A 571,680-nucleotide genomic window follows, 5' to 3' on the forward strand; every position below is an offset into this window, starting at 1 on the left:
GAGTCAACTCATGGGATGTGATTCTGCCCTGCCTGGCACAGGGATGGTACTGGCCTCAGGGAGGCAACACACAGGGATTGTTATTTATTATTTGGACACATTTCTGTTGTGCTGTGAGGATCTGTGGGTACAGCTGTGACTGTCTCAGGGTTCCCCTTACCTGTGTTACTCATTTCCAGCAGTGATTTTTTTTGCTTTCATGAGTAACTTTATACCTGCTTGGCTTCTACATGTTTGTGTTTTACACAAGGAGTAAAGGGAGGGGAGGGCTTCTTTGTTATGGAGGCCAATATTCCCAGCAGCCACCGAATTTCTCCCTATCCCACCATCTCTCCAAGAGGGTTTAGCTCTGGTGCCAGGGTCAGGTGAGACACAGGAGAATCATTGGAGCTGCCAAGGCTCCTTCCTCAAGCACAGAGCTCCTCTTCCCATCTCCATGTGGCTGAGTTTGTGTGTGTGTCCAACCCAATGCTCACCGAAAACTGCAGGAGTTGGGCTCTTCTCTTCTGCCCACTCTCCAGGATTTCTGTGGAGACCTGTGGTGAAATAACAGGAAATACTTCTGACCATTTTCAGTTTATGACCAAGGAAAACCAAACAACTACCTTAGACTAATAAATGTCTTGGGTCACTTTTCACTGGATGGAGCAAATAAAGGACATTGGTGGAGCAAAAAGAGAGCATTTTCCTTTCTGTCAGGTTGATGCTACGTGTGCAGGCATGGAGAATAAGGACAAGACCATAAAGCTGATACTTGTATCCAGAAGTTTTCTTCTTCACAAAATCCAGGTGAAATCAGTGGAGTTTCATACCAGTTTAGTCAGGAATCTGAGTCTGAATGACCTGTGAGTTTTGCAGAGTGACAACATGGAAAAGGAATTGTGTTATCACATTCTTTCTGCACTCATGAGCTTAAATACATGTTTGAAGGAGACATTGTAGTCTCCTTCTTAGGAGATACTCAAAAGCTGTTTGAGTAACATGCCCTTGAGTAACATGCCCTGTCTGAGCAGGGAGTTTGGACAAGGTGACCTCCCTTCCAACACTGCCCATTCTGGCAAAATCACAGATCATGTTCATCCCTAAGTTCAAGTATTTGGTCTTGAAAATTATGTCCCAGGTCAGTCACAAACTACTGAGCCCGAGGTGGTGGCTTAGGTAGAAAATAAAGTTATTTCCCACCCACAGAGAAGTTATAACAGAGGTTCACTGTCTTGGTGATGGAAGAGGTGAAGACATACAAGCAAATGGGTCCTTTCTGGCCTTAGGAAAATATTTGAATCCACAAATTTCCCCTGGCCTGAGCAAAGCTCTCGTTGAACTGAGGAAGAGCTGAAGCACACAAAAGTTGCTGCAGCATGTCTTGCAGTAAGTAGATTTAGTAAGAACAGCATGAAAGGGAAATGTTTGCTGATCAAATATGACCTAGGTATAGAGAGCTCTCAGGCAGGGGAACAGCTCAGCTGCCTTCCCTACCAGGTGATCCTTTTATTTAAAACCCTATCAGTGAGCTTCTACTCCCTTCCACAAAGTGTTTTGAGTCAGCTTGAGAAACAATAGGTTTGTTAGTATGGGTTCTTTTAAGCTAACTAAAGGCATAGCAAAGGCATGCCTTCCTTTGCAAGGTATTTAGTGACGGGATTTACTAAATTCAGGAGAAGAATTCTCTTGGGAAGTCTAGATTTCCACAACAAGAAATTCTCCTTCTTTTCCTACCTCTAGGACAACTGGTTTTTGTCATTCCTTTGCCTCTGCTGGCACTGTTGCTTTTTCCTTTACTGATACAGTGTTTTCCAAAAGTAATATCCCAGGATAGACCAACAGATTCAAAATCATTGTGTTTGTTTTTCTTTTGAGTCCTTATCAAGGCTGGGAACTTTTCTATTAAGGTCCCTTCATATTTAATTTTCCCTTTTCTCCCTTGTAAATGCTTTCCTGATTTATTCCTTTTTATTCACAAGTGAGAATTCCAGACTGCCCATTTCCCACTGCCTCTCCCTTCCTTCTCTTGCAGCAAGGAGAGGACGAAGAGGGAATCGAGGCACATGGAAATGGTCTTGCAGCATCAGCACAGCAAGAGGTTCAATGACTCAGCCTTGAGTCATGAACAGCAGCACCAGCCTGGCTAAAGAGGCTTCACTTCCCAGCCTCTGAGTAGGAGGGATTTGCACAGCCTTGACACCCAGAAGCCCACCAGAGCTCAAAACCATGTCCTGGAATAAAGATTGGATCCTGTATTCTAAATATCAGGGCAGGGGAAGCATCAGTTTCAGGTAAAAAAGATTGGTAAAAGAGCTTGGTTCGTTCCTTTGAACTTAATGATGAAGTTCAGGGCATGTATAGGCATGTGTGGGCTTTTTGATCCCAGCTTCATAAATTCTGCAGGGATTTTATGCCCCTTCAGGACCTTCTCTGAATGCTGTTAGGCTTCTGGGGCCCTCGGGCCATTTCATCCTTGCATTTAATGGAAAAGAACACAGGGAGTGCAATGAATGAATGCAGATTCTCTCACACTGAATTTATAGAATCTTGCACATTTTTCCCTTAAGGACCTCCCCATCTCTCAGGTTCCCTGACAACAACCCACAAAAAGCCCACAACCTCAGAAGAGATATCAGGTGTCTTCCCAGGACAGGAAAAAGCAGCATTTACCCATATATATTCATTTTCAGGATTAAATATGATGATAAAGAGGTCTCACATTTCTTTCTCTTGGTCATCAGGTGTCAATTGGATCTTAGGGAAGGAGGTCAATGGCTTGAAGCAGCACAGGGTGGCCACAGGCCCAGGGCAGTGCCTGTCCTCTGTGCTGGGCACTCAAATCCTGTGTCCAGTTTTGGACTTTCCTCATGACAGGAAAGACATTTAGGGGCTGAAGCCTGTCCAGAGAAGGGAATGGAACCAGGGAAGGGTCTGGAGCAGCAGGAGCAGCCGAGGGAGCTGGAGAGGCTCAGCCTGGAGCAAAGGAGGCTCAGGGGGGCCCTTTTGCCTCTGCACAGCTCCTGACAGGAGGGGACAATCAGGGGGGATCAGGCTCTGCTGCCAGGGAACAGGGATGGGACAAGAGGAAACTCTCTTAAGTTGGAGGTTCAGGCTGGATATGAGGAAAAATTTCTTAGTTGGAAAGTTGTTTCTGTAGCAACAGCAGGAGGTCCATGATCATGAACTGTGGATGCCATTTCATGGCACCCACAAGTGCAGAGCTGCAAAGCCTGGCACTGAGCTTGGAGCAATCCCAGAGAAAGCACAGGTCTGTGTCTGAGCCCCTGTGAGGGTGCAGGTGGAGGGGTCTTGCTTTTGGTCTTGTACAGTGTTGGATGCACAGCTCCTGCTGCACTAGGACCTGTAGTTGCTTGGATAGCCACAGCACAGTGGTTCTTTCCCCCTATGTTTTCCCTCTTTTCCTTCTTTTTTTCTCTCATCAGCCTTGGAGAAGGTCTAGAGAAGGTGGGCCAGTGGGACCAATCTCCCTTATGAGACTTTCAGTGAGTGTGCCCACCTTAACAGGCTGCAAAGCCCCAGCTCCTGGCATGAGAGGTTGGATGGCAGGTCTTGGGAATGTCAGAATCCAGAACTGACTGGGGCACTGAGAAAAAATCCATGGCTATCTGGCATAGTGGAAAATTACAGAGAGTAAACAAAAATGTCAGAAGGGACAGAAACCTCTTCTGATGTAGGGCCAGGAAACCTCAAGGTTTGGAGGAAGCTGTGCTGGTGATTCAGGGAGTGTATTCTTCCCTTTGAGTCAGTGCTGAACCCACGCCTGCCTATGAGCACATATGAAATACGGCTCCTCCGACAGTGCCCTGTGTGCTGGAGGGATGGCTTGTTGCTGGATTTTTCTTGGAAAACTCCCATCCAGGAAGAGTTCAGCCTTGACCAAGGTAGCTGATGAAAGCTGGCAGAATCACAGCAAAGGCTTTGTAGCTTTGCTTGAGCAAGCAGAGGAGTTCAGACGTATTAGATCAGATCCTCTGTTAGTAAAACTCAGCGTGACTCTGGCCGGATTGCAACTGCAAACATCAATGGCCCAGCTCTGCCCAGTGAATGGGAGAGAGGAGCAGAGCTGCTGCTCCCAACAGCTGCAGAAAAGCTCCCTGCTACTTCTAGAACTAACAAACGAGGGAGACCCTTTGTGCAGCGAGCCTTTAATGTTTCTTTACAGATGAAGAACCTGTTAAAAAGGCAGCTGATGTGGGAATGTGTGAGAGTGATAGCGCCTAAGGAAACACATTTAATAATAACATTCCATCATTACTTGATACTGGAATGGTAAAATGGCAAACAGCTGAGGACTTTTTTTCCATTAAAGTGGAACTTTTTTCCATAGTGAAACTATTTTTTTTCCATAGAAGTGAACATACCAAAAATATTGGGGCTGGTTCTGCTAATTAATGCTTTATAAAGCAGTGGTATGATGGAGATGTAGTTCAGTGGATCTCTGTGATGTGGAAGATAAATTTTGGTTGTTTTCCTGGATTAGTTTCAGACTGTAGAACCCATAAGAAATTCTGGAGCTGTAATAGCACTTAAATATTTCTTATTCCATATTAGCCAGAGCTCCTAAAATAAAGGGGCTTATGCAATTGTTGGCTTGCGTAGCTGCAGCTTAAATGAAACCCTTGAACTTGTTAGCATTACTTTTGGGTGGCACTTGACTTCAGTCAGATACTCACATACGTGTGGATTTGCATAGAAATGAGGGGAAAGAAGGAGAGGGGGGCAGAAGGGGAATTAATACCGCCTTTGGCTTATAGTTTACTTCCTCCTGCATGACCAAAGCCCCTTGGTGACACCTGAGCACAGTCTGCAGTGTTAGTTTGCACTGGGCCATTCTGTAGACCCTTCCCAGAGCTGATGTTCCTTGGCTGAGGAACAGGGACCCCTTCTGCAGAGTCCCAGTCTGAATTCAGAGTGAAAACTCCGCCGCTGAAGTGAAGAGAAGCAGCTTCACAGATTCATCCAGCCACTGAATTTCCAAAGCCACAGTGACAGATGTGGTGATGGTCAGAGTGGGTTCAGCTATACAAATGTGGGAGCATGCTGAAATGGAGAATAGTTTGCTCTTTCTCTGCTGACAGCTTTTGACAGAAACCATTTCTTGTATTCCCAGATCCACCCGTGAATATTATGAGCTCAGAAATGAGGCCTGCGGCCAAACCATTCTTGGTATTGGTTTTGCTAAAGCAAACAAAAAACAAGTGATGAGGTTTGTTCATCTGTTTTAACCCATTTCTAATTATAGCTGTTTTTGCAATCCAATCAATTCCTTCTGTTGCTCTGGTGGGATCACTTAGGTGGTCAGCAGGAGCCAATGACTCTGGCTGAGCTAAAATCCAAGGAACCTGTCTTTCTCTCTGTGTTATGCAGCAGGGATGGTTTCCAGCTGGACAGTAGCATTGGAACAGGGGTTCAGACTCCTTCCTTAGCCCCCATCACTGTGTCAGTACCTTTGCTAAGCTGGTCAGAATCAGAGAATCACAGAGTGGTTTGGATTGGAAGGGACCTCAAAGTGAATCCAGTTCCACCCCCTGCCATGGGCAGGGACACCTTCCACTATCCCAGTTTACTCCAAACCCTGTCCAACCTGGCCTTGGACACTTCCAGGGATCCAGAGGCAACCACAGCTTCTCTGGGCTCAGCACCCTTACAGGGAGAAATTTCTTCTCAATATCCCACCTAACCCTGCCCTCTGGCAGTGGGAAGCCATTCCTCCTCATCCTGTGACTCCAGACCCTTGCAAATGCTTTCTCTCCATCTTTCTTCTTGGCTCCTTCAGATACTTCAGGAAAGGGACTGAATAATGCAGGAGAGGGAGAAGGAGCCCTGCTGGATGAGCAGGCAGAGGAGTAAGGGCACTCCTAAATGCAAGGAGAGCAGCTCACCTTGCAGCTACAGCACGTAGGTGTCATTGTGCTACACCAGCGTTCTGCCATGCTCAGTGAGGGGGATTTTATGGACAGATGGAAAGTATTGTCTGCAAGCTGCTGTCCACAGCTTCCCTGTGAGTCAGCGCAGAGGCAGCCGGATAATCCGAGTATTTTGGGAAGCTGGGCTACTTATTCTGGTAATACTGCAATTGTAGGAGGGGAAAAAATCAGTGGAAGAGAGAGAATGACAGTTTTAGCTTGCTGATGGTGATTTTTGGTAATAATTACTTATAATTATGTTATATTTTCATTAAATCTAGTGAAAACACCAGAAAGAAGAAAATAAATTCAAATATTTGCATGGATTGAATGAACACTTTTTGGCTAAATGGTTCACATTTCTTAGCATTGACTGAAAGCAAAAATCAGACTTGGTCAAGCATTCTTTTGAGTTTGTCCTTTAATAACAAAGATATTGTGAAAATAATATCTGACCAGGTTTATTTTCATGCTAATGCCCTCTGCAGCAGACAGCAGCTTTTTCCCTTGCTTTCCCTTAAGTTAAAAATTATGCTTCTGGGCAGGATCCTGCTGTTGTGGACATAGACAACCTGATCCCTTTAACTTGCTTGAGCAGAACAGCCAATTCCACCATAAATAATTTTCAGAAATGTGTGTAGTTTGTTTGGGTTCTTTGAAGTATTTTTGTGTTTGGGTTGTACTTTTTTTTTCCTGAAAACATCAGGTTTTTTCCCCTTAGTAATTATAAGCGTTTAACTGGGTAAGCAGTGCCAACAAAAACCCTTCTAAAATATCCATTTTCACGGTCATCCTGCCGGCAGGACTTAATGACTCGTGTGAATCCGTGTTCCTGTCTCCCAGCGGGAGCTCCAGAAATCCCAGCGGAGCAGCTGGATGGCTTTAGGAAAGATGGAGGAAATGAGCTCCCTTGGGACTCCTGGTGGATGGAGGACACGCAAGTCACAAGGCTAGGAAGGCACACAGTAGGAAGCTGGGCAGAGCTGAGGGAGCCGGGTGGTTCTCCAGCTGTTGGGCACATCTGCAGCTGGAGGCTCTGCAGCGCTCTCTGCTCCCTTTCCCCCGAGCCAGTGCCACCCACTAGCGAAGTGCCCTTGAGTTTGCATTGGCAGGAATGAGCTGGAGTCTCTTTCTGAAGGACGCGCCACCACGAGACCTCAGGACACCCAAACGCTCGCGGTCTCTCGCTCCTTTCCAGTTACGCATTTTAGTTTGTGAGGGTTTTGGTGTTTCATGCTGACCGCCTTGTTTTGTTAGGTCTGCCTAAAGGTTGTGGTGAGTGTGGAAAGGATGTGCTGCAGATTTTAACTGGGCTAACCACCTCTGCTGGGCTTCCCTGGGATTTGTGGGGAGTGATCTCAGTGCCCCAGCTGCTCTCCAGTGCAGTGGAGGTGAATGACGTCCACATCCCATTCTCAAAGCAGTGTCAGGGGAGTGATTTATTGAGTGCAGCTTCTCTCAAGAATGATGACATTTACACAAAGTATCAGTGAGAAGCTCAAATGCAGGGTTGGGGTCCCAATTTGTGGAGCGTAGAAATTCTTTATACAAGGAGTTGGCTTATGCTGTCAGTGTGTTCCAAGGGGTAGCAGATGAAGCCAGCCAGATGCAGAAGCCCAATTAACAGTGGGAGCATGACTAACGTGTCTGCCATCAGCAGGCTGCCATCATTTACTCCTGTCAGAGCTGAGGCAGCTGCATGGAGGAGGGAGTTATGTCATCCCTCACATCCTCATCCCACGGGGGACAGGGCAAGGATCCCCTGGGATACAAAGGTAATCACAATGTCCAAGTGCTCAGGTCACTCTTAGTTATAGGATGGCCCAAGAAGCTTCTGAATGTTATTTTAATAAAATTTCTTCAGGTCCTGTGGTGATCAACCTCATTATTCAGGGTTATCTTCTTTTCTATCAACAGCATGCCCAGCCTATGCCTGTCATTTATCCACTGTGTGTCGATTCAACTCTCATTTCAGAAAGAAAAAACTCTTCCTCCCCTCCTTCCCCAGATATGCCCCCAAGGAGAAGCAGAGTGACTGACTCTTCCTTTTATATGAGACATCTGGTCTCTGGGATCTACAGCTAAATCAAAGAAAGAATGGAAAAACATCCCAGCTTTTATTATCACGTCCCACAGAAATGCCTCCCACAGAGCTGCATGAGAAAAGTGAGACAGGAGCTGATAAACAGCCCACAGACCAGCGATTCATCCCCCAATTTCCCTTTTGCCTTACAATATTCCTTGCACCTCTCCAAACCATCATCTGCTTAGCCAAGGTGGAATATTGGTTTTCATCCTGTGCTAAGGATCCTCCAGTGATAATTCAGATAACTTTGCACCGTGTGTAGTTGATCAGAAGTGCTCTGACCTACCGGCTCTTTGGCCAAAGAATCAGACTTTTAAAAAAGTAAATGTTACTTGTTTAACCAAAAGATTGTGAGCTATGGAAAAATATCCATGGAAAACTTTTACCTTTAAGATGAGCACTGAAGAAATCTAGAAGTGCTCCTGGCTGCAACCCAAACGGCTTCGTTTTTTTCCTCTAGAAACAATGCTGTGCTAATTCATGGGAACTCTATCTAGCACCAAGTACATTCCCTGGATGCCTTCCCATCATGTCTTTTCTTGGGGTAGGATGCAGACATTTCCCTGAGTGCAGTGATTTCAGTTCTAGCTGAAGCAGCCAAGTTTACAGATTCCTTCCCCAAGGTTTGAGTGCTCACTGGGCCTGTTGTTGAAACCACAGGTAAGCAATGAGGCACGTCACAGAATGACTTCACTTTCTGCTGCCTTCCTGTGGTATTCATTCCCTAGCTCAGATCTGCAGCAATGGGCTCATCATTAGAAGAAAAATGGAGAGAATGTGACTCTCAGTCACTTTTTGATTCCCTGCATTGTGAGTTGGCTTGGCATTCATCCTGACTCTTAGCATAAATTACAGCAGCCAGAGGCTCGGTTTAAATTTGTACCAAAGATGGCCAGGGCCTGACTCCAGGACTTAAACCAGACTCCTACACTCAAACCAGGTGTGAGGCCACAAGTGTTACAGAAACTTTTCCTATTCTAGAAGATAAACATGTCCATCCCACCTGGGTGAGAATTCTTGTCCCTCAAACCAAGCCTGGCCTCAGCTGGGTGTCAAACTACAGGGTGCTGAGTTTATCTTGGAAAGGTTATCTCAGTGTTTAAAGGGGCAGGAATTGGTCCCCTGAATTCAGCTGGGAAAGGTGGATAATTGAGAATTCTCATCTGTGCTCCTTCAGGAAACTTAAAGGGTTAAATATAATGTGAAGTTAAATATAGCAAAGGCAGGTCTAAATATCGGTCTGAACTTCAGGTCCTGGTGCAAATTAAAATGAGGGTGAGAACAGATCTGCATGGCTTCGACTGATCGCTGACAGGAAAGGAATAACACAGGAATGCCTTCTTTAGTAATTTCAGGAGGCAGAGGATGGATATTCAGCATGAGATAAGGAGGAAAAAAATGAAAACTTCTGGTGCAAGGATCCTCTGCTGGACTCTGGACTGTGATAAGTCTCTGAGGGGCAGAAAGCTCTGAGATCTTACTGGTGCAGCTGAGCAATCTGAGCAGTGGAAGCACTGGCAGCACAACAACAAGACCCATGTCAGGGTGAGAGACAAGTCATTACTGGAATCAGAAGCCCTGGAAAAGCTTGGGTTTGTATCATGTTATTGTAACTTCTAACGTGCCCTGCAAAAAGCAGCGGTTATGATCCAAACCTCCAGCTCTTTCCAACACTTACCACAGCTCAGAGGCAGCTGTTGGAGAAAGGAAGGATAACCCCACTGAGTTGTTGGGTGGATTCATGTGGACTTGTGACACCCTTATTAATACTTTCCCTGTGCACAGTGGTTCCAGATACTCTTTGAAGATCTGTCTGCTAGGCCATGTAGAGTGGGTGACCTCCAAGACACCATCCTTCACTTGCACATGTTAAGAAAGAAGCCATGCCAAGCACAGGGAAGGGCTCCTTCCTCAGGGAAGTTTGGGATCCACTGGCACTGGCAAAGAGCAGACAGCAAGGAGGAAGTGCTTGCCCCCAGTTAAGGATGCAGTACTGGGAAGGACGGTAAGGAACATTGTAGAAACTTAGGGATTATCTGCTGAGGGTTCACCCATGCCTGAGCTGGGTAATCACTCTGAATTTCAGAACTTCTCAGCAAGTCAGTATCTCTCACAACATATCAGTGCTGGTGGATCAGAAGTAACTTGGGGCTGTTCTCAACCTGACTATTTGGTGGTCATCAACTATATAATGCAATTCCTGACATGAAATGCCAGAAATGAGAGAACCTTGTTTGTTTATAACCAAAACCTGGAACTGAAAGACCTGCCAGCCTGGAGGGATGTCATGGTCCATCCTACATCCAGGAGAGGCAAGAGGTAGGCATGGGAGCCTCCAAGGATATTTTGGCAGTGGCTGTTACCATCTCGAAGCTGGTGCCTCTTCTCTGGTGGCTGGTACAGGTCCATGGCTTCCATCAGGTGGGACTGGGGCTCTCACAGCCTCCTGTGTAGGCTGGGCCTGTGGATAACTCCTTTCTCCTGATTCAAAATTGAAAAGGGAATGTGATTCACTGTGGCTTGAAGTCCTGAGGAACTTTCCACTGATTTCAGCACCCGAAGCAGAAGGCAGGGCACACCCTGCTCAAGGAGGTCTTGCAGGGCAGGAGACAGGGCAGAGACAGGGCAGAGACAGGGCAGTGTGGCCACACACTTCCTTCTCCACCACGCTTCACTGACAGCGTAATCTTTGACCCTCTTAGAAACCTCTTGAGCAGCTGATTGTACATGGTGAGAGTTCCTCTCTGAGTCTACTGCTCTACCCCACAGAATAGTAAAGATTGGAGGAAACAATGGGTGTTTTCCCATGTGGTGTTTTTGGAAAGTTCTTATAATTTCTCCCACTCTTCCAGTACAGATATGAGTCTGGATCAGAGCCAAACTTCCTTTTCTCCCTCTCTTTAACCACCCCCTCCCCATGAATTGCCATAGTCAGGAACCTCTCAGACATCAATGACTCATCTTATGGGTCCTACTCTGATTACAAATGCTATTTGCAGTTGTTCCTGGATTGCTGTAATGGAAAGATCTGGACATGCCCAATGCAGTGCTCTTCATACAAGAGCATGTAATATTTCCAAAGAGTAGTTGGTGTCTTTCCATTTAAATGGGAAATGCAGAAAGAAGGGGGACCAGGATTGTGGCAACAAGGAGATGCCCAAAGCAACATGTTTCTGGTAAGTATGACTCACAAAAGTCAAAATACTTCTCCTCAACTGCTGGCCAGCTGAGCAAGGAGAGGGAAAGAAGATAAACAGGACAACAAAACAGCATCTCTGCAAAGTTTCCAGTCCTCCTGCCCGGTGTCTGAACACTACTTTCCAAATGTCTTTCCCTCTTTTACAGCTTATTGGCAAGGTGTTTCAGTAGGATCTTTTCATATTATATTTTCCAAGAAGGTACATTTTATTGGATTCTGTGGGATTAAAATAAAATCCAAATAAAACTGAGAATAGTAACAGCTTAATTTGACTACAACTCTGGTAATGATATCCTGATTGCCTGTAAGTCCTTAGCAGCATCTGTCCTTCATTTTCTGTCCTAAATTACACACATATATGCCCCTGAAACTTTTAATAATCAGGAGTTGCAAGTCTAGATTAGGGCAGCAGTTCCAGGAGCTGGTTTCTTGTTTATCAGAGTGTGTTGTTGCTCAGGGCATCAGAGAAATGTGTAGAAAGCCCTTTATGAACCAGTTCTCAAAATATTCTGCTTCAGAAAAAATATTTCAGCCAGCAGTAGTTAAAGGTCAGCTTCAACCTGAATTATGCATTATATCTTTTCCAAGTGCCTCTGCTAGATTTGATAACTCTGGATATAGTTGTCATCCATAATTTCCTTATATCCCTGCTAAGCTGTCAGGCTCGTGTTCCTCAGTGGCAGGGACTGGCTGTGCCCTGCAGGGAAAAATGGGCAATTTCCCCCCAGAAATGGGGATTAACTGCTAGAAATGAGTATCTTTTGTGCTTAAGGGAAGTTGGGAGCAGTTCATTAATCCTGTGGGGGATGTTCCCAGTGTAGAGATGCCTGCAGAGGAAGATGAGGCTCATCCTACCTGTAGCTGTATCAGGATGCTTTGTGGAAAGCAGGGTAGCGCTACAGTGGGAAAAAATATTCTCTCTGCTGCTGCCAACAACAGAGAACAGCATTTTCTCTGAAAAAAATGCAGCCAAGTGGTTTTCTACCATCAGAAAAAGAAACATTTTCTGCTTGGTCTCCAGTACTGGTTTTATCAGAAACACTTTTCTTCTTTTTTCTTTCTTTTTTTTCCCCCCCAGCATGACTGGGATAGCTCATGACATCTTAGAATTGTGGGTGCCAAAAATCTAAAACCCTAAAGTTTTCTCAACTTTAAAATATAAAGGGACTTATATTTAAGCCACTTTTAGCCTGAGTTTGAACTCTGACTTCAGCCCCCCACACAGCAAAGCCTCCTGGGGGTGGTTTGAGCCAAAGTGAATTCAGCAGGGGGTAGAGATAAGAAAAGGATGTTTCACTCGAGTTCAAATCACCCACAAACCACAAAAAAAGTACTGCTTGTTCTTCACCTCCTTCCCACACGTGGTTCACCATAGCTGTGTTACACATTAGGATGTTCACCTATCCACCAGTGCAAAAGGGGTAGAAACATTTATTTTAATTTTCCTCCGTCTTCTAGATAATCAGAAGCACAAAGATATGGGATATGGGACAGAAAAACCTTTTACTCAAAGTTCAAGTCAAATGGCAATTCATACTGATAGTTGTAATCATACTTGTGACATTAACTGATGTCTAAACCTCAATTTAGAAATTCAAAATAAAACTGGGTAGAAGTTAGAAAAAGATTTATGGTTTTGGTTGTGGTTTACCTTGATACATATTTTATTAGGAAACTTGGAACATGGTTTTTAGGAAGAAAGAATTATCTGTAGGGATCTGCTTCACAGAGATCAGATTGCAAGTGGATTTGGAAAGTTCATACTCCAAGATTAATTCCTGCATCATGACTGTAAGGAAGAACAATGCAGCACTTCTGATGGGCCCTGCAGACACATAACCCTAGAGCAGAACTGTAGGCTGTGCTCATTTTAGTGGCTTCTCATCCTGTATATAGCACAGGGGCAATTAATTAATTAGAATAGCCTGAAATTTTCTAAAATCTAAGCTAACAGGGCCAAAATTCTCCCTAGGAAATATTTGTGGTGATCACCCTGGACATAAGTCAGAGTAAGAATGTGCAAATGTAGGATCATCTGTGTGGCTTTGGGCAGATTCCTCCATTTCCCTGTGCTTCAGCTCATCATCTAAATCATATTTTGTCCCTTTATATTTTATTCTCCTCCAAGCAAAATATCCTAAATTAATCCTAAACACCACAGCCCTGAAAATGTTGAAACCATCCTTTGCTGCAGCATTATAATGCTGTGGTTTGATCCAGCAGAAAGGGGTTGTTTGCAGCCTCAGAAATTTATATTTTATATTCCTCTTTCGCAAGAGCAGGACATTGCCTTGTCTCATTCCTGCCTCACTTATCTCATTTCTTGCTTTGGACTCGCATTGCTCAAGCTCCAGCCCCATTTGCTTCAGCAACAAAAGTTGCACAGATGAAGCAATACCAGGAACAATGCAACTAAAAGCCTAAAAAAAGTTTTAAAAAGAAGAAAAAGAAAAGTAAGGTGAGAGGAAAGAGACTTGGGAGAAGGTTTGGAGCACCTCTGTGACACTGAAAGTCAGACAGCAGAAATGACAACATTCCCCATAGAGGCAAGAACGTTATAAAGAGAATTCTTTCTGCAGTTGAAGAAGATTAGAAGAGACTACAGCAGTGTCTGTAGGAGATAGCTGGTATCATCAGGAGATTTACAGGAATTAATTGCACTGAAGCAAGTTATTGCTAATGGAAGTTACAGGGATCATCAGTTGGTTTGGGGAGATTTTCCCACCATCAGTCTTGTATGTGCTTGGTGTGCATTCCTCTCCTGACAACTCAGGAACTACCAAGCTGGACCCAGCCTAGATTAAGGCTCTGCTGCAGAATTGAGCTTTAAAAGGGGCTGGCTTCAAGCTGAAATATTGATATGGCCCCACCACTGCCAGGCTGAGCTCAGAATAGGGCACATGTCCTGGACAAAAATGGACCCAAGGGCAGATGGGTTTTAAAAGCAAATCTGCTGTAGCTCAGAATGGTGAGCTGATGTCCTCTGACAAAATGGTATTTTCCAAGAGGTTAGAAGTAGGAGAAGGCACATTAGAGTCTCCCTGAGGTTTGTTTTCCCCCTTGAAGCTGGAAATTCAGTCTGACATACGTCTGAGCTCATGGTCTTTGAGGTGACATGAATGAATATGTAGCACCTGCAGGCACAGAGAAATGTTGTGATCAATGGTTTGGCTTGGGGAGAAAGCTGAAAGCAGCTGGAACAATGGTCAGAAAGGGGAGCTCAGTGCAGCTGCCATTTAGGATGTCTCGAATGTCCCTACTGGGCATCATATGGAAAATCAGAAGGGTTTGTCCCTTGCAATGCATGAAGCAGCCAAGCTTGTAGCAGCACCTGGAATCCAGGAAGAGAAAGCACCAGGAAACCCGGTTGCAAATGTAGCCCTGACCACAGAACGTGACTGTGTAGACCCACAGAGCCCTGCTCCATGTGAGCTTGGAAACTGGTCACACCAAAACCTGTCCATATATCCCTCTGATAGCCTGACCTTGAAATTAGGATGTGCTAAGTGATGTTAAAAAATGATAATGAGGTTTGCTTTTAATTCCACCCCATCACATGAGATAGAGCAGGAAGCAGAGCCTGGCTGCCCAGGAGTTACTGCCCAGGGGTTATTCCCAAACTGTGGAGCAGGCCAATAATCTGGCTCTTCCCAAACTCCTTCTGTGCCTGTGACATCGCTTTTTCCATGCTGAAAAGCCAGCAGTCTTACTCTTAGCAGAGATGCTTCCTGCCTATTGTGCAGTCTCCTTCATGATGTAGAAAGGAGTAATGAGAGCTAGCATCAGGTTTTCTTTCCATGCAGAGCAGAAGGAGGGAGCTTACATCTTGCTGCACAGTTAGCAGCAAAATTGGGCTTTGGGGACTCCTTTCCCTTTCAGGGACTGCTTGTTTGGTGGACAGTGCAGTGTGTCTGACAAACATGAAACAGCATGTAGCCCCATCTCTAGCTTTATCCAGAAAAATAAATTATTCCATGAACTATAGTACCCTGACTTCATCCCAGCTCTTGCTGTTGGTACAAAACACCAATTTGCTGCCCTAAAAAAAGCTTCTCTTGCAAAAAAAAAGGAGACACGGAGTGTTTCAGTTGCATCTGAATGATGAAGTGTTACAACTCTTTCCCAAAGCAAGCCTTCAAAGGCTTTAGCTGATCAGATAAACATTCCACAAACATTTCTGCTGGGGCTGCAAAATCTTTTGTTTCCAGTGTGCCTCAACCCCGGAGAAGAAATAAGGACAGCAGATGATGCTGAGGAGATGTCTGCAGCATTTCCTGATTGTGGCAGATGAAACGCACATCAGGATTCCCCCCTTCCTTCTCTGGGAATTAATGCTGATCTGACACAATGCTTTCTCTTTTCTTCCCCCTAATCTGCAATGGCCTCTCGAAATAAAGCTTAGAGTCAGAGTAGCCCAAGCTGCTGCCCTCCAGCAGGTCAGCACTCCTGCCCAGCTTGGTGTGGTTCAGACTTACTGAGAGTGCCCCTGATCCCCTTGGCTGGGCTGTCAGTAAAGGTATTAATCAGAACTGCCCCAATGCTGTCACCAGCTGGGTTGAGCTCTCTGGTCTCAGTCATCCAGCCAGGATTTTACTCAAAGAACAGTGCACCCATCCAAGCCATCAGCTTTCCCAAAGGGAAAGAGCCACTGCAAATACGAGCATTGTCTGTGAGCGAGTTGGGTCTCCAGGGGCCTCTCCTCAGCCCTGTCACATCTGTGAAGCTGCCTGGGAAACATCAGCAAATTGTGTGAGCAGCAGATCTCCCTGTAAACACACCAAGACAACTTTGTAGCTCCCAAACTCTGCTTGCTGGCCCAGGAAAAACAGGTGAGCTCCTGCAATTCAGGAATCCCTCCAGTTGCCCATTCTCTTGATGGGTTTGCCACTGTTGCAGCACTGTGACTCTGAGGCTGGGAAGTGCCTGCTAAAATTCCCTCTCATCTAAAGAGATTCCACTCTGGCAGGAATGTGGCCATTGTGTTGATGTGTGTGCTGAGGTTTAAGCCAACCTGAAAATCCAGGCTGCTGTTTTCCAAGCTAAAAGCTTGAGAGGTGACAGCTTATATTATTTATACACAGTATTGCTGCATGTTCTCCTGGAGGGAGAAAAGCAGGATTTATATATTGTGTGCACCTCAAGCTCAGAGGTTTGGTTCTTATTCCACATTTGGACAGCAACAACTCTTTTAGAAGGTCTTGTTTTGTACTCAGGAGCTCAAAGAAGGGACTGGAGAGGGAAGAGCTGGTAGCAGAGAGCTGATCCCCTGCAGATTGATACACCATGGAGCTCATGAGCAAATGAAGATAATTGCATTTGGAGCACCAGCAAGGAGAAGGGAATATGGCAAGTAAAGAGCCAAGGAGACAGGTAATTCACTTGCTCAAGCAGCAGCAGGCCTGTGCAGGAGTCTTTCTGTTTTCTCTTTCCTTGCACAGCCAGTCCACACAAACTTCCACCGTGGATGAAGCTAGAGCTGGCCAAAGCATTTGCAAATTCTCATCCTGCAAAGTGCCAGCAGTTTTGCAGGTCTGCATGTTTTCAACTCCCAACTCTGCTTGCAAAACATATCCATCCTATGCCAGCCTGTGATTTTAGCTGTGTAGCAGATACTGATTGCCCTGGCAAGTCAGGCTGCTCACTTGAGTCAGGCTGGGGGCTAAGATGTTGCAAGCATCATGAAACACAGCCTTTTCCCTTGGGATTTCAGTAATTCCCCAGGACTGATACTCATAAACAAAATGATATCTGGGATCAACGTTGGTGTCTAGATTATGGTCCTATGTCTGCAAATACTTTCACTAATGTTTATCCCTGAGCACAGGGCTGGGCCCAGCAGAGGAGGCAGAGGGAGAGGAGTGGTCAAAGGGATGCATCTCCCTCAGCCTTATGGCTCACCAGAATGGCAGGAGGCCGAGATTCCAGTCTGCATCCAACAGTAGGTGATGGAAATCCTAAACTGTGGGCTTTGAACAAAAATTCAGGCTTTGTCCCAAAGCATCTGAGGGGCCTGAGGAGCTGCATTGCACAGAACCTGTAGCTGTGTGATGGAGCCTGGAGCCAAGGAACTGGGGCCTTCTAACCACTTTTGGCCAGGGTTTTACCCACTGGCCTTGCTTCAGTGAAGCCATGAAGCCAGCACAAAACCTTACTTGGCCTGCAGGTTCTCATGACTAATAGTAATAATAATTAATAATAATATCTTAAGAATATTTATGACCAATTTAAATAATTGTCTTTTCTCCCTGTATGCCATTACAATTATTTATTTTTGTTAAATATATCAGACTATCCCAGGCACCTGTTTAATTTTAACAGCAGTAAAAAAATAGAGGGTGGTGCAAACCTCTCCAAATAACATGAATGTTCCTTCTCCTCTATTTGTCTATTCTGCATTTCCAGCAATGCAAAGGAGCCTGATAGGTTCAGGAGCATGTATGACTTGTGAATACAACTGCTCACCTCTGAATCTCAGATGGGGATGCTAATTGTAAATGTGTAAGTGCAAATTCTGAGACAGGAAACAGATGTCTTCTGTATCGCAACCCTCTGTGGTTTGGGGTGGGGAGGTGGGAACAGTGTGATGACCAAGGTCAGAGATATGCTGCAAAATAAAGGGTTATTAACTTTTTAATTTATCAACAGAGACTAATAAATAACACTTGTCACTGCCATGCTTTCTTCTGTGGGCCTCAGTGTGCTTTGCAGGCAGCAGCTGATGGGCCATTGATCCATTGATCCCTCTGTAATTTGTGATAGAGAAAACTGTGATGTGGTAATTCCAGCTCTCAGGTTCCCAGCACTAGAAAAAATATGATGGCAGTGTGATGCAAAACAAGGTGATCCTGTGTAAAGTCATTTTTCTATCTCAAAAATGTTCTAAAAATGCAGCTGGGTGAGCTCCATGTTGGCAAATGTTACACTGTGATAGGAATTGTCAGGGTTTTGACATACCTAAAATCAGGAAGTCAGGCTAAATTCTACCTCATATAGTCTAGGTAATTTTGACAGAAAAGTGGTTGTGTTAAATCAATACAAATGCAGCAACAAAGATCTGGTTCCAGTTACCATGAAACCGAGACCTGCAGGACCTGGGCCTGGAATATAGAGGTGATGATGTGCAGTCCCTGCTTCCTGCAACTGGTCTCATAAAAGTGGTTTGCAGCCACCCAAGGACAGCTGCTGAACTGCTCTCACTTCGAAATTGCTCCTGGGTGGCCTTGAGCTCGGCTTTGTCTCTGTTTTAAGGGTTAGCTGATCTAATTGCACTGCCTGGCCTTCCCGCTGGGGACAAAATTTATCCTGGCAAAGGCTGTCCAGCTGGAATCCACACTCAGGTGCACTACTGAGTACAGCACAGCTGCCAGGCTCAGCAGGTACGTGGAGCTGCCTTGCATTTGCTTTCCCCCCCTGTGCTCAAAGCCTGCCCAAATGGCAAAGTGACACAGGTGATGAAATAAAGGCTTTTTGCCTCAAAAGGGGACCTGATTAAAGCTGTACCTATTTGCCTCATCTCTCTGGCAGAGGTCGCCTCTCCAGAGCCACATTGGCAGGAGACAGAATGTGCTCGTGTCCATTTCTGGGGTGGTGAGGCTGTGCTGTCCCTGCTGCCTGCCATGAGATCTGCTGCCCTGCTGGCAAAGGAGACAAGAAAGGAGACAGGAGAGGTGTGTTTGGATGAAGACATCTGGATCACAGCTGCCTCAGAGCTCAGAGTGCAGCAGGAGCTGCTGTTTTCCTGAGACAATGCCTGCACAGCACCAGGGTCTCGCAGCTCCCTCTAAGGACAGAGCTTAGCAGGCAATCCAGGAGCCTGAGCTCATCCTCAGGGACAAACACCATTGCTGAGAGACAGGAGCACCTAAATCCACCCCCTTTTTGAAAACACTGGTATAACTCTGGCAACAGCAGGCTCAGAAGTCAGGGAAGCCATGTGCCATCCCAAGTCCTCCCTTCATGTACACAGCTCTGCTTCTCACAGCATGGCCACTGTTTATGCTGCCAACTCTGTTCTCACTTATGTTACCGCTGAAGATGAACAGATCACATGGACACAGGTCCAGGTGTGGTGAAAGAAAGAGAGAGTTTATTTTTCCCCCCAGGATTTATAGGCTTCTGACCACGGCCAGGGATTGGATGGCCAGGATAACATTTCTCACTGCACTGGCTATGAGAGATGCCCATCACAAGACATGTAACAGAAGGAATGTACACATATCTATGTTTACAGTTACTGTCCTGGGAAAGTCTTTAGAAAACCATGTCAGCAAGCTCAGAAGCTGAGTTTTCAGGGTGACACACTTACATTCCAGCTCCATGGGATAGCAGGGTCACAAATGGATCTGAACCTTATTTCTGACAGGCTAAATTTGTGACAGATTGGCACCTTTCCTTTCCTAGCAGTTCACTGGACTTTGTTTAAATCCCCTGATTTGTTTCTGCTGTTAGACTCAAATTTTTGAGTCTGCTCTGAAAAGCAAAGCCATGATCCCGAATCCATGAGTGAGATGATGGGAAAAGTAAACAGAACTCGATGGGGAAGAGATTTTACTTGGGCTTGGAACATAAGAACTTGACCTGACTTTGACTTCTCCGTGGGCCAGCTCAGACAGTGTATGAGGCAAGTGAGGTCAGGCAGAGCTGAGTGGGCAGAGGTGGGCACAGACAGGGAAATTGGCACATCCAGCTGTTTTCTTCTGTGGTGCCAGGCGACAGAAAGTGGGGAATGGGTTGTTGCAACGTAGGGTAGAGGAAACAGATGCGCTCTATGCCCTGCCACAGCTCGGGAAGGGTGGGAGCTGCGAGATGCCCGAGCATCAGAGCAGGGCAGCTGAGGTCACCAGGGTGGATTTCAGGGCTGGCTGGTGTTGAAACACGATGTGGTATTGCTGTGAGAATATGAAATACAGCCATACTTGGAGCATTTGTTGGGCTGTTGCTAGGCAAACATTTCAAAAACAATCATATTTTGCAAACTATTTCCTTCTTTTTCTCCTTTTTTCTTTTTCTTTTCCCCCTGAGGCCCTTAATATATTCTCCATGATTTTTATCATCCTATCAATTCTTTACTGTTGCTGTGACTGAGCACTTATCAATTTCTCAACTTCACAAATCATTCATGAATTAATTTTCCAAATATTAATCCGGTTGTTCGATGCACTACAATTCAATACATGGCTGCACTGATTCCTGAGGCACAGGAATTGGTTTTTGTGCATGAAAACAGGCTCAAGGAAATCACCTTTCACAGCTGTATTGCTGGTATGAATTTTACTCTGCGTGGGGATTGGAAAACCTTATTTCTTAGATATTATTAAAGAAAGTGCAGTCTGTTCCTCACAGTAAAAGAATAAATAAAATGTAAGTGCTTTAAATTAAACACGTCGGATCAAAGCTATTTACTTTATAAGATTACTCTAAGTGAATTTGAGCCACTTGTCAAATATCAGGATTACAGCCATGGAATGGTAGAAATAAAGTTGGATTCAGCCTTTCCTGTGTGTCTCTCTTTGTCCTGTGATGTCTCACTGCCCACACTGATTCTCTGTTTGCCAGTCATGCTCTCATGGATGATCTCCCTGATGTCCTCCCAGGCTAGGCAGGAATGTGGGGCCAAGGCCATGAGAGACACTTCCATCTTCATTTTTGGCATCTACCTGGCTCATTTCTCAGTTGCCCTGGATGACTTCTCTGGGATTACAGCCATGGAACAGTCCCTGGAGCTGGAAACCCTGCATGCTGAGGCTCAGATGGTGACGCACTCTGCTGTATCCAGAGGCCTCATGGCACATCCCCAGCCCTCCCTGTCCAGTTTGTCCATCCCAGCAAAGATCAGAGGCACCTAAGCCTGGTTTCCCAAGAGCAAGAGGTGAGATCACCCCTGGCACAAACACCAGAGCAGAGATCACAGAATCACAGAACAGTTTGGGTAGGAAGGGACCTTTAAAGGTCATTCAGTCCCACCCCCTTCAATGAGCAGGGACATTTTACACCAGATCAGGTTGCTGAGAGCTCTGTCCAGCCTGACTCTGGACACTTGCAGGGATGGGACAGCCACAGCTTCTCTGGTTAACTTGTGCCAGGGCTTCACCACCCTGATTGTTAAAAACTTCTTCCTTATATCTAACCTAAAGCAACCCTCCTTCAGTTTAGAACCATCCCCCTTTGTCCTAGAGCAAGAGGTCCTGCTAAAAAGTCCATCTCCATTTCTCTTCCAGGGCCCCTTTAAGAGCTGAAAGGCCACAATGAGGTCTCCTCTTTCTTTTCCAGGCTGAATATTCCCAATTGTCTCAGCCTTCCCTCACAGCAGAGGTGCTTCATCCCTCTGATCATTTCTGTGAGCTCCCCTGGACTCTGCTGGGGACCCCAGAAGTGAATGCAGTGCTCCTGGTGGATCTCCTGCCTTACTCAGACCAGGAGCAAGGAAAAGGATGCACATCCCTTCTTCCTGGGCTCCCCAAGGTCCTCACTGCTACAAAAATTAGCAGCCAGTTTCTCGGTATTGACTCCTGCTGGGGATTTGATCAGCATCAGCAGAGGATTTCTGCCCAGATTTGTATCTGTCAATCAGCATTCTCTTTATCTTGCTTTTTGTCTTCTCTCCCACCACCCAGGGACAACAATCAGATCATCCCCAGAGTGTGCATGGGATAGCACATGATTTTGCTCCACAAATTACTTTGTCTTGCTCCCAGTTTTCCCAGAGCACTTTGGGTGTATTTTATCTCCTCAAAGGGCACAGAGAAATCCACACTGTCACACACACACACAAACAAAAAAAAAAGGTGGTCTTGAATGAATTAGTCTTTGTATCTCAGCTGGAAAATTATAATTTGAACCATTCCACTGGAGCAGTGAAATAATATATGCAAAGTGCCTGAGAGGAGCCCAGCTTGGAGGCTTCTAGTGGAAAAAGAAAGTTCAGATAGACAAAAAAAAAACCTGGCATGAAGGAGAGTGTCATGAGATCAGCCCATAGAATATGCTGAGGAAGACAGAAAATGACTGAACAAATCTAAGTAATTTGGGTAGCAGTTTGCATTTATTAAGTTCTGGCTCATCAGAGGTACCAAATTAGGCAAGTGCACAAGTGCTGTGTTTATCATAGCCGGCTCCTAACGAGCATCCTCCGACTTAAGGAGATCCTTTTAAACAAACAGAGGCAGGCGGTAATGAGGTGTGAGAGGAATGTGTGCTGAATTCAACCCCTCTCTGGATAACTATTAATCCATTAGCCCCACAAGAAATTCCCTAACATCGTGCAGGAAATATAGTGTTATAAATGAAATTAGAATTTTGACAACTAGGTCTTTTGAGTTAATAACAGTTTAATTAAAAATGAATACAATTTAGTGAATTGAATAGTAATTTGGTATAAGAGAATGCAGTTTAGTAAAAGAATACAATTTAATAAAAAATTACAATTTATATATATAATTTGCCTGTAATTAAGTATGATTAAAGCATAAACAAAACCGACAGGGGTACAGGGAGGATTTGTTACCCTACCTCACATACAAAACAAAGCACTTCAAACTAAACTTACATACTGTATGCTTATACATATTCATTAATGTTTCCTCTAAGTTTCCTCCTATTTCTGATTTTTCTGACTTTGCATCACTATTCTTCATGGCTCATGCCTCACTTGTTGTTAAGGGGTCTTCAGTCTTCTGGTGGTCTTTGGACAAAGGCTCACACTCATCCTCATTGTCCTTTGGATAACCTCACAGGTTGTGGGTGCACACTAAGTGTTGTGTTATCTAAGTCCACTAATTAGTCTGATATTTACTGATTTTTAGGCCCAATGCCTAAAGTCATTCTAATTTTGTCCATCTCAAGGCCATTTTCATCTTGGGACATCACTTATCTTCCAAACTACATCCTGTACCTCAATTTTAACATGTAACATCTGCAAAGGGTGCATCTGCCTTGTAACACTGATTCTTTTGATTGCTTCTAATAATAACTTTAATAACATTTCCAATTTAGCTAGCATTTGGAATAGAATCAATTCCATTTATTACAATAGGATACACCGTGCTGTCCAGGCAGCCTTGACTGCAGAGAGCCCAGACTTGAGCCCAGCTCCCCTTTCCACAGAGAAATCCAGGATTCCTGGGAGCTCAGGATTTGCTGGTGATGTGAACCAGGCCTGTCTCTGCCTCCTTCCACACAGACTTGCTTCCTGCATTAGACTTCTGTTCTTCAAGTGCTTTGTCTGGTCTAATCAGGCTGCTTGACACGAGGGGAGTGCTCTGATATTTAGCATGGAAATCCCAAGTGGCATTTTTATCAATTCCTTCTCATTGCATGCTCCGCCTGCAGCCCACAGCCATGAGCAGCAAACTCATTTGAAATCACCCCAGGAAAGGAAAATATAAACAAGCCAGGAGTAGCTGTCATATGAAGAGAGAGGCCATTTCTCCTTAAATTCAGCTTTTCCCCAGATCTCCCAAACAGCAACTTCACAGATGCCCTCCTAAAACCCAGGGGATTGTAAACAGGCATTTATCCTGGTGAGGGACTTGTTTTGGAGAGCAATATTTGATACATATCTTCAGTACCTCGATGTGTCTCTGCACTGTGGTCGTTGCCATTTCACAGAAAGATTAGTTGACTTCTCCCACATGTGCATCTTGTACTAGGTTTATGAAATCCTGAGCTTTTGAACACATTTTTCTGAACAAATAGTTCTTGTGAGGGCTTAACAATGTTTTTAAAGTAAGAGTTAATTTTGTCATCTCTTAAGAGTTTTCTAAATTTATTTCAGTGAGATTTAAAGTTATATGCACACATCCCTTAATCATTCCTATTATTCTTGCCTAACTTTTCCTCTTCTTTTCCATTCAAGTTTGGATTCATCAGCAATATCCCTGTAATCTCACTAGTGCTCCCTTTACCTGAGATGCTCCTTCTCTGATGCATACAGCAACAATGCCCAATTTATTATCGCTGTCTTGCCTTACTGTTTCATAAATCCATGTCTCAGAGGATAACCTTCACCCCAATCCCTGCTCTCAAATCATATTTCTTCCACTCAATATCTGCAGTTTGAATCACTCTCCCTCCCTGGCATTCCCTATCCTGAACTGAATCTTGTTTCACTGTTTCCTCCTCATATTTCCGAGTTCTCGGTGCAATACGGATGTTGGCTGCGTGTCTCAAAGTCATTTCAGATGTGAATGTACTCACCCCTTTTGATTCTCAAGGAATTAATGATGTTGTTAAATAAAACCAGACACTGACTTTAATCTTTTTACTGCTCCCCTCAGCATCTCTGCTTTCCAATATGGAACAGCTACTATTTCTTCTTGTCCCATGGATCTTCCGTCAATTTGCTCTCTGGATGAAGGCTTTCCCATCTTCTGCACTCTAAATGTCTCTTGAGACATCGTGCTAAAATTTTGATTCCTTTCACTGCAACATCACCCTCCAGTCATCCAGAACAACTTGTCCATGTCCAAGGCAGGGCTGTGGTTTATTTGGTGCAATGAATTCTCTTCCTGTGTACGTGTGAATATGCAAAGGAGGCTAAAAATGGCCATGCAAGCTTAGCACCCCTGCTGTTTCTCGCTCCTAGGACTGTTTGTCTCCTGAACTATAATCTGCCCTCAAGGATACAGCTAATAAGGGTTCCTCCTTCCCACATAATCTCCTCTCTGTTTATGGAGGCAGCAAGAGACATGGGCTGCCCTGCTGGGTTGTGTCGCTCATCCACAGAGAGCAGGGCAGGTTGATCTTGGCAATGTTTTCCAGGACTTTGCTCAGACCACCTTGCAATGACTCAGGCTCTGGCTGTTCCCTCAGAGAGCTGATGTCCCATCTAGCAGATTGCACAGCCAGGACTCATTCCTGGCCCCTGGCTCTTTCTTTGTTCATTTCATCCCTTTCAACCAGGTGCCACATCCCATTTTCCTGACTTTCAACTTGACTGATGCCTCCAGCACCTCTGGGATGAGCTGTCTGCAGTTACAGGCTTCACAACTCCTAGAAAATACCTGAATTTCAAAAAGTGCTGTGTACCCATCGTCCTCCCTCTGCCTGAATGAGAGCTGCTGAGTGCCTGCCACGTGGGAATCATGATCTGGTCTAGGGACGTAAATATGGACTTTGAGCTCTGACCTCTAGTTCTGAAAGTTTGGGTTGGGATGTAGGACTGCAAAAGGATTCACTAAAGAAATTGTCAGTATTCACACATAGAATCAGAGAATCCCAGAATGGTTTGGGTTGGAAAGGACCTTAAAGCTTATCCCCTGCCACGGGCAGGGACACCTTCCACGATCCCAGGGTACTCCAAGCCCCATCCAGCTTGGCCTTGGACACTTTCAGGAATCCATGGACAGCCACATCTTCTGTGTGCCAAGGCCTCCCCACCCTGACAGGGAACAATTTTTTGTTAATATCTCATCTAAACCTCCTCTCTGTCAATTTGATAATCAGTTTGTCACTTATATCTTGTACCAAGCTCAACCCAAAGGAGCATCTTTTTTATCTCCACTTCTTCTGGCAGGTTAGAACACACAGCTATTGCCACTGTACATTCAATTCTCCCACAGGCAGCAAAGTGGGAACAACTTTGGAGCAGACATTTTTTCTGCAGTTGATAGAGCCCAGGGGCTTTGATAAGTGGAGCAATATTGGAACAGCAGTTTGGAGGTGGCACCTCTGCCTTTAACTCAGTAACTGAAGCAGTGATGACTTCAACACCTGGGTTGTTTTGCTGCCCCCAATTTATTTTTCTGTAAGAAGGTCTGTGGTGTCTGTGGGCTGTGGCCATGCAAATATATCCTAGCATACAGTGGTTTCTTTTCAATGCAAATGGATATCAGCTAATTCTCACAAGGTTTCAAAATGCATCATAATTCTGTTTGAATGGAAGACCTTTGGGGTCAAAATCCTATTCCCATGAAAGTGAATGGGAATTTTTCTCCTGGCTTTCATGGAATCCAGATCTGGCAAACCATGAATGCAAATCTGTCATGTTTCTTTCTCTTTCTTCATTAAGTTACAATGATTTTTTTTTAATATTTTTTTTCCTGGGAATCAGATTAGTGAATTCTCATTTGACTGAATACCTCTCCGAGGCACCTCAGCGAGACTGGAACATTTCCTGTGGCTGTCGTATCCGCTTCAATATCCTTCAAAGTGAATGTCACAGCCCTGAACCATTGAAACAGGCTTTTCTTTCACAGCAGCAGAGCAGCAAACCAGCCTGGATAAGATGAGAGGGACACCATAAATATTACATCGGGTCTGAGGCATTTGCTGTAAATTCTGCAGGAACTATTCCAGCTTCCCACTGGGAAAGATTTCTTGGGAATAGAAAACTCTCTGGAGTTTGTAATAACTTCTGAAGCGATATTGAGATTTTTAACATTCCATATTACACAACAGGAAGCAGAATCTTAATGGAAACACTACACACAGTTGCCTTTAATAGGAAACAGAGTCTATGCAGCGGTGGAGGAATATGTAAAATAATATTCCCCTTTCTTTTAATTTTTATTTTTTTTAATTACCAGTGATTTTAGCTATTTTTTGATTTACTGAACCCTTTATACCGCTAGATTCAAGAAAAAGCTGTGCAAGGTGAGTTGTGGCAGTCACAAAGACAACCTGTACTCTGCAGGATCCTCACTCCAGTTCTCTCAGCTCTGGAGAACAGGCTGTCACATCAGGCTTCAGCTCTGGGTTTGCAGGGGTTGTTTATAGACAGGGCTTTGAGCTGAGTTAGATCCAGGTGTTCCCCAAAACCAGCAGGACCTGCTAACCTTCAGGCTGCAGCAAGCTGAGCTTCCTCTTGACCCCTTTGTGGAATGGGGGAGTTTGAAGTTTCAGACTTCCAGTTGGCAGCATCAGCTTGTGTCCACTTTTGGGAGTGTGGGATGCAACAGCCTGACTGGGAATTGCAAGTGCACACGTGAAAGGAATGAGATGTAGGATCTTAATTCACTGAGGCCTGGCTTAGCCTTGTGCTGCAGAGGGGTTGAGTGGAATAAATGTTTTTGCTCACTTTCAGCTGACAGAAATTCCTTCCAACTGATGTTGCTTTTTCATACAAACCACAGGGTACACGATCTTGAGTCGAACCCAACCCTTTCGCTTTAAGGTGATTTGTGGCTGTTTCTTGGGTCTGAGCAAAGAATGGGGCTTGAACTTCTCCTTGCCCACAAGCAAGTGGCTGGTGAGTAACACTTGTGAGTAAGCCTCATCAGATGTCTGTGCAAAGGAACCTTTCCCCCACCCAGTCTGAAACACGTACAAAGTGATCCAAAGATCCTGTGAAGGCAGGCAGGCAGGAGGGCTCCAACAAGCCTTGGCACCAGAGCTCACCTCTGACTGCAGGGAAGCTCTGACCGGAATCCGGACTCCTTGCCTCACCCTTGTTTCATTTCCAAATTTAAATGTGGGATAATGTTTATAGTAAATAGAGGTCACCTCCATGTCTGGGAAGGAATTTCATCTCCGTGCACTTCTGTGCTTTCAAGAGAGCTGAATTTTAATAGCGACTCTTTTATTTACAAGCGGTTGGAAGGTGGGGGGATGTTTTAATAAATGAGTAATCAATGGGTAGCACCCAGCAGCTTGCTGCTGGTAGTGTATAATTTTCCTGTCTGTAACATGCTCAAGGAGCTCTATTGAGCATTTATGAGCGCTGTGCATCACTCAGGAATCAGGCTGTGCTGTGAAGTGCACTCGACTGCTGCAGACACTGCCAAGAGGGCAAAGACAGGAGCCCATGAATTAAAGGAAATCTCATTCCTGGGAATTGTGCCAGGTCCTGGCTGGTTTAGGATCACACTGTTGGATCACAGTGAGAAAAGGGGTCCTGGGCTGTTTCAGCCTCTCCCAGAAAGGGCAGCACAGACAGAAACTTCATCCTGGAAGTTTGCATGGTCATCCCCACAGTCTGGTACTTTTTGCTCGTGTTTGTAGAAATTTCCAGGCAGAGCTGTTGTGAATAATAACTAAGCTGATGCTGAAATCTGGTTGTGAGCTACTGAAGGAAGCTTTTTCCCTCTGTGCCAGGGGATTGTGTGTTGAGTTCAGATACAGACAAATCCCTACCAGATCCCTCTGGAAAAAGCTTGGAGGGGCAGAGCTGTAGCAGAGGCTACATCTGTTTCCAGCTAAAAACCTGATTTTAAAAACAAAGCTACAGTGGGAAGCAGCTCTGCTGCTGGGGATGCTGGATGATGGGACCATGCAGAATGTTTTCAAAGCTGTTTCCCTGCCTGGGATTGCAGGAATCCTGTGTTCACCTGCTCCCCCTGCACCTGAGCTTTAGAGCAGTAGCAGGCACAGCTGGCACAAGGGCTCCAGAGGTGAGAGGGGACACTGGCCAAGGCTGGCAGGGATGGGGAGAGCTGGAAGCTCTCCTGTCATCTCCTCTGTGCTGCTCTGCCCTGGAGCTTGGGAAGGGGAGGTGATGACAAGTCAGGCCTTTCACCTGGCTCCTGCTCACCTTCCTTCCTGCAGCTCATGTGGAGCCTCAGCTCCTGCATTTGTGTGCCCTGGGGAGAGGCAGATTTCCTTTGCAGAGCTCTCCTGGCCCTCAGCACGTCAGTAAGCTGTTCCACAGCTGCCTGCCTCAGTTCCCCCACACTGGGAATTCTGTGGGATCACTTAGCTCACGCCTGTCTCTCACCCCTCCCAAAGGGATGCTCAGCCTGAACTCTGTCCATTACCTGTAAAAGAGATCAAAGAAAGGTCCTGCTTACAAAATTAGATTCCTGGTTAGTGGCTTCAGGCCTTTCCCATTTCTGGGATTGCTGCTCATTTCTGTTTGTGATTTTGAGCAAGTCTGCACAATTTTGGCAGGTTTGGTGTCAGAAGTTTCTAATCTGGAGTTTTCTCAAAAAAAAAAAAAAAAATAAATAAAAAAATAGGATCTGGGTGTATTTTTGCCTTTCCATGACTGAAAGCTGCTGTAAGTCCCAGAAAGGCTTTTCCAATGTTAAATAACATTTTGTGGCTTCTATCCTGAGGCATATTTAAAAGGCTTGGTTTTCCTAAGGTGGATAATAAGGTGAAAATTGTCTCTTATTATCATTTCTCAAGTCCAGCTCTCATCCCAGTTAGCACCAGAACGGACCCCCTTGCTCCTGAGCATTAAATTCAACTGCTTAGACTTGTTAAAAACTCCAGGTTTAGCTTCCTGCTTAAACTGTAATTTTAGATCCTCAGTGGGTGTAAATAGGCACAAATACACAAAGCAGCTCTGCTGAGTGACATTCCCTGGGAATAAGGCTCAAACATTTAATTCCTTCTCTTCACCTCTGGTGCTTGTTTCGAGCTCACACACAGACTGGGACACTGGGAAGGATTTTGGATCTTAATCTCCTGCAAAAACCTATAGTTTTTTCTTCTACTATGGGAGCTGATCTGTAGGTTTATTGGTTAAATTTAGATATGAAATAAAATGGCCATAACAGGAACTTCATGCAGACTTTTGATGTCATTTTACATGACAATTTGCACGAATAAAAAAAGTCTACAAATTAATGTGGTGACCCACCAGAAACACTGGGAGTTTGTCATTCCTTCTCCATGAATTTATGTATACAGTGCTTGGGGGAGAAGGCTTTTTCTCAGTGGGCTGGAGATTTTCCTGGGGTTTTTATTTGGGGTTTTTTCTAAGAGAAGAATAATTATAACCAGCAAATACTTTTGGAGTCAAAGAGGAAATCGTCTTTGATAAGCTCATCTGGAATGACTCAGCTCAGTGTTGGGGATATGCAAAGTCATGGGGTTTTCAGCCATTTCCCAAGGGATAACTGCTTCCCACACGGCCCTGGGGGTCCTTGCTCATCCCTCACCCTGGGCAGGGGCTGTGCTCAGCCCCTGAGGATGAGTGGGAGATGCTGGAGTCTGTTAATCCAGTCAGTGCACATGGACATACCCAGTGCAGCACAGCACATCTGTTCTCCTCTCAGAGCCAGGGAAGGGTGTGGCATGTGGGATCAGCCATCATGGGATCAGCAGGACATGGTGGCTCCATGTTCATGGGGCACCATCCTGAGAGCTGATTCCCCTGCTCATCTCCTGCAGAAGGGTTGGGCATTGCTCACCAAACATTCTCACAGAATCCCAGAGTGGTCTGGGTTGGAAGAGATGTTAAAGCTCACCTCCTGTCATGGGTAGGGACACCTTCCACTAGCCCAGCTTGCTCCAAACCCCATCCAGCCTGGTCTGGAACACTTCCAGGGATGCAGTGGCAGCCACAGCTTCTCTGGGCAACCTGTGCCAGGGCATCATCGCCCTGAAAGGGAAGGATTTCTTCCTGATAGCTTATGTCAGCCTGCCTTCTGTCATTGCAACCCATTCCCCCTTGCATTGTCACTCCAGGCCATTGTAAGTTGTCTCTCTTCATGTTTCTTGTCAGCTCCTTCAGGTGCTGGAAGGCCACAATTAGGTCACCCCAAATCCTTCTCTTCTCCAGGCTGAACAATCCCAGTTCTCCCAGCCTTTCCTCAGAGCAGAGCTGCTCCACCCCTCTGATCATCTTCATGGCCCTTCTCTGGACTCTCTCCAACACATCCATGTCTTTCCTCTGCTGTGGACCTCAGACCCTTCCTGATCCCCCTGGAGCTGTGTCTTTAGCAGCCCTGTGCTGCCCCCGGTCACTGCAGCCAATACAGGCACAAAGCAGCTGGTCAGAATGTTTAGTCAAAGCTTTGCTTTTCTCCTCCCCCATGAAAACTGCCTTTTAAACCAACTACTTCCCATGGAGAAATTTCCTTTTGCATGGACATTCCTGGAGGAGGAGGGGATGCCCAAAAATCTGAATTGTCTGTGGAGGATGCAAACATCTGATGGTGCTTAAACAGATGGAAATGACCCCAAACACATCCATTTTCACTGGATTTGAGTGTCTGAGTGTGTTTTCTCACAGCAGCACTGTGTGATTAACCTTAAGTTGTTTCCATGACTGATATGTCCTTTCCTAGGGGCCTTCTCTGCACTGACTGCTCAGGGCATGAATTCCCAGCGTTGTCATCCCTACCCTTTCCCGACCCTTAAATCCCTCTTGGAGCAGAGTCTGAGGGGATTGTCCACATTGGGCTGGATTTATAGGAAGCAAGCTAGAAAGGAGGGGGGATATTTTCACATTCCTTTGAGACATACGTTTGGAAAATTTCCCTAGGAAAGAAAAGTGCTTACACAGCTTTAGTTACTGTACATGTGCTTTGGATTGTGTGAAACCCTATCTGCTTTTCCTCAGCAGAGTCCTGATCCCCACAGGAGAGAGGCAGATCCAGCACTGGTGACTTGCTGCAGCTCTCTTTCCAGATTCCACGGGCAAGGAATGCCCCCACCAGCTGCATCTGTCGGCTCAGGTGGCTGGGAGGAAGAGGAGGAGATGTTCCTTCTTGGGCTCAGGCCCAAAGAATATCTGAAAGCAAAATATCTGAGATACAAAACCTTTGCCAGGAAAGATGGATGTGGATTCAAATTGCCTTAGATATTTTATCAGGAGGTGATTCTGAAGTGTTCTCCTACTCCACATCTTGATGCTGCTTATGTAGCTGGATAATCCCTGCCTGGGGCAGGGCATGCTTGGGATGGAAACCCCAGGACAAAGCCCCCTAACAGCTCACCTAAACAGAAGGGCAGAGAAGGACCTGGTGAGAAGGACAGAAGCTCAGAGCTTGGTGTGATTAGTCTCAAGTCCTGCTTTCAGATCACACCTCCTGTGCAGAAGTTTCTGGGGCTAAATGCTCAGACAGCTTTCCTTGACTTTCCTGGAAATGAGGGGATTCCCTCCCCCTCTGTGCACACGTGTGTCTCCAAAGAGTCTGGGGGAAGAAACGATTGTGGGAATGTGTGTGGGCAGCCATACTGGAGAAACCAGACAAAATGCCACCTTTTTGTCACTCCTGACAGGATTCAAGGGTGAAGACACCCATGAGAGGACGAAAAAACCTTGCTGCTGTAATGGAAATGTGGTGCTGGGGAGAGTAGGAGGCTGCTTCCAGGAGATGACTGGGCTGACATTGGTTTCCACTGCTGCTGCCCATGGAAATGTGTGTTCCCACAGAGTCTCGGCATGTATGTGAGGAGGAGGAGGAGAAGACAGCTCTCTGAGAGGGGGAAAGGCAGGGGGAGCGTTGGGAATGTGAATATCATGAAAACAAATCTGTTCATAATTACAGCCTGGCAGTGCTGCTGGCAGTCACTGTTTTTGGGGCTGGACCCTCACCCTAAACAGACATCTCAGCTCCCCTAGACTCATTTTGGATGAAAACTGGGCAGGGTCGACTAGAACAGCAACTTGGGGGTTGTTTCCAGTCTCCTGAATCAGCATTTTGAAAGCCAGACATGCTGAGTTACCCCCCTTTCCTCCCCCCAGGCCTGTGTGTACATAGACAGCCATAAAACACACATATAGCTCTGTGTTAGTACACACTCCTGCCTCTGGGAAATGTCAGCCAAGATATTATTCAAAGATTGCTCAGCCTGCTTCAAATGCTGCTAGGCTTCAGAAATTACACCCCACTCCAGGAATGGGCAAGAACTGACACAAGGCAGCAACAACCAGAAATTTCCCAGCTGTTGTGTCTGGCCTTTTGAAAACAGGAATTTCTTGGTACAGAGCCTGAAACCTTACTCTTTCCATTTGGCATTGCTGGAGGGAGGGCACCAGCACTAAAAGGATGCACGAGAAAGGATTTGTTTTCAGCAAGGTGCTTGTAACAACAACATTTATTTTTTTTTAAGACCTGAGTATGGACAGGCATTAGGAGGATGGAAGTAGCCCTGGCTTGGTCTCTTTTTCTTCCCAAGCCTGTCTGCATGGAGATCCACTTGCAAGGAACACATTGTGCTCCAGAGCCCAATGGTCCTACAACACCAGGGGACACAGCTCATAGCTCTTGGTGGGTTAATGAAATTGGCTGCAGTCAGGGCAAAAGAAACATGATGCAGAACAGGATGATGCCAGGAGAGTCCCACAGGATAACAAGGTATGATGTTCTGCTTGGCCTGGTTCACCTGAGTTTTCTCTGGGGACATCAGTTCTCAAAGGCTGGGGGAACAAACCCTGCAGAGGAATGCAAGAGTAGCCTGGGATTCCATTGGCTGCTGTCAGAGCATGTGTAAATTATTCTTAGAAATTCAGAACTGTAATGGGAAGCAGGTTCACCAAGACCTGGATCAAGAGTAGAAGGTGTTCTGTTTTAAGCTCCTGGTGCACAGGACCTGAGGCAGGTGGCATTCACATGAAAGTACCCCTGGCCAGGGCCACAGGCACTGTCCAGGGCAAGGAATCAGAACTAGATGACCTTTAAGGTCTCTTCCAACACAAGCCATTCTCTGATTCTACAAAGGAGCTTTAAAACACTCCACTGAGCCCCAGTCTGCCTTCCACAGGTCTTTGATACATGACTTGATGAATTGAAGCCTCAAGTGGAACACTCATAAGCCCAAGATGCTCTTGCAGGGGTTGATTCTATGATAAATCTCACCTTAAAAGCATAGAAGCCCACAGCTTTTAAACCACCGTGTTTCCTCCATCTTGCATCATTACTGCAGCTGTTCCTGGGGCACTTGAAGTCCTTTGGGCTGGAAATTTTCCCCTTGTGGCCTGTGACATTGTCTCTTGCTCAAAAGGTTATTGGCTATGTGTCTTCAGGGGCATGAAGGATGCTGCACAGATTTATGTTCAAGCAAATCTGTGGCAGCTCCAAGCTTTCCTCCTTCCAGCCTTCCCCAGACCATCCACATCTCCCTTCCACCTGACAGCACAAACTACTTCAGTGCAGACTTCTATTATTCTCATAGTGCTTTCATGGTAGAACCCAAACTTTTGCTTGCAGTGCTAATTGGGTACTCTCAAACTCTGATTTATAGCTGTATTCTACATATTATTATCATGCCCCAAAATCAGATCCATTCAGTCAGAACTCCGTACATAATGCTGGATATTGGGATCCGGGCACTGTGATGAAATTTTGAATAATCAGAATCTCAAACATTGGAAATCACACTGCCATTTGTTCTAGAAACTGTTACTTTTAAAGGTTTCTTTCAGTACATAGATGCACAAAGAAAGATCTGGTGCAAAACACTCTGACCTGGTGAACACTTCAGTGTGAGTGTGAAAAATGGCCTAGAGGGAAGTTTGGAAAGGACAAGTCATGATGTCTCAGGGCTTTAGCAATGATCAGTTTGATTTTTTAGTAACAAATGCTGCAAACACAAAATCCCCAAAGAAAGAGTTGAGAAGTGCCTGGTGCTTATTTTGGCACTGAGAAATGTGGGTGTTTTGAGGAGCAGAGCACCTTCAGCTCCTGTTGATCCCAGAAGAAGGACACTGCTTCCAGGATTTGGACAACATGCGATGGAAACGTTTAAATGCAAACCATTCATCACATAAGTCAGCACCAAGTAAATGATCTCATATTTATTTACATCCCCAGCCAAATTTGTACTCATTTCCTCTGTGAAAAGCAATAAATTGCCTCAGCTAGAGGCTTCAGCATCCAGTTTTAAGCAACACGATCCCCACAATCTCCACAGTGTTGCTTGTAGTCTAGAGGGGTCATGACTTGTGCAGCAGAGGGGACAGGGAGTGACACCGTGGTGGCCTCTGCACCCCCCTTTTCAGCTCCACCTTTTCCCAGGGGCCAGTGGAGGCTCAGGACCACCAGCCTCTGCCTCCTCACATGTCTCAGGAGCCTGTGTTTGTCTGTGCCAAGTTTCTCAAGCTGTCAAACCCTGTGAGTGTCTCCCTGGCCAGCTTTTCTCTTACAGAGGCCTGGGGTCATCGTTACATCAGTGAAGTTGACCTGTAAGTGAAACGTAAACATCTGATCCATAAATAGCAGTACAAATTTAATCATCTGGCCCAAGCTCTTAGCAAATCCATGGAATTAATACAGTGCCTTTAATCAAGCCTTACAATCAACTCCATGTTGCCATGGCTTTGTTTCTACCCATAATGTGTGCCCAGTACTGATTTCTTGTTTAGCCAGCCAAGAATTTGTCATGGAATTGGGAAGGAAGATTCACCAGAATATCCGATTCTAAGAGCAGTTGTTTTGTATTTTCAAGTTAATCAGTATTTCCAGTAACTGCTAGGGCTGTGTAAGAGGAGACACAGTTGGTAAAATCATAATTATATTTGTATTCCTGTATTATGTTTTATTTAAATTAACTTTTTCTTTTCCAGTCTAAGTAACATTACTGCGTTACTTTTCTGATGTTGTCCCGTGGTTTTTAAACTGAGGCCCACAAAACCCTGCAGGGTGACTTACCCAGAGCTGGTCCATGGGTTGGACCAGGCTGCAGATTCAAAGAGCCCCCCATGAGCTGATGTTTTCTGTCCCTCTGCCACAGGGTTTGACATGTTAGATGTGTACCCTGGAATGTGATGGGCCCTGTTGCTGCTTAATAGTTCCACACACACCAAAATGAAAGCAGATTTGGCAGCAGCTTACCCAGTGCATTCTCATCCTCAAAAGGATATAGCTTTGTCAGTGTTTTCCAAAGAATTAACACTAAGGCATGGCCCTGGAGAAAGAAGTATTTAATTGGTTCAGAAAGAGCTAAAACCTGCTCCCAGAGCAATCAGAGGAGGTTTGGCCATCGTTTTATGAAGTTGGAAGAGACTCAGAGCATCCCATGATGGCTGCTTTGGATTGTGGAACTTATGATTATAGTTTCTCTTGCTGTTTTTGGAGTTGCAGCTTGCTCCAGGTGCATAACATTCAAAATGTTGTGGTTTTGGTATGTGAAATAGAGACAGACTGGGGAAATGGAGTGGGATGGGATGGGATGGGATGGGATGGGATGGGATGGGATGGGATGGGATGGGATGGGATGGGATGGGGACTCCAGGTGCAATTCCAGCCCATGGGGTGGAAGGGATGTGTCCTACCTCTCATTTCCCTCACTATAGGGCTAATCTAAAATTCTGAAAAGATCATCTCTCTATAAAATGACTTGTACTTTCTACAGAGTGACTTTGTGGTGGGCAATGGTTTTGTTGGTGCCAACCCAACTGAGATCCCCTGAGATAAACATTCTTCCCTGTAGAGCTGCAGGTGTGGCAGAAGAGCAGTTCTGTGGCAACAACGCGCATTTTTTACAAGGAAGGAGTTGTCACAGAGTGCTCTCAGGAGCAGAGCCCATCTGTGTGTGCACCCATCTGTACAAATCTCTTTTAAACATGTGCCCATCCATGTGTTTCACTAAAAGTACTCAGGTAACACTTTCCAACAGTGTGAGAGTCCAAAGGATGTTGCAACAAACCACCCTGGCTGGGACTGGCTGGTTTGGGAAGCTGGCACTATGAAATTTGTAAGACTATTCTCATTCCCTGCACAAGTTAGAGTTGTCTGTATATAAAGGAAATATTTATGTGTAAAAAAGAGAGATGAAATTTGAGGAGTCCAGGGGAGAATCATTGTCATTAAACAGCTCATGAAATGAAGGACAGCAATTTTCCCATCCCTGGAAGTGTTCAAGACTGATTTGGACAGGGCTTGGAGCATCCTGCTCTAGTGGAAGGTGACCCTGTCCATGGTAAGGCTTGGAATGAGATGAGCTTTAAGGTCCTTTCCTACACAAACAATTCTGTGATTCTATGAGGAATGAAAACCAGGAACTCTTCCCAAATCAGCAGCTCTATCAAAACCTGCTTTCCCCTGAGGCAGAGGAGAGGTGTGAGGTTCAGTGTGCAAACAGGAGAGGTATCTTATCTCCAGATGAGTGGGGAGCTTGCTGAAAGGACTGAAGCTGGGTCTCCCAAGCTCCAGGATCCGACTCAAATCTCCAGACAGCTCCTGCCCTCTTCCTCTGCTGCTGCTGCTGATCCGGAAAAAGCTGTGGCCACAATCTGGTGCTTAATCTCTTCAGATCAAATAGCTTTGCTCTTAACAAAATAATCCTATAGAATGACTTGGCTCTCAGCTGTGTGCAAGAGGAAGATCTGGGCAGTGTACTCCAGTCAGGGCACTGCACCAGGAAATTAAATTTATTACGTGTGCTCTGGCAGCGGAGCGCATACGGAAGTGATGTTTATGGCACGTGCACCACCATTCCATCCCTTAATTCTTACTCCTTTGCCCATCACAGGATGGCTGGGGAGTTTTATTAGGGAGAATGAGGGTCATTTCTTACTGCTGAGCAAAGGAAAAGCTGGCTGTGAAGTTTACCTCCTTTCTGTTTTTAAGCTGCCAGATGAGCTCCCTGCTCTGCCCTGCCCGTCTCCATTCCTCTCTGGAGTGAGTGTGGCAGGTGGGGCAGGAACCAGGGGTATCAAGAGTAGGTTCCTCACCAAAAGAGCTCAGACCCTGGGCACCCACTCCCCTCTGCTGCTGCCAGTCATGAGGCAAGGACCAGCACCGTGCCTCCCGCTTGGAGTTCAGATCTGTGCACCAGCACTGCTGCCCAGACCCCAGAGAAAGGAGCAGCCCAGCCCCTTGCAGACCAGCTTGTGTTCCACATGTTAATAACACTATGGATTACCCATCTGGTTTCTAAAAACTGCATTATTGAATTTTTCCCCCCAGCTTTAGGAACCCAGTAGTGGTCTGAAGCCATGTCTTCAGCTCCTTTTTAATTTAAAGATTAGATACCAGACGATAAGTCAAGAGATTTGGTGTCTGGCCTTCAGCTGTACTGTAAATCTTTTTCCATTTCCCCTGGCCAAATCTGGAAAAAGAAGCTGGAGTCCTGACCCAAAGCAAAATCCCTAACTGCTGTCAACTTGCTGGAATATTTCTTTACCTCAAGGAAACTCTGTTACATTGGTGAGCTCCCAGGTTTTATTTCATGGTATCATAATGACTGATAGTCAGAGGACCTGTCTCTAAGGATGTGTTCCCCAGAAACATTTGTGATTTTCAGCTGTCAACAATAGTGCTTAGGGAACCCTCAGTTACATTGCATCAGTGTTTGTGAAGTATTTTGCTGAGCATGGCCAAAAGAAGGTGTAGAAAAGTCAGACTGGTATTTTACAGTAAAAAATTATTCCTGAGAGGCTTTTCAGGAGAAAATTAGGAGATGCTTTGAATATGTGAAGGTGCCATCTAGAGAGATCCATATTTCAGACATAGTGCAGGTATCCAATAAAGCAAAATATACATCTCCTTAACTCTAGAGTTGCAAATGACACATTTTTCATTGGAACCCCAGGAAGAAGGAGTTTGTGGTTCATTCCCCCTCATTTAACACTTCTCAGGCTCTGTGTGAGTTTGAACTTGCATTTCATTCAACATATTAATGCTAAGCATTGTTGAAGCCACCAGGTTTCACTCCAATGGATTTCCTATCAAAAGTATTTATTTTAAAGGATCTCTGTTCCCAAATGCACAGTTGTTTAAAATTTCCGGAAAAGGTTTGTCTAGGCTTGTTCAGAACTGGACCTTTGCTCACTCACAAGGTTCATGAACCTTCACAGCTCTCTGGGTGAACTTTGCCTGACTTTCCCATGTAAAACCAAATCCCAGTCTGGGTCAGTCTCATTTGGTTTCATGTTTCACTACAGACATTTTTATACAGCTCAAGTTTTGAAGACCCAAGCGTGGGATAAATGCAGAGCTCCCATAAACACAGGCAACAGCCATGACTGTAGCTGTGCATCCCATTTGTTGTGTCTGATGCTGAAATGTGTTTTCCTGTAGCAAAATCCTGGAGTAACTGTGATGTGAGTTAGTAGCAAAGCAGAAAGAGAAGGGGAGTGTTTATTGCTCATATGTTAGAATAATTCCACCAAAGTTTGATTCCCTCCAAACCTCTGTTTGGTCTAAGGCAAGTTTGCAGAGGTACCAAAATGTTAAAGGAGGCAGCTCAGTTTGTTCTCAAATGACCAAAAAGAGCAAAGACATTGTCTAGAAATATACACTATAATGCAGAGTATAGAAAGCCTGCCAAAAAGTCTGAACTAGATAATTCTCTCATGCTTTTTCCTCGTAAGAGCCGAAAGAGGCGGCGCTTTCTGTCTCAGAGCAGGAGCCAACCCTCCTAGGAGGATGCTCAAATGGGGGACAGATTGAAGCAGGGCTCTGCAGGCTGTGCTGCTGCAGGTCCTGTCCCTTGAAGTGACAAGCAGAGGAAGGGAGGACAAGTGGGGTTGGTAACAAGTGATGTGATGGCAATGTCAGTCGTGGTGGAATGTCAGCCTGGCCCGGTGTTTCAGCAGGGCTGGGTGTGCTGCTCTGGCAGAGACTGCAGCAGAACTTGCTTTAGCTTTTATACCGATTTATGTTCAGCCCTTTGGACTGAGGATGATTTTCTAGGAGTTAACCTGGCAGCAGTTCTTTCAGCTTGTGTCTAGCTCAAGAGTTTTTTAACCTCTCATGCCTGCAGCCTCAGTCCCAGCTTATCCTACCACAGCACAACTTTCTCAGAGTGACTGAGGTTGTAAGTCTGAAATCCAGGCCCTGCACCAAAGGCGAGGATTTGTGTGCAGCTCCCCCATCCTTGGACAACACCTGTACCCTCTGCCCATCCTGCCCTGTCCTTGGGCTGAAAGTTCCTTGGTGGCTGGAGAGCTGGGGGTGTTCACCTGGAGGAGAGAAGGTTCTGGGGACACCTTAGAGCCCTTCCAGTGCCTAAAGGAGCTGCAGAGGGATTTTTGACAAGTGGCTGGAGTGGCAGGACAAGGGGGAACATCGTCTCACTGCCAGAGAGCAGGGTTAGATGGGATATTGGGAAGGAATTGTTCCCTGGGAGGGTGGGCAGGCCCTGGCACAGGGTGCCCAGAGAAGCTGTGGCTGCCCCTGGACCCCTGGAAGTGTCCAAGGCCAGGCTGGATGGAGCTTGGAGCTGGGAGAGTGGAAGGGGTCTCTGCCTGTGGCAGGGGATGGAACAAGATCAGCTTTAAGGTTCTTCCCAACACAAACCATTTTGTGATTCTATGATATTTTGAGCAATTTCCAGCTACTTTGAGTATGAACACCATGTGAGCCAAGGACAGTAATTTACAACTGAAACAACAGAAGTGTCCTATCAAATTGTTTATTGCCTGTCAGAAAGCTGGAATAAATGTGTCTTCTTCATCCAATTCTGTTGTGAAGTAAAATTCAATAGCTTAAACCCCCATCTTTGAGATGCAGCCACCTTGCCTGATGGGTGATGGCTCATTAATCCATGAAACCTTGATGAGACCACACCAAGAGAACAATAACTTGCTAGAAGAGTTGCTGCTCTCCCAGAAGCTCTGCTGTTGCTTGGATAGGAAACTACTGCTCCACTTCTGTGGTGTGAAGCCTCTTGCTTAAACCAGTCTCTGTGCTGGAAGTTTGGAGTGTGGTAAATACGTCACCAGTTCCTAAAACACCCCCCAGGACCCATAGACCAGGGATCCTGGTTTGTCTGTCAGACAGGCTGGCAGAAATGTTAGAATTAGTAGGCATTTAGTTGAAACTGATAGACTGGAGAGGAACTAATCTGGAATTTGTAGGGAGAAATCACACTTCACAAATCTGTAACAACTACTGAAGTGTCAAAAAACCCTTAGCTAAGGCTGACAGAGTCAGTAGGTTTTTAACAAGCCCCCTCCCCAGAAAGGAAAGATTTTTCATCAATTACAAACTTACAATAATAAGCAAACAAAGGACAGGAGGAGACACTTAGGTTTTACAGAGAAGTGTTTTCCAAACAGTCAGGAGGATTATTTAGAGCTAAAGCTGACTGCAAAGAGATGTAGAAGGATGTCCTGGTACTGGAGGGTATTTGGGAAAATGGCAGATGAGATTGGATTTTGTCAAATGCAAGGTAAAGAACACAGGAGAAAGGGAGCCCAGCCACAAGCACAGCCAGTTATCACTGCTCCAGAGAGTTTACTGTGGATCAGCCTGTACAAACATCAGCTTAGTGCTCACCAGAGACCAAAAGGCAGGACTTATCACAGACAAATAGTGTACAGCACAGAAAACACTCTGTGTGATTATATAAATCCCTGGGGTCGGGATTCTGTGTGCAGTCCTATTCATCTTCCTCAAGAAGGATATCGAAAGCTATGGAGGAGGAAAACAAGTAAAGGAACGACTGCCCTGAAGGGATATGAGAGAGGGCTTTCAGTCACACTCAGCATGGAAGAGATAACACCAAAACCCCTTGTCAGAGAGTGAAAATGGAAGAGGATTCAGATTTGGGAAGAGTCATTCATCCATGCTGCTGGATGAATCCTGAGCTGCTGCAAGGTGGCTGCAAGGAGCAGGGCAAGGAAGGAGGGATCCCTGCAGGCCCTCCTCTTCCTCCCTATGGTCACTGCCTTTGGTGGACCTTCAATTTGACCTCCAAAGAACCTGTTCCTATGATAGCTCCTGTCCTCTGCTGTATCTTTAGCTGCTGTCAGGGTCCATCCAAATCTCTTTTCTAGCTGAAAACCTGACTGGGCTGGCCTGCAGCAGCACCTCTTAAAGATGATCCTCCTTTTTCCAGCACAAATTGCCCTTGGTCCTTCTTGGTCAAAGCCATTTGTCTGTGAGTGAAGTCTCTTTAAGCCAAAGGGACATTTTGCATGGAAATGCCTTCGGGATCAGCAAGCAATCTCTGCTAAAAGGCAGGTGGAGAGAAGCTAAAGGCACTGCTGCCTTTTTGTGTACAGCTACAGGATGAAAGAGACTCACCCAGAGCAGGTATAGAACCTGGACTGATTTATAAATGAATCCACATCTTGGTTGGGATCACCTTTTCTGGTAAAGGAGTTTTGGGGTCATTTAAATCTGGGCCCAGTCAGTACTTTTGATTCACGAGACAAAAGCTAGGTAAAGTTATCTACCCTTGTTCTCAGGCCAACAGTTTAAACTCCCATCAGAGATCCTAGTGGGGAGCTCCTCCTGAGAAATCCTAAAATCTGGTGATGGATGAAAATATTTTGTGAGGTGAGGATGGTTGCTTGTAGAGCAGTGAGTGAAATGTCTTTTGTCACCAATCTCACTATGAAAGTCCAACAAGGCAAGCAGTAGATCTTGAAAGAAGATATGGCCACATATCTTCTTTCATAAATCCACAAATAAGAGTATTTGATGATGAGGGAGAGGTTTGGGGTTTGATGGGGTGGGAATAGTAATGAAACACAGTACCAGAGGTGAGGGCTGTCTTTCTGTGAGGATTCCAGCTATTTTTGTAGTGTCACCCACTGTCTCTTTATGGACTTTTGGCTTTGGGTTCTTTTTCCCTTTGAACTGAAGATTGATGAGAGGGAGGCAGTTTTCTCTTGTTTGGTCTCAGTTGTTTATTTTTTCTTATCAGCATTACAAGGTACAAGGAGCTGAGTGCACTATGATAGAAAAGGGGTAAAATGGCTCACAAAGATCTTCTTCAAGGTCTTTTATATGTCCATTTACCCAATTAACAGATGCCAACCAAGCTATTTTTCTTAGTGACCCAATGACCCAACACCTGTGTGCTGCTCTGCAACATTTTCTACCCAATCCCTTACTACTACCCAAAAACCTCTTGGAAGAACATGAAGAAGAAAGAAGAAGGACAAGAGACAACACCCTAAATCCTCCATATTGTCTCTTGTTCTCTAAACTACTTTTTCACCCAGTGATTTAAGAAACTTTCTAATCTACACACCTACCTTTCCTATCTAACTTTAGCATTTGTTTTCATGTATCACCATGAAAACATGCACATGAATTTCATATTATATGAAATTCAGTGTTTCCTTGAATCCTAGAACTAAATATTAAAAACAAGGGCACACAGTCTGTATCTCAGACTCCAACAACCCACATCAGTGTTCACAGCAGCTCAGCAGTATCCTTACATAACCATCAAAACCTGTCACATGGACCCTGTTCCACAGAGATTTTTCTACTCCTTTTAAAAGAGCAGTTTACCTTTTCCAAAGGAAAATTCATACAAAATTTCACCACAAATATCCCAAGCCCTGAAATCCAAGGTTAAATTGGAAGGAAAGGAAGCCTCATTTCCAATGATCAGGTGCTTCAAGGCAGTAAAGTCTCCCAAAAGATGAGCTAAGCTGGAGCACTGAGGCTGCACAGAGGAAGGTATCCAGTGCTTGTTGGAGAACAAACTTGTCTTGGTCACTGCCCAGGATGATTGCATGTTAAAGTTATTGCTCTTCCCAGATATCCAGCACGCACGGCGAGTCCGCGGCCAAAATCAATTAGTGGCGATCACATCACAGCACAGAAGGCACACACACTGTCAGCCTTCAGTGAGGAACAGAGCTGCTGATTAGCTCATGGAGGGTTTAACGGGGAGAGCAGCGGGTGAAGAGTTCATGACAGATTATTTATGCATCGGATTTCCTCCCGGTTGCTCCGTTTGCAAATTGACCCTGACTTTCCCCAATACTTTCATAACTCACAGCTACTTGGTGACTGATTTTGGTGGCACAGCTCATTTGAGAAAGCTCCATTCCTGAGCTGGTTTTTTAATGACTGAACTCCCTCCACCCAAAGGTTTCAAATGGTGGAGGGAGTTCAGTCATTAAAAAAACGATGGAGATGTTTGAGGAAGCAGAATAGTGAAATACAGAAGGACCAGCAGCCAAGTGGCAAGAGCAGAACCACTCTACTGCTTTCTTTTGAGCCCAGTGCTTTCACCCCTGAACTGGGCACCCACAGCCCAGTAAGATCCCCAAGTGCCTTCCCACTGACCCCTGTAGGTTCTGGGTCAAGGCTGGACCTCCTCACTCCTCACTCTGATACCACAACCTGCTTTCATACAAATGGGTGCTGAAGTCACACGTTCAGGCCCCCAGGTCTGAAAGCACTGGGGTCAAAACCCATTTCAGTCAGGAGAAACAGAGCAGAAAATTCTTTGGCCCTACTCAGAGGTGAGGGAGAGGAGAGGATGAGCTGGGCAGGAGCCCACATGTGCTTGAAGAGAAAGCTCTGATGTTTCACAGACGTGGGGAGGAATCTTCCGAGGGATGCAAAGCACAGCCCGGGCTGGGTGAGCTGCTGCAGCTCCTGCTTCAGAATAAAAGCCTGCCCAAGAAATCCATGCAGAAGGGACAGGAAAACATCCTAAAGTCTGCCTGGGTTATCACTCACGATAATGTCACCAAATCCTCTGAAATCAGGATCAATAAAACCTTCTAACACTGACTTTCTGGTGTTAGTGACTCAGGCATTACTTTATTCTTGGCCAAGGTTTGTGTGTGCGGCCAACAAAATTCTGGCCTTCACACAAATACTGATACAAAACTTTTCCACTTATTTATACATTTTTGGCAAACAAAGAAATTAATGTTCATTGGCTCAAAATGATATCATTCATTAATTAGTATTCTTGTCCTCTGTTGGTTATTGATTTTTCACTGTTTGTGCTAATGACTCCATATTTTCAATATGTTTTCCTCCAGCAGGGACTTTCCAGCACACATATAGCGAGTCTTTATTAATATTTTCTTTACCTTCTGGTTTCTGCAAAATGTCCTCCTGGTCCACAATTCTGGACTCCTTGTATCCAATTTCAACAATACACCCCTCTTCTCCCAGGCTTTGTTCACTGAAGCATATGAGAGTTGTTTATCAAAACTCAAAATTTCAGTAGTTTTCCCCAGGCTCCAAAAGTAGCTTATGACAACTTTGCTAAATGCTGGCTAAGAGTAATTTGAGACTAACACACTATTTTTAATTCATATAGACTGGTTATTAGTAATGAAAACAAATAATTTAAAAGTTCATTAAAGCCATTAGCTAAAATTATTTTAAAGTTCTATTGTTTCTAACAATAATGCTCTTCTTGAGAAGTGACACCTGGTACAAAGCAGCTCCAAGGCTCCTGGCAGGGGTAGAGTGGCAGCTTCTCTTGATGCTGCAGTGGTACAGCTATGAGCAACAGCACAAAGATTGCTGAGATATTCTAGGAGCTGCAAATGATAGCACATATTCATCATTTTACAGTGTTGATATGCAGGTGTTTTGTTTTTCCTGCCACCCTTCTTGCCCAGGTCTGCTAGCCAGAGTCTTTAATCTGACCCTGAATTGTTGGTAACCAAGCAGCCAATGTCTTCCTTGGACATTTGGGTGGTGTAATGAGGCTGCTCAGGATGAAGGACTGGAAGTTATAACTTTACTGGGAGGAGAAGAAGAAGAAAGAAGCCATTTCAGTAGGTTGTTTGATATCTCAGAGGTATTTGCTGGACTAAGGGGTCTTGGAGCACCTGGACCTTACCTCCCAGAGGGTTTGAGTGGTGAAAGTGAGGTGTGCCCAGTACTTTTGGGGCTCTGAGTGTGCCTCTTTCAGCCTCCCAGGGAGGCAGAGCTGTTGTGTGGCTGGGGATGGTGCAGTTTTCCCAGCTCCTCTGTAGGCATGGAGTAGTGTGTGAGTGCCAAGGAGTGGAGTAAACAGCAGTAAAAGGGGCTGGCTGCTGTGGGAGATGGGAACCATGGCCAGCCACCAGGAGACGGGAATGGTTTCCAAAAGGGAAAGTTTTCAGCAGGATTTAAGAGCAAATAAAAGGAGCCCTTGAGGACTCACGAATCCTACAGAGCTGCAAGGTCAGAGAGAGAGAAAAGCAAATTCTTGTATATTATGGTGACAAATCAGATATAGGGAGGTGGAAGAAGTTGCTCATACTGGCAAGCCCTTCAAGGACAAAGATTGCCCAAGCTCTCCTTAAAAAATAAATAAGTTGTGGGATTTTTTTTTAAAGCATCCCAGCTGTTTTTGCAGGGAGTTCCTTTGTCAGGAAGTAATGAGATCTTGCTGCCTGATTGATATAACACACATAGTAAAGAGGTTTCATCTGTTGTGGTCTTCAGGGCATCACTGTGCTCTGCAATATATATATATTAAAAAAAAATTACTCTGCTGACTCATGCTCTGCTCTCTGGAAACTGCAGCCCTCTTGGCAATCCTCTTCTTCTCCACCCTCTACCCCTGGCATTATTTCCCTTGACAGCCATTTCCCAGTTTGAATTTTTTTTTTACAATCAAACTACAACCCAATGAGTATAGCTTGTGGAAGGCAGTGTTTTGTCTCCTCTAATCCTATTGGGAACAGATGGAAGACTACAGAAAATCATGCCTGGAAAAAACCTTCCAATATCTCTAGCTGCCCATGTTCTGTTGTATTGCACACACATCTAACCATGTGCAAGGCAGACCTGAATGTTATTTTCCCTAATTACTCTTGTAAAGGGACTTGAAAAGAGTTTGGATGAGAATTGTGAACGTTTCAAAGCTACTTCTATTTCAAAGCTTTCTGGAAAACAATACAACTTAAAACATTCAATTGCTGTTTTTCCTAAACAATACTATTTTGGAGTGAGTTTTTTTCCTATTGAACTGATGGTTTTACTTGGGATTGGTTTGCAAGATGAAGGCTAATCTGTTCTAAGAGTTGCTAAATCAAGGCCTCTGATATTTTTTCCCTTTGGAAGATTCTTTTCCCCTTTTTTTTGTGTTCTCAGTGCAAGCTAATGTGGAAAGTGCTCTGAGCATCTTTAGAACGTGCTTTGCTCAGAGGAGAAAAGACTTTCAGAACCAAGTTGTGTTTCCAGTGTCCTCACATCCATCATCTCTTTTCAGCCTTGTCTTCCATGTCTGTTCTAGTCATTGACTGCTGTTTCCAAAACAACAAACCCCTTGGTGGTCAGGAATTCCTGCTCTGACTTGGTGGCCTCAGGCAGGGAAGAAGCAGGGTGGATAAGTGGTGGGAGGGGACAGAGGACTCTTAATCCCCCCAAACATTAATAATGCTAGAGGAGCTTTTTTTGAAAATATCTAAAAAACATGAGAGAAAACACCATAATACCATTTTAAGAAGTGTGGGCAGCAGGATAAGGGAGGGGATTCTGCCCCTCTTCCCTGCTCAGGTGAGACCCCACCTGCAGAGCTGCCTTCAGCCCTGGGGTCCAACATCAGAAGAACGTAGAGCTTCTGAAGAGAGTCCAGAGGAGGCCACAAAGATGCTCCAAGAGCTGGAGCCCCTCTGCTCTGGAGCCAGCAGGGAGAGCTGGGGTTATTCAGCTGAAGAAAGCTCCAGGAACAGTTTAGAGCCCATTCCAGTGCCTAAGGGGGCTCCAGAAGAGCTGGAGAGGGGCTGTGAACAAGGGCCTGGGGTGACAGAACAAGGGGAAATGGATTAGAGGGCAGGGTTAGATGGGACATTGGGAAGGAATTCTTCCCTGTGAGAGTGCTGAGACCCAGAGCACAGATTGCCCAGAGATGCTGTGGCTGCCCCTGGATCCCTGGAAATGTCCAAGGCCAGGCTAGGTGGGGTTTGGAACAACCTGGGATAGTGGAAGTTGTCCCTGCACATGGCATGGGGGTGGAACAAGATGGGCTTCAAGGTCCCTTCCAGCCCAAACCATTCTGTGACTCCATGATTTTACTGTGACCACTTTGCCCTGTTTGAGATTTTCCTAACACATCACCTTGGGAATTGGAGGAGGAGGATGATATAATCCTATGTTTTTCCCAGGAGTAGCCAGTCAAATATGAATCAGTGTTGGCCTCTGTCCTGCTGTTACTAAGATTTTTCTGTATCTGTTGTTGTACCTGGCTATACTTTTACATTTCCTCTTCCTTTTTCTAGCTCAGAGTCATGGAACAACTTGAGATGCTGAGAGGCTTTTGTCTTCTTTTAACAGAAAAGCTCTGTCCTCAGCCATGCAGAGGAAGTAATGAAAAACACAAATGCAAATTAGTCACCCTCAGTTGTGTGATAAGGCTGAATAATCAATGGATTTAAAGACTGGCATTGCCAGTGAAAATCCCTCATGTATTTTCTTTTAATAATGGCTGGAGACTGTTAATTCTGTTGCTTGCTCACTTGACTGTTGTGGGTTTATTCTCTTAGAATTGTGATGAGTCCATGAATTCATCTGGGAAGAGGAAAGTGATGCTCTCCACAGCATTTTGGAGAGTCAAGTACCAATATATCTACTGACACCCCTGTTTCAAGTGTCCATGTGTGCTCTTTGGGCTATAATTCCATTTCCTGGAATTTCCCCTTAATTAGGACCTGGAAATCACAAGACATCAAGGTAGAGGTTTTATTTCTTGTAGGATGCTCAGGATAGACCAATGTGTCTCTTAGTGCAACTGAAGAAATGCAGGTGAGGTGAGCTCAGGTGGTTTTTGGGGTGTTTTTTTCTTTTCTGTGGAAGTTTAGATTTGTGATGTTATGTAGACCTACTGTTTGGCTGTTGTTCTTAACTTGGTGACAAAATTCACATCCCAACAGAAAGAAGGAGGATTGGCAACAAGATTGACTGAAGCTGCATCTCCTGCCTTCTCTCAGAAAGGCTCCTTGAGAGAAATTGGGAAGCAAAAACAAAGTAGGCCAGAACTGTGGTTTGCAACCTGAGCACCCATAAACCATAAATCAGCAGAGTTCTTCCAGCTCATAAAGGTTTGGATAGCTGGGAATTCTGGCCCAGTTCCTCCCTTCTGGAGCAGCAATAAGCAGCCCCTCTCAGCATTCCCTTGCCTGGGAAATGACACACTCATTTAGTTTGAGGAGTTGCTTCTCCAGCCAAGGAGCAGCCGTGAACTCGGGCTCCCTCTGCACCAAACATGTGGCTCCTTACAAACATTTCAAGGGAAGGCAATTTATGGGACACTCAGAGACAACTGAAACACTTCCAAATCTTTTCAGGTTTTTACTGGAGACAGAAGCATGGCAGATCTGCAAGATCTTCCTCCATTTCTCCAAAACTTTGGGTGCACCAGGCCCATGTGTGGGACTGTGTGATGCTGTCGCAGCCTCCTGGGAAAGTCACTATTTTTCCACGACCTGAAGCACTTTTCATCTCTCTGCTTGCTGGGCTGTGAGTGTTCTAGGGCAGGCACCATATTGTTTTGTTCTGTTTCTTACAATACTTGGCAAAGAGCAAAGAGAAGGCTGTCTTGGCTCTTTACCAGCTCTCCAAAGTGCTAAAATATTACTAACCTTGTAATAAATCTCAAATTTTTATTATTGTCTCACACTCTGCAGCTTATTTTGGCTCTGGGAATCTGCAAATTTGGACCAAAAAAATGTAAAAACTTGTCAAAATGGAGCAAATGAGAGCACCCAGCTTCAGTCTCTTTAGCAAGACACAACTGTGAATCACTGCTCCTTGGGGAGGAGAACACAGGATTTCCTGGAACCAAATTCAGGGCTTGACAGAGCTGTTTGATCTTCAACTGATGTTTTGTTTTTATTTTCTAAGCAGCAATAACATCATTTTAAGCTATAAACAGACCATTTTCCCTTGTCCTTGAAGTGAGTCATTAATTAGTTAATAACATGAATTAATTACCGCCTATGCATAATTAAAGGAGCCATATTTGTTTTATCTCCGATGTTCTTTCTAGTGGTGCATTCTTATTAACAGTCTCTCAATATCCAGTTTTCCTTGTCCCCCTCAGGATCAAAAATTCTCCTTAAAGTCTGGTATTAACACCTGTGCCTGGGATGTAATGAAATACAACCCTCAAGCTCACCCAGGATGAGATATGCAAAATAATTACTCTTGGATGACAAAGAGAAGCCCCGAGGGCTGCGTTCACAAAAGGATGCCTTGTTTCTCTGGAAGGTTGGATCCCTGCCTGCCCTGCTCACCAGGAGCCATGCTGTTATCCTGGCCTGGGAATTGTGGTGCTCAGTGCATGGCCTGAAACTTTTGACAGCTGCTTGGTCAGATTTGGTGGCTAAATAAATGGTTTGTCTAATTAATTATGAGGATCTTGCTGATGGGGCTGTGCATGGTTCATGGTGAAAAGTTTATGGGCATGTTTCAAACTTCTTGCTAAAAGAGGACATTTTGAATGTCCTCTGATAAACAAGAACTTCTTCTTTGATGGAGATTCTCCTGGTAGACAAGCAGGGAAGAAACAAAAGCCAAGCCAGCCTGGGAGGAGTGTCTGTCCTCCTTCTGGGACAACAATTTAATCTTTAGCTTGGGATGCTTGGCTCTTGCCTCTTCCCTCAGTGGCCTCTGTCCTCTCTACACATGGCCCCAGTCAGGTGCCATGGTTTGTCCTTGGAATTAAATGAAAATAAATTTCTGTTACCTGGCAGTAGCAGTGAGTGAGATGTGCTGCACAGACAAGCAAATTTGCAGGACTAAATCCCTCTGCCACATCACCAAATTTGGGATGAGTGAATATAAAACTGAATGAATATAAATCTGAGTGAATATAAAAACCTATTCCACATGTCACAGCATCTCTTAGTACCTCATCCTTATTCCTTTATCACAGCACATTAAAAATGCTTCCCCCTACCCAAACTGAATAGAAACCTGACAAATCCAAATGGGACAATGAATCTGTTGGTCTCCTTTACTGAAGGGGTAAAACTGCCTCGGTGATTCCAGATTGCTCTGGGTATTTTAGGGACTGATCCTCATCCAGTCTGCACAGTTTGTCCTGTGTGCAGTCTGAACAGGTAGCTGGGCAGCCTAGGAAAATCCAGACTTTATTTAAAAATGTGATTTTATCAGACTTTCATCAGGTCTTTCACCGTGCTCTTGCATGCAGCTGGGATCTCAGGAGTGCCTGACTGCAGCTCATGTTCTGCAGCACAAGGATTTCTGCCATTCAAGGGTGATGTCTTGGGGTTTGTTTGTGGTTTTGTTTGTTTCAGCCTTTGTCAACTTGTTCATATAACACAAGGAAAACTGTTTACATTAAATCCAGGCTGAAAAATATACATTAAAATTTGTCTTCCTGTTCTCTGGATCAATCTCTCCTCTTTCTTTCTCCTGCTGTCTCTGAAGTGGAACTACTTGGAGCTCTTTCCTGGCATTAGCTTCTATTTTCACAAAAAGGCAAAATATTTAGTTCTGTGATGTATATTTGGGAGGTGTGTTTTATTTTGGGTTTTTTTTCCTTTTTCTGTGACCAAGTGTGATCTGATTGTAATGCTGTGAGTGATGGGCTAAACCAGAGCTCTCTTTTCCCTTGCTGCCAGTCTCTGAAGGATCTGTTATGCCTAAGTGTCAGACAAATCCATCCACTGCAAAGGGGAAAAACTCCTTCCTCCCCATTTCTAGTGTGTCTCCCCTGGCCCTTTGCAATCACAGCTCTTTGGATATTTTGTTAAATGTAAATGTCAAATACACCCCACCCCAGCAGCCAGCCCAGACAAACATCTGGACAGAGCTTGCACAGATGTCCACTGAGCCTTTTGCTGCTGAAGGTATTTTTTGGAGTAGTTTTGGGTTTGTTTTTTTATTTTCACATACACTCTAGGAATTGTCAGGCTGGAAGAAGTGAAACGTGGCTGCCTGTCACCGTGTGTGATTTGTGTGGGCCTTGGTGGGAGCGCAGGGAGCTCCAGGAGCGAGCTCCTCCCTGCCACTGCCAGATGCAGCCCTTGCTCCAAGGTGTGCATCCCCCTGGAGGGGCTCAGCTGGGATTGGGGAGGGGGCTGCCCCAGGGGGAGCCTGGCAGGGCTGTGCTGGGGAGAGCTGAGAGGCTGCTCCAGAGGAAGTTTGGGATAGGGAGGAGGCAGCAGAGCAGCAATCCAAGCAAATTTGAGACTCTGCCAGCTACCAGCAATGGAAATGCTGCTGATAGGTGGCTATCAGCCCATCCTGCCCGGGTCAGCTTCCCGCAGGAGTGAGTCCTCCTTCCTGCTCCTGGCCCCAAGCACTCTCTGCTCCCAAGAGAGCTGATTGCAGCTTGGCCCTTGAGGCGAGGAGACTGCTCCAGCATCAGCTGGTGCCATGAGCTCATTCCCTGATACTTTTCCACAAGCTTGAGATGCGTTTAGCAGGTAAGGGAGAGCTGGCAACTGTCATGATTTGCAAAACAAAAAGATTCCTCTGCTCTGTTTAGTTCCTTCCAGTTTGTTTGACTTGGAGTTCAAGCCATATCAGCATCTCTTCATCTTTACCCTGGCTGTACTCCCACCCTATGAACTGCTATGCTGGCTTTGCTGCCTGAGTTTGGGAAGCCAGAAGGGTCAAGGCAATTGAAAGCATTCTGGAGAGCTTCCACAGCCCCAGAGGTCCAAAGGCCACTGACTCACCTCTGTGTGTGGGATGGAAGAGCGTTTGAGCTGTCTGTTTGGGCTGCTTTTTCTGCTGCTGAATCACTGGTCTCTGGAAGATGTACCAAGCCACTCAAGCAGAGGTTGTGACCTCTCTGTCCTCTCTCAGAGGCATCTGTGCTGCCACGAGTCAATGTGGACTTGACCTCTGACTGTGAGCCTTGAATGCACAAGTCCTGGGAGCTGCACAGCAGATTCCAATACCTGTTCTCAGCTGTAGCTTCTTCCTCCTCCCCCTCACACCCTCTTTGCTCTGGAGGAATCGCCTGAGGCCGTGTACCAGCAGCAAATATTAACATCACCAGCCCAGCAGCACTGTGTGTTCCCTGCCATGGCCCAGGCCCTGGTGACAATCCCTGCAGTCCCTGCAGTGCTTTGGGTCAGGGGAAACACCGCTCGAGGCTGTGTGTGCTGCTGTGTAATTCACTCTGGTGAGAGCAGATCCTTATTCCCCACCCTCCCCATCCCCTAATGAAAGCCTCCCAGCAGCTTGTGTGGGATGTGAGGAGTTTTCCAGGGAGCCCCAGGTGATGCTCAGTGCCTGACACTGCCCCAGTTCCGCTGTCCCTGGTGGGCAGCCGTGAGCCCCTCGAGCCGCGCGTGCTGGGGGATTGTTCCAGCCTCGCCTGGGAAGAGCCTCTCCCGTTTATCTCTGGGGAAAATACGTGGTTTTCCTCCTGAAAACAACACTTTGCTGCTCTCTGGGGAAAGCTGAGCGTGAAGGGCTGTTGACATTGATATTACTGCCTTCCTCCTCCTGTGGAGGGATGTGGCTGTGGGCAGGGCTGAGCCTGGACACCAGAAATGAGGATGGGCCTCATGTTGTCTGAACTGGCCCACTGAGAGGCTGGGGAGGAGACGTGGCTTCACTCCCTTTATCCAACCCACTTGTCAAACATTATTACCTCAGCCCAGCTTCCAGAGAAATGCCCTGTTCCCGTGGGGCTCCACGGAGCACCTTGGCCTGAGCACAGCTGAAAGCACGTGAGCATCTGCAGAGCTGAGAGTGCATCTGCTCAGATGATGTCTCACAGAGAGCCCTTCCAAGAGGCTCCTGGATCTTGTGTTTCCTCATGTGCTACTGCAAGCACTGATGAAGAAGTAACTTAAAAAAACCCTTCTTAAAATCTTGTTTTAATGTGAACCTGGCCTCATGTGGTACCTGTAGGTTTTACCTCTGGTTTAGGAATAGCAGAAACTGGGGAGATTGCATTGAATTTACTTCTTTATCACAGATTCCTCGAGTAAACGAGATCAATTTTGCTTCATCTATAAAGTATGAGGAAGGATAAATGCTTTCTATTCCTCCAGAGACTGTAAGGGCCCACAGCAGTAGATGCTGCTGTCAGTGGGAGCTGTGACAGCCAGCTCTGTGTGCTGACAGGTCCCTAAACAAAGCAGCTTGTCCCACCCTGGACCAAGTGGGAGCAGAAATGACACCGGCCTGGGAAGCAGGACATGATTGGGTGCCACATGTGTGTGGCCTGTGGACTTTGATGACAAAATTCATGCAAGGACTGGGCTTGACAGCTCCTACAAAGCTCTTCAAATGAGGAGGTGAAATGGAAAAACTGGGTGAAGGAGGTTAGATTTAAAACCATCACTTATTTCTTCAGTGTGGATCTGACACAGAGTGGTTCTTACATGCTCTAAAGCCAAGGTGCTTCCTATTCCCCACCTTTGATGTGTAGTTCTGATAAGGGAGTCACCAAAAACTTCAGTGTCAATCAATAAGCTGTGAGTATCTATTTGATCATGACTTGTTGGGCTTCAGTGGGATTGGACATGCAAATAAAAGCTCCCTGAGAATTACAAGACCTGAGGCTGAGAGTGCTCTATCACAGAACAGTGTTTCTATTGTGAGTGCAACCACAAAACAACAAGAAACTCATCTCCCAGTTGATGAGCTGTGTGGGTGTTCTTGTTTTGAAACACAGATTTCCATATGCAAGAGATGTGGGCAATTCCCACTTCATTTATCTTTGCTATTGAGCTCATGTGCAAACAACCCAGATTCCAGATATGTTATTTCATGGTGATAAGGTGAATGGGATCCCAAAGTGCAGAGCTCCTTAAAGCAGGGTTAAGTGACCCTAAAACTTGCTGGACACATTCTGAACTGATGCAAACTGAAATTAATAGGATTTTTCCTGACTTTTGGTTATATGTTGATTTAAACAAGCAACTACAGTCAGAATTTTCAGTGGCCTTTGCAATAGTAAGGGATTTTATGGGAGGAAAACAATGAAAGGTCTCCTTTTCCACCATGCTTTTCAAACAACTGGGTAAGACATCTGAAAAGTGAAGAGTTTTATCATAAACTATTGTTCTTGGCTGATTCTCTTATTCTCCTTGCAGCACGTAGCTCTTGCTTGGTGTTTTCTCCTGTATCTGTGCTATGCAGATGACGTTATTGTGATTAAATGAGACAATACAAGGGAAAGCTGAGTCGGCTGAGTAGGAAATTGTGTGTCTGCCCCTCAGCTCAGGCAGGCCTTAGAGCTTTTAGATCACTTTTAGATCAGCTTTTAGTAATTCCATGGTTCTCCAAGGCTGAAACTTCCAGCAGTTCCCACTCTTGCTGTTATTCCAATGATGAGGAACTCTAGGGATGGACACAGTGGGGAAAATTGGCTGAAAATCTGCTCAGGAACATCTCGTGTGTTCACACTGTGGGTACAGGAATCACCAGCATGTCCCAAACACAAAAAGCATGGCTCCAGCTGTGTATCCTCTCCCCTGGCAGCTTCCTCTGAAGCAAGAGAAACCTGGATTAGAGCTATGATTTAAATGAGTCTTTTCCAAAGCTTGTTGGGAAGGCAGAGGGGGGTGGGGGGGAGGAAAGGAAGGTTCTGGGTATGCTGAACCTGAAGGGGGAACCCAAAGCTTCAGGGTGCCCAATTTAATGTCACAAAAGGCTGCTTTTCCCAGAGGACTTTCCCCATCTGTCAATGAATCTGGAGGCTGCTTCTCTGCCCTCTAACTTCTACCAACTTTTCCAGGCCACCTGATTTTATAATCAGCCCTCTGCTTGTCCAGCCCTGTCTCTGACAATTCCCCTGCTTGTGGCACTCCTGGAAAGGGTTAATCCTTATTGCCTTCCTTCTGTGCACAGCAGTGGTGCCCAAGAAAGGACAGTTTCAAACAGACTGAAAGGGAGAAGGGACTGTCACAATTCAGATGTCCAGCTGCCCTTCCAGACAGCTCAGCTGAAGAGTGGAAGGGTTTACAAGGGCAGCAAAGGAAACCTGTGGAGTAGTTCCCTGGCACTTTAAAGGCAGACATAACACAGAGTTAAAGTCCTGGCTCTCAAGCCCTTTGGAGGAACAAGGAAGACCTCTATCAGAAGTGTGTTCAGGCAACAGCCACAAGTTCATGGGCAGATGAGATCTTTCCTCTGTAGCAAAGGCTTAAGTAGAACAAAATTCAAGAGTGAGAAACTTAAGGCTTTTCAAACTTAAGGCTTTTACCCTGCTTTCAAAACTAAAGCCAAGCCAAGTGATGCATTTTTTCCAATGTATTTTTTTTAATGGATCTCTTTCTCACAGCTCCATTTCCTGAAGTGATTCCATTTCTCGGGGTCATCTTAAGGCTGTGGATCCTTGTGGTATCGCTCTTCCAGCAGCCTCCCTGGCCCAGTGGGCCTGCATCTGAAATTTGGAATGGAAGCTAAGCAGTGATAGCTTGTCCCTGTGCCAAGCTGTGCTTTTCTTATTATTATTTTCTTATTCAGTATCTGCAGCTATCCCCTCCTGTGCTTTGGGGCTCACAGACCAGCACGTCACTTCCAGTTCTCAATTGAAAATGGAAATTTGACCTCATGGTTCAAGGTTCAGAAGTTAATCCTGAGACACCGTGACTGTATTTGCTGTCTCAGGGTCTGTGGAGCACCTGGCAGGATGGCATTCACTCCTTGGCTGGGTAACTTTAGCCACTGGGTAATTTCTCTAACTCATTTAAGAGGCTGGAGGTGCCCTTTGCAAGTGCCAAGCTCCACTCAGAGCACCAGAAATTGGTGTGACAGCCTTAAAGAGCCATGGGCTAAATTAGTCCCTCACTGCAGAGAGGGCTGAATGATTTCTTTGTACTCAGATGACTGGTTAACTCTAAACTCTTTTATTCTTTACTGACCCTCTTCTCCCCATTATTCTCCCTTGCTCTCCAAATGAGTCCAAAACAAAGACTCCAACCAGGAACTGCAGCAGGGGTGAAAGCTGAGAGCCTGGGTCTGGCTGTCATGGAAGAAATCAATTGGCCTTTGTACTCTGGAGATAAATAGCACGGTGGGATAAGGCTTTGTGGCTGAAGATTGTAAGTTCACAAACGTTATCTGCTTTGAGAAAAGCAAATATTTGATCAATCACACTGGATGGAAACTTGGGGGTGTATGTACACAATCTTGAATTTGTGCTGTCATTGTTAGATGTGATCAGGTCTGTCTCTGGCTTGAACTGGTGTGTGAAGGGTCAAGTCAGCAGGATGTGAATTGCTTCTGATAGAGGAGGGTAAAATATTCAGCATTTAGAAGGCCAACAAGCCCAAAATTCCCCAAAGGAGAAGCTTTTACCTTCCACCTCCTCTGAGATCTTCTGGAGGTAGAGATCAGTGGTAGGTCTGTCAGGGAGAGGAGGGAGGAAGAAAGGGAAGGTCATGGGGTAAATCCTGCTTGCTGCAGCACTTCCATGGGCTGGGAAGCACTGGTGCTCAATCCTCAGGACTGCTTCCAGTGGGAGAAACATTTTGAAAGATGCACAGAATTGCAAAGCAAGAGAATTTTCTCCTGCTTTGTTCCATGTTTTGCAGCCAGAAAACAAGACAAGTCTGCTCCTTGCAGTTTAGTTCCTAAAGCTATTTCTATAATGGTTACTTTATTAGAAGGGAAACAGGAAAATTTGGAGGACAGGAATAAAAGTTCAGCCTAATCATCATTGTTTACCAAATGTAGGGACATCTCTAAGAGGTCCAGAGCAAAGATTCGTTTTGCCCAGCATCCTTCCTCTTTAAGTGACCAGTGTTGGGTGCAGAGGGGAAGCACCCAAGGCTTGACCCACCAACATTCCCCAGCCTGGGAGCCTCCAAAGCCCAAAGGCTGTGTCTGCATCTTTTGGTCCAGTTTAGTCTCTTCTGAGATGGCCACCAGATAAATTTTAGTATGTTCATTTTCTACTTGACAGCATTTTACATTCCAGAAATTCTTTCAATAGCTTCCTTTTATGAGGCTAAATACATAAAGACATTAATGACACTGAAATAAGTTCATTGCCAATGTATTTTCTCCACAAAGCAAGAAATGCCCACTTTTATTATTGCAACAGATTTCAGAGACCAGATCACTCATGGTCTTAAATCAGGGTGTTTCCATCCAGAATTGTTGCTTGCTTTTGTCAGCAAACCAGCTGAGTTTGGCTCATGCACCAAACCAACAAACCCACACTTGTGGCTGTAAACCCAGACAGGGTAAAAATAGCTTTTGGTACCTCTTTGTGTGTGATTTCCTTGCCTTCCTTTAGCCCCTGCTGAGAACCAAAATTTGACCAAATACTGCTGTCCCCAGGAGAGCCTGATGTAGCAGACAACTGCTCATGAAGAATGGCAGGCGAGGTCCCTTCTCCATTTGCAATAAGTCTGATTTCAAAGGTGTTTTCCTGCCAAGTGTGAGCTCTGTTCTGCTGAAAAGCAGTGCCAGATCAAACCTCTCCAGTCTGAGGCCTAAACCAAAAAAAGGCTCTTTTTCATTTAGCTCACATATCAGAATGATGTATAATATTCCACAGTGCCTGCTACAGGACACCAAAGAGTTAAGCTGTTATTTTGGCTAAAACCTATCCAAGAAAAATGCAATAAATTTAATTCTGCTGTCTCTGGACTTCTGTGACGGGTCTAATGGCAGGAGGTGTTGGGCCATCATCCAGACTGGTGGCTGCTCTACGTTCTGAGTTATTGGTAGTGAGTACAAACACGTGCAGTGCCTTTTTGTACATCTTATTCTAACATTTGTCTGATTTTTGTCAATAGACTTCTCCCTTTCACCACCTTCATGTTGTTTTCACCAGCTGGTGTGTCCCACACCTTCAGAGTGTGGTCAGCCCCTGAGACAGGCTGTCAGCCTGGGGACCAGGGTGAGCTGAGTGACTGTGGAGAGATTCCCTCTTTAACACTGAAACTGGGGATTTATGTGAATTGAACCACTGAGATTGTCGCTTAAGGCACTTGTTCATTTGTTTCCATTCTCCCTCCAAAATCTTGTAGTGGTGAGTAAAAGAGGAACCCAGACCTGCTCTGGGACCAGGGGAGGCTTGAAGAAGATTTTATTGTGAGGGTGGTGAGTCCCAGAGTGCCCAGAGCAGCTGTGGCTGCCCCTGGATCCCTGGAAGTGTCCAAGGCCAGGCTGGACAGGGCTTGGAGCAGCCTGGGATGATGGAAGGTGTTCCTGCCCATGGCAGGGGTGGAGTGGGATGGGTTTTAAGGTCTTTCCAACCCCATCTGTGATTCTGTCATCCAGACAAGCAGTGCCAGCATCCATGTGTGGATGAGCACTGGGGCTGCTGCTTGGCTTTGTTTTTGTTTTGGCTTTTTGGTTTTTTTGTTGGTTTTTTTTGGGGGGGAGGAGGTTTGGTGGGGCTTTTTTGTTTCTTTCTTTTTGTTCCTTTTTTGTTTTGTTTTGGTTTTTGTTTCTTTTTAAATTCAAATAAACATTGTAGTCCTATTCTTTGAATGGTTGAAGGACGTGGGATCCTCTTTTTCCCAGACACTTTTTCTGGGAATCTGCTCTCCCTCCGCAGAGCGCAGGATAAACAAACTAGAAATTTTTGGGTTTTCAAATCAAGATAAATAACTATTGTTCTGCCCTCTCCCCTGCCTCCTTCCCTTCCCACCATCTCCCCAGCTGCTTTCCCTCCCTGAGAGCATCCCTTGGGAACTCCTCTGTCCCAGATGAGGACAGAGACTCCTCTGTCCCTGTGCAGTCCTCAGCACATGTCCTGCTGAGGAACAAGGGCAGCACTCATTATGTCTTTCCCTCTGTTTTCCTCGGCTCCAGAAACCAGCCCCAAATCAGAAAAATGTTGGTTTGTGGCTTGCAGGGCCCCTGCAGCCCATGAGTGAGCAATGCCATGGCCTGAGGTGAGCTGCAGCCTGGGTTAGATCGGGGTGCCTCTGGGGACTAATGGATGATGAACTCTGTTTTACACTTCAATAGGATCCCATGAGCTTACCCTGCAAGAGCTTTATCCTTTCAGGGTTTCCCAGCAGGAGCTATTTTTATATAGTCCATGCTATTACAGATCTCTTCCCAGGCCTCAGGGACTTGGACAGAATTTTTGATCATCAGCTGTTGTGACCTGTGGTCAAAATGGAAGGAGCAGGAAATTAGGCTGTCTGGTGTGACAGGGGGTAGAAAATCTCTTTACCAAAGGAAAAAGCTATCCCAAACCACTGGGCCTTGCCTGCTAGGAGAGGAAGAACAGGTGGCAGGGTCCTCAGAGTCCTAGGAAATGCTAGTATGGCCTAAGGGGTGTAGATGGGATCAGAAATTGATATATAAGGTGATGATAGTTGTTCACCAGACAAAAAAATCCTGTAGGATTTCTGTCTAACTGTAGTCACTCATGGAATTTTGGGGCTGCAAGACCAGCAAGTGTGGCTCTGCATCCCCAGAGCATTGTTCTGGGAATTACAGGGAAGGAGTGTTTATTTGGGGTGGGTAAATGGGACAGTGCTCCCTGCCTCATCCTCACTGAGCAGCTGCCAGCAACTGTTGGTAGTTTGGCTTCTCTTGGAATGTAAATAGCTGTAAGAGGCTTCAAGGGCATTGAAGGCAGCAGATCCCAAAACAGAGAGAAAGTAGAAAAATGCTGGAAATACCAGGTACAAACACCACTGCTCAGAACCTCCCTGGAGCTCTGCAGGAGCAGTTGATGTTCATGAAGTGTAAGGAACTTCCTGAAGTGTAAGGAAATTCCTGAAGTGTAAGAAAATTCCTGAAGTGTAAGGAAAATCCTGAAGTGTAAGAAAATTCCTGAAGTGTAAGGAAAATCCTGAAGTGTAAGAAAATTCCTGAAGTGTAAGAAAATTCCTGAAGTGTAAGGAACTTCCTGAAGTGTAAGGAACTTCCTGAAGTGTAAGAAAATTCCTGAAGTGTAAGAAAATTCCTGAAGTGTAAGGAACTTCCTGAAGTGTAAGGAACTTCCTGAAGTGTAAGGAAATTCCTGGAGTGTAAGGAAAATCCTGAAGTGTAAGGAAATTCCTGAAGTGTAAGGAAATTCCTGAAGTGTAAGGAAATTCCTGAAGTGTAAGGTGCTGATGCCTTTATCCAGCTGTGGCTTTGTGCTCTCTCTTTGGGAGAGGCACCACAACATCTCCCCTGAGGCAACTGGGAATTGGGAGTGTTTTGTTCTCAATAAAGAACCCTGCTTTGTCCCAAGATAATAATGGGCTCTGATCCCCGAATCCCTTCCCACATGGGGACTCTTTCCATAACAAGAATCAGATTTGTGAGTGAGGGTTGCACTGGTGCTATTAATTAAAAATAAAAGGGGGAGGGGGGAACTGAGACTTAGGCCCTTCTAGGTAGGGTTGGCAATCAACCCATTAATCCCATTCTTAAAAATCCAGAGAGAAAGACTCCACAGGTAAGTCTGGAGAGCAAGCATGAAAGTATTGCTTAATATATAACCAAAATCCTCCTTGATGCAGCTTAAGCCTCTGTCTTACTACTTCTACTATCCACCACAACCTCTGGGAAAGGATGAATCCATTCCTCTGTCCTGAGTGAATCTGAAGGTTGTGATCATCCATCTTCTAGACTAAACAATCCTCATTCTTTCACTCTTTCCACATAAATCGTGTCGTCTCAGTCTTCTCGCTGATCCTGGTTGGACTCTCTCCAGATAATTCCCATCCTGGCTCCTGGGAGCAGTCACCACGTTCCCAGATCCCTCTTTGATGTGAAATGACAGCCTGTGGTGTGGAGGTGCTGGGTGAAAGTGAAGGTCTGGGGTTACCTGGGGCAGGTGTGGGGACAGTGGGATGTTTCTCAAACAAATTTTCCAAATTTGCCTTTTGGAAAATGAAAGTATCAGACAGGACGTGCGAGGAGTTGCTCGCATGTTATTCCAGGAGCAGAGTTCCCAGGAGGGAGGGGATGTCTGAGTGCCAGCCCAGGAGGAGCTGTCCCATAGCAAAACTGATCAGATCCCATGTGTGCTGACATTCCTCTCCCACCAACAAACACCCCACTTCTGCTTCCCAACAGCTTGCACCCAGCATGTGCATTCTTTTGAGATCAGAGCTGCTTTACTGCTGAACCCTGAGGACATGACTAATAAAATCCTTTATTCCCAGTTCCTAGTCCTTAAGGCATGTTCCTTCTTCCTCCCCCCACCTCATCTGTCCATTTTTATCTGTGAGATAAGTATGTGTTAAAGAGAGACTGGTTTGATGTTTCACTCTGAGGTTCATGGTTCTAAGTCCTGGATCACACAGACACTTGAGCTTAATTGCTGCACTTGCAAATAGAGACCAGACTTGCTCATGCATGAGAAAACAGCAGGATCCAGAGGTGTTGTGGCGTGCCAGGCACAGAGACATTTGCCTGATGCTGATCTGCATCTGGATTTCCTGTGCCTGGAGCTGGGCAGCGATGGAAAACCTCAGCATGGTGCAGCACATGGCATGGCCAGTCATCCCACTGTCCTTGCTCTGGGAGCATCCATCCTAGGGACAGCTCTATGGCACCAAGAGCTCTGGCCTCTTGCAGCATCAGCCTTTTTCCCAGCTTGTCCAGGCTTTTCCCACTGCAGCATCCTCCAGGTACAGACAAAGCCCAGCTTTTGGCCAGGCCCAGTTTATAATTCACTCTCCTTGTCAAGGAAAAGTGCTGATAAATATGTTTGGTCTCTGTGGCTATCCCTACCTGGCTGCTATGCAAAGCCCCCAAGAGCAAACAGAAGGGAAATGGGCCATATTTGGGACTGCTGGAATAAAAGCAGGATGGCCATGCTGTGTGTGGAGCCAAATGCTTTGCATAGTTGTGCTGTCAGCAAACACAGGCAGCCAGAGCAGGGAAGCAGGCACTAGCACAGCTTCTTTCTTAGCTCCCATTTGCCTTTGTATTTGTTATCTTGGACATAAAGAGCTCTGCAAGCCAGGGATTTGGGCAGTTAACCTCAAATAAACCCCAAAAGACCTACTTCAGTGAAGTGTAACAGAGTCTGCTGAACCTAATAGAGCTGGGCTTGCTCTCACCAGGGGTAATTTGGACTCTTAAGGTTTACTGTTTCCTGGAAGTTAATGGCATTTGGGGGAATTTTTTTGCTTTGTGTTCAACTCTGATTACTGCTTTTTCACCTTGGCTTTGTGTCTGGCTCCTCTGCACAATTCAGTGTGTGTACACCTGTGAGGAAGAATAGGCAGCAGTGAAAGGATGCACCACTGCAAAGACAGATATTTGGGCTTGCTGGGAAATAGCCTTTCTACTCACACAGACAGCAAATATTTGACACTGAGCAAGAAAATCAGGTGTGCTCTTTGACAGCGTGGAACCCTGCAAAAAGAGATTTGACCCACCAGCAAATTATTTCATCGCTTCACCCAGCCCCAGTACTTAAAAATACTGTTTAGAATCAAAGTACCCTGCAGGCAAATGGTTTTGTTTCCTGAAACAAAACCCAGTCATGCTTTATAAGGTCATCAAGCTCCCAAAGGGTGGCTTGGGGAATACAGCTGCAGATGGATAGTGATGGGATGAAATGGAGCTGCCACCCTTCAGAGGTGCAGGAGCTCTGCTTCCACTCCTGGAGATGGTGATTCACTGGTGGGTAAAGGGAGCTCACAGCAATTAGAAGTGCTGGTCTCAGCTCCTGCCAGGCACAGTGACTTGGATCATTTCTGGCTTTAATGTTGATTTCTTGAGGACTTTTGGGTGTTCAGGTGCCAGCTTGAAAATTAGCCTTATCATGGGCTGTTGGAAAGGGAGACAGGAATTGAGGTTAAATACAGGCTTTGACCAAGCAGGAGTTATCCAAATGGGTCTGTTCTCCTGCTCTATGTAATCACCAGCAATTGAGAGATCATTGAAATAAAATACAGATCCAGCTATTTGGAGGCTCTGGAAGATAAAAGCCTGGCTGCATCTGTTGCATCTCCTAAGAGCATCAAGCTGCTCAATACAGCTTCCAGGACTTGTGGTGTGAGCTGACTGAGAGCAGCAAACCAGAAAGAAAGCATTCCCCACTTGGAGTGGCTTCTGGACAAAGACTGGTCCCATCTCCTGTTGGAAAACTGTGGCAGAGAGAATGAAACCCCTTTAGAAACCCTTTTCTTAATAGGATCAGATCCAAGTCACAGTTTGGAAATTCAGGAGGCTGTATCCCATTCTCTGATATCCTTGTTGTCAAGCAGGATTTCTTACTATTTAATTCCTTTATAAAGATGAAGCAGCACTGTGCATTTACAGCTCTCCTGGTGACTTCAGCAAGCCTGACTGACATCTCTGTAAGAACCCAGTGGAACCTAACATAGCTCAGCTCTTGTCTCAGGTCTGCACTCTTCAAATCTACCCTGAGCCCCTGCTGCCTTTCTGCTGCCCCTGCTTTGTGATTGCTCCGAAAGGTGCCCATGGTTGTGTTTGTTGGGGAAGTCTGAGAGCTCTGATTTAACCCAGACACAGCCCCCAAGGCCCAGTGGTTTCTCCTCCCCTCCCTGCTGAGGAGAGGGCAGGATGTTTATCCTGCTCAGCCAAAGGTACCCAAATCCTGAAAATCTTACTCAGTTTTGCCTGGTACCTGGGATTTCTCATTGGCATGTCCGGCATCAGCGGATCCAGCTGAAACCCGACGTCCCTAAACAAACCCTGCCTTCAAAGCCCGACTTGCAACATCCTCCACAAGGAGAATTTCTGGCTTGGCATCACCCTGCTCAGAGTTTCTTTGAAACACTCCCTTGTTATCCTGGGAACAGGATGCATGGCTTGGATGGGTGTTCACAGCCCCCATGGCTGCCTGGGGGATTTATGAGACGTGGAGAACAGAGCCCGGAGGAAAACATTGGGTAATGGGAGTTGAGGAGCCAGTGGGGCTGTTTATCTCCCCCCAGGCTCCCAGGGGAAGGCAGCTGTACCGTGTCACCTCCAACACACAAATCCCTGCCCAAGCCTCATTCACAAAATCCCACAAGAGCCTTTATTTGTGCGGGGAGCCCTGCCCAGGTCAGGCTGGGACTCAGCACAGGCGGCTTCGCTTATCGGAGAGGCCGTGGCCAGGCTGGAAGCACAGAGAGCTCCTTCATCCATCCCTGGCTGCCTGGGGAGCCTCTGCCTCCCTCCCTGTGTGCGAGGTTTGGCAGCAGCAGCAGCAGCAGGGCCTGCCATGAGCGCTGGGTGCAGGAGGCAAACACCCCTGGGTAGGACAAAAATCCCTCTCTGCCCAGGTCTCGAGGAAGGAAGGAGCGAGGAAATGATGTTGGGAAATGATGCCTGCCCTGCAGCAGCTCTGTTTCATTTTCTGGGTGGTGATTTTTGAATGGCATCACCCAGGGACCCAGGGGTCACTCCTGCCCTGCAGGTCAGAGCCTCAGGCAGTATAAACCCGGTGGTGGATGCTCAGTTCTGATGGAAAACATGGTCAGCACCTGCCCACTTCATTACCTGGATTAGCCATTTACAGCCAGTTGCTCTTTTACACATTCAGTGTCTGGTTTTCCAACATAATTCTTCCTTTCCCTGTCTCAGACTCTGTTGAGTCTGGCCCCTCTCTTTCTGTAATTGAAATATAAGCACTGCTGTGCATCAGACAGACCTGGGGTTTCTTTCTGTGTTTTTTCCTTTTTTTTTTTTTTTTTTCTCTTTTTTTTTTCCCCTAATTTCTTTCATGGTGGCCCATGGGATTATGGCTGTAACTTTAAATACCTTCCACCACCACCAGCTGAAATGAGGTTGGGGAACAGGGAGAATTAAAATATGCTTCAAAGGACTACACAGGAGGAATACAAATAGACACAGATAGCTTGAATTTAATCTTTTATAGGCTATTTCTTAGAGAATAATATCAGCCCAGGAGGGGTTAGTGCCTCTGGGAAGGGTAGAAGGAGACAGCTGCCCCCTCCTTCTCCTCCCAGAGTCCTTTATGGAGAGGTTTCTGTGCTCCACAGTGGGCAAATGCAAGGTCACACTTTTTTTTCAGCTTTCCCATCAGACTGTGTTGCCTAAATGCCCATCTCTGCCTGGCAAGGCATCCTTCATTCCTGTCAGTGCAGGCCTATGGCCCTAAAGAAGACTAAAACTAAACAAAATCCTCAGCTGGAATGGACCTGCACAGGGCAAAGCAAACACAAAGCACTTGCAGCCTGTGAAAACATCACATCTGCCTCTTCCTGGGGTGGAAAATCATTCCAAAAAAAGGCTGTAACTAGTGCTGGAAATTCCAACTGAAAAGCTAATAGCAGGTTAAAATAGCAAAATGTGTGTTTGCCTCCACCCCTTGTTTACTGAAGACGTGTGTGAAAGTCAGAGGAGATGCCCTACGCTCCTGGCTGTCATTTATCACCAGCAACAGGTCACTGGCCCTGGCTCAGGATGGAGTCACTTCTGCATCTTCAAAAGGCACAAATCATCCCAAGACAGCCAGAAGAAATTGCACAAGCCCAGTGTTTGGGGTCAGGCCCCAGGACACCTGGGCTCAGCAGAGCTGTGGTGATTTATGTGAGGAGCTCCAGGGCACAGACCCTCTGCTCGTGCATCAGTCAGAGAGTTGAGCTCACCAGGAGAGCTTCCCCAAGCCACTGAGGAAATATCCATCTTCTCTGCAGGACAGGTGGATGGGATGGCATCCCAAACCTCCTGGCACATGGAGGTTTGGGCATCCTTACACCTGCTGCTGCTCACCCACCTTTGAAGCTGCAGGAACATCTCAAGGGTGCACCTGCCATGAGTGATGGTGCTCTGTTGGTCTGGGGCACGTGGGCTCTCATCCTGCTGAACCAGGAAGGTGTTGGACAAAGGAATCCAAGTGAGAAATAGTGTTTGGTGCACTTAAAGCGAGAAGATAAACTGCCTTAATCAGGTGTGTTTACAGCTCAGTCCCATCATCCACACTGACCTCTTCCTCACTCACAATTATCCTCCCTGCCTGTAAAACCCTTTTTGTGCAAGGCTCTAAGATTAAATGGGTGCATTATTGTCCTTTGTGTTTTTGGAGGGATTACCCTGTAGTGATGGTTCTCCAAGTTTTAGCTTAGCAAGGGAAAGCCCAATGTTAAAATGCTTGGGAATTCAGGATCACAGCCATCCCTCTCCTTGTTCATCTTCATTTCCTCCCTACCTTTTCATCCAATGCTAGTTCACCAAGTTCAACTGCTCTCAAATCTAAAAGAAATGGAAAAAATGGAGAACAGCATCTCCAAAAGAAGCTGCAAACACAGGAATGAAAAGCTGTGTGGAGCAGGCTGCTCACCTTTTCTGGAAGATCCTTCAGCGTTGAGAAATGTGTTTATTTTTATCTATTTTTATCCAGAAACTGCACAGTGACTTCCAGCCCTCCCCCCAGATTTAAGCCTTGAGCTCTCTCCCCTGAAGTCAGTGGCTGTGTTTGCATGGATCATTAAAAAAGGGAAGAGTTTTTCTGTCCCCAGCAAGTTCTCCTCCGCAGGGAGATGGGTGGGAGACTCAGTCACAGGCTGGTGCTTACGTCTGTGCCACATATTTCACAGCAGAGCTCTAAGTTTGCTGACTGTCACCTCACATAGTTCCATGGTTACATCTTTTCCTAAATATAGGAAAAGCCTGGTAAGCACTGACATCAGGAGGTCCTGTTCCCAGTCAGCCCCTACCACCTCATCAGCTTTTAAACAGATTTACGGTATTGCAAACTAGGAAACAGGGAGGTGGGGAAGGCTCAAAGGTACAAAACATGTAAAGATAAACATAACATGAAATAAGAGTAATAAAAGTAAGGAAATAATCTGAAAAAAAGGTGGTGGGTAGTGATGGGAATTGTTGTTGTTAAGAAAGATAAGGGCTGGGGAAGATGGAAAAGAGCCCTCTGGTCCTGCATGTGCTCTGCAGTGGTGTGAAGTGTGGGCCTTGCTGGGAGACTTCTTGAAACTCTTGATAAAACATAACTTGTAGGGAAATCAGCGTTAGCAAAGGGTAATTAATGAACACAGGAACAAAAACTGCGCTGAGCTTACCTTGAGACATCCTGCTTGCCTGCCAGGTCTGCCTGGGGAGGTTTGTGCTGGCTCACATCCAGAGCACTGGAAATGGAGCTTTCTGTGCTCTGCTGCTGTTCAGGGAGCAGCTACTGCTGAGAGGAGCTGACAGGGTTTGACCTCTGATGTGGGTCTGGGTTGGGTTTGCCTTATGAGTGACACCAGGGCTGCAGGGGAGCTGGTCAGGTCTCGCTGTCTCCTGCTGTCCCCACTCCATCCGAGCTGCAGCCTGGGCAGCTTCAGCAGGTACCTGAAATTCTCATCAGCAGGGTATCCCCAGCACTTCAGCGTGGGAATGTGGTGCTCAGCTCCAGTGAACTCCTGGGATATTTGAGTATGAGGCAGATTTCAGTACCTGCTGAGCTTTCTGAGCCACTCCCCAGCATTCCCAGTATGTTTACAGGTATTCCAGGGAAGCTCCTTCTCATCTGCAAAGCAGAATTGGAGCCTAAGCCACTTTGCCCATCCTGTAATTCCCCTCTTTTGCCACAGACTGGGGAGAAGACACAAAAACTGCAAACTGCCTGATGACCCAAACTTGGCTGATTCCTGTTCTGCCTCTTGTCCAAGGAGGTAGGAAAGAAAACTGAAAATATTCGTGCAGTTGAACAAGTTGGAGCCAAACAGCACTGTAAGAATGTGTGTGATTAGATCAGGACCAGTTGCTGTGTGTGAGCTCTCTCCCTGCTAGCACATCTGCCAGCTCATAAATGTCCATGGAAGCAAAAGGCTGCATCTGCCTTTAATTGGGACAGATAAACTGCAGGCAAGCCAAATTCCTAGGCATGCCTGCACATGTCTATGCAGAGCTATAGTCTCTCTTGGTGATCTCATTTAAACATAGTCAAAATGATTAAAAGATGCCCTTCCCTTTTGTTTTGAAATGTAATTTTCCCTCAAAAAACAACTGGGATATTCCTGACAGCTGTGCAGCACACTGTGTTAGTGCATCCCCAAGCAGATCACAAAAAGAATTAAGTGTTGGGCAGGGTTAACACTTAAATCTAAACTAACTGCTATTCTGTCTGGAAATTCTGATTTATCAGAATTGAAACTATTTGGGGAAATAAGTTTTCCTCTGAATTTAGAAAGAACCCAACGGGTTCAGCACTGCTGTGATCTAAATTTGAACTGTTATTTTCTGGATAGAAACAATGCTTGATTTGGCTTGTATTAAAAAGCTGGAGAGCATTATACATATACAAAAAAAAAAAAAGTCAAAATTGAAGCAAAACATCTTGAAGGTATTATAGCAGAGTCTTTTGGATAATAGCATTGTGAACATTTTAGAGATACAAAGCTTTACTTGAAGACAGATGCAGAAATACCAAGACCTTGACAATACCTCCAGCACAGGAAGAGCATTTTGCCACCAGTTCTAGGAGGCACAACCTCCCATCCTGCTTTTGGGTGACCTGAGGGGCAGAGGCAGATGGGGAATGTCTGGGAATGGCAGCTGAGTTTCCAAATCCTAGGGGCCAGCTCCCAGTCACTAACACTGCTCCCTGCCTTTCTTCCCTCTTCATCCTCAAAAGGCTCCTGGGAGCTGCTGACCTGTGGGTGCTGCTGATCAGGTCACCCCTCTGGCCATGTCCCAGGCTGGCTGAATCTCCCTGGGTGGCTCCAGGCTCCCATCACTCCTCCCTCCTGCTCCTTCACCTAAAGAGAAATGGGAAAATGCAGGTTTAAATCTGCCCATGGCCACTTGAGTTACAGGTATCAAAGCAGTGTTTTATGGAGGGATTTATCCATTCCAAACCTGCCCTCCAGATGGGTTTCACAGATCTTCTATTTCTCTTAATTCAAACAAAAAAGAAATTTATTTATTCTCTTTGTACCAACCAGCACTACCTTGGAGAGATGAAACACTGTGCATGCCAACAATGTTCTCCAAACAAGTTGCTCATGCCATTTTCCAAAGGGGAGAGAAGATGATTTCAAGCAAGGAGTAGGTTGGCTGAGAGAACCTCCTGAGGTCTCCTCAAACCTGAATTTTCTGTATGATCCCTTGGCTATGAGAAATGGTTTGGGCTTTATTTTTGCTCTTTAGGGAAGGACAGGTAAAAAGTCTTCTCAGGAACCATGTCTGTTATTTTTTGTGACTTCAATGCAGAAGAAGAGTAGATGGGCAGCTGGCAGGAGGTTTGTTTATGACTCCAGTGGTGTCTGGACTTGCTCTGGTGTTTGTGTCTCCAAAGTCTGACTCAAACCCAGTTCAAGCCAGTGGAAAGAATCCCAGCAGTTTAACAGATATAAAGCTGCCACTCTGGGAAGGATAAACTTTTGGTAACACATCCTTTCATAAATCTCTCTTCTTTCTGACGTGCTGGTGACTCTCCTCGGGCAGGGGTTTTGCTGGTGGTTTTTGGGGCATGCACAAACACATTTCATCCTGCTGCTGCTACCCAGATTCTGACCCCAGCTCTGCACACACCAAATAATAGCTCTGCCCTCCCCTTGGGCCTCTCTGCCTCCATTTGCTGCCCTCTTGCCTTTGCTTTGAGGTCCCAGAATGGTTTGGGTTGGAAGGAGCCTCCAAGCCCAGCTCATTCCATGGGCAGGGACACCTCCCACCAGCACAGGTTGCTCCAAGTCCTGTCCAGCCACGTGGCTCTACCTCAAGTAAATCTACATTTAATCTACATTTACTTGTATCTTTGGCTCCCTAAATCTATTTGTTCTAATGATGCTGAAATGTTATGGAGGGCACCCACGGCCTCCATGGCATCTCCTTTTCCTAATTCAAGTCCAACAAAATATTCACTTAAATTTATTATCACTCTGAAAAACCACTGCTCTCCCCAAGAGTAAGGACAAGGCTTACAGAGAGTGGCACATTTCATCAGACCAAAAAAACAGGCAAAACAGCCAAACTTCTGCTCTGCCAGTCTTTCCTTGGGGCCTTTATTAAGACATTTCTCCATGGTCTCCCCCGTGCAAGGACAGCTTCCCCATGGATGTGTCTGCAAGGTCTGCGATTTGGAAGGCAAAGAAATGTTTTGATAATCCATAACTTGCTTAACAAGGACTCTCCTCACAAAAATGCTTGCTTGCCTTCAAAGGAATGCTTCTGGAGAGCTACTTTGTGGCCAGCCACTCAACATTACTGATCCTCATTAGACCAGAAAAGTACATGCTTTCCCTCCAGGAAGAGTATGTAAGTGTTGGAATTTCTAACGTTAGAAATGATTGAAACTGAGCAGTTTGAAATGGTAATTTTTCCTACAGCTGAAATTTAAAAGATGACAGTTTTCTTTCCCGTGTCCATTCTCATTATTTATCAGAACTTAGGCTGTGATTTACATCCCTAACAAGTAAAATGGATAAGCCAGACTCCTTCCAGGCCACTGCATCCCATCTCCTCTGCCTGCTGCTGCTCCAGCCTTTATCAAACACCTGCACTGCCACCTTCTGCCTGTTTTACATCTCACAGCTCAATTTCTACCACGCTTCGCTTGTTTTTTTGGCTCATCCTGCCAAATTTGGGATGTATGTCCTAGGAAAATTTGGAATACAAATTAAAAACCACATGTGCATATGCACAATCAAGGTGGTCTGTAAATTGTTGGGTTTTTTTCCCAGCTGGTTTTTATTAATTGCACTATCATTACTTCTTAGCTTTAATTTGGAGGAAGGGAACTCACCAGTGCTGTTCCCCATGACCCAAAAATATTAAAATATTTTGCTCTGAGAAGCTGTGGCTACCCCATCCCTGGAAGTGTTCCAGGCCAGGGCTTGGAGCAGCCTGGGATAGTGGAAGGTGTCCCTGCCCATGGCAAGGGGTGGAACATCTTTAACATCTCTTCTAAACCAAACCATCCTCTGCTTCTAGGAAAAGAAATCCAAGTGAAGCATAACCATGGTTTATAAATGGGGGAAAAAAATATTCTCTTTTTTCTTTCTTTTCTGATGAAATATTAGCTAAATGCAATGTCAAGTTGGGGGGGAAAAAATGTATCTGAAAGCCAAGATGTACTTTAAACCCTCTCACATCACTCATTTTAAAGAATTCTTGGTATTTTTCCTTTCCTGATTGAAGGAAGGGATACAAAAATCACCCTCTGCTTGGAAAAAGCAATGTTCTTAGTGAACATGCTAATCCCTGCAGCAGCCAGCCTCAGGCCAAGAGGCACCTCCAAGCAGGAGCAGAGACCCTGGCCCCAGCTCTGGAGGAGAGATGGGCTCAGCACCATCTCCTGGAAAGCTCCAGAGTCATTATTGAATGTCTAAACGCCAACCTTTAACAGAAAGCCAGTTCTTACAGGCTTGAGAGACTCCACACACACAAGAAAAGATTGGGAATGTTTCCCCTGCATTGTAAACAGCATTTTTCCCATGCTGAGGGAACAGTGGCATCTGCTGTTCACTGGGCTCTCCTACAGCCAGCGCTGCCCAGGCGGCTGCTGGAACATTCCCTGGACATGGGCAGGCTTTGGCTCCCCAGTGACACCTGGGACATGCAGGATGCCCCAAAATATCTCAGATTTCGAGTGGGGGGCTCAAGCCCACCCGATTGGCAGCTGGAGGCCTGGGTGGTGCATCAAATCCCAAATTGCTTCCAGTGAAGAAGGGATTTGCTCTGTTGAGCAGGAATTCCAGGACCCAGGACAGTTGTGCATCTTTCCAGGACCCAGGACCGTTGTGCATCTCCCTGGCATTTTCTATGGAGTTTAGAAAAGGGAAATGACTCTCTGCATTTTGCTAATTGAAATGTGCTCCATTGGTCTCCTATCCTGAGTGAATGAAAGGATATTTCCTAGAGAGGTGGACAGAATGACCGACTTGAGCTTGGATCTACATGGAAACAATTTCTGCTGGTTTCTGTCGTTTTCCAAGTTACATATTTTCCAAAGCTCTGCATCCTTCTGCTTCACCAAAGGCTGTTCTGCAACATTTTCAGGATACCCCATGAGCAGTTTTATCTGAGTGCTGGGACTGACAGGTTTTTTTCTGTTCCTGTTGTGGTCCATCCATAAAAACACAAATTCTGAGCCAGGTTACTCCTCCCTGAGTGTGGAAAGGAGCAGCTCCACTCTGATCCAGCACTCCTGCAAATTCCTGCTCCTCCTTGTGGCTGCACTCAGAAACTCAGGGCTTTCCTCACACGGGGCCTTATTTCAGCAGCTGAACTCACTCAGAAATACCGATTATTGTCCCTTTTGGGCACTCTGCCCTATTAAGTTACAACAAAATGCATTTTGGTGACATCAGAACCGATTTGACAGCGAGGGGTGGCTCTGTAAAGGCACTGCTGAACGTTGACCTCCGTGGTCAAAAAAATCAGCAGAGCTAAAAGGATTTATCTTCTTGCCTCTGAGGTTTGCACACTCATCAGGTGATTTTAAATAACAGCACTTTAAGTGACAATGTGCCAAGGGCTGACTTTGGGGTGGCGTCAGGCGCCTTGGCACGGCGCTCCTCAGAACGTGGATCTCTCTGTTCTGCAACAATTTGTTCAGATCAAAGCCTGGATTTGTCATGCACCAAAGTTTATTTCCTATAAAAACACGGGAGGTTTTCCACAGGGCAGCTGAACTCCTGCTAGAAAAAAATAAATTGGTGGGAAATGAGTACCTAAAGGCAAATCCCACTGAAGTTAAATTTGATCCCAATCATCTCCTACAAAGACTTTGGCAAATGCAACTCTCCTAAGTCAACAGGCAATTTAAAGTGTGTGGAGAACAAGCTGCAGAGGCTCTACAAATATCCCAACCCTTTTGCTATCAGCAGTCAGCATAAACAACGTTACCTGAATAGGTTCACAGAGAGAATAAGAAAGGCTGGTTTTGTAACGTTTTCTTTATTAAACTCAGCTTTCATTGCTGTTCTGAGTTGCCAAAAATGTTTTCCAGGAAGACTGACAAACAAAAACAGTTCATAAATATATATTTTTTTTTCAAATGCCATAGGTATAAACAAATAAAAGCTCTGGTTTGCTACTTTGGGAGGCCCTGTGTAACCAGCATTTTCAACTGGCCAAATAGCAGCATGTGTGTTTATCAGTGAAGAACTTCCACTTGTTTTTAAATTATCAAATCCAGTGTTTTAAAAATTATTGCTCATTATCAGACAAAACCCCAAGATAAAAAGGATGTTTATTATACCATCCCTGCTGGTAGTGAGGATTTTTATATTGCCAGTACATGCAGCTTTGTGGTGCATTTTTTTAGGCAATTAAGACCAAAACTTTTCAAAATAGATTGAGATGCTGGGCAACCAATGTTCCAGGAGCCAAATTCTCAGCAGCTCTGAAGTTGGCACCTTCCTGAACTCTACCTTCTTTTAAGATGTCAAGCTGAGGACCCCTGCCAAAAGCATCCCTCGAGCACTAATGGCTGGGGAAGGATCACCCAGCTGTGACACTGCTCCAAGGCTTTGCTGCCTGGAATTAAATCCTGTCCTGGCAAGGCTCCTGCCTCTTTCCCAAATCCCTTGGGACCTGCCTGGAGGGCTGGGGTGAGGAAGAGGACCAGTGCCCAGAGTCATGGAGCTGTAGATGACGGAGATGTTTTTCCTCTCTCTCTGCTCCTCCTGGCTGGCAGGCTCAAGGGAGGGGACAGCGGCAGGTACTGGTGGAAGGTGGAAAGGTGGATTTCCTCACAGCCCTTGGAACAGAGGCACCTGAACCTTTGCAGCTCCTGGCAGCAATGCCTTGCAGGGCAGATCCTCCCCGTGCCTACTGCGTGCATTATTGGCCAGTGGTGTCCTACCGGGGCTACTTCAGGGCAGCTGTGGCTCCCTGGTGCCCGGGAGCCCCTCGGGGCCAGCGTCCCCCTTTCCGTGCGCTCCGCTGGGCACGGCTCGCTGCCCTCCCTGCCCCGCTGCGGCCGCCCTGCCGCTCCTCCGCAGGGAAACAAGGCTGCTCCTCTCCTCTCCTCTCCTCTCCTCTCCTCTCCGCGCTGTGCCGGGCACGGAGCCTGTCCCGGAGCGCCGGCCGTGTCACCCCGGCAGGGATCATCCTCAGGGCACCGCGGCCGGGCCGCTCTGCGGGGCCCGCGGGGCCTCGTCCCCGCCCGGCCGCTTGGGATACACCGCGCTGGCCATCCTGAAGAACTCGTCCGCGGCGTCCAGGGCGATGAGCCGGTCCTGCCGAACAACGGGGATTATGGTCACGCTGGGATGGATGCTCCACATCCCTCCACAGCCTCTCATTAGGTCTCATCTCTTCCCACCTCAGAGCGTCCAGCTGCAGGGAACTCGCAGAGGGGTGTGGAATTCCTGGTGCTGCAACACCTTCTGAGGAAACTAAATAAGCAAGCTCCAAGTGCAGCATCTGAAGGGATTACCCAGGATGCCACCGTGTATCTGAGCATCTGGCTCACCTGCTCTCTTCCCCTCTTGTGAGCTCCCTGCAGAGCTGGGTGGGACGGGGAAGGTGTGCTCAGAGTACTCACCACCACAAAGAGGTAGCGCTCAGAAAGCTCCCAGCTGGTAGGGAAGATGTTGGTCTCTTCTGAGAGCTTTAACAAGATGTCCCGGGCCTTGCTCATGTTCTGAGAGTCGCTGATGATGCTGAGTTTGGTCACTGACAAGAGGGAATCTGCTTCCTTCTGGAAACCTGGGAAAGAGATGTTATAGAAACAAGTCAAACGTGAGAGTAGGGTCACCCCTGAGCCCTTCAGGCTCTTGGAAGGTTCCTTATTCCCCCTCCACCCTGGGCAGCTGCATCCCTACTTCCTAAAATAAACCAGCACTCCCTCAGGCAGGCTGTGGGACAGGTGTAAACTTGCTGGTGGGCAAAATAAATCACAAAAGTAGTCACAGTGAGTTTGTTGCTGGTTTTCCTGAGAAAAGGTGTGTGAACATGCACAACCCTGGGTGCTGTTTCAGCTCTTCCATGTTCCTGATGCTACCAGAGCTTTCAGGTAACAGGGATAAAACCTCTGGCAGTGATGAACACCAGGTTAATTGTTCCTGTAGCAGTCAGTATCGATTGCAGGAAGGGTATCAAGAGAAGGAAAGGTGAAGGAGAGTGAATGCAGCAAGGGTCTTTAAATGCAATGGCTACCATCAACTCTGTGTTCAGCTCCAGGGGCTGGTGGTGATGCATCTCCCATGAAAACAGTTATGGGGTAAGAGTGGTGGGCTTATGATTAAAGCAGAGGCCCAGATAGCAGAAGATTGCAGGTTTCACATCTGGTTTCTCATTTAGCTTCACAAAGTCCAAATGATCCCCGGCTTTGAGCTTCCCCAGCCTTTGCAAAACATCTCTCGAGCCAGCGTGGATGTCAGAGGGATGTGGGAGAGCCTTTGTCAGCCTGCAGTGAGAGGTGGAAGGATGCCAAGTGATCCCTCCCAAGCTCAGCCTGCACAGCCTGTGTGAGCACCTGGGAGGAGATGAGGGTTGACACCTGGTTATGGATTTATGATGTTCCTCCCACTAAAATGCCAGAATAGCAGGTAGGGCAGGAGTGGCTGAGATACCCATCTCTGGCTCCCATTGAGGGTATCCTAGAATAGATTCACTCATCCTCCTCTCATCAGCCACCAACTCCTCCAGAGCATGATGGAAGTCACGCAGCTGATGTGCTGGCACATCTCGAGTGTCACATGCTGTGTGCCAGGCAATTGGGAAAACCCCGTCACACCCACCAGCACCACTTGGAAACAGCAGCAGGAGGATTTCTGTGGAGCAATTCCACTTGGTGAAAGAATATTTCAAATCCACTTGGGAGCAAACAGGGTGAGTGGCTTAGCTCTGATCAGCTGCCACTGGCTAAGAAAACGAAATAGGTGTATCTGTGTTCCCATCTGAAGGAATATTCATTCCTTCCTGCTTATCTTGTTCAGAAAAACCCAGGGTGAACTCCCACTTCAAGGTCTCCACAAGGAAGCTTGAAATGGATGGCTGTGCCTGTTATTATGGGCTTGGAAGCTGATTGTGGCTCATGGGCTTTTGATGAGCCCGCAGACACGGTGCCCCTGTCCCCTCCCCGCCCTGCCCGAGCCCTGGGGAGCCTCAGGTATCATGTGGGACACCTGAGGGCATCGCTCAGCAACCTCCTTTTACTTCCCTCCTCTTCCAGTTTGATTTTGTGGAGCTGTTCCCATCCTCAGCCACGGTGGGATCTCACATTCAGTACCACTGGAATTACATCCCTTTGGCCTCCAGCTTACCTAAATCCTCCAAAATGTGTTTCCACCTGCTCCTCACTTCTTTCCGGGTCTGCCGCAAAGTATAAATGTCATAGTTGAGCTTCTGCCACTCCTGCGAAGCAAAGGCATGAGAGACACTCAGTCAATGGAATCTGCTGCTTTTCAAGGAATTTCAGCTGTGAGGAAGGAGCCAGAGGTGCAGAGTCAGTGTAGGCACTGAGCTGTGAGGTGGTGAGTGTGAAGGTCAATGACCAGGCTGCTTTTGCCCCTAGAAGAAATTACATTGACCAACACAGAATATTTAGCTTGACACTTGGCTCAGCTTTTCTGTGTCTTCTCTGTTCAAAACAGCTTCCAGTTTCCCTGAAATGACAGAATTTAGCTCAGGTGTTGCTGACAACTGCTCCTCAGTCAGACATGGAGCCCTGTTTGGCACAGACTGGAGCAGGCAGGTGTTCAAAAGTACTAGAAAACAAGAAAAAGAGACTTTTTTTAAAGATCAGGGTACTCTTTTTTAAAAGACATGCCCAGAGGTGCACATGGATGGATGAGGGCTGGAGTTATCTCAATGATAACCTTTAGTGGCTGCCAGTTGCTGCATTTAATGCCTCACTTTTCATTCATTCACATTTCAGCCCAGCTGAAATCCTTGCACTGGACCTCCGGCCCTAGAGCTGGATAATGGGACACTGGGCAAGAGGAGAGGGTTTGGGGTTATTTACTGAAGTCACATTTAAACACAACCTCACAAGTTTCATGCTGGGCTTGGCCATGCTGGGTTAATGGCTGGACTCAATGATATTAGATGATTTTTCCAGCCTAAAAGATTCCATGATTCCATAATCAATCCATGATTCCTGTGGAAATGCATATGTTCTGCATGAAAACCAGGAGAACTTTTCCCAGCTCTTCCTAGCTGATTTAATCAATGCACACACTGCATTTTTAGAAGCAGCCCAACAGCAGGGTCACAACATCACCTGATAACTTCCTTCCAGTAAAAACCATAATTAATCTCATTTCTCAGCAAGGGATTACCTACACGGGCTCCTGAAGAATAAAAAGGTATTGACCTGTGCTGTCACCCTGAGATTTTCCTACAGGTCATGCTGGGTTCAGAGCAGAAAAATAACACCCACAAAGGTCGGCTGTGTGTTAGAAATCCCACTGTTTTCTGCTACTTGGTCAAAGAGCTGACTCAATTCCATAAAGATTTGAAGATTCCTCAGTGTTTTTCCCCTGAATGTGGCTGACATGCCACAGCTGCAGGGATTTAAAGCCAAGCCTGTTTTCCTGCTGATCAGCACTGGCTGCAGGAAGCCCTGGGAGATTACACTTTGGAAAAAGCAGCCACTGGGGTTAAGACAGTGGTGACTTCAGGTCAGGAGAGTAGAGAAACCAGCTCTGCCACAGCTGCTCGCTCCCAGGAAACAAAATCCCCTTCCAGAGGCACATTTCCCTCTCTCCTGAAGTGGCACTTGAGAACAGCTTTGCTGCTCGCACAGGAGAGCCTGGCTGCCAGCACAAGGCACCAGGACAGCCCTTCACCAGGGAAAAGAGGTGGGCAAAACTCTCCTCTCCCATGACACCAGCTCAGAGCTGGGAATTGAGCTCCTCTAGGAGGAAAATAAAAGAGGGGGAGCTCATTGTGTTAAAGCTTTGTGGGAAGTTTATTGAAAACTTGAGAGTTTTCAGAAAGAGGCTGAAAAAACTGCGTGATGCCTTGGTCCCCACTGGCAGGGGCTCCTTGGAAACGTCTTGGCCGTCTTGTGACCCCCTGGCACAGGCAGAAAGGAGAGGGAGCCAGTCTGGGCAGGCTGGTGGAGAATAGCTGCACGTCTCTGCCCTCCCATGGAGATAAACAAGGCCTTTAGCACAGACCATCCATCCAGACAGCCACTGTGATCCCAGGCGTGCTTCACACTGTGGAATCAGGGAGCTGGAGCACTGGGAAAGATGCTCCTCTCCACAAAATGTGGCCTCCTGGCACTCAGCAACAGCTTTGAGGGCCATGGGGATTTACCCCGTGGTACGAGCCAGACTCCTCGCTAAGCACGGCCAGCAGTGCTTAACATGCAGAGAAGCTGCTCCTGATTTTCTCTGGATTAACAGCAGTGTGTTTTCTCTTGTCTATTTTTGCTTTAAGGGAATCTAGGTTATGGCTTTCTTGTACATCACAGTGTCTGAGTTGTGTTATGGAAGTGAATATGGTGAATATTCAGTCCCAGGGGAGCTCTGACAGTGTCCTGTTGATGGAGAATTTGGGGAGCTTTGTGCAGAGGAATGATTTTGGTGCACAAAACGATGCCTAACTGTGGTCCCTGGGTGGGACCTCTTGTTCTGGTGGGATTTCTTTTGCATGAGCATGGAGCTGAATGTATTTACATTTCTGCAGAAAGCTGGGAGGAGGATGCTTCTTATCAGGATGCCATTGGGCTGAGCTCTCAAAGGGACTTGTGCCCTGGTCTCCATCAGTCTCAGAAACCACTGGATTTTCCCAGGCAATTCTTTGCAGCAGAGACATCTGAAGTGCCATGGGCTGTCCTCTGTGTGCCTTTAATGAGGGAATAAACTCAAGAGCATCTTTCCACACCCAAAATTATTCTAAAAAGCATCTCCCTTGAGCTACACAGCAGAAGAAGAGCAAAGCTTGCCCTGCCCATGCACAGGCAAGGGCAACATCAGAGGCTTTGGGGAGGGAGTTTCCATCACACATCCCTCGAGTGAGTCACCAGGGAGCGTTTGGAGGGGCCAGGAGGCATCACGGGGCTGCTCAGCCCCCAGGCAGGCACAGGCTCCACACCAAACCCCTTTCCCTCAGCTTTCTTGGGAAGCTGGGTGGAACTCCTGGGGCAGGGAGGAGGATTCTCACACACAGGGAGACTGAAACACCAAATGTGTGGTGTTTCTGGGACATCCCAGCCATGCACTCAAAAGCAATCCTTTAAGAAATAGACTCCTTTTGCCAAAATCTGAGTTAACCACAGGAAACAAAAGCACGTTGTAGTTCCCAGAGCTGGTTTTTGCAGCCAGTTTTGCCCTTTAAACCTACAGAGCAGGGCACAGTGGATACCAGAGAAAACCCTGAGTGTGTGAGTCAAGAATATCCCAAGAGCAGCAGGGAAACCCCGCTGCCTCCCTTCTCTAAATGCTCAGCCCTTCAAATATTTACCTGGAAAACCTCCCCAGACTCTCTAGTGTGAAACACTAAATCTCCAAATGCCAAATGACATGGAATAAGCCAGGCTGGTACATAACTCAGAGCTCTGGGAAAAAAATGTGCCAAGAGAACAGGCAACACTGTCCAGCTTCTCACCCCTGATCATATGAAAGTTTCCTAATTACTAGGGAGCTTTCTTCATGGTGCCAGAACAATCCTCTACCAAATCCATTGCCTTTATTCACTTAAAAGCAATTGAGGTCACCATTCTGTTCAAGAGTTATTTTAGAAATGAGATCAAAACAGAGTTAACAGGGAAAGACTGCAAAATATCAGTCCAGGCAGGTACCAGGGATGCTCCTGAACAAATATAAACTACAGACTGACGTCTCAGAATAAGCTTAAACTGGATTCAATTTAAGAGAAGCATGCAGACATTAAGAGGGTTGGGTCTGGGTTCCACAGCCCTGGACAAATCCCATCACCCCTCTATGCCCCAGTATCAGCTGGTCACAATTCTGACCTCCTCTGAAACCTGTTTAGAAAAGAATAATCCTGTAGGAGAGCAGGAGGAGAAAGAAAAATAGGCCTTGCCAGCTCATTAATGGGCTTTTCAGGGGGATCATGCCAGCATTGCTCTGCTAGCCAGGCCCCTGGCAGGGATGCAGGCTGAGGAATTGCCTTTGCTATGGGGTTTATGATCCCACCTTTCCCTAGGGAGAAAGCCAAGAGAAGAGAGAAACTCTGCATTTACAGCAAGCGGTGAGAACAGGGGGTTTTCCTCAGCCACCATGCAAAATTCCACCTTTAGTTTCTGTTCCCAGCGCTGTGGCACAGCTGCCCTAGCCCTGGCTCCTTCTCTGAAGCTCCTTCTCTGAAGCCAGGATTGGTGCACACTCCCTGCCCACAGCTGGGGAACTCCACACACCCCAGCAGAGGCTGTGGAGAAACCAGGGCCACCCCAGGGTGGACCTCGTGGAGGGGACTCTGTGCAGCCCACACTCATTAGCCCAGCAACAACCCCAGTGCAGCCCTTGCTCTCATTTCACCACCAGATCTTGGATTTATTTTACCCTACAACAGGCTCAACGATGCTGCAGAGCCAGAGTAGGGAAAAGAAATCCTCACATTTTTCCCATGTTTAAAACATGATCCCAGCCTTCAAAAGCTGTTGATGACATTTCTGATCTTCAAAGGCTGCATCTGCTTGACCAGCCCCTCGAGCCAGCCCCTCAGCAATGGCTTTCCTGGTTTTCTCTGTGCAAGCCAAGGACACACTGAGTTTGGGCTGGAGCTGCCATATTTCCCAGAGCAGAGCTGCCAGCAGGGACAGGAGGAAGACACAGCTCCACATGGATCAGGTGTGGGTCCTGCCCCATGGTGGGGGCAAAGAACTGACCCCAAGGGAGAGCACCAGCACTGCCAAGATGGTGCCATACAGAAAAGAACACATGATGGAGAGCAACCTGTTCCTTGGGATCCTTCCAAAGGCCTGTGCTGGGAAATCCCTGGGATACAGCTGGGGAAATGGCAAAGCACACAGTGAGTGCACTGCACACCAGAATTTCTTTGTTAAATGAAGGAATAGAAATGCAGGAAGTTCCCCTTTCAGTCAATTTTAACCACAGGAAGATAAGGACCTACAGTTTTGAAACATTTGTGCACCACAAAAGGAAACTGCTCCTCCATCCTCTGTCCTGCAGTATCCACAGGCTCACCCTGGGGATTTTGGGAGCAGAGCAGCCCCCAAAGCAGATGATAGCTTTTGCAGCCTGCTGTTGTTCTGCAATTGGACTTTTTTCCTCTCTCTCTCTGAGCTGAAGTCTCATTAGGAGGGGAAGGCACTGCAGTCTGGCCTAGTTTTCAAATGCTTGCTGGAGTAAGGAGAGATTTTGGCACCAGGGGCCAAGCTCAGGAATGTTGGCTTTGCTGTCCAAGCCCCTCCCTGTCCTGCCACCCAGCAAGAGCTGCAGCTGGAAACTGCAGCAGCCTGCTGGGCCTCCCTGGTGTGCCTCAGTTTCCCAGCTGTAAGAGGGGCCAGCAGAGCCGCTGCCAACCCTGGGCTGCAAGGGGCATGGGACCACACTCAAAGCAAGTGTAAAGTGCATTGGCTTTCCTCAAAACTTTCCTTACTGCTGATGTGCTCCTCAGGCTGTTCATTGATTGCACTGCATGGAAAAGCAGAGTATGTGATCCTACCTTTGCTATTGAGAGGAAGCCCCGTGAGTTTTGGGCTTTTCTTTTTCTGGCAGGCACAGGGACTGCTCAGGCCTGCCAAAAACCCTACAGGTACACTCAGGGCAGGAGAAAGGGCAGGACTTAGGACAGACAGGAACACTGGGTTTAGGACATTCAGGGGCAGGAGCACTTTCCTGCTCAGCCAGAACTGAACAAGGGTGACACACAACATTCCTGTGAACCAGTGCAGCCCCCTAAATGGAGCTGTCCTTGTCTCCTTCAGCCCCTTTGGGATGGATGGATGGATGGATGGATGGATGGATGGATGGATGGATGGATGGATGATGGATGGATGGATGATGGATGGATGGATGGATGATGGATGATGGATGGATGGATGGATGGATGGATGGATGGATGATGGATGGATGATGGATGGATGGATGGATGGATGATGGATGGATGGATGATGGATGGATGGATGGATGATGGATGGATGGATGATGGATGATGGATGGATGGATGGATGGATGATGGATGGATGGATGATGGATGGATGATGGATGGATGGATGGATGGATGATGGATGGATGATGGATGGATGGATGGATGGAGCTCCCTGGCTTCTCTCAGACAAGCAACTCAAGGCAGAGGGAGCAGCAGTGGGGAGGGAAGAGATCTCCAGGGAGCTGTAAAGGTCACATGCCACCATGAAAATGTTGTTACAAAACCATCCATTGTAAACACCATGATTGAATCAAACTGACCAAAAAACAGCCCCATTAAATGGGGATTCTGGCCAGCTGTATACAAGGATTCCATTACCTCTTTTAGCAAATCACAACTTGGAATTTTGGTTTCTCTGAAGTTTAAAGCTCCTTGCAAAGCTATCACAGGAGAAACAGTTACACTCCTGCAGACTCCTGGATGAAGCAGGACCATGCTGAAGTTAAACACCAAGCCTCCAGGCTCTCCTGCAAACATTCTGGAGTCATGAAAGCAATCAGAGAGGGAAAAAATGTGTCACTGTTTGCTACAGCCTGCTCCTAATCAGGGCACTGCAATCTCCTTTGCGCTGAAGTGCCTTAGCAAAGGAAATCAGGGCTGCAAAACAGCCTTTATGTAACAGCCATGATTTTTCCCTTCCCACTAAGAGCCGTGCCAGTTCCCTGCTTCCCAATAATTGCCGTGCATCCCACTGGAGAAGGATTTAACTTGACACATCCCCGGAGTGGCAGCAGAGCTCTGGGTGCACGAGAGTCAGCCTGGCATGGAAAGGACAAACTGAGGAAATATCCAACCAAAAGAGCAGCCTGGGAAGGCAGGAAATGGGGCTGGGCCCCAGGGCTCCCAGCACACGTTTGTGGGTTGTGGTGGTTGCAGGGCATTGTTCCCAAGCATGTTCCAGCTGCCATGAATGCCTGGGAAACCTCCCTGCAATCTGCCTGCTTCCTGATAGCTGAGAAACAAATGCTTCCTATCCACTGTAAAGCATCTTCCTCATGTTCTTCCTGTTCCCTGTCACTTTCTTATCCTTTCTGTCTCTTCTATTTCTCCTCTCAGTTTCCTTCCCTGAGATGTCCTTTTGTCCCTGGTCTCCATCTCAAGCCTACCTTGTGTCTTTTCCCACATCCCTTCATGTAGGAAGCCCATTACTGACCTCCTGACTTCCTTGGTTTTTCAGTGTCAGCTGCTGTGTTCCCTCACTCCTCTATGGAAAGCACATAACCTTTGGTTTGGGCTGACCAAAGATGTACAGAAATAGGGATTTCTGAAGGGGATGGGCAGTGAGGAGAGAAAAGAAAAGGGGAGGGCACTGAAAGTATCCAAGCCAAGGAGAACATGAGGGATTCTCACAACAGAGGGAGATGAACCCAAGGGAACCATGGAGGTGACAAACACACCTCAGGGCAGCTCCTGGATATAGCTGGAGATACCCCCAAGCTTCCCAGGGATGAGAGGGCCACAGAGACATCAACACCAGATGCAGGATAAAATCTGGAGGGTGATGGAATAGGTGGGAGGACCTGGTGCCTACATGAGCCACACAGGGGGACTTTGGGGTCTCCAGAGCAGCTTAATTGAAGGAAAAGCTGCTGGTGTCAGTCCAGAGGAGCCCACCAAGTGGATCAGAGGGATGGAGCAGCTCTGCTATGAGGAAAGGCTGAGAGAACTGGGATTGTTCAGCCTGGAGAAGATTTCAGGGTGACCTAATTGCAGCCTTCCAGTACCTGAAGGGAATCCTATTGGAAATACAGGGAAAAACAATTTGCAAGAGCCTGGAGCAACAGGACATGGGGGAATGGCTTCAAACTGACAGAAAGTAGGTTTAGACAGGAGATTAGGAAAAACATTCTCCCTGAGAGGGTGCTGAGGCCCTGGCACAGGTTGTCCAGAGAAGCTCTGGCTGCACCCATCCCTGCAAGTGTCCAAGGCCAGGTTAGGTGGGGCTTGGAGGAAGCTGGGACAGTGGAAGGTGTTCCTGCACATGGAAAGGAGTGGGACTGGATGAGCTTTAAGATCCCTTCCATCCCAAAGCGTTCTGTGATTCCCCACACGCTGCCAAAACCCGTGGGGTTGTGAAGGCCCCGAGCCCCGGCGCGTGGCGGGGCCGAGCGCTGCCTCACCTCCGAGTCTTTGTCCAGCTGGTTCCTGACCACGATCATGTTGTAGAGCACGCGGTCATCATCAGCCTCGGTGTGGGTCACGTCGTGGGGAGTGCTCCACAGGTTCTGCTCCTCATCCCGTGCCAGGGTGGCTCCAAAGGACGCGTAGGGGTTGTTGTTACTGCAGAGAGAGAGAGGGGCAGGCAGTGTCAGCCCCTGCTGCCCTCCCAGTGCCCACTGCTGCTGCCAGAGGGGAGCAGGGGGGGAATGGGGAGACACAGGTTTTTTTCCTTCCATTCTGACGTGGTTCAAACCTAACCATGAGATTCCCACAGGTGCCCCCACCCAGCAGCTCCTGCCTCAGAGCTGCAGTGATGCGCTGAGCTGTGCAACAGCAGACAAGGCATGGAAAGGATATTCAGCCTCATCTTATTTTGGCAATGGAAATGTCCTCAGCATTCTAATGAACTCCAGGCTTTATTTGCTTAGCAAAGCTGAGCATCATCTTCTGGGAAGGCTGTCCCCATGGAGGTGAGGAGCTTTTCTTTACACTGGGGCAGTTCTGTGTTCTATGGCTTTATCTTGCTGTTGGGATGTACAATCTTTTAACAAGGACACCTCTGCCAAGAGAACTTTCAGCATTTCCATCAAGTGTCTAATCAAGATGTCCAGCCACTTGAGCAGAACAATACAAGTGGAGAACTATTTTTGGCCTTACCACCCTCTGGCAATCCCTGCTCACTTCTTGTCAGAACAACCCACTGTTTGTTTGCTACCCAAACCCCATTCCTTTCCCAAGGAACCCATCCAGAGAAACTTCAGGTAACAACGTGGGTGCCATGGCACCAAGCCATAAAAAGATTCTAAGGGGAGCTCCAGCACATAGATGAAATAGAAAAAACTAATTCCCATCAGCATGAAGGGAATTAGCAGGAAGGTTAATTAGACTTTCAACAAACCAAAAACCTGAGCAACAGGTAATAAGGGGAAAGATAATCTCTTATAATCTCTCATTAAAGACAAGCAAACAAAGGTAACTTGGAGGGTGTGGAGGGGCACAACCATTTTTCCATCGTGGAACAGACAGAGAAAGAGCACTCAGGAGCCAGCTGTGCCATCAGCAGGAGCTCACTCCCACCCTGCCTTCCACAGCTTCCTCCCACTCAGACATTTACCAGTATGCTTAACATTATTTAAAACGCCGGTATTTAGCAATAACACTGCCACACCTGAGCTTTTCTGGGCCACTCCCTCCCTCTCAGCTCCCAGGGTACTTCCCAGCACAGTCCCATTTCCAAATCACAGCATGGAGCATCCTGGAAGGCAAGTGGCAGTGCCCAGGAGTCAGCAAATCCATCCCAGCTCTGCCAACAGCTCCTCCAAACAACACCTCAAAGGAAGAAATGGGAGGGAGAAAAGAAGAATGTGAACAGCAGTGGCTTTGCAGGTTAAGGAATTTCTGTGGGACCAGAAGGGACAGGGAGCATTTCACACTGTGGATTTTATCCAGAAAATGGTGAGCACCAGTGTTTCATTAATTGATTTCTGCTCCGGGGGCTTTCAGTTCACAATAAGTTTTGGCATTTGGAGGCCAAATATTTAGTTTATTTTCATCCTGAGTGCACCATCCGAGCCAGACCCCACCTTCACACATCAAGAGACAACCAAGCAGCCTGGATGCTTTGCAACACCAGCTCCCAAACCTAAAATTCAGCTTAAAGAGCTGAAATGTCAAGCAATTCATTCACTTTAAACAGCACTGCAGTAAAAATAAAAATACAGCCAGCAAGCTATTGCAAGATCCCCACTATGAAATAAGACCCCCAAGAAGGGGCAAGCATTAATTAGGCTGTTAGGGACAGCGATTAGGCTGTTAGATTAATTATGCTGGCACACGTGTATAAGAGCAGGTGTCTTTCGAATTCCTAGAATTTATAGAGCCTTTCCTTCTTAGGGCCAGCATTAATTGGATCGCCAGCGTGTTACTAAAGCGAGGTGCCAGGTGAGGGCCAGCCACCGTGGCCACGGGGCAGCAGAAAGGAGCCTCCCCGCACGTGTGTGCTCGGCTCCCGGGAGGTTAATACCAATTTCCTGGGCTGGAGGTTCCATGCTTGGGATAAGCCGGTTATTATTTAGGTAACTGCTTTACCAGCGAGAAATCAGGACGTTTGAAGCCGTGTGTCGCCAGCTCTGCTGTTGGCTGACACCGCTGCAGGATGCGCCGGGAGCATCGCACCCTCCTCCCTGCTCCAGCCCGGGGCTGGGACACCCTCTGCGGGTGCCATCGGGGAAGGAGGGACAGCCGCCGAAAAACACGGATGTTTTTCCTCAAAACAAACCCTCTTTACGTGCTGGAACAGCTCTTCTCCACGGAACACGGAGAATCTGTTCATACAACAGCCCCAGGCTCACGCTGTGTGCACAAAGCAGATGCGAGCGACAGCAGGAGGGCAGGATCTGCTCCCCAGAGATCAGCACACGCAGCTCTCGCTTCAAGCCGGCTGTGCAGCCTCATCTCCTCCCCGGCATCCCTGAATGGAGCCAGGCTGCAGAGCCGGCGGGGTTCACCTGGAAAAGGGAAGGCTCCAGGAAAACCTTAGAGCCCCTTCCAGTGCCTAAAGGGGAGAGTGACTTTTTACAGCGGCAGGCAGTGATAGGACAAGGGGAAACGGTCTTAAACTCAACGAGAGGGGATTTAGATTACATGTGAGGAAGAAATTCTCCCCTGTGAGGGCGCTGAGGCCCTGGCACAGGTAGCCCAGAGAAGCTGTGGCTGTCTCTGGATCCCTGGAATTGTCCCAGGCCAGGTTGGATGGGGCTTGGGGCAACCTGGGAGAGTGGAAGGTGTCCCTGCCCAGGACAAGGGGTGGAACTGGCTGAGCTTTACTGCCCCTTCCATCCCAGTCCATCCTGGGATTCTGTGACCCCAGCCTGCGAACAGAGCTCTCCACAACCCAGAGCTGCCGGCAGCGGGACCCGACTCCCTGCTTAGGAATGCAGGGACCCCCTTTTATCTCAGTGCCTCAGCTCCTCTGCTGAAATGGCACCGCGGGGAGACAAAGCGCAGTGGCCGGGGAGCACGGAGGGGACACCGCGGGCAGGGCTCCTGCGGCCACCGCGCCGCCTGTCACAAGGAGCCCGGCCCCTGTGGCAGCCCAGCCGGGCGGAAAGAGAGCGGGAAGCGGCTCCATCCCGCCCGGGGAAGATCCCTCCGGAGGGGATGGATGCTCAGCTCCAGCGGCGGAGCGGGGCAGGGGACAGCGGGGAAGGGAAGAGCTGGTGGCCGGGCTGGCTCTCACCTGAGCAGAGGCTCCTTCTCGGCCACCGCCGCCTCCCCGCCGCAGCAGCCGCAGCAGCCGAGCGATCGCAGCCAGGCCCGCAGCCCCATCGGCGCCGCCGGAGAGCCGGGCACGGCGGGCCGGACCGGCCCCGGGGCCGCCCCCTGCCCCCGCCCCAGCGGGGCCGGGCTGGGCTCCGCACCGCCCCCGCAGCCCTGCCCTGCCCCGCCCTGCCCAGCCCTGGGGCTGCTGTGTCCTTCCGCATCTTCCTCCTGCATCCTTCCAAACCCCGCTGTACCCTTTTGTCCTCTGCAGCATCTTTCCCTGCCCTTTTGCGTCCTTACGCGCCCTCCTCCATCCCCCTGCATCCTCCTGCACATCCTGCATCCTCACGCATCCTTCCACACCCTCCTGCACCCTCCTCAATGCCACATTGCATTTGCAGCTTGCAGCCCTCGTGTCCCCACTGGAACAGAGCATCACTGGCCATCACAGCATGGCCAGAACCCCAAATCCCCTTTTTCCAACCCTCTCTGCACCACTACACTTCCAGGCCTGTACCCACTTGGCTTTTGGGACACAAGGCTGTGATCCTGGGAGCTGCAAAGGGAAATGGGCAGGGGGGGATGGACTCGGCTGTCTCCTGGTGCAGGAGCTTTTGAGGAAAAAGAGAAGAGCATAAAATATTGCTGCCTTCTCCTCTTTTTCTCCCTCTTGTCAGGAAAATTACTCCACAAACACCAGAGGTTTTTGTCCAAATAGGAGACAGAGGAGTCCTGTTACTGTCTTTGAATAAAGGGAAAGGCCATGGGCCATTCCCCTGGGGTCTCTCAAATTTTTAGGGGACGCAGCCTCCTTTTTATCCTAATTTCCCTCTCCCTTTCCCCATTGGCTGAGGCATTTGAGAGGTGCAGACTCCATGAATACCTAAGACACCCTTCTCATGTATATCCCCCACCCCAGTTTTCTTTTTGTGTCTCTCTCTTTTTTCTCTAAATCCAGAGATTTAGCACAGTCTTGAGTGAGTCTCGTTTAATCGCCACAAATTTGTTTGCATTTCTGAGCAGCCCATCAGGCATCAGCCACACCCAGAGCAATTGCTCTGAGCCTGGTTTGGCCATGCACATCCCCAAGACTTATTTAATTTTAGTACAGAAACTTCCTGACGGTGCTGGATTTTTTGCTTATGCCAGCAGATATGACTGTATCAGCTACAACCTCCTTGTGCCCAGTGTGAGAGTGCAAGGACAGGTGAAATAAGACCATCTTGAGCTCACATTTCTCTCCCTCTTTATTCCAGAACTGTTAATTCATCAGCAGTGGGTCTGGCCCCTGGGTGGGGAATGGCAGATCTCAGGTTGCTCAGCCACAGATTCCCAGGTGACTTCTAAATTTCATTTAATTCACTGGCTCCACAACCAGATTTCCCATATTTGTGGATAGCTCCCTTCCCTTTGTTATAAGTGCATATTATATACTGGCTTTTCACAATTATTAAAATGAATGTTATATGTATAAGGTTAGAAAATTTTGTTGTATTAATATAGTTTCTTCTATTTCTGTTATTGATGAAACTTAGAAATAGTGGTATAATACATATATATGTTAGGCTATAATGTGATATTAAAGCAAAAACTACTTTTGTTTATATAACCCAGAGACTGAAAACACAGTCAGAGACCCCCCCCTGCATTCTTAGATTATCTTGTCCTCCAAGCCCTCCAAGAGAAGAATTTATTGCATCCGTTATCAGAGGATATAAAACCCAGTGGCACCAAGAAGATTGATCTATTGGCAAGGGGGCAAGCTAAAAACCAAACAAAGGAACATCAAAAAACTTAATAAGAATGTATGAATATGTATAAAAATTTATGAATATGTAGTAGGGTTCTGTTTTTAAGGGACAATCCTTTGTTAGTAAGGTGTGCTCTCTTGGCTGAATGCAGAGACACCCGGCTGTATTTGTATATTTTACTTTATTTTTATCTCTTAATTGTCTTTCTATTAAACTTTTAAATTCTATATAAAAAAATATGAACCTCATTTTTCACACCTTCAAGGAACTTTATCCGTACCCCACTAGTTTTAAGACAAGTTTTAAGAGAACTATGTTCTTCATTAATTTAAAGTCTGAGCCCTCTAGCTTTAAAAAGATCCTTGAAGAAATACCAACTATTTTCCAATCCCTGTATTCCTCATTGTGATAATAAATCTTTTTTTTCCATCAGAGAACAAATAAACAGGGAGAGTGTCTCGAGAGCCAAAGCCTTATTGGGATCTTAACATCAAATCAAGTTTTCCACAGGTAGGAGACATATCACTGACTTCTTCAGGGGATCCTGGGGAAGGGGAGGTGGACCACAGCCCACCCAACCCTGTGGGTGTCCTCCCTCTTGTGTGGTCCAGAAAAAAGCTTCTGAATCAATTAAAGTTGAAATGAAATTTAAAACAATTAAATTTGTAAATTAAATGCAGCAGGGTAATAGTAGCATTTGCCTCCTCTTCCTTTAGCTCCAAGCAGATAAACCTGTTGGTAAAAAATACCAATGGTCACAGGAGGACTGACAGGAGTATCCTTTGGCCTTTTTGTCCCTTAAAATAGATTGATTCATTTTTATAGTTTTAATAAGCTTCAGAGTGAGATGCAGTCCCAATGAAGGTCTATTAATCCAGGAGCCTGCTATATAATTAAAATCCACAGAGTCTGAAGGCTTGGGGAACAAGCTGGGAAGACCCCAGGGCACTTTGGCATTCTTTAAAGCCTTAGGGTTCAATAAGTGGGCAGGCAGGGATAATGGACAGTGTTTGATTCTCTGTGCCTGGTGTTTAAACCCACATTTGGCCCAAGGCTCAGCAACCCAAATCTTGAGGAGACCAATTTATTTCTGAGTGGGCCATCAGAGAGTAGCTGTCCCTTGGGCAGCACAGTGGATGTGGAGGAGGGAGTCAAAGGCAGCAGAATCCAGTGTGCCAAAGGTTGGGAGAGCTTAGGAAAGGCCTGGTGCTGTTTGCAGCCTATGCCTGGCTGGAGTTTTGTTTCCCTGCAGGTGTTTGGTGTCAGCTGTAGTTAAACATCACCTGCACATCGCTCACGAGAGCAGCACAGACACTGCAGAGTTCAGAACAGAGCAGGTCACTCAGAGCTGGGACATCACCCCTTCCTGTGTGCAGTGGTGCTCTCAGCAAAATCCAGGCAAAATGGGCGTGTCCAAACACCCAGGAGCCAGGTTGTGAAAACACAGGGGCCTTTGGCGATTGTGTGGTGTTTTCTCTTGATGCAGGTACCACCCCTGCACGATTAAATAGCCGGTGGCCCAAATAAAATATTTGTGACACAAGCCCAGGAGCTCCAGCCCGTGCTTTGATTTAGAAAACTGCTTCAATCCAGCCTCCGTCTTCACTCCTTGAGTAAGTTCACTGATTTCTCTAAAAATTAGGAGCGGCTTAAAGGTTCTGCTAATTAGCATGGACCCATGACTGCTGTGCAAAGTACAAACCGAAGGGACCGTGCTTCCAGCAAACTACAGCTCCGTTGGCCTCAGCTGCACGGAATTAACATTACTCTCTGAGGAAGGCGTAAAATCCTGCCCCAAATCAGGGCAGACTAATTCTGAAATACCAACATTCTAAGCTCTTAAAGTGCTGGTGTTGAGGGCTCTTGCTGCATTTTCTCTTTCTGCTGGACACCTGGAGGGGACTTCAGCGCACACAGAGCTCTGTAGGTATGGCTTTGGCTGCCTGCAGCATTTGAATCCTGTTCTGCTACCTTGCAGCATCCTCTGGGCTCTGCATCTGCTTCCAGAGATGTGGAGGCTGCTTGAGCATCCCCAGGATCTGCGGTCATTTCGAAAGCTCTAACTATGTAAATACAGAGCTGTGTAAAGGCCAGAGCTCGGCTCTGCGGCTCCGGAATCTCGGTGGGATTGAGCATCCAGAAGCTGCTTCCCGGATTTCACCTCCCGATACCGCCCCGGCTGGCAGGGGGAGCAAGCCGGGCTGCGCTGCCGGGGCGGGCGGGCGGTACCGGGGGCGGTGCCGGCCATCCCTCGCCTTCCCCCGCCTTTCCCTTCCTCCCAATCCCGCAGCTCCGGACTGGGAGGTGCTGGGAGCTGCTGGTGCGGGGGCTGCTGGCGGTAAGGAGCGGGAGGGCTGCGGGGAGAAGGCTCCTCTGAGCGCATGGAAAGCAGCGGGATGATCTCTTTAGGAAGCGCCGCTGCTCCATGCTGCGAGCTCCAGCCCTGAGCTGGTTGAGCATCTCTTCCTGCGTGAAGGCAGAGTAACCCTCGATCTCCCGGTGTGTTTGTGTATCGCTCGATAAACTCGCTGCGGGCACACGAGCAGTCCTTCCCCGGGAAAGGGGGCACGGAACCCTCCTAGCAGTGCCTGGGGTCGGTACCGAGCCCCGGGCAGCACAAACAGGATACGGCCGGGAGCCTTCCGGGGCGGGACGGGGGCGGAGTGCGGAGCTCCGTGCCCGGGGAGCTTCCCTGGCTCTCAGGCTGAGCTGCCCATGGACCCCGCTCCCCTCCACGTTCAGTGGGATGAGAAACTTTGAGTGGCTCCTGGCCGGGAAGGGCCAGAAATAGCAGATGGTTCGGAAAGCGCAAGGTGGAGTTGTGACTGTGTTGCCAATACTAGAAAATGGATTACCTTTTTTAAAAAAAGGCAAAAAAAATTCCAACTAACAAAACACTCGTGATTTACTGGTAGTTTTTCCTGCTTCACTGCTCAGTGAATTATTTGAGGAAACAGTCGGGTGAGTGGGGGAAGCAAAGGAGTTAAACACTCTTTATGGGCTGTGTAAAAACCTGGAAAGCTTTTCCTGTTGGTTTGCTCCTGTGATTAGCTCAGGGCTGTGGGAGGGATTCCTGGAGAGCAGGTCCACGCTCCCTTGTTGGAGCCTCAGGGGCAAAGTCCTCCCCTTGGTCCCGCTGGGAGCTGGAGGCTTCAGTGCCTGCGGTCCCGGGCTAAGGAGGCGGCAGGACTTTGGTCCCGTGTGACATCCCCGGCTTGCTGTCTCCTCTCAGGTGCCAGATCAGCCAGGCATGGCCACCCAAATGTTCGAGGGCAAAGGGCATGCGGCCGTCTACCAGAAATACAGGTTTGCACCTGGCAAAGAGCTGCAGCAGACCATCCTCTCCTACCTGCAGGAAAAGGTGAGCGGGGTACGGCCAGGCTGGAAGAAAAATCCAAGGAGTATTTATTTAATCGTGGGTGGCAGTGTTTACCTTGCTGGGAGTGTCACCTTGCTCGGTGCCTCGGGGAAAGATAAAGCAGCTGGGCTCAAGGCCACATGGGGGCACAGAAGAGACTTTCTACAGGTTCTGCCATGCCAAGGTTGTTCCTGAGTGGGTGCTGGGGGGAGGAATGGGGTAAAAGCACAGGAATTGGGTGGCTTCCCACTGAGACAATATCCACTCCTCCCTGCAGAAGGCAATCCCTGCGGAGCTGGCGGTGGATGTTGGCTGTGGGTCTGGCCAAGGCACCCATTTCCTTGGGGAGCACTTCAAGAAGGTGGTGGGGACGGACATAAGCGAAGCGCAGATCCAGGAGGCCAAGGACACCCCCTGCATGCCCAACATCTCCTACCTGTGAGTGTCAGGACAGCACGCCCAGCCAGAGGCAGAATTCAGGTCCTCACGTGGAGGTGGTGGTTTGTGAGTATGACTCTTTGAAGAGCCAGCTGGCACCAAAGATTCCATTTGATGGAATTCCTGGTGTGAACAAGCATTGTCCTAGACTTCCAGAAGCTGTCTGGTCTTGCATCCCAAACCATCAAAAAATACCCGCTGACTTAGTGTCCTGCTCTGTAATTCCCACATCACACATGGCTTTTTCCCTTTCCACTTGCAGGGTGTGCCCTGCAGAGGAGCTGCCGTTCCAGGACGCCTCCGTGGACGTCCTGACGTCGTTCACGGCCGCGCACTGGTTTGACATCGAGAGGTTTGTGAGGGAGGCTGAGCGGGTGCTGAAGCCGGGCGGCTGCGTGGCCATCAGCACCTACTCTGCAGACATGAGCCTGCGCTACGGAGACTGCTCCGAAAAACTCACCACACTCTTCAGGGAGGTGAGCTGGTAAAACCTCAGGGTGGGGTGGGAAATGTGTGGCACTTGGATTCAGAGAGGAAGGAATGGGATTGAGGAATCCTAATACAGAATGGGGCAAAGGGATGGGTAAATGTAGGGCTACAGGCTGAGGCAGGATTTAGAGACTTCCACTCAAGGCTGGCTGGATCATGAGGAGACATGAGGACTGATAGGACAGGCTCTGGTGGGGGTGAGAAGGGTGCCAGGGCAGATCTGGGAGTTGGTATTGTCCAGGAGATTTTTCCTCTTGCCCTGATCACAGTGAAAAGAAGGGGAAGTATAAACTGTTGGGAAGAAGTTCTCTTTTTAGGACTCTTTCTGGACTAATTGGATAAAAGAAGACTCTCCACTATGAGTAAGAGCTGTGTAGGGAGGACAGGAGCCTTATTTCTATAATAGGATCCTTGAATTCTTGTCATTAAGCAAGATTTTGGTGTACAACAAGTCTTTTAAAAAAAAAGGACATATATGAATGTATCAGATGCAGGCCCAAACCTGAGTTAAGTGGCATCTGAGAACTTCAAGGTTTTGTGTTTAATACACTGTCTTTACAGTGCTGGGACAAGATATTAAAATACTCACATAATAGAATAAAGTATGTCTTGGAGGACTACAAAACGATCTTTGAGGCCTTGCCATTCCCAGACAAGAAGAGGTGAGCAGAACCACCTTTGATGGTGTCAGATATTTTATCCACCAGGGTCAACCTGTTGTCTGTGCTCCCCTGCCTCTGAGATTTAACTTGCCAATGCTCCTTTCTTGCCCGTGTCTCTTGTAGGGTCACTGATATCTATGACCTAATTCCCATGACTGTTGAAGGTGTGGTTGGTTACATGGAGTCTGCCTCTCCATATCAAACCTTCAAGAAGGATGACCCCAAAGGTGCAGTATCCCTCCTCCAAGAGACTGAAAAGAGGTGAGAAAACAAGCAGCATGTGGAGGACCTGTCCTATGCAGTGCATGCAGAGGGGGGAGGTTGTGCAGACCCCTTCAAAGCTGCAAGTGAGTGTTCAGGGGTGGATATTTGTCAGGGGTTAAACAGCAGATCCTTAAATTTTAAGCCTATGTAGCAGTAGGATGTGCTTGCACTCATGTATCCATGAAACCTCTGACATGAGACTATCCTGAGTTTCTTTACCTTGTTTTTAATTGGCAAAAGGCATGAAAAATATTGGTGGTTGCATCTTCACCCAACAAGGTGAACTTTCAGCCCCAACAAGGGCCTGCTGGGAAGGGGTGCCTGCTTGTTTACTCCCTGACCAGAGTGACCCTTGTGCAGCAGCTGGAAGCATTTGCCATCCCTGTGCTGTGGGTGGAAGAGATCTGTCTAAGGTGAGAGCCTTCCTCTGCTTGTCCTTCCAGGATGCTGGAGACAATGGGAGTTTCCTCTCGTGAGACCCCGGTGGAGTTCTGGGTGAGGCACGTCTGTGTGCTGGGGTGCAAGGGACGCTGAGAGAGCAAACCCTTCTCCTGATCTGGTTTTACAGTGGATGGAGAAGGTGGGTTGTCTCCTAAAACCCTGCTTGTAACCGCTCTTGCTCCTTGGGAATACTGGTGCTGATTTTGCTGATTGAAATTTTGGTCTCCTATGGAAAGCAGATGGGGTTTTATGCCCTTCAGGTTCCTCTCCACCTTGGTCCTGAAGTCTGCCCAGTGCTGCTCACTCGGCACTGGAAGTGTTCCATTGTGGACTGCTGGTTTAATGTGGGGAAGAGAAACACAGGAACAGCTGAGAAACTCACTGCCTTTCTTGCACAATAAATAATAATTAAAAATCAAGCTGAGAAAATGCTTCCTGTGACTCCTGTTTTTCAAAGAGGCTGTGGAGCACCCACTGGCATGGGAATAACTGCTACGCTGACATTGAGTGTCCCGATGCCCTCAGTGCCCCTCTGCTCCGTGGGGAAGGTGGCTTTTGGGCAGGAGGGGCCATTGACCTGTTTCTCTGCCCTGCCTAAGTGAGGAGCTGTGCACTGTCTTTGAAGGCTGCCCTGGAAAGGGGCTGTTCTCACCCACAATGTGCCCCCATCCCTGGTGCCTTGCTGGCTCATGCAGGTATCAACCCCTTCCCTGCCCCAGGAGTGCCTTGGCCCTAGTGAGGCCCCTCAGAACAGCTCAGGAGCCTTTATGGGATCACTGCTGAAGGAGAGAGCAGGTTTGTGCCCCTATCACCCACCCACGCTACAAAGGGAAGATTAGAGGCTGCATTTTTTGGGAGGAGCAAGGGGAGACATGAGGGCTCAAATCTGGGCATACCCTGGTACAGGTCACATCCTGTTTGCCTTCTGGATATTTCAAAGTCCAGATCCACCCTCTGCAGGAATCTTTCCCTTTCCTGTAATTCCTGTCCTTGGCAAGAAAGCTTCCCTGGCACCATGGGAAAAGCTGTGCCCTCACTCTGTTCTACATCAGTGCATTATTAAGAAGGGTGAAGTGCCACCTCTGCTCCTGTCCCCAGAGAATGCACCTGCAGGGGGCTGTGAGGGGCTGGAGGTACTTCTGCTGAGGTCCTGGGCTCTCAGGGTCCTGAGTGAGCTCCCCAGTGAGCTCCCCTCAGCTTGCCCAGGGTGGGGAACAAAGGCTTTGCCTCTACTTGGTCCCTCAGGAGGGTAATGGGGTCTCGAGAGAACAGCCATGGATGGTCTCTGTGTCCATGGCCAGGTGCTGGAGCAGCAATACTGGATCAGGCCCTGCTCTCACTGCCTGAGGGGCTGCTCCAGGTGCAGGTTGGGTTTGGGCCAGCAGCAGCTCTCAGGCCTCCCTTGCTGGGTGAGCATAAAGGTGTCTCTCCTGCCTGGGATGGCACTGGGTGGCACCACTGCTGTGATGCTGATGGCCTGTCTGGCTGCCTGGGCCGGGGAAGCCCCAGATCTGCTGGCAGGGCTTGTCCCTGGGAGACATTCCAGGGCAGGGAGGGGTCCCCCAGGAGATGGGACATCCCTACCTGTCCCTGCAGTGGTGGGAAAAAGGCTCTGGAGAAAAAGTGTTTGGGGTTTTTTCTTCACTTTAAATTTAAAACAAGTTTAAGTCTGGTGGCTAATTACGTCTGTAATTTGATTTAAAAAGCCTTTCCCTCCCTGCACTGGCATCGTGCAGTGGGTGCCTGGCCACGACAGCAGGGATTGCATCACCGCTGTGCATGGCAGTGCAGCAGAGCAGCACCAGTCACTGCAGTGGCTGCTGCAGCTCACTCATGGTGAGAGGGGAAGGGTTCTGGGGGATGGAGGGGGCTGGGGCCACTTTGGTGGCACTGACACCCTGAGCTGGCAGGGATCAGTCCAGTCATGGCTGATGAGCAGAGCCCGCCTGATGCCCCCTGTCCTGGCACCATTGGGCTCCCACATCTCACCCAGGGGTTTATTTTTAAATAAACTTTAACCCTGGGTTTTTCTGGGGCACGCTTTCTGTTCTTTGTACCTTCTTTACCCAGACTAGTCGGTTTAACAGGACTCACTTCCTCCCAGACTGGGAGTCAGGGGCCCGCTGGGGTCAGGAGCCACCTGGGCTCATCATACCCACTCTAATGCCACGGTTTGTGGCAAACAGCTTTCCCACGCTCGTGCCACGCAGGAACCCATGAGTCACCATGGAGAGATTGCCTCACCCAGTGCTGACACCAGCCCTGTCCACAGTCAGGTTTCACTTTTGTTCTCGCACCTGGAAATTCCACACCTGGGATTTCTTGCTCTGAGCAAGCTGGAGTGGCTCCAGCCTCCAGGCTGGGTGAACCCAAGGGACTCCAACATCATCATCTGTGCTGCTCTCCTGGCACAGCACCACTGGCAGCTGGCACTGGAATGATGATTGTGGTGTGTCCCCAGTGCCATATGGACGCTGTTGGGCACAGTGTCATGTCCTCAGCCCGTGCTGGCTTTGGGGAACTCTCCACTGCCAGGGCAGGAGCTGGCACTGGCATGGTTTGCAGGAGCTGTGGTGAATGTAGCTGTGCTTTGCTGGCTGGGCTATGGGGGAACTAAGACATGGACCAAAGCCCAGAATGGCAACATCCCATCCCATTAAGAAAAAGCCCTTGCTGCTGCTCAGCCAAGCCCCTGAGGGCTCAGCTGTGGCTGGGGGTGGCACAAATATCTGAGCAAGGTGCCCAGGAGAGATCCTTACCCCTCCATCCCAGCCATCGTGAGTGCTGGGGGCTGCGCTGTTGTGTTCCAGGCCTGCAGGATCATGTCCAGGGAGGCAGTGGACCAACATGGGACTCAAGGAGATGGGCTCTGCTCAGGAAACCATTTATGGAACAAACTCAGATCCAGAGACAGAGAGCCCCAAACAGAGACAGGGTGATGGGTTTTGTGGGACAGAACCAGGGTGGAGTTTAAGGTCTGGGTCTAATAGGAACACAGCAAGGGAGAAACCCCAGGGGCTCAAACCCAGTCAGAACTCCCTGGGCTGCCACCCCACGAGGGGTCTGGGGTGAGGCAATTCTTCCTGGGGTCACAGGCCCATCTCCCAAGGCAGAGGATGGAATCCATTCTTCCTGGGCTGTAAAGCCACGCTTCTCACTTTAACAATGCACATCTGAAACGAAATCTTTGCCTCCTTGGGTGGGGGGCACCTCACAGTGCTTGTGACGCAGCTTCGCCCCACAGCTTTAGCTTTTCTTTGGAACCTCTGAATTTCCTTTTGCATTTGTGAAGAGATGAGGTTTCACTTTACTTCTCCAAACAGAAATGACATCTGGGAGAGAAAAGCCACAGCGATGGGAAACAGGAGTCAAAGCTGTCCCACGAGGATGTGATGCTACTCTGTGACCTGATGGGTGACCCGAAAGCGTCTCGGCAGGGATTGGTGGTGTGGGACCGTGCTTGGTGGTGGATCACCCCTCTCTCACTGGGGGCCACGTTTATTTTACATCTGTTGGGATTTTCTGCTAAGGTGCCTTCTATTCCAGCTGAGCTGTGCCTGTTTGAATGACAAAACTGGACTTGTTTATGCTGCTTTGGACTTGTATTTCACAGCTATACTGATCATGAACTTCGTTGTGTTGAATAAAAATTAATCTCCTGTGGGTTTTGTTAATGGGAGAGAAAGACAGAGCCGTTGTCCTGTTCACCAAAAGGGAAGACAAGGGACCCCAGCCGACACCAGGGCTCAGGCTTTTAATTACTGACCTCCTCTTAATCTGCTGCTGTGAGGGAGCCTGGGTGGCAGCCTGGGCCAGTGGTCACATCCATGACTGGAAAACCTGTGCCCACCACGCTCTGGGGCTTTAGCACCACCTTTTGCTGTCCTGGCTCTTCTCCAAGCTGTCTCTGCATCCAGTTTGGACAAAGTGGAACCACTGTCCAATCCATGCTGCCCCTTCCCATTCTCTATCTCTACCGTGGTTTTCCAGGAAAGATCTGAGACCTCTGGGATGCTGCTGGAGCAGGGGAAGGGCTCAATAAGGGCTGGAGGGACCCTGTGAAGCTGTTTCTGCTTGACCTCTTCATTAATGATCTGGATGATGAGGCCCAGGGTACCCTTGCTGTACCAAGTTCAGTGGTGACACCAAACTGGGAGAAGTGGATGACGCAGCAGGGGATTGTGCTGCTGTCCACAGGGACCTCAACAAGCTGGAGAAATGGGTTGATGACAACCTCTGATGTTCAGCAAGGGGAAGGGCAAAGTCCTCCACTGGAGGAGGAACAGCCCCATGCACCAGGACATGTTGGGGCTGCCCTGGAGAAAAGCAGGGCACAAAAGGGCCTGGGGGTTCTGGTGGGTACCAGAAATCATGTTCTGGGTGGTTGAACATGAACATGAGCCAGGAAAGTGTCCTGGTGGGAAAGAAAGTGGATGGTATCCAGGACTGTACTGGGAGGAATGTTTCCAAAAGGCCAAGGAAGACGGTTCCTCCTCTTTCCTCAGCCCACCTGAAGTGCTAGGTCCATTTTGGGCTCCTCAGTGGGAGACAGACATGGCAGGGACTGGAGGAGTCCAACCAAGGTCATGAAGATGATGGACAGGAACAAGTCTCCTATGAGGAAAGGCTGAGAGAGGAGGCTCAGGGGCTCATGGTGGTGTGACAGCACAGCACAAGCTGAACAAGGGAAAGTCCATCTGAGCACAAGAAAAACAGAGAGGCTGTGAAGTGTCCACTCCATCCCTGGAGATTTTCAAAACTGGTCACTGTCCTGGGCAGCCCATGCCAGCTGATCCTGCCAGAGCAGGGCTTGGATTGGATGATGTAGAGAGGTCCCAGCCCACCTCCACGATCACATCCATGCCACTCTGCTCACCCACAGGTGTGCCTTTACACATGCTTCCACAAGAACTTTCCTCCTTTTCTTGGCATCTTTGAAATCAGCACTTTCAAATACAACACTTTCAAATATGAACGTTAAAAATTGGGTCCTCCTGGAGTGTTCTGTGGCCACTCTGCAAGGCCCTGTGAAGTCCATTTATGCCTTTTGCTTTCTTACTGTCTTTGCTTCCTACATCCAGGTATAGCCCTATTTTTTAATATTTAATTTAATATTTATATTTATATATATATTAATATATAATTATTTTATTTTTATATATTTTATATATATTATATTGATTATATTTTTAATTTTTTTATATTTAATGCTTGAAGAACCCTAAAAGCACAGCAGTGACCACAAGAGGTTCTCTTGAGGGAGGGACAGTTTGCTGAGAGGAGCCATTCCAGCTGTCAGCAGAGGGATGTCAATACACCCTACTTGCGTCTCCAGGCTGAACAGGGAGGAAACCCCAGCCAGCTCCAGTGCCTTGTAGGGTGGCAGCCCTGCTCATCTTCATCTCCCTCCACAACTCTGTGTCCCACATGGGACTTCAGGTGGAAAAGCTTCTGCTTTCACCTTTTTCCCTGCTTTGGTGGTGAGCCTGGTCCCTCGGGAGAACACAAAAGCTCATGCCTGTAGCCTTGACTGTTCAGTGCTGGTTATGCCCCCTCCTTGCCATGGCCTTTCCCATGGGGAAACTGAGGCCTGAACTCCTGCTGCCACTCAGGAGGCACCAAAACCCTCCTGTTGTCCCCAGGTGTCTCCTGCAGCTTTCAGGGTGGGGCTGGGTCATGCTGGCCACAGGCTGGCAGCAGCGTGCCCCCTCAGCCCCAGCACGCCCCGCCATCCCGCGCTGAGGCGCAGCAGGGCAGGTAACGGAGGGGAGATTCCCTGCACCACTTTCATTTTTGTTTCTAGCTCTACCACCTCTGGATTTTCCTACGAATATGAAAATGCCACGCAGGAATAAAAAGCTGGAGATGGAGCAGCAAAGCACAGCAGCTCCCTGTGACGGCCACCAGCTCAGAAGCTCCACGTCTGAACAGGATACCTGTGGCACCCGTCAGGCACCTCTGCATCTGAAATTTAGTGAATCCTGCCTGGAATCCTCCAGTTCATCCTCTCTGGCATCTTGCACCGCAGCCTCCTCACCCCATCGCAATCCATCGCTGACTGTCAAGCTTTCGTTGCCAAAATGTGCCTCAGTCTCAGCTCACTGCTCGTGCTGGTGCTGGGGGTCAGCCTGGGGGCTTCCTTTCCCCATGACACGCTGAGGAACGGCTGCAGGCTGTCCAAGTACCAGAACATCGCACCCGAGGAGCAGAAGGCTGCGGACAAGATGAGACAAGAGTTTGTGAGTATTGCTGGCGACAGGGGGCTGTGGGCTGGCAGGGACAAGGCAGAGGGGATGCTGAATTCAAGACCTGAGTGACAAGGTGCATGTTTTCTGCAGCAGTTTGGGGATGAGGAGGATATTTTCCAAGGGTGTTTAGAGACATGAAGGATGCTGGGTCAAATTTTATCCTGGTTTCAGACCCCTCTAGGCCGGCTGGGGTTGTACAGCATTGCCAGAAAGTCACAATGAGAGTTTTTCAGCCTCTCTCTTGGTTTATGCCTGCAGGTGAGCAGCCACAAATGCAACACCAGGCTCTTCCACCGCAAATGGAATGCAGTAGACCTGCCGGTAAGAGCGAGCTGATGCTGTAAAAGGGGGGCACACCTCTCCTGTCAGCCGGTTCCACCTCCACCCGCACCCCCGGGCAGGTCTCCGGGACCCCCCCATCCTCCAGCGCTGGCGCTTCGGGTCACTAACCAGGCCAACTCACACCCACAGATGTCCGACCGAGTGCTGCTGGTGGCGGCCGAGCTGAACCTCACCACTGCCATGCTGGAGCTGCCCGCTGTCCCCAGCTTTGCCCAAGTGCGCCGGCGGCCCCTGCAGTTCTTCAGGCAGGCCCAGGAGGATGTGCGGGGCTGTGTGAGTGCCTTCCCCCAGAGCCCTGCCCCGGGCCGGCTCAGCGGCCGCGCCGCGGGGCCGCTCCTTACCCAGCCTCTCCCCGCAGGTGGATCCTTCGCAGCAGCCCTCGGGCAGGCTGAGGCACTGGCTGCACAAGCTGCAGGCGGCCGTGCACACAGTAAGTCAGACCAGCGGGGTGACGCTTTCGGGCTGTCAGCGCCCCCACTTCAGGGCTGATTCGCTCCATCTCCCCCCGCAGGAGACCCCCGAGAGCACGGCGTGCCTGAGGGCCACCACCATCCTGCACGTCCTGCAAGTGCTGGCCGACCTGCGCTGCGCTGCCCTCCAGGACAAGTGCTGAAGCGGCACCGCCCCCGAGGGACGCCCCGAGAACCGGGGAAAAGCGACTGCTCCGCGCTGTTACTTCCTATTTAACCTATTTAACCCTTTTTCTCACTTATGCCAGCTCAGGAAACATTTTTTTTTTTATTCCCCGCCCCCCCCCCCCACCTTTAAATTATTGGCTCGGGATAATGCCCTTCCTGAAATAATGTGAAAATGCTTATTTATACGGTACCTTTGTTTTTCTGGTTCTCAAAACGTTTTTTAGAAAATCTATTTTTTTACCTGCTATTTATTAAAGAGTATATTCTGCATACTTGCCTGTGTAAATTATTTTCTTAAGTGCTATTTCATATGAAAACTAAAGTAGGAAACTACTTAGATAAGCTGCCATCGCGTGTTTTCAGTATGCTTTTCTGCAATACCACAGCCTGCACATCCTTGCAAGGATATTGCCCAAGAGGAACCTCGTTGCGTTTAATCTGGGGACGGGGAGAGGAGAAAAGCCGGGATGTTGGGTTTTTTTGGAGAGCTTTAATAGATTCCGTCACTTGGCCGTGCCCCAGGTGGTACCCAGGTGCTGCCATCTAATGTCAGGAGCGGCACCCGAGGCAATGAAAACCCATCCAGAGGGAAATGCCCTGGGGCAAACACCTCCCAAGGACGGGGAAAGCCCCGAAGGCGTGTCCGGAATTCCCCGTGGAATCCGGGGTTTGTCTCCAGCGAGGCACGGCTCATTCTCCGAAAGAGCCAGGCTGCGGGAATGCTTTGCTCTGTGACCTGGGATCTCCCATCAGGCAGATGCCATCGGTACCTGCTTTGGGACCCACCTCCTGGTCCTGCTCCTGATTTCACCCCTCGCTTTTGAAGGCTTGCAAGAAATCCCTCTCTGGGACCTACAAACAGCCAACACCTGTGGGAGGAGGAGGGTATTTTCAGGACATTTCTGTCCAAAGCTGCCGTGCCGTGTTATCCAAACTATACCTGTATCTGGAAAGAAAAGCCTAAGGAGGGAAGGGCTCTAAGCAGCAGTTTTGTGCTGGTTTAACTAGATTTCAGTAAGCTCAGATCCAGGTATTTTTTGGGGAAGGGGTAGTGGTATCATTGCAGTGAATGTTTAGGATGCAGTGAGTATTTCAGTAGCTGTCTGCCAAACTTCCCTTGTGTCAGGTCTCCAGCTTGGCCTTACCACACCTGACCCGGACACTGCTTCAATGGCTAAATCCTGGCTCCCTTATTTAGTGGAAACTACCAAATGGAAGAACTTAAGTTTATGCATCTATTTTACAGTTGGGAGGGCTGATTGAACAGAACTGTGAAAATGTCTGAAGTTTTTGGGCAGTCTAGTTACGATACCCAAGTATTCACTCTCCATTCCTAAATGCACTCTTACCATTTTTACAGATTCCATCAGATGGAGTTGTGCTTCCATACTAAAAAAGGACTACAATATGATGTTGGCTTTCACATTTATATATCAGTTTTTGAATTGATCATTAAGAATTTAGTATCACATATACCTTTATTTAGCTGTTTTTTAGTATAATGTACCAGTTTAGAAATAGCAGTGTGGTGAATATACAGTATTATAGGCCTTAGCTAAATCCTGGGTGTTAAAATACCTCTATGTAACCAAACAAATGGTGTAAAACAATCATGTTACCCTCCCTTTTCTGCTGACTGAATTCTCCAAGTGATAACTGTGACACAAACCAGAGCACCGGAGGACAATTAGAAAATACCATGTTAAATTTAAAGGGGACCTACAAATTCCTTATCAGAGGATGTGAAAACAACAGGATGGCGACACAAGGAGGGATAAAATATATTAACTTGACACACAGGATGTCATGCAGATAAGCCAGAGTGTGAAGAAGCCAAACAGAATAATTCCCATAACATCAAAAAGTTCACAAGAATGTTTGAATAATGTATGAACTCTATGAAATGCATGTACCTCAGTATTGTAACAGTATAAAGGTAACACTATGGGGACTACACCCCCATGTGTTCTTTGGCTGTTTGCAAGGAGCACCCCAGTGCTGGACTTTTGTCTCTTATTTTATCCCCTATTAAACTTTTAAAAAAATTCTGAAGCATTACTCCATTTTTTACGATCTGATTGATATTTCATTTGATTGACTATTGTGTATTGATGTTATTGGCATTTTGATTGATTACTCCATCTAATTCACTAGTCTTCCACTCATCTGCTGCTGAAATATACAAACAGTTGATTAATTTAAGCAGGCACCAAGGCAAATGCTGCAGCCTGGTTAAGCTCTGCTCCTGAAATGCCCCCGACAATTGCTCGTTTTCCTCCCTCTTGGTGTGTTGCTATTTGGCATAGTCTCAGCATAATTTATATTGTGTCTAAATCACCTCCCCCCTTTCCAGGGCAGTGTGAGGAGACATTAAAAGAAGGGAATTTATTGGAAATGCCTCGCCAAAAATGTGGTGAGCTTGCCATCCCTGGAAGTGTTTAAGGAATGAGTGGATGCAGCACTGGGAGCCACAGTCTGGGTGACATGGTGACGATCAAAGGTTGGACCTGGTGATCTCAGAGGTGTAATAAATGGAAATTATTTGTGCTAACTAAATTGTAATTATTTGGAAAGTTATTATTAGAAACAACCAAGGGAATTAGTGTTACAAGGCAGATGTACCCCTTTACAGATGTTAAAATTAAGGTACAGGATGTAGTTTTGAGATAGGTAATGTCCTAAGACAAAATCGACCTTGAGATGGATAAAGTTGTAACGACTTTAGGCATAGGGCCTGAAAATAATAAAATGTAAGACTAATTAGTGGAACATAATGCTTACTTACATAACACAATACTTAGTATGCACACACAACCTGTGAAGTTATCCAGAAAACAATGAGGATGAGTGTAAGCCTTCGTCCAAAGACCACCAAAAGAAGACTGAAGACTCCCTAACAACAAATGAGGCATGCACCGTGAGGAAGAGCGACGTAAAATTAAAAAACTGGAAATAGGAGGAGACTTAGAGGAAACATTAATGAATATGTATAAGCATACACTATGTAAGTTTAGTTTCAATTGCTTTGTTTTGTATGTGAGGTAGGGTGAGAAACCCATCCTGTACCCTGGTTGGTTTGGTACATGAGGTGGGGTGAGAAGCCCTCCCTGTACCCTAGTCGGTTTTGCTTATGCTTTAATCATACTTAATTACTGGCAAGCTATATTCATATATGTATATGAATATATTCACTAAATTGTACTTTTTTATTAAAACTGTATTCCTTTTATACCAATTCCCTAAATTGCATTCTTTTACTAAATTGTATTCTCGTATTCAATTCACTAAACTGTATCATTTTTTTCCTTGTTATTAAATTCCTATTAATAGACCTATCTGTCTAAATTTCAACTTCATTTATAACAGAGGTCTTTCCTAACCTTAATGATTCTGTGATTCCGTTCATAAAAGGCGAGAAAATTCGGCCTGGGGACAGATAACTTTAACAACATCAATTCCCCTGAGGCACCCCGCTGGCGCTGAGGGAGCGCCCCAATATGGCGGCGCTGCCTGAGGGGGCCCCTCAGAGGCAGCCCCAACATGGCGCCGCCCTCCCGGCGGCAAACAGCCTCCCCGCCGCCCCAGCTAAAATCTCGCGAGATCTCGGCGGGTCACGTCCCGGTCCCACCTGGGCTCTCGCGAGATCTCCGCTGAGGGAGGAGGAGGAAGAGGAGGAAGGAGGAGCCGCCACCGCCGCTCCCCCCGGGCCGGCGCCGGGGATGGTGTTGGCCGCGGCAGCCGGGCCCTGACGCCGCGCTCAGGTACGTGAGGGCTGTCCCCCTTCCCTCAGCCGCCGGCTCGGGCCTGGCCGCTCCCGCTGTCCCCACATCCCGGCCCGCCAGGCCTCGGCTCGCAGCGGGGCCCCCCGGCCCCGCTCCCCCGCGATCCCCGCGCCTTGCAGAGGGCTTTCCTCACTACGGGCGAGCCGGAGAATACCCCGACTCTTGCTCCCTTCCTTAGAAATAAGCACAGCACCTCTCCCTTCCTCCTCTGTCTCCTCGGTAAAGCTTTACCTGCGGTTTGTGAGTGCTTTCTTGCTGTGTTTCATTAGAATTTAGGATACAGACGAAGCGAATAATTTCTTTTCCAGACTGGTCACGCTCCTCTTGGGTTGCCTAGGACAAGTTGTAAAGGTATTTAGGCATTTAATGCCCATCGAAGTTGAATTTATTTGGAATCAGCGCCTAAAAGAAGGGGGTATTTTTGAGGGGAGAGAGCTGGTCTGGTCTGCAGTTGACAGGTTTGGGGATTTTTTTCTCTTTTGTTTTAATTTATGGCCGCGTTCATTACTTTTCAGACCCCCCCTATCCCCCCCCCCCAACCTTTTTTTTTCTTTTGGGTTTTTTTTTTTTTTTCCTTTTTTTTTCACAGCAGCTGTTGTTTTTTCCTTCTCCAGGGAAAAATGGACTGGTTTGTTCTGCTTATCCTTTCTTTCTCCGGGGTAAAAACTACAGTTGTTTCAGTTGAACCAGCTGGGTTTTACGTTTACCCTGAACTGTAGTTTTGTTTTTAAACATACATTTTGAAGCTGACACACACGTTACTTGTCAGCGTCAGGGAGCTTGACCTTCGTGTAGATCTCACCAGAGTTTGCTACTGCTAGGGACTTGTGAAATGCATTATTTCCTTTTTCTGAGCTTTCTTGCTCGTTTTTCTGTTAAGCTCTTCTCATCCTCCAAGTCAAGACCCCCTGGCTTTTTGCGTTTTTTAATTAATTCATATGACTTCAAGAATAAGCAGTTCTCCTAAAATTTTAGCTGTTGGGGGGCCTGAAGGGTTTGGGTTTTGTCAGCCCCAAATGTTGGTTTTAGCCAAAATGTTAAAGAAGGAGGAGTTGCCTTCAACTGGGAGTAGGCTCAAAACATATTAAGCCATGACAGATTGGATATTTTGGCTTCATGACTTTGGCATTCTGACCACCTTTTACTTTAATTAATTTATGGGTGCAGTTATTTTCTGGAGTGGAAGGCTGGCACAGCGAAAGTATCTCTTCATTTCAGTTATTTGGTCTCTGTGTGTCAGGTTTTTGCCCTGTGAGGAGTTGGTGTTGTGCAGCTGTGTAGATAATTGCGCTGTTTGCAGCCTCAGTCCCTTTCCTGTGCCCTGGGAGCTGTCTCAAACCTCACTTCCTAGTTAGAGTTGTTCCAGGAATGCCTCCCCTTTCTCCTTTTTATTTTTTTCCCCTTTTGGCCGGCCAAGAGGCAGCTGTGAATGTTGTCCTGTGAGGTGTGGAGGAGAGTAGGGGGCTGCCAGGGGCATTTTCACAGCCGGCCTTTTGAAGGAGCAGTGTCAGGCAGTGAAATCGGGTTGTAAACACTGATGTAAGCCTGACCCCCCCTCCAGAAAACTGAATTTCCTCTTGGCCTGGTGCACTGCATCTCCCTCAGTATTCACAGCCCAAACAAGCTCGTTCCTCAGGTGCCATCCCCGCCTTTAATCGCCGCGCTGTTACCTGTGTGCAGCAGCTCTGTGTGGATGGCGGTCGTTCACTCCTCTTTCAACAACCTTGACTTGTTTTCCTCCTCGGCCTGGTTTTTGGTGACTGTCCCTGCCCTCCCGTTGTGTTCCAGGTGGGAAGCAGCAGTAATGCTAACGCTGGCAAGCAAGCTGAAGCGGGATGATGGTGTCAGAGGCCCCCGTGCGTCCAACCCAGCGTCTGACTCCACTCGCAGGGTGTCTGTCCGGGACAAGCTACTCGTTAAAGGTGAAAGAATATATTGAAATATGTTGGGATTTACTGTTTTCAGGTGTGTTGCCAGTAAACAGCACTAAATTGGATATAAATTCCCACAGGTATTTTTCAAACGTCCTATGGGATGTTTATTTTATTGGATAACGAATATAAAAACAAGTGTCCTCCTTACTTTGTAGAAAATTAATCCATCATCAATTAAACCATGATAAAAAATTGCCACGTAAGTGTCACTGAATGTATAGGAGGAGAATGTGAACAGAAGTATATTTGCCTTGGTAGGAAGGTGTTTTTTGAGCAAAACCATAACTGTCTGTCACAGGAAGGAACATCCTGAAAGTAACAACAGTGTTTTGGTGGTTTTAATGACACAGGTCAGAGGCAGCACACTTCAGAAAGATTTGAAAAGCAATGCAGAGAGAGATTTTTGTAGGCCTGGAATCATTAAGTTGAGTGTGAAGTTGTGAATGATAAACCAGTGATTGTATGACGGTGTGGTATGTTTTAGGAAGGCAGCTGTAGGTTTTTATCAGCTGGTGGAAAAAAAAGCCCCAAACCTAGTGCTTGGCAGTTGTGGGTAAATGCAGTAGTTAGTGAGACAATAATTAAACTATTTTATAGTTAAATCAGGGACAGCACTCTCCTGCACTTCAACTTTTAATTTTTTTATTTGTAGCATAGATAATACTATATTTAAAAATCCATGGATGCTGGCAGCTTGCAGTTACTATGGATTTAAACTTGGGTTTACTCCCTCTGGTAATAGTTGAGTGTTAGTGGCAGAGGAATGTGTTGTTTAGGTTGATGTTTCTGCTGAAAATGATCAGTAGCAAATACACTGCTGTTGGTGTGTAAACAGCCACTGTTGGGATTTGTGCCAGTCAGAGGAAATCCACATTTCCTGCTCTTGTTTCAGAATGATTCGAGGCAGACATGGCTGTAATTGCCTGACTGATATCACCTAACTAGCAGTGCGTGTGAGTTTTTTTCCAAATTAGGAAATTTGTAATTCTGTCAGATATCAGGAGCAAGGTGTCACTGCAAACTCTGCTACCTCAGTGCATGGGGAAGTGCCTCAGCAAGACTGTAGGAATGTTATATCCACATTTTTTTCCTCTGTATTGTTTGAAGGACAGGGAATTTTTATATGCTTTAAATCATGATTGTGATCCCTCTTACACTTAAAGTTTGGAAATCCTCATTTAACTTTGGTTCTGAGGGGGAAAGATTCAGGCAGGAGAAATAAGCTCTTTAACTAGGCTAAGCTACAAAGCCAAATTACTAAATATATATAATCTGAGATTTTCCCTAACCTACAGGTATAGACTTGAGGGGAAGACAGCAGTGTGAAATAAATACCCTTCATGTGAGGTGCCAAAGAAATTTTACTCTACCCTTAGAGCAGTCATGTTTTTCAAAACCATACCTAAGTCTGCAGGGGAGGAAGAGAGTGTAATTTATAGAAAATTAATATTGTAATTGTAATTGCTGTGGCTGTGATAGCAGAACAGCTCTCTAAGTAAAACTAAGTATTTTAAAAAAACTAAGTAAAACTGAGTATTTAAACTGAGTTCAAACCAAGTATTGAACAAGTCCCAGACTGAACTAGTTAAAAGCAGGTCAGTGATCACATGGCTCTGACAAGCATTGAGTGCTGGATCCTGATCTGATTGTGCATGGAAGTTGCATCCCTGCTGTGAAATGAGTGGTGTAGGTCACTTAAAGAGTCACCATCAGAGGCTTTGGTGAAAATGTGCCTTAATATAAATTTGCAAAAGCACAACAAAGGTTGTTGGCAGGGTTTACACTACTTACTGCATGGTTAATACATGTAAAGGAAAATCAAATTAGAATCAATTTAGAGTGATATATACAGAGGCTGTGATGAAAAAAGGGGAAAAGGCAAAGGAAACTTGGTTGAGTCAGGAGGTTCAGAGTGAAATCCTTTCTAAACTCCTTAGGGAGGAGTCCCAGTGCAGCTGGACCCAGTTTCAGGCTTGGACTCAACAGTTATGTCTAAAAGATTTAGCAGAACTTAATGATAAAAGCATTTAAATATTACATTAATTATTAACCAGCTATAAGCATAATATAGATTCAAGATAGTAGTGATTTACAGTGTGTTCAAGTCAATGCACACACATACTCAAAGATGCATATAGATATATAGATACACACACAAATGTGCAAAGGTAGCACATGTATGGATATGTATGTATACATGGAAATACATATTAAAAAATTCCCCCTCAGCATTCATGAAATAGTCCTGTTAATCCCTTTTTGGGGATTACTGGAGTTTTCTCAAATTCAAGTGAGAATGGTACCATTTCACTCAGGATATAATTCAGCTAAGGAATGTTTCAAAGCCATCAGGGAATGACTGATGATTCCTGCTCCAATCTCCCACCTTGTCCAGGCAGCAGGAGTTCCTGGTACAGTTCAGGAATGTTTCACCACCGAGCTCTTGTGCAGAGGTCAGGGCCTGATAGGAATTGCTGAAATTGCAGAGCAGGCCAGAGTTTGGGAGAGAGGATTCACCATCACAATCACGATGCTCTCCCAAAAGAGCTGCAGGAGCAGCTGTCGGTGTGCTGAGGATGGTTTCTGGGTGCAGTGGGAACTGACAGGAGAAGCAGATCATTCCAGTGCCACTGCTGAAAGTGAGAGGGAAGAGGGAAATATAGTGGGAAAGACTGTATTGTTGGGGATATTCTGTTTTAAGCTGCTCATGTAGACCATTTGTTTACAAAAGTTTCTAGAATTTGCTTCAACACTTTAAGATAGATCAGCTGCAGCAGCATCTGTGATGTTGTAAGACTGAGTGGAGGTGAACTTGTGATGTTTATGGTGTCTCTAGGTCACGTAAAGACTGCAGGAATGAGTTTGAACGGGTGTGCAAACCTGCCTGGTAAAGGTGTGCACACAGCAGTGATGCTGCTGCAGCTGGACCAGCACTAGAGCTTTTACTGCTTGTTTGTATGGAACTGTAATAGCTGAACTTGGGCTGTTGTACTGGATCCAAAGGGAGCCTGGAAGAACAGTTTTAAGTAGAAGTTGTTACTGGTGTGTGTTTTGGCTGGAGTTACAAACAGATGACAGTGGCAGACCTGGGGAAAGGCTCCATCAGTTCAGTGTCCTGGCAACAAATTAGAGAACAATCTCTCTTGCATAAAAAAAGAGAAATCCTGGCCATCAGCAAGGGAGGAAGAGGAGATGAGAAAAGGCTCAGAGTGTTCTGCCAGTGGTGAAGCACCACTGTCCTGTTCCACAGTAGATTGGGGATAGTCTAATAAATCCTGCAGACGGATGTCTGCCAGCTTTGCTAAGGGTATTGTCCAGACACAGAGAGTGTCTGTTTTCTTTCTGGAGGTAAATTGCAGACTGCCTTGTTTGTGTTACAAACACAAGATAGATAGAGATATCTTCTCTAGATAGAGAGTCCAGTCCAGGAAGGCAGTAGAGGATCTCTGAAGGATGTGTTGTCACACTGGTACCCCTGCAGCCCTCAGTTGTGTTGTGTCCTCTGCCTGGTCGGTAGATGAATGCTGTTTTCATTGAAGTAATGACCACCACCCCAGCCACTGACAAGTGTAGGTGATGCTTACAAACTTTTAAAGACTTGGTGTAGACCAACCAACTGCGTGCTGCCTGAAAGTAGGAAAAATAAGTGCTAATTTAGGTACGGTAGCTATTTGCTCTATGGGTGTGAAGAAACATCTCAGTTGGTGTTTGAAGTAGTGGTGTCAGGCACTGACCTTGACTTTATTGATGGATGCACTTTAAACAGGCTTTGTTCTACTTTTGGGGAAAAGCTGCTCTTAAAATACTGGTGCCCTTTGTTAGTTTTTCCTTAAGTTGTTCCTTCGACTGCTTATATCCAGCATTGTTACAGATGAATTCAGGTATCAGTCACGTCTCAGGACACTTGGGTTATTCTGTGGATGTGTTATGAATGGAAATCTTTCTATCCCTAAAGTTTCATATGTAGGGAAGTAGTTCTGAGTCACTTGGATCTTTCTCTTCCAGCTGTTGAGAGGGTCTAGTGAAGCACAGCTTTGTTCAAAATGGTGTGTGACTCATCTGTACATCTGTTTTCACTGCATTTCTCCCTAGGCTCAGTTGGAGAGTAAGGCCCTAATCCTGTAGGCCTAGTACCCAAATTAAAATAGAGCAAGCAGTACAATTGCTTCAGCAGCTTTCATTTTGTTCCGTGCTGCAGAGGCAATTTTTAATATTCTGTTCATCTCTAAGGGGAACTTCATTAAGCTGGGAGCAGGGGCAGCATGACTGTTCCTCCAGGATGGCAAGCATGCAGTGCTGAACTTGAAAGGCAGATCCTTTCTGAAATTTGAAAAGGGCTGAGGACAAACCAAAGTGGTGTTTGAGATTAATATTGTATAATGAAGGTGACTGCTAAATTGAATTGAAGATAGAAAGCATGCCAGGGTGGCAGTAGCAGCTCATGAATCACAAAGGCTGTCCCTTACACTGCATTTTTGGTAGTGCACAGAAACTTCATCATTCAGCTTTAAATTACTACTACTGCTTGGTTTGATTGTGGCAACTTGGAATAACAGTGTATATGAAAATGAGTTAACAAGGTTTATTCCTGGGTTGTTTTCAATATCTGTGGCTTTTACAACTGTATTCATGTTGAACCAGAAAATATTTTGTGTGCTTCTGTATAAGTCTGAGAGAATGGAAGTGGGAAACAGGTGATGAAAGTGAGGTGAATATCCATTGTAACTAAAAAGGAGGGAAGCCATTTATTTGCTTTCTTCTAGCCTTCAAAAATAGTAATATCCTTCCTCACAAAAACAGGGAAGGAAAGTTGAGGGAGAGAAAATACTTTTTTTTTTCTTGCACTGGTCTGTGCAACTAAGTAGGGAGTGCTATAAAGATAGATGGATAAGAATTAGGAGGCAAACAGCATTTCCAGAATTAACAGAATATTAGAATTAGTACATAGAAAATGGGATTTTTATTAGTGTCAAGGTATTTAACCTTCTTATCTAGAAGTCTTAAAGAAGTTAATTAAAGAGGGACCTAAACAGGAGAGGGAGGCTTTTTGAACAAAACCAGAGTGAAGTAATGACTGCTATGGATAAGAATATTCACTTGAGGAAATAATGCTTTTTTTTTTTTGTGTGTGTACTTAAAACCAAACTCCAGCAGGAAGCATGGAGCCTGATTTTTGTGGAAGACTTAGTAAACAAAGCACTGATAAATTCTGATTTGGGGAGATGAGGGAGCAGAGCAGTGGGGTTGTGGTGTGTGCACAGAACATTCATAGACCTTGTACACACAGCAGGAGTGTTCCTATTTCTGTCCGGAGAACTGTCATGGGTAGGGAGAGTTATTGTTTGTGAAATCTTTTGTGGAATAAATAACTCTGGCTGCTTGTGTTAGGCTTAGAAGCAGCTCAGGAACTATATAGAAGAGAGGAAAGTTGAGACATAAGCCATTTGCATTCGACTCTTCCAGTATTTATGTTGGGTTTAAGTTTAAGCCTCACATTTTTATGGTTTAAAATAGCATTTGGAACTGTTCAAGCAAGTGTGTACCGGGTCAAGAGCAGGATTCTGCAAGTGCACCTCCACCTGGGCTGCTCCTGCACCAGGTCACACAAGGTTTTGGGAACACCAGATGGACTGTTTGGGGTTTTCTGACACTTGGATTTTCTGCTTGTCTCATCATCTTAATGGTGTGAATTGAGACACAGATGCAGATTCTCCACACAATGACCATGAAAAGTAGTCAAACTGAATTTTCTTCACTCTTCAGCTGTAGTGGCAGTCATTTCTTAAAAGAGGAGCTCATAAAAACAAAGTTCTTTAATTTATTGAGTTCTTTAATTTTGGAGCTCTTGGAAGTTGAGTGCATTGGAGCTCTGTCACTTCTATGCTTTGCTTGTTTACAAATGTCTGTTAAATAAGTTGGCAGCCTGCACAAGGGGCGTTTCCTTACAGAGAATATTCACACTGAGGTATTGCTTTATGCAGAAAATGTGTAAGTTAAAACATCTGAATGGAGCTTGAATACTCTGGTCAGAATGTTTGCTTTCTGAGCAGCAGCATACAAAAATGGTTCTAATGTCAATGTTGTCACTACCAAAGAGACACAGAATTTGGAAGACTCTCAAACACTGAGCTTTGGCCTGTTAAATATGCTTTGTAATTGGTGAATCAGCAGTGTTTGTTCATATTGCACAATTAATAGTAACATCTGTTGACTTACTTGATAGTGCTTTAAACATTTAGATTATTGACAGCAGATCTTTATCTGCTTTGTCTTCATGAAGTTGTTTCATTCTTAGTTTCAGTGGTTTATTGCAGAGTTCATTAGGAACCTCAATTTTGGGTCATTTTGTTTCCAAAACTTTTGTGTGGATTTATTAGCACAGCATTCCCACCTGTTTGCACACCTTCAGAGAAAGAGCACAGTGCTCCCTTCTCCAGGGTGTGAGCATTTTGTTTTCATGTTTTAACAAGAAAAAAATGCTCATTCTTATGCTAAGACAGAGAGAGACCCAGAAGTGTGAACACATTACAGGGAATTTTCATACTTAGAAGGACTCTGGTGATTGTAAACTCCCTCCTGAGCCTTGCAGGAGGCAGAAGTGAAGCCCTGGCTCAGCAGAACTGCTCTGGGACTGAACATGCCTCCCATTTTTGGGATCAGGGAAAGGGCAGGCAGGATTCATTAAACTGCACATCACACAAGCACAGAAAGCAATAAAGGAAAGCAGTCAACACCTTAAAATTATTGAACCATGTCCTGAACTTTGCACTGTAGTGAAGATTGGTGTGCCTCCCACTATGAAAGGCTGGTGAATTCAAAGAAAGGAGTGAGGGAGTAATCTTACAAAAAGTTTTCATAGCTGCAGCCTTCAGTAGTTGGTTTCACATCTTGTTTTATCAACCAGGAAGGGAAAATTGAAATAAAGTCCTTGATTACAGCTGAAATTACATTTTTGTGTTTGTGTGTTTTATAAAGACAATACTTTAGCAAAAGTATGGCTCCACTGTTGTCTTTTAGTGCATGGCTTTGGTTAAATCAGCTCTGGCTGCAAGTGTGGGATTTTAAGAGTGAAGTAGTGAATTTTTCAATAAGTGTGAAGCACAATGCTTCTGCTGATGTTTTTTTCTCTTGGTGTAGTAGGCTGCACATGCATGGTGTGCCAAGCACAAGGGAGGAGGGAGTCAAATCAGCATCATTCCCACTGCAGAGAAATGCCAGGTTTGATAAGCATGGATGGCAGGAGAAGTTCTGGAGAGTTGTGATGAGTTCGGTTTGGGTTCAGTACCAAGAATTCTGAATGACAGGTTTCTTCAGATGTGTGTTTTTGAGAGTTGGTACTGAAATCTCTTGTGCATTGCCAGCCCAAATAAATGAGCTGTCTGTGGAACCCTGAAAACAGTTAAAGTGGAAAATAAGACCACAGGAAAAACCAAAAATATACTCAATTTGATTTCCTAGGACTTGAGAAGTAAAAGGGGGGAGATACCTTGATGCATCTCGTTCATATGTAATTGAAAGTAAGACTTCAATAAAATACACAAAAACAGGGATTCTTCCAGGGAAGGTGACTTATAGGCTTAGGAATACACTTCATTTCCTAGGGCCTGTGGAATAGAATCAAGATACTTCCTTTCTTTTATGAATTTTAACTCAGGAAGTAAATAAAAGGAAAATTTAATTGAATAGGTGTGTGTATCAGTAACAAAAACTGTTTTGGAAATGCCACTGCTCTGTGTGGTAGCAGCTCCTGTGCTTCAGTCTCAGCAGAGCTGAACTCCCCATCAAAGGAAGATCCATTTGCCATGTCTGTAGGGCAGATGAGCATTTTTAGTAATGAATTGAGTGGCTTAAAAGAGAAATTTCAAGGTAAACTTCCACTGCAGCCTAATTATATTTTTAAGTAAAATTAGATTTATTGGGTGGTTTAAATTAGATCTGCCAGTTTGGACTTGAAGAAAGGCTTTAACCTTATATAAATAATGCTTTTGTTTTGTTTTTTTTCTTTCAACAGAGGTTGCAGACCTTGAAGCTAATTTACCTTGTGAGTATAACATTTAACAGTATGCATTTTAAGGGGGAAAGGACCTTTGAAGTGAACATTTTGATTAAAGTATGAATGCTAATGGTATTTGTTAACTCAGGGAAAGCTGTGCAAAGCTCCACCACTCTGGCTTGAGCAGATTTTCTCTGTTGCTTCCCATTAAGGGGCTGTGGAGAACTGGACCCTCATTACTGTCCTTTGGAAGGAGTATTGATAATTTGCTTCTAGTTTTTGATTGCTGGGGAGTGGCAGCAAAGCTTTCACAAAGAGCCCAAAAGGTTCCTGGGGCTCAAGGGTGCTACCAGTGCCTCACTCCTGTTTTTTTCTTTATTCCCTCATTTTTGAAACGGGAGATTCTGATTTAGGGGGCAGAGGAAATAGCTTAGCTCTTAGGGAATATGAAGTCAATCTGCAGTTTTTTCACTTCAGGATATAACCTGATGTCTTTGTTAATAGTGAAAATACTCAAGAAAACAAATTTTTTAAGAGTGATCCATGTTCCTTAAAAAAAGCCAAACAAACAAAAAACACAAAAAAAAAAAAAAAACAAGGCAAGATTATATGGTTTTAGACCTGGAATCTTACTTGAGATATAAGCCTTCCTTAAGGACAGTTACTGAGAATTTACACAGAATAATTTTATGTAAACTTTTTTCAGTGTAGGTTCTGTTATAGGGTAACAAATACCTGAAGAATGTGTGGTTTCATTGCAAGGGTTTGTGCACAGTTCTAGGTAGTTTTTTTCAGGCAAATAGGATTTCTAACTATGATACTATTTAGCTCCTTGGCTACAGAAGAGGAACAGAGGGCTTGATGGGCTAAGAAGCTAAAGACTGCGTAATATGAGTGATAAAATATCCATGACAGGCTTGCTTCCTCATGCCAGCCGACAGTGGAGAGCTCATTTCTGATGTAAATTATTCTTTTGCTTCACAGGTACATGTAAAGTGAATTTTCCTGACCCAAACAAGCTCCATTACTTTCAACTAACTGTAACCCCAGGTAATTTTTTTCATTATGTTACTTTTGTTTCTCTGTGTGTGTTGGTGTTTAGGAAATGTAATTTGAAGAGGAGTTCCAATAAATCCTTGAGTCAAAGAAAGTCTGGCTACTATAGTAATTATTTTATTAATGGGATGAAGAAACTGGGCTGAGTTTTGACAACCAGATTCCAGTAAAAAGGCCTTCAAAAATGAGTATGGTTAGGAAATACTTGTTAGCTTACTTTGAGAATTTTTTTCCTCTCAGCCAGTTTCAAACCACCTTGATTTATTTTTGCATTACAGCCCTGTTAGGTTGTGTGTTCCCTTGTACTGGTTGCTTGGTTCTGCAGAGGTGTAAAGAGAAGTTGCCAGTATAACACTGCTGGAAAACTTCAATCCTAGGCATGTCTGAAGATGCTTAGCAAGGAGGAATCTGAGTCTGATTGTTCAAATATGTGAAATCAGATTTTTTTTTTTTTTATTAACACAACTTAAGTATCCTGTGAAGCTCTTGCTGGCAGGCTGATGAGTAAAAGCATTTTCATAAACTATCATTTCCATATAAGTTTCTTAATAGCCACCTGAAATTTGTGTTTTCTCTGCATTTTAGAATAGGAGGTTCTGTTTTATGGATGAATGTGCATGGAAGTTTATTTAAACTTGTCACATACTTCTTGTGTTTGAGACTGTGCAGCTGCTTAAATGAGAGCATTGCTGTGTGCAGTGCACTGAGTGGTTCGAGTTAGGTGTGCTGGGCTCAGTGGCCCCCTGCCAGCTCATTCCTGTGGGTGCCCATTTTCTGTAGATGCTTTGTGACAGCAGAATTTGGGTGAGGTGTGTCAGTCATCCTGGTGTATAACCTGGAGAAACAGCGGTGTGCACTTCATGGAGAGCCTGGAATGTTTCTGTAATCCAGCACTTTGAAGCCAGAGCAGCACTAGGTGTCACTGTTGCTGTTTATTGGCTCTTCCTCCAGCAGAAATTTTGGGTGGTCTCTGTTAACATGTCTGTTCATGTGGCTCCCTTTTGTGATGGCAAAAGGAGTGAGGCTGCCCTTGTCAATTCAATTAAAAATAGATGCACGAGCTAATTTAGAACCTTGGCCCTGTTATCCTGTGTAGGAGTTGTGCTCATATTTATTTGGTGGGTGTTAATTCTGCTTGCACCAAATGCCCTTCACTTTACATGATGACACTTAATTGTATTTTGGAAGGGAGTTGACTTGACAAGAGCATCACTGTACAAATGAGTGATGTATGAAAAAGCTGTCCTAATTCCAAGGTGTTTAAATCCTAGGAATGGTTTTGTCTGTTGGCTGCTGTGCAGCAGGATGCTGCAGGCAGAAACCAGCTGTTGAATGCAGAGCATGGGTTTTGTGCCAGCTTCGTTGCTGAAATGATCTTGCCAATGAGATGATCTTAATTAACATTTTGTTACTCTAAATATAGCTGCACAGCTGAAGTCTCTGCAGTTGCAGCCTGACCCAAGTAAACATCTATTTTCAGCTGTTCATTCTACAGGTGTAGAATCTTGTGATCAGCTATAGCTTAGTGTTTTAAAGGCAGAAAACAGCACAAACCAAGAAAGTCTTTGTAGTTTTCTGCCTCTCTTAAATATTGAAGTTTTCTCTAGTGTACACTGAATCTTAGTTTTCCTTGAGGCAGCAGAGTGGTTGTCACAGAAATTTTGTGGCTCAAGCAGGTTTGAGCCAACTCTTCTTGTATTGTCTGAACAGTATTTGCATGAATCTTGACTTGGTTCTATGCAGTCATTTTGAATGTGGCTGGTCTTGAAAGGACAGTAAAAGAAGCTTCCTTAGGCTTTCACATATAGACTAATTTGAATAAGAAAAGAAACTTGACCACTGAGCAGAAATCATTTCAGATCCCTTGCTCAGCACCTCTTGTAAAAATCCTTCTCAGCCAGTATTTAATGTTGCAAAAATTATCCTGATCACAGGAAGTTTTTCATTTAAAATGATGTTGTAGAAAACCTTGATATGGGTGGCTGCTTTTTTTCACATAATGGAAGAAATTCCAGTCCCTGTATGTTCCAGCTTTCTGCAGTGCACCCTCAGTGAATATTTAGCAGCACATGCTAGAAAATGGCTAAGATTTGTATTTTTCTGCTGCAGCAGACAAAACTCCGTGTCCCCAAGGCGGGCACTGCTGGTTTTCTCTGCTGTCTGAAGCTTCTCTTTGCTTTTGTCATTGAAACAGTTGTTCTGCCTTTGAAAAATACCCTTGTGCCACCACTTGCCTCTGTTCTTATTTTTGCACTAGTATCATATTGGATTAAAATCTAGGGAAAATAAGGCGATGGATGCTTAGAATCCAGGCTTGCTGCACTGGTATTTGGAGCACAAAATTGGAAGCTGAGGAAGGACTAAAACATGGTAATGACCTGGAAAAAAAATAAAGGAGGTAACTTTAGGTAGCTTATACTTGAAAAAACCCAGAAGAGTAAGTGCAGTAAATGCAATTTCCCTGCAGTTCTCAGGCTGCTGGGCAAGTCTGGGGTTGGTGTGGATATTTGAGTGCCACACTAAGGGGTTTAATAAAAACCCTGTTTTCTGGTGAAATGCTCACAAATATTGGTGAGCATGGCTGAGCATGGCTGATTCAGGGAGCTGCTATCCAAAGTGCATCCTTTGTGGCCTGCCCTAATTATCTTGCATTTTCTTCTAAAGTGAGGAAATAATTTGGTTAAGTGTTTTTCAGAGCACTTTCAGGCATTAAAACACCCTACAAACGCAAGCTAAGATTAGTCAGGTTGTTGGTAATGAAACTTGAGACTGAAGTGGGAGGGATGCTTGCTCTGCTAATACAGCTTGAAGACATAAATTTAAGCAGTAGGAGGAAAACAGTGGCTCAGACATACTCCCTTTTTAGCTAAAGTCTCTGTGGCCAACTTCAACTGTGTTAAGGCTGTTTCATTTGATGGGTTTATTTATAGCTCTTTCCTCACTGTTAACTCTGCCAGAACTTTTTTCCCACCACTTTTACATGCCTAAAAAAATTGAGGATTTCTCTCCCAGTCTGAGAACCTATTTACTTGAGATGCTGAAAGATGATTTCATTGTGAAGGGTTATCTTGTTAATGCAGTACAAGATTTCTGGCCTGGATACTGAGGTTCTCCAGAATTTTTAATATGTATTTGAGTGATTGCTAATGAGTAGTTTATTGTTGTTTTACAAACCCAGAGGAAGAATTGTTTAAAAGAGGGGGAGGAGAGATGTTTTGCTCTCATAATTGTGTAAAATATGTCCTTGCTTATTTGACAGCAGAGCCAGGAGCTTACCCAGTGTGGTTTTTGATTAGTGTTAATGTGATTAGTGATTGCTGTCAAGGTAAAACCAAAATATAAAATGAGTTGTAATTTGAGGGCAATGATGAATATTAAATGGTCCTGGAGGAAGGCTTGATCTGAAAGTTCTTGAGTGTTTCTGGTGGACAGCCATTGCAGTGAGCGTTCATTAAACCTGGGGATTTTCTTTGATGTAAGACACATGTGGATACATCCATCAGGAGGCATTTATTTAATTTTAGCAGGGGTGGAATGTGAAGAGCTGCTGCATGCTTTGCTCCCAAGTCCAGCAAATCAGGGAACTAATGAACTTAAGCCAAGGAAAATAACTTTTGTACTTGGAAATGTGATAATTCCTGACACTTGGTTAAAATGTATTATAGTGCTGGATGGTGGATAAAGTGCAGTCAGCTGTCTGTGTTCTCTTGGATAAATGTGGTGTTAGAGCTCCTGGGGGATACTGGACCGTTTTTCCAATAGTTCCTTCCTGGAACAGTGTCTCACTCTGAGTGTATTGCACATTTGACAGGTAACAGTTTTACCAAAGGGTATGAGTGAACCTCACCTCTTACTTCTTGTTCTTCAGTAATGGCTTGCTTTACTGGTTTTTATCTCTGTATATTTAAAAAGAAAAGAGAAATGCTTTTATCTTTTTTCCTATAAAAATCAGTGCATGTCTCTTTAATTTCTGGTAAAGCATAGCAGGCCTAAAATTGCTTAATAAATCCAGCAGACTTCAGAATTGAATTGGAGTGGGAACAGAGAATGGATTTGAAAAGATCAGGAGACAGCAACCTGAAAGAGGATTTTGATAACCTACAGTAGACAAGCTGGGTTTTTTTTGTCATTTGGAACAAGCTAGATAATAAAAAAATTAGTTTTTCTGTAAACTATGGATTATTTCATGGAACATTTCTTTGCAGTGTAGGTTTAAGAAATATATAAAACCTGCATCATATAGTGCTAACCAGCCCTCCTGGCCTTCAGTGGGGCTGGAGTGCTCAAGGTGGTTTAAGCCAGAGCATCCCTCAGATGTCTCAAACCCCCAGTGTGGGCTGGGTACCTGTTACCCTTTTTTTAATGAGAAACCTCAGAAATAGCAATGCCAGATGCATTTCAGATCACTTGCAAGCATTTCAGCTTCCAAGCACAGATATTTCAAGAGTTGCAGGCTGACTGTCATCCCATTCCATTAGCCCTGGTTAAATGTAAGTAGATATTTTAATATGTCATATTGGAAAATTTAGCCATTTTAATAATTCAGTACTGAGGTTGGCAGAGAAGCAGACATGTTTTCCTAGCTGATACATCATATTAAGATAATTACAATGAAAGAGCCTGCTTGATCTTATTGAAGTACACTCTGAAACAATGCTCTTGCAGACATCATTCATACTCCTCACCATGAGTGCCAGCACAAGTTTGGGAAGATGTGCTCAGCCCTGGAGCAGGATTTAGGAATGCATTAGCAAGTGGAGGATTTCTCCAGCTCATTCCAAGGGTCACTAATGTGGTACTGTCTGCCAGGTGCCAGGATTTTCTTCCTACAGCGAGAAATTCAGTCCAAGGTTCCTCTAGGTGAGCACCCCTGTTTCTGTGATCAGAATGGTGGATTTTTCTTGGACTGTTGGCTCTCCTGACTTTGAATTTCTGCTGTGAAAATGTTGGGAATGCAGAAAGACACGATGCTCACACATTCCTTGGATTAGGTGTCAGCTGGTGGTACAACCACTATTTGATGTTAACCCTGTGCTGTTGTTTTAATCTTGGTGCTTTTATCTTATTTAACTATTTTCCTTGTTTTCCCTTTTCTAGATGAGGGCTATTACCAAGGGGGAAAGTTTCAGTTTGAAACTGAAGTTCCTGATGCCTACAATATGGTGGTGAGTATTTGTCTTTAGTCTCATAGTTGTCATTTTAGATTTTCTTTGCAGGTAACAGGACTTCAGGGGGAACCTGGCATTGGGACTGAGAAAAGATTGTCTGTCTTTTAATAAAATAAGTCACTGCAACTGTCTGGGAGAAGCTCTTGGAAGTGCAGATGAGTCAGACCTGAGTGTCCTCCCTTCTGGCTTAGATTCTGCTCTTTCCTGTTAGTTATTCATGAGACTGGGATTTAATGATTATTCTCATTAAAAAGTTATATATCTAAGAATGAAATAAATGAACCAAAGGAAAAAGTTGACAGTCCTGTAATTTCCACCCCCTCCATTCTTCTGCTTTGTTGTCTTTTGGTGCTGGTAGTTGAGAGTCCTTTCAGAGAGGCTGAAGAATGCGTAGGGGAGGATCCTGGGGAAGAGTTTCAGAGAGGATCTTTGGTTCCTCTCAGCTGTGCTGAGCCTAAATTCAGCATTATCTATGTGTAGTAGTTGCAGGCACAACTAGGTAGTGTTTGCAGTTGTGTGGGTTTGGTTGTGGGATGTTTTAAGTTCCCCTTAACTTTACCAAAGAATTTCATACTATGACAAGGGGTCACCCTTACTAACTTTTTTGTACTTATTTTATTTCCTCTAGTTTTTGTACTCCAGTTGCTCACCTAACACTGCTGCAGGAAAGTGCTTGCTGTGCATTAACTGGAGAGCTCAAGTTCAATCTTGAGCTGAGTTTTTTGATTCTCAGTTCTCATACTTAAAAAGTCTCTAGTTTGTTATGGTTCCCTGCCCAGCACTGGCAGGAAAATCTACAGCAAATGTTAATAAAATATTTTTAAATTTGAACACCTCTCATGCAATACAAAAATAAAATGCTTTGGAAAAATGCAGGAGGTTGAATGTTTGATTTGGGTCAGGTTATTAACTCAAATGTGTGCTCCCCAATATTGAGTTATGCTGAGGCTGTGGTTTTCAGGAGAGCTCTGTGCACTTGCCAGGGCTTTCAGCACACAGGCAAGGTTGGGATATCACACCTCTGCACAGCAAAAGGAGTGGATATGTGGAATTGTGATGTAGTGGAGGAGCAGAAAATAAATAAAGAGGAAAAATTTGGAAAATTTTGTACTCTGTGCTTCACTCTGTGTAGTGTTCACTTCCAGCCAGTCTCAAAGTTCTTCAGAAACTGGTGGTGGAAAGTGGTAAGAAATATCTCAGGGCTGGACATTATTTCACCCCCAGGAACTTGTATCCCCATTAGGGCCTCCTGGGGGAGTTATGTTTTTTACAAACTGGAAGAAAATCTGGAGTTGCAGTTGCAGGGTGATTTAGCAGAATGCTTTGGGACTAGCTGGTGTCTAGAGAAAACATTTCAAATAACATTGATTCCAGATTTCTCTCAGGAGCCACATTCCTTCTCTAGGTAAATTTATTTACTAGTGAAGAGTTACAGCTACAGAATACTGATCAAATTACATACAGAAATAATACATAATTTAAAAAAAAATGTAAGATCTGTTGGTACACCTGTCCTTTTAGAGGGCAAATCTATTAAGAAGTGAAACTTAATTTTAAGTTAGGGATCCCAGAGCAGAGGTGGCTGCTTGGAAATGGAGAAGGAAGTGAATGTGGTCACTGCTGTGTCCCCCAGCTGAGGCTGGATCTACCTGTGCGTGCTGCTGGTGGTGTCTGAGGGGAAGGAGGAGTTTGAGCAAGGAAATAAATGGATTTTGGGAGCTTTGTTGTGCAGAGTGTCACAGGTGTTCAAATGAAACATCACCCTGAGGAAATCTTCAGATTTGTTAGCCTGGGGAAGGTTCAAAAATGACTTGGAACAAGTTGCAAGGAAAAGTTTTGTCTGAAGATAGATTTTATGGTAGTGCTGCAGTTGTCCTGTATGTCTAAATGAGAAAAAGGAGAGAGAGAAACACCTTTGTCTTACTGTCAGGAGAGGGTTTTTCTAACTTTTAGCAATGAAAATCACTTTGAAAGGCTAAAGGAATTCTTTTGTTTCCACAGTACGAAAAATGAGGCACCAGTTAATTCACTGTGAGGATTTGGGGATTTTTTTTTAAAGGAGTTCCTAGAAAGTGTTTTTTAGTCTCATCAATACATTCCTTTTTTGAAGGTGCATATGGTAGAAATTTCCTCTTTTATCTTGATCTAATGGCATGGAATAAATTCTGCTGCTTTCCCTAGCTTGAGAACTAGACACCATCTTTGAAAACAGTGTGAAAGTGTAGCTAATTGAAAAGCTTGTGCTGTTAAAAAACTTCTAAGGTATTTTGGAGGTCAAAAACTCCTGGACTGTGAGCCACTTAATGTTCAATAATGCCATGACTAATGTCCCTTGAGTTACTGCACAGAAATAAAGTGGAGGAAGGGCAAAACCTGCATTATCAATCCCAGATTTGTTGTGGTGGTCAGTGTTTTTGTTCTAGAACATCTCTTTTAGGTATGTTTTTGGTGTCTCAGTGCCATGCATATTTTCTTACCTTTTCCAAGGAGTGTTAATTAAAAAATTTTCTTAAAAAGGTAATGGGAAGTTGGGAACAAAATGAGACAAAACACATGAAGCTGTCATGCAAATAAAGCTCTTTGAGTTATTTTGCCTCTTGATTGAGGACATCATTGGAAAAAGTGGAGGGAGATGGCTCCACATTTATAATATGTGGTTTAATTGAAGTTCTGCAAGGTGCTGGTGTGTGCTGATGGATTCCAGGACACTTCCTATCAGAAATAATCTGCCTGATTGAAAGCTGCAAGTCCTAATGTGAAGAACAGGGATGGAACAACGTGCTGTTGCTAAGCTACTGAAATTTTTATGTCTCACTCTTTATTTACTTCACAAAACTAGAGCAAAGGAGATTGTACTTTAAAAATCTGTATTTCAGAACACTACTATGAAATTCAGAAATTTGGTGATCTTGCCTGTGGCATTTTAGTGTCTCAGATTCAGCTCTGATGCATTCCTTTTCAGTTGTGAGCAGGAGGGTCTGTATTTAAAAAGTTATTTATTTGGTGTAGTTGTTACCATTATGTCCTCTGCTGTTCTTTAACAAATCCCTGATTTGGACAAGCCTTGGTGAAGGGTGAAGTTTTTATGGTTTAAATGATTGTCCTAATAGTTAAGTATGAGGAAACTGAATGACTTAGGGTGTTTTTCCTGAAGGAGTAAATTTTCTTGGCTTTCTTAAAAGTTCTTTTTTTCTAAGGAAAAGCCTAATACCAGCCTGGTTTTTATGAAGAGTTGAGAAAAGCTAAAAGGGCAGAGAAACCTGGTTTGACTCTTTAGGTTATGTATTGTTGCCCTAAACATACAAGCCTAGGCTGTGAATATCAAATATACTTGCCTGTTTCTGTTTTATGAGTTATAACAGGGTTTTATCTTAAAGATAACACAGTAATTTGTTTTCTCTCCTGGCAGCCTCCAAAGGTAAAATGTTTGACAAGAATCTGGCACCCGAACATTACAGAGACAGGAGAAATCTGCCTAAGGTAGGAACAACGTTCTGTTAGAGTTTTTTTTAACCTTGGAGGTTTCTCTGTTTGATGAAATATTGGATGGAACTGTCGTGACAGTATTTTTTCTGCTGATTCTGCATGTAACTTTAAGGAACATAAAAAACTACTGGAAGCCTCATTCTTGCTGTGCTGTAGGGACCGTGTAGAGCACGACTTTTCAGGTTCAGACTTAGTATTTTGTTCTACTTGGGGTAAAAATGTAAACTCCAGCCTAATCAAAATGTAGTTGGGTTTTTTCTTCCTTCTCTCGTAAATAAATCATCCTCAGGCCCAGAAGGAGGTTTTGAGGCTTTACCATTTAATGCCCAAGTGTGTTAAGAGCTTGAAAATCCTTTATACTTCAAAAAGGGAAAAAAGTGTTTGTTAAACTTTGACAGTAATTATTCTTTGTTTGCCATTTGTTAATTATAATATTTAGTAGCCACTGATAAGACACATGTGCCAGTTATAACTAAGCAGGGTTGGGGTCAAGTCAGGATATGAAACCTGAAAGCTTTGCTTTGCCAGAGTGAGAGGCTTCTGTTGCTGGGTGGTTTTCCTTGATAGTAAATGTTTCCTCTTCCAAATGAATTTGTGAAACTTTGCAATGTCATCCTCAATACCTGATGGTGAAATTGGCCAGAAACCAAACAGAAACAGAAGTGAGAAGCCTGCCTGTCATTTTTCAAGTTAATGGCACACAGAAGAAAAAGCAGATGAAGCAGAAGCAAAGCCCATAAGTGAGATTGAAAGCTGTTCTGAAAATCCAGCATGGTTGTCACTATGTGTAGCAAAACAGCGCTGAAAAAGAAGCTGATTTTCTCCTCTAGATGGAAAATCATTTGTGTGCTGTGTTGAAAGTCCTGGTGAAAATGAAGTTTTTAATTGCCCTTCTTAGGCAAGTCAAGTGTTTGAACCAGGGAGCAACAAATACCAGGCACCAAACCAAAGCTGAAGCTCCAGCTATAACACAGCATTTCCTGAGATTCAATAAAGCCTCACATTCATCAAATCCCAGAGTGGTTGAGTTTGGAAGTGACCTTAAAGCTCATCCCATTCCACGCCCTGCCTTGGACAGGGACAACTTCCACTAGATAGGTTTGCTCCAAGACCCATCCAGCCTGGCCTGGAGCGCTTCCAGGGATGGGACAGCCACAACTTTTCCATCTCTTTAAATGGTTTTAATTATAAGAGATGGATGTGGTGTTTGGAGCATCATAATTCTAATGAAGTGAAGGCATCTTTTCAGCATCCACACTGAAACAGTTTGGATTGTCAGGTGCCTTAACATACAGACCTTGGAAATGTCTGGCATTAGATGGAAAAACTAAAATAACTTAATTGCTTTATGCCTGTTAGAAAATGCATTCTATGTATAGTGTCTGCAATCAACTTACCCAAGAGTCTTTGCATTAAAATAGCCTCAGTTATTTTTAAAAGCAGAAAAAACATCTTCATCAATGGTTTCCCCCCACGTACCTGGTGCTGTGGTATGTGTTGGTTTGATAATCATCCCTGGATTAAAACATTCTAAATGGTTAAAGCTGTGGTCAGGGGGCAGGAAAAATGGGACTTTTCTGTGCTTTATGGACTCCAGTTACCCTGGACCATATTATTAATGATGGATGCTAATTAGGTCTGGGTATCACCTCTACTGCACATGTGGATAGAAAACATGGAGGTTTTTCTAGGATTGATCTTCAGTCCCTACAGTAAATAGTAGTCACTTAAGCTGCAGATTGGGTCAGCTGGAATTTCAGAAGGTTTTACACTTTCTGGAATCATGCAGTTCCCACTTCAGGAGATGTTTTTTGAAAGATCTCTTTAGGATGTGTGTATTAAAAAAAAAAAAAAAAATCCTCAAAGCTTTCTTCCATGCAGGAATTACTCACAGAATAAGATATCTGTTGAACTGAAAGCTTGACTGGTCACATCAGTGGCTGTTTTGGTTACTGAAAGTTGAAAAGCAGTGATTTTGCAGTCTGTCCATAGGAGCCCAGATACAAGGATTTGTAGTCATAGGCTGGGAGGTCTCCTTAAATCTGGGCAAAGGTTCTGTTTAGGGGCTTAATGATCATTCCCAGTCTGTGGAAGAAAGGGTGCTGCTCTAAAAGCAAATTCTATCAGCAAATGAGGAGTATGAAGCCAAAGGGACACTTCTGTCTTCACTGCTTTCCTGCCTGAGTACTCTGAGAGGTAAAAGTATCTCCTCAGTCCTGGCCCTGGTATCCCCAGCTGGAGATGTGCCAGGAGATCTCTGAGGCCTTGGGAAGCTGCAGAGCTGTTCATGAGGCTTAGCTCATGCTCAGGTGTTCTGTCACTGAATATTTTTATCATTTTAGTTTATGTGTTAACTTCCTCCTCGCTTGGAATTTCACAGTGAGGTGTATGGAGAGGCAGATGGAAGTACTGTCATACAGCTTGATAAGGAGCAGACAAAAAGCAAGCTTTCTTTGCTTTTGCTTTTGTCATATGGGCACAAACTGCTGCCACAAGATGTTATTTTTAATGTTGCATAAGTGGTAATGGCATATTTTATCTTTTTAAAAGCACAGAAATGAGATGAGCAGTACAGTTAAGGTGGAATGGGCCTGTCCAGGTTGATCATTCTGTTCCTAGGATCTCTGCACTGAACAAGGACTGAATTTCCTTGGATAAAAACTTGACAAGTTCATTAAATAACTACATAACCTGTATGGTTTAGTCATCTACTGTAATTTAAAGATTATTTACTACATGTCACCCTGGAAATTGCTAAAACCTAATAGTTTAAGACTATTTCACTTTAACCCTGTCATTTCAGTAGCAGAAGCTGCTGCTGGTGGTGAATTTTTGTGCTTTGTTGTGTAAATTGTCAGTTTTAGATTATTCCTTACAGAGGAAGGTGTGATTGTGAAATGATGATTCAAGGAGTTTTTTAGACATTTTCATTCATTTTCTGAACAAGACTTCAGTTTATTTCTCAGCTGTGCTCTGATCCCCAGTATATTTCCTGCTCATAACTTCTGAAGCTGGATCTGAAAGGTCCAGAAATGCCTGAACACCTCAATGGTTTCTACTTGCAAATACATCAGCAGCTCCACTGGGCTTAATATATACCATTATACACTGGTCATATGGAATTTTTCTACTGGATGTGTGCATATAGGAGATTCTGTATTTTGTATATTAATATTCATATTAAAATTCAGGTTATGTTTTATAAGGAAGTTTTTCCTCTGGAGCAGACAGACTAAAACTCTTCCACTTACTTACCTTTACCTATAGGAAGCTGAAGTTCTTTCACAGAATAGATGATGATCCTCTCTTTGCTAATATCCCTCCCCAAAACACCCTTTTTTTGCATTGGTTTGTGCCAGTTTTGGTGAGAGATGGGTCATCCTGCAGTGCTGTCTCTTCATCACAGATGAACATGTTCTAAAATGCATCAGGGAATAAAAAAAGAGTTCAGTGTTGAGCTTGTCACAAGGGTTTCTGTCACTGTCTGCTGCTGGAGGAAGATAATTCAGGTGTTTTGACAGAGGTTGAGCTCAGATGGGGAGTTCTGTAATGACAGTATGTAGAAGGTAATTTTAGGCAGACATCCCAACTCCTGCGGTTTAAAATTCCATTACCTGGATATAAATAGTGCAAGAATTAGATCTTATCTTGCAATTACTTCCTAATGTTTTCTGAGGAGGTTTCTGACAAAGGCATTTTAAGCAGAAGTTGCTCTGTATAATATGTGTGTCTTTTTTTTTTGCAGTTTATTGAGAGAACACTCAATTGATGGCACTGGCTGGGCCCCAACTAGAACCTTAAAGGTACTGTTTCCTTTTGGATGTGTCTATCAAACTAGATACATCTTCAAAAATCCTTTCCTGGCCTTGGAAAGAAACAGCTCTTGTGGTTTGCTCAAGAGCAGGTTTTTGAAGTGGGATTTTTGTCTTTCAGCAAGTGTTGGTGGCAGCAGTGGAGCAGGTACAGTTCTGATTGTAGAAATGTTGGTAGTTTTAGTGTGACTGCACAATTCCTGATCTGATCAAAGGTTTTGGAGGTTGGTGTGACTCTGAGAACCCTCACTCTGTGAGGTGTGCTGCTTTTCACCCAGGCATCCTGTGAACAGCAATCCATAACCCTGGTAATTTCCATGGGATTGGTATTCCTGACAAAGTCAGTGCAGAGCACTGAGCAGGAATTTATCTTCCTGTTGCTGCTGTTCCCAGGAATGCTGCCAGAATTGTTTCTTCCAGAGCTTTAACAACATTAAGTGCATAAAGGGTACACATCAGGTGTTTGTCTCTTTCAAAAACCAAATTGAGAATGACCTTTATCTGATACTTGGTTTGCTTTTTGGCACTGTGAATGAGATCTGTGACTTTCTTCATCTGTAAAATCTCTTCTGAGGTGAGCATGTGACTTTCTGGAGGTAAAATGAGTGTGTTGTTTTGTGGATTTTCTTAAACAGTCTTTCCCTGTTTTCATCAGTTGGTGTGATTTTGTTTTGTCTTTTGTGTCTCTGTTGCTATCTCAGGTTAAATCAAGGCACTGAGTTATTAATGTTAACTAGTTCTGCTCCTGTCCCTGTGTTTTCATTCAGAGAGAGTTTTTAGGCTACAAGTTTTAAGCTTCAGCCATTAAAAAATTAGTATAAGTGGACAAGAAACCCAAAAGGAGCTTTTTCTGTGATTGTTGAAATGAAAGATTCAGCAAGAGAAAAGGAAGTAATAGCTAAATTTCAGAAAGAAAAGAATCAAATCAAATGTCCTCCTTGGATTTTTTTTTTTTTAACATTGAAGCACCACAGTTGTGAGCTCACTTTTTACAGCTTTTCATCACCAGAAGGGGAACAGTGAGAATTTGCACAGAAGCACAGTGGACAGAAGTCCAGTCTTGGCCTGTTGTGGACTTCAAAGTCAGTATTTCATTTTTCAATAATATGAAGTCAAACTGGTTTTCTGGAGGAATAGCACCCAGATCTGCCCAATAAAGCACTCTGAACTACTCCTAAAGATTTAAATTGAGAAGGGGGCATGTACTTCTGCCACAGAAACTGTTTCCAAGGGCATTAAAAAAGCCATTCAAATCTAGAATACATATGAGAAGCTTCATGCACAAACCATGCTGAATGCAGATGCATGGAGCTTGTGTGCTTAACCCTTTAGGAGGCTCAAGTTTTTGATTGTGTCTCATTTCTGAATCCTTGTGGTGGCAGCAGAGCTCTTATGTGAAAAATCCTTCTAAATAAACTGCTGTGACCTTTTTAATATTTTTTTTTTTTAGTGTTAGAAATATGAAGAAACTTTCTGAAATAAAAATGAAAATCTGCTCAATTGTCTGTAAAACTTACGTGATAAGGTGTATTTTTAACAGTGTGGAGGATTCTTAAGGGGGGGGGAAAGACCCAGCTGAGTTTTGTTTCCCAGCATTTTTTTGCACTTGGTGTCTTCTCATTCATAATTGAATTCTCTTCAGGTTACCAAGTGTTGAGCTTTATCTTTTTTTCCCATCTTTGTGCTTGGGAACACGTTTCCACAGACCACTGTGAAGAGCAGCCTGTGTGTGAGTGAAGGCACTAATGAATGTGCTATTTCTGAATTCCTGCATTAGATGCTTTTTTAAAATCAGATTCTGAGCAGAGTTGGGCTCTTAGCCTCAAAAACATTTAGGTTTAAAACATTAACTTGCCGGCCTGTCTATATATACACTTTTTAAATCACCTTTTTTAATTCACAGAAACGCCCCAGAATCCCAAACCCTTAGATAATTTTTGGTAGTGGTTGGTCTCCTGGATTGTGTGAACACTGCTGCAGTGCTTTCCAGCTGATCTTTGTGTCATCATCCAGTCCTTTGTAGCTAAACATGAGTTAGCAGCAAGAGCTTAATTACCTTTCAGTCTCCATTCTGGCATGTTCTGTATCATTTTATTGCATATTTTCCTCTCTAAAACAGCTTATTCACAAAGCTGGAGACTGTTGCAGTTACTTTGGGCCTGGCTCACAGTGTCTGAACTTGCTTTTCTCCTGTTTTTAGGTGTGATGGTCAAAATGAATGTTTCCCAGGCATAAAGCAAATAGATGGCTTTAATTCCATTCTGTTCTCAGATTTTTTTTATGTCACTGGAAAGACCAGCTTTTAAATGCCTCATATGACTTCATGCTGTTGCTGTTACTCTGCTACTGTTTTGTACCCTTCAGTAATTTCAATTTCAACCTCCAGGGTGCTTTAGTAGCTCCTCTTAGTCCTCAACTTGCACCTTATTTGCCAGGATTATCACCTGCCTAGCTTTCTCCTTAATACTCCTCAGCTTTGTCCTAAATGTTTGTTTTCATTTTGCTATGAAAACATCTCAGGTGATTGATTTTAATAACTGAACAAGCAGATCTGTATTTTAAATGCCTGACTGGTTCTAAAAGTCAGGCTCCTTCTGCAGTTACCTCTAAGTAACTGCAACTGGAAATTGGTTCATAAATCAGTGGCTGATTGATGGACCTTAAAAATAATCAAAGCACACTTGGGCAGCTCTGTGGAGGGCTGAGCATATGAACATTAAAACCAGCGTTTAACAATGTATGATGGATGTTCACAGGGAATATTTGTCCTTTTTCTTCTTTTTGTAGCTGTGTTCTGGTGGAGATCCAGCTGGTCTCAAGAGCTGGGCTGTTTTCTGGAGGGTTTCCCTGTGTGTTTAGGTGTATGTGCATTTCAGTTTTTCACTGAGATAGTTTGAAATGCTAGGTTTTGTAATTTTTGTCTTACTGCTGTCAGGAGAGACAGGAGCAAGAGTGGGAAACATCCAGGTAGTCTTAAACTAGGTCTGCAGACAGCTTTTTCATGCCAACCACTGCTTTTTCAGGAATTTCTTTCCCATAATTCCGGATCCTAGGTTAATAAATATCTGTCTGTGATATTAGGTTACCTGACCTAAAAGGAATTAAGACTCATTTCCACTAAACTATTGCTACGTGGAGATGATCCTTAAGAGCCTTGCTTATTTAATTAGTGTTTTAATACTAAATGGCAACGTTTGGTTCACTGGTTCTGCTGTTGTCTTCAGGCAGTGGAATGACTTCATTTGGAATCATCCAAATGTCAAATTAATCTCTTGGAGAAATAAATCAGAGGGTCGTGACTTAATTTTTCCAGTTTACCTCAATGTTTGAGCATCAACCTGAGGAGTTTTGAAAGTACAAAACTTTCACCCATCATCTTAAGGAAAATAGATGGTCTGCTGTCAAATCATCTGTAATTAGTGTAGAGGAGTGTTTTAGACAGACAGTAAAATAACTGTCACTGTCTTGAGGATGAAGAGAAAAAAGAAACCTGTATGCTTTATGTTAACATGAATTCTTGTTGCTCAGGCTTTTTTTCTCAGCATTATGATAACATTATACAGCTATTGATTTATTTAAATCCTCTTTTGGAGTTGGTCTTTTTGTATGTCTTCCTCACCTCTAAAAATTGAATAAAAACTTCAGTATTTGGAAAGAGAAGCTATAAAGCACTGAATACAATCTTCTGTGTAGATCTGACATTCAGTTTTTTCTTAAAACAAGCTTCAGGAAATATTTTTCCAGGGATATATTGTTTTGTATTTTGACTTTATTATAAATTGACTTTAGCAGTTTTGTAAGAAGTGATTTATTTCTTTCCCCTCCATACATGCCTAGGCTGGTGAAAATATACAACTCGGTGTCTTCTAATAGCTTTTGCTTCAGAAAAGATTTGCAGAATTTTAATTTTCTTTTTTTAATGTCCCCTGGCAAAGCCAAATCTTTGGTTTAGGTACAGTAGCTGTTACTGTAAGCTTGTGAGTCAGGAGAGCTGAGGTACCTCAGTAAGTGTAATTAAACCATACTTGTTCTCCTGAGATCGTTCATTTCTGAATATTCCATTTGTGTCAGCTGTAATGCCCTGAGCAGACTGGTTTCCAGAGGGTGATGGCTTCAGTGTTGCAATCACTGCGGTGTAGTTCATTAAGAAGCTATAAGAGAATTCCCCAGGGAACAATTTATACAGGATTATCCACTTGCCCTGAAGTTACCACGGGGACAAATGTCAGGAGTCAGTGACAAAGTGAGGGACTTGAGAGGAGTGCTCCTGCATACTTGGCAGTTCACACTGCGAGAGGAACAGGCTGGAATTGTTCCTGTTTTCTTTCTCCTCCTATATTTAAGTACAAAAGAAATGGTTTTCCAGCCTTCCTCCTGGTTTTGTGTTTGCTAACTGGAGCAGTTTATGCCTTTTAAGTTACCCAAAGTCCTGTAGGGAGCTGCTGTTGTGTTTGGGTGGGAAGCACAGGCCGGGATGGCAGGCACATGACAACTGGGGTGGCTAAAGAAAGGTGGCATTCACTTTATCACCTTATTCTGGGTGGAAACAATGTTTTCCAACTTTTGCAAGATTAGAGAGGAGCAGGAGAGGAAATATAAAAGGAGATTTTATTTGGGAGAAGGCAGTTAAGGAGGGAAGAAATGTTTTCATAAGCTGAGAAGTGCCTAGGTCTCTGGAAGGAAAACTTTTCTTTTGATCCCCAGTACCAGTGATAAATTTGGTGGGGTGGGATGAAGTGTGCTTGGTTTTTTAGGAGAGGAAGAAGCTGGGCTTGTTTTTAAGAGATGGTGGAAGAAGGGGAAGAGGAAAACCACCTTGAGGTGGTGTCTAGGCAGACAAGACAGCAGAGAGCTGCCCCAGAACTCGGCCATGCAAGCTGGACTAGAGCAAGCTGAGCTTTGGAGTGGCATTTCCAGCCCCTTTTATAAACAAACCAAAAAAGTGTGCTTCAGACATGTGCTTCTATAAATGAACTGCTGCTCCTTTTGTTCATCTGACTGCGTTAAATTGCAATTTAATTGTTTAAAAAATGATTTAGCAATGAGCTTTGATTTGGTCAGTCTGTTAGATCAGAAATGCTTCTTGGATCTCTTAAAGGAATTTCTTTGATTGGAAGTTTGTTAGGTGCTTTTGTCCTGGTTGCTTTCTTCTTAAATTAGTGTATTAAATGCATTTTGCCTGTTAAAGGAAAATCTTAATTTGCAATTTCTGTGTTTGCTCTCTCTCCAGAAGTGCTTCTGGTTGCCTTTCTGAAACCCTTGTCTGTGGCATGGTTTCAGTGACAATGCTTTTGTGAAGTGGTTCTGAGAACTGTCACTTGGCAAGATCAGTGACTGAGTTAGGATCTCCTAGAAATGCAAAGTCTTGAGACTCCCTGGCCTCAGGAGAGGCTGTTTCAAAAGCTGCATTGAGGATTTTGAGTCACTGCTCTCGAACTTCAGACACTGCTGCAGCAGCAGGTTTTTTCTCCTCATTTGGCACACCATAAATAAATCTGTGGGCAGGGGTTTAGTGTAACTTTTCACTCAGATGCAGCCCAAAAATAGTCCAGAATGAAAAGGGACAATTATAAAGGGGTGTTTACAACAGTCTGTTGATCTTTTGACTTGCTTGTGTTGACTTCCCCATGCTCCAGCCCAGAATGGTGACAATGCCATGGAGCAGAGTGTGCTTCCCTCATTATTCCCTGTTCACTTACCCACTGTGGATTTAGCCAGGTACTGCTGTGCTTGGGAACCCCAGCTCTTGATTTCAAATACCATCATTGCCTCCTCTGAACTAAGAGAATAGATGTGAATTAAACCCACTTGCATATCCCACCATGGACTCCCAAAGGCATCTGACCCATGGGTGACATCTCAGCTGCTGGGAAACCTCTGGGATACCGAGCAGGGAACAGCCTGGGCACGGCTGGAGCAGTAACCACATAAAGCAGCTCGAGGAATTTGGCAGCCCTGACTGCAGGTCCAGCCTGGGCAGGTGCAAAAAGCAGGTTTGACACAAAAGCAGAGGCTTTCAGCTTTGCTCTATGGCTGTCCCTCAGCAGTGGTGCCCTTGTCCTCTGTAACTTTGATGTTAAACACAGAAAAACAATCAGATTGAAAGCAGCTTTGTAAAGGAACCAGCTTTGTCAGGTGTAGATGTCTGATCTTGTACAAGTAGGGTCTCAGTGAGGTGCAGCACTGTCAAGGTGTGCACCATTACCATTTTCAGCTGCCACCTGCCCTGCTCCTCCCTGTGAAGATAACCTTTAAAAATTCCTGCACACAGGCTTAACTTTGTTTTCAGACTGTGTAAGCCACAAGTTCAGTAAATATTTGAAGACAAGCCTGATGCTTTATTACACTGAAGGAAAACAGAAGCTTTTGAGCTGCTAAATCTGACAAGATCTTCAGTGACTGGCACATCTTTTAGTTCCTCAGGAAAACCCAAAGCAAGCATCTAGGCCAGTGCTTATCTGCATGCAGCCAGCAGCTCTGCTGAAGTCAGTAATGCAGAGTGATTATTTCTGCAATTCAACAATGTTGAGTTTTTCAGACACCAAATACTTCACTTTTTGTTCATCTGTTCCATCCCACTTCCCTTTCTCAATATCCTGGATTTAAATCCAGTCTACCCTCAAACTCATTACAAAAAGTAATTGACCTCTGGTAGTAATTTAACATTATTTTTTATGGAGCCATGCAAGGGTATAAAATGAATCCAGCAAATCATAAAACTTGAATAGATGGAAACATCAAAAATGGTATGATAACTTTCACAGGTAAATTATTAAGTAATAATAATAATAATCCTGTTATGCTTTTTGGTGTCTAGAATGGCAGTGGAGATGTTCAGCATTCTGACAGCTTGTGCCTGTACAAAGGTTTTTACTGGTTTTTTTTGGTTTGGTGCCTCCTTGTTTGTTCTTTAATAGAATTCTGTGAAACCATCCTGAATGAGTCAAGCACCCCAAAGCATTAAAACCAGAGCTCAGCAAATAAGAATTTGGGAGCAACTGATTATATGATGGGAAAATATGACATCACATCTCCTTTTGGAGCTACAGCATTTACTTGTGTGAGGTATTGGAGCTTCTACTGGACAAGGAGGAGTTCTGTGTGGGAACAGCTCTCTCTGGTGTCTGGAGAGCTTCTGGCACACCATGGGTTCAGCACTGCTCAGTGTAAGGAGAAGATGAGCTCTTGAGGATTTTAGAAGGCACTGACTTGCTCCTGGTTGTTCCTTTTTATCCATGCTGGTGCTTGAACAGCTGTGAACAGTTATTGAGCCCTGGAATGCAGGTTTGGCATCAAGATTTAGAAATGGCCAGACCCCAGAGTACTCACGTGACCTTGTACCTTTTCAGGATGGTTTTCATGCTCAGTATTGGGATTCTGCATCACCCTCTGCAACTGCAGCCTTCTGGCTCATAGTGTAGGTAGAAGGCAACTAAATATTTTGGGTTTTTTTCTGCAACTCTGCCTCCCTGAAGGACAGTACAGCCCTGGAGGACAGCAGTGGAATGGGCTCCTGACCTCTGGGGCCAGAGCATCTGCTGGGGCAGAGGGGTTGCCCAGAGCTGCTGAGCACCCTCTGATGCCTGGATGTGGGAGAATCAAGTGGAAATTGAGACTTTCCTGCCTTTTGCTGCTCTCCAGGCTCTCCATGCCAATAAATCTTCCTTTAATCTATGACTTGACAGATTTATTGTACTAATAATTTATCGCTAGGATTAATACAGATTTCTTTAATACCATGCTGTGCTGACCTCTGCTGTGCCTGGTTTCTGTACCAACTTAAGTAAAGTGTAAAATAATGATTTCCATCCATTATTTGAAATAGTTCATTTTCTTCTGCTTGCCAGGGAGCAGGCAAAGTTGTTGTTTGGGAGTGAGGATGACTGCTCAGCACTAGAGTCTTAAAATTTACAGATAACTGTAATTAAATGTCTGGCTCACCCCTTTTGTGCAGTTTGTCTGTGCTGCCACTGAAGGTGATGAGCACATTTGAAAGTTGCTATCTTTGCCACACTTGAGAAGGTGCTGAGGATGGAAACGCTGACAGTGCCAGCCCTGCTGGGCAGATTGATGTTTTAAAAGCAGATAAAACTGAGTGGGTTGTTTGTGCAAGATCAGAGGGAAATTGGATCGTGAGAGGCTGTTGGCTGCGTAATGCTGACATCGTGTCTTGTTCATTAGGGCATAATTGGATAGTGTCCTTAAGGGATATGGATTTCTGTGGTCCACACTCTCAGCACAGGGCCCAGAACAGGAAACAGGCTCAAATACACTCATTTATTGAAGTTCTTAGCTGTGCATAGGAAGTTTTTTACTTTGAGGCTTTATCTTTATTGTAAAAGCTGTGTTTTAGCTGTGGAATGCCTTGAGACATATGCTTATGTAAGAGCAGTATTCCTCTGTACTCCTACTACAGCTCACCCTCTTTTCTCTGCTGTTTTGACAGTTTCATGTATTTGTTTGACCCCTTTTTCATTTTAAGAATAGATTGCTGAATGAACTTCCATTACCCACCCTTTAAACTAAGCAGTGCTGTTTTTAGTTGGTGGCATGTCCCAAGGCATCACTCCTTTCCTTGAATGGAGGAGAAACAGGAATACATGCAGGAAGATCTGACCTTATATTTGAATATACAAATATTTGGTTTTTGCTGGCTTCTAAATATCAAGTGGCCATGAAACAGGAAAGCTTTTTCAACATTTTGATTTAAATTAGGAAAACATTACTTGTAATCTAGATTTTTTTTCCAAGTTATTTCATGGATGAACAGAAAAATAAAATCCGTGAACATGTTCAAAACTCCTGAAATGCCTGTCTAACTAATTGTGTTTTTCCTTTGCAGGATATTGTCTGGGGGTTAAACTCTTTATTTACTGTAAGTAAAGGAATATTTTGCACGTCCACTTTCCTTTTTCCTGCCTGGTTTAGCTTCAGCATCACCTAATGCTAATCCTGTGTGTGGCCTCTGAAAGTTTAGGTCTCTATTTCCCTTGGCTTCAGTGGGTGTTCAGTGGGACAAGTATGAAATCAGATTGTGCTTTTGTTTGTAGAACTCATCCAGACTGTCTGAAATGCCAGCTTTTTGTACATGGATTTTACTTAGGTTAGAAATATTAGGGGATGTTCTGATAACAAATTTGGGATCTCCAACACAGTATGAAACTCCTGCTGATTTGCAGGAGACAGAAATTCATACTGCTCTGAGAAGATATTGTGTTGGTGTTATTCTTTTTAAAAAATGCTCTTTAGGAATTAAAGACTGCCCTGCAGTCTTCATTCCTTGTTTGAACACTTATATTCCTATTCAGGGGCCTTGCATAAAACCTGACTTGTCAGAGAATTTATGTGATTTTATTCAGGGATCCTGTTTCCTCCCCTTTTTATCAAGATTGATGGGAGTAAGGAACCTGTAATTGCAAGAGCACCTTGGAAATGGAGTAGAGGGCAGGAAGCTGCAAGAGGCAGGCAGAGTGCAACAGCTGCTTTTGCCCTAAAAGTGGAGAGAGGCTAAGTCTTTACAAAAGTCACCTTTTTTAGGGATTCCTTTCCTCAGCTATTGCTACTGGATGGGAAGGTCAGGAGAAGGCAAAGAGCATCACTAACTTGGTGGCCACATTTGTCATCCCCTCTGGAGAGACCAATCCCAGCCACTCCAGGGTGTAGAAGGAAGCTTGGATTTCCTGGCATCCAAAGTCTTGGTTGTTTTTTTTCAATGACTTCTTTGGTAAATTGATGTAAAACCTTGGAGAGCATTTGCCATTCCAGCAAAAGTGAATTGCATTTCATAGCCAGTCTCCCTGTGCATGTCAAGTAAGTGGAAGGAAACAAAATCCTCAGGGGCAGAGCTGCACATAAAAATATTGGGCAGAGAGCTGCAGAAAGGGGTGGTCATGCCTAGGAGACCACAGGAATTTGTCATGGCTGGTAAGAGCTGTGCTTCCCTCCTGGCTTTCCCTCACACCCAGCTTCTTGTAAATAATTAGGCTTTGAAAAGCTGGCACTGAGATCACACTGGTCTGGAAGAATCATAGGGGGTTTCACTGAAGAAAGTGAGTGAAGATGAGGTGGGTTGATGTCCTGATTGGAATGAAACATGGGGTTTGCTGCTTGAAGAAGAGTTGGGGACTGTCAGGAGCCTTTCACTTTGTGGGATTTTCAGTTAGACTGGGGAAAGATGTGGACTGTCGACAGAACAGGGGCCTTGTGATTCATTGTTACTTTTAATGATAATTCCTCTTCTCCATTGTTTTTAACCCTACACCCTTTCTCCTTCCAAAGTTAGTATTTGAGATGAAACTGAGAGGCCTGAGGTTTGTTGTGGCTATTTCTGCTCCCTGACCCCACTTGTCCTTAGTTCTCTGGGTCTTTGCACTCCTTTTCCTCTAGGCTTTGTTTTTCCCAGAGCAATAAAACTCTGTCAGGCTATTGGTTACATAGCTTCATCACAGAAGGAATTAAATTGCTTTTCTATGGTGGTGGAATTAAGGAAACTCCTGCAAACAGTGTGCTGATAAAGTAGAAAGTTTTTTAAGGGTTTACTTTGCCCTCTAACAAAATCCCACAGGAATTGTGCATCCTAGAAGTTTGACTGTTCCTCCAAAATTGAGTTTTCCAATAGAAATGCATTGACTTCCAGGGAGAAGTGCCATGTGGTCGTGTGTGGCCCACACCAGAAGGGCTTAAATGCCCTGGTGCCCTTGCCATTTAATTGTCCTGTGATTTGGTTTCCAATTACCAAACTAATTTGCATTTACCTTTGGCTGGGACACCACCAAGGCAGTGATTAAATGGCACTGCCCTCGCTGCCCTGTTTGCTTTGTTCCATTATCTTATTTGTGAGGGCTTTGGGCTCCTTGTGATGCAGTGAGTGGGAGCCCCTCAATGTTCTCTCTGTTTCTTTTCCAGGATCTTTTGAATTTTGACGATCCTTTGAATATTGAGGCTGCAGAGCATCATTTGCGTGACAAGGTGAGTCAGTGGTTTATTTAAGGCAGGTTGTTCCTAAACAAACACACATTCTGTACTCAGCAATTCCCAGCCAGTCCTTTTAGAGGGGTGGAGCTGCTGCTTGAGGCAGTCGAGTGACTCATTGTATCAGCAACCAATTATTCAAACAAAAAGTGCTTTCTCTGGGAAAGTAAACTCCACACAGCACTGTTAGTCACCAGATGCTGGGGATTGTGGGCTATAATGTGGTCACAGCCCCAAAATAGATGATCTTTTCCTTCTCATGTTTGAGATTTCCCCTGAAGTTTTGTATGTTCTCTGTAACAAACTGATGGTGAGTTGATTTGACATGGTGAAATGAGTGACTTTTGCCTTAGAAGACATCTGCAGAGATCTCTTTCTCTCTTTCCAAAGGCAGCTCTTGTATTCAGAGGTGCATGTATTTATAAAACCAGGAGAAATCTGGGCAAGTTTAAAGAACAGGAGCGTGGAAGCTTCTAATTTCTTTTTACTGATCCTAATATTCACTTGTGTATTATGGACTGGGCAAAGCAGAACGTGGCCTGGTGAACATAAATGAGATGTACTGCTCACATCTGAGCAAAAGTGCCAATTTCTTTGTATCCATCTCCAAAATTCCATCATGTTACACTACAGAGATGTATTCCTCAAGCACATGGAACTCACACTTGGTATTTTCAAGACCTCTTGTTTTAATTTAAACTCTTCCAACACTTTTGTTGAAGTTAACCTTTAAGATTGAAGGAAGTTTCCAGGTAAGCAAGTGTTGATTGGAAGAGTTCATTGAAAATACAGTCAGGCAGCGTACCTAATTTATCTCATTTTTTCGAGAGGAAATACCAGGATTGCAAGTTCATCTTTCCAGCTGTTTTTTGATTAATGAGATCTTGTAGCTATTCTGGTATTCATCCCTGTTTGCAGGGCTGAGATTAGAATATAAAGCAAAGCTGGAAAAAATTGTCTACAGACCTTCTCTGGAAGAGAGGGGTCTCTGTGGTTTTGTTTTGTCATGGAATCACAGAATAGTTTGGGTTGGAAGGCACCTTAAAGCCCATCCCCTTCCACTTCCTGGCCCTGGGTGGTTAAAATTGCTATCCTGAACCTCTCAGCCTCATTCGGAGATTGGAAATCTTGGGAATCCACAGAAAGGTAAATGGTACCTGATTTAAAAGACACATCTCCTACAAAACCAGAAGTGAGCCCTCAAAAATAGGTACTGCTACACTAATTGCATGGGGGTTGTGTGAAGAAGTGAAAAGTAAATTGAGCATTTTTTTGACAGTCTTCTAAATCACAGTTTTTTTGGGAACAAACATTTTTTGTTTATTAAACTCCTAGCACTGTCATAAGCATCTGTAAAATTCATGTTATGCCATTTAAATTTTTTTTTTTTTTGGAGCTTGTCTGAGTTTAACGTAGGCATTTCATTGACAGTGACAGCACCAGGTAGGGCTGGACTCTCTGTAGTGTGTTTTGTGGTGACATCAAAAAATCCCAGTGCTGCCTTTGTGGAGAGAATAAATAATGCAAAGGAGAGAAAAAGCTGCACTTGCAGCCTGAGTTGTTTTTTTGCTTCTCCCTGGCAGAGATGTCATTTTCCGTAAACACTTTGTTGTGGAGTCAGACTGCTGTGGTCCCATCCTGGCTCTTAAGAAATACTTGCAGTGCCCTATGGGATTAATATGGGAATGCTAATTAATGCTAATTAATTAATTACATGTGTAATATGATTCCACAGATAGCATACATGTAATACTTGCTTGCATGTTCAGTATCTCTGTGAGCAGATGTGCAAATCCATCTATACAGGAACAGTTCTGTACACAAACATCTGTGTCCAGCAGAGAATCCTGGGAGTGTGTGCTGTGTAACAGCCAAACCACTGCACCTCAGGCTGTCTCCTGTGGTTCTCCCAGGGGAGATGACTCAGAATCTCATTGATGTCCCTTCAGATATGAAGTTCTGGCATTCCTTTGCTGACTTCCCAGGCTGAGCCTGGCTGCCCAAGAGGGTAACAGCTAATCCCAGGCCTTGTCTGTGGTTATTGAGAGCTGAGGCTGGGGTTTGGTCAGCTCCAGGTCATCACAAATGACTCCTGCCTTGCAGATGCTGGAAAAAGTCGCGTCAGAGATAGCAAATCCCTATTGCTGATTCTTGGGAAACAGCTGTGCTGGGAATGTTTGTGTTAGATCAGGCTGGAAGGGGCAGTTATGGTCCCTTCCTCTGTAAGGCACCTCTCCACCTTTGCATTAAATCTGTGGTCTATAACTGAGCACGTAGTAGTGGCTTTTGGAAAAGCAGCCTTGTTCTAAGATGTAAAATGATACAAAATTCAGAGCTCAAGTTCTATAAATCGATTGCTCTATTAACATGTTTTATCTGAGATGTGTGTTCACCATCAGCTTCCAGCCCTCCAGGACTTCCTTTAGCTCCAGGAAGGAGCTGTCAGTTACTGAGCTTGTTCCTTTGCAGCCTGCTTCAGCCAGTGAGCATCAAGTAACTTCTACAAGCTATTTTAAAAATTAAAGATGTTTGTTTATGCAGCTTTACTCATTTTACAGTTCTCCCACACACACCTTGCTAGGTGCCAGTCATTTTTTAGCAGGCTGCACAACAAATTTGGGCAGATTTACCAACACCTGCTTTCGCAAATGCTGGACATCCCTGGTGCCCACATTGCTCTGCAGTTGGGTCACAGTCACTGGAAGATAAGCAAGCATCCTCTCTTGGTGTAGAGCTCAATAAATCAGAATAAAAAGATGATTGATGTCTCTATGCAAACTAAGCAAGGAGTTGCCCAACATTCAGTCTTGTCACACTGATACAATCTCAGCAGTTTGGTGGTATGAGTTTTCTTGCTGAATTTAAAGAAGCTCTTACTAATTAGTGAGCTTGGACTGCTCTGCATTGAGCACAGAAGTCTGTCAGTAGTTCTGGATAGCCAGAGCCATTAATTGTCAATCAAGTCAATGCCATGGATTCTAAAGCAATGAGCAAGTGTTTAAGTTTTAATGACTACTCACTTAAAAATTATGTGAGCTAAAAATTGTAGGATTTGCTGGTTTTTATTCAGCAAAGACACACAGAGCTTTACTGATCCGCTCTGTGGCAGCCAGGTGGGCTGAATACTCAAACAACAGAGTTAGAGCTTGGCAGTGGAAAACCAAGTGAGCTTAGTGCTTCAGGACTTGTGTATTCCTCATGCAGAGGTGCTGTGGGTGCTGTGTCTGTGATTTGTTAGCTGAAATCTAGGAAATACGTTCCATATGTCCATCTGTCATGGCTGCTTTGGGAACTGCCTCAGGACATTGCAGTTCTTTGCCAGGATCCTTAAAAGCCCTTACATTTCCTAGTGGTGTTTACTTCTGCCAAAAAACATTTCAAAGCCATTTGTACAACACACAACAGAAGATTCATTGCACGCTTCGTGTGGCTTAAAGTAGAAATGTTTTTCCAAGTATTCCTTAGATTTCTTCCTTGCCCAGGCCTGCTGTGCCAAGAACCCTAATGCTATGTCCTATTTGAATTGTATTTACCCTGTATTTGGTGCAATTCAAGCAAACTTTTGTCATCCTGCAGATTAGCAAACATTCATTTACTTTTCCATCCTTGTGATCTGGAGTTGTTTCAGTAGTAGGGGAAGCTGAGTTACATCTCCCTATGTTGTTTCCCTGCACAATCTTTCCATCTTAGTGAAACCCATCTGTCAGCATTCAGTGCTTTGTGCTGTGTCCTTGTGAAGGACTAAGTCCCTTCCACTTGGCAGGGAATTTTTCTTCTTCCTTGTGAAAATCCAATTTATCGTATTTACCTGCAGCTCTGAAGTGCCAGAGCTGAGAAATGTAATGGGAATAGGTGTGTGTTTGCCAAGGACTCACTTTAAACACAAGTGTTTTTTACTTAATTCAGCGGGCCCTGATTTTATTTGCATCCTCTTTGGAAAGCAGCATTTAATGCTCAATTATTTTGCATAGGTTTGTGTGGAGGAGTTTGGCTCTGGATTGACTTCTGCAATTCTTTCTTTAATTTTTAAATTTTAATTAAAGCTTTCTCTAGGTGATAAAGAAAATAAGGTTTTTATTTCAGGATTGTTTCTGTGGAGATGGATTTATGAAGTTCATGGTGTCAGGGAATCCAAAGCGGCCTCTTCAGGTTTCCTCTTAGGATTGTAATTGCCCTACACATTCTCAGTTCTTTAGGGAACTTGGCTTAAAAAACCCAGTCCTTCCTGTCAGTGGCTTGTGATCTTTGCAGGTTGTTCTAATGTGTCTTGTGGGATGAATGTTTTCCTAAAGTTACTTGAGGAACTGTTGTGCTGTCCTCACTAGTGAGAGCACTAGTCTAATTCCCTGAGAAATCCCACTGGTAGTTAGGAACTGTTGCTGAGCATGGATTTCACTGAAGAATTTTTATAACCTTTCATAATTGTAGGCAGTTTTTTAGAGTCCTTAAACAGCAAACAGTTCTGAATTTTTGCAGAAGAATCTTAATTTCTCAAGCATTGCCCAGAGAAGCTGTGGCTGCCCCATCCCTGGAAGTGTCCAAGGCCAGGTTGGACGGGGCTTGAAGCAACCTGGGGTAGTGGAAAGTGTCCCTGCCCATGGCAGGGGGTGGAATGGGATGAGCCTCTAACCCAAACCAGCACCTGACAAAGTGTCAGTGCCTGGGCTAGATACCTCCTGAGAAAAGGTGAGCCATGGGAAAAGATTGTCAGGAAGTAAGTAATGAAAGTAAGAAACAAATACAGATTTTCTGTAGATGATCTTGAGGCATCCCTTTTGGAAACACATTGAGTTGAATTTCCCCCCAGATTTTCCATTTTCATAAAAAGCTGTCTTTGCCCAGCACAGCCTCCTCAGTTCTGGAGCCACCAGAAACCAGCAGCAGGTTGGGATTGTAAAACTTTTTTTGCCAAGAATTTCCTCCTTGTTGGTTTGTTGGTAATTTTTTTTTACCAGACACTTAGGTCTGGCCTGGGAAGCACATCTCAAAGTGGAAAGGGATTCCTGTCCTCAAGTCTCACCTCAGGTTTAATCAAGCACCAATCTGAGAGCCTGGTGCTTTCTTCTCTGCATTATTCCTCAGGGTGCTAAATACAGGAGCTGGCAGATTTGGGATTTTTTATCACTGCTGAAGTTTGGAGTAATTTTGTCCTTGCACTGCTGGTGCCTTTAGACAACTAAAGAGTCCCAGAGCTCGCTGCCTCTGTGTCATTTCAGATCTGATCTTTCTAAAGGCTCTTGCAAAATAATGTCATGGCCAGCTGTACTTTCATCTTCCTGGCTTTTTATTTTTTGTGCTCATACATACTAAGGGCATAATTACATTTAGATTTAAGCCTTCCTTCAAATTCCATTTTTCTGTATAGCTGAAGAAAAGCATTTGAAACTAAATAATGCCTTCAGATTTGGATTCTGCTTTATCTTAAATTGATCATGTTGAATTTAGTTGTTTTTTTTTTTTTTCTGTTGATGTAATTTTCTGTCTCAGGAGATCAGTCTGTTTGAAATGCTCTTTGATACATCTAAATGAAAAGCATGCTATAAATGCCAGTGTGCCACAGGTGTGTTGGATCCTCTAAGCAGACAAACTAAAAAACTTGGAAGTTTGGGGGAAAATTACTCATTATCTGTATTTCTTCTCAGATCTTCTGGTTTAAAGGAGTTCATTTAAATGATTTACAGTAGTTTCTTTGTTTCTCTGTTGTACCTGCTCTTTGTTATAATTTTTATGTCAAAGGCATATTTGAATATTTAGCTCCTGCAGGGATTCTTCCTGTTCAGAAGACATCAGGTCTTTTCCTTGCCACTTTTTTACCTCCAAACTGCTTAGGTTCTGCTTTTTATTTTCAGTTTTATTTTTGGCTTAATTCCTTGAGGCTTAAATCTCTCTGGGAATTACAAATATTATCCACTGTTCTCTAGTGATTGTTGGCCAGTTTGGGTGCAAAACAGCTTGTTTGGGTAGCAAGTCACCAAAATTGTCCAAGATTCTCTGAAAGACATTTTTATATAAAACACATAGGGAATATAAAGTATAATAAATAAAATTTCATGGTCTGTGGGTGCTGCATTCTGTCACTGTGCATTTCAGAGGAGATGTTATTTGTGGTAAAAAGCATTAGAAATAGCTCTGAAAAAGCATTTTATTTTCCAGATAATTGTGGATAATCTGTGTTCTGTGATGGTAGTGGTCCTTGAGGAAACAGAACAGTTGAAATACTTTTCTTTTGCAAAATATTCCAAAGCACATGGGTGGGTCAAAAGTCAAATACCAGCTCTCTATGGCCCAAGTTTATATCAAATTTCTATCTGAATGTTTCTTTATTGGACTAGAGCCAGAGAATGCACTCCAAGGGTTTTTAATGGCAAACTGCTTTCTCTAATGCCTTCCCTACGGAATTTTTAAGAAATAATGCACATTTAATTCATTCACGCATTATTTTTAGCCCAGTTCTCTTTGTCAGGCTTTTCACCCTTGCAAATAGTTTCCCATCACAGCCAGCTGGAATTTTTTCCAAACATATCCCTAGAAAGTTCTGTATTTAAACAGTGACAGTGATATATGAAGAGTTCTGATAATTACTGTTATAATTTTTTAAGCTTGAATGTCAAAAGTTTAGTGATGACTCAAGGCAGCTGGAAAATTTCCTTTAGAACAGAGAAAATACTTGAAAAACATTTACTTTAATGTAGTCTTTAAAAGTATTTTATTATTATCATTGTGTTTGAGCTGGTGCTGGAGGAGCAATGTGCTGGGCTTGGGTGTGCAAGGTGCTCATAAGGCATGAACAGCTTGAGCTGAATTATTTTTAAGGGGTTGAAAAACCAAAGTATCAAAGTTGGACCCCTTGAACATGGCATAAAGGAGTGGGAAATCAGCAGTAAACAAAATTTGCTGGATTTTTTTTTCTGGCACCATGCTGATGGCTGACTTCAAGTATTGCCTGGGTTAGCCCTTCATTCATTTTGACAAAGTGGCTGGAGAAAAGGGGATTGGTTACAGCTGCCACGTGAGGTGTTGTCAGGGAGTGGGGCTTTTCCACAGGCTCCAGCCCTGTGCTGGCAGACTTGAAACCTATCTAAAAACTTCAGCTTGTCATCATGTCCTGCCTGCCTTGTCAGGAGTGTGAATAACTCAGTAACAACAGCTACGAAGCCAGAATATTTTTTTCCTGCTGTCTTGAAAAATCTTTGTTTCAATAGTAAAACATTTACCATGTAACTCCAAATTACTTTCCATGTGAGTCACAGAGTGGTGTGGTTTGGAAGGATCCCTTGAGACCTCCAGTGCCACCTCCTGCCATGGGACACCTTCCTCTAACCCAGGTTGCTCCAAGCCCTGTCCAGCCTGGCCTTGGACACTTCCAGGGATGGGGCAGCCGCATTCATTCTGGCAGATTTTGTACTGTGTCTTAGCACTGGGGGAAAAAAAAATAATCGGACTTCTTACAGGTTCTGCAGGAACAATTTAACAGCCCTGTCTATTCAGAGCCCTTTAATCAAGCATCCCCCTGGGTTTCCTCTTCTGGGAGTATCATAAGGATGGTTGGTGGTTATCAAATGACTCCTGATTAGGTAGAGCTCTCTACCATGTCAGCTTGTGGTCAGGCACTCTCTGTGCTTGGATTACAGAGACTTTATCCTGGAGGACTGGGCAATTGCTTTTACTGTGTTTTATTTGGCTGCATCAACAGAAACAAGTTTTAATGGTGCTGCTGGCCAGAAGAGCCTTTTGGGGTGTGTGCTCCCCAGCAGTGAAATGTGACCTCAGGGAGCTGGGTTTCTTGGATTCCTGCACCATCTAACCCTGCTGGGATATTAACATAACCCTCAACTGAAAACCAGCCCTTCTAACTTGCCCAGCCCTTGCAGTGCTTGGTGCAGAAAACAACAGCTGCTTTGGACTCCTGAGTAGCATTGAGTGTGTGAACCCCTGGGCTTGAAATCCCTCTGGAAAAAGAAATGGGGATTTCATTTAATAGGAGAAACCAGGCCTGGGCAAATTTGGAATATTCTGTTTTTCACACTCTCTGAAAATTCACAGATGTCTGCTGGCAAAGTTTAAATAGGTAGGTAACAATGAAGGATTTAACAGGTGGCAAGAAAAGATGATCCTTTGGTTTAAGGTTCTTACTTATTTAATCAGGAATGAAAATTCATGTTTTACCACTGCAAATCAGGTTTTTTTCTTTATCAGCTACAGCCAAGCCAAGTTTTTCACCTTGTCTTGATTTTCCTTATAGTGTTCAGTAGTAACTGTAAGTTGCTTTTGGTATCTTTTGTTACAAAATGAAAAACAGGTTTAAACAAAAATAGATGGCTGTTTTATTTTCAGTATCATGAAGTGGTTAGTGTTGGTTTACGATAGAATTTGTAGGCTTGACACTTACTTTTGTGTAAATAGAATAGGATCTGATGTCCACAAATTGCAGTGCTGGGCAACCAAACTAAATTTAAATGATGGAGAGCTGTTGTGGTGCTGGGTACTTTGCTGATGAGAATTGGCATGCTGTGGAGAGGGAAATGATTCACTCTGGGTAGGACAATAGAGCAGTGGGAGGCTGGGCATTCATTTGGATCATCTTAGTCCTGGATTAACAGGCTGACATTTAAATTGCATTCTGTTCCTTATCCTTTCCTTGCATGTCTCAGTCTTGCTGTAATGTTCTTACACAGACAACCTCTCTCACCTGTTTTATCTCTGCTCTGACAGGATCACTTTGGAAGGAGTAAATACAGACCACTTTTCTCTGCTGTGCTGCCCTTTGTACTTGCAGGTGCCAGAGGTTCCCATTCCTCAGATAAGCTAAAATGCAGAAGGGAAGAAACAACCAATTTTTTAATCTTGGCATTCTACTTTTTACTTTTTTAATCTGCCTGCAAAAGAAATCCTTTTTCTGATTGTAAGAACTGAGGTTGGCATGTGGCTTAAATCAGCGCTGGGCTGCACTGGCTGCAGTCACAGCTGAGACTCTCATCCCAGGGCTTTTCTCTGCTACATCTTGGAAACTTCAACCCTCTAGGCTTGTGATAAAGAGAGTAAAGAATGTTTGACAAGAAGCTCAGTGCAGGACCAAGGTCTGAGTCACTGACAGTGTCAGAACTGGGTGGATAAGCCACCCTCCCCTGGGAAGCCTGTAGCACTGCCTGACACTGACAAAAAGAGGCTCCAGCAGGGTTTTTGAAACCATTCTCCTTGTCCTGTTCAGGGGAGAGTTGCTCTTCATGGTTGGCAGTGGCTAAGGATGAATGGCCACTCATCCATGATATATTTGCTGTATTCTACTGGCAACCCCAGCTGTAATTCCTGGGCTGAAAGTAGATTTTCTCTCATGTGTGATTGAAGTCTGTGGCCATCTTTTTAGAAACAGAAGCAAAGGCTGTCATCAGGAGAGTAATATCCTTAAGGAGGCATTATAGTTCAGATAGCTGCTAAAATAGGTGAAAAGGAAAAGAAAGTTTTTGCCTTATCCTTAGAAGCAATCAGTTTAATGTGATTAATGTCAAATATTGTGAGTGGGGAGAGATTTAGAACTGCAGGGCACTTCATGTTTAAAGTAAATTTTTGATTAAAGTTTCTTAGGCTGTAGAAATGTAATTGGATAGGGGATGGAGGGGAATCCCTCCATAAACTAAACAGTCTGGTATTGAACATACTGAAATACAAGATAATAGCAATTAGGTATAGAACAGAAGAACTTCTGCAGAGCTGAAGTTGAAGAAAATACTGAGTTGACAAGCCTGATGTTTTTCTCCTCCATATTCCAAGATGAAAAACTATCCTTTTAACAAAATGTTCTTGTGTTGGTGCATCACTGTGGGGTGGAGAGATGTGTCAACCCAGTGCCACTGTTGCTTTTAAAGCATTTCTGTTTTCTGTCCTTTCACTTCTCTGATGAAATTTGGAGTCTGTCAGTCTGATAGTCTTGTAACAGCAGCAGAATAATTTGAAGAAATATAAAATTATGGATAAAATATGAAAGTAAGTAGCCTCTGGAAAACTTGGCAGCTGTGAAGTTGCATGAAAATAATCTTGCATTTTAATGTAATGCAAGTTAAAGGACATGATAGAAACATTTCTTTGTTCTCTCTTCCTCATGGCCACCGTAACCAAGTGAAATGATTCTGAATCACATTAGAGGGGGTGTTTGCTGTCTAGCTGTAGGTTTTCCAGCACTTCATCATGAAGACATTTCCAGGAGGTATTTTACAGAGTCACTGAGGTTAGCTGGTACCTGTGGGGATGGTAGTGACTCTTTGCCACTGATCGTGGCCCGCTGAGCTCAGCCTATCAGCAGATCCATTCCCACATCTGTCCCTTCACCTGGTCTGTTCTGAATCAGTTTGTCCTGGAGCTTCACTGAAGTGAACCTTTGGCAATTGCTTTGCTTTTTAGTGTTTGTTTTTGGCAGAGGAATCAAGGCTTATGCAGTGATGCCATCCATCTGTCCACTCATCCCAGCCTCCCCCTCAATCCCCAGGGCTTTTAAATATACACATGGATTTCCATCAGATTTGGCAGAGCAGCAGAGTCTACATCCAGTTCCTGTAGCTGTCACCAGAGCTGGCAGCAGGAGCAGCAGAGAGAGGCTGGGCTGGGAGGGAGCCTCCAGGAAAGCTCCAGGTGGGCTCCTTGGGCACATCCAGCACAGAGCAGACCCCAGGCTTTGCCCTGCCCTTGGTCAGGCTGAGGTGGTGAAAAGTGCCAAGGAAAAGCTGGGTGGGTGTGGGGAGTAGTGATGAGAGTCTGCAGATCTGTGAGCCAGTCAGATTTTGCTGGCTTTGCTTGCTAAATGTGTCTTGTAAAGCCCTTTCTTGCCTGTGCTAGACATTCCCTGGCTATAGGTGCTCCAGACTCTTGCACACTAAGTGAGGCTTTATTTTGGTAAAGAGAACTCCCCACAAGCTATTCAAACACCACAGGGAGTTCCATTGATTCCTACTGATTACAAGACATGCATATTTTTACTTGCAGTTGTCTTTTTTCCTCTTCCATATTTAGCCAATTTGAAGTAATTAGTAGGCACACCACTGAATTTTTAGGGGATTTTGTGCAATTCTGATTTTTTTTCATTTTCAGTGCTGCTGGCTCTTACTCCCAACATTGGAGCAATATATGCTGTCAAAATTGCTGAAGAAGTAATTGAGGTCAAGGCTTTAAAGCTGTTGTTTCTTCATTGTGAATTACTAATTCTCAAGGCATACAGAAAGAGTGGCATTGTAAAATTCATTGTAAAATTGTGTACTTTGTCACACTATCTCCTCTATTTGCGTGCATTCTGCTCTCCTTTTCATAACATCTCCTTGGACTACCTTTTTACCATTTTCAGTTGTTTTCAGTTCATCTTCAAAACTGGATTTCTCTTTTTCAACTCCCCCACATGATTTTGGAATTATTCTGATATGAAGTTTGTGAGGTCACAGTCTTTCATAGTGAGAAATTACAGTGAAAAAAGGGAAGTTCCTAAGAGTTTATAATGAGATCCAAGGCTGTGTTAGAAAACAGTTTGAGGTGATACAACTACTTCTGTACCCATAGAAACAGTAAAAAAATACTGGTTTAAAACCAGGAACTTCCCAGGCTTTTGTTTTCTGGTCTGGGTCCAAGAATGTAGGATGCAAATTACTGTTTTAGTTTTCCACTTGTTTGGTGTTGGACTTTTTCAAAAACTCTGTTGCTGGCTCTTAACTTAGGGAAGAGTAGGGAGCAGAAGAGCTCCTTAGTACTGGTCAAGACAGGGGCATCAGCAGAGATGACCCAGAGCTGGTTCTCACTAGGTTTGCTTCAAGCTGGCTTTGTCAGGACCTCATTTTTTATGTTGTTTGCACTGTCATATATTTGAGAGTCATTGTTTACAGAATATTTGAGTCATTGTTGTTGCTTAAATTAGGGCAGTCTCATCCTTGCTGTGCTCGTCGAGTTTCCTCTGGGCTGGGATCTGTCTCTGTCCTTGGTCTAGTGTGAGGTTTTCCATTTAACCCCATCCCCTGGATTAAAATGATAGCCCTGCACCAGCACTTGACATCCTGAAATCTCTTCCTGCTGGAAAGTAGCTATTTCCAAACATTTATGAGAACACTGCTTTTTATTTATAACAGTACAAAAGTGCAGGGATGAAAGTGTGATGGTGCTTTTAACCTTCTTCAGATGAAATAAGAAACTCACATTTATTCCTGGCTACTGAATCAAGTACCTCTTCCCTGATTTCTTTTAGAGGCATTATGAAACACTGAAGATTTGTTTTAATTTAATGCACCCACAAGGTGTATCTGAAGAACTGAAGTAGATCTTCACCTTTGGCTAACCTCAGCTTTCCAAGCTTTTACCACATTGGAAAAGAATGTAGCCCCAAAAGGCTTTCAAGCTTGATGTGGTTTTTTTGGAAGCTATTTAATTTTTGTTGTGGGGTTTTTATTACTCTCTGATTACAGCTTAATGGCTTATTAAGAACAACAGTTCCATCCCAGTCCAAAAACATCTTTTCATAACAATTCTCCCAGTGAGTCATTGCATTTATTTATCTCCATATTTATTGCAGTAAATCCTTTACTTCCTCTGCTCCCCCAACCACCCTGTTTGGTGTTTGTTGTTCTCACTGAAACCATGGCAGCCATGGTAGAATACATCTTTGTTTTTCTGCAGCATTTCTGCATTTACAGAACTGCACTGGGGTTTTTCTTGGATTGCCTCCCCATTTTATGTTCTGTGTCCTCCTTACAGCCTTTGAAAGCTTTTCCCAGCGAGCACAAAGTGCATTAAATGGCATGTGCAAATGAGCAACAGCACAGCTGCTAATTGTGCTCATAGATGTAAATAGGAAAACCCATTACTTCTCTAATGCTGCAAGTATTTATAGAAACCATTCCACATCTTCCATAACACTTTGATTATGGATGGAGCCTTTCTCAGGTTCAGCAGAGTTGATTAAGCTTTTGCAGATGGTTTGATTTGCTGAGGTAATGTGGAAGAAATGCAGATGTTTTAAAGCTTTTGTTTTAGATGCTTTAGGCAACCAAGTGGTTTAAAAGGAAAGCTTTTGCTTTGCATCCTTTAGAAACATCCATGGCTTTTGAAAGGGAACATATGGCAGAGTTGCTCAGTGCCAGCACAGAGTCTGAGCTACTGGAGCTGCCCAGTCAGGTTAGTTTGAACACCATTTGCCTGGAGTAGAGCATGACTTGCAAAACCCTCTGGCCTGAGCCAGGCAGCTCCCATTTCCTCTGTGCTTGTGATTTATCCATCAAGATCCCAGATCCCAAGGACATAACCTCTCTTGGGAATGAGTGGCGTCCTCATGGGTGGAAGTGTGTTTGCAGCTCAGAGGAGGTCAAGCTCAGAGTCATTGGGATAATTCAGGTAATTTTCCTGAAGGGCTTTTGTGTGGAGGGCAGTTGGCAAGGTGATCACTGCCTGGGCCAGCCTTGGAGGAGCAGAGGAGACTCCTGACCTCAGGCACTGAGGGATCCAGCAGTCTCTGCTCCCCAGGTTAACTCCCAGGAGGTTTTCTGTGTTAGCAGCAGCTCAGGTGAAATCTTAAATGGCAGTAAATTCTGTAATAAATTGCCAATCTGTGGCAGTCTGGGAAAATCCCAAGTCCTTTGGCACCAGAGGACTCTTCCTGGCCTCTGTCTCCATCCAGCCCCACGGTGGATTTGGACTCACATTTGATCCAGGACACAATTTTCTTTGAGAAGCTGCTTTGCTCTCTTCATCTGGCTCAATTCTCTTGCCTTTGCCCAAACAGGATTTAGGTGTATTTATCTAATCCATAGCCTGTTCCTCTTCCAGGAACTTCAGAGAGTCCTTCTCTCCCTTTATCTTTCTCCAGTGGCAGACAGCAGAAAATTTGTGGAAGCATGAGGGAAATGGTTCCTGCTTAAGATGTGAAATCTCAAACAAATGTACAAATGTGTTCAGTGTGTTAATGAATTGCTTTGTCTCTGCAAGGTAGCTTCTCTCTGCCCTGGCAGGCAGGTCACTGCTTCCCACACTAATTCTCTAACCTACCTCTGTGTGCAGATACTTAACAAAAACAAAGTCCAAACTGTAGTGTTTCTCTTCTTCTTCACAATGCTGCTCTTTTCCAAAATAGCTGCAGTGGTGTGTTCTGGCTTTGGTAGGTTTTTTTTTTTCCCTGCAGTAAAAATTTCCCTTTTTTTTTTCCCCCCCTTAGGGTTTGGCTACTAAGAAATCTGCTAAAGCATTTCCTCATCCTTTTGCAAAGTCACAATTGCTTGGTATCTAGGAGAATTTTAAAATCTAAAGCTGGGATCATAGGCCATGAAAATCAATCTGGCTTTGACTGCACCTGCTAAGCAGAGAGCTTGTGGGAGATACATTTATATAGGTTTTTCACCCCCCACTCTTTTCTTTCCTCAGAGAGCTAAAATTTAATTACAGAGCTTGGAAAACTCTTCACATCATGTAGAGACTGAGCTAAATAAAACAATGAGAGCAAGGCAGGAACACAAATTGTAAAAAAAGCACCTCATACTTGAGATTTCTGTGCTATTCAAAGGTTTCATTCAGCTCCTTTTTAAATAGGAGGGGATATGTGGGGGTTGATGGGTGTGAATACTTATTATTTTCTGAAAGGGGGAAAAGAAAGCAAAGGTGGCTTTCAATATAATTCATAGGGCTAATGGGTAGATCTACCTGGTTATTATATCCTAAAGCCTTGGCTGAGCTGAGTGACTGCCATTTTACTGGTGCTCAGAAGTCCCCTTTCCTGATCACTTTAGAACCACAAGTCAGGTCCTAGCAGAAGTTGTTTGGAATTTAACCTTGGTAAGAAATGTTGGATTCAGGTGGTTTTCTGTTAAAATAGATCTGCTTTAAAAAAAAATATTATTACTACTATGATTATTAGCACAAAAGAGGCAGGAGCAATTGATCTGTGATCTTTTTCCTGAATTTTACAGGACTGTAGCTCTAAAGGATGTCAAGGTGGATCAGAAGTTTTGCCACAGTAGGGACAGATGTGTTAAACTGCTCATTTTTCTGCAAGGACTGGCCAAATAGTGCAGGGTGTGAAGTGCCAGTAGTGGGTATGTTAAGGATAATAAATGAGTTAAATTTGCTTTGGGGTTTTTCTTAATACATATTTTTAAAATTTTATTTTTTGGGTAATCATTATACATCATTTGTTTTTAATAAATAGAAAAATATTCCCGAGGGAGAGTTTCCATCAGAACTTTTCCAGACATCTGTGGTAGCTGTCACCAAAGTATTGTGTTTGCTTTGGATAAGTGAGCACATCATCTTTGGGTTACAAATTAAAAGCTTAATAAAAGACAAGCAGTTAATAAGCAGAACTTGGTGCAGTACAAACAGTTGAAAAAACAGTGTCTCCTCTCCCAGATCTGCCAAATCAGGTCAAACATCAGTTTTTGAAGCAGTTCCTAGTTCTTGAGTGTGTGTTCCTACAAGCTTTTAAGAAAGGGTAGAATTGAATTTTCTTCTGGGGTTGAGGCTCTGTGGATCCTCTCCCAGGTGCTCTTAAATATAATCACAGAACCCCAGAATGGTTTGGGTTGGAGGGCTAAAACCTTCCAACTATCCATCAATCCTAAAGCCCATCCCATTCCACCCCCTGCCATGGGCAGGGACACCTTCCACTATCCCAGCTTGCTCCAAGCCCCATCCAACCTTCAGGACACTTCAGGGATCCAGGGGCAGCCACAGCTTCTCTGGGCACCCTGTGCCACTCCCTCTTAGGGAAGAATTTCCCTCCTCATACATCATCTTAATCTTCTCTCTATCCATTTAAAATCATTGTCCCTTGTCCTGTTCATTTTGTATATGTTTATTCATTGTAAAGGTTATTTCTTAAACCTCTTCATACAAACATCTTTGTTTAAACACAGAGGACACTTTGTGTGGGATCTTATGTCTTTGAAGGGATGTTATGAATCCTTCTTTTCCCTTCTCATTTCTAGCAAGATTTTGCCTCTGCCTTTTTATAATACAGGGTACATCCTGCTCTGCTGAATTTTTTTGCTTCTGATTATTCAGTGTTGCACATAAGCAGCTGTGCCCAGAGAGAAGTTCCCCCCATTAATCAGGAAGTGCTGAGCCATATGGCAGGTGAGGATGGAATATTTGCAGCTCTGGGGTGAGCCCCTCCTGTTCACAGGCAGCTTCACACACAGTGAGTACCCTGCAAATCCATCCCTGCCAACACCATCAGGTCCTTCAGCTCAGGCTGCTGAGTGACAGTGTGGCTTTCTGGAGCCTTTTCCTTCCTTACTGAGCTCTTGCTTCTCTTCAGTCACCACTGAGAGCCCATTTTCCTGTGTAATAACTCAGAAAGGGACAGAGGGAAAAGCTGAGGGTGCTCTGAGCTGTCTGCACTGCCCTGCTCTTGGATACTGTGCACATAGGGAAGGTGCAGGTGTGTCTCCAGTGCTGCTTCTCAGCCTTGTGCTCAGCTCCTTTCAGTGATCCATCTTCTGGAGAAACACAGGAGTGGGAAACAATGTGCAAGAAGCCCTCAGTGAATTCAGTTTCCACCACAGCTATCATAACCTGTATTTATGGATTGAAATTGCCTGGGTTTGGAAATTTTATTTCAGCTGAAGATGGCATTAGCTTTGTAGTGTTAGTTTTTTTAACACAGCGTGCAGTTGGATGAATGTGGAAATGGGTGTGCTTGCAGCAGTGAGAAAACCTCTACACACAGCATTGCCTTTAGTAGGTGACATATTGGAGCAAAATTGCTGCTCTTTCACCCCAGAAGAGCAGGCAGCCTGTTCCTAAGGAACAGTGGGATTTCTGCAGCTGTATTTGTAATAGGATATTTCTGGCCTTAAACTGCATTTTAAACTTTGTTGAGATTTCTGAGCACTTTGCACGTAGGTTTGGACATCTGTGATGCACTTGATCAGCTAAAAAGTGAAATGACAGAGTTGCTGATGGATCACAGGTTTGCCTTGATCCTTTTGGATTTTAACCATGGGATAACCTTTATCCTTTCACTGATAGAAAACCAAACCATCATAAGGGGAGCTGATCTTAACTGTTTGAAGCTTGGTGTTGGAGCCAGGAACTATTGATGTGTTCCAAGCTTGACTGAGGCAAAAAGGTCATATTAATGCTCCTTCCTGGTGTGATGTGCTGTCCCCTTTGTTAGTCTGTACCAAAACACTTGGGATATGTTTGAAAGGCATCATTTTATGTATGGGCAAACCTGGAGCTGACAAGTGACATTGAAGCAGGACTGTGCCTTGTTGTGATCCCACAGGTCATGGCAGTGGGATTTTGTGCCCTTCCTAGTAAAAGCAGAGCCTTGGCAGAGGATTTCAGTGCTTTCATGGCCACTGCTCTCCAGGCAGCTCCAGTGTACCAGGGCAGTGTTCAAAACCTCCTCATCTGCATGCATTGTTTTTTTAGTAGTTTTCTTTTCTAACAGATGTGAGTACATACATTTCCCAGGTTTTCCTGCTTTATCTTCCGGGAGCACACGCAAATGGGAGCTGGAAATTCAGCAGAATGCACTCTGGAGCACAGGCCCCTCGGTCTGTTTGGGTGGAATATAGTTTAATACCAAGCTGTAAGGTTCAGGCTCACAATAACATGCCAGGAATGTGGTGTCTGCCTGGCATCCTGACTTGCACATGATGTCAGAATTCCTCTTGCTCAGCATCTCTGTGCTTTATAAGCACAAACTATCAGAACTATGTGGTTTTCCCTGGATGCAGAGGTTATGGAATAGCAGGCAGTGTGTACTTAAGCTGGTAGCTGGTGATGGCAAACTCTCTTCCCACTTCATTCCCCAGTGTGGAGCACTCTGTAAGGATTCAAGGCCCTGGGGGAGAGCCATGGGTCTTTCCCTTGCAGGGAGCTTCCAGCAGCACATTCCCTTGTGAGTCTATGCCTGGGGTAACCGTGCCTGTGCTTCCCTCCAGGACGACTTTCGGAATAAAGTTGAAGATTACATTAAGCGCTACGCGAGATGATGAAGGGAGATGGATGGCAGCAGCACGGCTCCACTCCAGGGTTATCCTTAACTTCAACAGCAGCCAAACCAGCCCGGATTGTACCAGTCCTGTGTCCATGTTGTACTGAAGAAGAAAACTAACTTCATAACCTGTTCATGTTCAAAGGAGAGTTCAGCATAAATACAGCGAGAAATTGTGTCTGTTGGTTGAAAAAGTTGTCTGCTTCCTTTTACAAATGTTTACTCTTCTGAACTGTACTGTATATCCTGTTGATGAGATATGCTTGAGAAGTTAAAAGAAATCACTATTGAAATTGTAATTACACTTTTTTTTTTTTTTTTTTAAATCTTGCCTAATCTGGAGGGGGGAAGGAAAAAAAAAAAACCCAAAAATGCCAAGCAGAAAAGGTGGCGTGTTTTTGGAACACTTTGAGTTGGCAATAAATGGTCTCCTGTGAACCAAATCACAAAACTGTTGCCTTTGATGAGCAAAAACAATATGAGCTTTTTCTAAGAGTCACTCAGCTGAGGCTTAGAGCTTGCCAGAGTGGAAGTGCAAAATGAGATTCTGCTTCTGGTATTGAAATTCTGAATGCTATTTAATGTAAGTATGTTTTTGTCACAGTTTGGAATTTTTACATTGTTAATTTTGGGGCCTGTTTGGGCTACAGTATTTTTTTTTTTTTTTTTTGTTTCTATTCATTGTGTGAAGTAGTTGAAAGAAATACAAGCTAATATGTAACTTAAGTACATGTTTAGTATTAGTAAAATTATATATATATATAATATATATATTTCTGTGAAAAAATTAATGAAAAGGAGATTTTTTTTTTTAAAGAAATCTGCCTTTGGCTTTCCAGTGTGGATGTGGTGAGGGAGCATCAGATGCTGTTTGATCTAATGAAGGTAAATTTAGGCAGCGTTACCTGGAGAGCACCTAATTGTGTTCTCCAGATTCCTGCACTGAAAGGGAATGATGCAGCTGGAACCACAACACAGTTCCCCCCACTTGTGCACACTTGTCTTTCTTGATTTGGAAGGATGTGATGCTGCAATTGCCTTTTCTGTCAGGAGCTGGATGGCACTGAGAGCCTGCAGAGGAGAGCAGCACGTACCTCAGGAGCAGCTTCAGTCTGTGTGCCAGAGCTCCCTGGGCATCCTCCAGGCTCAGAGGAGCTTTTATAAACCAGAGAAATATAAATGTATGTGTGGTTTCACACAGAGCAAGTGTGTGTGTGACCCTCGGGCGTTGACTGTTGGGGTTTTATCCCCCCTTCATTCTTTCCTGCTGTTCCTCTGCTGCAGGTGCTGGAGGACATTAAAAGAATCTCCATCACGAGCACAGCAGAGCTGGGGTACAAACTGTAAGCATGAAACTTGGTGTTGAGTTTTCCCTGTGCCTTTTCCTTTACAGCTTCACAAGCTCCTGTAGCTGTTGCTGGAGGCCTGGGAAAGCAGGGAGGTGAAATGCAGGGATTGGCATGCAGGAGGAGAGCTTCAGCTGCAGATAATACAAGAAACACAGATCAGCCCAGTATTTTCAGCAGGCAACTGCAGTGAGAAATCGTTGCTGCCAAAACAATTATGTCAGCAAAGGTGAGGAGTAAAACACTCACAGAAATAGCAAGGTTGGGAAATAGATCCAGATTTTGCTTATGGCATTAGAAGGATTCTCTTTGAGTCGAAAACTCAACCAGGTTGTTGTGACAAAGTAGTTCTTGCTGTAGAGGCACCCTGGTACTGTTAGCACATTCCATCCTTCAGGAGGAGGGGTCACAGTCCCCATTTCTTGGCCTGTCACCATGGATGGCTCCCTACTTGTGCCAGAAGCTGCTGCTGCTGTGCCCAGGGCAGAGCAAAGCCAGGGTGCTGCTCGGGGGAGCCAGGGAAAGCTGTGTTGGGGTACCAGCAGCCCTGTGAGCACAGAGCTGCAGCCATCAAAGCCATCCCTGCCTCCCAGAACGTTCTTGTTTAACCCCTTCCTTGTATTGTTTCTTGCCTGGAGGAACTGAGCAGAACAATAAAGTTTTTGGATACTGTTAAATACTGTACAAGAAGGTGTGAGCATTGGTTTGTGCTCATCCAAGACATGGGGAGTGGGGGGATCCCAGATCTCATCACCTCACAGTCCAGGAACATAAATGGAATTTTTCCTGAACATGAGGAGATGGGGGGGGGTTATGTATATACATAAAAATATTTTTTTCTTTATATATATTTTTATGTATATTTGTATAGATGCAACTAACCAGGATCATAGACTGGTTAGGGTTAGGGTGGGCCAGGCAGAGGGCTGGCTGTCCCAGTAGGTTTTGGGGTTTTTTTGGGAAATGTGAGTCAAGAGAGAACAGCAGCAGGGTGTCCCCAGGGTTCCCCCTGTCCCCCAGCTCCTGAGCCTGCAATGCACTGAAGGGGTGTGGAGTGGACCAGAGCTGTCAGGATAGAGCTGGGGGTCCCCATCCCATCCGGGGTGCTGCCCAGTGTCCCTGCCCTGGAGCTGACCCCACTCCTGGACCTGGCCACCCCCACCCAGGGACCTCCCCAGGGACCCCACTGCCCCCCCCCCGTGCTCATGGCAGAGGGGCAGCACTCTGGGGGCTCTCTGCCATCACAGAATGAGGGCACTGAGGGGGAGGTTCCACCTCAGCCTTCACCGAGACAGTCACCTGGTTTATTCATGTATTTATTTACTTAGGTAGGAAAAGCACCTTATTCCCGTTCCTCGTTAGCCCCAGGGCCCCACCCGCTCCCACCGCCGACCTCCCCCCGTGGTTCCCCGGCTCCCAGGTAAAGCCCAGCCCGTGCAAACCCCGGCCTTGTGCAGGGGGCTGGGGGAGAAGATGCCTTTCCTCGTGTGGGGAAACCCAAGGATGTTGTAATCCTTTCTCGGACAGAGAGGAAGCCGAGGATGTTGAGGCGCACCCAGACTCGCTGGCCGCACGTGTGTTGATGCCGCGCTGGCACTGCAGGCCCGGCAGGATTTCAACTCCCCACACCCCCTCGGGTTTGTTTTGTTTTTGATCTTGAAAATTTTCCTGCTTGGCAGGGGATCCCGGGGGAAGCGGCTGGCAGAGGCGGAGCAGGGCTCGGCAGCGCCGGTGCCGGGCTGAGCGGCGCTCCCCAGAGCCCAGCGGAGCTGCCCGGGCAGCGCCTTCTGCCCGACAGCCATCGCTTAAATGCCATTGATTTGGAAACCACGGGGCACAGCCGCGGAGGAGGAGCGGTGGCGATGCTGTCCCTGCCTCCGAAGCTCGGTACCCTCCGTGCTGCTCCTCTGGCAGGCTCTTCCCAAACACCCGGCGCGTCCCGGGGCAGAGCCGCCCGCCCCGGCCCTACACGATGCCCTCGCTGCGTTTGCTCCTCCACACCACGAGCGCTGTCATCAGCAGGGTGACCAGGACGGGCAGCACGATGAAGGGACACAGGACACCGTTCGGGGGGTCGTGCAGCGCCCGGCCCGACGGGGAGCAGTTCCTGAAGTATTGTTTGTGCACGGCCACGAAGAATTCGTCCACCAGCCGGTTGGGCCAGTAGCAGTCGAGCCTCTCGGCGATCAGAGCCGTGCAGTTCGTCAGCTCCCCGTAAGTGCTGCAAAACACAGGGACAGCGGCTGGCACCAGCGCCCAGACACGGCCACGCCACCCTCCCCCCATGCTATATGAACTACTGTATATATATAATGCATACAAACCACAAAATACATCATTTATAACATATATCTATGAAGGCAATATATCCCTCCCTGTACAATATGTTATATTCTACTACAGAGGTGTGTACTTGAGATTGTACTACAGCTGTTGTTAGAGTTCTTAAATTTCTTCAGCTGTTTTTTGAGTTTACATCTAAAAACACCTAGCCCCATAAAAAATATATCATGGGTTTTTTGCAAATTTATGTAACCTGTAAACATATATGGAGTTTTGAGTTCATAGCTAGAGAGGTAAAAAGAGGGTATTTTTAAACTCCCACCAGGTTTTGCCACTTTGATGGCAACTTTAAAGTGCTCACCCAGAGCCAAAAGTGATTTTTATTTACAGAATGATGTGGGGGTGGTGGTTTAATTTACAGAAGGAAATGAAAACTGAAATAGTATTTACAGGAATAACAAGAAGCTAATTTAGAGGCTGTTTGTTTGGTTTGTGCTAATTTTTGCAGAATTTCCTGGCTGAACTGGTGCTATTAGAAAATACAGGCCAGACCCACATTTTAAGCAGAGCCTCAGGAAACCCATCCCAACCCTGCCTTCGGAGCACCATCCTCCAGAGCTTGTGTGAGTTCAGCCCAAAGGGGGGACAGAAATAAGTACATTGAATCTACTTAAAAATCTCCTTTAATTTGCCTAAAACTGGGGAGGTCGCATAGAAAGCAGCTGGGCAGGCCCACAGCCCATCCCACCTCTCTGTGACCTGGAAAAGCAGGAGTAGCCCTGAGCCAGAGACACTGTCCCTGTGCCAGGCCATCCTCTGGAATGACAAGACTCCCTGCTTTAAAACTGGCTGTGCATAAAAACTCAGATACAATTTCCCACTCCCCCCATCCCAATTAGTCACATCTAATCCTAGAGAAGCAAAGCAAAGCAAACCCCAGCTCTCCAATTAAAAACTTGCCTGGGGGAAGAAATATTTTCGAAGCAGCTTCCCGGCCACTTCGCCACAGCCCCTGCGCAGCTCCTCAGCTGGGGTTTGGGGTTTTGGGACAGGCTGTGCCCACACAGCCAGAGATTCAATTAACGGGGTCTGCAGCTGCTAAAAGCAGCTTCTGCCCAGCATCCCAATGTGCAAAATTACCATTTCCCATTCATCAGCATCCTTAGGAGATCTCGGGAGCTGCAGCATCTTCAGGAACCAGAGGGAAAGTGTTAACAGGCGAACAAAAGCTATTTTTAAAGCTGAAGGGCCATAGAGCAGCTGGCTTAGCCCTTCCCTGGCTCCAACTGCGCTTCCATGGGGATAAATCACTGCTCCCATCACTGTATGTGAAGACATGCAAGGAACCAAAGCCCAATGGTGCCAGCAAATGAAAGGATGAACTGTCACTGCCCTTTCTGGGGAAGCAGCAGCCGTATTCCAGCTCTCAGCCACCTCTGGACGTCAAGATGGATCTGAGAAGAGGAGCTGGGCAGCCACAGCCCCACCAGCAGTGTGGGGGGACAAGGAGGAGCCCATGGGGCTATGACTGGAGGGAGGTCACATGAATGGGAGGGTCTCAGAGGGAAAAGAAACTCTTCTCAGGGATAGGTCCAAGTGCAGAAGTGACACCGAGGGCTGCTGAGCTCAAGGCTGGGTGCTCTTCGAGAGCTGATTTCTGCCCTTCGCTTACACAGAGCACTCCTGACCACTGCACTTCTATCTGAAAGCAAATTTCCAGCTGAAAGCAAAGCTGAGCTCTCAGCTATGGCCAAGTGCTCCCATTTCTTCCACTTTATCTCACAGACCCCCCAAATGGCCCTGTGAGACTCCATCATCTGCTGTCCATCCCAAATGCACCCTGTCGCAGGGCATTGGGGAGCTTCTCCTGACACAATGGCAGCTACCACAGCAGGATACCAACAGGATCCATTGGCTGGGAAGGGATAAGCAGGGTTAGCCATCAGATCCAGGATGTCCTGTCAGAGATCAGGATCCCTCTGGAGAGCAGCAGTGTGGATATCTGGGCCTGAGTGTGCTCTTCCCCACCCCAGCCGTGGTGAACATTCATCCCATCTGGTTCTCCTCTCATGAGCAGGGCCACATTATTGTGATAGCACCAAGCCAGCCTGGTCCCACCGGGAATTCAGCTTGGGCTGGTGGTGAAATACCTCAGGGAGTGGGGGCTGTTTTCCTGCTCAGCTCTACCCTATTCTTGCCATCCCACAGCCCAGCCCCAGAAAGCCACGTCCCCCCACACACCCCACCATGCTCTGCAGGGCAAAGCTGAGCCAAGCTCTGGGGGCTGAAAAGATGATCCTCAGTCACAGAGTTAAAACTCTTTGGAGAGAGGGTTGGAGCAGAATGCTCTGCCTAAGTGGGGCTTGAACTTTACCCTACTTGTGAAAGTTCTCATGGATGGATGAAGCAGGGGGGTCACGATTTGCCCACATGGGTTACATCAATCTTTACTCAATAATTATTCTGCTCATTTTAGCAGCTTTGCTTCAATAGTGTTTCAATAAATAGGGCAATATATATAACTACCTATGCTATGTAGTAAACCCCTGGATCCAGCCAGACTCCACTCCAGGAAATTGAGGAAGTTAGGTGTCCTTCCTGCATCTCCTGACTCAACAGGACGGCCTCCCTAAGAAACTTTGTTCCAAGCTTCCATTCCGCCTGGAGCAAATGTGGAATCAATTTTTTTGCTTTCAGACAAGCCCACAGTTCATTTGTAAGCCTCCATCTCCTCCACAAAAATATTAAGCAGCTGCTCTAGGATAGCAGTGGGAAGAGGGCAAGTTTTCCCAAACAATCCCACCACTGCCAGGAGACAGATACCTGACCCTGAAAAGCTCAGCTGTGCTTCAGAGTATTTTTTCCTTACCCAGTGCAAACTGCAGTTAGAACTGTTATCCCTGTCACCATGGAAATGGTTTGGTTTTAAAGGATGCTGTGGATGGACTGCGTGGGGATGAAGGCAGGATGGGGATGGGGCTGGGCCACTGGTGGGAAGCAGTCAAAGAATGATTTAGGGCTTGATGGCATCTGAATGCTTATACTGCTATAAATCCCAACAAATTCCTCTGGGTTTTTTTACCACTGCAGCCAAGACTGGAATGGGCTCTGGCATTTATTCCTTGACAGCACTTGGATGTGGATGCACTAGGCCTGGGGTTCACAGGACTGGCAACTCTCTCTTTTCACTGAGAGTATTCTGGTGTTTCCTATCCTCCCTGAACTCCTTGCTTCAGAAGGGAAAAAAGAAAACACCACGAGGCTTCTCTTTTGCTTTGCAAATGAAAACATTGATTTCCTCCTCTGCAGGGCTGCAGGGTGAACCTGGAGCCAGGCTAAAGGGGTATCCAGAAGGGACCTGGCAAGCTGAAGATAAATAAGTAGGTAATAAGATAATAAGAGAATGGATCAATCTGTTTTCTGTAAGTAATGGATAAATAACCTGAAGACAGAGTGTGAGTGTGCTGACAGCTGGGAGAGCAGCTCCATCCCTGGCTGCAGCTGTCAGAGCAGCACGATCCCCCCGCTGAGCTCCTTCCCGCAGGACGCCCGCGGCGGCCGGGGGAAAGCATTCCATGGGGATTTTCAGGAATGCCACAGGGTGGATATATTTGGGATGAAGATGCCTGGCTGGGCTGGAGTGACACAAGCAGCTGTGACACCGTGAGCATCCCCCTGTGCACAAACCCTCCTGTAAATCCATTCCCTGGCCACGGCCCTCCAGCCAAAACCAAGCGGGAAAAATATCCCCAAGTCATCAGCTCTTGCTGACGCATTCGTGGGTGGGCAGTGGCAGCCCGACCCCTCCACATCCCTGAAATAGCTGCCTCAAGGGAGACCACAGCTAATCCCCCTGGCTCAGCCACCACGCTGATGAAGCTGGAGCTGGAATCAAAATAGCCAAGCTGATCTTTGGGATAATTCATCGGGCACAGCTGAACTCCAGGCCAAAGCAGCTCGGCCAGCACCAACAGAGTGGAGGAACCCTCGACACCAAAGAGCCCAAGATGCAGCTCCAATCTGGTTTTTGAATCCCAGGGCAGCCAAAGTGTGTAACAGCTCACACAAGTTCTCTCAGTCCATGAAAAAAACCTTGTATATCAAAATCCACCCATTTTCCCTAAATAAGCAACGCTAAGAAAGCCAGCAGAGCTCAAGGGGGTTGGATAAACCTTCCCAGAGCATCGGTGCTTTTCCACATGGCCCAACCCCACCTCACCCAGCACTCCTGCTTCCCCACTGCCCCTTGGTGACACCACAACACAGCAGGAGCAGCGCTGCCAGAGCTCAGCTGATGCCTCTGAGGGTGAGATCACCTATAACTATATCTAGGACCAGTGACCCACAATTACAGACTCTGCTGAGACAATTCATTTATCCAGATGTTCCCACTGTGCCATCCTCAATTGAGCAGGAAATGACAGAGCTTAGGGGCATTTCCCTGCTAAATGCTGCATCCAGGAAATTGGAGCTCCAAACCAACGCTGCTGGTGGTACAGAGATAAAACCTCCCAACATTTCTTGTTCCAGACAGGTTTCAAGCATCAAAATACCTTTGTTTGGGGGAAGATCTGGAGAAAACAGGCTCTAGGCAGGTGCTTTATTTCCATTTCTTTGTCTAGCACCTGGAGGAAGACAACATCCTTCCCCTAGAGCCAGAGGGGAGCAGCCAGCTCTGCCACCCCCTGCCCATTCCTGCTGGGACATCTTCCCTCTCCCCAAAAAGGGGATGGTGATTCCCACACATATCCAAGGAACAAGATGTTGAGCCCACCCAAACCCCATATCCTTGCAGCTGATTTATTGCAGTAACTGAACTATTTCTACCCAATTTTTCCAGTGTCCTAAGGGCATAAGAGGATGAGGGGAATGTCATCTCTCAAATAACCCTGAGCCATGTGTTTGCATGGAGCAAATGGATTCAGGCAATCAAATTAAATCCTACAAGCTTATCAACATTTCCTCCAAGTGCCTCAAGCGTAACGAGTTTAGCTGAAGCTTTTTAGGAGACAAACAGGGCATGTGAGCTAAAGAACAAGATGGTGAGGGCTGGAACAACATCAGCAGCACTGGGCATTTCTGAGCACCAGATGAAGCTTCTCAAAACCACAAACCTCCCAGACTTTCAGCTCTCTTTTCTTCCCCTCCATTCCGCCATGGATCAAGGGGAAGGAAAACCCAGTAGAGTATGCTAAGAATCACAGAACAATCATCAAATCATTAAGGTTGGAAAAGACCTCCAAGATCTTGGAGTCCAATCTTTGACCAAAAGATAGATACACACACGTGTGTAGGTTTTAATTTCACACAGAAGAAAGGGCCATGAAGCAGGAAATCACAAAAAACTCAAAAAACCTCTTAATTTTTTTGCAAAACACTCATGGCACACAGCACCATCTGCTCCCTGTTTCCAGCTGACCCCCATCCCCACTGGTGTCACATGAGCTCATTTTTGTTCCGCTGCTTCATTTTCCCAGGGAAAAGGCACAACATGGAAAGTCAGCTGAAGGGGGGAAGAGGGCAGTTACTCTCTCAAGCCCTCACACCAACACACAGCCACCCCTGAGCAGTCTCTCAACTTCAATCAAAACCATCTCAGCATATTTACACCATGGTGGTACCAAAGGATTCAGCTCTGCTGGTTATAAATGGGAAAGAGCTGATCCAAAGAAAGCACTGTTTGCAATAAAAATAAAACCAAACCCAAAGGAAACTCCCCCCCAAAAAATCCAACAAACCCCCGCAGAGCAGCACATTCTCCATATGTGACACCCCTGCTCTCCTTGATGGGGTTGCACTGAGCAGGTTTCCCTCTCCACCCTCCTTATTACCCCACAGAGATGCTCCCAAGTATTCCACCAGGGAAGCAAGGCTGCGTCTTCACTGCTCCCATCGTAAATCACGGCTTTCCCTGACACTGATTACAAACAGGAGGCTTAGCAGGTGGCTGCCACTGCCATACCATTCCAGCCTCTCCCTCTAGTTGCTTGGAAAAATCAACACACAACTTCTGGAAGCAGGGGCTGAGCCAGCAGCTCCTGTGGGACAGTTTGGGATTTTCTCACAGTGAGGGTTTGAGGATATCTTGGTGGGTTATGGGGTTTTCACGCTGAGTTAGGGTGTTTTGTACTGTCTGGAGAACCAGAGTGCAGAGAAAAAAATGAAAAATCTCATGGAAAATATGTCCATCAAGCTGTGAGACACCAGAAGCCCCCGTGATGGGGATCCCAACCTGCCTCTTCATTAAGCCATCAATGTCCAGCACGCGGCAGAGTCATGGTCTTCTCCTACTGGAGCTCCACTGCTGTGTGGTGGAGAATGACCACCACCCTGACTTCCAAACCCTGCCTAGGCTGGGCTCCTTGAAAACCCCTTTAATCCCAGAATGGCTGAGGCTGGGAGATCCTCTGGAGATCCACTTCACCTTGTCCAAACACCCCTGCTCAAGCAGGGCCATCTGCAGCTGGTTGCTCCTGACCATGTTCAGCTGTTTAGTATCTCCAAGGATGGAGATTCCACATCCCCCCTGGGAGATCTGTGCCAGTGTTCAGCTGCCTTCACAGTGCAAACTCATTCCTGGTGTCCAGAAGGGACCTCCCATGCCTCAGTTTCTGCCCATGTTTTCCCACCAGGACACTTTCCTGGTGCATGTTCAAGCTGGTGCCCACCAGAACCCCCAGGTCCCTTCCTGGTTCACATCCTGGTGTCTGGGCCTGTCCCTCCTCAGGTGCAGGACTTTGTCCTTCCCCTTGGAGAACTTCAGGAGGTTCCCAGCTTGCAAAGGTCCCTGTGGACAGCAGCACAACCCTCTGGTGTCACCCACCCCTCCCGGTTTGGTGTCATCTGAGGTGCTGTGGTCACCCTCAGCCCCATCACCCACATGACTGATGAAGAGGTTAGGCAGGACAGTGTGACCCCTATGATGCACCCTTGGGTGCAGCAACCAGGGTTTGGCCAAGCATCAACACCCCCCAGGCCTGGCTGTTCCAGCAGCTCCCAACCCACCTCATCCAGCACACACAGGAGACAGTGCCAAAAACCTCACCCAAGCCTGGGCACACAACACCCACTGCTCCCCCCTCCAAGCCCTCCCTCCATATGTGAGACCAGGCAGGAGAAACCCCTTAGGGACCCAGCAGGGACAGAGCCAGGGCAGCAGCAGCAGCCAAGAGAGTGAAATCAGGGCGTTTCCCCCCATGAAATAAACCCCAGCACCGACACCCTTTCACCCCCAAATCCCAGCGGGGAGCAGGACGAGAGGGAGGAGCAGAGGGAGCTCACTTACCCCACGGTCTCGTCCCAGTCGCACCAGAGGCGCTGGCCGATGCCCTCCATGCTGAGCTGGAACTGCTTGAGGCAGTAGTGCCGGATCATCCAGCCGTAGTCAGCCTCCTGGCACGCCGTGGCCGCGATGAAGTGCTGGGCTGCAACACAGGCCAGGGCTCTCAGGCTCTGCTGGGGTCACAGCAGCACCACAGCCCCCTGTCCTCACCTGCCAAAGCACAGCTGATCCCCACAGCAAGCCCAGCTCTTCAAAACCTCCTTTTCTCGGGTTTATTTCCCTCCTCGCACCCCTGGGGCCCTGCACCCTCCCAAGTGCCTGGCGCTGATAAATCAGTTTTTCAAGACACGCCGGGTAATTTGTAAATTAATAAGGATGTGGATTTGTTCTCTGCTGATCGCCCAAAATGCCTTTGGATGTCAAATGTCCGGGTTTTGGGCTTAAAAAATGAGGGTGTGGGGGAAGGTGGGGAATGAGAACCCTGCTGTTGACCCCTGAAAAATGCCCTGCATTGGGCACAAATATCCACCTCTGACAGAGCGCAGGGACAGACACAGGGAAATCCATCAAATCCATCCCTGGCTGCTGACTGAATTCCCTCCTGGGAATGTGTCCCTGTAACTGCTCCAAGAACAGGCAAGAGTAAGGTGCTGCTTACAGCCTCATGCACAAACAGTGCAATGCTGCTGGTGAGGGGAAAGGAAAGTGATGCTACAAAGGGAAGGGGAAAAAAATCCTTTGGGGAAGTGTTTTAGTGAGCCTGGCTATAAATAATAGCTTTCCCTTGGTCCCCAAGTGCCAGCTCGTGCCTTTGCAGGTCCTGGAGTGCACTGCAGCCAGGCACCACATACCAGATCTATTTTTTGCTACGTGTGAATAACTCTGTGCTTTATTTTTATCTGATTTTTTTAACACAACAGGATTGAGCTGCTTATTTAGTGGCCAAGAGACATCACCGTGGGACACCATCCCTCTGCAGCCTCCAAAATCCTCGGAGCACTTAGGTACCAGCATCCTATGGCAATGGGTGGGAAGGCAGGTGGGAATTTGGGTGGGAAGGGCCCCCAGAGCCTTGGCTGATGTTCCTGGATGGGTGCAGGGCTCCCATGCTGCCTCTGACAGCAGCAGCCACTTTGGCCTGACTTGAGATAAAATCATGGGAGTTACCGAGCCAAGGGAAGCTAAAGAGCATTAAACCCTCATTGCTGCAATAATAAAACTGAGTTTATCAAAATCTCAAGCTCTGCCCAGCTGATAGCAGCCAGGGGCACAATCTCAGCCAGGGATAAGCTTGGCTTATCCCTGACATGCTGAGGGAAAGCACAGAGAAGAAGATGAAGAAGACGAAGAAGATGAAGACAATGAAGAAGACGACAAAGAAGAAGAAGAAAGAGAAGAAGGAGATGAAGAAGAGATGATGATGAAGAAGACAATGACGAAGAAGACGAAGACTAAGAAGAGGAAGACAAAGAAGAAGATGAAGAAGAAGACAAAGAATATGACAAAGAAGATGATGAAGAAGATGAAGATGAAGATGAAGAAGATGTCGAAGATGACTAAGAATAGGAGGACAAAGAAGAAGATGAAGAAGATGAAGATGAAGAAGATGAAGATGAAGAAGATGAAGATGACGACAAAGATTATGAAGAAGACGAAGAAGATGAAGAAGAAGAAGATGATGAAGACAACGAAAATGACGAAGGAGAAGAGGAAGAAGACGACAAAGAAGATGATGAAGACGACAAAGAAGATGAAGAAGAAGAAAATGAAGAAGAAGACAAAGACGACAACGAAGAAGAAGATGACAAAGATGACTAAAAATAAGAAGACAAAAAAGAAGAAGAAGAAGGAGATGAAGGAGATGAAGAAAAAGAAAGGCAAATGTAAATTATTTCTGGACTGCAAATCTCAGTCTGGGCAGGCTCAGGGATGGTTGATGGCCACGAGGCTTTTCTCCCCTTGCCATCCCTTCCAATCTGGATGAGTCAAGTGAAGGAGTGACACGGCTGAGCGAGCACTCAGGAGCCACCCCAGGGGTCACCGCTCGGTGACGTCCATGCACTGGACTGTGAAGGACAAGTGCCCTGTAAATATCACAGCCATCACTTGTCTGGACAAGCAGCTCGCAGAGAAAATGCTCCTGGGGAATGTGTCAGGTGCAGAGCAGCAGAGCACAACAAAAGGACAAGGGGAAGAGAAGGGATTAAAAAGCAGATAAATGAGCAGCCAAGGGGATTGAGGAGCACAGGAGGAAACAGAGCCAGGAAGGAATGAGTGAGACATCCAAAGCACAGAGAGAAATTGAGGAAGAGAAGCCACTTGAGGAAATTCAGCAGTGATGCAGTTCAAGCAGAGAGAGAGAGAAGAAAAGTTAAGCAAGCACGGCCAGGCTGCATTTTGCCTGGCTTTGCTCCTCCCCACTCTCATTTGGGATGAGCCCAGAGACAAGCTGTACCACAACCATCCTTAGGGATGCCCAAATGCTTCCTGATGACCACACAGCTGTTTATGCAGAATGAACCTGGAGGAAAACACCTTAACCTTGAGCGAAGAGAGGAGAAGTACTGAATAAACCATGGGGAGGAAGCAACCACAACCTGGCTGAAAGTAGCAGCAAGCCACAGATGGCTGGTAGCCAGCATAAAAATCAGCCCTACTATTAAAAGAAAATCCCAACCCAAACCAAGTGAAAACCAAACCCTGGGGAGCTTTAAGCTCACAGCAGCTCTGAAGATGCAGCTCTAGAGGTCCTTGAGAGGCAGCACCTTGCTGTCCCCCCTGGCAGCTCCTCAGGAGCTGTTCTGCCCCACCAGAACCTGCTCCTGGAAGATGCCTCTCCCACACCTACACATGGGCTCTGCAAATCCCTTTGCCCCAGGGACTGGGGAAACCAGAGCCATCAGCCAGTGACCTTTTCCAAGGACATTTGATTTTGGACATGGTGAAGGGCTCTTTTGTTTCACACCCGAGAGCAGTGAGGCCCAGCAGGGCCCGTTGTGTCAGTGCTGTGAGGATGGAGCCAGGTAAAAAAGCTCTTTTGTTTCCAGCTGACCAGGAGAACTGACTTCAGCTGCAATTGCACAATTTAAGGTCAAACTGAGAAGCTCCTACAATGTTTCCACATGGTTCCCAGCTCACCCCACAGATCCCTACTGCTTCACAGATTTTCCCCTAGCCCCACTGGGGGACAGACTGGGACAGGCTCAGGATTTGTAACAACAAGGGGGTGCAAAAAAACAGGGAGGGATTTTTGTATCTCCTGGCTCTCATTCCAGAAGGTTTTCCTTCTGCCCTCAGCCCTGCTGATGGAGATGGTGTAAGTCAGCTGCAGTGAGCTGTAAATAACTGAGCTCCAGAGCAGTCACGGCTCTGTACTCAGCAGCATCCATCTGTGAAAGCTGCAAGGAGCTGCTGAATAACTGAGCTCCAAAACCCAACTGTACCAAGGCTGAGCTGCCTCCAAAGAGCTCCCTTCTCATGGGCCCCCTGCCACTGCCATTCCCTCAGGAAAAATGGTACTGAGAGCTGCAGGAATGCAGTGCTCCTCTGGGAGCATCCCACTGGAGCCATACAGTACCTCCAAAGCCCAGCTTGGTCTGTAGATGCCACATGGACACAGAGAATCATAGAATCCTGAATTTGGGTCAGAAAGGACCATAAAGCCCATCTCATTCCACCCCCTGCCATGGGCAGGGACACCTTCCACTGTCCCAGGCTGCTTCAAACCCTGTCCAGCCTGGCCTTGGACACTTCCAGGGATCCAGGGGCAGCCACAGCTTCTCTGGGCACCCTGTGCCAGGGCCTCACCACCCTCACAGGGAACAATTCCTTCCCAATATCCCATCTAACCCTTCCCATGGCAGTGGGAAGCCATTCCCTCTTCTCCTATCACGAGAATTGTTGATGAACAACCTTCCCTGCTGAGAGAATCCCTGATTGCCTGTTAAAAAATGCAATATTAAGGACCCTTCGTTTGCCTCCTCACAGGAAACACCTGGAGAGCAGTGGTGAGGAGGTGATTGGAGGGATGGCTTTTGCAGGAATCCCAGATCCTCATGATTGCCCTGGGATTGATGTCCTGGAGAGTCCCAGCAAGCATCCCCCAGGACTCAGCTTACTGAGGGTTAGCTGCAAAAAGCCTGTCACACATTTATTTCAGCAGAAAAGCAGTGTTGGTCCTGAATTGTTACAAAAATTTCAGGGAGAGGGAAGCCAACCAGACCTTCCTACACTGCACTTCTCAGAGTTGGAGCCTGGACCAAGAGCTCAGGGCCACCCCTCCAGAAACAGCTTTGGGGACCCCTCTGTGAGCCCACACATTTGTGCTTCACCAGCAAAAACCCCTGAGCTTTCCCTACAAGAAACATCCTTCACATCTCCCCCTGCCCAACTCCTTGGTCTTGCTTTTTCTCCTGTGTTCCAGGAATTGCAGGAATTCCTGGGCTTGCCTTGCAGGGATGTGCAACCAACCCCAAAGGGAAGCAGAGGCAGGGAGGACTGCAGAGCCTGAGAACAGATCTGGGAATTTCAGACTGACACAGCACGGGGTTTTCCCATTTCCCAGGCATTTCTGCAAGTACCCCTGATGGTGCTGGGTGAATGATGGAATGATTTGATGACACAAGCAGAGAATTCACCATCCAGCCAGACTGTCAGGTTTTTTTGGGGGAAACAGTTCAGGACTTCCTAGCAAAGAGCAGGAAATAGGCAGATATTAATCCAAAAGCTGAATCCCAAAGTTGGCAGATAATTGCCAAGTGACACTCACAGCAAGGCTGGCACTGGCACATGTGGCACCAGCAAAGCTCTGGGCTCGGAGAACAAACACCCCAGTATCTTCCCTTGGGCTTCTCCCAAATTCTCAGACCTCCCCTGTGAAATGATTAGTGCTCCCAACAAGCCCCAGATGGAAACAGGCTGTTTTCCTCTCCTCTTCAAGGTGGTGGTTTTGCTGTTTTATTGAGAAGGAGCCTCATGGTCTGGATTTGGCTGCAGAATAAAACACTCACAGGGTGGTGAGGAAAGGACACGGGGCCAGAGGAAGAAGATGAGTGTGAAAAGCATCCCAGTTTGCAACCACAAAAATGGAAAAAATTGCCCTTCCAGCATCTGTAGAAGCCTGGGAAGGGTCTTCTACCCTCTGTTTAAGAACATCTTCCACCGAGGCAGGCACCAGCTCAGCAGGGGCTTCAGAGCTGGCAAACAGCCCTCGGTTTTCTTTTTTGGTGGAAAAATCTAAGCTGGTGTTTAGCTGGAATGCTTTTTTTGGACAGAAAGCTGCAGATGTGGGGGTTGGGGGCAGCAGGGTGACCAGCCCAGCACTGTGCCTTCCTCAGGAGCCATCTGCTCCCCTTGCTGCCAGCCTGGGCTGTGCCCCCACAGTCAGCTAAAACCTCCGAGCCCGGGCAGGGCTATTTCCGTCCAGGATTTGCACAGGGAATGGATTTTTCAAGTCTCTCCTCCCTGCCTGGCTGGCTCAGGATGGGGGCTGGGATCCAGCAGCAGCTCCAGGAGCTGTGCAGCAGCTTGGGAATGGAGATGGATGGAGAGGTCTGAGCCCTGCAGGTGAACATGGGGGAGACAGAGATCATCCCATCCCAAATCTGTTTGTGGATGCTTCAGGAGCATCCTCAGGTCACCAAACCAGGGAGCTTCTGCCTCCCCTGCCACTGTTGTGGCACTGTCCCTTAATCTGCAGGACTCTCTCCCAGCACAGCACTCAGGATGTAAATTAAAAGGGAATTCACGGGATCTGAGGGCTTTTATGTGCTGAAATGGAGTGGGGATTTTCCAACACGCCACTGAATCGTGGCACAGTGAGGATTTTGGAGGCAGAGCAGATGCTGGGAGGTGGGGGGGAGATCTGCCCATCTCCAAGCACTGGGAAGGCTGATCCCAGGAGGTCTTGGACAGGCTGCCAATGCTCACTTGGGAGAAGAGGAGGAGGATCCCCCCTCCCTGCCTGCCCTCTGCTTCAGGGGGCTGCAGATGGAGCAGCAGAAGAAACCACACAGCTCCTGCTTGAACAGAGCAGTCCAAGCACGTCATGGACACAGGGACAGAGCCCTGCTGGAGCTCCCCTGGGAGCTCTGCAAATGGAAATCTCATCCCAAATTCTGTCTGACAGCTTCACTGCCACAAAAGGACTTGAGGAAACTGGGATGGGGGAGAAGTCACTCAAGCTGAGAGAGGGAAGATTCACAGAATTCACAGAATCGCAAGGCTGGAAGAGACCTTCGAGATCATCGAGTCCAGTCCATGCCCCAACACCTCAACTAAACCATGGCACCGAGTGCCAAATACAGTCCTTATTTAAACACACCCAGGGATGGTGACTCCACCACGTCCCCAGGCAGACCATGCCAGTGCTTTATCACTCTTTCTGTGAAAACTCTTTCCTGATATTCAACCTATATTTCCCTTGGCACAGCTTGAGACTGTGTCCTCTGCTTCTGTCAGCTGCTGCCTGGAGAAAGAGACCAAGCCCACCTGCCCACAGCCACCTTTCAGGGAGTGGTAAGAACAGCTCTGAGTCTCCTTGTCTCCAGGATAAACAACCCCAGCTCCCTCAGCTGTTCCTCACAGGGTTTGTGTTCCCAGCCTCGTTGCCTCCTCTGGACGTGCTCAAACATCTCAACGTCCTTCCCAAAGTGAGGGATCAGAACTGGACAAAGCACTCAAGGTGTGGCCTCACCAGTGCCGAGCACAGGGGAAGAATGACCTCCCTGCTCCTGCTGGCCACACTATTCCTCATCCAGGCCAGGGGCCACTGGCCATCTTGACCACCAGGGCACGCTGCTGGCTCGTGTTCAGCTGCTGTCACCAGCACCCCCAGGTCCCTTTCTGCCTGGGCACTGACCAGCCACACCGTCCCCAGCCTGGAGCATTGCAGGGGGTTATTGTGGCCAAAATGCAGGACTCAGCACTTGGATTTGCTAAACTTCATCTTAGTGGACTCTGCCCACCCATCCAACAGTTCCAGGTCTCTCTGCAGAGCCCTTCTACCCTCCAACAGATCAATACACGCTCCCAGCTTGGTGTCATTGCAAATTTACTGGTGGTGGACTCAATCCCCTCATCCATGTCATCAGTAAAGATATTGAACACAACAGGACCCAGCACAGACCCCTGAGGGACACCACTGCTCACTGGCCCTCAGCTGGATGCAGCACCGTTCACCAGCACTCTCTGGGCCCAGCCATCCAGACTGTTCCTAACCCAGCAAAGAGTGCTCCTGTCCAAGCCTGGGCTGCAGCTTTTCCAGGGAATGCTGCGGGAGACAGAGCCAAAGACCTTGCTGAAGTCCAGGTACACAACATCCACAGCCTTTCCTGCATCCACTAGGCAGGTCACCTGGTCATAAAACAAGACCTATCCCTCCTGAACCCACACTGGCTGGGTCTGATACCCTGGCCATCCTGTGAATGCTGTGTGATGACACTCAGCATAAACTGCTCCATTATCTTATCAGGTACTGAGCTCAGGCTGACTGGCCTGTAATCACCAGGATCCTCCTTCCCACCCTTTTTGTGAATGGCTGTCACATTGGCCAGTTTCCAGTCATCTGGAACCTCACCAGTGAGCCAGGACTGTTGGTAAATGATGGAGAGTGGTTTTGCCAGCTCACCTGCCAGCTCCCTCATCACCCTGGCTGGATCCCATCTGCCCCATAGATTTATGAACATCCAAGTGGCTCAGCAGTTCTCTGACTGCCTCCTCCTGGACAACAGCGGGACCATCCTGCTCCCTGACACCATCTACCAACCCAAGAGGACAGCTGTCCTGAGGACAAGCCGCTTGCCACTAAAGATTGAGGAAAAGAAGGTGTTAAGCACCTCTGCCTTCTCCTCATCTGCAGTTACTAAGTTCCCTCCTGCATCTAATAGAGAACAAGGGTGGCTCTTACCCCTCCTTTTACCATTAACATATTTGTAAAAACGTTTTTTATTATCCTTTAGAGAAGTTACCATTTCAAGTCTCATGGAAGGGGAAGAACTTAAAATGGAAAGAGGCAGGGTTAGGATACAGCCCATGGTGGCAGGAGGGAGCTGAAGTACATCCTGCTGGCTTGGGAGACGGGACACTGGATCCACAGCTGGCAGAGAAAGTCACTCCCTGCTCAGCCAAGCTGGGGACAGGCCCCTGTTAGGGACCTGGTTGTGTGGAGAGCTTCCAAAGGGGCCAAAAGTTTTCACCTCTTAGGGAATGTGGCACAAGATGTGGTGGCCCTGAGAGCCCTCTGGAGCCCATCCCAAAAGCCACTTTTTCATATTAAGGGGAAGTGCACCCACAACCTAAAGGCCTGTAATCAGATTTATTAACTCAGTGTAGCAGGGACTTCATCCCTGCTCCTGGAAGGGTTATTCCCTTCATTTTATTACACTAAGCAAAATAAAGAGAAAGCTGCTTTTTTTTCCCCCACCAGCATTAATGAGGTATTTTGCAGACAGCTGAACATCATCATGAAACCCAAAAGGATCTCCCAGGTTTTAAATTCAGCATCCTGTTGTGTCTGCAAAGGAAGGAAGTGATTTATCCCTCAAGCTGGTACTTGGATGATTTGTAGGCATTTACTTTTTGCTGGGTTGGGGATACTTGAGGTTTTGTTGTCATTCTATAGCTACTCCAAGCATTACAAGAGGGCACAAAATAAACTGCCTAAAAATAGCTGCCAGGGAATTATTAGTTGAAATTTGAGGTAGGAGCTGGCTGCCTGAAAGCAAAGCCTGTCTGGGGGCTTTTGGGGGCTCAGAGGTACCACTGGACTGTGTTATTCAAATCCAGTATTTCATGAAGCACCTAAACAGCCAATCCATCCCCAAAGGAAAGATAATTTAACACCATTCCAACCCATACAAGATTCCATGTAACAGCTCCTGTAAGATGCAGAATATGAGATTAAAATGAAAATGCAAACCAAGGGTTTGTACTGTGTAGCCCAGTGAAAGGCAGTCCTGCTTAGCTGGGTCACAAGGGGTTGACTTTTTGCCATAAAGCATTGCTGTTAAATAATATTAACTACTAAACACACTGAAATTGGCTGCTCCAAGGAATTGGATGAGGGTCTTTCTCTCCTCACCTCAGTCAGCACAAGTTATGGTATGGCCACTACACATTGTTATCCCTCAGAGGTCACCAAGCACATTTCCAGGAATGGCACCTACATGTCCCTAGACTTGATTCTGCAGAGAACAGAATGAAAAATACTTTTATTTACCCATCAAAATTCACTCCGTAGGTAAAATAAAATCAAAAGCAGCTGAGAAGGGAGGAAGGAGAAAAGAAATAAAAAACCAGGCATGCTGAAATCTAACTGCTGTCTGACTGCACATAAGGGGAGGGAAAAATCTGCCACAAGCTGTTAGTTATAAAGATAATTATATCCTTGATGAATAGCAGGGGTCTTTTGGAAAATAGTTCTTCTTGACTGAATTAATGGAGGAAAACCACAGGTTTTAATCAGGCACTGGCAATGTCTGTACAGCCCTGACTTTGCCCAGCCTGAATCCAAATCATCTCTGGCTGTGGCCACCATCAAATCAAATCAAATCCCTGCTTGCAAGAGCGGGGTGGAAGAAAGGAGGGATCCCCACTGGATCTGTGCAGCCCAAATCCAGGGGCTGAAGGGAACCAGCCACATCCCTCCTGCCTTCCCAGGGAGGACTGGGGTGTCCAGCATTGTCATCCCAACACCTTAATCCAATGTTAGAGCCGGGTTTAGAGTTATTTTTAAAACATCAACAAAGCACTGGATGCCACAGATGTCTGCTGGGTCTCAAAGCCAGGCTGGTCCTGGTGCACACAGCCAGGGAGAAACGAGCAGCCACCACACTCCAGATCTCAGGAATGTGCTAAAGGCAAATGTACTCTCCTTCCACCCCCGGGATTATTTTTTCCTTCAGCTATTTCAGTTGATTGAGGCTAAAATAAGAACAGGGAAAAACAACACCAAGGTTAAAAGTGCTTGGCATTGGTTTGGAGACAACACACTGTGATCCTGCTGGTTCAGGTTCCAACGTGTGTTAAACACAGATTTTCTGCTACATGGGACTAGCAAACATTTTACTGAATTACCTTCAAGATAAAAAAAGTCACTGCCTGGGCACTCTAACAGGCTTCCCATGAGGAAACACATAATGAATAAATTTAAAAATTTGTTTGGGAGAAAACCAAAATAACCTCACTGCCACGTTGGTGCACCCATCACAGGCTGCACACAACAGCAGCTTCCCTAAATGTTTTCAACACAGTTTCCAGACTAAAATCTGCTGCTGAACCATGTGAGCAGCCCAGGAATCACCAGAATAATTTGTTTTCCTTTTCAACAGGGACTTCTTGATGTGGTTTTCCTCCCTTCCAGCTGAAGAGCACACAGAGATTTTGCACCTCTCCGCAGCTCACCCACACAGCGCTGCTGCTTTCCCAGCAAACCTTACCTGAAGGATACAGAGAAGCCCAGGGGATCACCCTTGCCTGAAATCTGGGGGTTCTCACTCAGGCTGATGCCTGCCTCCCCACTGGGGTGCTTCTCTGAGGTGTCAGGATGTGTTTTCAGACCCCCAAAAGCTCATGCTGTAGAAGCACAAAGACAAGGGACTGAAACCATGAAGCAGCTTCATTAGTGGGTTTGGTGATTAGAAGCAGCACAGAGGCAGACAGGGACCAAGATTCCCTGATAATCACCCACCCACAGCAGGAACTGACCTGGCAAACCCCAGCCATGGCAATATTTTAGAGGAGAAAAAGGCATTGAGCTATCTGAGTGAGCTGAAACGCTGCATTTCCCCTCTAATGGGCTTTTAATGCTCCTCTTGCTCCAACCCAGTGGTGTTTTCAGTCCTTGCTTGGTGTCTGTGCTGGGAAGGGCTCTGACCACAAGGATGTTTTTAGGCCCAAACCTGCCCCAAAAAATGACAGAGCCAGACTCTGCATCCAGTCAGGGAGGCAGAACAAACTTCCCAGAGCAGAGCAGAAACTCTGGCTTCCCACCCACAGCTTTCCAAGACCTCCCTCAACTCTGCCATAACCCCAGTGTCGACTTCCAGCCCTGTGGAAACGTGAAAGATGCCAATCCCATCTTTAGCCATCAGGAGGCCTCTCATTTCATTCCATCCAGGTCATGGCATTTGTAATTTCATTACAGGAGGTTACGGTGCTGGCTCTTAAATTCAGCATCGTTTTGGAGTTAAAAAATGCAATCCTACTTCTCAAAGCCACGAGGCTTCCTGACCTGATCACACAGCCTTCAAATCCCTGTGCCACCAGTTTCTGTAGGAACACCACTGGTTTCTGTAGGAACACCACTGGTTTCTGCAGGAAAACCACCGGTTTCTGCAGGAAAACCACCGATTTCTGCAGGAAAACCATTGGCACCTATGGGAGCAGTACAAGAAATTACAGGGTGGAGGCAATTTTTTTGTCCCTATCCACACGCTTTTCTTTTGATGCACAGGAAGTTCTGAGTCCTCTCCATGCCAGAGATGCTCTGAAAGGGAGGAGCAATGTTTTACTTTATTGTCAGGGATTTCTAACAGGGCACTCTCTAAATATTGAGGAGGATTTTCTGAGAGGGGCAGCAGCCTTAAATTTGACTTTAAAGGGAGCTTTAGATTTTTATAAAGGAGGCACTCAAATTGCAATCAGTAATCAGGCAGGCATTACCAAGTGTGCTTTGGGCTGAGAGAAGACTTTAATTCCTGTTCTCCAGGATAGGTCATAAACAGTGCCCAGAAGTTTTAAGAAAGCATCATTTTCTGTAGACTGTGCAAACCCAGGGCTGTACAGCACAGACAGAAGATGCAGGGAATCAAGAAGATATCAATGTTTTACCAACCTTATTTGTAATTGCCTCCTACCTCTCACAGTAATAGTTATGTACACCCAGAAGAAATCCAAGCAGCCCAGCACTGCCCTCAAACACCAAAATACAGCACAGAGCTGTGTGTGGTGCCAATCATCATGCCCCAGTAACAGCAAGAGCCTGGCTCATCCCCTCCTCCCTGAGCAGCCTCTGCAGTGAGATGCAGTCAAAACCCCGAAAAAGCCACATTTTACCTTCATGGAAGTGGTTACACTGGATCCCTGGCCCGCTGAATGAGACTGGGGTTTTTAGGATGGCTGATTCTCTGACTGCCACCACTTTTTAAAGTCTGTAGCCAGTGGTGAAGCTACTTAAAACTCGAGCTGTAAGAGAAAGGCTTTTCTTTCAGAGCCTTCCCTTTTAAAAAAAAATAATTCTCGATTTAAAACACCAGCATTGGTGCAAATCACCGTGATTTCTGGGCACTCAGCTGCCACTTGCAATTTCAGCGCAGACCGAGCTGTAAAAGCAGAAAGGTGTAAAAAGGGTGGGTCTTATCGTTAAATGTGCGCAAAATAAAAAATCCCAGGAGGAGAATGTACTGGAAAACACATCCACAGCACCAAGATTAGCTGCCACTGGTCACCGGGTTCACACAAGAGGCAGCATCCTGCTGCTTCCGAGCCCACTGGAGATGGAAAGGAGCAGCCTGGAGTACTTTTAAAAGTTAAAGCTCCCCAGCCAAGAGAAGGGAGAGTCAGGAAGAGGAGACAGGGGCTGGGAAAGCAGAGCAGAGAGAAATCCTAGCAGGAGTTAGTGCTCCCTGCACAGGGTTCTGCAGCCAGGAACGTGCAGCCTTTCCCTGCAACCCAGCAGGGGAATGCACCTCGTCCAAGGGCACAGGCTACCCCTGCACAGCTGAGGAGCAGTAAATAGTTAATTACATGGTACAGATAAGCTCATTACGTGCAGCACGGCTCAATGCATTATTCACCAGGGCTTGGAGGAGAAAACCAGCACAGGAAAAGGAAGGGAAAGAAGGAGAAATTTGTGCTGCCTCAAGGAGCGCTTTGATTCTGTGGAAGATCAGCGTAAGGATGAGGGTGCGCCGTTTCCCTTTGGAGTACCTTAAATAAACATACTTTTACACAGCACCAACATCCCTCAGAGCTTTTGCTGTGGCCACACAGGTGACAAGCACGGCACCAATCTCTACCTGTTGCACTGAAATGCCAGGAGCAGCAAAGAAACCGAGCCACGCTGCATCCCACGGAAACAACCACGCACCGCAAGCATTTCCAACCCCATCACCCGCAAACCCCAGAACATCCAACCTCAGCTCCTTCAAGGGGCACTTCTGGCTGCCTCCTCTTCCCTGCGGTTTAGGAATGGGAAGCCAGACTCCAAAGGCAATAATTAAACATTTGCAACAAAAGGCACGGACAGCGGGCAGAAGCCGCCTCGGTCCATCTCGCAAGCAGGGAATCCCCCCCAAAGCAGCCTGTGTCCCGCGGCATCCCCGCCTCACTGCTCCCGAAGCCCAGCGCAATGTTTTGCTACGTCCCAGCGCCCTGGAATAATTTCTCCTTTTGATTCCCTACTGCTGTGCCGCCAGCGAAGGCAGGCTGGAGCCTCGCCGGGCTTCAGGGAGCGCGGAGAAAGCGCGGAGGAGGCGGCCGGGGCTGCACGCCCGCAGCCAGGGGAATCCCGGGGAGCCTCGCCCGCAGCCCCAGCGGCTCCGGGGAAGTTGTGTCGCGGCGGCCGCACTTACCCAGCACGAAGCAGAGGAAGCGCCGGGGGAGCAGGGCCATGGCCCCGCGGCAGGAGCGGCTCCGCTCGCGGGGCCGGGCGGGCTCCGCGCCCGCGGCGCTGCCAGAGGGGAGGGGCGGGCCCGGCCCCGCTCCCGCCCCGCTCTCCCGGCGGCAGCGCGGGGGGAACGAGGGGGAGCCGCTCCCCTGGGATGGAGCCCGGGCTCTCCTTATCGCCCTCTCCCCCTCGCAGCCCAGAGCTGCGGCAAAGGGAGCAAAGAGCTCCGAAGGAAAGCGCGGAGCCGTCCTGCGTCCTCACGCGCTTTCCTCATCCCCGCTCCCACACCCACCGAGGGGATTCTCCCTAGCTAAAAAACCCTGCCTTTCCCCTTTCATGTTTCATGTGTTTCCATACACATGGAACGCGATTTAAAGGAGAAATGTTTTGCGGTGTCCTCTGTTTTTCGCTGGAGTGTGTGACACCGTTCGTGAGCTCCCAGAGCTCCACCTGCAGCTCGCTCCCGAGCTGTGCAGAGCCCGCCGGGGCTGCCCGGGTGCTCCGCATCACCACGAGCCCTTAGGCGCAGGGAGCCTCTGCCCCACAAATCGCTTCTCTCACGCTTGAGGACAGCTCTCCCTTCCAAGGGGAGATCAATAAAAAAGAGAATGGGAAGCAACATCAGAGTGAGCTAACTCGAGTCTTTCTCATCGTGCACGCTTCTTTCCCAAGAGGAACAGAACAGCTTGCAGGCCAGAGAGCCAGTTCTTCCTGAACTATGATCACCTGCCTCACTACAGAGCCAAGGCCGGGGAGCAGAAACAGCAACAGCTGCTGGCAGGGACGTGCAAGAGCAAAGCCTGGAGCTGCTCCCATCCCCACACACCAGGAGACACCACAGCTGAGGCCTCACCTGCAGCACCGGGACCAAGGGCACAGCACAAAGCCACGGGCAGAGGGAGCAGAAGGGGTCTGCAAACAGCACAGCACTGGCACAGCTTTTTTGAAGAACAAATTTTAACCTTTATTGTAAACAGCAAACAAGGCTGCTCTTTCCAGCAGCAATTGCAGCAGATCTAGAACAAAGTATAACAAAGAGAATGAGTTAGTACAGGTGGGCTTTGAGCAGAATCACCTGCTCTTAAATGTATTATTATTATTATTATTAAATGTTCCTTACTATGGAAGATGGAGATTCTTTTTCTCCCCATTATTTACTGATGACTTAGCCATTTCACACCTCCCTCATGATGAAAATAAAAATTATTCTAAGTCATCACCTCCCACACAAAACAACAGGAAAAGATACTGTAATAGGAACAATTAGGACTGCAGAGCCCACGCTCCACTGGAAAACCAAATAATCACTCCTCAAGGAAAGCACAACACGTTTTGAGGCTGTTAAAACCTTACTGACTGAAAATGCTTCCAAGCATAAGATTTTAATTTTTTGGGGATGAGTTTCTGTTCCTATCTGCAGTCCTGTGAGAGCCAGACAGGAGATTAATAAGATTTCCTTTCTGCAGGAAACCTGGGAGTGGCATTAGGAGGTACCCAAAGCAAGCAGAGCACCAAGCTCTTTTAGGAGAGTAAAGCAAGGATGGATAGACACATCCCTGGAGTTCCAGACTCTGGTTTCAGCATGCTCAGCCTGCTGCAGCTTCCTGCAGTGCCACACCACAGTGCAAAGGGATCAGGGTGAGAAAACTACAAGCCACAATCTGATTCTGTCAGGTTTCCAGCCCTGAGCTGGCCCCCAGACACCAGACAGAAATCATCAGTCATCCTGAACTGAGCCAGTGCTGAGATTTCTTTCTCAGAGGCCACACAAGGTCTGGCCATTAGGTGTCAGCTTTGTACCGAGCAGATGTGACAGCGCCCTCCACAAAGCTCAGCGGCAAAGCAATTAACCACCTTCAGTAATTAACCACCAAGATTTACACAATGCGACCTGTTTTACACCTCACAAGCCACTGCTCCAGTGGATGACCTCCTGCAGGGCTTTAGGCTGAATGAATCCAGTCAGGCTGTAGAGCTACACACACTCACAGGTTTATTCCCCTGCAGGCTGGAATATTCACCTTTTCCACTGCTGCTCCGGCCGGGATCTCCTCAGCGCATCCAGCTCCTCAGAATGGCAGAACTCTTTTCCTCAATAGAACTAATGGCCAAGCCACTCAGGACACCTTTGTTCATCTTCCTCACCTCCTGCACAGCTTCCACAATTTCATCTCTGTGCCAATTAAAGAAATAACTGCTGACACCACATTTTGTGCCACACATTCAGCAATCAGTTACCGAGGATGTTGGCTCCATTACAAATCAGGGCAGAAAAGAAATGCAAATATCTCACCTGCTAAACTCCGGATGCTTTTCTTGAAGTCTCTTTATTAACTTGGTAAAGCTGCTCAAGTTCAGCGCGTAAGGAGAAACAAAGATACCGGATGCGTTAACAGAGGAACAAGTGGATGTTTTCTGCAGGGAATTTTCCCCAGGCTCCTAGAATTGCATCAAAATAAGGGAAAAAAATGCATGGGTTAAGCGTTGTACAGGTAATACAACACACCTCTTTCCTACTAATAAATATAAAATCCTTGACCCACAGAATGGTTTGGGTTGGAAGGCACCTTAAAGCTCATCTTATTCCTGCTACTCTAAATTAGATCCAATTACCAGCATGTTTAAAGGGAAATCCTCAAAGACAGCAAATCTGTGTGGTTTAGGAGGACACCAGCAATTACTGATTTGCCCTTTACTCTCCAAGAACCAGGCTGAGCCAATACAAAACACCCTGTTTGTAAACAGAGGTTTCTTAGATTTATGCCAGGAAGTCCAAGAGTTTCTTTCCCATCCATCACCCCAAAATCTTTCCTGTATAAAACCACATGACATTTACATTAAAAAAATAGGTGTTACAAGATGAAAAAATCTAGTGCAAATGGGTAAATTCCAAACTGTCCTAGGATTAAGGAAAAACAGCTGGAGTGTCATAGCTTGATGCAGGGGCAAAAGAATGGTGCTTTCACTCTTCTGCCACATGCCAGAAATTTATTACCAATATGTAACATATTTTCCTATCCTAACATAGTTTTCTATCTATTAAATGTTATGAGACAAGAAGATGTAAGGCTCTTAGTCTACCACAGAAAGGAGTGTCAGTAATAATTAATTACCTTTTGGTTATCTCCAAGCAAAGAATGTGCCAGCTCTCGAGTGGGTGATTTCAGATCAGGGCACATGGTTGTAAATGTGGAGTATGAAAGAAGCCTTAAAGAGGCAAGAAATTCCTTCTACAAACTAAGAACAGACCTACCTCAGTCACTGAGGGTTTTAGGCCACCAACAGGAACAGAAGAATGCTCATTCCCACTCCCCACTGTCTTCATTTCTAATAATAAATGTAAGAAAGCAAAGAGTTACTAGCAGTTCTTGAGCTGACATCTTCTCTTGTAGACTTTGGACAGCCTAGAGAGAAAACCTTAGAAGAAACAAAGAGAAAGCAGCAAATCCTCTAACAGAAAAGAAGTGTCCTGAGAAGCACAGCAGTTCAGTTTGTGGAACAACTTTTCCCTGAGTGTTTCCTGAGATTTTAAGAGGCAGAGGAAGCACAGCTCTGAAGTAACACTACCAGGGCTGAAGGCTGGTACAGATAACCCCCAAGCTCTCTGTCTTCTCACCACACACCCATCACTGTGACCCAAGTCTCCAAACACAAAAACCATTTGCATCTCACTCTCAAAAGTCCAGCACGGGAAGGCAGCACAAAATTAAGGAGAAGAAGTAAAAAATGAAAGATTTCCATCCATGTGATTGGCTGGGCATTTACTAATTTGAGTTCAAGCACTGCAGGTGAAGTTTTCAAGGAAAAACATGGATGGATGGAAACAGCTGACTACAAGGATTCACTGCTAGTGAATGACAAATCTGAAAACCCAGCTGGCATTTTTTCCACATTTAGTTATGCCTGGAGAAGGAACAGAGCACTCCAATAATAAACACCATTATTTGGTTTATCAGCTTAAAGGCACATGACTTTACCTCTTGAGTCAATCGAGTCTCGTTTTCCTTGTTGCTTTTTCATTTCTTTGCGCATTACTGAAATATCTGCCACTGACAAGTCTTCCTTAGCATCAAACCAATACTCACTCCTCTCCTCATTTTTCACACAGCCTTGGCAGTTAGGATAAAATTCAAGTGTTAAAATTCAAACCATGGTATGCTAAATAAATGAGTATCAAATTTCTGTGCTGAAGAGGACTTCAGCTACTTAAATTTCTTGGTACTACATTTCAAAGAAGTGACATTACTAGCTTGGAATTCTAATTTAAGTAATTTTTATTTTTTTTAAAGTAATAATATAGAGCTATTATTACTTATCAGTAAGTTTGGATAGCTGATACATAAACATTCCACCACAGAAAGGGCAGCTGTGTTACCGTATATATCTGTTTTACACAGGGTTTCTTTCCTCCCCTGAAAACTCAGCTCACAAATAAAGGATTCTAAAGGAGCAGATCACTCACCACGTTCCAGAGCCTGATCTTTAGGTTGTTCTTTCCGTGTCTCAGGGCAGGCAGAGTCACCTGGCTGATCACCATCAGTCTGTAACTCGTCCTACAAACACGTTTCAGTTATATCACAGCACTCCCACCTGATTATAAGTTATTTTTTGGAATATCTGCCCATGAAACAGGTGAATTTAAAAAAGTTAATCTGCTGATTATCCTCAAGAATCCCCAAGTTATTTTATTTTGAAAGGGCAATTAAAACTGTGAACATATGAGCTGCATTTGCAATTAGTGGCAGAGGGTCTCAGGCCACTGAAGACTCTGATCACATTCCCAGGTACCTAAAAGGAGAAAATCCTTCTCAACATTACCACCTCCAAAACCCAGCAGTAAAGAATTCCCTACCATATTGACAGAAATCCCCTTTTCTTGAAATTTTGGGTCTTCAGAGTCAGCTTTCCCTTCACCTGAAAGATCACTAAAACACATCCAAGAATTTCAAACAAAATATGGGACATGAATTTCAAGTTCTACAGTAACTTAAATATTTCCAGAAGCTCACAGTAAAATAAACAGACTTCATGAATCTTGGCTTTTTAAATTATACCTGAATAGTTTTCTGTGTGATGTTCAGATGTATTCCTTACAATTTGAAAAACCTGTGCAACTTTTGCTAATTATTTATAAAACAAAATAATTGCTTTTACTTTTTCCTCGATTAACTTCACTCATACTTAAGAGGGAATTTCAAACAGCCTCTTAGCAGTTCACCCAATTCACTAAAAACTTACTGCCAAATTTGTTTTCACCTGCACTTACAGAAAATCACTGGATGTGGTTCCTGAACATGTTCTGTCATGTACCTGCCTGAAATACTAAGTTATTTTTCTATCATTCTTCATATCTGAATGATAATCTTAGCAAAAACAGCTTCCTATTATCTCTTAATATTATCTGTATGCTTAATACTATCTCTGCTGGCAGCAAACTCTTTTAGGGCTTTTGTGGTGTGGGATTTTCTGTTGCTTGGTTTTTAAGACAGATGCCATTATAACTGGAGACAAAGATTTTTAGTAGTGAAAGCAGGGCATGAGGAAAATGACCTGTAAATTGAAAACTTTTACTATAAAGATAGTAAAGACACTCCCTGGTTTGCATGCTACAACACCACAGAGGAAAAATGCCCTTAAAATAAAATTGTTGTACCCACAGGGCAACTCTGATCTTTTAACTAAACAGCCTGAAACAACAAGATGCATCCTGAAATAAAGAAATCATAGGTTTAACATCCTTTAATCTCATTCCTCATTTAATTTAGTAAGTAAAACAAATGAAAATTACTTACGCAGAGTAAACACCGTTTCTGAGAAACTGCCAAAAAAAAAAAAGAGAAATATTTATCTATAATTATCTTAATTATAAAACAATTTATATTAGAAACAGAAAACATTTAAGAAATTACCTTGGAGGGAACGTAAAAGGAAGAGATTGAGGAAAACTTCAGCTCAACTGACAGTGGTGGAAGTTCATTTAAAGGTATGCCCATGTTTAATTCCGTTCTCATATTGCTGTAATTATTGTCCAGCTCATCCAAAACCAACCGGAGAGACGAATATAACTCGGACTTTTCCTCATAGCTATTAAAATATGGGTAAGAAAGCAACATCAACTTAAGGCATTTCATTGACTTTACAGCTTCTGGAGATGCCCAAAGATTTTACAGGCTTTAAAGATTCCTCTACATTATACCAGAACATGAAATAACAACTGTATTGTGCATCATTTGGCATTTATTCCTGGAAAAAAACCCAGGATTTTGGGACTGTGAATGCTACAAAAAAATAGTAAGGCTGGAAATAAGACTTGGGGATCCTCTGGCCAACATCACTAATTATGAACATTCCTAGAAGCTCTGAATAGAATCTACCAGTACCATTTAGCAGGTTTTGCCTGATAACCCAGTTATCCATTTTATTTTAAAGGACATTAAAGCACGTGCCTCCCAAAATAACTGATTTCCTCCGAAGCCAGCTCATAAACCTTCAAGCAGTGCTGGAAGCACATCTTGTAATGGATGGCCAGGAGCTGCAGCTCTGCTTCAGCTGCTCTCTGCGGGACGTTCTGACAGCAGCCTGATGCAGAATTCTTCCCAGTTTGCTTGTTGGAATGTTCTGGCCTTTAAAATAATAACAACAATAACAGAAGATTTATTGCAGGGCTTCATAATTTTGTTTATGTTCGTAGTGTTTTATTTTGAAGCAAGGAGCTTGCCAGAAGCTATTTCTGGTATGATTTAAGGACAATCCTATTTAGCCCACACTAATGATTGTAGCACTACAGTCAGTTTTATCAGAGAGGTGGGACCTGCACAAGCACCATCACAACTTTTACCCAAAATGTGAAGTCTTAAGAATCTTAAGATCTGCAAACACACTTATTTTGTTTCCACAGCCATGGAATAATTTAGGTTGGAAAGGATCTCTGGAGTTCTGCAACCACAGGACAAGGCTGCTTTGGTCTTTGTTCAGCTTCAGGAAGTCGTCAGCTCACTCTTCTCACTGTCCAGGTCCCTGCAGCAGAAACTGCTGCCCAGCAAGCTTTTAATACCATCAGTTTTGCCAAGCCAGAGACAACCCTTCAATAATGAAAAAACCTCTTAATCAGAATCTCAAACTCCAAAACCAAGAACAACTCCTGACCCACCTGTTGGTGCCTGTCTTGCAGTCACCGATACACAGATGATCTTTTGATTCCTGCTTTTCAAAGGAAAAAAAAACCAAAAAACACGTCAGAAGTTACAGATTAACATCCTTGCATACACATTACAGTTAAAAGAAGTTCTATCAATCTGGTTTGATGGCCCTTCTTGTGTCAATTACCTGCATGTGTGAGCTCCAAGCTCTGAAGGACCACTCGGTGTTGGAAGCAGCATCCACAGAGGCTTGACCCAGACACCCCACAGGTCGAGTTTTGTTCATCATGGTTATTTCTGTGTTCACTGCCCTGGACCAGAGACAGACCTGGGCACTGCTGCCTCTGCTCGCTGTGAAGCCAGAATCACCCACAGCCTGCACAGCTGCAGACACACCGGGAACACTCCTCAGGGCTTCCCCCTGCTCCGACTTCGCAGCAGCAAGGCTCCCACCAGAGGATTTATCTGCAGCTTCCATGCCAGCAACAGGATTCTTGCTAGGGGGCATTTCAGGGACTGGGAGCTGGGTTTCAGCATGCTCTGCAGGGCTGTCAGCGCTGCTGGCACCATGTGTGCACACCGCAGGCTTTTCACAGCTGCTGAAATCGGAGGGCTCTGCACCTTTGCAGAGTCGGGCCTTTTCCCTGGGTGGCAGGAAAGGAATGTCTGGCTCCACTGCCACGCTGTGGGTGGGGCTTTCACTCTTTCCAGACTCTTCACCCCCTGCCGTGGTTTGGGGCGGCACCTTGTCACCAATCAGTGGCATCTTCTTCCCCTCTTCAACCTCCCCCTGCTCAGAAAACTCACTCGAGTTGTTCTTATCCTCCTCACACTCCTCGTAAGCACTGACATACTCCAGCTGCGAGTCTTCACCTAAATCTTCACCCAAACAGGAGGTCTGAGTGAAGCAACTCCTTTTGCTGCTCTTTTCCACTTCCATGGCACCGACACACTCTCCTCCTCCTCAGAAGGAATCCACACAACTCACTGCCACTGCAACCTCTCAGTCACTGGTTTGGTTCTTCCTACCTTAATAAAAATTAAGAGAAGTTCAAGATGCTCCATGGCATACAAAAGGACAAAAGAATGCATTAAATTAACTATCCTATTTTCACCTACTATGTGCTATGAGAGCAGGTAGGAATTCTACAGCATGTTCCTAAAGAGCTCATTTCTGAATTGGTGGAATCCTTGTCGATACACAGTGAGCTGTTTCCATCCTACAGTACACTAAGTGTTCAATTAAAGATTACTTACGTTAAGGAAGAGGTGAACTTGGAGCTCTGTGCCTCCCAAAAACTAAAAACCCCCTGGGTGTTGGACAAGGGGGGAAATTCAAGCATATAACCCAGTTTTGTAACAAACACCAACAAAAAGCAGATAGAAAGCGTGTAGGGTTCTTTGTGCTCTTTGTGAAGCTTGTTTCTTAGGATATTGTCAATTCTTCTCTGCCTTCCCTCAGAAGCTTCTAACACAGAAAGGAATACATAAAAACAAAAGCCATATTTCTCAATTACCTCTGCTTTCCGAACTACTCAAATGACATATCCCTATTTTAGTCACTGTCTCTGACAACCCTTCCCCAGGGGGCGTGGGGGGCGCTAAGGATTAATATTCAAATGTTCAAATTTTCAAGCCTTCCACTATCCCAGGTTGCTCCAAGCCCTATCCAACCTGGTCTTTAACACTTCCATGGTTTAATAATACACTTCTACAGCTATTTTTGCCTCAAAAACGCTGTCCTTTTCTACTACATTACCATTACCTTCACCCCCTAACTGAAGCTATGAGCAACTCCGTGGAATTAAAAAGCCAAACGCTGCCAAAGCACATCCCAGATGCCCTTATAGAAATCACAACATTATTAGTACAGAGAAGCGACTTTCCCCCCTCACTTTCCCCTTGAAAACAAGAACCAAGACACCTTCACGCCCCAGATTAAGGTACCATAACCTATCCCGACACAAACGCTGAACCACAGTGCAGCCCGTCCCCACCGCTGCGCTGGCTGAGGTCGGAGGAGCCCTGAGGGCAGCCCGATGCTCCCGTTCGCCCAGAGGGAAGCCCCGGGGGGAAGAAGGGCGTCTCACCGCAGCTCCAGGGCAGGCTGAGACGCGGTCCCGCCGCCCGCACCGAGCGCCCCGCTCCCGCTCCCGCTGGTCCGCACCTCACGGCCCCGCCACAGCCGCGCCTCACGAGCCCGCCACAGCCGCGCCTCACGAGCCCGCCACAGCCGCGCCTCACGAGCCCGCCACAGCCGCGCCTCACGAGCCCGCCACAGCCGCGCCCCGCGCTCATTGGCTGCGGCGCGCAGCGCCCCGACGCCTGATTGGCCAGAGCGGAGCCCGCTCTCGCCGCGTGCAGCTCCTCCTCCCTGCCCTCAGAGGCGCAGCCGCCATATTCCTCCAGAATCGTTACCGCTGTGTCCCCTCAAAGGCGGATCCGCCATATCCCCCTAGAATCGGTACCGCTGTGTCCCCTCAAAGGCGGATCCGCCATGTCCCCCTAGAATCGGTACCGCTGTATCCCCTCAAAAGTGGAGCTGCCATATTCCTCCAGAATCGGTACCGCTGTATCCCCTCAAAGGGGGATCCGCCATGTCCCCCCAGAATTGGTACCGCTGTATCCCCTCAAAGGCGGATCCGCCATATCCCTCCAGAAGCAGTACCCCCGTGTCCCCTCACGGCTCTCCCCTCCCGGTCCCTTCTCTGCCCTCACAGACCCTTCCCTCCCCTCACGGCTCTCCCGCCGCCAAGCACGGACGGGGAGGGAGTGCAGCAGCCCTCGTCCGGCTGCTACAGAATCACAGAATATCCCGTACTGCAAGGGAGGCTCATAGAGTCCAACCCCGGGACCTGCTCAGGACACCCCAGTAATCCCACCCTGTACCTGAGAGCATTGTCCAAACTCTGGCAGCTCCCTGAACTCTGCTTTGGGGCCCTGACCCTGACCCTGGGGAGCCCGTTCAGTGCCCAGCCACCCTTTGGGGGAAGAACTTTTCCTACTATTCAGCTCTAACCTCCTCTGGCACACTTTAAAACCTACCTGAAAGTTGTTAAGACTGAAGGAGTGCGTTAACAGGAGTGGAGACAAACCTACCTGCCACACAGGTACATGTTACTTGTGCAAGGGGCTTTGCTTCTTTCTTTAAACACTTACGTGTAAAGGTCGTAATGAAGTGTGTAAAACATCACTCAGTTGCCTAAAATTAACCTTCAGAGACATACAATGGTTTAGAGCATCTAAAGCCAAGACAAGCACTACCCTCCTGCTTAGTCTCTCATGTAAGTGACTGCTCTGGCAACACATTGGGGCAAGAGGACATTTAATACTATAATAACATATTTTTGAAGAACCAAGCTGCCTCCTGTTGTGAAGGAGTCTTCGTGATGTGAAGGATTCTTCCATGGAAAGCTACACTGGATTACCTCTGTTCACCATAAATTTAAAGTGGAGAATTAATCCAATTAGCAATACCATTTAAATTTCTCCTCATGGGGGACTGTCCCTGTCCTCCCCCTCCCCAAGTGCACTTGGCCATTAAAATGTCAAAATTTGGAGGTGTTTGTGCACCCTGCCACTAAAAATGTTATTTGGAGGTATGTCTCACACCAGTGCCCTCAGTCACACAAGCCCCTGAATTTGTACATTTTCCAACCGGTGTTGCTCATGTTTTGTGTGATTCTGCAGCAACGTGTCAAAAAGGAAAATGAGCTGTTACACCCATATCACCCTGAAAGTCTGTATTTTCCAAGAGACCTTGTAACATCAGCACGGACAGACCACTCCATAAAAACTACCCAAACAAGTGACATTTTATTGGCGAGTTCTGCTCATAATGAATTTCCTTTTCCACGCTCACATCTCCTAACAGAGCGACTGGGAGAAAAAAACCCCGAAACAAAAACAAAACCATTTTGGCTAACATTCCATTTGCAAAGGATAAAAATCATTTAACATTTTAAAATAATATAGAGGATAACAAATTGAAACAGAAGTTCTAGGAAAACGTGGCCTGGTTCCCCCAGGAGTTGTTCCTCGCCCGGCTGCCACCACCTCAGCCCCGCTCTCAGGGTACCAAGGTGCTCTCATTTGGGGCTCCAATAAAAGGACTGGGACATGTGCTATTATCACCATTCAAAGCCCTGTTGTTGTACATTCTTCACAGAAAACATAGAACAGTTTGCAGTAAACCAACCAGTTCTTTTTCTTCCCTTATTCTAACGCTAAGTCATACTGAAAGTTAGGGGGAGGGGGGGAAACGTGGCTTCAACATTCACCTACTTTATCACACACAAAGGTTTCTACTAAGAGCATATCCAGGTTGAAATACACATCTGGTTTCCGTCATGAAGTTAATGCTTATGGGGTGCGAGATGAAATCTACTTCAAAATGATAAACATTTTTTGATGAACAAAGTGTTATTTTTTGCCTTTTGGACCAACGCTTGGTTGCTGGGTTGTTTCTCCTGAGCCTTGCCAGGAGAGGCAGCTTTCGCTGCTGCCACAAATGAAATGATTACTGGTGGCAATCACACACCTTACCATTGGTAAGATGTTGTATTTAGCACGTTTTGTTTGCATTCTGAAAATGTTTGTTAGGCCCCCGAGGCTTTGTACACCAGAAATTACACAAGTCAAGCACAGAAAATTGTAAATTGGTATCCACAGCCATTTTGAGGTATTCCACAAGAAACCTGGCTCTGCACCTGAATGTTCCTCTCAAAAACAATTAAAAAAACACCCAAAACACAACAACCCGAAGCCCTAACTGGAGCGGAAATTTAATTAAAAAAGATTCCTTCCATCCCCACGTTTTACCACATTTCATCAACAAGGACATACTTAATTCCCCAGGGGCACAAAAAAAGCCTTCTTCATCCTTTTTCCTGGAATCATAATTTCAGTACTTCATTCCTAAATTTCATTGTGCACTTGGGAAGAGATGAAGACGAGGGTGTTGTTTTCTAGCCAAACCAGAGAAACACATTCAGACAGTGGTTTTGGTTTATTTAATTTGTGAAGGTGCTTGAGGAAGATACCAGCGATCCCCTTGTGTTGAACATAGCAGCGGTTCCTACTCTAACCTCCTGCCTGCGAGGAGGAGGCTGGGGAAAGCCCTGGATCGCAGGTTCTGAAGACCAAGTTAGGAAGAAATGTGATCTCCTGGGTCTGGATTTGGCTTGGTAGAACCTCTCGAGGCAGTCGCGGTCGCTCCCGTGGGACAGGAGACGCTGCTTCACCAGGTGAGCAGATCCCAGAGGGACTGGCTGTCCTGTTAGGGCTGAGGTGGGACGGGCAGCTTTATTCCTGGGGTAGCTGCTGCTCTGCTTTGAGTAGTACATTCAGAATGAGTTCTGACAAACCAGAGCTGTAGTGCCAGTCGAGTGCCGTTTTCACAGACGCGAGAATCGCCCGCAGCGTCTCAGCTGGTCACGCTGCTCTGCGTGAGAAGTGGAAAACCTCCGCAGTGATCTTAGAAGGAAATAACTCGCTACTTCCGTAGCTGTAGAAAACCCATAGGCAGTAATATTTTCTAAAGTGCTTCTTTACTTATCAGTTATTCTTTTAAAAATCAGACTTGTATTTTGTAGCGGCATCGTTTCCTAGTAGGCCATGGACCAGCAGATAGTTTCTGATGTAAAAAACCCATTACATATTTTGTTTAAGCAAATGACACTTGCTTTGATAAATGCACCAAAGAGAGCGATCTAAGTGCAAACCCCCACCATTTCTGAAAACACGGCCTTATGCTGGTTTATTAATGCAACCTTACATCCTTTAAAAGTCATTTACCTCAAGAGCAGGGATTAAATAATACAAATAAAAATTGAAAATTCAATGAAGCTATTGCCTATTTACCCTGAAATAAAAGAGTCTCACGATTCTACTGGTGCAAAAATCCCTCCGAACACATTTGTTTTATTGGCAAAGTCATTTAAGGTCACTTTTGCTTCCAAGACCATCTTCTTCCATGGTTTCCACTGAAGGAGTTTTGCTTTGTAATGGCTTGTGGTTCCACAGTGATTTGTAAATGAAAAACCTACTATGAATAACTCTACCGTAGTCACTAAATTACAGATACTGTCATGAGAAAAGTCCCAAACTTACAGTGTTTGTTTTAAAATTTTCAGCAAGACACAAAATTCCAGTCAAAGTGTTCTTTCTTTGAGTGCCATTTTAAATGGCAATAAATGGCTGCTGTGCCCCATAGATGGAGAATCCCATGTGCTTCTTATGTGTTGTACTTCGAATGTCCCCAGAGCTCGGCGTGGAAGGGCTCCCGCGGGCACAGCCACTGGGATCAGCTCCTCCTATGGATGTAGTGCAGCAGAGGCTTGGATCTGCGCGGGGAGACGCCGGCTGGGAGGCACGGAGCAGGTGTTGGGGTGGCCTGGTCTCACAAGGCAATGACACGAAGCGTCCCGGGCAGCAGGACGCAGAAGCGGCTGCGGCGTCGTTCCGGTTCCGAGGAGCGGTGGTTCCCGTGGGAGGGGGTGGCTATTGCTGGGACAGCAGAGCGCTCCGGTTGGCCTTCATCTTCTCCAGCCTCTTCACCAGGTGGCCATTGCTGACCTCCAGTTCCTCGGTTTTATCCAGTGCTGAACGAAGCTGAAGGAAGGAAGGAAGCAGAAAAACACCGTAACTTTCACCGTGTTATCCCTTTCCAAAGGCAACGCAAGGTTTGCAGTCTCCAACAGTAACTGACCATACCAACTTGGAACACAAAGCAGTTAAAATTCCTTTAGCAGAGTTTAACTGCTTTGCAGGCCACACACACAGGTGTTTAAGCACACTGCCAAGAACCCAGGGTATTTACAGAATGTTGAATAAAGAAGGCCAAGTTAAGAAGAAATGTGATTTCCCGAGTCTGGATTTGGCTTGATAGAACCATGTGTCTTGAGGCAGTTGGCACGGAGAGAAGGTTACTCCTGTGGAACAGGAGATTCCCAGAGAATCACAGAATTTCCCTCAATCCAGAGGCACGAGGCTCTGGGTCACGTACACCTGTCTCACTGCTCAGCTTTTATGTTCCTGGTTCCTAGAACACAGCTGTGACTCAGAGCCTCAGTTTCCTGTAAAACCCACCGGGATCAGGATAGGGAGAGTGAGGTGGCCTGCACAGAACAGTATTTACAGGCAGCAAAGAAGAAGTATTTAGAACAAGCAAGGAGCCATACTGACAAAAACAAAAGAAAAATCAAAGCAGCACCTTAGGAGGAAGTAAGAGAGAAGCTGATAAAGCTGTTCAGCTTTACAGACAGAGGCACAGTCAGAGTCTGTGGACAGTCACAATACCCCAAACGGGCCTGAACAGATTGGCAGAGCAAGGAAAACAGGCTCACAAAGAACAACTCACATCCCTTTAGCAAGTCAGTTTAGGAAGGAATGCTGCAAAGGCAGTGGGAGCTCCCAGCTGTGACTGGTACTCCAGTTTGAGTGCTGAAAATCTGGTTGTGCATTTAGAAGGAGTAACTAAAGCAATATAGAAATTAAATGCTTATCCCTTGCTGTGCCAAGAAGGGTGGTTCCTCCCCTGAAACTCCCCAGGGAGGCAGGTTTCCCCCACATGGAGCAGGCTGACCTGGTACAGCTTGCAGGTGGAGTTACCTCTCTCTGCAGTTTGCGTTTCTCTGCCTTCAGTTCATCTTCTATTCGCTCGGCGTTTTCAGCAGCAGTTTTGTATCGGGCTACCTGGCCTTCCAGTCGTATTACCTGAGGTGAAGGCAAAGGTTGGGAATTAGAAAATGTACCAAGAAGTTGCCCTGAAGCTTGACACTTCCACTAGTACCCCAGGAATAACCAGAGAGATGCTAGCTCCTTTTGGATAAAATAAAGGCATGTTTTCAGGGACGAAAAAACAACACCAAGGAAACCTGGCAACAGTAACTTTTATACACATCCATATTAAATATGCTTCCAGCAACAAAAAATACAGTCCATTGAGTAAATTTCTCTTAGCAAGAGCATTGCTGATGTACCCTGGACAAGAGCAAACAATCAAAATGGAACAGCTGTGTACAAAATCTGTCTCTACCACATCACATGCTGGGAACCATTTAAAACCTGTTAACAGCTAGGCATAAGGAAGTTTTCAGCAGAATTCATCAGGTACTTTTGTCTTTGACAAAAGTAGTCTTGTCTTCTTTCTTCAGTACAGAAGAATGATATATTCCTTCTTCCCCATACATAAATGTCATAGTAGCCCTCATGCTCCAACACTTAAAATAAATTTCTTATTTTAAGGGAAAAATCACAGTAAACATGATTTCATTTATCAAAACACACTTTCTCTTTGTATTCTCACCATGCCTGAACAAACAGAACAAGCCAAAAACTTACATTCTGCTCCAGTGCTGTTATCTCTTGCTCAGACTTTGCTAGTTTAAATTTGAGATCACTGATCTGTCTGTTGGCATCTCCTAAAAGAATCGCAGATTTATCAGAGATGTCAGAACAAGTGTGAACAGTTTCTAACAAGTCTGTCATAAAATTTCCATGCATCAGGGATCTATCTACATGGGGCAGTAGGAGAGTGGTTCTGTCACTAAATGCCCAGCAGAGGCACCATTCCCAGTCCTGCCTGATTCCCTGCCAACCACTCTGAAGGCAGAATTGATCTGATCTCACCCCAGCTCTGCTGAGGAGCAGTAACAGAGATTTCCAACTGCAATCTTAAACAAAGGCTCCTAATTCCCTCACCTCTGTAGAGGTGCATGGCTGCTCCTGGGCCAAAGCTCCCTTGGAACTGAAGGCTCATTCTTACTCAGAGCCATGTTCTTATTATTATTGAACTGATACATTTTCTCACTCACATGCAGGGCACAAAATTCTCCTAAAATCAAAATACAGCTCACTTTGGAGGTCAATCATGTGCATATCTGTCCCGTTTTCCAGAACTTCATCTTCAGACTGTGTATTTTCCATCTTGCTATTCCTTTGCTTTTCTTCCAGTTGTCCCTTTAATTTTTTAATCTGAAGGACAGAAAATAGTTATTAAAATCACCAAGGGCAATTGTGGCTCGAATTCACTCCAGTATTATAAAAAAAAAAACAACTTTTTTTTAAACCTAAATTCCAAAAGACCTTTTGTTACAAAATAACATTCTAGAAATTCTTTTGGCAAATGACTCATGATATCTTGCACGTCAGTGCTTATGTACAAGTTCAGGGCCAAAACAATGAGTGCAAGATGACTGGTTTATTAGAAAAGCCATAAATCTTCTGCAGGCATGTTAATGTAAAACATTCTTAAAAACTCCCAAAGCTGTGATTGGTTGCCTGTGAGTCTCAAGGCCAGTGTCCTGCAGGACAACAGATCAGCTGAAGTTTTTTTGAATTTTATAGCCCCTATGGAATACCATGGCACCAGCAAGAATTCCTTTAATTGTTCTTTACCCATCTGCAATTACTCCAACAAACCTTTCCAAACGGCTCATTTACCCACAGACCCAGCAAAGGGGAGGGCTTAGTCTTGGAAAGAAAATTTGCTTCTATGATTTGTGAGCCATGCCTGTTTTTCCCTTGGGCTTGGCCCATCTGCAGGATGATTATTCAGAAGTGAGAGGTACATGTATTGTCCATGCATCCTGAGTTAACACACAGGAGGAAGGTTTTGCAGGAAGAACAGAGTGGCCAGCAAGGCAGCAAATCCTCATCAAGAACAGCCAGACCTCAGCAGTGCTGCTCCACACCTTGTGTTTGGGCTATTTTCATTTTCTTAATCCTTTTCTGATCTTCACTTGCCCTGTGCTTACCTGGTCTAGCAAGGACTCCCGTTCATCAATGAGCTTTTTCAGCCTGTCTGGAAGAGAAAGGGCAGAGTTCAGTGCTGGCTGCTCACGCGGCGCATCAGGGAGCGCATCTGAGACACGAGACTGACCCGTCCAGGTTAGTGACTACTGATGGGGGGAGTTAGGGCACGTACCACAGGACAGGAGGCCCAGCTGGGGCTGGGAGGGGGCTGCAGCCAGGGCAGTTATGGCATTCTCACAGAACATGCTTGTCCCGGCAGTAGCAGCAGGCAGCTGCATGCAAAGAGGCTAATCTTCTACGTTAGGTTAGCATGCAAGAACTCTAGGGTCAAGCACAACTGCAACACAAAATCTCACAAATCTTGACAGTTTAACACAATGACAATACTGTAAACACCTATAATCACAGCTAAGCACATTCTCAGCACTTTAACTCTTCCCTTCTTTAACATGGCAGTGACATTTTAGCTCCAATATTATGACCAGAAAAACATTTGCCCGTCAAATTATTTGTGTTTCGAACGCAGCAGTTTGGTAAAACTCTATTTTTTCTTCAGAGTCAATTCTCCAGGTCAAACATCAAGAGTCAATGGACAATCTGCACCAACTGTTGTGCTACATTTGGGCTTGGAAGTGCTACAGATCAGCACATGGGTATGTGCAGCCATCATTAATAAAGTGCACTCTACAGAATCAGACAGCTGGAAAAAAGAACTCCAAAGTAAGCATCCAAATAATTTCATTTTTTTTCCTTCCCCATTAAGGGCTGAAAAATGTGAAAGTACATTTTCTTACCACCCAAATGACCTCATTAATTAATAAGCTCAGTTTGTTCAGGTACACCTCAGGCAGAAGTACACTGCAACATCACATTCAAATACACTCATTAGGAGAGGATCTGTTGACCTCAGCTGGGTCTCACTGCAGGTTTGTTCAGCTGGCCTCCCTTGCCAGCAGTGCAGAGCCCAGACTGTTCAGAGCACAACTCCACAGCTGAGGTCTGGCCTGCTGATTAGATGGTTAGAATCCAAAGGTCACTCAAGAAAAAGATCTTTTCGTAAACTTTAGGAAAGCAAGATAAATTACACATAAGAGCCTGGTGGACTTTTACCAGCTAAATTCTACTCATAGACAGACTTAAATATTTTTGAAGAGCTTTAAAAATACCATTTCTTCTTTGTTGACAACTTCTGAACAGGCCAAAGTCTTGTAGTTCTCCCTTTTTTCTTGTTAGCACATGCACTTAAAGGGAATCAAGAGTCTTTATTCAATCAAATCATGGTGGAAACTGGTTTCCCAATGGAAGTCATTCTGTACAGTGGACATGCAGAGTCCATTAATGTGGTATGTCATTCCTCTCCTGGGAATACACACCTCCCATTCCAGAGCATGGAATAAAACCTTTACCTTTATCTGATGCAATACCCAAAGACAGATCTTAGTGTGACATCCCAGTTCAGCAGATCTGTGGACTAATTTTGAACCTCCTGAAGTCCTATTCTTTTTGTTTTTCCCCATCCATTTGTAACACACCCAACATTGCTGCACCTGAGCACTGATATGAAAAAACAAAAAAAATCCAAACCCACTTTTTCTTTTGCAAATACCACCCACAAGCAAAATTTTCTAGTAGAAACCCCTTCAAAATAATAAAACAATTTATTTATATTATAAAACAATCTCACAGATCTATATGGGAAGGAAAGAAAAAGCAGAAATTCTGCAAAGATGAAAGATAAGGAAGAAAAACAAAGGTCAACGAAGAAAGCAAGAACAGCAAACAGGTTGGAGATATTTGGACTCAAAAGATTGTGTTGTGATTTCCAGGCCAGCAAAGATTGAGAAATGGAGTTCCAAGGACTGGAAAGAGAATGAGGACTGATGCAGCAGGAAACCTTAAAGCCACTGCAAAATTAGCCCAAATTTCCTGACTCCAAAAGGGCCAAGAAATGCTCTTTGATCCTGAAAGTCAGTTAGTTGTGACTTTCATTAAAACAACCACTGCTCTGGGGTGAAATCTACCTGGCTGAAGAAGGGACACCTCTTCCAGCTTCCAGTGAGGAAGCACACTGCCTTCCCCAAAGCTCTTTTCCTGCCAAAAGGATGCATTTTTGGGGTGAACCTTCAAGTTTGATCTCACCCTCAAATTCTCTCTGCCCTCATTACAGACATCTCTGCACCCCACTAGGACATGCAGACAGCAGGGTTTACCAGATCAGGGAAAAAATCAGTTTGCTAAAACTTCTATTCACATAGAAAAGTTTTCTGCCTGTAGAGATGAGGGTCTCTTGGGTTTCTCTTATCCTAAACCCCCACACTAACACAGCAAACTTACTCTGCAGTCACCTTAATTTTGCATTTGGGAGATATTTTTCCAACAAATCTGAGGACCTTGAGAAGAGGTGAGCAGGAAAGAACAGTCTATTGAATCAGGACAGGAAGAAGCTAATTAAAATTCTCATCTGTAACAGTCATTATCCTTATTCCATATACAAAGATACTACAGTGAATAATTAGAGTATGACATTCACCTCAGTTAACTTTGGAAAGGTGATTCCCAGGGTACTCACTGCACCAGTTCATGGCCTTCACAGCACAGAGTTTAACAGAGGACTGAGGAGGAGATGGGGCCTGTGAGGGAGCAGGACACAGAGGGGTGAGCGTGGTGCTGACCAGTTCTGCCACAGTTTCTAAGTCCAGTGACTGATCTCATTGCCTTGCAGGTGACTCGAGGCATTGCTTACTCAGGGCTGCTCTGGTGGCACCAAAAATTCCCAAATCAGCCACAGATCCTCCATGTCTCTTTCCACTTGGAGAGGAGCATGGGATGGGAAGCAGCTGGTTTTACCTGCATCGTTTACATGATGTGGCCCAGGATGTAACTAACCCTGATGTAAATGGAAGGGCTAAACTGCTCGTGGAGGATGGAAACACATCCCATGAAATCCCAGCCCCAAGCAGCTATTCAGAACAGCCTGCAAGAATCCAGCTGTTGAATCAGGTTGGGCAATACTCCTTCTCCAGATCTGTCCATTTGTTTTGGATGATGAGAAAAAGCCTTCCTGTCCTTCCCAGAAGAGGGACACTGCCAGGGACAGCACAGGATTTGGAAGACACCAGCTTGCAGTACTGATGTTGAGGGGGATAGGACTGTTCTTCTCTATAGTAAAGAAGGTATTGACCAAGACCTTTTCACTATTTATTCACCTTTTTTATCAAGTGAGTCTCCTGAGATACTGCTTTTGAAAGCATGTCAGGCTAGCTCTGATACGCACAAACCTGGGCTGCAGCATTTATGTGCCACTAGGTGATGACCAGAAAACCCAGCAAGCATTTGGGGTTCTTCTGGAAGACCAAAGTTTCATCCTTGGGTCACATACTGATTTGCAACATTCCAGGATGGACTTCTGGCACACCAGCTACTCTGTACTGTCTCTCCATGTTCCTGCTCCCAGTTGCACTGGGAGTGGGATCAAAGCTGCCACATGGACAGGTAAGATTGGAGATGTTTCTGCTCCTGTGACTTGGCTTTGAAAAGGAATGCTCCTAAAGATGCTGTGTTTTCTGAAGCGGAAAAAAACTATTTAAAATCAGAAATGAACTCCTAAGAAATACACAATATAGGTTATATATATATATATATATATATTCATAAGAAATACAGGATATAAATTAGACATGTTGCCTGATTTAACTCTGATAGATCCATCCACAGTACAAGTGAAGCCTAGCAAGAACATTTAATGACCTGTTTAAGTCTATTTAACAGTTAAACCCCACTTCCAACATTAAAGCCACATATTACTGTTGAGAGTACAGCAGAGCCAAATCTTTAAATAAACACTGCTATATGCTAATAAGAAATGCTTATAAATCTATGACTTTTTGGATTAGCATCTAGTGTAAACCCTTAGGAACAACTGCCAATACTTACAGAAACCATGGTGGATCTGCTGTAAGTTGGAGAGAAGCCACATGAAAGGAGTTACAGGGTTACAGACCTGTTAGAGCTCTACAGTTAAGGTGCCATCACATATTCAAGGTGCTCAAACCCCGAGGCTGCCCAGTCCTAGGGAGATGGCTCTTGTAGCTACGTAGCACAAGGCAATAAATTGAACAAAAGCTGCAGAAAAATGGTGCTGAAATGATACAGGTTTAAATAACTCCTTGTGCAGGTTTAGAAACAATGGTCTGGACAGGTATTTTCAAGTATAAAATATGTTTATTTAAATTATATACAGCAGTACATTTTGATATACATCTTCATATTTTGCAGTCTGTCCGTGCTCTGACAACTTTGTAAGATCAACACAAATACAGCCTTCCATAGCCCACACAGTCCATCCATCTGCATTCCCCTGGGACATTCATTGCTTAACACTTTAAATGAATATTCATATATGCAAAACATGCTCTTCCTCCCAAGCACTAGCAGAGATGCAAGGGGAAATACAGCAAGGGAGTCCAAGAGCCTACTTTATGCCAGCAATTCAAAGCAATCCAGCTCTTCCAAAAGGCACAGGGGGGCTAGTACACAAAACAACAGTTGTCTTTGGTTTGATATCCACCAAGAGTTAAGACATGCAAAGTTATCTTCTTTCCAGAAGGGAAGAGAGAAGATTTGTTTCAGAGATAAAAACATTCTTTCAGAATCAGAGTTTGCAAAAAAAAAAAAAAAAAAGTAATGCAGGTAGGCAAATATAATTTTAAACAAAAATCTTTGAAAAATATATATTTTCTATATCCATATCTAGACAGTATTCGATAGCAAACATAAGCACACATTACAGTGTGTATTGACACTTTCTCTGGAAAAAATAAAAACTCCATGTGAGACATGGTGTAAAAGGCCTATTGTGGTGCAAAGTGCCTAGATGAAGTAAACATGTATATATTTATTCCTTTCAGAAAACTAAGACCTGTATGTTGCACTTTCTCCAAACTGTGTTCTGCTCTTCCAAAGTGCTCAAAGCAGATTCACAGTGATCTAATTATATTTTAGAATATGACCGTATAAGAAATACATGCAAGGTGGAATGAAAAGATATTTTTTTCTTCATCTTAAAAAAGAGATTGGTTCAGAGGCTTTAATCATTCTGAAAGAAGTTTCACCACCAGTGTGGCTGATCTGCTGAGTTCCTTCATGAAGAGTTAATGTACTTGCTGTAGACTGAAGTACAAGTAAGCATAATGTGCATAAGTTCACAAAGGCCCAACGTACATTCAATATACTGATCAACTAGGCTAGAATAAAATAAAAAAAAAATCCTGCAGAAATTCCCCAGGAGCAGCTATCCACACTAGAGGTACTTTAATTGAGTAATAGTTTGAATAGTCAAGTTGTGAAGCTTCCTTATTAGGTGATAAGCTTTCAACCTGAGACACAGCAAAACCAAACTCACTCATTTCTTGGGTGAGTGGCTGGGTACGACAGCGAATAACTTAATACTTGCATCATTACCACATCCATGCTTTATGCTGAGTTACCTAAAAAGCTCTAAGAGTATTCCAAGGTCTGATGTCTTGTGCATGTTTGTGTCCTGGGATTGGTCACAGGGCATGGAACTTGTGTAGGTTTGAGATTCTGAACTCAGGAGATTGTACAGTCATCTCTGGATCTACCCTTACTCCTTTTACCAGCCTGCAAATCCTCCCTGCTTTCAGCCCTCTTAATGAAAGCACTTTCCAAATCCTGTTCTGAAACATCTTGATCCAGTAATTTTCCCACTTTACTAGAATCTGATAATTTGATTTTATCTTCCTCCACATCAGCCTCCTCATCAGTTTTCCCCGACGCTTCCCCCTGCAAGCACCCTGTTTCCTCAGGCTCTTCTTTTTTATGCTGCAGGACTTCACCTTTGGTCAAGGCATCTTTGGTTTCCATTTTGTCTGTTCCCTCTTCAGCTTTGTCTGTGTGGACAGTTTTTCCAACAGCACCATTTGCTCCATCACCCTCTTCTCCCTGTGTATCATCTTTCTCTCCATCACGTTTTTCATCAGATTCTAGTATTTGATTTGACTCTTCATCAAAATCAAATGCATCACCGTCATCTTCCAGGCTTTCCTCTGTTTGGTCCTCCCATTTCACTTGTTCACTGATGTTGTCATCCTGCACAGGCTTCTGTGCCAGGGAATTATTTACACCTTCCTCCAATTTAACTTCTTCTCTAATGTTTTCATCCTGCACAGGTTTCTGTGCCAGGGAGTTATTTACACCTTCCTCCAATTTAACTTCTTCACTAATGTTTTCATCCTGCACAGGATTCTGTGCCAGGGCATTATTTGCACTTTCCTCAGAAGCAGATTCCCCACCAGGGTGGTCTGCAAGCTCTACCTCTTGCTGATTTTCTTTCAGTGTTTCTTTACCGGCTTTGTTTTCAGCTGTTTCAGTGATGCCTACACCTGACTCCTCTTTAGATTCACCTTCTACTTGTTTAACCACCTTCTGCACTTCACCCTCTAAAGGAACATTTTTCTCTCCTTCTGCACCACCTGTTGTTTCTTCACTACACTGACTTGACTGAACCTCTACCTTTGGATTCAAATCTTCTACCCATTCTGTCGTACTTTCCTGTCCTTCCCCAGCCTCATCCCCTGTTTCAAGTTCTGACTCCTTAATTTCATCTTCTGAAAGACTCAGGTCTAAATGGGTTTCCTGAGTGGTCACCTCTCTCACAACCTCTGTTCCTGGCTGTGCCTGCTGCAGCTCACTTCCCTTTCCCTCGGGAATGCAGCCTCCTGCCTCCACAGATGCCACACCTTGCTCGCCTGTTTCAGCAGAACACTTCTCCAGCTCTTCCATCAATTCTCCCTTCTGTCCATCCTTCTCAGTTGCAGCACTTCCATCTTCAGTTTTACCTTGTGTATTTGGTTCCTCTGGGGATGCTGAAGGACTGTCCTCTGAAGAAGCTGGTTGGATGAATGCCTGATGTTCTCCACCTTCCTTTTCAAGTGGCTCTGCTGGGACATCCCTTTCACTTGGCTCTGCCCCCTCCAAACCCACAGACTCAGCTTCCCTTGGCTGACCCTGAACCATGGTCCCAAGCTCATCTTCTTCTTCAGCCCTGTCACCTGCTGTTTTATCACTGCTTCCATCAGTGCAGTCAACAAACTTTTCCTCCAAAACATTTGCAACCTTGTTTTCAGCACTTTCTTCTGAGTCCTGGAGCTCCTCTGGAGTGGAACTCTCCACATTTCCCTCTTCCCTAAGCAAGCCTGCCACTACTCCCTCAGGTAGCCCTGCCTGGTTAGAAACCAGCTCACTGCTCTCACTTGTACTGTCAGATCCTTCATCCATTTCATTATCACTCAGGGCATGGCTGGTTTTAAGATCCTCTTGCTCTCCTTGGTTGGGTACAGCTTCTCCCAGTTCCTGCTCTGTACCTGAGTCACAAAACATTTCCTGAGGAGTCTCAAAAATCTGCTGGCCTTGCAGAGAGCCCAGCTCCAAGTTCTCATTTGTCCTTGCACTCAAGTCATGGTGTTCAGCCTCTGTACTCTCTGGCTGCTGGACTGCTGTGCCCTTTCTCAAGCCATCTGTGTCACTGTCAGTGTTTGAAGAAGTGCCCCCTGACACAGGTTCTGTAAGGCTTTGGACTTGCTCTGCAAACCTACTCTCTGGTAACATCACTGCTGGCAGGGCATCACGTTCTTCAACCATTTGTTCTGCCTTTGCATTTTCAGCAGCATGCAATGTCTGCACTTCCTCCTCCTCCTCAGACTCCTCTTTGTGTTCCTCATGCTCAGTATTCTGCAAGATTTCTCTTTTCCCCACATCCTCCAAAATCTCATTTTTCATCTCCACTTCATTGGCTTTGCCTAAAAGACCATTGAGAAAGTTGAGGGGGCCACACCACAGCTCTTACCTCCCCACTTAAAACCCGAAAGACAGAATGAGAAGAACAGGTTAATAAAAGATCAGCTTTTGCCAATTTTGTGAGGCAAAGCAGCAATTGAATTAGTAAGGATCCAGGGGGTTTGATCAGTGAAACTCACCACCACCCTCTCAAAGCAAGAAGTCTCTGGTGCTGGCTTGTGTTTTTGTAAAGGAGGAGGTTTATGCTCTTGGCTGTGGGAATGACAGCCTTTGTAGAGGAGAACAACAGGTTGAACCAGAGCAATTTAAGAGCAATACTTGCAGGGCTGTTTTTCCTCAGCAATTTTCTCTACAACTTTAACCCTGACACCCTCTATCCATGCAGGAGTCTGATGCCATTAAAATGGAATTATGAAGGATTATTCAGTAATATTTTGCTTTTAGAATCTCAGGCATCATCAGTGCACAGGACAGACACTGAATGTAAAATCTGATTGGCAAGCTAATGGTTTGGCTGTTCAGACCTCCCAACACACATCAAAGCTCAGGTAACCTGTGCCCTTTATTTCAGCCACCTGAAGAGGTGAGGACTTTTATGGTTTTATTTTTGTTGTAACAGTTTTCCTTCAATTTATATTTGAAAGCAACAGATATTAAAAAATAGTGTTTGTTGTTAGCTTTTGGGTCTATGCTGTACCTATACTGGAAAAAGAATAGGATTAGGAGATGTAGAAAACATGTTACATTTAAAAATACACCCTTACCTTATTTTTTGGTGTTCCACATTGTTTCCACACAGAAACTGAGTGAGGAAAAAGCAGCCAAAAGTTCAAAGCAAGAGAACCTGCACTTGCAACAATTGGCTGCCTGCAGCTATTTATTAGTATGTTCATTTAGAACAAAAAAAATCCAACAAAGCAAAAAGATTACTTTATTTCCTTACACTAGCACAATAGCTCTCCAATGGCCATTCACCACATAAAAACATAAAGAGTTTTTGCCAACCAGATTTCTCCTTCCTAACGCTGTCCACATCAATTATATCCTTTGAATTTGTCAATGTAACAAGTAAAAACACAGAAGTGTTAATTTTAAGTGTTCAATAGCACAGGAACAAAGAATTTATCCTTTGGTTCGCTTTGGCAGAGCCCAGCACTTGTTCAAGCAGACACAGTTCGCAAGGATATCAGTGAACCAACATACAAGCTCTTTAGAGAAAACTAAAACGCCTTTTTTTCCTGATTATTTAAGGTATGTGCTGAAAAATACTGAGCAGCAGTAGGATTATCCTGGGACAATTTTCCCAGTCAGGGTTTAAATGGAGATGTGAGTGACTACTAACTCATCTGTAATGTCCTATTTGTATTCCCATCCTTTGTCACCTTGCAGGAGAAGTGAAGTCTGCCGAGGGAAGAGACTGCAAGACACACTGGGAGTGATAATCAACATGAAGCAGGGAAATGCACAGGGAGTGACTGGAGAAGGAGCATGCTGTGTGGTGTTAATTGTCTCACTAACAACTGCCCCATCCAAGCAAAGATGGATGAATGAAGGACAGACAGGCAGGAGGGGCTGAGAAGACACACAGCACTTACCTAGCATCGCCTCCCCTCCTGTCTTCAATGCCTGAGTGGTGCCTGCAACAGTTCGGGGAGAATCCAAGTGTCCTTCGTTATCCAGAATGTCTGATGTCTCCCCGTTGGTGGCTACATCAGAGTCTGGGATTATTCCATGTTTCTGTGGGAAGCAAAAGCAATGCTTTAGAGCCTGCTGATCAGAAAGGGAAGGATTGTCAAGTGCTCTTGTCCAAGATACTCTGAATAAACAATTGCTTCAATCATTCCATTAAACATGGCTGGGAGTCAGGAAGGAGAACAGATACTGCAGTTCTCAGTTCAGCCATTCTGACAGAAAGCATGTGAGTCCAGCTCTTTTTTTTTAACATAAATCTGCTGCATAAGATGTTCTTCAGAAAAGTGTCTCCTACAAAAACAACTTCTTTATGTTCCAGTCTACACGAAGAATTCTCAATCAATAGTAGGGGAAAGGACTTTATCTAGAAAATCCCTGAAATGGCAATTTATAGGCAAGATGAAAATTGAGTTACTGCTACTGACTAGACTTAATTAATTAGCTAGACTTAATTTTTCTGCCCAAATGTACAGGGGAAAAGGGTCAGCAGATGAATATAAATTTCTTTTATTCCTCTTGCATACCTTCAGTTGCTCCTTCAGCACAACCACTTCGTCTCTAAGGTCATCCCGCTCACTCCTTATGGAATCAAAGAAATCTTTCTGCCTCTCTAGTGCCTGAGTTCCCAACACAGACAGAGGGCGAGGAGATGTGAAGAAAGGAAGGGAGACAAGTAAAGGCCATGAAAAGCAAATGTAGACAAGAGAGCAGATTTAAGATATTCAGGGGATGGGAGGGGCACAGATGAAAAAGGTCGAGTTTACAGATTAAAGGACTGAGTTTGCATACAGAGAGAGAGAGACTTCAAATCCAAGAAAGGCACAGCTTCTTCAATAACCAACAATTCTTGCCAAAGACATTCAGAGCCCAATTCTTTCCAAGGGATCCTTCAAATGAGGGTCCACTTTTTATTCTTATCTGCTGGGCAAGCTAATCCATACCCATTGTGCTTTAGCATGCACACTGAAGACATCAGGCCATTCCCACATGTTAATGGAAGGGCATGGAAATAGACCTGCTGGATTTCAGGAGTCTCTTTATTTTACATTTTGATTAATTTGAAAGCTGCCATTAAGTCATCCTTAGTCTGGGATGCACCATGTGCAAATGCATATTTTGCTACTGAACTCCCCGCTCCCAGTATTTCTATATAAGTACAAATAGAACAATTAAAAAAATCAGACAATTTTTGGTTTCAAGTTGCTACAAATTATTGGACATCACAAACATGGGCAAGCTGCCAGATTTCTTTCTCCTACTCTCTTCAGGAAGCCTTTCAGTGTTCAGCTGGAAAAGAAAACCAGAGTGGGTTTGATAAGAGGTGGTGGGAAGGGATGAGAAGCAAGGGAGACTTTCATCCCAATAGCCTATAAATAGCTCCATTACCTCTTTATCCCACTCCAGTTTCTGCTCAGTCTGCAGATTAAATCTGAATAAGCAAAAACTCAGTGCTGATGGAATTGCATTATAAATAGCACTTCCTTTCCCCATATGGCAAATGCAAATGGTGCAGCACAGCAAATCAATTACCCTTGGTTTGAAAGCAGACCAGCTGCCAGGTTTTCCTTGGATTTTAAGGTACTGGCCAAAGACAACACGTGCTATTTGCTACTTCACTGGGAACATCATAGGACAGTTACACCAAGCAAAGGCACTAGGGAGGGTTTTATCCATGGGGTTTTACAAAAGCAGGATCAGGTGGAGAATGACAGTGTCACTTTGAACACATTGCAGGAGTTGACAAGTCCTACCCCTATTTTTTTGTCTTTCCACTCTATTGTCTCCTGAAGATCGGAAATTTCCCTGACATAGCTCTGCTGTTTCTGTTGCAGCTGTTGGATTTCCTGAGGGGCAGGAGCAAAACAAGAAGACAGAAGGCAGGTAAGAGGTTAGCAAGGAAGGCAAGATGGCAGTGATGCCAAAGAATGAAAAAAGTCAGGTGCTGAAGTACCTGAGTATCTACAATGCACAGTTTCTGACATCCCAACTGGACCCGTGCTCCTGAAGACAATCTTATTATCCACAACATGACTTAAAATAAGTTACACAGTTCTTTTATCTTCCATTGCATCTCCACAAACAGCTGTCCAAAATGCAATACTTAGGAAGAATAAGATGATTCTTAGGAAAGTACTATTTGCATTAGTCAGCTCTGAACCCATTTGGCCTTAAACATTAACATTTCTTCTGGTGAGAAACTTGAATAGGAAGTAAAAATCTCCATACCTCACATTCTCCACTCTACTGCTACTTGGGAATGTACCAATCAAAGAAACCATTAAAGGAGAAAAAAAATAAATTACTTACTGCAAGCATTTCTTCTCTCTGCTTCAAAGCCTCTTTGATTTCCATGAACTGAAATTGCAATATGCTGTGAGCATGCTTCTCCCTCTCAAATTCCTGTGAATAATGAAATATTCACAAGATTATTATTAATCAAAAATAGCATCCCATCAAAAAGAGGAAAATAATCCCAAACACAAAGAAAATGCTTACTGCAATATAATTCTTGAATATCCCTCTAATCACAATCCCACAAGAGTGCAATTTTTATCGAGTTTGTCCTTTTTCCAAGATGCTATTATTGCACCAAATATAGAAGTGACAGACATCATTTAGCCCATTTCATAAGCTGAGCAGCAGGCTGAAGAGCTTTTACACTCCAGTCCTTCAGACTGCATGGAGGAATGGATGGGAATTTAACCCACTCTTCCCACATGGCCATGTACTGAAAGTTAGCTGGACTTTTAAATAAAAAGAAAAAAAACCACACTGTTTCTTTCAGGACCTGTGTTTTGAAGTGGGGTGTAGTCAAGTGCCCCAAGCTACAAGAAGGCAGTTCTGAAAATGCAAGCCTCAGTTTTATTATTTAACACCAAATCACTGTCAGATGCTGAATTGATGTAAAGCTTAATTCAGCATTTAACCATGGAGCTGCCTGAACTGCACAACTCTCCCACAGGGTGCCTGGAGACACCTTTGTGTGTAAAACTGCTCCAGAAGTCCCTACAGACAAACCCTATGAATTTAGAGATGGAATATGAAAAGAGATGGGATAATATCAATATAACCTTTATCAGCTAGAACATTTCTCACCTTCTTCAGAAGTGGCTTAAGGAAAATTTTCATTTGTATGATCACAAGTACACAACAAATTGGTATTTCATTTAATACTAATTGAACCAGCAATTTGTTCAATATCTTCAATAATAATTTAGCTGCTTCCTCCCAAAGATCTCCACCCCAAATCCAAATCTCTCCCTGTTATTTCCCATGGCAGAGCTATTCACATACTTTACTTTTCTCTTCATATTGCCTCCTGGATTCTGCCAGCTGCTCCTCTAACTCTAAGAGCGCATCCTTCAGGGTGTCCACTTGGTACATGAAATTGGTTTTCTCATTGTCCAGCTGAGCATTTGACACCATAGCCTTCTTGTATTTCTCCTCAACTTCAGCTAGAGAGTCCTGCAGAGAATAAGCAACTCCAGTCAGAGTCAGAAATAAAGGAGGACACTTTGCCAACCAAGACCTTCAGTGAGAAAATAAAGCACAAGCTCACTGAGCTTGCCTGTGGAAAGCAGCATAAATCCTGTGCTGGAGGCTTCCCGGCTGTCCCAAGGTGAGGAAAACCTCCTGTGTCCCCACCATAATCATGCTACCACGCAAGCAGCCTTACCTCAGCACGGATAAAATGCTTCCTGTCCTCTGCTGCTTCAGCTTCTGCCTTCCCAGTTTTCCTCCTTCTCCCTCCTCCCCCTGCCCCTGCACATTGCCAGCTCAAAGCAGCTGCTGAAGATGACAAGTTGGGATTTTTTTTTTTTTTAAAGGTAAACTGGCCTTGATTTAAGATCACTTTGGATGATCTGAGACCTGAAATTGGAGGCAGTTTGACAGCCACTTCACACTAATTTCAGAGATCCTTGCAGTGTGGGAACCCTTAAATACTGACTCAGGAATTAGAATTCACCGTGAAAGAGAAAGCTGCAGCTTTTGTGACCTGATGTGTGATTTCCCATTAGGTTTCCAATATCACATCCCTTCTTTACAAATTTTCTCTCTAAAATACAATTCCCAGTATCTTGAAAACCTCTTCTGTCTGCTTGACCTGAATATAAGACACTGAGATATTTGTAATAACAAATGATGGTAAAATAAAGATAAGCATAATTTCTCATTTATGCAGACAAACTTTGCACTACTTGATTTTAATAAAGAAATAAAAGAGTTATATAAACTAAGAGTTATATAAACAAAGCAGTGTAAATGTGCAAACAAGGAGGACACACATGTAAACATTTTAGTTTACTGATCAAACGATTTCTCTTGGAACTTGTGTCATTTTAATTATTTCAACTGAAGTATGGGTGAGTTTCATATACTTCCTTTTTCAGCTGTTAATAGAACAAAGGATGATAGTGGCAAAGTCTGAATCAGTTTAATTGACATTTCTCTTAACAAATGAGATAATTTGTCTTTTAGGACAAGAATTTCTCCAGTTCCAAATGCTTAACTGTGTTTTGGGGCACTTTCCAGCTCCAGATGAGAAATATCAAGCACAGGAAAGCCACCAGGATTTGGAAAGCTCAGAAAGGAGCTGGAAAGGAAGTATATGTGAGGAAGAAGTTAAGGAAATTCTGCTCCACTCCTTCAGCATGCCACATTTTGGTTTCTTAGCATCAAACAGTGCAGCTTAGATCCAAATCAGCCCAAAAGGCAGTCTAAGAGATATGGATTGAAAAATTTTTTATGCAGTGTGATTATTTTGCTCTATCTGCTACTCGGTGACCAGGAAAAAACCCAAAATTTTACCAAAAAAAAGAGCTTAACTACTCTGTTTCCATTGAAAACTCACTTAAGATGGCAACACCCTCATTTGTTGGTGCTGAGCTGATGACACAATCAGCAATTAGTGCTGGCAAATGTTGAATTTATCTATTTGCCTTTTCCAAAAAGCCATAGCTCATGTCACTGCTCACTTAGGAGGTGGGTGGTACATGGATGTACAAGGTGGTTGTTGCATCAAAATGTATTCATGGCTTTGTGGAAGCAGTAAGAGCTTCAGCATTCCTTCTCCATGAAACAGCCTTTGATACATGGAGTTTTATTGCAAGAATTTTTTAAGGGTGTCCTCTGTCATCTAAACATGAAACCAAAATGAAAGATGGAACCTCACATGGCCTTATAAAAATAAAAACATACAAGGTTCTAAACCCATATTTGTTTTTAGTACTGTAGGAGCTGTGTTCTAGTTCATCTCCCAATACTGGAAGGTTTTGTGGATTAGGAAACAATATTAAAAAAAACCAAACTACCTCAAACCAGCAAAGACAAGGTGCAGTAGCAACCAGCAGCCTTTCAGTGAACACTTGGAAGCATTTCTCACTGCAACCCACCCAGTCAGAAGAGTTTGCCAGTCAGTGAGACACTCTGCAGGCAGTTCCCAGCCTCTCCAGGAGAACAGCATGCAAGGGCAGCTCTGGGGCTCACACTGGGTTAATGCTCACACACCAGTACCTTCAGTTCTTTCAGCCCCTGCATGTATTTGCCTTCTACATCCTGAATCTGGTCCTTTAACTCATAGATGTCCTGAGGGAGATGGTGAGACAGGTCAGTGATGCCACGGACACCAACGGGCAGAATGCAGCTGGGAGGGACAGGCAATGCTCCAAGTGCTCCTTCCAACACCTCCCCCACACACATGAAGGGCTCTGAGCCTTAGCTGAGGCCTTGCCAGACAACCAAATTTCTTGGCCAGCAATTTGTGTTAATTCTGCTTTTCTTGGCTGGAAAAAAATGGAATCTCCATCGCTAAGGATGAGGTGCAGACCCAGGTTCAAAGGCTCCAACAATCCCAGCCCTTCTCTGTCCATTCCACTGATGATCACCTTCTGTCCCAGTCTCTCTCCTCTGCTCTCCAGTGTGTTATCCCCACCCTCCTATCATTCCCTGTTTCAGGATGGGAGCTGCCTTTTACAACCAGTCCCATCTGAGAGACATCTCCAGCAAAGCTTTTCCTTCACAGCACTGCCACAGCTGCCAGCTCCTTCCTGGGAAAGGAGCCTGAAGGATATTCCGTAATTTATTCTGGGTTTAAGTATTCCTCACCTTGATTTCTCTGATGGATGCCTCTGTGTCAGCTGAGATGGACGTGTCCCCACTGCCTCTCCGTGAAGAAGTCCCGCCCAGAGAAGCCAAGGTAGCTGCTGATAAACTTGAGACAGTTCGTGCTCCCTACAATCACACATAAATAAACTGCTTAGAACTTTCTTTTACAGGTAATTTATGGGTTTGTAGCTTTCCCCTTTTCATTTTTTTTTAATAGACACATGATACCAATCCTTGCACTTCTAAATTATGCACTTTTGATTAAAATCAAACTTTCTCAGAAGTAAGAAAAAAAAAACAAAATCAAGATTTAACAAGGGAAACTAATGAGAAAAAGCAGATCAGAAGTATTTAAATAATACTGGAATAGGAGTTTGCATAATTTAGCTTCGATAACTATTAATTCTTAATTGGAGAAAGGCTTTAGGGGCTAGTATCAGCCTGCCAGACATTTTCAAAACTTGTAATAATACATTCTGTGGAAGCTTTGGAAGCTTCTCTCCTTTATGCATATTTATTTACTCTGCAGCAGTGGCCACATGAACCGTTCAACTGTACTCAGGGTTAATGAATTAGCCTCCTCTTTTATTATGATGATTTATTTATTTTTACATAAATAATTTAGGTCTTATAACTAAGATCTAATAAACACACAGAGTGTTTGTGTGGCTCAGCCTAAAGCAGTTTCAGCCAACTGCTGTTGAAGGTCAGCTACCTAACATTGAGTAAGCAGGGGCTGAAAAGTTCATCTTCAAAAATACTCTAGCAGAAGAAGGCCTCAGAAATTCCAATTTTTGCCTCACAATGGATTTTATAGGATATTTCTGTACATTCATGGCAAGTTCTAACCAGCAAAAAGAATGAATAATGCACTATAAAGCACTATTGTCAGAATAATTGATAAGAACTTTCTTACCTTCTCAAAGTCCTTTTCTGGCCTTTCCTCAATCTGTAAGAGAGAGATTGGGAAGGAATCATTAATAGAATCAATAAAGGGTCAGAGAAAGCAGTAATATACCAGAAATGCCACCACATCCTCCTGGTCCCAAAATGCAAGGTACCAAGTTAGACTCGAAATCTAAAGCTTTGAACCTGTGGTTAATATTCCCCTCTCAAGACAAACAGGGACTGCAGCTTCAAGCAAAGATCCCAGACTACAAATCTGACCTTCAAGTCAAATATCAGGGATCAGTCCAAAGTCTAAATAAATGGCTCTTTTAGGGTTTCAGTACTTCACTGCAATTTACTAATTTACAAGAGAGATCCTGTACTAAAACTAGTCTAGAGGAAGCCAAACAGTGAGAAAGTAGCATTTAGGAGAACAGAAAATTACCATGGATGCAGACAGCTGAAGGGTTTAAAAGTTACAGAACATCTTCATCTAAAATGGAGCTACATGTAAAAAGGACTGAATGAAATCAAAAACTCAGCAGAACTCAACAAAACCTGAATTCTTCTTGGAATATTCAGCACAGTCAAGATGGTTTCCCAAAAGACTCCTAGAAAATTAATGTCTTCCCCAGACCAAGAAGAGCCTAATTGCCAAAGGAAATAGTGTTTTTGAAACTACTGGAAAAACAATCAGGATAGACCTGATTCAGGGGAAGGCAGGACATAATTGAGGCTAAGTTGATAATTTCCATTAAAAACACACTCAAAAACTACATCTCTTTATAGTCAGTACACATTTGGCACAGTTGTTTGGAGTTTTTTTTTTCTTTTATTATGTAGAACAATATGGGGACAATCTCACTCATTATTCTTCATATTACCCTATGAAAAAATAATAAAAATCTCAGACCTGTGAGGTACCTGTTACAAATCACTTTTTTACACTGACATCTCACAGCTAAAATTCCCTATGAATTAGCATTAAGAAAATTTAAGGCTTCAAAGTAAAATAAGCCAGACTTAAAAGCACTAGATTTAAACTTGCAAAGACACTGAATACATAAAATATTTAGGGAAAAACGCCTCAAATCTCTGAACTTGGAGGCAATAAGAGAGGGTCCTTAATGAAGGCAGACAATTTAGCTCAGACCCAATGAACAAGATGGACTGAACTGTGCAAACAGCTTTTTATTTTCATGCCAGACAGCTCCAAGTGCTGGATTTGGCAGCCTTCTAGCCTGGCCAAACACTGTGTTGGTGTTAATCAAGACAGCTGTGGCAGTGTCAATAATGCCATGTGACAAAAGATTTGTTTGTCCACACACATCTACCTCTGGAAATCTGTGTACAGCCTTTGCAAAATCTATCTTACAGGGCACAAATCAAAATATTTCTTTTCCTTCAGCCATTTGCACAATGGCCTCTATTTTCTGGAACAAAGTGCAATCTTAGTTTTTAGCAAAATAAAGAAGGGAGCAAATATTGGTATTGTTTTAATGATGCATCAGATGAGACAAATAAAAGCTTCCCTTTACAAAGGGGAATGTTGAAGACAATGTGGTGAGAGAGATGACTACAGTGAGTGTTTCTACTCAGAGCATTCATAACCACACCTCTGAAGCCTGCTACACCTTTATTGCAAAACTATATATAATAACTCTGATGGGGCATAATCTCTAATAATGAAAGCTATTATGTAACATCTAAAATTGAGCTGTTTAAGAAAACAAATCAGATTTCATCTTCCCCAGTGATGTCCTTGCACACATCCACTTGGTGCCATGAATGCCATACTCACAGCAGTTTTTCCTCAAAACCAGTTTCTCCTCAAATCCTTAACAATTTAATTAAATATTAACACTTAAAAACTCAATCAGTTTCTAGAAAAGCCAGATCCTCATACCAAAATAACATCCTTACATTACACATTGATGCTTCCAGCTACAAGACACTTTTCTAAGCAAAAAGCCAGTCTGAAACAAGCAGCATTTAATTTTATGGTTACATGGCAGTGACACACCAAAATCTGTCTTGTAGAAAGAGAGAAACCTATTTTAGATTAATATTTTATAGAGCTTTCATCGTGCTCATGTTTAGATTAATGTATTCACAGTATCCTTTAAAAAGATAAATTTTTCCTAAAGGAATCAGCCACCAGAGGGACCTCCAGGTTTCCAGTGTTCTTCCAGTTGCCTCCAAGCCCTCTGGCAGTTGATTCAGCAATAAATGAATTTATTGATATTTATTTATATTGATATTTATTGCTATAGATATTTATGATAAAATTAATTTATTTGTACAGAGAAAGGTCAGGAGAGAAATGTTTATCTTTACTTGAAGTTGTACAGAATTCTTGCCCAAAGCACTTACCTTCTGTATTAGCATTCAATCAAGAACACTGCAATTATTAAATAGGCTGAAAAGAACTTCTCCACCTTCACAAACACTCAGCACAGCCCTTCATAAAAAATATCCTGGCTTTGGGACTTTTCCACACATAAACAGAAAGGATTGACAGAATACTTGCCAGAAAAGGAGATTTAAAGAGGGATTCACCTAATGGCACCTTTAATTTACACAACACTTACATTACACATTTAATTTACAAAAAACTACCATTTTTCATTTGCACAAGGGTATGGGTCTGTCTCTAATCACAGATTATCTTCCTCTTCACCAACAACTGGGGCAATTTGTACTTTAGTGTGTAAAAAGCAGGAAAAGGAAGTCATTTTCTGAGGAACTCCAGCACGTACATCTTTGTTTTGGCTGCTCTGTGCAAAATAAGTTCAGTGGGATCAGAGTTCAGCCTCTTCTGACAGCAATTTTGGAATAAATCCAGAGCCACATTACAAAAATGTCAGCAATATCAGAGCTCACCACAGCTGGAAACATAACGTGAGCAAAATCACCCCACAAGCCTTTATATGGATAAAGTGCCCCTTTTGCACAGATTAAAAGGGTTAACCCTTTCAGGGTGAAGCTCTTTGCCACCAGTGGTGTGTCCATGTCAAAATGAGTCCCTGCAGCACTGCCACAGGGCCTCCAACCAACCAAACACCTACTGCAAGTAAAGGATCTTCAAACCACTGAAAGACCAGGATGGAGGCACAGTTTAGAGCTTCCAGGCTCCTGAATAAAGCCAGGGAAGGGAAACCTGGAACTCTTCTGTCTGTGCCATGTCCCATGGTATCAGAACAGCCTCAGTGTTCACTATGTGGTTGTCACTGCTCAGCTCCAGCTCAGATCTTGCACTTAGCTCAACTTCCTCACGAAAGCAAGGGGGTTTTTTGGTGACAAATCAAATTAAGATCATTTCCTGCCCTTAAAGAAGCACAGCGCAGTTTGAAGTGGAAATAAGGCCCACAGCAGAGAAAAACTGCTAGGCAAGAGCTTAACACAGCATGGTATCTACAAAATCTGGAATTAAAAAGAAGAAAAGAGGTACAGCTCTGTTGTATCACCCAGTCCAATCCCTCCTAAAACCCCTGTTCTTACCAGTTTGATCAGCTGGGCTGGGGCAGGCAGTAACAGAGTTCCTGCTGCTTCTCCAACGAGAGCCACCTTAACTCTAGCAATTAGCAACAAACCTTTCAAAGTCAGCAGGGGAAAACCACTGTTGAAATTTTTAAGGTCTGAAGAGGGTTTGTGAGAAGAATCCTCTCTCAGGAATGAGAGCTATGCCAAACGTCACTGCCTAAACAAACTTATCAGTCCCAGAAACGCAAGTTAGCGCTGCAGCAAATCCTCACTCCAGAGGGGCCCAAAGCACATCCAGACTGTCAGAGGCAGGGCTAGGATACAACCTACCATAAACCTGCAGATAGAGAGAAGGCAAAGCTTCATAAGTGCCTCCACCAAAATTAAGTCTGTCAGTGTCTTAATTTTGTTTCTGGTGAGAACACAAGCATGTGCCAATGCTCAAAGGTGTTCAAAACGGGGCACTGATGTACAACATGGTTGCACGGCCACCCTTGGGAATGAGAGGCTGGAGAGCAGCAGGATCTGGAAGTCCTGGTCGATGGCCAGTTGGATCTGAGTCAGCAGAGCCCTGGAGCCAGGAGGAACATCCCTGTCCTGGGGCATCGGGCACAGCACAGCCAGCCTGGCCAGGGAGGTGATTGTCCCTCTCTGCTCTGGGCTGGGGCTGCCTCACCTCCAGTGCTGGGGGCAGCTTTGAGTGCCACAATATAAAAATGATATAAAGCTGTTAGAGAGTTTCCAAAGGAGGGACATGAAGGTGGGGAAGGGTCTGGAGGGGCCACAGGAAGAGCAGCTGAGGGTAGTTGGTTTGTTTAGCTGGAGCAGAGGAGAGACTGAGGGCAGAGCTCATCATGGCCTGCATCTTCCTCTCCCGGGCCAGCTCCCATCTCTCCTCTCTGTGACAGGGACAGGACCCAGGGAATGGCTGGAGCTGTGTCAGGGGAGGGTCAGGCTGGATATCAGGGAAAGGTTCTTTCCCCAGAGGGTGCTGGAACTGCCCAGGCTCCCCAGGGAATGGGCACAGCCCCGAGGCTGCCAGAGCTCCAGCAGCGTTTGGACTGCCCAGGATGCCCAGGGTGGGATTGCTGGGGTATCTGTTGGGTTGGATTCAATAATCCCTGTGGATCCCTTCCAGCTCAGGATATTCTACAACTCCGTGTGCTGAGGCTGAATTCTGACTGCTTGTGTTGCTGCCTGAGCCTGCACCAGAAGGGAGAGAGCCAGGATGAACCATCACCATCTCAGGGCAGCAAAACCTGCCCTCTCCTCTTGCTTTGCCTGCCTTGCCTGAGAGAGCCTTCAGTCAAACACTACTGCATCCTGTCTCAGATGGAGAAATAACTGCTTTTCACTAGTAGCTTCTTCCTTTAGAGAAGAAAAATAACAAAACTCCTGCAATTCATATTAAAAGTCCAGCTGTGCCGAAACATGCTGAGCTCAGGCCCATCTGTACAAAAGTATCTGATGTTTGCTCTCAGCAGTCTTAAGATCTGTACTTTATGTGAGGATGGTTTAATATTAAACAACATATTTGCATATCTGCAGTAACTGCAAGGACAGCAGATAATTACCAGTGGGGATAACATGAAAAATGTTAAAGAAAAATAAACAAACAGCAAACTTCATTCAGATACAGTGAATTCTTAAAATAACTACAAAGACAAATATTCAGTCATTGTGTTTAAGTATCTTTCTGCCTTTGACTGTTATTACCAACATGGTAATACAAATGAGAACACGAGCTAACAAAGCTGTGCACAGCAGGAAAACCACTGCAGGAAAACTACTGCTGCTTTTTGCTCACTGTTCAGTGAACAGTGATAGAAGGGGGAAACAAAACTGATAAAAACATTTCAGACCTGCAGTGACAAGCTGTTGTCTGCTTTAATTTAGAAAGTTTCATGGAATCATTCTCCACTCTCAAGCTCCCAACTGAAAATGAAGCCCGTCAGTAAAAGTGATCCCTCACTCTGAGCTACAGGAAAAGCCTGTTTAAAATATCTGTTTAATACAGGAAAAAGTATTATAATCACAAGGTGCTGCTGGATTGACCCTGTGTACTGATATGAACTTTCAGGATCACCTGGACTCCCTATGATGTTAACTCTCTGCTTTCCTTCAAGGTGACAGAGATAAGGGAAGCTCTTCACACTGGGCAATAAACCACTAATTAAAACAAAAAAAGTTTGTTTTTTAAGGAGTAATTTAAGGAGTGCCTGCTGTCTCCTTGCAGAGCAGATTCAGCTGACACAGCAAACCATCTCCAGCCACTTGCACACCAAGAGGCCAAAGTGTAAGCAGGGAATTTAAAATCAGAAACCTCCCTTGCCTGAATGACTCAGCTGGCATACAGAAAACACCTAATGGAAACCGACTGCAGTGTGTGGGTACCCAGTTCTTATTACCCTTACAGAATTGTAATGGAATCCCCTTTTATTCTGATTAATTTTTGCTTTGGGGGTAATTGAAATTCAGTTTGCAAAGCCATTTAAGATGTATTAGCAATATAAGTTATATTCAGCAAGAACTCATAGCTTAGGGACTCAGGTTCAGGGGCTAATTAAAACACTGATTTATTTATAGCTCACCGGCTGCCATACACTATCTGATTAAAATCCCTTTGTTTTTAATAATTTTAAAAAGTGGATGCACCCTTGGAGCACCAAAACTTCAGAGCACGCAGCTCTGTTTAATCAGTTTTCAAATGGCAGACTACAAAACTTACTCTCTGTGGCAAATTAATGTTGTTATATTTCAGTTTACTGTAAACTTCAAGTCTCCTCTACGAGATATCCTACTGCACTCAGCAGCTGTCCCCATGCTTGGAAATAAATCAGAAAGCTACCCAGAGCTGTTAACAGCCACAGAGAGAAAGCACAACATGCCATTAAAAAAATTAAAGACAGAAATCCCCTAAAAGCAGGGGAAGGACAGGCCTTTAGCACTTGAGTGTTGTTCAGCCACAGCTTGTGCTGGGTACTCCTTATCCTTCTAGCACTTCACCGTGTTAAAGACTGCAGTGCCTGGCACTCTACAGTCCCAAAAAGATGTTCAAACCTCTGGAGAGCCCTGCAGCTTTGCACCAAAATACTGCTCACTGGAGAGAAACTGAACTGCTTGAATGAGGGTTTCCTGCTCCCCAAAGGATTCACAGAATTTCCATCAACAACCCAGTCTTTTCCACAGTAACCTTGCTGCGCTTTATTCTCCGTTTAAAGCAAATATAGCATTGCCATGAGAGTCCAAAGTGTATTTTCTGTTGTAAAAACATGCATCTGCATAGAAATCACTCCGGTTTTGCAATTTCTCCTCTGGTTTCTTTCTTAAGCACTGCCCAGAAGGTCCAATTTATCCCTTAAGAAACTGCCTCACGAAGAACAGTGACTTTTCTGTACAAAAAAGACCTTGAAGAAGAGAGAAACGAAACAATTGAAGGACAAAGAGAAATAGAGGAGCTCACCACTGGACTGGCCCGAGCAGAGCTGGCTCTGGAGGATGCCCGAGATCCCGAACCAAGGTAGCAGCTGTACTCGGAAGGCTGCAGCAGGAAAACCAGGAACAGCAGGCAGAGAAAAGAGAAAGGCATTAGAACTGGGATAGGAAGCAGGAGGGGATGCACAGCATCACATCTGAAATTAGTTAAAGAGATGGTTACATGCAGCTGGACAAAGGAACAGCAGTAAAAGTCAGAGAATTGTTAATTTGAAAATTAAGACAAGCAGTAATTCCACTGGCAGTTCAAGCAGAGTTTTGATTCAATTCTTAGAATACAAATCATTTATTTATATCTCTTCAGGTACCAGTGACAAGTAAACAATTCAGTTTCTCTACAAAAGGCTCCATCCTACCACTTTCCAAGAGCACTGAGGCTCTCTGGTGAATCACTTTCCCATGTTCCCAATGAACCAGTGCTCCACAGGCCAAAGGAAGAAACATCCATCTATGAGGAGATTAAAGTAAAAACTGAGCCCAGCTCAGAGACTGAGTCTCTCTCCTGGTTTTCCAGCACCCACAGTCCTCATCTCCTGCCAAAGAAGTCTTTTAGCTTTTTTTAAAAGGAGACATCTAAACAGAGGTGCAGGACAGGGCTGGCTGGTTGCTGACAAGGACAAAACGTGTCTATGCTGTTTTATTTCCAGAGCTTTTAATGCATTGGAAATGGAGCAGGGAAAGGAAAGTTTAAAGCATCAGAACTAGAACTTACTTTAGAAATAATGAGTTTATTTCAGAGGTGACTAGGACTGTTTCTCAGATAGAAACACACAGAAATCTGAAGAATTATCATACTTTGGAGATGCTAAGGGTTTTTTTAAGGTTGTTTTTATTAAGTCACTTGGCCACTATAGGAATTCTTGGACTCTTTAGCTTTACAGAGACAGACAGGCCTTCACCAAGCCAGTGCAGGGCTGCTCCATCATCATTCGTCACAGTAACGAAGCAGCACAGCATCACCTGCAAATTAAGCTTGCAGCACTAATAAATGGTGAGAGGGTAAGGTGGAAATAACCCCAGCTAGAGCACAAGGGCAGGGTCAGCCACTGACCACAAAACATTCAAGGTGCACAGCCTTCAGCGAGTCCATGGGCAGGGCAATGTCCTCGGATGCTCCCAGAGGGAGGCCCTGGCACAGGGTGTCCAGAGGAGCTGTGGCTGCCCCATCCCTGGAATATTCAGTGTTGGACAGGGCTTGGAGCAACCTGGGACAGTGGAAGGTGACCCTGCCCAGGGCAGGGGGTGGGAACAAGGTGGCCTTTAATGTCCCTTCCAACCCCAACCATTCTGGGACTCTGTGTCTTACAGTGGCTTTGTGCACCTGATCTTCATTTCAGAGGTGAGAATATGTGTAGTATAAAACTCTGCTGCACACTGCTTACAGCTATTGCCAATCATACCTAAATTCCTAAATTAAAGACAAAAAGCACTGAAGTAAAAATACAGATTTTTGTCTGGTCACTGCAGTGTTTTATGTTTAACAAAAGAAGGGTTTAGAATAAACTTGAAACACATGACAGGAAAAAAGTTTTACTACTTTTTTTAACTACTGATGAGTCCCGTATTAATGTTTCCAGGCCCTGTTTATTCCACAGTTGCTCCCTGTGCATTGCAGGCCTGACTATGGAAGTGAGTTGCTGTGACCAAGCAACGCTACTTTCAGCCCTGCATTCACCTGCTCTTCCAAAAACATTTTTTGGGAACAGCCAACCAAGGTGGCGCTCCCCTCTCCACGTTAAAAGTGCTGCAAGGTTCAGAGGCATTAAAACAACCACAGTTATTGTGACAAGGTCGCTGCCTCTGTGGCAAACCCCTCCTGTTCCAACTCTCTCATTACTACAGGCAGCAGGAACTGGAAATGTTGGGTTACACACAAATACCTGTGGCTCAGGGTGGGATGGGGATGGAGGGAGGGGAAAGCATCAGTGTTTTTTTAGTCAGTGTTCCCTGCTCATGCCATTGATAGCCCATGAAAGGCTTGCAAACAGGTTTTGGGCTGATAGGTTTGCTGTGGATGATTTCTCACAGCTGTGAGTCAGTGGGATGGCAAGAGGATGGCACAGCCCTTGAAGTGCTTAGTAAGCATTCTTGAAAATGTTTCCTCCTCCAAGCTAATAAAAATGCTTAAAGTTAATGTAACATCAGTGCTCTGGCTTGAGGCTTTTCACTCTTATAGCCTTAAATGGTGCTTATTTGTTTGCTGGGTTGTTTTTTTTTTGGTTGGTTGGGTTTTGCTACCATCAGTGAAGGGGATGAGAGGCAGAATAAGCAGTGGGCCCACAGAAGAGGACTTAAAAATCTAAAGAGATTGGCTTTTATTCTTTTTCCCCCCCCCAGGTGGACACAGCAGCAGCAGATGGACTGCCTGGCCCAAACACCCACAGAGGAGAAGAGGTGAAAGCATTTTCTGCCTTTTAATCTGTAAACTGACCCCTGGAGTTTCTCTTTCTCAAAAGTAAACAATTTATATAGTTATTCCTTATATTGTTGCTCCCCATCCATGACAGAGACCTCCACTCTCAGGGATACATATTTTGGAAGCACTGTCACATATATGAATGCAAAATAATTTGAATATAAATGCAAGAAACAAAACCAAGCAAGCCATATATTCACAAATGTAATTTACTTCACACTGCTTGTGTGGAACTGATTTTTAAATTTTTGACTGATTATTTTTTAAACTTGTATTTTTCTGAGTTTTGACAAGAAGAATTAAGTCTCAGGGAGGGAAAGGACTTCATGTATGGCCTTCCCAAGGTGTTTTATCTGCAAACCAAGGCAGAACTGGATTCCCTGTCCCACAGAGGGGCGAGTTCTCATCGATCACTATTCGTTACTTCATGGAAGCTCATGGGAATGGTGTTCCCAATCCTGCTGCGTACAGCAGCAGGCCCTGGATGTCACACAGCCCACGTGAAACATTCCTCAGGCCAGCAAAGGACGACACAGAGCAGGGAAATGCAGAAAACCTCTTACAGCGCGGGAACTGGGGGCACTATAGCGCCGGCTCCCGCTGTAAACGCTCTCCTCGTACACAGACGCCTACAATTAAAACACAGAGTCAGCACAGGAGTGGCAGCTGAAGCTGATTTGAATCACAAATTCACCGAGGACACGTGGCAGCGAGCAGGACGGGCAAGGACAGGGACATCTCCTGTGTGCAACCACAAGCAGCATGCAAGGGAAGGTCCAACGTGACCTGGGGAGCGCCACGGGAGACGTGCAAGATCTGACACATCCCGAGGCCATCACACCCCATGCATTTCTAACCCTTCTCCCAGGGCTTCAATTCAAGTCGAATTCAACACTTTGACTGCCTGGCCATGAAATGGCTACATCAATTCTTAAACTGTTCCCATCTGTTTCACCTTCATTGCTGGTGCTGGCAGTGACAGGGAAAACTCCCACCTGATAAGCTTCACTTACCAGCCAGTTTAGGAAATTAATAAAATAGGAGGAAAATGCATATTTTAAGACTGTCTCCAGTTTAGCAGAGAGATATATGGCTCAGGAAACACAAGGGGAGTAGGAAACTCTACCTTGAAGCTTTGGGAAAAAGTTCCAAGAAGCTCATTTTAAACAAGAAGGCAGGAATTTGTCTAAAAAAAATTTGTGAACAGATTTTTGTGAGTTAAGCAAGCAGCAAGAATTGATGTCGCCTCTCTGTCCTGCTCCTGAAAATACACCAAGGAAGACAACTCTCTCCACATAGACAGGACACCCGTGGCAGCATCACAGCCCTGTGAGCACAGTCCCAACAGGAATTAAAGGAAGGATCAGCAATCCCAGGTCTGCACAAACAGCATCACACACACGTGGCATTCAGATGGGTGGGACACCAGGGTGTGAGACAAATGCACCCCAACAGGAATTACAGACAGAGGCAGGAGACAACATGTGCATGGCTGGGGGTGAGTGGCTCTGGTGTTGGTGCATCTGGTGATGTTCAGAGCATCAGCACAACAAACCCTGTAACTCCTGGCTGGCAGGGCATCGCTGTACAGCAGGGAGGGCTGAAGGAGACAAGCACAACACTTTTTGGTTTGGCAGAGTAAATTAAACAAAAAAAAAAAAAAAAAAAGGTGCCTACAGCAGAATTAACCCTCTTGGTGAGAGATTAGGATCACTACACGACAACAGAAGGAAAGCCAGTACAGAAAATATTAGTCATCTGCACCATGAAAGCATTAGATCTCAGCTCCCAAAGACTAAGAATACCAAGCAGACACATGCATTTCCTACAGGAAGGGAGGGCAGGACAGTACGCAAAAGCAAAACAGCATAATTTAATTTTAGGTTGTTAAGCTGTTATTGTCTCCCACACATTTGTGTACAGGAGCCAGAAGAGGTTTCTCCACACTTCAACCAAAGCCAGAAAAAGAGCTGCACAGAAGTGCTTCAACATACACACAGCTGTAAGATCATCTCCTGTGTGCTTTATTATTCACAAATGCAGAGAAAACCCAACTAATTCAGGAAAAAATTCCAAGCACTTCAGTCAGAGCAGCTTGAAACAAGTGTTAGTAACCATCCTCCCCAAGATGCAGCAGTTAAACAACAGAGCACTCGCTGTGTCTGGCAGAACTGGGTGCAAGAGAGACTCCAGCAGTGATCCCCAGCCCAGGGCTTGAGGCCAGGTCCTGCTGCCAGTGCCCCATCCATAGCCCTGTGCTGTGCCCCCAGGCAGGAGCTGGAGCACTGCTGGAGCTCTGCCACACACAGGGGACAATCCAACCTCCCGGGGCTTTTACAGCTTCCCTGATGTTCTTCCAGCACTCTGGGAATTGCCTCTCTGTAATTTCATCTTGTGCAGACTGGATTGTCTCAAGCTCACCAGACTGACACGCTATGCAGAGGAGCTGCCTCAAGTAAAGAACTTCAGGTAATTAAGATTTCCCTTATCTTTCCAGACCAATTGAGGCCAATGGCAGACAAGGAAAGGGAGGAGCAGCAAAGGAAAACTGACTGTGCTCATTTGGAAACAGTTTTCCATTACTCATTCCAATCTAAAAAGGTCTGATTTGTTTGGGGCTTTTTAAAGTTTCACTAAAAAAGAGCTACAATTGGTCCAAACTGATTCCTATGTACAAGAGGTTGTATTATCCAAACAAAGTCCAGGCCAGGTGAAGCCAGAGGGCAACAGACCCAATTTCCATTTTGGGAAGAAAGTTGAGATGTGGAAGCATAGCTGCTGTTGGGGAGACCCAGGTCAGAGTAGTACGAAGCCTGCATTAACAAACAAAGCAGAAAAAAAACAACTCCTTGAGAACTCAGCTTCATTCTTTATTCCTTTAAAGGGAAGCAAAAAGTAAATTAGATGATTACAAACTGCAAAGCAGTCAAAGTGGTCACAGATGCAAAAAGAAGAGAGAACTGCATTATAGCTTTGAGGATGTGTGAAAATTATGTGCCCAGAGAGCTGGTCAGCTTTCTCCTGAGATCCTGAGGAGTTTATGTCCTGTAAGCTGACCCCTCAGGAGAAGGTGAGATCCTGGGAGATGGAGAGCAAAGCCAGGGATCAAAGCTGCCAGCTGTGCCCAGCAGGAAATGCGAGCAGCCCACTGTCAGATAGAGCAAGACTGAGTGGAGAGAAAACTCTAAGAAGTGAGACTGTGTACATTAAACATCTTTAAATGAAGCACCTTCTTTCCCTGCTTTCTGCCTTGCATCCAGTCACAACTGCACTTCTGGTCCACTTGGGGGATCTTAATGAGGAATGGCTGTTCTGAAAGATCTCACACCTTCACCTCCTTTTAGAGCTACTCTCCAGAGCTCTCCTTTTACACCTATTCCCTGACACCTTTCCTCTCCAAACATTTCCTCTCTCTCATTTCTCATGGGGGTCTAGACAGCCAAGGCTCTCTGCTTTCAGCAGTCGGCTTCTCACAAACCCTAACTCATCCTTGCTTCACCACTGTGGTCCGTGGAGGCATTAATTTCCTCACAAAGGAGGGAGATCTGTGGCAAATTAAAGAAATTATTTGCTTTCTTCTGTCACCACGAGTGAACACACCTTTAGGTCTGACACAATACCCACAGGGACAGGCTGAGGGCAAATCATTGACCAACCTCGAGAAAAACCTAACCCAAGAAACAACCAACCACAAACCAAAACCCCCCAAACAATACCTGTAAAATAAGACTTTTACTGAAAGGAAACCTGAACAGAACTTCTTAAAGTTACTTTCATTCCTGCTTAGAGTCTGCAATCTGCACATGGACTATTTAAGCACATAGCATTAATCATATTTAAGGGATCAACCTGTGACACTGCAAGTTCAGTGATCAGTCCATTCTGTGACTTAAAACTGGACACCTATTGTAGAAACAGCCATTGCCAGCAGGTTCATTCATCATTTCCCTGCTGTCCTGAAGAAATTTCCTCTTTTTCATTTTTCCTTGTCACTTCAACAATCTTTATGATTCAGTTTGGGCATTTTGGACAGAATACTCCTAAAAAGTGAATGCCAGCCAGGCTGGCATCAATTTGGTTTGAAGTTTCAGCTGTTCTGAGTTACCCCCAAACTCTCCTCCCCATCCTAATTAATAATTAATCCAAACAGCAATGGAACTACAAGGAACTAATGATGTTGCTGTAATTAAGCCTTACTCAGACTAAACCCCCATGCTGCAAATGCTAATTCCAGCATGATTTTAAATTATTTAAATGGAAACTAAACAACCTCTTCTCCCTGGATGACTTTCTTGCAGATATTTTGCTCTCCCTGCGGTCCTCGGAGCACTGGAGTATGTCAGTGAAGAGTAAGAACATAATTTGTCACCAGTGCTACAGAATAAAGCTCCTTGAACTCCTCAAATGGGCCAGCAAGGGTGCCAGCAACAGGACAGGCTGTTTTCTTAGCAGCTCAAGCAACAGTATTTAATTTTCTCTTATCCATGTAATGCCAGTTAAATTATAAAGCAGCAACAATTTTAAATGGACATGAAATATCAGGTCCCGTTTCACTGTTTATCCTGCTTAACTTCATGCCTACAAAGTAACCCCTGAACTCTCTCTATGTTCAGTGTGTTATTGCTCAAACACTTGGCTAAATGGAGGCTTAAAAGGAGTTTATTTTTGGCCTAAACACTGAGCTTTAGGCTGCATACCACTAAATTTCTTTAGAGGCCTTGATAGCGCAAAGATCAACAGGCTCTGAACTTTTGTCTGGCTTTGTTAAAATAAAGGGAAAAAAAACCCCAAACAGTTCCCCCTCTGCCCCCAGGCTGTGCTTGGACAACCCCTTTAAATCATTTGCACAATCCCCAGTATTTAACAAAGCAGGGCCAGGAGTTGCTATAATTGACACACAACACTTGCTGTGCTGGAACAGGAGGGAACACTGTGACCTGCATCCTCACAATGGAGTTAATAATTAAGCTTTTTTGGACTAGAAATAAAAGGTCGTCAATGTTAAGTAGTTAAGTGGGAACACTTGCACTGGCTCTTCAGCTCTGTAGGCGTTTCCAGCAACCCTAGCATATGGCTTATAAAGGAAAAAAAAAAACCAAACCAAAAAACCAAAGGTGTTTAGTTAAGCAAACTTCAAATAAACAACGTGCATTTGGAGAAAATTCAATTTAATTCATCTTAACTATGCAAATCTCAAGGCATGGACTACATTAGGAGATTCAGTGCTAGAGCAGGCATGAACACCTTGCAGAGGCTGAAAAGCACTCATTCTGTTTCCAGCAGGTGGGAATCCTCCCTGCTAGTGCTGTCACAATGTAATTTTTACCCAGTTTTGTTTACAAGTTCAAGCAGTTCTGGCTTCCAAGATCTTTCTGTAAGAATTTCTGAGACTCCTCACTCACAGCCTGATTTTTGATATTTTTTTTATTTCCCAGACAGTTTCTTGATGCACCTCCAGTGTCTGACAAACTCCAAACCCCACAACATGCAAGACAGGAAAAACCTGCTTCACCACCCAAAAGAATTTGCTAATTAGCTTTAATCCCATTAAATGGAGTAATAGAATTTTACAGCAATAGAAATCAGCTACTAACCCTGCTAGATTTTCTACTCTGGGATGATCCATACACGTCTTCCTCATAACCATTGGTCTGTTATGGAAGGAAAGGAAAAAAAAAGGGAAAGAAAAAAAAGGAGAGAAGAAAAATTGACGTAGACCCCCGAAGGGAATTTTTAAGCAAATGTCATCACTTATGAAAAGCAAAGGTAGAGACAGAACTTTTCAAAGATACACCAGGAACAGGAGCAGTGCAGGATTAGGTCATGATTTCAAACACGAGGACACAAACATTTGTGTCACTACCTCTAGAACAGCCAAAAATGTCAAGGATATTCCTGCTTGCCCTGTTTGATCCCCCACCCCCCTCTTATTTTTATGGCCTCCCCTGTTATTACTGGTCTATATTCAAACACTCTGTGAAGGGAAATAGGGGACAAAATGGGCACAAAAAGGAGAAACTGCAATAAAGGGCATATATCACTATAGCTATTTACACCTCAGGCAGCTAAACACCTAAAAACCAGCAAACTGTAGTAGAAGAATTAATTCTATTTGAGAAACCCAGCTTAGTGAACATGCAGTGCTGTATAAATTATCTTCTTTTTGATTCTGAGCATCAAAATTAAACCCAGACAGTGTCCATCTGCCACAGCCCAGGATTCTGCAGCAGTCTGAGAGCTGCTAAGAGATTTGGGTGGGCTCAGCTCTCCTCCCTGGTGTCAGGAAGATGTTTTCCCTCAAGGGAGGAAAAACAAACAGGCCCAGAAGGACTGTTCCATAAACAAGGTGAGGTGCTTCAAATCCCTGTGGCAGCAGTGCTGGGAATAAAACAAAACAATTACAGTGACTCAGTCCTGAGTCTGGGAATGCGGTGGTGAAGAAGAGAGGATAGGCCCGAAAGTCTCCTCTATCAATAACATTAAAAGCTCAGGTTTCCCCAGCAATTCACTGTTCTGGTATCACCTCACAACAAGCCCTGGTTTAACACTGAAAACAAGGAAGCACTCTGTGTATTTGGGGTGGGGGTTTAGTGGAAATTTAATTAGAATTTCTTTTAAAATTAAGTTTTGAAGTCCATGTTTTAATGCATTCCCAAAATAAAAATCCACTAGAACCAATCTGAATCAATTTCCAAGAGAAATATTTATCATCACTTTACAGCAGCTTCCATAAAAAATTAAACAAATTAACTTAGAAACCAGTTCAGAGCCAAGCTGGGAACGCTACTTCTGGGAAAAGCTTAGATTCTCTATTGAAATGCAATATTATCAGCCAAATGGAAGGCAAACATCCAAGTTTCTTTTATTCAAGAACTGATTTGCAATACTGCTGTATAGCCTTCTCACACAGCTTGGCTTCTTTCCAACTTTTACCAGGGTTTGTTTTTTGGTTTTTTTTCCAGGCTCCTTGAATTTCTCAAACACTTCCCCGAAGAATGGTTAAAATGGATTTCCAGCAGCTGAAGGCAATGCTGCATCTCAGCCTCAGTGCAGACCAATTACCTCCACCACCCCTTTTATTGCCACACTGAGGACTTGTTTGCCTTTTTCAACGGTGTAATATTGATTAAATGCAACCTCTGATCACTATCTGAACCATCCTATTACTTTGTAATAGTACCTTCATTTTTCCCAGATGTGGTATTCCTCATTTGTTTTTACTGTTATTCCATTTTGACAAGTTGTCTCCTGTTTACCATCATCATTTTCACTCTAACTTGTATGAAGCTGCCTTCACTCCCTGCACTTAGCCAGCCAGGCAATACAGACTCCTGGGGAACTGCTTTTCCCTCCTTAAAAAACCCAGATGATGCTGTCTTAGATGGGAACAGACCAGCTGAGATCCTTCCCAGCTGCCTTGTTTTCTAACAAAGTTATTTTCCAACTGTACATTCCTTTTACAAGAACGAGATCTGGCCCAAGGTTTCACTTAATGTCACGTAGAGACATGCCAAAAGCCTTACAGTCAATTTACAGTAACATCCTTTATGCCCTTAAATAATTACCATAAACAATTCCTGCTAAGGAACTCCAGTTGAATTGGCATGATGGATTTTTACACAAGGCCAGGTTAATTTGTTATCACTTTACAGTTCAGTCCCTTCTAAAGGAATCTGCCTCTTTTGCCCTGTGTCTTTCAGATTTCAGCCTGAAGCCCCAGAGCTGAGGCCGTTTCCCCTGCCCCTCTGACCCATCCTCTCCAGAAACCTCTCCAGTGCACATTTTTGAAGGCAAATGCTGCAGGCAGCTCTTGGAGAGCAGGGTCAGTTTTATCTGACCTTCATTTTAGGCCACATTTATATGCAAAGCATCTGACCCCTCACGAAATCTGGAACAAATAAAACTGCATACTAGAGAGGCTGAAATGACTCAATTTTACTTGTTCTCCCTTCAGTGACCCTATTTCTCTCTGTATTTTCTTCTTCCTTTTGACAAAGGAAACCATTCCGCTGTCATTGTGTCCATTTCTGCTTGTAATGTTTCTTACCTCCGGCTGTGGCTCGTGCTTTCTCTATCCCACATCCAACTTCCAGCCCTCAGAAAAATTCTCTGCTTGTTTCCAGTGTAGCAAAGAACCTCAACCCAGACTCCACTTGTGATGAGGAGCCTTCCCTTCACAGAAATACTCCCAATTCACCCTCTCTTGTGTCCTCTTTGCCTGCCTGGAATTGCTCCCTGTAAGATTCACCTCTGGCAGGGGGGTGGAATGAGATGGGCTTTAAGGGCCCTTCTTAACCCAAACCATTTGGGATTCTGTGATATTCTCCCAATATTACCTATTTCTGTGTCATCTTACAGCTCCAGTAAGGTTTTGAGTTTTTCCACGAGCTCTTTATGTACAGCATTGAATTAAGAGTTTGGATTATCCCACATTTGGGGGACGAACTGATGCTCATTATTCCCTGGCAAGTGCTGATAGTTTTGGCGTATCCTTGACATTGGGCTGGCAGCTCTCACACTTGCACACACTCCTTGTCCTGCCACTGTGGCTTTGTAGGCAGAACCCTCTCTGAGACAGATAAAAATACATACTGCTTTGGAGTAGTTCTTCTTTTTGGTCCTCTCACTCTCTAATCCAGCCTGCAGTGGGATTAAGAATGTGGGGTGAGAAGATCAGTGAGTCTGTGCACACCCATCTTGAGCCAGGCATGCACATCCCCATGCAGGAACATGAGCAGAGCACGGCTCAGTGAGTGCCCAGCAGCGAATCCACCCTCAGAGTCAAACGCCCAGTTATTAGGGAATATTGTTAAAATGATGATAGTGCTGTCAAATTTAGCAGCCACGGTTCCAATCAGTCACGCTGGCTGGCTTCAGTCAATTAACAGAGCTACCAGCTGTCCATCCTGACTGTATCAATACAGCCATGCAAAACCCAAATGTGTTTGAACTATTCTGGGATGTAGGTCACGCACAAATAGATGCATTCCTAATGGGAAATAGCGCCGAGAATGAAGGAGAGGCAAAAAGCAGGAGAATCTATGGAATTGTGCTCCCCAGTTTTCTTCCTGCAGACACCAGGACACCTCCAGTTAACACAAGGCAGCAGGAAATGTTTTAAACTGAGCTTTAATCCTCATTGCTCCCTTCTGTTCTTTCAGGAGCCAGCTTTCTCTCAGTGTTTGTGAGAGGAAATACTCGCTATCAAAGCATTATTATTAATCTGATTTTGTCCTCTGGAGTGAAGGGAACACAAGCTGCAGCTTTGGTAGGCAATGTGTTTGTCCTGCCACCTCTGCTAGATCTATTTACAGTGAGTTTATGAGATCTTTATTCCTTTCCAGATCTGTGCTGAAATAAATCCAGATGCATCTGGTCCAACAATGGACAGTTTTTTAGGGGAAATCCAAGCCATTCTGCTCTGCCTGTGGTAACTACTGGGCTAAACCTAGCTCAGATCTCTCTAATCATTTGTCACTTCTCATCTGAATTGTGCAGAGCAGGAGGAGAGGGAAGTGGCATCCTGACATCACAGACCACAAACTGCCTCAGGATCCTTCCAGATCACACTGATCTCAGAGCAGTTATCAGAACCTGTGTTAGCTTCTTCTTCATGATTAGTTTTTGAACACACACACACACACACTGCAAATTGCAGACTATTCTCACCACTGGGTAGGTGCTGGCATATTCCAAATGAGACTGTAAAGGCATGAGAGGAGAGGAAAATCAGAACAAAAAGGAAAACACAAGTTATGTCAATCGAAGGAACTCCCCAAAACAAAACAAACAAACACAAAAATAGGCATGGAGATGTAAATCCCAACTAAAGAATTTTGATAATGCAAGGTTTCTTGAACAAAGGGACAAGTTTGGAAGTTGGGAGGATACAAACAAGGATGCACAAATTAATCAGGAGTGATTGATAACACAATATTTCATGCTGGTGGTGTTGGATTAGAGGCAGCCAGCTGGGAAGTAGGAGAACCAGGACAAATGAAATAGAAAAGGGACTGAAGAGAGGCTCAAGAGCCTCAATACAGAATGATGTTACTGAACCTCCTAGGAAAATCTGCATGATACAGAATTGAACTTGCAGAACTCCTGAAACAGGAGTGGCAGGAGCTGTTGATGGGTTCAGGATCATCAGAGAAGCTGCTGAAGAAGCCTCTCCATGGCAGCTGAGGAGCAACAGATACAGCCAAGCCAGGACTCCCTGGATCCCAGGTCCCTGTTTGCAGCACACCCACAGCTGTGGAGCTTCAGCCCATTTGCTGGCCTGGTCTAATGAATATCTCTGGAGGTTCTGCAGTGTGGAGCACTGCCAGCTCTGCCAGAAGCATTCAGAAGCTCCCCAAAAGCTATTGCAGCACATCTCTGGTGCCTGCAGTCCAGGCATCCACTTCAAAAACATTCCAGGAGAAAAGCCCAGAGTGAAACCCAGACAGATCAGTGGGGTGGTAAAGCCCTAAGGAGAAGTGAATGTCTGATATTGGCTCATTTCAGTGAAAACTTCCTGTATAGAAGGGAAGCACAGCTGAAAAAAGGAACCCCTGGCACCACCAGCCTCTCACAGTGCAAGGAGCCTAAGTGCCAAAGATGGAAGATGAATTTTCCAAAAATGGCATCCTGCAACAATGGGAGGAGAGCCTTCAAATATCCAAAAAGACAGCATCATTCAGAATTCTCCAAGTCATTTGATAAACCCTTCATGAACACAAGGCAACTGTTTTTGATGCTGTCTTCATGCTAAAGTAGCTCCAAAGCCAAACTGGACACTATAATTCAGGTAATTTTTTAAGATTGGTCAAAATTTTGGGGCTTTTTATCTTTGTTATTTTGAAGACAGATGCAGCAAGAGCCAAACCTTCACAGATTAGCCAGAGATGTGGTCAAATTACTAAAAGCATCTCCTGTATCCACACTGGGAAAGTGATCAGAGAGGCTGTTTACAAGGGCCTGGAGTGGCAGGAAAGGAAAGAATGGCTTTAAACTGAAAAAAAAAAAAAAGGTTTAAATTGGGTATTAGGAAGAAATTCTTCCCTGTGATGGAGGTGAGGCCCAGCACAGGTTGCCTTGGGAAGCTGTGGCTGTTCCCTGGAAGTGCTCCATACCAGGCTGGATGGGGCTTGGAGCAACCTGGGATAGTGGAAGATGTCCCTGCCCATGGCAGGGGGTGGAACAAGATGATTTTAAGGTCTTTTCCAACTCAACCCATTCTGTTGTTTTATCAGTTAATTGTGAATAAAACAACTTGAAGACATAGAAGAGTAAATTTCAGTTCAGACTGGCAAATATTTATGTGCTTCTACAATCCCAGTGACACAAGAATGAGGGAAGGAAGCTCTGTCAAAACTTTTCCTGTTTTTGCCAAAGTGTCAGTGCATCCACCAAATGCTGCTTTATGGGGACAGGGTCTGTGCAACACCACTGAGAAACACCAGCATGGAAAGTTTCAGTCAGATCCTTCTGCCAGAGAAGGACATTCCTTGCAGAAGTATGAGGAATTTGGGGCCATCCCACAGAGCAGCTGCAGGCTGCTGTTCACCAGGCCAGCGCTGGTTATCGCAACCTGAGACTGCTTGGGGGAAAAAGGCCAGAAAAGTTTCTCCAAGGAATGATGAGGAGGCAGAATGCAAGGCTTCAGTTCTTTAAATGTCTATAAACCACAGGATTGTGTTGCAAAAACACCCCAGAAAGAATCAGTGGTGGATTTCCACGAAGAGAAGATGTTTCAGATGAAGATGTGCCATAAACACAGGGCCAGTGTGTTTGCATCGTGCCGCATTACAGCCAGGGATAAACAACCCATTTGTGTTGTCATCACCTTCTAAATTGATGGAATTGATATTTCAACTGAGCTAGAGATTTTTTTCCCCTCCAAAAAACACTTCCATATGTCAACATTTAACCCTAAGTAAAATAAACACCACTTTTCACGTTCAGCTGTGCAGAGAGAGGCTTTTCTTCACTGAATCTTTGGAGCCTTGAGGCACCTCCTAGCTCTGAAAAGCACTCAAGTTTGTCATCTTGAGGAAAAAAGGTTTTAACAGCATTTCATAAGTATCAATAAGGATTCCACTAAAAAGGGAACAAGGCAGCATTTTATATTTTGAAGCACATTTTGTGCAATATTACAGTGGGATTCCTGAGCAGGCTCTGCAGTAGCAATTTATTTTTTTTTTTAGTAAGTCTTGTAGACTCTATGTTAAAACAGAGTTAAGGTTTATATAAATATGTGTTATCTGGGAAAATACTGTCTGGACATTTCGAGGAAAAAAAAACAGTGTTTGAACTTTTCCTACAGATGAGTACCCAGTGCTTTACTAATCCTGCCCTCCACAAAGCCCAGGCCTGCAGATGATTTTCAAGTATTTCTAAAGCATTTTTAAAGCAAGTAACCAGTGATAGGACCTAAGAGAACGGCTGGAGCTGTGTCAGAGGGATTTTGGGTTATATGTCAGGGAAAGGTTCTTCCCCAGAAAGTGCTGGGGCACTGACCAGGCTCCCAAGGGAACAGGCATAGCCCCAAGGCTGCCAGAGCTCCAGGAGCCTTTGGACAATGCTCTCAGGGATGGGATTGTTGGGGTGTCTGTGCAGGGACAGGAGCTGGATCAATGATCCCTGTGGGTCCCTTCCAGCTCAGGCTATTCTGTTATTTTATGATTATTCCCCTGCAATTTCAAAGCGCTCAACACTTATTTCCACTGATCAATCACTTCTGGTTTCCTGAGCTAATAAACACCAACCCCACTAGCATTTCCCCTTCTGAAATTTCCAAGTATCAAGAGTGAAACAGGGGAGCTTACAAGGTGCATGCAGATACCAATGTCTTGGCTAAGTCCTTCCTGCAAGAGCGAAGAACAGTGACCACAAAGGGTCCTGCGCAGGGCACACACTGGAGACAATCACTGATCCACGTGTACTTGAAAAAACCCTACATGGAACATGTCAAGGATGATCCCCTGGGAGTGGGGGGCACAGGGGGACAGTGACACCCAAAGACAGACATGCACACAGAGATTGCAGTTTTTACCAACCCTCAGGCTTCCACGGCTACCCACTGACATGCGCTCATCTTCATCCGAAGCCTAGCGAGAGAAAGCGTAGAGACAAAAAAAACAGTGAAAAGAACACAGGTAACAGGCACTGAGGCAAATGCTGATTGATGGCTTTGATGGGACAGGAGGAAGGGAAAGATGCAGAAACTCAATGTTTATAAAAAAGAATGGCATTGAAAGTATAAGCAGAAAGCAAATGAAACCATACCCTGCCCAAGAAACACTCAAGCATTTTACTGTAGGGTGAAGGAGGAGCTTGCTCTATGCTCTTGGCCCTTTAATGAACATTAAACACTCCAAACAGGTTATTTCCCCACTTTTCACCCCCTTTATTCTTGCACATCTGCAAAAGCTCCCTGGAGTGACTGGGGAGAGGACAGAGAAGCCAGGAAGTGGCTTTGGGGTTTCCACTTGCCGGGGGTGGTGGGAGCTTGCTTTGGTTCTTTTCTTTTGAGAGGGAAGTGCCTTATACACGTCTGTTTTCTCAATCTGAAATGTCTGGCTAAACAAAAAAAGCAAAAGTAGGTACTGACCGAGGCATTTCTTCGGGCTCTACGGGAATAACGCTCACTGTCTTCCTACCAAGGCAGCAGAGAGAAAACAGAGGGAGGTGGTGAGAGGACAGACACGGCAACAGAGTGTTCCAGAAACACACAGTGAACTCCAGCCACGCTTAGGAGACAGTAAAGTTAAACCAAAAAATGGGAGGTGATACCCTGTCAAAGCAGAAAAACCCTTCCTCCCTCCTCTGTGACCCCAAATTTCTTCCCCTCTGCTACACAGCCTCTGTGACACTGGAAACGCTGTCAGATGTTTCACATTTCAACAGGCCAATTTTAACAAATTAATTATCCACGGAATTTAGAAACAGCAGTAGAAAACATCAAAAAAAAAAAAATGGTTTCAACATTGTAGTCAACAGATTCTCACAGGTGAGCTGATTTCCAGGCAAGGGAACTGCCAGTAAGGTGCAGCTATGCTCATCCAGCAAGGATTCGAGGAGACTCAGTGTGACTCTGGCGTGGTTGGGTGGTCCATTCAAACCAGCACTTATTGATTAAATATCAAAGACCAAGGAGTTTGGGAAGTTACCTTCCACACTGGAAGCCAGCTGTTCAATTTTGCCTTTTCCAGTGTGCACTACTCAGCTTTGGCAGGCAAGGCCACAGCTTTCATCTGGCATTGCTGGTAACTGGTTTCATAAACTTAGGGTTGAAAGACATTTGAAGCCAGTGACTTCCAGCCCATTAGCAACTTCTTCATCTCATATCATGGGTGTTAAAACAGTCAGATGTTGCTAGTGGCTAAATACCCTAGCTAGTATTCACTGGTTTTAGCAAATTCTAAAATCCAGGACATTATTGGAAAAAAAGCAAGGATTACCACCATAACAGTAATAACTCATCTGAGGGATTCCCCTGGGCCAGTAAGTGCTAAGGGAAATGAAACAGCATGAGTGAAACTTGCCCACAATTTACCTGAAGGCAGATTTAAGAAGACTCAAATGGTGGTGAAACCCACAAAGAGTAAAATGAGCACAAATGCTCCCTGTATCCCAAGGGACTTTAACAGGTTTTTATCCTAACCTGATCTTCCAGTGATAGTGTGGACACAGGTCTGTAAAAAGAGATGGCTCTAACCCAGTCCTTGCCAGTAATAAGCTGATCAAAACTCACATTTCAGTTGGAAAAGCAAGACTTGTGGGATTACTTGGAGCAGAACTCACACTCCCAATGCATGAAAATACCTATTTTGAGGGATCTCAAACTCTATGAACTACACAGAACTTCAACACACAAAAGTTGTTGAGCTACGTTGATCAAGTCCTACCATCCATTGCTCGATGTCTCCCCACTTAGTATCCAGCCCATAATATTTCTACAGACAGAAAAGGGAAAAAAAAGTAGAATTTAGATGAGAAAAGCAAACACAGAACATTTAGACATGCACTGCCAGGCCTTGGCCAAGCCACACAGCTCCACGTGAATGTGCCAGGGAGAGCTGTGGTGCATGGCACCGGAGCCCTCTGCAGCATGTGCCTGGCAAAAGCTGCTGGGAAAGGGGAAAGGGGAAAAGGGGAAAGGGGAAAAGGGGAAAAGGGGAAAAGGGGAAAAGGGGAAAAGGGGAAAAGGGGAAAAGGGGAAAAGGGAAAAAGGGAAAAAGGGAAAAAGGGAAAAAGGGAAAAAGGGGAAAAGGGGAAAAGGGGAAAAGGGGAAAAGGGGAAAAGGGGAAAAGGGGAAAAGGGGGAAAGGGGGAAAGGGGGAAAGGGGGAAAGGGGAAAAGGGGAAAAGGGGAAAAGGGGAAAAGGGGAAAAGGGGAAAAGGGGAAAAGGGGAAAAGTGAGTTTGGGGATGACCAAAGCTCAGCAGCTTCTCCTCCCACAGCAGTGCAAAAGCCCCTATGCTGGGGGACAGGAGCAAGGAGAGTAATGAGTCTTGAATTCCTGACCCAGTTAAGTCAAGACTCATTACAAGGGAGGCGAGCACAGGACACTTCCAGGATGAAAATTGCTGTCAAATCATGTTTCCCATAAAGGTCTGTCAAACTGCGCAGACAAGTTGGATACAACTCATCTCTGGGCACCCTGATTTGCTGGATCTCTGCTCCACAGAGCTCCTTCCAGAGCTTTTTGCCTGCATTTGACCCACCTGACAGCAGCGGAAGCACCAACAAAGGTGCAAGAGGACAAGATCCACCAGTGCAGGCAAGGACAACACTGGGAACTTCCCAATGAACTTGAATTTCCTCCAGGCAGGAAGTTGTTCAAAGATCCACAGGTTTAACGGGACTTTTCTTCCTCCCCAAACAAACCTGTCAAATCTGGTCTCAGGAATTTTGCATTTTTGTGGTGCCATTAAAATTATTCCTGTGTGAATTAAAATCACTGGCCTAAAGTGCAGCTATAGCCAAGTGGAAATGCTGCTTAATTAAGGAAGAATAATATGTATTTTAGAGCTTCCTTACAGGCTTGAGGAGGCAGGAGTATCAACAGCCAAAACCTTAGGAAATTATTAAAAAAAAAATCAGAAACCTGTTCTGTAATGCACTCTGGTTTTAGCACTCACTCAATGGCATTAATGTAATTTTATTTTCACCCTTCAAAACACATTCACTATTTATTGATAAACCAAAACAATCAGCTGCACATTCTTCAGTGCTGTATTATTTTATTCCCACTTCAGATTCATAACTTACACACCATCTTGTTATAAAATTAACTGTTATGCTCATCTCAGCCTGAGAATGACCTCTGAAAATTCCATGAACTCCCAGAGCTTTGTACACGATGAGAACCTACAGATTATATGCTTTGGAGTAAAGCAGGTCAGGTAAAGCCTTATTAGAGGCTTTTTAGCCATTAACAGACTGAGAACATTTTCTAACACTGACATCATTTTAAAAAACTGAAACACACTATTAAAATGGAAAATCCTTTTTCACACACAGGAAGGATCCATAAATACACTTGTAATTTTTTTTAGGGTTTGCTGCTTCCTTTTCATGCCCTCTCTTCTCCTCACTGTCTGACACTGGCTTATGAATTCAGCCTTGCAAAAGGCAGATAAGGAAACAGCCCTTACAAGACTTGCTATGCCACAGCTGAAGTTCCACTTACAGGCTATTCCTTCTCTATTTCAAGTTACTCAGCTACATGCTTAACATCCCCTGAAGAAAAATCTTAATGAATGAGACTGCCCAGAGACTACTTTTATAAATTTATAATCTTTTAAAGAGCACATGTCATACTGCACTGAACTGGCACCTTTTGAGCTCTCAAGTATTTTGACCCCTCACAGCCACTTTTCTCAGTTCCCTCTCTACACTGACTCTTCTGTTCTGCCCCCAGGGGCCTGGTTCCAATGTGTTCAAGGAGGAAATGGTGCTTTTGCATTCATTTAGGTTTCAGTTAGAGGCCCTTGCTGGACTCAGGCTCCCTTCTGCCTTGAAGAGTGATATTACAATTAAATAATTAATGATGTTAATACCATTGAGAGAGAAATCCAGATGCGATTTGCTCACTGAGTGACAGTGAAACTGCCAGACTGGCAAACTCACCATGGGATGTTGGGAGGATAACCCACTTATCTCCTCATCCATGTCAGGACACCAACAGTAAACAACTTCCTGGGCTCCCACGGGGCTGCTTTTGCACCAGAAGGTTAAATTAATTCCCATGAAGAAGATTAATAACGAGCCTGTTGATCCATGGGCAGACATTGAGTCACTCAGTATGTAGTCAACTCAAGAAATAAAACCAGGAGTGAGAGAGATTTGTTGTCAAATTGATGGGGTCAGGATTAAACACCAGAGCACATGATTTGAGCAGCTCTCTTCATATAAACACACACTCAAAGAGGAGAACAGCACTCCCAAGAAGCATATGCAGGGCTGGGTCAGGCTTTGAAACATGCAGTTAGGGCAGCTGGAGTGCCACAACAAAACCAAGCACACTGTGGTTTAGGGAGACATTCATCACTCAGCAAGCAATAAAAATATCTCAGGAAAAAAGAGAAATATTCAATAAAGCTTGAAGAAAAATGTGCTTTCTCCCTCCCTTTAAATATACTTGGGAGCTATTTCTGTTTGTAGGTTCCACACTGTTCACATGCTGAAAGTGTAGAACAGCCAGATATCATGACACAAACCCCAAAATCTGTTGCTACATAGCAAGGGACCTCAGTTAGAGCTACTGGTATCATCCTCTTTGCCATCATCATGGAAAGGAAATTGGGAGGAGGGAAGAGATCATGACTTTCAACTGAGATGAGAAAGGATTAAACAATATAAAAGCACTTCTAATGTTTGGGTGCCATTGGAAGGAAGGCCATACACTTTATTTACCAAAGGATTATGAATTCAAACACAGCATCCCCGATTTCCTTCAGGGCCTTTGTGCAAATAAAGTAATCTGAAAGTCATTCTTCCTGCTGGCACCTGTTAAATGCTTGCCCAGCCTGAAACACTTGCAGTGATTTTCTTGGCCTTCAGCACACAAACAGAAGTGACACACAGGTCCTCAGTGACACAGGGAGCCACCGTACCCTCCCCTGACCCCCCTTTGCCAAGTCACTTTTCTGTTATTGCTTATTCTTTGCCAAACAGGCTGTAGAAAAAAAAAATCACATTTAGTGCCTGACCAGACATCTTACATGGGTCATCTTCCCCCACTCCCCTTGACTGTCCACTCCACAAAATTATGGGAGGGGAGAATTACATGGAAATTTGCAGACTGCTGGGCATCTCCCACTCTTTAGAGAGATTTCTGAGGCTGGAGTCGAGGATCTTGGAGGTCTTTTGCAACCTGAGTGTCTCAGTGGTTCTGAAATTGTAGCAAGACTCACAGGGTGGGAAGGCATGCAAACAAGAACAAAAGCGAGCAAGCCCTACCTTCTGGACCTGATAGATCTGGGGGGAAAGGAAGAGGAAAGAAACAAGGAACAAAGCTAGCGTGAATGATGGATACATAGCAACGCAACGCTCCACAGCTCGTTCTAGAGGGAAAAAACAGCATTTATACAGAAAATACAGCAGAACATGAAAACAGAGAAGAGCACAGTGAAGCCCTGTGGATTCAGGTAGGACAAAAGCAGTGTTTGCTTCGTAGGCCTCCTCCATGTGCCCAGCAAGAACACAGCATTCCTGTTCCCATTCCCACCAGGCTCTGGGATGGACATGGGACATTTTATCCCTAGGCTCTGCACCAGGCCCGAGCCCAGCCCAGCTGTGAGCCAGGACCTCTCATTTTAACAGCCTCCCTCCACAACAGGAATGGATGTCCAAATATTCACCAACTGTTCCTCTTTGAAGGATAGAATTTGTCCTTGAGGGATGAAGTACACAGCACAGTGTGTACCTTTCACAGGTACACACTTTCACCTGTGCACAGCACAGTGCCAGTGTGTGAAAACTCCTGGGAAATTCCTTGCACATATATTGCTGGCCTTAAAGGATCCCTGCAGGTTTCCCTGTCAATTTTTAATGTTTCTGTGGAGCCTCACACTGTTTTCAGGCTTTAATGAATGCCCTGCTGACACTGTTTTTCCATAGTCTTGGAGCACTTTGATAATACACAAAGCCTTTACAGCTACTCTACTGCATCTGAATTTTGTGTTCTTGGAGAAGTGCCCTTGACTGATGAGCTTTGTGTATCCATGTGAAAACAGAAAACAAGCTTTTTCTCACATCTTTCCTAAAACCAGAAATGTTTCTGGGTTAAAAAAAAAAAAATAACCCCAAAGAACCCTTCTTGTTCAAAAACACCTGTCTGGCTGCACAATCCTGTGGTGGCAAGGTAGTCAAGTCTCCCAGTTTTTGGGGTATTTGGAGGATCCCTACCATTCACTGCTCTCAGAGATACCTCATGGAAATCCGGATCCCAGTGCTGGGAAGCAAAGCTTCTGTCTCTCAATCCTTGCCCTCCTGATCAGGTTCCCCTTCACGAAGGACATCTGTACAACCCAGATTAATGCCTCAGCAGCTTTAATTCCCATTCCAACAAGCACAGGAGGGAAAACTAGGATCCTTTTAAAAAACAGCATCCCCACACAAGTACTTCCCTTTCCCTAAGAAAGCCATGAAGAGGAAAATGAACTGGGCCTTCCCACAAGGCTGCACAAAATTCCCATCTCTGGCTTCTCCATGGCACACTCAGAGTGCCTTTCATCCATGCACAGGAGCCAAACACCACAGGTTCAAATGTGGCAATTACCACATGGCTGATTAATCTCATAGCTTTATTCCACGCTGTCTTTTTCACCCATGCCCCAAGGCAGCTCCATGGAAGCCATATTTTTTCCAAGCACAGTGCTCCAGGCTTGGCACAGCAGGTATTCCCTGCTGAGTCCAAAGCAAGGCACACAAGGAGCCTTGTGCCCTGGACCCAGAATGGACAAGATAACAACGGGGACCTTGTTCAGGCCAGGCACCGTGGAGGGAGGTGGGGAGGCCTCAGGGATAAAGCCAATGCATCATCCAACCACTCCAGCTTTTATAAAATCTGGAGTTTTGGAGGAACCCATGAGCCAACAGGCATTACAACAGCTCTGCTCCAAACTGACTGATCCCTCAGCAGTGCATGAGGGAAAGGTGTCCCTGCCCATGGCAGACAGGTTGGAATTAGGGGAACTTTAAGGTCCTTTCCAACCCAAGCCATTTTAGGATTCTGTGATGACACTGTCCTCTTTAGAAAGTGTGATACAAGAAAAAACATACACTTTTAAACAATCACCTCTGTTGCAGATGTGTCCCTCCCAAAAAGAGTCAACACATATCTAAGCAGTCAAAGCGCAGTTTCCTGTATTAGGGTATGACCAAAAAACTCAAATGTGTTTCATCCACAGTATTATCAGCAGCTTTCCTGGTTTCCTCATCAAAGGAGGTTGCCCACAAAAATAAAGTTTTTTATAGAAGTAGCTTTAAAACAGGACAGAACAAGCCGGTGTTGCACGGTTAGATGGTGAGAAGAACAGTCTGCTAAAAACATCATCCACATCATCCCTCTCCAAATTTTCCTGGCATCTTCACACTGAGAGTATAAGACACAGATTGACCACCACAAGCCTTCTTCATTTCTTCCATGCTTGTGTAAACACCAAGTTTCATTGTCAGTCTCACCCCTCCCCATTCGAGCCACAAGAATCTGCTTTTCCTTTTTTTTTTTACTAGAAAGCATTAGTAGCATATTTTATTCCAAAGAAATATGAATCCTAAGGAGCAAAAGTATGTGCAAGTGAGGTAAGGAAGGAATTTACAAAACAGCCAGGGCAATTTTCATGCTGTTCCCTTAAAGCAAGTGTTGCGAATGAAGCCAGGGGACCAGAACAGTGCACTTGCCTTGAACTAGAAGTACAGGCTCATCTACTGTGTGAACTGGCAGGGAAAAAATCTTATCCCACCAATTAAGGAGTGGGAGGAGATCAGTCTCTTTTCACTTCAGGCACTAATATCAGCTTACACTATGGTCTCCAAGTGTCAGTCCTTGAAGAGACATTTTAAGCCTTGCCAGCAGAACACACAGAAAGCACTCCCACAGAAAGCATCCTCCACAATTAGCCCTAATGCTGCAGCTTTTACATGTCTCAAAACGTTACTGTTACATATTGTTTGGGAAAGAAAGGCTTTAATACATTACAGGTCAAGCTTCTGAGAGAAAAAAAAAAAATGCATAGGAAGAAAAAATTCTCCTATGAGCTTGCCTCGTAGCTCCACGAGCATTAACAAATTGTTACTCAGAAAAACTGGGCTGCCCACTCTCAGCTTGCTCTTCTGCGTGAATTAACAGTGAATACCTGAGTGCACACAGGAATTTGTCTCAGGACCAAGCACATCTCGACAGTACAAGCCAAAGGGACTGGCCTCAGACTCTGCAGCTGGAAACCAAATGTTTCAAAGGCATGGCTCCATGGTATGGTAAACCAGGACCCATCTCTGCTCTGATTCCCACCAGTGGGTGGAAAACAAGGAAGGGAGGAAATACCAAGTATTTTAATTGTCCTTCCAGCTCAGAACAGACCCTGGCAATGAGAGCTGTCCTGCACTCATTCATGTGTGGAAGCAAACCAGAGAATTTAACCAGACCTCCAGATTAATTATTTACATCTTTGGTGGATTACAAGAGCAGAGCAGCTCTGAATGAGAAGTCAGAAGCATTCAAGCTGTAACACTTGTTAGACCTGTGCCTCTCCTAAAGCCTCATCACCAAGAACACATTCTCTAATAAATATGATTCATATCTCTGTGATTCAAGAGAGATCAATACCCTCATCTATGGAGGAACTCCCCATGTCTTTGGCTGATCCCACAGTGTGGATAGCAGGAAAGGGGGAATTCTGTCCCTCTGCCCTGCTCAGGTGAGACCCCACCTGCAGAGCTGCCCCAGCCCTGGGGCCCAGCACAGGAATGACCTGGAGCTGCTGGAGGGAGTCCAGAGAAGGCACCAGGATGATCAGAGGGATGGGGCAGCTCTGCTTGGGGGAAAGGCTGAGAGAATTGGGTATGTTCCAACAGGAGCTCCATCCAACAGGAAAGATGGTGCAAGACTATTTACAAGGGACTGGAGTGACAGGACAAGGGGGAATGGCTTCCCACTGCCAGAGAATAGGTTGACATTGGATATTGGGAAGGAATTCTTCCCTGTGAGGGTGGTGAGGCCCTGGCACAGGTTGCCAAGAGAAGCTGTGGCTGCCCCATCCCTGCAAGTGTTCAAGACCTGGCTGGACAGAGCAGTGTTGGGCTAGTGGAAGGTATCCCTGCCCATGGCAGGAGGTGGAACAAGTTTAGTTTTAAGGCCCTTTCAATGCTACACATTCTGGGATTCTGTGATCAGGATGTGATTCTTGTGCTCGCTTTTTTCTTCAGCTTCAGGAAACACTTTTCATGTACCCAACTCATACCTTCCTATGAAACTTGTGCTCATCTTGTCCTCCTTAGTTCCCCTCTCTGGAGAAAAAAAACAACAAAGAAACCAAACCAAAAAATCCCAAAGCACTGGCACAGTTACCCTTCTTTGTGCTGCCTGGCACAAGGTGGTGCCAGGTGATGAGACGATACCGCCTCTGGAGCACACCTGCAATCCTGCCCCACCACAGTGCAGTCTTTCACAGGAACATTCCCACATCTCATCCTGCAACTGAGTGCTCTCTGCCAAAAACCCATCTATTCCTGCCGTACCATTTCTCAATCGTACGCGTAGACTCTTCATGCAAAAGTCACCCAATTACTTTAAAATGAGGGAAATGAAGTGCAAGATTGAGAAATGTCATAAATGTGAGGTGGTGGGCAGGAGAGGAGCCAGTCTCCAAATTCAAATCATTAAAACACCCTCTTTCACTGCCATAGTTATAGCCTGTAATGGTAGCACCTGGAAACTTTTAACTCAGACCAGCAGTGTAAATATATTTTCAAGTAATTCATGCTCCACAAGAAGCCTGCCAGGGCATGCACACAGCTTAAAGCATGAAAAACTACACGCACACGCAATAAATTCATTTATTGCTTTTTAACTCCCAGAAGGGAGCTAGGGCTCTAAAAAGCCTTCTGAAGTAGTAAAGCAAGTGCTTTAACTTCTGGTTATTTAACATGGCAGCAGTGGAAAAGTGCTTTTTATGTTTCTGAAAAGTTTGCAAAGGGAAATGAAAGTGGCAGAGAACCAGGTGTACAGATCCCAGTGTCACAGCAGGTTCCCCCTCCATGGAAGGGAGGGGTGCCAAATATCTTGTGTTGATCGCTGCTTGGGATTTTCTGTATGTTTTATTATACCTGCAAGATACTTGTGGCAATGAAAAACTTCCTGCAGCTATCCTTAGTATCTCTACCTGGCATTTGGAGGCTAAGATTAAACTATTTTGAAAAGTTACAGAATATCGAAGTGTGCAAACTATAAAATAAATGTGTCATTTATGCCAGGGAGTTACAAAGCAGATTGTGACTGTACTATTTCAGAGGGACATCCTGCCCTACTCATTTTCTATCTATACAAAGTTTTCTCAGGTTTTCAGATGACAAGCTCTTAATTGCAGGAGCTTCAGTTTTCACACCTAAATTTCAGTTTACCGAGAGACACCCTTTGCAGCATCAGCTTTTAATCTGCAAAGGGGTCATCAGCTCCATTAAGTCACCTGTAAATTAGATGGTGTCAGCTGCCAGGAAACCCCTATTTACTCTGCTGCCCAAACAAAACACGTGGGGCCTGTTTGGCATAGCCCTCCCACGGCTGCTCCCAAGTCCCCCCGCCCCGGCTGCCAGCACAGCAGCTCGGCAGTGACAACGCTTCCCACTGTGGGCCAGGCTGCAAGAAACGCACTTCAGAAAGCAGCAACTGCAGCAGGAAAAAGCTCCCACCTTCCTCAAGCTCTGTGTTTGCAGCAAGGGAGCTGAGACACATCCAGACCTGCCTCATCAAAAGCTGAGCGTGGGCAACCTGCCCAAGAGCTTCTCTGTGGGCTGGCTGCTGCAGCCTGCACTGGCACTGCTCTGCTGTCACATCCTGAGCCACATCCTGCTGTCACCTCCTGATTCACTGCTCGAAAGCTCAACCAGATCCCGCTCTGCACCCTTAAGCAAATGTAGAACCACTGAATTACAGAATGGCCCGGGTTGGAAGGGACCTTAAGATCATCCAGTTGCACCCCCTGCCATAGGCAGGGACACTTTCCACTATTCCAGGTTGCTCCAAGCCCCATCCAACACGGACTTGGACACTCGCAGGGACTGGGCAGCCACAGCTTCTCTGGGCAACCTGTGCCAGGGCCTCACCATCCTCACAGGAAAGACATTTTTCCTAGTATCCAATCCAACTCTGTCCTCTGCCAGTCTGAAGCCATTTCTCTTTTTTCCTGACCCACATTTATTCTTAGTATGTATTCCCAGACCCTTCCCCCAGACTCCCTACTTCTTCCTTCTCCTTCAGAAATCTACTGAAAAAACTCAGTTGTGATTACTGTTGTCACTCTTGCAGCTACTCTGCTGTTTCACTGAATGTGCATCACCAAGCACAAGTTTTGAGTTCAGTTCACCAGGTAATGCTTTGCCAAGTGCAGTTTCTACCCTTGCTCCTGCCAACAGCAACCCATCCTTTTTACAAACACGGCACCAGCTTCACAGCAGGAAGCAGAACACTTTCACAGTGGAGCGATACAAAGGCCAGGAATCTTCCATATTCATTTGATTTCTAACAAAGTGATAAGAATCCACCACCTCCGACAGGCACACAAAGAAGCTGCACACTTCAAAGTTTAACATTAAACAAGAATTACTAACCACCAGAACTTTCTGTGAATAATTACGCTGACTTCACCAAGATAAGATCCTTGCCACAATCCGTGTTTCTTCCAGGTTTTTCTATGATCAACATTAGCTCCACACAGACTATTTCAAACAAAATACAGATGAGCCTTCTGTTCCAGCTTCTCTGAACATCTTCCTCCCTGGATACAACCCAGCCATCCCCCAAAGCCTCGGCCTTACCTCCTTCTGCTGCCTCTCCAGCTCTTTCATCCGGATCTCCCGCGCTTCCGCCCGCGCCGCTCGCTTCGCCGCGAGTCTCGCTTCAGCCTGGGAATGGGAACACAGGGATGGGATGAGATGAAAGCTGGGCAACCCAACGGGGAACGCGCTCCGGAAGCAGGGCAGGGAATGGGGAGGCTTGACTCAGCAAGGCTGTAAACACATCTGTAGGAGTTAATTCCCTATTGCAGGTAATGGCCCAGCCTTCCCTTACTTGTTATCTTAACAGTCAGGTGAAACACCCCCATGCAGGCACTACCCTCCCTGAGCATTTGTGTTTAAAAGAGCTCTTTAATTATTATTTGTGTGGCTGGAGAGGAAGCAGGGAGATTTATTTTAGATAGGCAGGTTTTGCTCTTTTTGTTTTGGGTTGTGGTTTTTCTTTCCCTCCCCCACAGTGTGGATTGTTTTTTATTGATGAATTAATTTGACCAACAGCAAACACATTATGTGCCATTTTTCCTCATCACTGACACTGTGCACACATACCTGGGCACAGGATTTGGGTAAACACTGGAGTTTAGTAGGCACAGCTAAGGCTGGAATTATGGAGAAAAAATGAACTAGCTCCATTATAAATCTCCAAAATTCCATATTCCAGTCCAAACCTCGCTGCAGTGGAATTCTGCCAAGAACAGACCTCTCGAGAGATCTACAGTGCTTCCTCACTTCAGCCCAGTTGGAAGCGATGGAGCATGCTATAGAGTAACATTTTTAATATTCTGCTCTAAATCCCAGGCAAAGCCAGTAGGCCTTTCAGAGGAAAAAGTAAAATTAGCTCGGGCTTGGTACAGTACAACTGTGAGGAGCTCACCCAGTGGAATTCAGAACAGCTCAGCAGGGAGCCAAAGGCACCACTCACAGCCAGCCACCCTGGTGTTGTGACACCCAACTCCTCTGCTTCTGAAACCTTTTACTCTAAGTACAGCGTCCAAACTGACAGGAAAAACTGCCATAATATTAAGGTCAAGCACACAAAGAAATCAAAATGTTGGTGTTTTCAGCAGAGCTTCTAAACAGAAGGAAAACCAGCCCAAAAATAAAAAAGTAATTTCCCTTCTGTAAGTGCATTTACCACTCAAGCCCAGGGAAAAGGGTCACTTCAAAACCACAAACAAAACATGGAAAAAAAGAAAAAAAAAAAAAAACAACTTAAAAAAAAGGAGTAGGATGGTTGAAACTTGAGTTAACAGAGAAGGGCTGATGAAAATCAAGCACAAGCTGATGCATGGGAGGACCAGGAGCCTTGTGATGATGTAGATCATAAAACCTCAGACTGGAGAAGACCAAGAGGGGATCTCATCAGTCCATACAAATATCCCAAAGACATTTTGGTACAAGAGGGTGGTGCCAGACTCTTTTAGTGCTGGCTGGTGGCAGGATGAGGCACAATGGCCATAAACTAAACCACAAGTTCCACCTCAGCATGAGGAAGAACTTCTGCTCACTGAGGGTGACAGAGCACTGGAACAGCTGCCCAGGGAGGGTGTGGAGTCTCCCTCTCTGGAGGCATCCCAAACCCAACTGGACATGTTTCAGTGTCACCTGCTGTAGGTGACCCAGGGGATTGGACTGGGACACCAGAGGTCCCATCCAACCCCAAATGTTCTGTGATTCTGTGAAGTCTGAAAAATTACTTGTAACAAGGAAACAAGTCTTCTCAGAAAATAAAAAAAAAGTCCACGGCAGAAAGAGCAAAGGGCGGGTTTTGCACAGAACTGCTCTCCCTTGAGCCCTTTGCCTGAATTTCCAGGTAAGTGGCTCTGCCATGGACAGAAATTCATAGTAGGAGCAGACCTTCCACACCTGCACCAAAAACCATCCCCTCTCATCAGCTGTTACTTACAAAGCCAGGTGACAGCGAGGCTCTGGGTGCAGGCATGAATCCCCAAACTTGTTTTCAACAACACTTCCCAACCTGAAGCAGATTGTCCAAGAAAAGAAAGCCCCAGCCCTGCTGCTGCTGGGCAAATCCCTGGCAGGCAGTGCCATGATCCACCTGCAGTGTTTGAAATTGCTCATGACACCCACTATCCAAACATGCACTGAAATGTGTGCTAAAGGCACGAAATCTCAGCTCTGGAAACAAGTCTGGTATCGACCTTATGCGATCCCTTCTGTTTATTTAAAAATAAACACTGGCAAATCCCACCTGATAGAGGTGAGGAATAAAACCAGCACAAACTGGTTTTTCCCTATGGAAAACAGAGGATCCTAAAGTCTCCATAAGCAAAACACACTAAACAGTACAGGCTGTGTATCCCCAACTTCCCTCCTGACAGAAGGCAGCAGAAACAAGATTATTTGGATGTTAACATGAGTGTATCTGTCATCCTCATGAATTTCAATAACCAGCTGAGCTTTCACATCACAACTAGGTACCTACATGCAAAATTCAGATGTAATTCAAATTATACATGTTTCCCCTTGGTTTCCTTGTATGATAAGGGCCAAAGCATTTACACACTTGTTACCTATGTTGCAGAATTATATATTCTCCCAGAAGCAAGCACAATATAATATGAAATGAAGCAACTTGAAAAATAGTAAAAAAATTTAAAATTTAGCCAGTTTTACTCAGGACTTCCTAAGAATGAGGCTCGATGGTTTCTAAATTACAGATACCAACTGCAGGAAGTTAAATTAATTTTGCTTTGTGCAAAACTCTATGTTTGGCTTGTCATTTTTCAGGATTCTGGTTTTAGTGCCAATCCTTGGAGCATCTCCACTTTATTCTATTTCATCTTTGCAGCCCTCCAGCTGCCCATTTAAAGCCAACCTGCAAACCTCGTAAGAATAAAACCACATTTTCACTCAGCAGCTATGATTAACAACAGCTTATATCTTGGAACAAGGATATTGCTTATTTATGAACTTTTTCTTTCTATGACCAAGTCAGCCTTAAGTACCTTTGAACGCAAACAACAGAAACAGTATCCTGGGTTCCTGAAATTTAAGCTAAAAAATTGTGGTTAACATATACTGGTACCTTTGTAAGAAGTCATCAAGTCTGTCCTAAGCACTCGTATTTTAAAGCAAGTGATTTTCATCACATCGAAACAAATAATTACAAAGAATTGTTTGGGCTGGAAGGTTCTTCATGAGGTCTCCAGTCCACCCTTCTGCTCAAAGCAGACTCAGCATCACAGTCAGATCACGTTGCTTAGGGCATGGTCCAGTTGGCTCTTGAAAACTTCTGAGTTGGGTGGCTCCACAGCCTCTCCAGGTTTCACTGCCTGACTGTCCTCATGGAGTAAAGGAGTAAGTCCCCACCAAATCATGTCAGAACCTGCTCTTGGCTCCTTAGTGACCCCAGCCTCTCTTTCAGAAGGCTGCTGTACCTTAAGGGCTGCATCAAGCACTAAGCAATATTTTCAAGCATGTTCTCAAGGATGTCTGTGTGCCTTTTAGATGATTACACAGTTATTTTCACCGTGGTTCCTTACCAAACACCAGTTCATTTGTGCTGGACAAAGGAGTGTTTGTAAGAAACAGGCCATCCTTCCCTAAAGGGTTTTTGAGCCCATGGTAAAATGAGAGAATGAGGGGCAGGAAATATGCAAGGAGAAAAAAAAGGCTTCATTATGTGAGGCTATCCACAAGTCTTTGGAGGGTGCTCTCTAGCTCAACAGAAATATATCATTCTGTAGTCAGGCCAGCCATCAAATGGTCAACCTGTGGCCTTCATAATCCACTTTCTAGAATGCTTGGATGGATGGAATTACTTAACTCAGAATTAATTTATTTTTCTTAATATATATACACTCTGTAGGTGGCGTTGGTGACAAACCTGGTGTCGCCCACGAGCTCAGAGGAAATAAATCCATCAGGGCAGGGATGAGTCCACACCTCACTGGGTAGGATGTTACCAAAGTCAAACCAAAGTCTGGTAGCAACCCTAACACCCAACAAGTCCTGCAGTTAGTGTGGGAGTTGGTTTTCCTGTGCCAAAGCCCAGCTTAGGTACAATGGGTGCTGCCCAGCATGGCACAGGGCAAGGACACCCAGAGCAGCCCCACTGCCACCCCCACCTGCTCAAGCTCTGAACCTTTAGGACATTTAAGAAGAAAAACACAGGCCAGACTTTCAGCCAAACACAGAGGAGCGTCAGATTTATTGTGGGCCTCTTCCTCAGAAGCACAGGCGTGACTGAACTCATCAGAATTTGTCAAACCACACTCTCTGAGACTCTTGGACTCTGCTCTGTGCTATAAATACTTTGATTTCTTGCACAGCCTGCAAGCAGCAATGCTAACTTTACATTTCTCTCTGTGTGCTGACTAAACCAAAACAGGCTTTGCCTGGCTGACTTTGGTCTTCATCCAGCCCAAGCACTTGGCAGAGCCCAGAGTCGAGTCACCTCTAAGGGCAGTAGCAGAGAAAGACACTGCAGCCTGCAAGAGACACTGCTGAACATTAAACCACCCCAAAAAATTCACACACTTCTGAAATTCAGCTTAGTAAGAGCTGTTCTTTAGGCTGCCTAAGACATAAATAACTATTCAAAGGATTAAAGATAGAAAAAGAAAAAAGAAATTAGAAATCACTATGACTGAAGGAAGTAATCTTAAAATCATCTAAAATTCACTAGTGACTCAGCAAGCAATACAGGCTTCAATCAAAAGTGACAGATCACTGTCAAAAACAGAAGAATAAAAATATGAAGCCTAATGGCACTCATTACAAAGCTTTTGCGACTTCCCTTTTATGAAATATTGTTCATGTGACGAGAAGAACTGGCAGCTTCAGCCCTACCAAAAAACCCCCAAACCTCATAAGAGGCTTCTGTAAAGCTCCATGGGCAAAATGAGAGGAGATGGCAACCAGACTGAGATGAACACAGCACCAGCTGAAAAATCATCACCTTAATTTATGGGACTCGCTCAAATACTACAAATATACACACTGAATTCTTGTCTTTTTATTGCAGTTGCTCCAAATGATTTACAGTCACCAAGCCCTGAAACAAATGCACTGTTGAACTGCAAAATGCTCGTTGCTTTTGCTGGGCTACTTGTTCAGCACTTGACACTCCTGCTTAAGGGTCACTCAGCCTGAAAATAAAAACCCAGTGCTGTACAGCAGCAAATCTTTACCTTGGCTTAAGGAGTTCAGTATGCTTATATCTGAAGAGGGAAAAACTAAGCAGGTTGTAACTGGAGCACAACTACCTCTGAAAAAAACCCAAACCAGGTATTGGGTATCAGCTGGAAAGGGTGAGAAGCATCTCCCGCTGCACGCAGCAGTGGGGAGAAGTGGGAGCATGGGGAGAAAGGGATGTGCAGCTGCTGTGAAGTGTCCCCTACACAGCCCCTTTTTAAACACCACTGGTGGGGACAAGGCCTGGCTGTGCCTGTGGCCAGGGGATAAAGCACAATGGTGACGGAAGCCGTGGCTTCCTGGCCCCGCGCGCCGCGCTGGGGAGGCTGCGCTGTCATTATCACGGCGATGAGAGAATTATTTAGGTGAGTTGCTAAGGTAGAGGCCAGCGACACACACATCCTGAAGGTGTGCATTCTCAAAGCCTTTCCCTCCTGAAATGGCCAGGGCTTCATTGTTTGCCTGGAAGGCCCAAGACACAGCCAACAAAGACAGGAAGTTATGCTGCTTTTCTGAGCGCTGAAAAATGACTATGTTGATTTGCCACATAGTTACATGTCTAAGAGTTTTCCAGCTATACAAAGCACCCCTCAATTCCAGTGCACTCAAAATTACCTCCTTCTAAGACTAGCAACCAAAGTCAGTATTTTTTGTGGAGGATTGAAGTGTTAGCTTGCCAGTACCAAACCATACCCGGAAAAGCTCTCTGATCCCACTGCCAGTGAAACCTTAAAACACAAGTCTGCCTGACTAAATTACACCTGCTCCCTGTAAGCAACCACTGCTGTGCATTGCTGCAATAACTATTCTCAGGCTGATTTAAACCTCTTGCCAACATGCTTAAGACACAGCCAGGCAGTCATTTTTGGGGCAAACATAATTTTTCAGGATGGACGCTGTCTCATTCCAGTATTCTGTATCTTCTTCCTCAAATATTATAGGACTGTTCATTGTGTTTAGCCAAGTCACACTTTATCAGTCAAAAGTCTGATAAGGTTTCTTGCACTCCTACATAATTTAAAGTTTGCTTGGACATGCAACACCTGATTTGCAATACTCCTGCAACACAGCTGACCAACATAGCTACCGGGTAGAACCAGTGCTAACCCATGGCAATGTTTTTCCTGTCTCCATTTGAGCAACATGTGACTTAACCCAGGAGTTCCAGGAGCTCACCGGTGAGTGGTGACTATTTAGCATCGAAACGAGAATGACTATAATAACTTCTATGTTAAGAGGTCAAACCATCATATTTATCTTTTTTTTTGCATATGAGTTATAAATACAAACAGCACTTTGCACCACTTACTCATATGGTAATGAACCCGTGAATCACATAGGGCTCGGTCAGTCCACATCCTGCTTTACTCCTCACCTTTCTTCTAAATGCAAATTACTATTCAGAGGCAGCAGGCTGATGACCCTTAGCCTACACGTAAACACAGGGATTCCCTTGTAATGCCCCCAGCGCTGCTGGCCCGACAGCCCATCCTGGGCTGGTGTGACCGCTCCTCTCCCCCGTGCAGTGACAGCGGTGAGCCCGAGTGACAGCTCGTGTTCAGGGATGCCTGACCCGCCCGCGGCCATCTGACGGTCCCACGGGGCTGCTGTGACACTCGGCAATCATTTAACACCACGGTCCCCGGAGGAGCTCACGTTTTGGTCAGTGGATGTGCAAAGCGAGCACGGCACAAGCCCCCGGGTCGCTCCGCGGAGCTGTCCCGGCCGCGCTGCCCGAGCCCCCCGCACCCCCCCGGCCCTACCTGCTGCTGGGCAGCCGGGCTGAGGCAATCGGCAGCCGCGTCCATGGCTCCCGCTGCCGCCGTCTGTCCCCGGCGGGGCCCGCCCGGACGCGCCCGGCACGGCCCGGGGGCGGAGCGGGGAGCGGGCGGGGAGCGGGCGCTGCGCTCGGCAGCACGGAGCGAGCGCTGCCCGAGAACAAACACCTTCCACCGCCGGGCATCGCTCCGGAACCCGCACGGCACCCACCGCCGAAAGGGCCTCCTCGCCTCCTTTTTGTCCCCGAGGAAGATAAACAGCCCCAGAACGTCCCAACAACTCGGAGCACGCCAGCCCTCCCTCCGGGCTGCATATCCAGCAGGTAACACCCAGGGCAGATGCTTATAAATACCTATTCCAATTCACGCCAAGTGGCCTTTGCATGGCAGAAACAAACCTCCCCAATGCTGTTAATTGCTGCAATTATATCGGGGCTGCGGATTGCGTTGTGCAGAGCCGAACTTAAAATTAGCCATCCACGCTGGAAGGGCTGGTGTTGGTTTTATTCTTTAAGAAATAAAGAATGGATGCTGTCTCATTCCAGTATTCTGTATCTTCTCCCTCAAATATTATAGGACTGTTCATTGTGTTTAGCCAAGTCACCCATTATCAGTCAAAAATCTGATAAGCTTTCTTGCACTCCTACATAATTTAAAGTCTGTTCGGACATGCAACACCTGCACGCTATGGAATAATAAAAAGAAGAAAAAAAAAAACCACACCAAAAAAAACCCCCAATATTTGTAATTGAAGTCTGACAGTACTGCAGAATAGCAATTGGGAATAGTGGATGGCCAAAAAATAAGGACACTCTGTGTCTCAAAAGGTCTCTGGTGATGAGCTGGATGAGCCAAAGGCACAGAAGGATTAGAGGGCACAAGTGGTTTGAAGTGGCACTGAGCAGAAGGACACCCCAAGAGCAATTGAAGGCACGGTCAGAGCAGATATCCTGGCTCCACAGAAATCAGTGCCATCTGTTGATTCCACCAGACTTCACCCAAAGCATCTCTCGATCCCCCTTGACTTCACCCCAAGCTCGCACACCCATCCCCTCACAAAGGCCAGGGAGGAGCTACAGAGCTTGAAGAGCTCATTTTACCCACTGCCATTCTGCAGCAGCAGCACGGAACTCGGGGAGTCATCTCTTCCTGGCACGGGATTTTCCACATCAAGCCAAACAGGTTGCTCCTTAGCAACTCAGCCTGCGCCCTCCTTCCCGGTCAGCGAGCCCAGCGAAGCCTCCACCCAGCCACTGAGCTCAGTTTTTCCATCAGCTGCCTGCCCAGGACAAGGAATCTGGTTGCTCAGGCTGGCAGAGCACACGCTGCCATGCTGCTGACAGTATTTTAGGTAATTTGGAAGTGCTGGCAGTGTTTTTTGTTTGGGGGCAATACTTCAGCCGGATTCACTGGCAGTCCCTGGATCCAAGCCATGTCCCACTGTCCCTGGGAAGGCCAGCCATGCTTCCTTTAAGTAAGAGGGATTAGGGATGTCTAACTTGCACCCTGTCCTTGGGAGAAACCCTGCTTAAGTCAGGTGAAGCTTTACAATTGTAAAACAGACTGGTTTCATGTAAATCCTAGAACTACAGAAAGCCCATCCAGTTCCACCCCCTTCCATGGGCAGCGACACCTCTCATTATCCCAGGCTGCTCCAAGCCCCATCCAACCTGGCCTGGAACACTTCCAGGGATGGGAAGCCACAGCATCTCTGGGCAGCCTGTGCCAAGGCCTCAGCACCTTCCCAATATTTCTTCCCAATTCCTTCCCAATATCCCAGCTAATCCTGCCCTCTAGCAGTGGGAAGACATTCCCCTGTGTCCTGTCACTCCCATACACCTTGTCAAAAGCCTTTGTCATTCCTATAACAATTTCTTTAAGTACTGAAAGCTGCAATAAGATCTCCAAAGTCACATCCCTCATTAAACTCCAAAGCTGCCAGTTGAGCCTACAAGTTATTTTTAACTTCTTCAACAGGTAAATGACCCAACTTTGCTTTAACAAAATAAATCTGAACTGCCTCAAATCCACTCCAGCATGTGCATAAAGAATAAATACTATATGTTCCTGTGAAGCATCTATAATTTAAATCTTCATTTAACAGACATTTCATCCTCCAGCAGGCCTGGTTTTTGTGAACAGCCCCAAGTCCAAGAGAAGTCATGCCCTATTTCCCAGAGGCTGCTCAGGACTCACTTTTGGTGCAGGTAACAGCATGATTTGGGGCTTCCAGCAATGTTTGGTGCCCAGCTGTGAAGAAGGCACTTCTGCACCATGGCAGCTCACCCCAAGGCAGCCAGGACCAGGCACTGCAGTTAATTCTTCAGGAAAAATACATATTGCCTTACATGTAAACATTTTAACAGAGGAGGGGAGTGATGTTAACTGTGTAAATCTGAAGCATCAGAACAACTCAGCGTGACAAATATCTTCATCTTAGCTTGAAACAGACAATTTGTTCTGGTTCTTGGTTAACGGGAATCAACCTCCCCTGACATTCACTGGAAAAATCTCTACAGGTTTTGCACTGTCACTTGGAAAATACACTGAAAATATAAGTATTTCCTACACCAGGCATAAATTACACCCCCACACCCATACACACCTTTTCCTATTTACTTTCCAAGACAAGATGTTTGGTTTTATTCAGCTTACTTGAGGAAGCACTTCGTACATACCCCGGGATAAATTCAAACAAACAACTGTACTACAGCCCTGCTGGGTCAGAACTGAAGGATCAAGAGATCTTTTTTATGCTAGCAAACTTCCATTTTTCAGCAATACAGAGCTGACAGCACTCTGAACATGCACTTCAGCATTTTATAATTGAATTTCTGTAAAGGTAGGCTCGGAATTCCAATCAGGTCCTGACAAATCCCCTCAAAACAGCAGTGCCTATCTTGTCATAGCTCTCTCCTATTCAGAAAAACAGCAGCATCTTCTAAAAGTGGTATTTATTTATTTAATCAGCACACAGTTCTTGTGTCCATGCATTTCCCATCTGAAATAGGATGCTGTGGAAGAGTGTCATTAATTCCAGGACATATCTAAGCAGGAAGGATATCCCCAGTAAAAACACACATTGCACATGCTACAATGCTAAATTGAGCCTAAGGAAAATAGGTGATGGGAGATTTAGAAGGGAGAGAAAAAAGAGTCAGTTGACACTTCCAGAAACCTGGTGGGATAATTGTAAGTTGGGTATGTCTAAGCAGAAAATAAAAAGGAAGTTTACTGCACTTAGGACAGCATTTCTGATTCAAATGACACAGACTCCTTGTCTCCCCATGGGGAACACACCTCTCCTTTGCAAACACACACACACAAAATGCATGCCTGCACTCAGAACAATGCAACCCTCCACAAATGCTGGCTCAAATACTAAAAATCAGCTTTCCAGAACTGCAGTTTACCCATAACAACCGAGGAGTGCGTCAAAAGCAAGATTACCCAGATAGCCTCCAGGTATGTTAATGTCACTGATAACTCAAATTCCAAAGAAGCCTGGCCTCCAGCACAGCTCACACTCATTCCTTTTTATTTTGTCTTTAAGGCATGTTGTAGGTAGCTGAAGAGGCATGCAAGTAGGAATAAAGTAGTCAAAACCTTTAGAGACCAGTTCAAAAACTGAAAAAACCTTCACCTTAGAGCACTCTGGCTCCAGCTTGGCCCACCTCAGTATTAATTCTTCAGCAACACAGCAGCCACTTCCAAACACTATCCATCATCAACATCTAGAACTCAGATTATATAATTTATAAAAATCCAATTCTGCTGTGCATTTCCTGCATTCTCTTCAAGTGGTAGATTTTTTTTTAGGTAGATTCGCCAGTGTTGGATGACTGGTTGGACTTGATCTTTCCCAACCTGATTCTATATTACCTATAAATGATTCTATGATTCTTAGAATTTTGGTAATGTTCATCAGGGTCTTATTTAGTCCTGGCTTTCCAAACAGTGAGAACAGAGAAAGAAGAAGCTAAAAAATACTTTGTATTAGAAGAAATATTTGGTTACTTTAGTTTTTGGTTTTTTTTTTTAAATAAGGTTGTGTTCTTCGAATGTTGAAGAAAGCCAATAAAAACCTCTGGAGTGATACTCACAGGAAGTCAGAGAGAGAGGAAAAGTGATGTCTGTGCCTCATCACTTCATCATCCCTGCCTGCTGGGCCATCCTGGCACGCCTGGAGCCCAGCTGGCCAAGGGAACAAAACCTCCTTGTAGCCTGTCACCAAGGCACTGGACTCCAGAGCACACAGCCAAGTGCTCCTTAGGGAAACAATGTCCGGTTTTCAGCACCAAAATCCCCTGCCAGGATCAACAGATTATCTTCTGTCCAGGCTGCACTGGGGCCTGGAGGGAGGAGGAGGAGGAGGAGGAGGAAGGAAACTGCTGGATCAGGCACAAGTCAGACTGAGTCATGCTCCAGCAGGGAAGCTGGGAGGCTCTTGGGGAGCCTATGGTACATCTGTCATTCAGCTTCAAAACAGTGATGCCATCAACATTTGAATATTGAATATATTAAAGCCTGACTACTTCAACTTCAGAAATTTGAAATATGGGTGGATGAAAGCTTCAGAAATTGGAAATATGGGTGGATGAAAAGTTACATGATCTTCCTGTTTTAGAAGCGACAGATTCAAGAGTGGTTCCCAAAATAAAAATTCCTGACCTAGTCTTCAAGTTTTCCATTCCTTTGCCTAATAATGGAAAAAAGAAATAAAAGAATCAAACCAAAGGAAAAAAAAAGACTTTTAGTTTGGATCATCTCACAGAACCTGAGTGTACTGACATCTGTATAAAAAAAACACAAAAATGATCCAGCAAGAGCCTTTCACTTGTAGAAAAGTGCTTCTCTGCTGGTGTATCCACAGCACGAGGCTTTGCCATCTCCCAGGCTCTACTTCCAACCCAATGAGATTAAAGAGCTGGAATAAACCATTTCCACCACAACTGTAAATTTTGCGAATTGGGAACGCAACAATAATTTTAAAAAGTACCAAACAAAAGGGCAGGGGTTCTGCACTTCATCCTACCCCCATCAGGGAAAACACCACCAGTATTTACAAGCTCTGGGAGTGCCACAGTTAAATCACCAAGTTCTCCCACTCAACACACACACACACAAAAAGACAAATCAAATTCACAGTAAAAATCAAGTCCAAAAAGTCAGACTTACAGCTAAACACCATCAGGGCTTCAACTCAAATATTTGACTGTATTCACTAGAGAGAATAAACTCGGATGGCACCTTAAATGAACAGGGATCACATCTTCTGCAAACACCGAAGAATCTCATTATCAAACATTTTTGCAAAAAAATCACAGTTCCCTTTGAGAAGTGTCCAATTTTCCCATACAAAGAGGATAATAAAGTATACCTAGAGTGGAAACCTGGCCAAAGAACGATTATGGTGTTCCCATGAGCACCCTGACTGCAGCCTGAACCTATTTTCCTGGGTCAGGCTCATCCACACCCTTCAATCCTACAAGACTGAAGTTTGGTGGGAGATTAAATGATGGATTTTTTTTTATGGGAAGTTTTTCTTGCAAGGGCATTCCAAGAGTGATTTCCAATTTTGTTTTTAGAGTTTCTCAGAACACCAGAGCTTTTCTGTTTTCCTTAATTCCCAAGCACCAGGAGTGGGAACAAGCAGACACTCTGCTCTGACATGCTGAGAGTGCTGCTGTAAGTTATCTGTGTTTAAGGGATCAGCATTCTTGGTCCTCTTGCTTATTCTTATTCGAAGAATTTTGAGCCAAAGACTGGGAAGGAGAGGAGGGAATGAGACCCACGACTAATGAAAGAATTTATACATGGGTGCTGTCCACTTTGGAGAAACATTTGCTGATGTGCTTGCCAAAAAACCCATCTTGCAGATAGAACTTAGGCATGTGAGTAGAGGCTGGAAAGTCTTGTTGACACAGACCTTTTCCCCCCCACAAAGGAGGAGAATGTTTATTCTGCAGTGAACAGCCTGTACAGCTCTCCAATGCAAGAGACAAGTAGGGACTTGCATCCTACCTCATAAATTATATTGCCACGGAGCCCCAAAGAGCTGCTGCTAAAAATACAACAATAAACAATATTTAGTCTAAACAATAACTGAGCTCCACCAGGAGCTTGCATGGATTAGCCAAGCAAATCCTGCCATAAGGAACTGATCTTAAAACTCCTCTAACAACTGAGGTATCTTGTTATCATTTCCATCTTGGCAGTGGTTTAGAGGCATTTATTATCTCAGTAAATGTTTTTGCTGGTGGGGTTTTGTTTTGTTTTGGGGTTTGTTTTTTTTTTTTTTTTCATAAGCATTGTAGCTCTGTTCTCCAGCACCACTCTATATATAGAGTGCACCACTTCCACTGCTATTCAGTAATCAATCACTCGTCCCGTTTCCACTCCAAAAAAGCAAAACAGGGATGAAAGAGCAACTCCAGGATAGGATGTTGGCTGGCAGCTCCTCATTTAGTATCAACTGACCACATTTACGTCACTTCTTCAATTGGCATTTTCTCCCTAAATAGCTCTCTGGTCAGTAAGTGGTTGGTCCCACCAGGGAAGAATTTGGATACTCCTCTACAGCTGTTACCTCCAAGAACAAATCCATGGGCTGGAATTTTACAAGGAAAACATAGAAATCTCCCCAGTGTTGTCTCCTGGAATAGTTATTTGCATGCAGCTGCAGCCAGTGGTTTCTTCTACTTATTCTACCCAACTTTATAAAAAGAGAAGTTTCTCTTTTGCAGTGACCACTTGTAGTTCTCCCTCTATGGCACCAGCAGCGTTTTGCAGTGACTGTTGTCCTCATTTAAAATTTACATAAAACTGAACTTCAGAACAGCCAAATAGAATGGCTGTATTGCAGAGCACCACTTAAATACTGTATTTCTGTTTGATTGCAGAACTGCCTCTGCAATTAAAGTCACTTAGAGTTCACAAACAAAGGAGTTGAGTTGTATTTCAGACTTCTGGTGTTTGACTTCTCTTTGGAAGCAAGGCTCCAAGCAGTGTTTCCCACTGGGAACTCATCCTCAGGCACCAGCACACAGCAGAAAAGCTCTTAATAAGGCAGCACACATGCAAAATTAATTCAGCCACTGGTACACGTTACCAAAGAGCAAACACATTTGTCTTGACCATAAAGTAAAGCACAATAATCCTATTTGGAACCTGCAATAAAGTGCAATTTCTCATCTGGTTCCTTTATAGCATAAACACAGATTGGGGAGGGCTCTGGGGCTGGGTAGAAGTCAACATCTTTTTGATGCATGGACATAGACAGAGCTTTTGTTCCTCTAAAAAATATTTGAAGTATAAGTAAGTAGTGAAATTCAGGGACTGCTACCAGCAACATAATCTGTGGGGATCACCCTCTGGTCCCCACTGAACTGCAAATTTCATCTGAATAAAAACTGGCAAATCCTTAACACAGCTCTGCACTTAGAGCACATTAAAATGTAGATACAAACCTCAGCAACTGCTTAAAATAATGCTCACACTACCAGTCAAAAGAAATCACAAATTTTGAAGTAAAGGTTACTGATGCTGTTCTAGGGATTACCCAGTCTGTGCCACAAAATTATAAAAAGCTTTAAGAAAAGGCATAAATAGAACGCCAAGTTCTGCTTTTTTTTTTTTCCCTCAAATCAAGTGCACCTGCTTCCTGGTTTAATCTCAGCCAAAATCCCACCTTTGCCTGCATTAAAGAAAGAATAAATACATTTACAGGGAATTCATGATGTGTCCAGCAATAGCAATGGGTCTCCACAGAAATACAGACTTTGCAGGCACATTTAAGATTGATTTATTCTTTTAAAGCCAAGTAAAATGAAGATCAAAAGTTCAGGTAATCCACTGAATACTCTCCAAAGCTGAGATTTAATACCCATATTACAGTTCCTGGACAGAAACAGTTCAACATGACTTAAATGATGGAAACTGCAGTGCTGAAACAAATCCTATCATTATTGTAAAATGGTGTAATATTAGAAATTAGATCATGTGAACTGCTCTTGTCTCAGTGTCACACTGATGTGGCCCCTTCCCATTTTGCAAGAGGTCAGGACAATTTGTCTTTTAAACTTCAGTGGGAAATTCCTGGAAGAGTGTCACGCCAAAAACTGGTCAGTGAAGTTACACTGGTCTTTGCCATCAATTAGAAGCAATGAAGAAATCCACAGCACTTCAGTTTCTTGTCCAGAGAACAGAGATTATATGTCCAGAGCTCATCTGTCTCTCTGGAGGAAAACAAACATAAGCAGTATTTTTACATCTTCAGGCACAACACATTAGATGTGGAGATTTTAGGCCAGCAGAAAAATTGAGAAATTACAAGAAAAATAAAAAAAATCTTTTCCCCAGCTACAGCATTTGCATTTCTTTGGAATACAGGAGAGCACATGGGAGGTAGAGCTCTTTTTTGGGGTTTAATTTTCAGGAGCAACTCACTTAAGAAGGGCAACAGCCCGAGGAGTGAGATTCAGAAGCACTGAGTACAGGAGAGGAGGTGTAAGAGGTTTTACTGCTGCCAGTACAGCAAGACTTGCCAAGTCTGCTACAGCTGTGGAACTGCCTCATCTCTGCTCTGACAGAAATGTAAACCCTCTACACATTAACAATACAACAGGATGAGTTCTTGAAAAAAAAAACTAAATTAAATTTAAGAAGTGATTTAAATGCTTTTACAGATTTAGTCCCCTTGACATAAAAGAACGTTCTGATTTGTAGAGGTACACAGAGAAGCAAGTCTTAAGGTCATTACTCCACCCAGTGTATCAGAGGAGAACCACTGATTAATTACTCCATCTAAACAGACCAAGAATGAACTCCAAGCTTGTTTGAACTGGCCTGAACCCCACAAGAGGGAGCAGCAATCAAGCAAATCAAGTAAATCAAGCAAAGCACACATTTTGTGTCCCTAAGGAGACACCACTTCCACCACGCAAAGCTGGACCCCTGAATTTTCAATATAAATGTTTAATTACATGGTTATTCAGTCATTAAGGATGTGGATGAAAATTATCATTAAAGGATAAGAGACCACAGTAGAAGGAACACTTCTCTGTATTCCTGCTGATGACCTGGTCATTCAGCCTTAAATTATTACCATTACCAGATACATTTCAACCACTTATTTGAAGAAGGAAACCAACCAAGCCTGCAGGGGAGTGGGGATGTTTAGAATTTGTGTTAAGTCTCCAGAACCCCCAGATTCTCAAAATAACCCACAAATCCTAGCTAGCTTTGTTTGGTAAGTAATTCCTGTTCTGCGCCCTCACTCTCTGCTCCATCTCCCACTACTTCTGAAGTACTCAAACAAAACCCACAGGGTTTTTTATTTAAATACCAACCAGCCTGTCAAAAGGTAACAGTTTCTACATTCAGCACCACTTCAACAGCACAAAAAAAACCCCAAACCATAAAGAGGTTTGAAAAGGTTCACAATATTAATCCTGCAGGCTCCCACAGCCTTGTGGCTAAGTGGAAGAACAGGCAGCAATGTGCTGTGCTGACAAATGATTTTCAGGTAGGAGCACCTCAGAGCCCAAAGCAGAAGCTGAGGATTCAACTAAATGCTGTTTTTAGGGGCAGAACCTCCTGCATTGTTTTGTCACCTATCCCCCAGGCTCAGTATTTTAGGACTTATTAATAATTTATTGCCTTTTCTTAGTTAAGAGGGCGAATTGTAAAGAGAGACCATTTAACTATAAATTACAATAGAGAGGGGAGACTGGCAGAAACTTTTTGACAGAGGAAGAGATGGAGACAGAATTTCTTCTTTTTCTACCTTAGGGCAGTATAAGGAGGGGCAACAGAGCACAGCTGAGCTTGGTCTCTGACACAGGAACCACAGCTGAAAACCATCATTAGTTCTTCTGGCAGCTCCTGGATGGTGTTTGGTCTTCTCATCCCTTGGAATTTTTTTGTTACTGCTCCCCTTTCCCAGGTTTCTCCCTCTGGGAGAGATTATCCACAGTGACCTCAACAGGTATTTCATTATATGCACATCCTACTGACTGACAAAGGGAGGAAAGAAGGAATTTGAACTGAAGCCATGCCTTTCATCATTAAAAAAAATAAAAAAAAAAAAAAAAAAGAGAATTTAACATTCATCCATATAATCAACACAGTACCAATATCACAGACACAAAAAAAAAACCAACCCAAACCACATGAGGCATTTTTACATGTTCTGAGTTCCTTTGGCAATGGACTCTGCACACATCAGTTATCCCAATACAGACTTTAATAAAAGCTGTTACTGCTCATCTGATTTTTAAAAGCTGTCTGTTTTGAATGTAGAAACACTTGGAGCTACAGACATACAAAACAACAGGTTTTAGAGGCATGTTAGCAAGAGAACAGAAGATTTATTGTAAATTATTCCAGAATATTAATTTCAAATATTAATCATCACAACACAGTTTACATACTAAAGCCAAAGTAGGGGTTGAGGTTATATTAAAAAACCAACCCACAATACATAAGGAAGTTATACAAAGAATAACTTCATTATATTCTCAGCGTTGAAAACAATTCCATGGAGAGTAGCATTTCTGAAAAGAATCACAGCAACTTCTCCCAAGTTTTAATGATGCTCACAGCCACGTCACCTGGCAGTCAGATAGCACAAGAGTTTAAACCAACTAAAATTTGGAGAGAAGACCTCAAAGCCTTCCATGTCAGTGACACTTTAATAGGTAGCAAATCTCCATGGCTCAACAGCACCAATTAAGCAGGGAAGCAACAGAGCTCCTTGAAACTTGAGATGCTGCTCGAAAGGGGAAAAAAAAGTTTCCTTGAGGTCACTGAGAATTCCTGGTGACCTTTTGCAAAGGCAGATAAATCCGTGGGTTTGTACCCGGTGAACTCCACCTGTGCTTCCCTGTGAGTTCCAGCAGGATCCGGTGCCAGGGCACTTTATACAGCTGAGAAATTCTCCTGTGGTACGAGCAGTGAGCTGAGAAAAATGTACCCTTGCCAAGCCAATTCCAAAAAAAATCAATCAGTGCAGACTCAAGGGCATGAATGACAAGCTTATTCAGCTGCTCACAGCGAACACCAGGGAAGGAAGCAGCACTACCTGACCGCCTTAAATGACTCTTCAAGAGATGTAAGAATTGCTGCTGATCAAAATATTACCTAAAAAAATTGCGTGAATAAATAAAGATGGAGCTGCTGACAGCATGCAGCTACAAACTGATTCAACTAAACACTTTTCCATCTTCAAAGTCCAGCAAAAATCTTTTGTTAGGAGTGCATTTTAAATACACTACACCAAATCAGCACATATTACTTAGGGACTAAATGCTGCTAAGGAACCTAAGGGTGTAAATATAGCATGCAGCTTGGACTTGCTCCATCCACAAGAAACTGAGAAAGTCTACTTTCACCTCTCAAAAGCATTTAACACTACTTTACATCTAGCCAATGCCAAGGAATAGACTTGTAAGCTATTTATACATAGAGATAAAGGTGCCAAAAAAAAGTTTTAAATAAACCCCTTTGAGGTCATCAAGCCTCATTCTATCTAGGAGATGAAATTTTCTGCTATCCAGCCACTTTTTCGTACAGCTTCTAGCAGAGAATAAAGTAAAAAAGGGAAGTCTTTCTCTGAAAAACACGTTTAAGTGAAGACAGAAGCTCGAAGTGCTGAGGACTGTGCCTGCACATGAATACATCCAGCTTACAGCATGCATTAGCTACCAGCAGGTTTAAGGTGTCCTCTGAATAAAACATGTGGAGCTGCAGATTTCACACCACCACTCAATTAATGAAACTGTCACTTCAGTGGGCAGCAATATCACAAAATCAGTCACTGCTCCATTCATACAGCGGCGGGGGGGGAAAGGCTGTGGAGTTCTACTGTTATTAACCTGACAGGGCTTTTGAAATCCTGGCAATGCCAAGGTTATCTGGAAACCACCTTGAACATTCACAGGACACTCCCCAGCGAAGTTAATGGCTCCACAAGAGCTGCACTCAGCAAAGTTTGCTTCACTGAAAGCCTGTGGAACAGAGACTGGAAAAGCCATTGGAGTGTATAACTGCAACTTATGCAAATCCACGGCCTGGGAAAAGTGAGGCTAAATCCCTTCAAATGGGAGAAGCTCTGCCACAAATCCAGCTGTATGCTAGGAATAAACATGATAAACAGCCCAGGTTTTTATAAAAAAACCTTTGTAACTGTTCTGCTGCAAAATCTGCTTGGAAATACTCCCATGCTTAAAAGAGTACCTATCATATCACATCACACCTGCTAAGATGCTACAGCTCATATCCCAGCACAAAGAAAAGTTTTACACAAGAACAGGTCACAGTGCAATCCACACCAAAGGCCCACTTAGCATCTAGAAATTAGGATGGAGAGAATATTGCTGTGTTATTAATTTTTACAAGATTTCACTATACTATTTTTCACCTGAACAGCAAGATAAAAATGGATCCACAGAATATTTAAGAGACAAGTAAGTGTAGTGTACCATCCCAAGGAAGCTTCACATACAAAGACACACATGAAACAGCTCTTTAGCTATGCAAGAAAAACTTAACTGGCTTCTTTTTGAAGAATTTAGGCAATGTACAATTCAGGAGGAACAAGTCACTTCACATTAGACACGTATCAGTATTTGCTTTATGGCAGACTGAAAGCTGAGCACTGGTACTGAAAACTGAGTAAGGAGCAGCCAGGGCAGGGCCCCAGCCCAGCCTCCACTCCTCACTGGCCAGTTCTCCCACTTCAATCTAGGAATGAGTCTCCTCCAAACACTGCCTGGAGGGGTGGGAGGGAAGAATGCCCCTGCTCTTCAGCATTTCCAGCAGGAGCAGAGATGTGCATGGTTTTCATTGGGGAACACCCACGAATCTCCATCATTAAGGAATGCCTTGGGGATGAAGCCGGATTCCTGCTGGCCACTGCAGCTTCTCTCCAGGGCCCTGGCAGCCAGCCCAGCAGCTCAGCCGCTGTCCCACTTCCCAACACCAGGCACCAAATCCTAACCCGGGGTCTCCCCCAGTGAGCACTGACAGGATTTCACTCCCCACATCAGACTTGGGACCCTGCTGAGCTGATCTCAGGTAGCAAAACAAACACTGGCTCTGCAGAATCCTGTCCTGGGCTGGCTTGGGAGGTGTCACTTCTGACACCTGCCCGACTGCCCAGTGCAAAGGACACAGCACACACACGCTGATGCTTTATGAGTCCTCCTCTCTGGTGGCCACTTTCGAACCACTTTCCATCGTCTGATCTTCTCTGACTGATTCTGCCACTAAAAACATAACCAGGATGATTCATTTTAAGAGACTGATACAAAATTGCTTTCAGTTTGTTTTCACCAGGTATCACCTCTGGAGATAAATAATCCACTTAAATGTAACAGAACATTGTTGCATCTAGGTTATTTACTTGTATTTATGTTTAGCAATATTTACTCTTCACAAATAAGGATTTTTCATCTCTTATTTATAAAATATCCTTATAAATGTTGATGTTCTGGCAACATTCAGCTGAGATCTCAACTTGCCTGTCTAAATATTTGACTATACAAGGATTCTAGCTGCGATGGACAATGCAGATATAACACTGATACAATTCCAGGGTCAGCAGTACCTGATTTATCTGGCCAATACCATCACCCACATAAAATAAATCACTTAGCTGATCAGGATTAAACATGGAGTTTGCTCTATATTAGATGTTTCACATGGTTTAGCTTTTGTTCTCAAAACAGCACATAATTAGCAAAGCAGGTGACAGGTTTAGTGTGCTACTCCTAGAATACATTCCTCACTTTCATGCAGATTCCCGTGGCTTAAATATACTCTGGAAAAGGAAAGCTTTATCACAGCCACCATAAAGTCATATACTCCCACCTCCTTACAGCAAAGCATTGGACAGCTTTCATTCCAGCCATCTCTTTTATGAGGAAATTTAAGTGTTTCTTGTATTGCCCTCTTTGTGCAGTTTTTTATTAGTCCTGTAAATTCCACAAAATTCTACCGCTGGGATCAGTTGTATCGATCATTCTCCCTGAATCTGTTCAAGCTTTTAAATCTTGCTGTGTTATTGCAATAACAACCATCTCTCACCACCAGCAAGCCAAGGTGAAGGGTTTGTTTTCCCCTGATGGTGTTCAGGATTGAGCCCCTGCCACGTTCTTCCTCCAATTCCCCTGCAGCAGGAAGAACCCTAAATAGATCGATTATCACCAATCCCTTAAAAACCTCTGTCCAGAGGGTGCCCACAGAGGCATCTGCACAACCTGAATATTCACTCTGGCGTTTACAGACGGGGATTCACGCCCTTCTCCCGTGCTGAATCCGTAGCTCCTGCACTATTCCCATTCTGCAGGCAGGGCTTGATCCAATCTCCTTAGGGAATTAATGCCTGGAGCAGGCACGGCAGCTGCCACCCATCCCATTTGTTCCCCGGAGCAGCGACAGCTCCGGCCTCAGCCCCGAGGATCCAAGCGACAAGGGACAGATGGCACCGGCACCGCTTCCTGCGGGAGCCACGCTGCTGCACAAAGCTGCTGCTCCGAGGAATCCGCCTGCCTGGGAGCGCTGAGTGATGCCAAGGGATACTCCCAGAGTTCCCTTTGTTCAGCCCAGCAGCACCGCTGAACCAAACACCCCATTGCTCCTTGTCCAGCCACCGGCTGCCCCTGGAAAATCAAAGGAAATCGGTGATTTCCCTGCTCATCCCCCTGTGGTGTCTCAGTGCAGGAAGAAAAAAAACCCCAAAACCCCAAAAAAAACCCCAAAAAAAGAAAACTGGCCATTTTCATCACGTTCACGCTGTGAAGTCTCCCCATGACAACGCTGCTGCTGATTTGTGCAACCGCTATTTCTGTCGCTAACAAAAGAAATAAAGGATCAGGAACAAAGGGAAAATTGAGTAAGAAAGGGGAAAAAGCACCACCCTAGTGCTGGAAGTACATTCAAGTGTTAAAAAATGGAATCTGACTTATAAAGGGTTCAAAACTGGCAACAACTGTGTTCTTTCACTTGTGTGAAAGACAGCTCTGGCACAGGGAGGAGAAATGAGACCTGGAAGTTCTGTTTGTTATAAAATCTAAGGCCTGATCTAGCTGTGAGACTAACAAGGAGAAAACAAATTTAAGTGCTGACCTGTAGTTCTAAAATTAGTTTCATTAAATGCATTTACTACGAGCAAATGCCTTTCTGATGACAGGAAAGCCAGGAAAGGACTCTGGAAAGCTGCATGTTCCTCACAGCACACATCACCCTCCAAAACTAGATTCCTGCCTGTCTGGTAGGTAGGAATGCTGTTTATAAATATAATTATTAGTGGGTTTTTAAGGGCTTTTCTATGTTGTCTTAACATGAGCAGTGCTTAAGAAGACCCCCACCTTTTCAGTCCATCGGTGTCAAAAAGCAGCAGCACTGTTCTGAATCCCACAGAGCTGCCCAAAGCCTTCACAAAAAGAAAAAATGTTCAAGCGTTCACACAGAGCCATAGTTCTGCTAAATATAAGTGGGATATTATATTCCTGATCTTAAAGAAGCATCAGAATTGACAGTATGTGACCACGTTTTTTCTAGCACACAAGCTGTATAAAAATAGTCTTTTCTCCTCAAACCGAGACTTTTATGCCTCACAGTGACATTTAAACCCTTTGTGCTACAGGGGCGTTTCATCGCGAATTCAGCACAGCTCTTGTGCTTTTTTTATCTTTAAAATGTGTTCACTAAAGCACCCAAAGACCACTCCATTAGATTCACACTGCACTTCCCCCAGGCATTCTCAGTCCCAGCTTCCCAAGCAATGGGTCCATCTACACATCACTGGGCTTTCCAGGAAACCGTTTCCAAGAGAAACTGGAATACAAAAATTTACTGAGAAATTCTTTTTTTCATTACTTTAAAATGTACTTTAAAATTACTTTTCCTCTTCTTGTCACCACCGTTACCAACTGCTGCTCAGACTGGAAATGAGGCTCAACCTTTTAAATGTGAACCTTTTTCCTCAGATACTTGTACACAGGTTTTCAGTTTCATGGATGCAAACCTACAGGAGTCATTTCCTTCAAGCATTCAGAGAACACAAGGTCAGGACCTGTGCAATGTTCACATCAGCCCTGATGTGACAAAGCCACAGTGAAGGAAGACCACTCCAAGGTCCCCAAGTTGACCCTTAACTGCATAACCATGATGTTAAAAAAATGCAGACAGCTACAGAGATGGGGTTTTTAAGTTACTGAGAACTAGATAGTCAAGAAAATATTTTCACAGATCTGAGGCTTAGGCTTTTGATTTCAAATTCATTGGTAGCTGACAGGTTTCAAAGTGTTCATGCTGCTCCAGAGGACTTAGGGATGAAGTGGTCTTAAGTAAAAAGTTACTAAGCTTTGTTAACACATGGGTATTCACAGAAAAAATGGACAGTGTCTTGAATTTTCCAAATCTAAACTTAAGCCAAGTGTAACAACAACAGCCTATATAAAAATTTGAAATACCCATCAGCTACACCATTAGTAAAGCGGGATCTATCATTGTTTTAGTTTTGCAATTTTTAAAATGTAACATCTCAGCAAATTCAGCCAGACCTTGGCACATGATACAGTGAATTTCTAACCCAGTTCTCCAGCAAAATCCTAGTTAATCCAGTCACAATCCCTTTATTCTCACCCCGTGTTTAGCATTAGTTTTTATTTTTGCCAACTGACACTTAGTTTGTTCATACACCTGAGCAGAGTGTTTATTATAAGCAGAAAAAGGACAAGTTCATAAAAACAACCAGCTGAAGTCACCCCCGCTGTCTACACATCCACAACCCCGTGAGCAATGGAAGTTCAGTCCTACAGAACAGAATCTATACAGGCTAAATTCTTCATGAACACTTGGTTTCACCTGAAAGAATGCTTTTATTCCCAACTTCAGGGCTGGAAGCGATGAAAGCCACACATGCTGTAAAAAGCTGCCTGGAGACACAGCAATGAATTCTTGCTTCCACTAGGAGAATGAGGGCATCCATCTAAACTCTACCTCCTTTGAACAGAAATGAGACTCAGCCACACCAGACACAAACAGCTCAGCTGAACATGAAGGGTTTGTGGCTAAAATCTAGGAATGAACATCCTGTATTCTGATGATTAAGGTATTAAAGTCATGTTTAACCTTTAACTGAAGAAATGCCTCAGGAACAGGACCAGGAAGCTACAGTATCCTGCATTTTAGTACCTTCTTAGCTATGCCAATCAGAGGAAGTCATAAAATACTCTCCCTTTCTTGCTTGCACAGGATTTGTGGGGAGTAGGTGGTATTAACTTTTCATTAACAGGAAAAGCACTGGGAGTGTTCCCAAATCTGCCTGGGAGACTGAGATTACTGAGTGCAGAGATTACTGTTTGCAGTTTTGGGCACCACAATACAAAGAGGATAGAAAGTTATTAGAAAGTGTCCAAAGGAAGCACCAAGAAGCCTCCATCAGCAAACCAACCCCAGATTAACAGCTGAGTTTCTTTTCTGTATCTCTGCCATCCTAATTATCTGCCATCCTAATTAATTGGATGGCTGTTATCACAGGCATCCAATTGCAACACCAATTCCTTATCAATACTGACCTGACAGCTGCAGATGAGAGTTTACAGATCCCACCAGCGACAGCCTAAGGCATTAACTCCCTTCCACAGAGTCATTTTAAGATTATTAAAAGTGCTCAGGTGACTAATTCATGCTTTCAGGCAGTCACAGATTAAGTCAGGAATTCTCTGTGTCAATGCTGCGATCTAAGGAGAAACAAGTGGAACACAAAGAGAGAAAAAGCAACATAAATTACCTAATTTGGCACACTTTTTGGTTGCAAAATGTCAGCTGCTGGAAATTGTTCAAGCCCTCAGAAAAACACTTCCTCTGAAATACTACTTAGGAACTGTCATCTCAGTGCCAGCATTGCCTTGCTCATTTCCAGAAATCTGCCTAAAACCTGGATGTTTGTGTTCAGAGAATTGTTACTAATTTAAGAGGTCCCCGCCTAGTGCCTCAAACTGTCTAATTCTTTTAATTTCTAATGTGCTAGCAACAGGAGAGGTATTTTTCCATGTGCTCAGATATTTATACTGACTTATTTTTGGTGTGGTGAGCTGTTTGAGGATTTATGTGCAACCTATGGCAGAGGAAAAGGAAAATATGCTGTACCATATATTCCCAGTAAGCTTTGGATGCCATCCTTCATATATTTAGATTTAGGCAGAAGCAACTTCACCTGAGTAAACTGAGGCTAAAAATGAAGTCTTATTAACAAATCTAAGTTATTTTCCTTATTTCTCTTTTGATTCTGCTTCCTTATTTCTGTTTTAAAATAGGTTCTTTGATTTCAGATGGAATTTGCCTTAAAATAATCCCGTTCTGTATTTCCTTTGTTATATTTGTCTTGGCAAGAGGTTGAAGGACAGGACATTGAGTTTCTACACCAATATCTGAGTAAAACCAGAGATTCCAGAATGAAAATTACTTTCCACAGCAGGAAAATCCCAAATGGTAAGCCACTATCATCATGACTTTTGGAGGTGAGGGGAGGAAAAATAAGAAAAAATTAAAACCAAATGACAACAAACCCCTGAGGAGTTAACTACAAAAGAAATTTCACAGATTATGAGCTCGTTTTCATATCCAGCTTTCATGTGCAACCTGATAGACTGGACAACTCATGGCATCCATAGTGCATCCATAGGGATCACGAGCTGCTCTCATCTCAGTGATGGACTGAGCTCTGTGCAGATGGAGTTCATTAAAATAAGCACTGTGACAAAAAAGAAACCATTCACACGAGAGCAGAGGGCTGCAGCTGTCGACCAACTCCAAATAACTCTCATAACTCCCTCATGTAACACAGCCCTTCCTTATTTGTGCCTCCCTGCCTGGGAATGACTCTGGGGAAGATTCTCTCATCCTTCCCATCCAATGGGAAAAAGGGTAAGGGGAGTAGATCTGGTTCAAGCTGAACTTACCTTTCAAAACTTAAAAAAATCCAAGCAGAGGTTGGTGATATTAGTGTTGACCAGACTTAAATTATCCAATAGAATTATTAATTTTGATGCACAAGGTGTATAAACAATACCATCTCCTCAAATTAGAAGTATCAGCAAAATCCTTGCCAGACAGATGCCACTTTCTCTGTGAGGTCTTGTTTGTAAATCACAGCTCTGCTAGGGCCTATTAGTCCTCACCAACACAGCCACTTAATCTTTATTTCCCTAACATGTAATTTCCCTTAATTATATTTGGAGAATATTTATAAGGTTATTAAAGTTAATTGTAGGACTCAGAGAGGTCTTTAGCTATAATTACCAGTACAAATCAAAGCTCTGAGTAATTTTTTGAGGGGATTTTTTTTTTTTGTGTGTGTGTGTGGGTTTTGTTTTTTTTTTTTAAGAATCCATTTGATCATCTGTCATCCTGAACTGCTCATGATGATGGAACTGCTTTGCTCAGTACAATGAGCAGCTGAAACTGGTAAACATGAATATCTCTGTGGAGAAGCTTTAGCATCCAACTATGAGTCTGCAACAGCCCTTTCAAAATTCACTTGGAGATACAAAATGGGCTTTCAAGGAAGTGTTGAAAAGAACTGATGCTAAATTGATGATAAATCTTTTTACTTCCACACCTGTTTGGAATGCTGTGCTTCATAAATTTAAAATCTGAGATATATTTAGGCTCAGACCTTGACTGGTATTTTGCAGCAATTAGGGAAATCTGTTTTTTTTAGTAAAGAGTGGCACCTGAATGATTGAGAGCATCAGGGGGAACTGGCACAATGGGAAAAGCAGACACTGCCACCTTTGAGAAGGTGAAATAGGGGAGATTTGGAGCTGTCAAGCTGGGAGGTCTCCCACAGAGGCTGGTTCAATTGTAGTTGTCACGTAGAGATTTCCTGTCCCTCAAACTTCACTCTCACAGACCATATGGGAACATTAATATTGCATCTGCAGCATCTTCAGAGAACCCTGCAGAGAATCTGAACAGCAACAAGTGTGACAAGTCCCTCCCCTTTTAGGTGTGCCAGTTCTTCAGCTCTCAGCTGTCATCTTCAATGTCTTTTTTGCCAAAGCTCTGGCTTCAGATGGCAAATGATCACAACATAATCCTGCAAAAGAAATGAGCTAAGCTTTCAGCCTTCCAGCATGGGGGAAAACCTCAGCCACAGCCAGAATGCAGAGCTCTCTATACAAGTTTTTTTCACTGTTTTACCACAATTTTTTACCAGAAGTAGGTGAACACAAGCATTCATTTGTCATTTGTTGCCCCCTTTGCCTGCACACACTACACATGTCCAGCTTGGTCGCTCTGAGAAACAGATGAAGGGATAGCTCTGCTCCTGAACTTTACCAGGATACTTTTCCAGCTCTCCTTGTCAAAAAGTTCTTTGAGGTTACTGCTAAGCAATCCTGGTCTAACGCTTCTGTAGCTAGATTAAGAGAAGAGTCAGGATGCCAAAAAACTTGGATGTGAGGAGGTGACTCCAGTCCAAATGCAGTGATGAAAGGTGCACTACCTACAAAAGCAGCCAGAACTATCAAGAATCTCTTGGCTTGTCCTGTCTATTCTTTCACCTCACTCATAAGTCCTACTGATTTTCTTCTCCAGAATTAAATATTTAGAGTTATATAGTTTGAACTTGCCAAACTCTGGGGGGACACACACCTGCCCCCCTACTCAAATTAGCACTGGAAAAAAGACGTATTAGAGGAGGAAAAGAACTGCCAAGCACAAAAGCTCATTTTCTCTAGATTTTACTAATAAATCAGTACTGCTTTTAAATACATCCTTGTCTTCTAGAAGTATCCTAAGACAACATCCATTGCACCAGGGAAGATTATACTCACAGAAAGTAGGTCTGGTGCAATTTCTGCTGAACTCAGGCTGTGGTTTCTGAAGTGCAATTCCACCCAATGTAATCACTTTATAATGGATTTCAGATGCTAGAGACCAGCACTAAATTAAAACCATCCTGACACAGAGATAGTGAAGGACTATCAACAGCAAGGTTAACCTTCCAGTAAATTCATCTCAATAATCCTTCGATTCTGGTTTCCTATCTTGCCAAATCCAGGCAGGAAAAGGCAGGTCTTCTCCAAGAAACAAAAAAGCATTTCCTAATACCCAAGATGCTGAATCCAAAAAAAGCTGCTAACGACCTCTAACCTGTTTCAGAATGGAATTGAAAGTTAGCCAGCGAGCAGAAAAGCTCTGTGACACCTGAACCAGAGAGACTGAGACAGTTCACACTCTGACCTACTTCAGTTTGGATAACTGCTCAGTACATTTCCAGTGCTGAGGCAAAAACCAAACTCCAAAGGGGGGGAAAAAAAAAAAGGAAAGGACAGCAGTTTTCCTGCACTGTGCATTCCCAGAAGAGTTATTATTTTTCCTCTTCTAAGGGGTTAACTTTGCCTTTTGGGTGCAAACGTGAGTCAGCAGCAGGGAGGGGAAGAAGACAGAGCCTTAGGGTGACACCATTCCAGAGCCAGCATCACTTCACCTCTCCAACAACAGGGAAAGTGAGGGAACCAACTGCTTGGGAATTAAGAAAGAGGAATTAAGATTCACCATAACTGGTTTCTGCTCTCATTCTTTACTGGTGCCCTGGATGAACACACAGGATCATGTCCCCTCCTGTAATTAGAGCACAACTTCCAAGCAGCTGGTAAAATCAACACCAACATTTACTTCCAAAGATATTTTAAATATAACACCTCCCTGCTTCTTCTCCTCCCCCTTTTTCCCCCCACAATAAATTAATTTTCCCTTTTTTCCTCTTTTGAGTAAAGGTTGCTGTTGCACAGCATGGCATTTGACAGATTTCCCCAGAGTTCTCTGCCAGGATCACTCTGCTCTTGGTCTGAATCCATGTCCAAGTGAGGGAAGTTCATTCTCCATTTCCATCCCAGCCATAACCCTTTCCCCTGGAATTTCCAGCTACGGTAGAAAAACCCACCAGACAACAAAACAATCCAGGCTCTTATTTCCTGCACTTCAGAGTAACCAAAAAGAAGACTGAAACTTCTGGATTTGATGAACTTGGAACATTCCATAAGGGAGACAGCTGATGCCAGCATGGGATGCACAAAAGTGAGAAAGCAGAACATTATCTTCTAAAAGCAGCAACACTTAATGGCATTCAAGCAAAACAAATGCAGAGTGCTTTGACATCTGACTACTGAAGCATTCAGTGGCATTACCATAATTTTCTCTCATGCCCCTGAACTAGTCCCTTTCTAAAATAAGCACTGGCTGACAAACTTCTAGGAAGCTGTAAGTGTGTGGGGTTTGGGGTTTTTTTTAATCTTGGGATTTCATTTTTATGCAGCATAATCTCACAGCATAAGCAACCAAGCAGGATGAGGAGATAAACCAACACAGTGAAAATTCCTTGCTGTGCTCAGATCCAGCCCCCACTTTGGATATCTTTTATTTAAGAGAGACCTTTATGCTGAAAGTTTGATTTAATTTATTTTTTATGGGAAAAAAATGTCTTGTACTGAGCACTGCCAACCATATAATATTTCAAGGGACTCCATCTTCAATAAAACTTGGGGAAAAACAAGGACACTTTGAAGCCAACATCTCTATTGATTGAGTTGCACGGTGTCACACAGAGCAGTGGCACAGCCAGGCCCCTGAATGAACTCCTTTCAAGAACCACGGAATCACAGCATCTCATTAATGAAACAACACTCAGGAGCAAGAATCATGCATAAATAATTACTTCTGCTTCTCAGAGATTAAAAGAAAATAAATAAAAATTTTAATTCAGCAGAATTAAGACACAAGTAAGAGCACAGAAGCTGGCCAAGAGCCACCACTTTGGGGAATAAAAATATTTATTGCTGACTCCCACCCTAAGTATTTTTATGTGCTATAAAAATAGGACTCGTCTTAAAACTATTGTGCAAGAAAAGCTATATTTAATAAATAAATGAGCACAGAATTATCAACTAGGCCCATTATCTTAGATAAAAAAAAATCTGTACTTCCCAAGGTGTTCCCTGCACAATCAGGTCACACTTCACAAAGAACCCCCTGAAACACCACAGAATTGGAAATTAAATCCATTTATACAATTGTCCTGGTTTGGCAGCATTGGGATAAAGAGTTCATCCCACTGTATCCTGTGCCTGCTTTCCTGTTGTACAACTGAGGCAAGAGCAAAGTGAAGAGTGTGTCAATAAATCAATAAATCACATAACTACTTTATTACCCCTTTTGAAACCATGTATAATATTTTGAAGGAAACAATTCAATGTACGATGTTAATGACCTACATTTCCCTTATTTGCCAGGGCACACTTTCCCTCTTTTCTCCAGTCTTCATCAGCTACTTACTGCATCTAAGATGGAATTCTGTCGGGCTTAGCACATTAAAGAGAGTAGTAGAAGTGTGTTGTTTCTATATATAAACTGCCTGTCTGGTGCACAGTATGTCTGAATTATACAGACGGCCTGACGCCAAATCCAAGTTCTCCTGGATGAGGGGGGGGAAAAAAGTCCCTCTTTGGAGTTATTTTCAAAGCACCAAAGTACCCCATAATATTCTCAAGAAGCTGGAGTGCACAGAGTCTTTGAAAAAAAGCCATCACACCTACCACTAACACTTCATTACTGAGTTTCTTTAAGTTAGCAAAGCCTTTTGTAAAGAACTCAAAGCAGTAAAAACGAAGATTTGAGGCCAGGAATAGACAAAACCCTGCAGAAGTGACAAAGCTGTACCACTCCTACCATCAAACCTTATTAGCTGCTCCTTCGATCCCTACCAGCATCACACCTTTCCCCCAGGTGGCCTCTGTGTTCTTCCCCCTCTGCCTCCCCATCCTTTCTTTTTTAAATATTAAAAATACATCCAAGAAACCACTGTGCATTTACTCATAGAAGAGTGTGTGTTTTATCCCACACTGAAATAAAAACACTTAAGTTTTCCAGTAGTAACATAACAGAGGTATAGCATAGGCATAACACAGTTACCCTTGATCAAATCTATAAAACTCTGCAGCCCTTCCCAAGGTGACACTCAAGACTTTTGGCTGCTAGGCAGGATTTCCTGCCATGCCCATGGTGTCAGTCCTTGGAACTTCCTGAAGTTTCATGTCAAAAGTGCAAGTGAAATGAATTTTTCTAATGACCACTGAAGGATTTTTAACCTGTCCAATCCCCAGAACTCCTGTTCTCTGTTTCAGCATGTGTCTCTCCAGCATTTGGGCAGCACTGACTGCTCAGCACAGCCTCACTCCTCACCTCAGGTGCCACACAACACTTCTGTTAAAATCTCTGACCAGACTGCATAATCAAAGCAGGTTACAAGGACCCCACATTCTCAGTTGCTATCAGCACTACTTAAACTGTTAGGCAGTCAAAATAATTTTTATTTTATCTCTGCTAAATTCTCATTGCAAGTTTTGATCCTCAGTCCCAGAGCTCATTGACAGAAGGAGAAAAATCAGTGTGTTGGAACACTCTCATGGGAAGGCAGATGTCCAGAGCCTAGCTCCAAAATTTAATATAAAAATGTCTAAACAAGGGATAATGCAGTAGAAGCCACTCAGAAAGGTGGACACTCAAGCACCCTTTAAAAAAGGAAGTCAAAGACAACTTTTTCAGTAGTGAAAAATATTTCATCTACACTCAGTGGCATTTTCCCTTCCCAGCCATGTATCTGAAAATAGATATTCTCCTTTTTCCTCATTTATGAGCTTTTTGTCCTGGAAAGCATTGACCTAAAATTCAAGATATTTAAAAAACAAATTACTATTTAGAGTTAAGTACTTTAATAAGAGGGAGTTGAAAACAGAAACATTCAAGTATCAGAACAAAGGATTCCATCTCCTTTTACACAGCACTTTTCATCTTCAAAAAGTGTTAAATACCTACAACTTCATATATCTAATAGACTAAGTTTCTCTTCATGCCTTATAGGTATATTTCTAATTTCTCTCACAAAAAGGCAGGGAGACAAAACCTCTTCAAATAATTAATAAATCCTTAAAGGCCTACCTGACCTCAAGCAAATGAAAGACAAAACAAACTTTTACATGCAAACATTAAGATTCAAAACAGGAGATGACCTTTAGTGCACCCTTCCATGAGTGGAATGTTCTCATCCACAAGCAGATTTAATTAAATTTAGCTCTTTAGACTGATTAGAGTTAATAAAGCAATTTGTTAATAGACCATTTTATTATGTTTACAATGTGCTGTTTTGTTGGATATTTTGCAGTGGTTACAAGCTGCAAAGCACTGGTTTCTCACCCTCTCCAACTACACTGATTTTATGTGAACTCTAAAAGAAGGGCCCAGAGTCATCATAAGCACTGGAGAAGATCAGAATATAAATCAGTATATAAAATATATTGCAAGAAGAACCCTACAAGAGATATCACTAGGGGTGACTGTTTTTATTTTATATATAAAACAAGCCATGTTTCAAGTTCACCATATGAGAGACACTCCTGTAACACACAAAAAAATAAAATAAAATAAAAAATCACCATACACAAGGGAATTATTGTAAAAATTGTGCTTTTTCTTGCCCCTCACTGCTATACATTTCTGTTAAGCTCTGGACCACTTCTTTGTGTAACAAGTGTTTGGAGAGACCCAGGTGGGAAAGTCTTGCATGGAATTCTTCAAACTGTACCGCCTTCCTGCAGAGGGACCGTGCTTCTGGTTAATTTAGATATTCTGCTACAAGAAATAGCCCACAGCTCTCCCTCAGGCTACCCATATTCTCAAGGGAAAGCCAGAAAAATCCAAATACAGGCTGACATTCTCCATTTGTAACATCCACCAAGGGAGTGCCACAACCCGCTTGAGCAAATCTGATATAAGGGAAAGTGTCTAAATCCAGAGAAAGTGCCTCAAAAAAAGCCAGACTTTTCTTGTTAGTACAGCTGGATGCTGCAGAGGATGGATAACAGCCTCCACTACACCATGCTGTACTGGATTTTCTGTCCTTCAAGCACAAATATCAAACTTCAAACATTTAGCAACGGTGCTGAAACCACGGCTCTCCAGGAGAGGAGCCAAGTCCCACACTCAGTTTGCAGAAAAAGCACATAGAGGATATTTCACAGGGAACAAGCTTTTTTAAAAATTCACACTTTTCCAGCAACTTTGAGAGACCTGTCAAAAACTAAATTAAAAAAAATAAATAAATAACAATAAAAAGCCCCACTGTCCTCCATATCGTTTTGAACTGCAACCAGATGAAAAATTTGTGAGATGGTCTTACCTGGCTGGCAGACAGGAGTTACCCTCTCATGCTGCTATCATTCCACAACCCTCTCCTTCCTGGGAAAAGGAATTCCCTGAGAAAGAGCCAGGACATGTCAGGAGAACTTGCCCAGAGTTCAGTGATGGCGCTGAACCACCCTTCAACTGGGATTAGGGCTAAAAAAACAGCATTGTTTGAGAAACGATTGGACAGCTTTTGTGTGGGGGTGGGACGGGATTACTGCCTCCAAACTGGGCCTCAGCAGTAATGGATTACCTGGGGAATCTGTGTCCTAACCCTCGGTAACAAATTAATTCAGTTTGAAATGTGCTACTGGGCTACATGCACCTTGCCTAGGGGTTCAGCAAGAGTGACTCTCACAGCTATTTTACTGGAATTCTGGGAATCAAAGACTGGAACTGCACCAACAGCACAGGGCAGCTCGTCCCTGGGCAGCTCCTTCCTTTGCCTGCTCCATTCCTCCCCAACAGCCTTTACCACCCAGCAGATACAATTATAAATTGTATCTTCAGTCACACAATCTATTTAACACTCAAATTTTGCAGACCAGTACCTTTAAGGTCAGGAGCAGCTGTGTTTGAAAAACAGCAAAAGCTTAGCCCTTGGAGAATCACATTCTATTAGAGGAAATCACAATGAAACGCCAATTCCCTTAAGGTTTCCTACTAGCTCCTGAGGTTCAGTAAGGAATCTTAGAAAGGTTATTCCTAAGGGGTTTATACCTGATTGCTGTAACTCACAGAGCATCCAAGATGTTTTCTGGGTGCACTGTATTGATTTTATAGTGGGAAGACTGAAAGAGGAGCCTTGTGCAGCCAGCAGACCCTAGAGTAGCATCTCCAGATAATTCAGATCTCTAAAAAGCTTGTCTCTGTTCTAACAGGTTCAGCATCCCCTAAAAAAAATTAGGCTAGATTTTTGTAACAGTACTGTAAGCTCACTGATCTGTATTTTCTAATGCTAAATTTGTAGATTGGTTAGACAGAAAGTTCTGGGTTACCTCTTGACTGAAAATTATTGCTAAATTTGACAGGATGTGCTTATTCAATCAGTGATACAAAAGCATTTCACCAGCACATGCACAGAACCTTTCTTCACTTGTTCCAGTTCACCAAATAATGACTTTCTTCCCTCCCAGGGTAATTAAACAAGAATGCACAAATATTCCTAAAAACACTGTGTAACCCTCTATAAATAAAACAGTGACATTCTCTACATATACCAACATTATCTCTTGCATCCACACTATTTCCCAGAGCCCCTGGATTCCTCCACAGTTCATGTAAAGGTTAGGTCACATCACTGTTCCAATGCACTCATTTCACATGGGGGCAGATTTCAATTTCATATGGAAGAGACAATGGAGCAGCGTGACCTTTGGGTATCACAAAACAAGTCCCAAAAGCCTACTTTCATTTTCAACAGATGTTGGTTCAACATATTTGTCAGTGTAAATCCTCTTAGAGCCCAGCAGCACATGCAGAAAGGGAAGCAAACCAAGACCAACACATGCATTTGTTCATATGGGAGAACAGACATTTTAAGGAAAACAGCTTATGGGAAATGCACAGCAAAGAAATAGGGGTTGCAGACCACCAAAAAAAATTGACTTGTTTCCTGAGAGCACATCAAGTTGTATCTACTGTTTTCCTGGCAAGTCTGTTGAAGGAACTTCAAGTTTGCAATCAGAGAGAAACAAAACATAAATACAGATCTAAAACAAAACAAAATTCCAAAACCCAAAGCAGTAGGCTGTTTCCTCTGTTTGTAATCAGCAGAAGCAAATACAGCTTCATGGGTTTTGTGTGAAGATTGCAGCACTTTGGCACTGATAAAAAAAAAAAAGACATATCTCAACTATCTGACTCTGAAGCAACGTGTGTTTTAAAAGGGAAAAAATGTGAAGCTACCAGAGTCCGATAGGAGAGCAGAGCCCAGGGATTTTTCTGCATGTGAAGCACACCAGGAGCCTTTCCTTGCTCTCCTGTCATCCCAACATGTTAGCTGATAAACGCTCCATAATTAGAAGACCCAAGTGGGGATGCCTGAAATCTATCTGACCTGAGGGAATGAGTTTAAAAACCTGACCCAGCTTTTAGTGTGCCAGATCCTCCTGTATTCCATTTCTGCCTACTGGAAAGGGCTGGCAAAGGCTGACACAAGAGACAGACTCAACTAAACATGGTATTCAGTGGGATTAGAGAAAGGTTATTTTGGGACGTAGGAAGTACTCAAAAGAGGAGGGCAAAGGGAAAAAAAAGTAATATTAAATTTAAATCAGATGCTGGCGAAGGGAAAGGTCACAAGATACGCACAAGCAGAAACCAGGAGGAAAGAAATATTACTCCTTTACATTCCCTGTCTGAGCAGAGCATCTGTTGGACTGGGGGAATGGTTTGCAAAGAATCACCAGTGGGACAGAGGCATCACCATTTCACTGCAGGCAATATTAACACACAAGTCACTGCCCACACAGCGACACCAGCAAACACACAAATAAACTCCTTTTGTGGAACTCTCTTCCATTAAACTCTGCTGTTCTGGGAGAGATAAATCAATCTGACACTAATTATGTCCAAAAACTGCAAGTAATGACATCATGGTAGGAAAAGCCCAGCTTTGAGGGATATATTTTTGAGGAAGCCAGTTGGAGATACCATCTTGCTATGTATCAAATTGAATATTCCAGTCTCCTTCACAAAAACCTTCCAACAGCTAAAAGAAAAGGAAACTGCAAACCTGAAACCCAACTACTGTCTTTGCATTTCTTCACATGCCAAAGACAACAAGCACTCTCATACCTAATTACCAGGTATTAAAAATAGGAACGTGGCCACGGTGGTGCACCTGGCAATTATGGTTTACCAAAGCCTCTGATTTCTTGTACAGTAACATGTAACACAAAAAGAAAATCTAAATATTGTCTCAAGGAGCACGGGAGCCCAGGAAGTGTCAGAGAACCACAAGGCACACAGTGTTTTTGCAAGCCTAATGTGAGGATTAAGCTGTATGACAGAAGAAACTCTGCTCTTGCAGAGAAAAGCAGTGTGCAGGAAGGAGGAAAGAGGTGATAAACCAGCGAGGAGTAGAAGCAATAAGAAATTAAGAGGCTTCCTCATTCCTCAATACATCTGAGACAGGAACATAGCTCGGATTTGGCACTTTCAGATCACTTTCCTTGTCTCCAGCTCAACTCTGAGAAGCTGCAGGAGTGTTTAGGTGGATAAACCCATAGCCCATGCCAAGCTGGCTCACAGGCACACAGAAGGGCAAAGCAGATGCCACTGAGCAAATCCGCCTCTCCTCCAATCACACCCAGGCTATTTCCTACTGAAAGCGTACCTCAAAGCAATCAACTTCCCAGTTCTAGGTCAGACATTTTTAATGAGCAATTAGCTCAGACACTCATTTTTCTTGGCATCGAATAGGATCTTAAGTCTTTAAATTAACAAAAGTTATTTCAATGTATTCAGTGAAACTTTCAAGTCAGAACTAATCACTTGAAGTTTTAGAGCAGAGCTGTGCCCTTTATGTTCAAGCATATCCAAATCCCAAAACATCCATCCTTCCTCAACCTAGAAAGAGATAATTTTGTTAAAACTTGCACATTTTTATATTTGAGCTTAAAACAAACATCTTTTCAAACTATTTGAAGACAAACATCTCTCCTTTCAGAATTCCACACCCTGACATAGGCACACAGTGAATTAGAACTTCACTTGCAGGAAAACATGAAACATTGAGAGGTTGGAGGAACAGAGCACAGAATTGCAGGCTGGATGCTCAAGTACAAGTCAAATCCATCTGGGGAGGACACTCGACAGAGTTTAGCCAGGGATCCACCCATTTCTGCCCAGTTTTTGGTTTAGGCGCACATCCACATCCCAAAACAAGCGACACTCAGTCTTGGAAACAGCATTAGTCATAAGTTTGTTTGTATCTTCTCTCAAAACTCAAAATTCTCAGCTGGTTAGGCCATAAAAGTGCTATTAGCTCTGCTCATTGGGAAATGCTTCCCAAGCCTTACCCTTCATGCCTCATGCCACTTAGCTAAGTTTGTTTAAAGGCAGAATGAGAAACCATCCAAATATTAACTGGAAAAGCCTTTGGTGCTGAGGTCTGGGTTAGGACACTTGTCAAATTGTCGCAGTGGGCAGAGTTCTAGCACATTCCTGCCAACATCAAAACAGTGCTTCTCTGTTTTCCCAGACTTTTGTACCCTCTCTGCAGACCCTCAAAACCATGAGTTTTTAACAGCATGACCAGAACTTCCATATCTTCATAACAGAAAATTATGTCACGTGGCCATTCAGCTACCTGAAATCATTTGCACACTGCACGCACTGCAGGGCTCTTCCTGCATAGCTAAAACCATCACATGCTTTCCAATGAAGTACTGCTTTACCTAGTATTTTTTGTGCCACACCAAGCTTTCATTTCAACAGCTAAATCTTCTACTGCCAGGCCTTTCAGAGTTGCCTTACATTTCTTGCAACTTCTACACCAAACCTGCCCGTAAGGATTTTTTTTTAATATATTTTTGCCTGATGTAATGTTCTCATGTCAGTGCACACACCAGTTTATTTTCCCAGCATTAGCCAGGAAAGTTCTTCAGTCTACTTCTTGTTCCATAACTAAGGTGAAGGAGTGTCTTGGGAGTTAAAGGCTCCAAATGTCTTCTGACAAGAAGCCCTTAAGCACTTCCCTCATCTTTACTGTGTGATGAAGCCCAAAAATCAGCTATTTTTCTACTACATGCAAGGCCAGCTGTGACACTGGTGAATTCAGAGGTGCAAGAGCTCCAGTTATCAGGGAGCTTTCTCTGCTTCTGGTATTGAAGGGACCATGCACCTTCCCTTCTCTGGGGTTTAATATAAACCCTCAAAGCCACCTTTCTGAAGGAAACTTTGGTTTACTGCAGCTCCCTTACCCCCTCCCCCCCACACCATTCCAGTGGGCAGCTTCTCCCCAAAAAGTATTTCAGCACCAGTGAGACAACAGCTGATATTTCAGAGCTGCTATTTTAAGGATTGCCTATGAGTGCTCCAGTCTAGCTAGACAGATTCACTGCTCTTGGCAACCTGCTCACTTGACAGGAGGGACAAATACCTTGCTTCACAAGCCCAAAATACTACGTGGATTACGCTCCTTGCAAGCAAAGGATGGAAAAAAAAAATAATAAAAAAAAGAGATCCCAGTGTTGAAAGCCTTGCAAGTACATTTGAGCTCCAACTTTATCCAGCAAAAGGCCTGGAAAAACATCCTTCTAGATGAGGTAATGATTAGTGTTACATCCTGCAGCCAAGCTCAGCATCTGGGCTTACAAAGACAGAGGCTGGGCTTCCCATGCTGTTAATCCTACCAGTAGTCCCTTGCTTGACTGAAACAGGAATCACAGTTCCTAAACAGCTGCTTCCTCAGACAGCAGGAGAACAGCTGAAAGGGACTCAGGCCAAGCATGGACACAAAAAAAAAGGCAACTAATTGCTTCAAGTTGAGAGGTAGATTGTAAGACAGCTTCCAGTCCCCAGTTTAACCAACATGAGATGGGTCTCCAGATTTTTATCTCACTTCTTTAAACTGCTCCTTCACACATTTACTTTGGGAGAGATTGTAAGTGATGCCAATGCCATTTGCTGGCTATATGGATGTAAAGCATTATGGAAAAAGGAGTGTTTGAAGAAGAGCATATTTGCCACATAAAATCATCTCAAATTTAGAACAATTCCCCACGCCCTACTGGCAAGCTTCGCCTACAAAGTCCTCCTTCCTTCCTATATTTAGGTCAGCCAGGCTGAGTCAAGCCCTCCAAGAGCATCCCTTGCTTTCATAACTTTCTGTTCTAGAACAGAAAAGCCAGACATGCTTTTTTCAGATCATTTGTTTGGATCATACGTTAACACTCATAAAGGGAAAAAGTAATGCAATAAAAAAATAAGTCAAGTCCTGGTGCTACATAAGCCAGGCTGTTTCTAAGGGCTTCTCTTGGAACGTTCACCCAGCTTACAAAAGCCTTCACACATCTATAAATCCAAATACTGCTCAAAAAAGTTCCACCTCTACCCTAATGAGGCACACAGATCTAATATATAGGGAACATATCCTAAGGGAATATATCCTTAGGGAACACACTGCTTTAAATGCTCTGGTTTGCATAACAGTTCAATAAAGTTTGTGTGGCTTGCATTCCCATATACAAATAGCCACTCTGCTTGCTCTAGTTTCAATTTGTACTGAATTGTTTTTATCTCTATTTATGGAAGTCACCCAAACTGCTGTATAAAACAGAGTTTTCTCCCCCAAATTAACCCCTCAATTTAACAGATTTTACATTCAGCCATCATAGCATCTCATCACTAGTCCCTAAACTCCAAGTTAGCCTGCTGAAGTTACTTAGTGCCTTCTCACTGTAACCATTAAACCTGGCTGGCTGGTTTCATCTGCATTTTGAGCTTTTCCTAATTAGCAGCACTTTCTGCTCCTTCATAGCAGTGTAACATCCCAATTTTTGAACCACTAAAAATACAGATCAATGCCCAAACTGATTACTTCAGTGAAGTAATCAAATGTACGGTCCATAAATGGATCGTGCTAATTTTAAAAAAAAGTATAATCATGTATGTACAAAGATGTAGGTGACAGTTCTTGGAAGTGACATAAAGTGTACAAAGAGTGAAGGCACAACCCTCACAACATTACTTTCTTTAACAATAAAAATAAATTATACTGCTTGAATAACTAATTTCAAATTAACTATTATCTAAAGAACTCTGCTCTGTAAAATGGTGGATGAAGATTTCTAGCACAGAGAGGACACACAGCAGGATCATTTTTCTGAGAAGTGTAACACATATCTGTCTGCAAAACTGTGGCAAAACAAGGTGTCAATTACTTTCCTAATACAAACAAGAAATTGACCTTGTCCTTCCTCATTCAAGAAAATAAAAAACAGTAACTAATATTATCAGCCTACAAGAGAAATATCAGCTCCTTGTTGGATTTGCAGAACTCCTGCTCACACAACAATTATTCCTGCAGCTAGGGGAGTGGAAATTAGCAAAAAAAAATATTCCCCTAGAAACAATGTCTCAAGTAAACACAAAGCCATCTAATCCAAGCAGGAAGCCAGCTCCTGGAAGGTTCAGCTGGGCAGGACTGTGCCTTCCCGAGCCACACGCGCTCCGTCCGGACAGATGAGCGCGCAGCACGTGGCCGTGGCTCCCGCTGGCTCTGCTGGCACAGACCTTGAGCAGTATCAAACTGCTAGATTTTGCAAACACTGCTGGCATGTGCTCACCAAGGGGAATGAAAGAGCCCAAAGGTTTCCATTGACCTAAACACAGAACAATCTACTGGCGTCAAGGCAAGCCTGAAAGCCGAGAAGCAGATCATTGATCGGCTTCGCTGACGCCCGGGAAAAAACAAGCTCAGCAGCACAAGGCAGGTGTGTGAACAGCAAATCCTGAGTGGCAGTCTGTGAGTCTGTCAGAAACTCAGAACACCGTGTTTTGTGCTAATTATATTTACATATTTGCCATCCACTTAATTGCCGTGCCTGTCAAACTCTGCAGCCAGATTGGTGGTACAGCACTATCCTCTCCTGATGGAAGTGATTTGCAGTAACTGCACCTTCTACCTCTGCTCTGAATAGGTCTAGACAAGGTGATAAACTACTTCAGATGTTTAATGTCTCAAACATTAAAAGTGCTACTGATTAACATGACTAATACTGCTATTAAACCCTTGTCACTACAAGATGCTTCACTCTCACCATTTCCTTCCTGTTGCTCAGTTACTTCCCCTCCCGACTGCTCTCACTACCCCCTTCACCACACCAGGCTCTCTCCTGGTCTGTGCAAGACACAGAGCAAGACATCCCGGCTGCAAATCCAAACAAATTTATATTCAAATGGCAGGAGTTTCAAAAAGTCCTTGCAAGTCTTGCTGTCTTCTTATAGGAGCACATATTAGAGCGAGAACGGTGGGTTTGCCAAAAGATTTTGACAACGATAAAATAAAAGATACCTCTGTGAATCAGTCTAGTTTGGATGCTCTCTTTGGCTCCCACATGGACTTTGGGAAAATGAGACTCTAGGATCTGCAAATAACTTGCCAACACCTCTGGCTTCTGGATAACAAAGGACCAAAGCAAAGACAGGAGTGAAAAATCTATGTGCAAAAGCAACACGTCTGTGTCCCTGCTTTGTCTAAACAGCTGTGAGGGAGGCTGGAAGAGCCAGAATATCAGTAACCCTCCTACCTTCTTAACATGGAGACCCTCAACATCCTTGCTAAGGAGAGACAAAAGGCTTAGCTGACATATTTTAAGACTGGATCACGCAGAAGGATTCATCTGGGATCCTTTGTGTGGAGAAGAGGCAGTTAAACAACAAAACAATTAAAGCGCTCTGAGACATAGTAATGCAAATAGATAAAATAATATGGGAAAATGCTGAACCTTGAACTTGGCAGTTCACAGTTTTAGCACTCAAGGGAAAAGATAAAAGACATGCTTGTGTTGGGCTTCTTGAGCAAATGGAGTTGTCCTTTAAACAAACCCCAGGAGAAGGAAGGAAAAAAAAAAAGCCACAAACCACCACAATATTTGAGTCCTCAAACCACTACACAATGCAGGGAAAATCAGATCTAAGATAAAGAAAAACAGAAAGTGGGAGAAAAACGTGCAACAGAAAAGAGCAGCTGGGTTCATTGTTAGAAACTGATGTCCTCCTTAATCAAATGACAGCACGGCCAGGACACAGTTGTGGAATTCAAACCCTCATCCCAGAACAGTTCTTAAAGTATTATCATTACTCTAACAGACAGCACAATCATTCTTACTTGCTATCTCATGTCCAGGACATGAGACATTCTTGTCCTCCTACCTCAAACTCCATCCTTAGGAACCTTCTCATCACCCTGCCACAAAAATCTGACTTCAGAGAACACACTGAATCACTCACATAAAGCTCAGCCAACTGAATGTATTCCAAAGATGCTACAAACCACCTGAAAATGGTGCACAACAATTGGAAAGCCATTGGTGGTAATAAGGAACACGATGTCACAGCTAATTCAACCTGCCAGCCAGTGCCACCAAATATAAGCCATACATTAGCATTCACCTGATCCTGCTGCAGCTGTGAATCCAGAAAGGAAACCAAGAGAGATCTAAAATTCTTCCAGAAGAGCAATTTCTCTTGTAACCCACACCAACACCAATTGGCCTGACACACATAACCCATGCTAGAGGACAAGGATGGCCACCTTCAGCAGCAGCATTGCAGCAGTTTAGACACTGAATCACAGAATGGTTTGGGTCAGAAAGAACCTCAGGTCAACCCCTTGCCATTGGCAGGGACACCTTCCACCAAACCAGGTTCCTCAGAGCTCCACCCAACCTGGCCTTGGACACTTCCAGGGATGGGGCAGCCACAGCTTCTCTGGACAACCTGTCCACAGCTTCTCTGGACAACCTGTGCCACAGCCTCACCACCCTCACAGGGAAGAATTTCTCCCTAATATCCCATATAACCCTGCTCTTTTTCAGTCTGAATCCGTTCCCTCTTGTTCCTGTCACTACATGCTCCTGTAAATTGTAAATCTTTCTCATAGGCTTCCTACTGGAGAAAAACCCCAGGGCTACTTATCCCCCTTTTCCCCCACTGCCATGGCAAGGATGGAGAACGGACTTGGTCAGATTTAGTAAACATGAAAACCAAATCCCCATTATCTTGGTTACCACTGAACCAATTTAAGTGTGCAGGAGAATACGGAGGCAGGAAGCATCAGCAATCAGCCGGTTTTGAAGGTTAAAGTCACATTGAGCACGATGCAGCGTCTGGTGGGTAGTAATACAAAAATCAGTTTCCAAGTTAGAGGGTTCACTTTTACCCACACCCAGCCTCACCCTGCAGTATTCTGGCTTTCATTTTTCACTCCCGTCCCTGGAAGTGTTCCAGGCCAGCTTGGACAGGGCTTGGAGCAACCTGGGATGTTGGAAGGTGTTTCATGCAGGGAGCTTGGAACAAGATGATCCTTGGGATCCCTTCCAACCCAAACCACGCTGTGATTCTATGATTTATACGTATCCATAACACACCCGAGCGGCCTATTTCCAGCGGTTAACACCAATCCCGGTGGTTCTCAGCAGCAGTGGCTGGCGATGGACGTTCCCTCCTGAGGGGCTGGAGCGGGGGGGGCTCCGGCACCTCACGCCCTTCCCTCACCGACCGCCGGAGCGGTGCCCGGGGATGGCGGCACAGCCGGGGGTGAAGGAGGGTTTCCACCTCGCCCTTCATCCGCCGCGGTGCCGGTGGCCGGGGGCGCCTGCGCGGCGCTCGGGGGAGCCCGGGGGGGAAGGCGAGGGGAGGAGGATGGAGGAGAAGGGAGAAGGGGGGATGCCGCCTCCCGCCGCTCACCTCGCGGGCGATCTGGTTGAGCGCATCGTCCTCCGCCGTCAGGCGCTCCCGGTTCGGCAGCCGCTTGCGGCCGGCGCCCGGCGTCCCCATGGCGGGGCGGTCCCGACCGGCCCGGCCCGGAGCGGAGCCGAACCCGCAGCCGCTGCCCACCGGCCCAGAGCGACCCTCCCGCTCCCTCCGCCGCCTCCGCCGGCACGGCCGTTACCGCCCCCCGCCCCGCGCATGCGCCGCCGCCCCCCGCCTTGAGGGGCCGGGCTGTAGGTGCCCGCCCGCTGCTCGCCCTCACACCCGAGACCGGGCTGTGTTCGGGGATCTTTGGCTGGTGCCCTCACACCCGAGACCGGGCTGTGTTCGGGGATCTTTGGCTGGTGCCCTCACACCCGAGACCGGGCTGTGTTCGGGGATCTTTGGCTGGTGCCCTCACACCCGAGACCGGGCTGTGTTCGGGGATCTTTGGCTGGTGCCCTTACACCCGAGACCGGGCTGTGTTCGGGGGTCCCCGCCCGCTGCTCGCCCTCACACCCGAGACCGGGCTGTGTTCGGGGGTCCCCGCCCGCTGCTCGCCCTCACACCCGAGACCGGGCGGTGTTCGGGGATCCCTGGCTGCTGCCCTCACACCCGAGACCGGGGGGTGTGTATGATTCCTCCTCGCTCCCATCACCACCCAAAATCGGGGTGTGTTTGGGGGTCTGTGCTCGCTGCTCTCACCGCCTGAAATTTTGGGGGGAAGGGGGAGTGTATGAGGGACCCTGCTCGCAGTTCTTGCCATCCGAAATCGGTGTGTGTGTGGGATGGTAACTGCTCACGCTCCTCGCCACCCAAAATCGGGGTGTGTGCGGTCCCTGCTGCTCCCCTCATGCCCCTTCCTGCTCCCTCAGCCCCGCTGTGGGCCACCCCCCTTCCCGCTGGGGTGCCTGGGCTCCCTGCCAAGCTCTAGGAAATTAGAGAATCACGGAATAGGTCAAATGGGACGGGACCACAAAGGGTCCAACCTCACTGCTCCAGCAGGGACATCGCAGAGTACAGGATTGTGCCTGGAGGACTCTGAAATATCCCCACTGAGGGAGACTCCACGCCCTCTCTGGACTCTCTGTTCCCTGCTTGGTCACTGCCAAAGAAAGATTTTCTGCCTCCTGTTCAGGTGGAACTCCTGGGCATCAGCATCTGCCTGTTCCTCGTGTCCCATTGCTGGGCCCATGGAGCAGAGCCTGGTCCATGCTCTGGCACCCACCCTTTGGATATTTATACACATTACAGAGGTCCCCTCTCAGCTGTGGCTCCTCTTGAGGAGCCCCAGCTCCCTCAGCCTTTCCTCCTCAGAGATGCTCCAATCCCTTCATCACCTCTGCAGCCTCTGCTGGACCCCCTCCAGGAGCTTCCTGTCCTGAGGAACCCAGAACCAGACACATGGAAATCATGGAAATGGACATTGAAACCTCACCAGCCGTAAAGCTGGAGGGTTCCTCTGCAACCAATAGAAGAGGAGCAGGACAGAAACACAACTCTCAGTGCCATGACACCTCACACATCTTAATAGCCCTGTGGGGTCTCTTCAACAATGAATTTTCCTATCAAGTATAAGTGGACATGATTAATTTTAGTGTCAAGTTCATCAGTGCTTAATTAATTCATGTTGACAAGGAACATGTATTTTCTGGGATTCTTGTCACAGTCCTTATACCTCAATTTTCATGCTAATTCCCTAAATATGAATTAAAGTCTCTCAAGCTCACATTATTACATAAAACAGAGAAAAGGGCTACAAAACCCACCCACTCCCTTCTGACCAGAAAGCTGCATTTAATCTTTATGTAAAGTCTTTAATTTTACCACAGATTTAAAATTAATTGAAATGAAAGGCAACACCTGCTTGCTCAATATTTTTTGGCAGTTTTCATGTACAACACCTGAGATTTGAGTCATCCTCAGACTGACTGGGTAGTGATTCTGCATCGATGCTGCTCCTTGCACCTGTTTTATCTTTGCAAGAATCAAATGATTATTTTGTCAGCAGAAGCAGATGGATGAGTCCCCCACCTTGCTTGGGCAGCAGAACGTGTGTCACACCCTCAGATTGGGTGTCAGGTTTACTCTGACCCCAGACAAGGGGATTAAAAAGGACATGCTTTGCCAGGCAGCACAGGGGCTTTAAACTGAGCTCTCACCCTGGAGGCAAAGCTTTGCTGGGTCTGGCTTTCCTGGATATCCCTCAGGCCTCCCTTCTTCACCTCCCCAAGCCCTGGCTTAGCACTACCACCCTTTCAGGCTCTGCATAACTCATTCCCTGAGCCCTTAGCCTCACACTTGCCCCTGCCCTTTGAGCAATCCTGGCTAAAGAGGCGGGGCAGTGCCTTATTTTTAGGTCCCTGTTACCCAGGGATTTCAGCCACCTGTGCAGCTGCATCACCGTATCCATGCAAGGAATTTCCCCGTTCAGGGGTGCAGGAGAATTTGCATCACTGATGTTTGCCTGCCTGGCTGAAAGCTTTGTAGAGCCTTGGGCTAAGGCAGGTTTTTTAATCCAAAAGCCGACTATTAAGGGGACAAAAGAAAGGGAGAAGGGAAGAGGAAGAAGAAATAGAGGGGGAATAGAAATCGGGGGGGGGGGGGGGGGATGTCGAAGGGGGAAGAGAGAGGAGAAGAAATACAGGGGAAGGAGGAGAGAAATGGGTGGGAGAAAGGGAGAGGGAAGAAACAGAGAGAAAAAGAAATCCAGGGGAAGGATGGAAAGGGGGGAGAAGAAAGAAATAGAGTAGGGGAGAAAGAAAGAAGGGGGAAGAAATAGAGAAAGAAAATACATGGGACGGGGGAAAGAAAGATGGAGGAGGGAAGGAAGAATTAAAAGAGTAAAGCAGAGAAATTGGAAGAGAACATGCTGGTGGGTGACCACAGTCAGATTTCAAATCACTCACTGAATGTGCTCTGCAGTGTAAGAAATCTTTTTCCTCTCCTGCATTCCAGACACGCATAGTAATTTTTTTTCTTTGAATATAGACAAAATAAGCCATCTTGCTATAAAAATACTATACATAGATAATTTGTCCAGATAAACTTGAAATAATGGTTCAAACCACGTTGGTTTTGGCTGTGCTGTGGAGAGCAGTGAATGAAAATAAAACACTGAACATAGATTCCTTATTTTAACAAGCAACAGGAGGGTGAGGCTCATTTTGTCTGAAAGTCATGACTGTGATGAATGATAGTCGGACAACACCGAGTATCCCATGCCAGTTTTAAAGGGGTCTATTTTAAGTGTATAATACACCCCTCATTCTCCAATATCCCGTGTGCAAGGAGGCTGCTTTGTGCAGAGCACACCCTAAAAGATGCAATTTTCCCTCTGTGCTGCTCTTAAACCAAAGCCTCTCGCAAAACCTCGCTGTTGAGAATCAGAATGAGCAATCAGCTGTTAAAACTGGTGGTGGTGTACTTGACAGACTGTTTTTAGATAACAAAATGGGTGTTTTTGTGTCTTGTGCAGAAAAATGTGATTACATTTCTATTAGAGGCAAGCCCTGGGATAGGGGAATCCAGTGGCTGAGTGAGGGTGTTAAAAGCAAACACAAGGGCACCTCTCCACTCTGCCACTCTGTAAGGTCACGGCATCTGCCAAACCAGAAATGAAACCTGACAGCTTTAACAAGATGTCCATTAGTCCAAGGAGAGTGGAATGCTTTAAAGACCTTGGAAAATCTACACTGAGGAGGCCAATATTTGAGATTGTCAGGATACATGAGATGAGCAGGGCTCCATTAGCATTGCAATATTTTGCAAACATAACAGCAGTGATATCCAGCAGGGTCTGCAGATTTATTAATGGAAAAAAATTACATCACAGACAAGTATGTGCTGGCACTGAAATTCTGCAGGAAAATAAAAAAAAACACTGGTGCAACTAAAGGGCTTGTACTTTATTAAACTTCCTAGGGAGCCCAAGGTGATCCTCTCCAGCAAATCAGACCTCCTGGGAAAAGCTTTCAGGTGTGCTGCCACATCTGAGCAGTGTCAAGACTGGGCTCAGGAGACTGGTGGTGTCCATGTGTATTTTGCCTGCATTAAATTCTGTACTGTTATTCCATCTCTTCAAGTCAGCAGGGTCATTATTTGCATCAGCAGAGCTCTGGCCCTTTGGGAGCCTTGCCTAGCTTTGTCATGTCTAGCCTGGAGTCTGTCTGTAGTCACACAGCAAAGCCAGAACTGATTAGTGTCTTCCTAGTTGGTCCAAAAAAGAGATCCATGAGTTTGGGTTGTCCAAGGAGAATACTGTGGGCTTCCAAGCAAAGCTTTATGAGGACTGGAGAAAAAAAAATCCCACAACAGCAGCAGACCTTGATAGCTTTTACCAACAGCAGAGTGATGTGGGATTTTTTTTCTGAAGAAATCTTATTGGTTGGCTTCATCTTGCCAGAACCCCTCAATGAGATATTGGCCTCTTCTAATCACCTTGGAATGCCATGAGAGATAGTTTTTCATTTGTAAATTTTTCACAGGTCACTGAGGATGCCACTTTGGGGATCTTGAGGTCTCAGCGTTGGATCACTTTTAGGGTTGAGGAGGAACCTTCCCTAGGAGGGAGTTTTTCAAAGGTTAACCTTGGGGTTGATTTCATTTAGTATTTTCATCCGCACCCTGGCACAAGTAGGACAGCACTAATGACATAAGCTGATGACACAGTGTTAAAGTGTCACCAAAAAAGAAGGGTAAAGTCATACAAAAGGTTAAGGACTTGAGAAACAAGTGGAGTGAAATCAAGCAGACAGCCAGTAACATGCCAAAGGCTAAATTCATCACATCACCATTTGTTAATAAGGGAAAAGGAGGAAGTTCTGGGGTCATAAACTGGCCATGGGTTGGTTGCGTGCCACCATCACAACAGAAACACCAAAACATTGCATTTAATGTAGAGAGCACTTCAAGAAAGGGTCATTGCACAACCATCTGCAAGACCTTACCTAAAATGGTGTGTGCAAGTCTACTTTTTCATATTAAAAATAGCTGTGGAGAGAAAAGCTCCTAGGATAAGCAGCAGGAGGACTTCGCTGAGATGAGAAGGGGTTGGCTTGTCTGTTCAAACTGCATCTCTCTTCTGTAAAGTCCTTTGGAGGTAAGTGGGATGGGGATGATGCTATGTAAAGCTTAAAACCAAGCCAGCACAAAAGCATACAGCTAAACAGACCATATATAATTTTAGTCTGGATACCAGAGATTTCTTGCCAAATTTCTGAACATGCATCCCAAAAGAGGTTGTGAGTAGCTGAGTATGTCAAGTCTGTCTGCCTTAGTGTCCAAACACTACAGGTTTTTCACCCTGCCAGGAAATCTGGGACACGGGTATCCACCCCAGCTGACACTTAGTGACCCCAGAGAGGTTGTTCTTGTCCCACCAATGCTCCTGCTTGGAGGGCACAAGCCAGCCTTCACCCAGACCAATGCATGCACTCTCTGTGTGACTGTGCCAGGCAGGGAGCTCACCTGCAATGTGCCAACCATGACTGAGCTCACTGAGAACAGCCCATCTCGGGCAAAAACCGGAACCCGCTCAAGGCAGCCTCTGTGGACCTCATCTAATTAGCAGCAGACATGCCATGGCTCAGTGTTTCAGCAGAGCAAAGTGAAACCAACTTCACAGCAGCTGGGGTTGTGGGAAGCCAAACCCATCCCAGGCTGCCTCCCAAAGCCGGATGGTCATGGTCTGTTGTTTGCTCTCTCTGCTCCTATCTGCTATTCCCAGCCTGCCACAGCACTGCTGAGCTCCAAATTTGGCTGCTTCTCCTGTGGCTTCCCCTCTTGATGTGTAAAAAAAGCTACATTTTAAGAGAGCCCTGTGCTATTTCCAGAAGAAAAGACATCCTTGTCTCTTCCACCTAGTCTAAAACACTCCTTGTTCCCTACCTCAAGTGCTGTGGGCATAAAAGCTATTCCAGGCTGTGGGATGCCTTGCATCCCCTCTGCCTGAACTCCAGGCAGAACGCAGGCAAGAGATCAATGTATATATTTAATTTGGGAATACAGCCTCTACATCTGTCCAAAAACATAGTCTGAGCTAGTAAATCCTTCAGCCAGACAAAATCAGGCTGGCTTCGGTGCAAACAATGCATTACATCAGCTGGAGCAGCTGAGAAACTAACCCTGCATCACTTTGGGATTAATATATCAAAGCATTCCTGCTGCCGTGGTGCGGGTGTGCTCGCCCCACTGACAGCCCGGAGAGATGGGAGTGAGGAATCACACAGCCTTGCTACAAGTTTCCCTGTGTTTTTCCTGCTCCATGCTGTGTGGCCTCATCCACTCCCATCCCAAATGTTGCAGCATTAAGCTGAGCCACATTTTCCAACCAGGCCCTCCAGATTTCCTTAAACGCCAGTTGTTTTGGACTTGAGTAAAACATAGCCACAACACATGGCCTAAAAACAACCGATTGTTTGCAAAAGACCAAGTGCTTGCACTAATTAGTCATAGTGTTCTGTAAAATGTCGTATGAACATGCTTTTGGAAGAGCTTTTGGGAAACCACATCACAGTTAAAACTCCCTCAGCTGGAGTGGAAGAGGGGAAGGAGGTGCCATTTATTGTCCCCATGGAAATCTATCCAGATCCATCCAAGGCAGAGGCAAACCATCCCTCTTCTCAAGCACAGAAAGCTGTGCTCTGCTTCAAACCATCTTTCATTCTTGTCAGGGAGGAGGTATTTTCCACTCACCTGTTCTATAGCAAAGTGAAAAATTGCCAGGCCTGTTCTCAGCGAATGGTTCCAACCACTTGATATCAGACAGAAGAGCGCCTGTGTGATGTCTCATGGTTCTGCTTTATGATCTGAAGCTGTGCATCCCTACCCCACCTCCTGTCACCCCTCCAGTCACCCACCCACAGAGAACAGCAGCAAAACAGCTGTGGCAGCTAACAATTCCTGGCTTACCTAAAGCCATGCTGGTGCTAAAGGCTTTCTCATTCCAGCTGGGATAATCACCAGCAGGGCAGGAAGGCAGGTCATTATAGTTTCCTGAAATGAAGGACTTTGCTTAAACTGGGAAGTGAAAGATGATACTGGTAACAAAACATTAGAGGAAACAGAGACAAAACATCTGAGATGATACAGTGTGTTAAAGCTGGTGCATCTGATTTTAAATCATAACACATTTTTCTGGCATCCATAGCATTCCTGGTTTTCCATGCAGAGTGACTGATGAATGGCATATGGGGCTGACTCACCTGCCCAGCGTGGTCTCCCTGCCCTCTGCCTCGCTGGGCATCCCAACCCTGTTCATCCACCCCAGCCCTGCAGCAGGTACTGTGCTCTGCCTTTGTCCTGGGAGTTTTTCTCAGCATTAATTATTACAGCACTAAAACCCATCTGATCCTTCCCGGTAGGAATGTGAAGGAATCAGCTCCTCTCTTCTCCATCAACAAAGAGCCAAAACAGTCAGGCAAGTGTTGTCACTATCTCCAGTGTTTAGTTTTCCCTCCCATTGTAGCAACAATTAGAAACATCATTTTCCCCTCCTTCGAACAGAATGAGTTGCTGCAGAAGCCTTTTGTTTCAGCTGCTGTAAAAACAGTAAACAAATAAATAAATAGGTAGATAAAGCACAGAATACCTCAAACTGCACAGAAAGTAAAATATTTTGCATCTAGAAACTACCAATGTCTACAGCTAGCTGAACAACTTATCAAGGATCTTGCTGGAGAAAGATGCCAGAGACAGGAGCAGAAGGGCCTCTGCCACCAAGTCTCTGCTTTTCATTCCTCTTGCCTTCTGCCTTTCCTATCTGTGCCTTTCCCTAAAGACAGCTACTCAATATATTGCAGGGTTTCCAGCCTTAAGCCATGGATGTCTGGGCACTGTTAGGAGGAGGCACCTCCCCAGGGGCTGACAGGCACCGCCTTTGTTGCTCAACTTCAATTTCTGCAGAGGTTTTCATCCTCTCTGACCTTGGAGCTGTGGTGGCAGAGGGGAAAGGCAGGGAGGACACACTCCTCTACATGGCCTCTTTAGGGGAAGTTACTCGGTTAAGTTTCCGAAACATCCGGAGCACATTAATGGTTCAACTCAACTAATTAAAAATTCCCAAAATAATTTTTAATACCCTTTTCAATTATAAAAGGAGTTGCTGGAGGTAACAGCAGATAATGGTGTCCCAGCCCTCCCCCAGGCATCTCTGTTCCTTCCAAGTTTATTGGCAACAGATGATTCATTTCACCTCTGCCCAAGATGACTGCTTTACAACTCTTCCAGCAGCATCTGGCCTTAAACGAGGTTACTCAGGCTCAAACTGATGAAATAATTTCTATTCTTGTGCCTATACAGGACCATGCCTGTAACACCCAGTGCCTGAGATTAAAAACCAACTGAAAACCAGCCAAACATTTAGACGTGACCTGAAAAGGCAAAACTGTGCTGTGGCCACAGGCCTGGCTGCCATGGAGAGGCAAAACCTGTCATAAAATGCCTTGTGAAGTTTTCTGGGCTCGACATCCCCAAAGCTGGGTGGGGACTTCGGGGAAACTAAGCTCATATTCACACCCACATGAGCTTTTCAAGTCTGTGCTAGACAGCATTGCTTAAATATTTCTCTTTCCATGCACAGGCAAACCGTTTTCAGTTACATTTGATACAAATGCCTCGCAAACACAGAGAGATGAAGCACTGCTGGGGGAGACTATTGAGCAACTTTTGGCTCTCAGGGAGCTCCTCTATAGCCTTTGCTTGGAAAGGTACCACCTACACACATTTTTAGCCTGGTTTCCTAAGGGAGCACGTGTGATCACTCTGCCAGTCCCACACTAAAAGCTGATGCCAGCTGGCCAGTTGCCACCAAATTTTCTTCAGAGGTCAAGGTCCATCCCCACTGGCAAAAAAAGTGGCACATGGAGCTCAGGGTAGACACCAGACCCTGCAAGTGGAAGAGAGTGCTTAAGTGTTTTAATCATATAAAATGCTGCCAGACCTGCACCTTGTTAGATAACAATGTCTCTTGTGTCACAGAACCATTTCCTCTGTTTCCATGGCCCTCAGGAGCGGCTTTTCCTTTGAAGTCAGGTACCCAGCTAGAGCCAAAGGCAGCTCTCCTGGGCTGGACTCCTGGAGGGGGATCTTCCTGGCCAACATCTGCTGAGAAAAGAGAAGTTTGAGATAAGCAAAATGTTCAATGCAGACATCTTTACTCGAGCAAGCCACATACATTTACTTTTCACCCAAGCTGCACTTTACTTATTAGACATATGGCAAGAACCTCAGCACACATCTCAAGGCTATTTATTGTGAGCTGTCAAGTGTAATTTCAGAGGCAAAAACAATCTCACCTGTCTCTTCAAGCGTTAATGCTGTAGGAAAGCCTTTATTGTGGTTCACACTTGTATTCTTTTTGTAATTTAATGCCACCAGTCTTCAAATGTTTATTGTAGTCAGTAGCTATTTTCCCTCCTCGGTTTTTAACACATGCTAATGTTCACCATCACTTATCATCTGGGAGCTATTAATATTAAGCTTGTTTAATGTTTCCAGGGCAATCTCTGGAGTGTTTTAGCAACGTTAATAATTAATACAGGAAGACGAGCATTTTAGAGGCCTGAAGCAGCTCAGGCCAGGCTCACAGTTTTGAGCCACAGTGTAAATGATCTGTTCACCATTACAATTCCACCAATCCTTAAAATATGTCTTAATTTTTTATCACTGTAACAGTGAGGACCTCAAGTTTTATTTATTTTTTTTTCATTAGCAAAGGCACAACCCTTGATCCTCTCAAAACAAAATGATCTTTTAATTCTCCATGGCAGTGATGACAGATCTTGCCTTTATGATCATCAGTGTAATGCCCTGGGTTTTCATTACTTCACACACAGAAAAGGAGAAACAGCAAAGACTGGGACACTTCCAGCATTTCCATTTTGTGATTTAACTCTTTAACCACGTTTTGTATGAAAACCAGCACACAAACAAGGGATGGCACGTTTAATAGCACAGGTCTGGCAAACAGTTTTGAGAACATCATTTGTTGTGACCTCTGGATGGAGAGATTGTTTTGAATTTATTTTGCTGACCGTGCTTTCAGGTGTTTATTCTTGAAAAAATAAGAAATGAGAGCGATTTTGTGGTATTCAGTGACCTCAGAGGACCAAAAATTATGAAGATGAGCGTAATTTCAGAGCAATGCAAAGCCTAAGCATTATTTCAACAGTGTGGGAGCCTTGACAGTGAGCAGACCTCCTGCAGTGAGCTGCCTGCACAGGGACCACCAGGAATGGATTCCACATGGAATCCATGTGGATAAGGTCAAGGAGAGAGGGAGAAACAAGTCAGGGGAGAAAAAAGAACTCTTCCCACAGGCAGACAGCAAACAAGAGGCAAACCTGAGGTTTCAGTCTTTGTTTTCAGCTCAGGATTGTGCTTTTATTGCCATACTCTGCTGCCTTTCCCACACAACCGCTCTTCCTTAAGCAAGGGAGGATTTATAGTGCCCGTATTGATGGTTCCTCACAGTCAGGGAGAATCAAGTGCTACACAACCACTGAAAAAGAGCCCTCCAGGAGTTTCTAAACTGCTCCACAAAGATCTCTGTGCTTGTGCCTCCTTTAACTCAGAGAAAGGAGGAAGGAGAGACATCCTGCTCAAAGTTACACAGCAGGCAGAGCCAAAAACACAAGATTATTGGAATTATTCTTGCGTGCTTAGAAGTTTTATTTTGACCTCCTCTGGAATTCTTGTGCACCAGTGACATGTCAGCCTTTCTTTCACAGTTAAAAATCAAATAAAAAGACTGAGGTGGAACAGTAGGGAAAAGTCTACAAGGGGGTTCCAGGTGTATTTGATCCACACCATTCCTGTTGCCAAACCCATCCTCCAAATTTTCATGATGTAGTTACACCAGGTGACCGTAAAATGAAATGCAGGCTCTAAATCTTGGAAAAACGACCCATGCCCAGTTTTAAAATTTATTTCAGGTGAGGAACCCTTCACTGCAGAAGTGCAGTGAGGTGCATCTCTAGGTTGTGAAGGATGCTCCAGGTGCTCTACCCATCCAGTATCCATGCAGCCACAGTCTCCATTTGCCAACCACTCACCTCTGAAGGAGGTCTGATCCTCAGCACCCTGGATGTTTTCCCTCACAAGAAGCAGGCAAGCAGACAGAGGCACATGGGAGAAACCTCTGTCTTCCTGGCACTGCAACAGTGCTTATCAGAGATGTTCACATTCCTGTTGTTTGGAGCACAAAGAACAGAGAAGCTTGTCTGTCCATCCACACTTCTGGAAGGAGACCTCAGTCCATCTCTCATGGATTGGTGTCTGTTTGGCTGTCCAGCTCAGGAATGAGACTGGGCAGCAGCATCCTCTCTGTTTTAAATGGTAGCTGAGCTGTGCCCTCTAGTGGGGTCTGGTTCAGCAGGAGCTGCAGAAGAGCTTTCCAGGGGACATTCTCCCACACAAGGGACTCACTCCCCTGGGCTCTGGAGGCCTCCAAGGCATTTACAGCCAGACCATGGCACTTTGGGCACCTCATCCCCACCGTCTTCTTTAATAAATGCCTTTCACAAAGGCTTCTGAGATGTGACATCTGCTGGGACAGAGGAGACTGGTATGAAAATAACAGAGCAGCACAAACTGGGAATGAAGTTTCGCTTAGCAGTGACAAAGCCATGCTTTCATCAGGCTTCAAAGCCTCCCAGCCTTTTTTTCTACTAAAAATTGCATGCTTAGGTTAAGTGTATGGTGCTACCAGAGCCTGTGGGTCCAAACCAGTGGGTAAAATCATTGCTGTGGGCAAGGATTCCTGCTGCAGCATCCCCAGCTCAAGGTATCCACACTCAGCCCTTCCAAAACCCTGAAACATCTTCCTACCCCCTTGCTGTACCACTGCAACTGTGCACAGGGTCACAGAGACTCCCACTGAAGGACTGACTCATCCAAAGCCCTAGAAAAAATAAATAAGTCTTTAAGTCAGCTTCTTTGGGAAACAAGTTATAAGAAAGGGGTAGGAGCACCTTAAACTGCTTCTGGGCTGGAAAAACTACATATATATTCATAGGGTAGTTAGGAACTGTTTTCAAAGGATCCCCAAATCCAGCTCTAGCCTCTGCAGAGCTGATGGGAAGAGCCTGGGAAGGGAAACTGTACATGGCTTTTCATCATTGAAATGTCAAGTAATTGAACTGCTGTGCTTAGGCCTTGGAAGTCACAAGACACATTTTTCATTTCAAAACTAGGATTATATTGTTTTTAAGCTTCCTTGTAGGAGTTCTGCTTTTCACCCTGTTCCCTATTACAATTAGGACTAGATTTTGTTAAGCCTGTTTCACTTCCAGGCATTTTACTTGAAGGAACGACATTGACTGTGACAAGAGGAGTGACAGAAACACAGTGTTATCATCATATCAGATGTTTAATTATCAGATCTTCCCATTCTCACTCCAGACCCATTATCCCAATGCAATATAACATGCTGAGATTTCTCTCTCAAGATACTAAACAAGAGCAGCCTTCTTCAAAACACTGAGCCCCAGCTGCTGGGGTAACCAGCTATTACCTTAATTAAAAGGAAGTAAAATGCTCAGTTTTTGCTCACTTTGTACCTCCCAAACTCAGGAGCAGCTGTTTTGCAGCTGAAGCATTTTGCCAGAGAAGTGGGAGTGTCTTCTTCCATAAAACCCCCTTGTAATCCCAAACTGGAGATACCTGAGCCCGTGCCTGGCACAAGACCAAAGCCAGGTCTAATGTTCATCAGCAGGAATTGCCGTGTTATAAAAGTCCGGAGAGGACAGATCCTGTGTATGCCATGACACCAGCCACACTCAGCCCTCCCTAATCCTCAAACCTTGGGGGTTCTGAGAGGGTTTTACCCCCATTTCCTTGGTAGCTGGGCTGCTCTTGGACCCCAAGAAAGCCCCACACATCCATCCATCCATCCATCCATCCATCCATCCATCCATCCATCCATCCATCCATCCATCCATCCATCTGTCTGTCCATGGCCAAACCCCAGTGTGGGAAGCAGGGAGGGAAGGACGGAGGGAGGGATGGAAGGGCCCTGGGGGCATGACCCCTGTGACAGCAGCCTCCTGTCATCTTGTCTGGCTGCCAGACCTTAGACCTGGTGTCAGGTCTAAGGTTCACTGATCTGGGCCTGCCTCCCTCTACCTTTGACACCGCTCCCGGTGCTTTCGCTTTTAGCTGCTGCCGGCAGGGAGAGGCTGGAACACACGGATGGGGCCGTCATCCTCTCACCCCTGACACACGGACTGCAACCCTGGCAGGACAGCACGGCTTTGGGAAGGTAAAGGCATCCTCTGCTCAGGAATTCCCCACTGGACAGGCCCCCAGCCCCCTCCAAGGTGCCTCTTCCAGGCAAGTTCTGGAAATACTCTCATCCTCAGGGAGCAGCCTCACATTCAAGGTATGAAGGATGCACGAAGGGTGGCACGGTCCTCAGTGACTCCCTGCTGAAGAGAAGAGGTTTTAGGAAGCCCTCTGCCCTACCCCCATCCTCCCAGAGCTGTTGTGAAGGTCTCAGCAGAGCTCTCGGTCTCTCCCACAGCCCAGGGCGGTCCTGTTTATTGCTGCCTTACTTCCCTGTGTGGTTAATGATCCTTATTCCCTTCCCCTTCGCTTGGAGGGCAGCTGCTTGCTCTGAGAAATCATCACTGTGTAAATCTAATGTTTACACATTATGTCTTTGCAGTTGGGGTTTTTTGTGTCTCCTGGTAACCCTGAACTTTCTGAGTGGCCACTCTCTTATTCAAGCCAGAGTTTAAGCAGGTAGGAGGAAGGTCCCAAAAGCAGAGAGCTTTGAGCTGAATGCTAGAAGTTAACTGGGGAGGTAGGTGCATGACAACTATCTTGTGAGGGGGAGGAAAAATTAAGTATCTAAATCTGAAAGAACCTGAAATGTTGTGTCCAAAACGTGCAGAGTTAAATACTGCAGACTTACACTGTTAAACATTGAAGTCTTGTAATTTTTCTGAGGTGTTCAGTAATTTTTGTTCTGGTTCACTCTTGCACCCCTGCAGAAACTCAGCAAATGGTTTTAATGGTATTAAGACCTAGAAAAGCTTAGACACCAGTTAGACATCATTGCACTTAAACAACATTAATTTCCCAGGAAGCTAAACAGGGTTTTAAATAAGACTTCTCAGTGACTCCATCCCCAAAATATGCATGACTTTTCTTTTATTACTGCTTTCCTTTGGAAGTAAAAGGCTTATCCCCTGACCATAAATACAGCAGGATCCCTCCAGCCCAGGTTAAAGATGCTGAACACAATTTCCTGGGTGCAGCAATGTTTGATCCTCACTTAAGAAGTGAGAAACGATTGGTGTTGTGGCTCTTTGGGAACTCACCTTCAAGACAAGCATAGGATCAAGCAAGCCTGCCCCTAATATCAGCCACTAGACACAGCTGCCACAAAATATTAAGCTGTACCTGGAGACTAAATCCACCAGCAGGGTTTTTACAGCTGATTGGAGAGAAATTGGTTTATTTTCTCTGACTACTGAGCAGGTTGAGCTTTCCCTGCCCCTCAGCGTGGCCTCTTGGCACAAGGAGAGGACCTGCACCACCTCAGCTGTTGCCCAGGCTGCTCTCCAGATTGATGACAGTAGATAGCTGGATGCTTTTCCCATAGTCCCTTATCCAACAAGTGCAGGGTTTTACTCTGTACTCTCCTTTTCCAACCAAAAAAAAAAAAGGATGAATCCCCCACCATTTCCCCTCAAATCCTGTTTTAAATTGAATCAGAACGAAGCCACTTGTTTTGCTTCCTTGCCATCCTCCTCAGTTTGGAAGGGAGACACCCTCTGCCTCTTAACATGGGGGAAAAAATTGTTTCAAGTGAGTTTTGGCAAAACTCATTGACTCAGTAAATCTCAGGTGAGTTTTGTTCCAGCATCAACCCATCTTTCTAAGGTTGAACAGAGAGCAGCAGAGGGAAATGATGACAAACTGTGTTTAATATAGACAACCTTGGGTAGTTTTCAAGCAGCTTCTAGAGAGTTTTATGGCTTATCACTGACAATAACTGCCCAGGATGGATGGCAGTCTTGTTTCCAGCCTACAAAGAGGCAAATGTGTAATCAATACCCTAAGGAGCACATTTATGCTGTGCCACAGGGCTTATCTTTTTCCTGCTTGAAAAATATGACTAACTAGCTGTGCTGCAAACTATGATCCTCCTCTTCATCACAGGGCTGCATGAGCTGGGGGAGATGATGTTACCTGTGTTTTTTGAGGGGATTAAAGCCTGTCTCACCCAGCAGAAAAACTACTTGGATCTAAAGATACAGACCTGGGTTCAGCCAAGGAGTGCTCTTAATGACAGCCTTAATGAAGAATTAAAGGTCTGGAGCCTGCCAGATTGCAGAGGGAGGACAGGCAAAATAAAGGAGACACGTGGGATGAGCAGCTCACAGGAACAAGGGGCTTTTGTCAGGGGAGTGAAATGCAGAGAGCAGGGAGCTCCATCGCTGGTGCTGCTGTAGGTGTCTTTGTAAAGGCACTTCTTGCTCGCCAGCCAAGTTCCAAAGCCAAATTCCTGAGACCCAGGGAGAAATGGCACCAATTCTTCATTACAAGTCTTGCAGACCCCTGCTGTCTGCCCCACCACGTGGAGGGAAGCCCCCTACTCCAGCAGAGCTCAGCCTGGCATCCTGCCCAGTCCAGCACCCTGTGAACTCTCCTCTCTCCTTGACAGCTGAGTGTTTTTGGAGGAGGAGCTCTGCGAGGAGAAGCAAGGCAAAGTGTGGTTTGCTGCCCCAAGGAAGTGGCACTTCCTTGTCTCAGGGCTGGCAGGAGGGGACACGGGTGTCACCCGGGAGGGCTCCCACCGACAAGGGGAGAGCCAAGGCTCTGCAGCAGCTCTCTTCGAGACAGGTTTGAGGCAGTGGCTGTCACTGGGTCTGTGTTTCCCTGCCATCCCTGGGCACAGCAGGGCGGTGCAGTCACACTCTGAGGTGACATGGGGTGGCACTCCAGGGGCTCAGTTTGTCTGGGGCTCTTTACCCAGGGTGCTGGAGCATTTTCCACCTGCTTTGTGTGTTCCTCAGGGCTGCTTGGTCCAGGGCCTCTCGCTCCTGAGGCTCTCCTGATGTAACTTTAACCAGGATAAACGTGAGACCTCAGCCTAAACTCCCAGGACTCGGGAAGGAGGTGTCCTGGAGAGCAAGGCACAGCCAAAAGAGATTTCCCTCTGCCTGGAAATTCCTCCCGTTCCTCCCGTTAAAGGAGATGCCTCAATCTCCTTGCCTACATCCAAGGAGGCTTCTGGCATCGAGTTTCTTCCTAAACATCTCCACCTTCTGGTCGGTGGCAGATGTGACTGCCAGTGGCAGATGCTTTGATGCATTAAATTTGTCACTTATGGTATTAATGATTTTCATTTTATTTCAGCCTATTTTGGAGTTAAGTGCCACCTGCCCAGGAGCTGCTGCAGGGGGCTCAGCTGATCCTGGGATCACTTGCAGATGTCCACTGAACAGAGTTGGTTTCCCTGCAGGACATGGCACAGGCGGTGACATCGGGCGCCTCCCCGCAGCGGCCTCGTCCCTCCTACATGTACAAGGTGGTTCTGCTGGGCAGCATGTCCGTGGGCAAGTCCAGCCTGGCCTACAGATACGTGAGAAACGACTTCAGGGAGCTGCTGCCAACTGTGGGATGTGAGTGAGTGGCTCCAGCAGCTCTGCACAAGAGACCAGGCCTGGTGCCTGGGGTGGGATGCAGGAGAGCTGCTTGGTCCATCTTGCAGCAGCACAAACCCACTTTGGAACATGGTGCAGATTTGCCCCAAAGCCAGAACCTCCCCCTTCACATCTCTGCAGGCCTTTTCCTCAGCACCAGACCACAAGCAAAGCCACATCCACATCACACAAGTCTGGCTTTACGCTGCTTTTTAGAGGCAGGTGAGCAGCAAAATGAGTAAACTGTGCAGCCCATCTGCTCTTTGCATGCTGTGCTGCTCTCCCAGCTATTCAGGCACCCCAGGAGGGTCTCCTAGAATGGTTTGCATTAAAGATCACCTGGTTTCAATTCTCCCTGCCTACATCCTACAGCACCTAGACATTATATATAATCATTTTGTGTGATGCACCTGGGTTTTGCTTTAAGGAGGCACGGCAGGCATAGAGGCTGTGATCCCACCTGTAGCTGAAGAGCCAGCTGGTGGAGCAGAGCAAAGTGGAGCTTCTCCTCTTGTCCCTCTGCCTAATCCCTGGCTGGTCCACAAGCAGCCATCTGCTCCCTGGAGGAGAGGATGGAGGCTCCCCTCCAGTGGGAGCCCTTTCCACGGATATTCCATTCACAGCTCTGACCCACCAGCAAGGTGGAGCTCTCTCTCTGTCTGGGGGCTATTCTGCAAAACTTGGAGTTATCCAACAGCAAACCTGGTGTCATCCACCCAGATCTGCTGCCAGGAAGGGCCACATCAGCCCAGTGCCAGTCACAAGAAGTCACCCCTGGGTGCATTAGAACACCGTCACCGAGCCCTGGGGTGGGTTTGGCACCAGGGCAATGGGTCTGAGCTCCCTGCTCTTTTGCTCCAAGTGAACACACACCCTGCATCTTGTCTGCAGGCTCCTTCTTCACACAGATACTTGACCTGGATGAGGCCATTGTCAAGTTTGAGATCTGGGACACAGCAGGCCAGGAGAAGTACCAGAGTGTCTGTCACCTGTACTACCGGGATGCCCACGCTGCCCTCCTCGTTTATGACATTGCTAACAAGGTAAGGCCCCTGGCAGGACCATGCCAGCACCCAGGGCTGATTTCTGCTGCCATGAATCCCATCCAAGGATGATTTATCCCTAAATGTGCTTAAGGGCTGGTGACCTGTTTCCCTGAGAGGGGCAAGCAAAAGCTCCCCACCCTCTTTGGTTTGCTGCCACCCAGCCTGCTTGGTCTGAGGCAAAGGGATTAAATCAAAACTAGATCACTGGGTGATTTTGTCTCCATCTCTCCAGCAAACACTCAGCAGAGCAAAGCTGTGGCTGGAGGAGCTGGAGAAGAAATTCCTTCCCAACGAAATCGTGATTGCTCTGGTGGGCAACAAGACAGACCTTGCTACTGAGCGAGAGGTCACCACTGAGGTGAGTGCCTGGGGTTCCCTCATCACCCCTCGCAGAAAGCACTGGGAGACATCCAAGGAAAATTTCCAAGGAAAGCTAAGAGTGTAAGAGATTTTCAGACACCTCCAAAGTCCCTGTACAATTCTTGACCCACCATGAAATCCACCATAAAACTGAACAAGCAGCCCCAGAGGGGGCAGGGGAATAACTCGGCTTGTTTCCACTTAGGAGGGGGAAGAGCTTGCACGAACAAAAGGCCTCCTGTTCATGGAGACATCTGCAAAATCCAACCATCAAGTAAATGATGTCTTCATGGCTGTAGGTGAGTTATGGGATGGCTGCAGGTGGGAGCAGAGGCAGCTGAACCATGGTCCCGAGCCCCTGGAAGGCTCAGCCCCTTCATTGCTCCGCCTTGTCACTGAGATGTTCCTCCCAGCCAGTCCAGCCTGCACCACCCCTTAAGGCAGAAGGATGGAGAGATCCATCCCAAGATATTCCAGTGTCAGAGAGGCCTTTCAGGCCTTCTCTCAGAGCCACAATTTTATTTTGCACTGGTATCCAGTCTAGGTGCAATGGTGTCCCCAGTTAACTGCTCAGGGAGCTGTGGGGTGGGACACGGGGCGGCCACTGCATCCCAACTATTGGCAGGAGAAAAGAGCCCTTCTTTGCCTTGTGTTTCCTCCTAGTCCAAGAGCTCCTGAGGAGGGAAGAAGAGAAGGCATCCAAGCCACCCCCACAAGGGAGGTCGACTGTCGACCTGAGGGCGAGTGGGGAGAGGACGCGGTGCTGCCGGAGCTGAGGATGCGACGCTCTGCGCTCAGCAGGGCTGGACCCAACCTCCATGAGGGGCAGTGACAAACCAGGAGGGGACTCAGAACTGCAGGGACAGCTCAGCCTGACCACCCTCCCTCTCAAAGCCAGTTCAGAGTCCATCCTGGGTACGTGGGTCCTCTTCAACCCTTTAGCACCATCTTCAGCCGGGAGATAAAGCACAGGGGTCTCTTTCACCAATCTTCCATTTCTAGAGAAAAGCACAACCTGCCAGGAGCACTGCCACCAGCCCTGACTGGTGGCATCCCCTCACCCCCAGCTGTCACCTCCTCCATCTCCCCTTCCACCTGGAAAGGGAGGGTTTAATTTCCCGAAACAAAGGTCCTGGTGGTTTTACACCCAGGCTGCAAACAAAGAGAATATTGCCCTAAAGGTGTGTTGGCTTTTTTCTTCCATCCTGGATGTCAGCCTGCAGGGAACCACAGGAGGTGCCAGGGACCAGAGCCAGTGATCTCCTCACCCCATTACAGGGGGTCACAGGCCATCCTTGGGAGCAATTAGCAAGCCAATGTGTGGTGTCACAGTGCCCTGTGCTTTCCTGGGCCTCCTCTTCACACAATTATGAGTCGACTGTGGGAACTCACCTTGGCTGGAAGAGGAGGGAAAACCACCTGAGCTCTCTCCAGAGGCAGCACCACTCACCCTGTCAGCAGGGCAGTAATCTCTGAGGTTTTTGGGGCATGGCAGTGTGCTGGACAGAGCATCATATTCTCCCCAAGAGTTTCTGACCCCAGCTCCACAGAAATGGGGTGGCTGTTTCTGACCCCAGCTCATGGAAATGAAGGTGTTGGGGGCACCCCTGGGTGCTGGCATGCTGTGGGACCCCAGGGGATACACCTGGGAAAGGAGTCCCTCTGAGCTGGGTGTTTCTGGGGCTGTGAGGGGATAAACCTGAGCAGGAAGGGCTGTCACACTGCACACACTGCCAGGGCAGCCAGAAAACCACAGTGACCATACAAATTTGGGGGGTCACACCCCCCTGCCTGCCCACACTGTGCTTTGGAACAGAGAGGCTGGGACACAGGGGTGAGAGGAGAAGGGTTTTTATTGTCAGCTCCACTTTAGGGGTTCAGCTCCTGCTGTGGGGCGTGGGGGTGCAGGTGTGGGGCTGAGCAGCCGGGGTGGGGGTCCCCAGCCAGGGCTTGTCGCCTCCCAAAGCGCCCCACCGGCCGGATCCCACGGCCCGTGTACCACGAGGGGTCGATCTCCGGGTCTGTGAGGGAAAAGCCGAGAATCCATCGGGGGGTTGGGGGACTTGGAAGGGCACAGGGCACTGTGCCCCCGAGAGAGGGGCTGGGGAACACCAGGGGAGCAGGGAAGGGGGATGAGGAGGATAAAAACTGTTGCAAAGGGCGCTTCAAAGCAGACCTGTGCTCCTGCACAAGTGCAGCTTAGCCTGGGGATGCAGAGGGGGCTGGAGGCAGGGGGTTGGCTGGGGAGAGTCCCTTACTCATGTTCTCCTTACTCCTGATCTCCATGGAGCGCTGGAGAACGCGGCCGTGGGTGGCAGGCAGGGTCAGGCAGATGAGCAGCAGCCACAGGAGGCAGGTGACCCCCAGCTTCATCCCCAGCTCTTTCAGGCCCCAGTGACTTGGTTGTGAAGTCTCCTGAGCCCTGCTGAGGACTCCAATGTGACTGCAGGAGAGAAGGGATTTGGTTGTTGATGTGTGTCCCCGTCACAGCATCCCTGGGCCATTAGCAAAGGGCTTGGGGACAGCACCAGAAAAAACCCAGGGGTCTTGCTGGGGCTGACACCTCTGGGGAAAATATCACCTCCAAACATGAGCTGCACAGATCTCATGGTCATTAAAATAGGTTTTAATCCTAGCCTGGTGCCTTAGGTCAGGCCTGATCTTCTCTGGGACCTCCAGTAAACCTGTGGGACCCCACAGGCAAGGGGATGGAATCCACCACTGAAATGTAGGGCTGGCTGCACCAAGCAGAGGCTGCAGAGCCATGGATGGATGGATAGATAGATAGATAGATAGATAGATAGATAGATAGATAGATAGATAGATAGATGATGAAGGATGGATGGATGATGAAGGATGGATGGATGGATGGATGGATGGATGGATGGATGGATGGATGGATGGATGGATGGATGGATGGATGATGGATGGATGGATGATGGATGGATGGATGGATGGTGGATGGATGGATGGATGGATGGATGGATGGATGGATGGATGGATGGATGGATGGATGATGACCACCCCTGCACCCTTGGCACCCAGCCCTGTCCATGGCTGCTGGGACAGGTGCTGGGAGCACCCTGTGCTGCACTTCACGGCACCGAGGTGCTGAGCAGGACCGTGCAGGGCGGGCTGAGTGAGGAGCTGGATCTCTGCAGCCACCCAAAACGAGGGAGCAGGGCAAGGGACCGAACGGGCGAGCCGGGCGAGGCAGGACCCGGCGGGGCTGCAGCGGCAGCTCCATCTCCATCTGCAGCCACTTTTGCCAAGGAAATTCTCAGCACGCTGAGCTCCGGCACAGAGCGGGCTCCGGGGAGCTCAGGTTTGCTGTGACCGACAACTTTTGGAGCACCCCCCTCTCCCTCCCGCACCGCAGCCGGCTGGACAGACGCGAGGACAGACACACGGAGGAGAAGCAGCGCTCGGGAATTACCCGAGCATCACTCCAGGGAGAGAAAAGCTCCCGACCGTGGGGATGCTCTTACCGAGGCGAGGCGAGCGGAGGTGCCCGGCTGCCGTCCCGCTGAGCCAGGTGGGAGCTGTGTGAACCGGAGTCTCCTCCGGTCGCTGCTTTTATGGCCGGTTTCGTGCTGATGTCAGAGGCGAGCCCCGGCGGCGACCGAGCCGGGGCATCTCCCCTCCCCGCTGTCCCCTCTCATCAAATCAGCACAGGGATTTTCATGACTCAGAGGGGACCAGCATTTTATCTTACGCTGGTTGAGGGAGATAGTTTGTGGATGTGTTCATCTCCGTCCTGGACGCAGGGTTATTTCGGACAAGGGGAAGTCTTCTGCTCCTTCACCCAGCCGGCTCCCGCTGCCGGGGTCGGGGTGTGCTGCTGCCCTGAGCACTGGAGGGAACCGTGGAACTCCACCGCAGGATTTACTCCGGTACCACCAGCCTTCCCCCTCCACTCCCCACAAAAAAACCCCAAACCTGCTTTAGGGAAAGCAGAACACAAAATGCAGAGATGAGAGGAAGGCAGTGTGCTGGGGAATACAGGCTGGCTTGTTCTCTGGGCACGAGGACTTCAAATCCCCACGCCCCGGCTCCCCACTCCCATTTTAAATGGATTTTAAAGATTTCTGGTGTTTACTGTGCTGGATGTGACACTGGAGGAGCCAGCCTGGGACTCCAGCATGAGGGTCAGTTGGTGTCCAGACAGACCAAAGTGGTACTAGGGACATCCCAAAGCAGGGATCTCTGTGCTGGCAGGATCAGCAGTGATCATACCATCAGCAGTGGGGTGTGGGCAGGGGGAAGGTCTCTGTTTGCCCCATGTGGGGCTGGCTTTGCCCTGGGACAGCTCCATCTCCTGCAGTGCCCAGCTCCAGTGCCTGGGCACAGCCAGTTCTGGCTGGGGAGAGGTGGCAGGAGCAGCGTGGGACACAGGGGGATTGCCAGAGATGTGCAGCAAGGGCAAGGAAAGGGCTGAAGAGGGGAGAACCTGCCCCACCTGCCCCACCTCGGGCTCCAGTCAGGGAAATCCAGGCCTCTCTCTACCCCAGGGTTGCTGCTAATATTTAATACAGATTTAAATCAATCCCTTGCTGCTGTGGCTTGTTATTTCTTGTGGCTTCAGCTGCCAGACTGGGTTCAGGGATCCCATTCAAGCTGGAGCAGTGCATCCAAGAAGGATCAGCCCCTTCTCCCACCTGGCATCAGCACTGGGGAAGTCATCACAGCTGTGGCTCTGTGGCCAGCGTCTGACCAGCCATGTGGCCATCCTGATCTGCCCCCATTTGGCTTCAATGCTGCTGATTCAGCTCCTGCCTGCTCCACCTGGCCAGTTTTAAAGCAAGGAGTGCACAGGATGGCTGAAGGAATGGATGGACACGGAGCTGCTGGAGCAAGTCCAGAAGAGGCCATGAAGATGCTCTGAGGGCTGGGACAGCTGGGAATGTTCACCTGGAGAAGAGAAAGTTCTGAGAAGATCTTAGAGCCCTTCCAATGCCTAAAGGGGCTCCAGGAGAGCTGGAGAGGGACTTTGAGCAAGGGCCTGGAGTGACAGGACAAAAGGGAAATGGCTTCCCACTGCCAGAGGGCAGGAATAGATGGGATACTGGGAAGGAATTTTTCAGTGTGAGGGTGGCGAGGTCCTGGCACAGGTTGCCCAGAAAATTGTCCCATGCCTGGAAGTGTTCAAGGCCAGGTTGGACAGAGCTTGGAACAACCTGGGCTAGTGGAAGGTGTCCCTGGCCTTGGCAGGAGACGCAAGGAGAGGGGCTTTGAGGTCCCTTCCAACCCCAGCCACTCTTGGATTCCGTGGGAAGAGAAAGGAGCCTTCGCCCGAGTGTGCTGAAAAAACAGACACTGGGAAATGGGTGGGTGGTTCTGGACACAAAATTGGCTTTATTTCATGAATTTAGTGCACATTTATTATAATCTCTACACAGGCAAATGGGTCAGGAAACCAGCAAAGAGTAACATGGGTGGCTACTGAACAACGCCTTGGTCTGCACTGCTGAGGCTCCCCATGAGGATTCCTTCACAGCCTCAGGCGTGGAAAGACTTGAGTGATGGTTGAAACCAGACAAGCAAGAGATGGGGCTGGGGTGAAGGCTGAACCCTGATGCCAGAAGGGTGGGTACAAACCCTTTGGAGGATCTTGGTGGAGCTCCTTTCTTCCAGCCAAGGAGCTGCCATCCCAGCACAGCCACCAGCTGGATCCAGCGAAGCTGCAGTGTCTGGGAGAGTTTCTGCGACAGCAGAGGTTTGCACTTCCCTTTTGAGCTTCAGGCCAGAAGGATTTAATTTTAAATTGAGAAACTGGTTTTGTTTCCAGCTGGGAAGGCCAGACCATGGACCTACAATACTCTCTGGGACGACCACAGGACCAGTTCCTAGGCAGTAAGCAGCCTCTACTACTACCAAAGCCAAACAAATGTGTTACTTGCATGAGAACTCACCCTACTGCTCACAATTAAAGTGGTTTTAGCTCAGATGCACAGGAATCACCTAAAATGATCCAGCCTGGGTGGCCATGGGGGGGAAACTCTCAGCATTGGTCTGACATCCCTGCTCCAGCTCTAAGTGATCCTCCCCACTTTGCCCACTGGAGAGGGGGGGAGGGAGGAAAGTGGGGACTGTACAAGGACTGAAGAAAAAAAACCTATTCCAAAGTGACCTGCAAGAGAAAGCAGCCCTCTGCCCATCCTGATGCTCTGGTCATGGATATGGGGCCGCTACTGATCCACTGGGCTTAGTGGATGTGGAGAGATGAATATTGGAGGAAAACAAACGTCTTGGGGGAGCTGGGGGAGGCTGACACCAGGGGCCCAGGGCTGCTGCAGCCCCCAAAGGTCATCACAGCCTCTGCAAAGGATGGGATGGTCCTAAGAGGCTCTACAATGCCATCACCAGGGACAGGGGACATGCTCATCCACCAAGTGCATCTTGGCAGGGGCTGACCCCTCTGTGGAGCAGAGGAGCACCTACACTCTGCTTGCTGGAGTTCTGTACCTTGCTGATACAGCTTCACATGGAGTGAAGATACCTTTAAGAGACTGAGAGAAGCTGGAGAAGCAAACCAATCCCAAACAAGCCCTCCAGCCTTTCCCACTTTTCTTGCCACTGGTTCCCTCAGGCCTCGCCTCACTCCCATCCCCAAATGGCCACAGCTGCTTCAGGCACGGTGGCAGAAGCCTCAGTGGTGTTTGCATGGCTTGGGGCAAAGAGCAGGCGCTCACTGGGAGGGACCAGCACTGCTCTCATCCTGCTTTGCTGCTCAGGGAAGGGAAGCAAAGCTCCAAAGGACATGGGAGGGGATTGGGACCACCACTGGGATGTGAATCCCAGCACTGGGATGCCTGGGTCCCTCTTCTACCTGGGCTACCCCCAGGGCATTCCAGAGTCACTGTCAGCTCCTGGCCCTGCTCACCAGCAGCCTGGGAGAGAGCAGGGACAGGCACTGACAGCTCTTGCCAAGCGAGGGCTGTGTCCCTGCCCTGGTCCCTGTGCTGAATGTCACAGGGGATGGGGAGGTCACTCCTGCTCTGAACCTCTCCGGTCCCCTTGGCTGACCCAGTACCAAGGAGCTGCCCCAGTCCAAGGTCTCATTCCAGCATCCTCCCATGAGACCCCCTGGCCATGTGTCTGCACCCCAGTGCTTTGCTCCTCTTCCCATCAGCTGCCAGCAAGGCCTCCTGCCCATGGCCCCTAGCTTCCTTTCTGTCCAGGGTTTTGGGGAGAGAGGGGCTCAGGAGAAGGAGGAAAAAGTGTTGCAGGGAAGGCTGTGAGAGGCTTTGCTTTGCTGAGGTCTTGTATCTTCACTGAAATGCGGTAGCAGGAAGGTCCCCTCTCCTCAGGACAGGTGGGTCATCACAGGCTTCTGCAAGGCACAAGGAGAAACCTCATCCCACCACCGTGTCCACGCCACCCTGAGCCCACCCAGCATGCTCCTTGTCCCTTCTTGCTGCCACTGCACAGAGTGGGTCCCTACCCCATCCCATGGACCACGCAGGCAGCGGGAATTCACAGATGTTCATCTTTTCTGGGGTTTGTGATGTCCCAGACCTCAGAGGGCGGTGCCCAGGCGCTCCTGCCCTCACCAGGCAGCATGGTGGGACCAGAGCTGAGAGCTCCATCAGCTCATCAGAGGAGAAAGTGGGGAAGGACAGGTCTCAGTGGGAGCCAGGCCTGCAGCCCTCCGTGGGGCTGGGTCCGTACCGCAAAGAGCCGCTCCACCCTCCTGTTCTTCCCGTTGGGGTTCCTCTGCGTCAGCGAGCCACGGTACACGGAGTTGCGGTCAAAGGAGTCATCAAAACCTGTAGTGAGGGAAGAGAGATGGGCAGCAGGCCCTCACCCACCTCACCAGAGGTTTCAGCAACCCAGAAAGTCCCTTGGGATTTACTGATTCCCCAGTTGCTGAGGGTTTGGACGCATCCCAGCACTTCCCTCTCCGGGAGGGTGATGGGAAGCACTTTGAGGGCAGGAACAAGGAGACAGGAGTTGCTGCTACTCAGCCTTTCAGAGCACTGCATGAGCTGGGTCAGCCTGCCTGGGTCTGTGCACTGGAGAGCTCCATGGGACAACAAAACCCCAGCCTGGGAGAAGGTCTCACTGCCCCAGCCTCTGAGGCTCTCCTGACCTGTTAATTCATCTCCTCTCCTCTGCCAACAACTTCCACCAGCTGCACCTTTCAGGCCCAACTTGCCAAGTTACTGACCTGCCAGGCAGGCAGGAGACCAAATCACCCCCTGGCCAGCCCAGGCATGGGGGATTAGCTCTGCCTGGTGACATCTGTCCCTGCTGCACATCCCTCTATCTCCTCGCTGACATGTCCCACGGGCTGCCTTTATCTGCCTGCCCTTCGCAGGAAGGAGAGCACATGACTCCTCCTCAGGGTGAGGACAAGGGACCTTTCCACCTACCAGCCCCAGCCTGGTGAAAAGCACTGTTAATTGTCTGTGTGAATGGGGGAAATGCTGTTCTACCTCTGCATTAAATGTTCTTTCCCCTCTTCCCTGCCTTCATCTCCCATTATCTGGAAGGAGAGCCACTCTTTTGGCCTTTAAGCTTGTGAGGAGAGATAAGGGAGAAATAGAAAAGTAATTTCCTAATGGGTCTCACTGATATTGGTTAGGATGAAGCATTTCCAGTGATTGTCCCCCTGCCACACGAGCTGCTGTGCCAAGTTTCAGATCACCATTTGCTCTGAAGCTCTCCTGAGCTGCTGTTTGTCCAGAGCTGGGCCCTGGAGGGCTTCTTGCCCCGCAGCAAAGACTGGTGGCTGAGTGAGGTGGGCAGCAGGGTGGAGATTCACAAGTCATGGAATGGTTTGGGTTGAAAAAAACTTGAAATCCCCCCCTTGTTCCAGCCACCTGCTATGGGCAGGGACACCTTCCATCAGAGCAGCTTGCTCCAAGCCACATCCAACCTGGCCTGGAACACTTCCAGGGGTGGGGATGCCATCCAGGGAAGGATACCTTCCCCAAGATGGCCAAGCAAGGGAGAAATTGCTGCCAGAAGAGAGGATGGGCTTAGGTGAGGCTTTTGAGGGCTAACAGCCCATGATGACAGGATGAAGGCACACAGGTGTCTCCCTGGACTCTGGGGGGGCTGCAGAGAAGTTCTGGCTCTTGGAGGATCAGCAGAGAGCCTGATCTCTGCTCTCCCATCACTGTCCCCAGTCCTGCAAGCTGCTGCCTCCCTCCCCAGCTACCCACCACAGGTTTCCCCTGTGGCTGTCCCGCCAGCAGGCCGTGGGCACAGGGAATGGGAATCCTCTGCAGACACGCAGCTGGATGCAGAGAGAGAGAGAGGATCAGCACCCCCCAAAGCCCAGCCCAGCCCCACACAGGTGCCCTTCTCCCATGGGCAGGGCTGTGGTCCTTACTGGTGATTTCCAGGGGACTGTTGAACTTCCTCCTGAACCTCTGCAGTCCGGGCATTGCCTGCAAGAGAAGGGGAGCAGCCTGCTGTGGGGAAAGGATGGGAGGGCAGAGGTCCCCCCTGAGGCTTTGATGCAGCCCCCTGGAGGCCCTGGTTATGTCCAGGATTAATGCTGTTTACTCACAGCCTGTGAATAAACACATACTCACTTTAATGTCATCCAAAGACTCCCCAGGGCTGCTGCTGGCAGGACCAGGAGAATGGAGATGGGCAGCCTGTGGACAGAGGAAGGAAGAGGTGTCTCTGGGGGTGCAAGAGGAGGCAGACAGCTCAGCCTGCCATGGCAGAGCACCAGGCAGCAGGGGGAGAGCTGGGAATGGCTCAACCAGCCATGCAGCCCTGCCCAGCACCCAGAGGCAGCAGCTACAGCTCAGGGGAGCACGTAAATCACAGCCACCACCTTCCATGCTCACCTGCACACTCGACTTCTTCTTTGCCTTTTCCACAGACTTCACTGTCAGCCCTGCAGCAGACAGAGCTGCAATTCGGGATTCAATATCAGATATCTTCAGAAGGAGGAGAAAAGACATACAGATGGTGGTTGGAGGATCCATCAGTGGCTTTGATTGCCATCACTGGCTGGGCAAAGCCTCTGTCAGAGTCAGGCCCTCACCTCGCTCTCTGCCTGTTGCACCTGAGCAGCTGCCAGGGCCACTTTGTCCTCCAGCTCCGACAGCTCCGAGTCAGTAGTGCCGCTGTGCTGAGCCCCTTCCTCAAGCTCCTTCAGGGTCTTCTCAAGCTGGTAGGTCTTTCCAGCAGTCAGGTACACCTGAAATACAACAAAGGGAAAAATTGAATTGAAGAATTAACCTTCCTAGAGTTCTCCTCTCCTGGTGTGATGGCAGCCCCAGACGCAGCAGCTCCTGCCACTCTTTTTTGACTGCCTTCTTGCCTTGCAGCACAGACAGTACCAGTCAGCTCTGACACGGCTTTTCATCTCATTTTCTCCCTTCCCTGGGCTTTTTGAGAGCAATTACTGACAGTGTGAAGTGGTAAGAGACTCAGTGGGAGCACAGGAAGGACCAAAATTCAGTGACCTGCTCGAGAAGCAGCAGCACTTTGTTCTGTGTGCTTAGAGCGAGAGCAGGTACCTGCAAACCGGCTCAGGCTGCTGTGTCCTGTGAGGGCAGAGCTGGGAGGGAGACAAACTGACTTTCCAAACCTGCTCAGTCTGTTTTACAGGTGTTTGTGCTGCTGGGAGCAGGGTCAGCCTGCATCATCCTCCCTTTGCTGCCTAGAGAAAGAGGAGTAAAAGGATATATCCAAAAAAACCCTCTGGTTTTACTGCTGTTTGTCTCCTCCCAGGTTACTAAAAGGACACAGGTCCAAACAAGGCAGCTCAGGACACATTAACACATCAGTAGGCAATCACATCAGATTATCAGATGTGGCCACTGTTCTGCTGACTGATCCCAAAATCTCAGTACTGCTACTGCACTTGCTGCTCCTCCAGCCCTCTCAGCTTTCCCTGGGCTGGGCATTGTGCAGAACTGCCTGGCAGGAGCCCTCTGCATGCACTGAACTGCAGTTCATCCACCCAAATCACAGCACCACACTCCCAGATGTCCCACCCATCCCAGTGCAAGTCCTAAGGCCATGCACCACCCAACCTGAGTCACAGGGATTTGCTGCTGGCCCATCAGACTCTCCCAGTGCCCTCCAAGGTGGGTGGCATGCCTTGGAGAGGAGAACAGAGCAGCCAGCTGTGACTCAGCCAGGATCCCTGAGGGAGTGGCAGGATGGCACACATCTCCCTCCCAGGGCCATTGTCTACCCACCTTTGTCCTGAGCTGACAGCAGCAGCAGCACTAAGGGCAAAGTTCACATCCTCCCCAGCCTTATTCCCTCTCTTGAGAGAGGGTGAACCCCAAAACCTTCATGCACCCAGCCCTCTTCCCCTGGGATGCTGCATTTTGCCAGAAAGCATCCAGGTGCTGCAGCTCCCTGCTTTTACTTACAAGCTTTCCCCAGTGAGAGATTTAGGAGATTTTAGTGAGAGATTTTAGGACACAGAGTGTCCTAAAACCCCACTCCCCATCACAGGACGTTCCCTACAGCAAAACCCGACCACCCAGGTGGAGACCCAGCTCTTCTTTGAACCCTTTCTTTGGAGCTTGGTATAGGGCACCGTGGATGCAAACCATTTCCACAGGGAATCCATTCCTATGGGTTTACAGTGGCTAAAAAAGCTGTCAGTGCTCCGGGGTCACACAAACCTTGCAGGGGGATTATGCTCTAGCTGTGAACTTGTCACCCACACGGGCCCATCAGCCCCATGCACGAGCAGCCCTAGTGAAGAGGTGGGTCATGATGAAACTTGATGGAACACAGTGCTGGGGAGGAGCTGAAGGGAATGGGACACAAGTTTTGCTGGAGCAAGGACTGCTGAAGTCCAGCAAAGTGATGATACAGCAAGGTGGGGACCACACTTACCACCCAGAGGACCAGGAACCAAGGAAAGGAAAGCCACAAGACAGAGCATCTGCTTTTGCTGTTGTACCATCCTCTAAGACCAGACCTTTTAATCCCTCTGCTGACTATCCTTTCAGTGCTGACCTACCCACTAACAAGAAATTTTGGGGGGCTATTCCTTTGCATTCCCACTCCCCACTGCCCAAAAGCTCCAGGGAGCCTTACATTTTCTTCAAGCTCCCGGTACACTTCGGCCACCTCTTTCCCATCTGCCAGGCCTGGAAGCTGCCCCGCAGGGAGGGCACAGCCCTGGCTCTCTCCATGCAGGGACTCCCACACCGCTTCCTCTGTGGCGTTTATGGCTCTCAGCACTTTGGCCGTGATCTCACTCAGAGCCTGAGCCGATGACCTCTGCGAGAGCCAAAGCGGAGGGAGGGAGGGAGGGGGGGAAAAAATATGGGTGTTATTTTAATGTGGTGTATAAAACAACACAAGCCAGGGGTTGAGAGGACCTCCAGGAGCTGTGGAAAGAGGGAGGAGTGGTAATTAACAGGCTTACTCTGCTCCTGAAGGGCTCTCCATCAGACGGATGCGTGGCTACGGCACAGCTTTGATCTCAGCTGGTGCTTTCTGCAGGGCGGCTGTGACAAAAGAAGTCACCTCAAAAGGCTTGGAAAGGAGCTTATGGAGGGATGTTTCGCTCACTGGAAGCACCTGGCCACCTGAGGGCCACTTGGTTAGGCAGCAGTTAAGATCTAATTGCAGAATATTGCTTTACAGCTCAGTGGGCCTGAGCAGGGATGCAAACAACTCCTTGAGTTTGTGGCAAAAGAATAAAAACAACCAGACCCCATAAAATGACTGTACTGCCAGAGCTTGGGGATAATATCCTCTCTTCCCACCCCAAGGAGCACTGATGGCAATAATGCCCCTAAGTGCTGCCCTTGGCTTGATGAGGTGCTAAACACACGTAAAAATGAGCCCAAGAAGCTCATCATCTCTCTCCCAGCTGATAATCCCCTAGAAACCAAGGAGATGGGGGTGACATATGTGCTGGTTGTGTTTACAGCTGCATGTATTTCCAGGCAAGCTGTCCAACAGAGAACCAGCTAAATCAGTCCAGATGATGTTTTTATCATTTTATGGTGCCTTCATGGTACAGCAGAGTTTTTTCACATTTTCCATTAGGTTTGTGTGCTTCCATCACAGTGCTCCCCCAGTTAGAAGATTTCCTCTTGACTGGAGGAACCTCATATCAAAAATCCCCCAGAATCAGACAAAATCCAAACCTGGATCCGTTGTAAGTATAAGGAAAGTTGCTGTTAAACATCATCCATGCTGACAGCCTTTAACCAAGGCTGGTTCAACTACTGCAGACATTTCTATCTCAATACTCCTCCCTGCTTCATAGCAGGGCTTGGGGGAAAAGAAAGTAGCAAATCTGGAGGATGCAGTCTTCATTTCATAAGAAACCAGAATCTTACACTGATACCACACAAACAATTCAGGGTTTGAACCTCTGTCTGCTGCAGTTCAGCAGCTCACACAGAAACTAAGTCACCTTGGCTTGGTGAGTTACCACTTATCTGCACTTAATTAGAAATGGTTGTTAAGATGATTCAGATTTTTCAGTCTGTGAGAAGTCTGGCTGCAGCAATCTTCTGAAAGCAGCTTTCAGGAAAAAGGAGGCAGTAAAGGATGCTGTGGGTAAGGAGGTGCTGCTGCTCCAGTGGAAATGAGAGCAGAGCACATGGGACCCAACCCCACCAGGTTTTGTGTTGTGAGGCTGAGGAACAAATGCACATTAAAACAAGGCTTCATGGCAACATGGAAGTCACCACAACCTTGGATGAATGGAGCTTTGCAGGACAGGAGAGGGGCAGCATGGTGCCCGCTTCCTTCCTGTGCCAGCAGTGGATGTGTCGGAGCAAATACACACATCTCCCTTCCACAGCCAAGGCAGGAGGAAGGGGATGGACAGAGCAGCCATCAGAGACCCAACAGGGAATGCTGGCCTTTCCATCCATGGTAGTGGATCACCTTGGAGCCTCTGCACAACTGGGGACATGCTGCAGAGGTGCTGTGATCTCTCCTCCTCTCCCTGACCCCCTGTCCCCACAGGTCACCCACCACTGAGTAGGGACAGGAGTCAGCACAGAGCTGGAAAGGCAAGAGATGCTGATCTAGCAGAGTGGAAATGGGATCAGGGGTTTAGGGACTCAGGAGTTTAGGGACACACTGACAGGCAGTGGAAAAGACATTTCAGGCTGTAGCAGGTTCCTGGGAAAGGCTGCTAACACTAAATCATCACCAAGGTCTTCTCCCACCCCAGGACTCTTCTCCATAGTGACTTCCAGATCTTGGGACAACTCCTCTGAGGTGATGTGGAGGCTGTGTACCTCTCCATGACAGGCAGCAGCCTGCAAGAACTCTCAGAGGATTTAGCTTTGACTCTTGGGTGAGACTGGGAGAGCCTACAAGGAGAAATGTCCCGATCTAACACGCTGGGACTTCCCTATCCCTTGACATTGCTAAAGCAGACTCAGACACAGCCCTGGTGGAGGTGTGGGACAGAAGAAGAGTCACATTGTCATGGTGTAAAACCATAAACCACTGAGAGCAGAAGGAATCATGGATGTAGCCTGGAATGATGTGGGTGGCAGGGCACAGATTACCTTTCGAACATCCCTGGCCACGTCATCACCAGAGGAAGTCATCTCTGGTTTCTTTGCTCTCTTCTCTTCTTCACACTTCTCCTCGTCAGAAGAAACTTCTTTATCGCTGATGTTGCTGGCTAACTCCTCCAGCTTCCTCTTCAAGTCCTCCTCCTCGGCATCAGGATCAGTGTGGGACTCTGGGGCCGGGGACTGGAGGAGCAGAGAAGGGAGAGGTCTGAGAGCCCCTGTGGTGGACAACAGGGCATGCCTGGCTCCAGACACACCAAGCAGAGGAGCTCAAGTGACCACAGAGGGACTTTCAAACCACCCCAGGGAGCAGCAGAGCCCAGCAAGCTGTGCTCCAGCTCCTCACTGAGGAGCACAAACCCTTGACCTAAAGAACATTCATTCCCATTTCCCCCACACACAGAACTTGTTTGGTTCTCTAGGTGGAAAATTGCCTTTCCCCCACCCTGAAAAAGGTGGGCATGAGGAATCTGGGACCAAAAATCACCACATTTTCATTAGGAACCATGGCATGGCTGGTGGCTCTGAGGGCAGAGATCACAGTAACCAGAAATAAAAGTCCACCAGGGAGAGGGAAGCAGCCATGGGAATTGCCACTCCCTGAGGTAACTTTTGGAACCTCTGGGTAATCTCATTTGGGATGAGAAACCACACAGCAAATTTTCCTGTAGGACAGAGGGCACATTGCCACCCACCCCTGTTGTTAGGTGCAATTCACGGTAGCTGGAGAAGAATTCTATTAAACTCCCAGGCGCTGGAAGAGATCTCCAGAAGTTCCTGAACTTGCTGACCCCTGCATTAAGATGGGAATACAATTACCTGCGTCATACCTGGTGGGGTTTTGTCTGAGCTGTTTTTAACAGCCTCCAACAGCAGCATCTGCAGCAGGCAATCTTTTCCTCAGGCAACCTATTCCAGGGCCCTGCTATCCTTTCTGCTGGAAAGCTTTGCTTCATAGTTAACCTCAGCCTGTCCCACAGCTGTTTAGACCCACTGCCTGTGCTCTGATTTGCCCTGGATATGGAAATAAAGTGTGGGAACCCGACACTGTGAAAACTTGTTACTCCCTTGGTCAGGATTACTCATGGAAACCCTGAATGATTAAAATTGGGGCCATCCTCCACTGCAAATTTTAGAAAAAAAAAAGGAGAAATTGCATTGTTTCATCCATGCCTGGGGGCCTTGCCTGTAATTATCACCATCCATTCTACTGAGCCATCAGCTGCCAGAGTGGTGATGGGTTTGCATGAAGGAAAAGAGTGCACAGTCCACAATTAGAAACCCAAAAATCAATGTTAAGCGGTGTAAGTATTCACAGATTCTAAACTGCTGCTCAGTTTTAACTTAATTTAACTGTTTTCTTCCAAGTTTTATGGCATGGTAAGATGAGGACAGCTCAGAAGAGATACAGAAATGGTTCTTGACTCAGCTCTCACAGTCACAATAACCAGGTGCCTTCCTCATAGGTACAAACTGAGTGTCCCACAATCTGAAATGAGCTGTCACAGCTCTGCAGATACAGACACCACCTAACAAAACTCCTGCAATTAGCACTTCATGAAGTATCAGCCTGAAACTCAATTTTCCTTGTGCAGAGGGGGAAAGGAAGGCATTGGTTTGCACAGGGTCTAAAAGGGTTAAATTTCCTGCTGTTTCTGTCCTGCCATGCAATGTTTTCTAAGACACTCCATCACCTGGAACTGGAGAACAGCTTCCAAGGCCAAAACAGAGGAGTGAACTCAAACATCCCAGGTCATTGTGGCACTTAGGGACAGGGTTTAGTGAAGGACTTGGCAGTGGTAGGGGAATGGTTGGACTCAGTGATCTCAGAGGTCTCTTCCAACCTCAATATTTCTGTAATTTTGTCTATCCCTACAATGCTGGCTGCTTCAGAGAAGGCTCTCCAGTGCCCAGGAGAAGGGACCAGCACAGCCCACACTCCATCCCTGCAGGATTCCTGCCCAGTTACCTCATCAGAGCGTGTCAGGATTTTTTCCTCCAAGCGGTTCAGCACGCGTTCAATTGCGGACATGCGAGTGTTGAGCTCATGGATCTACAGGAAAGGGGAGAGAGAGGGAAAAGGAGGAAAGAACAGACCAGCCACCACTGCCAGGACAGTGAGGAAACTGCAACCAGCAGAGGAAAGCAAGCAGCAGGACACTGCCACTGTGGGCAGAGTTAAAAGACATTAAAAATTAGTATTTTTAAAGTAATGTCTTAAAAATGCCAGTAAGCTCCAGGAGGTGCAGAGCAACCTCAGATCTGGAAAACTCCAAGCAACGCTGAGCCCCCAGCACAAGACAGTTCCCACCAAAGCATCTGGAGCTTTGATGCAGTGAATGTGAAACCCCACCACCAATAAAAGCACCAGCCTGTAATAAAGCCACCCATCTTGCCATCATTCCCATGCTGCCCCAAATTCAAGTCAAGATCCATTTCCACTTCCTACTAACATGTTTTTCAAGCTGTAACCATCCCATCACACGCCTGCCAACACAGTCATGGAGAGGAAGAGGGAAGTGGGCAAGAATTCCCCATGAAAAAATCCAAGTAGAAAAACCAAACCTGAAAGTTTTCCCCACCACTTTGAAATTTTCTGACTTCTCTGTGCACTGATTTACCCAGATGCTTGCCCTTCCCTTCTCCCTCACTCTTCTGACTAAAAATGGGGAGTGGAGAGAAGGGCAGAGAAATTAAAGACAGACAAAGTCCTGAAAAATCAAAGAGAAGTTACTTCCTGTGCTCAAGAACCAAGAAAAACCTTTGTGGTGAGGGTGGATCTGGATTAGACATCAGGAAGAAATTCTTCCCTGTGAGGGTGCTGAAGCCCTGGCACAGGTTGTCCAGAGAAGCTGTGGCTGCTCCATCCCTGGAAGTGTCCAAGGCCAGGCTGGACAGGGCTTGGAGCAGCCTGGGACAGTGGAAGGTGTTTCTGCAGGGGGGTGGAATGAGATATTTTTCAGATCCATTTAAACCAAAACATGTCTATGATCTACAATCACTGAAAACATTAAAGGAACCTTTTTTTTTCCCCCTTTAGAAACTAAAGTTTTTCTTCCTTTGAATAAAAAAAAACCAAAATAAGTCCCTCTCCTTTGATCCAGACAAATAAAACATAAATGATGATAAATATTTCCTGTTTTATGACACTACCAGTGCATCACTGCTGTTCTGAGTGGCTTCTGTCCATTCAAAGGGGAGCAAGCAGCAAAAGCAGTTAGCAAAGCTGGTAACAAAGAGATGTGAGGGGTGGGCTTTGTTTTTGTAACAATTTCCATCCTCTCAGTTTTTGTGCTTGCCAGCATTTGATTAATTAGACCCTCAAAAGAGCCAGGGATGATTGCATCTACTTAAGGGAAGATGAACATAAAAACCTGGCACTGTGGAGAGCAGAGCTGTCATTACCACCCCAAACTGAAAGCATCTCCAAGCAGCATTAAACCCACTGGCATGAAGCACTTCAGTCCATTGCTAAGTGGTTTTTCAGTCCTATTTAAGCCTCTGATGGCCCTTCAGCCTCAGAGATGGTGACAAACCAGGAGTCACCACTGCCCTATCTGCATGAGGAAGAGGTTGGGGGAGATCAGAGCCTAAAGCATGGGCTGTTGTTGATATTGATGGATATCTACCAGGATAGGAGACGAAAAGCTTTATTTTCCTTCCCAGTCAAGGCTGGCTTTACTGCAGGGTGGGCACATTTCCATCAGGGACTGGGTCACCCTGCTCCTCTCTCAGTGTGACAAAGGCTGGCAAACTGTGCTCTGAATTGAAACATTTAATAAATATAAACTTAAAGCACAGCCCATAACATAAAGTAGGGGAAACTACCCCTTGCTGTTGAAGGAGGTTACTCTACACAAGCCTCTAACAGAATCTTTATGTAAAGAAGAGGAGCCAGACAGCATCAAAGCTTTGGGAATCCAGAACCCTTGAGGTACAGCAGGATGGCTTCTGGGGAGTAACTTGGTAAATTGGAGCTGTTCCTTGTGGCTTAGACCTGTTCCTACCTGACTTTTAAAGACCTAAAGGCAAAGACCCACACAGTTACTAATTCAGGGCTTCTATTTGTGTCTCATCAAGTTTAAGTGCTTTTTCAAACTGAGTTTTTCTTTTTTTTAAGTTTTGTTCTTGAATCTTCAGCTCCTGAAGTCACAGGACTAGTGAACAGCCCCTGCTGCAGTTACTGGAGAAGTTTCTTGTGTTTGGGACCGAACACTGTATCCTCTTCAGAACTAAAGCAAAAGTGGTTTTCAGATAACCATATTTTGACAGACTTGCCCCTAAGGTAATTTTAGGAGAAGAGAGTTTTCATCTGTGTGGTCAAAGAGCTGAGTTCTCCACCTCTTGAAACCTTCAGATGCCAACGAGGTGTCTGCCAGGACCACACTGCATGTGAAGCCAGGCTTAATACAGGGTTAACAAACGTGATTCTATGTCCTGCACCAGAGCTGGGTGGGAGGATGGCTTCTGTCTGTAAATACATCAGCAGCACAAAGGGCAGGGAGGATGGGGAGTTATTTAAGCTAATGAACAACTCCGCCAGGAGAGCAAATGGGGGTAAAGTGGGTAACCATTAGGGTGACGAGGCTCCACACCAGCCTTCCTCCAGATGTGAGGGAGCAAACCACAGCCTGATGTGGGAGGTTGCCCAGCTCCTGCAGGAAGTCGTGGGAGGCGTTGGTAGGAATTTGGCCCCATTTCCCCACTGAAAAGCATGGTGCACATTTCATGCCTAACACAGCGTGGCCTCATTAAGGACACCCAGTCCAGGGTTCTCCCATTTACTGCTGGCTGAGGAAGGAATGACATTTACTAATTAAAACATATGCCTACAGAAGTAAGTGGCAAAGAGAAGCTTTCTCGACCCAGGCACACAAAGTGTGGTGCCAAGGGATGGTTGTGGTCACAGATCTCACACTGATCACCCAAAGAGGGGTCCAGGACATGCAAAATTACCAGCTGTGAGACTGGAAACTGATTCTTCCCCTGTACCTGCAGCCAAATACCACCCTGCATTTTGCTGCTGGTGGGATCTGAGGAACCAGATCAGCTTTACCATCCTCACCACCCCCCACTGGCAAAGGCAGCACCAGGAACAGCAGGTCCTTGCCTGAGAATTAAAACACAAGCTCAGACTCTGTTTGACACCTTTTTTTAAGCTGTTCCCCCCATTACCATCACTCAGGAGAGGTATGTGACAGTTCATCCTGACCCAGTCCTACCGAGGCAGGAACACACTGCAAAGGAAGAGAAGGATCTCGGGTCTCATTAAATATCCATCTCCAGAGCTCCACCTGGTTCTGGCACATTCAATTTAAGAAAGCCTTTCTGGAAACACAAGAACCCACAAGTAACTCAGATTACTAAGGACAAGCTGGAAAACGAGCTGCAACAAAGGCAGGTTTGTTGTTGTGATGGCAGCATGGGCAGAGGGAAGCACCAGCCAGTGCCCGGTTTTCTTTTTGCTGTGACAGGAAAAGCTCACCCCCGCTGGCCACTGCTGCTTCTCTTCTCCTCTGAACCACCCTGCACCTCAGAAGCACCAAGAGGGACATGGGTCTGGTGTCAGCAGGGGCTGTTTGATACCTGGTTTGAGGAGTGGCTGATGTTCTCCTGGGAGGAGGCTCTGTTGCGGCGTTTCACGTGGTGGGCTGGGTAGGTCGGGAGCTGGGCTCCCTTCACATCCTCATCGGAGGTGTCCATATCGGCCGAGTACCGAGCCCGGGGCGGCTCCTTCCGGGGGATGCCTTTGGGGAGAGAAAGGTTCAAGGCATTCACACCCCTGAGCTCCTTCCCAGACACTGGTCCCATCCTTAAGGCAAACAAATAATGAGGCATTTACCCGGATCAGACTTCCTACCCTTTGGCAGGAGGTGCTTCTGCAGGGCAGGCCAAGTTTAAGGATGGACCAGGCTGCAGCTCCACACGCTGTGCCCACGCAGCACCAAGCACAGCAGGGTCCCACACAGGGCACCAGGAGCACCATCCTTGTTGTCATGCCCTGAACAGCCAGGCCTCTCACAAAAAAAGGCTACTGCATTGCCAGTTTTGTGGGAGCCCAGGTTTTGATGCTGCCCTCTGTGCACTGCTCGGGTGCTGGAAGATGTTTAGGCTCAGGCTAGAGAGGTACCAGCCTAGGATGGAGCATTTTCCAAGAGTGGAAAGTCTCCTGTGTAAAGGAGAATTTCAAATGAGACAAAAACAATGAGAGAAAACTGAACTAACATGCCAGGGGACCTTGCTGCTGTGATGTTCCAGCAGGACCTGGAATGGGAATTTAAACAGCCATGTTAAGGTCTACCCAGTATTCCCAAATGTCCTGAAGATACAGCCAGGCCACTGGAGGCACAGGAGGACATATTCTACATTTGCATATGCAAGAGCCAATATCCAACCCTCCTGGCTCTGCCATCACTGCAGGCAAAGCAGAGGTTGTAAAAGGCAAATTCTGCCTCCTGGGGGGTATTTATAGACTCACAAATCCACAGATCATTTAGCTCACCCATGCATCCTGCCCAGCTACAAGGATCCCACTCAGCAATCTCCAATTCCTGCCTCCAGTTCTAGTCCAAGCCCCCTAAAAACTCGAAGCTTTCTGCAGCCACAACATCCTTTACTGAGGAGATGAACTCCTCTGCCTGCAGCAGGAAACACATCCCATTGTTTCTAGCAGTGTTCATTTGATTATATCTAGTTTCTACCCTGGAAATCAGCAGGTATGAAAGGGATGGACACATTAGGAACAACTCCTTTGGCTTTGTTGGGAACAAGATTAGCCCTTTTACAATCAAGTAACATCAGCAAGGTTCTCCCCTAATAAAAATCCCTTTTGCAGACGGATAAATTGTGCTGACCCTCAAGCCTCTTAGTGGCTTTGAGGTTATTCAGAATAAAACCCAAAGATGTTTTCGCTTTGGTCCAACACTTGCAGCCACTTGTCCCAAGAGGACACAAGAGTAACCTGGGCTAGGACACCTACCAGGCTTTGGGTTTCTTTCCAGGCTCCTCCTCCCTGCGTTGACAGTGAGCCGAACTTCTGTGCTGAAGTGCTGCTCTGGAGCGCTCACCCCTGGCTCCTGCAGGACGTGGTGGAACACCAGGTCTGCATCCGTGATCCTGGACTCCTGGGAGCCATCTTCAGCTGAGTTGGGGAAATCTGGGAAGGACTGAGAGTTGAGGACGCTGCTGAGCAGCTGCCCATGGAGATTTCACTTGTGTGACCCCACCTGTAGTGCTGCCTCCAGCTCAGGGACCCCCAAAGTAAGAACAAAGTGGAGCTGTGGCTGCCCCTGGATTCCTGGAAGCATCCAAGGCCAGGCTGGGCAGGGCTTGGAGCAACCTGGGATAGTGAAAGGAGTTGCAATGAGATGATTTCTACCCTCCAACCCAACTTGTTCTATGATTCTACGACTCCTTGTCTTTCCTGACCTTCACTAAGAGCTCCTCTCTTAATTCTTCAATATATGCATGGATTGAGCTTTTATAGTGCCAATTGTATTTATATAAAATATAAAAGTTCCTAAATAATCCCATTTAAAGGTTTTGCCTGGCTGCTGAACCCTGAGCAATACTTCCCGTCACTGCCAGGGGGCACTGGTAGTTTTTACAAGCAGATCCTTTTACAGAGATCCTTGAGCCAGGCTGCAAAATCCTCTGATCTTTTAAAACACCATCCCCTTCTACTTATTCAAACAGCCACCACCTCAAATAATCTGTAATCCATAAATCCAGTTTGACAGAGGCCAGCCCTCACACTGAATTCTGCTGCAAAAAGAGGGGGAAAAGACAAACAAGAAGAGGGATCTAATTATTTTTCCCACAAATTCTAATAATTTTGTGTGGAATTGTGCAGATTTATTTTTTCAGTTGCTGTTACAGATCTCAGCACATCCTATTTCTACCCAAGGATAGAGTTTAATCAGAGCATTATTAAAAAGAAGGAGCTGTTTAATACTTTAAAAGTGCAATTTCACCAGGAAAGCCAAACAAGAGCAGCCCAAAAACTTGACCTGAAGCCTCTCAGGCTGGAAGACCTTCTGCCACACCCATCTGTGTTCCTCCCCAGAGCTGGAAGGTGGGGTTGGTCAGCCCCTGGCCCTTGGTGGGACCACAAGGCACAGCTCACCGCTCTGCCTGGATCTCTCTGAGTCTTGCTCCTGGCCAGAAGCTCTGGGTACTAAGGCACATCTTGTCTCCTATTTAGAAGTAACCAGTATTCCTGCCATTTTTGTCCTCCCAGTGTTCATCCCTCTGACTGGACCTCACTCATGCTGGCTCTGTGAGATTCATCTCAACCTCACAAATGTCATGTGCCTCATGGAGCTGTGGCCAGCTGCACCCCAGTGCCACCACACAGCAAACCCAGCCCCCAAACTGGATGGGAACATGGGAGAAGAACCTGATTTCATTTAATCCCTTGAGCACCAAACCCTCTGGAATCCAGGGTGTGTCCCATAGCCTTGGGACAACACAAGAAAATGATTGTCTGCTGAGAGCAAGGAAATCTGCAGGGACACAGCCAGAGAACCTCTTGCTGTCTCAGCACTCATCCTCACTTGGATCAGATGTCCTGCTCCTGACTTGGCCTCAGGCAAAGGACTTCAGCTGGAAGAAGAGATTGCAAGCAGTGATGGGGATCAGGGATTGGCACCACTGCCTCCCAACACCAGCTGAAGCAGGTTCTGAGGCTGAAGGAGCAGTGGTAGCAATCAAGGAGAAGGAGGAAGAAAGGAAAGGAACCCCTCAGGAGTCTCCCAGTACCTGGAAAGCATCCGGGCTGCTGGCTGCTGGAGAGAGCTGCACAGACTGGCGGCGAGACTGAGCAGAGTAATCCGAGTCCAGTTCGAAATCAAAGGGATGCACAGACAGCAGCCGCTTTGTCTTGCACATCTTTAGCATTGAAAGTGCAAGAAAGGAAAATTCAGTGTAAGACATAGTTGACCTTGAGGAAAGAGGGAGGGAGGATTTTTCTCTCCTTAGTTTGCCTGTGTTTGCTCAGCTTTTTGCAGAGACAATTTGGGCCTGACTCTGTCTTGCTTGAACAGAACCAGGTACAGCATGTGCTTGGGCTAAAGGCAAGGAAAAGTGGGTTCCTGATTTCCACAGCCTCTGGCTCAGGACTGCTGCCATAAGCAGAGTGAGTATCTCTCTCCTGGTTTATAAAGGCACTCTAGGAAAGCTGAGCCAGGTTACAGCTCAGAGAGAGATCCAAGTGATGCTTTTGAGCCCTGAAATATGTCCCCATCCTCAGAGGAAGGGTGTTTCAGGCACATCCTTCTGAATATTTGGGAGGTCATTAGTAAAAAAACCCAAAGCAGGTGGGTTCTCATTATACAGCTGAGACTTTTATGTTAATTGGTGATGTCCATGGTGTTAGGAGTGGGTCTTTCTTCCAGAGCACAAGTACTTAATGATGTTACTGAGATGGTTGTTTTTACACAAACTGGGAGAGAAGCTTATCTCAGAGAAGAAAAACAGTGGGAAAGGTCCAGTTTTGAAAGTGGCACAGAAAGCCACCACCATCACCCAAGGCAGACCAGGGACACGGAGTGAAGCAGCTCCAGAACCACAGACTTACTCTGCTGTAGCACTCTGCTTCAGCTCCACGAAGGACGTTGTCTTCCTCATCGCTGTCATCCCTGGCGTCACAGACGGTGAGCAGCTGGCACTCTCCTGGAGGGGACACAGGCAGCAGGTAAATCCCACACCCTGCTGGTCACACCAGTGTACCTGCAGGCAAGGCCATGCTGCTAATATGGGGTGAAAAGGGCCAGATTAGAAGTACCTCCCCGATTTTTTTTTCTGCAGACACCCACTTTCAGTACTTGATCTTGAAAAGGCTTGGCTGGCCTCTCATTGCTTCCCCTGCCAGATGTGCACCATCACAGATGTGGAAGTGAAGGGGCACCTTGCACCACAGAGAGCACCCTAAGGTCCACCTGGGTGACTCCAGTGCTTGAAGGCTTGGGATTCTGATTCCTGATTCCCATCAGCCAGCTCTTCTGTTTATCAGTGACCCATTGCTTTGACATAATGAGCGCTTGCAAACTTCAAGTTTGGCATTGAACTAAAAGTCCTGTTGTATCCAAATCTGCCCCTGGAGACCCCAGATGTACCCCAGTGCAATCCATCTCCACTGTAGTGTTGGAATGTTTTCCCTCATCTGACCACTCCAAATCTCTCCAGAAGTACCCACAGCTGGGGGGTTGAGAAGACAAAAAGACTTTGGGAACCTTGCTTGAACTGCAAGCCCCCTGCTGCAATCCCCTTTTTTACTTACTGTTAATGTCTGGCAGGCTATAAACTCTGTCATGAAGACCTAAACAAAGAGAAAAATTGTAGTAATAAAGAATAATCCTATTTTCTTTCTGTTCCTCGAGCAGAGAGCAAGCCTCAGAGCCATGGCTAACTGGAATTCTCATTCTCTAGCCATCACAAGAAACAATGGTTAAAAAGGCTCTTTAGAGAGAGCAAAGCAGGCGCTTGGAGATGGGACTTGACTTTTAAAAGTCAAAGAGCTGCTTGCCACTGCTTCCCCAGGCTGATGCAACATGCCTGGGAGCTGCAGGGGAAGGCACAGCCAACTGCAGATGGCCAGAGATACATCCCAGGAGGAGATTCTTGCTTGCTCGAGGGTCCAGCCAATTCACTGGTGTTAATGAAGTAATAAACAACAAAATCATTTCCCTTTGAAAAAAGCATCAGAATCTTAATTTAAAGCAGCCTAAGGCGCTGTTACCCTCACGCTTGGTTGGGTTTTTGTGTGCTCTGATGCATTTTTGGATCCAAACAATTCATGGATTGTCTCTCAGTCCATTATTTTCTTTTTCCCCTGCTATTTCTGCCATGAGTGGCCTGGCTGAAAGAGTGGTTGGAGCACTTGAAGCAGGTCATGTCAATGGTATGTGTGCAAAATTTCCTGTGGCTCTTCAAGATGGGAATAAACTCCACACTGTCTTCCAAAGGAAATAGGCCAAGAAGTAGGAGCTCTATGAATGACAACTAGGAGCTCATTAGTAAATAACATTGTATTAACATCATCATATATTTATGCACTCTTGGACCAAAAATCAGAAATATGGAAGGTTCATGAAGCTCTGAAGGAAATAGTTATGGTTACAGGTAGCTCACTAATTTTGGCATAGTTTTTAGTGCCAGGGGATAATCAGTTTGGTTGTAAAAATCATCAGGTCTTGGGGAAAAAAAAATGAGGGCTGGCTTTATGCTGCAGATTAAACTAGGGTCAATTCCACAAGCTCTGTGATAAAAAGACCAAAAATAAAGAAGAAAAAAGAGCTGCAAATTTCCATACTTACAAAGTGCAAGACATGGGACTTTTAAAATTAAACATGAGGTATTAGGGAACTTTTTTCATTGAAAGGGTGGTCAAGGAAGTTGTGGAACCATAACCCTTGGAAGTGTTCAAAAAACACATGGATCTGGCACCCAGGGATGTGGTTTGGTGGTGGTCTTGGCAGTACTGGGCTGGACTGGATGATCTAGAGGTGTTTTCCAGCTGTTATGATCTTACATTCTCCAGTCTGTGGTAAAAACTTCAGACTTAACAGTAGAAAAGAACATCAAGAACATCTTTGTGTCTGAATGAGCAACCCTGAGCCTCTGCTTCCTCCCTGAGATGTTTTGAGCAGTCCCAGTACCCCACAACACTCAGAGCAGCATCGACCCTGCTGCTCCTCCCTCGGTGCACCCCAAGGTGGTGCAGCACAGATTCCCCACGTGCAGCAGCGGCCATTCCTCACCCAGAAACGCAGAGTTGAGCCCCTGGCCTGGCTGCAGCCTGCCATAGAGGGACTGCAGCACTTTGGCACTTCCAAACCTCTTGAAGCGGGACCGCACGTGCTCGTAGTACCACTCCAGGGAGCCGATCTTCACGATCCTGCCCAAAGAGAGGAGGCACACCCAGGTGAGCCACTCCAGCTCGTGGTGAGCAGACCCTCACCCAAAAAACTGTGTCTTAACAAAAACACAGCATGCTTTCATCTAAAAAGATGCTGAGTTTGGGCAAGTCTTGTTGAGCCTCATCCCCAAGGCTCTCATTGTCCCTCAGCCTCCCTTGAGCGCAGACCAGGGAGGAGTGGTGTTCCCAGGGGCTGATATGGGGACTGGAATTCTTTAACATATGTGTTGGTGATATGGAAAATGGGATTGAGTGTTCCCTCAGTTCACTGACACACCAAGCTGTCACATGCTGGAGGGAAGGAATAACACCCAGAGGGACCTTGACAGCCTTGAGATGTGGAGCTGTGAGAAACTCTTGTGGTTCAACAAGGCCAAGCGCAAGGTCCTGCCCCTGGGTTGAAGCAATCCCAAGCAAATAGACAGGCTGGGTGGAGAATGGATTTGGAACAGCTCTGAGGAGGAGGACTTGAGGGTGCTGGAGGGCGAGAATGTTGACAAGAGCCAGAAATGTGCATTGGCACCCAGAAACTTCCTCATGCCCTGAGCTGATCCCACAGTGTGAGCAGCAGGGGAGTGGGGGATTCTGTCCCTCTGCCCCACTCAGGCGAGACCCCACCTGCAGAGCTGCCTCCAGCCCTGGGGGCCCCCAAAAAATACGATGTGGAGCTGCTTGAATGGGACCAGAGGAGGCCAGAAGGGTGCTCTGGGGACTGCAGCCCCTCTGCTCTGGAGGCAAGTTGCGAGAGCTAGAGGTGTTCTCCTGGAGAAGAGAAAGCTCTAGGGAGACCTTAGAGTCCTTCCCATGCCTAGAGGCTCCAGGAGAGCTGTAGAGGGACTGCAGACAAGGGCTTGGGGTGACAGGACCAGGGGGAATGGCTTCCCACTGCCAGAGAGCAGGATTAGAGGGGCTATAGGGAAGGAATTCTTCCCTGTGAAGGTGGGGAGGCCCTGGCCCAGGCCCCTAGCCCAGGGCAGCTGTGGCTGTCTCATCCCTGGAAGTGTTCAAGGCAAGGTTAGACAGGGCTTGGAGCCACCTGGGTGAGTGGAAGGGCAGGGGGGGTAGAACTAGATGGACTTTAAGGTGCCTTCCAGCCCAAACCATCCTGTGATCCCCTGAGGAGCGGTACCTGGAGAGGCGGCAGGGATCACAGACCCAGCCCTGCTCCTTCTTGTTGTAGCGGCTGCAGTTCTTGCAGGTGTAGAAGTGGCAGTCCAGGCACTGGCGTTTGCTGTTCAGCAGGAACTTGAAGGGCTGCAGGCAGTGCACGCAGTGAGTGTCATTGAGGTGGGACTGACTCGTCAGGAACTCTCTCTTGCTGCTCTCCTGGTCGATCTTGCATTTCAGCTCCCTGTAGAAAACACCCCCAAAAGCAGGAACTTGAGTTTGTTATCGTCTCACTGCAAGCTCTCACGTGGCAAAGCCCATCACACCACAATCATTTCAGGAACGATTTTCCAGGGAGCATTGCAAGTCTGCAGCTTGTGGAAACAGCTGTAGGGGAAATCTAATAAATAACATATCACGAGTTAAATAAGCTGACAACAAAGTGGGCTCTAGATTCAGGATGGGTAACTGGAATTTAATATTAGAATTAATTTAGTATTAGAATCACAGAATATTCTGAGTTGGACAGGACCCACAAGAATAATTAAAAAAAAAAAAGTGGTTGTGCCAAAACCTGTCCTGTTTGTTTCAAGGGTGTTGATCATTAACATCAGGAACCTCAGGAGAGTGGCTCTTCTCAAGCCCTGTGGCTGTATCCCAACCTGACACAATCTTCAAGCCTGGAGTCCTGCAGGGAATTCAAATCTTTCTGGAGTTCTTAGTTTAAAAAAAAAAAGCTGGGGGAGAGGAGGAGGGGGAGAAGAGAGAAGAAAAGAAATCTGGGATTAAAAAGGATTAAGAGGGGTTTTAATATGGTCTTCCAGTGCTAAAAAATCAGCAGAAAATTTTATTATGTGCAACAAGGTTCTGTCTGTTCAGAGGATGCAGCAAGAGGAGATGCTTGTGACAATCCCATGACACGGAAGCGCTTTCCAAGAGCACCTTCACCTGGCACTGCATCCCTGCAGGCTTCCTTCACTATCCAGACCTGGCTGCCAGAGCAGGTCCCAATGGGGAACAGTATCTGCATGAGGCTGAGGGACAACTGAGATATCTGCCAAGCTGGTGGGGGCCCCCTGCACTGCCCAAAAGCTCCCTGTGTGCTGCCCGTGCCACGCACCACCTCAGGTATGTTTGCCTTTGGGGCCATGGCCGAGAGGAAAATGTTTGACTTGTAGGGAAGGTCCTAGAAAGTTGTCTCCTCTCTAGACAGGGTTAGGAAGCTGTTTTTTCCAGAGCAGGAGTCAGGTTAAAACCCTCAAGCAATCATGTCTGGGGGCTGCTTCAGGATCACAAAGTGGAGCACGAGGCACTGGTGATGCTCCCAGAGCTGGACTGACGCCGGGGTGACCACAACAGGAGCTGGGGTGACCACAGCTGGAGCCTGGCTGGCCCTGGGAGGAGTGGTGTGACTGGCAGTGGGAAGGGCAGGAATGTCAATCAAGCTAATCTCTGTTTAACTTAATCAGTTTGCACATTAGGGCTCAGCTCTTGATTTTTTTTCTGAGGAAGAATTTTCTGGCCACTTGGCTGCCAGCACACTGCAAGACACATTTTTTGGTGCCACTCCTCTGTTTGTGGTCATGCAGGAGTGACGCCAACTTGCATTTACATCTGGCAGATGTAAAAACCAGTACACAGACAGAAAACTGGGCACCTGGTTTGTATAATCACCATCCTAGCAGTGACTGGGACAAACTGCTGCAAATGTCCCAGCAGTAAATTTAAGTGACTTCTGAAAAGAAACACTCAAATAAAAAACCCCTTGGGTTGGACTCAGTACTCCTTTTCCACTCCTGTGCTAAGGCTGTTGCCAGCAGGATCCAATCTTTTTTACTGGAACTGCTTTTTCTGGTTCCCAGAGACCGGTTGGATCCCTTCACCTCTCCTCCCTCACCCATCAGACCTGCCAAAGGAAGGAAGAGTCTCAACCAAACCAGTTTAAAACCCGCAGGAACCGCATGCCTCTTGTCTCCCCTTGCTGGCAGGAGCACCAGCCCTGCTCTTTTCATGGTAGAATAAATAAATCTGTGGTGTTGGGATGTCAGCTGCAGCAGGGTTGGACCTCCAGGAGAGATGCAGGCAGCCATCTGCCAAAAATGGGGTTGTGGGCATGGAGGTTTCAGGAAAGAATCAGGGAGAGACCCCTCAAAATAGCCATTATTTAATTTTTTGGGCAAAGCATTGCCCTCACATGCCTGTGCAGTTTGTGGCCAGCTGAAGCCTTTGTCCCTTGTTGGTGAATAGCTTCTGCCAAAAACCAAATACAGAGAAGCAGCAAAAAGGGAAGAAAAAGACCAAGCTGGGGAGGGGGTGGATGGGACATTTCTTCAAGGCTGGCAGGTTGAGACAAGCCCCGGTGAATAGAAAAATAAATGAATAGAAAAGTAAATGAATAGAAAAGTAAATGGGACTGGTCAGAGCACAGAGTGAATGGCTGCAGGGTCTCCCATAATGTCACATCATGTCCCAGCTTGTTACAGGCAGAAAATTATTGTGTAGCTCCATGTCCAGCACTCAGGAACGTGGCATACTTTCCCAGACTGGTGGTCTGGTCTGTTGCAGAAATTATTCAGAATGTATAGAGATTTGTGTAGTTCTGAATGCTTAATGCCAGACCTCTGCAGGGCACGACTAAGGAAGATAATAAAAACAAGAAACCGGGGGAAATGATCCTTAGAAGGAGAGACAGCAGCTGGGTAGGAGCATCCCAAGACCTTCCCCCATCCTGCATCTCCCAGAGCATGGCACTCAATTTGGAAGCTTCCTGGGCATCAGAGAGGACACAGATAATCCAGTCTGGCGCCAAGGTCGAGTAAGGAAGGAATTCACCTCGCCCAATTCTTTGCTGCAGGACACAGCAATGTAGGTCTCCACCTCCTCCCTCCAGGCTGAGCTCAGATGCATCACAAGGGAGACATGCACTCTTTGCAGGGTGATAATTCTTTTAAATACTCCTGTCTGATCTCCTTCCTGCTCTTCAGAGCTACCAGCAGAGGAAGGCAGTAGATGATGATACTGAATTATCTCTGCCTCCCACGCAGGCTAGCTTTTCTTAAGCAAAAAAAAAAAATTAATCAGAGGGGTGAAAAATATACAACTGAGAGTTTCTTGTAGCCAATGGTGTAAATGGAGAGGGTGACATGTTTGAAAGGTTTTGGGGGATGCAGATATCCCAAACCAAGGATGGCTATCACTCCTCACCCCTCCTTTTGCATCTGACAGAGGAACTAATGAGCTCCTGGTCTCCAGGCATTGTCATGGAATCAGCACCAGCGCTGGCCCACAAAATTCAGAGCTAGGAGGGTCTGGGGGCTCAGTGGGAGTTCAGCACTGCCCAAACCCAGTCTGAGAGCATGGACCACTCCTCTGGAATAATGAGAACTTGGCCAGACCCTGAAGAGGGTCACTTCAGCTTCTTAAAGTATGGTAAGACATTATTAAGTTCAGCATCTGATGTAGTTCATGAACAAAACCTGAATCCTCTGTGATTTCTCATGCTCAAAATTTAATGTGAAATGACAGAACATTTTTTAAACAGCACTTTTGTCCAACGGCCTGTTTATAAGGACTTAGAAGTTCATAGAATTTGCTGCTCCAGTGATTTTCAATTTTTTCTGGATCTGTGGACCCCTAAAACCTTCCCAGGACAGCACAGCCCCTTGTATTGTGTATTTAAGGCTAATAAAATAGGTTTGCTAATAGTAGAAGATTTACTACTCCTCTCAGTTATTTTTTTCAGGATTCTTCAGGGATCTGAGGACTCCCAGGACCCACTGAACAACTCCTGCCCTAAACACACGAGACCCATCACATGAAGCAAAACCAAGGGAGCCAAATCCCATCCTCTGCTGCCGGGTGAAGTCTCCCCTTGAGAGCCCCACCAGCCTCAAGCCTCACAGAGGCATTTCCTGGTATTTGTCCCCATAAAGCGCGGCGGTGTCACCGATCCGCATCGCTGCCGATGGCACGGCGCCAGTTCGCACCTTTGCTGCCCGAGTGCGTCACCTTGCTCTGATAACGTAATCTATTAACCGGGTTTGACTTTCACAGCCCGCTCTCCTGCCGTCCCTACTCGCCCACAGCCTCAGCAGGTTGTTTCATGCTCACAGCCCACGGGGACCTGAGGTTCTGGCTGGCTTGCCCCCAACTCAGGGACCGGAGAGCAGATACTCACTCCAGCCGTTCCTCCTCTTTTTTCCGCAGATCAAAGTCCCGTTGAACGACTTCCCAAACATGCTTGGCTTCTTCATCGGTGAGCTTGGAGAGGTCCAGCTTCCTGCCCATCTCGTCGTGGCGAGAGCCGATCCCGTTAGTCGCTACCCCGAGCGCTCTGTCCCGTACCCTGGGACGCTGCTGACGAAGGGGGAAGAGCCCAGCCCCACCTCCGCGGCTGCCCATATAACCGGGCAGGGGCAGAGCTGCGGGCAGGCCAGCCGGCTCCTGGCAGCACCGCAGCCGCTCTGCCGGGCGAGCCTGCCCGCGGAGCCGGCCGCCGAGCAGGGCTGGCACGCTGCCTATCGGCTGCGGGGACTCCTGGCCAGCCGGGAGGGCGGCCCTGCCTTCCCCCGGGGTCCTGCCCGCAGCTGCAGCCGCTGCAGACCTCGCCCGCCCGGCTGGGGCTACGGGAGATGTTTACTCTCCGCCTGCTCGATGCGGGGTGTGCGAATGAAAGGGAGCCTTCAAACGCCTCCCCGGGGAAGGCAAGCTTTGGGAGGGAGCTGAGCATCCCCGGGAGGCGCCGCGCTCCCGGGAGGACCGGCTCCATCGCGGTGGCTCCTGCCCCGCCAGGATGCTGTGATTCCCGCTCTTCTGTGTCTGATCTCATTACACAAATTTTGCCCCCACCAGCAGTTTGTAAGGAAAACTTAAGCGCATCTGGCTTCCCCCCCACATCAGAGACTGGCGTCCTGCATTGCTCTCACTGCAATTTGGACAGCTGAGCTTTGCTTGTGGCAAACAGCTTAATTAGGACGCAGCACTTCCCTCGTTTGCCGTGAGCAAGAAAAGACGGTTTGACAGGATTTTAAGAGAAGTGCTAAATGCATTACATAGCCAAAGAAATATAACTTGCAATATATATATCTGACTACTGAGGCTATGCTCTTGCTCACTGAAACACTCCCTCTGTGTCTAGGGATATTAAAGTAAACCCATTTCTCACCTTCACCAGAGCAAATATTGATGGTACTTTTTAATTTGTTTTTTCTTTTTTTCCCTTCCTGACAGGAATGTAAACAGGGAACAAGATGGCAAGACTGAAGAGGAAAACTATCCCTGCTGCCCACCCAGGGGTACAGGGAATTATCCACCCTGGTAACTCACTTGAAACAAAGATTAGATTAAACTCTGTGAACAGAGCCAGAAAAGCATTTCGAATCCAAACTAGGATGCATTTTGTGCGGGAAAGGTGATGACTACAGATGCAGCGTTTGAGCTTGGATATCGGGAGAGCATGGCCTTCTCTGGAAGCCAGAAATTGATTTCCAGCTCCTCGTCCAGCAGAGGTCCCGACAAAAGTAATCAGTTTATTGGCAGGAGCCAGACAGGAGCAGGTCCTTATGTAAGCGTATTTGAGAGCCCTTGCGCCCCACTGCACCCGAACAGGGAGCGGTCAATAGCTACTAATTAACATCACAACGAGCCCCTGTTCCACGGCCTCCCGCTACAATCACGCCAGGAGCTCCGACCGCCCCACATCCCAACACACTCTCCTCCAAAAGGATAAAGAGGTTGTGTTAAATCAGGAAGATGTCAGGCCTGCTATGCAATGAAAATGTGAAAAATGCCAGTGTTCAGCAGTGTCAGTGCCCCCTAAAAAAGGGCTGGCTTAGCCAGAAAAACACCTCAAGGGAAATGTCCCGGGTACAGGAATAAATTCAAAGTATTCTGTTGGCAAAGGGTTGTCTGGGAACAGAGTCTCTTTAGGAAAACTCCCCTCCCTCAGCTCCCTGGTGTGTATAACAGCAAAGATAGAATTATTTTCTTTTTTTTTTTTTTCCCCTCTTTCAAAGCAATTTTCTGGATTTTGTAGCAGTTCAGCAATCATCACTTTCCAGCAATCCTCTGCCTTGAGGACAATTCAACTTGCCCACCCACAGCTCCCTCCCTGTGAGTAAAGGCTCCCAAATCTTACAAACTCATGCAAAAGAAAAAAAAACAAAAACCCCACACCCAGAACCACTCAGGCAGACACTGTCACATGGAAGTCTTAAAAAAATATGTGGATGTGGCACTTTGGGACAGGGTTTAGTGGTGGAACTGGCAGTTTAATGGTTGAAGTCAGTCTTAGAAGCCTTTTCCACTCCTTATGATTTCAGGCTGTAGGGACAGATGATGTTATACATCTGCCTAAACCCACCAGCCCCTGCAGTGACCACACATGTGTGGGGTGGAAATCAGGAGCAGGGATGTAAAGGAAAAGTTATGTGTTTCCTATTAGTTGGAGGCTCAAATGGACCTTGATTCCAGTTGAATTGTGGACCTGGTGGCAAAATGAGAGAGGAAAGTGTCATAAGCTCAGCCTCTCCTGGGAAACCAGGCATAGATGGATCCCAGGCTCCATTTCTGATTTTCATTATTGCCACATGAGGAAAAGAATGGCTTTCTGGGGTATCATTAAGAGAAATGCACTTCTAGCTGCAGGGCCACTCTTTAAAAAACAACAGTCATATGAGCTGTTATCTTTGCAGTTCTTGGTAATCATTTGTAAGACAACTGTGCACTGATATATGGGACATGTGGCCTGGCCCTTCTCCAGCCATTCATTTCACACTGTTTTAACTGATAACTGGAAGTAAATCCATAATCAGAGTTCAAAAAAAACGATGAGTGAAAATAATATCCAGTTGCTTCTAAAGACAGCAAACACTGCCTCAGTGAAGCCACCCAACACTCCCAGCATCCTCATTTTCTTCCTGCTGAAGAGGACCCTGTTTGGTCAAACCAAGGGGCAAAACCACAATGATTTCTCCAGTACTCAGCTTTCCAAACAGCTGCCTAAAGTGCTGCAGAGGGAAGATGTGCCTGTGCAAGGTGCTGAAATGACCTTTGGGGAGGTGAATTGATTTACAGTGGTGTCAGCTCCAGCTTTGCACCTCATTCCATCAACACTGATGGGTGTTTTGGCCCCCCTCAATATGGGGTCATCCCAAACACCTGGCCAAGCTAGAGGAGTTTCCAAAAGCCAGCAGGAGTCAAACAGGGAGCATCCACCAGCAGCTCCAGCCCATTTCAAAGCCACAGGCTGAGAGGTCACAGGACTCTTATTCATAGGAGCATAACAAAAGCTGGAGCTCCCACAAGCATGTTGCTGCTGACCCCAGGAGTTTCCTGGGTGCCTCTGCCTCACCCCCAATCCTCCTGCAATCATCTCTGAATCATGAGATCTCGCTGGGATGGCATTCCTTCTCCCTTCAGCTTCCTGCCAGCTTTACAAAGACACCTTATCAGCACCATCACACTGGAGAACAAGCAGGACAGGGAGGGAGCATACAATGCCACTGCTATTTCTGTATGTGACTCACGAGGGATTGCCATGGGTTTCATCTATTAATATAGCAATTAAATTATGTTATGGCATGGCCACATCTCATTTGGAATGACACCAACAGCCTCACTTAGAGAAAACAACTATTCAACTTTAATTATCACAGATAACGATGCCCTGACATTTGTAGCAATTAGGAAACTATCACTGAGAACATGAAAACAAACTTGGTGTAGTATCATTTATGGGGTGGAAGCTGTAAGGACATTTTTCCTAACCAATGTGGATATTAGGGAGCCCTCTCAGCCCCCACAGCCTTCACAGACCTCACAGGTCCCATGGCCCTCACAGTTCCTCAAAAACCCCATAGGCCTCTGACAGCTCCCCAAAGCCCCCATACCCTACACAGACCCTAGAGCCCTCAAAGCCCACATACCCCAAACAGACCTCAAAGCCCTCACATCCCTAATACATCCCAAAACCCTTAACAAACCCCATAGCTGTCACATCCCTCCTATAACTGATAGCCCTTACAGACCCTATAGCCTACACAGACCCTACAGCCCTTAGACCTCCCATAGCCCTCACAACCCCATAGGCCCCATACCCAAATTATGAGAAAAGGGAGTAAAATCCCTCAATTTTAACCCTAAAAAGGTAAGGGACAACAGGGATTCCCTCTCAATTTAAAGCTTAAGGTGATGAAAATGGTGGGGGATGAAGGGGTGTGTTGTCCTCAATTCAAACCCATCACATGGCATAAAAAAGATCTTTCCCTTCCCCTTAAACTGGAAAATGGGGAGTCCTGGTCAATTAAACGACAACCCTAAAAACACAGAAAAGGCAGGTTTGCCTTCAGTTGATAACCTTTAAACCACAGGTGAAGGGTTTCTTCCGCTCCAGCTGAAACACAAACAGTAATGGAAAAGGATGTTTTTTCCTCAATTTAAACCCCTTTCCCCCTGAACTCTCTGCCTTTATTCTGGGGTCACCAGGATGGACTGGAGAGAAACTGGAGTCACTGGGATGCACTGGTGAGGGATGAGGAAGATGAAATTGAAAGGAGGAAGGAAAAAGATCTTCCCAGGGCCCCCAAATGCTGCCCCACTTGTCACCCTCACCAACCACACCTGGGGCTGCCCCACCCCTCAGCACAAGGGGTGATGGTTTTAAACTGAAAGATAGATGTCAATAAAAAAAAAAAAAAAAAAAAGGAAAAGCTTTTTACAGTAAGAGTGCTGAGGGCCTGGTACAGGTTTCCCAGACAAGCTGTGGATTCCCCATCCCTGGAAGTGTCCAAGGCCAGGTTGGATGGGGCTTGGAGCAGCCTGGGGTACTGGAAAGTGTCCCTGCTTGTAGCAGATGAATGAGACGAGCTTTGAAGTCCCTTCCAACGCAATATATGATATAAAAACCCCACAGACTCCCACTGGAGGGGTCTGTGGGGGGAAAAACAGCTTAAATCTCTCTGGTTGAGATGCCCCGCCCGGGGCTGGGCGTGCTCGGGGACCCGGCCGGGGTGTGACACCGCTGATCCCTTCCAGCCTTGTTCCGGGCCGGGGACTGTCTCCAGCGTGGCTTTTTTGTTTGTTTGGCTTTTTTTTTTTTTTTTTTTCCCTTGTGGGTCTCGAGTTGTCTCCTTTATTTATTTCTTTTTCGCCCGGAAAATAAAAAAAATAGGTGGAATCCCTCTCCAGAGAGAAAGCCGCAGGCGCGGCGATGGCGGGGACGGGCCGAGCGGAGAGGCCTTGGGTGGCACCCGGGCGGGTGTCCCAGCCCCAGCCCTGCGTGTCCCAGCCCCAGCCCTGCGTGTCCCAGCTCCTCTGCGTCCTCCTGGGAAGGGAGGTGAGCGCAGGGAGCGCGGAGGCTCCGGCACGGCTCCTTCCAGGCTTATTTCCCTTCCAGCCGCCCTGGTTTGCTGCGTTCCCAAGGCCTGGAGCGACCCCAAGCTTCCCTGGAAGGTTCTGCACGGCAGCTCGGCTGTGGGAGCGTTCCTCCTCACCGTGCCGGCAGTTTGTCTTTCTCTTTCCTGGCCCTTTTATCCTCGTATTTCTCGTCCCTTTTTTCTTTTCCTTTTCCCCTCACCTTCTCCGTCATCATCCCCCCATTTTGGCGCCCTTTCTTCTCTCACATTTTCCCGCCCTTTTTCACCTCACATTTTCAGCCCTTTCCCCCTCAGTTTCCCACCATTTTATCTACCTTTTCCTGCCCCTTCCCCATCATACTCCTCACCCCTTTTTGTCTCCCTTTCCCCCGACCTTTCCCTCTCTTTTTCTCTCATCTTACCCCTGAATTTGAATCCTACAGCAGCCCTGCCTCTTGTCACCCTCACTCGCCACCCCTGTCTGTCATCACCCTGAGGGGCTGATCTCAATCACTTTTAGTCCAATCAATCAATCAATCAATCATATAGCCTGATCCTACCTGTCAATCACCTAGTCCCACCTGTCAATCACTCCTTCTCCTACCTGCAAATGACCATGGCTATCGCGGCCCTCACAGGCTCCCATGGCCCTATAACATTCACAGCCACCATGGGTCCTCATAGCCCTGAGAGCTCTGAAACACCTCACACACCCATAACCTTCCAAGTCCCTCTCGTCCTCACAGCCCCCAAAACCTCTGTAGCCCTAACAGAAGAAAGGACCCAAATCTCCTCTCTCTTTCTCTGGTATCTCTCATCCTGGCTGAATACCAGATTGGCTTTTCTTTGAGGAGTTTCAGATCATTTGTGTAAAAATTGCTGCTGTTGTTAAAACCCAAAGAAGATTTGATCCCCTTTTGCCATATATCTGCTCCTGGGCTCCACCAAAGCACAGCTGGGGGAAACCACTGCCTTCAAAGCATTCCTCGATATAGAACTTCATATCTTCATAGCCACACAAGTCAGTTTAAAGCCACATAATACACCCCAACCCCCTCAAAACATCGTAAGAAATCAGCAGGACTTGGGTGATGCTGGACACAGTGATGGTCCCTGAATATCCCTGAGCTTGTTGCCTTCCCTGAGGGATTTTATCCAACTGCCAGGATAATGCCATAGGGAAAGCCACTCCTGTTCTTGCACTCCCACTGTTAAAACATCAGATCATTTAAGTGCCCTGCCAGAGCTCACCTTCTGGTGTGTGCACCCAAATTGGGGAGGGAATGGCAATATGGAAAAGCTGAGGGATTGCCTAGGGCCTCGGTGCTGCAGCCTGGGCTGTACCTTTGCAGGATACAGCCTTTTCCATTATTCATTAAGGTGGATAAATCTTCCCTAAGAGTCAAAAAAGGATCACATTCACACAATAAATAACAATTCATTTATTGTATTTTCAAGTATTTTCTGGCTAGTGATAACCTCACCAGGGGCCAGGCTGGATGCAGGTCTTTCTAATTAAAGGACTGATTAAATCTGATGGATTGATGAATCAGAGCTGCCATGCCAGATGACAAAACCCCAAACTTCCAAAGAATTAGATTGCTCTGAAGGCAGAGAGGTGGCCTAATGCAGATTAACTGTGAAAGAAGTGCTGGTGTTTGTGGATGGTGCTTGCTGGCAACTTACCATCTCCCTCCTTGCTGCTTGGAGGACCAGAGAGCCCTGAGTGTTAGATAAAACAGGAAAAAAACCACACAGACTAAAGCAAGAGAATCCAGGCTTTGGGACCCATCACTACAGAGGAAGAGCAGCTCATGAGTACACGACCTCTGTTTTCATGCATCCCCTAGAGGTGAATCTGGGTTTTGAGCTGGAGCATCAGTTATCTTGGATATGGAGCCTTGTCCTGGCACGTGGCTGGGCAGCAGCAGTTTGTCAAAGGGACAGGAAGGTGGAGGTTCCATAAATTTGGAGGGGGTTGAACTAGACAGGCTACAACAGGACTTGCTTGCAAGAGGATAAAACGCTCCCTGTGGAAGTGGATCAGGCTCCATACTCCAAAAACTCCGGTGTCTGAGCTTCACAAAGCAGGTCCAGATGGAAGGGACACACCTTGGGGGTGACAATACAGAGTGCCTGGACACAGTTTGAGAGCAAGGGGTTAGGACAGGCCATCACCCACTGTGAACTCATCCTCCCTAGGCATGGTGATGTGCCAGCCCAGAAGGAAAGGGACAGCATTCCTGGCCATGTTATTTATGTTCCTCAGGGAGCCAGAAATCTCCATCAGGCTTTTCTGGCACGCAGGCTCATTCTGCCTGAGCTTTACTCCCATAGATGCTCAGTCCCATAAAGATCATTCCTGTTCCAGATTGCTTGTAGGTGACGGGTGACCTGCTGCCACACTGGGATTTTTTAGGGACAAGCACGCTGCTGTTCCACCTTGGAGAAATGATGTGATTTTCACGTGTCCCTGCTGCAGAATGAATGAATGAGCCATTTGACAGAGGATACTTTGTAGGGCTGGCAAGGCAGCTGGCTCCAGGTTTTATATGGAGCGCTGAGGGCTGTTTTTCCACTCCTTCTGCCACGTGTGGTTGGAAAGGGTGATAAACAGCAACTGTAACCATGCAAAGCCATCCCCACCTCTTCCTGTCCCAGCACAGGTTGATCTTTCACATCCAGGGACATCCCCAGCCCAGGGGCTGTGGCAGGATCCTGGCACTGTGAGAGTTGCAGGTGCTGGTTGCCCAAAGAGACGCCTAAATATGGGAGAAAGTCCATTAGAGGTTTCCCATTAATTTGGAGATGCTTCCCAATAACAACCTCCTGAGTCTCTGTTTCCTCCCCAAAACTGAACTACAGGACAAAAATACTCAACTTCTCCTTTGGCTCTGTAAAACCAGGCTGGCTTCCTTAGCAAAAAAAAAAAACAAAAAACCCAAACAAACAATAAATCTAATTGCCAAGCATATTAGCAAAACAACATTATTTTCCCCAGGAAAGTAATTTCCTAATGCTTTTTTGATTTTTACCCCTTTTACCCCAATTTTAAACAGGAGCTTACATCTGGCCACCTGTGTACCAGATTAATTTGGTTTGTTTTTCACGTTTGAAAATAACTTCAATACCAAATTAAGATCTCTCACTTTCTTACTAGTTTGTACTTGACTGCGTGGGAATAACCTGGCAGTGCTGAGGAACTGATGTTTGCTTTAAGAAAAAATTCTCCAACGGAGCTCTCATGCAGCAAAATCCTTCACTCTGAAAATTGCCTAGACCAGCTTCAAGTGAGTTTCTAAATGGATTTGAGCAAAACCCGTGGCTTTTAATCTTCCAAAGTTTTCCCTCCTTTTTAGAAACTTGGCATCTCCAGATGTATCAAACATCTCAAGGCAAACATCTCAAACACAAATTGTTCCATATGCTCGGTATAAATTGTGGAGAAGCCCCTCAGGAATAGATACAGTACTACATACGTGCTGTTTCCTGGGATTTTTTGGACATTAACTCCAAACAAAACAGCCACGACCTGGAGATGATGTTTATATAAGCTCCCCCATCAACTGAGAGGAAGTTTACAAGGGAGAGAGCAAGATGATGCAGCCCGGATCCCTGTGCCCACCCAGGGGGACTCCCACAGCTTCAGGGAGACCTTAGAACACCTTCCAGGGTCTACATGGGCTCCAAGGGAGCTGAAGAAGGACTTATAGGAGAATTGGAATCACAGGGTCAGGGGAAACAGCTTCCCACTGCCAGGGGACAGGGCTAGATGGGATACTGGGATGAAATTCTTCCCTGTGAGGGTGGTGAGGCCCTGGCACAGGTTGCCCTGAGCAACTGTGACTGCCCCATCGCTGTAAGTGTTCCATGCCAAATTGGATGGGGCTTGGAGCAGCCTGGGATAGTGGAAGGTGTCCCTGCCCATGGCAGGGAGTGAAACTGGATGAGCTTTAAGGACCCTTCGAACCCAAACCCTTCAGTGATTCTTTGGAAAGAGATGGAGAGTGGATTCAACCCTCTTCCAATCCCTGTGCTCACCCTGAGCAGAATGTAGGGATTTTTCCTTCCCTTAATTCAAAGCTCAAGTCAGGAGAGTGGCCCAGTTTTCACAGTTGAATTAAGGCTGTTCAACTTAGCCCCAAAGATTAAAAAGAAGTAGCATTTTGGACAGACACCCCTGTCAGGAAATCACATCCAGGGCTGATTCAGGACCTGGTGCCCCAGCAGAAACCCTGGCAAGGCTGGGGTGTGGGCCATGATCCCCACAGGTCATTTCAGACTCCAGCATTGCTGATCCCCAACATTAGTCTCATCCTACTCACTCGGGCAAAGAAAAATCATGGAATAGTCTATCACGTAAAAAAACCACATAGGCAAGATTAAAAAGGTATTTTCTTCTTTCTTTAGTAGGGAACCTAACAAGAGCATCCCCCTTGGGTCTGGGATGTGTGGCACACCAACACAGAGCTCCACATTTCCTGGGCTCTCCTCTCCCTTTTGCCATAACACATGATTTTATCTTTTCAGCACCGGGGCACAATGACCACAGGTTTCCAAGCAATTGCCTACAGCAAACCCCCAGGTCTATTTTTCACCTCTGCATCTTACCAAATAACACAACACTCATTCAGGGGTATGAATAATTCCTTACAATTCCTCTTTGACTATGAATAATTCCCTATAATTCCTCTTCAGCTCGTCTGCCGTTACATCATCCTGTCCGTGTGGGCAGTGAGTATTTCTGGCCTCTCCGTTTTTCTGACTCCAGCTCTTTTCAAGCCACCTCACCTCTCTCCCTGTAATTAGCAACAGGCTTTTCCATCACAAAAGTTGGAAGTTTTGTTGAGCTGTTGAAATCTAGCCCATTTCAAACAGCTTTTTGTGCAGCACAAGTGGCCACAGGACACTGAGGCCAAGACTTGGAAAGATTTTTTCATCCCCTTGTGCAAGGCATCACCTGGAAAGGCTCTAAAAAAGAAGACAGGAGTAACCCAAAGCAAAGGCTGGCAAGGTCTGCTTTGGCCAAAACACATTTCATGCTCCCTGAGTTATCTTTTATTCTGAAAAAGAGCTGAGTTATCTTTCCTAGAATCCAAGCATCACAGTTCACATTAGAGTTCACTGACCTACAGACTGTGCATTGTGCTAGAGGGGAATATATCCACATTATTTACATACTTGAGCGTAGTTTGTTCCCTGTAATCACAGAAGCTGAAAATCCCTTATGGCACAAGGGCTTTTTGCAGGATGTGGTTGGTTAGAGTTCCAAGTTTAACCTTTTGAATTAGGATTTCTTTTGTAGGCCATGGATTAAGTGGGTGTATATACAATCAGAAAATGCACACAGCCTGGTGTGGGCTTGTTTTTGTTGCTGAGATTTTTTATGAGAGGGGAAAAAAAACATAGAATCATAAAATCACAGAATGATTTGCATTGGGAGAGACTTTAAAGTTCATCTTGTTCCAGCTACCTGCCATGGACAGGGACACTTTCCACTAGACCAGGTTGCTTCAAGGCCCATCTAACCCAGCCTTGAACACTTCCAGGGATGGAAGATGGGAGATTTTTCAGAGATGTTTTAAATTCTTGGCCAGTGCTGCAGGATGGGAAGGGCAGAGCCAAGTGTCTCTTATCTTTTCTTAATTTCCACTCTGACCTGCCCATCTAGAGATACACTTGCCCCTTTCCCTGACTGTTCCAAAGTCATTTGTTGAGACAAAAATACATCAAGAAATACTTTCACAAAGGCAGACAGACAAATAGAAAGTGTAGGAGAAAATAAGAACCAAGAAAACTTCAGGAAAATATTTCCTGAACCACTTCCTAACCGAGGTGCTGGGGAGGCATTCGGATAAAAGCAGTAGCAAATCCTTTGGAACTAATGAAAAGCATCTATTGCAAGCAAAATTAAATTGCAGTCTGCAGCCCTGCCCTCTGTCCCAGCTGAGCTGCTCTTTGCCTTGATTTCCAAGCAGGAAAAAGAGTTTGTTCTCTAAAATAAGAAAGCTGTGAGGGGTGGGACCCTGCACCCCTGATCCGCTGTGCAGATGCTTGGCTGATGATGGGAAAGTAATGGACCAACCCTTGGTTTTGGTGGTACTCCCTAATTTCAGAGCAAGATGCATCTGCTCTTGCAGGAGCAGCTTTTATCTGAGGGGGAAAAGATGACTTTGGGTTTGGCAGATGCCCAAGAAGTCCCTGGAGGAAAAGCCAGCAGATGGTGCTCAAGGATGGAGCTCCCGGGTGTCACCTTGTGTCAGGGACCCGCAGCCAGCCACCCTGTGCTTTGCCTGAATCACAAGGGGGAAATCCACCCAAGTTTCCTGAGTCAGGATAGAAATTGCCCAGCTGAGGCACATCAGAAAAGAACTGCAAAATGTGACCACTCTCTGCCAGTTTGACTGGATTTTTTTTTAATCTGGGACCCTTATTCTGGTGGTGGGAGGGCATCAAAGTCACCTTTGCACGCTGGAAATGTTGTAGCACACAGGGCTTTTAATTTTTTTCATGGGTAGAAAGAGAATTCCTCAAAACCCTCTTCCTGACTCATAGCATTAATCACGTCTAGTTATTAATGCACCAGAGAGGAAATATTGCTAAACTTAGACCCAGCTGTCTCTAGAAATTACCAGTGTGACGCAATACAGTCCTTTACTAATTGTCAGAGGGTTTGTTTGGTGTCTGGGGGTGGAAAGTGGCCTGTCCCTGCAGATGTCACCCCCTCCCCAGGGAGGGTCACTCACCCCCAGAATGCCACAGCAGCCACAGCCTGGGTTCCCATATGGATGGGGATCTCTTTGCTGGGAGTCACCAACACAGAGAGGGAACTGCTAAAGGAAGCATTGTAAAGGGATGTGAGTGAAAGGGGGGAAAAAAATAACCCCACCCCAAAATGCCCTGAATATCCTGTCTGGCAGCTCCCCTACTATGTGTCAGTGATAAAACCCTTTTTGGAAATTAAAGTCTTCCAGCTTAGTTATTACAGTCACAAAGGCAGTCAGATGGGAATTGAAGAGCTCCTGCAGCCTCATTTAATTATTGCAGCGCTTGGTAAAAGTCACTTCAATATTAAAACCATGTTAAGACAAAGAACAAAAAGTAAAAGAAGAAGAAATGCTAGCAGCACGAAAAGAAATCAGTCTAACTCCCAAGTTAAACATGTTCTCAATTGAGCTGTGATAGACACATAACACAAGCCACACACGTTTTACCAGTGTTACATTATTTATCTGGAATTCTCTGACTTGGCTGTTTTTCACTACTGTTCTGAGGGTGCATGGAGCTTTCCTGTGGTTTGTTCTTTTGGGGTTTTTTTTTTGGGTTTTTTTCAGTCAATTAGGTTTCCCTGCACTCCTTCACTGCCACACAGAAAACTCTGTTTTTCAAGTCAGATATGAAGAAAAGGCAACATAAACCCCAGCTGCATCACTGGTGGTGACAAACTGGAACCGCTGGTGAATATAATCCTTCCTTATAAAAGCAACTTCTTGCTTTATTGAATCTCAGAACAGCCTGGGTTGGAAGGGACCTTGAAGACCACCTTGTTCTCTCCCCCTGCCATAGGCAGGGACATCTTCCAATTTGGACCTGGTTGCTCCACGCCCTGCTCAACCTGGCCCGGAACACTTCTAGGGATGGGGCATCCCAGTTGAGCTCTTCCTGACAGCTGAAATCACCTGGAAAGGCCTTTGGTTTGGATGCTTCTGCCCACATAGTGCTCCTCCATCATATGTATTTTATCTTTTAGCAGCTGTCCCTCACCCTGGGTGAAAATAAAAATAATATTAAAAAAAAAAAAAAAAAAAAAAAAAAAAAAAAAAAAAAAATAAAATAAAATAAAATAAAATAAAATAAAATAAAATAAGCTCTTTGTCATGGCTTTCCAGCAGTTCCTGTTTCCACCATCCCCTGTTCAGTGCCCACTGACACCCAGCAAGGAGCTGCAGCTCCCTTTTGCCAGGCTCATTTATTATTTGGGAACTCCCTGCTGTAAGCTCCAGCTTGACAGATTTTGGAGGGGTGACATAATGCCCTGCTTTCCTTTGGGCATGAGGCTGGGGAATTTCACTCTGGGTCCCACTGTGCCTTCAGTCTCTGCCAGCTCCAAGCCAAGCACCATTTCTAAAAGGAGTTATTGCCTCAGTCCAAGGGCTCAGCACTTCCCTGAATAATTCCAGCTATTTCTTTATGTGGCTGGTCTTTCAAACAGCACAAACCCCAGAGCAAACATCATAAATCCCCCTTTGAAAAGAAAAGAACTTGACTATTTGATTCCAGGAACGCCATCTCCTCTCCAGCCTTATATGGAACCAAGCAAGAGCGAGAGATAAGAGTTAAAGTTTCCATACCAGTGTTTATTGCAAAACACAGCCCAGTCCAGCCTGAAATGTTTAACTTTGGCCAGTGATCCGCTGCTGCTCAAGGCACAAGAATAAAATTAGCCCCAATTTTATTAGGCTCAGCCTAATGAAAAGTTAAAGTGTTCTTTCACTTCACGTACGTTCAAAAATTTTAAAAATCACCAGTCAGGAACTTGCAGACTGGATTTGTTGCCTTTTAAACTTTTCCTTTAAACCTATATATCTTTTAAAATATCCTTATGCTAAGGTGTTAACTTCCATTTATAAGTTATGTATAACATAAATCCCCCACTTCTGCCTCCCCATCTGGATAGGTCTAAAAACCTGCTGCTATATTTCAATGAGAAGGTGCAGAGAGAAGAGATTCCCTCTGCCTGTGCTGATGTTGAAACCTCTCAGGGAGAGAGGCTGAGGTTCCCGCAGCCTCGAGCATCTCCGAGCAGCACTTCTCCGGAGCCCTGCGTAACTTGGTATGCTTCTTGGCACATCCTGCAAGCATCCAAGACCAAAAGACAGCGTTAAATCAGCTTCCTCCAACTCCACAGGGCTTTATCTTTCTTTTTCTTCCTTATTTTTTTTTTTTACCCCCCTAATTTTAATATCTATTTCCTACCAGCAAGGGAGCAGCGCGGGGAGGAGAAGCCACACAGCGCGGAGGCGTCCCCCGAGGCGGGGGGAGACTGTGTGTGATGAGCAGCTCTGACCTCAGCCCCGGGAACGCCAGCACCAACCATCTGGATCCCATTTGCGACGCCCGGCCCCCCGGCATTCCCGAGCCAGCTCAGTCCTTTCCTCCGGCACCGCTCAGACCCACGGCAGCCGTCGCGCAGGGACCAGCGTCCCACCATTCCCTCATCCCACCCGTGTCCCACCATTCCCTCATCCCACCGGTGCCTGCACCCCACTGAGCAGGGCAAGAGGGAACTGGGAAGGCTGAGCAGCACCGCGCACCATGAAGCAAGGGTGAGAGGCGCTTTGGAGTGGAAAATCCTGGAATAAGCAACTCTTCTGGAGGTTCACTCTGGGGGTAAGTTTCGCTTTCCGTCCCGGAGCCCTCAGCCTAAGTTCAGCAGCTGCTGAACCATGATTCCTCTCGTTGGTGGGGTGGTAGTACTTGGGATTTTTTTAGGGAATATTGGATAAAACCCATCCCCAGGTTTGCATCAGTCTTGGAAAAGCAGAGCGATGCTGACAGATTGCTCAGCTCGTGAGCTCCTCCTGGAGCTGATGCACAGCGTGTGTGTGGGGATACTCCTGTCCCCACCACTGCAGGGGAACTAAACCCATTCAAAAGCACTGACCAGGGTGTTTCCTGCTGCCTCAGCATGGTTTTTGGATCTGATGCCTCGGAATTGCTGCAGCAGCAGTGTGATGGGATGGGAGCAGGATGACATGGGAAGCAGTGCCCCAGGGAGGGCATGTGGTGCTTTGGGAAGATGTATCAGCACGAGGAGGTGGGGACATCAATGGGACCTTGCAAGGAATGTGCTGAGGGGGTGTCTCGATGCCCCCTTTCCTGCTCCCAGGGCTGGGGGATGTTGGATAGCTGCCCTCACCCCTCCTGCCCCAAGGTGAGGTAGGATGAACCCAGCAAAGATGCTCAGCTGTGCCACTCAGGTCCTGCTGCCAGGTATGTCCCCACTGCTCCGGGGTGGGCCAGCATGTGGCTCCAAGGATAATCCTCATCCTCTTGTGGTCATCCACAGAGAGGGAAATTGGCCAAACAGCAGCTTTTCCCCTAAGGGAAAGGGCTCTCCATCCATGGATGGAGCCCTGTCCCTCTCCACACCTCCCATCTGCTCTCCCTCCTGCCTTCCCCAGCCCTTTCCCCCCACAGCCCCAGTTGCCCTCAGCCTCCTGGGACTTGCTGAGGGGGTGGCTATGACTAATCTGGAGACACCCTGCCACCATCCCGCTGGGCTCAGCAAAGCCCTCCCTTCCCAAGTAAGAAATGCCTAATGGGGTAAGACATGGTTGTGGCCAAACCGGTTTCCTGACCAAGCAAATGGGCCAAAACTGGCCGGAATGGGGGGTAGCCAAAGCTGATCTGGTTCCAGCGTGTGCAGTGGGAAACTCAGCTCGTTTCTGGTTGCTGTGATGATTCATGTGTGCTCTTGGGGGAAGAATCCTGTGTTTTTTCAAAGTTCTGGCTTTACCCCATTTCTTGCTGGTTTAAGGAAAAAAGAATCAGTATTTGTGGTTGGATAATTACGGTGCTTATATAGTGATGCTTCTGGGGCACAAATACCCTGTTTGGGACGTTTGTAGAGAGATCCCTCCAGACTAAGGCTGCTGCAGGGAGCTGGAGAATTCCTCCAAGGTCATGTAAGAATGCAGTAGCAGAGGAGAGACTCAACTCCACATCTCCCTGGCACCATCCCTTCAGACAGAGCTCAGGGAAACAGGCTTTTCATCCCCAGAACTTTGTCTTTACAGGGAGGCTGACCATGACCAGGGCTGTGACAATGTTTAAGACAGGAGTGCAGAGCTGTGTGCTTGCTGCCACCACACCATCGTTCATTCATTTCCTTTCCAGTTTCCAGCACCCTCCCCAGTCCCCTTTCTGGTTTTTCAAACATCTCTACGATTTTCCATTCAAACTCAGTAACTTTCCCTGATTTCAGGGTGAGCTAAACCAGCCCCTGGTTAATTCCCACATGTCAAGGAGGGGAAAAAAAAAATAATAATAAAAAAAAAACCCCAAACGTTCCTCTTCTGCTTTTGCTACGTGCCTGTCCAGGAACAGGAGGGAAGGGAACATCTTATTCCTTCCATCAGTACAAACTGTGGTAACTGCAGAGCCTTGCCAGCCTTGGATTGTGTTCCCCATTGGATTTCCAGCAGAGGGGTGAGCCTGCCCTGTGCTGGGCGTGCACGGCGCCGGGTGGCATTGCGTGCCTGCTCCCCGCCGTGAATCACAGCCAGCCTTACCCCTCCGCATGCCCATCACTTTTTCCACCTTTTTAAGTGATCTGTGTTCCGCATTAAGGAGCCGATTTGTTTGGGTGGAGACGCTCCAGGAGGCTCTGGTTACTATACATAAAGAGTCATTGATCTTTGAGGGAGTTTCCTTTTTTTTTTTTTTAGCAAATACTCCCTTTCCTCTTATTAATGACTCTATTTTGGTCTGAGTCTTTGGATGGAGAAAACAAGTAGATTTTAAGCCAACACAGCATGCTTAGAAGGACAGAAATGAATATGTGATTCATTTTAAATTTTAGCACCCAGGGAACTTGCCTGGGTAGGATATGGAAGCACCATAACTCTATTGCTTTGCTGAACACTGGTTTTCAAGAATCAGAGCTCCAGTGGCTTGCTAAAGCAGGGAGATTTTTTTTTTCCACCCTTTCAGGCTTTTAAAATTTTTTTTTTATTAATGTTCAGATCTGCCTTTGTAGGAATAAATGTTTTCAGGAGCAACCCTCAACCCCACAAGCCTCACCTTCCCAGTAGCACTTGGCAGCAACGTTTATGCTTCAAAAGAGCTGAGACAAATCTTAATGCCTGCACCTGGAGCCATGAATAAACCCAGGATCTGTCCTATTCAGCTCATCCTGAGTCCCTAGAACTAGCTTTGCTTCTCCCCAGGGCTGTGGAACCAGGGGGAATGCAGCGTTCTGTGATGAAGAGGTGGCCAGGCACGGGACATTTTTTGTCCCTTGATAAGGAGACCAAGATTTTTTTAAAATAGAAAATCACGGCATTCAGCCTCAAATCATGCCGGGAGTGGCTTTTGGCTAACATTTCCCCCAGCTCAGGGAAATTTAAGGGGGAATTCATCCAGGCGAGAGAGGAGCATGCCTCACCTCCAGAGGGCAATCTGCAGCTCCCTGGCTCCACATCAGGATTTTGGGAGCTGGTTCTCCCAGCTGCTCACTCCACAGCCATGACTGCAATCACATCCCACTGCTGGGGATGCAAGTAGCTATTCTGGGTGCCTGGTGTCCACTTCCAAGCCACGGGCAGGGCTTACAGCTGCTGCCCCCCATGGCTGTGGATACAGCAGAGAGCAGCCAAGCTGAGGGAATTTGAGGCTGAGCAGTTTGGTTGGGAAACAGGGTGATGATGGACAAGGGAAAATCCCCACCAAGCAAATGCAGGTGAAGGCAGAAGCCTCTTTGTTTTGACTGTGACATCCCCATGAAACAGACTTCTGGAAGGGCCTAGAGGATGCTCACAGAATCCTGGACCAGCTATGGGATGAAGCTTTGCTCTCCCTGTCTCCCTTTTGGAAAAGCTGTTTTGACCCAGCTGCAAATCCACCTCTTTCTCCCATGAGAAAGCATGATCCACCCCACATGCACAAGGGAATTTAAGGGCTGCAATTGCTTCTCAGGTTTATAGTCAATGTGTTTTTTGTGGATGCTGCATGGCTGGGCAGGAAAACTGGACCAGATATCCTGTGGTGTGGGGCAGTGAGGCATCCCAAAGGTCCCTGAGCATGACAGCTGGGAAAGGTGCACAAGGCCAAGCCCAAATACAGGCCATTTGTCCCCAGAAAATGTGCCAGTCATGGCTCTGCCTACCATGCTTGCCATGCTCTGCTTCTTCCCAGAGGCTGCTGGGCTTTTCAGGAGGAATGTGTCACAGGAACAGGGAGATTATGTGAACAAATGTCATAAATACAATCATAAAATGGTTTGGGTTGGAAGGGACATTAAAAACCATTTTGTTCCAGCCCCCTTCAACACTTCCAGGGATGGGGCAGCCACAGCTTCTCTGGGCACCCTGTGCCAGGGCCTCATCACCCTCAGAGGGAAGAACTTCTTCCCATTATTCCCATCTATTTTATTTTAACTACACTCTAGTGGAAAAAAAAACCACCCCAACACACACAAGCAAACAACTGCTTAGAAAGTGAATCTGAAACATCCACTCAAAGGAAAAAAAAAAGTAAAATGTCAAATTTTATGCACATAGAGAAGTATGCAATATATGCAAAAAATAGCTGCTGGGGAAAATATTTAAGGAAATCACTTCATTGTGTCAGGGGTAGAAATGATTGCTTTTTTGAGAGCAGTATTAGGAACAGATGTATTTCTTCTGATGAAATGCTGTAATATTAAGAGGTCGGCACACGCTATATAAACTCTAGACAGACATAAAACTTTCAGATTATTGAAGGCTACAGGAGTTAATCTTTTAGCACATGAATCATGAAGAAATTGGCTCCCCAGGTTTTGTGCTAACTTAATTCAGGAAAACTCTTTCCTTTCCTGAAGGCACTCAGCAGTCAGGTTTTTCAGCACATTTTTCCAGCTTGAAGTGCATATAGCAAAAGCTTCACCACAGCTTTCACCCCACAGGACTGCAAGGAACTTTCGATATAAAAATTTAAATAAATCCACAATTAAATTGCCTTGTTGAAAATACATTATTGAAAACCCAACAATGCCAGAGAATAAAGCTGCAAAACAAATTCTTACCATAACCAAGTATTAAAATGGTTTCACATCTCTGGTTTTGTCATCCATCCCCTGCAAGCTGGTGCCACCTCCAGCTTCTGTGACCGGTGGTAATTTGGGACACAAAGCAAGAACACATTGAGCAACGGAAATTACTTGTTGTGCCTCACTGAGGCAAGCCAAGTAATAAAAATCACATTATTCACAGCCTTACTAAACTCACTTTTCTCACTGAGCCAGAGACTTTGCTCAGTCAAGACAGAGCTGAGTAGAGTTTTGGGTGAACTCCCTCGTCCAAGGAAAGAAAAATAAATAATTACCCCCACCCACTCAACCCCCACTACATTACCTTTACAAAAAAGGTTGCTGTCCTTGCTGCATCGTCTTCTTCTCAAGGGTCATCCCCTACAGGAAAATCATCTCCTTGCCCACCCCTTTCTGGAAGCACTGAACTCTTCCTCGTTAGCTAATGAGTGCCATGGAGAGGGGGCTTTAAGAGAAAACCCTGCTCAGGAACAGCTCTTCTCAAAGGCTCTTCTTTTCCTTAAGTCAATCTCTAAGAGGAATTCATCACCTCTTCCTGCAAGGCTTTGCTGCCTTTTTTCTTCTGATGACTAATCCTGGCCTCTATTACTTTAGGATGGTTTTGTGTGATGCTAAGACTCATCTCTTGTTGATGGACAAGTCCCTCTGCTTGCACAGAATGATAAATACCATGATGAAAGTCACAGAAAAAGCTGGAAATAGATCTGGAGGCCTCCTAAGAGACAAAATGGGGAATGTGGTGAAATGGGCTGCCCAGGGAGTGGTGGAGTCTCCATCCCTGGAGGTGTCCAAGGAACTCCTGGATGTGGCACTCAGTGCTCTGGGCTGGGTGACAAGGTGGGAATCGGTCCCCAGGCTGGACTCGATCTTGGAGGTCTTTTCCCACCTAAGAAATTCTGTGATTCTGGAAAATCTCAGCTTCTCGCTGCTGAGGGAGATCATGGGTGATCCTGTGGGCAGGGGAGATTCCATAGCCTCAGGGAGTTTCACTTTTCCCTTTGGCTGTAAACAGCCTCTGAGCAGCTGCTCGATGTTAAAACCAAAAAAGCCCCCAAATGTTTGCTTCAGTCCTGTCACTTTTTAGCCAGCAAGACATCAATTTTCACTGGTTTGTCTTGATGCTCTGCTCTTCCCCAGCTGTTGTGTCTGAAGAGGGATTGACTGCCAGCATCTAATAAACAGGATGATAACATAACTTCCTGCATTTTGGGAAAGAAATATGAGCAGTTTTTACAGCACACATTAATTTAATGGGCTGTTTTCCTTAGCATGCATTTTATTTCGTATTTTTAATTCATTGCTAGCAGCCTTTTCATTCTGTGGCATCCCACCCTTAAGGGGAAGTGGGTTCCCAAGGTTTGTAGATGCTCGTGGTTGAAGGAAAAGGCAAAAGTGAGAGGGCAGGCAAAAACTTACAAAAACAAAACTTTTATTAACAAATTACACACTTTGCGTGGAATTTGGTGTGCTGCTGATCTCCCTGATCTCAGCATAAGCACGTGGCAGTGGCTTTTGGATAAAGAAGAGAGTGAAAGGGAAGAGGGAGATGGATTAAAGAGGGAAAGAAAGCAAGGGAGAAAGAGAGATCACCATTCCTGACTCCAGCACTGATCCAGCTGATGTGGTATCCAGGGGCACAGATGCTCCTGGGCTTCATGGATGTAACTTTTATAGCTACATTTTCCCTGCCCTGGAGAAAAATTTCTCACTTTCTATGCAAATTAGTTAACAAGTTTTTCCTAGACCTTTCTTGAAATGGGTCAAGGGGCTCTGGAGATCTTCCTGCTTCTCAACATCATCCCTGTGCTTTGCTTATCTCCCCTAGCCGGAATAAGGATGTTTGTCCCATAAAATGCTGCCCTACCTCCATGTGGCCTTTTCTCCAGCCATATCCTGTTCTTTCCCAGAGTGGGTCACTGCCAACAATCCTTGGCTGTTATTACCAGCAATCCTTGGTTGGCTCCACAGCTATGAGGATTTAAGACATACACATCTTGAATCAGAGAACCATGGAATATCCTGAGCTGGAAGAAAGCCACAAGGATCATAAAAATCCAACTCCTGGCCCTGCACAGGACACCCCAACAATCCCACCCTCTGCCTGAGAGTCTTGTCCAGCACTTTAAGCTCTTCCAGGCTTCTATGCAATCCCAATGGACGGTGCAAGTGAATCCCACTCAAGAGCTTGCAACTCTTCCATAAATTTCTTCCCAGAGGAAAGACTCTCTCATGGGACTGGGTGGATGGTCATCATGAGCTCGGTGCTTTTTTCAGAACTCAGCTCTGGGACCTACAGACCTTTCTGTATTTTTGTGCTCAGGGGACAAATCCTCCCCATGTATCATTTGGGTGAAACTATTTTTTCTGGGAGGAAGATATCCATCAGGGACACAGTCCAACTGAGCAGGTTTTCTCCTGCTGGAGGCACTGGGAGGTTTGGCTTGCACTGGAACAGCCAGGGGGATGGATGGGTGCCAGCTCACAAAGGTGATGGTTTAATCTCTTTAGGAATGACAATGATATCTCTGGGCTGCAGCAGCTGCCTCTATGGATTGAGGGGCTGCCAATAAATGGGAAGACTTTGCCATGTCTTGATTAACATGTGCTAGCTGCTGGTGCTGGGGGCCTGTTCACTGTCTCTCAGCCTGGTATTATCATCATCATTATCATTATCATTATCATTATCATTATCATTATCATTATCATTATCATGATTATATGTTAGGGGAAAGGCAGAGGAGAGCTTTTGCCAGACTCAGACATCACTTATAGGATGTTCATAAATTCCATCTGGAGCACAGGAAAGACCAAATGCTGCAAATCTCTCCTCCCAAGAAGAAAGACCAGACCCCAACCCAGCTTTGACACACAGGGAGCTAGAGGAATTGTTAGGATCACATTGGACTCCAGGAAACCAGGTGGAAGTTGTCCCCTCCTTTCCATGGAACTGCCCTCTGATATCCCTGAGAAGTGTCTCTTCAGCAGAAGTGGGATTAGCTCCTTATGTCCAGATTTTCCCATATTCCCAACTCTTGGTTCTGTTTCCAGCCATGCCAGCAATGACCATCCATGTAATTACCACACTTTTCCTCAAAAATAAGATATTCTTTCACTTATCCTCCCTCTTAGGCTCTTGTATTGGTCATAACTGTCTGGATTGATGGAATTGGCAAGGATGGTAATAAGAAAATTGAATCACTTTTTTTTTTTTTAATTTTTTTTTTTTTTTTTAAATGATGACCTGGTTAACAGTTTGATGTATTGGAGTCACTCTTGGCTGATTTGAGTAATTGAACCCCCGTTGGGGAATGAAAGATATTAAATCACTGTGTTCCCTTTTGGGAGGATATTTTCCCAGTTAAGCAAGAGTTGCTGGTTTCTGCTCTGTAGGCTTGGAAATGAAGATTAAATAATAAATTGGTCATCTCTATGGCAACAGAAGCACAGCCTTCATGGTGGAGACGTTGTTTCAGAAGGCTTGCCAGGTGGATCACAGATAAGAAACTTGCTTAAATTATATTTTTGGCTCCAGCAGATAAAATATTATTCTTGGTGCCTTTTCAAAATATGATCAGCCAGCACAGGCTATTCCACAACCCGGGCTCTGAGCTCGGGAGAGTCCGAGGGCTTTTTGCTGTGCAGCCAGATCATGTGGCTCACTTGGGTCTAGAGTGCTTAAATTTCCACTTGTATATCTGGGACAGCTGAAAAGGTGAGCTGAGGCAAAGGAGGATGTTCAGGGCAATTATTGTGGTGTTTGGAAGAAATAAAGTGAGAAAAGGCAACAGCAAGAGGAAGTATGTTGGCAGAGATGTATCAGCTGGTCAGCCATGGATGGGGAGGGCATGTGGGAGGCCACTGTGTATTTTGCATTTTCATATATATTATGTATTGCCTGGAACAGCACAGACAAAAAAAAAATCTAATTCCACAGAGGTGATTAAAGGTCAATTATGTGAATTGGCACTCTGCCCAGTAGCAAAGAATTTTTTTTTCCTGCCAAATTGCCACAAAAGCCTTGTAAACCCACATGGCTTGGCTTTTCTACCTTGTGCCTCATCTGTTCCTGGTCAGCACTGGCGCTGTTTCTCACTCTTCCTGTTTTCCTCCCTTAGGTCTCACATCAGGTGCTTTGAACCAAAGAGAATAAAAGGAAAACTCATAAAAGAGTAAAATGAGGAAACATCGACATTTGCCCCTCATGGCAATGTTTTGCCTCCTGCTCTCGGGCTTTGGCTCGGTTGGTGCTCAGCAGCAAGCAGGTAAGCCCGGGCTACTCCACCTGATTTTGGCCCTGTACAACCACTCATTGATGCTGTTTGGTGTTTAACGTGCATGTCCGTGGGATGTTGTGGATGGATGACTTTCTGCTCCTCAGCTTCCACCTTGCTGAGGGTCCCTGGGACCCAGACCTTGGCTGACACTCGTGGTGCCTCCCCAAGCATGACACTGGCCGGTACCGTGCCGTGGAGGATGCTCTGCAGGGCACCAGGGTGTGGGACCTGCGCTCAGGGTGGTCCTGAGAGGGTCTTCTCCTGGGCAGAGCTGTTCTTCACTCCCTGCATGTGTAGGAGGGCTTTTAGCAGTGAGAAGAGCACTGCCACTGACCTGCAGAAAAGCTGTTTAAGGAGGTGGTGCTGGCGCATTTGGGACTGGAGCTGGTGTCACCAAGCAGGTGTTAACAGCAGGAAAAACACAGAAAACTTATGCCACACCTAAGCTGCTTAAACCAAGCTGTCCTTCTATCCTTGAGCACCACCATGGAGCCAGCAAAAACCATTTAAGAGACACGGGCAGCTAGAAACTGAATGAGTCTGAATTCACAGGTGAAGCTGTAAGTGTCTCTGTCTGGCTCAGGGCTGATGTCCAAACCCATGGGCGAGGTGCAGGAAGGCAGAAACACCTCGGGTCCCCCTCTCTGGGCAGGGCAGGTCGCACACTGTCCCCCAGCACCTGCTGTGCCAGGGTTCTGGTGGCTTCTTGGCTGTTCTCAAGCGCTTCTCATTTTGCTGCTGGCGATAAGGGGAAGCTGAGCATCACTTTCACCATGCCAAGGAGGCTGTTGGTTGTTTGGGTGAGGAGGAGGAGGAGGAGGAGGAGGAGGAGGAGGAGGAGGAGGAGGAGGAGGAGGAGGAGGAGGAAGCATGCTTGTGCTGACCGATAGAAAATCCTAAACCTCCATCTGTTTTTTTAAAGCTGTCAAAACCGTTGCCGTGGCTGATATAATATTTCTAGTGGATTCCTCCTGGAGCGTTGGGAAGGAACACTTCCAACTCGTTCGAGAGTTTCTGTATGATGTTGTAAAAGCTTTAGATGTGGGAGGAAATGATTTTCGCTTTGCCCTGGTCCAGTTCAGCGGAAACCCCCACACAGAGTTCCAGTTAAATACCTACCCCTCCACCCAGGACATCCTGTCCCATATTGCCAACATGACTTACGTGGGGGGAGGCACCGAGCCTGGAAAAGGATTAGAATACCTAATTGAGAAGCACCTCACTAAAGCTGCTGGAAGCAGAGCCAGTGAAGGCGTGCCCCAGGTTATTGTAGTGCTAACAGATGGACAGCCCCGGGATGATGTGGCTCTGCCCTCATCTCTCCTTAACTCGGCCCGTGTAAACCTGTTTGCGGTCGGCGTTCAGGACGCGGTGGAAGGGGAGTTACAGGAAGTAGCGAGCGGACCCCTCGATACGCACCGCTTCAACCTAGAGAATTTTACCACTCTCCACGGAATAGTTGGAGACTTAGTGGCGAGTGTCCGCTCCTCCATGACTCCAGAAAAGGCTGGAGCCAAAGGACTGGTTAAAGACATCACAGGTAATGGCTGACTGGTGGTATCTGCTGGCGCTGTGCTGTTCGGTGCTGCCACTCTGTAGGGACGAGACTGAGATGGATGTTCAGAAGTTTAAAAACAAAGGTTTGAGGCGTGTGGCCCCGTGTTTGCAGCTGCTGAGGTGCTGTTGTTCGCAGGCTTAGCCAGGGCTGCCAGGAGTCAGGGCAGGAATCCTTGAATGGGCAGTGGCACCTTGTGGCCATCCTTTGGCACATATGGCATGGAAATTCAAGCATAGGAAGCTCTGCAGAGTTAGTAAATTGCCCTGTCCTGTTCAGTCCCAAGGTGGGGAAACAGGGGATGAACACACCACACCTGATGGTGAAATCCGGACTGAAAATCCTCTGGAGACTGAGAAGGTAGCTGCTGGTTGTGGGGACACCATGGTCGATGTCCCTTTAGAACCAGGTGTGGGGACAGGGAGATACAGTGTGTTGTTCCAGAAAGTCACATTCTTGTGCAGTGTGCCATTCTTGTCACAGTCATGGCTGAAGAATGATGGGTGGGGAATTTCTCTGCTGAAAGTCCACCCCTGAGCTGTCCCTTAACCTCTCTCCTCATGCACCTGGAGAAGGTGTGTGGTTGGAGAGTCTTCTCTGCAAGCCCATGGCTTCCACCTGCTGGAGCACTGGATCCTTCCCAAAGGTGAAACCTCCCACGCCGGCTTCAGCGGACCTGCACTGACTGCAACACAGGGCCCAATTTCCCCAGAAAGAAAAACAAACCAGTCTTCCTCCGTCCCTTCTCTGTTTATGAAATTCCAGCATGGCAAGAGCCTTCTGAGCAGCTTTGTTGTTTTTCAAAACAGCAGTCCTGGGGATCAAACCTTTATTTTTATTCCTGAGACTCCATCTGAAGGTCGAGAGCTTGTGGGGCGACGTAAGGCCACGGCAGTGCGATGAGGCAGTGTGACATTAATCCCCCTGTGTTGTCTTGCCTGATTAACCCTCACGCCAGTCCCACTGGGTGCTCTCCATCACTGCATGACACAGAGCAACACCAAAAGGCCGTGCTCATGTGTGTTTTTTGTCGTGCAAAGCGCTTGACAGGGCAAATATCCAGGTCACAGGAAAGCCACAGGGGAGTAGCTGCCCCACAAATATAACAAAAGGCTCACCAACGCTAAGGAAATGACACCAATATATCTGGAAAATTAATGTTACACCCAACCTGCTGACAGCACTGCGGTGGCTGTTGGGTGTCTTAGCCATGAATGAGCCCAGAGCTTCCCTGTTGAAATCAGCTGGGGAATTGGTCTTTGGAAGCTGTCTGTCCTCCTCTGGGCCATGCCAGCAGGTAACCCTACTGCATGGAAACATCTGGAATCACAGACATTCCTTTAAAAGCTTTGAAGCCAAATTCTTACTTTGTGTGTATTATGCATTTCCAAGTTTCTTTCTGCTTAAAGGTATTTTTTGCAAGCATTTCCTTCCCATCCTTATAACACAAATTTAAGTTAATCCTACTATTGTAGCATTGCCCCTGTGTGACTTGCATATACAGACTGTTGTTAAACATGGGAAAAAATGTTACAGGTCCTAGACCTTGGATGATACCAGTGTGCGAATCATGGTACAAATAACATAAGAGTTTAAAAAGTCCATTTTTCAGCTGATAACTACATGTGGCATTAAAATGTATGGAAGTACCATGGATGCTATGCTAGAAATGAGCCCTAATATGAAGTGGAGGTGTAGAAAAGCCCCAGTCCTGTAGTGGTTCCAGTACAGAGAGCCAAAACTGTTGGTCTGTGGCAGTCCCTGGAGCTGACTCACGTAAGTACAACAGTCAGCCCTGAGTTTGCCCTGAAGTATTTGTTAAATATGAGCTGTCTGTCTCATCTGACCCTCCTTGCTTAGTTGTGTAACCAGCATGCTTTTATTTGTTCTCCACACCAGCTTGTTCCATAAATGTGCACTGAAGTACAAGGTTTTTTACAGTGATGACAAATTATCCAACGCATCTGTTTTATATCGATTTTCTCTTCATTGGAAGCAACCCATTAGTGCCAGGAGTCTTGTTCCTTCAAAAAAATATCCAGGATATCTAAAGCATCTCTGGGTAAAGCCAGATTTCCCTCTCACTTTTATGATGAAGTGGAACTTTGTCCCAGCTGAACATGGCTCAGCAAAACCAAGCCTAAGCACCCCTAAATTTTGCCTCGATGGAAAGAAAAAACCTGGAGTTCCTTGAAATTCTGAACCCTGGTGATTTCCTCTGAGCCAACACTGGCCATTGAGTCGGTCCAGGGGAGTGATGGTGACTTGGAGACATTCTCTTTTGTCACTGGAATTGCAGCATCATTTGAATCCCCTTGTTTATGAAAACATATACTAGAAAAACAACTAAATCAGCAATAAATAAATAAATCATTTACTGGCAGTAACAGCAAAGACCTCAGGTTTATTCCTGGCCTTGCTTAACCACATGCCAACTTTGCTGCTGGTTTCACCTTTGGCTTTCAAAAGTCAAGAGCTGACTGAGAGAGATTTGCAAATGTTGCTTGTCATTCATTTGCAAATAGAATGAAATCTGTGTTTCTTAACAAGAGTGGAGAGTAATAGCATGGAAACATCCGAGCATGCTTTGGGGTTTTCTCCCCTCTTCTTTTTTGCATGCATACAGCTCTTGGTGATGTTGATGGTAAAATTAGTTGAGCAAAAGGAATAAGAGCAGACACCAGGGCATTTTGGGTCTGCTTTGGTAAGTCTCACAGCAAAAATACACCCTCTCAGCACCAAGTTGATGCCATGTGCAAGCTTTGTTTGGTGTGTGTATATTCTCAGCAAATACTTGTGATCATCTGGGTATGGTCACAACAACTAGAGTTGGATAATTATGTCATGACTGATTCATCACCCTTTTTTAACCTGATTCTGCATTCCTTGATTGAATATCCAGAATCCCTATGAAAAATACAGATCAGACCCCTCTGGTATCAACCCATCTTTGGGCAAAATATTTAAAGTGACATGGTTTTTGCATGGCCTGGGTTGAGAACTGTGTGGGTCAGCTTGCTAGACAGATAACTTCAGGTGGATGATGGCAGCTGGTTAAAGAGCTACAGTCCAAGGAAATTAACTAAACCCTTTTCAGTTGATTCTAAAAAATGTATTTGAAATACTTATTCATGATGGGAGAAGCCCATATATTCAGCCTCTGTGTTTAACCAGCAAAAGAGCAGCATCATGACAGAGAAGCTGAAACTTTCCCTGCATCCAATAAATGTTGGCTTTTTTCCTCCCAAAAAATAGAAGGTAGCAATGATAAAAACCTCCTCTCCCTCTACCTTCAGCGTGAATTGCCACCAAAGTCCACCATTTTCTTTTGCCTCTGTCTAAATATTTGGACAGTGCTGGCCACTGATGGAATGTATCTAGATTTTCAAAAACTGTATTTTGGTAAGGTTTCTCCTTGCATGCCAGTAATGCCGACCCCCATGTTACTACAGCCACTGTCTCATGTTGTGTCCACTCAAGCCCTCCCTTGATGGGTTGTGGATGCTACTGGGAAGGAGCTGAGAGCTCATATTCAATCAGAATGCAGAACTAAGAGGCAAAGTCACCTCATCAGTGATCACATTGTTTTGTTTCCTCATTTTTATGTTTCTCACTGGTTTTCCAAGAAACATGTCAGAACACTGTTACAACTGCATGTAATCACCCATTTTAATGCTTTCACCTTTTGCATTTCTTTTTTTTAAAGCTCAAGAGTCCGCTGACCTTATTTTCCTTATTGACGGATCAAACAACATCGGAGGTGTCAATTTTCCAGCCATACGCGATTTCCTTGTAAATTTGATTGAAACCCTCAGAGTTGGAGCTCAGCAGATACACATTGGGGTGGTGCAGTATAGTGATCAACCCAGAACCGAGTTCGCTTTGAACAGCTACTCCACAAAAGCGGATGTCCTGGATGCCGTGAAGGCACTCGGCTTCCGCGGGGGCGAGGAAGCGAACACCGGTGCGGCACTGGAGTTTGTGGTGGAGAACCTCTTCACCCAGGCGGGAGGCAGCAGGATAGAGGAAGGAGTGCCTCAGATTTTAGTGCTGATAAGTGGTGGAGAGTCTAGTGATGATATCCGAGAGGGCTTGTTAGCGGTGAAGCAAGCTGGTATATTTTCGTTTAGCATTGGGGTCCTGAATGCTGACAGTGCAGAGCTGCAGCAGATTGCTACTGATGGAAGCTTCGCCTATACTGCCCTGGATATCCATAACCTTGATGCTCTTCAAGAATTATTACTGCCCAACATTGTTGGAGTGGCCCAAAGACTCATTTTGTTAGCGGCCCCAACCATTGTGACTGAAGGTATGTATGCCTTTCTAGACCCTTGCATTTCGGTGAATCGATGAATGATTGAGCTTTTGCACGCTTTACGAGCATATTTAAAGCTTTAAGTATTTTTAATTTTTTTTTTTTTTTTCCAATTAATCTCTCTGGTCTGGTTATGGAGAAGTGATGTTTCTCTGCAGAAACTCATTGGCCCAGTGGGTTATCTCTCAAAAACCATGAGGTCTTGTTGCAATAATTGGCTTGACATGGGGTGTTTTAAAAGACAGAAGCAGTGTATTAAAAAAAAGGGTATAATAAAAAAAATCTCATATAATCCTTACTGAGATATCTAAGCACCCTGGTAGTAAGCACTGCCAGTTGTAAAAATATTTATGCCATGTAAGCTTACATTATATGTCAGTTGGAAGTGTCATGACCATAAAATGTGGCTGAGGAAGGTAACAGGAATGTTAAATGGATCCCTATGTACCAGAGCTGAAATTATCTGCTTGCTAAAACAGTAAAATTCCACAGCTCTGGGCTGCCCTTGGTAAAAGTGTGACACTTCCGTGTTGTTGAACTAAAAAACTGAACAGTCCTTAGTTCCTCTGAAGTGAAATCCCTACCTTTGATCCATCAGCTGAGAAAGTTGCCATGGGAATTAAAAATGCAGATGTTAATATTCCACTTAAGTCACTTCGTGACCCAGAAGTCCCACTGACTTTATTTCTGGACTAGCATCCAGTGCAGTCCAGATGCTCTGGTGTGGTAGAATAAAGAATATCTGGATTTATGTGGCAAATATGTGATTTATGAAAGACGTAATATGTCATATTGCAGAGGAGCTGCTGCACTTAATTAACAGATGCTTAATGCAAACAGCACTTTTGGGATCCCATTGTCAGTCTGTAGTTCTGTACACACTGTTCCTCATGGTGTATGTTGACATATAAAACTGCATTCCAGATGTCTTTGCTGATCCATGCCTAAACATGATTGCTATCCTGTGGCTCAAATCAAAGGGAGGAATTTGCCTTAAAGATCATTTTATGACCTTGCCTTCATTATTCCAGGAAAAAAACATTAAGAACTTTTCCTTGTAGCAGCCTACAAGAACCGTATTTAGCCAAATAATATGAAGTCAAGATGTGGAGCTAAAATGTGTATGCTGGGATCCGTGCAACTCAATGGAAAATCTCTCTTTCCTCCTGTCTGATTCTTAACAGTATGAATGGCAAGATTAAAAAATTTTGGTACATTTTGTATCATCTGCACTTGCATATTTCTCATTTAAAATGCCAGCTCATTCGTGGAAGGTGCTATGTCAGCCCATACAGTTACACACAGCTGGATATGCTAAATGGGGAAGTAGATTATTTTCAAATAATAATTAGATCTTTAGGGAATTTCATACCCCTGGCACACATGGAAATCAATTTTGACTAGTTTCCTTGATTCACATCAATTGGAAGGCTTCAGAGTAAAGCAGTGTGGGAGACGCTGAAGACCAAAAGGGATGCCAAACCCTCTGAGGTGCCAAGTGCTCCTACGAAATACTGAAGTCACTTCACTTTAGCTCACCAGCTGTTCATCCTGGGATGAAGGGGTGTTCCAAAGTGGTTTTCTGCTCCTTCATCTCCTGGGGGAACCTGGATGATGAAGTTAGATGAGGTGCTCCACCAGACAACTGACATGGCAACGAGGGTGGAATTATTCAGGCCTGGGTTCAGCACTGACCCCCTCCAACATTCCCAACTTTGAGAGTCAAAGATAAAATTCTTTGATCCCAAATCCTCTGAAATTCTTGGGAGACTTGCCATCAACTTTAAAGGGCTTTGGATTAAACCCCGTGAGATGTGCACAGCCCTGCATAAAGGCTTTTGCATTAATTGTGTCCATGCAAACCATAACTGTGGGTTGTTTCTTCCTGTGTGTTTTGGGTTTGGTTCTTGCATTCCTCTGGGGAAAAATACTGCAGGATTTGAAAGCTACAACAGGAATGAGAAGCAGAGGGAACTCTTCCTTCCCAGCCTCCCTCATCTTTCCAAAGCCCCTTTGATGTTTCCCCCAAAAGTCAAAAGTTTCCAGGCTCTCCTCTTTTGGGTTTCTAGCTGCTGACAAGCTAAGGATGTGCTTTGGACATTTCTCTTGGGTCCTACAAAGCAGCGATGTCAGCTCTTGCTATCCATTTGGAAAGTTTCCTGCTTTCAGCCCTCTCCTCCTTGGAGAAACTGAGGAGGAAAAAAAACCTGGCTGGAGGAATGAATGCTGGAAATCACGGCTCTGGAAAAGGGATCATTTACACAAACGCTCGTTGCTTTGTGCGTAGCTCTGTTCTGACAGCCTGGGCAGCCAATTGCAGACCACTGGCAGCTTACTCGAGGTTTTGGCTTGAGGAGGGCACCACCATGTTTGCTTTGTGCACATCCTCATCATTCCCTGCCTGGCAGCACCACAGCAGGCAATTTTAAGCTTCCATTTTTTACAACTGGTCCTTAATGACATTCTTTCCAGCACGACTCCATGAGAGGCATTTACAAAGGTTCACACTAGCTGATGCAGGCAGGTCTTGCAGGGTCTGAGGGCAGGGGGACAGCCGAGTCACAGATGTCATCCCCAGCTCCAAGTCACCCCTTGAGCAGCCCAGTCTCATGGCACTCCCCCAGAGTGAGAAACCTGACGGCACCCAGCCTTTGGGAGCACCACAATCCATGGCCAGCTGGTGTCCAGCCAAGGACGACTGCAGCCAAAGTTTTGTTCTTTGTTGAAATCCAAAGTAAACAGCCTCCAGACAGAGGAGCCATGATGGGCTGGGGGCTGCTCTTCTCCATCCAGGCAGGGCAAGGCAGTGTTTGCTACTGCTTACCCTGAGGGTGTGAGATCCCCATGGGACCATCCTCTCCGCCCAGGATGTGCGCTGGGTGTGGCAGCAAGCCTGGAGGGTGATGGACCTGCCTCCTTGAATCCTGACCCCATCTCAGGAGTTCTTTCTTAGGTGGGTGGGTAATTTAAGGATACCCCAAGTCCAACATAACACAATGATCCATAGTGCTCCAGTGTAACTTGGAAGCAACACAAAGTTTCCTTTCTCATGTCGATGGCATGAAATCAAGGAGGTGATGACGTGAGAGGATTATCTAAAAGATGGTAATAAAATTAGGCACCAAATATTATAAATGATAATCATTTATAATGCTGTTATTACAATCATACTGGTTTTGTTAATATTCATCTTTTAAAATAATATATTTGCTCAATTAAATATCATGATGCTTTGGTTCCAATGCCACACAGTAGGGCTCTTTTCCTCCCTAGCTATCTTTCTTCAAACTTAGCCAGGACACCGGAAAGCTAATTGTGCCCTTTCTATGTCCTGTGTACCAATTATAAAATTTCAGAAGTTAAAAGCCAGTGAACCTGTGTGTTAAAGTCATGGCCACCAGAACATAATCCAGCTCATCCATGACTGGGCCAGCTGTGCCAAGAAAAAACATAGCTTGTTTTTGTTAGTTACGGAGTAAGATTTAGGATGCAAAGACCCAAAATCCAGGTGTGTTGGGTAGGTGGAGACTGTTATTTCCTTGTGTCATTGCTCCCAAGAAGCGAATACTTTTCATACCAAACCACCACCATTCAAGTGGTTCCTCTGCAGATAGAAGGAGCATCACCTGCTTATTTTATCTCATGTGCCCCCGAGTGCCAAGACTTCATCTTACTGCCCTTCATTCTTGCTTTGACATGTACATGTGTTTTAATATTCAAGTGTGTAAAAATCACTGTTTTTGCAACTCTTCTTCAACTCTTTTGTGTTTTAGAAAAGGGGAAACAGTCAGATTTACTATTAGTCCTCTGCTAGAACCTAAAAAAATAATTCTGTTTGGAAAGCAAGACCTTTCTAAAGGTGTTGAGAGTAACAGTACTCCAAGCAAACAAGAGGTCCTGAACGTTGCTGAGCTGTTGACATAGAATTGATGCAGGGTGTTTTGGAGGCTAACATGATGTTCATGTGTTACTTGCAGTTATTGAAGTGAACAAGAAGGATATAGTCTTCCTGATAGATGGCTCAACTGCTTTGGGGGCTGCCCCCTTTAACGCAATTCGTGATTTCGTTGCCAAAATTGTCCAAAGGCTGGAGGTTGGACCCGACCTGATCCAAGTGGCTGTGGCACAGTATGCAGACACTGTGAAGCCAGAGTTTTATTTTAACACCCACCAGACCAGAAAGGATGTGATGGCCAATGTGAGGAAGATCAAGCTCATGGGTGGCACGACGCTCAACACTGGCTCGGCACTGGACTTTGTAAGGAACAACTTCTTCACCAGTGCTGCCGGGTGCAGGATAGAGGAAGGGGTGCTCCCCATGCTGGTGCTCATCACTGGGGGTAAGTCCAGGGATGCCGTTGACCAAGCCGCGGCAGAGCTGAAAAGGAACCGGATTGTGACCCTTGCCATTGGGTCAAGAAACGCTGACCTGGCAGAGCTTCAAGAAGTTGCTCATGAACGAGATTTTGTGTTCAACCCGAACGACTTCCGCCTTCAGTTCATGCAAGCCATTCTTCCTGAAGTGCTGTCACCTATCCGGACACTCTCTGGAGGACTGATTGTCCCAGAGCCACCTGCAGGTAATTAATGGCTTTTTTCTAATTAAGGAGGTGTGGTTTATAAGTTTGCCAATTCTTATTCTGTGACATGTAGAGATAATAGGGAAAACCACAACAAATGCATGTTCCAGCATGGTTTAATGTGAGTGCATGAACAGGTCAGTGAACTTGGTAGCGTGGTTGTTGTTACAGCTTTATTGTTCCTTCCTGGAGATTTTTGTCCTGTTCTGATTTTGTCACCAAGATTTAAAGGCCTGGATGTGGAAGATGTGTTTTGCTAGTTAGGTATCCAAATTGTTCAGTGGAGGCTTTTGCTCTTCTTAGGGTCTGTGTAGCCTATGAATGGGACACCTGTGAATGTTAAAGTCTCTCCCTCAGTTTGGGAATCATCCATAGTGGGTGTTTGCTCAGAAAAGTAGAGGTTTCCTTGGAGTGTAAAGAACACAAGTGAATTTGTTTGTGGAGGTGTTCAGAGCTGACATTGTTGGACTGAAACTCACCCTTTGAGAACATATTTAATTTTCTTATGATTTACTCAGCTCAAGCCCTAAGAGGCATGTGATGATATTTCAGTGTTGATTTTCATTTAATCTGTTTGGAAGATGATCCAAAGCTCCATGAAGCCAGTGGACACTTTTTAATTGTCCTTGCCATTGACATCAGTAGACCTTGGAAGAAACCAACTGATAGGGTCATGTCTTTTGAGGAAGTTCCCCCTGTATTTCAAGAGATGTTCCAGGTGTATAGAGATTTTATACAAATTTCTCAGGATTGCTTCACAATAGAGATGCTCGAGGTGAAATCCATGTTGCACTAGATCATATTTGAACCTTGTATTTCTCTCTCATGGCATATGAACATTAGAAAACCGGAATTTCTTCCAGCTCCCAGTAAGATCAATAGTGAGGTTCTCATTGGCTTAAGTAGCTGTTGAATTGTGTCCATATTTTTTCTAGTTTCCCACATAATTTACCATAGTGGAAAAGAAACAGAATGTTTGGAAAGAATCCTGAAAGAATTAAAGGATATGCCTGATTTACATGAAAAGAAGACATTTTGAAATCAGTTTACCAATAATTGTCCTTAATGAAGATGAATATCACAGGACTTATCATTTAATAAGCTTTGTTTCAGAATGTGTTTCCAGCTAATACAATTTTGCATGGCTATACACAAAACTCAATGTGTTTATTTTTCAATGTAAATTAAAAATGTTCCTGTGTTTTCTTGTTCTTAAAAGGTCATCCATGCAGCTTCTCTATTTTTCCAGTCTTTTTTTTGTGCTCACAGCTGTTCACATACACAATAAGCAAGGGACCATATCCTACCCCTAAGAAATTATTATTGATAGCAACAAAACTGATTTTGACACTGGGCAGTTGTATTTTAATTGGCTGTTGTCTCACCCTGGGCCTTGAATGGCACTTTTCTGGGAAAAATTAAAAATACAGAAAGCCAAAACAGTCCGTAAAATTTGAAAGCAATTCCTCTATTCCAAAGAGCCCTTTATTTCCTTTTTGTTCTGAATAGCTCAGTATTTATATATTTTATATAAAGGATAGCAAGCTTACAGGGACAAGGCAAGCTAGAGAGTGGATAACTCTAGCCAGAAATGCTTTAAACAGAAATAGATTGGGCAGAATTAGCAATGGGCATAAATAAATCCTTTAATAACTCATTTGGAAGAAGGCATCTAGGGGGATGTCTTGGATGACATCAATTCTCTAAGATTTTATTTAAAAGCTTGGCATTTTGGTCTGTGATCTGGATATGTTTAGAGCAAAAAAACCAGCACAGGGTGATGACCCTGTGGTGTCCTTGGGGTGTAGACCTATGTCCTGGAGCTCAGACTCTTGGAAGGATTTAACTTTAAAAAAGAACAAACCAAGAGCTGGCTACTTACTGCCAAAAGTGGGAAATTTCTCCCCCTTCAACAGCCCACAAAATGGATGCCTATAACAACAGACAGTAAAGTGCAGAGCTCAGGAAGGCAGGTATCCTCAGGTAGATGTTGAGCCTGACATTTAAAAGAGTTGCTAATCCTTCCCTGCCCAACTCAATAATTTCCAGCAAGGTCCTTGTTACTTCTGTGCTGATCACACCCTTGCTCCTCTCTCTCTCTCTCTCTCCCCTCTAACACAGTTCACATGCATGTACGGCATATGCTGCATGCACACATGGTAAAAAAAAAATTCCATTTTTGTTTTCTGTGATGTCTCATGTTGTTTTCTGTGCTCTACTGCAGTTCAAGTAACCAAAAGGGATATCATCTTTCTTTTGGATGGATCACTCAACGTCGGAAATGCCAACTTCCCCTTTGTGCGGGACTTTGTTGCCACCCTAGTTAACTACCTTGATGTCGGCAGTGACAAAATGCGAGTTGGCTTAGTGCAATTTAGCGACACTCCCAAAACCGAGTTCTCCCTGTACTCCTACCAAACCAAATCTGACATAATCCAGCGTTTGGGGCAGCTGAGGCCCAAGGGGGGGTCGGTGCTGAACACTGGCTCTGCACTGAACTTTGTGCTCTCGAATCACTTCACGGAGGCCGGTGGGAGCAGAATAGATGAACAAGTGCCCCAGGTCCTAGTCCTGGTGACGGCAGGGAGCTCTGCCGATCCCTTCCTCCAAGTTTCCAATGAATTAACTCGGGCCGGAGTGCTGACTTTTGCTGTTGGCGTTAGGAATGCGGATAAGGCAGAACTTGAGCAGATTGCCTTTAATCCAAGAATGGTGTATTTTATGGATGATTTCAGTGCTCTGTCAGCTTTACCCCAGGAGTTAAAAAAGCCTATAACAACATATGTTAGTGGAGGTGTGGAAGAGGTTCCACTCGCCCCAACAGGTAATACCTACCTTCCTGCATGCTGACTGCATGAAGTTAATTTGTTTAAGTGAATTTATTGTTTCCATTGTACACCTTGACACATCTCCAAGCCCTGAGTTGTCAAAGTGGTTATGGCTGTGTTTAACTTGCTGATCTTTAAGGTCTCTTCCAAACCAAACCATTCTATGATTCTAAGAATACATGGCTTGGCACTGGTAGCTCTTAATTTTGTTCAAGTCATTTCTACCACACCTTAAAACACAGTTTTAAGTCTTTTCTTAGGTCAGGACAAAAGGAGGACCTGAGTGAGTCTGTGCCCACCAGTCATTGACTCTGGTGTTCCCTTGCTGTTCCCATAATAGGGCCACAACCTGTAAATGCATCATGTGCACTAAATCAGGCAATGGGAGGGTGAGATTTTGACCATAAAAAGTGGTGTGGAAAGGTTAAAGTCATGCCAAAGAGCACAGAAGAGCAGAGCTCTAGCCAGGAACAGGTGGACAAATCCATCCCCAGAACTATTTTGTCAAAGTGATGTCATCAGGCTGTCATAGAGGCTGGATTTGACTCCAGAAATTCAAAGTTATTCTCCAATATTAAACCCAAAGGCTTTTGGCAAGTTTAACCCCTTTTTAAACAGGTGTTTTCTCACTAATTCTGTTAGGTGCCCATGAAGACGTTAGGGATGGGTTAGTATGGAAAGGAGACCATTAAGATGAATATGGAGGTACAAGAGGCTTGGGTTTGCCTTGGATATTCAATGAGATCAAAAGGGCATCAAACTGAAACAGGAGAAAGGCTCTCATGGATTTAATGTTCCTTGTGATGCAAGCAGGAGAAGATCCGGAAAATGTTCTGTGTACATGTGCATGAATTGTATATTTGTTGTCTACTGAGCCTTTAAATAGGAAAAAAACTCCAACCAACCCTCCACTGCTGCTTTACTTCATGTCTGTATTGTCAACATATTGCTAGACCTTAAATATCACTGGATCAGACAATTCATGATGCGATCTGATGTGGTACAATATATTATATTTCCATCTGGTGCCCAAATTTATTAAGTCTTAGGATAGACATGTCCTTGCTTCCCCTTCTTCCTCAGATGCTGTATAGTTCTGCAGACTTTGAATACTTTGGTAAATGAGAATATTGAAAGATTGAAACCCAGCTAACTTGTAGACAGTTTTCTAGAATGACATATAAGAAGAAAAAAGCTTTCATTTCTTTCCCCCCCTCCCCCTTCTTTTCATTTGTGAATTTATTCTAGAAAGCAAGAAAGATGTTTTATTCCTGATTGATGGCTCAGCCAACCTCTTGGGCAGCTTTCCTGCCGTCCGGGATTTTGTACACAAAGTAATTTCTGACCTGAACGTGGGTCCCGATGCCACGCGAGTCGCTGTAGCTCAGTTCAGCGACACCATCCAAGTTGAATTTGACTTTGCTGAATACTCATCCAAGCAAGATATGCTTGTCAAAGTGAAAAGGATGAAGATTAAAACTGGGAAGCAACTGAACATTGGAGCTGCACTTGATGAAGCTGTAAGAAGGCTGTTTGTGAAGGAAGCTGGAAGCAGGATCGAAGAAGGGGTTCCTCAGTTTTTGGTCCTCCTTGTTGCTGGGAGATCGACCGACAATGTGGAGGAGCCATCAGATATTCTGAAGCATGCTGGAGTTGTAACCTTTGGTATCAAAGCCAAAAATGCTGACCCTGTAGAACTGGAAAGAATTGTCTATGCCCCACAATTCCTTCTGAATGTTGAATCGCTCCAACGGATTTCAGAGCTTCAGCCAAACATAGTCAACCTGTTGAGAACAGTCCAGCTTCAGCCAACAGGTACAGGGAGCCTTGGGGTTTCCAAAAGGCTGAAAGACATGACTTACATGCCCTGCTCAACTGGTAACTGGAGCGTTTGGGTCTGGTGATGTTTAAAATGATTGTGTAGAAACTGCTGTTGTACTTGGAGTTTCCTCTGCTCACGCTCTGATCCAGCAAGCATTAAGTGCCAAACCAAATTTTAATGATAAGTGGGGAAAATGCCTTTGTTCAGCTGCAAGAGCTGCATCTGGTGCTGTTTTCAGTGTGTAGAACATGGGACAAACCTGAAATAACAGGATGTTGTTGCCCCAGAGATTTTGCATTAATTGATGTGCAATGCTGGGCAAGGGCTAAAAGAAGCAAATAATAGCTTGTCTCAATTTCTCTTGACATCTTCCCTTTTCTGGAGGAGCGGAATTGAGCACACTGGATTCACTCTTGCTCTGTTATCTCTTCCAGGACATGATGGCAGTTTCTACATTTTCTATATACACACCAATTAATCAGATGCTCTTGACTCAGTTACCATTTAAGCTCAGTAGATGAGATGGATTATTTGAAGAATAATTTTTAAAAAGCCTTCAAAAAATCACACGGCCACAACAATAAATTCTCACTGCAGTGCTGGAAATTATGCATGTCCAGCTGTGTGATTTCCTGAGGCAGCCCTAACTGGAGCATTAGCTCATCTCCCAACAGAAGGTGGAAAGAAGGAAAAGTGTAATAACATCCCTATCTTCTCTCTGTAAAAGGGGCAGATGGACTTAGAATCATAGAAACATATAAAAGAAATAGGGCTGGAAGGAACCTCAGGGTGCCATCTGCTTCACATGCATTGTCCATCCTGCTTGTCCACTGTACATCCTGCTTATCCCCAGCAGGATCTTTTTGCCCAGAACTGGATGACATTGATCTAATCTGTTCAGGAAACCCTTTGGGGGAGTCTTCCCAGATTCCATAACCAATCTGTTCAATTGCTTTTATCAGACAACACTTCCCCTTCATGTCACACTTCTGTCTCCCTAGTCACAGTTCAAGCCTTCTACATCCCCTTCAGCCTGAGGAGGACACAGATGTCAGCTTGCTCCCGAATTTTGTGTGGCAGCCTTTTCATCTACTTTAGATTTGACACATAGGTCTTGTCACAGTCCTTGTGTCACCAGCTAATTCAACCCTTCCTTGTAGGTCTTGCAGGTTTTCTACATTTTCACCCTTGTCTACCCAATATCAGCCTACTCCAAATGACCAGAGTGAGACGATGGCATCCTCTGGTCATCTCTTACCCAATTCTTTCCATGTGGATTCATGACCCTTCCCATATTTGTGCAGCTTCTGTCTCAACCAAGACTTGTGCAACCAGTGCTCTTGAATTCCACTCTCCCTTTTAAAACCATTTCTGTCTTGTCCAGACTGCTTGGAGTCCCTTTGACCACCAAGGACTATTAATAATTGTGCTATTTGCTCAGGGATAGCTGCATCCACCCAGTTTTCCTAGTATTCTTGGCTAAAAGATGTCTGTTCCATAAGAGCAACCATATTTTTTCTTCTTTATCTGCTACACAGGGATTTTAATAGGACTTTTCCCATTCTTCCTGAACTTTAAAGGAAGTATATGAAATTGGGATACACCAGGCAACGTCTGCTCCCTCTTCCCACCTACACTAATATTCCTGTGCTATTCATTAACCCACCAGGTTTCCAACAATCCCCTTAAGAAATAAATTTGTTCTGAAGTCTGCATTAAGAATTCAACTGCCCTTGTTAATGCTTTATATGGCTAAGATTCATAAGTAGATAATGAATGTTTTCTTCAGAGGGGCAAATCATGCTCCTGCTTGTCCCACTCAACCTTGCTCTAAACAAGCCAACAGTACTTTTTGGGATGTCATCCAGCAGTTCCTGTGTTTGAGGGGCAGTGATGTTTTCTGCTTGGCCAAGCCAAAGCTTTGCAATTCTGTTGGTCAGTAGCATAACAGGTCAAAGTTCTCTGATCTTTGACACTTCATGGTCTTGATTTTGAGATTTTTTTGTTTCTTTGTGGGTTTTTTTGTTTGATTTTTTTTTTTAAAGAAGAATAGTTTGGTCACAATTCGCATGTTTTTTCCTGCATGAAGATAGTAAAGGAAAAAAACAAAACAAAACAAAGATCTCTATCTAGCATTTTAGAAGTGCATTTCAGCATTTTCAGCTGGATGTCCTCTCCAGCAATTTCTTAATTTCTTTTCAGAAGTGTTTATTTCTAAGTTCAGTAATGTGTCAGAAAAGCTTTTCTCTCCCACTCTTCACCCTCTCCCTGTGAGCACTCCCCATCATTTCATCCAGGAACTCATTGTTTCTTGGGAACAAAAGATCCCAGGCTCCTGTTGCATATTTCAAAGCCACATGTCACCTTCCCATGCCCCTTGGGAGCTGTTGGCTTCTCCCAGCCTCAGGTAGGAGATGGCACCCAGAAGTCCCTTGGCACCCTATTTCCGATGGATCTATGATTCTATGACTCGGTGGGTAAGGCATGGAGTGTGCTGCACTCCGGTTTCCACCGACTTCCACCCATCTGCCTCCTCACCAGGGATTGCTCCCAATGGCAAAGGAACAGAACCACCTTTCCTGACACCTCACCTTCCCCTCCCCGAGCTTTGTACTCCTTCGGTACAATGCATGAGGAGAATATTAATCGCTGCAAAAGAGAATCTCATTTTTCCTCCCCGTTCCCTTACTTGTCTCAAACAGTAGTTGAGAGAGGTGAGAAGAAGGATGTGGTGTTTCTAATCGATGGCTCGGACGGTGTCAGAAGAGGTTTCCCTCTCCTGAAGACGTTTGTCCAAAGGGTTGTCGAGAGCCTGGATGTTGGCCGTGACAAGGTGCGCGTGGCTGTCGCACAGTACAGCAACACCATACAGCCCGAGTTCTTGCTCGACACCTACGAGGACAAAGCAGATCTCGTCAGCGCCATCCAGCAGCTGAAGCTCATGGGAGGCTCTCCTCTGAACACTGGGGCAGCCCTCGACTATCTCATCAAGAACGTGTTCACGGTGTCAAGCGGCAGCAGGATAGCGGAGGGTGTCCCACAGTTCCTGATCCTGCTGACTGCTGACCGGTCCCAGGACGATGTCAGGAGGCCCTCAGTGGTCCTGAAGACGAGTGGCACGGTGCCCTTTGGCATTGGGATTGGAAATGCCGACCTCACAGAGCTGCAGACCATTTCCTTCCTCCCAGACTTTGCTATCTCTGTGCCCGACTTCAGCCAGCTGGACTCGGTGCAGCAGGTCGTCTCCAACAGAGTCATCCGGCTGACCAAGCAAGAGATAGAATCTCTTGCCCCTGACCTGGTTTTCACATCACCCAGCCCAGGTGAGAAGATGTTTGTGTCTGCACCGAGAGCCAGTGGCAAAATATGATGTTTAGTAACATCATGGCTGCAACACAAACTAAGCAAAGCAAAGATGGTCATGGCTAAGGCTTCAAGTCTGTCATGGTTTCCCTGTTGGTGCACTCAGAGTTGGTAGGAACCGTGCAATTAAACTGAGCCACCTTTAAGCGTGAGGTGGTCCATGCTGTATCCACATGGAAGACCCACAAAGTCAATGCTATTGCCTTAATCTTATTTTAAGTGGATGGATTTTAAGTCCATGCTGGTCCTTCTAGAATGGAAATTGTGTCATTTAGATGCTACAGGGACACCTTCACACCAATATAAATCAAGGTCAGCTTTCTGCTAAATGTAAGACATGCTGATTTTTCCTACTTTTGCCTCTCTCATTCACTGGGCAAAGGGAAATTGGAAGCGGGCATCGGGAGAAGGATCAGATCTTACATTTCTGGTCTCCTTTGGAATAAAATACATGCCTGGGATGAAGAGTGTCCACCCAGGATCAATCCCTTAGAAATTCACTGTCTACTCTGTTCACTCCTTTCTAAGCCAGACCACTTTCCTCTATCCCCATTTATCAGTGTGATACTCTGTGATAATTCAGGCTCTGAATTACCTGAATTTCCACTGCAGAAAAAACTTTACTAGGAATCAAAAGGCAGAAGCTGAAAGAATAGAATAATAGGACATAATCTTTCCTAGAAGGCAAAGCCAAAGAAAGAGGGGTGGTTCTGAATGCGAAGCAACCTGCCCTGAGTAAAGCCTACCACCAGGCTACATTTTCTTGGGTGGAGATCTCACGAGGAATTATTGTTCTGGGTGTCCCATTGCTCCCTCTTGCTTCCTTTGCTCTGGAAGTTGCTGTTCTTGCACCCCCTGAGATGTGCCTGGCAGACTGGCCACGTCTCTGGGTTGAACCCAGAGCTTCCCGCTGGGGCTCCCAGGAGTTATCCCAGGCAGAGAGACAAGGATGACCATTCCCATGGCCAGAGGCACGGGTCAGTGGTGCAGATGATGAGCTTAGCTGCTCTCCATAAACAATTCCTGGTGCTTCTTCTGAGCAATGCCTTCTCTCCTGCAGCGGGTGTGAAGAGGGACGTCGTGTTCCTGATTGATGGCTCCCGCTACGCTGCCCAGGAGTTCTACCTCGTCCGTGACCTCATCGGGAGGATCGTGAACAACCTGGACGTGGGCATCGACACCACCAGGATTTCGGTGGTCCAGTTCAGCGAGCATCCCCACGTGGAGTTCCTGCTCAACACCCACTCCACCAAGGACGAGGTGCAGAGCGCTGTGAGGCAGCTGAGGTCCAAAGGTGGCCAGCTGGTGAACGTGGGGGAGGCCCTGGAGTTTGTGGCCAAGACCATCTTCACCCGGCCCTCTGGGAGCCGCATAGAGGAGGGCGTCCCGCAGTTCTTGGTCATCCTCTCCTCCCGCAAGTCCGACGATGACTTTGAGTATCCATCCCTCCAAGTCAAGCAAGTGGGGGTGGCACCTATGATGATAGCAAAGAACGTGGATACTGAAGAGATGATACAGATTTCCCTTAGTCCTGAATATATATTCCAAGTCTCCAGCTTCCAGGAATTGCCCAGCCTTGAACAGAAGCTGCTGACTCCAATTGAAACCCTGACTGTGGACCAAATCAGGCGGCTGCTGGGCGATGTGCAACCCCCCGTAGGTAAGGCACTGGCTCTCTCTGGTTGCTACTCAAACAAATGTTGCCCAAAAGACCTTCTCTTTAAGTCAAGATTTTCCTTAGTTAAAACCAAAGTCGTAGCACATGTACACTTTTGGAAGAAAAGCTCTTGATGGCAATTCTACCCAAGTACCTAAATACATTATAACCTATGATTTTCAAGTCAAATACCTAAACATGACACCTATTTGGGTCAATTTCAATTCAAATGCACAATGTGTACAATTGTCTATTCCCCCTTAGCAGCTCTTAAGGAAACAGGCATAAATCTAGGGCAAAATAAAGCTGGAAACATTGACAAATCCATAGAAGAGTATTAATGAATGAAACAGATAAGACTCTGAGTAATGCCTGCTTCAAATACTAGGCAGACACACATTCCCACTTGCACACAGGCCCTTTTGGAGAGGCTTCCCGAAACACCGTGCCTAGAGTTGGCCAAAATATGCCATGTGGTTTTACTTCACATGACAGCAGGCTGCACAGAAATCCCCCAGCAAAGCTTCAGCAGAGGCTTGGCAAGCAAATAATTTCCTCTCTTCTTGCTTCCCCACAGATGTTTCTGGAGATGAAAAGGACATAGTCTTCCTCATTGACAGCTCTGACAGCGTTCGGCCAGATGGGCTTGCTCACATTCGGGATTTCATCAGCAGAATTGTCCAGCAGCTGGAAGTGGGGCCAAACAAAGTGCGGGTTGGGGTGGTGCAGTTCAGCAATGGTGTCTTCCCTGAGTTCTACTTGAAGACCCACAAGTCCAAAAATGCTGTCCTGGAAGCCATCCGCCGCTTGAGGCTTAGAGGTGGGTCCCCCCTGAATGCTGGCAAAGCCCTGGACTTTGTGGTGAAGAACTACTTCATCAAGTCTGCAGGGAGCAGGATAGAAGATGGAGTGCCCCAGCACCTGGTTGTCATCCTTGGAGACAGGTCTCAGGATGATGTGAACAGACCTGCCAGGGTGATCACGTCCACAAACATCAAACCTCTGGGTGTTGGAGCCAGGAATGCGGACAGGGACCAGCTGCAGGTCATTACCAATGATCCTGGGCGCGTGCTTGTGGTACAGGACTTCACGGGACTCTCAACCTTAGAAAAGAGGGTGCAGAATATTCTTGATGAGCTCCCGATACCTACAACAGACTCACCTGGACCATTCCTACCTGGTAAGGCTGCTATTCATCCTGAAGACTTTTCTGAACAGAGAATAGATGGTATTTGTATAAAGTGAAAATGATTCCGTAATACCACCTTTTGATTCCCAAACCTTTAGTTGGGTTGATTAAAAGAAGTCTTTGAGGTTGTTGAGTTAGGAAAGAATATAATTAAATTTGGAAAGAGACGAGGGTGTCTATCACAAGTAACGCTGTATGAAGTGTTATACAAAAACTTTCTTGTATGGATGTATAATCCTTCCAAGAGTCAATGAAACTAAAATGGTAGAAAGGAGAGAGAAAAATTTCATTTTCAAAGTGCTACTTCACAAATCCCTCAGCAGTTTAAATGTTAGAGGTGCTGCAAACAATTACTATCAACTGCGTTTTCTTTGTAATCTTCTCAGGAGGTAAAAAGCAGGCTGACATTGTGTTTTTGCTGGATGGCTCTATCAACCTGGGGAGAGATAACTTCCAAGAAGTTCTCCAGTTTGTCTACTCTGTGGTGGATGCCATTTACAGGGATGGCGACTCTATCCAGGTAGGACTGGCTCAGTACAACTCGGATGTCACTGACGAGTTCTTCCTCAAGGACCACTCCACCAAAGCTCAGATTTTAGATGCTATCAACAAAGTCATCTACAAAGGTGGGAGAGTGGCAAACACCGGCGCGGCCATCAAGCACATCCAGGAGAGACACTTTGTGAAGGAGGCCGGCAGCCGGATTGACCAGAGGGTGCCCCAGATCGCCTTCATCGTCACGGGCGGGAAGTCTACGGATGACGGGCCAAGGGCCTCCTTGGAAATCACGCAGAAAGGCGTCAAGGTGTTCGCAGTCGGTGTGAGGAACATTGACCTGAAGGAAGTCAGCCTGTTGGCCAGTGAGAGCGCCATGAGTTTCAGAGCATCCACAGCCCAGGAGCTGTCAGAGCTGAATGAGCAGGTCCTGGTCACGCTGGAAGCTGCCATGGAGGAGAGATTATGCCCAGGAACAACAGATGTGACAAGAGGTAAGGACAATCCCTTCATGATGTTCTCAGGTCATTCTCAGGGGTGACTTAATATCCAGTGTGTTTTGATGGACTTGTCTGTCCTACTGTTGTGCTTTACCTATGGCCTGAGGTGCAGCACGGGCTCTTTCCTCCTCCAGGAGTCTGGTGGGGGCTGCAAACCTTTGGTGGAAGAGCTGCCTGTCGATGGCTTCCAGCCTGTCAATTACTGGAGTAACATCATCACAGAGCTGCCACCGTGGTGGAATTAATTTTAGATGTGACAGCTGGGCACTAAATCACTGGTCTCCTACCACCACACTTAGCCTTTGGACTAAATCCCGCTTTGGACTTTCTCACAGGGACATGATACCAGTATCATCTTGACAGACCAACTTGCTTCTTGCCAAAATGAAAAGTGATGGCCCTTCTTTCCCCTCTCTTTGTCTATTAAAACATCACTGAAATTTTTGGCCATTCAGGCATGCATGGTATGCTGGAAATCACAGAATCATAGAGTTCTTGTATAGTTTGAGTAAGAGGGGACCCCAAATACCATCTTGTTCCAAATTCCCTGCCATGAAACACCTTCCACTATCCCAGGTTGCTCCAAGACCTTTCCTACCAGGCCTGGAACACTTCCAGGGATAAGGTTGCTACAGTTTCTCTGGGCAACCTGTGCCAGGGCCTCACCATCCTCACAGGGAAGAAATTCTTCCCAATATTCCATCTAACCCTGCCCTCTGGCAGTGGGAAACCATTCCCCCTGCTGTCACTCCAGGGTCTTGTCCAAAGCCTATGTCCAGCTCTCTTGGAACCCCTTTAGACAGTGGAGGGGATAAACAGAATTTCCCTTGGCAGATGATCCAGGATGTCCACCTGATCTCATGACAGGTATACAAGGAAAAACCAGGGCACGAGTGGCTGTAGTTTAAGATAAAATTGCCTCAAGAAGGAATCCCATGATTTGGCTACTTCAGAAGCCAAGCAGGGGAATTGTAGTGAGTCAGTGAGTTGGTATTGCTGTCGGATCAGACTCCCAGCAGCTGGTTTTACTTACTGCATTTCAGCCAGTCCTACTCCCAGCACGACAGACCATTGCTCTGACTCTGACTTTGAGCAGAGGCGTCTCCTGAACCTCTGGAGAAAAGAAAAGTCGAGGCCCAACAGCCCTGAGCTGAGCAGCAGCTGCAGCTGAGAAGAAGAACTGAGTGCTGGGAAAAGCAAACCACTGCTGGTGGTATTAACTTATCCCAAGTGTGGTTAAGATATTAATCAGGCAGTGTGGCTAATATGAAAGGGAATTCAAACACCTCCCTGTGATTCTCTGAGTATCACTTTGAGCACAGGCAGAATTCTTTGTAATCTTCTGTACAAGAACTGACAGGTTTCCATGTGCTGGAGAGAGAGAAGCAGACTTAGCTGCCTGATGAAAATGCTAATTTCTCTTGGACTTGGTTTAGGCAGCTCCTCCCACTGCTAAAATTAAGAAAAGAAGATTAATAAAATGCAAGTTTTCCCAAGTTATCACTGCTATGGTGAAAGGAAACAGGAGGCACTTGTGCAGCAAGTGGTGTCAGTTCTTGATGCAGTGTGTTCATTAACTACTAAAAAAGTAATTAGAAAAGCCATTACTTGAAAACCAATCACCACACTGCTCCATGATGTTCTTCTCTCTTTCTTCATTCCCCTCTCAGATTGTGACTTAGATGTGATAATTGGCTTTGATGTCAGTGATGTTGGGCCCGGCCAAAGCATATTCAGCTCCCAGCGAGGTCTGGAGTCGAGAGTGGAGTCCGTGCTGAACAGGATAACGCAGATGCAGAAGATCAGCTGCACTGGCAACCAGGCGCCCAATGTCAGGGTGGCCATCATGGCCCAGGCCCAGGGGGGACCCGTGGAGGGGTTGGACTTCTCCGAGTACCGGCCCGAGCTCTTGGAGAGGTTCCTGGACATGCGGACCCGCGGGCCCTATTACCTCACGGCAGACACTCTGAGGTCCTACCTGAGCAAATTCCGATCCTCGCCCTCTGGCAGCACCAAGGTGAGCCAAGGCCAAGGTCTCTGGGGCAGTACCGGCCAGCAAAGTTGACTTCTGATGTCCTTTGGCTGGTAAAGAAACTGTAAATTCATGATACGTTTTTGTAAAGAATTAATTAAATTAATTGAATTTATTCACCATAAGTTTAGTCACTTAAGCCCTGCTTGCTTGCTGCACTCTCCCTGCATTGTCAAGGTCCTGTCCTGACAATTGATGAGCATCACCATAGCCAGTTCCCACAATCAGTGCTTGGCTGCAAATTATTGCTCTCCAGATATTTCCTGTGCTGTGCTCTAGCAATACCTGCATCGTGTACAGGAACAGGAACCTGGCATAGGAATGTAGAGCTCCAAGGCCTGGAAAAGGTGTAGAAATTCCCTCACCTTCTCTCAGATGAAGCATTGGAAAAAGGCCCTTCAGGCTGCATTCTGTTTGTGTTTCACACCTGAAATATTCTGGGTCTTGACAGAAATTTGTTTCTCTCCCAGGTCATAATCCATTTTACTGATGGTGTAGATGAGCCAATAAATCAGCTGGAGGCTCCTTCATCTACTTTGCACTCAGAAGGTAATTTTTTTGCTCTTCCAGGCCGTAATTATAGTCCATGTTAACGTGTAGCCCAGTTTGCCACCATTTCTCCTAAATCCATCTGGTGTTGGTAGTAAGAGCTAAGGATTTTGTGAGTTCTTGCTGTTCTTCGCTGCCTTCCTGTGATGTTTAGCTGCTGTCTGCCACCAAAGCACTTACACAGTGGGCAACTTACACAGGATACGTCTGAAGATGTTTGCTCTCTATTGAAAAGGCTCTGTTTGCAATCAAAGATGTGGATAATGATGTGTTATCACAGGGGAGGGTGTGCAGGCCCTCCAGAGAGCCTCTCCCCATCGCAAAGCCCCTTCTGCTTCTCCCTGCCAGGAGTCAGCGCTCTCATCTTCGTCGGGCTGGACCGAGTGACCAACTTTGACAGAGTGATGCAGCTGGAGTTTGGCCGTGGGTTCACCTACAACAGACCACTCAGAGTTAATCTGCTGGACTTGGATTTTGAGCTGGCAGAGCAGCTTGTAAGTAACTTGGCACAAGGCAGTGCTGCCTTGTAGCGCTGGAGGAAAGCCCACGGCTGGATCTCCTGCGGGGCTGAGCCATGGCTGGATTACACCTCTTGGCTCTGCTCCTCTCCCCTCCCTGCCTCACGTCAGCTCTTTTCACAGATGCCACAGCAAATAAAGTTCAGAGCAGATCACGGTCTCTTCTCACTCCTGAAGAAACCCTACTCCAGCTGAGGCTTTAGGTCAAATGGGATGGGATAAGATGCCATCAAAAGCTGCAGTGCCAAAAACCCGCCCACTGCCTGTGTTTACACTGTTGTTTTTTTTAGCCTCACAGTAATGCCCTGTTGTGCCTGGTCAGTGCTAAAGTTCTTGTTGAAGCGTTGCTTTCGAGGTTTCTTTCCCTGATCTCATACACTGCCTGTATTTTAGACATGTTTTTAACAGATGAAGGAGCTGTCCTTCAAGGCCTTCATTTTTCACAGATTCACTTCTTTCCCAAGGCCTGGGCCCTCTTGAGTGTTGACTTAATTTGCTGTCAACCTCAGTATGTCCAGTTCCTCCCAACTTCTCAGCTGCTACCAGCATGATTGAGCTCCTTTTCCAGTAGATTTAATAAGATTGGGCTTAACCACTGGTCCCTGTGGTGACCTTGCTGGGCCATTCCCCACAAATCAAAGTGCAGCCACTTGTGAGTGAGCCTCAGGTTTTGGGATAAGAGTTGGTCCTCAGCCGCTCCCCAAGTAATTCAGCCTAGGAAAATCCTTCCAAAATGTAAATGTGCGAAGCTGGCAGGAAACATTTGCAGCCAGCAATGTACTTGGCAAAAAAAGTGCTTTTTTCCCCTCTTCTTTCTGTTGGATGATGTAAAACCAAGCTGTGGTTTCTCTGGGTCCATATCACTCTTTTTAATGTTGTTTTTTTTTTTTTCTCCTTTACTGTGTGCTTGCAAATTGTTCTCGGCCTGTGGGTTGCTGCTGAGCTGCTCACTGCAGTGACTTTCTCATGGCCTGCTCCATAGCCTGGATTTTTTTCTTTGGGGATGAGATTCCTCTCTGCAGGCACTGCTCTGGGGACTGATGTCCTACTAAATGCACTCCACAAGTTCTGCAGTTTCTGTTTAAACCCTTCCCTTTGGTGCCCAAAATCAGGTGCTGGGGCTCTGGCAGGTTTCTAATGCTTTCATTTCCCATTTTTCCTGCAGGACAACATCGCAGAGAGAACGTGCTGCAAGGTCCCCTGCAAGTGCTCAGGACAGAGAGGGGATAGAGGTGTGCCAGGCTCTATAGGACCAAAGGTAGGTCCCCCAGCCAGGGATGAAGGGTTGTGTAGTTGTAATGAGTGATGGTAATGGGGACATCAGCTCCACTTACTCCCCTCATTTGAAAACTGACCCTGGGACTTGCAGAGCAATTGGAGGCTGCTCTTCTTCCCTTTTCCCACAGCCTTAGTGCTGCAAAACACCCAAAAGGGCAGGGATAAATGGCTGGAAAAACAGGGTGAATCATCCTGTGAAACAATTCAGGGACATCAAAAGAAAATGATATCTCTCATTAACACATATGACCAAGCAGCTGCTTTGTGCTTATCTAGGGAAACCTTCAATATCAATCACAGAACTATGAAAGAAATTCACAATTTTCATTTTCTTTCTTTCGTTGTCTTCTAGGGTGTCACGGGGGATCTTGGCTACGGGGGCTACCCCGGTGACGAAGGAGGACCGGTGAGTGACTGCCCCTGTTCATATGGGGACCTCACCACAGTCAAGTGTTTGGAGGTGTTTCCACTGAATGAAAAGCCTCCAAACTTTTTCTGCTGGGAATGTGGATGTGGGTTAGAACAGACAGCAGAACTCTGAGCTTCCCACACCTGACAGGTGGAGTTGCTGGTCTCAGCTTCTCCTGAGAGAAAGTCAGTAGGGAGTTTCTCAAGAGCTGCAGAAGGATGATGAAGGGAATAACTCCCATTATTTGATGTGACCCATCTCTGTGCTATTCCCCAAGGCAAATAAAATCCTCAACTTCATCAAATCTGCAGCCTATGGCAAAGTTATCCATGCCACCTGCAGCTGAAAGATTTGAGCTAGTCCAAAAGTGGAACCAAGAGTGATGTTCCTATCCATCACACGGCAGGCAACGTGAATCCCATGAATTCTTACTAACTCTTCATCCAAGCTCTGCATGAATCCCACGTCAGCCCTGGAATAAACATCCCTCCATGCACCACTCCCAAGGGGTGAGGTCGAGGCCAAGGGGCTGACGGTGCTCACGGCTTTTCCAACAGCGCAGGCACAGGCCAAAGGCTGCCGTGACACATCACATGCCAGGCAATGTTTTCCTGGGGCTTGAAGGTCAGGATGGGATTAGACATCTGTGCAGAGCTCCAAGGGCTTCATCTTGTCATTTTAATTTTGAAAGGCAAGTTTCACAAAGCTCTTTCACAGCTGAGGGATGGGGAAGGATGTTTCTCTCTCGGTGATGAAGATTTGCTGTTGGTCTCTGCATGAGGAAGGCTGTGGGCAAGGGATGGTGGAGTGGCCAGGCAAAACCTGCTGCTCCTGTGCCTCCAAGCCACCTCCTGTGACAGGTAGCCACAGAAATTGTCTTAGCAGGCAACCCCTGACTTGTTTTTTCCCCTCTATGCACCAGGGTGAGCGTGGACCACCGGGTGTGAATGGGACACAAGGTTTCCAGGGATGCCCCGGGCACAGAGGAACAAAGGTACGTGTGGAACAAGCCTGCACAGAGAAGACCCAGAGTCCAGTGGGTGGGAGTACCCCAAGGGTAACTCCTGTTGCTTTAGAAGGTCACACAACCTCTGCCACGTGCTCTTGAGTGCTTGTGTCCACCTGGCCAGGGCTTTCAGAGACTGTTGTGGCTTTGGCGTTGCTATGAAGAGCAAAAAGGCAGCCCAGAGACCCAGGCTCAATCCACAGGCAAGGATGATCTATCTTCTGCAGTCTGGCTCTGGGGGAAAGATTTGGGAAGAGATGGATGTGCATGTCTTGGCACAGAGCTGGAACAGTGAGTGGGTGGAACTCTGCTGTTGGGGAAAAGGAAGACAAGTGAGCCATAGCTGAGGCTTTAAAGAGGAACTTTGAGCTAATGGTCCAGGACAGCAGCTGCACCTCAAGCCAGAAAAGGTGGTGAAACACATAATATTTATGGGAAATAGTGAAATTAAGGGGATGTTTCCTACCATTTGCTCTGACCACATGATCTTCTGGCAGGGAGAAGAAGAATGCATGAACCAAGACTATTTGTTGTAGCTGAGATACTGAGTCTTGTTAAAAATCTGTTCAGCCTTGGACAAAGGCAGTAGGACTGGCTCTGGATTAACATAAAAATGGGTGTAGGGAGAATCAAAAGTCAGTGAAGGAAGAGTTGTGGCTAAGGAGTGAAATATGTTATTGATCAGCTGGATTAACCCTCATGCCCTATGTATTTTATCTTGGCACAAGTGTTGGGGAGGCAGCTGAAGACAAACCTTAACATAAGAGAAATCAGGGAAAGTCCTTTCCTGGTCGTGTCTGTGGGTCTGCCACCAAGCCTAGCCCTCCTTCTCCACTGCTTCCTATGGCAGTGAGCTGGACAAAAGTGGAGTAACTCTCTTTTCTATCTCCTTAGGGCTCTCGGGGATTCCCAGGAGAGAAGGTAGGAGCTATTTCCTCATGCCACAGCAGTGAGCTGTGAGTGTGCAGCACATCAATATCCCTCTCCCCATTCCCCCTTCTTCTCAGTGAGCATTTGCCCCTTGCCTCCCTTCCACAGGGTGAACTGGGAGAAATGGGTCTGGATGGCATTGATGGAGAAGAGGTCAGTAATTTTAATTATTTTTCTTTTAATGACTAGATGCATCAGTGAAGTATCTAAAAAGCACCTTGGAAGTGACAAATATTCTAAAATATTTTTCTTTTTTTTAGGGAGACAAGGGATTGCCTGGCTCCTCTGGAGAGAAGGGATATTCTGGCAGGAGGGTAGGCTTTAATCACTTTTACAGTGGGGCTAAATGATGGCATTGAGGTGGATTTGAGCCAGGGGAGGGTGGAAAGCCATCGTGCTCCCCTCAAGGCTGAGGGCTGGGCAGAGATACTTTCAACAAGCGAGAGCATCTCTTCCTAACTCTCCATCTCTTCCCACAGGGAGATAAGGGAGTTAAGGGTGAACGAGGAGAACGAGGTGACCGCGGGCTCCGCGGAGATCCGGTAAATACTGCTAAGGCATCTTCTTGATTTTCCACCCACTTTCCACTAATCCTAGGGTCATCAGAGAGGGTGGCTCTGGCTTATTAAATGCTGTTTGACAGTGGCAGGTCCCACGACAGAGCAAGGACTCAGAGGTGACATGTGGGTACCACATGATACCAACCCATCAATTGCTGCTTCACCATATTAAAATTCCCCCTCCTTGTCTTCTTCAGTATTATTTCCCAGTTGAAAAGCTGTGCCTGTCTGAAAACAGCAGCAATACTTCATCTATTAAAGTCAAAAAAGGAAAATAAAGAGAAGTTGGTTCTCAGCTCTAGCAGAGCAGTTTACAAGATTTGATTTTTGTGTCCCACTTACACAGATGTTTCTCATTGCTCTATTGCTTTCAGGGAGATTCAGGAGCTGATAACACTCAACGGGGCCCCAGAGGACAAAAGGGTGAAATTGGACCAATGGTAATATTTCTTTCTTGTCTTGTATTGTTTCTTGGTTTTTACAACAGAATGGACCAGAGAAAGAGAGAAAAAAGGATGCTACCAAAAAGATGCAAGTTTCTTAAACTCACTGTGCCTTGTCAGATGGAAAATTTTTTTCTACTAGAAAATGTTGTTGGTTTGCAACCAAAACTTTCTCTGGGAAGATGTCAGTTTAGAAGATATTTTGTGTAAAAATCACCTTTTAAAAAAAAAATAAATTATTATTTTACAATGCCTTCTTGGGATAATGCTTCTGAAAATAACTCTGTACTTGGAAATTACCTTTGTATGTTCTCATGGGTCATATAAAAAAGCAGAGAACTGATTAGATTACACTAAATCTAAACCTCCTGATTCACCTGAAACCTTTACAAGGAAAAAAAACCCACACACTCCTTGGAGAATTTCAAAGCCCATCTGTTTTCACACCAGCTCACAATAAAAAAATGCATCTTAAATTGTCAGAAGGCATTTCCCAAAGAATAGGAATGTTGACTTCTGCTGGCTCAGAAACTTGATGGAAAATCTCTGTGAGCTGTTAGAAGGATTCCCACCAAAGCAGGACTATTAACTTGTGTGAAAGCATGAAAGGAGCCATTTTTTGAGAATTTAATCTGTTTTCCCAATGCCTGTTTATCTCAGGGCTCTCACTTGTGTTTTGTTTTTTCCCTTAGGGAGATCCTGGACCAGCAGGGCAGAAGGGCCAAGATGGTGGAGTCGGGAGTAGGGTGAGTTGTCAGACCTCCAGTCAGCAAGGCCCAAATTTAGACTGATGTAACTTTTCCCCTCCTTCCTTTCCATGTACTTTGTTTCACAAACATCAGGAATTCCACCTCAAAACCCAACAAAACACCCCCCAAAAAAAAGAAAAAGATCTAAAAAGGAAAATGCCTCATGGCTTCCTGGCTTGTTGTAGAGACTTTAAAAGTCAAATTTTTTCCCATGGAAAAATTCAGTGCTCAGGTCAGTGAAGTTACCTGATTTATATATACAGCCAGGCTGGATGGTGCTTGGAACAACCTGGTCTAGTGGAAGGTGTCCTTGCCCATGGCAGGGGGTTGGAATTAGATGGTCTTAGAAGTACCTTCCAATCCAAACCAGTCTGTGATTCCATGATTTGCATCTGCATTTGGCTGCTGGTTTTGGAAAGCCAAAAACCAAACTGGAGCTGGGATGTCTGGGATGTGCTCCCTGCTGCGTGTCCCTCCTGTCTCAGGGGTGGTGACACACCCCTGACATGCATGAGGGGGCAGCTCACCTGCATGGGGGATGTGAGGAGCAAGAAAACATGCCCAAGTCTGATTTAATAGATCTGACCATGTGGATTTTCCTTTTCCTCTCCCCCCCCAAGTAGCTTAAAATATCCAAATGTAACTTTTGAGCTATAAGAAGCATTGATAAGAAGCATTGATCTAAAAGCAATAGTGAAAGGTGTGCTTACATTATTAGATCAACAAGCCTAATTGTTCCTTCATTTGCAGGGCATGGCAGGACGAAGGGGGCCCATAGGAGTTAAGGTAGGTGGTGATGGGACAAAACATGGGGCTCCTGCCATACCACGGGCCAGGCAGCCCCAGCACCCAGAGAGATGTGCCAAGAAAAGAGACATGCAGGCTTTTCTTGTTCCTCTCTGCCTCCTCTCTCCTCCAGATTTCCCAACTCCTCCTCAGGCTCATCTCCCTGTGTGCTTCTTGCTGGACTCAGTGCAGAACCAACTGTCCACGTGCCTGCTTGTCTCCTACAGCATTCCCTGGTGGGATGTTTTGTCCCCATGTGGTGCTGGAGCAGTGTAACAGGGCCAGAGCATGATGGTTGATGCCCATTGACTGCAGGAGGCAAATTGCCCCCACCATCACTGTGCTTGTTATCTTCTAACACCATATATTGAAAAAAAAACCCACAAGGGAAAAAAACCAACTGAAAATCTGTTCTTCCCTGCACCTTGTGCAGCTGTGGATACCCTGATCTCCCCTTTCCCTTCCCATGGTGCTGACCACGTCCTCCCATGCTAACTAACCTTCACTGTCCTGTTTTATACTTCCAGGGCACCATGGGCTTGCCTGGTCAAGCAGGGCCAGCTGGAGAGCAAGGCATGCGAGGGCCACAGGTCAGTGTGGGTTCACAGCAGAGAAAAGGCCTTGCCTCATGATGCTGTGGTGTTACTTCATCACAGACACTTCCCCAGAGAGTCTCACCCAAAAAAACTGTTGGGATTTGGGTATTTTTGGGTGTGCTGTGGCCTGGCTGTCCCGCCTGCCACTGTGTTCACACCAGCCAAGGTGTGACGTGTTTGCAAAACATCCCTCAGACACTGCAGCATTTGCTTCCCCTTGGATCTTGGCGTGTTTCTGCCCACGTGTGCTGACAGCCTCTCTTTTCTTTCCACACAGGGTCCCCCTGGCCAGGTTGGCACACCAGGCATCAGAGGAGAGCAGGGTGTCCCTGGACCCAGGGTAATCCTTCTGCTGCTTCCCAGACATTGGCCTAACTATACTGCTGTTGAACTAATAAGATTCCAATGTGTCTTCACATTCCCCTCTCCTAGGACTCCAGCTCTGCTCCACTCTCTTTTAACACACTCTTCCAGCGTGATTCTCCCCTCAACTTACCCTTAAGACTCCTTGATCAAGAGTTAACAGCAGAGAAAGAGCTGAAAGCTATCACAGAGGGGTCAGGACTTCAGCTCTTGGCCCACTATTGCAATTTTAGTTAAAGAGGGTCTCTGAGTGACTGGTGGGGCATCTCTGTGATGTTTCATGCTCTGAAGCCAGATCATGACCATCTCACATGTCTGCAAGGGCCACTCCATGTATTTATTTCTCCCTCCTGCTGCATTCCTCAGCCACACCCATTGACATAAAGCCATATTGCATTTTCCCACCCCCAGCATGGTTTTCCCCCTCTTGCTTTCCTGTGGGTGTTCTCTTAGGGATATTATAAATTGCTGCTGACATTTGCTTGGAACTGAGCTGGACCTCCAGCCCTCCCCAAACATGAAGGAGACTTCTGAATTTCCTGAGGTGTTTGAGAGACATCAGCCACAGTAGTCAATACATGACTCCTTTGGTCATCCAATTCCCTGGTTCCTAGTACCTGAGTTTTCTTGAATGTTGCTGACATGCCTCTCCCCACTTGCATTCCAGGCTGGGAATGGACCTCCAGGACCTGCAGGAGAACGTGGCAGGATTGGTCCCCTGGGAAGGAAGGTATGTCTTTAGGACCACTGGGCATCAGCAACTAAAGCTGCATTGAAAAGCTGCTGGTTTTTGCATGGGCTTTAAGAGAAACATGAGATGAACCTCTTGGGCTTGCACAGCATGGAGAAAAGCAACTCTGTGCTCATTGTCTCATTAGGCCCCCATTTCAGAGAACAGAATGGCAAAAGTAACTGAGCAACTGAGACTCCCAAGCAACTTTCCTGGGCAGATTCTCAGAAAATGCGTATATGGGAAGGTTTTATTTTTCCTGAAATCACCAAAGGTCCCACTAAGCAGCATGCACTTGGCAGCATTTCGTGCTGTGTAGGTCCAGTCATGCCTTTCTGCCACAAGGAGGGCTGCAGACTGCTCTGTGCAAATAAACCAGTGTTGATGGGGTGGGGAAGGCTCAGAGCTGCCTGGAGTTTCAGCACATGCTTTAACAGATGCTTCTCTTTTTAGGGTGAGCCTGGAAACCCTGGACCCAAAGGGCCGACTGGACAGCCAGGCCCACGAGGAGAGATGGTGAGTGTGGCCATGCCCTCACACCTCTAAGGACACTTAAAGAACTTTAAGGAACATATAAGAGTTTCACAAAGGCCTGTGGCTTCAGTGGGTTCTTACTATTGGTGCTGCTGGACCTTTGGGGTTTAAGTTGTTTACATATGGCACATCATTTACATATGAACGACTCTGGCTTTCCAATTTTAGGGTTATGATGGACGAGATGGAATTGGTGACCCGGGTCCTAAAGGCAGGAAGGTAGGTGTATGATCAGCATTCCCAGCTCCTCAGCAAGGACAAGGATGCAGCCAAGATCTCCAGTGGAGATGGATGAGGGCATTTTCTAGAACATATTCAAATTAACCTTTCTACTGTTTCAGGGTGAACGTGGCTTCGTAGGTTACGCAGGACCAAAGGTAGGTGCAGCCCATGAGCTGTGCATTTATTTTCCAAGCAATTTTCCATGGGTCTGTGAAGGTTTAGAGCTGCTGTTTGTGGTTTTCCCCTCCTAGGGTGGACCTGGTGACCGTGGTGTCGCTGGAGGCCCTGGCCCCAAAGGAAACAGAGGCCGCAGAGTAAGTTGGACCATGGTTCAAATTTTGCCTTCTGCATGAATTCCTTTAAAGATGGACTCATCTTTACCTTCAAGTGCTCCTGGGAACTCTCCTGCAGATGTTCATGGAGAGGACTTCTCTGCTCTCTCTTTCTAGGGAAATGCAGGAGTACCTGGGACACCCGGTCAGAAAGGAGAGATTGGATACCCTGGGCCATCTGTAAGTGTTTGCTGCATTGCTGATTGGCTTCATGTAATGGTGGGTGCCAGGGGTTGAAAACTAAGTCCATCACTATCTCCTGCTGATTTCAAGTTGGGAAAGTCTCTCTTTATTTGTTCTGGATGTGTCTCTATAAATTTTTAAGCAGCTGTTTATTGCTGACAAATATTTACCCTTCCTCAAACCAAAGGAAAAAGTCAAGAGACACGGTCTCACCAGGCGTTAGGAATTCCCCATGGCGATATGCCCCTTAAAATTCCTTCTAGGAGATTCTCATCTCTTGTTCATTCACCACCCCACACAGGATATGGACTCTGACCAAATCTGTCTGGCACAAGGCTCCCTAGAGAGGCCAAGGTGACTGGGCTTGCTTTGCACGTGAACCTGGAGCATCGTAACTTACAGAATGGTCTGGGTTGGAAGGGACCTTAAAGACCATCTACTTCCAACCTCCCTTTTGGCTTTGGCCTCAGCTAGGTTCACTCCTCACAAGAAGAGCCCTGCACTCTGCTGTTGGAAACACAGCTGAAAACAGACAGATTTTCCCTTGGCTCCTGCATGACCCATGGTTCAGCAGCTATTCTGACAGGGTTCATGGGGCACCCTGGAGATACACTTTGCACTCAATTTCTCTTCATTCTTTGAAACAGGGCCTTAAAGGAGAGAAAGGAGAATCCAGAGACGTAAGTGTGGCATAATTTCTCTCATGTTTTGAAACACCCTTGGGTTGGCTATGTGATACATCTCTTTCCCCCCCTTTCTTTATTTCCTAAAGCAATGCGCGCTGGTGCGGAACATCAAAGACAAATGCCGTGAGTACCTCAGTGCTTTGCTAAGCCCCTCTCTCTACCCTTATTTGCCCATCATGTTGCAATAATGGCACTGACCAAGCTGTTTTTTTCTCTCCATCTTTTCCACAGCTTGCTGCTATGGTAAGTCTCATTCAGTCCTTTAAACCCCAGGGTGGCTGCATGTCACGACTGTTGCTTTCCCCACATGTGAATGATTTACCCCTGCTGAGGACACCGTCCTTGAATCCTGACAGCTGTTTGAGGCATGACTTGCTCCCAATGCACATTCCCAACAGGTCCCAAGGAGTGCCCTGTCTTCCCAACCGAGCTGGCCTTTGCTATTGACACCTCTTCGGGCGTCGTGAGGGACGTTTTCAACAGGATGAAGCAAACCGTGCTCAGAGTGGTCAACAACTTAACCATCGCCGAGAGCAACTGTCCCCGGGGGGCACGGGTGGCTCTGGTCACCTACAACAACGAGGTCACCACTGAGATCCGCTTTGCTGATGCCAGGAAGAAATCCAGCCTCCTCCAGCAGATCCAAAACTTCCAGGCAACCCTGACCACGAAGCCACGCAGTCTGGAGACTGCCATGTCCTTTGTGGCCAGGAATACCTTCAAGCGTGCGCGCAGTGGGTTCCTGATGAGAAAGGTTGCTGTCTTCTTCAGCAACGGGGACACAAGAGCATCCCCACAGCTCAACGATGCTGTGCTGAAGCTCTACGATGCCGGGGTTGTGCCAGTGTTCCTCACCAGCAGGCAGGATGCGGTTCTCACCAGAGCTCTGGAGGTTGGGGTCCTTCACCCTTTCTTTATTTTCTCCTCGTGCCCTTGGTCTGCTTTGACGGTGTTGGATGCCACAGGCAATGCTTGGCTTTCACAGGCCTCTCAAATGTGGAAGAGAGTATTGCTGTCCAAACTCATCCATCCATTAGGAGAGAAACCCTAATTCTGTAATCATTACAGCACATGATGGGAAATACTAGTGAGACTCTCAGGAGTGACTCTTTTCCCAGGCCATGGCTCCAGGGTGCCAGGTGTGGGATGAAACAGAAGGAAGAGTCTGACAGAAAGGCAAAGGGCAGGAAGGTGGGAGTACATTAGCTTTGTTGGCAGAGGGAGGGTGGACAGACAGAGATTGAAAGCCATGAAAAAGCCCCAGATGAACTCACTGAGCACTGGTTCAAGTGGTCCCTTTTCTTGGAGTTTATGACTCTAAACTGACACTGGGGACACGAGGCTCCTCCAAAAGGGATCCATCGTGCTCGTTGTGCTGAGCAGAGAATCCCTCAGAGTTGTGGGTTGCCCTACCCTCCTCTGAGCTGAGAACAACAGAAGGCAGCATTACTGACTCCATGTGTTTCTGTTTCCATCCCACCAGATCAACAACACAGCAGTTGGTCACGCCATTGTTCTTCCAACCGGCGGTGGTCAGCTGAATCAAACCATTCAGAGGCTTTTGACTTGTCACATCTGTTTGGGTAAAGCATCCAATTTCTCCTCTAGACAGTTCCAATTCTTTCTGGTCACACAGCAGTTGGTTGTAAGAAGGGAAGCCCAGTTGGGAGTCAGCCCTTTTGCTGATGACTACAAGGGATTCTTGGGTTGAGCAGAAAACACTGGCATTATGAACGAGGTTTCCTGGGCGTTCTCTACTTTGTAAAGAGAAGCTTCTTTTTCTGTCTGGTTGCCACTTTTACAGCCCAAATACTGATAGCTAAGTGCTCTAAAAGATGGCCTTCTGCCACTTATGACAGAGTGCTTCAGGGATCCCCTTGGACAAAGGAGCGCATAAAAAAATACTGAACACATAACTGAATGTCTTGTGGGATGAAATGACTTAGGTATCGAGCAGTGGATCAGTGAATGTCCAGGGCTTGATGGTATTTCATGTGACACCAGGGATGTTTACAGTGATGAGGGAGGGTTGTGTTTGGGTCCTGCAGGTGAAAGGTATTTTTTCCCCAGATGTGTGTGACCCCGATCCCAGCTGTGGTGGAAGTGGCCAGAGACCTGCATTCAGAGACAGAAGGGCAGCCCCCACAGACGTAGACACGGACATAGCCTTCATCCTGGACAGCTCTGAGTCCACCACCCCTCTGCAGTTCAGCGAGATGAGGAAATACATTTCCCACATCGTAAATAACCTGGAAATCAGTTCAGAGCCAAAAGTATCCCAGCACCACGCCAGAGTGGCCGTTCTCCAGCAAGCTCCTTACGAACATGAAACCAACTCAAGCTTCCCACCAGTAAAAACTGAGTTTTCATTAACTGATTTTGCATCCAAAGAGAAGATCATCAATTACCTCCACAACCAAATGACCCAGCTCCATGGCACGAGGGCCCTAGGAAATGCAATTGAACACACAATCACTCATGTTTTCGAAAGTGCACCGAGCCCTCGGGATCTGAAAGTCATAGTGCTGATGATGACTGGAAAAGTGAACAAAAAAGAACTTGAGCACCTGCAGAGGGTTGTCATCAATGCAAAATGCAAAGGGTACTTCTTTGTTGTCTTGGGCATCGGCAGGAAGGTGAATGCCAAGAATATCTACAGCCTTGCCAGTGAACCAAACGATGTATTCTTCAAGCTGGTTGATAAAACAGGAGAGCTCCATGAAGAGCCCTTGCTGCGTTTTGGGACATTGCTGCCATCCTTTATCAGAAGTAAGTGCAACATCCTGCAGCCCAAGTGTCATGGAAGGGACAACACCTGTCTTCAGAGGGGTTAGTCAGAAAAGTTTTGAGCAGCAGGACCCACTGCATTTAGTCTCTTTTTTTTATGGTTTGTACTGTTGGGTGCAATTTGGGCTGCTCATACTTTACCTAGTTGAGTATGTCCGGGTTTTGTTCACTTTGGCCTCCTCATCCTCTTCCATGTTGATCCACCAATAGAGTTTGCACTTCAGTGTGTTTTGTCTTGGTCTCCATGGGCTCACCTGTGGAGTCTGATCTCATCCCACCTGGCTGGCCTCTCACATAGGTCCTGCTGAGTCCCTTTGCAGCACTTCCTTGGAACACCCAGCAGATCTTTCTTCCCAACTTCAGCACAAATATCATGTCCAGCAGGCCCTTGGCTGGCTCAGGCTGAGATCTGGAGTTGCTGTATGCAGATTTAAGGACCAGATGTACAGGATTCTTTGCTTAGGGATAAATAAAGCTGCTGTGTTTGGAATATGCTGACTATGCCTTGAAAAGTTACATCTCAGCATAGCTAGAGGCTCCAGGCTGGACCTCCAGCTGCCACAGATCCTAAACACACCCATCCAGCAAGGATAAGAAATAGACCTCTTTTAGGAAATCCAGGTTTTAGCAAAAATTCCTGAAAAACAGATTAGTGGGCTGATATACCACAGATTCAGGAATGTCTTGCACTAAATAGGAAGCAAACATCTGGAAATAAATGTTTAGGTTAGCTCAGTTTGCTTTTTCCGTTTACTGCTTACAGCAGTCCTAGAAACTTCTAATTCTTGAAAAAATAACATTACCTGCGTGGTTGGAAGTGCCTTGTTACAAGAAATGTATTTATAAGTGACAGACTCAGGCAAACAACCCTCTTGTAGTTAAGGCCCTCATGTTTGTAAACTGGAATAACAAATCTCCCAGCCTTGGATGTTGCCATAGCCAAACATCCAGCAGGAAAAAAAAATTATTTTGCTTTTTTTTTGCTTTTTCTTGGTTTTGGTTTTTTTAATGAAGAAGAAATAAATGTAATCTGTTGGTGGTGGGTATCCACCATCATCAGCTCCAGTATTTAATGTCTCTCTCTGTCTCCAGGTGAATTTGCTTCCTACCTGTCTCCAGAGATAAGGAGACAGTGTGAGTGGCTCCAGAATGGTCAGAAAGCCCAGAGCCAGCGCCCCGTGCTCACTGGGCAGAAAGCAGTGTGAGTAATGCTCTGGGGAAAAGGAAAGAAAAAGCAACTTCACTTTCAAAAATCAGAATCATCTCCTAATTAATATAATTCTAATAATACTGCATTTAATTTTACTGGTTTCCCCAGTGCTGTGTCAAAAGAGCAGCAGAGATACCTTATAGAGAAGGGTGATGTATAATTTAAAATTTGGGATAAATTTCATATTTATATATGTACAAAAATATGGTGGAGGTATATGTTAACTTTGATTGTGTAGGTCAGGAATTCCAGAAATTACTATTAATTTGGGGCTTTCTACTCCAAGGATTGTTTCAGAGGCTGTGCTGCCCTGGTTTATCTGATATACAGAATCCATCACAGCATCCCTGCTAATATTTTCTGAAGAAAAATGAAAGCTTGTGTCACCCAGACTCACTGGTGGCACAGAGCTGTCCTGGCTTTGGAAGGCCAAGCCTCTTGAAGTTGGGCATGTTACAGATCTGTCTACTGAATTCACTCTTCTCAGAGAATCACAGCACAGTTTGGGTTGGAAGGGGCCTTAAAGAACATCTTGTTCCAACCCCTTGCTAAGGGCAGGAACACCTTCCACTAGACCGGGTTACCCCAAGCACTTTTTACTGCTTGGACCTAAGTACTTTTCACTCTTCACTGTGGGCAAATCTAAAGCTGGCAAAGACTCTTGACCTCAGGTGGGTTCTTGCCAATGGTTTCTATGTCAACTCTTCTCCACTTCCAAAATTCTGCTCAGGTTCGTGGCTCCCAACGCGACCATCAGCCGGACCTTTGCTGCCAGCACCACGGTCAGCACAACCACCAAGCCAGTGGCCAGTGCCCATGCCAGAACCACTCCTGCCAGCACCACGGCCCAGAGCAGAGCCACTGAGACCACCCCAGACAGTTCTGTGCTGCAGGTGAATGCCACTGCCCAGGGAGCAGACAGTGCCACCGCCCACACCAAAGCCAGCGGCCGGGCCACCACCAATGCCACAGCCACCGCGGCCGGCGGCAGGAGGAGACACAGCGGTATGTGAACAGCTCTCCCCATGTGGGCAGTGCCTCCCTCTAGGCTGAACCACAGCAGGTTGTGGCTCTCCTTGCCCCCTGAGAGGATTATTCCTGTGGGAAATGTCACCCAGAGGCCAAATTTCGGTTTTAGGTGGAAATCTGTGCTGGGGCTTTGTCAGCTTGTGTCAAGAATTTTGTGCAAAAATGAGTGGAGGACAGGCTGCCCCTAGGCAAAACATAAGCAGAAACAATCCATCCAGCTACAAAGAACTCCTCTTTCTAGTGTGGCTCATTTGTTTCCATGATTTCCTCATAGCATCGCCCCTTGTCCAAGTTTTGCTATTTGTGGTGGTTCATGTCATTGTTTGAACTCCCAGCTAATATGAATAGTTAGCTCATCAATGGATCAGTGTGGAGACCTATTTGGGAATGCCAAGCTTCTTTCATGTGAGCACAGTTCATACAAAGGAGGTTTTCCAGGTATTTTTGCAAGGGGGTACCAGGCAGGTCTGCACAAGCTGAACAAGGATCAAAGCATGTGTCCAAGCACAGGGAAGCTCATCCAGTCACTGATGGAAAGTTGCTGCATAAATAATAAATAAAAAGCAGTCAGCTTTTGCAAGGCTAATGCTTTTATCAGCTTAAGGGGAATAAACTTTTCTGAGTGTTTCTTGCTCCACCAGTGCTTTAAGCAGTATTTATACAGGTCTCATCCAGTGATTTCCCAGAGCAGAAAAACCTTTCCATAATTACTTCTTTGACCTATTAAGGTTATCATCCCTGGAAGTGTTCAAGACCTGGTTGGATGGGGCTTGGAGCAACCCGGGATAGGGGAAGGTGTCCCTGCCCATGGCAGGGGGTTGGAATGGGATGGTCTTGAGAGTCCCTTCCAACCCAAAGCAGTCTGTGATTTTATGTTCACTATTAGACAAGCTTGGCTTGGAGGTCTTCAGCAGCTCAGCAAATCCATTGCACCCTAGAGAAGGAAGGATCTGACTGGGCACATTTACAGTTGTTGGGAAAGTGCTGGGAATTTCAATCTGTGAGAATCTTGGGGGGGGGAAAGAAAATAAAAATGCTTTGATTTGCTAGATTGCAACAGATTATTAAAGATAAATAAACCACTTGGTGAATCATCTGAGCTATGGGAAACAAAGCCTCCCCTGCAGTGGCATTTGAGACAGCCAAGTACCAACTTGGTTTGCACTTGCCATGGAAAGAAGATTCTGCAGCACTGAGGCACATTTTCCTTGAGATTTTTCCCTCCTCATTCACTACTTGGTGTCCCTTGTGATTCTGCCCTGCAGCAAAGACCTACGACATCCAGATCACAGATGTCACTGAGAGCAGTGCCAGGCTGCGCTGGGCCAGCCCTGAGCCACACAACACCTTTGATGTCACTGTCACCTTGGCACACGACCACTCCCTCGTGCAGAGGCAAAACCTGACTGGCACCGAACACGTGATCCGAGGGCTCAAGAGTGGGCAAAAATACGTCGTCGTCATCACTGGCTACCAAAAATCCCAGCCCAAAGTAACCTACACAGGGTCATTCAGCACAAGTAAGTGACTCTTAAAAATGTGTGGACATTTATTTTTTTTTCATAAAGTCGACACAAAAGATAAGGGATCAGGAATCAGTTGGTACCAACAATCCCAGCCCTGGCTGTGCTAAGTTGTGTCGCCTCATGTCTGCCATCCTCTGCATCATCAGCAGGGTATGAGATGTGGGAAATGTGTTTAATTGAAAAATGGGAGTTACAGTAGGATTAAACCTGCACAGAACGTGGGATACTTAAAGGCAGTCCCAGAGTGGGTCCCAGAGGGTTTGCACACTGGTGCAAAAGGTCTTGGTGGGGGTCCAGCCTGCTTTACTGCAAATAATAATGAGTCAAACTGGTAAACTCAGTCCAGTCCAATATCAAAATAAGCAAGAAAAGCTGCTTCCTTGATAGCCATTTCCATAGCTACTGATCTGCTTCCCACACTATCCAGAAAAACCCACAAAGAAGAGATGGAATGGAAGGTTTAGTCCTTTGGGGATCCAAACTCCATGTGTGCAGATCCAATGTGAACCTAACCAAACTCTCTGGCATGGCCAAAAGTCGCTGTGTAAGAAAGAGCCAATTTTTTTTTAATGCTGTTGGCAGAGGGGTGACTTGGCTTGGTGGTGTGAAGTTTGTGCTGGTCCTGCCAGTGCTGTGTCTGGCTCCCTCTGGCACTTCCGAGACAATTCCAGTGCCCATGGAGAGCCTTTCCTCTGGCTTCAGTGGGTTTGGACCAGTCCCTTACCTTCTCAAGCAATAAACATGCCCACAGAAATGTTGAGAAAAGACATCAGAGGGTGGAAGTAATATTTTCATGTGCTGAACTGGAGCTCCCAATACCCAGGGAAGCTGCTTTTCTCACAGAATAAATCTTGAATGGGAACAAACTGAGAAGGCAGTGGTGGCAAGCTGTGACCTGACACTGAGTAGGATTGTCCCCCTTACCCACAGCCAAACTTTACACTAAAGAAAAGCAAATCCAGCCCTTCCTGTGGCTGCAGACCCCTCCTGCTCCATGGAACTTTTTCACCTGTGGCAATCCTCGCCATAGCTCCTAGAAGGATGTGAGGCCTGATGGGGAGGAGTGTTGGGTTCAAGAGAGCCCTTGAGGGAGCAGGAGAGTACAGATCCATCGTGGATTGGCCCCCCCTGAGGGACGCAATTTTTATTCTGCCATCTCTAAGGCCAGGAAACCAAAGATAAACTGGATCCAGAGAGATCACATCCAGCTCCTGAACCCCTGCCTGTTGGTGCTGTGGGGTGAGTGGGGGCCATCCAAAGCAGCCACATGGGGCCCTGAGGATGCTCCTCTGTGGTGACCCCGAGGGTGAGCCCAAGCAGAGCCACTGGCTGGGGATGGAAGGCGATCCCACCCTGCTGCAGCCAGGTGGCTGGGGATTACTCATCCCATCAGCTGCCTCCAATAAACATTTCTCACATGTGTGTGCTGGGCTAAACAGATCCAGACCTGGCCCCTGTGCTGGAGCTGGGGCCAGGGAACCTGTTCATGACTGCACTGAGGGTGCTGCTGCTGATGGCCTGCCCCTGGACTGACCCTCTGCCTTTCCTCCACAGAGACCCTGGTGCAGCCCCAGGTGTCCCTGGCCAACATGATGCTCAACACTGAGCCACTGGAAGGGCCTGAGAATGGTGAGTGTGGGCCATGGGGGATTGCTGGGCGGGGGGCTCTCACAGGCCCACTAACACCAAAGGATCTGCAAGTCCTTGGCTTTGCAGAGCCGGCTGATCCTGGTGCTGGTGACATCCTTGGCTGTCCAGGTCTGAGCCCTGCACTGGGGTCTCTGCCTCATTTCATCACTTTGGGTGACATCAAGCTCATCACATTGGTGCTGTCACACTCAGTGACATCAGTGTCACAACCCCTCTTCCAAGGACCTGGGAGGGCTCTCAGCCTTCATCAAGCAGCACAGCCACTGCAGGCACACCAGCAATGGATCTGTCATCTAAAACTCACTCCTGAATCACTACTCCCATGTTTTCCTTTAAGCATTTCTCTTGCGCTGTGGCTCATTTTCTTCCGTGGTCTGAGAGCACGGGGAAATGCTGCTGCTCAGTGTGTTCAGCCAGGAGTTGTTGAGCTCTGGCTGCTGGTGTTGAGTGGGATGAGCATGAATCTCATTCATGCCTGGCTGGTGGCACCACTGGAGCTTAGTGCAGTGGAGGGGCAAGGGCTTGGGCTGGACCAACTCATTTCTCCTTCCTGCATGAACCATCATCATTCCCTTCCCATGTGCTCCCACTCCTTTGGCCCCTCTCCCTGGCACTGACATCTCCTCAGAAGCCTTGTGACAAGGTGACAAGCACCCCCTGGCTTTGTTTAACCCCTTGGCACCAGCCTTTGGGAAACCAAGTGTGTAGGCTCCTTCTGCTCCAGGGAAAAGGGATGTGCTGTGTGCTTGCTCTGCACTTCCACACAGACCTCTCCATCTCAGCTCCTCTCGCTGACCCACCTGCAGCAAATGCCTCTGCCTGGGGATTTATGGCAGCCAGCAATCTGGGGGGAGCATTCCCCAAGGATGCTAATCCAAAGGTTTTCAACAAGATAAAGACTCTAAAGAGGGCAGGAAACTGGGGATGGGTTTAGCTGAGCCTCCTCTAGTTCATGGGAGACACCTATGTGTAAATCTTCCAAAAGACTGGGGAGGAAAGCCCACACTCTGTCCTCCTTATATAGGTAAAATACCATGGACGGCCCAGCACAGCTAATAAAAACCCTGGGATTTGGACCTAAATTATCATTTTTGGGGCAGAAAAGGAACATATGTTTAAACCTTCATTGAGCCTTCACATACACCGGGTGCAACTTGCTTTTAGAGATAAACACACTTAAGGACTAGAAGTTACTGCCAAGACAAAGAGCTTTGAAAACAGAGTGTGGGGATTTGTGTGAGGGCTCAGTCCTGAGTGCACTAGTGGGGCATAAGGGGTTCCCACTATGTTGCTCCAAGGATTTGGGGTTTGGATATGTGACAAAACCAAGAGTGAGAAGAGGTAAGCTGGAAGCTGGGGAAGGTTTGCATCCAGCAAAGAGATGAGAGGGGAAATTACATCAGTCCTGAATCAGGCTTTATTTTCCCTTTTTTCCTCTTTTCAATCTCTCTGCTTTTTCAGCTTTTAACCCCCTCAGAGTCTCTTAACCTTTGCACCTTTTGCCATGCAGATTGGCCAGACCCTTGCTTGCTGGACTTTGACATGGGCATGCAGTGCAAGGACTATCAGATTGTGTGGTTCTTTGACTCGAAACACAAGTTCTGCAGCCAGGGTTGGTATGGTGGCTGTGGAGGTAATGCCAATAGATTTGAGACCGAAGCTGAGTGCAATAACAAATGCTTAAAGCCATGTAAGTACCCCATGAGGATTCACCCTTTTGCATTTTGTCCTAATGTCAACTGATGTTTGGATCAGAGAGAAAATACCGTTTAAAATCCAAACCCGTGCACTTTTTCCTCCTCCAGCAGCAGATGAGAAAGCCATGCAGCAGCCACCCCTTGAGAAAAGATTTTCATCAGGTAACACCCCCCAAAATCATTAATCATCACAAACAAAGCAAACCCATTCTTTCACCTTGACCATTTCACAGCATGCATCCAAGCCTACCCAACCCCAGATCAAAAGTAGCACAGAGTTAGTTTTCACTTGCTCCTTCACATGACCTCGTCCTTCCATCTGCTTTGCATGAGCAAGTCACTTTGCATGTGTGTTGTCCCAAAAGGACATACTGTTCTGGCACAACCGGAGTGGCAAAGCTCACTGGATTTCATGAGGGACCTGGGGCTGCTGAACTGGAGCGTGGCAAGGTCCCAAATCAGTTTGTGTTACCTCTGTGTGACAAAAAAGTGCCACTGCTCTGCTGAAATGCAGAGAATTCCCAACATTTCCCTGCCTGTAACCAAAACACCTGATGGAAAGTTATTCCATGGGTCTTGGGTATTGCATGGAGACGTTTTCCCTTCAGCACCAAAAGATAAAAGTCAAGGTTGAGGGGGGAGCCCACAGGAAAATGGCAATGTCCTCCTCTCCTCAGGGAGTTTCTGAGGTTGAGGGGTTATGTTTGCAAACCTCTTCAAGACCTGGGAAGGGAAAAGAGGCTTGAAATCATCTCTATTGGTTCAGCAAGGGGTTGGGAGGGAACAGAGCCCAGAAAATCCTTACCAGAGCAGCCTTCCCCTCCCAGAGGTGTTTCAGGGCCCTTTGTGGAGCCAGGAGGGAAACCACAGAGTGAAGACAGCCCTGATACCTAAAGGCAAGGCTTTAGTCCTTGCAGTGGCATAACAGTGTTTGAAAAGGCAAATTACAGACCCTTCCACCTCATTTGACTTTCTTTTAGGATCCTTAAATCACGCTTGGGAATTTTTGTCACTGGCAGCCCTGCAGAGATGTGGAGGCCAGGAGGAGGTGGCCACCATCAGCCACAGAGATGTCTGGGGTGGCAAAAGGGGATTTCAACGTTCTTTGGGGATGCAAATGGGTATCATGGATCCTCTGGCTGTAGTTTGAGGACTTTTCTGCCACAGGAAGCAGTGCACAGCTTGTGCAGGAACCTGCAGCTTCACTCCAGAGCAGGATTCCACCCTCAGAGAGCAGGGAAGCCTCCCTGATGAGGTTTTCTCTGGAGGGAGCGTGTTTCTGCCAGCCCTGTCCCACAGGCCAGCCCCTTCTGATCATTGTCACATGCCTTTATGATGTTTCCAGCAACTGTTTCTGAGGCTAAAGTGATATTTCATCAACTTGGCACTGCTCTGCCCTGGGCACAGAGTCAAGAAAAGCAGCTGAGGGGCCCTGGAGGGATGTTCAGGTCTCTGCCCACTGTGCTCTGCTTGCTTTATTCCCTTTCCATTTTCTGCAAAGCCAGAGCTTGAATCCACATGGAAAATGGACACATGAGTTCAATGCATCTCAGCTTTTGGGGTGCTGCGTGGTGGCTCAGGCTCTGGGCTCAGCCCATAGCAGGTGCAACATTGAGAAATGAGTTGAGCCCCCAAACTTTAAGGCACTTTGGCTGCAAAGCCATGCACCAGACCCATTTCCTTTTTGAAGCCTTTTAAATGATGTGATCCCCTTTGATTTTGGACTTTTTATATAATTTATCATATGTAGATGTGGAATTTGAGGCATGGTTTAGCGGCGAACTTGGCAGTACTGGGGTAATGGTTGGGCTCAAGGGTCTTAGAGGACTTTTCCAACCTTGATGATTCTATGGCTTTATTTTTTTTATTGTCATTAACTTTTTTAGCATGACAAAAGTAACTCTTAAGCGTAACTGAGGCCCATTTTCTCCAGGGGATGACTTAAAACCCTCTCTCTTCCCATCTTTTCAACCTGCTACAGCTTAAAACACATTTTAACTCCCTAGTTCTTGCTCTCTATGAATTATTGGAAATTTTTAGGTAAACTTTTGTTTAATTTCAGACTGAAATAGGGGAAAATTAGGTTATATATGCAAAAGACATTCTTCTGTTTTGATTAGTGTTTGGATTTGATTCCTGTGCAGGGTTTGGGGTAGAGTCATTTCTGTGGTCACATCTGCTGGATTTCAGTGTTTTGGAAGGTGGGGAAGAAGTGAGATGGGCTTTGGAAAAAGAAAATATGAATATAAGAAAGGCAAAGAGCCTGCCTAAGGCATGGGGAAGCTTTTGGCTGTAGGAGCCCAAAAGCAAAACTGAACTGCAAGGTCAACACTAATTTCTGACTCCCCCTGATCTGTGGTGTTTATGCTGTGCTGAGCAGAGATGGCATGAGCTCTTTCTGCATCTCTGTGAGAAGGGAGGTGTGTGACCTGATGGCAAATCAATGGCTGACATCAGATGTTTTTTTAGTTTTATTTTTAAGAAACGATTTGGCAATTTCATTTTGCCACTTCCAAGTGCTTTGTTGTTTTGTTCCCTGCTCACTCAGCAAGGGATGCAAAATGCCATGAGCGGTGTGTGGTGGACCCAGGAGCATCTTCACATGGAGGATTTCTCTTTTCAGATTAAGTCAGTCATCTTAGTGGTGCCAGTACTTCTTCCCTTGCAGCCCAGCCAGTCCTCTCCCAGTTCTGAGACCTGCCAACTCGTATCCTACAGATCCAAGGGATTTGCAGACAACCACTGTCACGCAACACTCTTCCTTCATCCCTCCTGGATGCATGGCAGCAACACAGGAGACAAACTTGTGCACCAGGGGTGGTGACCTCCAGGGAAAGAGGTTGTCTTTGCAGAGAAAGAGATAGGATTCAGTCACAAGAGATGTGCACAATGTGTGCTGTGGATGCTTTTTCTCAGTTTGCATTCCAGCCCTGCCCTGCAGATACACTCAGAAAAGGCTGTGCTTCACCCAGGAGTGCTACTGACCACTGTTGCTCCTGTTTTTTCCACAGTCATGGACATCTGTCGGCTGCAGAAGGATGAGGGCACCTGCAGGAACTTTGTGCTGAAGTGGTACTACGACCCCGAGACCAAGAGCTGCGCCCGCTTCTGGTACGGCGGCTGTGGCGGCAACGAGAACAGGTTCAACACGCAGAAAGAATGTGAAAAACTCTGCATCTCTGGTAAGAAGGACTCAGACAAATCCCTGGCATTCCCGCTCTGCTGCGTGGGGTTGGACTCCTGACAATCACCTCGTTTATCTTCCCTCAGTATCCTGCATCAGAACCTTATTTATTCTTTCTTTCTCCACCAGGTACCATCAACCCTGGCGTGGTGACGACAATAGGGACATAGAGCCAGGGGCTGGCCAACACTTACCTCTGAGACAGCATCACTTTTGCCACCTTGCCCCTATAGAAGCTAAGGGTATAGACGACCTTGCACTGTAATATTTCATGCTTTTAACTCCCAAGCAAACCCTGAGGAGAGGGTTTTGCTACATGACCTATCAATATGGTGCTAAACTGTTTGTGGACTGAGTGCTACACGTGCCCGGGTTATATTGTATAGCTTCAACATTGCCAAATATTTACCTAAGTGCAGACTGTTATTGTCTCTCAACATGTCTCTAAATTAGCCTTCCCCCCCCCCCCTCCAATTCTGTCAGTCTGCCTATCTAAGGCACCGTAAAAATGAGTCAAAAAAACCCCAAGAATCGTAGTAATTTCACGGCAATTTGTTACCTGCTTGCTTTTATCCTTCTCATAACTGAGCGTAGCTTTACCGGGAGAGCTTTTGTGTAAGAGAGTGGCTGATTCTGATAAACAAGTAGTTCCATTTTCACTCTTCCTCTTTTATTTTTATTTTTCTTCTCCTTTTGCTGGATTCGATCTCAGACTAGATCTCTTGTATGCATTTGTACCACATGTGGCCAACCAAACTAGCAAGGAAAAGGAAGCAAAGTTTCCGAATGCAAATGCACTGCTGGGACCAAGGCCTCAGTTAACAAATCTTCAAATTGTGGTGTAGGATGCCTCTGGCATTCTTCTGATGCTGTATGTTTTATAAAATACAAAGCAAAGCAGTCTGGGGAGGGGGGAGCAGGGGGAGGGAGGGGGTTTTATTTTTATTGTGGATTCTGTGTCAGGAAGTCTATACAAAGAACTTTTAAATAAAGTCTAATGGAGGTTTTGAGAAACTTGTGGGTTTGTCTTTGTTGAAGCCAGTGTGGGTATCAACGGAATAATTTTCCAGGGTGTGGAAAACAATTTTTTGGGGTGGGGAGGGAAACCCACTGTGCCTCAAAGGGAGGATGGATGTAGTAAGGGTATTCAGGGGGAGAGCACTGAGAGGCTGCTGGCAACCTGGAGATTTCAAGCTTGGAAAAAAGGTAGAAACAGAGATATCTTGGTTGTAAAATCTCTGTCCTGAAGGAATTTAAACTCAGCTGGACATGGCATGGAGCAACTTGGCCTCAGCAAGTCCTGGGTGTCCCTTGCAACCTGTGTTACTCAATGCCCCCATATTTTCATCTGTCTCCTTAACTTTCCACAGCCATGATTTTTACCCTTCCTGTCCTTCTCTGAGCTCACCCAAAGAAGATTAAATTCCCAGAAACAATGCACATTTTTCCTGACCCTTCAAAAATCCCCCCTGAAAGCACGATGAAGATGAAAGTGGCCTCCCCACTGCACAGGGCAGCTCTGGCTGTGGGGCTTACAGCCTCAGTTTCCCTGAGCCTCCGTTGTTGTCCAAAGGCAGGGCTTGGTAACACTTCCCATGGCCTGCTGGAGGTGCCTGGATGGAGAAATGGAGCCTTGCAGAAGGCAACTGGAACACTAAAACCAGGGAATTGGTGAGGGAGAGCTAGGAGAGGGCATTGTCTTCTGGAGAACTGGGTTGCATTTATTAGATCTTGGAATGGAGACCCTTGCAATTCAGGGCTTATTCAGGTGTTCTTCCATGGGTCAGGGTGGGATTGCCGTCAGGAGAAGGCCACCTGGTGCTGTCCTGCTGCTTTCTGAAGCACTTCAGGCAGGCCCCCATGGGTCATGACAGGAGATGTCCCACATGTGTTGCACACACAACCATGCCTTTGGCAGCACCTCCCAGGAGGAGGATTTGCCTTCCACAACACCATTTGCAAGACTAAATTAAATCTGACAGCTTAGGCTCACTGTTCAGCGCTGCACAAGATCCACAGGGTTCCAAGGGCCTCACCCTGACTTCTCCAGGGCGCAAGAAGAGCTCTCAGGTCTGCTCTGGGCTTTGTCCTCGTGAGGATTTACAGTTCAGGCATCCCATTCTTGGCAGGAGGCGCAGCCCAGATCCCAAAACTTCCCGTCTGAGCCACTTGCGTGGGGACAGGGGACAGCTTGGTTTGCCAAGCCGTGGCAGCTGAGCTGGGGAAACTGCGCTGTTTATTTGGCACCTTCCCCCAGCACACCACAGGGGCTTCATTAGAAAAAGAGGGGAATGGGTGAATGTTATTTATTTATTATTTTTATAATATTTAAATATTGTATTTTTATTTGTGTTTTTAAAATATTATTTATTTATTTATTTATTTATTTACTTATTATTTTAGCTGGCTCTTGCACAGGGACTTGGGAGCCTGCCCTGCACCTCACCGTGCATCGGGCCCCCCCTTTTCTGCTTTCACGGGGTTTAAAAGCTGCACTTTGGTTAAAGCGATCCATCCCTCCATCCTCCCACCCCTCTGCAGCACGGGAGAGGTTTTCCCAATGCCTGCACCGCCTCTGTTTCCCGGGAAAGCTGCTTTCCATGGCCCGTGCAGCGCTCCAGGATGCCAGGGCGCAGCCCGAGGTTCCACAGCGCGCCGGGAGGAGAAGGAAGCTCGGGAAGGGCCGGGAAGGGGCCCCTCATCCCCTCCCATCCCCGGGCCCCACGAGGGGCTGCACATGGAAGTCATCTGCAGCTGGGAGTGCATCTGCCAGCGTGGCTGCGGGACCAGACCGGGAGTAAAAATAGCCCAGCCTGGCCTGAGCCACGCGCTCCGCTCCCGGCTGCTGGTGGGGAGCCCCGAGATCCACACCCTGCTGCTTTTGGGGTGGCCTCAGACCCCCCTTTATGCAGGATTTCTTCTCTAGACATCACCTCCTGCATCAAAAATGCCCCTGGCCTTGCTTCAAAAAGTACTGCCTCAGTCTTACACCCTGGCCCAGGAGGGGGACAGCAAGGCCATAAAAGCCAGACTCCAGCCTAGAATTTCCCCTCAAACTGAGGGCATGTTGTGAAGTAAAAAAGTGTCACTGGAATTGCTCTAAATCTCTGGAGTTTTCCAGAATTGGATCAGGAAAACCTTGACAAGGCTGGTGTAGGTTGAAGTGACCCTGCCTCCGGGACCTACATAAAGTCCAAGTGAGCCTTGAATGTAATGCTGTGTCTTCAAACCTGAGTGCTAATTCTGTCCCAATGAAAGAACCACAGAATGGTCTGGGCTGGAAGGGACCTTAAAGCTCATCCTGCCCCATGTGGGGCAGAGACACCTTCCACTATCCCAGGTTGCTCCAAGTCCTGTCCAACCTGGCCTTGGACAATGCCAGGAATGGGGCAGCCACAGCTTCCCTGGGCACCCTGTGCCAGGGGCTCAGCACCCTCACAGGGAAGAATTTCTTCCTAATCTCCAATCTAAACCTACGCTCTTTCAGTTTGAATTCACTCCCCCTTGTCCTGTCACTACATCTTCCTTGTATTGACCCTTCAGGACCTGAAGGGAGGTGGGTGAGGTACAGTCAGCAGAGCTACCAACCATCATTTTACCAGGGAATTTCCTCACGGAGCATTTCACAGTCAGGCTGCCCAGAGGAAGCCACAAAATCCTAACACTCCCTCCTACACTCATGCTTCCTCCTTAAAGTGTGATAGTGGACAGTCCCTGGGACAAACTATTACAAAGAATCACTGTCAAATCTCACTTTCTCCAGTCGAAATACAGAGGATTTTGGATTACTCTTCTGCCCTTGGAGACCAGAAAGCTACGAGCCCACTGGTGAAATCTCCAGGATTCAACCCTAGAGCACAGACGTAACCACTTATGCTGGGGTTGTAAAAATGAAGAGCAGGATGTGTCCTAGAGTTCAACATTGAAGCCAGACCCTTAAATTTAGGACAGCATCAGCATTTAAAGCTTGGTTAGGTTCCCTCAATGCTGCAGCTTTGCATTTAATCACAGCCTTCTAAGGAGACCTTTACAAGGAGAGGCAAAGTGGCTCTGACAAATTTTATTAGCCAGTATTAAATTTATTACATTAGTGAAAGAAGCCAGTCTAGAAGTCTACAGATGCCCAGATGTACCTGTCCAGATCTTTCCTGGGTTTTCCAGCAATGCCCTACACAGCCAGTGTTGACATTGCAAGGCCAGGAGTTCAAGGAAAATTAATTAGGACTGTATCCAAGTGCTTGAGCAGAGATGCAGATAAACTTGGAGCAGCTGAGCCTGCAGCAGAGGATCTTAGGATAACTGGGACAGAAACGTGGGCATTTCCTTGGCCAGGGGTCTTCTGCTTGCGGGGTGGAAATACTGCAACTCCCAACCCCAAAATCACTGGAGTAAAATGGAGATGATAAGGTAAAAGCAGGGGATTTGGAAGATGTTAGATTTTCTAGGTGCTCCATTGCTTTCTGCCTATGTTTTACAGCCATGTAAGTGTTTTGGGGGCAGAACAGTTGCTCCTGGGGAGCAACATCTGGCAGGGAGCTCACTGCAAGCGTCACTCCCATGAGTTGAGCTGAGCTGAGCATCATGGGTGGTTTTAGATCCCAAAACCTTAATCCATGATAACTTTAAACTTCTTAGGCCTGGCCCAGAGGCCGGAGATCACTCAAAATGGCAGCAGGCAGCTCTCGGGAGGCGCAGCCTTCCCAAAAGCAAACCCCGCGGCTCAGTGGGACGTGGCGGGATAAACAGCCCCAGCGAGAGCCGGGAGTGCGCTCCAGCTGCGGGATGATTTATGGGACAGCAGGAGCACGGCATTTTTTATTTTATTTTATTTTATTTTTTTCTGGTTAAACAGAGCAGATCCGAACCAGATGTGTAACCTTTATCTCCATTGCTGCGGAGAGAGACGGGGGAGCAGACAGGGGAGAGGGAAAGATGTTTGAGTTTCCATGAGCGGCCGCTCCGCTGCCTCCCAAAGCCAGCTCATGAAGAAAAATGAGCCCCAGCAGCCAGGAAACTTCGCTGTGCTGAACTCCGTGTTTTGTTTCTCCCTCCGTTGCCGCGGGGACCGCGCCGAAATAAAAGCGCGGCCGGCTGCGATGACCTCACCGTGCTGCTGCATAAAACCTGATATCATAAAGATATAACCCGGGCAGGGGGTTGAGGATGAGCCTTGTGCTGGGCTGGGAAGGGCAAGGGGGAGGGATGTGGGAGAGTGATGGGTGCTGCCTGGTGATCCCAGGGCCACCTGCGAGGAAAAGCTCTTGGGAAGGCTCTGCTGAGGGAAAACCACAAAATGGGGAGCTCTGTGTCCAGCTCTGGGGTCCCCAGGACAGGAAGGACATGGAGCTGTTGGAGCCAGTCCAGAGGAGGGCCATGGAGATGATCAGAGGGATGGAGCAGTTCTGCTGTGAGGAAAGACTGAAAGAATTGGGATTGTTCAGCCTGGAGAAGGCCTTGAGGTGACCTAATTGTGGCTGTCCAGTACCTGAAGGGAGCCTACAGAAAACAGGGAGAGAAACATTTTAGAAGGGCCTGGAATGACAGGACAAGGGGGAATGGCTTCAAATTGGCACGAATGAGTTCAAACTGAAAGAGATTAGATTTACATTAGATATTAGGAAGAAATTTTTCCCTGTGAGGGTGTTGAGGCCCTGGCACAGGTTGCCCAGAGAAGCTGTGGCTGCTCCATCCCTGGCAGTGTCCAAGGCCAGGTTTGTGAAAAACGAGGTTCACATATTTTTTATATAGCATTTAAAAAGTTTAATAGAAAGATAATTGCACTTATAACAGATTGGATGGGGCTTGGAGCAACCTGGGGTAGAGGAAAGTGTTCCTGCCCATGGCACAGGGTGGAACAAAGATGATCTTTAAGGTCCCTTCCAACCTGAACCATTCTATGATTCTCTGATTTCCAAGCTCATAGCTCCATGCCTTGCAGCCAGGGAAGCACTCTAGGAATAACACCCAGCTCTCACTCACTGAAAATTAGCTTCCAAATCTGGGATGAAAGCACCCCAATGTGCTGCTGAGGATTTCCTCTGAGATGGGAGTCTCCCAGTGAGCAAAGGCCAAATAAACCATTGCTCTTGAAAAAAGGCAGGAATTATTTGTTTTCTATTTTTTATATATTATATTGTATTGTATTTATGCCTTACAAATGGGCTCTGCAAGAGCATTGCAAATGAACTGAAGTGGAACTGAAAGGCCTGAAGGGAATAAAAGAAAAAAAAGAGGTTGTTAGGGACAGAATCAGTAGTTTGTTATTTCTAAAATACTCCTCTGGCTTTCCAGCAGTGATTAATTTGGCAGATGGGGAGGTTGCGTTGGAGGTTAATGAAAAAAAATTAGCCTTGCATTAGATTGACTGGAATATTGCAGAGGCCATGACACAGCCTTTGGAAATAAGTGGAGCACTGTGGCTGCTCCTCTATAGTGTTTGGATCCCAGGCTCCCCTGCTGCTTCCCTGCTCTAGCCCTTAGAACATCTTTCCATTTACTGATGGTAAATCTGGGGTGGCAGCATTTCCACTCACTGCCCAGCAGCTGAAAGCTTAAACTAGTGCCATTTGGAAAGGCAAGTTCAATATGCTCACTCACTGCTCAAATATTTACCCCTGGAATTCTGGTGATTTTGGGGGCAAGAATGGTTTTCTAAGTAAAAAAGTGTTAGAAGATGAATTTTGCAGCAAGAGGGTTACATACAGTGAGCCTGACCTTTCCCACAGCTCCACAGATCTCATGGCACTGCATTTTGCCCCAGTTCATGGTTTTTGGGTTTTTTTTTAAGCAACAAGGAATGAGAAATGATTTTGGAAAAGCCAAAATCCTGCCCTGGCTGGTGGGGTCCCTGCATGGTTCACTGGGTGAAACAACCAAATCCCTGGATTCCCAGTGTTCAGAGTTATGAAGGGGTGGATTTTGGATTAAACACCTGACAGTTTGATCCACAGCAAAAAGTTGGAGATCCAGAAGCTTTTTCCAAAATAAACACTCAAAATCCCCATCTGCATCATAATTCTCCTTCTTTTCTCTTTTTCCTTGGGCTTATAAAGCAGCTCAGCTCTGCAATGGATGCAGGTGGCCCCAGAATGTCAAGGGCATCATATTTAATGCTATTTCTCTCTTAGGTTGGATTATGGAATCCTATTTCTCCCCCAGGATGGAAACAGCCATGGGAGAAAGGCAGAAGGGCACCCCCAGAGCAGCCTGGAAGCTGCACCCCCTCTTCCTACCTTCAAAGCCTGCAGGTTGTAGGTGTCAATCTGGGATCAAAAGCAGCAAGTGGGCAATGGGAAACCTAAAAATGGAAATGATACCCTGAAAAACTACAGTGGACAAGCCCACCAGGTGTCTGAGAACAGCCACAGCTCCTCACACAGGGGTATGACATAGATGAAGTAAAGAGAATTAGAATTCTCTGCCCATTCTGGGACTATTTCTTGAAGTTGGCTAAGTCAGAGCATCCTCCCAACACAGCCCAAAGAGCCCCTTTTTGCCCCCTTCCCAGCAGGACAGGGCAGGTGAGCCGGGTTTAACACCCAAGTGCAAAGGCCTTGTTAAGTGCTAGAAAAATGCCAGCATCTTGGAAGAGCTTAGTGAGATCTGAAGTGTTTGGGATTAAAGCCAGCTCCAGGAAAGTGGGAGCTGAGTAAGGAAGGCAGGTGTGAAGGCTGTGCAGGGCATGGACCTGCAGGGATGGGGTTAATCTCAGATTAAACAGCCTGATGAGGAGATTGAGGTCAGACCTCGCTGAGGGCTTCAGCTCCTCCCAAGGGACAGCTCCCACCGCTGCTCCCTGTGACAGCGACAGGACCCAGGGAACGGCTGGAGCTGTGTCAGAGGAGGGTCAGGCTGGATATCAGGAAAAGGTTCTTCCCCCAGAGGGTGGTGGGGCACTGACCAGGCTCCCCAGGGCATGGTCACGGCCCCAGGGCTGCCAGAGCTCCAGGATGGGGTGTGGATATAGGGAAAGGGATGGTGACCCTTCCCAACCAGAGCTTGCAGCTGTCTCTTTGGGAACCAGCAACCAACGCCTCCATACCTGCACTTAACACTCCAGGTCTTTCTCCACTTTTCCATAGCTTTTTTAACCCCTCCATTTGACCTCTCTCCATTCAAAGCCCTCACTTTCAGCCCCCAGACCTGCCCCAGGTGTTTGAACATTCCTGGATTGGGAAGACTGTAAACTGCTCGTCCTTTCCACCCCTCCTCTCCTGCTGCTACAACAGGCAGCAGCTGGAATGCTGCCTCCTTTTATAATCTTATTTTTGGGAATAAGAAGGCAGTTTCACTTGCAGTCTGGAGCCAAGCTCCTTGCAAAAGAGCAGGCTGTACTCTGGTCAGCCCCGTGCATTGTCCCTACAGCTGTGTCCCATCCTGGGAACATCTGATGCTGGTGGTCACGTAAGAATGGGGAGGAGAACATCCCCCTTGCACATTTCCTTTGGCAGCCTGAGGCAGGGAATGCTTTTCCAAGGGGGCTGTGCTGATCCCTGGATGCCCATGAGGCAGTGTGGGCTCAAATCTTTTCCCATATGGATTTCTCTGTGCAGGGGCAGCTCATCCTGACTCACAGCATCACAGGAAGGTTTGGGTTGCAAGGGATCTTAAAGATCATCTAATTCCATTCTAATTTCCCTTACTACATGCCCCACAACTGTGCATCTCACCAAACCCCTCCAGGCATGCCAGAGGCAGGTGTGATGAATTTTCCCAGCCTCAGCAGCGCCATGGGAGGAGCCCACTGCCAAAATCCACCTCCTCCCCAGGAGTTTTCATCATGCCTTTGCTCCCTTGGTATTTCCAGCAGGCAGGGAAAGCTCCAAGCTACATTTCCAAGCTTTCAAACAACCAGAGGCACAAAGTAGCTAAAATAAGTTGGCGCAGCAGCAAATGTTTGAGCCTTCTCTCAGTTCTGGGGTACCACAGGGTGAAAAACCCTTTGGCAGGTGCAGAGTATAGAGGGTGAGCAGAAAGGACTTATATGTGTGGAAAATGCACCTCCTAAATGGCCACTTCCTCCTTCCCTACGTGTCCATTCACACCAGAAATCTCAGGAATTTCCATGGCAGCAGTCTCAGGAAATCTCTGCATTTCTCCCAGATGTCTCTACGATGGGACATCGATTGCACAAGAAGGTCTGAGAGCTGGGGAAGGTTGAGTCCAGAAAAAAAAGAGAGACAAAAATCCTGAACAACAACGCTGCTTGGAAAAAGCAGTCAGAAGTTTGAAGCACATCCAGACCACTACTCTGGAAATCAGGCTGAAAAGTCTTGTGACATCAGGCTCTCTCAGGAGGTCGCTGCTATTTCCCAGCTGTAAAGGCCTGGGAATGTTTCTAGCAGCCCATGTTTGACTTTGGAAGAGCTGGAAAAGACAATGCTGCAGTGGCCAAGCAGCAAATCAAAAAATCACTAAGGCTGGAAAAGTCATGAAGGTTGGAAAAAGGTCATCGAGTCCAACCTTGATCTCCACCTTGTCACCCAGCCCAGAGCACTGAGTGCCACATCCAGGCATTCCCTGAACACCCCCAGTGATGTGGGATCTACCACCTCCTTGGGAGCCCACTTCCAATGCCTGACCACCCTTTCCATGAAGAAACTCTTCCTGATGTCCAACCTGATCCTCCCCTGGAACAGCTTGAGGCCGCTTTCTCTACTCCTGTCCCTTGTTCTCTGGGAGAAGAGGCCAGTCCTCCCCTGGATCCACCCTCCTGCCAGGGATTTGCAGGCTGGCAATGAGCTTCCCGTTGATTGGCAAGCTCAGAACTGGGAAGCACAAACCACAAATGCTCTCCACAGGTCATGGATTTGCCCTGAAGGTCCAACAGGCCCTTGGCACTACAGTTTCACCCCCTCTGGCATCAGCAGAGAGCAGAGAGGTGGGAACTTTTGCTCTCAGGCACAACCGGCGCCTCTGAATTTCAAGCAGGGCATATTTGAGGAGATAAATATTTGCATATTTGAAACGGGCACACACTTATTCCAAGGAGCATTGCTTTTCCAATTTACAGATATGTTGGAAAGCCACTTGTAAATGGATTGAGATGGTTATCCCAAACAAGACAGCAGAATCCCTTTGCTTTTCCCTTGTACTCCTCCATCCAGAAGCTGGGGCTGACCCCAAGCTCAGACTGCAGCCAGCTTTTGCCATCCCTTCCCAGAGCCACAAACAGCACTTGGATGTCGGGATCAGCCCCCACAGATCCCAAATGTGGCCAGCACTGGGCTGAGCAGCGTCTCCCTGCCTCCCACGCAGATCCGGGATCCAGCCGGGAGCTGCATGAGCTCATGGCTGGGGTGTCGCCAGCCCGGGAGGGAAGGGACAGAGAGGGAAGGCAGCACAAGAAAAAGGACAATTAGAGAGAAAAAAAAAAGGAAGGGAAAGAAAAAAAAAAAAAGAGAGAAAAGAAAAAAGGAAAATGTGTATGTATTTAAATAAGGTGTGTAAAGGGAAAGGGTGAAAGGAGAGAGGAAATGGAAAAAGGAAAATGGGAAGTGCATATAGATATGAAAATAAATAAAAGGGAAAGGAGAAAGGAAGAAGGAAACAGTGAAAAGGGAAAAGGGAGAAGGAAAAAGGAAAGAGAGAAAGATAAAATAGGAAAAAAAAAATAAAGGAAAAAGAAAAAAGAAAGGAATGCCTTGAGGTTTTGAGCCCCTATGAATGCTTTGAGCCCTATGTCTATTGAACACATGGATGAGCACGGAAATCTCTGGAGCCAAGGGGCAGGAAGGGGACTTTTGGGATTTCAGGGACCTCTCTGCTCACTGGTGGACAGGCAATGACAGCAGCACTGGCTCAGACAACGAGGGATGCAAGGAAATAACCCATCAGTGGAGAGCCAAGTGTTTTTAGAGACCCTGTGTGGCTGGGCTTCCCTCTGGGCTGGTTAAGACAAGGGGATGATTTGTGGCTGCGAATCCCTGTGAGAGAGTTGGAAGAGGTCCCTTGTTGATGTTATGGCTGCTGTCCCTGCTCTGGTGGAAAAAAAAAGAGACTTTTGTCAACAGCCCCAGCAAGTTTAATCCTCCTGAGATCACCATCATCTGCTCTGGTTCCTGCACACGTGGGATGGCATCGTGAAGCAGGATCCCATGGGAAAGCCTATGGGGCAGCTCATCCTCTACCTCTCCACACCACAGCCAGGCCATCCAGGGAAGAGCACCATTGCATTTCCTAGAAAAATTCTACAGATTTGGCAGAAATGTGATTCTTGTGAGCTCATCTATCAAAACCCTACCTGCCCTACCTTGGTACTCCAGCAGTCCTCACCCCACCTCAGGATAAACCTCAGCCACCCTCTGGCAATTGGGAAAACACCTGCAAGACAGAATTTTATCTGTACTCTCCCTGTGGGAGCCAACTCAGGCGACACCCATGGAGGGGGATTGTACACCCAGAGCCAGCAAACAAAACCAATGATGCCAACACAGAGGGACTGAGAAAAACCCAACCCTTGTGTACCTACAACCCAGCTGCACTGTGATTTTTCTGGTATGATTTTTATGAGCCAGGCAAGGTAGAAAAGGAGATCTGTAGTGAAATCAGAAAGTACCTTGGACTTTATTAGCATATCAGATTAGCATCTGATAGCCAGGATGCCTTGGCAGGAATAAACACAGCTTTGAAGATTGCAGGAAGATTAAGTCAGGTCTGGCACAGGGACAAGATTGAATCGATGTTGAAATATGCATATGTTTGTTTTTATGTTTGTATGATGTTTAACCCTGTCATTGTAGCCTTCCTATAGTAGTATATAAGCTTATGTAGCCCACAGTAAAAGCAGATTCTGATCATGGAGTCACTTGTCCCCATCTCTCTTCATCACCAACAGAGATCTTTCTCCCAAAACCCAGTCTGCTAATATATTGATTGTGAGGAGTGAGGCTCAAGCATATTTGAAGCCTTCTCCCATGGGAGTGGGACTCAGAGATGTGCTGTGGGGGGCTTGGGGTGGAGTAAGGGGCTGATTCTCCATGCATCCCCTGCAGGCTTGTGATCCTACCCTAAAGTGGGAGACTGGCACTGGGATGGGGCTTTTCCATCCTTCTTCCCTCAACTTTGCAGCTTTCTGCCCACGCCTTTGTAACTCACAGCGTTCCCAAACTATCCCAGTCCTTAACCAGGCTGCTAAATGAGCTTTGATTCCTATTCAATCCTACCAACGTGGCTAATCCTCAGGAAACAAGCCAGTAACTCCTCCAGCACTCCGAGCCCTTGGCCCTGCTGTTTTCCAGAAATGCAGGGGTTGGTACTGGCTGATCCAAGGCAGAAATTCGAATCATTTCCTTCAATTAGTATCTTTTTCCTTTACTTCACTGACACAATTTTCTGCAGAGAGCTTTTCTGCAGCATGCGGTGTCTCGTGTTTTACAGGGACGGCCAAACACCACCTTGAAACAGCCCAAGCTGGGCTTAAAGAAACTCAGCACTTTCTAGTAATACTTAATCTAATAATACCTTAATATGGGAAAAACCTCAAGCTTTAATTTAACTTTGCACCCTCTAATTCCCTGGGGCCTTTACCAAAGGAGAAAACTGCTTGTCCAGAATTCCTCTTCTATCTCTCAGCAGCACGGGGCTGGCTCAAAGCGTGTCCTCAAAAGCTTTGCTCTTTGGCTGCTTTCCCTGTCATTTTTTCAGATGAAACAATATTTTGCAGCAAATCAAAGCCAGGCATGAGAGCCCGACTTTCCTGGCAGACACTTGGGGTGTGAAGCTGGCAGGTAACTGCACTCTGCTGGGCTGTGCTGGATGAAACACTCCCATCCTACTTCTGATCCCACCCAGAACTGAAAACCGGGATCAGCCCTCCCTTTGCAGACAGGAAAAAACAAGTTTTTCCATGAAACAGCTTTGAAGCAAGCAAATCAGTGAAAAGCCTGACTGCCACGCTTCTCATGGGGGCAGGAAAATTCCCAAACCGTGAGGAGACGGGGGAGATGCTGGGCTGGCAGCAAGATTTCCCAGTTCCTTCCCCATCATGGCCACAGATAAGAACCAGGCAATCCCCAGGGATGTGTTACCAACGCCAGACTGATGGGTGAAGGAGTCAAACATCCTGCAGTGGGGAATGGCATGGCTTGGAATCTCTCACTGTAGGTCTGAATGTCACCCTGGTACACACCTCTCTTCCCACCCATGCAAAAGATCCCGTTTCACACCACTGCAAAACTGAGCTTGCATTCTCTGGTGGCTGGAACAGACTGACTCAGCTCAGCTTTCATGTTGCCAAGTGTGTAACAGCACAACAGTCCTGCAAAGGCCTTTAAAATTCTTTAATTAATACTTCATTCATTTAAAATTCATTAAAATCCTGCTCCTGCCCAGAGCCATGTGGGTGCCGCTCAGTTGCACCTTTGCTGGGCACTAACTATAGCAGGGCTGACAAGTGTTGCTGAAACACACCAGCTTTGCCCCAAAATCCTGTGTGAGAACCAAATTCTCTCTCCTGACTCCTTATCATCCTGCTTTCCCATAAACACAGCAGCTGCCCCTTCACTTCCACTATCATCAAACAGCAGCAAGGATAAGAAGAAATTTATTTCCATGGGAGCCTGATCTTATTCTGGCAATCACCAGGGTAAAAAAGAAAGACCTCAGGGAGGTGTGATGGTCACTCAGTGACTAATGGTAGTTGGCTGGAGCCCTCCACCACCCCAGTGCAGAGAAGCAATGCCCCATCCTTGCTTTAGAGCACCACTTGCTTCTGTAAAAGCCGCTTTTATAGCACTTGATGGCTCAATAATCTTTCCTCACTTATTTTTCTGCTGAGATTATGTTATTGAGTGGTTTATTTGCCTGGCACAAAATGCTCACGCAAAGTAAAAAACCAAAACAAGCCAAAACTAATTTTTCTATTTCTATATTTACTTTTTGGCCACATGCTCCCAAAATAACAGTTTTGGATCCCTTGGGTGGGGACTGTTTGTTGTTACAGGTTCGTGCAGCCCTGAATGCACACAGGGACATCCTGCCCCGAGGCTGAGAGGGCCACAGGACCAACAAATCTCTGCCATCAAGGGGGGAAGATGGCACAGCTTGACCACAGTGTGGGACAGGACTGCCTCAAATGAAGGGCAGCTGGGTGGATTCCAGAAGGGAAACCCAAGGGTTAGGAGATGGACGGTGAGCAGCACGGATGGTGCTGCTGATGGTGCCAGTGACCATCTAAGCACTGCAGGAAACCTTCCCCCAGTTCAGCCTCCTCATCTGAGGGATTGGCAGTGGGCAGAAAGCTGTCCAGGGAGTGGAGTAACATGGATTTTCTGGGTCCCTGTTTGGGACCACATTACTAAAGTAAGAGGAGGTGATGCTTGGCCTTTTCCTGGCTGGTTTTGCCTTTCCTTTCAGCACATTCCAGAGCTTTCTGCAGTGTTTGCTGTGGCCTGAGCTGAGTGCAGCTGGAGCCAAGCCACTGGCTTGGAAGGTGCAGAGGTGGGACTTGGTTTAACACGGAAGTGACAGGGTGGTGTTTTTAGAAGCCTTCCACTGTTTTTTAGGAAAACATGGACGAAAGGCAATTCCTGGGCCAGCATCAAGGGATACTGGCACATTCCTCCAGTCACCCCCAAAGGTCTCTGGAAGAGCTCAGGAGAATTCAGCCCCAGGAAGGCCAGCATGTGGCTCCTACAAGCAAGGTCAGGCTTGTCTCAATGCCTTGGCATTCCCCAGCATCACCAGGGAGAAAGGACAGAGGGAAATTTCTAATAAGCACTGACTGCAGGTTTTTAGAGCAGAGACTCTCTAGAGTCACTAAGCAATGCAGAAGGGAGATACCTACTTTATAATGTCTGTGACTTCACTGTCAATGCCAGCCTTTTCTTAATTTTTTTCTTAAATTTCTTAATTTTCAGGTTGCTGATGAAGTCTCCCAAGGCTGCACTGTGCCAGACAACCCAGCTGGGAGATGCTGGACCAGCAGTTTCCATTGTATCCAGCTTTTTTCCCTTTGTATTTACCCTTTGCTCTTGCTGCTACTTCTGACCAGTACTGGGAAGGGCTAGATGGCTTTTGTCCCCTGAATTTTGCCTGAGGTTTCTCATTTTCATCCAATGTGCAAAAACCCCACCTATTTCATACGAGAGGCCTCAGCATTTCCTTCAGCCCCTGAACCTCTCACATGATTGCACTGGCACAGAAACCAGAAAAGTTTAGTCATGGTCTCTGTCCACCCTGTGCAAAGGAGGACAGAAATGAAAACAACCCCATTCAAAGCCAGTTGGGGGACTGAATCCCAGCCCAGGGCTAAGGAGCTACGGACACAATTAGCCCAGGAATCCCATTAGCCACACAACCACTATTTCAGTTAAATAAAAGGAACCAACAATTCAAAAAACCTAAAGTTTCAGGCCTGTGATCAAATAAGAAGACCCCACAAGTTGAGGAGTTTTAAAAGAAGTTTGTGTTATTGAGTATTTCCCAGTTTTCCCAATTTCCATGAGCTTTGCCTCAAGGAAATGGCAATGATACTCCCTCCCTGCAGCAGCTGGTGCTGGAGATCTCATCTCCCTCTGGTCTTCTCCTCCAGCCTTGCCACTGCCCCTCAGGAAGCTGTGCTTCCACCTCTGCCTCAGCTCTTACAAAATAAAGTAAGTCAAATCTCAGGAAAATCCTGATATTGCCTTAAAAATAGTAGTTTTAAGGAAAAATTGGTGTCATCTTTGTTCTGCTTGTTCCTGTGGGCACTAGGGGTTTCATGCTGAAACTCACCAGTGAATCCTTCCCCAGGAGGACTGGAAACTCCCCAAAAGCTGGCATTTCAGGGCAGATCCCAGAGCTGTGTATGAAAAGCAGGCAGCTCCACAATCCATGACTGCTGCGGCTTTCCCTCTCATTTTTCTTATTTCTAAAAGAAGAAACTGAGTAAAAGAAAAGCTGATTAAATATTTCCCTTGGTTTTGAAGCAGAAATTTCTACTTTGTCTGTTGACACCACCTGAACCAGTCACTGCTGAAGGAGGGCTGAAATCAAGTCTTTCCATGGAGCAAGGGCAGGGAAAATTCAGGCTTCCCAACAACTTCCCCATCCCTCCAGCTCCATGTCCAGGTCATTGTGCTGGAAGGCAAGGCTGCAAATATCCACTGCATCAACAGCTGTGGACTGAAGGCAATTTTCACAAATTCTGTAAAAAAAACCTGCTTTTTGAATGCCTTTGAAGGTCTTGAAGAGCTTCAGTGAGCCACATGGAGGGTCAGACTACAGGAGGTGTAAGAGGTGGGTGAGAGCTGGGGGGACTAACATGGATAAAATGCCAAGCTGAGCTAGACACCACATGAGGCATCACAAAAGAGAGGAGTTCTGCTCCAACAAGAGGTTCACATGGATCATCAAGGATCTTTTGGGAAGAAAATGAGCGAGAGAGAAAATTCTGGAGTGATCAGTGGGCAAGTCATGATCGGAGAGAACAAATGAATGTGGGGAGAAGTTCACTGCAAAACAAGAGCTTGCATTGGTCAAAATGATGGGGAAACTTACACAGAAGGAGAAGCAATCCAAATCCCTAGCCCTTAAATGGATAAAAATGCTGGGAGATACATTGGAAACAACAGCAGGACAGATGCTGTCCACAAGCTCTGGCAAGGCAGAGACTGCAGGATTGATGAGCTGTGGGCAAGACACTCTGCTCCTTCAAGGACATCTGGGAGCAACTGGTGTCCAGAGCTACTGCTAAACAAACATGCCATCTGACTAAATAACTCCTATGGAAAAACTTTCAGGATACAATCCAGCTGTGGCCATTTAAGGGGGAAAAAACAAAAAAAAAAAGAAAGATAAAAATTGTGGGAGCAGAACACAAGCAGCACCTCAGGTCTCAGGAAGGTCACAATCCCCAAAGCCTTGGGGCAGGGCTAAATGGTAAGTGTAGTTAAAACTAAAATCAAAACTAAAATCAAAATAAACCTGCAACCTTAGAATCCCAAGCAGAGGGAGGCTGCATGCTCCTCTGGATGGAATGATGGATCATTCCCAGGGTGAGGAGTCCCATGGTGTATTTGGGTTTCCTCCACTGGCACCTACCAGTGCCAGTCGTTTTCCCCACACTGCACAGATGGACCTTAACTGCTCTCCCCTTTCAAAGAACAGTCTTATGCTGCTTAACCATGCAAATAAACCCCAAATATAGGATTTTACAAGTTCCCATTTTAAGTTGTGCTAGCAACACGCCTGAAACATTCAAGCCCTAGGGAATCTAACCAGAAGAGGCTGGATCCCAGAAAACAGCAGCTTCTTTTCAAGGAAGATACATTATTTAGGTTGAAAGTTACACCAGAGGGATTTTGTAGGGTGCAAAGGGCCCTGGTATTTGTCAGATCTATGGCAGACAGTGCTGTTCTCCTTCCCTTGGGCACTGTGGGGGCAAGGGACACTCTGCAGTCACTGCCACCCCCTTGTGCTCTTGCCCCAAGTCCTCAGCCAGGAACAGCATATGGGGATATTGCCATGTTAGGAAGTGAACTGTTACTTCAGTTCTTCTGGCCAACACCAATTTGTGCAATTTGACACTGATGAGGGACAGAGCCTTTGCACAACACACTCCACTGTCTCCAGCACTTTCAATTTTCAGCAGATCTTCCTGTCACTTTGTGCTCAGTGGTGGTTGTTTAGAGTACTTAGAAAGGCAAGATGCAAGGACTAGTGGAAAGTGTACCTGTTCAGGGCTTGTAAGAAGATGATTTTTAAGGTCCCTTCCAACCCAAACGAGTCTGTGATTCTATAATTTCAAAACCATCCTCTGAAAAAATATTGTGGGGATGTAAAATATTGCTTTGAAGCATTTCCTGACTGGTAAAGGACATGGCTTTGATCTGGGCTGCATCTAAACAAACCAGCCCTGTGGGGCAAGAGTTGGCAGAGCCTTCCTAACTGGATTCCTCCAACTCCCTAACACTGGACGAGCTGGGCTGTCCCAAGGCACCTCTGAAGAGTGGCAGCACAGGACATGTGGTGTGGTGGGACCATCAGAGATGTGCTGCTCTTCTTCCCCTCAACATGGAAGGAAAATTGCTCCCATCACCCAAAATATTCCGGCAGCGGATGTGACTTCCAGGCCACCGGTACCACCGAGCTTGAGAAGAACTGTCCATCACTTAACACACTGCCCATAATGAGCCCCTGAGAGCCCATGCTCAGCCCCAGGCATATCAGGAGGGAGGGATAAAGGGCTGGAAGCTCTGGGATGAGGCTGTTTGGAGGTAGGACATCCACTCTTGGCCCGGCAGGGCAGGCACTTTGATCTCTCTGTGAATGCATTAATGTGCAGAGCGGAAATATCTGGTGGTCAGCTGGGACAACATACAGCACAGCTGGGGACCCCAGAGGAATCTCAGGCTTTCTGAACTCCTCTAAACACTTCCTTCTTCCCCCCGCTTCCCCCCCAGTACTCCACTTGGGTTTTTTTCCTAAAAAGTGTTTCTTTTCCCAGGGAGAGATATCAAATTCATGATGTAATAGCTTGTGGTGAGGGCTGCTCCTTAAGTCAGTGCAGCCAGAGAAATATGAAAAACCATACAAAAAGTGTCTTTAATAAAATCAGTTTTCTCTCACTCAGCACAAAGAACTGATCTTTAAATCCAAACTCTGCCTTCAGATACATTAACTCCAAATTTGCAAACATCATTTGTATGTACCCAGATAATTGTGCCTGGCTTAAAACAAGAAGTTTTGCATTTTTTACTGCTTTGCTGAAGAAGTTCTTCCCTGTGAGGGTGCTGAGGCCCTGGCACAGGGTGCCCAGAGAAGCTGTGGCTGCTCCATCCCTGGAATTGTCCAAGGCCAGGTTGGACAGGGCTTGGAGCAACCTGGGATAATGGAAGGTGTCCCTGCCCATGATAGGGGATGGAATGAGATGAGCTTTGGGGTCCCTTCCAACCCAAATAATCTATAATTTTGTGATTCATTTTATTATTAACGCACAAGTCAGCTGCCCAGGAGTTGGGCTGGCCATTACCAACCTGAAAAGAGAAATTAAGATATTACAGAGTCCTTCAAAGTTCTGTAAGTTAAATGCCCATCTAAGCTACATGTGCAGGACTCTGCAACTGGTGGAAAGAGAAAGAAGCAGCCCCACAGAGTGAGTCAGTCTTTCCAAGGATAGGTGGAAGGAATTCATACTTGAGCCAGCTTGCCATTCCCTTGGGAAGACAAATCACACTTAGCAGGTTTTTATGTTTTTATCCCAACAATACAGTAATTTCCAGGAACCTTTTGCCCTTTTTTTTTGCAACATCTGCAATGTCTTTGAGAGCCTTCTGGAAGAAAGGGCCTCTTATCCACGTAGGCCATGAGTCATTTGGAGGAAAGGGAAGCCCCTTGGACGTGGGGGTGTGGCTGGTTCACAGGGCTGCTTGGAAATCTGGAAAAGCCATAGGCAGCTGTGGGCATGGCAGTCCATGCAGGGACTGGGAACAGTGAACAGTTAGGTCCTGAGCCAAACCAGGGCAAGACTTTTGCCCAGGTCTGATGACCAGGTCTGTGAGCCAAGGGAGGAACTTGACAGAAATGTCACCAGAATGACAGCCATGGAAATTGCTGGCAAAAGGCACAGAGCCAAAGGAGTGGAAAGAAGGGAGAAAGTCCCCACAGAGTCTATCCCATGTACTCCTTTCCCATCAGCAAGTGGATATTTAATAGGCTGGGGACAGCTTGGCTTTTCCAACCTACTCCTTTCCATCCCTTGCAGAATACCACAGGCTTCCCTTAATTCAAGCTTTCCTGACAGAAATCATAAGTTCAGGCTACATGAGAACACTGGAACTGAGGTTTCAGGGCACCCAGAATCTTGCACAGAATACAGACTTTGCCAGGCTGAGGACTCAGAATGCCTGTGCCAAGGTATTTCAGTTACATACAAGATTTGGGAGAAAAAGCCAGATTTTTGGATGAAGCTCTTGCATTTCTAGAGGCCTGGAAAACCTGCAAATGGCCTCTACAAGGTCACTTCTGGACACTGGGAGAAGGAAGTGGCAGGGAGCAGTGACTGCCCTGGGTTTGTGGCTACATGAGAATTATATTTTCCAAGAGATAAACACATCTCTCTATCACTGCTGGTGGTCCCCACCCCAACAAGCAGTTCAAGGCTGTTGAATGGCAAGAGGTGAAGAGACAAACCACAGGGCTGGGTGGGCCATCTGAAATGAGATTTTCAGCCATCCTTATCTCTGGTTCCTCATCGCGGTGAAAACAAGGGTGCAATAGCATCAGGAAAGGCTTCCCATGCCCAGGGACGTGTGTGTGACTCACATATGAAGTGTCTGGGGCATACATTTTCTGCAAGATGTGGTCTTTTGCATGCTGGCAACATCTCAGTGGTGTGAAGAAGAGGGTGGAAAGTGAGCCAAAAGCACTGGGCCATGTGCAAAAGAAAGCAGTATCATGGATTTCTCTCTTGGGAAAAAGAAAACCCCAACAAAACCCATCTCAAGAGGCTCCTTGGGTGAAGACAGCCCTGGCCAGCTGACATCCTGTGCAAGTCCTTGCCTTCTCCTCAGATTAAATACCTCTGGCTCCAATCAGAAATAATGTTTGAACCTAAGAAACACCAAAAAAAAATCTAGGACTTAGTCTTTGAGGGTTAATTACTTTGATAGAAAAGTATCTTTATAAAAATAAAATAGTTGTCCCTGGGAGCACTGGAAAGATGTGGATAAGTGTCTTTATGCAATCCACTAGCATGAATTACTTCTTTGTGGCTCAAAGAGCAATCTCCAAAGCTAAAACTGGTGTTTTTGTCAGGATAAATTCCTCTTGGCTTTGAATGGGAGCTCCAAAGAGATGGAGAGGTCTATTTACTCGTGTCACTTGACCTCCTGTTTCTCCAGGGTTTTGTTCACAGAACCCTGCTCCAATGGATTTGCTTTGAACAGCACATCAAAAGAACTGTTAGTGAAGAAGTTAGAACTGTATTTGGTTGCAGAGAAAACTTTTTCCTAGAAAGCTCAAGGAATGCTGAATAAACCCAACAACCCCAAACAACACAAAGTACGGAATAGCTTGGCCCAAACATTTGGGAGGTGACACTTGAAGGAAGCAGCCCCTGGCAAGCTGGATGTTAGGATGTTACCTTAAAGCAGATTATTCTAAGCCTGGGTAGCTGCAATATGGGCAAAAGCTGGAGGATGGACTGCATTTCTCACTACATGGAAAAGGCAAGCCCTTTCCTAAGATCTTTTACTTTAGAATCTGCTTTACATGTAGCATCGAATGCTCCTGAAACAGCAAAGACATCACAAAGCAGAAAGGCCAGTCTGAAATGTCCCCAGACTCACAGATTTCCATGGGACTGGGTGGGGGGGTTCTCCTTGAATAAAGGAATAGCTGTTTAATAAGCAATTAGAGCTCTTTGAGAGCTGCAAACCCAAACAAATGCTGCTGCAGAGTTGTCTGTCTCCAATCCCCATCTGTAAATCTGTCCTAAAGCACTGAGTAACTCCCTCTAATTCCTTACAGGGCTCTGCAGGACAACTCCAGGGCAGGCAGGGATTGCAGTCTCCACTTCAAGCCAGACTCCACTGCACCAGATTCCTGCTTGAGCATTCCACAGATATTCCAGCCCCTACCCTCCTGTTGCAATCTGGCTGCCCAGATTTGCCATTCCATCCAGCTTCATCCAGAGGGAGTCAAAACTCTGTTGGCAGTGAAATCAGGCTCTCCTCTGGATAAACTGGGGTAGAGGCCATGCATGTGCTGCAAAGATGCACTTCTTTACCTGAGAAGGACCAAAATAAACTGGTTTAAGCCCTTTACTACTCCCAATCTGGGCTTTAAAGTTTGGAACAATCTTGGTAAGCTGCTAACTGTGAGCAAATTTAAAAATAGGCATGTAGTCTACAGCTCTGTCATCTTCAGAAACCAAGAATTTTGGATGCCGTTGAGAAAAGAGTTTTATGCAGGATCATGTCATTTTCCTGCGATGCTGCAGCTGAAGTGAGAACAAGTTTCAAGGGAGGGAGGAAAAATTCTATTTCCTCAAGGAGAGAGTGAAGTTTTAAACAGGACAGAATGGATGCTCCTGAAAGAGATTTACAAGGCCTCTCTCTACAGAAGGCTGGGATCTGGGAAAAACATTGGCAAGGCAAAATGGAAAACACAGGTAGCACCTGCTGGACCTGCTGGGGGTCTTGATGCTGTGTGGGAGTTCTGAGACTAGTGTTCATGGTTTCATCACCCTTTGATTCCCTGCACCACCTCTGGAAAATGATTGCTATCTCCATTCCCAGATTCCCCAGGTTATAATAGGAGGATTAACAATATCCCTCTGACTCTGTATGGCATCCAGCCTCAGAGTCAGTGAAACACTCCTGGATGAAGTCAGGTACATGTAATAACAGATATAAACCCAGTAACATTAAATTACTGCAGGTTCTTATTGCCAGACCACTTGGATAATGAAGTAGATTTATAAAGGGACTGTCACACCAGTGAAATAAATGCACCCTTATCTCTGCAAAAGGAACCACACTCATGTGGGCTGGGAGGTATAATTTTTGCTCTCTGGAAAGCCCCAGTATTTTTCTATAAGCTCTTAGAAAGGCAAATAAAATTAAAACTGTGGAAATTATTTAGTGAATTGCTTAAAAAACCACCCAGAAATATCAGTATAGTTTGCTTTAGTAAAGCTGGTATTTTTTTCTGATAAACACAGAAATGGTTTGATGCACTAACAGCTAAGCAATAGAGCAGACTATTAACATGCTATAAAAATCACAGTCTATAGCATGCTGAAGTCAGATTTTGATGAAAGCATCTTCAAAAAGGCAAAGCACCACAAAAAAAAAAAAAAAAGAGAAAAAAAATAAAAAAAATAAAATGTTTTGACAGTGTCAAAACAAAAACTGTTCTGTCAAAGCCTAAGAACCCCACACCAGCCTAGAAAAACTCAGCTCCCTTTCCTGGCTGCAAATGAAACATCCAGACAATATTTTTCATATTTTTCTCAATGCCTCCCACTTGAGCCAGATTCCTGATAACTGATCCATGAATACTGATCCTGAGACAGATGTTGATGTGCAGTTGCAAAACTACACAAGCATATCCCAGCTCTCCTCCAAGCACCCACAGCTCCCTATAGACCACGAAGGATTTGTGCACAAGTGACAGCAGCACCAAGTGGCCTTGCCCCATAAGAGAGCTTCATTAAGCTTTCAGGGATGATTAGATCCAGGAGACCCTGGTGCTCCTGGTAGGATTTGCTTCCTGCTTGGAGACTCTTCCTAACCTCTGAAACACCCCTTCAAGAGATGGCGTGAGTATCCCAAAGCAGAGTCATTCCACTGGCTGCAGATCAGCTTTGCAGAGAGCAAACAAAATCCAAAGCAAACCCTTGAGCATTTTGTGGAAAGATTCCCACTGGCTCCAGCAGGCTTTCATTTGGATTTTTGGGCTACAGCCCGAAACAGCCAAGTTCTCCAGGTGGGTTTGTGGGCTAAGGTAACACCTCGGGGATCCTTGGCTGCAGGTGGAAGCAGTGCCAGCAAGGGGCTGGAAGGGACCCCTGCTTGGCACACCGAGGAAAAGGTGACTTAGACAACGACATTGTTTTTGCCTTTGTCATGCAAATAGAGCTCATCTCCCCGAGAGCTCAACAGCTTGGAACAGCTGTGAATCTTCCTAAAGGCAAAAAACCGCTGGAAGACACTCCACTGGAATATTTCACAAACCCCTACACCCTGCTCTGTGTTCCTGCATATGTGAGCATAATATCTGCTTGCCCTACACGTCGTAGGCTGCACAAGTATTTTGGAATACTGGAAACCATTAATGACCTCAGAGCATCACAGATGGTCTTGCCCTGATTGAGAAAAAAAACACAAAACAGGAAAATTTGCAACACCTGCTCAGAGTCCTCGGGCCAGCCCTGCTTGTGAGAGCCTAGCAGTCCAGAGGGACCCAACTGCTTTGGGGACAGTGTGGGCTGGGACAAAACCTTCAGGGAGCTCCCTCTCCGAGCAGAGACTGTCCTGTGGATTTTTGTAAATGTGCCTGGCTAATCCATGCTGGGATCTGGTAATTCAGAGGCTAATCCTGGCTCCCTGGTGCTGTGACAGGAAGGCCGAAGGGTTTCCTGGCTGGTGCTGGGCAGAGAGAGGAAGATGTGCTCATTCCCTCATTAAAAGGGATATCATGGCAGCAGCTACAGCCAGGAGCAGGCATGCTGGGAGATGGAACTGCCTCTGTTTTAGACAGCTGACAATCCAAACAGCTGAAGAGAGAAGTACCACCCCATTTAATTGCTGGAAAATTGAGGCAGAGAGGAGTTTAAAAGGTAGGCTTAAGGTTGTATGGAAAAACCTCTGGCATGATCTGAACTTGCTGTCCTGAAAGAAAGCCACATCCCGTCCCATGTTATCACTCTGACCCCCAGCATGACTCCTGCACCAGATCTGTCCTCCTAAGGGTGCCAGCAATCCTGGGAAACAGGATTTCTGGAGCAGAACTAAAGGGTGGGGTGAGATGAGACTGACTAAGAGGGAATTTGGGATTATTATTATCATAATTTAATTTTGTGGTACTTCAGATTTTTTTTGGTCTCTCTCCATTTTCAGCTTTGCAGATGGAGGAGAAACTATGGCTATCAGCACTGAAACTTCTCCCTGGCACTTTGACTGCTGCCCTGGCTCTGACCCCTCTTGGAAGGAGAGAGGGAAGAGAGGAATCAGCAGCTGTGAGCAGCACAGCCCTGCAGCTTCCTGAGCCTCTCTTCCTCTCTACAATTGATACAGGATTTACAAGGATACAGCCATCCTTGGTCCTAACTTCTGGAGCAGCTGAGCTCCTTTTCACCTCATTAAAACCCTCCTTAGACAGTCAGCTCTTCCAAGGAAGCACCCAAAAGCAGCCAGAGGAGCTGTCAGCCCCCACATCCGACCAACCCTCCTGTTTCTTCTTCCAAATCTGCAAGAGCCCCTTTTATTTCTATTTCTCATTTCTCTTGTAAGCAGTTTCCTGGGGGCAACAGCCCATCCCTTTGACCTCTCCCACATAACCCTGGGGGCAGTGGTTGCTATCAGTTCCCAAATAACTCCAGGAATTTCACAGAAGAGCTCTCCCAGACTCAATCTTACCTATCAGGATTATTGGTTGTTGGGATTGCTGTAACATTTTAAAGCCTCACCACAGAGCTCTTTTACCTCAGGGATGTCACATGGATTTGATCATCTCCCAGTAGCCACCCCCAGTTCTCCCAGCAGCTGCACAGAGAGGAAAATACCCGCAGCCATGAGTCAAACAATAACAGTTCAAAACTCCCAAAGTCTAATTTTCTCTGTCATCTGGGGCTTTTTCCCAAGTCTGCTGACTGCCTGGGACTCTTCCCACTGATCTAAAAGGTCAGGGATTGGCTAAGTGCAACTAGGCAAGGACTGCATCCCCACTAACTGCTGAAAAGCATCTGTCTGCAAGGTGAGTATCTTGCTCACCACATGCCACAGGATTAATTCCTGTTCTCTCTTCTCCTCCCCTCCTTTCAGACCACACTGCACAACACAGTCCTCCACCACAGCATTAAACTTCTTTGGAAGCTTGGGTTAAAAAACCCTCAGAGAAGTTTTTTTTTTTGTCATAGCCTGGGGGTTTTATATGGTTTTGTTTTGGGTTTTGTTTGTTCTTTTCTAATTTGGAAAAGTCCTCAGACAGCAATTCACCTGATGCTCGTGGCCCACTCTGAAAGCAGCCTGAGGGCCAAGGAGCAAACAAGATAAAAGTGAGAAGCTGGAACCAAGTGTCAGGTCCTGTGGAGCCTGGAATCTTGCAGAGGGAGCCACGGGAAGGTCAGCTCTGCCTCTGGCAGTGATGGTAAAGAACATCCTCAGGAGAGGTGATTTCAGCTCCTGGCTCTGACACAGGCCTCCTGCCTGACTTGGCCAACTCCATCTTTTCCCCCTTTATCCAACATTTCTTTTGCTGTGCCTTGTCACTGAGTACCACGAGTTTTATGGAGGAAGGGTAAAGTTAGGCATGTGCTTTCTTGGTGTTGTTGGACCATGCCTGTGATTCCCAACAGCTGCTGGGTATGATCCCAGTGTCTGCCTTGCTGGGAAATTGCAAATGCCCCTCCAGCCCAAAGACAATCCTGGCTCTGCTTAGGTTTTTTAAAACCAAATAATGATTAAAGACATGCCTCAGCTATTAACATATCAGTAATCCACATATCACAAATAGAGAAGTTTTTTTTTTTGTGGTTTTTTTTTTTTTTTTGCTATTTTGGGGTCCTCTCCAAGAAGCTATTATAATTGTTGATGACTACTTGGCCTATATTTTTGTGATGTGCTTTCTTGCTGTGTGTTTCTGAATGCAGTTCTTCCTCACTACCTTTGTGAAAAATCCTGTTTTCTCAGAAAAATAAAATGTGTTTTTATTACAAAGGACTGGGGAAGAGGTTGTCTTCAGGTCTAGAATAAATTTATTATCCAGGGGAAATGGAACACATCCCAATAGGTGCAGTACTAACCTGGGGAGCAGCATAAATTTTGTTCTATCCATCCAGTGACACTGACCAGCACTTTAAAGAAGTCCTTCCAAACCCCACAAAGGGTTGAGCTTGATTCAGATATTGGCTCTAGAGTGCTATTCTCTGTCTCCATTCTCATCTGGGAGAAAAACAACCCCTTCCCAGGAATATTTCTGAGATGATTCCTATTATCATGGTACAGAAAAATCTGTTCTGAAAGCAGGACCCCATTTGATGTTGATTAGGCTAAATACTAACAGTGCAATCAAGTCACCATGGCCACCATGGTGAGCTAAAGGGTGTACCTAGAGAGCAGCTGTCAGCATTCTTTCAGTGGGAGAAATGGCCATCTGCTGGCCATTGGGCAACTGAAGGGATTAGAGTGGCTGTGGGGAGGAGTTTAGTTCTGTCTCCTGAGGAAAGGAGGCTCAGGGGAAACCTCCTTACTCTAAAACAGGAGCCAGGCAGGTATTGGCAACTTTTCCCAGGCAACAAGCAACAGGACAAGAGGAAATGACCTCAAGTTGTGCCAGGGAAGGTTCAGGAGGAATTTCTTCATGGAAAGGGTTGTCAGGCATCAGAAGGGGCTCCTCAGAGAGGTTTGGAGTCCCCATCCCTGGAGGTGTTCAAGGAAGGCCTGGATGTGGCACTCAGTGTCCTGGGCTGGGTGACAAGATGGACATTGGGTACAGGTTGGACTCAATGGCCTTGGAGGGCTTTTCCAACCTCAACGATTCTGGGATTCCATGAGTCTTTAAACCGACAGAGGGCACATTAAGGTTATGTATTAGGAAGAAATCCTTCACTGTGAGGGTGGTGAGGTCCTGGCACAGGTTTCCCAGAGATGCTGTGGCTATCTCATCCCTGGAAGTGTCCAAGGCCAGGTTGGATGGGGCTTGGAGTAACCTGGGATAGTGGAAAGTGTCTCTGCCCATAGCAGGGGGTGGAACTGGATGGGCTTTAAGGTCTCTTCCAACAAAAACCATTCTGGGATTCATTCTGGTGTTCTCTAGCTGCTGCTGTGGTTTCTCAGAGTCAGCCTGACCACAGCAGCCATAGTGGAAGCAGTGGAAGGTGTATTTGGGAAGCCTGTTTCACTCACAGCCACCTGCCTGTTGCATCTCCCTTTGATCTTACATTTCAGGTGGGATACCTGGAGCCCTGGCTTTCCTTGTCCCAGCTGGAGGAAAGAAAGACAAGGATCTTGTAGGTAGGGTGACCTTACACCAAGCAAATCCTTCATCTTCCTTGTTTAAAAGGGACATTGGGTTTACCAGTTTCCAAGCAGTTCCTCTCCCTAGTGTTTCATTCTTTCCTTCCACTTCAGTGTTAAATACCTCATGGTTAATTCCAGCTGTGACCTAAAAAAGAAACAGAACTATATTCACTTTTTATTCATTTCTTTCCCTGCTCCTGAGCCAGCAGGCAAAGCTTTATGAGCCGATGTTTCCCCCTCCCACCCTCCCTCATGTCCTGAGTTTGCAAGAAGTATTTGCCTCAGGATTTCACACACTCAGCCCACGAGAGGTACTTGGTCTCTTACACTGTGCTCATGATGCTGTCCAGGTCTGTACACTGTGATTCCCTAGAAAAGTGGAGACAGGAATTTCATCTCAGCTGCTGATAGGAAACCGGTTCCCATCAGTTTTCCAGTGTACATCCCCAGGGAGAGATTCAGGGCTTCAAAACTGACGCCAAAAACCAACAGACAGGAAGCAGAGGAGTTTCTATTTAACAGAGAGAATGCTCCTGAGGCAGGCTGGGGTGAAGAGGAGGAGGAAAGGACCTTTCCAAAACTCTACGATGGAAAGGAAAGAGCCCTTGGTGTTAAGAGAGCAGCTTTTTGTCTCCATCCCTTATAATTGCTGCAGGTTCTTTGAATAGGGATGAACATAAGTAGAGCTGAAGGCTCCCTGGCAACTCTGCTGCCTTCATATTTCTGTTTCCATCACTGCAATCCCAAGAAAATCCAGATTTGCACCTTCTCAGCCATGTATACATTATTAACAGGGCCCTGGGGATGCACAGCTTCTGCCATAAAAGCAAATGTCAGCTGAGAAAGGTTAATTCTATTGACGAGGAGGGAGTAGCAGCACTTATTTTTGTTAGCTGGCAATATCTAACCCTTTAAATGATATCAGATGGGCATGAGTCAACAACCTTGCCTCCAATAACAGGCCACTCAGATGGCCTAAAAATAGATCTTACTTCCCCTCTTTCACATAAAGCTGCAGACAGCCAAGGGATCTGCAGGGGACAGGCGCACACTCTCGCCTGGAACAAAGGGGTATAGAAGTAGCTGTAATTCCCTCTAATCCCTTCCTGCCAGAGGGGCCACTAAAAACACAGGAGCCACCGAGTTGCTTCAGCTCTCAGTGTGGCAGGGTGGTGCAGGAGCAGGGAACAGCAGCCAAATTCTTCCTATCTCCTCAGTCTCGGCTGAAAAAAAAAGAGGCTCCACAGCAGATGATAATTAAGCCCTTAATATTTCCACTAGATTTCAAACAGCTGTATTTTTACCACACTGACATGCAGAGCCAAGAGCTGCACAGACTGGGAGTGGCAGCTCTGTGCTGCTGCTGACACAGCTGGAGCCTTCACATCTAGGACAGGGAGAACTTCAACAAAAGTTGGCTTTTCACTCAGATTTCAGTGTGGTTTCGCCAAGACAGGTGATATTGAGGATACTGCTTTGTTTTAACCACCCACAGAAAAAAGCTGTATCAACTCCTTCTGAGAGGATGCAACATTTTCTAGTTGGGATTCAAGAAGGCCACTGAAGGAGTGGAATTGAAGTTCAGTCTTTCTCCAAGAAATAGGCTCAGTCACACATGGCTTGTGGCCCTCTGGGCTAGCCAGCAGCAAGGAACTGAAACAGCATTCCTCAAGCCAACACAACCTCAGAACACAACCTTTGGCAGATGAATCAACCTGGGCTGAATTCTGGTGGGAATTCTAATCCAGTAACCACTTTGAACCTTATTGTTCAACCAACCACTTCATTTTATGCCCCCCTCCCTTGGCACCATCTTGATCTACTTACATTACAAATATTTCAGACAGGAGTCACTCACTTCCTTTTTCTGCAAGTCTCAGTCTCACATTGTGTCGTTGATCAGAGGTTGAAATTCCCGATCTCTAGATTAAAATAAACAAGAGAAATATAACGGCTGATACATTTTCTTTTAATTTAATTTTTTTATTATTATTATTTTAATTCTACAGCCTAATAACATGGATTTCAGGGCCAGGAAAACAAGGTATTCTTCCTTGTGAGGGTGGTGAGGCCCTGGCACAGGTTGCCCAGAGAAGCTGTGGCTGCCCCTGGATCCCTGGAAGTGTCCAAGGCCAGGCTGGACAGGGCTTGGAGCAGCCTGGGATAGTGGAAGGTGTCTCTGCCCATGGCAGGCGGTGGAATAAGATGGGCTTTAAGGTTCCTTTCATAATCTTTCCCGTGATTGCTATTGTGATAATTTTGGGAGAAACCTGTTCCCTCCAAGACCAATGTCACTGTCTGCACTCTAGAGCAAAGGTGGTTCACAAAATGTCCTGATACTTCAGGGCCAAGGCTCCTTTAATTCAAGATCACATGGGAATATATCTGAAAAAGCCCATCTTCCATCTTTTTCACAATAAACAGAGGTAGGAGCATTCAGGCAAGTTCACAAGAGGTCTCCGCTCCCACACTGTGTGCTGAAATGAGAAGGGAAAATTTTATGTTCCTTTGGGGTCTCCTGCTGGGATTTCCCTTCTTGTCCTTAAAGAGAATTCAGGATGGGGAGTGCTCAAAACTTGGCTTGATCTGTGGGATTCTACAAAAATCCTATTGTTGCTCTGAGCCTGGTCCCATGGAAATTGAGAATGCTCACCACTTATTTCCACAGAAGGGCAATTCACAGGGTGAGTGCTTTGGAAAGATCCCATCCTCCACCTCAGAACTGCTAAAGGGTTATGAAAATCTTGTTCCCTGTTGCAGGCCGTAAGAGATGAGCTCATAAGAGATGTCAGAAGAAATGTCCCACAGAACCTGGGAATGATGATAAGGAGGAGACTGAGATGATGGAATTAGGTCAGAAACTTCCTATTCCTCATCATATGTTGAGGGTAATGAAGGTCCAGCTTGTACCATGAGGCTGCCGGGGGGTTAACAGTACAGGATTTTGCAACATGTCATAAAAAAATTCCCAGTAAGTGAGCCAAGAATCAATCCTTGCGTCACATACTGTATGTACTGGTGCAGGGTGACCAGCTCAGCTGGGAGTTGAGTCATCCCAACCTGTTGAATGGGATCCAAAGGTTTCCCCACTTGGGTTGACAGAAATAGACCCATTTTTAACAACTCTCTGATAGCAAGGCAAATTTCCTTCTGTTGCAGCTCAAGGCAGGGTCATGTTGCACCACACAATATAAATCAGTCAGGGTTCAGAGCCTGTCAGATAAGGTCATATTTCTCTCCATTTGTGCTTTTTTCCTGCCCACAGAGTGAGTTTGAACAACAATTAAGATTTTCTGTGTTAGTCAGAGATTTCAGCAAGTGTTTGAGAGACCTGAACAATGAGGAATGAGAAACCCAGCTCTCAAGAGGGTTGTGCAGACATTGTTTGTGCATCCAGAGTAGACCTGGGCCGTTCATGCAAGAAACAGATTAATTTCTGCCTGAACATGCTGAGAAATCCCAGAGCAAACACTAGCCACCCCAGAAAGGGGAAGCCCCACGTTGCTGGAGATCATTTGCTCCAGCATGTAAGGAATTACAGAGCCAAGAAATCCTCAGGGAGGTGTGGTTGGCATGGAATTCCTCACTACTGTCAGCCCTTAGAGCTGCAATGAATGAGTGGAATCCACTCATATAATGCTCTGATGTAACATCATTAATGGAGTAACAGTGCTCTGAGACACTGTGCTCCCACCTGGAGCAGATTATCCTACCCTGCTGTAGGATGCTATCTCTCCTGGGATTCAGCACTGTCCCCCACACTGAGCCCTGGCAGTGCACGCATCACTGGGCTCTGCTTGGCCCTCAGTTATAAATTCAGAGACTAAGGCCAGAAAGAAGTATCACATTACCACAATCAAATACTGGTTTTAATCCAATTATCCTCCATTATGCCTCTCTTTCCATCTTATTCTGTAGTCCACAAGGGGTGAGGAATAACACACGGTGAAATGTAAAATGCAATGCATAGTCCGAAGTCAAACACAATACAAAAGTCAGTGGAAATGTCATCTTGTTTTACTCCCAAGCTAAAATATTTTTCCTCCCAAAATACTATAAACACATGGTTACTTTGGAAGCTGTGGACTGACTCTGAGATCCACAGACCATATATAAAGGACAGGAAACAAATACCTAAGGAGAAATCCCTAAGGAAGAAGCAGGAGACACCCGCAGGAGGAGGGAGACGGTCAGACCTCTTGGGGCACAGCCTGCTCAAGAGAGCTGGAGGCTTTTTGACAAGGAAGCTGTTTGTTTCTTTTGAGGTCATAGCAACAGAACATCATGGACATGGCGTGTGAGTAAATCACGAATTTTCCAAGGAATACCTCCCTCCAAATAATATAATCAATTTCTCAGCTTAGTGGAAAAAAAAAGCCCCAAACCTATACAAACCTGCCAGGCCAGAGAGACAACACTATCTTCCTCCAGCACATCTTCTGTTTTTCCAAAAGCATTTCCCAGCTGTAATTCCAAGGTGGTGAGTCCTCTCATCCCGAGAGCTGAGCAGCCTATTACTGAGAAATACAAATCACAGATAAGGAGGTGACCCAGACAGTTCTCAGAAACAGTAAAAACCCAATGTTTGTTTGGTTTCAGCTGCTTCCTCCAGGCCATCCCTGTGGCTGCTGCTGGGAACAGATCCAACAGTTTCCAGCTCAAATAAAAGCCATTATCCCACAGCAGCTTTGCAGGTAGCTCTGGTCGCCCTTACCTGTTGCAGTCCAGCAATCCCCCAAGCCAGGACTAAGATGATGGAATTTCAAAGGAATGGGAACTCTCCTCCAGTCCTTGGCTGGCTTCAGTTTCACAGAATCCCAGGATGGTTCAGGCTGAAACAGACCACAGTGGGTCATCTCAGAGCTCAGGAATGTGTCCAGATGGCTCTGGAATATCCCCAGTGAAGTGTCACCAGCTATCCTGGTGGGCTAGCGGCAGAGAATGTCCTTACATGAAAAGCAACACTCCTGAATACCTGTTTGCATTCTTCCTTTCTTTTCCAGCTCCTTTTGGCCTGGCAAACAGGAAGAAATAAATGTTATATCTATCCAGTTCTCTTAATGGAATTATTTCAAGTGACTTCTTGAATCACTTCAGGGAATTCTTTTGGAAATAGTTACAGAGGGGTAAATCCCATTACAGACGAAGGTGCTGTGACCCTGACATGTGGGAAAAGTGAAAGCCACATTAATTAGCAGCTTAATTAAACTGTGAGGAGGTAAATGATAATTAGGACAGATCATTGATACACCACATGCTGAATTATTCTGTCTGCTGGGGTTTAGCAGGAATAGAGACACACGAAAAGAGAATCAGGGAGAAGCTTTTCATCCTGGGACAACACATTCTAAGTGGTGCCTCAGGTTTTATTCTTTCTTATTATTTATTATTTATTCCCATTTGGTAATTAAGGAACTGATGCCAAATAAGCCAAGCACAAGTGATGCACTGCAGTGTCAGGCCCATGCACACGGTTTACTTTGTTTCTTTGCTCCCTGATACTTCAGAAAGCAAAAGGTCAGGACACGATGTTGAGTCAACATTGCACATTTAACAGATACTTCTCTGCGGCTGATTTGTTCGATGCTCATAATGGTTGTGAAGCAATTGCATGTTGAAAAGTGCATACAATTAACATTCACAATTAGGCGTATTTCCCTAAAGCTATGCAATCTTAACTGATATTCCACAATATCAGTTTGATTCTTGCCTCATCTTCCATCTAAATCCAATAAACGCATAGTTTAGTGGAGTAAGCCTGGATTATTATGTTAAAATGAGACTTCAAAAAGTTTTTGGTTGAGGATTTCCATACTTGTCTTGGGTTGCAATGTGGGATGTAACCAAAAATATGTATTCTATTACCATCTGTTAAAATCAGGTGGGGCAGTTTTCTTTATCTCTTTCATGACCTATCCCTTATAACTGGGGGATGTCTTCTGTTAATGGGCCAGCTGTTAAAACCAGGTGGGGCAGTGTTCTTTATCTCTTCCACCACCCATCCTCCCTCCAGGGGGATATTTTCTGTTCATGGGCCATTGAGTCTCACTGCAGGACTGATAAAATGACATCATCCCATTGTGAGATGCTCCAGCCAGGGGGAGGAGCCGAGCATTCCTGCCTGGATATAATCTGAGACTTGGAGCACTGTGGTCAGCCTTTCTCTGCTGAAATCCCAGAGGAAGACAGGAGCCATCTACACCACCACTGGACCTTCAGAGGAAAACTCCACCCTTCTACAGGATCATTGCTTCAGCAGAACCACATCTCCAGGAGGACTGCAGCCACCATTTAATGGAGCTGCTACCGACAGGGTGTCAAGTTGTATTCTGACACTCGGTGGCTTCTTTTGTATTTTATTTTCCTAGTAAAGAACTGTTGTTCCTATTCCCATATCTTTGCCTGAGAGCCCCTTGATTTCAAGATTATAATAATTTGGAGTGTGTGTGTGGGGGGTGGTTTACATTTTTCCATTTCAGGGGAGGTTTCTGCCTTCCTTAGAAGATGCCTGTCTTTTCAAACCAACACAATACTGTATCTAGATGTGTCTATGACTTCATATTTATGACAGAACTCATCCAGCCTCATCTCTGAATGCCTTGTTCTAAATGACATTAAAACTATAAAGAAAGCAGCATCTGAATTAAAATCTTTATTGTTCTTGGAATATAAATAGCTTTTTTTTGTTGTTTTGTCTTGTTTTTTCAAGTTTCAAAACTTCACATTCTGAAAAAAAAATAGAATAGACATTTCATGGTAGATAAAAAATATTTTTCTAACTAAACATACTGATAAGAATGTGTTCAGAAAAGCCAAACATATGCAGAAGGACTTTTTAATGGCTGCAGTTATTTCGGGAAACTAATTCACTTATTTATCAACACAACAATTTGTTACAAACTCTCCATCATTAGTCTTGTACTCCAATGATTTGGAAAAAAAACCCTGTGTGGTAACGTGTTGTCTACTATTTAGGTAGAAGAGGGAAAGAAATGACAATTTGAGTGTGCAGAAATAATTGCTGCATGCATAAATATTCCAAGAGCAGGTTGAAATGATTTACTACATTGTTACCCAGGCTGAAATATTTTGTAAGGGGAAGCCAGGGTTCATTTGTAAAGAACTTCAGAAGTCCAAGATAAAAACTGTCTCTGGGTGGGGAAGAGCTCGATTAGGAACTAGTTTTTTAAATCTTTTCTCCAGCTGACTCCAGTCAGATGATCAGATTCATGTCTGATCTCTACTGTCGCTGGAGCCAAAATCTCCTCTTTGCCCTGAGGCATGTGCTTAAATGCCTTGTTAAACTCAAAGGAAAGCTTCCCAATGGGAAGCTGACTGTTCCAGAGCATCCACGGTTCACTGTGGCCGTGTGAAAGCTCAGAGTTAATTTTGGACAACACCTACTGACTGCAACCACCTTTTTTTTTTTTAATTTTGTTTTTTTTATTTTTTCTGGCCCAGGACCCAGCCTTATTATTTATCCCACTCTTACTCAGCATTCCCACTGTTTTTCAAGGCCAGGAAGGAGCCTGTTGGCTCTTCCTGCAGTAGTACCCAGAGGGTCGTCGGTGCCTGAGCCAGGGCTGCTTTGGGACAACAGTCTGTGTGTGATTACCCACTGGAATTCAGTGGGAGACTGTTTAATTACACCCTTCCCTCCAGAGAAACAGGGAGCCAGAGAATCCTTGAGGAGCACAGATGCATTACAAACTCTTTCCACAACCGCACAAGTGTAGCCAGCAAGAAGAGAGACAAATCAACCCCCAAAAAATTAAGGGATAGATGGAAGCAGGAGGGCTGTAGTGCCCTGGGCACCAGAAGGCAGTTTTGTTAAATAAAGTAAGGGTCGTGTGGCAAACTCAACCAATGCCAAAACTCTGCTTTCCTCCAGTGCTGTCACCAGCTTCTCCCAACTCATCCAAGCTAAACAGATGAGGATTATTGTCTGTTCATGGTCCAGTTTTCCCACATGAAAGAGGAGGATAACTGTCTATAACTTTTTGCTCAACAGAGGCCATGGAAGACATAGATATTAATGCTCAGAGATGCCCAGACTGACCCTCAGCCAAGAGTTACCACTGTCAAAGGAGGATTTTCAGAGAACTTTATGTTTTTATTCTAAAAACATGGGAAAAAGAAATTGGCATCAGTAAAGACATACTGATATAGCTTGATGTCACAGAAGAGACATCTCCTAGTGATGAAACTTGTTCAATATTCTAAACAAATCTGAAATGTGTTTAGTCTGGAAGTGATTATTTTGCTTATTCTGATGCATTTGATGTTTAACCACACACTGCAATATGGTTAGGTGGCCCAGGTCCAACGCAGGAAAAGAGAACACAGCACCACAACCAAAAGTGCATTACACAGGACTGAATAATACAGATACACCATCATTAAAAGCCCACGGTTTAAACTGTGGAGCCGATGTTTCATAGTAGCTGGGACAAGCATGATACATGTTCTCCATTTTCAAATCCTGCAGTGTTTCAGGATACATGGGAAAGCAGATGTTTTAAATAGCCTGAACCCTAAATAAACTTATTCTTCCAAACCAACTGCATGCAGCCAGGAGTGAGACACTGCTGCACGAATGGGCAAAGTGTTCCATCTGTCTTGGCTCCAGTGGAAAATGTATATTCTGACCAAAAGTGAGATTTTCACATTAAGCCTAACTTTCCCCCAAAGTGTTCACAGCCAGGTTGGACAGAACTTGGAGCAACCTGGTCTAGTGGAAGGTGTCCCTGCCCATGGCAGGGGGTGGAAAGAGATGATGATTGGATTGAGATGAGATGAGATGAGATGAGATGAGATGAGATGAGATGAGATGAGATGAGATGAGATGAGATGAGATGAGATGAGATGAGCTTTAAGGCCCCTTCCAACCCTGATGATTCTGGGATTCTGTGATATTGCTGTCCTTGCACAGAGTAAATCCATGGATATTGCCTGGCCATGGTGTCACCTGAGGTGGCAGAACCAGGCCCATATGCAAGGGAAACCCACAGACCTTCTGTGGTGCACTGAATTCAATATGTTTGAGGGACATCAGTCACACCAACAGCTGGGAGAGGCTTGAGCACACCTCAGGCTACCACAGAGGGTGTTCAGAAAGCAGGGGGAGAGAGAAAATGCAAATCTAGCAGCCAAACATCAGAGCTCCAGCCTCCAAATAAAGAAACCAGAGAGGACTATCAGGAAGCACTGTTTTACGGGCAGGACCACAAGCACCCAACACAGGAAAGCTTTTGAAAGAAATGTGGCGTGGGCTTAGACCAGAAACTGTAAAGCACAGCTGCCCTGATCATCTTACATTGTCAAGAGAGAAGGGAGAGATATTTGTTGGGAATATTGCTCCTTCCCACTGCCCAGAGGATGCAGTCTGCATGGATGATCCTCCCCTCCTACTCAGCCCACAAGGCAGCAATCTCTCAAGTTAAGCCAAAAGAGTTTTTCCAAGAGCAAGCAACCAGGAAACCATTTCCAAATGCTACTCATGTCACGTCAGCTACTCACAGATCTCTCTGTCCGCATCTTGCTCTGTGTCACACACATGACACTTGTCACCCTGGTACCCCTGTGCCAGTCAAAAGCCTCAGGAGGTTAAGATCATAATGTCATGGACTGGTTTGGCTTGGGAGGCATCTTAAAGCCCACCTTGTTCTGCTGCAGTTGCATCCAATTCCTTTAACACTGGCCTCCTTGCCTAGAAGCAGCCTTGAGGTTGCGTCCCAGCTCCTCCAGGTGCAGGAGTTATAATGGCATGGAAAGTCACTCTTCTGAGCTGAGGCAGCTCCTGAACAGGAGGACTTGATGGGGATCTCAGTTTCATATTCAGTTACTGCTGGCTGCTCACTGGGGAGCACTGTGCTCCTGTGAATGCCAACTCCTCCACACTTGGGGGTGTATTTTCCAGGGGTTTGTAGGAGCTGCACATCTCAGGTGTCTCAGGGCACTCAGAAGTGCTGAGAGGACTGTGCATTGTTACAGGTTACACAGATGGCAGGAGGAGATTGGTGAGCACTAACAGAGAGCAAATCAATTTATTCCCTTTCCCAGGCTCCCACTGAGCTGTCCACACATGAGATAGGTGCTTCATTCAGCAGAGCAGCACCTCAGCTCCTTGATTTCCTTAGGCCAGAGGATTTTAACTGCAGCTGGACTGCAAAGGCTGAGAGCAAGGGGCATGTGGCCCTTGGGGACAATTCACATCGGATGCAAGCAAGACAAGACACCAGCAAGACCTCTGCCTCCCAAACCTCAGGAAAGATGCACTTGCATCATGTGAAATCCCTTTAAAGACATTCCCAACTTTCTTTCGCAGTGACAGCAAGGAGGGAGGAACTGGCAGAGTCCCCTCTCCCAGCTGCACACAACGAATCCAGCTGAATTTTTTTTCCATCCTGATTCACGGAAACATTTGTCGTGGAAGAAGCCAAGTCTTTTACTGCTTCTAACTCCAAAGATGTTTCTTCTGCATCATCCATTTTCTACCAGCTGTCTGAACTCATGGCCCAAGTCAGACCAGAGCTGCAGGAGCAAGCCTGGTCCCTTCCAGAAATGGAGCACAGGCTGCCTCCTCCATCCCAGGCACTGTGACCCTGCCCTCCCTCTTCTCCACGCTGATCAATCCCTGCCTTTCTCTTGCGGGTGCCTCCATCCATAAACATCTGCCAGACTGCTTTGGGCTTCCCAGAAAAGCCCTGGTTTCCCTGAAAAGCCTGTGTGCAGCTCAGAAATGCACTTCCCTTGCACAGCATTATGAGAGAGCATCATCTCATCCCAGTTCATCTAATTCCACCCCCTGCCATGGGCAAGGGTACCTTCTACCAGACCTGGTTGCTTCAAGCCCCATTCAACCTGGCCTTGGACACTTCCAGGGATGGGACATCCACAGCTTCTCTGGGCAACCTGTGACAGAGCCTTACAGGGAAGAATTTCTTCCATATATTAACCTTCTCCAGGCTAAACAGCCCCAACTTCCTCAGCCTGTCTCTGTAGGGGAGGTGCTCCAGTTCCCTTATCAGCTCTGTGGCCTCCTCTGGACTTGCTGCAACAGTTCCATGTCCTTCCTGCACTGGAGGCACCAGAACTAGACACTGTATTCCAGGTGGGGTCTCAGGAGAGCAGAGCAGGAGATTCTCCTCCCTGTGCCTGCTGTCCATGCTGCTGGGGGTGCAGACATCCAGTGGCTTAGGAGACCTGTCCTCCCACCTCTTTCCAAGGAAAGATGGCACAGGAGAGAGGACATCTGCTCCTCAGGCACTGATATATCCAGACTAGCCTATGGAGAGCCTGCTCTGGCACAGCCCAGGTGTTTCCAACCTGCTGATGTTACGCGCACCAGGAAACAGCACTACTTCCTTTGGATTAGGAGCTGGAGCTGCTGGGCAGGGACACAGTGCCAGGAATCAGTGACCTCCCAGCAGCAAAACAAAGCAAAGCAAGTAACCTCTGCTGTCACCTTGTCAGGCCAGTGCCCAGTAAAGCAGTGCCTTAACACCTACCATGACATGACTGACAAGCCTTTACCTACATGATCCAAAACCCAGGAAAACACACCAGTTCCCCTGAATCCCCACTCTTCACCCCATTTGCCACAGGAAACCTTAAGTGCCAAGTCATATTTTCCAGCCCTACAACTATTTCCCCCAACTAACCAAAACCAAGTAATAACAGTATGAATTATTTTCTCCTCCCCCCCCCCCCCCCCCCCAGCTCCCACTCACAGCTCCTCATTAGATCTGGTGTTAATTAGAACAGCCTGTGAAGTTCACTACATCTGTGCAAAAGAGCAGTGGTGGACAGACACATGACACAAACTCTTGCGAAACCAGGTCCCAAAATAAGGACCCATATGATGTGACAGTTTCTTCAATAATTTCTTTTGGTATTTAGCTTCCCAAGAAGCTTAGTAAAAAGAAAAATAAGGAGGAGGCTAAGAAAAAATAACCTCATGCACTTGGAGAGAGAGGGACTTATTTTGCTCGAAGGCCTTTCATTAATAATCCCCTTAATAACAGCTTTTATTAGTTTGTAAATGTTCCCTTTCACTCAGCCATTTGATGGCATCCTTGGCAGTGACAGCCCATAATTCTTCATTGCATGTGTGTCTGTCTGCTGTTTAAAATTTAAATTAAAGCAAGGTTTGTGGTTGAGGCTCTAGAGCACAAAAAGGAAAGGAAGTCATCAGCCTTTAAAGTAACAGTGTTGCTAAAAGCACTTCAGCTTTTCCCCCTCCTGAGAACTGGATTCAAGCTCTGGCCTGGTCCAACCTGGCCTTGGACATTTCCAGGGATGGGACAGCCACAGCTTCTCTGGGCAACCTGTGCCAGGGCCTCATCACCCTCACAGGGAACGATTTTCCCCTCAATATCTGATCTAAACCCACCCTTTTTCAGTTTGATGCACTGAAACTCATGAACTGCATCTTACACGCTGCTCAGTTTGGTGATCTGACTGTCTCTGGTCTTCCAAAGCCACTGTGCAAACTTCGTGGTGCAAACAAGGATGAAAGCTGTAGGACTTTGGACCATCTCCTGCTGTCCCTCCTGCTCTCTCTTGGCTAGTTACGTGGAGACTTCTGGAGAAAAACCCTGGATTAATATTCTCAGGATAAAAATGAGTAGGAGGCCTGGCAAGCAAGTTTTCCCTCTCCCCATGATTCATGAGGAAGTCAGACAAGGAATGTCTCCATCAGGAGACAAATGGGCTAGGTTTAATGGCATCTTTCATGGTGACATATTTCTTCAGGAACTGCCAGTTTGTTACTGGAACAGCCTCAGTACAGAAGAAGAGTGACTTCTAGTACAGTCCAGGAATATGGCCAGAGTTATTGCTTGGCATTATCCCTGCATGTGTTTGAGTTCATCAGCCCGTGCTGCCTAATGCAAATCAGGCTTGGTCTGAGCTGCAAAGTGCCTGTAAAAGTGAGGGGGATGTGGCTGCCCTGGTGGAAGCAAAAGCCTTGTCACACTCTGTCTTACAGAGACGGAAAGCCAGGGCATCCAAGGTGAATTCATGAGGAGACACCACACACATGGTTGCTCGTGGCAGCAAACTGGGCTTCCCAACTCAAGAGCTCATTCAGCCTCAGCAGAATTTTCAATTCCAGTGATAGACACAGTTACCTCAATGACCAGTGTAAGGGCTGGGAGAAGTCAGACAGCTGACAGCAGCCTGGTTGGTCTAAAACTTCAAGAACCACAGTCCCACTATTTCCATCACTCCCTTTCAGATTGTCTTTCTCTCTGCTTGTGTTTTTAAAGCTTTAAGCTATCCTCAACCTATGGCAAGTAAAAACAAGCCCCCTCTCCACTTTTACTCCAAGTGTTTTAGATAAAATAGTAGACAGGAACAGAGAAGGATAAAATAGGAGTATCAGAGGGGGGGTAAAATACTAAATGGTTAATACAGTTCATACTTGGTGCAGCCTTCGTGCAAACATGTCAGCTGGAAAGTGCTGGCAAGCAAAACCAAGAGGGTTGCGTGTGTCAGCTGAGCAGCACATATTCCCTGGGAAAAGGAACACGGAATTGCCTACAACTGCACGTGGCTGTCCTGCTTGTACAGGATCAAATTCTTCCCTGTGCACATAGCAGCCATCCAGGAATTGCAGCGCACAACGTCATGCAGGAGGCACAGTGCCAAACGTCCTCCTCACGGCTGTGCTTCCAACAGACAGAGACACCAAAACAACTGCATGGACTCAAAATGTCATGTGCAGCCACTGCAGGTGAAGCCCTGAGTGCATGGGTGTCACAAAATCCCAGAATGGTTTGGGTTGGAAGCAACCTCAAAGCCCATCTTGTTCCACTCCCTGCCATGGGCAGGAACACCTTCCACTATCCCAGGTTGCTCCAAGCCCCACCCAGCCTGGTCTGGAGCACTTCCAGGGATCCAGGGGCAGCCACAGCTTCTCTGGGCTACCTGTGCCAGGGCCTCCCCACCCTCACAGGGAAGGATTTCTTCCCAATATCTGATCTAAACATTCTCTCTTTGAGTTTTAAACCATTCCCCCTTTTTCCATCACTCCATGTATTTCAAAAATTCTCTCTCAATTTTCCAGCACCACACAGCTGATCAAAATGACTGAATGTATTTAGAACTTCAGGTTCTCCTTATTGCAAATATACCTTGATACATCTTCTCCCTTCATAAAAAAGATTCTTTGAACAACAGCTGGTTTGAATGCAGGGAAGAAACACTTCTTAGGGGCATACATTATTTAGGAATATTCACTAGAGCACTGGAGCAAATAGAGACCTCATTGAAAATGAATACATTCATAGGAAAGAGTGACTCCATATGAGTTTTAAGTTTCAAATTTCACAAAATGTTTTGCTGTAACATTTTTCAAGGGAAAAGTTCCAAGTTTAGAACTTGAAGTGGTTTTATATAAAACAATGTTTCTTTATTCTACTAATTTTCTTTTCCAAGCTCAGCTGTTGGAGCTGAACTGAAATATAAGACAAGTTTTGTGTCCTCAACAGGTCCAATAAAATTCTTCTCTTTTTTTTTTTTTTTTAGAGGTGTGATTTTTACCCCCTCAGATTCCAAACAGAAAAAGTTACAGCTCATCTTTTTTTCATTCTTGTTGAAAAAATTCTTCCCCACCCTAACACAGTGAAGAGGGAAAAAAAAAAAAAAGTGGCTCTTTCTCCCAGCCATAAAAAAACCAAAGAACAACAGAGTGCCTCAGTCTTTCTAATTCAAGTGCATGACTTTTCTTGGAGCAGTAAAGCACATTCAGCTTGGGGAGGGAGCTTTAAGGCTAATAAGCAGCTGGTTTGGTTTACAAAAATGCTGCAGCATTCCCCCATGGCACCCATTCCCCATTTCCCAGGAAAATTCCAACAATCACTGGAAGACTGGCTCAAAGATTTCCCTGCAATGGCCATAAGAAGAGGCTTTTATCCCACACCCAACATGAAGGACTTGGTATATGCTCCAGGCTGCTGCCAAGGCCCTGACTCTTTTTCCTGCATCCTTAGTTCCTGGGCAAAGCTACATTTCTAATCTTTACATAATGTTCAGCTTCATCTCTTGCAGTTTATGGACTTGAACACAAAGGCAATTCTCACTGCCACTGGAAGGAATGAATCCCTTCCCTTCATTCCCTGGAAAAGGAAAAACAGTGTCTACCAAGGCAGAGACTCCAGCCTAACCTTCTTTTCATATAACACAAGGAAAAAGCACCTCTAACTCCCTTGCAGTGAGAGATCAAGTCTTTGGAGACATGGGGTTTATTTCTAGCTCTGACACAGATACCTGGTGTGAACCTGCAGATGCTTGAAGACCTACTTCTGGCTGAACCAACTCTTTGAAATCTTATCACATTAGACAAAGCTGTGAGGAAAGCAAAATGCTTAAGAAAAAGTCAGAACCATATCCTGAAATTCTCTGCAGCTCAGCTGTGAACAAAATAAGCATCTTGACTCTTAGTTGTCCAATGCCGAATTTCCTTCCAAAACCAATGTTCCCAATCATTAGTGCCAGCCTAACTGGAGAGTGTTGTATCACTGAATTGGGAGAACTTGCCTCCCACCATGGCCAAGATTCAGCACAGCTGATGAGAGGCACTGAGTGCCATTCCCTGTCTGCCCAAGGTCCTTAGGTGGTTAATGAAGACACAGACAATGTTATAAGGCAGCTGAGATGTTGATAGAGCTGAGTCTCCCCCTCTCTGTAACCTGAACATCCTAGACATGACTATAAAGACAGTAATAATCACCATTTTGGGGGACAAGGGCTACTTTTAATCCATCAGTCACTACCCAGACTGTGACCTCAGTGGGGGTTTAGTCCCTGCTGTGTTTTTTTAAAGACCTGAACAGAACAAATGAAAGCTGCCTCAATGCCTGGAGCCTCAACCAGAGCCAATGGCAGCTAAATTTTCCATGGAAAGCTTTAGCTAGAGGACGGGGAGCAGGGTGGAGCTAAGAATATCAGTTACACAGTGACAAACTCCTGCCTGGCATTTCCTCCTCGAACCATGAGCCAGCTGCAGCCACTCCTGCCAACCTTCAGTGTCCTCAACCAGCTCAAAGGCCTCTGTTCATATTGAAATACTTCTTTTATGGAGCAGATCCAGCCCTGGAAATCTCTTTCAGGACAAGATAAGCCTAGTGGGATTTGGCCTCTTCATGCCTATCCATTTCACTGGTATCCAAACACCAACACAAAAAGAGTATGGGATAAATATCCTTGCATTACATCTAGGAAAATAAACAGGCAAGTTACCATCCTTATTTCATGGATATGGGAAAAGAAAGAGGAAGAGAAGAACACCACTCTTAGCACCCCAACATATGGTAGAAAGGGCAATCGATACCTGTACCTTCATGATTAATGTTCCAGCAACAGGGTGGTTTGCTTTCACCATTCCACACCAGAAACAAAATCGCTATATTTTCCTTTCCAGGCACTGCTAATATCCCAAAAGCACAAAAGTTTTGGGTGTTGCCTGATACTCCCACCCAGGTCCTCCAAACCAAGCCATTTTAGAGTGTCCTAAGCCAGTCCGCACGTGCTTTTAGGTGCTCAAAACAGTCCACACTGCAGGAAATGCCTGCCACTAGCTAAAGACCCAGAAAAAAATATGCTCCTTGACCTACTATCAAATAAACATCCCATGAAAAATGAGCAGAGTCCCTCTGCAGGCTCTCAGAGCTGAGAAAGCTTCTCAAGACTTAGAAACTGAGGCTGCTTCTTGTCCAGCTGCAAGATACTCCTACAGCAGATGGACTGGTAAATTCACCCTCTTCCTCTTGGTGATGGCAATGGCAACAGGAACAGGGGAGAATGGGCCACTGGATGCAGGCACACACATTTATTGCTTCAAGTCAGCTTTCTGTCTTTTCAGAGAAGCCCTGGATTCTCTCATCCCCCTTTTGCACAGCAGCCTGCAGGACAGATGGAAAAGATTCTGGAGTAAAGGTGGGATCTGGTGTGAATAAGGGTAGAAGTATTTTGGCTGGGAATTTGTGGGCATGCAAAGGCGTGGGAGTTGTGATTCATGAAATGCTTCCCTCCCCCAGCAGTTCCCCACCTTGCAAGGAGCCAGTTGTTGGTGCTGGGAAGCAGGGACTCATTGGCCAGGCATTTGGCAGGAATGTTTCTGGAGCAGGCTCTGAGGCTGGAGCTGCACATCAGCCAGAGCATCTCCTCAAAGCAGCTCTAATGGAGCATCACCAGGAACAAAACATTTCCTGAAACTACTGCAGGGCAAGATAGAAAATTCATCCAGCCCTTGATCCAAGAGGGCATAAAATGCACTAGGATTGTGTTTTCTCTCCAGTTCCAAATAAAATCCCCAATATGGATATGTTGAATGGTCCCAAGGAGCAAATTCAGCAGTAGCCGTGCCTGAGAGATCAACAACCAAAAATACTGGAGGGCAAACTGAGCTGCAGCAGCACAGGAATTCTCACTGCCTTATATCTGGGGCTCTTGTATCGGTACATGCCCTGTCTAACACCAGGAATGATCTTTTCCAGCTTGTCCTGACCTCGGTTCCTCTGCTAGGGAATGCATAAGCAAGGAAGATGCTCCATGTGCACCACGTAGAGCCTAGATTTTAATCCATCTGCCTCAAATCCAGCCCAAGTACTTCCCTCTTGCACAGACAACCTGAGGATGAGCACATCAAAATTTTAATCAGACTCTCAGCAATATCCAGCCCCACTGACATGTCTCAAATCGGCACAGGGAACAAGCCAATAACACTCTGCACAATCAATGTTGTCAACTCTCGGATTACCCAATACATTGTTCAAAATGCTGCTCTGGGAACAGTTTTGTGAGAAAAAGCACTTCAGCAGCTACAGTTCAGGAAGGCCTGGGGAAGAGGAACTAACAAGCCTTAAAAGATTTAGAAGATGTGGAAAAAAGTAATTTTGATTTTATTTTTCAGTCTTTGAGGTTCTGACTTACCGTTTCTAAAGCACTAGGGACTGACAATACTTAAAACCTTGTTAGGGAAGTGTCAAAGGCACTGTCAAAAGCATGAGGCAGTCAGCTTGAATTGCTCCTAAGGGGAAACTTCAAGACTAGGAAGAAAAATATCAGTTTCCTTATTACTAAAGGAGTTAACCCATTAAGCATCAATAACTTTGCAGAGCAGAACATGAAGCAATGAAACCAAACAGTTTGGATTGTGAATATGAGCTACTGAGCATGATCTGAGCATGATCTCAAAGTCTATGAAAGCATAGACAAATCCTGAGTGAAAAGGATTTTCATGCCTTTAGAAGGAAATATGTATCTGCTGCTTTATGAAGATCCTTGCAAAACCAGAATTCACATCCATGTACAAACACCAGCTCTCCATTCTCCTGAGCCACTGGCAAAGAGACAAACCTTCCATGCTCAAATTAATATTTCCACTCTCCCAGTCCAGCATGCAAGTGGGAAGGCCATGGACTCATGATCAAAACCAGAACCAACCACCGTGGAAATTACAGCTTTTGCCACCATGAAATTATCTGAGAACCAACTGATCTTTGGCCTTCCATTCTCCACTCTCTCCTGAGCTATGCAGGGCTGTTATGGAGGCAATCTTCCTTCCTAGTACTCTGGGAAAGGAAGTGCAAGAGCAATCCCAGCTGTCCTGAGCACAGAGCACAGCTCTCAGCCAAATTATTATTAATGCAAGTGTGCTGAGCAACCACAGACCTTTGTAGGGATGGATTCATGGCAGGGCAGAAGCCGAAGGAAACATTCATCTCTGTGGGATGGAAAGAGCTACAAAAATGTCCTAAGAGCAGGGAAGATCAAACAGGAGTAAAAGTACTCATTCACTGATTCCCTTTTTTTGCCTCCATTTGTAGTTAAGCTGCTAAAGAAAAAGGATCTCAGAAAAAGAACCTTTCCTCCCAACCTCTAACAAAAGGGTTTGCTGAATAATGAAGTATTTATATATAAAATGGAGTTAAAAGACCATTGACCATGGGTGGCACAAGTGAAGCAGGTGGAACTTGAGCCCTCTCTTCCCATCCCCTAGTGACAAGGAAGTCTGTGTGACATGGGAGATCTCCAAAAAGAAACTCCTCCTCAACCTGACATAAAACTAAGCCTCAGGTTGGATCCTGTGTGCCCTAGAAGGACTGCTCACACATCTGAGATGATGTTCTGGCCTCTTTCTAAAGCTTTTGGGAGCAGACAATATAAAATGCTAAAAACAGACATCAAAACAAGATTTGGAAGCTCCCTGGATTATATTTAAAAAACAGGATAAAGAAAACAGTGCTTATACTGAATCACAGGCTTTGTTTTTAGCTTCCAAAATGGCTAAGTGATCAATTTTTGCTGTTATGGGAAGAATTCAGTTCAGTCAACACACAGAACTTCACCAGTCACCATTACCTGCTCCTAATGACTGTGAGCAAACCTGCTGGTCAAAAGCCAGTTCAGTTTATTGGCCCAGAACAGGAACAGAAATAGAAGCATTAAATAAATGTCTTTGCCCTGCCCTGTTCCCTCTGCTGTTGCTGCAGCACAGAAAGTCTCCAAGAAGCTTGTCAGTGAATTCATCGTAATATCCATGAAATTGCCAGGACATGGCAGCACTCCTTGGCAATCAGCTTGTGGGGGGTAGAAAGTTTTACTCCTCTCTCCTCTGAAGCCACTGGGTAGATGACTCACAGTAGATTGGTGTTGCAAGGTCCCCAGTTTCTCTTCAAATGGAGGGGTGGAGCTTCCCACTGATCCAGAAGCAAAACAGCCAAAGCCAAACCCCACACATTAATGGATTTTTCCACATGCTGAGTCCCAAGAGCTTGAAAGAGCTCCTAGAAATAGAAAGCTTCCTTACCTGCCTTGGAAAACTTTGCTTGGTACTCTACAGCACAGTCCTGCCCATGTTTGTGAGGACACCTGAGGTCATGAGTAAAAAACATCACTGCCTGTTTCTGTTCAATTCTGTGAGGAAGGAAACAGCATTTAAAGCAGATTTGTAACTGGAATATCCCATGATCCCTGTGACAATCCAGGGCAGAGTCCCTTCCCAAGGGGTTAAGGTGGACAGAACACATTCAGGATATGAAGAGGCTCACCAAAGGATTGCCACACTCAGGGGCTGCAGAATCTCTCTCTCCAAATTAGTGTCTCATGGTGTAAGTTTTAAGTGGTAGCAGATGTTGGCAGTGAGCTCCAGACCTTTGTTTCCCAGATTCCGAGATAACTGCTGCTTTCGTGCAAGCCCTTCTCTAGCAATAACTATAATTAAGTGCCATTTATATAAGGTCTTTCATTCAGCAGTCCCAAAGCGCTCAATAAATTTAACAAACCATTAGAACTCAACAGATGTATTGGTCTGAAGTTTTGAAAAGGCTGCATTCTTCTCCTGGATCCTCCACATTCCCACAAATGGCAGGTACCCTAATTACCATAATTACCATAATCACCATAATCATCTATCAGTTTGCAGAGAAGCAGAATTAGGGGATGCCAAAGGCCACAATACATTCTGCTAATAACAAAAGGATTTAAGCAGAGCTCCTGGCCTTTAACTTTGTTCCCACTCTGAGCAGGAAACCACCCTGCCTCCAGAAATTCACACACACTGACAACTTCATCTAGCCAGCACTGAACTGAAATGCAAGCATGTATTCCCAGAGCACATGAAAAACCCACTGGTTAAAGAAAGCCAGGCCAAATCCAAGCAACAAGAATGTTTTCACTAGGATGCCTTAAGCTCACAAAAATTGAATTTAGTGGCCCAAGCAGGACATCGAGAGAGTAGCCACCAAGTAACTGTAATCTTGCTTTTACATCCCTCTGGATTCCCCCTAAAAAAATAAATCATGGAAGGCATTGCTCGAAAGGACAAGTCTTGCCACAACAACAGTACCATCTTTTACACCACCTAGATAAGACACTCAATTAGACACACAATTGTGACATTACAGTACCTGAAGGAACCTGAAGGAAAGATGGAGAGAGACTATTTTCAAGGGCCTGGGGTGTCAGAACAAAGGGGAATGGATTCAACTTGATAGAAGCCAGGTTACTCTCTCTCAACAGCTGACCTCCTCCCCCCTCTCCCCAGAAAAACCACAGGAGCTAAGCATCCAAGCCTGGGGTGCACAAAAAATGAGGAGCAGGTTTTGGCTAAGGCACAACTCACACAATCAGCAGTGTGAGGGTGTGGACAAGCAGCAGTGATTCCTTGAGCTGTGTATGAACCTCAGTGCAAAGCAAGATATCTTTTCTTTCTTAATTATAGATTATCTTGAGTTGGAAGGGGCCCACAAGGATCATTGATCTAAATCCAGACTTGACAGAGTCTCTTTAACTTGTATGTTTATTATGCTGCTGCTACCAAAGGCAGTTCAGGATCTGTCACACAATTTGAATTATATTGCATTTGTTCCTATTTTAGGCCACATAAAGAGGCATTTGCAGAAATCTCAGATAGTTTGAGACTATGGCTCAATAGTCACAGTAATATAAACTGCAACTTAGCTGTGTATCTCAGTTCATAGCTGCAACAATTAGAGGTTCAAGGGTTTTTTTGCCTAAACTTTATCCACTTATAAAGAAGACTGCATGAGGTCTAATACCACATCACCATCACTTTGTAACACATCATGCAATAAAATCCAGTGTTTAACTGTTGCACCTCGTGCTGGATAGTGAGAATATTCCCACCCCCTCCAAAGCTTCCTTGCCTCTGATTATCTGATCTACTTCTCCTGCTGGTCTCTCACACTCCGTGCTTGAAACAGGAATTAGAAGTAAGAACCATGGCGACGGAGAGGACTTCTTTCTCTATTTTCTATCAAGCATGAATAGCTGATCAGCACCCAGTTGACAGCACAGCCTGAAGGAGACATGGCCAAACTCTTCTCAGCTGAATTAAAATAACAGCAAATAAATAATCTGGATTGTATTTAGAAAGTCACAAGACCAGTGCTTGGCCCTGGCTAGGGGTGAGGAGAAGGCACATCCAAGGTGACATGCAATTCATTTCAGCTCAAACAAATTTAATTCTTACCAAGGGAAGCCAGGTTTCCCAAGCTCTAACAGGAAGAGTGTTCACTGGACAGAGACTGTGTGAATGCAGAAGGGGGACTAGACTGGGGCCCGTTTTTTTCATCATGCAGAAACGTAGCAGCTTTTTATTCCGTTTTATGAGTCAGTGCTCCCAATGGAAAGAGCACACACATCATGGCTTTGGCACTGCACACCACTACATTTCCTACCAGCCCCATCCCGTGATGAATCTGATCCATTTGGTTAACCTCTTCAAGGAGGGGTTTGTGCCAGCTGTGCTCTCCAGGAGCAGGAGGGGGGCAAGGCAGGGATGTGTCAGAGGACATATGAATGCTCTCTCCTTGCAGTCCCCGCAGCACAAACCACCCCTGTAATAAAAACAAATGAGCCCAGAAGGCAGTCGGGAAAGTGCTGAGAGAAAGGTCCCCTCCTGGCATGAGTCAAGCTCCAAAGCAGTTCAAGGAGCTGTTCTGGCTTGCCACGGGGACAAACTGTCCAGCAGAATCTCTGACAGCTTTTCTCCTCACTGATTCACTCCTCAGTGTGCCACTGGGCTGACAGACACAAAGATGCCACAGGTGATCATGCAAGACACAGGGCTTTCAACAGGACGTTGCCTGTCACGGTCCTTCAGTGTCACAAACACAGCAAAGTGTTTGAGAGACCCCTTGAAAGTGTTTAAGAGATCCCTGAGCTGCCAGACTCTGAGGGTTTCTGTTTTGGCCACAAAGTGCATCTGGGAGGGATGCAAAATTGCCAAGGTGCTCAAGACCCAATTAAAAAAAAAAAAAAAAAAAAAAAGAAAAAACAACAACAGCAACAAAAAAACCCAAACAACAGAATCAAAGGATCCAGATCTAAACCCAGTCTCATACCTAAGACAAGCCTTTGGTGAGTTAATGAACTTGCCAAGAAATCTCCGAGTCCATAGTGTCTTATCCTCTAATTCTAAGCTCCTTCCCCAGGATCTTTGGGCTAAATCCATCTCCCCAATCATCTCAGAGGATCCAGAGTGCTTAGGCACACAAAAACATCACATATCTCATGTGGGAGAAGTGCTCCAAATTATGGGAATTCTTACAATTTCCTTTTCTGACTCTGTCCCCCAATCCCACTCATGTTGTTAATATCTAATGTTAATATGACTAAATATCATAGGTTGTCCTCAAAGTCCCAATCTCTTTGCCTTTGTCTGCAACTATTATTACATTTTAGTTAATTTGGAGTTTTAGCTAATTAGTTAATTTGGTTAATTTAAATTAGTAAATTTGGTTAATTTAGTTAATCTGGACTGCCTGAATAAGAAAATCAGGCCAAAACATTAAAATGAAAGTGCTTTCAGTGCAATAACTTGAACTTCCCCAAATTACTGCTCCTGGTTTTGCTGCTGTAGAGCTGACCACTCGTAAGTGACAACACACACACAATGGAGGCAAAGGCTGATACCAGCTCCACCAACAAACCCAGAACACAAACAGCTAAAAACGCAATAGGTTTCAAACATGAATGTTGAAGGATGACAAATTCTGTAACAAAGTCCACAGGGACAAGAAGCAAAGAGTTGTTTTGGGTTTCCCAGCTGTATCTGTGATATACAAGAAAAGTCCTCCAGTAATTCTGAATAAGACCTCTTTTAGAGTTAAAACTCTGTTTTTTGAGTCTACCTTCCCACTGCATGACTTCTGCCCAAGGCAGCTACTACAGGGAAAAGCATCATTTGCCATTGTGTGGGATACAACACAACCAGAAGAAAGTGCTCCTGTGGTGTGCTGTTAAGTTGATCAGACCAGATATGCTGGTATTTCTGGAGCTCAGCCTCCCCCACATAATAATTTGGTGTTTTAAGTGGTAAATTTACTCATTTACTAGAATCTAAACTCTGTACTATGTGCCTAGAGACAGCATGAAGCTTAGATATAGAGGAAAAAGCATCACTGCCTTCTTCTTCATGTAAAATACACTGAAAAACAGAAATAAATTTGAATTTAAGGTTAAAGCAGTCCATATTTGTTTATTTTTCTTTCCCCCTCTGCTGTCTCCTATGATTTAGGCAGTCTTGTTCTCAGTGGCTTCCTAACACAGTCTGCAAAATTCCTTATCACAGTTGATCTGTCACTGGACACAGGTGCTCTCTAGAGGTTGGGCTACATCTGAGATGGGATCCTTGTCCTCTCTGAAGTCACTGGAAGGTTTTCCATGTGCTTCTGTGGGAGCAGCACTGCAAATACATGACTTAAATCCTGCCTAGAAGGAACAGGGTTTGGTTTATATCCATACATATAAATCAGTACACGGCCCCTTATACTTACCTTGACTGTTTTAATTTTATTTTTAAAAGGCTTGTAGCTAAGGTTTCCTGACTTTTATTTATTTATGATAGCTTAGATGCCTGTAAAAAAGTGTGGAGTAAATCCATGCTTCCAACAGGCTACATCCTACAAAAGTCTGGGAACTCTTAACCACAGGAAAAATGATCAGGCTTCAGGATGACTCATTGTCGCTAGTTTGCAAAGATGTTTGAAGAAACTGGGAAGCAAAGACTAATTAATGTACTTCCCACTCTTTTATAAATTCCCATCTGCTCTGCCTCACTTTCTGAAGGCCTCAAGGCACACAGAAGTTGTTCTGCCTGCAGGCACGTGGCAAGGACTGGGACCACTCTCAGGCCTCCTCTTTGGAGTGTTTACAAAAGCATGGAGGGACAGGACACAGGGAATGGCTTCCCACTGACAGAGGGCAGGGTTAGACGGGATACTGGAAGAAATCCTTCCCTGTGAGGGTGGGGAGGCCCTGGCACAGGTAGCCCAGAGAAGCTGTGGCTGCCCCTGGATCCCTGGAAGTGCTCCAGACCAGGCTGGATGGGGCTTGGAGCAACCTGGGCTAGTGGAAGGTGTCCCTGCCCATGGCAGGGGGTGGAAAGAGATGGGCTTTAAGGCCTCTTCCAACCCAAAACTTTCCAGGATTCCTGTGAAATTCTTTCTACACGGCTTTTCTTAGGACTCCATTTTTTGCAAATGCCTGAAAGAGTCATTTTCTAGTGAAGAATACTTCATTAAAAGCTCTTCAGATACCAAGACCTGAAAACTGATTAAGTGCAAGTTACAGTAAGAATTTTCTAAGAGGGGAAAGAATTTCTCTCTCAACTTGACCAGAGCCCCACATCTTTCCCAGCAGCATTTCATAAGGAGGACATCCCACTCACCCTGGAATGTTATTTTTCCTAATAAAAGTTAAGAAGTGAAGTTACTTATTAAAAATAAAATATAATAAAAAATATATCTATAAAAAATTGCAACAATTTATGCCCTTCTATGGAAAAAAAACCAAAACCTCATCTGTCACTTCTCATGACAAAAAAATGCCAATATTGAAACTTAACATTTCAGAGTCAATATTCCTGCTCATCTTTGGAGGAGATGGAGAAAAACCATCTATGTTATTTGCTACAGGGCCTTGTTTGGAGATGCAAGCCAGTTCTCCTAATTTCATCCACATTGTTAAAATCATGGGTCTTGACCCAAAATCAACTTGCTGTGAAGTCAGAAGACTTGTGACTGACTAGAGTGGGAGCTGTATGGAACTCTGAAGAGATAAACTGAGTGGGAAACGGCTTTTAAAGAGAGATCTCTTGCCCCCAAGGCGAGAAAACCTTAAGAAACTACAGAAACACATTGTTCTTGTTCAGCTTTTTGCTAAGGCCAAAAGATTTAAAACAAACACGGTTCTAAAACACAAAGGCAAAGACCAAAATTCCTCCCCCAGACAGTCACAATATCCTACTGACTTTCTGCTATCACTGCAGAGTATTTCCAGCTTCAGCTAATAGCACAGAAGAAATGAAAAGTTGCATTTTGCAGCTTGTCTGGAAATTAAATCCCTGATGCTCTCTCTGAATCAGTTATTCACAAGAAAAAAAACGGCTAAGATCTCTCCAACATCCTCTTGGCTCTTGCAGTGTATTGAAATATCTTCAGAAAAATGGAAAGACTTTTAAGTTCGTGAGAATAAAAAAGGGAGGGCTTCCACCAACACAGGGACAATAAATTTTCCAAGTAAATATTAAGGGTTCTCTGAAAACAGAAGTGAAAGCCATGCAAATTTGACAGCGGAAATATTTCCCGTGTCTCAGGAGAAACAAACGTTCAACACACTAACTCTGGACAAGACAAGCTGTGAAGCTGCTCTCCAAAGAAGTCCAGAAATGGTGAATATTCATTCTGCTAACATGAATCTCACAAAGCATAATAAAAATTCTCACAGGACTCTGCCTTCCTATCTGCACAGGAACAGGAAGAATCTGAGTAAATGACGTTTCCCTCTGCTAGGAAAGCAAGCCTAGGTCTTGTTTCTAAAAATTAACTGCATTCCCACACTATAATCTCCTGATTTGCTGTTCAGTCTTTTTCTACTCTACAGCATGTTTTCATTTCTCATTTGAACCCAGATCTCCCTCTGCTTCCTCAAGCTGGGCATGGTTTTCTTTTAAATCAACATCTCTTCTTGTGGTGGGATTGCCTAGGCTGAAGGACAGCTGAGGACCCAAAGATCTGCCTGCCCTTAAGATCTTGCACAGGGAAAAAGAAGAGGAAGTCAGGTCCCTGTTGCAAACTCATCTCCAGACAAATACCTGAGTACCTGTTCTTCACGGAGCTAAACAGAAGTGCTCCAAAAAAGGGCTGTTTGAGGGAACAGACAGGATTTTGAACAGGACAGATTAAATTCTCTTCTTTCCTAGGAGCACACAGACCCTCTTGTTTTGCCTTTTCAGGTTTACAAGCTGCATCATGACTTTCCTCCTTCAGCAACATCCAGCTGGAATCTATTAACTCTTTACCACCATTAAATTTCTTCTTCTGATTCTAATCTTGCTATCTTGGCTTTTTTGCATGATCACTCAGCATGTTCACAGGAAAGGAGGAGTCCAAGAAAGAAGAGTGATACTCCCTGACAGCTTGTCTACAGAGATATTTAGCAAGACAGACTGCTAACAAGCGTCTCGGTCCACACAAAAATCACTGCTCATGGGACAAAGAGCCACCACAAAACCTTCTCCTGCTTGTATATTAAACAGACCGAAAGCAGAGTCTTAACTATAAAACTACTGACTGCAACCATCAAAAAACTTTTCATCATTACCAGGAAGGGAAAATTGTGTAGGGAATGTACATTCTCACTTCCACAAGCACATGCATAAACATCTGTTGAAACTATACTTGGAAACATCCAATATAAGCGAGTACTTGAGGAAATCAGAGTGGATCTTATGAACAATAATTTTAGAGATACAAGGGTGTGTTCCATTATCACCCAAAGATACTTTTCTTGATACTGGAACAACACTCAGTTACATTAAACCTCTAGCTTGCTCTCAGTGATTAGATCTGCTTGCTCCTTTGGCATTTGGCAAAGCCAAACAAGCATTCACTGAGCTCTTCAGATAAATACTCAAACCCCATAGTCTGGAGTTTTGTTTGAAAAGTCAACATACTCATTAATCACTAAACTACACCAAACTTAGCAAGGCTGCAGATCTCACATCTTCAAGTTACCAGAAGCCTTCCAAGAGAAATAGAGCTGTTCCCCAAGCTTCCTTTCCTTTATTCTGTTGCTTGCCAGGAAGAACATACAGCAGCAATCTCTGTGATGCTCAGATCTCTGCCCCATCATGAGGATCTGCAGTTCACCAACTTCAGAGAAACTAAACTTAGTCCACTTCTCCTCCCCCCAACCTTCACCACTTGTTGTTTTGAAAAGGAAAGAGATGGTAAGAAATAAACTTTACAAGCGCAATTCTTTTACCTTTCCTCACATTTTGCAGTCACAGGCATCACCTCTCCAAGAAGACAATTTGAAGGATACCATTTAGTGAAACACAACAAGGTTTCCTTGTCAGTCAAGAAAGACTTCCGCTTCTTTAGTCTTTTGCAAAAAGTTCTGAAGATCATTCATCTTTCAGATTCACAAATTGAGACTCAAGTTTGAATTTATATATTGAGCATATATTGACAGGACAAGGGAGAATGACTTTTAAGTAAAAGAGTACACTAATGCTGGGTATTAGGAAGAAATTCTACCCTGTGAGGATGATAGGGCCACAACACAAGTTGACTAGAAAACCTGTGTCTGCCCTGTTCCTGGACGTGTTCAAGACCAGGCTGGAACCAACATTATCTAGTGGAAGGTAATCCAGCTAATGGCAGGTAGTGGAAGCAGATTGTACTTAACATCCCATCAAACACAAACTATTTCTTGATTCTATGATGATTCAATCTCCACAGGTCCAGGTAGATGTCAAACCTGCTCTTCACAGCCTTCTCCCTTCCCTGCCCCTCTGCCAAGTGCAACAGGCCTCAGGACTCAAAGGACCAGAGAGAGCCAAAGGGGGATGTCGCTAGAGGACACAAAATAGAAGCATGGATTCGATCACAACAGCAGAGGTTTCACCCCAAGGAGGCAGAAAGCCTTTATTTCAGGGTTTTCAGCTCCTTTTAGAAGGTGTTCCGGTACAGGGTAACCTGATTGGTAAAAGGAACACCACCTCTCTTGTTGTTCTATTGATGGAACAAGAGAAAAACACATCTAGAACATCTGTACAACATTGTTTTGAAAACCAAAACCTATTTACAAAAAACAGTACTTGAGAAAGAAAAGTTTCCCAAAAGACTTTCCCTTGGGAAACAGATCAGCCACTGACAGGCTGAAAACTCTCTCAGGCTCAGAAAATCACGTCCACAGGGGGAGACTTGCACCTACCTCACTGGGAGCTCCTTGGGAAGTGCTTTCCTTGAGAAGCAAATCCCTTTCCTCCAAAAGCATTTCCCCAAATGTGTAGTTTTTCTGGGGAACACCAATATACTCTTAAGAAACCCTGGTAAGGCTAAATGACTTCTGGTCCTTTCAGAACAGGCACTCCAGTTCTAGCTTGTATCCCCCCAAGTGTGCTTCCAGGTGGAGGTTCAGATGTGCAGCCCCAGGCTTTCTACCAACACAAGTTGCCTGCTGCCTCTTCACCTGCCTCAACTCCTGCCTGTGGTCACGGCAGCAAAACCAGGTTGCTCCTGGCTGGAGACCAGAGTCCTGATCCTGCAGGACGCTCTTGCCAGCACCTTCCAGGACTTTCCACTGTGCACACAGTACTTTTCACGCCTGCTCTCAACTGGCTTTGGAAGGCAGAGCCCAACCTGGCTGGCTCTGCCATCAGCACACCCCAAACACAGGCGGAGGGAGAAGAAGCAGGGACAGTTTTGCAGCCATGCCCAAGAGAGACTGGAAAGGTGCCCTTCCTCTGGTCTCACTTGGCTGGCTTTCTGGCTGGCTCTGAGGCAGGGGCTGCGATTCCTCACTTGAGGGGCCCAGAACCAAAGCCGGGATCCCGGCACTGCCTGACAGTGCTCCAGACAGTGGCACAGTGACGCATGTGGGTCTCAGCCACTGTGCTGCTGCTTCATTTGCTCTTAGGCACACCCAAAGCTCCCTGTTAAGCCCAGATGGTCTCTGGTTCTGCCCTCTCCCTGATCCTGTCCAGGGATTGAGCGTTGCTGTGCTTTCAGGAAGCTGTTCTAGAAAGACCCAGGCATTCCAAGCTCCTTTGCCCTCTGTGGATGCTTGCCACAGAATCCCTCACAGCCGGGTTCAGGGCATACTCAAGCTTGGCTCTTCCAAAATCCAAGGCCTTCAGGGTGCTCAGTTAAACCTTTAACTCCACAATGCTGTGGAAGCGGACCTTCAGCACAGGGACCTTTCCAGCCCGATCTGCGCTCGTTCCTCTGCATCTCTGCACAAAACAGCGCAGCAGAGAACAGCAGGAGGGGCCTGTGTGTCACAGCGCTCTGGATTTGTGACCCTTCAACTCCACAGAGATGCAGGTAAGGGGGAGAAACCAAAAGGTTTATTAATGGAAGGGAAAGTGAAGGGATGAGATGGGGGGAAAAAAAAGGGGATGGGGAAGGTCTGAGGGCTGGAGGGAGGGAGCTGTCAAAAGGGAGGGAGGAGGCAGGAGCTATGGGACCTTCCCACAGGCTCAGCTGTGCTCAGCATCAGCCGTGCCTGGAGGTCCAGTGACACTGAGTCATGGTGTTCTCTTCACTCTCTCCGGGTACTGTTCTTCAGGCAGTTCTCTGATTCCAGAAGATGACTTTAGTTCTGCAGATCTTTGTCTAAAAATGGCTTGAATTTCCAGGTTAGTGGAGGATGGGCTGTCATCTTTGCTCATGGCTTCAAGGGCTGCAAGACAGATGAACTACTACAGTCAGTACACAGACCTGCGAGGACACCCGGTGATTGTTCTGCTAAGGACACCCCTCCCAGCTCTCGCCATAACCACAATAGAGGAGAGGCCAAGGGCATCAGCCGAAAGCTGCTGGGCACAAATCCCCCCGCCCACGTCTCTGAAATCGCTCTGTGCTCTGCCCACACCTCCCCTCGTCCACACAGAGAGCGAAGCCATCCGCAGCTGGGACAGGGATTGCAGTTCCCCCCAACCAGCCCCCTCTGACATCCCGCTGCCCTCACTCACCCTCACTGAGAACATGAAGCTCTCCTGGCTGCCCCTTCAGGTACTGCCCGGCCATCCCTGGGAACACAGAGCCTGTCAGGGCCCCGGCGGCACAGCTCCCTGCCAGCGGCGCTGCCAGCCCTGGGGCCACACGGCCTCCCGCCCTGGCAGCGCTCAGCCCCAGCCCTTGCCGCATCCTGACTCAGCCCAAGGGCACGGCTGCCAGAGGCCGGCAGCAGCCCCGAGGGCAGCCGGGGCTCCAGGGCGCCGGGCCCGGGTGCCGCTGCCGGGGCAGCAGCCGGGGCCGGGGCCGAGCTGCGGCGGGGCGGGGAGCCAGCCCGGGCTCGTGGCTCACCGATGAAGCTGACGGCCGCCTCTCGCAGGGACTCCTGTGGGCTGTCCAGGTACGGGAGGGCCCGGCGCAGGTGCTCGGCCGCTTGGCTCCTGTCGTCTGCCAGCTGGAGAGAGCGGCAGGAGGGAAGGGTTGGTGCGGGCTCTGCCCCTCGGCCGGGCGCTGCCTGCGGCCAGTCCCGGCCTCCCGTGCCCGCCCAGCCCTGAGGCCCGGCCCGCAGCCCCACTGGGCTGGGGCTCCATCGGCACCTGGCTCGGGGCTCCAGGAGCCTGAAGAGGAACCCGTGCAGCTCAGGGAAGGGAGCAGTGTGTGGGGCTCAGGCTGGCTCCCATGGGTGCAGCACTGGGCAGGGGCCACAGCTGCCAGCCCCACACACTGAGCCCTGGGCACAGGGAGCTTCTCCAGGCTGTCCTTACCAGGCATTTGCCAAACTTTGACAGCTTCTCACTCTTAAGCAACTGCTTCAGACCCCTCTTGTTAAGGAACGCGGCTGCACAAAGCAGTGTTTCCCGAGAGGCCTGGAGAGCAGGACAGGTGGAAGATGTCATCGCAGCCCAGAGCACAGGACTCACATCCCTGTGCCAAGGTCAGGAGGAGGCCACAGCCTGTGAGGTTCGAGGGCAGGAGGCAGCTGAGCCTCCTCCTCACCTTTGCCACGTGCTGGTTCTCCTCATGGCAGTGCAGGAAGAGCGGGAGCAGGCTCTGGCTCGCAGTTCTCTTCAGGGGCTTTTTTCCCTCATCTACTACCAAGTCCATCGTCTTTTGAAAAAGTTGAATAGAAAGCAACTGGACATGGCTGTTGTCCTGGAGGAAAGGAAGCGGAAAAGACCTCAGCACCAACTTCTCCAGCCCACCTGTGCAAAAGCTTAAAATGCACAGGGCACAAAGTTTCTGGGCAGCATCCAATGCCCACAGCTGGGGGCACAGAGCCTTACGTGATCAAAAAGCAGCAGGAGTGCCTCAGCCAGCTTTGGGGCGGTGGTGCTGGATATCAGGATGTCCTTGTGCTGGAGAACATTTGTGAAGACACAGAGGGACATCCTGACCACCTCTCCATCTGCATCACCCAGCACATACACAAGCCGTTGAGAGAGGATTCCTATTCTTCTTGCCTGTTTGGAACACAAGGCTGTGCTGGGAAGCCCTGAACAGCTGCAGTGCCAAGATAGCCCTGGCACTGCAACCCCACCCTGCTGCTGCTGGGCCCAGAGGTCAAAGGCCTGTCCCAAAGCACTCAGGCAGGTGAGGCAGGAGAGCTGGGAGCAGCTGCCTCAGCTCCTGAAGCCCAGCCAGCCCAAGGGGCTGCTTTGCCCAGCACAGCTTCAGCTGCTGCCCCGTTCTCACCATTGATGGATCCTTGATGAGCACCACGAGGCCTCTCAGCGCCAGGCGACACCTCTCCCTGCACTCATTCTGCAGGTACCTTGACATTATCTCCAGAACACTGTCCCTGCATTCACTCAAATCCAGGCAATCCAGGACCTGAAAGGCACAGGGCAGTGAGAGGGGAGCCGGCCGGCAGGAGCCTGGAACTGCGCAGGGCTGGGCCCAGGCAGCAGCACAGGGTGCGGGCACTGTCCCAGGCAGCTGTGGCTATGCAAGGGGACAGGGCTGGCAGGCAGCTCAGCGAGGTAGTGCTGGCCATCGGGCTCACCTCCACAAGGAATGCCAGGAAATGCAGATCGCAGCGATGCCCAGATTTGCTGAGCAGCCCAAGCAGATGGCATGCCATGCGGGAACACAAGGGGATCAAGTCACGGTGCATCTCCCTGGGCAGGAGGAAAAGGGCACTAAGACCATGAAGTGGAAGGGGCAAACTTCTCCCAGGACTGGCACATAAAGATCTGGTCTTTCCCCACCACCCTGGAGGGACCGTGGGTGCTATGGGAGGTGGCTTCTTCTGGGCACCCTCCTCTCCCAGCCTTTTCCAATCTTCTCAGCCATCCCTCAGTGACGACGCCCTCTGGCCAGGACCACAGGGACCGTGTGGGGCACCCCAGGCACAGGGCACAAATGCTGAGGGCAGTGGGTAGAAGGGGGTCTCACCTGGCCAGCAGACCCATGGCATAGTGCTGGGTGTCAGCACAGACCAGCGTGTCCCAGCCACACTTGCGTCCCATTTGCATGACCACATTGTCACACCGCAGTCGGCAGAACAGGGCCTTCATGGTCTGCACTGCAAACCTGTGTGCAGAGCAAAGCCCAGGTCATGCTGCAATCTCTGGCTCCTGCCCTGGGGACATGGGAGGGACAGAAGGACTGGGAGGGAGCACCTGCTGGGGTTTGTATGAAGGTCATGTTCTTCCTGGCATTGCATCCAAAAGGTGTCCACCTCCTCATTACTATGCACTGTGGTGTCAAAAATCTGAACTATCAGAGCCACAAGCAGGTGCGGGGCATAAATGTGCATTGCCTCGTGGCACTTGGGCACCTGGGTAATCACCCAGAGCACCAGAGTTGCCTGCAAAAGAAGCACAGCAAGACAGCGCTCAGTGCCGAGGTGTCCATGGGGCAGGGCCCGAGGGGAGACGCACGGGGAGCAGCGGGCCCGGTGTCCCCTGAGCCTGCCCCTAGCCCAGGTTTCAGCCCAGGGCCTGAGGCAGGGAGAGGATGAAGAGCTGCTGGAGAGGTGACCTAGGGGAGAGCAAAGGCCAGTTCCAGAAACTCACAGCCAGGGCAAAGACACCCGTGTTGTCCCCATCAGAGGTGAACATGCTGTGCAGAGGCCAATCCTCCATCACACAGAGCAATGTTGGCAGGACCTTCTCTACTGTGGGACTTGACGAAGCTATAGTTCTCCACATCATTGCAGCAGCTCTGTGGGATCAGAGCGCTGTGTCAGGGGTGTCTCAGTCACAGAGCCATGCCCTGTGCAGCTGTGGGGTCCCAGGTGCCAGAGCCCCCATGCCCTGAGGGGCAGGGAGGGAGCATTGGCAGCAGCCTCAGGAAACAGAGGGGCCCGAGGCTCCTGGAGCTCTCTGCTTGTCGGGCAGAGCCCATTGGACAGGCTGTGCTGGGCAATGGGCCCTAAAGGCCGGTGAGCCCTGAGCTCTCAAGGCACGTGGGTGCTGTACCTGTCACACGTTGGAGCACAGCGCAGGAGGGTCAGCACTGTACCAGCAGGGTGTTCATCAGCTATCCTCAGAATGTTCATTAATAATCTGACATCGGCAGTCACAGAGGACGCAAGTCTCTCATGCATGATCCTCACCATGGCTGGCACCTGGATGAGGCATGGGAAAAACTTGGGAGTGCTCCCTGAGGGAGGAGATTCCCCAGCTTCCCCCAAGAAGTGCTTCCCTTCCCCCCAACTCTGGGAAAAGGCTGAGGTGGGCAAGCAGACATGGCTTGATGGGCCGCATGATCCTGGGAGGCCTCCAGCCGTGTGCACTGTCTGCTTATTACTTTTGATAAGAAATATGTGTATATGTGACTGATAAATTGTGAGCATAAATGACAGTTAAAGTGGGGATAGTATCAGTGTTTCTTAGGACCTCAGTCATTCAGGTGTCTGAATTGGCCTCATTTGTTACCTGGTCAGCCTTCACTATGTAATTAGTCATTTCTGCACATTCAACTGATGGTAGGCCAGCATCTCTTAGCCTGGAGTCACATTTCTCTGCGTCCTCGGTGTCTTTGTTCTTTGTACACCAACCACCCATGAACTTTGGAAACATTGACAGAAAAGCAGGGAAGAGAGGCATGTTCCATGGAGTGCTGCAAGTGCAGAGCTGGGCTGAGCAGTGACAGCAGGCCCAGCCCAGGTGGGGATGGCTGCAGGTACCTTCAGCGTTCTGTGGAAGCATCCATGGTCGGAGTCCTGCTCTTGCTTCTTCCCTGCATTTGGCAAAGACTGAGTGCAGCCAGAGCCAAGGGGCTGCGGGAGAGGCCGGAGAACAAAGCCCAGCCCTGCACTCCCCAGTCAGGGACAGCCCTGGGGTGGCTCAGGGGATGGAGCACGGCCACTGGAAGGGGTCAGTCCAAGCCCCTCTTCCGTCCTGTCCTTGGGCATGTCCACAGGGGACGGGACAGGACGGGACGGGACGGGACGGGACGGGACGGGACGGGACGGGATGGGATGGGATGGGATGGGATGGGATGGGATGGGATGGGATGGGATGGGATGGGATGGGATGGGATGGGATGGGATGGGACGGGATCTAGCTGGCTGCAGCCATCAGCCCTGTGGCCCAGTTCTGCCACTCACCATCTTGCGGTGGTTGGAACTGTGGTGCCGCATTGGGCTTCTTTGCTGGGGCAGGTGAAGAAGCTTTGTTCTTATTTGCCCTGAAGAGGTTGGAGTTTCCTTGGCGTTTCTCTGCCATCCCAAAATCTGGCGTTGAGGGCACCTGCAAGAGAGAGGCCTTGGAAGAACTCTCAGTTGACAAGTCTGACAGTCTGACCTCAAGGGCACCGGCCGCAGGAATGACAGATGCCTCAGAAAAACTCTGAGTCACCAAGTCCCAGGCCTGCCCTCGAGGACACCTGCGGAAAAGAACTCCTGAGGAGGCCACAGGTCTCCAAGCCCTGTGGTCTGGCCTCGAGGTAACCTGCACCGAAGAGGTAAAGATAAAACTCCGGGTCAGCAAGGAACGAGTGCACTCCGCAGGGGCTCCTCACAGCACCGCTCCGGCACGTCCTGTCCCGTTGCGTACACTGAGCACTGTGGTGTTGCCCTGTCACCACCAGCCCCTATGTCACCCTGTGTCACAAAGGGCCCTTGGACACCCTGTCCCTTTCCATTCCACGGTTACCAGGCTGCACTGTGTCACAAAGGGCCCTTGCACTCACTGCCACCTGCCCTGGTTTCGCTCCCATCCCCCCCAAAGTGGCCCAGCTTGGAAGGAATCCCTTGCCCAAAGTGTCTAAGACAGCATGACAGGATCTTTAGGAACGCCTCAAACCATCAGCAAATGCTGCCCTGCTCTGCAGGCTCAGGGCAGCAGAAGGAGCCCCCAGGGCTGCCGACGCAGCCGCAGCAGGAAGGGCACGGGGCCTTGCACAGAATCTGTACAGGGGCCTGGCAGCACTGAAATCAGCAAGTGTGGCAGAGTCCCCACTGAGGCAGACCTGCCACCCCAGCCGAGCCCTGGCAGCGCTGGTGCCCTTCTCCTGCCCCAGAGACCTGTGCCCCTGGGGGGTTCCTGTGCCAGAGGGCAGCCAAAGCCCACGTGCATTGGGGACTGGGCTCCTTCCTGGTGGGGTCTTGGCAGGAGCTCCTGGAGCTATTGCTGGCCACTCTTGCTATCTGTCAGATGATGTTGCTCCTTCCTGGAATGATGTTTTTTGTGGAAGGGGTGTGCAGTAGCACAAAAACACCATCAGCTGCTGAGTTTCCCGGGATGGTTAGATTGTACAGAGGCACTGTCCTGTTTCAGTGGGATCTTCTGTGTCTTTTTCTGGGAGAAACATTAGCCCAGTCTCTGATGTTCAAGGCTCCAGTTGCTGTGTGTCTGTCTGTGTTACAGCTGCTGCAAGGCAAACATTTCTTCCAGACACAGAGTCCTGCTTGAACAGTCACAGAGCTACATCTATTTTTACATTATGTTTGTAATTTTAATTTTTTTTAAGTTTTTCAGAGCCTGCTGATTGTTTTCAAGGTTTTCTCTCTATCCCCAGTGCACATTCTCCAGAAATTGTGCTTTCACATCCTTTTGCATTTATTAAAGTTACCTGCAATGACCAGTCAATCAAAGCCCTGGGAAAACTTCAACTTCAAGGTGAAACCAGGCAAAATATTTATCTCCCACATCTGAAGCCATGAATTACCAAGTACTGTCCCCAGTACACCTGTAGGTGTGCTGATGTCATTTCAAAGGGGTTGCCAATGAAAACAAATTTTAATATCTTTTTGTAATTTCCACATTGGAATTAAAATTCTTGACTAGAAAAATCACATGCCAAAATTTCTAGGACTCTTACAAACCAAAGCTGTCATTTTCACTCTGCATTTTAGAGTCTCGGAACAGTCACACAAGGTTTTAGTTCTAGACACTACAGAAAAAGTCCTTGGTGTTTGGCTATAAATTTACATCAGCATATATTCCTGATGATTACTTTAGGCAGGAGCAGCAAACTCAAGAATGAGCCAAACAGGCTATTCCTGTGTTCTCATGACCTGAGTCTCTCTCACTCTCTCTCATGATGGCACCAAGGCCGCTGCCTTGTGTTAGAGTCTGGAATACAGACTGTGTGCCCTTGTTTTTAATTTTTAGTTCTAAGATTCAGGAAAACACTGAATTTCATATAACATGAAATTCATGAGCATGTTTTCATAGTAATACATGAAAACAAATGATAAAGTTAGATAAGAAAGGTAGGTGTGTAGATTAAAAAGGTTCTTAAATCACTGAGTGAAAAAGTAGTTTAGAGAACAGGAGACAATATGGAAGATTTAGAGTGTTGTCTCTTGTCCTTCTTCTTTCTTCTTCATGTTCTTCTCCTAGAGGTTTTTGGGTAGTAGTTAGTGATTGGATAGAAAATGCCGCAGTACATCACAGAAGTGATGGGTCATTGGGTCATTAAGAAAAATAATATACGTGTCTATTGTTAATTGGATAAAAATAGGTATAAAAATAAAAGAACTACGTAGTTCGGGGCCATTTTGTGTATCAGACAGGAAGTGTGCCACAAGGCCTTGTTTGTACCATCAGAAGAAAGAAACGTACCAAATTGCAAAGATTAACCTTGTAACCAGCCTAGAGAGACCTGTTAAATTTTGTAAGGATCCTTCAATAAACACGAGAAACAAGATTCTAACGAGCTCGAGAGTTTACTTCGAATAATAAAGACTGAGATAAGTGGAACTCCCCACGAGGGAGGATCCCAGAAGAATTCAGCCCAGAGGAGGCTGAAAAACTAGAGAAAAGCTGAATCTACAGAGAATTCAGCCCAGAGAAGGCTGAGAAACTAGAGAAAAGCTGTATCTACAGAGAATTCAGCCCAGAGAAGGCTAGGAGACTAGAGAAAAGCTGTATCTACAGAAAATTCAGCCCAAAGAAGGCTGAGAGACTAGAGAAAAGTTATATTCATAGAGAATTGATCCCAAAGGAGGCAAAGAAAAGAGAGACAGAGGTAACACCTTGGGACACCTGAGTGTGGAAGGCGAGCCCGCCCTCAAGCATGGCCATCCAAGTCAGTCATGGGCACAGGCTGCAGCTGAAGCTGCCAAGCGTTGCTGTGAGGCTGGCAAGTCAAGAGAAAGCCATTGTGGCCAATTGTGCTGAAGCCTTTTGCCAAAGCAAAGGCAGCTGTGCCCACAGCCTCCCCCTGTTTGGCAGCCGGCTGCTGCGGACGCCTCAGTGCGCAGGTGCCGACGTTGGGGCTGCTGCTGTTCCTGTGCACATTCTGCTGCTGTTCCTGTGCACTCTCTGCTGCTGTTCCTGTGCACACTCTGCTGCTGTTCCTGTGCACACTCTGCTGCTGTTCCTGTGTACACTCTGCTGCTGTTCCTGTGCACACTCTGCTGCTGTTTCTGTGCACACTCTGCTGCTGTTCGTGTGTACACTCTGCTGCTGTTCCTGTGCACACTCTGCTGCTGTTCCTGTGCACACTCTGCTGCTGTTCCTGTGCACACTCTGCTGCTGTTCCTGTGCACACTCTGCTGCTGTTCCTGTGCACACTCTGCTGCTGTTTCTGTGGGCTCCAGAGCCGCTTGGGCAGCAGTGACTGGGCAGCCCTGCTGGAGGAGACATCGCCGCCCTCCCCATGGTGGCAGCAGCTCAGCGTGCCCCGAGCTCTGTGTCAGGGGGGCCTCGGTCACAGCAGCGTGGCCTGGGCAGCCACGAGGGCCCGGCCTGGCTGCCAGCCCTGCCTCTGCCCACTGCCCCTTATCGCAGGCACCCAGTGGCCGTGGCCTGGCAGCACCCCCCTGCCCTCCATGTCCCCAGCCAGCCCAGCCTGGGCACACCTCAGGCTGTCTCCACCCTCCTGGAGGGGTGCTGTCCCAGCCTTGAGGGCTTCTGCTGCAGGCCTGGGAGACATTTTGGGGAAGCGCCAGATCAACCGAGTGTCAGGAACCAGGCGGCTGCCCAGGGGCTGCTTATTGCCTCTGACACCCAGTTCCTCATGTCTTCCCACCACCCCGGCCCCTCAGGGGCCTCCTGTCCCCTTGGAGCCTCTTGACACCCACTCCCTCATGCATCCCCCTGTGCCTTCCCACTGCCTTGTCCCGTCAGGGCCTCCACAGCCCCTCATCCCCTCATGGCCTCCCAGCACCCTGTTCCCTCAGGGTCTCCCTCAGCGTGGCCCGGCAGCAGCGCCACAGCCCCACAGGAGCTCCAGAGGAGCTGCATCAAGAGGCACCTGGGAGCCCTCAGCAACCCAGCCAGCACCACACGGGCACGAGGACACAGATGGCGCTTCCTGGCTGGGACAGGGGTTGTGCCTTCAGCAAAACCACCAAAGGCCAAGGGGCTTCTGGCCATTTTCCCTGCACCACTGCACACTCCGGTAGGTTGCTGAGCACAAGGACCCTTTTCCCTCTCTACCCCGGTATCCTGAGGACCTTGGGCAGCAAAAGAAAGCTCCTGGGAGTCTGTGTATTTAGAACATATCCTATATTTACATACTAAACAAAAACAATAGTAAGGAAAGAACAATTTTGAAGAAAAATAAAATCCTGGCTGGCTCAGGTGGCCCCAGCAGACAGAGCCTCCCAGATCAGCTCTCAGCAGAGCTCCAGCAGCGCATCCAATCAAGGCCTGAGAGATGAGACCGTGTCCTGTATGCCATGTGGAGCTGATCTTGCAGTTTCTGAAGGTGAAATATTGAGTTCTTTCTACTGCCTGGAGGATACAAAATTTTTGAATTGCCAGGCTTCTGATGGCAGGGCTGATGTTATCTGCCATGTCTTCAAGGGCTGGAAGAGAGGAACAGAGCTGTTAGCGTTCAGGAACACACATAATCGCAGAATGATTATATGAAGGTGCTTTATTGAAGAGCTCTGGGTGTCAGGGGTACACAAACCCAAATCTGACCCATCTTGGTTTTGAGCTGAACATGTTTTATACTCTATCGTTATACAACTTACATATTAATTATTAAACTTCCACTGTTCTATTGCATGCATTGTTTTTACCCAGGCATGGATTTCTCGTGATCCCCCCCAGCCCCCTAACATTGTTCCTCATGTTCTTTAAACAATAATTATAGCTAATCACATCTAACAATTGTATCATTTATCATCTACTGACTCCACAGGTGCAGTTTGACATGATCTTTAGCAAGTACAAGGCCTAACATTTCCCAGGGCCTACTTTTCCCAGGGCTTTCCAAACCTAACTTTCTTTCTAAGTCCTTAAATTTTCTAAGATTTTAAGACCTTTTACTATCATTCCCACCTTTGAAAGCATTTTCACTTCACACAGTCCTTTTGTTGCCATTTGATTCAATAAACTGTATTAAGATAGTAGCAAACGTTAACAGTTAGCATTAGTTGACATTAGTAGTAGTTATGCTAAGGCTTGGTAGGCCACATGTAACCTGCAGATGAACTGTATAGTAGATATTGCAATGTAAGCAGTGTAGCTAGGAGATAATCTAAGGAATGTACCTGTTGGCAGAATTTAAAGGTTAAAGAGATAATCGTACCAAGTAGTGAAGGAAATTAAGAAATTGTGATGATGAAGAAATCATGTAGAAAACATATAAAAACCCTGTGATTTTTCTGTGGAATGGGGCTCTGTCTTTGGACGCTAGTCCACAGGCTCCTGGGCCCTCAATAAAGCACCGCATAAACGACTTCGGTTGTTTGTGTTTTCTTCGGATCGGGCAACAGTTTTCTGGCGACCGCGGCAGGACTCCGAAGGTGACTGGGGCGGTTCGCGTTCTGATCCACTCCACGCCGGCACCGAGTGATTCTCGGGGAGTCATCGGTTCGTGCCCGATCACCGCACCTGGCGGACGACTGCGAAAGGTCAGCCCGAAGGTGCTTTATTTTCTGCTTCTGGTTTTGGTGCCTGCTCATAAGACGAGGCGGCGATCCTCGCAGGGTTGGGCTAAGACGTCTGGTTGGTCTGGGAAGCCTAGGCGCCGGCTGTCAGACGCGGCGAAAGCTGCGCAGGTCCGGCACTTGCCCCTCGCGGCGTCAAGTTGGATTGGTCTGGTATTTATCTGGTATTTAGTCCCTTTTGTTTGCTGTATGTGGTTTGCTTAAATTTGTTAAACTGTAAATATTGATTGTGGTTTTGTATATTGCTGCTTATTGGTTGATACGATCGTTTGTTGAATTATTGTTTAGGTGTTCGTAAGTTGTTGCTGTTAAGAGTGAAACTACCTCAGTATTGAAGTGATTGTTGTGTGAGTGTGTGGTATGATTGATTCTGTTGGACTGTCAATATTGATTGTGGTTTTTATTGTTTCGTATATTGCTGCATATTGGTTGTTGCTATCGGTTACCGAGTTTTTGTACGGCTGTAAGTAAGGTTCAAAATGCCATTCAAGGCACTTAAGTCTATGGTTCAGTCTAATAAAGGTATCCCAGAAAATACCCCGCTGGGATGTTTACTGAAGAGGTGGAAAAGTGAAGGGTTTTTCCAGGAGATGAGTAAGGATAAAATGATTGATTATTGTAATCATTGGTGGCCCGAATATAAGCGAGAAGGGCCGTCATGGCCAGAGAATGGTACTGTGGATTATGACACCATAAATTCGTTAATGCGCTATCTGGAGGAAAGTGAAAAATGGGATGAAATACAGTATTTTGATTTGTTTCATTTACTGCGTCGTAAAAAGGAGTGGCAAACTGAATGTGGAATAATGGTGCTGGAAATGAAAGAATCTGAGTGCGGGGGGGGGGGAGGGTTGTAAAAAGAAATCTAAATGTGTGCAGTGTTTAGCCTTAAACTTCCGGCCAGAAGAGGATTTGTCTTTAATGGTGTCACCAGGCGCGCCTTCTGCTTCACCCCTTCCTACCGTTTCACCCCTCCCCTCTGCCTCACTCCATCCCTCGTTGTATCCGCCGTTACCTGAAAGTAGAACGGAGGAGGAGGAGGAGGAGGATGAGGAGGCGACAAACATAACAGTGGCACCAGGGAATGCTAAAAAGGTTGCTATGCGTCTTTCAATCCCTCCCCCTACTTCTGCCCAAAATCAGCGGAATACTCCTCTCGCGGCACGAACTAGACAGGGACGTAAAAATCATGGGGGACCCCAGCTTATTGCCCCTTTAAGGGAAGCTATGGGATCCCAAAGAGAGAAAGTGCTTGTGAAAGTACCCTTCTCCCCAGGAGATTTGGTGATTTGGAAGCAGTCAGCAGGTAACTACCGTGAGAACCCTGAAAGAGTGGCACGGGTGGTTAAGATGATTATTAGGACTCAGAACCCAGACTGGAATGACATGCAGGTTTTATTAGATACCTTAATGGATTCCACGGAGAAAGAGATGGTGTTGCGGGCAATGAAAGAGCGTGCTCGGGAAATGATTAGACTGTATCGAGCTGGGGGAACTGTGAATGACTTAGTTCCGAGTGATGATCCGGGATGGGACCCGAACAAGGCTGAAGGGATGGAATCTATCAGGGGGTACCAGGAGTTGTTGGTAGAAGGAATCAGGACTGGGATGCCTAAAACACTAAATTGGTCGAAGTTGTATTCAGTCAGGCAGGATAAGAATGAATCTCCTTCGGTGTTTTTAGAACGCCTTAAGGAGACTGCTAGACGCTTCACTGATTTGGAGATCGACAGTGAAGCAGGAAAATTGCAGCTTGCTTTAATCTTTTTGGGTCAGACACAGGAAGATATACGTAAAAAACTGCAGAAATTAGAAGGACATGATACTCGGGATTTGGATAAAATGCTAGAAGTGGCTTGGAAAGTTTATAATAACAGAGAAAAAGAAACGGCCAAGAAACAGCAGGCGAATATATTAGCTATAATGCAGCAAGCCGGTAATAGAGGAGGAGGCAGAGGTGGTTTTGGGCGCGGTCGTGGCTTTGGACGTGGCAGGGCAGGATTCCAGAATGTTAACTTTGGAGGACGGGGGATGGCCCCTCCTGGTCCCCAGCAAGGAGGGATTGCTCCCAATCAATGCGCGTTCTGTCGTCAGATAGGACACTGGAAGAATGATGCCCAGTGAAAGCTGGACTGGGAGGAATGCCAGTGAATGGACCAACAGGTTACCCCGTGAATCCAGAAAGTGGCGCCCAAGCATTAGTATTGGGAAATTATCAGAATCAAAGCTGACTAGAACAGGATTTGAAGGTCAGGATTGATATTGATGGGAAAGAACAAGAGTTTGGATACGGGGTTATCGTGGATACGGGGGCAACGCATTCAGTTTTAAACAAAAGGTTGGGACCTATTAGTGATACTACCATACAGGTGGTGGGGGCAACGGGACAATTAGAAGAAAGACCCTTCTTACAACCATTAAATTTGAGATTTGGAGGAAAAGAATTAGACCATCAGTTTCTGTATATGCCTAATTGCCCCAAGCCATTGCTTGGCAGAGATTTGTTGTCATCATTAAATGTCAGAATTATATTCGAGAATGGGAGAGTAAAATTAGAAGTTCCGGGAGAAGAAATTGCTCAATTGTTTGTAATAAAAGAAATTGATCCCTCTCCTATTCCTATTGAAGTAGATCAAGCTGTAGTACCTTGGGTATGGGAGTCGGGGAACCTGGGAAAATCAAAAGCTGCTCAGCCAGTGGTAGTAGAATTAAAAGAGGGAGCTCAGCCAGTGAGAATAAAACAATACCCAATTAAATTAGAAGCTAAACAGGGTGTCGCTCCTTTGATAACTCAGTTTTTAGCACAAGGAATTTTGCAAGAATGTGAATCAGACTTTAACACTCCTATTTTTCCAGTTAGAAAACCAAATGGTAAGTATCGGCTAGTGCAGGATTTAAGGGCAATTAATAATATTGTCAAAGACATTCACCCAGTGGTTGCCAATCCGTATACTTTATTAACATCTGTGTCAGAAAAATTTAAATGGTTCTCTGTTATTGATTTGAAAGATGCTTTCTTCTGCATCCCTCTGGCATTGGAAAGTAGGAAATATTTTGCATTTGAATGGGAGAATCCTGACACTGGAAGAAAGAGACAGCTCACCTGGTCTCGATTGCCGCAAGGTTTCAAAAACAGCCCTACAATATTTGGAAATCAATTGGCAAAAGAATTAGAAGAGTGGAAGACTGCTGAGGTAAGAGAATTACCTTCCTCTTATGTCGTTCTCCAGTACGTGGATGGTATCTTTTTAGCAACAGCAGAAAAAGGATTGTGTCTGAAATTGACTATTGCTCTGTTGAATATGTTGGGCCAGGCTGGCTACCGAGTGTCAAAAGAAAAAGCACAGCTGATAAAAGAAAGTGTAATATATTTGGGATGTGAGATCACCCAAGGCCAGAGACGGTTGGGAGTCAATCGAGTGGAAGCTATTTGTGCTATTCCCCTTCCCAGGAACCATCAAGAACTAAGGTCCATTCTGGGAATGGTAGGATGGTGCAGGCTGTGGATTCTGAATTTTGGACTTCTAGCTAAACCATTATATGAAGCTCTGAAAGAACCGCAGTTGAGCTGGGATCGACAGAGGAAAAAGGCCTTTGAAGACTTGAAACAGGCATTGAGGGAAGCTCCGGCATTAGGCCTTCCAGATTTAAATAAAGACTTTCAGTTGTATGTAAATGAGAGACAGAAATTGGCACTGGGAGTGCTAGTTCAGAGACTTGGTTCATGGAAACGCCCAGTAGGGTATTTTTCGAAGCAACTAGATACAGTAAGTGCTGGTTGGCCGTCATGCTTGCGGGCAGTTACGGCCACAGTGATCCTCATCCAGGAAGCCAGGAAATTGACTTTGGGAAGGAAAATAGAGGTATTTGTGCCTCACATGGTACTGGCAGTCTTGGAACAAAAGGGGGGTCACTGGCTTTCATCCAGCAGAATGCTGCAATACCAAGCAATTCTGAGAGAACAGGATGATGTGGATCTAAAAATGACTAATCATGTTAACCCAGCAGAATTTCTCCGCAGTGAGCAGGAAGAAGGAGAATTAGCACATGACTGCGTGGAGGTGATTGAACAAGTGTATGCCAGCCGAATGGATTTGAAAGACGTTCCAATGGAAGATCCGGATTGGGAACTGTTTACCGATGGGTCCAGCTTTGTAGAAAATGGTACCAGGTATGCGGGATATGCAGTGGTAACAGTTACCACTGTAGCGGAAGCAAAGGCCTTGGTTCCGGGAACGTCAGCTCAGCAAGCTGAGATCATTGGACTCACTAGAGCCCTAATGTTAAGTTCCGGAAAGAAAGTTAATATATGGACTGATTCTAAATATGCTTTTGGGGTTGTGCACATTCATGGTGCCTTGTGGAAAGAACGAGGGTTATTGAACTCTCAAGGAACTACCATCAAATATAGAACTGAAATTCTAGCTTTGCTAGATGCAGTACACCAACCTGAAAAGGTTGCAATAATGCATGTGAGAGGTCACCAGAAGGAAGAAGGAAAAATATATCAAGGGAACAGATTGGCTGATGTTACAGCACGAGAAGTGGCCAGAGAAGTGTGGACCCAAATGGCCCTGATACCCACTAAGGTGAGTCCTGTAACTCCACCTTTGATTCAAGAACCGAAGTATTCCCCGGATGATGAAAAACTAGCATCACTGCTGAAAGCGCAGAAGAATGCAACTGGATGGTATGTAACAGCCATGGGACAAGTTGTAGTTCCCACCCGAATTATGAGAGCCATCTTAGAGACTGAACATAATAAATGCCATTGGGGAGCAGAGGCATTGGTAAAATTTCTAAAAAGAGAAGTAATTTCTAACCAGATGTTAACATTGGCAAAACGGGTGAATGCCATGTGTCCAACTTGTTTGAAGTATAACCCAATAGTTAGGAAACAGATCCAGCTGGGGAAGTTACAAGTGGGACCAGAACCAGGAGATTACTGGCAAGTAGATTTTTCAGAATTACCAAAAGCACAGAACTTTAAGTATCTCTTAGTGTATGTATGCACTTTTTCAGGATGGCCTGAAGCCTTTCCTTGTCGAACCAATCAGGCAAAAGAAGTAGTCAAAACACTGTTGAAAGAAATTATTCCAAGATTTGGGGTACCGTTAGGACTGTCGTCAGATAGAGGCCCACACTTTATAGCAGGAATAGTACAAGAGGTGGCCAGGATGTTAGATATATCTTGGGACTTACACACCCCTTGGCGACCTCAATCGAGTGGTCAGGTAGAGCGGATGAATCAAACAATTAAGGGACAAATTAAGAAAATTTGCCAAGAGGCAAAAATACAGTGGCCACAGGCACTGCCATTGGCATTGCTCAGAATCAGAATCAAACCCAGGGAGCGAGTGGGACTTAGCCCATATGAAATTCTATATGGAAAACCATACCATGCTAATGTGTTGAAAGGAGATTTGCACGTGCAGGGTGATCAGACAATATTTGGTTATATCATGTCACTAAACAAAACTCTTAATGCTTTAAGGGGAACCTTGCAGTGGAATCGACCTTTACCACTGGAAAATCCGGTGCATGACATTCAACCAGGAGACCAAGTCTATGTGAAGGATTGGTCCACCCACCCCTTGAAAGAGACATGGGACGGGCCCCGCCAAGTGATCCTGACAACTTACACTGCAGTAAAGGTCGAAGGAATCGACTCATGGATCCACTACACCCGAGTCAAGAAAGTCCCTGTACAATGGGAGACTCAGATAGTCTCTCCAACACGGGTGATCTTTCGCAAAAAGTAGCCTTTTTGATTATATTGTTACCGGTAATAACGAAACCAATTCCTGTTAACAGCTCTATTGTGGTTGCAGTTACCAAACCAGTGGAAAGGATGGATGTGAACCTGACCTATGACCAGAAAACTGAAGTCCAGAATGTGCAAGCAACCTGCAAGAAAGGTGCTGATTATCCAGAAGCCAATATTGTCACAGTTTGGGGTAAGGATGCACAAAAGACCAGGCCTACTTACATAGTATCTCTAACAGGAAAGAAGCATAGAGAGCCGAGAGATACAGAAGTAGCTGTACCTCAAAGTCACGAACAAGAGAATTTAGTAGTAGGGTTGATTAGAGATTTTGGAAAAGTCCAAAATGTGTCCCGAATTACAGCATGCTTACCCCTCCCACAAGCAGCAGGAGAACCAATTCCGTGGGGAATAATTCCCATTCCATTACTACCTGAGACGGCAGACAACGCATCTACAGTATGTCAAAAGACTGTCCAAAAGGTAGTTGTCCGACCTGAAGAAGATTGTATGAAACTGCCCAACAGCCAATTTACCCGTATAAGAGGGTTTAATGGTGTAGGGTGGTGTAGTTATGATGAGTTACAAGATTGCCAAAATATTACGAGCCAAACTACATTGTGGGATGATTGGAAAACCGTATGGGGTCCGAGTTTATTAGAACATTATAGCTATATTGGAGCAGTAGACTGGTGTATACAATGGACAGGAAGTAAAAATCAAACCCCGGAAGAAGTCTATAGAACAGGGACCTCTACAAGAGAAATTAAAGCAGCTAAAGAAAATTGGAATTGTACTAAAGTCATTACATGTGATACCCCTGAAAGCCAAATTAGCCTGGCTCCTCTTAGAGTACTACTTAAGTGGGGATGTGAATGTAGAAAATTTAATCATACAATTACAAGAGAAGCATCCGGAAACAGTGGAATCAGACGAGCTGTAAGTTGTAGAGTTACTACTATCAAAAGTCCAGGAAATTTAGTCTGGGTAATGGGACATGGACAATGGACTACACATATTCCTATAGATGGGCCGGTAACACAAATCACTCTGGGAATCCCCACTCTCTGCCCCCTGTGGAAACCATCAAAATTAAAACCCAACCGGAAGAAAAGAGAAGTAGATGCATTCACGGAGTTAGAAAATGAATGGCACGAGCCAGATGGTGGAGTTAAATTTGGATGGGCTTTAGAATCACTATTTGCACCTGTAGCCTCTTATAGGAACAGAGAAATGCTATACAAATTGCTAGGGCAAACTGAGAGATTAGCAGCAGCCACTAAGAAAGGATTTAAAGACATGAATCTGCAATTACAAGCCACATCCCGAATGACTTTACAGAACAGGATGGCACTGGATATGCTATTGTTAAAAGAGCATGGTGTGTGTCAGTATCTAAAAAGGAAAATTGACCATTGCTGCATCCATATTCCAAATATGACCATTGAAGTAGAAAAAGATATTTCTCAATTGGAAACGATTGGATCCAAAACAAAAGAAATTGAAAAAGAAGCACAACATAATTGGATCGGAGCTATATTTGAGTCTCTAGGACTTCAGGTTTCTGGATGGCTTTCATCAGTGATACAGTACATTCTGTTATTCGCAGTCTTGTTACTAATCATTTGGTTAGCCTATAAGTGTGTTCTAGGAGTCATCAAAAAGGAAACAAGACACACCAGAAGAGTGATAAAAGCCTTGGCAAGAACCAATGAGATACGCCTCAGTGAAATACGCCGACCTCCTCCGAAATATGAAGATGTCGTTGGGCAAGATAATCCAGCATTTGAAAGAACCAACGAGAACTCAGAGTTGAGCATTCTTGCAGAAGATTGAAGAATGCTCAAAAGGGGGGAATTGTTGCCATTTGATTCAATAAACTGTATTAAGATAGTAGCAAACGTTAACAGTTAGCATTAGTTGACATTAGTAGTAGTTATGCTAAGGCTTGGTAGGCCACATGTAACCTGCAGATGAACTGTATAGTAGATATTGCAATGTAAGCAGTGTAGCTAGGAGATAATCTAAGGAATGTACCTGTTGGCAGAATTTAAAGGTTAAAGAGATAATCGTACCAAGTAGTGAAAGAAATTAAGAAATTGTGATGATGAAGAAATCATGTAGAAAACATATAAAAACCCTGTGATTTTTCTGTGGAATGGGGCTCTGTCTTTGGACGCTTGTCCACAGGCTCCCGGGCCCTCAATAAAGCACCGCATAAACGACTTCGGTTGTTTGTGTTTTCTTCGGATCGGGCAACACTTTGTTTCCAAGTTTATACTTGATGTTCTTCGAATCCTTGATTGATGTAAGCGTTGTCCTGGATGTTGTCACAAATTGGAGAACCAGAAGATGGTGGGGGTAGATCTCGTGTCAGTGCCTTTATTATTTTCTGGCTCCAGGATGTTTTCTTCTGTATTTCTCCCTTGAAGATGCTGTCAGCTAACCAAATTGCTAAGAATACAATTAGTAAGATGATCACATTCTCAAGGATAGATTTAAGCCATGAATTCACATTCCACCCTAACCCTTTGAAGATTTTGCCTAACCAACTTGTGGTCAAATCCTTTTGCTCTTCCTGTGCTTCGTGCTCTATTTGCTGCAACTGATAGATGTCATCTTCTAAATCTGCCGTCACATTTGGGATGTGGACACAACAATGATCAAGCTGTCCCTTTAGAAAAACCCACACACTCCATGCTCTTTCAGGAGTAATAAATTGTCACTGTATGTTTAGTTCTTTAAATCTTTCCTGGGTGACTCTTGCTAGTCTATCTACCTGACCTGTAAGTTTGTACAACATTTCTCTCTTCTGATAGTTTCCTATAGGACCAAGCAAAGACTCTAGGGCCCACCTAAATTTCACTTCACTAGAGGGTTCTTGCTAAGTGTCATCTTGATTCTATTCCTATCCTAATCTTTCCTAGCTATGCCTGTGTCTAGCCACTGAGTTGATTTTGCCATTGTTAGCATCCGTACCGAGATTAATTTTTGCTTGAGCAATTTTACCAATGCCTCTGCACCCCAATGCCATTTGTTATGTTTAATTTGTAGATCTTCTCTCATTATCAAGGGGGTTAACACTATTTGTCTTTGTGCAGTTACATACCACTCTTCTGAATTCTTTTGTGCATTTAGCAACTGTCCCAATTTCTCATCTTCTATTGAATCTTTTGGTTTTGGAGGCAAATTAAATTGAGATACGTTAACTTTTAAAGGTATCAATGCCATTGTTGTTTGCACTTCTCGAGCAATCTGTCGAGCTGTCCAGTCTGCCTTTCAATTCCCCTCGCAAATTTTGGAGTTTCCTGATTAGTGTGCTTTGCAGTGCATAATTGCCACTTGTTCCGGTTTTTGGACGGCTTTTATCAATTGTAGGACTGCATCTTGATGTTTAATGTGCGCAATTTGAGAAGACAGCAGTCTTCTTTCTTTCTACAGTGCTCCATGTACATGTACTACTCCAAAAGCATACTTTGAGTCAGTCCATATGTTTACCCTTTTCCCTTTACTCAATTTTAATGCTCTGGTTAAAGCAACCAGTTCTGCCCTCTGGGCAGATGTATTTGGTGATAATGTTTTTGCCTCCACTACTGTATTGACTGTTGTTACCGCATATCCAGCGTATCTGGACCTGTTTTCCATGAAGCTGCTTCCATCTGGACCCGTTTTCCATGAAGCTGCTTCCATCTGTGAATAGCTCTCACTCTGGTTGCTCTAGTGGGATGTCTCTCAGGTCTTCTCTTGACGAATAGGTGCACTTTACTTCTACACAGTCGTGCTCTAATGGGCCTTCTTCAGTTGTGGTACCTAGGAACAAAGATTCAAGAGGTTAGTTGTCTTTAGTCTGACATCATCCTGCTCAGTCAGGATTACCTGGTATTTCATCATCCTGCTTGGAGATAGACAATGGCCCCCCTTTTGATCTAAAACAGTAGTTACCATATGTGGCATGTAGACATCTATGTGTCTACTCATCGTGAGTTTTCTAGCTTCTTGTGTCAGCATCATGGTGGCTGCAACTGCCCGCAGGCATGAAGGCCATCCGGCACTCATGTTATCAAGCTGTTTGTAAAAGCAGCCTACCAGCCTTTTCCAGCTTCCCAAAGGTTGGGTCAGCACTCCCGGTGCTAGGTGTAGTCTTTTACGCACAAACAGCTGAAAATCTTCGGATAATGCAGGCAATCCTAATGCCGGAGCAGTTGTCAATGCCAGGTAAACCCTGGTTTGCCCCAGGTAAAGGCTGCATCTTCTGGGCTCCATGCAGGGGTTTTGCAATTAGTCCATAGTCCATGATCTACAGGCAGCACCACTCTGTCATCCTAAGGAAATCTCGCAGCTCATGCAGATTCTGGGGTTCTGAAATAGCACAAATAGCTTGAACATGATCAGTACCCAGCTTTCATTGCCCTTGTGAGATTTCACATCTCAGGTAAATCGCAGTTTGTCGGGCAATTTGTGCCTTCTCTTTAGACACCTTATATCCACTCATTCCCAGCTGATTTAAAATTTCAATTGTTACCTTTATGAAGGTTGTTTTCTCTTCCGTAGTTGTCAGTGTATCATCAACATACTGTAACAGCAGGTATTGTTCTCTTGGTACTTGCCCGTTCTCGGTCCAAATCTCCAGCTCCTTAGCCAGCTGGCTTCCAAATTGTGTTGGACTGTTCTTGTACTCTTGTGGGAGTCGTGTGTCCAAGTGAGCTGGGTTTTCCTTCCATTTTCTGGATTTTCCCACTCAAAGGCGAACAGTTTCCTACTTTCTTTGTCAAGGGGTATGCAGAAAAAGGCATCTTTTAAATCAATTACAGTAAATCATTTCTATTTCTCTTTTATGGATGTTAACACTGTGCAAGGATTAGCTACCACTGGGTAAATATCTTTAGTTATTCCATTATTGCTCTCAAATCCTCTACTAGTCTGTATTGCTCAACACAGAAATTTGGGCTCTAGTTTTAACTACACAAGTAATAGGTGCATGTTTAGGACCCACTATTGCTGTAATCAGTATGTCTCCAGTTTTCTTATTTCTAGTGAGCATTTTAAATACAACTAACTTCCACCTCTCTCCTCACCCATGAGAGGCAGAGTTACCAGTTTCCCTGATTCTACAGCTGTTTGGGCTCTACTCCCAGAAGCTGAGAAGGAGACTGCTTTGGCTCCCAGCCCAGAGCCTGTGGAGGTGTGCTGGGTTATCCAATGGGGTATTTGATAAAATGAACTTGGGACAGTGCCAATTAGAAACTACTTTACTCAACTTTTAAGTGATAAGCCATCCATTATGTTTCTGGGGACCCCTTTCTTTATCTCTGGTGACCACCAATACTGGCGATTAGAGATTTGTTTTCTCTTTTCTCGGTTTTCATTATGAGAACCAATGTATCTAACAGCCTTTTCTTTCTCTGATTTTTCTTCTGGGATTTCTACAGGTCCATAATTTCTACTGTAATTAATCAGCTCTTTTGCAACTCTGCTCCATGTCCAAATTTTATGGTTCCTAGCAGGAGAACGCAACTGTGAACCTGCCAGCTGAGTGGGGGTGGTGAAGGGAGTAAACCCAGGATCAGTGGAACCAGGTCGATCAGTCGGGTTCCCAAGAAATCTGTCTAGTCTGTCCACAGGGCTTATAGCTGCTATGGTTTTTTGGAGAAAAATTGCTGTAGGTTTAAGTGATCCTGGAAGGCCTTGAATTAAAGGGGTCATCATTTCAGTTTTCACAGGTACCAACATCGGTGATACATAACCAGCAATTAATTTTCTTTTGTGTATCATCTGCAAGCAGACAGCTTTGTGAATATTTTCCAGTAGTTGGTCAGGGGTACTCACTGTAGCAGTCAAGTCCCCCCTTTCCAAGGGGTTAAGCCCCTCTGCCCAATAAGCTGTGTGCTGTTAGGGACCATGGGTTATGTCTGTCTCCTGTTGTTAAGAAGACCTCCTGTCCCCAGTGCCCACTGGATTCCTGTTCTCTCAGTCGAATCTGATCACCTCCAGTGAGACTAGGAATACATATTCTGTCTCTGACTTGTGAGGGAGATGCCTGTACTCCCTTTTTTCCTTTTTTTTTCTTTTTTTTTTTTCATTTTATTTTAGTGGTTATATGCGGATCAAGATCCTTATCATTATTTATATAATTATATTCTGTTTTAATTAGAGGTTTCAAACTAGGACAGCAGTGTTCCCCACAATTTAAACCAAGTTAGCTCATTTTGAGGGTAAATTTGATTAACGAGAGGGCTTTCCCTCCCTTCTGTTTCTTTTAGCGAGTCAGCATTTTTAAAATTTTTTTATCATGGAGGGCTGCTCGCAACAGATTGATCTTACTCCTTTCTCCATTTAATTGTTTTTGCAAAATTTCAACTAGGTTTTGGAGGGATTTTATTGTAGTTTTTTCCTCACTTCTTCACTTAAAGTGAGTTTCTATAGTTGCTGTAAGATGAGCTCCCAAAACTGTACAGAGTATACTTTTATTTTTTGCCCAGTTTATATTTTGTTTCATGTTGTAAAGAACATACTCTATCAGTCACATTTTCCAAATTAAACCAATAATTAAGCACCAACTTTTCCCCTCCCGGAGAAGGTCTGTGTCTTGGTTCTAGAAGACAGGTGTCTGCTAGGGAGAGCAGGAGCCTCCCTTGGGATGAAAGAATGTAGACCCCCTCCCTCCGAATTATTATAATTTTGAAATCAAGGGGCTTTCAGGCAGAGATCTGGGGATAGGAATAACAGTTCTTTACTTGTATAACCAGGCAAACAAACAAACAATAACTACAGCATTAACAAGAAAACAGAAACAGGGACCCCGTGACAGCTTTCTCGGCTGAGACGGGATGGAGGAGAGGCTTTGTTTTCACAAACCCCCTTGGGCGGGCAGTCAGTCCCGGTGCTCCTGCAGGGCTCCGAGGAACACTCGGCTGGAACAGCAGGGATGAGCTGAGATCCTGGGCTGGTGGATGAGGTGTATCAGCAGCTCCGTGGCAGCGCCTGGCACTGCCACATGTCCCGGCAGGACAGGGGGTGCAAGGCCACCAACAAAGAGGGAAGAAGGAGAAGCAGCAGCAGCTCCGTCTGGGTGATGGCGAAATTCCCTTCTCTCTACCGAAGCAGCTCCTGGCCCAAAAAAAAAAAAAAGAATGTCCCTCCCCGAAGCCGAAGAAAACCAGCCAAAAACTGTCCCCACCCTCCTTTCCTGCCCCCTTCCCCCCCTGGGCCTGGCCACTCTTTGTCATTTGTTGAGCACCCACTAAATACTCACAGTTAGGTTGTCCCAGCAACTAATGGGTAAAAATTCCACGGGCAAGCCAGAACAAAAAAAAAGGACACTTAAGCCCCAACACTAAGATTGCAGGAGGTGATTTTTCTTATGTAGTCCCAGTTATTTCTTATCACCTTTTACAGTTCATTTAAACACTGATCTACCATTTATTGCCTACCTCTATTGGGATGAACCTCACTCTGGTAAAGCAATTGTTGCTTCACCAGGATTTAATTGAAATTTTGGAGAAGTAAAAATAGGAAATCAGCCCTCATGATTAAGAAATTTCCTGAAATTGTTTATTTGGATTGTATTGGATGAATTGAAATTGCTTATTCTTTGTAATAAGAAGTTGAATGTATATTTTAAGTGAAAATGGATTCTTTGCTTTTGTTTTTCCTTTTTTCTTGCCCTTATCATTTTCCCACTTTACTTTTTCTGTCTGATTTTCTGTCTCTGGTTTCCGGGGTATGCTACCAAGCTTTGATGAGACCTGAAGACTTCGTAACAACACTACAAAGGAGCCCTCTTGACGCTGATCGTGAGTCACGGGGTGGTGTAAGAGACGCTCTGAAGTTTCCCTCATTTGCCTCACGAGCATGGCAAGAACAGAGACCGAGACCCTGAGGAGCCCAGGGGACTTTGTGCAGGGGTTCTGGCCTGGTTGAGGTGGATGCTTGCTAAGCCATTGTTTGAAGGTGTGCTCGACCTACAGCACAAGAGCGATTGTTTGCAGGTGTTTGCTGTGCTGAGCAACGGCTCACACCACAATAGCCTATACATCTCCCCACCTTTTGGCCAACTGCCCCTCACCTTGAAACTTGAGACTCTAAAGGTGACTTTTCTAAGTTGCTTTCAGAGAGAGAGTTCCCCATGGAAGAAGGCACTGGCGACCCCATCTTGTCCATTGGTAGCGATACCTCCCCCTCGTTTTCTCTCTTTACTTTGCCTCTTTATTCCTCTCTCTTTCTCTCTCTTTCTCTCCTTCTCATCTATTGCATAAGCCATGATGCTGGCACTAAAATAAAGATGCATTATTGCTGTTGTGATTTAAACTGAAATCCCTTGGTGTCCTTTTTGCACTCTGAGATCAAACAAACCTCTTACAAAGCCCGCCTGTGTGAGCAGATTGTGACACATGTATACTTCAATGTGTGCACAAATGATGAATCAGACAATTTCTAGCATCTATGTTGTTCATCAGGCCAGGGGAGATGTTAGGAAGGATGAGAATTTAACAAAAAGTTTCACAGATATGAATGCTTAGTGGAAGGTTCTCTAGAAATGAAAGCAAGCTTGGATATATAAAAAGACATTTTCAAGGGCCACTTATTGCTGAAACCACCGAGAGAACAAAGGTTTAGTCGAGATGGAAGACTTAGAACAAGGGTTTAGTCAGTTAGAAGGAGGTATGATGGCTGAAGTCCAACAGCTTTAAGTGGTCTTCAAACAAAGCATGTTTTCTACCAAGCAAAAAAGCATAGGCAGACAGAAAGACGTTTTTTATCAAAGCAAAAAGAATTTTCCACTGCAAAACAACTTTCAAAGTTTAACATGTAATTACTAACTCAAATGATTAGGTAGTCACTACCATAGTATGGCAATTTTAGCAGTTTTGATAGGATGTATGTACATGTAAAGGTATTGTGTATGATGCTGATTGGTTGTAATGCAATGATACACACAGCAGAAGAAAGCGATATAATGCACTGTAACCAGAACTAAGTGGGCTTCAGGACACAGGGCTTGCCTGTAGCCAGCAGCTGTAGGCTGAGCCACGACCCCCTGCTGTAATCTAGTCGATAGAATAAACAGCATTCTAAAGAAGAGCCATCTGAAGTCCCCATCTCTCTGCTGGCTCTAACAGTCCTGCCCTCTCCTTGATCCTGTCCATGGATGGAGCACTACTGTGCTTTCAGGAAGCTGTTCTAGAAAGCCTCAGGCATTCCAACTCCTTTGCCCTCTGTGGATGCTTGCCAGAGAATCCCTCACAGCCGGGTTCAGGGCATACTCAAGCTTGGCTCTTCCAAAATCCAAGGCCTTTAAGGCGCTCAGTTAAACCTTTAACTCCACTGTGCTGTGGAACCAGGCCTTCATCACAGGGACCTTTCCAGCCTGATCTGCGCTCGTTCCTCTGAGTCTCTGCACAAAACACGGTGCAGGAGAGAACAGCAGGAGGGGCCTGTGTGTCACAGCGCTCTGGATTTGTGACCCTTCAGCACCACAGAGATGCAGGTTAAGTGAAAAAACCAAACTGTTTATTGATGGGATGCAAAGCAAAGGGATGAGCTGAGGGGCAAAAAAGGGGATGGGCAAGGTCTGAGGGCGGGGGGATGGAGCTGTCAAAAGGGAGGGAAAGTGGAGGGAAAAAGAAGGGATGGTCAAGGTCTGAGGGCTAGAGGCAGGGAGCTGTGAAGAGGGAAACTGGAGGGAAAAAGAAGGGATGGGCAGTTTCTGAGGGCTGCAGGGACAGAGCTATCTACAGGCAGGGAGAGGGCTGAAGCCATGCGAGCTTCCCACAGGCTCAGCTGTGCCAGTTGTCAGCTGTGCCTGGAGCTCCAGCTGGTCTCAGCGTACTCTCGTCTTCCATGGCATCTTATACAAAGACTGGTTCTCCTGAAGCAGCAGACGAGCGAACATCTGCTGTTCTTTCAATAAATGTCTGCTGAAAAACTGTGTTCCTCTGAGAAGCGTTGTCATCTCTTCTCAGGGCTTGAAGTGCTGGAAGAGAGGGGAACAGAGCCACGATCAGAGCCTGGATCTGTGGCAATCCTAGGAGAAAGTGCTGCCAGGGCCATGCCAGCCTGCTCTTGCTGTGGCCACAAGAGGGAAGAGGCCAACAGGATCAGCTGCAAGGTCCTGGTCACCCCACCCAAATCCGCCCCCCATATCTCTGAAATGTCTCTGTGCTATTCCCACACCACCAAGGTGTCCACAGACGGAGAGAAGCCCTCTGAAGCCGGGGCAGGGATTGCAGCTCCATGCCCAGGCATTGCAGATGCCCCAGTGCCAGCCCCTCACTGCCAGACCTCACTCACCCTTGATGAGGGCCTGCAGCTCTTCCTGCTACACCCTCAGGTGCTGCCCGGCCATCCCTGGGAACACAGAGCCTGTCAGGGCCCCGGCGGCACAGCTCCCTGCCAGCGGCGCTGCCAGCCCTGGGGCCACACGGCCTCCCGCCCCGGCAGGGCTCAGCCCCAGCCCTTGCCGCATCCTGACTCAGCCCAAGGGCACGGCTGCCAGAGGCCGGCAGCAGCCCCGAGGGCAGCCGGGGCTCCAGGGCGCCGGGCCCGGGAGCCGCTGCCGGGGCAGCAGCCGGGGCTGGGGCCGAGCTGCGGCGGGGCGGGGAGCCAGCCCGGGCTCGTGGCTCACCGATGAACCTGACGGCCGCCTCTCGCAGGGACTCCTGTCGGCTGTCCAGGTATGGCAGGGCCCGGCGCAGGTGCTTGGCCGCTTGGCTCCTGTCGTCTGCCAGCTGGAGAGAGCGGCAGGAGGGAAGGGTTGGCGCGGGCTCTGCCCCTCGGCCGGGCGCTGCCTGCGGCCAGTCCCGGCCTCCCGTGCCCGCCCAGCCCTGAGGCCCGGCCCGCAGCCCCACTGGGCTGGGGCTCCATCGGCACCCGGCTCGGGGCCACAGGAGCCTGGAGAAGAAGCCGTGCAGCCCAGGGAAGGGAGCGGTGTGTAGGGCACAGGCTGGCGCCCCCGGGTGCAGCTCTGGGCCACCGCTGCCAGCCCCACACACTGAGCACTGGGGGCTGGGGGCTTCTCAAATTTGGGCTTCTCCAGGCCGTTCTTACCAGACACTCGGCAAACTTCCACTGCTGCTCTTTCCTCACCAGCTGCTTCAGATTCCTCCTCTTGAGGAACTCGGCCACACGAAGCAGCGTTTCCCGAGAGGCCTGGAGAGCATCAGAGATGCAGAGATGGCTCTGCAGCCAAGGGCACAGGACTCTTGTCTGGGTGACAGGGCCCAGAGGAAGCTGCAGCCTGGGAGGTTCCAGGACAGGAGGAAGCCGATTCCCCTCCCAGGGATGCACTGGCACCACAGCAAACCTCACCTTCGCCACACGCCAGTTCTCATCATGGCAGTGGATGAAGAGAGGAAGCAGGCTCTGGTTCAAAATATTCTCCAGAGGCTTCTTTCCCTCATCCACTACCAAATCCATTGTCATGAAAAAGAGGTCAAGGGAGAGCAACTGCACATGGCTGTGGTCCTGGAGGAAAAGAAGACAAAAAGACCCTAATACCAATTCCTCCAGGCTCGACTGGACAAAGGCCCAGAAATCTGTAAGACACAAAGTTTCTGGGCAGAAGCCAATGCCCGTGGCTGGGGACACAGAGCCTTACGTGATCAAAGAGCAGCAGGAGTGCCTGAGCCAGCTTCGGAGCAGTGGTGCTACATATCATGATGTCTTTATTCTTGAGAATACTGATCAACACACGGAGGGCCATGCCAACCACATCTCCATCTTTATCACCCAGCAGGTCCTGAAGGCGTTGAGACAGGCTGCACATTCTTATGGCCTGTTTGGAACACAAAGCTGTTCTGGGAAGCCCTGAACGGCTGCAGCGCCAAGACTGCCCTGGCACTGCAACCCCACCCTGCTGCTGCTGGGCCCAGAGGCCAAAGGCCTGTCCCAAAGCACTCAGGCAGGTGAGGCAGGAGAGCTGGGAGCAGCTGCCTCAGCTCCTGAAGCCCAGCCAACCCAAGGGGCTGCTTTGCTGCTGCCCCGTTCTCACCATTGAGGGATCCTTGCTGAGCACCTTGAGGCCTTTGAGCACCAGGCGACGCATCTGCCTGCACTCACTCTGCAGGTGCTTTGATGCAATCTCAAGGACACAGTCACCATATTTCGTCAAATCTAAATACTCGAGGACCTGAAAGGCACAGGGCAGTGAGAGGGGAGCCGGCTGGCAGGAGCCTGGAACTGCGCAGGGCTGGGCCCAGGCAGCAGCACAGGGTGCAGGCACCGTCCCAGGCAGCTGTGGCTATGCAAGGGGACAGGGCTGGCAGGCAGCTCAGCGAGGTAGTGCTGGCCATTGGGCTCACCTCCACAAGGAATGTCAGGAAGGGCAGATCCCAGGGTGGCTTATCCCTGGTGAGTGCCTTGAGCAGGTGGATTGCAATGCGGGTACAGAAGGGGATCAAGCCACGGCACATCTCCCTGTCAGGGGGAAAACAGCACCAAGACTTGACGTGGGGGAGGCAAATCTCTGCCATGAATGACTCACAGAGATCTGGCCTTTCCCCAGCATCCTTGGGGGGATCGTGGGTGCTTTGGTTGGTGCCTTCTTTTGGGCACCCTCCTCTCTCAGCCGTTTCCAGTCTGCTCAGCCATCCCTCAGTGACAAGGCCTTCTGGCCATGACCACGGGGACTATGAGGGGCACAGGGCACAAATTTCAGAGGCAGTGGGGGGAAGGGGCTCTCACCTGGCCAGCAGACCCACAGCATTGTGCTGGGTGTCAGCACAGAGGAGCGTGTCCCAGCCACCCCTGCACTCCATAGCCATCAACTCTTTGGAACACCCCAGTCGGCAGAGCAGAAATTTCATGGCCTGCACTGCAAACCTGTGTGCAGAGCAAAGCCCAGGTCACACTGGGTGCACTGGTGTCAGCCACAAAGGCATGGGAAGGACAGGAGGACTGGCACCTGTTGGGGTTGCTGGGAAGGCGGTGTTGCTCCCGGCATGCTTTCCAGAGGCTGTCAAATTCCACTGGTGGCATCTGCTGTGTGGTGATGACAACTTGGAACAGCAGAGCCACAAACAGGCGAGGGGTATAAATGATCATCGCCTCGTGGCACTGAGGCATCTGGACCATCACCCAGAGCACCAGAGTTGCCTGCAAAAGAAGCACATGAAGACAGTGCTCAGTGCCGAGGTGTCCATGGGGCAGGGCCCGAGGGGAGATGCACGGGGAGCAGCGGGCCTGGTGTTCCCTGAGCCTGCCCCTAGCCCAGGTTTAAGCCCAGTGCCTGAGGCGGGGAGAGGATGGAGAGCTCCTGGGGAAGCAAGCTCCAGGTGATCAAAGGTCAGCTCCAGAAACTCACGCTCAAGGGAAAAACATCCTTGTTGTCCCCATCAGTGGTGCTGATGTTGCAAAGTGGCCAGTTCTCCATCACACAGAGCAGTATTGGCACCACTTTCTCCACTGCTGGTCCTGATGAGGCTATGGCTTGCCACATCACTGCAGCAGCTCTGTGGGATCAGAGCTCTGTGTCAGGGGTGTCTCAGTCTCAGAGCCATGCCCTGTGTAGCTGTGGGGTCCCAGGTGCCAGAGCCCCGGTGCCCTGAGGGGCAGGGAGGGAGCATTGGCAGCAGCCTCAGGAAACAGAGGGGCCTGAGGCTCCTGGACCTCTCTGCCTGTTTGGCAGAGCCCATTGGACAGACTGTGCAGGGCAATGGGCCCTAAAGGCCGGTGAGCCCTGAGCTCACAAGGCACGTGGGCCCCATACCTGTCACACGATGGGGCACAGTGCAGGAGGGTCAGCACCACATCGATAGGGTTTTCTTCAGCCAGCCTCACAATGTCAATTTGCTGACTGACATCCACAGGGACATGGGACACCAGACTCTGGTAAATGTTCCTCACAATAGCTGGCACCTGGAGGAGGCATGGGGAAGACTTGGAGCGCTGTCCAAGGCAGCAACTTCCCCAGCTTCCCCCAAGAAGTGCTTACCATCCCATCACACTCTGCTGGCCTCATAGGCTGAGGGGGCCCTGTGGATGTGGCTTGAGGGGGCACAGGATCCTGGGAGACCTCCACTTCTGGCCCCTGGCTGGCTACCTGCTGGTCAGAAGAAGCAGCTCTCTTCTCAACCATGTCAGAAGAAACACGAGCGTCCTTGAAATAATCCCATATGAGCTCTTGGCTTACAGTGGGAGTGGGTATCCTGTTGGCATTTGCGATGCCCTGAGTCTCTCCGTTGTCATCATCCGGAATGGCCACGTCCTCAGTCCCTGCCATGTCAGCCTCTGCCCTGTCATCCTTCACTGCAGCGTCAGAAACTTCTGAGGGCTCATCTGAATCTGGGCTGACATCAGGCTCTGCCTGGAGCTCCTCCAGCCCAGAGTCAGGCTCAGCTGCGCCCTCAGTTGCTGCTGTCGTGTTGTTCTTTCTGCGCCGAACGCGCAGGAATTTGCGGAACCTCTGTGCAGAATGAACAAAGGACAGGGAAGAGAGGCATGTTCCATGGAGTGCTGCAAGTGCAGAGCTGGGCTGAGCAGTGACAGCAGGCCCAGCCCAGGTGGGGATGGCTGCAGGTACCTTCAGCGTTTTGCGGAAGCGGCCGCGGGCGGGCTCCTGCTGTTGTCTGTCGTCCATGGCTGCATCTGGAAAAGAGCAGCCAGAGCTGAGGGGCTGCGGGAGAGGCCAGAGAACACAGCCCAGCCCTGCACTCCCCAGGCAGGGACAGCCCTGGGGTGGCTCAGGGGATGGAGCAAGGTCACTGGCGGGGGTCAGCCCCAGCCCCTCTTCCGTCCTGTCCTTGGGCATGTCCACACGGCACGGGACGGGACGGGACGGGACGGGACGGGACGGGACGGGACGGGACGGGACGGGACGGGATGGGATGGGATGGGATGGGATGGGATGGGATGGGATGGGATGGGATGGTTCCTAACTGGCTGCAGCCATCAGCCCTGTGGCCCAGCTCTGCCACTCACCGTCCTGCAGAGGTTGGAACTGCTCCAGCTCTTCTGGCTCTTGTGCTGGGGCAGCTCCAGGGTCTGTCTTTCTGTTCCGTCGGAACACTTTAAACAGGTTGAGGAATCTGCCTGCCATGATGCAATCTTGCCTCAAAGGCACCTTAAAGAGAGATGCCTTGGGTAATCTCTGAGAAAACAAACTGTGCAGTTGTGCCTTGAAGGCACCTGCGAGAGAGAAGCCTCAGGGAGGCTACAGGACAGCAAGTCCTGCAGTCTGGTCTCGAGGGCTCCTGCCACAATGACTGGAGACTCCTCGTAAATGACTGTGGTCACCAGGTCCCACAGTCTCACCTTGAGGACAGAGGTCAGAAGGATGGGAGATGCCTCAGAAAAGCTCCAAGTCACCAAGTACCGGAGTCTGGCCTTGAAGGCACCTGCAAAAGAAAAGTCTTGGGAAGACCACGGGCCAGCAAGGCCCACAGTCTTGCCCCGCACGCACCTGGAAAAGAAAAGCCTCGGGAAAGCCACGGGCCACCAAGGCCCACAGTCTTGCCACGAGGTCACCTGTAGAAGAAACGCCTTGGAAAAGCTCCGGGCAAGACACAAACGAGTGCGCTGTGTGGGGGCTCCTCACAGCACCGCTCTGGCGCGTCCTGTCCCGTTGCGTGCACTGAGCACTGTGGTGTTGCCCTGTCACCACCAGCCCCTATGTCACCCTGTGTCACAAAGGGCCCTTGGACACCCTGTCCCTTTCCATTCCACGGTTACCAGGCTGCACCGTGTCACAAAGGGCCCTTGCACTCACTGCCACCTGCCCTGGTTCCGCTCCCATCCCCCCCAAAGTGGCCCAGCTTGGAAGGAATCCCTTGCCCAAAGTGTCTAAGACAGCATGACAGGATCTTTAGGAACACCTCAAACCATCAGCAAACGCTGCCCTGCTCTGCAGGCTCAGGGTAGCAGAAGGAGCCCCCAAGGCTGCCGACGCAGCCGCAGCAGGAAGGGCACGGGGCCTTGCACAGAATCTGTACAGGGGCCTGGCAGCACTGAAATCAGCAAGTGTGGCAGAGTCCCCACTGAGGCAGACCTGCCACCCCAGCCGAGCCCTGGCAGTGCTGGTGCCCTTCTCCTGCCCCAGAGACCTGTGCCCCTGGGGGGTTCCTGTGCCAGAGGGCGGCCAAAGCCCACGTGCATTGGGGGCTGGGCTCCTTCCTGCAGGGGCTGTTGGCAGGAGCATCTGGAACAACTGCTGGCAACTCTTAGTCTTGGTCAGCTTATTTACATTACTTGGAATTATTTTCCCATTGAAGTAATTTCCTGCAGCTCCAAAAACATCTTTGTTGGGAAGGCACAGAATTATCTGGCGGACTTCATCAATTAATTGGAATGGCCAGAGAATGTGAAAGACATGCAAGTTTGCTTCCCATCTCAAAGCAGCAAGTCCTTTACCTTAACATCATTCATCGAGAGTCACTTTACAAAATATAACACTGCACAGAGGCTAAAAAAAGGCCATTCCTTGGTTTGAAAACCTTTGCTTTTCTATGGAGGGACGATAATATCCTAATTCTCTGAAGGATTAAAGCTCTCAAGGAATGACAGTCCACTCAGTATTACAAAAGTAGTCCAAACAATTGAGTCGATTGCAAAAACGCTAATCCTCCCCCTGGTACAGATATCTAGGCGGCCAATAAATTACAGCTCTCCCCTCTTCTTTTTGCATGCAGACCAGGACCACTAACAGGAAAAGTCACAGATATTCCTTATGTCCTCCATAAACAAGGCTATGCCAAACCATGGATGATGCTGTCAAACTGACTCAAATTCCAGCCTAGACCTCTCACTTCCAGACAACTCCTTCCCCAACACACCCACCAACACCAACGCCCCCAAAACACGCTCACAGAACTCCTCAACACCCCACCAGCACCCCCAGCTGTTCCCATCCCTCCACAGAGCTTTCCCACCCTCCAGCAGACCCCCTGGTTCCCTGCACATGCCATGGCATGGCACTCAGCAGGATCTGCTCCAAGGCCTTCCGGGGTAGCAAGCTCAGGATGCCAGGCCAATGGTTCCTGGATCATCCTTCCCACTGACCCTTCCTGTGCACGGCTCTTCCATTTACACATTTGAGCTCAGCTTGGACTTCTCCCCTTAAGCAGGATTGCTGTTAAAGGATGGAGAGCAGCCTGGCAAGCTCTTTCTCCAGCTCCCTCTTTACTCTTGGGGCAGCTAGAACATTCCACAGGAAAGCAACTGGTGCCACAAGGATTGGGCAACGTCAGGGGACATCACTCAGGACTGCTATATCCTGAGGGAACACTGCTGGGCTTGGCCTTTGGGTACCTGCACAAACTTCAAGTCAGCGGCCTTAGTTTCCAGGACAGCCCTGTGTTGGCCAGCATCCTGACGTGGATGCTGGACTGCTGCAAGGCGCTGCTGGGACCCAGCAGGACAGGACTGGCTGTCTTGTTTACATGTTGAAAATGAGTGAGATTGTATTTACCTAGAAATTTAGGGATCCCTGAATTTGATAAGGAGCTGTGTCATTATAAGCTTAGAATTTTTTTCTTTTATTCTGTATCGTAGCTGTTTTGTAGCATTTAATTTTGTTTCAATACAGCAAAGTAGAGGCCCTTTTTTTGGTTTGGATTCTTTAGGGAATTGTTTCCCATCTGAAAGGAAGACTCTGTGAAGGCAGCGATTGGCCGGGCCACAAATACAGGTCATGAAGAAACAAAAGACGTGGCCGAGACCTCTTACATCCCACACTGAAGAGTCAGCCAAGGGAAAGGAGCATTTGGGAGTCATGCCTGGGGGAGGAGGGACAGGCAGTGGGGTTATGGCTGTCTCTGAGCTGGGGGACACGGCTCAAAGGGCAGATGGCTGAGGTTTTGGTGTTGGACTGCTGCTGCCCAGAGGATCCACTGCTACTGCAGAACTTTTCCATCACTTTGTCTCTTTAATGTGGGTGAGCCTCTGCTCCCAGGTGTGGCCATGTAACTGGGTCCTTTCAATACCCAATCACTCTGGGAGGGATCCTCACCATGTGCTTGGGTGCCTCAGGGGAAAACCGGGACCCCGACCACCTCTGAAAGGGAGGAGTTTCATGGCTGCTCGTGGGAGCCCAGCAGCTGCTGCTGTTGCCAGGGCATTACTCAGGTGACAGCCAGGGAACACCCAAAAACAATCCCCCCTCCACCTTTTTTCTCCTTCCAGGGCTGCCCAGACCCTGCTGTTTCTGCTGCCGCTCTGGATTTTTAATACACTTTTAGCTCAACATCCCTGGGTCTGCCCAGCCTCATGCTGCTCCTGCCACAGCTTTGAGCTCATTGCTAAACTGTTTGCCACCCCGGGCCTGCACTCCTCTGCTGTTCCATCCTGGCCCCTCGAGGTTCCAGCTATAGTCCATTTCACCAATTTTATATCTCCCCACATTTGGGTGCCCAAACGACTGCAGTGGGTCGACCCTGGCTGGGTGCCAGGTGCCCACTCTGTTGCTCTGTCACTCTCTTTCCCACTGGGACAAGGAAGGGGATAAGACAGAGAACAGCCAGCAGGGTGAGATAAGGCAGTCTTATTACAGTAAAATAAAGAACTAAGCAGAGATCTGTGCCTGCATGGGCGGAAGAGAAAAAAGTCACTCTCTACTTCCCATCGGATGTTTGGACATTTTCTGAAAAGAAGGGCTTCAGCACACGTAACGGCTCCTCCAGAAGGAAAACACTGAAAACTCACAAATGCTCCCCCCCTTCCTCCTCTCTCCCTGAGCTTAGCTCTCTGAGCTGTTGTCATAAGATGTGGAATATCCCTTTGGCTAATTTGGGTCATTTGGCTTGGTTGTGTCCTCTCCCAGCATCTTGCCCACTCCCATCCCCTTTGATGGGGGAAGGAATGTCAGAGAGACAGCACTGCCCGGCAGTAGCCAAAACACTGCTCTGTTCTCAACACCCACCCAGGAACCAATGCAAAGCACAGCACTGGAAGGGCTGTGAACTTTACCTTGGTCAGAACTAATACAGGTGCTATGGAAAGTTTTGGATTCTGGCATGTGCGTGCCCTTCTGCACCTCAGGCCAGACCGTCCTGACAAAACCCATTCAACGACCAGCAGAATTGCATATTCTAAAACCAGGGGAACTTACCTCAACCCCTCCACAGTCAGCTAAGAATATCTCTGCTGCTGCTACAAAAATTCACTACTTACCAACAAAACACAAACATGCAGATGAAATGATCCCAGCCTCCGTAGAAATGATTCTTAATGTATCAAGACCATTTCTGAGAGGGACCCCAACTGAACTAAGAGATTGTTTAGTTGGGAGATGACACAAAGTCTGGGAAGATGTAGTGCGCAGCGATGCTTTGAACAGCCTGCAAACCCCAAGAAAATCAATCCCAACATGGGGAAACCTCCTGTATCTCATGATGTCTCATTCACCAACATCTGAGCCAAACACATCAAGTATGTGTAAAGCTAAAGGTGTAGAGCTGTCACTGTGAAAACTGGAATGGAAATAGTAGAAGGAAACACAAAAGTAGACAGGCAAGTGTGAGAAAGGAGCAAGGCTGAAAGTGCAGAAGATTGCTGGGAAGCCTGGAAGAAAGTAGATTACACACTATCTGAGAACAGGAAAGGCGTGCTGTTTCTTCCCAGCTTGCAAGCCTTGAGAAAAGTAACAAGCTGTCAGGCCCATGGATTTATTAGAGGCCTGCAGCCATGTTGCTTGTGAAGGACTGAAGAGATTCTCACACTGTTGAACACCGTCAGGTTCATGGGTGAGCCACGAGCCCGGGCTGGCTCCCCGCCCCGCCGCAGCTCGGCCCCAGCCCCGGCTGCTGCCCCGGCAGCGGCACCCGGGCCCGGCGCCCTGGAGCCCCGGCTGCCCTCGGGGCTGCTGCCGGCCTCTGGCAGCCGTGCCCTTGGGCTGAGTCAGGATGCGGCAAGGGCTGGGGCTGAGCCCTGCCGGGGCGGGAGGCCGTGTGGCCCCAGGGCTGGCAGCGCCGCTGGCAGGGAGCTGTGCCGCCGGGGCCCTGACAGGCTCTGTGTTCCCAGGGATGGCCGGGGAGCACCTGAGGGGGCAGCAGGAAGAGCTGCAGGCCCTCATCGAGGGTGAGTGAGGGCTGGCAGTGAGGGGCTGGCACTGGGGGAGCTGAAATGCCTGGGCAGGGAGCTGCAATCCCTGCCCCGGCTTCAGAGGGCTTCTCTCTCTGTGTGGACACCTTGGTGGTGTGGGAATATCACAGAGAGATTTCAAGGCTGTGGGGGGCGGATTTGGGTGGGGTGACCAGGACCTTGCAGCTGATCCTGTTGGCCTCTTCCCTCTTGTGGCCACAGCAAGAGCAGGCTGGCATGGCCCTGGCAGCACTTTCTCCTAGGATTGCCACAGATCTGGGCTCTGATCGTGGCCCTGTTCCCCTCTCTTCCAGCACTTCAAGCCCTGAGAAGAGATGACAACGCTTCTCAGAGGAACACAGTTTTTCACCAGACATTTATTGAAAGAACAGCAGATGTTCGCTCGTCTGCTACTTTAGGAGAAAGAGTCTTCATATGAGATGCTATGGAAGATGAGACTACGCTGAAACCAGAAGAGACCAGCTGGAGCTCCAGGCACAGCTGACAACTGGCACAGCTGAGCCTGTGGGAAGCTCGCATGGCTTCAGCCCTGTCCCTGCCTGTAGATAGCTCTGTCCCTGCAGCCCTCAGACACTTCCCATCCCTTCTTTTTCCCTCCAGTTTCCCTCCCTTTTGAATACCTCCCTCCCTGCGTCCCTCAAACACCTTCCATCCCTTCTTTTTCCCACCAGTTTCCCTCCCTTTTGAATACCTCCCTCCCTGCGTCCCTCAAACACTTTCCATCCCTTCTTTTTCCCACCAGTTTCCCTCCCTTTTCACAGCTCCCTGCCTCCAGCCCTCAGACCTTGCCCATCCCCTTTTTTGCCCCTCAGCTCATCCCTTTGCTTCGCATCCCATCAATAAACAGGTTGGCTTTTTCTCTTGACCTGCATCTCTGTGGAGCTGAAGGGTCACAAATCCAGAGCTCTGTGGCACACAGGCCCCTCCTGCTGTTCTCTCCTGCACCGTGTTTTGTGCAGAGACTCAGAGGAACGAGCACAGATCAGGCTGGAAAGATCCCTGTGCTTAAGGTCCAGTTCCACAGCATTGTGGAGTTAAAGGTCTTGCTGAGCACACTGAAGGCCTTGGATTTTGGAAGAGCCAAGCTGAATATGCCCTGAACCCGGCTGTGAAGTGTTGCACTATATTAGAAATGGCGAGATATATGACAGAATCTCTGGCTGGGTTGATCAAGGGAGCGAGATTTATTATTTTTGATCTTCATTTATAGACATCTTTGAGAATGTCTGAGTGGTTAAACTCTTATTGTGCATTAAACTTACACATCATTATCATTGGAGAAGTGGAACACCACCCCTTGGCTGCTTCTTGCAAGTAAACAGCAAGGATCCTAAACAACACCTGCAAAGATTGTTGTCTTTCTCCAAGGATTGTTTGGATTCTTCCTTATGCTTCCTCAGGCCAGAGTGAGAAGCTTGTGTGACCTAGTTGCACACAGGCTGTGTTCCCTGCCTGCTTTTTGCATTTCGCAGCCACAGCTCCTCTTTATCCTTTTAGGGCAGAAAGGCAGCATTTGGAATGTCCTGCTAGGCCCCTGCAGGAAAGAGAACAAGCTCAGCATGAGAGGTCCCTTTAGTAACTTGTTGATTACCAGACGGAACCTGAATTGGACACGGACTTAGAATGGTCAGGGAAGTTCTCTGGCACATGCTGTCAAATCCTTTATGCATTACCATCAACTCCTGTAGTTCATTCTTGCAAGGAATCAGTTCAACTTGGCAAATTGGAGTTGATTTACTGAAATATGGGTATGATCTAGTATCAGTATCCAACTATAGCGGAGAAAGACTTTAACCGATTAGGGTTAAAAAGTGTATGTTTATTGGCAGTGCTGGGCCGATGGGCAGGGTCACCCCTTAGTACACAGGGCCCTGAGTTCAGGTGAATACAGGCTTTTTATTTACAGAAATATTGAATACAAATATGTATTCATAACTCAGTTACCAGCCACTCTACGCTTCTTATGCTAATTAGAAACAAAAGCAATTTAGCATGGGCAGTTTGTTCCTTGAGTCGGTGGTCTCGTTATGGGGAGGTGTCACATAACGGAGGAAGGGATATGGCTCTTCCTCATTCTGACCTTTCTACTTTTTCAGTCCAAAGTGACAAATGAACCCCTGGCCATGTTCCTAGTTTCATGTTTCCAGTTAGTTTCAGGTTTGCCATTGTCTTATGTTCTTGAAGTTCCTCACAAAATTCTACGTTTCGCATTACAAGCCCAGCTGAACAAACATAAGGTTGACAGACAATTAGTTATTGGCTAATGATTAGCTCCTCATTCTAGTAGTGCCTCTCTATTAAATTTAACAAGGGTTAGTGTGGTGGTGCATATTTCTGGGAGTTACCTAGTTTCTTTGTGGACCTTCTAGGCAGCTGTGACGTGTTTTCCCCTCCCCTCCCTGTCCCTGAAACGTTATCCCATTGGTTGGTGTTATATGTCCCCCCGCCCCTCTCCCGAGGTTTGAAAAAGTCCGGGAAGGAGAAATCCGGTCTCTTCTCTCCTGGAAACCAGCCAGAATAAACATCCTCCGTTACCCCGGAGGGAGAACCAGCACTTTTTGATCTTTTCTTGGTCGTGAAGGATCTCCCCGACCCCTCCATCGACAGAGCTAGCTTGGATTACTTCGGGGGGCTAAGGGAAGATCGCTTCAGGTTAGTTTTTTATTAGATTTAACAAAAATTAATTTCAATTAAGGTTTTAGCTTTTTGAATATCTTAAATTCTTCAAAGTTTATGCTTCATTCCCCACTTCCTCTTTAAAGTGAGTAAATTCTTTTACTCAATATACAGACTCTTCATCTATCAAGGCTGTATGGCCAGCTTCTTTCAATACTAAGCCACACGCTGTTGATAGTCATGTCAAAGCTGTCACTTTTCGTAATATTTTCCAATTCCAAACAAGCATTGCAATAGATAAAATCAAACTAATGCCCACTAAAATAAGCAAAACAACAATAGGGTCTATCAGGGTATGAAGTATACCAGTTGCTGTTGGTGACCATCCAAAAAGCACATCCCACCACTGATGAGACAAGTGTTCTGCAAATCACTTAAAAACTCTTTTGATTGTCTCAGTATCATGATGTATAGTAATCAAAGTCTTTTTCCCTACATCTTGAATTTCTTTTAGGATATCTTTCAATTCTTGATGTTTTAACAATTGGGCGACTAAGGCCAAATTCATTCCTATAGGCACAGGTGATATTTCTTGCACTGTTGCCACATTTGCCTTTATGTATTGCTGTGATACTACGGGTGCTTGATAGGAAAAATCACAGCCTTCAATTTCAACATAGTTACAAGCACACAAGTTAAACTGAGTTTCATTCCCTATTTGATTGTCTACCATTATGGTGGGACATGCTGTCCTGAGACAGACACAACCTTGTCCTACATATGCAAGCAAGGTGGTTTGGTTCACTGAATGCATTTCAAAGTGACAAGTGCTCTGATCTGTGTCTAAGCAAGTGTCTTTATCATCTGCCAAAATTCCTTCACGTATGGACCCTAATTGTTTCCTCATAGAACAGGGTTTCAAATCGATGGTCCACCACTTTCCCTCAACCTCTCGTGCCCACATTCTGTGTTCTGAAGGATATAACACTGCTTTCTCATGATTTCCTCCTAGGGCCACTACTGAATAGATTAAACTCACTGACACACCAGACATGGTCAGGACAAAGGCTGTCACCACACTTACCATAAAAATCATAGGTGAAATTAACTAAAACCCACCAGGCTTGCAGTTCCCTCTCCATATTGGAAGCATTGTCCCAAACAATTTGACGAATTTCAACAGGGAATATCCCCTCTCCAACTTCTCTAATGACTGCAGCAGCCACTGACTGCATCCACAGCGGTGCCTGTGTGCAGCCAAGAGCCAAAGAAACGTCTTTACTAGCTGTGCCTTGGGCTTTAATCATGCATTCATGGTCTCCTTCTTCTGTGTTTTCCCATTCGGGCAACACTTTAGTCAGCTCCCAATGATTCTTACCCAACGCCAACAAGGACGATTGCAGAGGCTGCTGTAATTTGACTAACTCACTCCCTACTGTAGTCAGCTGATTCCTTAATAATTCTGATTCTACAGTGTTCAAAACTCCTAATCCTGTCCAGTTAAGTTAACTCCTAATAGTCCAGTTAGGTCTCTTTTTCTTTTAGAAGGTATATGTTTTTGAAGCCAATTGATCCAATCTATGAAAGAATTTTGAGAAACAGGGCACACTGTGGCCGAACAGCAGAGGCATTTACTTGCATTCCCATTTCTATGCTTTTCAGGGACCATTTTGGGTTTGTCAGCAGCCTTTGAATTCCTGTCTTTTTAATGGCATATGGTCCAATCTTTGTGATCATGGGTGTTATTTGTTGTTTTTCTTCTTTTTCTGAAATTTTTGGCACTTGGGTGATCACAGTCTTTCTCAGCACTTTGGGGGTGGTTTTGGCCTTGCTTCCAGGGGCAACACATACCTGGGTGATATTAAAATCAATACCATACCTCTTCACTGAACCCCCTTTGATCTTCATTCTGAAGTCAGGACACTTGGACAAGCATTTGTCACAACACTCGGGACCCATCCGGATGATTTTCATGGGCGGATGATGACCCTCATGAAACCCATCTTGCACAAATTCGTACTCACACCCCCAAACATTTGTCCCTGCCCACAAACTCGCCTTTGTGACTTTTAGCATCATGCTCAAAGCTTTACGTGCATGAGGATTGTATGCTTTTCCGTAGCAGCCGTTTATCTCAGTTATATTGTGTCTACGTGGTGCTGTTCAATTGTAGCTGTGGCCAAAATTACAGAAGTCCCAACTTTCCACATTATGTCCATAATGACTAAGAGTTCGTTTACTCAGTGTTCCGAGTGAGTTTCAGCTTCAATTCTTCTTCACCTGGCGTGACTTTCCAGATTCCTTTGGGGGCTTTCTTCACTCGGGAGCGATGAATCCAGACTTTCTGTTCCTTGATCTTGATTGCAGTGAAGGTGGTGAGGAGCAGCTGGAATGGTCCTTCCCACTGAGGTTCTAGGGTCTTTTCTGCAAAAGACTTAACATATCCATAATCCCCAGGCTGTGCATCATACACTGGCCCATCTAATTCCCTGTTCTGGGCTCCAGCCACACACTTTCCAGTTTCCTGAAGTTGTTTATTCAAGGCCACCATGCAGCTGTACAAGGTTTCTTCCCCAACTTGAGTAGGTGTTGTTCCCTCTTGGACTGCATATGGCCTCCCGTACAATATTTCAAATGGACTTAGTTTCAGTTTGGCTTTTGGTTTTCTGTGGATTCTCAATCATGCCAGTGGAAGAGCTTGAGGCCAGGTTAAATTTGCTTCTTGTCCCAACCTCATGATTTGTTGCTTAATCCAATGGTTCATTATTTCTACTTGGCCACTTGATTGAGGATGATACGGAGTATGCAGTTCCAAATCTATTCCCAAATGGCGGCTGATTTGTTGTCCAATTTTTGAAATGAAGTGGGGCCCTCTGTCTGAGGAAATGGTGGCTGGAGCTCCAAAACATGCTATTATTTCTTGCAATAATGCTTTGGTTATCTCTTGAGCTTTAGCTGTCCTAGCAGGGAAAGTTTCTGGCCACCCTGAAAAGGTGTCAGTTAGCACCAATAGGTATTGATACCCCAATTTCCTGGGCAATTCTGTCAAGTCAATTAGCCATTGCTGCCCAGGTCCACAACCTTTCTCAATTTCTCCAATTTTAGGTTTTGGGATATTCTTAGGATTAGTTTGGAGGCAAAGACTACATTGGTGAGTTACTTGTATCACCATACTTTGCAATTTTCTGGCTATAATTCCTTCTTTCAAACAATTATATGGGGCATCTACTTGCCAATGTGTTTTCTCATGTTCTTTCTGTATTACTGCCCACAACAGGTAAGAAGGTACCACAAGTTTCCTTTTTGTTGTTATAGCCCAGCCCTCTTGATTGTGACTTGTCCCCTTTGCTTTAATAAGTTTTTTGACTTTTTTATTATACACTGGCTTACCTTCAATGGAAATTTTCCCATCCGGTATTAATGTTGCCTCAACTGCTTCTTTAAGTACCTTACCTTTGGCTGCATCTTTTTCCTCTCTGTCTGCCAGCTCATTTCCTTCTTCCAATTCAGAGCTCACTTATTGGCTTGCTTTGATAAGCAGGATGGCCACCATTTCAGGTAGCTATACTGCATTTAACAGTCTCCGTATTTCTTGTGCATGTTTGATATTTTTCCCTTGTGAGTTCAACAGTCCTTTTTCTCTCCAAACAGCTCTGTGTGCATGGACTACCCCAAACGTGTACCTTGAATCCGTATAGATGTTAATTTCTTTTCCTTTTGCCAGCTCTAATGCCCAGACTAAAGCTATTATTTCAGCTTTCTGTGCAGAGGTGTTTGTTGGGAATGATCCAGACTCTATTCCCTCTCGGCTTGTGGTAACTGCATACCCAGCGTGCCTCTTTCCACTGATAATGTAACTGCTTCCATCAGTGAACCGGGTCTCAGCATTCTCAAGTGGAGTATCCCTCAGCTCAGGGTGACTGGAGTAGGTGGCTTCGATGGTCTCCAGGCAGTCGTGGATCTCCGGTTCTCCCATGCTCCCGCTGAGGAATGAAGCTGGGTTCACAGTGTTAGTTACCACAATCTCAACATCATCCTGTTCTACCAGTATGGCTTGATATTTCAGGAACCCCTGTGGGGAAAGCCAATGTCCCCCTTTCGCCTCCAGTACTGCAGATACTGTGTGGGGCACTGGCACAGTCATCTTCTGCCCAGGGTGAACTTGTGTGCCTCTTGAATATTGACTGCCACTGCTGCAACAGTTCTGAGGCATCCTGGCCACCCTTTGGCTGCCGTGTCCAGCTGCTTGGAGAGGTAGGTGACTGCTCTCTGATATGGGCCTAGGCTCTGTGCCAGTATTCCCAGGGCCATCTCTTGTTTTTTGTGAGAAAACAGAAGGAATGGTTTACTCACTTCTGGAAGTCCCAGGGCCGGAGCTGACACGAGGGCCTTCTTCAGCTCATCAAAGGCTCGCGTTGTTTCTTTTGTCCATTGAAGATCCTTGACCCCCTCCGTAATCAAAGCATACAGAGGTTTAACAAGCAACCCATAGTTCTAAATCCACAGCCTGCAAGACCCTGTCATCCCTAAAAAGGTTCTCAATTCCTTCACCATCTGGGGCTTCGGGGTTTGGCATATTGCTTCTTTACCGTCTTGCCCCAAAGGTCTTTGTCCAGCACTCACTTCATATCTGAGATAAATAACTGTTTGTTTTACCATTTGGGCTTTCTTCTGGGATACTCCATACCCTTGCAGGACCAAGAAATTCAGAAGGCTTATTTTCCAGTTCACACATGCCTCTTGGCTCCTGGTGGCTATTGAGAGATTGTCCATGTCCTGGAGTAGCTGTCCTTCTCCCGACGGGGGTTCCCATTCGCGAGCCAATCTCCAAAAATAGTAGGGGAATTCTTGTACCCTTGTGGCAGCATTGTCCGTGTGAGCTGAGTTTTTCACCCAGTCTTGGAGCTTTCTCATTCAGATGCAAAATTTTTCTGGCTGGCTTCATGGTGAGGGAGGCAAAAGAATGCATCCTTTAAATGTAAATCATAAACCAGGATAATTCAGATGTGAAATGGGTTAACAAGGTATAGGGATTGGCAACCACTGGATACAGATCCTCAGTTATCTTGTTAACAGCCCTCCAATCTTGTACTAACCTGTACGACCCATCTTCTTCACTGGCTTCTTCTTCACTGGCAGAACAGGAGTGTTAAATTAGATTGACACTCCTTCAATAGCCCTATTTGTAAAAAGGTTTCAATAATTGGGGTAATTCCTTCTTTATCCTCCATCCTCAGGGGATATTGTTTGACCCTCACCAGATATATTTTCTCTTTCAACTTCATTTGGATTGGTGGTGTGTTCTTTGCTCTTCCTGGTACATCAGAGGCCCATACCCCAGGAAATACTTCATCCATTATTTTTCTAAAATTTTCCTTTTCATTATCCCCTTTAATTTCTTTGGTTATTAGCATTAAACTTAACAATCCCACATACTGTCGGTCTTTTACCTCCAAGCTAATTTCTTCATTTTGAAAAGCTATTCTTGCTTTCAACTGCTCCAACAAATCTCTGCTTAAGAGGGTAGATGGAGCATTTGGCATATATAAAAACTGATGAATTGCCCATTGTTTTCCCAATTTATACTTCAAAGGTTTACAACAATATGCTTTTTCAGATTGGCCAGTTGTCCCCCTTACCATCACAATATCTTTTGTTACGGTGTTAGGGTTCAGGAACACATAATCACGGAATGATTATATGAAGGTGCTTTATTGAAGAGCTCTGGGTGTCAAGGGTACACATACCCAAATCTGACCCATCTTGGTTTTGAAATTAACATGTTTTATACTCTATCGTTATACAACTTAGATATTAATTATTAAACTTCCATTGTTTTATTGTAAGCATTTTTTTTACCCAAGCAAGGATTTCTCGTGATCCCCCCAGCCCCCTAACGTTGTTCCTCATGTTCTATAAACAATAATTATAGCTAATCACATCTAACAATTGTATCATTTATCATATATTGATTACACAGGTGCAGTTTGACATGATCTTTAGCAAGTACAAGGCTTAACATTTCCCAGGGCCTACTTTTCCCAGGGCTTGCCAAGCCTACCTTTCTTTCTAAGTCTCTGAATTTTCTAAGATTTTAAAACCTTTTACTATCACAAGTATTAGAGCCTTATTCAACACTGAAAATGTTGCTCCTGTATCTCTTAGAAATTCCACTTCTTTTTCTTTGTTCCCTAGCTTGACTATAACCAGAGGGTCCCCTGGGGTAGGGCACTCTGGTCCTCTTCAGTCTTCTTTCACATGAGCAACCTCCCCTTTTCCCTTCCGATCATCTCTTCTCTGTTCATCACTTTTTCTTACTTCTGGGCACTGATTTTTGCAGTGTCCAAATGTCTTGCAAAATGCACATTGATCCCTTCACAGTTGGGGTGGTCCTCATTTTGGTGGACCTTGCTTACATTTTTCTTTCTCCCCCTCCTTCACTACTGCCACCAATTTTCTCATCCACTGTTTATATCCTTCTTCTCAATTGCTAAAGACCCTCCAGGCTTCATCCACCAGGGTTTCCAGATTCTGGCTCTCTGGGCCTCAGAAAACAAATTTATTAACTGCTTCATTCCTTCACTCGATCCTGGGTCCAGGCTGGTATGTTTCCACGTTGCATCACGCAGTTGATCTAAAAATTCAGAAGGTGTTTGAGAAGGACCTTGTTTAATAGCATATAGAGCTGATTAATTTATAGTCCTAGGAATTGCTCTTTCCAACCCTTTTACTGTTAATTTCTGATATCCTTGTAACTGTCTTAGTCCCCCTTGTTCATTGGGATTCCAGCCAGCATCTTGAAGGGGAAATACGTCCTTAACATCCTCCTGTGTTGTCCTACAATCATCCTCAGCTAGGTCTTCAGCTACCTTTAATACCAATAGTTTTTCTGTCTCTGTCAGGGCATCAAGCAGTAGCTGTAAATCTGCCCAATCTGCTGAATGCTGCTTAACCATAAACCTCAGTTTCTTAGCAACACCTACTGGATCACTCCAATAACTCTTAGCAATCTTTTCCCAAATCTCCAAATCCATTGTAGAAATGGACTAATGGACTAATTGACTAATCTTGTCATTCCCTCAGGGGTCATTGCTTCTCTCAGAGGTGCTTGTATAACCTCTTTAACCTGCTTTTGGGTCCTGGATGCTACAGGGCTTGGTGGGGGAGACTTAGAAGTCTTGGTACTTGATGAGGAAGACCCAGGCTCCTCATCCTCACTGTCACCACTCAGCAATGGTGGTTGTGAGCCTGCTTCCTCTTCCACCTCCCCCCTCTCTCTAACATTCTAAGAGGTGGTCTTAGTAAGTTTGCTGTTTCCCATTCCAAAACCTCTCTTTGGTATCCTTTATCAGGGTGAGTGCATCTTTGATTAATTGAGCATGTTCTACAACACCATTTAGGCTTTCCCTCTTGAGCTTTGTTACCTTTCTCCAGGGCCAATACCAAGGGATCAGACGGTGGTCTAATCCCACAATCTCTCTGCCACTCAGGGTGGCCACAGAGGGTAAAAAACATATCAGCATAAATGAGTTCCAGCCACTTGTGTTCATGCTGGAGGAAAAGCATTAACTGCAATAAGGTTTCATAGTCCAGCATACCATTCACTGGCCACCTCACACCCCCATCCAGCCTATATAGTGGCCACCATTGTGTACAGAACTTCCTCTTGCTTTCTGTACTAGCATATCCCACTAGTTCTTCCCAATGTGTTAAAAGCCATCCCAAAGGACTACTCCTAGGAATTTCTTTACTCTCATTTGTTCCCATCCTGGAAGTTCTTTTTTTCACAACGTTTCTTTATCCCAACTTTGGAGTTTCACTTTGGAATATTCAGGTACCCAATTATCTTGGGCACACTCAACCCTAAGAATGTCTATTGGTTTCTTTAGGGGCCCTGAAACACCATGCTCTAATAACTCAAATATCTCACTGCTGCCATGGGTTACTTTACCAGTTCCTAGCAAGATTTTTATCGCTATCTGGGTGGCTTTGTTCTCTTTTGTGCTACAAAGGAAACAGAGTCCCCACTTGGGGATCCTCCACCTAAATACCCGTCGGACCCAAGGCTCTTGACAGACTACACAACGAAACACAATCCAAGGGTTACAATCACAATCTTTCTTTAAACAGAGAAATTCTTTCTCCCTGGCTCTCCAATGCCCCTGATTCCTAGGCATGTAAGCTTAATCCAAAAATGGTAACAGTCAGCAGTTGTAACTCCTGTCACTAGATGGTGGCGTCTCCTCAAAAATGCTTATCACAACCCAACCACGGGGAGAAGGGGAGATGTCGTGGTTTTAAACCAGTAATTAACAAAAGGGGAAAAAGAATTACTTATTTCTTGCTGTGAGATATGGATTAAAACAAGAGCAAACCAGGCATAAAACTTAAAAGGAATAAAGAAAGTTTATTGACAAACTACAATAATAAGAACACCAGAATAAACTTCCAGAAAAACCTTTTCATTTCTTACTGCCCACCATTCTTTTTTTCACATGATAACAGAGACAGAAACTTTAGAACTTTGATGTGTTAAACGGTTCTAATTCTTTCTACAGTCTTTTCACCAGTCTCTGTAGAGAAACAGAAGTTCCTTTCTGTTAATTTATGGAGTTTCTCACAAGAAAACTATTTTTGTTATAGTTTTCCGTTTCCTTGATATCAGCTGCCCAGAGCTGCTGTTATCAAAGCCCACCCCTCCCATTCCACATCACTCTGAAATGTGTTATGGGTCATGAGTTTGGGGATAGCATTTTTAAGGATAAGTTATTCAAAGGCAAAAAGTATTCTTCATCTGTTTCTGTGAGCTTCACTAGAAAACAGTTTTCTCATTGCCTCTCAAGGCTTCAAATCTCCCAGCACTTCACTATACCATAATTACTCTACTTTTTACTCAAATTTACACTTTGAACACTCTATTCCTCCCCATACTCCATCATGAATTAAAGTTGTTCTTTTCAGGACTTCATTGTCCATCCCCATAGTTTTAACAGAAAGATATTTCAGCTTAATTAAAGCATCTTCTTAATCTAATCTAATCATCTAATCTAATCTTAATCTAACCATCTACCTTTCTTGAAGCTTCTTTTCTTTCTTGCCACTAGTAGTTTATAAAGTCTCTTTTCATGTTGATCACTCTCCTTTTCTCTTTCTGGATAAAAACATTAATCCGCAAGTTTCATCTGGATAAGAAAGAGTTAAAATCCTGCCCAAGCTTTTGTAGATGGTTCGGTGACCTCTGCTGAACAGGAGCTGGAGCTGTCTGCGATGGAAAGTTCTTCATAGCTGCTCTGGAGAGCGTGGTCACCGTCTCTGCTTGCTGCAGGCCCAGAGCCCTTCTCCTTCTTTACTCGGCAGTTTTCTGGTAAATTCCATCACGGCAAAACTTGCAGCCAAGCCAGGAACCGGCCTGGCCCGGCTTGGCTCGGGGCAAGCCCCCCGCAGGCCCCATCTCCCGGCCGGGAGAACGGCAGGCCCAGCCCGGCCCCCGCCCGGCCGCATGGCCTGGGCAGGGAACCAGAGGCCAGCCCGAGCTCTGCTACCTTTCACAGCCAAGAAACAAAGAGAACAAGAGAGTTCTGGTTTTTTACTTTAAGGTGGGGTTCACAAGTTGATCCCACTTTTCAATGGCTAAAACTGCTGTCAATTCTCAGCAATGACCGATAATTGGTCAGGAGAAAAGACTCCAGGCAGTCCCCAGCAACTCCAACTTTCCTTAAAGGTAAAGTAACTCCATGACAGGAGATTTTATTAAAGGGGTTTCATACAATCAAACATACACCCCAATCACTTTGTCCTTTTCTAGCTGCTTGCAGTCGCCCAGAGTGAAACCATAGATTGGGATTCCCCACTCACCCCGTGCTGATAGCACGTCTCAAACACGCACTTCCTTTGGTTCCAAGCCTCTCCCATTTCAGAAGGTTACAAATGAAATTCAGCCTAATTTTATCAATAAGGATTTTATGGAAAAATTTTTAAAATCCAATTATGGAAACAACCACAATCACTGTCAGCGTCGAGCCTGGGATTGGTGCTGGGTGAACTCTCAATCGGCCTTTGTCACACTGATTCCCCGAAGTTCACAACTTGTCTTTGGGAGAGCTGTGTTTTATACAGTTTTTTCAGCTTGAGGCTATGCAGTTGCAGTTTCTTTCTTTTTTTTGTTTTTGTGTTGTTAGATTGTCGCCCTGAAAACTCAGCTTCTGTGCTTCCTAACATAGTTTTCTAAAGACTTGCACAGGACAGTAACTGTAAACATAGATATGTGTACATTCTTTCTGTTACATGTCTTGTGACGAGCATCTCTCATCACCAGTGCAATGGGAAATGTTATCCTGACCATCCAATCCCTGGCCATGGTCAGAAGCCTATAAATCCTGGGAGGAAAGATAAACTCTTCTCTTCTTTTCACCACACCTCGACCTGTGTCCGTGTGATCTGTTCATCACTAGCAGCAACATCAGATATTCATATTTCTCCTGCTGGACTGCTGATGAGTTTTCTGAGAAGGAGATGAAGTTTGACTGGTTTTTCGGGAAGCAGGCTTTGAGATGTAGACTAGTGGTGAGTTTTTTTTTAGTCTGTGTAGTTTTCTTAGGGAAACCGACATTGAGACGCATGGTCCGAGAAAATCAGATCAAGTCGGTATCAAGCGTTAATCACCAAGTCCTTAGAGCACTTACCTTGCTTGAGCATACCCACCTCTACTCAGTGTTATCTTAATTGCTTAGTCGTTTTCTTGCAAATTCCTGGTTTTCCAGCTGCTGCTTTTACAATCTCAAGTTGTTTATGTTTTACACATAAAACCTGTTTTTATACTTGATTTTATATGTGTACAATAAAACGCAAATTATACTAACACATATTACAAGAACAACCAGCCCAACAGCGCACCGGCTGCTGCAAATCACCTCTGCTGAGCCTCTCTCAGCTTGTGACACAAATCACTCTGCTGAGCCCCCCTCGGCCCTCGGCTGGCCCCACAAATCCCCAGCAGCTAATACCGCTTCCTGCTACATTTACCACTCCACACTTAGAGCATAAATTCCTGTGACCCAAAATCAACCTTTACAGCTCTCCCCAGGACCATTCTCCTCCCAGAAGCTGTGACCAAAACCACAAACTGTGACCTACCAGGCCGCTTTTTAATCACAAATCAAACAAAATGGGAGCCTCCACGGCTCCCAAAACTCAGCAAACCAGCAATCCTGTTGTTACCACCATTTCACCTCAAGACAGAAACTATTAACTCCCAGTGCCGTTCCTGGCACTGCTTAAAACACAAACCACCATCAGCTTACGCTGCTCCTCCTGCTCTCAACTTAAGAGCTCACACTCTTAAAACCAATTATTCCCTGGAAACATACAAACAAAACCACAAAGGCATTTGTTGCATGTAAAGATGTCTCTTTTATTTATTTATCAATTTTATCTATTTATCAAGAGCCTTTTAATCCTGTGAAGACCGTACACCACCTCAAAGGTACCTGTTTCAATTTTTAAACATATCTTTTGTCCATAGTTCTGGCACTTCCTGGTCTTTCTCCGGGCTGTCAGTGAGGCCACAGGAGTCCCCATGTTCCCAGAACATTCCAGGTGGGCACCCAAGGGGGTCCCGGACTCCTGCTGGCCCCTGGGCTAGAAAGAGCAGAGTCCTGCCACGGTCGCCAAAATGATTTACCAAAATATGGATATGATCTAGTATCAGTATCCAGCTGAGATGGACAAAGACTCTTTAACCAATTAGGGTTACAGAGTGTGTGTTTATTGGCAGTGCTGGGCCGATGGGCAGGGTCACCCCTTAATACACACGGCCCTGAGTTCAGGTGAATAGAGACTTTTATTTACCGAGATATTAAATGTAAATACAGATTCATAACCCAGTTACCACCCACTCCCCGCTTCCTATGCCAATTAAGAAAGAAGCAATTAAGCATGCACAGTTTGCTCCTTGAAATGAGTTGGTGGTCTTATTATGGGGAGTGGTCACAAAAGGAGGAAGGAATATGTATCTCTTCCTCGTTGTGACCTTTCTACCTTTTCAGTCCAAAGTGACAAATGAACCCCTGGCCAGGCTCCTAGTTTTGTGTTTCCAATTAGTTTCTGGTTTGCAATTGTCTTATGCTCTTGAAGTTCCTCACAAGATTCTGCGTTTCTCATTACAAGCCCAGCTGAACAAACACAAGGTTGACAGACAATTAGTTATCAGCTAATGATTAGCTCCTAATTCTAGTAGGGCCTCTCTATTTTAATTTGATTTAGCAAGGAGTAATTTTAATTAAGGCTTTAGCTTTTCTAATATCTTAAATTCTTCAAAGTTTATGTTTCAGCCTGAAAGAAGAACAAATTTCAGAGGACTTGGAGCTCCTATTGGAATGGCTGCAGGTAAAAAGACAGCACACAGGATCCAAAGATTTGTACAAAGAAGCTCTTGCCCGTGGCTGGCCTGTCACCAGGGAAATGTGTAAAACTTGCATATCAGCCTGCAAGCAATGTCACAGACAACTAGAAAGGCATCCTTTAGAAGATGATCTATGCACTTAAGAAAAGGTAAAGGCTTATGCATGGCAGGTAGATTGTACTGGTCCATTTAAGAAGTCAGGTGGTAAACACTTTGTGCTGGTAGGATTGGAGATTATATGTGGGTTGGTCCAAGCCCAAGCTTTGAAAAGAACTACAGGAGATAATGCTGTCAAAGCATTGCAAGGGTGGTTTGGAATTTTCCCAAAACAGCAATAAATTCAATCTGATAACGGGTCCCACTTCATTGCCAAAATTGTACAGGATTGGGCAAAAGGTGAAGGAATAAAATGGACTTTTCACACCCCTTACTGCCCTCAAGCTAACGGGATTGTAGAAAGGACCAATGGTTTCCTGAAATGGCTCCTTAAACCACAAGAGGGAAGCTGGGCTCTTTGGCTAAGGGAAGCTGTAAAAAATGTAAATGACAGATGGGGATTAAACAGGTGTCCCAAAAGCACTGCCTTTTGTCCAAAAGCCCCAAGCATAATTCCCACTCTATGGGGACCAAGTGACCCTAAGAATCCAGCACACTAGCCTGGACAACCTGCCCTGGTGGACCTTCCTAGTGTAGGGCAAGTACCACTAGTATTAAAAACCTCTCCAAATAAATATGCATGGGTGGCCTCTGACACTCTGGGAAAAGAGCATCGGATCAACACACGCTGGGTAATTCCATCATTTTAAGTTTCTGCCTTTTGGGGGCAGACTCTGTTGTGTTCACTTTCCACAGAAGAACACCGAGGGCCATGAAGACCAGACAAACCATGATAATACTAGTATTAAATAGTAAGTACTTACTATGGTAAGATACTTGTCTGCATCTTAGCACAACACCATGGCCAAAACTCAGCTGAGTGGCCGTGGTCTGAAGCTACCATCAGGTACCCCTGATGTGTTCTAGGATCCTACCCCAGAAACCGTCACCCAAACCTAGTGACCGTAGTACTACACGACTCTTGAGGTACGTACCGTCAAAATGACTGGGGTTGGGACTGAAAAGATTGGCCCAGAGTGATAACTGGAACAATTGGTGAAGAAATTAAGGTAGGATGCAGAAAAGTGGAAAAGTCTCTTTACAAGAAAGCTTCCACCATTGCAATTACCAGAAATTTTCCAGAATCAGATGTGACGAGCAATTTGCACCCCAACATCATGGTGAAACTCTGCGCCACAGCAGTGTGGTCATATAACAAACAATCCCCCCTCATACTGTGTTGTCATCAGAAAAATATCGGTTACTATACCCTGGACCCCAGTACCAACAAGTGGAAATTATGAAGCTTTGTAAAAAACAATCTACTGACTGTCGGTATCATTTCACTTGAACCAAATCAACCTCTGTAACATGTAATTGGCAAAATGACCTGACACATCAGTCAGGTCTGAAAGGTCTAATTTATAGACTCAAAATCAATGCTGTGGCAAAACCCATACTGAGTGCAGTGATCACATACCATGGTGTAAGCACCCCCCCAGTGCTGGATGACAAACATAATGTTTTCCCTCCCTTTGTGGGAACGCAAGGTGATGATGTGACAATAACCTGAAAATTAAATGCTGAATCCTCATTGAACCTGTATACAGTCATGGCATGGGACCTCATGGCCATGTTCTGTTTTGTGAAATTCAAAATCAGAATAGTTGGCTAAAGCTAACTGACGTACAATTTTCCCATCAAATTGTGTGGGGGAAAAACAATACCAAATACTGGAGAGAACCTGATGTCAATGTTGTGACACCTACACCTGCCACCACCCAACCACTGGTTATACTGAGCCCGAGAAATTTTGAAATCGGGCCATATATAATCAGAAAAACTGGCCAACAACAAATATTGATTAATTTGGTGTGGTCTCTTAACCAAGTCAAATTGCTAATGCAAAACAATGTCTCAGAAGTTCAGCCAGCTTGTTCACCTTTTTTGCAAACTTCTTTTGAGAGGCGGACACCTGGTTGTGAAATCGTAATCCTTCTAAGAAACGAATGACAAGATCATAACCTGTGTTGTGGGAATAGGATTGGGAATTTTGAATAGTATTGATTTAGAAGAGCTGATGAACAAATTGGTTACCACAACTGAGGATGTTATCAGTATCATATAGGACATGGATGTGCATGTTTGAGAACTGCTTGTGATAGTGTACTTCTAGAAATCTTAGTGAATACAAAAAAATCATTCAAATTTTTCTGTTTGTAATTTTACTAAGATTGCAGTAAGTGATTTTTCTTATGTAGTCCCAGTTATTTCTTGCCACCTTTTACGGTCCATTTACACACTGATCCACCATTTATTGCCTACCTCTATTGGGATGAACCTCACTCTGGTAAAGCAATTGTTGCTTCACCAGGATTTAATTGACATTTTGGAAAAGTAAAAATAGGAAATCAGCCCTTGTGATAAAGAAATTGCTTGAAATTGTTTATTTGGATTGTATTGGATGAATTGGAATTGCTTATTCTTTGTAATAAGAAGTTGAATGTATATTTTAAGTGAAAATGGATTCTTTGCTTTTGTTTTTCCTTTTTTCTTGCCCTTTTTCCTACTTTACTTTTTCTGTCTGATTTTCTGTCTCTGGTTTCCGGGGTATGCTACCAAGCTTTGATGAGACCTGAAGACTTCGTAACAACACTACAAAGGAGCCCTCTTGACGCTGATCGTGAGTCACGGGGTGGTGTAAGAGACGCTCTGAAGTTTCCCTCATTTGCCTCACGAGCATGGCAAGAACAGAGACCGAGACCCTGAGGAGCCCAGGGGACTTTGTGCAGGGGTTCTGGCCTGGTTGAGGTGGATGCTTGCTAAGCCATTGTTTGAAGGTGTGCTCGACCTACAGCACAAGAGTGATTGTTTGCAGGTGTTTGCTGTGCTGCCATGGTACACTGTCTTCGTTCCTGCTGCTGAGCAGGGACTTGTAAGGAACGGGGCCTGTTCAGTACCTCACACCTGCTTCCCAGAGCAACGGGTCACACCACAATAGCCTATACATCTCCCCACCTTTTGGCCAACTGCCCCTCACCTTGAAACTTGAGACTCTAAAGGTGACTTTTCTAAGTTGCTTTCAGAGAGTGAGTTTCCCACGGAAGGAGACACTGGCGACCCCATCTTGTCCATTGGTAGCGATACCTCCCCCTCGTTTTCTCTCTTTACTTTGCCTCTTTATTCCTCTCTCTTTCTCTCTCTTTCTCTCCTTCTCATCCATTGCATAAGCCATGATGCTGGCACTAAAATAAAGATGCATTATTGCTGTTGTGATTTAAACTGAAATCCCTTGGTGTCCTTTATGCACTCTGAGATCAAACAAACCTCTCACGATTGTGACACATGTATACTTCAATGTGTGCACAAATGATGGATAAGACAATTTCTAGCATCTATGTTGTTCATCAGGCCAGGGGAGATGTTAGGAAGGATGAGAATTTAACAGAAAAGTTTCACAGATATGAATGCTTACCGGAAGGTTCTCTAGAAATGAAAGCAAGCTTGGATATATAAAAAGACATTTATAGGGCCACTTACTGCCGAAACCACCAAGAAAACAAAGGTTTAGTCGAGATGGAAGGTTTAGAACAATGGTTAATCAGTTAGAAGGAGGTTTTATGGATGAAGTCCAACAGCTTTAAGTGGTCTTCAAACAAAACATGTTTTCTACGAAGTAAAAAAGCATAAGCAGACAGAAAGACATTTTTTACCAAAGCAAAAAGAATTTTCCACTGCAAAACAGCTTTCAGAGTTTAACATGTAATTACTAACTCAAATGTTTGGTAGTCTGTTGCCCTGAAAACTCAGCTTCTGAGCTTGCTGACATGGTTTTCTAAAGACTTTCCCAGGACAGTAACTGTAAACATAGATATGTGTACATTCTTTCTGTTACATGTCTTGTGATGGGCATCTCTCATGGCCAGTGCAGTGAGAAAGTGTTATCCTGACCATCCAATCCCTGGCCGTGGTCAGAAGCCTGTAAATCCTGGGAAGAAAAACAAACACTCTTCTTCCTTTCACCACACCTCGACCTGTGTCCGTGTGATCTATTCATCTTCAGCGGCACCAGTAGTCACAAATATAGTATGGTAATTTCAGCAGTTTTTATAGGATGTATGTACATGTAAAGGTATTGTGTATGATGCTGATTGGTTGTTATGCAATGATACACACAGCAAAAGAAAGCGATATAATGCACTGTAACCAGAACTAAGTGGGCTTCAGGACACAGGGCTTGCCTGTAGCCAGCAGCTGTAGGCTGAGCCACGACCCCCTGCTGTAATCTAGTCGATAGAATAAACAGCATTCTAAAGAAGAGCCATCTGAAGTCCCCATCTCTCTGCTGGCTCTAACAGTCCTGCCCTCTCCCTGATCCTGTCCATGGATGGAGCATTACTGTGCTTTCAGGAAGCTGTTCTAGAAAGCCTCAGGCATTCCAAGCTCCTTTGCCCTCTGTGGATGCTTGCCACAGAATCCCTCACAGCCGAGTTCAGGGCATACTCAGCTTGGCTCTTCCAAAAAGCAAGGCCTTCAAGGTGCTCAGTTAAACCTTTAACTCCACTGTGCTGTGGAACTGGACCTTCAGCACAGGGACCTTTCCAGCCCGATCTGCGCTCGTTCCTCTGCGTCTCTGCACAAAACACAGCGCAGGAGAGAACAACAGGAGGGGCCTGTGTGTCACAGCGCTCTGGATATGTGACCCTTCAACTCCACAGAGATGCAGGTTTAGTGAAAAAGTCAAACTGTTTATTGATGGGATGCGAAAGCAAAGGGATGAGCTGAGGGGCAAAAAAGGGGATGAGCAAGGTCTGAGGACTGAGTAATGGAGCTGTGAAAAGGGAGGGAAACTGGTGGGTAAAAGAAGGGATGGTCAGTGTCTGAGGGCTGCAGGGAGGGAGCTATCAAAAGGGATGGAGAATTGAGGGAAAAAGAAGGGATGGAGAGTGTCTGAGGGCCGTAGGCAGGGAGGTATTCAAAAGGGAGGGAAACTGAAGGGAAAAAGAAGGGATGGGCAGTTTCTGAGGGCTGCAGGGACAGAGCTATCTACAGGCAGGGAGAGGGCTGAAGCCATGCGAGCTTCCCACAGGCTCAGCTGTGCCAGTTGTCAGCTGAGCCTGGAGCTCCAGCTGGTCTCAGTGTACTCTCGTCTTCCATGGCATCTTATACAAAGACTGTTTCTCCTGAAGCAGCAGACGAGCGAACATCTGCTGTTCTTTCAATAAATGTCTGCTGAAAAACTGTGTTCCTCTGAGAAGCGTTGTCATCTCTTCTCAGGGCTTGAAGTGCTGGAAGAGAGGGGAACAGAGCCACGATCAGAGCCCAGATCTGTGGCAATCCTAGGAGAAAGTGCTGCCAGGGCCATGCCAGCCTGCTCTTGCTGTGGCCACAAGAGGGAAGAGGCCAACAGGATCAGCTGCAAGGTCCTGGTCACCCCACCCAAATCTGCCCTCCATATCTCTGAAATGTCTCTGTGCTATTCCCACAACACCGAGGTATCCACACACGGAGAGAAGACCTCTGAAGCCGGGGCAGGGATTGCAGCTCCATGCCCGGGCATTGCAGATTCCCCAGTGCCAGCCCCTCACTGCCAGCCCTCACTCACCCTCGATGAGGGCCTGCAGCTCTTCCTGCTACACCCTCAGGTGCTCCCCGGCCATCCCTGGGAACACAGAGCCTGTCAGGGCCCCGGCGGCACAGCTCCCTGCCAGCGGCGCTGCCAGCCCTGGGGCCACACGGCCTCCCGCCCCGGCAGGGCTCAGCCCCAGCCCTTGCCGCATCCTGACTCAGCCCAAGGGCACGGCTGCCAGAGGCCGGCAGCAGCCCCGAGGGCAGCCGGGGCTCCAGGGCGCCGGGCCCGGGTGCCGCTGCCGGGGCAGCAGCCGGGGCTGGGGCCGAGCTGCGGCGGGGCGGGGAGCCAGCCCGGGCTCGTGGCTCACCGATGAACCTGACGGCCGCCTCTCGCAGGGACTCCTGTGGGCTGTCCAGGTATGGCAGGGCCCGGCGCAGGTGCTTGGCCGCTTGGCTCCTGTCGTCTGCCAGCTGGAGAGAGCGGCAGGAGGGAAGGGTTGGCGCGGGCTCTGCCCCTCGGTCGGGCGCTGCCTGCGGCCAGCCCCGGCCTCCCGTGCCCGCCCAGCCCTGAGGCCCGGCCCGCAGCCCCACTGGGCTGGGGCTCCATCGGCAGCCGGCTCGGGGCCACAGGAGCCTGGAGAAGAAGCCGTGCAGCCCAGGGAAGGGAGCGGTGTGTAGGGCACAGGCTGGCGCCCCCGGGTGCAGCACTGGGCCACCGCTGCCAGCCCCACACACTGAGCACTGGGGGCTGGGGGCTTCTCAAATTTGGGCTTCTCCAGGCCGTTCTTACCAGACACTCGGCAAACTTCCACAGCTGCTCCTTCCTCACCAGCTGCTTCAGATTCGTCTTCTTGAGGAATTCGGCCACACGAAGCAGCGTTTCCCGAGAGGCCTGGAGAGCAGCAGAGATGCAGAGATGGCTCTGCAGCCGAGGGCACAGGACTCTTGTCTGGGTGACAGGGCCCAGAGGAAGCTGCAGCCTGGGAGGTTCCAGGACAGGAGGAAGCCGATGCCCCTCCCAGGGATGCACCGGCATCACAGCAAACCTCACCTTCGCCACACGCCAGTTCTCATCATGGCAGTGGATGAAGAGTGGAAGCAGGCTCTGGTTCAAAATCTTCTCCAGAGGCTTCTTTCCCTCATCCACTACCAAGTCCATTGTCTTGAAGAAGAGTTCAAGGGAGAGCAACTGCACATGGCTGTGGTCCTGGAGGAAAAGAAGAGAAAAAGACCCTAATACCAATTCCTCCAGGCTCGACTGGACAAAGGCCCAGAAATCTGTAAGACACAAAGTTTCTGGGCAGCAGCCAATGCCCATCGCTGGGGGCACAGAGCCTTACGTGATCAAAGAGCAGCAGGAGTGCCTGAGCCAGCTTCGGAGCAGTGGTGCTGCATATCCCGATGTCTTTATTCTTGAGCATGCTGAGCAACACACGGAGGGCCATGCCAACCACATCTCCATATTTATCACCCAGCAGGTCCTGAAGGCGTTGAGACAGGCTGCACATTCTTATGGCCTGTTTGGAACACAAGGCTGTGCCCTTCAGTGGAAGCCCTGAACGGCTGCAGTGCCAAGACCGCCCTGGCACTGCAACCCCACCCTGCTGCTGCTGGGCCCAGAGGCCAAAGGCCTGTCCCAAAGCACTCAGGCAGGTGAGGCAATAGAGCTGGGAGCAGCTGCCTCAGCTCCTGAAGCCCAGCCAGCCCAAGGGGCTGCTTTGCCCAGCACAGCTTCAGCCGCTGCCCCGTTCTCACCATCGAGGGATCCTTGCTGAGCACCTTGAGGCCTCTGAGTGCCAGGCAACGCCTCTGCCAGCACTCACTCTGCAGGTGCATTGACATAATCTCAAGGACACAGTCACCATATTTAGTCATATCTAAATACTCGAGGACCTGAAAGGCACAGGGCAGTGAGAGAGGAACCAGCCATCAGGAGCCTGGAACTGGCGCAGGCACCGTCCCAGGCAGCTGTGGCTATGCAAGGGGACAGGGCTGGCAGGCAGCTCAGCGAGGTAGTGCTGGCCATTGGGCTCACCTCCACAAGGAATGCCAGGAAGGGCAGATCCCAAGGCGGCTTATCCCTGGTGAGTGCCTTGAGCAGGTGGAGTGCAATGCTGGTACGGAGGGGGACCAATCCACTGCACATCTCCCTGTCAGGGGCAAAACAGCACCATGACTTGAGGTGGGGGGAAAAAATCTCTGCCATGAATGACTCACAGAGATCTGGCCTTTCCCCAGCATCCTTGGAGGGATCGTGGGTGCTTTGGGAGGTGCCTTCTTTGGGCACCCTCCTCTCTCAGCCGTTTCCAGTCTGCTCAGCCATCCCTCAGTGACAAGGCCTTCTGGCCGTGACCACGGGGACTATGAGTGGCACAGGGCACACATTTCAGAGTCAGTGGGGGGAAGGGGCTCTCACCTGGCCAGCAGACCCACAGCATTGTGCTGGGTGTCAGCACAGAGGAGCGTGTCCCAGACACCCTTGAGCTCCATAGCCGTCAACTCTTTGGAACACCCCAGTCGGCAGAGCAGAGCCTTCATGGCCTGCACTGCAAACCTGTGTGCAGAGCAAAGCCCAGGTCACACTGGGTGCACTGGTGTCAGCCACAAGGGCATGGGAAGGACAGGAGGACTGGCACCTGTTGGGGTTGCTGGGAAGGCAGTGTTCCTCCTGGCATGCTTTCCAGAAGCTGTCAAATTCCACTGGTGGCATCTGCTGTGTGGTGATGACAACTTGGAACAGCAGAGCCACAAACAGGCGAGGGGTATAAATGATCATTGCGTCATGGCACAGAGGCATGTGGACCATCACCCAGAGCACCAGAGTTGCCTGCAAAAGAAGCACAGCAAGACAGCACTCAGTGCCGAGGTGTCCATGGGGCAGGGCCTGAAGGGACATGCACGAGGAGCAGTGGGTCCGGTGTCCCCTGAGCCTTCCCCTAGCCCAGGTTTCAGCCCAGTACGTGAGGCGGGGAGAGAACGGAGAGCTCCTGGGGAAGCAAGCTCCAGGTGATCAAAGGTCAGCTCCAGAAACTCACACTCAAGGGAAAAATGTCCTTGGTGTCCCCATCAGAGGTGCTGATGTTGCAAAGTGGCCAGTTCTCCATCACACAGAGCAGTATTGGCACCACTTTCTCCACTGCTGGTCTTGATGAGCCTATGACTCTCCACATCACTGCAGCAGCTCTGTAGGATCAGAGCTCTGTGTCAGGGGTGTCTCAGTGTCAGAGCCATGCCCTGTGTAGCTGTGGGGTCCCAGGTGCCAGAGCCCCGGTGCCCTGAGGGGCAGGGAGGGAGCATTGGCAGCAGCCTCAGGAAACAGAGGGGCCCGAGGCTCCTGGACCTCTCTGCCTGTTGGGCAGAGCCCATTGGACAGGCTGTGCAGGGCGATGGGCCCTAAAGGCTGGTGAGCCCTGAGCTCTCAAGGCACGTGGGCCCCATACCTGTCACACGATGGGGCACAGCGCAGGAGGGTCAGCACCACATCGATAGGGTGTTCTTCAGCCAGCCTCACAATGTCAATTTGCTGACTGACATCCACAGGGACATGGGACACCAGACTCTGGTAAAAGTTCCTCACCATGGCTGGCACCTGGAGTAGGAATGGGGAAGACTTGGAGCGCTGTCCAAGGCAGCAACTTCCCCAGCTTCCCCCAAGAAGTGCTTACCATCCCATCACACTCTGCTGGCCTCATAGTCTGAGGGGGCCCTGTGGATGTGGCTTGAGGGGGCACAGGATCCTGGGAGACCTCCAGTTCTGACTCCTGGCTGGCTACCTGCTGGTCAGAAGAAGCAGCTCTCTTGTCAACAATGTCAGAAGAAACACGAGGGTCCTTGAAATAATCCCATATGAGCTCTTGGCTTAGAGTGGGAGTGGGTATCCTGTTGGCATTCGCGATGCCCTGAGTTCCTCTGGTGTCATCATCTGGAATGGCCACGTCCTCAGTCCCTGCCATGTCAGCCTCTGCCCTGTCATCCTTCACTGCAGCGTCAGAAACTTCTGAGGGCTCAGCTGAATCTGGGCTGACATCAGGCTCTGCCTGGAGCTCCTCCAGCCCAGAGTCAGGCTCAGCTGCGCCCTCAGTTGCTGCTGTTGTGTTGTTGTTTCTACGCCGAATGCGTAGGAATTTGCGGAACCTCTGTGCAGAATGAACAAAGGACAGGGAAGAGAGGCATGTTCCATGGAGTGCTGCAAGTGCAGAGCTGGGCTGAGCAGTGACAGCAGGCCCAGCCCAGGTGGGGATGGCTGCAGGTACCTTCAGCGTTTTGCGGAAGCGGCCGCGGGCGGGCTCCTGCTGTTGTCTGTCGTCCATGGCTGCATCTGGAAAAGAGCAGCCAGAGCTGAGGGGCTGCGGGAGAGGCCAGAGAACACAGCCCAGCCCTGCACTCCCCAGGCAGGGACAGCCCTGGGGTGGCTCAGGGGATGGAGCAAGGTCACTGGCGGGGGTCAGCCCCAGCCCCTCTTCTGTCCTGTCCTTGGGCATGTCCACACGGGACGGGATGGGATGGGATGGGATGGGATGGGATGGGATGGGATGGGATGGGATGGGATGGGATGGGATGGGATGGATGTGATCCAGCTGGCTGCAGCCATCAGCCCTGTGGCCCAGCTGTGCCACTCACCATCCTGCAGTGGTTGGAACTGCTCCAGCTCTTCTGGCTCTTGTGCTGGGGCAGCTCCAGGGTCTGTCTTTCTGTTCCGTCGGAACACTTTAAACAGGTTGAGGAATCTGCCTGCCATGATGCAATTCTGCCTCAAAGGCACCTTAAAGAGAGATGCCTTGGGTAATCTCTGAGAAAACAAACTGTGCAGTTGTGCCTTGAAGGCACCTGTGAGAGAGAAGCCTCAGGGAGGCTACAGGACAGCAAGTCCTGCAGTCTGGTCTCAAGGGCTCCTGCCACAATGACTGGAGGCTCCTCGTAAATGACTGTGGTCACCAGGTCCCACAGACTCACCTTGAGGACAGAGGCCAGAAGGACGGGAGATGCCTCAGAAAAGCTCCAGGTCCCCAAGTACCGGAGTCTGGCCTTGAAGGCACCTGCAAAAGAAAAGTCTTGGGAAAGCCACGGGCCACCAAGGGCCGCAGTCTTGCCCCGCAGGCACCTGCAAAAGAAAAGCCTCAGGAAAGCCACGGGCCAGCAAGGCCCGCAGTCTTCCCCTGCAGGCCCCTGCAAAAGAAAAGCCTCGGGAAAGCCACGGGCCACCAAGGCCCGCAGTCTTGCCACGAGGTCACCTGTAGAAGAAACGCCTTGGAAAAACTCCGGGTAAGACACAAACGAGTGCGCTGTGTGGGGGCTCCTCACAGCACCGCTCTGGCGCGTCCTGTCCCGTTGCGTGCACTAAGCACTGTGGTGTTGCCCTGTCACCACCAGCCCCTATGTCACCCTGTGTCACAAAGGGCCCTTGGACACCCTGTCCCTTTCCATTCCACAGTTACCAGGCTGCACCGTGTCACAAAGGGCACTTGCACTCACTGCCACCTGCCCTGGTTTCGCTCCCATCCCCCCCAAAGTGGCCCAGGTTGGAAGGAATCCCTTGCCCAAAGTGTCTAAGACATCATGACAGGATCTTTAGGAACGCCTCAAACCATCAGCAAACGCTGCCCTGCTCTGCAGGCTCAGGGCAGCAGAAGGAGCCCCCAAGGCTGCCGACGCAGCCGCAGCAGGAAGGGCACGGGGCCTTGCACAGAATCTGTACAGGGGCCTGGCAGCACTGAAATCAGCAAGTGTGGCAGAGTCCGAACCGAGGCAGACCTGCCACCCCAGCCGAGCCCTGGCAGTGCTGGTGCCCTTCTCCTGCCCCAGAGACCTGTGCCCCTGGGGGGTTCCTGTGCCAGAGGGCGGCCAAAGCCCCCATGCATTGGGGGCTGGGCTCCTTCCTGCAGGGGCTGTTGGCAGGAGCATCTGGAACAACTGCTGGCAACTCTTAGTCTTGGTCAGATTAATTACATTAATTTGAATTATTTTCCCATTGAAGTAATTTCATGCAGCTCCAAAAACATCTTTGTTGGGAAGGCACAGAAGGATCTGGTGGACTTCATCAATTAATTGGAATGGCCAGAGAATGTGAAAGATGTGCAAGTTTGCTTCCCATCTCAAAGCAGCAAGTCCTTTGCCTTGACATCATTCATCGAGTGTCACTTTACAAAATGTAACACTACACAGAGGCTAAAAAAAGGCCATTCCTTGGTTGGCATGCTTTTCGTTTTCTATGGAGGGATGATAATATCCTAATTCTCTGAAGGATTAAAGCTCTCAAGGAATGACAGTCCACTCAGTATTACAAAAGTACTCCAAACAATTGAGTAGCTTGCAAAAACGCTAATCCTCCCCTTGGTACAGATATCTAGGTGGCCAATAAATTACAGCTCTCCCCTCTTCTTTTTTTGCATGAGAACCAGGACCACTAACAGGAAAAGTCACAGATATTCCTTATGTCCTCCATAAACAAGGCTGTGCCAAACCATGGATGATGCTGTCAAACTGACTCTAATTCCAGCCTAGACCTCTCACTTCCAGACAACTCCTTCCCCAACACACCCACCAACACCAACGCCCCCAAAACACGCTCACAGAACTCCTCAACACCCCACCAGCACCCCCAGCTGTTCCCATCCCTCCACAGAGCTTTCCCACCCTCCAGCAGACCCCCTGGTTCCCTGCACATGCCATGGGATGGCACTCAGCAGGATCTGCTCCAAGGCCTTCCGGGGTAGCAAGCTCAGGCTGCCAGGCCAATGGTTCCTGGATCATCCTTCCCACTGACCCTTCCTGTGCACGGCTCTTCCATTTACACATTTGAGCTCAGCTTGGACTTCTCCCCTTAAGCAGGATTGCTGGGAAAGGATGGAGAGCAGCCTGGCAAGCTCTTTCTCCAGCTCCCTCTTTACTCTTGGGGCAGCTAGAACATTCCACAGGAAAGCAACTGATGCCACAAGGAGTGGGTGATGTCAGGGGAGATCACTCAGGACTGCTATATCCTGAGGGAACACCGCTGGGCTTGGCCTTTGGGTACCTGCACAAACTTCAAGTCAGTGGCCTTAGTTTCCAGGACAGCCCTGTGTTGGCCAGCATCCTGACGTGGATGCTGGACTGCTGCAAGGCGCTGCTGGGACCCAGCAGGACAGGACTGGCTGTCTTGTTTACATGTTGAAAATGAGTGAGATTGTATTTAGCTAGAAATTTAGGGATCCCTGAATTTGATAAGGAGCTGTGCCATTATAAGCTAAGAAATTATTTTTGATTCTGAATTTTAGCTGTTTTGTAGCATTTAATTTTGTTTCAATACAGCAAAGTAGAGGCCCTTTTTTTGGTTTGGATTCTTTAGGGAATTGTTTCCCATCTGAAAGGAAGACTCTGTGAAGGCAGCGGTTGTCCGGGCCACAAATACAGGTCATGAAGAAACAAAAGATGTGGCTGAGACCTCTTACATCCCACACTAAGGAGTCAGCCAAGGGAAAGGAGCCTTTGGGAGTCATGCCTGGGGGAGGAGGGACAGGCAGTGGGGTTATGGCTGTCTCTTAGCTGGGGGACATGGCTCAAAGGGCAGATGGCTGAGGTTTTGGTGTTGGACTGCTGCTGCCCAGAGGATCCACTCCTACTGCAGAACTTTTCCATCACTGTGTCTCTTTAATGTGGGTGAGCCTCTGCTCCCAGGTGTGGCCATGTAACTGGGTCCTTTCAATACCCAATCACTCTGGGAGGGATCCTCACCATGTGCTTGGGTGCCGCAGGGGAAAACCGGGACCCCGACCACCGCTGGAAGGGAGGAGTTTCACGGCTGCTCGTGGGAGCCCAGCAGCTGCTGCTGTTGCCAGGGCATTACTCAGGTGTCAGCCAGGGAACAAGCAAAAACAATCCCCCCTCCACCTTTTTTCTCCTTCCAGGGCTGCCCAGACCATGCTGTTTCTGCCGCTGCTCTGGAGTTTTAGTACACTTTGAGCTCAACATCCCTGGGTCTGCCCAGCCTCATGCTGCTCCTGCCACAGCTTTGAGCTCATTGCTAAACTGTTTGCCACCCCAGGCCTGCACTCCTCTGCTGTTCCAGCCCAGCCCCTCGAGGTTCCTGCTATAGTCGATTTCACCAACTTTATATCACCCCACATTTGGGTGCCCAAACGACTGCAGTGGGTCAACCCTGGCTGGGTGCCAGGTGCCCACTCTGTCACTCTCTTTCCCACTGGGGCAGGGAAGAGGATAAGACAGAGAACAGCCAGCAGGGTGAGATAAGGCAGTTTTATTACAGTAAAATAAAGAACTAAACAGAGATCTGTGTCTGCATGGGCTGAAAAGAAAAAAGTCACTCTCTACTTCCCATCGGATGTTTGGACATTTTCTGAAAAGAAGGGCTTCAGCACGCGTAACGGCTCCTCCAGAAGGAAAACACTGAAAACTCACAAATGCTCCCCCCCTTCCTCCTCTCTCCCTGAGCTTAGCTCTCTGAGCTGTTGTCATAAGATGTGGAATATCCCTTTGGCTAATTTGGGTCATTTGGCGTGGTTGTGTCCTCTCCCAGCATCTTGCCCACTCCCATCCCCTTTGATGGGGGAAGGAATGTCAGAGAGACAGCACTGCCCGGCAGTAGCCAAAACACTGCTCTGTTCTCAACACCCACCCAGGAACCAATGCAAAGCACAGCACTGGAAGGGCTGTGAACTTTACCTTGGTCAGAACTAATACAGGTGCTATGGAAAGTTTTGGATTCTGGCATATGTGTACCCTTCTGCACCTCAGGCCAGACCGTCCTGACAAAACCCATTCAATGACCAGCAGAATTGCATATTCTAAAAACAGGGGAACCTACCTCAACCCCTCCACAGTCAGCTAAGAATATCTCTGCTGCTGCTACAAAAAATTCACTACTTACCAACAAAACACAAACGTGCAGATGAAATGATCCCAGCCTCCGTAGAAATGATTCTTAATGTATGAAGACCGTTTCTGAGAGGGACCTTAACTGAACTAAGAGATTGTTCAGTTGGGAGATGACAAAAAGTCTGGAAAGATGTAGTGCTCAGCGATGCTTTGAACTGCCTGCAAACCCCAAGAAAATCAATCCCAACATGGGGAAACCTCCTGTATCTCATGATGTCTCATTCACTGACACCTGAGCCAAACACATCAAGTATGTGTAAAGCTGAAGGTGTAGACCTTTCATTGTGAAAACAAATGGAAATAGTAGAAGGAAACAAAGAGGTAGACAGGTACGTGTGAGAAAGGAGCAAGGCTGCAAGTGCAGAAGATTGCTGGGAAGCCTGGAAGAAAGTAGATTACACACTATCTGTAAACAGGAAAGGCGTCGTGTTTCTTCCCAGCTCGCAAGCCTTGAGAAAAGTAACAAACTGTCAGGCCCATGGATTTATTGGAGGCCTGCAGCCGTGTTGCTTGTGAAGGACTGAAGAGATTGTCACACTGTTGAACACCGTCAGGTTCATGGGTGAGCCACGAGCCCGGGCTGGCTCCCCGCCCCGCCGCAGCTCGGCCCCAGCCCCGGCTGCTGCCCCGGCAGCGGCACCCGGGCCCGGCGCCCTGGAGCCCCGGCTGCCCTCGGGGCTGCTGCCGGCCTCTGGCAGCCGTGCCCTTGGGCTGAGTCAGGATGCGGCAAGGGCTGGGGCTGAGCCCTGCCGGGGCGGGAGGCCGTGTGGCCCCAGGGCTGGCAGCGCCGCTGGCAGGGAGCTGTGCCGCCGGGGCCCTGACAGGCTCTGTGTTCCCAGGGATGGCCGGGGAGCACCTGAGGGGGCAGCAGGAAGAGCTGCAGGCCCTCATCGAGGGTGAGTGAGGGCTGGCCGTGAGGGACTGGTGTGGATGCTAGCTTTGGAGCAAGCTGCAGGCCCCATGGCCTGCCAGGCCTGCCTGAGAAGCTAGCCTGGAAATTTCATGGGAGGATTTCAAAACAATCCTCAGAGACAGAAAACAACTGCCAGGTGCTGTTTGTCTGTTCCCTTGTGTTCCTTGCAAGAGAAAGTCAGGGAGTGGTGAACCCCACTGACCAATGATGGTAATGTAGCACTTTACTGACCAATAAGAGTTTCCTTTCTGTACTTTCCACGAACTAGTCTATATAACATGGCTGTAGCAATAAACTAGAGATTCTCTCCTGTTCTGACTCCTTTGAGAGTCCTGTCATTCTTTCCTGCCGTTCCCAATTAGAACAACAGGACTGGCACTGGGGGATCTGCAATGCCCGGGCGGGGAGCTGCAATCCCTGCCCCGGCTTCAGAGGGATTCTCTCCCTGTGTGGACACCTTGGTGGTGTGGGAAAAGCACAGAGATTTCAGGGATGCAGGATGAGAGATTTTGGTGGGGATGTAGTTGGGGAGATTCATGACCAGAACCTTGCAACTGATCCTGTTGGTCTCTTCACTCTTGTGGCCACGGCAAGAGCAGGCAGGGGTGGCTCTGGCAGGACTTTCTCCTAGGATTCCAGCTCATCCCTTTGCTTTGCATTCCATCAATAAACAGGTTAACCTGCATCTCTGTGGAGCTGAAGGGTCACAAATCCAGAGCGCTGTGACACACAGGCCCCTCCTGCCGTTCTCTCCTGCACCGTGTTTTGTGCAGAGACGCAGAGGAACGAGCGCAGATCAGGCTGGAAAGGTCCTTGTGCTGAAGGTCTGCTTCCACAGCATTGTGGAGTTAAAGGTTTAACTGAGCACCCTGAAGGCCTTGGATTTTGGAAGAGCCAAGCTGAGTGTGCCCTGAACCCGGCTGTGAAGTGTCGCACTATATTAGGAATGGCGAGATGTACGACACAGACTCTCTGGCTGGGTTGATCAAGAGAGCGAGATTTATTATTTTTGATCTTCATTTATAGACATCTTTGAGAATGTCTGAGTGGTTAAACTCTTATTGTGCATTAAACTTACACATCATTATCATTGGAGAAGTGGAACACCACCCCTTGACTACTACTTGCAAGTAAACAGCAAGGATCCTAAACAACACCTGCAAAGATTGTTGTCTTTCTCCAAGGATTGTTTGGATTCTTCCTTATGCTTCCTCAGGCCAGAGTGAGAAGCTTGTGTGACCTAGTTGCACACAGGCTGTGTTCCCTGCCTGCTTTTTGCATTTAGCAGCCAGAGCTCCTCTTTTTCTTTTTAGGGCAGAAAGGCAGCATTTGGAATGTCCTGCTAGGCCCCTGCAGGAAAGAGAACCAGTCCAGCATGAGAGGTCTCTTTAGTAACTTGTTGATTACCAGACGGAACCTGAATTGGACACGGACTTAGAATGGTCAGGGAAGTTCTCTGGCACATGCTGTCGAATCCTTTATGCATTACCATCAACTCCTGTAGTTCATTCTTGCAAGGAATCAGTTCAACTCGGCAAATTGGAGTTGATTTACTAAAATATGGGTATGATCTAGTATCAGTATCCAACTATAGCGGAGAAAGACTCTTTAACCGATTAGGGTTAAAACGTGTATGTTTATTGGCAGTGCTGGGCCGATGGGCAGGGTCACCCCTTAATATACACGGCCCCGAGTAAAGGTGAATACAGGCTTTTTATTTACAGAGGTATTGAATACAAATACGTATTCATAACTCAGTTACCAGCCACTCTCTGCTTCTTATGCTAATTAGAGAAAAAGCAATTAAGCATGGGCAGTTTGTTCCTTGAAATGAGTTGGTGGTCTCGTTATGGGGAGGTGTCACATAAGGAAGGAAGGGATATGGCCCTTCCTCATTGTGACCTTTCTGCCTTTTCAGTCCAAAGTGACAAGTGAACCCCTGGCCATGTTCCTAGTTTCATGTTTCCAGTTAGTTTCAGGTTTGCCATTGTCTTATGTTCTTGAAGATCCTTACAAGATTCTACATGTCTCATTACAAGCCCAGCTGAACAAACACAAGGTTGACAGACAATTAGTTATTGGCTAATGATTAGCTCCTCATTCTAGTAGTGCCTCTCTATTAAATTTAACAGGGATTCTTTTTTTATTAGATTTAACAAAAAATAATTTCAATTAAGGTTTTAGCTTTTTGAATATCTTAAATTCTTCAAAGTTTATGCTTCATGCCCCACTTCCTCTTTAAAATGAGTAAATTCTTTTACTCAATATACAGACTCTTCATCTATCAAGGCTGTATGGCCAGCTTCTTTCAAGACTAAGCCACACGCTGTTGATAGTCATGTCAAAGCTGTCACTTTTCGTAATATTTTCCAATTCCAAACAAGCATTGCAATAGATAAAATCAAACTAATGCCCACTAAAATAAGCAAAACAACAATAGGGTCTATCAGGGTATGAAGTATACCAGTTGCTGTTGGTGACCATCCAAAAAGCACATCCCACCACTGATGAGACAAGTGTTCTTCAAATTGCTTAAAAACTCTTTTGATTGTCTCAGTATCATGATGTATAGTAATCAAAGTCTTTTTCCCTACATCTTGAATTTCTTTTAGGATCTCTTTCAATTCTTGATGTTTTAACAATTGGGCAACTAAGGCCAAATTCATTCCTATAGGCACAGGTGATATTTCTTGCACTGTTGCCAAATTTGCCTTTATGTATTGCTATGATACTATGGGTGCTTGATAGGAAAAATCACAGCCTTTAATTTCAACAAAGTTACAAGCACACAAGTTAAACTGAGTTTCATTCCCTATTTGATTGTCTACCATTATGGTGGGACATGCTGTCCTGAGACAGACACAACCTTGTCCTACATATGCAAGCAAGGTGGTTTGGTTCACTGAATGCATTTCAAAGTGACAAGTGCTCTGATCTGTGTCTAAGCAAGTGTCTTTATCATCTGCCAAAATTCCTTCACGTATGGACCCTAATTGTTTCCTCATAGAACAGGGTTTCAAATCGATGGTCCACCACTTTCCCTCAACCTCTCGTGCCCACATTCTGTGTTCTGAAGGATATAACACTGCTTTCTCATGATTTCCTCCTAGGGCCACTACTGAATAGATTAAACTCACTGACACACCAGACATGGTCAGGACAAAGGCTGTCACCACACTTACCATAAAAATCATAGGTGAAATTAACTAAAACCCACCAGGCTTGCAGTTCCCTCTCCATATTGGAAGCATTGTCCCAAACAATTTGATGAATTTCAACAGGGAATATCCCCTGTCCACCTTCTCTAATGACTGCAGCAGCCACTGACTGCATCCACAGCGGTGCCTGTGTGCAGCCAAGAGCCAAAGAAACGTCTTTACTAGCGGTGCTTAGTGCCTTAATCATCCATTCATGGTCTCCTTCTTCTGTGTTTTCCCATTCGGGCAACACTTTAGTCAGCTCCCAATGATTCTTACCCAACACCAACAAGGACGATTGCAGAGGCTGCTGTAATTTGACTAACTCACTCCCTACTGTAGTCAGCTGATTCCTTAATAATTCTGATTCTACAGTGTTCAAAACTCCTAATCCTGTCCAGTTAACTCCTAATAGTCCAGTTAGGTCTCTTTTTCTTTTAGGAGACATACGTTTTTGAAGCCAATTGATCCAATCTATGAAAGAATTTTTGAGAAATGGGGCACACTCTGGCCAAACAGCAGAGGCATTTACTTGCATTCCCATTTCTATGCTTTTCAGGGACCATTTTGGGTTATTCAGCAGTCTTTGAACTCCTGTCTTTTTAATGGCATATGGTCCAGTCTTTGTGATCATGGGTGTTATTCGTTGTTTTTCTTCTTTTTCTGAAATTTTGGCACTTGGGTGATCACAGTCTATCTCAGCACTTTGGGGGTGGTTTTGGCCTTGCTTCCAGGGGCAACACATACCTGGGTGATATTAAAATCAACATCATACCTCTTCACTGAACCCCCTTCTATCTTCATTCTGAAGTCAGGACACTTGGACAAGCATTTGTCACAACACTCGGGACCCATCCGGATGATTTTCATGGGCGGATGATGATCCTCATGAAATCCATCTTGCACAAATTCGTACTCACACCCCCAAACATTTCTCCCTTCCCACAAACTCGCCTTTGTGACTTTTAGCATCATGCTCAAAGCTTTACGTGCATGAGGATTGTATGCTTTTCCATAGCAGCCGTTTATCTCAGTTATATTGTGTCTACGTGGTGCTGTTCAATTGTAGCTGTGGCCAAAATTACAGAAGTCCCAACTTTCCACATTATGTCCATAATGACTAAGAGTTTATTTACTCAGTGTTCCGAGTGAGTTTCAGCTTCAATTCTTCTTCACCTGGCGTGACTTTCCAGATTCCTTTGGGGGCTTTCTTCACTCGGGAGCGATGAATCCAGACTTTCTGTTCCTTGATCTTGATTGCAGTGAAGGTGGTGAGGAGCAGCTGGGATGGTCCTTCCCACTGAGGTTCTAGGGTCTTTTCTGCAAAAGACTTAACATATCCATAATCCCCAGGCTGTGCATCATACACTGGCCCATCTAATTCCCTGTTCTGGGCTCCAGCCACACACTTTCCAGTTTCCTGAAGTTGTTTATTCAAGGCCACCATGCAGCTGTACAAGGTTTCTTCCCCAGCTTGAGTAGGTGTTGTTCCCTCTTGGACTGCATATGGCCTCCCGTACAATATTTCAAATGGACTTAGTTTCAGTTTGGCTTTTGGTTTTCTGTGGATTCTCAATCATGCCAGTGGGAGAGTTTGAGGCCAGGTTAAATTTGCTTCTTGTCCCAACCTCATGATTTGTTGCTTAATCAAATGGTTCATTTTTTCTACTTGGCCACTTGATTGAGGATGATACAGAGTATGCAGTTCCAAATCTATTCCCAAATGGCGGCTGATTTGTTGTCCAATTTTTGAAATGAAGTGGGGCCCTCTATCTGAGGAAATGGTGGCTGGAGCTCTAAAACATGCTATTATTTCTTGCAATAATGCTTTGGTTACCTCTTGAGCTTTAGCTGTCCTAGCAGGGAAAGTTTCTGGCCACCCTGAAAAGGTGTCAGTTAGCACCAATAGGTATTGATACCCCGCTTTCCTGGGCAATTCTGTCAAGTCAATTGGCCATTGCTGCCCAGGTCCACAACCTTTCCCAATTTCTCCAATTTTAGGTTTTGGGATATTCTTAGGATTAGTTTGGAGGCAAAGACTACATTGGTGAGTTACTTGTATCACCATACTTTGCAATTTTCTGGCTATAATTCCTTCTTTCAAATAATTATATGGGGCATCTACTTGCCAATGTGTTTTCTCATGTTCTTTCTGTATTAGTGCCCACAACAGGTAAAAAGGTACCACAAGTTCCTTTCTGTTGTTATAGCCCAGCCCTCTTGATTGTGACTTGTCCCCTTTGCTTTAATAAGTTTTTTGTTTTTTTTATTATACACATGGCTTACCTTCAATGGAAATTTTCCGATCCAGTATTAATGTTGCCTCAACTGCTTCTTTAAGAACGTTACCTTTGGCTGCATCTTTTTCCTCTCTGTCCGTCACTCATTTCCTTCTTCCAATTCAGAGCTCACTTTTTGGTGTGCTTTGATAAGCAGGATGGCCACCATTTCAGGTAGCTGTACTGCATCTAACAGTCTCCGTATTTCTTGTGCATGTTTGATATTTTTCCCTTGTGAGTTCAACAGTCCTTTTTCTCTCCAAACAGCTCTGTGTGCATGGACTACCCCAAATGTGTACCTTGAATCCGTGTAGATGTTAATTTCTTATCCTTTTGCCAGCTCCAAGACCCAGACTAAAGCTATTATTTCAGCTTTCTGTGCAGAGGTGTTTGTTGGGAATGATCCAGACTCTATTCCCTCTCGGCTTGTGGTAACTGCATACCCAGCGTGCCTCTTTCCACTCATAATGTAACTGCTTCCATCAGTGAACCGGGTCTCAGCATTCTCAAGCGGAGTATCCCTCAGCTCAGGGTGACTGGAGTAGGTGGCTTCGATGGTCTCCAGGCAGTCGTGGATCTCCAGCTCTCCCATGCTCCTGCTGAGGAATGAAGCTGGGTTCACAGTGTTAGTTACCACAATCTCAACATCATCCTGTTCTAACAATATGGCTTGATATTTCAGGAACCCCTGTGGGGAAAGCCAATGTCCCCCTTTCGCCTCCAGTACTGCAGATACTGTGTGGGGCACTGGCACAGTCATCTTCTGCCCAGGGTGAACTTGTGTGCCTCTTGAATATTGACTGCCACTGCTGCAACGGCTCTGAGGCATCCTGGCCACCCTTTGGCTGCCGTGTCCAGCTGCTTGGAGAGGTAGGTGACTGCTCTCCGATATGGGCCTAGGCTCTGTGCCAGTATTCCCAGGGCCATCTCTTGTTTTTTGTGAGAAAACAGAAGGAATGGTTTACTCACTTCTGGAAGTCCCAGGGCCGGAGCTGACACGAGGGCCTTCTTCAGCTCATCAAAGGCTCGCGTTGTTTCTTTTGTCCATTGAAGATCCTTGACCCCCTCCGTAATCAAAGCATACAGAGGTTTAACAAGCAACCCATAGTTCTAAATCCACAGCCTGCAAGACCCTGTCATCCCTAAAAAGGTTCTCAATTCCTTCACCATCTGGGGCTTCGGGGTTTGGCATATTGCTTCTTTACCATCTTGCCCCAAAGGTCTTTGTCCAGCACTCACTTCATATCCGAGATAAATAACTGTTTGTTTTACCATTTGGGCTTTCTTCTGGGATACTCCATACCCTTGCAGGACCAAGAAATTCAGAAGGCTTACTTTCCAGTTCACACATGCCTCTTGGCTCCTGGTGGCTATTAAGAGATTGTCCATGTCCTGGAGTAGCTGTCCTTCTCCTGACGGGGGTTCCCATTTGCGAGCCAATCTCCAAAAATAGTAGGGGAATTCTTGTACCCTTGTGGCAGCATTGTCCATGTGAGCTGAGTTTTTCACCCAGTCTTGGAGCTTTCTCATTCAGATGCAAAATTTTTCTGGCTGGCTTCATGGTGAGGGAGGCAAAAGAATGCATCCTTTAAATGTAAATCATAAACCAGGATAATTCAGATGTGAAATGGGTTAACAAGGTATAGGGATTGGCAACCACTGGATACAGATCCTCAGTTATCTTGTTAACAGCCCTCCAATCTTGTACTAACCTGTACGACCCATCTTCTTCACTGGCTTCTTCTTCACTGGCAGAACAGGAGTGTTAAATTAGATTGACACTCCTTCAATAGCCCTATTTGTAAAAAGGTTTCAATAATTGGGGTAATTCCTTCTTTATCCTCCATCCTCAGGGGATATTGTTTGACCCTCACCGGTTGTATTTTCTCTTTCAACTTCATTTGGACTGGTGGTGTGTTCTTTGCTCTTCCTGGTACATCAGAGGCCCATACCCCAGGAAATACTTCATCCATTATTTTCCTAAAATTTTCCTTTTCATTATCCCCTTTAATTTCTTTGGTTATTAGCATTAAACTTAACAATCCCACATACTGTCGGTCTTTTACCTCCAAGCTAATTTCTCCATTTTGAAAAGCTATTCTTGCTTCCTACTGCTCCAACAAATCTCTGCCTAAGAGGGTAGATGGAGCATTTGGCATATATAAAAACTGATGAATTGCCCATTGTTTTCCCAATTTATACTTCAAAGGTTTACAACAATATGCTTTTTCAGATTGGCCAGTTGCCCCCCTTACCATCACAATATCTTTTGTTACAGTGTTAGGGTTCAGGAACACATAATCACAGAATGATTATATGAAGGTGCTTTATTGAAGAGCTCTGGGTGTCAGGGGTACACAAACCCAAATCTGACCCATCTTGGTTTTGAAATTAAAATGTTTTATACTCTATCATTATATAATTTACATATTAATTATTAAACTTCCATTGTTTGATTGTAAGCATTGTTTTTACCCAAGCAAGGATTACTCGTTATCCCACCCAGCCCCCAACGTTGTTCCTCATGTTCTTTAAACAATAATTATATCTAATCACATCTAACAATTGTATCATTTATCATATATTGATTACACAGGTGCAGTTTGACATGATCTTTAGCAAGTACAGGGCCTAACATTTCCCAGGGCCTACTTTTCCCAGGGCTTGCCAAGCCTACCTTGTTGGAGTCTGAAATACAGACTGTGTGCCCTTGTTTTTAATGTTTAGTTCTGAGATCCAAGAAAACACTGAATTTCATATAACATGAAATTCATGAGCATGTTTTCATGGTGATACATGAAAACAAATGATAAAGTTAGATAAGAAAGGTAGGTGTGTAGATTAGAAAGTTTCTTAAATCACTGGGTGAAAAAGTAGTTTAGAGAACAGGAGACAAGATGGAGGATTTAGGGTGTTGTCCCTTGTCCTTCTTCTTTCTTCTTCATGTTCTTCTCCTGGAGGTTTTTGGGTAGTAGTTAGTGATTGGATAGAAAATGCCGCAGTGCATCACAGAGGTGATGGGTCATTGGGTCATTAAGAAAAATAATATACGTGTCTATTGTTAATTGGATAAAAATAGGTATAAAAATAAAAGAACTACGTCGTTCGGGGCCATTTTGTGTATCAGACATGAAGTGTGCCACAAGGCCTTGTTTGTACCATCAGAAGAAAGAAATGTACCAGATTGCAAAGATTAACCTTGTAACCAGCCTAGAGAGACCTGTTAAATTTTGTAAGGATCCTTCAATAAACACGAGAAACAAGATTCTATCGAGCTCGAGAGTTTACTTCAAATAATGAGGACTGAGATAAGTGGAACTCCCCACGAGGGAGGATCCCAGAAGAATTCAGCCCAGAGGAGGCTGAAAAACTAGAGAAAAGCTGAATCTACAGAGAATTCAGCCCAGAGAAGGCTGAGAAACTAGAGAAAAGCTGTATCTACAGAGAATTCAGCCCAGAGAAGGCTGGGAGACTAGAGAAAAGCTGTATTCACAGAGAACAGAGCCCAAAGGAGGCAAAGAAAAGAGAGACAGAGGTAACATACCTTTCTTTATAAGTCTCTGAATTTTCTAAGATTTTAAAACCTTTTACTATCACAGGTATTAGAGCCTTATTCAACACTGAAAATGTTGCTCCTGTATCTCTTAGAAATTCCACTTCTTTTTCTTTATTCCCTAGATTGGGAGCTATAACCAGACGGTCCCCTGGGGTAGGGCCCTCTGGTCCCCTTCAGTCTTCTTTTACATGAGCAACCTCCCCCTTTCCTTTCTGATCATCTCTCCTCTGTTCATCACTTTTTCTTAATTCTGGGCACTGATTTTTGCAGTGTCCAAATGTCTTGCAAAATGCACATTGATCCCTTCCCAGTTGGGGTGGTCCTCGTTTTGGTGGACCTTGCTTACATTTTTCTTTCTCCCCCTCATTCACTACTGCCACCAATTTTCTCATCCCCTCTTTATGTCCTTCTTCTCAATTGCTAAAGACCCTCCAGGCTTCATCCACCAGGGTTTCCAGATTCTGGCTCTCTGGGCCTCAGAAAACAAATTTATTAGCTGCTTCATTCCTTCACTCGATCCTGGGTCCAGGCTGGTATGTTTCCACATTGCATCACGCAGTTGATCTAAAAAGTCAGAAGGTGTTTGAGAAGGATCTTGTTTAATAGTATATAGAGCTGATTAATTTATAGTCCTGGGAATTGCTCTTTCCAACCCTTTTACTATTAATTCCTGGTATCCTTGTAACTGTCTTAGTCCCCCTTGTTCACTGGGATTCCAGCCAGCATCTTGAAGGGGAAATACGTCCTTAACATCCTCCTGTGTTGTCCTACAATCATCCTCAGCTAGGTCTTCAGCTATCTTTAATACCAATAGTTTTTCTGTCTCTGTCTCTGCATCAAGCAGTAGCTGTAAATCTGCCCAATCTGGTGAATGCTGCTTAACCACAAATCTCAGTTTCTTAGCAACGCCTGCTGGATCACTCCAATAACTCTTAGCAATCTTTTCCCAAACCTCCAAATGTATTGTAGAAATGGACTAATGGACTAATTGACTAATCTTGTCGTTCCCTCAGGGGTCATTGCTTCTCTCAGAGGTGCTTGTATAACCTCTTTAACCTGCTTTTGGGTCCTGGATGCTACAGGGCTTGGTGGGGGAGACTTAGAAGTCTTGGTCCTTGATGAGGAAGACCCAGGCTCCTCATCCTCACTGTCACCGCTCAGCAATGGTGGTTCTGAGCCTGCTTCCTCTTCCACCTCCCCCCTCTCTCTAACATTCTAAGAGGTGGTCTTATTAAGTTTGCTGTTTCCCATTCCAAAACCTCTCTTTGGTATCCTTTATCAGGGTGAGTGCATCTTTGATTAATTGAGCATGTTCTACAACACCATTTAGGCTTTCCCTCTTGAGCTTTGTTACCTTTCCCCGGGGCCAGTACCAAGGGATCAGACGGTGGTCTAATCCCACAATCTCTCTGCCACTTCGGGTGGTCACAGAGAGTAAAAAACATATCAGCATAAGTCACTTCCAGCCACTTTTGTTCATGCTGGAGGAAAAGCATTAACTGCAATAAGGTTTCATAGTCCAGCATACCATTCACTGGCCACCTCACACCCCCATCCAGCCTATATAGTGGCCACCATTGTGTACAGAACTTCCTCTTGCTTTCTGTACTAGCATATCCCACTAGTTCTTCCCAATGTGTTAAAAGCCATCCCAAAGGACTACTCCTAGGAATTTCTTTACTCTCATTTGTTCCCATCCTGGAAGTTCTTTTTCTCACAACGTTTCTTTATCCCAACTTTGGAGTTTCACTTGGTAATATTCAGGTACCCAATTATCTTGGGCACACTCAACCCTAAGAATGTCAATTGGTTTCTTTAGGGGCCCTGAAACACCATGCTCTAATAACTCAAATATCTCACTGCTGCCATGGGTTACTTTACCAGTTCCTAGCAAGATTTTTATCGCTATCTGGGTGGCTTTATTCTCTTTCAAAGGAACAGAGTCCCCACTTGGGGATCCTCCACCTAAATACCCGTCGGACCCAAGGCTCTTGACAGACTACACAACGAAACACAATCCAAGGGTTACAATCACAACCTTTCTTTGAACAGAGAAATTCTTTCTCCCTGGCTCTCTAATGCCCCTGATTCCTAGGCATGTAAGCTTAATCCAAAAATGGTAACAGTCAGCAGTTGTAACTCCTGTCACTAGATGGTGGCGTCTCCTCAAAAATGCTTATCACAACCCAACCACGGGGAGAAGGGGAGATTTTATTAAACGGGTTTCATACAATCAAACATACACCCCAATCACTTTGTCCTTTTCTAGCTGCTTGCAGTCACCCAGAGCGAAACCATAGATTGGGATTCCCCACTCGCCCCGTGCTGATAGCACGTCTCAAACACGCACTTCCTTTGGTTCCAAGCCTCTCCCGTTTCAGAAGGTTACAAATGAAATTCAGCCTAATTTTATCAATAAGGATTTTATGGAAAAATTTCTAAAATCCAATTATGGAAACAACTACAATCACTGTCAGCATTGAGCCCGGGATCGGTGATGGGTGAATTCTGAATCGGCCTTTGTCACACTGATTCCCCGAAGTTCACAACTTGTCTTTGGGAGAGCTGTGTTTTATACAGTTTTTTCAGCTTGAGGCTATGCAGTTGCAGTTTCTTTCTTTTTTTTTTTTTTGTGTTGTTAGATTGTCGCCCTGAAAACTCAGCTTCTGTGCTTCCTAACATAGTTTTCTAAAGACTTGCACAGGACAGTAACTGTAAACATAGATATGTGTACATTCTTTCTGTTACAGGTCTTGTGACGAGCATCTCTCATCACCAGTGCAATGGGAAATGTTATCCTGACCATCCAATCCCTGGCCGTGGTCAGAAGCCTATAAATCCTGGGAGGAAAGATAAACTCTTCTCTTCTTTTCACCACACCTGGGCCTGTGTCCGTGTAATCTATTCATCACTAGCGGCAACATCAGATATTCATATTTCTCCTGCTGGACTGCTGATGAGTTTTCTGAGAAGGAGATGAAGTTTGACTGGTTTTTCGGGAAGCAGGCTTTGAGATGTAGACTAGTGGTGAGTTTTTTTTTAGTCTGTGTAGTTTTCTTAGGGAAACCGACATTGAGACGCATGGTCCGAGAAAATCAGATCAAGTCGGTATCAAGCGTTAATCACCAAGTCCTTAGAGCACTTACCTTGCTTGAGCATACCCACCTCTACTCAGTGTTATCTTAATTGCTTAGTCGTTTTCTTGCAAATTCCTGGTTTTCCAGCTGCTGCTTTTACAATCTCAAGTTGTTTATGTTTTACACATAAAACCTGTTTTTATACTTGATTTTATATGTGTACAATAAAACGCAAATTATACTAACACATATTACAAGAACAACCAGCCCAACAGCGCACCGGCTGCTGCAAATCACCTCTGCTGAGCCTCTCTCAGCTTGTGACACAAATCACTCTGCTGAGCCCCCCTCGGCCCTCGGCTGGCCCCACAAATCCCCAGCAGCTAATACCGCTTCCTGCTACCTTTGTCACTCCACACTTAGAGTAAATTAATTCCTGTGACCCAAAATCAACCTTTACAGCTCTCCCCAGGACCTTTCTTGTCCCTAAACCTGGGACCAAAACCACAAACTGTGACCTACCAGGCCGCTTTTTAATCACAAATCAAACAAAATGGGAGCCTCCACGGCTCCCAAAACTCAGCAAACCAGCAATCCTGTTGTTACCACCGTTTCACCTCAAGACACAAACTATTAACTCCCAGCTGCCGCTCCTGGCACTGCTTAAAACACAAACCACCGGCAGCTTACGCTGCTCCTCCTGCTCTCAACTTAAGAGCTCACACTCTTAAAACCAATTATTCCCTGGAAACATACAAACAAAACCACAAAGGCATTTGTTGCATGTAAAGATGTCTCTTTTATTTATTTATCAATTTTATTTATTTATCAAGAGCGTTTTAACCCTGTGAAGACCGTACACCACCTCAAAGGTACCTGTTTCAATTTTTAAACATATCTTTTGTCCATAGTTCTGGCACTTCCTGGTCTTTCTCCGGGCTGTCAGTGAGGACACAGGAGTCCCCATGTTCCCAGAACATTCCAGGTGGGCACCCAAGGGGGTCCCGGACTCCTGCTGGCCCCTGGGCTAGAGAGAGCAGAGCCCTGCCGCAGTCGCCAAAATGATTTACCAAAATATGGATATGATCTAGTATCAGTATCCAGCTGAGATGGACAAAGACTCTTTAACCGATTAGGGTTACAGAGTGTGTGTTTATTGGCAGTGCTGGGCCGATGGGCAGGGTCACCCCTTAATACACACGGCCCTGAGTTCAGGTGAATAGAGACTTTTATTTACCGAGATATTAAATGTAAATACAGATTCATAACCCAGTTACCACCCACTCCCCGCTTCCTATGCCAATTAAGAAAGAAGCAATTAAGCATGCACAGTTTGCTCCTTGAAATGAGTTGGTGGTCTTATTATGGGGAGTGGTCACAAAAGGAGGAAGGAATATGTATCTCTTCCTCGTTGTGACCTTTCTACCTTTTCAGTCCAAAGTGACAAATGAACCCCTGGCCAGGCTCCTAGTTTTGTGTTTCCAGTTAGTTTCTGGTTTGCAATTGTCTTATGTTCTTGAAGTTCCTCACAAGATTCTGCGTTTCTCATTACAAGCCCAGCTGAACAAAACAAGGTTGACAGACAATTAGTTATCAGCTAATGATTAGCTCCTGATTCTAGTAGGGCCTCTCTATTTTAATTTGATTTAGCAAGGAGTAATTTTAATTAAGGCTTTAGCTTTTCTAATATCTTAAATTCTTCAAAGTTTATGTTTCAGTCTGAAAGAAGAACAAATTTCAGAGGACTTGGAGCTCCTATTGGAATGGCTGCAGGTAAAAAGACGGCACACAGGATACAAAGATTTGTACAAAGAAGCTCTTGCCCGTGGCTGGCCTGTCACCAGGGAAATGTGTAAAACTTGCATATCAGCCTGCAAGCAATGTCACAGATGACTAGAAAGGCATCCTTTAGAAGATGATCTATGCACTTAAGAAAGGGTAAAGGCTTATGGGATGCATGGCATGTAGATTATATTGGTCCCTTTAAGAAGTCAGGTGGTAAACACTTTGTGCTGGCAGGAGTGGAGATTATATGTGGGTTGGCCCAAGCCCAAGCTTTGAAAAGAACTACAGGAGATAATACTGTCAAAGCATTGCAAGGGTGGTTTGGAATTTTCCCAAAACCACAAGAAATTCAATCTGCTAATGGGTCCCATTTCACTGCCAAAATTGTACAGGATTGGGCAAAAGGTGAAGGAATAAAACGGACTTTTCACACCCCTTACTGCCCTCAGGCTATCGGGATTGTAGAAAAGACCAATGGTTTCCTGAAATGACTGCTTAAACCACAGGAGGGAAGCTGGGCTCTTTGGCTAAGGGAAGCTGTAAAAAATGTAAATGACAGATGGGGATTAAACAGGTTCAAAAGCCCCAAGCATAATTCCCACTCTATGGGGACCAAGTGACCCTAAGAATCCAGCACACTAGCCTGGACAACCTGCCCTGGTGGACCTTCCTAGTGTAGGGCAAGTACCACTAGTATTAAAAACCTCTCCAAATAAATATGCATGGGTGGCCTCCGACACTCTGGGAAAAGAGCATTGGATCAACACACGCTGGGTAATTCCATCATTTTAAGTTTCTGCCTTTTGGGGGCAGACTCTGTTGTGTTCACTTTCCACAGAAGAACACCGAGGGCCATGAAGACCAGGTAAACCATGATAATACTAGTATTAAATAGTAAGTACTTACTATGGTAAGGTACTTGTCTGCATCTTAGCACAACACCATGGCCAAAACTTGGCTGAGTGGCCGTGGTCTGAAGCTACCATCAGGTACCCCTGATATGTTCTAGGATCCTACCCCAGTGTTGAGGGTTAGGTGTTCTTTTTTTCTGTTTTGTTTTGTTTTGTTTTGTTTTATTTTTGTGTTCTGGCCTGCCAGGGAATTTTTACCCATTATGTGCTGGGACAACCTAACTACCGGTACTTAGGGGTGCTCACAAAGGACAAAGAGTGGCTGGGCCCAGGGTGGGGGGGGGAAGGGGGCAGAAAAAGGAGGGTGGGGACAGTTTTTAGCTGGCTTTTCCTTGGCTTCGGGGAAGGACGTTCGTGTGCTGGGTCGCAGAGCTGCTGCGGTGGAGAGAAGGGAATTTCGCCATCACCCAGACAGAGCTGCTGTTTCTTCTCCTTCTCCCCTCTTTGTTGGTGGCCTCGCACCCCCAGTCCTGCCGGGACGTGTGGCAGCCACCGCCGCGGAGCTGCTGATCCACCTCAGCCAGCAGCCCAAGATCTCAGCTTGTCCCTGCTGTTCCAGCTGAGTGTTTCCTCGGAACCCTGCAGGAGCACCGGGACTGACTGCCCGATGGGTTTGTGAAAACAAAGCCTCTCCTCCATCCCGTCTCAGCCGAGAAAGCTGTCACGGGGTCCCTGGTTCTGTGTTCTTGTTATTGCTGTAGTTATTGTTTGTTTGTTTACCTGGTTATACTAGTAAAGAACTGTTATTCCTATCCCCAGATCTCTGCCTGAAAGCCCCTTGATTTCAAAATTATAATAATTCGGAGGGAGGGGGTCTACATTCTTTCATCCCAAGGGAGGCTCCTGCTCTCCCTAGCAGACACCTGTCTTCTAGAACCGAGACAGATTTTGGCCGCCCATCGTGGGGCACTGAGAGAAAAAGGGCAAAAAAGGAATAACAGTTCTTAAATAACCTAACTTTTGTGTGCTGGATTTAGAAACTTTGTTAGGTAGAACCATGTTGTTTAGCTTTCCCAGGTTTGTGGGTCATGTGGTCACAGCTATATTTCTCCCATTTGCTGCACCTTACCTAAATATGGGTCCTATAACCAAGGCTACTGTGGCTGTTATCCAGCTTGTTTTGTGGGTTGATAAGGTGAGGAATTCATGGATGTTTAACGTCCTCTGGACGGCGGGCTCATGGATTCAGAGCTGTCACACACTAACTGGATGGTTTTCAGGTTACTTTAATAATGGTACCTACTGGGAGAAAAAGACAGCTGGGGAAATTTTCTCCCAACCTTTCACCCAGTTCCTTGGGCCTACCCCACCAGTTTTCAAAGGGTTAAAATCTTCTCTGGATGCTAATGACATCATACAGTGGCTGGTGTTGCTGATAGGCCTGTTCTACTTAGCCTTCAGAGACAAAGGGAAAGAGACCGGAGGTGCTGCTCCAGAGCCTGGCACAGCCCCAGAGACAGGGGGTGCTGCCCCAGAGCCTGCCCCTGCCCCAGAGACAGGGAGTGGTGCCCCAGAGCCTGCCCCTGCCCCAGAGACAGGGAGTGCTGCTCCAGAGCCTGCCCCTGCCCCACAGCCCACCTCAGAAATGAACCACCCAGAGTGAGTGGGGGTTCTGGTGAAGGAGATACGTGAGATGAGCCAGAAGGTAGAGTGCATTTCCTCAGCTGCTGGGAAACCCTCCCCCTGCCCCAAAGAGGGAGAGTCTGATGGTGCAGCAGTGGAACCCACAGATGTTACAACCATCCAGGTTCCAGATGAACCACAAGGGCAGTCACAGCCAGCAGCTGTTGCCCCTGTGGAAACGAGGAAGTCTAAGATGAAATCACAGCACCCTGCTGATAAGGATAAGAAAGGAGGGTCCTCACAACCCACAGGGGAGCCAGAAGTTGAAATCATCACTGAGTCTCTGACATATGACAGTCTCCGTAAGTTACAAAAAGAAATTGTGAGGCGGGGGCGTGAGCCTTATACCACCTGGTTACTTCGGGTCTGGGACCTTATGGGTACAGGCGTGCAGCTGGATGGTGGTGAGGCAAGGAATGTGGGACCCTTAACGCAGGACTCAGGTGTGAATCAGATATTTGTCAGGGAGCAAGGGCCCCTTTCCCTCTGGGAGCGGCTTTTGATGAGTGTAAGAGAAAGGTTTGTCCATAGAGAGAGAATGGAAGAGCACTATCATAGAAGGGAATGGAAAACCATTGAGGAAGGGATCCAACAGCTGAGAGAAGTGGCGATATTAGAGGTCCTTTTTGGAAGGGGTGGATAGCATGATAATGACCCCGACAAAGTCAGGTGCACTGGGCAGATGTTGTGGAGTCTTGCAAATCTAGGGCCACGTGAATACACCAACTATATTGCAACGATTAATGCCGATAACAGCCGAGAGACGGTGAGTTCTGTTGCCACCAGGCTTAGAAATTATGACAGTATGGTCCATGGCCCACAGCAGGCTAAGATTTCTGCTGTGATTAAGGAACTCAAAGAGGAGATGAGGGAAATGAGGGAAGAGATGAGGAAGAGCAGTTCCCATATGGCACCAGTGCGGGTCACAAGCCCAAAACTCCAAGCCCCACGTCCCCCAGCTAGAGAGAGAGGGTACACCTCACGAACTGAGCTGTGGTTCTTTCTACGTGACCATGGGGAAGACATGGGAAAGTGGGATGGGAAACCCACTTCTGCCCTGGCAGCACGAGTGCGTCAACTCAGGCAGGGAACCAGTAACCAGAAAGGTTCCACTAAAGTGAAGGTAGCCTCAACCTCCCGTGACGAAACTGCCAGATATTACAGAAAAGAGGATGATCCCCTTGAAGGAACCTCTAGCATGTATGCCCAGGGAGGAGAGGATGACCAGTGCTAGAGGAGCCCTGCCTCTGGCCAGGAAGAGGCACGGGAAAACCGGGTCTTTTGGACGGTGTGGATCCGATGGCCTGGCACATCAGAGCCACAAAAATACGAAGCTTTAGTTGATACTGGTGCACAGTGTACCCTAATGCCATCAGGACATGTGGGGGCAGAACCTGTTTCCATTGCTGGGGTGACGGGGGGATCGCAGCAATTGACTCTGTTGGAAGCTGAGGTGAGCCTGACTGAGAGAGAGTGGCAGAAACATCCCATTGTGACTGGCCCAGAGGCCCCGTGTATTCTGAGCATGGACTTCCTTCGAAATGGCTATTACAAAGACCCAAAGGGACTCAGGTGGGCTTTTGAAATAGCTGCTGTAGAGGCAGAAGACATTAAGCAATTGAACACCTTGCCTGGACTATCAGAGAATCCATCTGCTGTAGGACTCCTGAAGGTGGAAGAACAGCGAGTACCAATTGCCACCTCGACGGTGCATCGCCGGCAGTATAAGACAAATCGAGATGCTGTGATCCCCATCCACAAGATGATCAGAGAACTGGAGAGCCAAGGGGTGGTCAGCAAAACCCACTCACCCTTCAACAGCCCCATCTGGCCTGTGCGCAAGTCTGACAGAGAATGGAGACTGACTGTGGACTATTGTGCATTGAATGAAGTGACTCCACCTCTGAGCGCTGCCGTGCCGGACATGCTGGAGCTCCAGTACGAGCTGGAGTCCAAAGCAGCGAAGTGGTATGCCACTATTGACATTGCCAATGCATTTTTCTCGATTCCCTTGGCAGCAGAATGCAGGCCTCAGTTTGCCTTCACGTGGAGGAGAGTGCAGAGAACAGACTGCCCCAGGGGTGGAAGCACAGCCCCACCATTTGCCATGGACTGATCCAGGCTGCCCTGGAAAAGGGTGAGGCTCCAGAACATCTACAGTACATAGATGACATCATTGTGTGGGGGAACACAGCAGTGGAAGTATTTGAGAAAGGAGAAAAGATCATCCAGATTCTGCTAGAAGCCGGCTTTGCCATCAAGAAGAACAAAGTCAAAGGACCTGCTCGAGAGATCCAGTTCCTGGGAGTAAAGTGGCAAGATGGACGGCGTCAGATTCCCACTGAGGTCGTCAATAAGATCACTGCAATGTCTCCACCCACCAGCAAGAAGGAAACGCAAGCTTTCCTAGGTGCCATAGGTTTTTGGAGGATGCACATTCCTGAGTACAGCCAGATTGTGAGCCCTCTCTACTTGGTTACCCGAAAAAAGAATGATTTCCACTGGGGCCCTGAACAGCAGCAAGCCTTTGCTCAGATCAAAGAGGAGATTGCTCATGCAGTAGCCCTTGGCACAGTCAGGACAGGACCAGATGTGAAGAACGTGCTCTACTCTGCAGCAGGGAACAATGGCTTGTCCTGGAGCCTTTGGCAGAAAGTGCCTGGGGAGACTCGAGGCCGACCACTGGGATTCTGGAGCCGAAGCTACAGAGGGTCCGAAGCCAACTACACTCCCACAGAGAAGGAAATCTTAGCTGCCTATGAAGGAGTTCAAGCCGCCTCAGAAGTGATTGGCACAGAAGCACAACTCCTCCTGGCACCCCGACTGCCAGTGCTGGGGTGGATGTTTAAAGGAAAGGTTCCTGCTACCCACCACGCCACCGACGCTACATGGAGCAAGTGGATCGCCCTCATCACGCAGCGCGCCCGTATTGGAAACCCAAATCGCCCTGGGATTTTGGAAATAATTACAAACTGGCCAGAAGGTGAAAACTTTGGTCTCACTGATGAAGAGGAGCAGGAACAAGTGACACAGGCTGAAGAAGCTCCACCGTACAACCAACTGCCAGCAGAAGAAACACGCTACGCTCTGTTCACTGATGGTTCCTGTCGCATCGTAGGGAAGAACCGGAAGTGGAAAGCAGCTGTATGGAGCCCCACACGACAGGTCGCAGAGGCCACTGAAGGAGAAGGTGGATCAAGCCAACTTGCTGAACTCAAAGCTGTTCAACTGGCCCTGGACATTGCTGAAAGAGAGAAGTGGCCAAAGCTCTACCTCTACACAGATTCATGGATGGTAGCCAATGCTCTGTGGGGATGGCTGGAAAGGTGGAAAAAGGCCAACTGGCAACGCAGAGGAAAGCCAATCTGGGCTGCTGATGAGTGGAAAGACATCGCCACCAGGGTAGAGAAACTGTCTGTGAGGGTCCGTCATGTAGATGCCCATGTCCCCAAGAGTAGGGCTAATGAAGAGCACCGAAACAATGAGCAGGTGGATCAAGCTGCAAAGATAGAGGTGTCAAAGACAGACTTAGATTGGCAACACAAGGGAGAGTTGTTCCTAGCTCGATGGGCCCATGACGCCTCAGGTCATCAGGGTAGAGATGCCACCTATAAGTGGGCACGAGACCGAGGGGTGGACCTATCCATGGACAGTATTTCTCAGGTTTTCCATGACTGTGAGACGTGTGCCACGATCAAGCAGGCCAAGCGGTTGAAGCCCCTCTGGTACGGTGGGCGGTGGTCCAGATACAAGTATGGAGAGGCCTGGCAGATTGACTACATCACACTGCCCCAAACCCGCCAAGGCAAGCGCTACGTGCTCACGATGGTAGAAGCCACCACTGGATGGTTGGAAACCTACCCTGTGCCTCATGCCACTGCCCGGAACACCATCCTGGGACTTGAAAAGCAGGTCCTTTGGAGGCACGGCACCCCTGAGAGGATTGAGTCAGACAATGAGACTCATTTCAAGAACAGCCTTATAAACAGCTGGGCTAGGGCACATGGCATTGAGTGAGTGTACCATATCCCCTACCATGCACCCGCTGCTGGAAAAGTTGAACGGTGCAATGGCCTGCTTAAAACCAGCTTGAAGGCGCTGGGTGGGGGAACTTTCAAGAACTGGGAGATTAATTTAGCAAAAGCCACATGGTTAGTGAACACCCGAGGTTCCACTAACCGAGCAGGCCCAGCCCAATCTGAGCCCTTTAGAACGACAGATGGAGATAAGGTTCCAGTGGTACATATGAGAGGTATGCTGGGAAAAACTGTTTGGATTAATTCTGCCTCCAGCAAAGACAATCCAATCCGTGGGGTTGTCTTTGCTCAAGGACCGGGTTGCACTTGGTGGGTGATGCAAAAAGATGGAGAGACGCGGTGCATACCTCAAGGGGACCTGGTTTTAGGGTGAGCTACCCATAACACTGTGCTTGTATCTGTATCTGCATGTACATATGTATATAGTTAAAGTAGTATGTGTTAGTGTATAATTTAAAGGTTTAATATTTGATGTAACATTTTGGTATGGGAAAAAATTTGGGGTGGATAGTGTTGAGGGTTAAGTGGGAATTTTTACCCATTATGTGCTGGGACAACCTAACTACCGGTACTTAGGGGTGCTCACAAAGGACAAAGAGTGGCCGGGCCCAGGGTGGCGGGGGGAAGGGGGCAGAAAAAGGAGGGTGGGGACAGTTTTTAGCTGGCTTTTTCCTCGGCTTCGGGGAAGGACGTTCGTGCGCTGGGTCGTGGAGCTGCTTCTTCTCCTTCTCCCCTCTTTGTTGGTGGCCTCGCACCCCCTGTCCTGCCAGGCATCGCCGTGGAGCTGCTGATACACCTCATCCACCAGCCCAGGATCTCAGCTCATCCCTGCTATCCCAGCCGACTGTTTCCTCGGAGCCCTGCAGGAGCACCGGGACTGCCCGCCCAAGGGGGTTTGTGAAAACAAAGCCTCTCCTCCATCCCGTCTCAGCCGAGAAAGCTGTCCCGGGGTCCCTGGTTCTGTTTTCTTGTTATTGCTGTAGTTATTGTTTGTTTGTTTGCCTGGTTATACAAGTAAAGAACTGTTATTCCTATCCCCAGATCTCTGCCTGAAAGCCCCTTGATTTCAAAATTATAATAATTCGGAGGGAGGGGGTCTACATTCTTTCATCCCAAGGGAGGCTCCTGCTCTCCCTAGCAGACACCTGTCTTCTAGAACCAAGACAGAAGAACACCACTCTTAGCACCCCAACACATGGTAGAAAGGGCAATCGATACCTGTACCTTCATGATTAATGTTCCAGCAACAGGGTGGTTTGCTTTCACCATTCCACACCAGAAAGAAAATCGCTATATTTTCCTTTCCAGGCACTGCTAATATCCCAAAAGCACAAAAGTTTTGGGTGTTGCCTGATACTCCCACCCAGGTCCTCCAAACCAAGCCATTTTAGAGTGTCCTAAGCCAGTCCGCACGTGCTTTTAGGTGCTCAAAACAGTCCACACTGCAGGAAATGCCTGCCACTAGCTAAAGACCCAGAAAAAAATATGCTCCTTGACCTACTATCAAATAAACATCCCATGAAAAATGAGGAGAGTCCCTCTGCAGGCTCTCAGAGCTGAGAAAGCTTCTCAAGACTTAGAAACTGAGGCTGCTTCTTGCCCAGATGCAAGATACTCCTACAGCAGACGGACAGGTAAATTCATCCTCTTCCTCTTGGTGATGGCAATGGCAACAGGAACAGGGGAGAATGGGCCACTGGATGCAGGCACACACATTTATTGCTTCAAGTCAGCTTTCTGTCTTTTCAGAGAAGCCCTGGATTCTCTCATCCCCCTTTTGCACAGCAGCCTGCAGGACAGATGGAAAAGATTCTGGAGTAAAGGTGGGATCTGGTGTGAATAAGGGTAGAAGTATTTTGGCTGGGAATTTGTGGGCATGCAAAGGCGTGGGAGTTGTGATTCATGAAATGCTTCCCTCCCCCAGCAGTTCCCCACCTTGCAAGGAGCCAGTTGTTGGTGCTGGGAAGCAGGGACTCATTGGCCAGGCATTTGGCAGGAATGTTTCTGGAGCAGGCTCTGAGGCTGGAGCTGCACATCAGCCAGAGCATCTCCTCAAAGCAGCTCTAATGGAGCATCACCAGGAACAAAACATTTCCTGAAACTACTGCAGGGCAAGATAGAAAATTCATCCAGCCCTTGATCCAAGAGGGCGTAAAATGCACTAGGATTGTGTTTTCTCTCCAGTTCCAAATAAAATCCCCAATATGGATATGTTGAATGGTCCCAAGGAGCAAATTCAGCAGTAGCCGTGCCTGAGAGATCAACAACCAAAAATACTGGAGGGCAAACTGAGCTGCAGCAGCACAGGAATTCTCACTGCCTTATATCTGGGGCTCTTGTATCTGTACATGCCCTGTCTAACACCAGGAATGATCTTTTCCAGCTTGTCCTGACCTCGGTTCCTCTGCTAGGGAATGCATAAGCAAGGAAGATGCTCCATGTGCACCACGTAGAGCCTAGATTTTAATCCATCTGCCTCAAATCCAGCCCAAGTACTTCCCTCTTGCACAGACAACCTGAGGATGAGCACATCAAAATTTTAATCAGACTCTCAGCAATATCCAGCCCCACTGACATGTCTCAAATCGGCACAGGGAACAAGCCAATAACACTCTGCACAATCAATGTTGTCAACTCTCGGATTACCCAATACATTGTTCAAAATGCTGCTCTGGGAACAGTTTTGTGAGAAAAAGCACTTCAGCAGCTACAGTTCAGGAAGGCCTGGGGAAGAGGAACTAACAAGCCTTAAAAGATTTAGAAGATGTGGAAAAAAGTAATTTTGATTTTATTTTTCAGTCTTTGAGGTTCTGACTTACCGTTTCTAAAGCACTAGGGACTGACAATACTTAAAACCTTGTTAGGGAAGTGTCAAAGGCACTGTCAAAAGCATGAGGCAGTCAGCTTGAATTGCTCCTAAGGGGAAACTTCAAGACTAGGAAGAAAAATATCAGTTTCCTTATTACTAAAGGAGTTAACCCATTAAGCATCAATAACTTTGCAGAGCAGAACATGAAGCAATGAAACCAAACAGTTTGGATTGTGAATATGAGCTACTGAGCATGATCTGAGCATGATCTCAAAGTCTATGAAAGCATAGACAAATCCTGAGTGAAAAGGATTTTCATGCCTTTAGAAGGAAATATGTATCTGCTGCTTTATGAAGATCCTTGCAAAACCAGAATTCACATCCATGTACAAACACCAGCTCTCCATTCTCCTGAGCCACTGGCAAAGAGACAAACCTTCCATGCTCAAATTAATATTTCCACTCTCCCAGTCCAGCATGCAAGTGGGAAGGCCATGGACTCATGATCAAAACCAGAACCAACCACCGTGGAAATTACAGCTTTTGCCACCATGAAATTATCTGAGAACCAACTGATCTTTGGCCTTCCATTCTCCACTCTCTCCTGAGCTATGCAGGGCTGTTATGGAGGCAATCTTCCTTCCTAGTACTCTGGGAAAGGAAGTGCAAGAGCAATCCCAGCTGTCCTGAGCACAGAGCACAGCTCTCAGCCAAATTATTATTAATGCAAGTGTGCTGAGCAACCACAGACCTTTGTAGGGATGGATTCATGGCAGGGCAGATGCCGAAGGAAACATTCATCTCTGTGGGATGGAAAGAGCTACAAAAATGTCCTAAGAGCAGGGAAGATCAAACAGGAGTAAAAGTACTCATTCACTGATTCCCTTTTTTTGCCTCCATTTGTAGTTAAGCTGCTAAAGAAAAAGGATCTCAGAAAAAGAACCTTTCCTCCCAACCTCTAACAAAAGGGTTTGCTGAATAATGAAGTATTTATATATAAAATGGAGTTAAAAGACCATTATGACCATGGGTGGCACAAGTGAAGCAGGTGGAACTTGAGCCCTCTCTTCCCATCCCCTAGTGACAAGGAAGTCTGTGTGACATGGGAGATCTCCAAAAAGAAACTCCTCCTCAACTTGACATAAAACTAAGCCTCAGGTTGGATCCTGTGTGCCCTAGAAGGACTGCTCACACATCTGAGATGATGTTCTGGCCTCTTTCTAAAGCTTTTGGGAGCAGACAATATAAAATGCTAAAAACAGACATCAAAACAAGATTTGGAAGCTCCCTGGATTATATTTAAAAAACAGGATAAAGAAAACAGTGCTTATACTGAATCACAGGCTTTGTTTTTAGCTTCCAAAATGGCTAAGTGATCAATTTTTGCTGTTATGGGAAGAATTCAGTTCAGTCAACACACAGAACTTCACCAGTCACCATTACCTGCTCCTAATGACTGTGAGCAAACCTGCTGGTCAAAAGCCAGTTCAGTTTATTGGCCCAGAACAGGAATAGAAATAGGAGCATTAAATAAATGTCTTTGCCCTGCCCTGTTCCCTCTGCTGTTGCTGCAGCACAGAAAGTCTCCAAGAAGCTTGTCAGTGAATTCATCGTAATATCCATGAAATTGCCAGGACATGGCAGCACTCCTTGACAATCAGCTTGTGGGGGGTAGAAAGTTTTACTCCTCTCTCCTCTGAAGCCACTGGGTAGATGACTCACAGTAGATTGGTGTTGCAAGGTCCCCAGTTTCTCTTCAAATGGAGGGGTGGAGCTTCCCACTGATCCAGAAGCAAAACAGCCAAAGCCAAACCCCACACATTAATGGATTTTTCCACATGCTGAGTCCCAAGAGCTTGAAAGAGCTCCTAGAAATAGAAAGCTTCCTTACCTGCCTTGGAAAACATTGCTTGGTACTCTACAGCACAGTCCTGCCCATGTTTGTGAGGACACCTGAGGTCATGAGTAAAAAACATCACTGCCTGTTTCTGTTCAATTCTGTGAGGAAGGAAACAGCGTTTAAAGCAGATTTGTAACTGGAATATCCCATGATCCCTGTGACAATCCAGGGCAGAGTCCCTTCCCAAGGGGTTAAGGTGGACAGAACACATTCAGGATATGAAGAGGCTCACCAAAGGATTGCCACACTCAGGGGCTGCAGAATCTCTCTCTCCAAATTAGTGTCTCATGGTGTAAGTTTTAAGTGGTAGCAGATGTTGGCAGTGAGCTCCAGACCTTTGTTTCCCAGATTCCGAGATAACTGCTGCTTTCGTGCAAGCCCTTCTCTAGCAATAACTATAATTAAGTGCCATTTATATAAGGTCTTTCGTTCAGCAGTCCCAAAGCGCTCAATAAATTTAACAAACCATTAGAACTCAACAGATGTATTGGTCTGAAGTTTTGAAAAGGCTGCATTCTTCTCCTGGATCCTCCACATTCCCACAAATGGCAGGTACCCTAATTACCATAATTACCATAATCACCATAATCATCTATCAGTTTGCAGAGAAGCAGAATTAGGGGATGCCAAAGGCCACAATACATTCTGCTAATAACAAAAGGATTTAAGCAGAGCTCCTGGCCTTTAACTTTGTTCCCACTCTGAGCAGGAAACCACCCTGCCTCCAGAAATTCACACACACTGACAACTTCATCTAGCCAGCACTGAACTGAAATGCAAGCATGTATTCCCAGAGCACATGAAAAACCCACTGGTTAAAGAAAGCCAGGCCCAATCCAAGCAACAAGAATGTTTTCACTAGGATGCCTTAAGCTCACAAAAATTGAATTTAGTGGCCCAAGCAGGACATTGAGAGAGTAGCCACCAAGTAACTGTAATCTTGCTTATACATCCCTCTGGATTCCCCCTAAAAAAATAAATCATGGAAGGCATTGCTCGAAAGGACAAGTCTTGCCACAACAACAGTACCATCTTTTACACCACCTAGATAAGACACTCAATTAGACACACAATTGTGACATTACAGTACCTGAAGGAACCTGAAGGAAAGATGGAGAGAGACTATTTTCAAGGGCCTGGGGTGTCAGAACAAAGGGGAATGGATTCAACTTGATAGAAGCCAGGTTACTCTCTCTCAACAGCTGACCTCCTCCCCCCTCTCCCCAGAAAAACCACAGGAGCTAAGCATCCAAGCCTGGGGTGCACAAAAAATGAGGAGCAGGTTTTGGCTAAGGCACAACTCACACAATCAGCAGTGTGAGGGTGTGGACAAGCAGCAGTGATTCCTTGAGCTGTGTATGAACCTCAGTGCAAAGCAAGATATCTTTTCTTTCTTAATTATAGAATATCTTGAGTTGGAAGGGACCCACAAGGATCATTGATCTAAATCCAGACTTGACAGAGTCTCTTTAACTTGTATGTTTATTATGCTGCTGCTACCAAAGGCAGTTCAGGATCTGTCACACAATTTGAATTATATTGCATTTGTTCCTATTTTAGGCCACATAAAGAGGCATTTGCAGAAATCTCAGATAGTTTGAGACTATGGCTCAATAGTCACAGTAATATAAACTGCAATTTAGCTGTGTATCTCAGTTCATAGCTGCAACAATTAGAGGTTCAAGGGTTTTTTTGCCTAAACTTTATCCACTTATAAAGAAGACTGCATGAGGTCTAATACCACATCACCATCACTTTGTAACACATCATGCAATAAAATCCAATGTTTAACTGTTGCACCTTGTGCTGGATAGTGAGAATATTCCCACCCCCCTCCAAAGCTTCCTTGCCTCTGATTATCTGATCTACTTCTCCTGCTGGTCTCTCACACTCCGTGCTTGAAACAGGAATTAGAAGTAAGAACCATGGCGACGGAGAGGACTTCTTTCTCTATTTTCTATCAAGCATGAATAGCTGATCAGCACCCAGTTGACAGCACAGCCTGAAGGAGACATGGCCAAACTCTTCTCAGCTGAATTAAAATAACAGCAAATAAATAATCTGGATTGTATTTAGAAAGTCACAAGACCAGTGCTTGGCCCTGGCTAGGGGTGAGGAGAAGGCACATCCAAGGTGACATGCAATTCATTTCAGCTGAAACAAATTTAATTCTTACCAAGGGAAGCCAGGTTTCCCAAGCTCTAACAGGAAGAGTGTTCACTGGACAGAGACTGTGTGAATGCAGAAGGGGGACTAGACTGGGGCCCGTTTTTTTCATCATGCAGAAACGTAGCAGCTTTTTATTCCGTTTTATGAGTCAGTGCTCCCAATGGAAAGAGCACACACATCATGGCTTTGGCACTGCACACCACTACATTTCCTACCAGCCCCATCCCGTGATGAATCTGATCCATTTGGTTAACCTCTTCAAGGAGGGGTTTGTGCCAGCTGTGCTCTCCAGGAGCAGGAGGGGGGCAAGGCAGGGATGTGTCAGAGGACATATGAATGCTCTCTCCTTGCAGTCCCCGCAGCACAAACCACCCCTGTAATAAAAACAAATGAGCCCAGAAGGCAGTCGGGAAACTGCTGAGAGAAAGGTCCCCTCCTGGCATGAGTCAAGCTCCAAAGCAGTTCAAGGAGCTGTTCTGGCTTGCCACGGGGACAAACTGTCCAGCAGAATCTCTGACAGCTTTTCTCCTCACTGATTCACTCCTCAGTGTGCCACTGGGCTGACAGACACAAAGATGCCACAGGTGATCATGCAAGACACAGGGCTTTCAACAGGACGTTGCCTGTCACGGTCCTTCAGTGTCACAAACACAGCAAAGTGTTTGAGAGACCCCTTGAAAGTGTTTAAGAGATCCCTGAGCTGCCAGACTCTGAGGGTTTCTGTTTTGGCCACAAAGTGCATCTGGGAGGGATGCAAAATTGCCAAGGTGCTCAAGACCTAATTTAAAAAAAAAAAAAAAAAAAAGAAAAACCAACAACAGCAACAAAAAAACCCAAACAACAGAATCAAAGGATCCAGATCTAAACCCAGTCTCATACCTAAGACAAGCCTTTGGTGAGTTAATGAACTTGCCAAGAAATCTCCGAGTCCATAGTGTCTTATCCTCTAATTCTAAGCTCCTTCCCCAGGATCTTTGGGCTAAATCCATCTCCCCAATCATCTCAGAGGATCCAGAGTGCTTAGGCACACAAAAACATCACATATCTCATGTGGGAGAAGTGCTCCAAATTATGGGAATTCTTACAATTTCCTTTTCTGACTCTGTCCCCCAATCCCACTCATGTTGTTAATATCTAATGTTAATATGACTAAATATCATAGGTTGTCCTCAAAGTCCCAATCTCTTTGCCTTTGTCTGCAACTATTATTACATTTTAGTTAATTTGGAGTTTTAGCTAATTAGTTAATTTGGTTAATTTAAATTAGTAAATTTGGTTAATTTAGTTAATTTAGTTAATCTGGACTGCCTGAATAAGAAAATCAGGCCAAAACATTAAAATGAAAGTGCTTTCAGTGCAATAACTTGAACTTCCCCAAATTACTGCTCCTGGTTTTGCTGCTGTAGAGCTGACCACTCGTAAGTGACAACACACACACAATGGAGGCAAGGGCTGATACCAGCTCCACCAACAAACCCAGAACACAAACAGCTAAAAACGCAATAGGTTTCAAACATGAATGTTGAAGGATGACAAATTCTGTAACAAAGTCCACAGGGACAAGAAGCAAAGAGTTGTTTTGGGTTTCCCAGCTGTATCTGTGATATACAAGAAAAGTCCTCCAGTAATTCTGAATAAGACCTCTTTTAGAGTTAAAACTCTGTTTTTTGAGTCTACCTTCCCACTGCATGACTTCTGCCCAAGGCAGCTACTACAGGGAAAAGCAGCATTTGCCATTGTGTGGGATACAACACAACCAGAAGAAAGTGCTCCTGTGGCGTGCTGTTAAGTTGATCAGACCAGATATGCTGGTATTTCTGGAGCTCAGCCTCCCCCACATAATAATTTGGTGTTTTAAGTGGTAAATTTACTCATTTATTAGAATCTAAACTCTGTACTATGTGCCTAGAGACAGCATGAAGCTTAGATATAGAGGAAAAAGCATCACTGCCTTCTTCTTCATGTAAAATACACTGAAAAACAGAAATAAATTTGAATTTAAGGTTAAAGCAGTCCATATTTGTTTATTTTTCTTTCCCCCTCTGCTGTTTCCTATGATTTAGGCAGTCTTGTTCTCAGTGGCTTCCTAACACAGTCTGCAAAATTCCTTATCATAGTTGATCTGTCACTGGACACAGGTGCTCTCTAGAGGTTGGGCTACATCTGAGATGGGATCCTTGTCCTCTCTGAAGTCACTGGAAGGTTTTCCATGTGCTTCTGTGGGAGCAGCACTGCAAATACATGACTTAAATCCTGCCTAGAAGGAACAGGATTTGGTTTATATCCATACATAAATCAGTACACGGCCCCTTATACTTACCTTGACTGTTTTAATTTTATTTTTAAAAGGCTTGTAGCTAAGGTTTCCTGACTTTTATTTATTTATGATAGCTTAGATGCCTGTAAAAAAGTGTGGAGTAAATCCATGCTTCCAACAGGCTACATCCTACAAAAGTCTGGGAACTCTTAACCACAGGAAAAATGATCAGGCTTCAGGATGACTCATTGTCGCTATTTTGCAAAGATGTTTGAAGAAACTGGGAAGCAAAGACTAATTAATGTACTTCCCACTCTTTTATAAATTCCCATCTGCTCTGCCTCACTTCCTGAAGGCCTCAAGGCACACAGAAGTTGTTCTGCCTGCAGGCACGTGGCGAGGACTGGGACCACTCTCAGGCCTCCTCTTTGGAGTGTTTACAAAAGCATGGAGGGACAGGACACAGGGAATGGCTTCCCACTGACAGAGGGCAGGGTTAGACGGGATACTGGAAGAAATCCTTCCCTGTGAGGGTGGGGAGGCCCTGGCACAGGTAGCCCAGAGAAGCTGTGGCTGCCCCTGGATCCCTGGAAGTGCTCCAGACCAGGCTGGATGGGGCTTGGAGCAACCTGGGCTAGTGGAAGGTGTCCCTGCCCATGGCAGGGGGTGGAAAGAGATGGGCTTTAAGGCCTCTTCCAACCCAAAACTTTCCAGGATTCCTGTGAAATTCTTTCTACACGGCTTTTCTTAGGACTCCATTTTTGCAAATGCCTGAAAGAGTAGTTTTCTAGTGAAGAATACTTCATTAAAAGCTCTTCAGATACCAAGACCTGAAAACTGATTAAGTGCAAGTTACAGTAAGAATTTTCTAAGAGGGGAAAGAATTTCTCTCTCAACTTGACCAGAGCCCCACATCTTTCCCAGCAGCATTTCATAAGGAGGACATCCCACTCAGCCTGGAATGTTATTTTTCCTAATAAAAGTTAAGAAGTGAAGTTGCTTATTAAAAATAAAATATAATAAAAAATATATCTATAAAAAATTGCAACAATTTATGCCCTTCTATGGAAAAAAACCCAAAACCTCATCTGTCACTTCTCATGACAAAAAAATGCCAATATTGAAACTTAACATTTCAGAGTCAATATTCCTGCTCATCTTTGGAGGAGATGGAGAAAAACCATCTATGTTATTTGCTACAGGGCCTTGTTTGGAGATGCAAGCCAGTTCTCCTAATTTCATCCACATTGTTAAAATCATGGGTCTTGACCCAAAATCAACTTGCTGTGAAGTCAGAAGACTTGTGACTGACTAGAGTGGGAGCTGTATGGAACTCTGAAGACCTAAACTGAGTGGGAAACGGCTTTTAAAGAGAGATCTCTTGCCCCCAAGGCGAGAAAACCTTAAGAAACTACAGAAACACATTGTTCTTGTTCAGCTTTTTGCTAAGGCCAAAAGATTTAAAACAAACACGGTTCTAAAACACAAAGGCAAAGACCAAAATTCCTCCCCCAGACAGTCACAATATCCTACTGACTTTCTGCTATCACTGCAGAGTATTTCCAGCTTCAGCTAATAGCACAGAAGAAATGAAAACTTGCATTTTGCAGCTTGTCTGGAAATTAAATCCCTGATGCTC

At 46.2% G+C, this 571,680-nt stretch overlaps 11 protein-coding genes across 49 annotated transcripts; 5 read left to right on the plus strand and 6 right to left on the minus strand.

The window, feature by feature from the left end:
• Positions 1-74,224: 74,224 nt before the first annotated feature.
• Positions 74,225-87,813, minus strand: MREG (melanoregulin). The gene is made up of 5 exons (XM_058839881.1): positions 87,671-87,813; positions 84,393-84,552; positions 76,449-76,539; positions 74,726-74,889; positions 74,225-74,417 (listed from the first exon to the last, which is right to left on the minus strand). The coding sequence occupies exons 1-5, from the start codon at positions 87,757-87,759 to the stop codon at positions 74,292-74,294; spliced, it is 630 nt and encodes a 209-aa protein (XP_058695864.1). The 5' UTR covers positions 87,760-87,813; the 3' UTR covers positions 74,225-74,291.
• A 3,358-nt stretch (positions 87,814-91,171) lies between these two features.
• LOC131579633 (putative methyltransferase DDB_G0268948) lies at positions 91,172-95,525 on the plus strand. Of its 7 annotated transcripts, none has more exons than XM_058839880.1 (8): positions 92,081-92,405; positions 92,677-92,805; positions 93,080-93,240; positions 93,503-93,716; positions 94,291-94,391; positions 94,515-94,652; positions 95,099-95,235; positions 95,336-95,525. In XM_058839880.1, exons 2-7 carry the CDS (start codon positions 92,695-92,697, stop codon positions 95,187-95,189), a joined length of 816 nt encoding a protein of 271 aa, XP_058695863.1. In that variant the 5' UTR covers positions 92,081-92,405; positions 92,677-92,694; the 3' UTR covers positions 95,190-95,235; positions 95,336-95,525. The 7 variants fall into 7 exon arrangements, with proteins under 7 accessions (XP_058695860.1, XP_058695859.1, XP_058695861.1 ...); XM_058839879.1 differs by having other exon boundaries at positions 92,082-92,405; positions 95,357-95,525; XM_058839877.1 differs by lacking the exon at positions 92,081-92,405 and adding an exon at positions 91,172-91,371 and having other exon boundaries at positions 95,099-95,525.
• A 5,167-nt stretch (positions 95,526-100,692) lies between these two features.
• Positions 100,693-102,299, plus strand: LOC131579938 (interferon lambda-3-like). Its single transcript, XM_058840526.1, has 5 exons — positions 100,693-101,344; positions 101,603-101,665; positions 101,816-101,965; positions 102,045-102,107; positions 102,198-102,299. The coding sequence occupies exons 1-5, from the start codon at positions 101,177-101,179 to the stop codon at positions 102,297-102,299; spliced, it is 546 nt and encodes a 181-aa protein (XP_058696509.1). The 5' UTR covers positions 100,693-101,176.
• Positions 102,300-105,962: 3,663 nt separating this feature from the next.
• UBE2F (ubiquitin conjugating enzyme E2 F (putative)) lies at positions 105,963-159,282 on the plus strand. 2 transcript variants are annotated; one of them, XM_058839883.1, is made up of 10 exons: positions 105,963-106,085; positions 107,895-108,028; positions 116,052-116,081; positions 117,018-117,083; positions 122,187-122,254; positions 125,667-125,737; positions 129,489-129,546; positions 138,398-138,430; positions 140,461-140,523; positions 158,433-159,282. In XM_058839883.1, exons 2-10 carry the CDS (start codon positions 107,911-107,913, stop codon positions 158,481-158,483), a joined length of 558 nt encoding a protein of 185 aa, XP_058695866.1. In that variant the 5' UTR covers positions 105,963-106,085; positions 107,895-107,910; the 3' UTR covers positions 158,484-159,282. The 2 variants fall into 2 exon arrangements, with proteins under 2 accessions (XP_058695866.1, XP_058695865.1); XM_058839882.1 differs by lacking the exon at positions 105,963-106,085 and adding an exon at positions 106,364-106,457.
• A 1,847-nt stretch (positions 159,283-161,129) lies between these two features.
• Positions 161,130-183,250, minus strand: RAMP1 (receptor activity modifying protein 1). The gene is made up of 3 exons (XM_058839884.1): positions 182,968-183,250; positions 169,400-169,538; positions 161,130-162,052 (listed from the first exon to the last, which is right to left on the minus strand). Exons 1-3 carry the CDS (start codon positions 183,005-183,007, stop codon positions 161,797-161,799), a joined length of 435 nt encoding a protein of 144 aa, XP_058695867.1. The 5' UTR covers positions 183,008-183,250; the 3' UTR covers positions 161,130-161,796.
• Positions 183,251-183,902: 652 nt separating this feature from the next.
• On the minus strand, positions 183,903-191,081 carry RBM44 (RNA binding motif protein 44). Its single transcript, XM_058840527.1, has 13 exons — positions 190,329-191,081; positions 190,153-190,202; positions 189,449-189,625; positions 189,349-189,361; positions 188,912-189,073; positions 188,795-188,820; positions 187,855-187,927; positions 187,465-187,555; positions 186,980-187,111; positions 186,256-186,329; positions 185,296-185,441; positions 185,024-185,175; positions 183,903-184,018 (listed from the first exon to the last, which is right to left on the minus strand). Exons 1-12 carry the CDS (start codon positions 191,079-191,081, stop codon positions 185,055-185,057), a joined length of 1,818 nt encoding a protein of 605 aa, XP_058696510.1. The 3' UTR covers positions 183,903-184,018; positions 185,024-185,054.
• Positions 191,082-193,931: 2,850 nt separating this feature from the next.
• On the minus strand, positions 193,932-294,647 carry LRRFIP1 (LRR binding FLII interacting protein 1). 21 transcript variants are annotated; one of them, XM_058839869.1, is made up of 26 exons: positions 294,405-294,635; positions 250,816-250,902; positions 244,240-244,257; positions 240,683-240,730; positions 239,386-239,430; positions 238,832-238,882; positions 235,461-235,493; positions 234,384-234,431; positions 231,386-231,442; positions 228,524-228,604; positions 227,347-227,391; positions 226,355-226,420; positions 223,344-223,421; positions 216,426-216,458; positions 215,510-215,635; positions 214,919-214,990; positions 212,699-212,869; positions 211,712-211,804; positions 211,156-211,248; positions 209,929-210,021; positions 209,308-209,449; positions 199,900-199,946; positions 199,000-199,117; positions 198,485-198,564; positions 197,753-197,857; positions 193,932-196,753 (listed from the first exon to the last, which is right to left on the minus strand). In XM_058839869.1, the coding sequence occupies exons 1-26, from the start codon at positions 294,492-294,494 to the stop codon at positions 196,643-196,645; spliced, it is 2,031 nt and encodes a 676-aa protein (XP_058695852.1). In that variant the 5' UTR covers positions 294,495-294,635; the 3' UTR covers positions 193,932-196,642. The 21 variants fall into 21 exon arrangements, 20 of the variants coding, with proteins under 20 accessions (XP_058695852.1, XP_058695853.1, XP_058695855.1 ...); XM_058839870.1 differs by lacking the exon at positions 227,347-227,391; XM_058839872.1 differs by lacking the exons at positions 227,347-227,391; positions 294,405-294,635 and adding an exon at positions 257,718-258,094.
• Positions 294,648-307,517: 12,870 nt separating this feature from the next.
• RAB17 (RAB17, member RAS oncogene family) lies at positions 307,518-313,804 on the plus strand. 3 transcript variants are annotated; one of them, XM_058839850.1, is made up of 6 exons: positions 307,518-307,788; positions 310,882-311,041; positions 311,954-312,105; positions 312,341-312,466; positions 312,674-312,767; positions 313,132-313,800. In XM_058839850.1, exons 2-6 carry the CDS (start codon positions 310,885-310,887, stop codon positions 313,242-313,244), a joined length of 642 nt encoding a protein of 213 aa, XP_058695833.1. In that variant the 5' UTR covers positions 307,518-307,788; positions 310,882-310,884; the 3' UTR covers positions 313,245-313,800. The 3 variants fall into 3 exon arrangements, with proteins under 3 accessions (XP_058695833.1, XP_058695832.1, XP_058695834.1); XM_058839849.1 differs by having other exon boundaries at positions 307,518-307,668; XM_058839851.1 differs by lacking the exon at positions 307,518-307,788 and adding an exon at positions 308,072-308,211 and having other exon boundaries at positions 313,132-313,804.
• Positions 313,805-314,337: 533 nt separating this feature from the next.
• On the minus strand, positions 314,338-314,973 carry PRLH (prolactin releasing hormone). The gene is made up of 2 exons (XM_058840528.1): positions 314,742-314,973; positions 314,338-314,489 (listed from the first exon to the last, which is right to left on the minus strand). The coding sequence occupies exons 1-2, from the start codon at positions 314,839-314,841 to the stop codon at positions 314,338-314,340; spliced, it is 252 nt and encodes an 83-aa protein (XP_058696511.1). The 5' UTR covers positions 314,842-314,973.
• A 2,831-nt stretch (positions 314,974-317,804) lies between these two features.
• Positions 317,805-344,617, minus strand: MLPH (melanophilin). Of its 7 annotated transcripts, XM_058840314.1 has the most exons (17): positions 344,162-344,617; positions 340,007-340,228; positions 338,720-338,856; positions 337,240-337,278; positions 336,538-336,632; positions 335,721-335,849; positions 333,940-334,126; positions 332,547-332,707; positions 328,930-329,013; positions 326,952-327,143; positions 324,502-324,687; positions 322,478-322,633; positions 322,278-322,370; positions 322,014-322,079; positions 321,809-321,866; positions 320,140-320,237; positions 317,805-319,801 (listed from the first exon to the last, which is right to left on the minus strand). In XM_058840314.1, exons 1-17 carry the CDS (start codon positions 344,383-344,385, stop codon positions 319,775-319,777), a joined length of 2,154 nt encoding a protein of 717 aa, XP_058696297.1. In that variant the 5' UTR covers positions 344,386-344,617; the 3' UTR covers positions 317,805-319,774. The 7 variants fall into 7 exon arrangements, with proteins under 7 accessions (XP_058696297.1, XP_058696299.1, XP_058696298.1 ...); XM_058840316.1 differs by lacking the exon at positions 335,721-335,849 and having other exon boundaries at positions 344,162-344,615; XM_058840315.1 differs by lacking the exon at positions 328,930-329,013 and having other exon boundaries at positions 344,162-344,615.
• Positions 344,618-358,529: 13,912 nt separating this feature from the next.
• COL6A3 (collagen type VI alpha 3 chain) lies at positions 358,530-416,231 on the plus strand. Of its 4 annotated transcripts, XM_058839748.1 has the most exons (45): positions 358,530-358,727; positions 367,266-367,412; positions 368,347-368,964; positions 372,686-373,288; positions 377,272-377,874; positions 380,099-380,698; positions 381,951-382,517; positions 385,227-385,847; positions 386,948-387,547; positions 388,122-388,724; positions 389,120-389,722; positions 391,399-391,745; positions 392,231-392,309; positions 392,658-392,803; positions 393,993-394,085; positions 394,458-394,511; positions 395,437-395,508; positions 396,415-396,441; positions 396,559-396,603; positions 396,711-396,764; positions 396,930-396,992; positions 397,385-397,450; positions 398,146-398,199; positions 398,953-398,988; positions 399,516-399,578; positions 399,862-399,924; positions 400,615-400,677; positions 401,131-401,193; positions 401,380-401,430; positions 401,553-401,588; positions 401,685-401,747; positions 401,883-401,945; positions 402,596-402,628; positions 402,721-402,769; positions 403,033-403,526; positions 404,118-404,217; positions 404,705-405,403; positions 406,514-406,622; positions 407,362-407,636; positions 408,926-409,180; positions 410,741-410,815; positions 412,347-412,526; positions 412,642-412,695; positions 415,545-415,715; positions 415,847-416,231. In XM_058839748.1, the coding sequence occupies exons 2-45, from the start codon at positions 367,325-367,327 to the stop codon at positions 415,885-415,887; spliced, it is 9,642 nt and encodes a 3,213-aa protein (XP_058695731.1). In that variant the 5' UTR covers positions 358,530-358,727; positions 367,266-367,324; the 3' UTR covers positions 415,888-416,231. The 4 variants fall into 4 exon arrangements, with proteins under 4 accessions (XP_058695731.1, XP_058695728.1, XP_058695729.1 ...); XM_058839745.1 differs by lacking the exon at positions 368,347-368,964 and having other exon boundaries at positions 358,532-358,727; XM_058839746.1 differs by lacking the exons at positions 368,347-368,964; positions 372,686-373,288 and having other exon boundaries at positions 358,534-358,727.
• Positions 416,232-571,680: the final 155,449 nt, after the last annotated feature.

The sequence above is a fragment of the Poecile atricapillus genome, chromosome 5 (genome assembly GCF_030490865.1).
Source record: "Poecile atricapillus isolate bPoeAtr1 chromosome 5, bPoeAtr1.hap1, whole genome shotgun sequence".
In the NCBI taxonomy this organism is placed as follows: domain Eukaryota; kingdom Metazoa; phylum Chordata; class Aves; order Passeriformes; family Paridae; genus Poecile; species Poecile atricapillus.

Excerpts from the sequence above, each read along its gene's own strand:
- MREG (XM_058839881.1), bottom strand. The coding sequence starts at position 87,759 with ATGGGGCTGCGGGCCTGGCTGCGATCGCTCGGCTGCTGCGGCTGCTGC. Across the intron at positions 84,553-87,670 it reads GAGAAGGAGCCTCTGCTCAG|TAACAACAACCCCTACGCGT; the intron begins GTGAGAGCCAGC and ends CTCTCTCTGCAG. Across the intron at positions 76,540-84,392 it reads AGCTGGACAAAGACTCGGAG|GAGTGGCAGAAGCTCAACTA; the intron begins GTGAGGCAGCGC and ends TTTGCTTCGCAG.
- LOC131579633 (XM_058839877.1), top strand. The coding sequence starts at position 92,695 with ATGGCCACCCAAATGTTCGAGGGCAAAGGGCATGCGGCCGTCTACCAG. Across the intron at positions 93,717-94,290 it reads TCACCACACTCTTCAGGGAG|TGCTGGGACAAGATATTAAA; the intron begins GTGAGCTGGTAA and ends CTGTCTTTACAG. Across the intron at positions 94,392-94,514 it reads CCATTCCCAGACAAGAAGAG|GGTCACTGATATCTATGACC; the intron begins GTGAGCAGAACC and ends TGTCTCTTGTAG.
- LOC131579938 (XM_058840526.1), top strand. The coding sequence starts at position 101,177 with ATGTGCCTCAGTCTCAGCTCACTGCTCGTGCTGGTGCTGGGGGTCAGC. Across the intron at positions 101,345-101,602 it reads GACAAGAGTTTGTGAGTATT|GTGAGCAGCCACAAATGCAA; the intron begins GCTGGCGACAGG and ends TTATGCCTGCAG. Across the intron at positions 101,966-102,044 it reads ATGTGCGGGGCTGTGTGAGT|GTGGATCCTTCGCAGCAGCC; the intron begins GCCTTCCCCCAG and ends CTCTCCCCGCAG.
- UBE2F (XM_058839883.1), top strand. The coding sequence starts at position 107,911 with ATGCTAACGCTGGCAAGCAAGCTGAAGCGGGATGATGGTGTCAGAGGC. Across the intron at positions 125,738-129,488 it reads ACAGGAGAAATCTGCCTAAG|TTTATTGAGAGAACACTCAA; the intron begins GTAGGAACAACG and ends TTTTTTTTGCAG. Across the intron at positions 138,431-140,460 it reads GGTTAAACTCTTTATTTACT|GATCTTTTGAATTTTGACGA; the intron begins GTAAGTAAAGGA and ends TTTCTTTTCCAG.
- RAMP1 (XM_058839884.1), bottom strand. The coding sequence starts at position 183,007 with ATGGCCCTGCTCCCCCGGCGCTTCCTCTGCTTCGTGCTGG. Across the intron at positions 169,539-182,967 it reads CTTCCTCTGCTTCGTGCTGG|CCCAGCACTTCATCGCGGCC; the intron begins GTAAGTGCGGCC and ends CCTGTGTTGCAG. Across the intron at positions 162,053-169,399 it reads GACTGGGACGAGACCGTGGG|CACTTACGGGGAGCTGACGA; the intron begins GTAAGTGAGCTC and ends TGTGTTTTGCAG.
- RBM44 (XM_058840527.1), bottom strand. The coding sequence starts at position 191,081 with ATGGAAGTGGAAAAGAGCAGCAAAAGGAGTTGCTTCACTCAGACCTCC. Across the intron at positions 187,556-187,854 it reads AGGGGATTTCTGTCAATATG|GACGAGTTACAGACTGATGG; the intron begins GTAGGGAATTCT and ends ACGTGTTTGTAG. Across the intron at positions 185,176-185,295 it reads AAGCATCCGGAGTTTAGCAG|AGATGAAATTGTGGAAGCTG; the intron begins GTGAGATATTTG and ends TAATTGGCACAG.
- LRRFIP1 (XM_058839852.1), bottom strand. The coding sequence starts at position 294,494 with ATGGGGACGCCGGGCGCCGGCCGCAAGCGGCTGCCGAACCGGGAGCGC. Across the intron at positions 250,903-294,404 it reads TCAACCAGATCGCCCGCGAG|GCTGAAGCGAGACTCGCGGC; the intron begins GTGAGCGGCGGG and ends TCCCATTCCCAG. Across the intron at positions 231,443-234,383 it reads AGAAGAACTACTCCAAAGCA|ACCAATGGTTATGAGGAAGA; the intron begins GTATGTATTTTT and ends CTTCCATAACAG.
- RAB17 (XM_058839850.1), top strand. The coding sequence starts at position 310,885 with ATGGCACAGGCGGTGACATCGGGCGCCTCCCCGCAGCGGCCTCGTCCC. Across the intron at positions 312,467-312,673 it reads AGCGAGAGGTCACCACTGAG|GAGGGGGAAGAGCTTGCACG; the intron begins GTGAGTGCCTGG and ends GTTTCCACTTAG. Across the intron at positions 312,768-313,131 it reads TGATGTCTTCATGGCTGTAG|TCCAAGAGCTCCTGAGGAGG; the intron begins GTGAGTTATGGG and ends GTTTCCTCCTAG.
- PRLH (XM_058840528.1), bottom strand. The coding sequence starts at position 314,841 with ATGAAGCTGGGGGTCACCTGCCTCCTGTGGCTGCTGCTCATCTGCCTG. Across the intron at positions 314,490-314,741 it reads GCGCTCCATGGAGATCAGGA|ACCCGGAGATCGACCCCTCG; the intron begins GTAAGGAGAACA and ends TTTCCCTCACAG.
- MLPH (XM_058840314.1), bottom strand. The coding sequence starts at position 344,385 with ATGGGCAGCCGCGGAGGTGGGGCTGGGCTCTTCCCCCTTCGTCAGCAG. Across the intron at positions 322,634-324,501 it reads ACCGGGAGCTTGAAGAAAAT|GTGTACCTGACTGCTGGAAA; the intron begins GTAAGGCTCCCT and ends GTTGTATTTCAG. Across the intron at positions 322,080-322,277 it reads AGAAGAAGTCGAGTGTGCAG|GCTGCCCATCTCCATTCTCC; the intron begins GTGAGCATGGAA and ends CTCTGTCCACAG.
- COL6A3 (XM_058839748.1), top strand. The coding sequence starts at position 367,325 with ATGAGGAAACATCGACATTTGCCCCTCATGGCAATGTTTTGCCTCCTG. Across the intron at positions 396,765-396,929 it reads AGGGATATTCTGGCAGGAGG|GGAGATAAGGGAGTTAAGGG; the intron begins GTAGGCTTTAAT and ends CTCTTCCCACAG. Across the intron at positions 396,993-397,384 it reads GCGGGCTCCGCGGAGATCCG|GGAGATTCAGGAGCTGATAA; the intron begins GTAAATACTGCT and ends TATTGCTTTCAG.